This window comes from Neoarius graeffei, chromosome 20 (assembly GCF_027579695.1).
Source record: "Neoarius graeffei isolate fNeoGra1 chromosome 20, fNeoGra1.pri, whole genome shotgun sequence".
NCBI lineage: Eukaryota > Metazoa > Chordata > Actinopteri > Siluriformes > Ariidae > Neoarius > Neoarius graeffei.
The window spans coordinates 49,722,399-50,295,458 of record NC_083588.1 but is presented as its reverse complement, the minus strand read 5'-3'; the positions used below and the strand labels follow the sequence as shown (position 1 = coordinate 50,295,458).

Sequence of the window (573,060 nt, the reverse complement as noted above, 5' to 3'; positions counted from 1 at the left end):
ACTGGGCAACACAGACTTTCAACTCCCTCCAAAGATTTTCTATGGGGTTGAGATCTGGAGACTGGCTAGGCCACTCCAGGACCTTGAAATGCTTCTTACAAAGCCACTCCTTCATTGCCTGGGCGGTGTGTTTGGGATCATTGTCATGCTGAAAGACCCAGCCACGTTTCATCTTCAATGCCCTTGCTGATGGAAGGAGGTTTTCACTCAAAATCTCACGATACATGGCCCCATTCATTCTTTCCTTTACACGGATCAGTCATCCTGGTCCCTTTGCAGAAAAACAGCCCCAAAGCATGATGTTTCCACCCCCATGCTTCACAGTAGGTATGGTGTTCTTTGGATGCAACTCAGCATTCTTTCTCCTACAAACACAACAAGTTGAGATTTTACCAAAAAGTTATATTTTGGTTTCATCTGACATTCTCCCAATCCTCTTCTGGATCATCCAAATGCTCTCTAGCAAACTTCAGACGGGCCTGGACATATACTGGCTTAAGCAGGGAGACACGTCTGGCACTGCAGGATTTGAGTCCCTGGCGGCGTAGTGTGTTACTGATGGTAGCCTTTGTTACTTTGGTCCCAGCTCTCTGCAGGTCATTCACTAGGTCCCCCCATGTGGTTCTGGGATTTTTGCTCACCGTTCTTGTGATCATTTTGACCCCACAGGGTGAGATCTTGTGTGGAGCCCCAGATCGAGGGAGATTATCAGTGGTCTTATATGTCTTCCATTTTCTAATAATTGCTCCCACAGTTGATTTCTTCACACCAAGCTGCTTACCTATTGCAGATTCAGTCTTCCCAGCCTGGTGCAGGTCTACAATTTTGTTTCTGGTGTCCTTTGACAGCTCTTTGGTCTTGGCCATAGTGGAGTTTGGAGTGTGACTGTTTGAGGTTGTGGACAGGTGTCTTTTATACTGATAACGAGTTCAAACAGGTGCCATTAATACAGGTAACGAGTGGAGGACAGAGGAGCCTCTTAAAGAAGTTGTTACAGGTCTGTGAGAGCCAGAAATCTTGCTTGTTTGTAGGTGACCAAATACTTATTTTACCGAGGAATTTACCAATTAATTCATTAAAAATCCTACAATGTGATTTCCTGGATTCTTTCCCCCCATTCTGTCTCTCATAGTTGAAGTGTACCTATTATGAAAATTACAGGCCTCTCTCATCTTTTTAAGTGGGAGAACTTGCACAATTGGTGGCTGACTAAATACTTTTTTGCCCCACTGTATGTCCAACATCTGAAGAATGTCAATAAAAACAAAACAATTGAACTTTTTGTGTGTTTATTAAGACATAAGTTAAATTGTAAGCAAAAAATGGACTTTAGAAAAATATTTTTTGTTAGCAAAAAAAAAAAAATTTTTTGTAAGCAAAAAAATGGACATTAGAAAAATATACAATTGTGCAAAATAAGTTGTCTTACAAAACAGTGGTCTGCGCAGGACAGTTTGTAGCCATACAGTCTCTTAGAGCAAGCCTAACAGCTTGAACATGGAACTGATAACTTTGTTTACACTCTTGAATAGCTCTTCTTCATGACGACAACCGGAAGTGTACCAACACGATGGGGCGTGTAGTGCCACCTGTGGCTCGGGTGCACAATGTACCTCACACAATAGCTTGATTTCCTTGTGTGCATGTAGGATTGGATTTCTCTGGCACCCCTGCTGGGACCCTTAGCTCAATTACCGACAGTAGCTCGATTTGGATGTGCATGTAAACATACAGATTGAATCATCCTGTTGGTGTGGGTCACTGGGGGCTGGTTATGAATGGCCCCGAGAGTTGTTAGGATGATCAATGGATTGCCCATTAGGGTGATCAATGGAATGCTGATTCTCTCTGTCCTCATGTGAGTCACTGAAAACATCTGGGTTTTGGTGTGCATTCAGTTGTCTGGGAAGGGTGCCAAGGACTGCATTGTAGGTGGCTGATAAATGATGTCTTAGACCCCCACCTCTGTTCAGTGATGGCCGTTCCAGGTTGACAAAAATGGCTTCTTTAACTTCTCACTCATACCAATGATCCTCTCTGGCTAAAATGCGTACGTTGCAATCCTGAAATGAGTGTCCTTTGTTGTTAAGATGAAGGTAGACAGCAGAGTCCTGGCCTGAGGAACTGGCTCTCCTGTGTTGAGCCATGCACCTGTGAAGCGGTTGTTTAGTTTCCCCAATATACGAGTCCGTGCATTCCTCACTGCATTGAATGGCATACACTACGTTGTCCTGTTTGTGTCTGGGTATTCTGTCTTTAGGGTGGACCAGTTTCTGCTTCAGGGTGTTACTGGGTCTGAAATGTACCGGAATGTTGTGTTTGTAGAAGATCCTCCTGAGTTTCTCAGGCCAAGTTTACATTAGACCGTATCTGTCTCGTTTTCTTCGCGGATGCACTGTCCGTTTACATTAAAACGCCTGGAAACGGGAATCCGCCAGGGTCCACGTATTCAATCTAGATCGTGTCTGGTCCGGTGCTGTGTAAACATTGAGAATACGCGGATACGCTGTGCTGAGCTCTAGCTGGCGTCGTCATTGGACAACGTCACTGTGACATCCACCTTCCTGATTCGCTGGCGTTGGTCATGTGACGCGACTGCTGAAAAACAGCGCGGACTTCCGCCTTGTATCACCTTTCATTAAAGAGTATAAAAGTATGAAAATACTGCAAATACTGATGCAAATACTGCCCATTGTTTACTTATGATTGTCTTTAGGCTTGCCATCCTTCCACTTGCAAGTGGTAAGTGATATGCACTGGGATCACACACACAGCGGCTCAGTCCCGAATCACTGCTCGTGCGCTATACTCGTGCGCTCTGTGAGCTGCGCAGGGCCGGAGTGCGCACCCTCCAGAGGGCACTCACTGTTCAGGGTGGAGTGATTTGGAGCGCAGGATGCCTGCGGAGCTGAGCGTATCCATGTATTGGTGTTGCTGTGTGCAGGCGAATCGTGTATTGGTGTTGCTGTGTGCACGCTAATCGTTTTAAAAACGTTAATCTGATGATCCGCTGATACGGTCTAATGTAAACCCCACCTCAGATAGACCAGAAATGTAGGGAATGACAATGTTCTTGCGTTTGTTCCTGTTATCCTCCTTGTCCGTTCTGTTCCTTTTTCTGCTCTTGAGGAAAGACCAGTTGGGATACCCATAGTTCTGAAGTGCTTTCTTGATGTGATTCTGCTCCTTCTCTTTTCCCTCTATCGTTGTAGGGATATTCTGAGCCCTGTGTTGCAAGGTCCTAATGACCCCCAATTTGTGTTCCAGTGGGTGGTGAGAGTCAAAAAGTAGGTACTGGTCTGTGTGTGGGGGTTTCCAGTAGACCTCGATGCTCAGGCTTCTGTCTTGTCTAATGTGTAGATCACAACCCAAGAAGGCTAGATTATTCCCACTGACGTCCTCCCGAGTGAAGTTGATGTTAATATCCACTGCATTGATGTGCTTAGAGAAGGCTTCCACCTCATGGGTTTTGATTTTAACCCAGGTGTCATCCACATATCTGAACCAGTGACTGGGAGCAACTCCTGAAAAAGTGGTCAAAGCTTTATGTTCCACTTCCTCCATGTAAAGATTGACCACAATAGGGGATACCGGTGAGCCCATGGCGCATCCATGCTTCTGGAAAAAATATTTTTTTCCTGTAACATTGAATTTTGTGCTGGAAAACAAACGTTTGGACTCTAAAATGTTTTTGTACTGACTCGATAATGTAGATGTCATAAAATAGAAATCTATAACAAAGTTTGTATGAAAAAAAAGGCTGCCCAAGACTTTTGCACAGAACTGTAGAGTATGATGCACGTCTGTTACTCACAGAACAAGTTAGTTTCTAAAACCTGGAGTTGACTATTATGTGTGAAGGTTTTCCACAGCAAGTCACGTGAAACATTAGCTATTTTTCTTGTTGATAGAAGTCCCATTAAACCATGATTTACACTGCTGTGGAAAAAAGAGGTTACTAAATGAGTGTGCAGGTGTTTTTCTGAGTGAAGAGTCAGTGATTAAATGATTAAGGGACACAGGTGCAGTGGAAAGATATGCTGATACTAATTACCCCCTTTTGAGGTGAGGACAGCGCCAACTTAGCGAAGATACATCACTGTCATAAAGCAAACAAGTCGTTGTTTTAGGTCTGAAATGTGGCTATATTACCACAGGAAAGAGAGTATGTAAAACTTTTTTTTTATTATTTTTTCCCCATTCATAGCTAATATTTTATTTTATTTTTCCTTTCCATATAATATTTCAGTTCCCGGGCGGCACGGTGGTGTAGTGGTTAGCACTGTCGCCTCACAGCAAGAAGGTTCTGGGTTCGAGCCCAGCAGCCGACAAGGGCCTTTCTGTGTGGAGTCTGCATGTTCTCCCCGTGTCTATGTGGGTTTCCTCCGGGTACTCCAGTTTCCCCCAAAGACATGCAGGTTAGGCTAATTGGCAGCTCTAAATTGACCATGAGTGTGAATGGTTGTTTGTCTCCACGTGTCAGCCCTGCAATGCCCTGGCGACTTCTCCAGGGTGTACCCTGCCTCTCGCCCATAGTCAGCTGGGATAGGCTCCAGCTTGTCCGCGACCCTGCACAGGATAAGCAGCTACAGATAATGGATGGATTTCAATTCCCATTCCCCACCTCCACAACTTCATTCATTACCATGATGGTGTGTACCATCATTTCATGACATTGAGAATGTGTCACAATTACATTGAAAGCGTATGGGCGACTCTGCATAAGTGCTTTCACTGTGATTCAAGCTGACAGATAATAGCTATGTGGATCTCACGCTTATCAGAATTGTTACCATCATGGCACTACTAGGGACCAAGACAATGCAGTAACAAGTAAGAAGGACTATTGAGCAGGCATCCTTTCACAGAGAAGACAGGTAAAGTGAGTGTGCTGTATTGTCCTGGCTCAGTACTTCTGAAGGGAGCATGTGGTTATATGGTATACGTAGTATTCCTTATCCACACCATGACACAGAACAAGACAGTCAACTCCTCAGTAAGCTTGTTGCAGGAATGCTCTGTACGGTCTGTATTTATCTCTACTTTTGACCTCACTAAAGATTCCTGGCAGGTCCTGTTATCCATATGCAAGTTAAGGATTATCTGATGGAGGATATGCTTTGTGGTAGAACTGGTTATTTATTTTCCAGTCCATGGTAAGACAACTTTCTATAGATAACTTGCAACCATGTGATCAAAATGTGCTAAGTCATGAGTGTCTGCCATGATGGTGGCTATACAAAGCAACTAGGATGGCAGCCGCTGAAAGCGTGTCTGTAAACAATGCTGAATTTTCTCAGTATTACCACGATTTGAACGGTTGAGCGAAGATTCAATACAAAGAGAAGATAGATATGTGTGGTTTTGACCCATATTATTTTAAAAAGTTGGATTTTTCTGAAGACGCTTCTACCGACCATCGAGTACCCAGATATCGCGTTCTAGCTGCATGACGGAGTGCCCGTCACTACATTTGAGTATGTGCTCTGACTGCCATATCGACAAGCCTGGCACCTTTGGTGTTGTGGTCAGGGTGCAGGTTTGGCGCCTGGTAGACCTGAGTTCAAGGCAGGATAAGGTGACTGTTCTCCTGCTTCGCTACAGATGGTGTCAGAAGTGAAATGGCTTGCTGGGAGGCCATTGGAGGTGTTTACTGTGTGTGAGCTGTATGAGGGACCCCTAGGATAGGTGGACCCTGTGTGAGGGACCCCAGAGATGGGTGAAGCATGAATGTGTGGGGCACCCTGTTATAGGAGAAGTATGGCTGAGGGATGCCTGTGTGTGTGTGTGTGTGTGTGTGAAACGCACGGGTGTGCCTCTCAAAGGGGAGGGCAGTGTGACGGAGTACCTTTCACTACAGTTGAGTATGTGCTCTGACTGCCATACCAATGAGCCTGGCTCTTTGGTGTTGTGGTCAGGGTTCAGGGTTGGCACCCTGGGTTCAAGGCAGGATAAGGTGACTGTTCTTTTGCTTCACTACAATCTGATTTGGCAGACTTTGTGGGTTGACAAATCTCAAATGAAGGCTTATAAGTCCATGGAAGCCTACAATTTTTGTCTCTGGATAGGTAAATACCTTATTAATTAAACCAGTCAATGCAGTTGTACTTGCAAGGGTAAGTTAGGGCTTCTTTTGCATTTAGTTTACTTCTGTGTGTAAACAACAGACGAAGTGTGAAATTTTGACAAGTCTCTAACTTTATGGCTCACAGATCACATTTCAATTTATTTCCGGTACAATTTCGCTGGCGCTCCTAGAAGCGAAATGGTAATACATGTATTAAAATTATAACGACAAGAGAATACTCATTTTATAACAAAATTCTAGCAACATGAAATAAAATTCTTCCATGGTATTATTGAGAAAGCTTTTGAATCTCACCTGAGATAAAATGATTACTGCAAACATGAGCTGTTTTAGTTTTAGCCCCTGTTAGATCAGCCCTGCCGATGTTGTTCAGCCGTTCCTGTCTCCTCGCCGTACTAAAGGCCTCTGCATGCTCTTGCAACAATGCTTTCGCAGATAGCTTTTCGCAGACAGTTGTAATTTATTGTTGAGCGGGAGTAATAGGCGTGCGCGATGTTATTCACCGGCACAACGCAAGGGGGCGTGAAGTCGCTAGGAGTAGTTGGTGGGTGTGGTTAGTGGAGTGTTTATCCTCCGGTTACTTATAATGACTAGAACTGGAGTCGTATAGATGTCCGTACTTCCTCAATCAACCGCTCTTTGTGCTGCTCCATCTTTGCTCGTGTTTTTAAAAATGCCGGTCGTGAAAACAAAACAAACCGGGAAAGTAGGGAAGCGGAAGTGCGTGTACAGCGGATGTAGAGTGGACCAATCAGAGCCCTCTTGTCTGCTGCTCTGTCTGCGAGGCTTCTGCAGTGGTCACAATTTTTGGGAGGTGTGCGCAGAGCGTCTGCGAAGGTGGGGGGGCTACGCAGACACTGTCTGCGATGCTATCTGCGAGGACTGGGTTGTCAGCATAAATTGGCCTTAAGCCTCAGAGTTTCCTCGCCCTCTATCCAAATCACGGACGGAATTCTAAAAAATCGGAACGTGCCACGGTCACGAGTACTGTTGTGACCACAACCGTATACAGCACAAAGATATGGCATAGCTAAAAGAACGCTTAAAGCAGTGGAAAAACAAAGAGAGTTGCACACGCGTGACTATGTTTTGTATGGAATGTCGCTTGACCCCGCATTTGTATATCCACCAACATGGCTGACATCCGGGTTTCTATTTTGCTTTGACGTCACTTGCAAGTCAAGGATTCATTTTTACTGTCTTGTTGTGGAAGACAATGTAATAGAAAGGAGTAGAACAGTTGATGTGTATGCTGTTATAGATGTGGTTAGGACGACTATTACATGTGCTGGTTTGTGCAACTCATGCTTTTTCAGTAAGATTAAACAAAAGTCACACATATGCACATACAGTATATTTGCATGTGTTATGTAGTGTCTGTGGAAATCCATTGTGATAGCAGACATCACAGATGAAGGTCACTAAAATCAGCGCTTAAGCACCCTGGAGAGATCCCAAACAACAAAAAGCACTAGTGCAGAGGCAGACTTGGCTTCAAGTGACAGTGGCTGGGGGTCGTTAATTACCCTAAGCTGCCCTGGATGGTGGGGGTTGAGGACATGCATAAAAGAGCTCAATGCTGAGGGGAGAGAGAGAGAGAGAGAGAGACTTTTTTTTTTAAATACCAGTGCATCTGGCCATACTGAAAAAGCATGAGTTGCACAAACCGGCACATGTAATAGTCATCCTAACCACATCTATAACGGCATACACATCAACTGTTCCATTCCTTTCTATTACATTGTTTTCCACAACAAGACAGTAAAAATCAATCACTTGCACTCATGGACACTCATTTGCGAAACTTAAAAAAGAATAATATGTAAAATAACACACTTTAGCTCAGTTATGTGTGCTGAGTGCTTCTGTCCTGTCCAATACATGAGACAGGTCCTCCACAAGCCTGACATCTGGACTGACACTTGGGGAAAAGAGAGAGTGGCTTTGGATCACTTCCTGTAATCACTCCCAAATTAGCTGGTACTATTAGCTAGTACTCTTGGGGAACAACCTGGACTGAAGGCTACCTGGAACAGGTGTGCACACAGATCCCTCTAACCTTGGTCAGCTTCACCAAAGAGCAAAGTCCAAAGGCTGAACAGGGACATAGCTGTTATACCCTACATCCAAAGGAAGTAAGCGAGAGAATAGAAAAAATGTGGCATCTGACAGTATTTCCGATATCTCAAAACATAGATAAATACAGTTTCAATAATGTTTAGTGCAACGCTGTTAAACATCATTGGATACAAATTGAGAAGCCTGACTGAGAAGGGACACTGGATGCATGGCATTTTGCAACAACCATGCAGCATTCTTCATCTTACACTGACCCTGTTCTCACTTGTAGTATTCATTTCTGTGTTTTCATTTACATAAATGCTGTTAGTCCAGTGAGACTTTCAAATGTCTTGCCCACAAATATCAAAGTAGTTGCAGAATTTTAAATTATGAGACAGTAACCTTCACAAAATATGAATTTCAACAGCCACACTGTGTCAGTAGGGCTACAGACTGAAATATTAAACTGAAACTATGTAAACTGGAGGCTTATGTTGTGCATTTAATATTTGTAAAATATTTCCATTCATTATTTATGTATATTACATGTGTAAAACATGGAAACACATGCACCACTACTGACAGGAGGAATGCTAAATTGTGGTAGAAAAATTATACTAAACAAGTATTACCAGGGGCGGCACGGTGGTGTAGTGGTTAGCGCTGTCGCCTCACAGCAAGAAGGTCCGGGTTCGAGCCCTGTAGCCAGCGAGGGCCTTTCTGTGCGGAGTTTGCATGTTCTCCCCGTGTCTGCGTGGGTTTCCTCTGGGTGCTCCCATTTCCCCCAAAGACATGCAGGTTAGGTTAACTGGTGACTCTAAATTGACCATAGGTGTGAATGTGAGTGTAAATGGTTGTCTGTGTCTATGTGTCAGCCCTGTGATGACCTGGCGACTTGTCCAGGGTGTACCCCGCCTTTCGCCCATAGTCAGCTGGGATAGGCTCCAGCTTGCCTGCGACCCTGTAGAACAGGATAAAGCGGCTACAGATAATGAGATGAGAAGCATTGCCAGGCAAAATGAACCTTGCCCGGTAGCACTTATGATGAATATGAAGGAAGATATTGCAAAAAAAAAAAAAAAGTACCCTATGGGTCCATGTGGCTACTGTTTATAAATAAAATAGTTTTCTGATCCCATGTCCATACAGTAAATATAGCATATATATTTACTCTATGAGGCAGTAGCCACAAAAATGAAGCGTAATCCAAAAATGAACAATTTAAAAATCACAGAAGTAAAATATACCAAGTGTCTGTACTTTATATTATTCTACTCTTACAGTTTTCAGAACTGAAACCTCCAAACCAAGGCTGACATACACATGCTATCACCATGACCAAAACACTTATGGCCCTTTTCCACTACCCTTTTTCAGCTCACTTCAGCTCGCTTCAGCTCACTTCAGCCCGACACGGCTCGCGTTTCGACTACCAAAAACCAGCACGACTCAGCTCGCTTCAGCCCTGCTTAGCCCCTAAAACTCGCACCGTTTTGGAGTGGGGCTGAAGCGAGCCAAAGCGAGCCGAGTGAGGCTGGGGGCGTGAGCAGATACTCCCCTGTGCACTGATTGGTGAGGAGGAGTGTCCTCACATGCCCACACACGCCCCGCGAGCACGCTGGGATCTGTAAACACCGTAAACCCGGAAGAAGAAGAATTACGAATTACGAGAATTTCTGAAGCCTTATGCGCCTCGCCTCATCTATACGCTCTTGCCAGTATCTGTTGGCGTTGTCGGTGACAACAAGCCACAGAACCAAGACCAGCAACACTAACGACTCCATGTCTATGTTTATTGTTTACTATTCGGGTCGTGAGACTACCGCTTAAAAGCTCACTGATGTCACTGTTTGCGCTGCTTAACGACATCACGTGACATCCACCCACTTTCGCTAACTCCACCCAATGTGTCCACCCACTTCCAACCAGCACGGTTCAGCGCGGTTGTAGTCGAAATGCAACTCCAACAGCCCCACTTAGCTCGACTCAGCACGGCACGGCTCAGCCCGACTCAGCCGCGTTTGTAGTGGAAAAGCGGCATTATTTCCCAGAAATGGCCCGGCGCTAGAGCTCAGTGGAATGCACTTTCCCTCTGTAATAAGCATAAACATGTCTGCAAGCGATTTCTTTAGTGCATTTTTTATAATTTATATTTATGATAATAAATCAACAGAGTGGGGAAGTTTTTATCAATGGGGTTTTAAAAGTAGGCGTGACCTAAATCCATTCATTTGCATATGTAAACGAACCAAGAAATCATCCAGTGACAGCAGAGTGTCTGCAAATGAAGCAGGTGGTGATCCAATCAGCGTGTTTGGGGGAGGAGTCTTTCCAAGGCAGCGCTCCTGCAGTCTGAGCTCAGAGCTTTTTTTTTTTTTGACCTTTTTGGTCACCTTGACCTTGACCGGATGACCCTCAAAATGTTGGAGGTTCTATCTGAGACCAATGCCCATCTATCCTGAAAGTTTCATGAAGACTGGTCCAGCTGTTTTCCCGTAATATCGTTAACAAAAAAACAAAGAAAGAAAGAAAGAAAGAAAGAAAGAAAGAAAGAAAGAAAGAAAGAAACAAACAAACAAACAAACAAACAAACAAACAAACAGAGAAACCCGACCGAAAACAATACCTTGCCCCCAGTGGACTCTGTCCTGGGTGAGGTAATTATGCCTTTTGCCCCTCTTTTTCACGCCTGACGTTTTATCAATTATTGAAGAGGTTTTATTAAAAGGATGCTGTTTTTCCTTGTGTAATCAATTGATTATTGGATATGGAATATGACATTGGCTATGTCCGAAATTACTCACTCATTCACTACTCCCTACTCACTATATAGACCCCTTCGCAGTAAATGTCATTCATACGTAAGAGGAAATTGCGCGCGCAGCCTGGACTCAAAAAAGACTCAGAAATGCCTAGTTGTTGTGTTGTCGGGTGTCAGAATCGTAGCAGTGATGGGGTTAAAATGTACAGAATTCCAGCAGGATCTCACCCATTCCAAAAAAATCGCCGACGTCTATGACTACAAGCCATCAAACGTGTAGACTGGGATGAAAGCACCATCAAAAATGCGTGGGTTTGCAGCGCCCACTTCATCACAGGTAAGATCAGGCTATTTATTACATCTTTCTTTTTTATTCTTTCTAGTCTTCGTTTATTGATGTAGCAAAATACTTTGGTAACGTTTGTCTGATTAGCTGGGTCATAGTTACACAATGTAATGAATATTGTTAGCATGTTAACTTAGCTTTGCATGCAATTTTGTTTGTAGGAGAGGTCTCGCTTGACTCAAGCAGTCCAGATTTTGTGCCATCATTATTTGCGTATGCCGAAAATCACAATTTTAAAGCAAGGATGGAAAGGTAAAATTGTGTGCCCTCACTCTAAATGCCAACTTACGTTGACTGCTCTAACCTAGCTCCCGCCCCGTTCAGTTTCATTTCTGCTCTCTGCCTCTCGCTTTTTACGCAGCTCTGATTTCTCTTAGCTGCACTCTTTACACTATCATTCCTTTCATGCCATTCCCTCCTGCAAATTGCTGTTTAGTGTTGGTATTTGCTGTTGTAGCTAAAGCCACATTGCCATCACATCACTGGCATAATTTGATTAAAACAAAATGAATATGAATGTCCCATTGTTAATCAAGTTGTACATGCCCGCACATAACAATCATATGCGTCTAAAGACTTGTAGGCACGAAGTTTTTCGTGGGTGTACACTGAAGTCTTGTCAATAAGGTACGAGTATATATCTGGCCATTGTATACCAGGGAACTTACTAACATCGTCCGTCCACTCTTTAATTAAATACGGATCCGGTAGGCGATGTCCACTTGTTAGAGTTAACTTATTTATGTAGCATTCTTGATCTTGTAACGACAATTGTTTGGCATAATCTGACAGCTCATAATGGCAGTCTATGGGCAGCGCCATTGTTTCTGAGTCCAGGCTGCGCGCGCATCCTGACAACGATCGGTTTGTTTACAAACATGCGAAGGGGTCTATAGGGAGCTCATTCGTAAAATGAAAAAATGCTTTCGGACACTACTCCGTCGCACTGTTATTTACATCATTACTGTTGCACAATTAAAATGTGGCAGGTCAGTCGGCTGGTGGGTTTTCAAAATAATAAATACACGCATGTATTTTTGTGATAAATCCAAATTATACTGAGCGTATTTCCCACATTAATAAATATAAAGTACTTTGCATCTGCTGCATCTTTCAGTTCTTTTAAATCAAGGCTGAATACTTTCTTCTTTGCCGCTGCCTTTTATTAAATCAAATTTGAGGCTTTTGATTAATTCCTCGCTCTGCATTGTAACTTTTATTCTTGTATTTTATCTCTCTTATTCTATTTTAGGTTATTTTCTGTTCTCTTACTATTTTTAATTGTCCCTGAATGTCCGTTTATAATGTGTTTCTTCCTCCGTCCATTCACCCCAACATACTACGATATTATTGCCATTTTTGCGCCACAACTTATAAGATTGTCTCGTGCCCATTGTCATAAGGAAAAACAAACTACTCGATCTAAAATACTTAACGGCCCTTATGAAACCACTTTTACAGCTCTTCTTTCAGCACAACTGCAATGCATGATGGTATATATTGCTTGGTTAGTGACCATCGGTTGTACACTACTTTTCATGGTGCATTGTGGGATACTAGGAGTGCACTATATAGGGTGTAATAATTCTCACTATACATTTGGACAGCACTACAAAATGGCGGACTCACTATATAGTCTACTATATAGCGAATAATTTCAGACACAGGGATTGATTGATAATATGAGCTATAGTATACTGGTCTCTCTCTCCCTCATAGTTATTTCATAGTTTTGCTGTCTTCATTGATTTATGTTATAGTATTGGCTCAAAACTGCAGGCATTGTGAAAAACATGCCATTGTCCATAGCATACAGTAACACAACACACCAGAAACTGGTATGACCACCGCAGTAGAAACCTGAACTCAGTAGATTATGGTTACGCACAGAGCCAATTCTGCCAGTAAAGTCACTGTACTGAAATCTTTGACCAAACCATCCATTTCTGGTTGAATCAAACAATTTCATCCATCAATATCTTTCCCAAATCAGGGATAATGCATTGTTTTAGTCACAAATGCTCCTCTCTTCGATTTATTGGCCAGTGTTGCACAAGGAATGGTACTCACTCTTCCATTCACTGCTCCTTAATGTTCTTGTAGCTTAACCTGAAAGGTACTGTGCTAAAGATATGTGCATTGAAAAGGGAATTAACCCTTCTAGACCAAGTCACAGACAGTGCTGTTAGTTCAGTCATCTTAACAAAGAGGCATTCAGTCCTAGAGGAGGACCAAAGGAGACCCTGGAGCTCTGCAATGGTAATTACTAGGAAGGAAATATTTATTCGACTCCCAGTGAGACATAGTATTCTTGCTGAAAGACTGTTAAACACAGCAGACTTATTGTGAAACTTGCTTCTTGTAACCACCTGTTTCTCATATACTGAGAACAACCAAGGCAGCAGATCTTGCTTCATACATTCTTGTTCTCTGAGGGGTAGCTGTTTGCTTAACTGCTTTTCTTCAGGTCATGTTTTGGATAATTATACTCATAAATGGAAATTGTGCCCAGTAGTTTGGATAGACAAGATTGTTACTGAAGATTTTGAAAATTAATGTCCTTTTTCCTGGGATTACCATGAGTTGGCCTAGTGGTTAGCGTGTCCACCTCTCGACCGGGAGGTTGCAAGTTCTACTTGTAGTCGGGTCATACCAAAGACCATCGTAAAAATGGTACCTACTACCATCTGGCAAGGCATGCTGCAATACAGATACAGGTGGGGAAGTCAAACTCTCACGGTTACCAGAGGACTAGCCCCCCACTATAACCCTAGCTGTATAGGCGAGAGGCTGAGGGCTATCAAAACAGAGATCGGCACCGCACCCATACGCCTTAAAGAGTTGATTAGTACTGGGACAGGAGACTGCCTGGGAAGACCAGATTCTGGCATGAGAGGGACTTTGACTTTCCTGGGATTTTTCTCTACAAAATAAAAAAAAATTTCTACATAAGATGCCATGAGTTTAATAATGACTAAATGTTTGTTGTTGGTGTTGTACAATTCATATCTTTGTTTTGGAGAATACTTTGTGATCATAGCCACCTTCATATTTCTAAAGCGTGAAATGCTTTGAGGAGAAAGTACAGGCTGTTTCAAAAAATTTGATATAATTTCACAATCTAATAACTTTGCCAATTCTCATTCAGTTGACCTCAAATTTTAACACCATGTTTGGAAACAGGCCAAAATTTTATGCTTAATGTTTTATGTTTTTATCTTTTTAAGTATAGAAATGGGATGGCACGGTGGTGTAGTGGTTAGCGCTGTCGCCTCACAGCAAGAAGGTCCGGGTTCGAGCCCCGTGGCCGGCGAGGGCCTTTCTGTGCGGAGTTTGCATGTTCTCCCCGTGTCCGCGTGGGTGTGCTCCGGTTTCCCCCACAGTCCAAAGACATGCAGGTTAGGTTAACTGGTGACTCTAAATTGACCGTAGGTGTGAGTGTGAATGGTTGTCTGTGTCTATGTGTCAGCCCTGTGATGACCTGGCAACTTGTCCAGGGTGTACCCCGCCTCTTGCCCGTAGTCAGCTGGGATAGGCTCCAGCTTGCCTGCGACCCTGTAGAACAGGATAAAGCGGCTAGAGATAATGAGATGAGGTATAGAAATGCCAATCACTTGAAAAGAAAAGGGGTTGTGTGTGTTAGAATATGTTCGAACACAGTCGATCAAGACTGTGCAGCGTGCATTTATGAGAATTTTCTAAAAATGCACCAACTGCAATGCAGATTTGAACATGGCACAAAAAGTTCAAAGAGGAAGGCTGTCTGTGCAGAGCAAAAAGACTTGGACAACCACCAGCATCAGAAGAGACGGTCGAGTGGGCTCACGAATATTTATTTATTTACCTTTATTTAACCAGGAATAATCCCATTGAGATTCAGAATCTCTTTTGCAAAATAAACATAATAATACATTTCAACATGTGCGTATAATGAAAATGCTTCTTAATTTTCTTAGAGTCACCACTCAGTGATAGGCCAAGAGCTGCTTGATGGGATAAAACAGTTACTTAGGAGAAGAAGGCTTAAAAGATGTTTAAAGTTTTTGTGTTCTGAAACCAGGCTCATGCCAAACATCCAGCACCCCTGGTTGCCGACAAAGTCCTGTACACAGCCAGTAACCTTTGATCGTGATGACATGTAAAGTGTATAAAAAGAACTGTTACAGTCACTCACTGGAATCTCCCAGTTAACTTCATACTCTGAGATTGTAGACAAACAGAGCAAAGTCAGGAGGGCATGAATAACATTTGCCATAATGGAGTTGGTACAGGTACAGAGCAGGATGGATGGAGGTAGGCCTCGGGCTGCAGAGCTGGGTGGATGGAAGTAGGCCTCGGGCTGCAGAGCTGGGTGGATGGAAGTAGGCCTCGGGCTGCAGAGCTGGGTGGATGGAGGCCGGCCTCGGGCTGCAGAGCTGGATGGATGGAGGCCGGCCTCGGGCTGGAGAGCTGGATGGATGGAGGCCGGCCTCGGGCTGGAGAGCTGGATGGATGGAGGCCGGCCTCGGGCTGCAGAGCTGGATGGATGGAGGCCGGCCTCGGGCTGCAGAGCTGGATGGATGGAGGCCGGCCTCGGGCTGCAGAGCTGGATGGATGGAGGCCGGCCTCGGGCTGGAGAGCTGGATGGATGGAGGCCGGCCTCGGGCTGCAGAGCTGGATGGATAGAGGCCGGCCTCGGGCTGCAGAGCTGGATGGATGGAGGCTGGCCTCGGGCTGCAGAGCTGGATGGATGGAGGTCGGCCGGGAAGATGCAGATTTCTGCTGTAGATTCTTGGCTAAAATCAAGCCCCACGGCAGATAATTGGTCTCAAAATGCCTTGCTACTGCACTATTGCAGTTCTAAGCTGAAAACTAGCCACACTGCAGCAGCTCTTAAAGTCTCTGAGTAGGCCAAGGAGGCTTTCTATGGGAGCCTATCGTTGAGGCTAATCCTAAAGGCTAACTAGATCCAGCCCATGGAATAGTCAGACATGCAGAGAAGGATAGCCTCCCAAAACAGATGCAAATTTGCCCAAATCCACAGAGCTTGCTGTAAACTTCCAAGAGACATCCAAGCAATGGTAAATCAAGATACTAAAAACCAATAAAAAATATTAAAAACAGACAAACACTGAACAAAGACACCAGACACTGAACAGAGACACCAGATATGCTGCCATCTTGGATTGGGGTAAGAGGTTCAAATTTGCAGAATTCAAAACCACACATAGGGCTGGAGAGAGATGTGTAACAGCACAACTAGCTCAACATTTGTGAAATCGTTCATGGAATCCACATACCTTTATGGCAAACTTGTGTGAGAAGAAACAGATAAAACCTTAAACTGGCAATAGCCAGATAGCTTTACTGCATTATTAACTCATCCCGCTGATAGGCGATGAGCTTATGCCATTGTGTTGTCTGGCATCCGTCCAGCGTCGTCCACATTTCATGAAAATCACTTCTTCTCTCTCAGTTCTTCACCAATTTTTATTCTTTTTGGCAGGAAGGTAGGTCTGCCTGGGGTGCATATAGCTTCTACCCAAATTTGCATAATTGCAATTAATAATGAAGATATGGAGTAATTAAGCCCTAACGAGCAGTTTCCACACAAATCACTTCTTCTCCCTCAATTCTTCACTGACTTTGATTCTTTCTGGCAAGAAGGTAGGGGTACCTAGGGTGCATAGAACTTCTACCCAGATTTGCTTCATTATAATTATTAATGAAATTATGGATTAATTAAGCCTTAATGAGCAGTTCAACAAAACTTGCTTCTTCTCAGTCAGTTCCTCTCCGTTTTGGATTCTTTCTGGCAAGTAGGTCGGTATTCCTAGGGTGGATATAGCATCTATATATAACTTGTATATAGTGTATATAGCTTGCAACATTTATTGCGCAAGGTGGCCCACTTTAGATCATTCCTTCGAGACTAGACAGGGTCGGAGTGAGTTACACCGTCACTGACGGTCTCGTTAAGATAATGGGTTCAAACCTCATGGCCAATTGGAGCCTTTCTATGTGGAGTTTGCATGTTCTTCTCATGCCTGCATGGATTTCCTGTGGGTGCTCCGGCTTCAACAGTCCAAAGACATACAAAGTAGGTCAACTGTTTACTCTAAATTGCCCATAGGCGTGAATGAGAGTGTGAATGGTTGTTCAGCGCTGTGTTAGCCCCATGACAGATTGGCAACCTGCTCAGGGTATGGACCCTTCCCACGTGACGTCACGACAAACGCGGCCGCCATTTTGGACATGAACTACCAGTAGTCTACCACAGCCAACAACGAGGAACGACAGCGAAGCATCGAAAGGAATATAGCCATCAAAGAAAGTTTTTACTTTCAGCAAGACTTCCATCATGCCATTATATTGTTGTGCACCTGGATGTAGTAACCATCAACACACAAGGCAAGATTTATCATTTTATCGGATCCCGACAGATGCTGACCGACAGAGAAGATGGATGGTCTCTAAAATATTGGCAAAATGATGTTTATTGACATAGCAATCGTGTGTAACGGGAACAATTTGCATATCCGAAGTGTTGTGTTTACATCAAAGATAAAATAAACCGATATGACAACGACTGCTGCTGCCAGGTTGGGGACACAAACTAGTAGAAAGGAAGTGTGCCAACAGTGCCAACACACTTCCTTAGTGGTCGATTCTGCTTTAAGGTAAGATGCATTTAATTATTCGTCTGCTGTGGGTTTGGAATCGGTAGCCTGACCGATTCGTTCATGTTTGTGGTGCCATTTGTTTGCTGACGTGTGTTGAAATGGAAGATTGGTTGTTGACATGATTTCCAGTGATGCTTTGGTGCTGCTGTGGATCAGATGTGTTGAGCAGCCTGACTGTTTTTTTTTTTTCTTGCGTGTGGTATCATTGTTGACGCGAGGTTGTTTTTTGAACATGCCAATGCGGACACGATTTCCCCTGATGAGTTATGACTTCAGATGCGATGCGTGTGTGGAGGTGTGGAGTCCGCGTGATATGTGCGTAAGATAGGCTTCTCATGTGTTTGGAGATCTGTACTCTGAGACAAGCGCAAGCACCCCCCCCAAGGGAAAAAAAGGGACCCCCCGAAAATATCGGCATAGTTCGAACACTGGGTTGGAGAAAGTAATGGCAAATAGTGAGTGCACAAACCATAGAAGGTAAACTGTACACAGTGCCAGGGCAGTGTGATGGTATGTCTACTTTTAGATTGTGTTAGCTTATCAATGAACACACTCGTCACTCGACGAGTTTCACGTCTTTACGACGGATACTTAAATGTGTGTTAGGTATTATTGTTGCAGTCTAAGCAGTCATTGTAGCAGCTAGATGAGCGAGAACCGAAAGGGTCTGTGCCATAAACCGTTATTTCTTCATGTCCAAAATGGCGGTCGCGTTTACGAAGGTCACGTGAGTGAACCTCTTGCTTAAAGTCAGCTGGGATTGGTTTGAGCTTCACCTGCAAACCTGACTGATAAGCGGTATAAATAATGGATGGATTTTCACTGTTAGTGCTTTTAATAGCAGTAATTGCTTGTTTTGCAGATCTTTGGTCATGTGTTCTCAGAATCTCTGTGACTCAAGGGAAAATACCAGAAACTAATTGAAAATGTTTTATTTGATAGAAAAGTTTGACCTGTGTCTTTTCCAACTTGGTTGGAAAGTCAGCATTGACAGATCTTTCAACTTGGCTTGGAGATGAGATGCTTGACTTTTGCAACAGAGCCATTTTAAGCCAATCGCATTTTAAATGTACTTTGTGTGTTTTAGGTAAACACGATAATGTGGCAATGCCTCACACTGCCCTTACTCTATACAGAGTGAAGTGTTCAAACTGCTAGTGCTCATTAAGCTCTTCTGTCAGAGGCCAATAAACTAATCTTGGCATATTTGTAGCTAAGGGGGATCCACATGAGACTGACACGATGATGCATAAATGCAGTCCACCCACAACACTGGTTTTCTTTTGCTTTTAAATAAATTCATCCCAATGGATCTGAAACAAAAGATGCAGTACCACATTCTCTCTCTCTCTCTCTCTCTCTCTCTCTCTCTCTCTCTCTCACATATACACACACGCACACAAAACCTGAAAGTCAAGATGGCTTTTTTACTTCTACATCTAAAGGGTTCTTTGGTGTGTCACTACTCTAGGAGAAAGAACCCTTAAAGGTTTTATGTAGAATCTGCAGTGGTTTAAGCATAATGTATTCGTTCCTCTTCAGTATGCTCTTTATCCTGGTCGGGGTTGAAGTCGATCCAGAGCTTATGCCAGGAACACTGGGCTCAAGAGGTGGGAATACACCTTGGATGTAATGCCAGTCCATTGCAGGGTACTATCCCCCCCCTCACACACACACACACACACACACACACACACACACACACACACACACACACACACACACACACACACACACACACACAAAATCCTTCACAACTAGGGGTAATTTAGCAAAGCCAGTCCACCTCTCAAGTCTTTGGACAGAGAGAGGAAACCAGAGAACCCAGAGGAAACCACATGGACATGGGAAAAACATGCAAAACTCAGTAAACCATTCTGAGGATCGAACCGGTGACTCGAGATCTGAGAGACGCAACACTGTTTTCTTCACCAACACACCACCCACTTTAAGGATAATTACGAAGCTATATCCATCCTTAAAGATCAGCTCCAGGGAGTGTCATGAAAAATGTACAGAAACATGGATATGTACAGTATATGATCAAATCGATTTATCTCTTTGAAATAAACTGTGTGCTAATCTGTTCAAAAAGCCTTTTGTTACAGCACGCATATAAGGAGTGAAAACAATGATGCGAGAGAGACAACAGAAGCTGTGTTTTACAGAACAGCTAAAGACTTGCTGCTATTAAGTTCTCTTGTGGGTGGAAACAGTAGGGAATTAATGGTCTCAATCATTTAGTCTGATGAAGATTCAAGCTTTTAAAATTGCCAAAATACACATCTCTGTAATAATAAAACATAATAAAAAAAGAAAAATAACACAAACCATCTTTCTGTAAAGAATTGGTATCGTTTCTACAATAAAATTCTGGGTTTAGAGTATGATGCAGCAGCATTCCGGATATTCTCAGAAGATATTTTACAGGACTGAATGATTATACTCAAAGGACTTAATTTTTTACTGTATAGCTACTATATCATTGCTGTAACTATATAGAGGATGTTACACGGTGGCGCAAAGATATGAAGTTTATCTTCGAGTGGTGAATGTATATTTCACGAGTGAATGAAGCGAAACAGTGAAATATTTTCAACACGAGAAGATAGACTTCATATCTTCACGCCACTGTCTAATATCCTCTATATAGTTACAGTAATGATATAGTAACTATACACTAAAAAATTAAACACTGGGAGTGATGTCATCAGAGTGAAATATCGGGAATTAATATACATACAGGACACTTTTTCGATGGAATAAAAACATGTTTTATTCCCTTCTAGGGGGTTTCATTCATTTGGTTCGATAACATGCAATATTGTTAGAATATCGTTTATCCTACGTGTATTACGTCACCCTACCCAATGGAGAATGAGCGTTGAATATGGTTTACGATATTGCATGGTGGGCGGCACGGTGGTGTAGTGGTTAACGCTGTCGCCTCACAGCAAGAAGGTCCGGGTTTGAGCCCCGTGGCCGACGAGAGCCTTTCTGTGCAGAGTTGCATGTTCTCCCCGTGTCCGCGTGGGTTTCCTCCGGGTGCTCCGGTTTCCCCCACAGTCCAAAGACATGCAGGTTAGGTTAACTGGTGACTCTAAATTGACCGTAGGTGTGAATGTGAGTGTGAATGGTTGTCTATGTGTCAGCCCTGTGAAGATCTGGCGACTTGTCCAGGGTGTACCCCGCCTTTTGCCTTTCGTAGTCAGCTGGAATAGGCTCCAGCTTGCCTGCAACCCTGTAGAACAGGATAAAGCGGCTAGAGATAATGAGATGAGATGAGATATCAGATGTATTCCACTCAGCTTGCATGATATTAAACGAGTCTTTGATTTGTTCAGTATCATGCCAGCTGAATGGAATATATCTGATATACCATGAAAAAAAAGCCAGCCCATATTATTTAAATATGTCACTCAGATCCATGATGTATTTTGTATGAAAAAAGCAAGGTTTTCAACACGAGAAGATAAACTTCATATTTTGAAACCAAGGTGTGATGTTCTTTTTATTATATCGACACGTTCACAAGCAAAAAGTTCCCAAATTTATCAAAACAATTAATCAATTTCGTCAAGAGTGACATATAGAGATGTCACAGTTTTGGTTCTCGATGTCCCGGATGTAGCTCGTATGAAAAATATGAGTGGCGTATTTCCCAGTAAAACACGTGTGTCTCATATATATACAGTGGTGCTTGAAAGTTTGTGAACCCTTTAGAATTTTCTATATTTCTGCATAAATATGACCTAAAACATCATCAGATTTTCACACAAGTCCTAAAAGTAGATAAAGAGAACCCAGTTAAACAAATGAGACAAAAATATTATACTTGGTCATTTGTTTATTGAGGAAAATGATCCAATATTACATATCTGTGAGTGGCAAAAGTATGTGAACCTCTAGGATTAGCAGTTAATTTGAAGGTGAAATTAGAGTCAGGTGTTTTCAATCAATGGGATGACAATCAGGTGTGAGTGGGCACCCTGTTTTATTTAAAGAACAGGGATCTATCAAAGTCTGATCTTCACAACGCATGTTTGTGGAAGTGTATCATGGCATGAACAAAGGAGATTTCTGAGGACCTCAGAAAAAGAGTAGTTGATGCTTATCAGGCTGGAAAAGGTTACAAAACCATCACTAAAGAGTTTGGACTCCACCAATCCACAGTCAGACAGATTGTGTACAAATGGAGGAAATTCAAGACCATTGTTACCCTCCCCAGGAGTGGTCGACCAACAAAGATCACTCCAAGAGCAAGGTGTGTAATAGTCGGCGAGGTCACAAAGGACCCCAGGGTAACTCCTGAGCGACTGAAGGCCTCTCTCACACTGGCTAATGTTAATGTTCATGAGTTCACCATCAGGAAAACACTGAACAACAATGGTGTGCATGGCAGGGTTGCAAAGAGAAAGCCACTGCTCTCCAAAAAGAACATTGCTGCTTGTCCGCAGTTTGCTAAAGATCATGTGGACAAGCCAGAAGACTGTTGGAAAAATGTTTTGTGGAAAGATGAGACCAAAATAGAACTTTTTGGTTTAAATGAGAAGCATTCTGTTTGGAGAAAGGAAAACACTGCATCTCAGCATAAGAACCTTATCCCATCTGTGAAACGTGGTGGTGGTAGTATCATGGTTTGGGCCTATTTTGCTGCATCTGGGCCAGGACGGCTTGCCATCATTGATGGAACAATGAATTCTGAATTATACCAGCGAATTCTAAAGGAAAATGTCAGGACATCTGTCCATGAACTGAATCTCAAGAGAAGGTGGGTCATGCAGCAAGACAACGACCCTAAGCACACAAGTCATTCAACTAAAGAATGGTTAAAGAAGAATAAAGTTAATATTTTGGAATGGCCAAGTCAAAGTCCTGACCTTAATCCAATCGAAATGTTGTGGAAGGACCTGAAGCAAGCAGTTCATGTGAGGAAACCCGCCAACATCCCAGAGTTGAAGCTGTTCTGTACGGAGGAATGGGCTAAAATTCCTCCAAGCCGGTGTGCAGGACTGATCAACAGTTACCGCAAACGTTTAGTTGCAGTTATTGCTGCACAAGGGGGTCACACCAGATACTGAAAGCAAAGGGTCACATACTTTTGCCACTCACAAATATGTAATATTGGATCATTTTCCTCAATAAATAAATGACCAAGTAGAATATTTTTGTCTCATTTGTTTAACTGGGTTCTCTTTATCTACTTTTAGGACTTGTGTGAAAATCTGATGATGTTTTAGGTCATATTTATGCAGAAATATAGAAAATTCTAAAGGGTTCACTAACTTTCAAGCACCACTGTATATATATATATATACACACACACACACACACACTACCATTACCTATACTGTATAACTCAGCTGCAGGTGTCAAGTCTATATTGTGTACACACTAGCCACTTTATTAGGAACATCTACACACTTGCTCATTTATGCAATTATCATTTGATAGGAGCACATCCATCCATCCATCCTTCCATCCATCCATCTATACCGCTTATCTGTCAGGGTCACCGAGGAAGCTGAAGCTAATCTCAGCTAACTTCAGGCGAGAGGTGGGGTACACCCTGGGTAAGTATAGCAGCACATAAAATCATAAAACCATAAAAAATACATAAAATCATGCAGATACAGATAAACAGCTTCAGTTAATATTCACTTCAAACACCAGAATGGGGAAAGAAACGTGTGATTTGATTTACTTTGATCATGGCATGGTTGTTGGTGCCAGATGGCCTGGTTTGAGTATTTCAGAGACTGCTGATCTCCTGGGATTTTCACACCCAACAGTCTGTACATTTTACCCAGATTGGTGTGGAAAAGCAAACAAACACAAAAACAAACAAACAAAAAAAATCCAGTGGGCCTGTTCTCACCCAGGAGGATTAGCTATTTCTGAAACCGTGGTTGATGAGCGTATATCCATTCTATATTCTCAGGTTTCATTCAGGATTCTTAAGCTTTTGTCTTAAAATCTTACTATACAGGGGGCTGCAAAAGTAGGTATACAGTAACTGGTAGTAGGTATACTACTTTCAGCAGGATGGGGTGCCACCGCACTTCGCACTCAATGTGTGTGCGCTACTTAACAAAGAATTTCCCAACAGGTGGATTGGACATCGGGGAGCCATTGACTGGCCACCACATTTGCCGGATCTCACCCCTATAGACTTCTTTTTCTGGGGATGTGCAAAAGATAGGTGTAAGACTTTGAGTGAGTGGGTGGAGCACAGAAGTACGGCAGGACAGAACTGAATTGCAACAACTCTTTATTGTGACACTTTTCAGCCGACACAATCTCCCAGCCACACAGATACGCACATACATATCACTCGTCTGGTTGGGGAGAGAGCTCTCTTCCTCTGCTCTCTCCAGGGCTTTCCACAAGTGCCGGCTGCCGGCCATACAGCCGACTACACAATTAAGTCCAGCCGGCTACTTTAATGACTATTGTTTTTGTAGCCCACAGGCTCTAAATATTAATTTTCGATTTTAATAAAATTAAATGTTTATCTAACGGACTGACAATAATGTCAAACTGAACCGCACTCATTTAAGTTGTGATTCACGCTGTTTGTACCGATAATAACCACAAATTCCCCGCCGACTTCGTTGATCAAGGGAGAGTAACTCATCCGCGGCCCCGACATGCGGTGTGTGTGTACGCGTGCACGCACTCAGCGGAGGCAGTAGTGTGTCGGGGCCGCGGATGAGTTATATAATTACAGCTTTCAGTTTGAAGCAATTTTTTGTAAAGTCAGAGAATCAGTTTTTTCAATCTCTGTCTTGAGTTTTGATGGGTGTCTATGTTCTCTCTTTCATAGCAAGATTAAAAAAATCTTCTAACAGTCATTAAGTCTATTGATGTTCTTTCTCCTCCTTAAAATATTCACATTTGTCATCAGTCCTTACTTAACGTACAAGAAAGTTGTAGAAAGTTTCTCATATGTGCAGCGGCTGAGCAGCGAGCCTTGTATTTGTCCTTGAGATTGCTGGCTCCTGTCCTGCTCTGGCATTCATCCAGACACGGAGCCTTCTCCAGTCCATGACCAGCCATTTCTAATGGTTTCACTAGAGGAACACTGGAACTGCCAAAGCTTTCACTACGAGTACATAACCTTGTAAAATGCCCTAAAAGGGCTTCACTCCTCTCCTCGAGCATTCAGCTCTGTGCTTTTTATATCAGTCCTAACCTGGCTGATGTGATTATGAGGATGAGGAAATGAAGTGGAAAGAAAGTGGCTTGGTAATGGAAGGTAAACACTAAGAAGTGGTTTGTTGCAAGATGAAATCTTTAATACCCTTGAGTCAGGAACTTAACTGATGTACTGTTAATTCGGAATCTAGTGTGGATGGTCAGTGAATCTCTACTGAGTGATAAATAAAATCGAAGGAAACAGATTTCATGACGTTTGCATTTGAAAATTCTATCTGAGTGAAAAGCCATTTTGAGATATCGGACGTCAATGTGTTGGCATTCTGTCTAACAAAACTGGAAGGTACTGTAATTTGAATTTACAGCTCAGCAAGGGCTACACTATAAAACTACTACGAATTTACATTATCAGTCAGAGGCGTTGCCAGGATGTCATGCTTGGGTGGGCATTTGGTTTATTTGGGGGGGCAACAAATTACATTTCTTATTGTAGTGTACGTGTATGTATGTGTGTATAAGTCCCCCATTTTCGTGATCAGACGTGTTTCCCATGATTAATAGCGCATTCAGATGGGTATGAGCAAATTAATAGGACAAAGATTTCCTAAATGATAGTTGCTGGTGATTGGTTGAAGCAAAGTGGATAAAATAACATAATGGTGGGAAATGTGCACTGCTTGGAAGAGGTTTTGTTTATTGCTCTTGTGACATTTGCTACTTTTTATCATCATCGTCCTCACCATCATCATCTGCTTGACTCCAGGGAGTTGGGTAGCCCCACTGGGCTCTGAATCTGCTACAAATCCAGTAATGCAATTTGAACTATAAGATGTTTTGATTGAACTAGGTTTTGATTCCAGTAATTATCACCTACTAATGCTTCCAATTTCACAAATGGCCATTTTTAGTTCTTTACAAGAACAAAAATCTTTTGAAACTCTATTTTACGTAATAATTTGGAACAGTCCATTTTTAGTTTTTTTTTAATTAAAAAAAATACAGTTAGCATTGGAAGGTTCGTTCAAAAACAGTTGATTTGTACACTGACGGTTGATGACTTGAAAATTAGGACGATTGTCATTTCTATTGACTCTTCAGGAAAATCAGTGAAAAAAGTCATTTGCATAATAATTTGGAATGTAGTGTAAGTTGAGATCCATACTCACACATAAACATTCAGAGGGTGCTGGGCTGAGAAATGTCCTCAGTATCGGAGGAAGTGCTGGGCACGGGGGGTGAGGGTGTCTGCTTTTTAATGAGAAACCTATGCATGACTATCAGAAGGGAAAGTAAGCAATGTATTACTGTTAACTATTAACTCGGAATCTACAGTACTGCCGTACACACTGACTTTGCTACTACCGCATGTGCGTAGAGCGAGCACGCACGCAGCTTTTTTATATATAGGGTGGGCAGGGCACCCCCCCTTCCCTTTCGAAATGGCCAATGAGAAAGCAGTAGAGTGCAAAATGGATTTAAAGGAGAACACAAGACGCCACCTCCAAGCAAAATCGTGCATATTGTGATGATATTCACAGGCATTTTTTATAGGATGGGCAACCAATTTATCAGGGTGGGCAAGGCTTATCTCAGGGTGGGCACTGCCCACCCCTGCCCCCCCATAGACATGCCTCCGTTATCAGTTAGAAAATACATTTTGAACACTCTCCAAACACAGATATTTAACAGTTATTCCATGAAATCGAGTCATACATAAGCTGATAGCTGACGAGGCACGTCGCATCAAGTCGGCTATAACTAGGGTTGCCACATCTGAGTTGTAAAAAACCGGGACACATCGGTCGGCGGCCGCGCCTGCGCGCACGTACGAGCGCGGGGGTTGAGGGCTGCGGACACACACATCTACGATGCCTTATGTGAATGTTCACGTTTAAAAATAAAACAGTTCAACTGGTGCAGTTAGGCGTTTAGTTAAAATTCATTTTGTCTTCTTAACCCTTAAATGGGCACTACCACAAATATTATTACAAAAAATAATTTCATATAGGAATGATCTTATTTGGACGCCAATATTTTTTTTAACAAATATTTAATAGTAGGCTAACAGCCCCCTGAAGAGCATGCATCTTACTTTGAAGCTTTGTGTGGGCCTTACCCATTCGCTGAATGTGTCAAAATTTGCCCATCCCTCGTTGAATGTCACATGTCTTTTTTTCTTTTTGACAGGTACCGGATCTTCTACTTCATTCTGTCCGACTCCCTCATCGTCTGTCTCTCCTCCCATTCCGTTTCCAAATCAAAATAATACAAATATAATCAATATAATTTCTCTCAGTCTGCTTTGTTGTTGTTTTAGCCTTTTCTCTGGAGAACTGAACTTTAAAAGTTAGACTACCGTATCATACCAAATAGCCCTAATCCTTTGTTTTAATCACAAGAGAGAGGTGCTATGTTATTGGGACAACTGATTTATTCATTTCTCACGCCAGTGTTCAGGCATTCTTTTTTGATATATTTAATGATTTATTTAATGATTCATTTATGGATGAAATTGGCCCAGGCTTTAGAACCAGCCTTTATCAGAATCAGAACATAGGAAGTAGACAGCCAGCCTATTCGCGCACCGACCAAGGGAACTCTCACCTATTGTTTGGTATTACGGTATTCCAGTATCTTTGATTTCGCGCGGCCGCCATTGTATTGACCACGATCACCTAGCAACGGCGACTGACTGCGTGCGCAAACATTCGGTGAGGCCACACAAGTAGCTGCCTACAATATGTCCGCTTACGTGAAAACTATTAATATGTTAAGTGGCTGCGAGAAACATTAATGATTTGTGTTTATTTCAATGGGGGATAATGTGAGGAAGTAAAAAACCGGGACAAAACGTGTCCCGGGAAGGTTATTCCATTTTCCTGGACATTTTCCATTTTCCACAAAAAAACCGGGACAATCCCGGAAAAACCTGGACGTGTGGCAACACTAGCTATAACCCATTTACGATGAGATTGAGTGAGTGGAATAACTGTTTTGTTCTATCCACATTCACTGGATTTTGAGAAACAGAGCATTTTTATTTTTAACAAACTTGATCAAACTTTCTACAAAACATCCAACAAAATAATTTCCTCTTAGAATGTAAACAAACTGGCAAAATGAGAGTAGCAATTTGAGAAAAATTCTATAATAATAATTCTTGAAAAATAAAAAAAGATACGTTCTTGCCATCAAATACTTTCATTCCATATTTTTTCTTTTGTATTTTTTGGGGTTTTCTTCTTCTTTAGGGTTTTTTGATGGTTGGCAAACCACCTGAAAGGTGCATTACTGCCACCGACTGGACTGGAGTGTGGAACAGGAGATAGTGTCGGAAAAAAAATTCTTTGAACTATTTCTGTTTCTTTGAAGTGCTCGATGGCAATTTTTGGGGTTTTGTTTTCAAGTAGAGTTTTTATTTCGTCCTCAGTTGGTTCAGCAACACGCTCAGCCATTTTGTTTTTCTTTACTCATGGTATATGAGCAGATATCCTAGTAGTAGAATAGCCACGCTATCAGAGCACGCGATTGCTCATATCCAGTGAATGTGGATTGAATAATTGGTATAATTCTGTAAGATCAAACATGGTATGAATAGAATATGGTTTGATCTGATGTAGTCTCATTAAATAACTAATAAATTGTAAGAAAATCAACAAAGAAAGATATTTTCAGGCCACGTTATGGACATTTATGCTTTTGAATAATCTGAAATTTAATTGTAAACCATCTTAAAATATTCAAATAAATTATTATATATACACTACATGTTTCTGTACAACCACAAAACCATATCTTACAAATCTGCTAGCTGGCCTTCAACCCTGGACTACAGTGGAAATATCAGTACTATTGTCAGTAATGTTAGCCACACGAATGTCAGTAATATTTAATGCTAATGTCAGTTGATATTTGCTTTGTGGACTGAAGGCTGAGGGTGAGTATTGTAGACCTGCAGTGTTCCATGTTTATATTATATGGACATGAGTGTTTTACTGGGAAATACACCACTCGTATTTTTCATACAAATTACATCTGGGACATGGAGAACCAAAACCGTGACATATTTCTCTATGTGTCACTCATGAGGTAATTGATGAATTGTTTGGATAAATTTGGGTCCTTTTTGTTTGTGAATGTGTCAATATAATAAAAAGAAAATCACACGTTGACTTGAAGATATGAAGTTTATCTTCTCCTGTTGAAAAACTTGTATTTTTCATACAAAATAGATCACAAATCTGAGTGACATATTTCCCGATATTTCACTCCAATGACATCACTCCCAATGTTTTCATGCTGACTTGACACATGTCAAAATGGCGAACCGGTTTAAAATGAAAATTCTTTTGATTAACTTGCGTATTTTTTTCCTGGATGTGTCCATATAATATAAAGAACATTACACGGTGGTGCGAAGATATGAAGTTTATCTTCTCGCTACACTCACTCATAATATATACAGTAGTGCTTGAAAGTTTGTGAACCCTTTAGAATTTTCTACATTTCTGCATAAATATGACCTAAAACATCATCAAATTTTCACACAAGTCATAAAAGTAGATAAAGATAACCCAGTTAAACAAATGAGACAAAAATATGATACTTAATCATTTATTTATCGAGGAAAACGATCCAATATTACATATCTGTGAGTGGCAAAACTATGTGAACCTTTGCTTTCAGTATCTGGTGTGACCCCCTTGTGCAGCAATAACTGCAACTAAACGTTTGCGGTAACCGTTGATCAGTCCTGCATGCCGGCTTGGAGGAATTTTAGCCCATTCCTCCGTACAGAACAGCTTCAACTCTGGGATGTTGGTGGGTTTCCTCACATGAACTGCTCACTTCAGGTCCTTCCACAACATTTCGATTGGATTAACGTCAGGACTTTGACTTGGCCATTCCAAAACATTAACTTTATTCTTCTTTAACCATTCTTTGGTAGAATGACTTGTGTGCTTAGGGTCGTTGTCTTGCTGCATGACCCACCTTCTCTTGAGATTCAGTTCATGGACAGATGTCCTGACATTTTCCTTTAGAATTCGTTGGTATAATTCAGAATTCATTGTTCCATCAATGATGGCAAGCTGTCCTGTCCCAGATGCAGCAAAACAGGCCCAAACCATGATACTACCACCACCATGTTTCACAGATGGGATAAGGTTCTTATGCTGGAATGCAGTGTTTTCCTTTCTCCAAACATGACGCTTCTCATTGAAACCAAAAAGTTCTATTTTGGTCTCATCTGTCCACAAAACATTTTTCCAATAGCCTTCTGGCTTCTCCATGTGATCTTTAGCAAACTGCAGATGAGCAGCAATGTTCTTTTTGGAGAGCAGTGGCTTTCTCCTTGCAACCCTGCCATGCACACCATTGTTGTTCAGTGTTCCCCTGATGGTGGACTCATGAACATTAACATTAGCCAGTGTGAGAGAGGCCTTCAGTTGCTTAGAAGTTACCCTGGGGTCCTTTGTGACCTCGCCAACTATTACACACCTTGCTCTTGGAGTGATCTTTGTTGGTCGACCACTCCTGGGGAGGGTAACAATGGTCTTGAATTTTCTCCATTTGTACACAATCTGTCTGACTGTGAATTGGTGTAGTCCAAACTCTTTAGAGATGGTTTTGTGACCTTTTCCAGCCGGATGAGCATCAACAACACTTTTTCTGAGGTCCTCAGAAATCTCCTTTGTTCATGCCATGATACACTTCCACAAACATGTGTTGTGAAGATCAAACTTTGATAGATCCCTGTTCTTTAAATAAAACAGGGTGCCCGCTCACCCTGTTATCCCATTGATTGAAAACACCTGACTCTAATTTCATCTTCAAAGTAACTGCTAATCCTAGAGGTTCACATACTTTTGCCACTCACAGATATGTAATATTGGATCATTTTCCTCAATAAATAAATGACCAAGTATAATATTTTTGTCTCATTTGTTTAACTGGGTTCTCTTTATCTCTTTTAGGACTTGTGTGAAAATCTGATGTTGTTTTAGGTCATATTTATGCAGAAATGTAGAAAATTCTGAAGGGTTCACAAACTTTCAAGCACCACTGTACATTCACCACTTGAAGATAAACTTCATAGCTTCCCATCACCATGTAATATCTTCTATATGTCCTTGTTTGTTACATTCTCCTGAGTCTTTAAAGCTAGAAGGACTTTCGATTTCATAAAATCGGTGAAATGTAGTTCCCTCTGAAATTTGGCCATTGTGATGTACCGGTATGTTTATTTCTGTAATATCTCACAAAATACCAGGCCATTCTGTGGCTGGGAAGTTATTTAATTTGAGGGGATTCTCGAGCAAATAATGTGCATGAAATTGCTCGCTTTGCGCAGCCAAGCAGACAGAGGAAGTCCGTGTGCTCATGCGTAGGTTTACCTCTGACCGTGCACTGACCGTTACATCATTCTGTCGCTAAATGAACAGCTGATCGCAATGAGGTGCTCGCTGACCACCGATATTTATTAGTTTGGTCCTGCGTTTCCTTTCCTTCACAACATAATGTCTTTTCTTCTCGTTTTCTGTTACTGTAGCCAGTCTTTCGCATTTCTTTCGCACACTCACATCTTGACATTTTTCTCTTCTGTTTCAAATTTGTATCCCACACTGCCTTGTGCGAACGGGGAAAGCCCACCATGTGATGCATGACGTAGTGTCTTGAATTGGGCCATGGTGAAGCAGAAAAAAATAGGGGAGAATTTAGGGCCACATGGCTCTAAATTCATTAATTGTTCTATTAAAAAAATAATTAATAAAATTGGAAGTCTGTGATTCGAATTCAGTAGCTTTCAGTCCACTAAATAAAAATAATTGGGTGTCAGGGCAAATTCTTTTTATGACCTACACTTGAAAAATCTGAAAGTCTACCTTTAAAATCTGTTCTTTTCTATAAGTGTAAATAGAACATAATTATTAACTGGCCAATGGCCATTTATGTTGCATTCGTCCATAAAACCATTCTTATCTGTGAGTTTGAAGATAGAACTTTTCATTATTTTTTCAAATATTGCATCAAAACCAAAAAATATCACCACTGGAGAATAACGCATTCTCCAATGATCAAGTTTAGGTTGCTCAGTTCAAGTCATTTTATTTCAGTTTTATTTTTATAGCTCTTTTAACAATAGACACACAAAGCAGCTTTAAAGAAAACCAGATTTAGATCCCTAATGAGCAAGCCAGAGATGTTAGTGTCAAGGAAAAACTCCCTGAGGAAGAAACCAGACACAAAAGTGAACCCATCCTCTTCTTGGTGACATTGGAGAGAGGGATTTATACATAATCATTCTTCTGCAGTTGTTTATTATAAGACACAGTACTAAATGCGTGATATCCATCTTTAGGACAGCACACTATGAAAGGGGGGACATGGTCAAGTGCCAGTTTGCGAATGGAGGGTGAAGTGGGGAAAGGTGAGTGGAAAGGAACTTCACCTGTGAGGGATTTGTGTTAGTGAGTGTTCTGTGTTGTAGTGAATGGCAGAAGGGATTAAGAGGAGAGAGATGAAAGCTGCGTCCAAGAGAGCTGAGTAAGACAGAGCCCTCTGTGCATGTGTGTGTGTTCGTGCATTCCCACCTACCCGCCTGCATGTGTGTGTATCGAATGAGTGAAAATCACTGAAAAGTGAAAGTGGCAAGAAATAAAGTGCACCTTTGCACTGTCACAAGTCTGCCTCCCATCTCCTCATTTTCCCCTCAAACCCTACAACTGCTGAAACCTGGACAATTGAGGATGATTCGCCATCATGGAGTCCTCACCCCTCACTGAGATCATCCAGACCCTTGCTGGCATCCACCAAATTAGCACTTGTTGTGTTGTGCATGGAGCAGGAACAACAATTCCAGGCGTTTCTCCAGGCTGACCTTGCAGTGGGTGGTCTGCCTATTGCCATTACTGCTGGAGGAAGCCCAGCTCGCTGCGCCCAACAGCTCCACATCACCAACCTGCTGGAGACCTCAAGGGGGCTGAGTTTGGGCCACATTGCTTTCTCCTTCTCCTATTGTGTAATTGTTGAAGGTAGGTTATATTGAGTCCATTGTTGATGGGTTATATTGACTCTGTTGTTGGTCCCAAAGAACTGTTGGGAAATGTTATTCCAAGTGGCTCAATGTAATCCAATGGCAAGGCACTTCGGACAGTGTTGTAGTTGAGTCACTAAGGCTACATCCACACGACAACGGCAACGAGATTTTTTTTTTAGTGGGTAAAAAAAATATCGCATCCACATGGGCAACGGATCAGTAAAATATCAGGTACATATGGCAACGCAACGCTTGCTGAAAATGATGCAATACACATGCCACACCTCTACGTGCGCTGTAAGACGGTCCCATCGGAGACACCAGAACAATAGAAGAAGTAGGACGCATGCGCATAAATCCCTTCTTCTACCCGGCGTGAAGCACTCACAGGAACAAACACACAACAACAAGAAGAAGATGGCTGCGACTACGCGAGGAAATCGTGCCTTCTGTGTGTACAAATTAGTTTTATTAGTGTGCATAGTTTTATATAACTTAATTTTCTTATTGTGTGTGAACATTTTGAAAAGCAGCCTTATCCAATAAAAAAAAGAAATTCAAGAAATGTTTCAGTTACTTGTTTATTTAAAAGAAAAGCTGTATACAAAAGTGAATGCAATGCAGTGGTTCATACAAAACAGTCTGTTGAGGGTCTTCTGACCCTTTTCCCCTCTGCCTCCATTATAGTCAGGTAACTGTTGCTTTGTGTGGAAGGCTGTACTTTCTGTTCATCAAAGCAGGTGTAAATTGTCTGTCTGGCAGGTCAGTCAGGTTAATGTGTAAACAATTTCAAAAGATTCTTATCCAATAGAAAGCAGGCAAGAAATGGTTTGAGTCACTTGTCTATGTACAACACCCACACAGTTTACTAAATCCACACTAAAGAATACTATATACAAAAGTGATTGGTACATTAAAAAAGCAGTGAACAGAAGTGACAGATGATGCGCGAATGATGCGCGCGAGAGTGCTGCTTGTTCTAGTCATGTGGTTGTGATGTCATCGTAAACAAATCCGTTCTACTCATCCAGACGACTTCGCAACGGCGCCGTTGCCAGATTTTTCCACTCTGGAACCCGTTCTCAAAAAATATCGTTTTGGGGCACCCAAAACGCCGGTGCCGTGTGGACGCCAGGCCGAAACAATAAAAAATTTTATCAGATTCACCTGAATCCATTGCCGTGTGGACAGGGCCTAAACCTCGAGTCCGAGTCCAGTCTCAAGTCCCCAGTGTTCAAGTCCAAGTAATTAAAGAAAATTTCGAATCGAGTCCAAGTCGAATCCACTATTGATTCGAGTCGAGTCCGAGAACAAGACTCCAACCGCACCATTAACGGTGGCTGTTGCTGCCTTTATGTGAAACTGTCTCTGCTACTGTGTTGGCCTAATGTTACTGCTCGACTGCCCCATTTTAGTTAATAGGCTACAGATAAAAAGCTTGTTCATCGCTCAGCAAGCTCTGCCCACCATCAACAGGGCAAATAACATGACAGAAGGTTAACACTAGCTAGTTCATCGGTCAGCAAGCAAGCCCCACTATCAACAGAGCAATGAACATAGCGTGTCACTTACTTCTCTGGGTGGAGTCTTGCCAAATGACAATCAAAGTTCGAGGTTGTCCCCATTGTCTCCTCGATAGTTCTTCTACATATGGAACACATCGTATTGCATTTTTTCCCACTGCATGAGAAGTCTGTATAAGCAAAGCAGACAATCCTAGGTGCTTCTCTCCAGGCATTTTAATGCCATTAAGGTTACTTTGTTCATGAACATGATGTATGAACAGGTGAATGTGCATTCTCTTGCATGAAATTAGTATAAAAGTTCATGTAGATATAAATATCTTATGCCAAATTATTATGGCGGTTTAGAAAAAATAAAGAAAAAATCCGAGTCCTCATCTCCAATTTATGAGTCCGAATGCAATTAATGCACAAGTCTAAGTCCAAGTCTGAGTCAAGTCATGAGTCCTTAACATTAGGGCATGAGTCGGACTCGAGTCTGAGTCCTGGACTCAAGTACTACAAGCCTGACTTAAGACAGGACAAAACACTGAACTGTCTCATGGCCCATTTCTATTGGCTGGGTATTCGAAGCAGTGTTCGCAGGTGGTGTGTGGCATGCAGCAAATGTCAGCTGGTGAATCCACCAGTCGCTGTAAAAGCACCGTTGTGCCCTTTTTCTTCCATTAACTGAGGTCCCATTTGAAAGAATTGGTATGGACCTCAATAGGCCATTAGTCTGGACTGCATGAGAGTATCACTTTGTGTTAGTTTAGGTGGACTATGCAATATGATACCCAGGGGCCATACCTCTACATAATATCTCAGCATGCAGTGTTGCAGAAGCATTCTTCCATGTTATCTATTGAGTCGGAAAGTGATCCCGAAAGACATCCTGATTTACCTGGCACTCTGTTCATTTCACAGACACTATGTGAGCTTTACAAATTATTGGGGATTAAAGTGATTCACACCAGCATTTACGATCCATGAACAGATAGACCTGTGGCATGGTTTATTCAGGTGCTGAAAAACATGATTTGTAAGTTCATTCATGAGGATACCCAAAATTGGGATAAGTGGCTCAACCCCCTGTTGTTTGCAATATGTGAGGTCCCGCAAGCCTCTACAGGGTTTCCCCCATTTGAATGGGGTGCAAGGGTGCATTTTGAATGGGGCACAGGTGCAGGGCCTGTAGTGTATTAGATATCATTAGAGAAAATTAGGAGGAGGTACCTTCTGAGAATAAAAGTGAAAATCAGTATGTTCTTGAGAAGATAGTTGGGGTCAAGGAGCACCCTGTGCTGTACATCAGCCTCAAGATCTTGGTGTGTGAGATGAAGAACAGCACTAATGAGAAAGAGAGTTTGGCCATCAAGTGGGCAGTCCTCACTCTCTCTTACTATAATTTTGGACAGGCTTTCACCATCTGTTTGGACCATGAAATGATTCTGGTGGCTCCATAACATGAAGGATGCCAATGTGTGGATCACTGGCACTTCAGCCATTTGAATTTGAGATGATTCACAGGCCAGAGGCACAGATGGCTGTGGTGGATTTCCTCTCTTGGCAAAGGGGGGTGGGGGGAGTCAGTGGCAGGATGGATGGCTCCCTGGCCTGAGTCGGGTGGGCGTATGTGGGGGGTGAAACTGGGAATGCTGAGTGGTAAGGAGCTTCACCTGCAAGGGATTTGTGTTAATGAGCATTCTTTGTTGCAGTGAGTGGTGGAGAGGATAAAGAGGAGAGAGATGAAAGCCATGAGAGTTAAAAGAATAATTTGACTCAACTCATCATGCTTAATTCAGTCTCACTTTGAAGGAGGCTATGTTTTTCCCAGTGTTATTCACACATTGGTTCACTACTACCAAGGGATGCATAAAAACCAAATTTGAGAAATTGTTCCAAAGCCCACTACTTATTGCTCTCAGCTCCAAAATACTGTAAGTCAAACAGACAGTGTTGGAGCACTATTTGCACTCTTCTTCACGCTCTCTGAACAACATTAGTTGTACTAAAAAGAAAGTGATGTGGTAACTGAGGAAAATTACCTGCTGTGGTCTTGTTTTTGCAATTACTGAACATTAAATGGTATTAGAGAGTGTATGGTATCTTAATTGCTCATGCTGGATGCTAAAATGTACAAATCCGATTCCAAAAAAGTTTGGATGCTGTGTGAAACATAAATAAAAACAGAATGCAATGCTTTGCAAATCCTTTTTGACCTGCATTCAATTGAATTCAATACAAAGACAAGATGGGGCGGCACGGTGGTGTAGTGGTTAGCGCTGTCGTCTCACAGCAAGAAGGTCTGGGTTCGAGCCCCGTGGCCGGCGAGGGCCTTTCTGTGTGGAGTTTGCATGTTCTCCCCGTGTCTGCGTGGGTTTCCTCCGGGTGCTCCGGTTTCCCCCACAGTCCAAAGACATGCAGGTTAGGTTAACTGGTGACTCTAAATTGACCGTAGGTGTGAATGGTTGTCTGTGTCTCTGTGTCAGCCCTGTGATGACCTGGCAACTTGTCCAGGGTGTACCCCGCCTTTCGCCCGTAGTCAGCTGGGATAGGCTCCAGCTTGCCTGCGACCCTGTAGAACAGGATGAAGCGGCTAGAGATAATGAGATGAGACAAAGACAAGATTTAAAGGTCAAACGGAATTTTTTTTTTTTAATAAATATACACTCCTTTTAGATTTGATGACTACAACATGGTCCAAAAAAGTTGGGACAGGAGCAACAAAAGACTGGGAAAGTTGTGGAATGATAAAACAACTTTTGGAACATTCTACAGGTAAACAGGTTAATTGGTAATTGGAAAGGCTCAGTCATTTCCAAGCAAGGATGGGGCGAAATTCACCACTTTGTGAAAAACTGTGTGGGCAAGTAGTCCAACAGTTTAAGAACAACGTGTACAATTGCAAGGAAATCAGGGATTTCATCACTGACAAGCCATAATTGATTCCAGAAATCTTTTGAGTTCTTCTGCCATGACCATCCCAGTTCCTGGATATGAACCCCATTGAAAACCTGTGGGCTGAGCTGAAGAGGAGAGTGCACAAGAGAGGGCCGAGGACGAGGATGTGTAGAGACTGTGTGAAGAGGAATGGTCTCAGATGCTCTGCTCTTTATCTCCAACCTTATAAAATGTTATAGGAGAAAACTCAGTGCTGTTTTACTGCCAAAGGGATGCTGTACAAAGTATTAAATGCAGGGGTGCCAATAATAGTGGCACATTTGTTTTTGTTGAAAATAATTATTTCTTGATGAGGGATTTGTTTTTCTTTGAATAATCCATTCATTATCCTTAACCGCTTATCCTGTGCAGGGTTGCGGGCAAGCTGGGGCCTATCCCAGCTGACTATGGGTGAGAGGTGGGATACACCCTGGACAAGTCGCCAGGCCATCGCAGGGCTGACACATTGCTGGGTTTCAGTCACGTGACTTTTCTTAGCGGTTTTACCAGAAGTGAAATAGTTGGTGGTCTAAATGGCCACCAGAGTGCAAACAACTAGTGATAACTTATCAGAGTATGCTCGTAATCTAGAAGCCATTGCTTGCTTTAGATATATTCAGAAGATTGCTGTGTGCAATGGAATCGACCCCTACAGTCTGGGAAAGAAGGATTTGTCATACGATATTGAAAACTACCTTTCAGTCGAGTTCCCCGACATCTCAAACTATCTGGTGTTGCAGACGTCCTTCTACACCGCAAAACAGATGAAAGCGTGGAAGAGTATGGAGGCTTACAACTTTTTTGTATGTGGCTGGGTAAAGGACCTCGGTATCAAGTTGCTGCCGAATGAATCCTGTATTGTTTTTGCCCATGTAAGTCTGTTTAAGCTTTTTGTTCATATCTTTACAATGAAGTGCTGCGAGTTGAAGTGTAAACAAACAACAGTCTGCTTGAGTCTCACTTGTGTTGGCTCTTATCTCTCGGGTAAATCATTCACAAAGATCATCAGAAACCCCTTTAAAGACCTGAATCTTAGTTAAACAAGACGGAGAAGTGATCATGGTGCATTGTAACTGTATGGCTGGGTAAGAATTTTGTCACGACCTTCATGCATATGGACTTTGTGAGGAGTGAGGAGTAAACAAAAAACAGCTGGGGACTTTAGCGCTTCATGACTAAAAAAAAGTACTGTAAAATAACGACACATAGCAAGAAAAGCACTTGGAAAACACTAAGGACATAGCTGAGAGGGAGATACAAACCTTTCACCAAGTGATCACTGCAAACTCGAGCATGCTTCGACTCGGCTCCTTTCGATTTCAGTGAGGGGTTCAAAAGCCACCTTTCTCGACGTCTTTTTGTGAAATCCTGTGCTTGTTCACCCTTTTTTATTAGTTCACAGGGAACCCTGAAGAAGCTTATCAGTTTCACGGTTTGATAGAGTTGAACAACCTAAAACAATGCAAGCATAAGGCATTTTTCATGAGAGCAACGCACCTTCTTCATACAAACACTTTGTCAGCTGAGCTTTGGTAGACCACCAGCTAAAGCTTTGAATAACTAATGAGGTGGATGTGACATCATGTGAAAACCAGCAATAGAGACAAACAACCATTCACACCTACGGTCAATTTAGAGCCACCAATTAGCTTAACCTGCATGTCTTTGGACTGTGGAGGAAACTGGAGCACCTGGAGGAAACCTACTTACCCAGGCAAGGACACTTGGCCTGGGTAAGTCTTCTTTTTTTAAGTTTGAAATTTTATCCCTCTATCAACATGATCAAGAGACATACATATCATTATTAGCTAGGCATTCATAATACTGATATTATAAACTGTTATATAGCTTACCGTTTCTTGTCCTTCTTGATGAAAAATGTTCCAAGTTTCCCTTGTTTCAATGTTTTCATCACCATCGTCACTGATCGTTCGGCTGTTGTTGCATGATCAATCTAGTTGTAGAATGACCTCTTTCTGGCGCATTTTATTGGTTTGACCGAGATTCTCTGTCTCAGGTCACGCTATACAAAGCATCGTGAGAATACAGGTAATTAGGTCAGGTAAGCATCACTGCTTGCCACAAGTGGTCAGATCCTGAACCATTGGTCTGTTGGTTGAGCGTGGCTATAACCCATGTAGCCGGCTAACGGTAAAGTAAACAAACGCCTCGTGACCAATGCCAAGTGGTGCATATATATTTCTGACTGATGCACGTGCATCGGTTGCATCAGTCTGGATCCGTCCCTGATACGGCTCTGCATCCATCCCCAGACGCATTACTCTTGTTACTTGTTACTCATGATCTCGTCACTGCATAGATACGAAACACATGTCAAGGACAGAAAGGAACCAGAGCTTTGTAATGATGCCAGTCACATTTATACAGTATTTGTACATACTGAAATAATCACATTTATGAAGACAGATCAAATTTCTGCACTATAAAATCTTTATTAATTTCTTCACCCATTTCCACACTCCTATTTCTTGGTTGAATAAGTCATTAAGCCCTTAAGTCCTCTTCACAGCATACCACACAACAGAGTAAACATCAGAACCCTTTTTGATGAGACAAGTTGTTTCTCTCGAGACAAAACGTTCTTGACTAATCTGGTTTTGAATTCACAGCAAATAAAGCAATGACCTTTTTTCCGTTAGGCATTAAGCCTATATTTGCAAATTGCTCAGGTCGTAGAATATCACACGATCACTCTGATATTGCCAGATTCAATCTGAGATAATCTCCCTGACATAATTGTGAAAAGATATTTCTACTGCTAGCATTTCAGAATCAGAATCAGAAATATTTTAATAATCCCAAGGAGAAATTGAGTACATCTGCAGTTGCTTAGAGAAAAGAAATTACAAAATTAAACAGATATGTAAAATGTATGAAATATGCAAAAATATATAAAAATCCATCCATCCATAATCCTTAACTGCTTATCCTATGCAGGGTCGCAGGCAAGCTGGAGCTTATCCCAGCTGACTATGGGCGAGAGGTGGGGTATACCGTGGACAAGTCGCCAAATCATCACAGGGCTGACACAGAGACAAACAACCACACACACACACACACACACACACACACACACACACACACACACACACACACACACACACACACACACATTTTCACACCTACAGTCAATTTAGAGCCACCAATTAACCTAACTTGTATGTCTTTGGACAGTGAGAGAAACCGGAGCACCTGGAGGAAACCCACACAGACACGGGGAGAACATGCAAACTCCACACAGAAAGGCCCCTGTCGGCCACTGGACTTGAACCCAGAACCTTCTTGCTATGAGGCAACCACTACTGGATGGATGGATGGATATATAAAAACGTAAAATGTAAACCTATATATTGCACATAAATAACCATACGGATGGCTAACCACTAGGCCAGCTTGGGGGGGGGGGGGGGGGGGGGGGAAGCAGAGCACCCAGAGGAAACCCATGCAAACTCAACACAGAAAGGCCCCCATCAGCCACTGGACTTGAACCCAGAACCTTCTTGCTGTGAGGCAACAGTGCTAACCACTACACCACCGTGCCACCTCGAATTTTGGACAGTTCCAGCCATTTTGAATCACTACCATGGCACACTTGCTTAAAAACTGATCATTTGTGCAAAGCTGGACCTACTGAGACAAGAATTGGGGTGAAGATGATGATGGCCTTTGCTCTTCTGGCTGCGAAATTGCACCATTTTTATATAAAGGTCTAAGATCACTTCAGCATGATGTCTAAAATAGATTTCTAGGGGCTTCTTACTTTGAACTTGTTCATAGCTTATGATTATTTACCCCTTTCAGCACTTTAACAATGCAGACGTGAAACATCTGCTGTGCCCGTGTGCCATCATCAATTAAGCATTACTTCCCATTATATCTTTGACCTTACAAAGCCAAACTAACCAATCACATGACTGACTTTCATCAGCATTTCTCATGACAAGGCTTCAAATCTCACCTACGACCATCAAGATTAAGCATAAATTGCCTTTAAGGGTAAGTAGCTAAATGCAGGCACTTGAAGGTTGCTTTTGCCCTTTCCATTGAGGCTGATTTGAATGGACAGTAATCTATGAGACAGCTGTTTGTTTACAGTCATTTTAACCAATGCAACTTGGCATGTGTAACCTTGATACCACAATCATTAGACTTTGTATTTCAGTTAAGAAAATAAGGCCAGCTGGATCTACACTGGGACACCATCTTAATCCAATGTACAATAATCTTTTTTTCTTTCTTCTCTCGGTAATGGGAACATTTCAAGCTCATTCGTGCACATTAGACCTTTTACAAAGTTCAGTAATCAAATGCAGATGTTTTATATCCGATAAACTATGCTTATTTCTCATGGTGCAAGTGACTGATTGCCTGATTAAATTCTAATTTAATTTCCTCACTTATATCCTCGAGGCGTTCCTCTGAAAGGAGGAGTGACAAATGAGGAGAGTCGGAAGCTCTGTCATGCTCTGTAAGCATTAATGTTTGATAATTATTTTGAATATTGCATAATCACTACCAAGATAAACCTGCTGAGTTCACTGAGTTTATTGCATGAACATGTCTGTGTTTTTTTTTTTAATACTGCTCCTGCATTTCTGGCTCATTCAATACACTCACAATAGCCGTATTTTACTGTCTGTGTCAGCAAGAACTCCTGAACATGAACATTTTACTTTTTCTTTTTCCACAAAAAAACCCCATTTCTGTTTGTCCTTCACTTGAACTTTGTTAGTTGTTATATCACATTAAAGGTGGAAAAATATCTTGCATGATTTTACTTGGCTTCATTTTTTTTTTTACATCACAAAAACCTGTAATTTTAAAAGGGGTGTGTAGACTTTTTAAATTAACTGTATATATTCAACATTTTTGTCTGTTCATTTATTTTAAAGCTGCATTTGGTACATGTTCAATAGGTTAGATAGACTCACTGTTTTATTAATTTATTTGTTCATTTATGTATTAGTATTATTATTGTTTTTAATATGTATCTATGGTATATTATCTTGCTTGGAAAGCTTTCTGTGTCATCAGTGCAATTTGCAAGATCAGTAATAGTTCATATATGTTGGCATTAATTATAGGACAGAATTAACCTTCATCCTACCAGCCAATTTTACATACACAAACTACCAGGCGGGGTCCGTATGGACCCCAGGAGGGAATACCTTGAAATCAATGCAGTCAGAACCAATTCAATGCAGCAAACAGACATAACTTTATTGAAGAACAAAATCCACTACTGCTGAATATCAATGATGCATTATAAATGCAATAACATTGCAATAATATTGCAATAACTAGCATACATGTAGCAAATTATAGCGCCACAAAAAAAAAAAAATTGGCATTATATACATGATTTTTGCAGCTCATGCAGCTGTAAAACATTCTGGATTACAACTTAGGACTTTTCTTACAGAATTTAAAAAAGTAATTGTAAAATAATTTAGGGCTTTTGTTTTGCAGCCTGTGCTTATTGCAGCAGTGGGGTCCACACGGACCCCAAGAAGGAATGCCTTTTAAGTTTTATATTAAGGCAAAACTGAATACAGCAATCATTGGTAGTTTGATTATGGAACATGTTACTGTACTTCCCATCTTCTCTGAGGTATTATAAGTTTGTCAGTAGCTTGTCTGGCTTCACATGTGGCTTTGTCATCAAACCTGAGGAATTTCAAAATGTCAGTAAACCTTCCCCTGGACATTGTAGCTATGAACAGTGGTCTTCCTTCAGTTTCCGACCATAAAGCTGCCACTGGTTCTTTGCTGGATTTTTGAACCCCTGCTAGTATGCAAAGACCCAGGAAGGCTTTCATCTCAATATCATCGAGGAGCTTCCATTCTCCTCTTTGATTCTCTTGGTGTGCTTCATTCCATTCTTGAATCCATCTTCTGGCATACCTGTTTGTCTCACGAACTACAATATCAATCATCTCAGGTGTCATATACAAAAGAAAGGCCTCTTCAATACTTGGACATTCAGCTTCATTAGTGACACCAGGTTGGTTCCTAATGATGTCTTGAGCCTGTCGACGTCCACCTAGAGGAGGTGCCTGTTGCCATACAGTCCCATTTCTTCCTTGTAGTACACCTTGCTGGTTATTCTGTTGGTCTTGATCCAATGGATGAGCAACTTGAGCAGGTTCATCACCTGGATGTTCCCCTTCAGCATCCCCTTGTGGCTGGGCTTGTCCCCTACCTCGTCCTTGCCCTCTACCACGGCCACGACCACGGCCTCTACCGCGGCCTCTACCACGCCCTCGGCCTCTTCCAGGGCCTCTGTTTGGAGCAGCTGCAGCACCATGGTTCCCTATTTCTTCTGGATTTTGATCAATGGGTCTGTTTTCATCTGCATGTACTTGCTGCTGAACTACTACTTCAGTGTCACTTAGATCTGAGGCTTCAGAGATGTGATCTGCCTCGGATCCCGATAAGTCACTAAATTCACTGTCCTCAGAGTCATTATTTGTGTTCAGAATTTGCCTTAAGGCCTCTGCTGCTGTGTATCTAGCTTGTCTTTGTCTGTTAGCCATTATGAATCTGAAACAACCAAAAAGAAGTTAACTTTCAGTGTGCTATTCAATTATAAAATGAAAGACAGATAAATTTTACTCTGGGGTTCAGTTGGACCCCAGTAACAAATTAATTATACCTTCACAATGCAAAAAGCTGATCTTCCGGTGCTTTAGTGTTTTAATTAAGACATAAATTCTGACAAATTCATAAAACAGTGAGGCAGTATGTCACATATTTTTAAAATGGCAAACATATAGGTGCGGGGTCCAGATGGACCCCACTTGGTAGGATGAAGGTTAAAGGAAATAATTATGTTCTTGAGTAACCTTTTGAGTAAATTGTGTTATTTATAGTGGAGTGAAGCGCCATACTTAACCCTCATCGTACCATGCTATTTTACACCTTAATCTTACCATGTGGGGTCCGTTTGGACCCCAATACTTTTCTTTAAAATTAAAGCTTATAAAGACAAAATCACCAGATAAGTTTTGTTCAGAACATCTTGTATTAATAACAGCAATACACTAAAGGGCCCAAGGTATAAAGAACACACTTAACCTTCATCCTACCAGCCAATTTTACATACACAAACTACCAGGCGGGGTCCGTATGGACCCCAGGAGGGAATACCTTGAAATCAATGCAGTAAGAACCAATTCAATGCAGCAAACAGACATAACTTTATTGAAGAACAAAATCCACTATGGCTGAATATCAATGATGTATTATAAATGCAATAACATTGCAATAATATTGCAATAACTAGCATACATGTAGCAAATTATAGTGCCACAAAAAAAATTGGCATTATATACATGATTTTTGCAGCTCATGCAGCTGTAAAACATTCTGGATTACAACTTAGGTCTTTTCTTACAGAATTTAAAACAAAAAAATAATTGTAAAATAATTTAGGGCTTTTGTTTTGCAGCCTGTGCTTATTGCAGCAGTGGGGTCCACACGGACCCCAAGAAGGAATGCCTTGGTAGTTTCATTATGGAACATAAAAGAAATAAAAGAAGTTAACTTTCAGTGTGCTATTCAATTATAAAATGAAAGACAGATAAACTTTACTCTGGGGTCCGGTTGGACCCCAGTAACAAATTAATTATACCTTCACAATGCAAAAAGCTGATCTTCCGGTGCTTTAGTGTTTTAATTAAGACATAAATTCCGACAAATTCATAAACGGTGAGGCAGTATGTCACATATTTTTAAAATGGCAAACAAACATATAGGTGCGGGGTCCAGATGAACCCCACTTGGTAGGATGAAGGTTAAGAGAATATGGCAATGCATTGACCTCATTTTTGATGGCTTTTGCGACCGTACGAACAATGTACATGTACCACCACAGGGAGGCCGATCGTAAGTGCAAGGCAAGTTTTCTCATAAACACTTGACCACCGGACACCAAAATTTGTGTCTTTATTTTCATAAGATAGGTGGGATTTTATCCAGCACTTGTTTTTACAACCCTGATTCCAAAAAAGTTGGGACACTCTGTAGAACATAAATAAAAACAGAATGTGAAGGTTTGCAAATCATGGAAACCCTATATTTCACTGAAAATAGTACAAAGACAACATAGCAAATGTTGAAACTGAGAAATGTTATTGGTTTTTTTGAAAAATATATGCTCATTTTGTCCGCGTGGGTTTCCTCTGGGTGCTCCGGTTTCCCCCACAGTCCAAAGACATGCAGGTTAGGTTAACTGGTGACTCTAAATTGACCGTAGGTGTGAATGTGAGTGTGAATGGTTGTCTGTGTCTATGTGTCAACACTGTGATGACCTGGCGACTTGTCCAGGGTGTACCCCGCCTTTCGCCCGTAGTCAGCTGGGATAGGTTCCAGCTTGCCTGCGACCCTGTAGAACAGGATAAAGCGGCTAGAGATAATGAGATGAGATGAGATGCTTATTTTGAATTTGATGTCAGCAACATGTTTCAGAAAAGTTGGGACGGGGCAACAAAAGACTGAAAAATTCTGTAATGCTCAAAACAAAACCCCGAATTAGGTTAATTGGCAAAAGGTCAGTAACATGATTGGGTATAAAAAGAGCATCCCAGAGAGGCGGAGTCTCTCAGAAGTAAAGATGGGGAGGGGTTCACCGCTCTGTGAAAGACTGCTTGGGCAAACAGCGCAACAACTTAAGAATAACGTTCCTCAATGTAAAATTACAAAGAATTTGAGGATCACATAATCTATGGTACATAATATCATTAAAAGATTCAGAGAATCTGGAGAAATCTCTGTATGCAAGAGACAAGGCTGAAAACTGACACTGGATGCCTGTGATCTTCAGGCCCTCAGGAGACACTGCATTAAAAGCAGACACGTGTCTGTAGTGGAAATCACGGTATGGGCTCAGGAACACTTCAGAAACCCATCGTCTGTGAAAACAGTTCATTACTGCATCCACAAATGCAAGTTAAAACCAGATATAAACAACATCCAGAAACACCGCCACCTTCTCTGGGCCCGAGCTCTTTTACGATGGACTGAGGTGAAATGGAAAATTGTCCTGAGGTCTGATGAATCAAAGGTAGAAATTCTTCTTCGAAATCATGGACACCACGTCCTCCATGCTAAAGAGGAGAGGGACCATCCGGCTTGTTATCAGTGCACAGTTCAAAAGCCAGCATCTGTGATTGTACAAGGGTGCATTAGTGTACATGACATGGGTAGCTTGTACATCTAGGAAGGCATCATTAATGCTGAATAATATATACAGTTGTGGTCAGAAATTTACATACAGTGACATGAATGTCATCTTGGATATGAATGTCATGGCAATATTTGGGCTTTCAGTAATTTCTTTGAACTGTTCTTTTTCTGTGGCAGAATGTACAGCATACTGTACATCTTTGATAAAAAAAAGTTAGAATTTGGTGCACAAGTTTTAATTTTCTTTGGGGTTTCTGAAATCAACACAGGGTCAAAATTATACATACGTTCACTTAGATTATTAATTCAGAAGTGCTGAAACTTCCAAAATGTCTCTTATCTTGCCAAGGCCGAGGTCTCTTAACTTCCTGTTAGTGATCATGATTGACTACAGCTGGTAGCTTCTCTGTGCCTTCATAAAAAGGGTTTGCTTCCAGCACCCATTGGATTGACCAACACATAGTAAAATGAGAAAATCCAAGGAGTTCAGTGCAGATCTGAGAAAAAGGATCGCAGATGAGGAGTTTTGGGAAAGAATGTCCTCAAAAAAGAACAAAGTAAGAATTTTTTTGCACACAACATGACTTGCTCATTATTAAGATAAAAGGAAAACATTTAAGTAATAGAGGCCCTTGGTTCCTTTTTCAAAGGTGACTGGCTTGAACCAATTTGGGAGGTTATCAAAGATAACAACCTTGGTTTTGGTGCTTCCTCATTCAAATGCTGATGCCGAGAGGGTATTTTCAATGGTCAATCTGAACAAAACCTCAACCCAAAACAGCTTGTCTCTGGATGGGACATTGGCCTCTATCATGACCCTGAAAATGGCTGGACTTGAGCCGAACTGTTTTAAGTGGGAGCCAACAACACAAATGATGAAGGACTCCAAAAAGGCAACAAACACTTACAATAAACAACACCAGTCATAATCTCTCTCTCTGCTCTCTCTCACACACATACACTTATTCAATACACGGAAATTGAATAAAGACTTTGTATTTGGTTGAATTGTCAGTGCTGTGTGTTATCCTTTCTTCTGCAAGTCTGAGCAGTTATTAATAACAACAACATTAATAATAATATTATTAATGAAAGACCCCCATTCCTGCGACCCGTCCAACTGCCCCCCCAACGGGGGGTGGGGTGGATGTCACTCTTGCCTGCATTCAAAACTTGAGAGCCCTGGATATACACAACTCCGGAATGTCTCTTGGAGCCATTTCTAAACAACTGCAAATTCCAAGATCAGTTCAAACAACTGTATCCAAGTTATTGTGAGGTGTAGTCACTTTGCCAAGCCACTTTGCTTCAAGAAAACCCAAACTGTCACCCTCAGCTGAAAGGAAATTGGTTTGGATGGTCAGGAACAACCTGGGAACCACCATGGCACAGCCCTGCCATGAACTGGAAGCTGATAGATCACTGTCTACAGTTCAGATCACCATGGACTAAGAGGCTGCTATCAAAGAAATAACCCCCTGCTCCAAAATTGACACCTTCAAGTTTAACTAAAGTTTGAAGCTGACCACACGGACAAAGAAAAAGACTTCTGGAGGATAGCTGTATGGTCAGATGAGACAAAGATTGAGTTGCTTGGCCACAATGACCACCATGTACAGACGGACACTGTACCAGCTGGTGGTGTTGGTTGGATCATCATGCTCTGGGGCTGTTTTGCTGCCAGTGGAACTGGTTCATAGCACAAAGTGAATGGAATAATGAAGGAGGACTACTTCAGAATTCTTCAGCATAAACCATCAGAAACTTGAACACAACTTGGAACTTACAACAGGCCAATGAACCCAAACACGCATCAGAGCTGGTTGTGGAGGATAAAGCAGGCTAATATTAAGCTTAAAACAAGTCTTGACTTCAACCCTATTGAAAATATATGGACCATGCTTATAAGTCGAGTCCATGCCAAGAAAAAAAAATTAATTGAACTCTATCAATTCTACCATTAAGAGTCATGAAATAGCCAACCAGAATTCTGCCAGAAGCTTGTTCATGGTAACCAAAAATGTTTGGTCAATGTGAATCCTGCAAAGAGACCTTTTACCCAAATATTAGGTGTGCTGTATGTATATTTTTGACCCAGTATGTATAATTTTGACCCTGTGTTGATTTCAGAAAACCCAAAGAAAATTGAAACATGTGCACCAAATTCTAGTGTTTTTTTAAACATTAAAGATGTATGCTGTACATTCTGCCACAGAAAAAAAAGAACAGTTCAAAGAAATTACTGAAAGCCCAAATATTGCTATGACATTCATATCCAAGATGACATTCATATCACTGTAAGTAAACTTCTGACTACAACTGTACATATTTCAGAGCAATATGTTGCCATCCAGACAAAATCTTTTTCAGAAAAGACCTTCCTTCTTTCAGCAAGACAATGCCAAACCACTTTCTGCACACATTAAAACTGCATGGGTCCATAGTAAAAGAGCCCAGGTGCTCAACTGGCCTGCCTGCAGTCCAGACCTGCTCCCATTTAAAACATTTGGCACATTATGAAGTGCAAAATATGACAAAGGAGACCCCGAACTGTTGAGCAACTGAAATTGTATATCAGGCAAGAATGGGACAACATTTCTCTTTCAAAACTACAGCAACTGGTCTCCTCAGTTCCCAAACATTTACAGAGTGTTGTTAAAAGTAGAGGTGATGCAACACAGTGGTAAACATGACCCTGTCCTAACTTTTTTCAAACCTGTTGCTGACATCAAATTCAAAACGAGCATATATTTTTCAAAAAACAATAAACATTTCTCAGTTTCAACATTTGATATGTTGTCTTTGTACTATTTTCAGTGAAATATAGCATTTTCACAATTTGCAAATTATTGCATACTGTTTTTATTGACTGTTTACACAGCGTCCCAACTTTTTGGAATTGGGGTTCTATATCTTTTAGACATTTGTGTCAAACTTGTCTGCAAATCTGTGATTTGTCCACTGAACAGAATTCTCATACTGAAATGCAGATACACATGAAGTCCATTATGCCACTTCATATTGATTGATTACATTAATATCTCTTGGGGTCCATTTAGACATGTCATCGAATTTCTGCTGAAAGACTTTACTGCTGATGGCTAGTAGGGATTTTGCTTCTAAATATGAAAAATAAGCTGTTGTTATTTTTAAATACCATTATCCTCAAAATGCTATATCATTTCTGTCACGGGGCGGCACGGTGGTGTAGTGGTTAGTGCTGTCGCCTCATAGCAAGAAGGTCCGGGTTCGAGCCCCATGGCTGGCGAGGGCCTTTCTGTGTGGAGTTTGCATATTCTCCCTGTGTCTGCGTGGGTTTCCTCCGGGTGCTCCGGTTTCCCCCACAGTCCAAAGACATGCAGGTTAGGTTAACTGGTGACTCTAAATTGACCGTAGGTGTGAATGTGAGTGTGAATGGTTGTCTGTGTCTATGTGTCAGCCCTGTGATGACCTGGCAATTTGTCCAGGGTGTACCCCGCCTTTCGCCCGTAGTCAGCTGGGATAGGCTCCAGCTTGCCTGCGACCCTGTAGAACAGGATAAAGCGGCTAGAGATAATGAGATGAGATTTCTGTCACTGTATTGCTTTCCTTTGCCAGTAATCATAGCACAACTGTCCGATACATCAAATTGCCTTTTCAAGCAATCTTTCATAGGTACACTGGATTATTTTAGATTATCTCACTCCACTGACACAACTGGCTACAGCAGTTTAATCTTTTATACAGTGTGTCTGTCTGTAGCCTGGCTTGGGTGTGTGGGTCAACCTGATAAGAGAAGCTTTCCCGAGATCTTATCAGTAATTGCTTTAAACAGGGACACATGGCTTGGGCTCATGTCTCATTTTTACCGCTTGTATTGAAGAGACATAGAAGTAAAGGATGAAAATAAGAGCTTTCATGTACCTGATTGCATGAAAAATACATGAAAGGTGCAATTCAACGTGTTCTGCACTGAAATTTACACGTGACTCATTCACATGCGAAATTCAGTGAAAGGCAAGCAAAATCACATGAAAAAATGAACTGGGTAAAAAAAAATGACATGCCATAGTAAATGCATAACTGGAAAAAATATCACATTTTAAAATAAATAAATAAATAAAAACCACTTAAAAATACATTTGTAAAATACATAAGTAATACGTACATAGAATCACATGAAAATAAAGAAATTATTGGAAATATTTGTTTGTCAACATAAATGAGTCATGTAAAAATATATGTGAATATACAAACAGAATCACTGGAAAAATTCACATCCAAACAAATGAATCACTGAAAAAAGTATATAAACAAGAATCATTACAAAAATAAAGTGAAAATAAACAAAATAATTGAAATCAGTCATATCAAAATAAATTAATTACTGAAAAAAATCGCATGTAAATATAAATGAATTGTGGAAAATTCGCAAATAAAATGAATTAATCGTGTCAAAAAACAAATGCCAAAATATATGAATCAGAAAAATGAAATGGAAAAATAAAATCATTGGGGAAAATAAATAATGCTTGTGAAAATAAATGCATAGTGTCTAAAAATATTATTCACAGAAGATCTGTAAGGTCATATTTATTTATTTATTTATTTATTTATTGTGTTTTGGGATTGTCTAATCCGAATGAATGCATTTCTGGGAAACACAAACGTGTGCGTATGTGTGTGTACATGTGTGCATGTGTGTGTACACATACCTATAGCAATGGCAGGTGGCTTCAGGCTACAGAAACTCTTCTTTAATCTACTCCATTTGTTTCTTCAGCAATTTCTCTTACAATATTGTCAAAAGTAATGAATTTCCAAGAAGCCACTTCAATAATTCATCATTATTTCTCCTCAGCTATTATAAGCTACTATCTTAATAAGCCATTCTTATTTAATTTCTGCCTTAATGCAATTCTACTGATATAAATAATGCAGACATTTATATTCTGTAAGTTCCCTATATACTGTAACGTAGATATTAGTCAGTTGGCCCAGAGGAGCATTGTGGGATTAGCAATAAACTCCATCGAACCAGATATTGCTTTGTACGCTCTTTACAGGACAGAAGTGCTTCTCAGCCTCAGCACTCTTTACAGAATGACCTCTGTCTCGAGTGACATTAAATGGTTTTGGATTTCCACTGGATGCAGTTTTTGACCGGCCTCAAGGTCATGAACAGTGAGCTGGAAATCAATCTTGCTGACTTTGTTGTGGACGTAGAATGTCACTGCAGGATTAAACACAGGCACAGAACAAGAACAAGTGATTAATGCTGCACCTGTTCGACTCTGTGTTAGGGAAAGCCTGAAATAACTGACCTTCAGTACAGAAGCTGCTGTATCCTGCTCACTGACTAACTTACTCACTAATAAACAAATCAAATACGCAAATAAACCACCAACCAAATAAACCAAAAAATAAATAAATAACCAACACCACAATAAAAATAACAAAACAAACAAGCAAGCAATTAAAGAAAAGAAACAGAAACAATAACACCACTATACAACAATTATTATTATTATTAATAATAATAATAATAATAATAATAATAATAATAGGGCGGCACAGTGGTGTAGTGGTTAGCGCTGTCGCCTCACAGCAAGAAGGTCCGGGTTCGAGCCCCATGGCCGGCGAGGGCCTTTCTGTGCGGAGTTTGCATGTTCTCCCCGTGTCCGCGTGGGTTTCCTCCGGGTGCTCCGGTTTCCCTCACAGTCCAAAGACATGCAGGTTAGGCTAATTGGTGGCTCTAAATTGACCGTAGGTGTGAATGTGAGTGTGAATGGTTGTTTGTCTCTCTGCGATAACCTGGCGACTTGTCCAGGGTGTACCCCGCCTCTTGCCCATAGTCAGCTGGGATAGGCTCCAGCTTGACTGCGACCCTGTAGAACAGGATAAGCGGCTACAGATAATGGATGGCTGGATAATAATAATAATCTAGTGCAGAAACTTACATAGGAGTGGATGCTAATTGACGTAGCTGTACCAACGGATCAGAACATCATCAAGATTCAGGAAGAGAAGGTGGATAGATATCAGGACCTAACATTCAAAATCAAGAGAATTCACAGAGCCTTGAAAGTGACAGTGATACCCATCATGATTGGTGCACTTGGACCTGTCTCGAAGAACGAAAAGCCCGTGCATGAGAATTTAGATCTACCTGACATCATTGGAAGGGCACAGTTGCCGGCCATCCTCGGAACAGCTCATGTGTTGCGGAAAGTGTTGTGTCTCTAAGTTGCGGGAAGTAGCCAAGACATGACCTAGAAGACTCAGCAGAACATCAAAGAACTGGAGAGAATCACATAATAATAATAATAATAATAATAATAATAATAATACACATCACATCACATTATCTCTAGCCGCTTTATCCTTCTACAGGGTCGCAGGCAAGCTGGAGCCTATCCCAGCTGACTACGGGCGAAAGGCGGGGTACACCCTGGACAAGTCGCCAGGTCATCACAGGGCTGACACATAGACACAGACAACCATTCACACTCACATTCACACCTACGGTCAATTTAGAGTCACCAGTTAACCTAACCTGCATGTCTTTGGACCGTGGGGGAAACCGGAGCACCCGGAGGAAACCCACGCGGACACGGGGAGAACATGCAAACTCCGCACAGAAAGGTCCTCGCTGGCCACGGGGCTCGAACCCAGGACCTTCTTGCTGTGAGGCGACAGCGCTAACCACTACACCACCGTGCCGCCCACCTACTGATATTTATATAAAAAAAATTATATTTTCTGTTTCATCACTTATTTGCTTTTGAAGCATTTCGAAGTTGAAGGAAGTTGTCCATCAGGCAGACAGACTAACCAGAAAAGCAATGGGTTCTCTGCCATTAAACTACAATGTATTGTAAAAAATTTAGAGCTATATTAAATTCCCACGATGATAAAAGAGCGCATAACATTTACAAATGTACTGTACACCACAGAAAGCACAAACAGCCAGTAAAGAGTCTTATGAAATCGCACGTTATCTTGTGGTAGCAAGACTTCGTTCCACTTTTGATCATGCGCACACCGCATTGCAAGAATCCCGGCAACCGGGAAGTAACATTTTGTTTGAAATGCGTATTTCCACCTGAGCGACTTTCACTAGCAACTGAAAAGATTCTGAATGGGCACTCCGGCAAGATCAATACAGACACTTGCTGTGACATGCAGCCTCGTGAGGTATTGGTGCAGACTGCTAAAAAAGCTGTCATGGAGTACAATTCAGAACATTAGAGTGACACTTTGTTTTTGTCAAACATTGGAGCTTTGTATTCATTCTGAAGGTTTATTGTTATTAATATTGAATAAAAAGTAACTTGGATACATTATCATTAATTATTTGAATTATCATTCAAATTTTAGGTAAATTATTTTAATTTGCATCTTATAAGGATTTTATGAGGGAAATACAGATTTTGGAGGTTGGTTATACAGGTTTGATTGACCAAAGGTTGACATGTATGGGGATTCCTGAGCAAATAATGTACATGAAATCGCTCGCTTTGCGCAGTCAAGCAGACAGAGGAAGTCCATGTGTGTGCGCATGTGCAGGTTTACCTCTGACCGTGCACTGACCGTTACATCATTTTCTTGCTAAACGAACAGCTGATCACACTGAGGTGCTCGCTGACCGCTGATATTTATTAGTTTGGTCCTGCATTTCCTTTCCTTCGTATATAACATAACATCTTTTCTTCTCACTTTCTGTTACTGTAGTCGGTCTTTCACGTTTCATTTGCACACTCACGTCCTCCATTTTTCTCTCCTGTTTCGAATTTGTATCCTACAATGCCTTGCGTGAACAGGGAAAGCCCACCATGTGATGCATGACATAGTAGCTTGTACGGGGTCATGCTGAAGCAGGAAATAATAGCGGAGAATTTAGGGCCATGCGGCTCTAAATTCATTAATTGTTCTATTTAAAAAAATAATAAAATTGGAAGTCTGTGATTCAAATTCAGTAGCTTTCAGTCCACTAAGCAAAAATAATTGGGTGTCTGGGGAAAATTCTTTTTATGACCTCAACTTGAAAAATCTGAAAGGCAGTCTACCTTTAAGCAATATTGCACAAACAAGTGTGTGGTGATACTGAATTTCAGCACAGATGTGATTCAAAGCAGGTAACCACAGCCATGCCGATATTCAGGATAGCCACAGAGTTTTGAGTGCAATATTGCTTTTATATAAACATATTGTTTTTATAAACAAATGATATTTCAGACACAGTCTGTCCAAAGGTTTCTCTCTGATCTGGTAGCGGAAGAAGCCACAATCACTTTATAGCCTGTCAGCTAGTTCACCATCTCGCTCACGCTGATCGGTACATTCCTGTCAAAGATATTTCTGGTAAAATTGCTGCCTTCATCCTTTTCATCTTCATCTGATGAGCTTTCATATTTTAAGCCAAAAGTTACATGCATGAAAAATATATTGCCATTTGTCATGCCCAGTGATGTCACTAACACAACTGTAGGAAACCATTTTGAACTAGAAAATAGAATCTTTTGTCATAAACACAATCAAACAGATTGATACACACAATGAAATGTTCCAGTGTGGTTACAGTAAATATAGGCACTCTTGGAATTTAGCTTGACCAATCAAATTAGTGGACCAGAAATAACCGTTGGAACAATATCCATTATTATATCTCTCATCAAAAAATTCCCATGCAGGGACTGGCCAAGGATGGCTTACATGACATAAAATAGTTCCACCATTTATTAAGCAATGTATCTCATCTCATCTCATCTCATCTCATCTCATCTCATCTCATCTCATCTCATCTCATCTCATTATCTCTAGCTGCTTTATCCTGTTCTGCAGGGTTGCAGGCAAGCTGGAGCCTATCCCAGCTGACTATGGGCAAAAGGCGGGGTACACCCTGGACAAGTCGCCAGGTCATCACAGGGCTGACACTTAGGCCAAGTTTACATTAGACCGTATCTGTCTCGTTTTCTTCGCGGATGCACTGTCCGTTTACATTACAACGCCTGGAAACACCGGGAAACGGGAATCCGCCAGGGTCCACGTATTCAATCCAGATCGTGTCTGGTCCGGTGCTGTGTAAACGTTGAGAATACGCGGATACGATGTGCTGAGCTCTAGCTGGCGTCATCATTGGACAACGTCATTGTGACATCCACCTTCCTGATTCACTGGCGTTGGTCATGTGACGCGACTGCTGAAAAACGGCGCGGACTTCCGCCTTGTATCACCTTTCATTAAAGAGTATAAAAGTATGAAAATACTGCAAATACTGATGCAAATACTGCCCATTGTGTAGTTATGATTGTCTTTAGGTTTGCCATCCTTCCACTTGCAAGTGGTAAGTGACTGGCGCACAGCGGCTCAGTCCCGAATCATTGCTCGTGTGCTTCACTCACGCGCTCTGTGAGCTGCGCAGGGCCGGAGTGCGCACCCTCCAGAGGGCACTCGCTGTTCAGGGCAGAGTGATTTGGAGCACAGCCGCTGAGGAGGAAGCGATGAGCCGCACTGACACATTTCAACTTACGTGCCGAATTAGTCATGTGATTAGCGTATCCGTGTATTGGCGTTGCTGTGTGCACGCGAATCGTGTATTGGCGTTGCTGTGTGCACGCTAATCGTTTTTAAAAATGTTAATCTGATGATCCACTGATACGGTCTAATGTAAACCCCACCACAGACACAGACAACCATTCACACTCACATTCACACCTACGGTCAATTTAGAGTCACCAGTTAACCTAACCTGCATGTCTTTGGACTGTGGGGGAAACCGGAGCACTCGGAGGAAACCCACGCGGACACGGTGAGAACATGCAAACTCCACACAGAAAGGCTCTCGTCGGCCATGGGGCTCGAACCCGGACCTTCTTGCTGTGAGGTGACAGCGCTAACCACTACACCACCGTGCCGCCTGCAATGTATCTCGTGACATCAAAAAAAAAAAAAAATGGATATGGTGTGAGTATGAGTCAGTCATGGTATATCCTGGATATACCAGGAACTGATGTCACAATTTCACAGCTGTGGCTCTGCGAGCATTTCTGTGTGTGTAGATCTACGTATCATGATCATGCCTAGTGAGGCCAGTGATAGCATGGTACATTGCACATGCGCAGGCCGAAGGTCGCTCCGACGTAAACAACAAACATGGCTGCCTCCAGTGAGTTGATGCCTAGATTCAATCTTAACACTTTCAGTTTGGAATTTTTTGATGAGGGATATAAATTAAATACACCATGCACTGAGAGGCATCGGGAATTATGGATTCTTTTCAGTAACTTGCTGTGCCCCTCAGAAAATAGCACTATGAGAGTCACCTCAGAGAAGCCATAATTTCAACCGGAGCCTCTCAGTGCATGGTATATTCGATTACTGGAGCTTGACAATGCAACTATTTGGGTTGAGCAATGGATTATTTCACAAAGTCTCATTAATGACCAGTGTTGTAGTTGAGTCATGAAACTTGGAGTCTGAGTTCAGTCTCAAGTCCCCAGTGTTCAAGTCCAAGTCATTAAAGAAAATTTCAAATCGAGTCCAAGTCGAGTCTGAGAACAAGACTCCAACCGCACCATTTGACGGTGGCTGTTGCTGTCTTTATGTGAAAGCGTCTCTGCTACTGTGTTGGACTAACGTTCCTGCTCGACTGCCCCATTTTAGTTCATAGGCTGCAGATAGAAAGCTTGTTCATCACTCAGCAAGCCCCGCCCACTATCAACAGGCATGTAGTCTTATATACAGTAGATAGCAAAAATGAAACTTACATTGATGTCTTTTTCTATTTACAGACAGGTGGGCTATGCTGTGCTATCCCATTTATGCCAGCTGCCCCCACAAACCCATATAGATAACACATGGTATCAGTGCAGCTTTCTCAGTGCTGTGCTTGTCTTGGGTGGATGTGGAAAAAGAAAGAGAAATCCAAATATACAATAGGAGTGTGATGTGAGTAAAGGTGGCATTCTTTCTGAAAACATCCCTCATCATCTCATCTCATCTCATTATCTCTAGCCGCTTTATCCTGTTCTACAGGGTCGCAGGCAAGCTGGAGCCTATCCCAGCTAACTACGGGTGAAAGGCGGGGTACACCCTGGACAAGTCGCCAGGTCATCACAGGGCTGACACATAGACACAGACAACCATTCACACTCACACTCACATTCACACCTACGGTCAATTTAGAGTCACCAGTTAATCTAACCTGCATGTCTTCGGACTGTGGGGAAAACCGGAGCACCCGGAGGAAACCCACGCGGACACGGGGAGAACATGCAAACTCCTCACAGAAAGGCCCTCACCGGCCACGGGGCTCAAACCTGGACCTTCTTGCTGTGAGGCGACAGCGCTAACCACTACACCACCGTGCTGCCTTATTATTATTATGAGTTTTTCCTTAATGTCCTATTCTGTTTGCTCACGGAGCCGAGTCCATGCCATGGTCTTTGGGCTACCATGAGGGTGTGATGGATGTACTTCTTTGAAGTATGCTTCCATCACATCTTTATACTCTTCCCTAGACCATTTAGTTCTGGTTGGCTTTTGGCGGTTTTCATTTGGTGCAACTTGAAGACCTCTGTGAGGGATATACTCGGCGTGATGATCCTATTATTATTGTGGTGATTATTATTATTATTACAGGGTGTCCAAAAAAAAATATATATATAATGTACTCACATTTTGACTCCTCATAACCCATGGGATTTTTCATTTCTTTTCAGATCAAATTAACCCTAATAATGGCAGGAGTACGACTAAGTTTTGAAGAAAGAAAATTTATCATAAAGTGCTACTGCAAGCATGAAAACATCATGGAGGTGCAAAAACAATTTAGATGTTTTCACAAAGATCCACCAACGCGACACACCATTGCTCGCATACGAGATAAGTTTGAATCAGGTGGAACTGTGCATGACGTCCATAAGGAGCGTTCAGGAAGACTACGGTCATCAACCAGCCCCGCAAAGGAAAATCAGTTGCTGGAAACCCTCAACCGATCAACACAGAAATCTGTACGACAAATGGCTCGTGAGACAGGAATCCAAAAATCAAGTGCCCATCGCATTTTGAAGTGAGTTCATTGGAAATGTTACATTCCAACTTTAATCCATGCTCTAAATGAAGACCTGAGTGAGTACATTTTTGGGACACCCTGTATTATTATTATCTCATCTCCTCTAGCCGCTTTATCCTGTTCTACAGGGTCACAGGCAAGCTGGAGCCTATTCCAGCTGACTACGGGTGAAAGGCGGGGTACACCCTGGACAAGTCGCCAGGTCATCACAGGGCTGACACATAGACACAGACAACCATTCACACTCACATTCACACCTACAGTCAATTTAGAGTCACCAGTTAACCTAACCTGCATGTCTTTGGACTGTGGGGGAAACCGGAGCACCCAGAGGAAACCCACGCGGACACGGGGAGAACATGCAAACTCCGCACAGAAAGGCCCTCGCCAGCCACAGGGCTCGAACCCGGACCTTCTTGCTGTGAGGCGACAGCGCTAACCACTACACCACTGTGCCGCCCCATTATTGTTATTATTATTCATGCATTGTGGCTTTGTATTTTCAAAAGATTTCAACCAACTGTGTGCTTTTTCTCAAACACACCTCAGTAACACTATCAGTATTCCACACCAGCATGTGACCACAGTATTCCGAGCGTCACTTAATAGAAAGGAAAAGATGGAAGTAGTGGCAAGGCAAATTGCTTTCACAGCAACGAGCTGCTCTTTTTTATGTTGTTTTTTTTATGTAAACACTTTCTATCTAAATGTCTTTTTTTCTTATCTGGAGAGCTGGTGATCTCCATCAATTAAACCCAGATAATGCATCCTAATGCTCCATCCACTATTTTTCTTTTTATTAAAGGTGAATGATGGCATTGAAATAAATAGGTGTTTTTCATAAAGCAGCTTTTACTTTTGCAGTGAATTAAGTGGCTGTGTATGGGGACATTAGAGATTCACTCTTAGAGTAAATCATATAACATTAAACTCAAGGATTCAGCTTTGAAGTGTGCCACAGAGGGAAGATCTGGTAATGCCGAGGCTGCATTGTGGTGTTTAACAGCTTTTTGAAAATCACAAGGGGCTGCACAGTGCTCTGGGGTTTCTAATTAAAAATAATAGAGAGGCAGGGCTTATGCCATGTGTCCACAACAACAATGCAAGGTGAACTGACAAGAGGTTTGAATGGTATTTTAATAAAATCAGTAATGATTGTTTGATTAACAGAGTTATTTATCTTCAGTAACTGTTTTATCCTGGTCAGGATCGCATTGGATCTGGAGTCTATTATGGGAACACGAAGCACAAGGCAGCATAATTCATCCTTAATGTGATGCAAGTACATCGAAGGGAACCATGCACATCCACATTCACACACTCTTTTATAAATAGGGGAAAGGTAACATCTGCCTTCCTGCATATTTTTGAGCACTTGGAGGAAACCAGAGAATCCAGAGGAAGTCTATGCAGCCACAATGAAGTTTATTTCAGGTTTAACGGAAGACCAGCTGGTCTTGTTTGAGATCTTGCGCTTAATTTTCTTTAAAAAAAAAAAAATCCGTAGCTGGGAGTCCAAGGGAGCATAATATACAGTGTCTTGTGAAAGTACTCATCCCTTTTGGTGTTTGTCCTATTTTGCCGCATTACAAGCTGGAATTGTGGTGGTGGTGGTGGTGGTGAGGGGAAGCATTTTACACAACATGTCTACCATTTTAAACATGCAAATTTTTTTTTTAATTGTGACACAAACAATAATTTAAGATGTAAAAAAAAAATAAATAAACAACCCAAAACATAATGCGACAAAACAGGACAAACACCAAGGGGGATGAATACTTTTGCAAGACACTGCACTTATTCTCTGGGTGAGACGTGGAAAAGATGATAATGATGGAAAACCTTGCTAGCTAAGTGTTATTTTCTCACACAGTGAATTTCATGCATACTTTCTCCCTTCTGTGAATTACTAGCCAATCATGGGTGTCTGTGAGTTAATGTATGCGGAAAAGGGTAGATAGCGTTTTCCTCTGTGTGTGTTATGCTGCCCTATGATGCAGCATGAGCATCTGTTTGAAAATATATGGTTGTCTTGCTGGAAGCAGGTTAGCCTTCACCCTCTCTGGTTGGTAGTTGTTGTATGATGGGGAGAGTTGGCTGGTGGGTGGGAATTGGCCAAGACTAAATTTTGCATAAAATGGGGGGAAAACAGAAATACATTGAAACATAATTGGACTGCATTAGTGTTTTGTTAGATAATTATTAATGATTTAGCACAAAATCCATCTATTATCCATAGCCACTTATCCTGTGTAGGGTCGCAGGAGCCTATCCCAGCTGACTATAGGCAAGAGGTGGGGTACACCCTGGACAAGTCACCAGATCATCGCAGGGCTGACACACAGAGACAAACAACCATTCACACTCATACCTACAGTGGTGCTTGAAAGTTTGTGAACCCTTTAGAATTTTCTATATTTCTGCATAAATTTGACCTAAAACATCATCAGATTTTCACACAAGTCCTAAAAGTAGATAAAGAGAACCCAGTTAAACAAATGAGACAAAAATATTCTATTTGGTCATTTATTTATTGAGGAAAATGATCCAATATTACATATTTGTGAGTGGCAAAAGTATGTGAACCTTTGCTTTCAGTATCTGGTGTGACCCCCTTGTGCAGCAATAACTGCAACTAAACATTTGCGGTAACTGTTGATCAGTCCTGCACACCGGCTTGGAGGAATTTTAGCCCATTCCTCCGTACAGAACAGCTTCAACTCTGGGATGTTGGTGGGTTTCCTCACATGAACTGCTCGCTTCAGGTCCTTCCACAACATTTCGATTGGATTAAGATCAGGACTTTGACTTGGCCATTCCAAAACATTAACTTTATTCTTCTTTAACCATTCTTTGGTTGAACAACTTGTGTACTTAGGGTCATTGTCTTGCTGCATGACCCACCTTCTCTTGAGATTCAGTTCATGGACAGATGTCCTGACATTTTCCTTTAGAATTCACTGGTATAATTCAGAATTCATTGTTCCATCAATGATGGCAAGCCGTCCTGGCCCAGATGCAGCAAAATAGGCCCAAACCATGATACTACCACCACCATGTTTCACAGATGGGATAAGGTTCTTATGCTGAGATGCAGTGTTTTCCTTTCTCCAAACAGAATGCTTCTCATTTAAACCAAAAAGTTCTATTTTGGTCTCATCTTTCCACAAAACATTTTTCCAACAGCCTTCTGGCTTGTCCACATGATCTTTAGCAAACTGCAGACAAGCAGCAATGTTCTTTTTGGAGAGCAGTGGCTTTCTCTTTGCAACCCTGCCATGCACACCATTGTTGTTCAGTGTTCTCCTGATGGTGGACTCATGAACATTAACATTAGCCAGTGTGAGAGAGGCCTTCAGTTGCTCAGGAGTTACCCTGGGGTCCTTTGTGATCTCGCCGACTATTACACACCTTGCTCTTGGAGTGATCTTTGTTGGTCGACCACTCCTGGGGAGGGTAACAATGGTCTTGAATTTCCTCCATTTGTACATAATCTGTCTGACTGTGGATTGGTGGAGTCCAAACACTTTAGTGATGGTTTTGTAACCTTTTCCAGCCTGATAAGCATCAACAAGTCTTTTTCTGAGGTCCTCAGAAATCTCCTTTGTTCGTGCCATGATACACTTCCACAAACATGTGTTGTGAAGATCAGATTTTGATAGATCCCTGTTCTTTAAATAAAACAGGGTGCCCACTCACACCTGATTGTCATCCCATTGATTGAAAACACTTGACTCTAATTTCACCTTCAAATTAACTGCTAACCCTAGAGGTTCACATACTTTTGCCATTCACAGATATGTAATATTGGATCATTTTCCTTGATAAATAAATGACCAAGGATGATATTTGTGTTGAACTGGGTTCTCTTTATCTACTTTTAGGACTTGTGTGAAAATCTGATGATGTTTTAGGTCATATTTATGCAGAAATATATAAAATTCTGAAGGGTTCACAAACTTTCAATCACCACTGTATGGTCTATTTAGAGCCACCAATTAGCCTTTGGGGGAAATCAGAGCACCCGGAGGAAACCCACACGGAGAACATGCAAATTCCACAAAGAAAGGCCCCTGTCGGCTACTGGGCTCGAACCCAGAACCTTCTTGCTGTGAGGCGACAGTGCTAACCACTACACCACCGTGAACTGAATCCCTTTATCCCATACCGTTACTTACTCTGTGTTGATATGTAAAGATAAAAATACATCTGACATATACATCAACATCTTATTTAAAATGATGAGAGGATTGACTATGACCAGGATGAGAAAAAGAATAATGTAAATAATGTAAAAATATCTACATTAGGCAAGATAATGCTATTCCTGCTCTCCTCTTGTTTGTGTGTGTGTTTATGGTATGATTTAAAATCCACAGCTGGTGTGATTTAAGCACAACAGGTTGTGTTCATGATTGTAAATACTTTATGTCCAGACACTCCAGAAAGTCTTGGATCCAGAAAGTCGAATGATTTACTATGCCACAAAACCAAAAGAAAAAAAAAACCCAAAACAGACTGACCCACTATGCCAAAAATAATAAGCAAAAGTAAGTAAAAGTGCTTTGTGGTGGATCAGTCATTTTTCGACTGGCACCATAAAGTCGATCATTCCCGTCATACTTTCCTTTCTTGGGACACATTAATGACAAAATGATTCCACTGATGTATATCAATCCTGTTTGGGTGAAAAGATTTGCCCAAATGGATTACATGTCCTCATTCTTTTGGTATAAGTGCTAGTACGTGTTTGGTATATTTTCAGGAAAATGCCAGATAAGTAAAAGGAGAAAATGACAACGCTCTTGAATTAAGAATGTGCTGTTTTGAGGTGAGGGAGGAAATTTGTTAAACCAGTGGTTCTCAAAATGGGGTCTGGGAACCTCTGGGAGGCTGTGAAGCCACACAGAGTCTGTCATCAATTTTTTTTTTTGGTGGAAATAACAATCTCATCTCATCTCATCATCTCTAGCCGCTTTTATCCTTCTACAGGGTCGCAGGCAAGCTGGAGCCTATCCCAGCTGACTACGGGCGAAAGGCGGGGTACACCCCGGACAAGTCGCCAGGTCATCACAAGGCTGACACATAGACACAGACAACCATTCACACTCACATTCACACCTACGGTCAATTTAGAGTCACCAGTTAACCTAACCTGCATGTCTTTGGGGGAAACCGGAGCACCCGGAGGAAACCCACGCGGACACGGGGAGAACATGCAAACTCCACACAGAAAGGCCCTCGCCGGCCATGGGGCTCGAACCCGGACCTTCTTGCTGTGAGGCGACAGCGCTAACCACTACACCACCGTGCCACCCGAAATAACAATCCAACCTTCTCAAAGTTATTAGAATAGAATAGAATGCCTTTATTGTCACTATACACATGTACAATGAGATTAAAGCATCTCCAATAACAGTGCAAACAGCGTGGAGAGAGAGAGAGGAAGTGGGGGAGAAAAAAATTGTTTACATTGGTTATTGAGTTCTTATAGGTTTTAGGTATTTGACTGGTCACTTGAATTGAATGCATTAAATCCAAATCTCATTCATTCATATTTAGTAACTGCTTTATCCCTGTAGTATTTCCCAGAGGTGGGTAATGGGGGGAATACTGAAGCGCAGACAGGCGGGCAGTGGCGTGCACAGATAGACATGAGGTGGTGCTCAAGCACCTGCCCCTCTGCCCTCTGTCCAAAAAAGTGCCCTTTTGAATTTTTTTTTTTTACAGTTTACTGAGGCCAATGTCGACATGATCTTTTAGAAAAGCCGCAGCATTAAAAGCGTGTGTGAAAATAATGTCCCGATGTGTGCCCCCTCCGCACACACACCGGACCTCTGTCTCTCTTGCTCTGTCACGTGAACAAGCGTGCAGTGCATTCAGTGTGAGGTTGCAGCAGCATAGCGTCCTGGAAGCCACGGCCTTGTCGTAGCACAGACAACACATCGGGCAGTCAGTCAGCTCTTCCCCTGCCCCATCAGCCAGGTAACACATGAATCGAGTGAAAATGTATTGTTTGCCCTCTAAGCCCAAGCTGTAATTATTTTGTCGTGAAGTAGCCCGTCGCATACAGAAACAACTGCACATGGCAGCCTTTGCCAGCTTATTTGCTCCCTTTCCATATGGAGAAACAAACTGAACAACATTTTAAATGTAGCCTAAACCATTGAGGCAACCCCACTCTCCATCAATTCCGACCTGTTTTTATAACATGATTAAGAATATCACGTTATGCTAGTATGCACGCCATTATGCAAATAAAGGAGAGCTCCGTTGAGTCCATTGAGTGTGTATATTTCGTTACAAATTTTAAGATGATCTCACGGAAATCTGTGAATAAACACAGTCTTGAGACTCAAGTCAGTGACGGGAAGATCAGACTTTCAGACTTTATCAGACTTTTTAAACATGGAACTACAGAAAAACACCCAAAACTTTGATATGATTATGAACACAAGAGGAGGGTTAAATCTCAGACTTTTATAATAAGGTGTTCCACATGTGCAAAAAAGTGCCCTTTTATCCCCCCAGAGCACTTGCCCCCCAAAATGTCTGTGCACGCCACTGCAGGCGGGCAATGATGTTAAACACAGGCTTTTTATTCTGAGAATGGCTTTTCAGTGTCCCGTTACTCTTGCAGACGCATGCGCACACACACGTGCTCTGGTCAGAAGACCCCGTCTCCTCGCTCTCCCCCTCCTTTTCACCACTCTGTCACTGCTGTTGAAGACACACACATATCAGTTGACAACAGGTGCACTCAGTTTGCCACTCACCTACCTTGGCCCCACCCTGAATTCACAAACTGATACTTGACCACAATCGCTATCAGGGGCTTAGTGTTATGGTGGATCAGGAGTCTACCCCTGGAAAACTGGGAGCAAGATGGGAGAATTCCCTCCCCTGGATGTGACTCTAGTCCTTCACAGGTCACTATATCAAAATCTCAATAACTCAATAACAGGTCACCTTTTAATAACGTTTGCTCAGACCTAATTATGTCACTGAAAAGTTCAGGAATAAAAAGAAAAATATACATACATTTAAATAAATGACCCAATTGAATCATCTCATCTCATCTCATTATCTCTAGCCACTTTATCCTGTTCTACAGGGTCGCAGGCAAGCTGGAGCCTATCCCAGCTGACTACGGGCGAAAGGCGGGGTACACCCTTGTTGGTAACTCGCCAGCGCCCCCTATAACGATCCCACAATTTCCTTGCGCGCTCCACCCGGATGTGACGTGAAGTGGAACTGCTTTAACTGTATCGAGAGCGCCTCGATTCGCTCTCTCATGTTCTGACTACTGGAGTGGTCGGACGGACTGTAGGCACGCTCGCCTACAGTGTTGAGACTAACCGCTATTGTCTGAGAACAGCCTGTTCAAATTAGTTTCGGCCGAACTTTTGAACGACCCGCTAAGTTTCAGCGATATAGTGGTTTTGATTCTAAACCTTTGCAAAGTTTAACTACAGTTAAGTAGTTTTCCACGCTAAGAGGCATTTGCGGACAGCTTCGCTCCTCTCAGCCTTTTCCTCGTCGACGCATCACCGGAGGTTTCTCCTGAAGCACCGTGGGCCAGCTAGGCCTTCATCTCCCTGCTTCGTTAGCCGCGGTTGGACGCAGCGCGCCGCTAACCTCCTCTCCTCGGACCGCGACCCTCAGCGCGGACATCGGAGAAAGAACTTCCATCGCATTGAGTAGGCACTTGGGAAAATTTTTAATTTGTAGCTTATTCAGATGGTTGTTAGGGTCATGTTTAAGCTTTGAGCTATTTAGCATACCCGCTCAGACACGGAAGGTGTTTGTTTGTTTTTATTGTTTGTTTGTTTGTTTTTATTGTTTGTTTGTTTGTTTTTATTGTTTGTTTTGGTTCTGTTTTTTTTCTTTGAACTTGTTAGACAGGGTATCTTGCATGATATCTTTCCTTAACTCCATTGCTAGCTTCCCTATCTGATTAGCAGCGCAGCGACAAGTTTGTTATTTTAAGCTCCGAGGCTAGACCGCTACAAGGCCTAGTTCTCTCCATCCAACACATATACACACTCTCTCACACTCTTTCTCTCTCTCTCTCTCTCTCTCGCGTTGAGTTCTTTGCCTAGATAGTCTGTTGGAAATTGTTGTTAAGTGCAGTGTTTGGATCCAGCTGTAGCGTGGTCAGATTCTCCTTAGCAACTTATTGCTAGCTACCTCAGGGTGATACGCTAGCTGGTAGGCTTGTGTTCTCGACTAGGCCTGCAGGCGCCATTTTTCCGACGCCATTTTGATACCTTCCTCATTGAGTTACCTGTGATACGACACCTAGGCACTGACCGCCATTTTGTTTAAGCATTGCCAGAGTGGCTAGCATTAGCATCTGCCCACAGATACCTACACAAAGCACACATTAGCCACAGAGCTAATCCTTTGTTCTATTTAGCTAACATTCCTTTGTTTTAGCTAACATTCCTTTGTTTTAGCTAACGACAAGCTAGGTCACACACACACACACACGCATCGGCTTGCCCTAGCCTCACACACACGCACACACAAGGGATTCTTTTCTTTTTTTTTTTTCCTTCTATCTCTTTCTCTCTCTCTTTCCCTCAAATTTATAGTCCAGGTGTAATTGTTCCATTGTTTTGTCTTGTTATTACCTTTGCTGACATTGAATGTATTTTGAGTTTATTATTATTAGTGAGTAGTAGACAAATAAAAGCTAATAAAATTGAATTGCATTTTACTTGTTCCTGTTGTTTATTCACAAGGTCAACTATTTAGAACTCCTTTTTCCTTCAGAATTTAGCTTTTGTATACAACTGGGTTTCCCATCTAATACAGAGCTACCATTAATCTTGAGTGTAACCATTCACGGTGAGTATTAAGATTAATAATTTAAGATTTTATGAGACTGATCTTTATTTATAAATTGATTAATTTAATTATCAATTATTACATAATTTATAATTTAATTAATCCCAATTCAACCTACATTAAAGTGGTGCCCCGTGTGAGGCTTAGTTTAATGACCTTGTGAATCTCTCAACAATAACTTGTAAACTGCTGTATACCCAAAATCAACTGCCAAGGTATAACACAGATGACTTTAATGGTGAATCATTAACAGTGTGTTAATCACAGAACTGAAATTCAGCTGCCAACCACAGTTAGCTGATAAACTGGTTTAATTGATTAGTACATTAGAGTAATATCTAATCCAAGTACTTAATTAATATTATTAATAATAATAATCATTATTATTAACTAATTATTAATTAAGCTAATTAATACAAGTGAAACATTAGTGAAAACAAAGTAGCTAAGAAACCACATCAATTATTTAGCAACTTGGATTAAATTAAATTCTAACCTAATCAACCCCTAGTATTAATTTCCTTTAAGTTAATTAATACATTTCGAACAAAATGTCGCGTTCCCCATCAAGGGAGTCAGAAGGGCCCCTCCTCTCTCTCTTCGACGTTGTAGGCGATTTAGGCCAAGTCCCGGAGGACAGGAGAAATTACTTCTGTGATCTGGACCAAAAGGCTCGCTTTGATGAAATACACATAGCTGTTAGGGAACTTAAGGAGCGTACTATGACTCTTCCAGAAGGGCTACCCAAATTGTTCATGATCTACTATAAGGAAATGGAACATGTGTGTATGACCCTCGAACAAGAGAAAAGAACACTAAAACGACAACTGGCCGAAGCTCAAAGGAGAGCAGAAAGCGCGGAGAGTAGCCTCGTGGGCCTGAGAGCCACACAAGATGAACTAAAGCGCGAAATAGAATACCTCAGAGAAGAAGTGACGCAAGCACGTCGCTCAGATGAGGGATCGGCCAAACCCTCCCAAGAACAGAGTTCCGCTCTGGAGGAGGAAGAACCTGAGCTTAGAACGGTAGATCAGACACCGCACTCAAGCTCAACTCGCGTGAAAGTCGCACGATCGCCACCTCGTGGCGCTGGGAGTTTTTACTTTACTCCCCACTACACCCCCTCGCGCTTCAATATCGCTGCAGCCTCTAGCCCGCAGAAAACGCCGCGCTACGTACCCTCAGACTCCTCTGACGGAGAGGCCGCCTCCAAGCCGAAACGCAGACATAGGCGATATGAGAGCAGCTCAAATAGCGAAGACAGCGAGGACCCCTACGGGTCAAAATCAAAACGCCTCGTCGCAGAACGCAAAACTAGGATCCGCCAAATCGACGTCCTTGCGAAAGACATAGAGCGTTTTGAGCCGGAAAATCATAGACACCGAAGCGTTAATGATTATTTCCGGGAAATCGAGCGTAGCCTCCTGGACCTGCCAGAGGCTACGTCGCATGAAAAGGCCAGACTAGTCTGGAAAACTTTAGGTAGCGGCGTACGAGCATTCGTTGAGACCCTACCGCAGTCAGTCCTCGACAACTACAAGAAAATACGTAAGTACTTGAAAGAGGAATACTCGTTGTACGAGGACGAGACTGCTGCGACGATGGGTGCTATTCTGATCAGACAGAAACGAAGCGAACACCCTCGCGAGTACTACCGTCGGCTCCGCGCAGCGTACTTTCAGGGCAGAAGCGAGCCCGGGCTAGAGGAAGATCGCAACTTCAAGTCTCTCTTCCTCCATAACCTTCACCCGTGCATCCGTAACCAAGTAACACTCGCGTGTCGCCAGCGCCCCCATACTATGAGAGAAATGCGTCGCACCGCACAACTAACGTGGGAGACGTTCGTCCGACCCACAGACCGCCACGAGGACGATCCCAGAGTCCTCAGCCTATATGAGCAGGAAGGTCAGTCCTTAGGCCTAGAAGGGGATGAAGCCCCAAACCGCGGGCCCCCTTGGGCGAACCCAAACCCCGGCCACCAGACGTCGAGTCAACCCAAAGGTAACTGGAAAGTTCGACAAGCTGGAGCCAAGGGGGAACAGGGCCCCAACGCCAAAGGGCAAGGTAACCGCAAACCTGGCAGTCACGGCCCTAAATCTCAGAATAGCGGACAGTCAAGGCCCCATCGCAACTCCTCTCGAAGGGAGCGGAGCCCTAAGCTAGCTACCGCTAAACAAGCCAACCAAGAGCCGCTTGGGATGGCAGAACTGAGGGCTGAATTAGCACGGATTAAACAAGCCAACCAAGAGCCGCTTGGGATGGCAGAACTGAGGACCGAATTAGCACGAGTTAAACAACTGCTGAGCAATAAGAACAGGAAGGGTAAGCCGAGCAAGGACAGGGACGAACCGTCAGCATGACTAGGCCGGGACCCATCCCCACCACCACCGCGTGTCTACCTCGTGGGGTGGGGAAAGGACCCCTGCCCAATAGGCAGCGATGAGTTGAAACCACCCCCCCCGGTAGTGAAGCCTGACCCGCAGGATGCACCCCTGACGCAGTTTCTTGGAGATTTGGTTAGGAAAGGCAACGCCAAGCGTATCTATACCCCAGTGGTGGTAGAAGGCAACGTTTCCCTCCAAGCTCTCTTGGATACCGGGTCAGAAATCACCCTGATGTGTTCCAAAGTCTTTGCAGAGGTTTCTGATGCGCGGCGCGCGCAAGGTAGACCCATCAGAACCGAACGTTGTGACGTCAACTTGGTTAGCTTCACCCAGAATCAAGCCCCAGTAACAACCATTGCATGGTTAGAACTCACCTTCCAGGGCATGTCCATCACTCACCCCACTTACATCTGCTCTGTTGGTGTAGAACCGTTCCTCATTGGCCAAGACCTACTAGATAGGCTAGCGCCCCTCATTGACTGTCGTCGTGGGCAACTGTGGGCCCAGGTCGCGTCCCCACAGACCCCAGATCCTCGTCGTCACGATCGAGCCTGTTGCGATGAAGTTAGCGTGGAGGCTACTCCACTGATAGCTGAGTCAGGGCAGGTCCCCGAGAACCTCGAGACCACTCCGCTCCACCCTGAGCCGAGTCAAGACGCACCAAACTCAACCGACACTCCTCTCAACCGCAACGCGCTTGATGGCCACCCGTCTTTCCTTTGCTTTCTTGGCGAATCTGCCCCAACCAGGTACTACCCCTGGATATCTGGCAACATTGCTGTCAACGGCGTCACGGCACCTGCCGTCAGGTTAGCGCTTTGGTCAGAGAAGTCAGCCATCAGCCAAACGTGGTTCGACATAGTGCGTCAGAGCACTCCTTCCGCTGTCTTTGTGCAGAAGAGCCACCGGCTACTGTCAGCCGAACAACCCCAGAGCCCCATCAAAGCCACGGGCGTCTGCGCCGTGTCGCTCGCCATCGGTCAGAGAGAATTCCTTCATTTCTTGAGTGTCGTCCCCGGACTTCCTGACCCACTGGTCATTGGGGCAGACATCTTGGTCAGACTGGGAGCCCAACTGGACCTAGTCAACCGGGTCATCTGGACCCAAGCCGACGCTGCTAAGCACCCGTTCCAAGCTGACCCGGAACAGATGCGGTCAGGACAAACGATTCCCCAAGCCTGCCATGTCGCTAGCGAATTTGACATCGTCATTCCCGCTAGGACTGCTGGTTCCCCTCTTAAGCTGGTCATCATGAAAGACCAACAGTTTCGTAGCTCCCAGGCGTTCTTCCAGCCTCTCAGATTCTTCATGGAGCTCGATTTAGCCGTGTGTGGGACTCCGCTGCTTGAAGTGAGTCATCGTTCCGCTTACCTCCTGGTTCAAAACTCCACGCGGGACGCCATCACGATCCCCGCCCGTCGGCCTTTAGGCCTTCTGATAGACCAGGCATTCCATGACTTTGAACTCACCATTCCAGTCATTGGTGAGCTGCCAACGCCGGACACTCATTCCGATCCAGTGGAACCTCCCTGGATCACTCTTCCTTTCCACATGATCCGCATCGAACCTCACATCATGCTTTGCGACGAGCGCATAGTCATGACCAAAACTGACACCCCGAAACACATGCTGGTGTACGCTCTTGCCACGCAATCGAGCAACGACACCCCTGCAACTGAGGTCGTCGATTCAGCTCTAGGTGAACCGTACCCAGGCTTCGAACGAGAAGTTCAACAACAGCTGGTGAAAGCTGACAGCCTGACCACGGACACCCAGAGACGACAGCTCCGTGAACTGTTCTACGACTTCAAGGCGATCTGGGCGCGAGATTCTAATGACTGCGGAGTCACGGACATCCACACCGTCCGAATCCCAACAGATCCGAACGCTCCACCGACGTTCGTGCGGCAATACAAAATCCCGTTAGCCGCATACGACTCAATACAAGAAACACTGGACACTCTGCTGGAAAAGCAGATCATTCGTGAGTGTAACTCGACTTACAACTCCCCCTTGTGGCCGGTGCTGAAACCGAACGGCAAGTGGCGTCTCACCATTGACTATAGGCAGCTGAACAAGCAAGTGCCCTTGTCAAGATGGCCCATGATCCATCTGGATCAAGAACTTGCCAAGGTGAAGGGTGCAAAGTTCTTCTCCACCGCCGACGTGGCGAGTGGATTCTGGACCATGCGCGTGGATCCAGCTGACCAGCACAAGCTGGCCTTTTCCTTTGGGAACCGCCAGCTAACTTTCAACCGATGTCCGTTCGGCTACGCGAACTCCCCCGCTGAATTCAACATCTTCTTGCATAAGGCAATGAGCGATGCCGCAGCTCGTGGCAACTTGATCTATGTCAATGACATCCTCATTAGGTCACAGACTTTTGATGCACACCTCGAAGAGATACGCCATGTTCTGTCTCAGCTGTCCAGAGCAGGAGCGAAGCTCTCTGTCACCAAAGGGCAGTGGTGTCGCACCAAAGTTGAATACGTTGGACTGTGCGTCGGGCCAGATGGCATTGAACCCCAGTCAGGGAGGGTGCGGGCTATCCAAGACATCAAAGCCCCATCCAACGTACCCGAACTCAGGAGCTTCTTAGGGGTCTGCAACTACTCCCGACAGTTCATTGAGGACTACGCGGACATAGCACGACCGCTCACCGAGCTCCTCCGGAAGGATAAACCCTTCCAGTGGAGTGACCCTCAAGAACTCGCGTTCAAGAGCATGAGGCAGAAGCTCTGCTCCGCTCCCTGCCTCGCGTATCCCGACAAAGACAAACCGTTCTTCTTGGAGGCTCGTTTCTCCACCCACTGCCTGAGCGCTGCACTGTCACAGCAGCATGACAAAGATCGCCGTGTCGTAGCATACGCCAGTCGGCCCCTCAGTGCTGTGGAGTTTAAATTTTTAGACTGCGAAAAAGCCCTGCTGGCCACGGTCTGGGCCGTTGAACACTTTCGCAGTTACATTGGTGGCCAGAAGGCGGTGATAGAGACCAATCATCAACCGGTCTCGTTCTTGAACAGCCAGAGGCTGAGAGAGGGAAGAGTTTCGAACAGTCGCATCGCAGCTTGGATGATGGCACTACAGGGCTACGACGTCGAGGTGAAGTACGCCCAGAACCACAAGATGGCGCTTGGCCGAGGCCTGGCGGAATGCCAGCATTGCGACTGCGAGAATAGTCCGGATCAAACCGAACTAACAACCGTACCTGCTCTCCCCTCCGACCACCACTACTATGACGAGAACGTCTGCAAAGACCTCCCCACCGCTTACATAGATGGATGCTCATTCCATCATGAACGCAAAGTCCAAGCCGGTGTCGGTATCGTATGGGCGAACGGCCCTATACAAGGGAAATACCAACATCGACTCGGGGCTAAGACTAGCCAATATGCGGAGGTAGCAGCCGTGCTCATCGTCCTGCAACAAGCTGCCCGTGAGAACATCAAGCGGTTAGTCCTCTGCTCTGATTCAAATTATGCCAGGCATAGCTTCGTCTCACACTTTCCCTCGTGGAAGGTGCAGGACATGAAAAATGCAAGGGGCAAGGAAGTGAAACACTCCGAACTCTTCCTAGCATGCGATCGACTCGTAACCGAACAGGGAATGTGCGTCTATTGGAAGAAGGTGAAGGGACATTCTCAAGTCCCAGGACCTGACAAAGTCGGTAACGATGAGGCAGATGGCCTCGCCAAAGCGGGAGCCGTAGACGGCCCCCTTTGGGAATTCCAGCCGCCATGGCTTCCCGAGACGCCACGCCATGACGTAACCGCGATTACTCGCCGACAGGCTAGAGCAGGTCAAACTGACGCAGTACCCCAAGCAGGAACAGTGCAACTCGGCCGACTGCCCCAGGATGCCGACCTGGTGTCTATGCAGGAAAGGGATCCCGTGATCCACCAAATCCGTAAGTTCCTTGCGGACCCCGTGGCGTCCCCAATTTCCCCACAAGAGTTGCAACAGTCCCGAGACTTAAACCACCTTCACAATCTCAAAAACGGCTTAAAACTCGAGAAAGGACTCCTGGTGTACACACCACGCAACCAGGGACCTCCCCGGTGGGTCGTGCCCACAGATCATAGGGGGGTCATGTTGCAGTACGCTCACGACAGCCCGTGCGGGGGCCATAGGAACGCTCAGGCGACCTACCAGACACTCCAACAGATTGTCTATTGGCCCTTCATGATTCAGGACGTTACCGAGTATGTTAAAGGGTGCTTGATTTGCTGCCAATTCCGACCAGCCCAACCGTTGAACCGCGCCCCACTGCAAAGCAAAGGCATCTCATTCCCCTGGTCTAATCTCCAGATAGACTGGGTCGGACCGGTGCCGAAATCAGCTCGAGGTAATAAGTACCTCCTGACCGTCACTTGCGCGTTCACGAAGTGGGTGGAATGCTTGCCCGCCCCAAACGAAACCGCAGAGACCACCGCTCTCCTTCTTATGAACCATGTGTTCAGCCGTTGGGGCTTGCCCCTATCCATTGATTCCGACCGAGGTACTCATTTCACCGCAGAGGTCATGAGAGTGTTGTGGGAGATGCTCGGAGTCGAGGCAAAATTCCACATCGCGTATCATCCTCAGTCTTCCGGTCAGGTCGAACGCGCCAACCAAACCATCGTGAGCATGCTTCGCAAGTATGTGAGTCACCATGGCAAAGATTGGGACATCAAACTCCCTCTGGTGCTGATGGCCATTCGGTCCACTCCTCACCGCACCACCGGAGTCACCCCGTTCGAAATGATGACTGGCCGTGAAATGGTTCTTCCCTTACACCTCCTCTACCGACCAGAGGACCTAAGCGTTGCCACTGCGTACACCGCACACCAGTACGTCACCGACTTGCAACGCCACTTGCAGGCCACGTTTGCGTGGGCCCAGGAACACCTCGAAAAGAGTGCGAAAGGACAGAAAGCTTACTACGACAGAAAGGCGACACACCGTGAGTACGAAGTAGGCGACAGAGTCCTATACTTCAATTTCACCAAACCGGTAGGAGTAGCCAGAAAATTCTTACCCCGTTGGTCCGGCCCTTTCGAAATCGTCGGTAAACTGTCCCCCGTCGCCTACCGCATCAAAACTTCGAAGCCCAGCCAGGCGCCTTCGTATAGATGGGTCCATAGCAACCAAATAAAGCTTTTTGAGCAGTCCACACTCCATAGGGGGGTGGACAAACAATAAGTTATAGCCTGCCCAACTTAGTTGCATGCCTCTCAATCCATAAGCGTGCATCTATAAGTAACCACCCTCGTTATCACTCAAATCGGAATAACAAACTCCTGTATGTTGCAGAATGGCCCCTCTCTGGATCCTCGGTATCTTCCTAGTCCTGCAGACCACATTGGCCGGTAACATAGTGGAACCAGGTCCGCCGAGTGGCATTGTTCTCCAAGATGCCCCAGGACTGCTCCTCACCAATTGCCGCGTCCATACCCAGCGCGTGTACACCCGCCTCGATCCTTGGGACGTGTACCGTAAGCATTTTAGATCGCCCACACAAACAAACCTCGAAACCGGGCCTGACTCCGAGATTGGGTCCAACATCGAACACGCCAAGCGTACCACAGTTCACATGCTCGAACAGTTACAGAAGTTCATAGTCACTGAGGAGGAACTCAGCGGCAAAACACGCCCTAAACGGTTCCTCGGAGGACTACTTACTGCTGCATCCGCCATTGGCTCTCTGTTCTCAATGGGCCTCTCTGCCGTTAACACCGTTAGCCTAACCGCGGTCAAACGAGAAATGAACATTCTTAAGGAAGAAATGCCAGAAATCCAGGGTAGACTACTAACTCAACAGGAGGAGCTGTAGGGCCTAGGCAAAACCCTGCAGGGAACCATACTAACCGTTAACATGCATTCTACATTAATCAAGAACACAGTACATGCCGTAGACAGGCTAGCGACAATCATGAGAAGCGAAGTCAAGTACGTCCGAGTAATCCGAGACCTAATGCAGGACCTGATGAGAGAAGTAAGTAGCTCTCTCAGCACCCTGAGTGGAGGTAAAATCCCACCATATTTGATACCCCTCAGCATGGTTGACAGCATACTCCGATCTACTACCACGACTAACGTTTACTCATCACAGATTCATCTGGCTTATAGTCTTGGCAGTGCTATCCCCATTTTTGTGAACCCTCAAAACCTAGAAATAGGCTTCATCCTCAATCTCCCTGTTATTGAACGGCAAAACATATACAGAATCAAATCTGTCCTTAATGTAGGTTTCTGGAACAACGACGTACACGTACGTTTGCAGACACCTCCCACCATAGCCTATCACGATGACAACCCCTCTATCTACCTCGTCCCTAACTTAGACATGTGCATCTCTACCAAAGATATCCACTGGGTCTGCCCCAGCAATCCCTTTATCCGAGACACCACAGACCGTCTCTGTGGATTGACAAAAGTCCCCGAGCAGAAGTGTGCAGGCAAATTGTCTATTAAAGATGAAGGAATAGGAACTAGAGTAGAAAGAGCTGGTAATCGGTGGCTAATCAACACTCCCCAAACTGAGATTCTGGTATCATATGATCAACATAACACTGCCACTAGAATGAAGATCCCTAACGAAACCTCTCTCCTAAGTGTCCCACTAGGAGCCACTGTTCACGTGGGTGACATCACCCTCCATCACCTTAGCGCTGACCAGTATGAGACCGAGATAGAAATGCCCGATGCCTTCCCAGGTCACGAACTTGAGATAAACTCCACCCTCCAAGCACAACTACTGCTGGAAGGGACCAAAACCGTGCAATTCGATCTTAAGCCCACTGGCATCGCTACCACTTTCTTGAATAACCGCGCAAACCCTTCGTCCGATCAAGGATCTTTAATAAGCCGAATTGCGCTGGGATTTCTAGCTGGCGGTTGGGTTATCACAGTCTTCATAGCCATCACTCTACATAGGTACATACTGACACTACACCGCAAACTGGACAAAACGATCTACGCACCTGAGAAATTAGATCGTGGCATTGTCCGATTCTCCATCAGGCCTAAGGCCTCCACTAACTTTCTTGAAGAGTAGGCTTGCTAACATGCTAACTAACCCCTCTTTTCCATTTTCTTTTATGGAGTTTTGATTTTTTTTGTTTGCTGTGTGAAATGTTGTATGTAGAAGGTAGTTAAGTAGCCATAGTGTAATTGTTTTCATGTCCAAGTGCCTATGCTTTCATGCCCAAGTGCCTATGCATCTTATGGACTGTATGAAATGAATTGAACTGTTGAACTGTGTCTGAAAGACTTTTCACAGAAAGGACCCTTGGAACTACCTCATTGTGGAACTACCTCGTTGTGGAACTACCTCATTGTGGATTACTAGGGACCGTGGGCCGCAGACTAAACACCATGTGCCCATAGGGTATCACTCCTTTCAGCGCCTATGGCCAAGGGGGGAATGTTGGTAACTCGCCAGCGCCCCCTATAACGATCCCACAATTTCCTTGCGCGCTCCACCCGGATGTGACGTGAAGTGGAACTGCTTTAACTGTATCGAGAGCGCCTCGATTCGCTCTCTCATGTTCTGACTACTGGAGTGGTCGGACGGACTGTAGGCACGCTCGCCTACAGTGTTGAGACTAACCGCTATTGTCTGAGAACAGCCTGTTCAAATTAGTTTCGGCCGAACTTTTGAACGACCCGCTAAGTTTCAGCGATATAGTGGTTTTGATTCTAAACCTTTGCAAAGTTTAACTACAGTTAAGTAGTTTTCCACGCTAAGAGGCATTTGCGGACAGCTTCGCTCCTCTCAGCCTTTTCCTCGTCGACGCATCACCGGAGGTTTCTCCTGAAGCACCGTGGGCCAGCTAGGCCTTCATCTCCCTGCTTCGTTAGCCGCGGTTGGACGCAGCGCGCCGCTAACCTCCTCTCCTCGGACCGCGACCCTCAGCGCGGACATCGGAGAAAGAACTTCCATCGCATTGAGTAGGCACTTGGGAAAATTTTTAATTTGTAGCTTATTCAGATGGTTGTTAGGGTCATGTTTAAGCTTTGAGCTATTTAGCATACCCGCTCAGACACGGAAGGTGTTTGTTTGTTTTTATTGTTTGTTTGTTTGTTTTTATTGTTTGTTTGTTTGTTTTTATTGTTTGTTTTGGTTCTGTTTTTTTTCTTTGAACTTGTTAGACAGGGTATCTTGCATGATATCTTTCCTTAACTCCATTGCTAGCTTCCCTATCTGATTAGCAGCGCAGCGACAAGTTTGTTATTTTAAGCTCCGAGGCTAGACCGCTACAAGGCCTAGTTCTCTCCATCCAACACATATACACACTCTCTCACACTCTTTCTCTCTCTCTCTCTCTCTCTCGCGTTGAGTTCTTTGCCTAGATAGTCTGTTGGAAATTGTTGTTAAGTGCAGTGTTTGGATCCAGCTGTAGCGTGGTCAGATTCTCCTTAGCAACTTATTGCTAGCTACCTCAGGGTGATACGCTAGCTGGTAGGCTTGTGTTCTCGACTAGGCCTGCAGGCGCCATTTTTCCGACGCCATTTTGATACCTTCCTCATTGAGTTACCTGTGATACGACACCTAGGCACTGACCGCCATTTTGTTTAAGCATTGCCAGAGTGGCTAGCATTAGCATCTGCCCACAGATACCTACACAAAGCACACATTAGCCACAGAGCTAATCCTTTGTTCTATTTAGCTAACATTCCTTTGTTTTAGCTAACATTCCTTTGTTTTAGCTAACGACAAGCTAGGTCACACACACACACACACGCATCGGCTTGCCCTAGCCTCACACACACGCGCACACACAAGGGATTCTTTTCTTTTTTTTTTTTCCTTCTATCTCTTTCTCTCTCTCTTTCCCTCAAATTTATAGTCCAGGTGTAATTGTTCCATTGTTTTGTCTTGTTATTACCTTTGCTGACATTGAATGTATTTTGAGTTTATTATTATTAGTGAGTAGTAGACAAATAAAAGCTAATAAAATTGAATTGCATTTTACTTGTTCCTGTTGTTTATTCACAAGGTCAACTATTTAGAACTCCTTTTTCCTTCAGAATTTAGCTTTTGTATACAACTGGGTTTCCCATCTAATACAGAGCTACCATTAATCTTGAGTGTAACCATTCACGGTGAGTATTAAGATTAATAATTTAAGATTTTATGAGACTGATCTTTATTTATAAATTGATTAATTTAATTATCAATTATTACATAATTTATAATTTAATTAATCCCAATTCAACCTACACCCTGGACAAGTCGCCAGGTCATCACAGGGCTGACACATAGACACAGACAACCATTCACACTCACATTCACACCTACGGTCAATTTAGAGTCACCAGTTAACCTAACCTGCATGTCTTTGGACTGTGGGGGAAACCGGAGCACCTGGAGGAAACCCACGCGGACACGGGGAGAACATGCAAACTCCGCACAGAAAGGCCCTCGCCGGCCATGGGGCTCAAACCCGGACCTTCTTGCTGTGAGGCGACAGTGCTAACCACTACACCACCGTGCCGCCCCAATTAAATCATATTCATGAAATTACATTACAGGCATTCAGCAGATGCTCTTATCCAGAGTGATGTACAACATACCCAAAGCAGCCTGGGGAGCAGTTGGGAATTAGGTGCTTTGCTCAAGGGCACTTCAGCCATTCCTGCTGGTCCAGAGATTCAAACCAGCAACCTTTTGGTCTTAAACCTGCTTTGCTAACCATTAGGCCATGGCTTCCCATAATAACCTGTGCTTTTCTGTGAAATTGTTAGCTTCAAAATGTTGGAGTGCTGCATTAAAAATGTTAAGCATTTGGCAAAACTTGTGACTCAACCCCCTCCACTTCTTCCCGTTTCCAGTTGAAAGTACACTGTTCATATTTTGGTTGATGCTTCTCACCAGAGCTTTTTCTGTTTCTTTTTGTATGTTTTGATGTTTGTTTTCTGTTTGAAATGTTTTGTTGATTTTGTCTTTTTGTCCACCGGTTGTGGTGTAGCTCCAAACCCAGTCTTGAGCCTCTGTTTCCTCAGGGCTTGGTCTGCCATGAGTGATGCACAGTGCCTTGCAAAAGTATTCATACCCCTTGAACTTTTTCACATTTTTCCACCTTACAACCACAAACTTAAAAGTTTTTTATTGAGATTTTATGTGATAGACCAACACAGAGTTGCACATAATTGTGAAGTGAAACGAAAATGATAAATGGTCTTCAAAAATTTAAACAAATAAAAATCTGAAAAATGTGGTGTGCATTAGTATTCAGCCCTCTGCGTCAATACTTTGTAGAGCCACCTTTTGCTGCAATTACAGCTGCAAGTCTTTTGTGGTATGTCTCTACCAGCTTTGCACATCTAGACACTGAAATTTTTGCCCATTCTTCTTTGCAAAATAGCTCAAGCTCAGCCAGATTGGATGGAGAGCGTCTGTGAACAGCAATTTTCAAGTCTTGCCACAGATGCTCAATGGGATTTAGGTCTGGACTTTGACTGGGCCATTCTAACACATGAATATTCTTTGATCTAAACCATTCCATTGTAGCTCTGGCTGTATATTTAGGGTCACTGTCTTGCTGGAAGGTGAATCTCCTTCCCAGTCTCAAGTCTTTTGCAGCCTCCAACAGATTTTCTTCCAGGATTGCCCTGTATTTAGCTCCATCCATCTTCCCATCAACTCTGACCAGCTTGCCTGTCCCTGCTGAAGAAAAGCATCCCCATAGCATGATGCTGCCACCACCATGTTTCACAGTGGGGATGGTGTGTGCAGGGTGATGAGCAGTGTTAGTTTTCCGCCACACATAGCGCTTTGCATTTAGGCCAAAAAGTTCAACTTTGGTCTCATCTGACCAAAGCACCTTCTTCCACATGTTTGCTGTGTCCCCTACATGGTTTCTTATGCCTGTCTTTCAACAATGGCTTTCTTCTTGCCACTCTTCCAAAAAGGCCAGATTTGTGGAGTGTACGACTTATAGTTGTCCTGTGCACAGATTCTCCCATCTGAGCTGTGGATTTCTGCAGCTCCTCCAGAGTGATCATGGGCCTCTTGGCTGCTTCTTTGACCAGTACTCTCCTTGCTCGCTCTGTCAGTTTAGGTGGACGGCCATGTCTTGGTAGGTTTGCAGTTGTGCCATACTTTTTCCATTTTTGAATGATGGATTGAACAGTGCTTCTTGAGATGTTCAGAGCTTGGGATATTTTTTTATAATCTAACCCTGCTTTAAACTACTCCAGAACTTTATCTATCCCTGACCTGTCTGGTGAGTTCTTTGGTCTTCATGATGCTGTTTGTTCTTCAGTGTTCTCTAACAAACCACTGAAGCCTTCACAGAACAAGTATATTTATGCTGATAGTAAATTACACACAGTAGGACTCTATTAACTAATTAGATGACTTCTGAAGGCAATTGATGGCACTGGATTGTATTTAGAAGTATCAGAGTACAGGGGGCTGAACAGTAATGCACACCACATTTTTCAGATTTTTATTTGTTTAAAATTTTGAAGATCATTTATCATTTTTGTTTCACTTCACAATTATGTGCTACTCTGTGTTGGTCTATCACAGAAAATCTCAATAAAAAACTTTTAAGTTCGTAGTTGTAAGGTGGAAAAATGTGAAAAAGTTCAAGGGGTATGAATACTTTTTCAAGGCACTGTATGTTCTGCTCTCTGTGGACTGTGGTGTGCATATTTCTCTCATCAACATCAGAGTTGCCCAGCACTCTATGCATTAATGTTTCTGCGCTCACTTTGTGGATCCATAGCACGTTGTTTTGAGCATTGTTTCCTGGTGACATTGCGGCAGCTGTGCAGGTGGTGTGGGACAGACCTTTCTGCGCCTTTCAGCAGGACTGTGAGCAGCTACACCCACTGGAGTTACATCCTGACCACTTTTGGTGGATTTTTTCCTCTTACTGTTTGTTTTGTCCCTTCTGAATTCAGAGTCCTGCAACCTCAGCGTCCACAAGGGGATGATTCATGGAATCACTGGTGGAAGGGTGAACACAGGCTGAAAGCCAGGCAGTCCAAACGCTCTGATGATTCCTGTGGCCAATGCAGGCACATACCCCGATCCTCCTGGGAACCATCTTTGGAGGTGCAGCTCCCCATTGGCCCTGGTTTTCCTGCTCCCTTGCTTACCACCTGGATCCTCAGTGGGGAACGAAGCGGTGCGGATGAGGACTGCGCACCCTCATCACTACCATCAACAACAAATCCTTGCGCAGGCTATGTCTTCCCCCCCACCCCATCTGTCTTCTCTGAAAGCCCTGCAGCAATGGACAGTGCGCAACAGGGGCAGCTGCTGGATGGCGGTGGAAGCCCTCAGCTGCATGTAGGCAGCACTGGTGTTGTGATGGCCATTCTATGGCACACCCTGGGACAAGTGCCTGGTCTGTGTCCTGCCGGCGTGTCTGGGCAGCCTTATACAAGGATAGCACTGCCCACTCCAGTCCAAGGAAGGGACGATAAAAGGAGTCTTAAAGAAAGCTTGTCCCATTTCAGCTTGTCCAGGATACCGCACCTGGAGAGCCATCCCACTTCTGCGGTCAGAAACCTACAACTTTTAATTGTGACACGACCTTGGGTGTGAGAAAAATGCCATATATTATTATTATTATTATACATACACGTAGTATTTTAAATTTAAAAGACACTAGACAGGGACACTCTAACGAGTGCAAACCCCGCCTTTTCCCTATTAAAATACATTGGGCGAAAATTTCGAAGTTCTGCCATGACCTTGACCTTTGACCTTTGACCTCCAAAATTTAATGGTTTCCTTCCTGGGTGATTGGCAACACGTACAAAATTTGGTCCAAATCGATCCATTGGTTCTTGAGATATCTTGCAGACACACAGACAGACAGACAGATACACACACACAGACTGACGCAGGTGAAAATAATAACCCCTCCGACTACTGTCGGCGGGGTTAATAAAAGAAAAAAGAGGTCTGTTTGATTTAGTCTTGGGTTTCAAAGAAGGCTTTCAATGATACAATATTTTTGCTTGGTCTTGTTTTGAAGAGATAAATGCCTTTCATCCAGAGTACCAAAATTGGTGAATATGAAGAGCCTGGAAAATCAACTTGAAGCAAAGTGTGATGTCACAGTTTCCTGTCTTGCTGGTGAGTGCTACCAATCTAGCAATGAAGCTAAAGACACATGGGGGGAAAAAAATTCCAATAATAGTATATACTTATGTGGCCAGGACATACACACAGAAAAGATAAAACCAGAGGCAATACAGCTTGAAATAATGACACTGATGTACAACATAGTACACTCAAACATGGAGATGAAGCATCTCATATTTTTGGATTTTTATGTCAGGCAAGATTGTAGTTCTTCTCCGAGTCAGCCAGAAAAATGTGTTTTTGATGTAGTCTTTTTTTTTTTTTTTGCCTTTCTATCTTTGGGTGCATTTCATGTTAATATCAAAGAAGCAAAACCTTGCTCCAACTCCACTGAACATAGTGAGATTTATAACTGTAGTACTTTATTTAGCCCTCTTTTATATATTATAATATCTAATACCTGCAGTGTCTTGCAAAAGTATGCATCCCTCTTGGTGTTTGTCCTATTTTGTCGTATTATAAGCTGGAATTAAAATGGATTTTTAAGGGGTTAGCACCATTTGATTTACGCAACATGCCGACCACTTTAAAGGTGCAAATTGTTTTTCATTGTAAAATAAACAATAATTAAGATGAAAAAGCAGAAATCTGGAGTGTGCATAGGTATTCATCCCCCAAAGTCAATACTTTGTAGAGACACCTTTTGCTGCAATTACAGCCACAAGTCTCTTGGGGTATGTCTCTATTAGCTTAGCACATCTAGCCGCTGGGATTTTTGCCCATTCCTCAAAGAAAAACCACTCCAGCTCCTTCAAGTTAGATGGGTTGCGTTGGTGTACAGCAATCTTCAAGTTATGCCACAGATTCTCAATTGGATTGAGGTCTGGGCTTTGATTAGGCCATTCCAAGACATTTAAATGTTTCCCTTTAAATCACTCTAGCGTCACTTTAGCAGTATGTTTAGTGTCATTGTCCTGCTGGAATGTGAACCTTTGTCCCAGTCTCAAACCTCTGGCCGACTCAAACAGGTTTTCTTCCAGAATTGCCCTGTATTTAGTGCCATCCATCTTTCCTTTAGTCCTGACCAGCTTTCCTGTCCCTGCAGAAGAAAAACATCCCCACAGCATAATGCTGCCATCACCATGCTTCACTGTAGGGATGGTGTTCTCAGGGTGATGGGAAGCGTTGGGTTTGTGTCACACATGGCATTTCCCATGATGGATGAAAAGTTCAATTTTGGTCTCATCTGACCAGAGAATCTTCTTCCATGTGTTTGGGGAGTCTGCCACATGCTGTTGGGCAAACTCCAAACGTGTTTTCTTATTTTTTTCTTTCAGAAATGACTTTTTTTGCCACTCTTCTATAAAGCCCCAGTCTGTGGAGTATACTGCTTAAAGTGGTCCTATGGACAGATACTCCCATCTCCACTGTGTAATCTCAGTGACTATAGATCCATTGCCTTAACACCACTAGTTGCTAAATGCTTTGAGAAACTAATGTCACATCACATTAAAGACTGCCTCCCTCCTACCTTTGACCCAGATCAATTCGCATACAGAACAAACTGATCTACTGATGATGCCATCTCCACAGCCCTCCACACTGCTCTGAGCCACCTGGAACAGCCGGGGACCACCGTAAGAATGCTCTTTGTCAATTACAGCTCGGCTTTTAATACCATCATACCTGATATCCTTGTGGGCAAGCTGGCTGCCCTGGACTTTCCCCCAGCCACTTGTGCCTGGATCAAAGACTTTCTTACAAACTTCCCACAGACTGTCAAGATCGGCACTCACAGCTCCTCCACCCTCATGCTCAGTACCGGCTCTCCACAAGGCTGTGTGCTGAGCTCTCTCCTGTATGCCACCTACACCCATGACTGTACTCCCACCCACCCCACCAACACAATAATTAAATTTGTGGATGACACCACCTTGACGGGGCTCATAATTGAAGGGAACGAGTCGGCCTACAGGGACGAGGTGCAGTAGCTGGCAGAGTGGTGTGCCAAAAACAACCTGGCTCTCAACACCAAGAAAACAAAGGAGGTGGTCATGGACTTCAAGAGGCACAAAGCTGACTCCGTTCACCTCTCCATCAACAGAGACTGCGTGGAGAGGGTCCGCACCTTTACATTCCTGGGGACTCATATCTCTGAGGACCTCTCCTGGTCAGCTAACACAACAGCAGTGGTGAAGAAGGCCCAGCTGCAAATCCACTTCCTGAGAGTCCTCTCCTGGAGGAGAGGCTATTGGTGACCTTCTACCACTCCATCATCGAGAGTGTGCTGGCTTTCTCCATCACTGTGTGGTATGCTGGCTGCACAGCGGCTGCAGAGGGTGGTAAGGTCAGCTGAAAAGACAATTGGCTGTCCTCTGCCCTCCCTGGATGACATCGCTAGCTCTCGATGCCTCTCCAGAACTAGGAAAATCATTCATGACCATCTCCATCCCAGACACCACCTACTCAGCTTGCTGCCCTCCGGAAGGAGGTACCGGTACAGGAGCATAAAGAACAGAACAAACAGACTGAAAAACAGCTTCTTTCCATGGGCTGTCAGGACACTTAATACACACATGGGTTGCTAAAATGCTCTTTTGCTTATTTTTATGAAGTGCAATAACTTTTAACTACCTCGATTTTACTTCTTTATTTATTCTATTTTTTATGACATGACCAAATATTCTTGTTTTAGGTGTTCTTGTTTTTATGTATGTTCTTGTTCTTATGTGTTTTTAATACACCTTCAGTTGTGGCACGTCAATTTCATTGTATAGGTGACTGTGCAATGACAATAAAGGCTGTCTTACCTTCATATGAAAGGGGATGAATACCTATACACACTCCAAATTTCTGTTTTGTTTCATCTTAATTATTGTTTTTGTCACAATAAAAAAAATTGCACCTTTCAAGTTGTAGGCATGTTGTGTAAATCAAATGGTGCTAATCCCCCAAAAGTCCATTTAAATTCCAGCTTGTAATGTACAATTATAAAGAAATGCACAGTTATAACATATTCAAGGTATGTAATATACAGTAAAATCTCCTATATTTTAAGTCCACCGCACACCTTCCCGATTCGCTTACGATTTTGTCGGGCCGATTAAATCGCTTGTGAATCGTGAATGTGTGTGGGGGCACCTCGTAGCCAATTTCATCGGTTCTCGGTTGCTTGGTTCAGATCAAACTGGTCTTGATCTTTAAGGACGCAATCTCCTCGTACGCAACACAATCGGTAGTGTGTGCGTTGTTACTACGATCTCATCGGTTACGATAATTTTAAACAGCCAATTGGAGTGCCAGGATTGATCACACGTGAACTGCAGACCGGGAAGCACAACTTGTGTCACTTTGGGAAGCGTCCACCTGTCTTTATGACATTAGTACATGTGATTACAGCAAACGGGAAAAGAGGAATGAGGCTATGGCTGTAATCGTGTCAGCTTTGAAAATGCCTGGTAAAGTATTATGGCATTGTCAGTGGCACAGAAATCGCTTGTCCGGAATCCTGGAACAAGTTGAATTTTAAGAACGACTGAACAAATTAGAATCAGTTCTTATTATTGATTTGTCTAGTTGGGATTATTATCCCTTTTTGATTCTAATATTCAAAATTTAATACCTCTCTCTCTCTCTCTCTCTCTCTCTCTCTCTCTATATATATATATATATATATATATATATATATATATATATAAACATTTTTTTTTGTACTATCACGTGATATCTTGAGCACATGACCATCTATTTGGGCTGAATGTGTACGATGTCTTGCAAATGTGTACGGGGAATTTTGAACCGATCAAATCGGACCCGTATACTCGTAACCGATCGCCCGACACACGAAGCCCAGATGAAATTGGGAAGGTGTGCACTGGGCTTTAGTCTACAGAGCTGCAGCAAGTGCACGGTTTTATGCACAAACAATCTTATGTAGTACTCCCTAAATGACTCCATTAAAATGCTCAATAATCTATATTTGACAATGATGATGATGATGATGATGATTGAGGATGTACAGTGGGGCAAAAAAGTATTTAGTCATCCACCAATTGTGCAAGTTCTCCCACTTAAAAAGATGAGAGAGGCCTGTAATTTTCATCATAGGTACACTTCAACTATGAGAGACAGAATGGGGGGAAAGAATCCAGGAAATCACATTGTAGGATTTTTAATGAATTAATTGGTAAATTCCTCAGTAAAATAAGTATTTGGTCACCTACAAACAAGCAAGATTTCTGGCTCTCACAGACCTGTAACTTCTTCTTTAAGAGGCTCCTCTGTCCTCCACTTGTTACCTGTATTAATGGCACCTGTTTGAACTCGTTATCAGTATAAAAGACACCTGTCCACAACCTCAAACAGTCACACTCCAAACTCCACTATGGCCAAGACCAAAGAGCTGTCAAAGGACACCAGAAACAAAATTGTAGACCTGCACCAGGCTGGGAAGACTGAATCTGCAATAGGTAAGCAGCTTTGTGTGAAGAAATCAACTGTGGGAGCAATTATTAGAAAATGGAAGACATACAAGACCACTGATAATCTCCTTCGATCTGGGGCTCCACGCAAGATCTCACCCCGTGGGGTCAAAATGATCACAAGAACGGCGAGCAAAAATCCCAGAACCACACGGGGGGACCTAGTGAATGACCTGCAGAGAGCTGGGACCAAAGTAACAAAGGCTACCATCAGTAACACACTACGCCGCCAGGGACTCAAATCCTGCAGTGCCAGACGTGTCCCCCTGCTTAAGCCAGTACATGTCCAGGCCCGTCTGAAGTTTGCTAGAGAGCATTTGGATGATCCAGAAGAGGATTGGGAGAATGTCATATGGTCAGATGAAACCAAAATAGAACTTTTTGGTAAAAACTCAACTTGTCGTGTTTGGAGGAGAAAGAATGCTGAGTTGCATCCAAAGAACACCATACCTACTGTGAAGCATGGGGGTGGAAACATCATGCTTTGGGGCTGTTTTTCTGCGAAGGGACCAGGACAACTGATCCGTGTAAAGGAAAGAATGAATGGGGCCATGTATCATGAGATTTTGAGTGAAAACCTCCTTCCATCAGCAAGGGCACTGAAGATGAAACGTGGCTGGGTCTTTCAGCATGACAATGATCCCAAACACACCGCCCAGGCAACGAAGGAGTGGCTTCGTAAGAAGCATTTCAAGGTCCTGGAGTGGCCTAGCCAGTCTCCAGATCTCAACCCCATAGAAAATCTTTGGAGGGAGTTGAAAGTCCGTGTTGCCCAGCGACAGCCCCAAAACATCACTGCTCTAGAGGAGATCTGCATGGAGGAATGGGCCAAAATACCAGCAACAGTGTGTGAAAACCTTGTGAAGACTTACAGAAAACGTTTGACCTCTGTCATTGCCAGCAAAGGGTATATAACAAAGTATTGAGATGAACTTTTGTTATTGACCAAATACTTATTTTCCACCATAATTTGCAAATAAATTCTTTAAAAATCAGACAATGTGATTTTCTGGATTTTTTTTCTCATTCTGTCTCTCATAGTTGAAGTGTACCTATGATGAAAATTACAGGCCTCTCTCATCTTTTTAAGTGGGAGAACTTGCACAATTGGTGACTGACTAAATACTTTTTTGCCCCACTGTATACACAGACGCTGGTCCACCAGTGGGGTGTCATATCCAGGGAATAAAACATAACAGGCTGTTATGATGGGTGACTGATTATTTTCCTCCAACAGCATACCACAAAGAGTTTTATTCCTCTTATACCAGCATTTGTCAATGCTAACAATATTTTTATTTATTAAAGAATGGCATGTTGTACTGTCGTTAAATTTAATGTTGTGGAACATTCGCCAAAGTTAGTTTCTCTTGTCACTTACATTATAGCATGTTATCGACAGTTCCTCTCTCACCATCCTCTTGATTTTTTTAAGTTAATAAGACAAAAAACAGCTTGTCATGTTACCTAGAAACTGGAAATATCTTAAGACATAAAAGAACAGCTTCTCTGATTGCTTCTGGTGACAAAGCACCTATACTGGAGACTTCTTCCACAAAAGCTGTTAAAAAATGTTGTTAGAAGATGAAATGTAACTGAGTAATACATGGACACTTTAATCTTGAGTAAGATGATGCATAGAAAATCATGGATGCTGGGTACAGGATAATAACGGAAGCAAATCCTTCATATATGTTTTAGCTGCTTCCTTTTCCATAACAGGACATTATATTAATGGTATTTAGCAGATGCTCTTATACAGAGCGATGTACAAAATACCCAGAGCAGCCTGGAGAGTAGCCTGGGGGTTTGGTGCCCTGCTCAAGGGGACTTCAGCCATTCCTGCTGGTTCAGGGAATTGAACCAGCAACCTTTAGGTCAGGACAGCAACAAAGGTCATATTTCCAGGACATGTGGTCTATGTGAGTGGTGTGTTTGAGTTAGACATGCAGCAATTAGATCATTCAACAGTAATTTTTTGAAAGAATTCACAGGGGGGACATACCGCAAACACAGAGGGTCCACTACATGGGGGGGGAACTACACTTAAGGCAAAATATGACTCCAGACTTACGTAGAGTGAGTTATGTGATAAATACTTTTTAATAATTTGACTCTATAATACACTCCCAGTTCCATAGTCCAATGGTGGAATGAAATGATTTTGCGACAAATCCATGGCTTAATTACATTCCTTTTCATTTGGATATCATTTCCTTGATGTATTTTGTTCTTCCATTCCCTCAAAAGTGTGCTGTGGAGCGACAAAAGACAATTTCCAAATGCATCATCACATAATAATATCAAATACTCCAAACGTGTAATGTAAAATATATGAAATTAAAGATGGCTAGAAAATGTAAATAATGCAAATATACATCTTAAATACACTCCAACCGAGGTCCTCGCTTCTGTAAAACATGAAAATGATGCAGCACGTAAACAAGTGTAATGAAATATGATGTTCATTTAACACTGTAGAAGCTGAAATCAAATCATTTTTACATGCGCACGCACACGCACGTGCACACAGTACATTTTCTCCAATCGTCCTTTCAAAATGCACACACTTCATTTGGTATTTAATGAGCTCTGATACTTGTGCACTTACAGACTCTAAACGTTTTTTAAATAATGTAATAAATATAGATTTCTGTGTCATATACATATAAATAAATATTTTATATATATACATTTTATATATATATATATATATATATATATATATATATATATATATATATATATATATATACACACACCTTCACAACATTGATGAAAAAAGAACCAAACAAACAAAAAAACAGACACACATTAGGACATTAAAAGATACAACTCGGTCTAGGCCCTGTACAGTTCATGTCTACTGCAGACGCGAGCAGAAGAACCAAATGGGGAAAAAAACAAAACAAAAAGGCAGCAGCTTTGACTTTTTTATGGAAATAAAGGTCAGAACAGAATTCATAAAGTGTTTACACTTTATATGTGATCCTATGATGATCAAGCATTCCACGGTTTAGAAAGAAAACAAAATAATTCTGCAAAAAGCTCAATATAGTCTACAGGACTACGGCCAACAAATCTGATACAGACACTGACCCTATCGTAAATGGGAGTTCTACTGAACTACAATACATACAAATATACATACACATATATATTTATATCTTTTGCATTGTATTGAAGTGGTTACAATATAGGGACGTGATATTGATGGATATATTAAAAAAACGTACACTTCTTTGTTTCACATATGACTAGAACTGAGTCCATACTGGGTGTGCTGGTGGAATCGTCAGATCATGAATTTCGATGCAATTCGGAGTGTTATAGTACTTCCTGTTGGCTTTCCTTTCTCAAAAAGTGAGGAAATTTAAAAGGTAAAAAAGTTAAGGACATTTTTAAAAAAATCAAAACAGCTCAAAGCTTTGAATAAGGGGCTATTTATACAACCATTACTACTTTTCTAAGATTTAGGATGAGTACTATGACTTTGGCTTTATGCAAGCAGGATACATAGTTTTTACAGTTTCATTTATAATCAGTAGATTTCTGTCATTACAAGGCTATCAATAAAAAAAAAAAGAAGGCTTAGATGTGATACTGAACAAGAACCTGCGATGCCCTTCAATGTCTTTCACATCCAGACATTAGGATCGGATAATCAGAGAATGTAGCAGCTTTGTGTTAATAATCTCGAGCCAATGAAAGGAATCCTGATTCAGCTTTCTTTTTCAGTGCCTGAAAAAGAAATTTCACGAGAATTTCATTCCATCTTTATTTCACCATTCCTTATATTTCAGGACACATTTTGGTCAGAGACATGCAAGCAGTTTGGTTATGACGCATATCAAACCAAATATGCCGTTCCTGCATCCCCGGCCTTTAATCGATGATGCTTTAGTGGAAAGCGATTTATTTTCAACAGCAAACGAGCCATTAAGATCACATTTTTTTGTTGGTCGTGAACCTAGCTTTGATACTAATGTCTGATTAAAAAGTGTGAAGCAACCACTTTTCTCATTTTTGTATCTATCTAGGATAAACACACTCACAACTTTATAAGGAACGGCTAGTACACCTGCTCATTCCTGCAAATGTCCAATCATGGAGCAGCAGCACAGAGCATACAATCATGCAGATACAGGTGAAGAGCTTGAGCTAATTAAACACTCGAATGGTGTGATTTATACATCAGCTGTCCGGGATTCAGTTGTCTGGTCTCAGGGAGTTAGTGTCGAATGTAACCTCAGACCTCTGTTCTTGTCTGACAGGAGTGGAACCTGAAGTGATGTTCTGTTGTTGTAGCCCATCCTCTTCAGAGTTTTGTGGAAAGTGGTGCTTGAAAGTTTGTGAACCCATCCATCCATCCATCCATCCATCATCTGTAGCCGCTAATCCTGCTTTACAGGGTTGCAGGCAAGCTGGAGCCTATCCCAGCCGACTATGGGCGAGAGGCGGGGTACACCCTGGACAAGTCGCCAGGTCATCACAGGCCTGACACATAGACACAGACAACCATTCACACCTACGGTCAATTTAGAGCCACCAATTAGCCTAACCTGCATGTCTTTGGACTGTGGGGGAAAGCGGAATACCTGGAGGAAACCCACGCAGACACGGGGAGAACATGCAAACTCCTCACAGAAAGGCCCTCGCCAACTGCTGGGCTCAAACCCAAGACCTTCTTGCTGTGAGGCGATAGTGCTAACCACTACACCACCATGCTGCGCCAGTTTGTGAACCTTTTAGAATTTTTTATATTTCTGCATAAATATGACCTCAATCATCATCACATTTTTAGACAAGTCCTAAAAGTAGGTAAAGAGAACTCAATTAAACAAATGAAACAAAACGTTATAGTTGTCCAGTTATTTATTGAGGAAAGTGATCCAATATTACATACCTGTGAGTGGCAAAACGATGTGAACTTCAACTAAATGTTTGTGGTAACTGTTGATCATGAACATTGGCTTGGAGGAATTTTAGCCCATTCTTCCATACAGAACGGCTTCAGCTCTGGGACGTTGGTAGGTTTCATCACATGAACTGCTCGTACAATATTTCTATTGGATTAAGGTCAAAACTTTGACTTGACCATTAACTTTATTGTTCTTTAACCATTCTTTGGCAGAATGAATTGTGTGCTGAGGGTCATTGTCTTGCTTCATGACTCACTTTCTGTTGAGATTCAATTCAGACAGATGCTCTGATATTTACCTCGCCTGCGACGGAGTCAGCAGGGCGAGGTATTGTAATCAGTGCGGTTTGTTTGTTTGTGTGTCTGTCTGTTAACAATCTAGCGTCTAGACGGTTGCACCGATTGACTTCAAATTTCCAGGGTAGGTGGCCAATGGTCCGTAGATTACCTGATTAAATTTTGGGGGTAATTGGGTTAAGGTGAAGGTCACCGGAAAAGGTCAACCTTTCAGTCAAAATAACATTTTCCATTATAACTCAAAAACGGTTGCTGATAGACATTTGTTGACTATTATGAGCATGTAGGAACTCTTATATGGCCTTTCATTTGGCATCATGATCTTTGACCTTGAAAGGACAAACTGAAGGTCATGGGTTTTCAAAGGGCTATAGCTTTAAAATGGTTCATGATAGCCAGATGTTTACCATTATCAACATATAAGAAGTCCCATATGGGCTTTCAGTTGCCGCCATGACCTTTGACCTTGAATGACTTTGAAATGTCAAACTCAAGGTCATGGATTTTCATAGGACGATAACCTGACAGCTGATGATTGAGAAATATTACCATTATCAACATATAGGTATAAAATAAGTGCTGCCAAGCGAGGTTTGTTTTGCCTGGCAACACTTGTTTCCTTTAGAATTTGCTGGAATTCATTGTTCCATCAATGATGGCAAGTCATCCTGGCCAGATGCATCAAAACAGGCCCAAACCAAGACACTACCACCACCACCATGTTTCACAGCTGGGATAAGAAGTTTCTAATCCTGGAGTGCAGTGTTTTCCTTTCCCCAAACATAATACTTCTCATTTAAACCAAAAAGTTCTATTTCAGTCTCATATGTCCACAGAATTTTTCCAATAGCCTTCTGGACTGTCCACGTGATCTTAAGAAAACTACTGTCAGGCAGCAATGTTTTTTTGGAGAACAGGAGCTTTCCTTTTGCAACCCCTGCCATGCACACCATTGTTGTTTAGTGTTCTCCTGATGCTGGACTCATGAACATGAATATTAGCCAATGTGAGAGAGGCCTTTAGTTGCTTAGAAGATTCCTTTGTGGCTTCTTGGACTATTACAAGCCTTGCTCTTGGAGGGTCTATGTTGGTTGACCACTCCTGGGGAGGGTAACAGTGATCTGTCTGATTCTGATTGGTGGAGTCCAAACTCTTTAAAGGTTCTGTCACCTTTTCCAGTCTGATGAGCAACAACAACTCTTTTTTTTCTCAGAAATTTCCTTTGTTAGTGCCACTTACACAAACGTGTGTTGGGAAGATCAGACATCCCTGTTCTTTAAATAAAATAGGGAACCTACTTACATACTTGGGATTGTCATCCCAGTCACTGAAAACATCTGACTTTAATTTCACCTTTGAATTAACTGCTAATCCAAGAGGTTCACATACTTTTACCACCCACAGACATGTACTGTAGTACTGGATCATTTTCCTCAAAAAAAATAAATGACCAAGTGTAATATTTTTTGTCTCGTTTGTTTAATTGGGTTCTCTTTATCTACTTTTAGGAATTGTGTGAAAATCTGGTGATGTTTTAGGTCATATTTATGGAGAAATATAGAAAATTCTGAAGGTTTCAAAGACCTTCAAGGACCACTGTGTTCTGAGATGCTTTTCTGCTCACCATCGTTGTAAAGAATGGTTATTTGAGTTATTGCAGCCTTCCAGGAGTTTTTCTCCTCTAACCTCCCTCATCAACAATGCATTTCCGGCCATAGAACTGCTGCTCACTGGATGTTTGAGTTTCTCATCTCATTATCTCTAGCCGCTTTATCCTGTTCTACAGGGTCGCAGGCAAGCTGGAGCCTATCCCAGCTGACTATGGGCGAAAGGCGGGGTGCACCCTGGACAAGTCGCCAGGTCATCACAGGGCTGACACATAGACACAGACAACCATTCACACTCACATTCACACCTACGGTCAATTTAGAGTCACCAGTTAACCTAACCTGCATGTCTTTGGACTGTGGGGGAAACCGGAGCGCCCGGAGGAAACCCACGCGGACACGGGGAGAACATGCAAACTCCACACAGAAAGGCCCTCGCCGGCCATGGGGCTCGAACCCAGACCTTCTTGCTGTGAGGCGACAGCGCGAACCACTACACCACCGTGCCGCCCCCGTTTGAGTTTCTGAAATACTCAAACCAGCCTGTCTGGCACCAACAACCATGCCACAGCAAATGCCACTGAGATCACATGTTTTACCCATTCTGATATTTGATGTGTACGTTAGCCGAATCTGTATCTGCATGATTTTATGCAGATGCATGATTGGGATAATTTCAGGAATGAGCAGAGGTATATGTGTTCTTAATACAGTGGTCAGTGAATGTATATACACACAAAGAGGAGGTAAAAGTACTTTACTCAAGTACGAGTGAAATTACTCATCTAAACAAATCCTCTGGTAAAAAGTTGAAGTACAGCTTCAGTTTCTTTACTCAGGTTAGATTAAAAAAAAGAATCAACTCTTGCGTTTACTTAAAGCATGAAATTAAAAGCACAAGAATTGCTTCATAAAAGAAAATCAAACACTGATTTAAGTTCCTGATGGTAAATTAGTGGCCATTCACCAAGAAACGTGAAAAAATATCTACCAGCTTTATTCTTAATCTCTCAAATGGTAGGTAGCTGATGATACAAGCTACCTGGATGCTAATAGCGACCTCTTACAACAGGAACGATCTTGATGAATAAAAAGTGTTAGTATGCGGCAACAAATGCATTATAGAGCCACATATAATGTGTCATTATTGCTGTTAAAGTTTAGATTTGTTAGAGTTCTTGAAGCTGTCTGATGTGAAAAGTTTGCCTTATGACAAATATGAGATTATAGAGAAATACAGTGAGTAGAAAGTAGAGATTTTTCTTTTGAAATGTTGTTAGTAAAAGTCACAAATGTTAGGTGAATGAAAAACTCAGGTAAAGTACAGATACGTTAAAAAACGAGCTTAAATACAGCAACTGTACACTTAGTTCCCACTTCTGTATATAAGTGCTGGCTGAATGTACAGAATTATACGCATGCTTAGCTGGTTCACCTTGACAAACCCCCTAGAGAATATAGTAGACGGGAGAATACATCAACGTTGTAGATCCTGAGTGTCAGTGCGTTTTGGATATTATCCAATGGTTAGAGTCAGCAGTTTGCAGTCACAGGTCTCGGTCAGCTAAAGCTCAGAGTCATGGACCTAGCCTAGATCCCTGCTTTGATGGGGAAACCAGAGGGACAAAGAGATGACATAATTGTGTTTGGCTTCGTGTCATTTAAGGGCTGGCATATGGAGAAATCAATGTGATCTGATATAATAATGAGCGCAAAAACAAACAAAAAAAAAATCAGCATCTGTCAAAACATGTCTCATCACTTAATGAAAAAGATATTTGTTTTTTGCGTTCCGAGTCTGGAGTAATAGCTCGATCATTACGAATGTCTGAAAGAGCGCTTAAAGAGCTCTTGCTACTATTTTACTGCTCTTCTGGGGAATTTCACAAATGGAAAATATCACAGAGAATTAAGTGTTGCTTTAAGTAGATCAATTCTTTCAAAAGCTCACTTACAGCTTTAAAAAAAAAACAATCTGGAAGGTATTAAAATTGACGTCTTATTTACTTACACGTTTGCACATCGGGGGGGGGATTGAGACCAAAAAAGTACACTGACGCACTTTTGCCATTGATGCATCATCTGACAGTCTAACAATCACAGGTCAAATGGGGATAAACCTTGAGTAATAGTTTTGGCATTATAGATAAGGTAGACTGCAGTATACTAGTCAAGATGGTCCGAATCATGGCCAAGACAAGACCAATACCAGGGACGAATCCAGACCGATGCAACCAATGCACGTGCATCGGTCAGAAATATATGTGCACCCCTTGGCATCGGTCATGGGGTGTTTGCGTACTTTACCACTAGCTGGCTACATGGGCTATAGCCATGCTCAACCAACAGACCAATGGCCCAGGATCCAACCACCTGTGGTAAGTGGTGATGCCTACCTGACCCAATTACCTGTATTCTCATGATGCTTTAAATACTGACCTGAGACAGAGAATCTACAGTAGGTCAAACCAATAAAATGCTCCAGAAAGAGGTCGAAATTTGCTGCAAATAACAGGCCGAGCTGCGGTCGTATCAGGCTGTGCCTGGGCTGTTTTGAAAGATCTTAGGGAGAGGGAGATGCCTGTAAAGTTTGGTGGGGCTCGGCCTTTTGGTGGCCGAGTTATGAATTTTTAAATCCTGGCGTACGTGTGCAGCTGGAGCCAGGGCTCATATTAAAGTTTTTGGTGAGCTGTGCTCGCATGGGGGGTTTGGGGGCGAACAGCGGGCTGAGCCGTGGTTGTAACGGGCCAAGCCTGGCTGTTTCGAAAGGTCTTAGGGAGAGGGAGGTGCCTGTAATGTTTGGCTGGGCTAGGACTTTCGGTGGCCAGGTTATGAATTTTTAAATCCCTGTGTGCGTGAGTGGCTGGAGCCAGGGCTCATATTAAAGTTTTCGGCGAGTCGCACTCACGCTGGGCTTCAGGGGTGAATAGCAGGCCAACCCGCGGTTGTAGTGGGCCCTGACTGCCCTCTTCGGAAAGGGCTCAGCATGCTCTATGCCCCTGTGAAAATCCATAGCGATCTGGTAAAATTAGTGTAAATATTTCTGGAAATGTGCATCTGTCAGATTCTTGGGCTGGCTCCGTCCCTGCCAATGCTAAAGAGTATGAGACCAAGATTGGCAAACAACCACACAGTTTTACAAACTGTGGTTTACAAAACCAAACTCTATTATGCTGTAGACCCAGTGGCGATCATAGAGTGATTTACTCCCTGGGCAAAACCCCCTGTGGTCCCTTTTTTTGGGACCGTTTTTTTTTTTCGCGCCTGCGCTCGTATAGCCCCCCCACGTTGGGCTCCGTATTAGCCAACAGAATGTTAACAGCTGTACATGGTCGTTTAAACATTTCTCGTCGTGTGTTGTACGTCGCGGACACAGCCCGTTATAAATTTGCTGTTACCAGAATGGCAATGATCAAGTCGTAATGTATTACTTAAGACTCTGTGTAATGTCATAGTAGTGTAGTACTATGGTAGTAAAGTCTTTTTGATGACTAGTACAACGTTCCGCTGGCGGGATTGTGCATATTATGGGGCCACGACAAGTTAGGCACACACACACACTGATGACGTCACCTGCGCAACTTTGGTATTGGGCTTCCCCATCCAAAATGTTCATCCCCCCCGGCCCGTCTTGTTTTTTTTTTCGGGGGGTTTTTTGGGGGGACCTTTTTTTTTTGGGACTGTTTTTTTTTTTTGCGCCCGCGCTCGTGCCGCCCCCCCCGCAATGCCGCCCTGGGCGGCTGCCCGGTCGGACCGCCCCCAGGACTGCCCCTGTGTAGACCACAGTGAACAAGCCCCAGGGGGTAAAGCCTGATAGGAGACCAAAACCATCCATCCATCCATCCATCCATCCATCCATCCATCCATCCATCCATCCATTATCTGTAGTCGTTTATCCTGTTCTACAGGGTCATGGGCAAGCTGGAGCCTATCCCAGCTGACTATGGGCGAGAGGTAGGGTACACCCTGGACAAGACGCCAGGTCATTGCAGGGCTGATACAGAGACAAACAACCATTCACACTCACACCTACGGTCAATTTAGAGCCACCAATTAGCCTAACCTGCATGTCTTTGGACTGTGGGGGAAACCGGAGCACCCGGAGGAAACCCACGCGGACACGGGGAGAACATGCAAACTCCACACAGAAAGGCCCTCATCGGCTGCTGGGAACCCAGGACCTTCTTGCTGTGAGGCAACAGTGCTAACCACTACACCACCATGCAGACCAAAACTAAATTGAGAAAAAAATGCATTCAAGGCAGAGAGGAAACCAAAATCAGGTTGCAGTGGTCTGGAGACGTACCAGCTTGATATCGGTCATTAAAATTGTGTTATTTCTGCATAATTCTAACTGAAACTCTAGCAAAGGATGGATTATGTACTGTTTCAACAGAAACTTTTGTATGTTTGATCATGACAGGATATTGTGATAATAGGTTGCTCAAGTATCATGTCAGTCAGTCAGTCAGTATTTGGATGTTATACATTCATTTATGGTTTATTTCTTTGAAATCAGGTCTTGATAAATTGCACACCTAAGCTCATATTAGCGAGTCACTCATATAACTTATATCCATCTAGCTATATTACCGTATATGGCTTCTATAGCTAACTAGTTAAATGCAAATGAAAATAACGCACTATTCAGGGTGAAAACTGATTTTTTATTTGCATGTTGTGGACTAGGCTTTGTTAGCTTCCTTGGTAGCAAGCTAACTGTAGTAGCATTCCAAGGTTTATCTTTCTTCATAATGTCTCTAGACACATTTAATGAGCAACATGTTCGTTCTGATTGTTTTGATTTGTTGCTTTTCTAAGTTGTACATAATTAGCAAAGAACCGAGTGAGTTGATGCTTGGGTGATGGTATGAATGTCAGGTTACAGCACAAGGAACTGCTCTGAGTGACCTTTTCCTTGCTCTGGCCTTTCACCCAAGGTTAGGCAATTTCTACAATTCAGAGAAATTTGAATGGTATTTGCAGAAGTTGTCCTTATTACTGATTTGAACAGCTTTACAGTTCTCTCCCACTGGCATAGATCGGATTAGAATTTTAGATCCCTGCAGCAGGGCAATTTTAATCTTCAGCCATCTCATATATCTCTCCTAAATGTTTTATCACCATGCTTTATCACAAAACCACTGCAGAGGCTGCTGTGGAAAAATCCTGTCCACAATTAACATTATGGCTGCCTTCACATTGTGCTTGACATTTTCTGTCTTTCTGCATAAGAAGCTCAAGTGATCAAAGTCAAACTATGGCTCACATTCTGTACAAATTGACAGATTTTAAAGCCGGAGCACTGAAACTGTGTCTATTTAAAGCCTCAAACAAATCCGCTAACACGCCTCTGCATGTTTGGTGTGGTTTGGGTTATTTTCGGAGAAGCCTTGTCCTGTTCTCTTTGCCATTTCTTATTTTTAGTGCTGCTTTGTTATTTTAGTGCTGCTTGTTTGCCTGCTGAAAATTTGTCGAATGAAAACTGTATCTAACCAGGAAGCTGGATTGTAATCGAATACATTTAGTTGCCCATGGCATTAAAGATCTTAAAACGTTATGGAGCAGGATTTTTTTCTTGGTTCAAACAACAAAAAAAGTCCATTTTTCTTTTGTCAAACCATTTTTTTTAGTTGTTACTCAGAAACCTTCAAATGGCCAAGCAGGAATGTGTGATGGTGTTCACGTCTTTCTGCTCTTGGAATCTTAGAGATAGTTTGGAAATAAGATATGTCACATAGGCATAAACTTCACAGTGTGCTAAAACATAACCATTCGTACAAGTAGGACTTAACTCTTATATCATATGGTTGAAAGTGTTGTACTGAAAGAAACTCAAGAGATACCCATAATGCAGTGATGGGGAAAATTTTTTAAGCAATAATAATAATAAATTTTTTGTTAATATTCATTGAAATTTCAAAGCTTGTAAGATTATGTTCTTGGTCCTCATGAATGAATATTAAAAAAATCCCTCATAAGCAACATAACAGATTCTGGTGTTGACTGTTGTTAATGTCTTACGGAATCTCCCTGTTTAACTTCTGGTACAAACTGTAAGTTGGACATTTTGAGAAGCTGCAATATTCAAAAGGGTGGTGTTTTAACGCAATTCCGTACCCTTTCTGTGATAACTGGCTGTCTGAATCCCTGAACTGACGAGAGAAAAAGGCTCAAACTGAGTGTTCATGTTTGAAATGACTCCTTATGTTAAAGGGTAGCAAACTTTTAAAGCTGTGATCTTTTTATATTTGAGAGATGGTCCATATATTCTCTGAGCATACTGTATACATGTACCTATTCTGACTCATCTTATAACAACAAAAAAAAAGATTTATTCTAAACAGACATGTACCATCTATCACCACATTGAAAGTGTACCATCATCAAAGTTCGCCAAATACTTTGATTCGAAGCTGCAGGTATTTGACAGACGTCTCCACAACGCTTCCAGGCTTCATTATCCTGATACGACTTTATCCTGATTTGACTGGTGTAGCTGAGCCAGCAGTCTCTGTCTGAACAATCCTTCGCACAAAAAGAGCTGACGAAGGAAAAGTAATTAAATTAAACTTTGACCATTACATCTAGACAGGCCCTACACCACAGTGTGTTTTTGGGAGCTTGGAATTTATACCCTTTATTCTTCAAAGGATGATCAGGTCTCACCCCCCTCCCCCTCACTTGATCAGAGGGTAACTCCTGCTCCAGGTTTCTTTCCCACATCTCTATTTTCTCCATCACCCTGGGAGACAAATCTTGAAATTGTGTCTACATTGGCACACCACATTTGGGGCGTTATTCAACTGAAGGTCTCGTACCCTGTTTCGACTGCAGCTGTTCCCTGGAGTTGCTTAGCAATGGATGGTAGGGGGAGTGCACTAAAAGGAAAGTTTTGGTGCTCGAGATCAAGATCAGACAGCGGATGACTGCTTGATGCTGTGGAAGCTGACCCGAGTGGGTGAGGTGGGAATGGACATGGCCCGTGCCACCCGTGCCCGGATTGAGTGCTTGTCCTGCCAACGGTGCCAGCGCTTCCGAACAGCAGAACGGACCTGGGGAGAGATGGAGAAGTCTGCAATTACTTCTGAGCAACTAAATCAAAATTAGTGAGATTTCTCATTTTTAGGGAACAAGTACAGAACCTACTCACATACATGGGGTGTTTGGAAGGAAGAGTTTTTTTTTTTGTTGAAAGGCTTGCCTTAAGTTTGAATGAATAGTAATGTCAAAGTCCCTCTCACGCCAGAATCTGGTCTTCCCAGGCAGTCTCCTGTCCCAGTACTAACCAACTCTTTAAGGTGTATGGGTGTGGTGCCAATCTCTGTTTCAATAGCTCTCGGCCTCTCACCTATACAGCTAGGGTTACAGTGGGGGGCTAGTCCTCTGGTAACCTCGAGAGTTTGACTTCCCCACTTGTATTTGTATTGCAACGTGCCTTGCCAGACAGTAGTAGGTACCATTTTTATGATAGCCTTCGGTATGACCCGACTGCGAGTAGAACTCACAATCTCCCAGTTGAGAGGTGGACGCGCTAACCACTAGGCCAACTCATGGTGAATAGTAATGTAGTTGTAAATAAAAGGGCCTGGTTACTTCGTCAGCTAACATCACATGACCTGCCATTGCGCTACAACCCCAACAGACAAAACTAACCAATTTTTTTGAATACATTTTTGATAAGCAATGGGGTGTGTGTGTGTGTGAGTTTACTGTGTTTAATATAATTTGGGCTAACTCTCAAATATATACATGTTGTATACATAGTTTATTTCCTTGGGCAATTCATCCATTATCTCTAGCCACTTATCCTGTACAGGGTCGCAGGCAAGCTGGAGCCTATCCCAGCTGACTATGGATGAGAGGCAGGGTACACCCTGGACAAGTCGCCAGGTCATCGCAGGGCTGATACATAGGTGGGGTTTACATTAGACCATATCAGCGGATCATCAGATTAACGTTTTTAAAAACGATTAGCGTGCACACAGCAACGCCAATACATGATTCGTGTGCACACAGCAACGCCAATACACGGATACGCTAATCACATGACTAATTCGGCACGTAAGTTGAAATGTGTCAGTGCGGCTCATCGCTTCCTCCTCAGCGGCTGCGCTCCAAATCACTCTGCCCTGAACAGCGAGTGCCCTCTGGAGGGTGCGCACTCCGGCCCTGCGCAGCTCACAGAGCGTGCGAGTGAAGTGCACGAGCAGTGATTCGGGACTGAGCCACTGTGCGCAAGTCACTTACCACTTGCAAGTGGAAGGATGGCAAGCCTAAAGACGATCATAACTACACAATGGGCAGTATTTGCATCAGTATTTGCAGTATTTTCATACTTTTATACTCTTTAATGAAAGGTGATACAAGGCGGAAGTCCGCGCCGTTTTTCAGCAGTCGCGTCACATGACCAACGCCAGCGAATCAGGAAGGTGGATGTCACAGTGACGTTACCCAATGACGACGCCAGCTAGAGCTCAGCACAGCATATCCGCGTATTCTCAATGTTTACACAGCACCGGACCAGACACGATCTGGATTGAATATGTGGACCCTGGCGGATTCCCGTTTCCCGGTGTTTCCAGGCGTTTTAATGTAAACGGACAGTGCATCCGCGAAGAAAACAAGACAGATACGGTCTAATGTAAACTTGGCCATAGAGACACACAACCATTCACAGCTACAGTCAATTTAGAGCCACCAATTAACCTAATCTGCATGTCTTTGGACTGTGGGGGAAACCAGAGCACCTAGAGGAAACCCACACAGACATGGGGAGAACATACAAACTCCACACAGAAAAGCCCTTGTTGGCTGCTGGGCTCGAACCAAGAACCTTCTTGCTGTGAGGTGACAGTGCTAACCACTACACCATCGTGCCTCCCTGGGCAACTGAAGGTTAAATAGACCAGCCTTTGAATGCTGCTATGCATGCTGCATACGTTTTAAGCAATAAAAGGCTTTGAATACTATTGTAACAAGTGGTAGTGAGAGGCAAGATGCAAATGCATACAATCGATTGTGATATTTAATTAGGAAGATCAGAATCAAGGTGGACATCACACAAGGGCAATCCATAATTTAAGACCAAAAGCATCAGCACGGTCATCACCAGGAAACATTGAAGCAATGAACAAGGCTTGGACTTGACAGATAAACAGCATGGCAAGACTTTGCAAGCAGACAAAGACACAACAGGGTATAAATAGACAAAATAATCATGATGTAAACAGAGAACAGGTGAAAACAATCTTGAAGTACACCAGTGACAGGACAGGGGAAGAGACAGGACTAGAATCAAGCGAATGCATATGTCATAGCAAGTAAAAGCGCAGTGGGCGAATGATCTTAAAACAAAACAGGAGAGCAGTGCTTATCCGCTCTGAACCATGGGCTGAGAGGGGGGAATTGTGACAGTTGTAGCTTTGTATTGGCTGAAATAATCTACCTTTTGTAGCAAGAATATTTACTCAAATCTATAGCGTGTTGAAACTGGGCATTTCATTATTCAAGATATTAAATATTTATAATTCCTTTTGTAGTTAGTGTAACGATGCCTTCAAACAGAAGGAAATGCTGACGCTGTCCTTTTAACATCTTTCGATCTAAGGATCTCTACATGGCCCTAGTGTGGATATTAAAAGAAAGAAATGCACGAAACATCAAGCTTAAATCATTTGAATTCAACTTTCATCATAAAGAGAGAACACAATGCTTTTTTTTTTTGCTTCCTTGGGCTTTGGAGGAAATAATTGAAGCCAGGAGAATTTACCAGAATCCATCTAGCTTATAGTTGGAGGCAGAGGCTTTGAGGTGTCCTTTCTATTAAAACCTTGGCATTTCCAACATTTGACTGTGTGAAAATCTCCAGAGTCTTGCAACTCTGACTGCACAGCACAGCCAAATTATGACTTACCCTGAAATACACACACGCTTTTTACACAAACATGAAAAATTGTACTCTTCAAGTACATTATATGCTTAGTATTGAAAAAAGATTCTTCAAAGCTTCAATGGATATTCAAAGGAAAATTCTGCTTGGAAGCACATAGGAAATGTTTATTTAAATATTTGAAATGTGCTTAGGGTTTCTGGTGCTGAGTTGTTGGTTTACAGTATATTTCCGTTATTCCTGTGAGAGGTTAGCACTGTGAGCGTTCTGAGCCTCTCTTAGGCCAAGTTTACATTAGACCGTATCTGTCTTGTTTTCTTCGCGGATGCACTGTCCGTTTACTTTAAAACGCCTGGAAACGCCGGGAAGCGGGAATCCGCCAGGGTCCACGTATTCAATCCAGATCGTGTCTGGTCCGGTGCTGTGTAAACATTGAGAATATGCGGATACGCTGTGCTGAGCTCTAGCTGGCGTCGTCATTGGACAACGTCACTGTGACATCCACCTTCCTGATTCGCTGGCGTTGGTCATGTGACGCGACTGCTGAAAAACGGCGCGGACTTCCGCCTTGTATCACCTTTCATTAAAGAGTATAAAAGTATGAAAATACTGCAAATACTGATGCAAATACTGCCCATTGTGTAGTTATGATTGTCTTTAGGCTTGCCATCCTTCCACTTGCAAGTGGTAAGTGACGTGCATGCCCGATATGCACTAGGATCACACACACAGCGGCTCAGTCCCGAATCACTGCTCGTGCGCTTCACTCGCGCGCTCTATGAGCTGCGCAGGGCCGGAGTGCGCACCCTCCAGAGGGCACTCGCTGTTCCGGGCGGAGTGATTTGGAGCGCAGGATGCCTGCAGAGCCGAGCGTATCCGTGTATTGGCGTTGCTGTGTGCACGCGAATCGTGTATTGGCGTTGCTGTGTGCACGCTAATCATTTTAAAAACGTTAATCTGATGATCCGCTGATACGGTCTAATGTAAACCCCACCTTACATGACAAGCTGACATTGCTAGTCCAGCTACAATGGCATTTAATGATCTCAAACATGAGGGTTAATGGTCAGGTTTCTGATATTAGGAATAAAAACAGAGTAAGTGTTACTTTATCAATCACCATTTTCCAGCAATGTTTAAGATCATCTCATTATCTCTAGCCGCTTTATCCTGTTCTACAGGGTCGCAGGCAAGCTGGAGCCTATCCCAGCTGACTACGGGCGAAAGGCGGGGTACACCCTGGACAAGTCGCCAGGTCATCACAGGGCTGACACATAGACACAGACAACCATTCACACCTACGGTCAATTTAGAGTCACCAGTTAACCTAACCTCGATGTCTTTGGGGGAACCCAGAGCACCCGGAGGAAACCCACGCGGACAACATGCAAACTCTGCACAGAAAGGCCCTCGTCAGCCATGGGGCTCGAACCTGGACCTTCTCGCTGTGAGGCGACAGCACTAACCACTACACCACTGTGCCACCCCTGTTTAAGATCATATTAATGAGAAATCCAATGTAGAAACAGTGGCGACAGCAAATATTGGACTCAAAGCTCCAGAATGCAACACGCTGAGTTTTGTTGATGCGTTCTATAGAATATAATGCATTCATAACAAGATGATGAGCGCGATGGCATTTTAGCATGAAAGATGAAGTTTTGGAAGCTCCTCTGGTTTGAACAGTGAGGAATGACAAAAGTGCTCATTTACGCAAGTTAGTGTAGAGATACATAGAGAAGCAAGGGCTAAATCCTACTGGTGCCACTTTCAGCAGGTGAGTCAAATGGCATTGTGGGTAATGTAGGAAACTCTTAACCAAGATTTAAAATGATTATACATACAGGACACTTTTTCGATGGAATAAAAATGTGTTCTATTCCCTTCTAACGGGTTTCATTCATTTGGTTCGATAGCATGCAATATTGTTAGCATATCGCTTATCCAGCGTGGATTACATCACTCTACCCAGTGGAGAATGAGCGTTGAATATGGGTTACGATGTTGTATGGTTGTCAAGACAACATGATGTCACACGTCGGACCTGATGCGAATATCCAATGAGAGAGTTTTCTGCTGCGCAGAAGCATTCTGTGTTTGCTGGGAAAGAGAAAGACGTGTTGAATACTTGAAAGGCTACCAAAACTTCATTAGATATTCTTCACGCATATTTACAAGAGAAAAACACACCAACGGACCTCGAAAAACTGGAAAAGAGAGAGTGTATACTACTACTACTACTACTACTACTACTAATAATAATAATAATATTGGCTGGCTTTCTTCATGGTATATCAGATATATTCTATTCAGCTAGCATGATATTGAACTCGTCTTCAACTCGTTCAATATCATGCTAGCTGAATGAAATATATCTGATATACCACTCATTATTATATGCCAACATTATTTAATTATTATACATACAGGACACTTTTTCGATGGAATAAAAACATGTTCTATTCCCTTCTAGCAGGCTTCATTCATTTGGTTTGACAGCATGCAATATTGTTAGCATATCGCTTATCCTACATGTATTATGTCACTCTAGCCAATGGAGAATGACCGTTGAATATGGTTTACGATATTGCATGGCTGTCAAGACAACATGACGTCACACGTCGGAGATGTAAAACTTCCACGCTAGCGAGCGACTGGGACAATTTGTAAACAAACATGGCGGCCAAGTTTGCTTCGTTAAATACGGAAGATTTTGAGAGAATTTTAAAAGAAACCCGTCTACCACTCGTTCAGTATTATGCTAGCTGAATGAAATAGATCTGATATACCACTCAACGCCAGTTAATGTTATTTAAATATTCTGATATTATTTACACTAAGTTACCTCTAAGAGGCTTCACTGTTAACTTCACAACACTATAATTCATAAACACAGTAACATGGTGTTGCAAGCTGGCACGAGCCTGACACAGTTTGTGTTTTCCATGATGAAGATTACCATGTACTTTTATTTCATTTTGGATTTCAGTTCAGGTCCTTCTTGCCATTGTTTCCCTAATTATGCTCATCTGTGCCTCATTTCCCCTCAGATTTATTTCCAATGTTGTGTGCTCTCATTGCGAGGTCTTATCATGCATTCTTTGCAAGGTCTTATCACACAAGTCTCATCTCATCTCATTATCTCTAGCCGCTTTATCCTGTTCTACAGGGTCGCAGGCAAGCTGGAGCCTATCCCAGCTGACTACGGGCGAAAGGCGGGGTACACCCTGGACAAGTCGCCAGGTCATCGCAGGGCTGACACATAGACACAGACAACCATTCACACCTACGCTCAATTTAGAGTCACCAGTTAACCTAACCTGCATGTCTTTGGACTGTGGGGGAAACCGGAGCACCCGGAGGAAACCCACGCGGACACGGGGAGAACATGCAAACTCCACACAGAAAGGCCCTCGCCGGCCACGGGGCTCGAATCCGGACCTTCTTGCTGTGAGGCGACAGCGCTAACCACTACACCACCGTGCCGCCCCTCACACAAGTCTGAGCCTTGTTATTTTATTCTGGCTCTCAGTTTAGACATTTACCTCTGTTACTGGTGTCAGATTTGTTAACGGTTATGAACCAACAGAAGTCAACTCACAATGTAAAAGAAAAATGGCTTATATTAAAATACCATGCACATTTCCATTCCATGCTGAGAAGTAAAATTTTCAAGAGCACACAAGGTTGAGGGTAAAAAAGGCACTAATTACATATCAGGTTAAGGTTTTTTTTTTTGGATTACACAACTTTTGTGCTGGGAGTGAAAGAAAATGTCAGTTCAATTTCCATGTGACCTTTAAATGTGTCCCTCAGCTACTGATGGCCATAATGGGGAAGACAGATGTGTGCTGTGTTTTTCTATGAGAAAAATATTTGACGGATATGTCTGAAGGTAGATCAGAGAGAGGGAGAGAGAGAGAGAGCATGTTCACAAATAATAGTCTTTTCTCTGAATAATGCTCAGTTGTTGAAGATTGTGAAACAGATTGCTCCATGAGCAGAGAAAAACGCTTTTGCTCTGAGCTATTGTACTGTAGGTCTTATAGTGAAGAATGTAAGCTTGAGAACATCTATACAACAGAATGATACAGACTTTGTGCACAAAAGCCATGAAATTCACATATTTCAGTATTTAACAACAAGCTTAAAAGTAGACGGCCTTTCAATTTCATAAAACCAGTGAAATTTAGTTCCCTCTGAAATTTGGTCATTGTGATACTTGTTTATTTCTGTAATGTCTAAAAAAATATATATATCAGGCAATTCTGTGGCTGGGAAGATATTTAATTTGAGTGGATTCCCGAGCGAATAATGTGCATGAAATTGCTCGCTTCGTGCAGTCAAGCAGACAGAGGAAGTCCGTGTGCGCATGCGCAGGTTTACCTTCTTTTTCTTCTTTTTTTGGGTTTTACGGCAGCTGGCATCCACAGTGTTGCATTACTGCCATCTACAGGTTTACCTTTGACCGTGTACTGACAGTTACATCATTCTGTCATTAAATGAACACCTGATCACACCGAGGTGCTCGCTGACCGCCGATATTTATTAGTTTGGTCCTGTGCTTCCTTTCCTTCGTATATAACATAACATCTTTTCTTCTCGTTTTCCGTTACTGTAGTCAGTCTTTCGCGTTTCATTCGCACGCTCACGTCCTCCATTTTTCTCTCCCGTTTCAGATTTGTATCCCACAATGCCTTGTGTGAACAGGGAAAGCCTACTGCGTGATGCGTGATGTAGTATCTTGTATTGCATCATGGTGAAGCAGGAAAAAATAGCGGAGAATTTAGGGCCATGTGGTGCATGATTGCTCATATTCAGTGAATGTGGATAGAATAAATTGTATTATTTAAAGCTATTAGAAAAATCAAACAAATTGGCAAATATACAATTCAAAACGCCAATTATACCTTGCTACCGTTGGTGACAGTTTCTTTCTAATTTCATATTATGAAAGGACCACATGAGCACCATATCGTCCTGTAGCCTGTTTCAATTAGCAGCCAGCTCTCATGAGAAATTTGTTCAAAATTGAAGGCAGGTTCATTTTCATATGAACAAAGCCATAGGAATTAGTATTAACATTATCTTTGGTCGGGTGGTATGGTGGTGTAGTAGTTAGCACTGTTGCCTCACAGCAAGAAGGTTCTGGGTTTGAGCCCAGTGGCCGGTGAGGGCCTTTCTGTGTGGAGTTTGCATGTTCTCCCCGTGTCTGCGTGGGTTTCCTCCGGGTGCTCCGATTTCCCCCACAGTCCAAAGACATGCAGGTTAGGCTAATTGGTGGCTCCAAATTGACCGTAGGTGTGAATGTGAGTGTGAATGGTTATGTGTCAGCCCTGCGATGATCTGGCGACTCATCCAGGATGTACACTGCCTCTCGCCCATAGTCAGCTGGGATAGGCTCCAGCTCGCCCGCGACCCTGTACAGGATAAGTGGTTACGGATAATGGATGGATTATCTTTGTCCATTACTCTAGCCATAGTATATTTTACTACAATATGAATCTTGTGAAAGTTGCAAATGTGAGCCTATATTGAGTTTTGTGACAAAATAGACATCTCATCTCATCTCATTATCTCCAGCCGCTTCATCCTTCTACAGGGTCGCAGGCAAGCTGGAGCCTATCCCAGCTGACTATGGGCGAAAGGCGGGGTACACCCTGGACAAGTCGCCAGGTCATCACAGGGCCGACACATAGACACAGACAACCATTCACACTCACATTCACACCTACGGTCAATTTAGAGTCACCAGTTAACCTAACCTGCATGTCTTTGGACTGTGGGGGAAACCGGAGCACCCGGAGGAAACCCACGCGGACACGGGGAGAACATGCAAACTCCACACAGAAAGGCCCTCGCCGGCCCCGGGGCTCGAACCCAGGACCTTCTTGCTGTGAGGCGACAGCGCTAACCACTACACCACCGTGCCGCCACAAAATAGACATTACATTTCAAATTTTAATATCTATGGAGAAAGAATATCCATCCATCAACTGTACCTGCTTATCCTGTACAGGGTCACGGGCAAACTGGAGCCTATCCCAGCTGACTATGGGCGAGAGATGGGGTACACGCTGGACAAGTTGGCAGGTCATCACAGGGCTGACACATAGGCCCTGTCCACACGGCAACGGTTTCAGGTGAATCTGATAAAATTGTTTATCGTTTCGGCCTGGCGTCCACACGGCACCGGCGTTTTGGGTGCCCCACAACGATATTTTTTGAGAACGGGTTCCAGAGTGGAAAAATCTGGCAACGGCGCCGTTGCGAATTCGTCTGGATGAGTAGAACGGATTTGTTTACGATGACGTCACAACCACATGACTAGAACAAGCAGCACTCTTGTTGTTTTGTATGAACCACTGCATTACATTCACTTTTGTATACAGCTTTTCTTTTAAATAAACAAGTAACTGAACCATTTCTTGAATTTCTTTTTTTTATTGGATAAGACTGCTTTTCAAAATGTTCACACACAATATAAAAAGTTATATAAATTATATAAAAATGCTTTTCAAAATGTTCACACAATAAGAAAATTAAGTTATATAAAACTATGCACACTAATAAAACTAATTTGTACACACAGAAGGCACGATTTCCTCGCGTAGTCGCAGCCATCTTCTTCTTGTTGTGTGTTTGTTCCTGACAGTGCTTCACACCGGGTAGAAGGGGTTTATGCGCATGCGTCTACTTCGTCTATTGTTCTGGTGTCTCCAATGGGACCGTCTTACAGCACCCCTAGAGGTGTGGCATGTGTATTGCATCGTTTTCAGCAAGCGTTGCGTTGCCATATGTACCTGATATTTTACTGATCCGTTGCCCATGTGGACGCGATAATTTTTTAAATAAAATCTCGTTGCCGTTGTCGTGTGGATGTAGCCATAGAGACAAACAACCATTCACACCTATTAGAGCCACCAATTAGCCTAATCTGCATGTCTTTGGACTGTGGGGGAAACCAGAGCACCCGGAGGAATCCCATGCAGACTCCACACAGAAAGGCCCTCATCGGCCGCTGGGCTCAAACCCAGGATCTTCTTGCTGTGAAGCGACAGTGCTAACCACTACACCACCATGCCGCCGATAAAGAATAATTATAATTTAATGTAGTAACCTTACTTATGGCTGAATACAGTGTGACTGTATCCTGCAACAAGACAATAATCCAAAAGCAAACTCAGCATACAAATAATCATGTTGAGACAAAAGATGTTTTGTCAGGATCTTTTTTTGCCTCCAGAGCTGATCTGAAGGAGATAGTGTGTGACATCTACGAGAGTTATAACATATGTTAAGAAGAATGAACAAGATTTTCCAAGAAATCTGGAAGAGTTCGAAGAAACATATTGGGAGGAATCAAATATTATTCAGAGGATCCAAAATCTGTTTAGATGATTTGAAAGAGGCTGGAAGGCAAAGGGTGGACATGCAAGTTACTGGAGAACGTTAAACTCACATTCCACTCTTTTTGAACTGATTAGTTTTCTTCACTATTAAATTCCTAACAGACAAAATTTTACCATTTTTATCACTTGGAATGAGTGTCTGGAAAACATGACACACTGTCTTGTTGGTACACATTTTTGATTTAAGAGAACACAAACTTTTGTACGCAATTGCATATTATTAATAGAATACAGACTAGACATGATTCGTCATATAGTCGAATACTTTTATGCTTTTTGTCCTCTTTGTGAAAGTGTGAAAATGCCTTTCAAACTGTCATTCATTCATTCATTCATTCATTAAGTTCTTTGCGCCAATCCATCTACCAGCATACTGGATTTTTGGCTGTTGGAGGAAGAGAACCATGAAAAAGCCCGCACAGATATGCAAAACTCCACAGAGACAGTTACCCAACCTCAGGATCAAACATGAAGCTGGGAGAAGGGAAGGCTCCACAATGCGCCGCTTAGTTTGATATTGTAACTGACTGAATATTTAAGGTCAACCTATATATTTAACAGTTATTCCACTCAATCTCGTCTACATAGCTTGTAGCCTACTCGGCACTATGCGCCTCGTCGACTATCAGCTCATGTATGACGAGATTGAGTGGAATAACTGTTTTATTCTATCCACATTCACTGGATTTTGAGAAACGGAGCTTTTTTTTGCAAATTCGATCGATAAAAACTTTATACAAAACATCCGACAAAATCATTTCCACTTAGAATGTAAACAAACTGGCGAAATGACTAACAATTTGTGAAAAATGCTATAATAATATTAATAATTCTTGAAAAATAAAAAAGATACGTTCTTACCATCAAATACTTTTATTCATATTTTGTTGCTTTTTTTTATGGTTTTGTTTTTATTTCGTCCTTGGTTGGTTCAGCAACATGCTCCGCCATTTTGAGTAGCCAATCAGAGTGCACGATTGCTCATATCCAGTGAACGTGGATAGAATAATATACCATCCATCCATCCATCCATCCATTATCTGTAGCTGCTTATCCTGTCCTACAGGGTCGCAGGCAAGCTGGAGCCTATCCCAGCTGACTACGGGCGAAAGGCGGGGTACACCCTGGACAAGTCGCCAGGTCATCACAGGGCTGACACAGACAACCATTCACATTCACACCTACGGTCAATTTAGAGTCACCAATTACCCTAACCTGCATGTCTTTGGACTGTGGGGGAAACCGGAGCACCCAGAGGAAACCCACGTGGACACGGGGAGAACATGCAAACTCCACACAGAAAGGCCCTCGCCGGCCGCTGGGCTCGAACCCAGGACCTTCTTGCTGTGAGGTGACAGCACTAACCACTACACCACTGTGCTGCCCCAGAATAATATACTATATATTTAAATAATATTGGCTGGCATTGTATGGTATATCAGATATATTCCATTCAGCTAGCACAATACTGAACGAATCAAAGACGAGTTCAATATCATGCTAGCTGAATGGAATATATCTGATATACCATGAAAAAACGCCAGCCAATATTATTATTATTATTATTATTATTATTATTATATATACACATTCCTTTTGGGTGTTCAACGCATCCTTCTCTTTCAAAATTCTCTCAAAATCTTCCATATTTAATGAAACAAACCCGGCAGCCATGTTTGTTTACAAATTGTTACAGTCGCTCACTAGCGCGCTAGTGTTCCGTCTTCCACGTGTCTCTTTTCCAGTTTTTTGATGCCCATTGGTATGTTTTTCTCTTGTAAATATGCATGAAAAATATCTAATGAAGTTTTGGTAGCCTTTCGGGTGTTCAATGTGTCTTTCTCTTTCCCGGCGAGCAAAGAAATGCTTCTGCGCTTGCGCAGCAGAAAACTCTCATTGGATATTTGCATCAGCTCTGATGTGTGATGTAATGTTGACATCATGTTATCTTAACAGCCATGCAATATCATAAACCATATTCAATGCTCATTCTCCATTGGTTAGAGTGACGTAATACATGTAGGATAAGCGACATGCTAACAATATTGCATGCAATCAAACCACATGAATGAAACCCACTAGAAGGAATAGAACACAAGATTTTATTCCATGGAAAAAGTGTCCTGTATGTATAATAATTTATGATATTGCTGGGCTATGGAAATGGATCAGTGTTAGCATCTTGTTTGTCCTCTCAGTATGAGTCCGGGGTAAGATTTTGTTATCGATTCAAAGTGACCTTTGATCAAGTGCATATCATTTTTCTTCTCCCTCACTGAACTGACATTTGATCTCTGTAGATCCTCCTTTTACCCCAGGTTAGTGATATACTCTAAACTGTCAGAATCCCAGAAGAATCAAACCGTTTATATAACACAAACCATAATTATTCCATGTGTGGATGAATATTTTATGAAAGTCCTGTGTTCATCATGATTGACCCCCTTGTTATTGACTATAGCTAGAAGCAAGAATTGGCGCCCAACGTGATCTTATTGATTGGATAAGTCAGGCCAAAGGAATCTGGCCAAATTACTCAGGTTTGCTTGCACTGCATTTCAGACTTTCAAAAGCTTTGACTTCGAGTGCGTTTTAGCCCCATTCTCCCGAGGGGGCACAGTGAGGATATGCTTCTGCAGGTCTAAAATGAGTAAGGGTTGTTCGAAGAGGAAAGAGTAGAGTAGCAGAGCAGGAGAGCAGGAGAGGAATGCAAAAAAGAGAGTTTACTTACTTCACTGTTCAGGAAGCAATAAAACACTGACACGAAGAAACCCTTGGGGAGATGAGAGGAGAAAGAACGATTACATCATTTTAAGATGCATTTATGGAGAAATAAGCCAGAAAAAGCATGCATATATTTCACATAAACTAAATTGCATGCAAAAAAGAGAGAGAGAGAGAGAGAGAGAGAGAGAGAGAGAGAGAGATAAAAACACAGTCGCAATTTTACTCTGATTAGGAAAAACAGTTATTATTTTTATTACTGGGATAGTATAGGAGTGCCTGCTTTCCTACTCTATGAAACAACATTTAATCTAATAACCATACCATTCTCCTGCATAAACTTAAACCATTCTCTCTCTCTCTCTCTGCATTCCTGATTTAAAGCTGTCTGAATGGCCATTTCCCTTATTTTAGATCCTTGCGATAATGGATGTTCTCCATAACTGTATTGGGTGATATTTACCTCCGGCAACTTTGTTGGAGGAGGTTATGTTTTTTTGTTTGTTTGTTTGTTTGTCTGTTCCCAATATAACTCAAAGTAGTGAATGTATTTTGATGAAATTTTGAGGAACGGTGGTCCATGGGCCAAGGAACGACTGATTAGATTTTGATGCAAATCTGGATAAGTATGCGGATCCAGGATTTCTTTTTTGTCTGTTCTCAAAGTAACTCAAAACGCAGTGAATGGATTTGGATGAAATTTGGTGTACAGCTTTAGTATTATCCTAGGTTCAATTGATTTGATTTTGATGTTGATTCAGATCAGGATAAACATCTGGATACTCTATGGCTTGGCGGAGGTATGCACTCTACCGAGTGGCCTTCTGGTTTATAGAGTAGCTTTATGAGGCATCATTAGAGTTTAGAAAATGAGAAATAAATAAGCACTGTATATGTGTTTCATAGATGGTATTCTTGTCATTTATTTGAAAGCAGTAGATGTTTGGATGACACATAAACAAAGATCTTCAATAATTTCTTCGGAAAGTCAAACATATTTCGAAACATATTTGCCCCTGCTCTATTGAAGGCAATGTTTCAAACAATATTTCAATAAATTCAACACAAGAGTAGGCCTCTTCTAAAGAGCTGAACAAACCCGAGATATGAGGAATGAACTAACTGCTTCCATATTCAAACTGTGTACAACTTGCCAAGCAAACATCAAAATAATATGACTTTCCAAAATGGCAAAAGACCAAGTGCAAACAGTTTATTATTAGCCCTGACTTTCACAAGCGTGACGGTTATGTAAATGTTTCACTAGCAAGAGTCAACTTTAAATTAATATAATCGTTCATTTAAAATCTGTTTTATGGACACAGACAACAAACTGAATTACACTACCAATAAAAAGGAAAATCTCAGGTCGTTATATTGTAATTCTTTCAGGAGTAGGATATTGCTTACTTGAAAGGACTCCAGGAAAGAATTGAAATAGATGAAGACGATTTGGGAGATCTCGTCCTCTCCAGGGTTGACAAAGAAAAGCATGTAGGTGATGCCGAGGAGAGGCAGCAGGACCAGAGTGGCCTTCACTGCTTTCCTATAACAAGACAAATGTCATTTAAAGGAAAGAATACACTTTCAGGTCAGTTTAGAACATAGCTTTGTTTACTGTAGCAATACAATTTCCCGTTCAGTGGTGTAGTGGTTAGCACTGTTGCCTCACAGTAAGAAGGTTCTGGGTTCGAGCCCAGTGGCTGACAGGGTCCCTTCTGTGTGGAGCTTGCATGTTCTCCCTGTGTCTGCGTGGGTTTCCTCCGGTTTCCCTCACAGTCCAAAGGCATGCAGGTTAGGCTAATTGGTGGTTCTAAATTGACCATAGGTGTGAATGGGAGTGTGAATTGTTTGTCTCGATGCATCAGCCCTGCGATGAACTGGCAACTTGTACCCCGCCTCTTGCCCATAGTCAGCTAGGATAGGCTCCAGCTCACTCGCGACCCTGCACAGGATAAGCGGTTGTGGATAATGGATGGATGGAACTAAGAGGCGCAAACCTGTTCCAACATGACAATGCCCCTGTGCACAAAGCAAGCTCTATAGAGACATGGTTTACCAATACTCCTTTCATACCATGTGGCCAACCCGGGTTATACCCAAAGTAATGTGTGTCTGAAGGGGTTAACCTATGTTGTCCGACTGGGTTTTGCAACTTAGGTCAGACAAGGGTCAATTTCAATGTGAATTGCACCACATGGGTTGCAAAACTCAGCATGTGCATGAGTTGTGGGTGAAAATGGAAAAAAAAAAAAAACCAAAACACTACAGCTGAAATAAAACACACGCCTGTTCTCACACATCTCCTTGATTATTATTCATAGGTACTACTCTCCATGCACTGAGCTGCTATGCTCTGTTTCTCTGCACGCTTGCCGTGTTTATGAAATTTAAAATGCACACGCTGTTTCACGTACACACACACACACACACACACACACACACACACACACACACACACACACACAAACCTGAGAAAGTGAAAAGTCTGATTTGTTTGTGCATTGTTTGGGCATGCAAAATAAACATATGTGCTTAATTATTTCTTAAGTTATTAATGTTAACAGGGTGCTGGGTGACGTCAAGTCATTAAAACATTCACCAGTTAATTTCTCTAAAACTGTTTGAGCAAAGTTTCGTGTGTGCACAAATGAATTGAAATGCTTATTCACGGCCTCATCATACGAGATGCCAGCTAAAGCCAGTGTAGAGAAAGCATCGCTTATAACAGGTACAGAGACGATGTAAACAAGAGGAAAAGAGCGCATGTGATCCAGATACAGAGTGTGTGTGTGTGTGTGTGTGTGTGTGTGTGTGTGTGTGTGTGTGTGTGTCTGTGTGTCTTATCCACCAATTTACAGCCTCTGAATTAATTGTTATGCATCTCTCCCAGGTTGTAACCTATCTGGATTGCCACTGTTGACTCTCTTGGTTTGAAATGACTAAGCAGAGCGTCAGCGATGCAGTAGCTCACACGGCCGTACCGTGAGAAACCAGACTCATTTATAAATAGCTAATGTGCTCTCCATGAGAACAATCAGAACAATTTGATCTTCCAAACAAAACAATCAGAATCAAACTCCATTGAGGGGGCGGCACAGTGGTGTCATGATTACCCTTACAAAAAAGAAGTTTATTCAAGTGTGCTTCTAGTATACTTCTTTTAAACTAAAAATAAGAGAGTATGCTTTCAGTTTACTTTTTATTTACTTATCAGAGATCTCATTCTCATCTCATTATCTCTAGCCGCTTTATCCTGTTCTACAGGGTCGCAGGCAAGCTGGAGCCTATCCCAGCTGACTACGGGCGAAAGGCGGGGTACACCCTGGACAAGTCGCCAGGTCATCACAGGGCTGACACATAGACACAGACAACCATTCACACTCACATTCACACCTACGGTCAATTTAGAGTCACCAGTTAACCTAACCTGCATGTCTTTGGACTGTGGGGGAAACCGGAGCACCCGGAGGAAACCCACGCGAACACGGGGAGAACATGCAAACTCCAAACAGAAAGGCCCTCGCCGGCCACGGGGCTCAAACCCGGACCTTCTTGTTGTGAGGCGACAGCGCTAACCACTACACCACTGTGCTGCCCTTATCAGAGATATACTTAATAAAGTTATACATAAGTATACTTTTCTATATACTTTTCAGTATAAGCCAAGTCTAAGTATATTAAGCTTATACTTACTCTTTTGATCAAGATATACTTAACAAAAGTGTAATAAAGTATTAAAATATTTGTGCCTTATGTTTAAGTGTACTTGCCCTGTAGTTTTGCTTCAGCATTGTTGACTCTTAGGTATATCTGTGGTTCCGTATAAGTTTTTTTTTTTTAAATTTCTCCTGAGTGGGATAATTAAATGTTTTTATTTATTTCTTTTTCTTTCGAGCTTGGATGTCAATTTCAGTTGGCATTGCCATGTTTTTATACTTTGACATTTAATACAATGTTGCTTTAAATGTTGATTTTTAAAGAAAATGAATATGTTGTTAATCCTGAGGATCTGTTGTTATTTTGTGAATTCTTACCTTTACAACTTCATTGTAACTTAAGGTACAAAACACTTCAGTTGTCTACTGGTAGTGTTCATGAGGTAAGGGTTAGGGCTAGAAAACTAATAGTATACCTTCAAAACTAAAAAGCGGACTAGATGCATATAACCAGTAACTAAGAGTATATTTCCAATATGCTATAAAGTATACATTTATAAACTAAAAAGTGGACTCAAAGTGTGTAACGAGTAAACCAATAGTATATTTCAAGTATACTACAAAGTATACCTTAGTAAACTAAATAAGTGGACTAGAAGTATAAAACAAGTAAACTCAGTAAGTTCCCAGTATACTATGACGTATGCTTTTGTAAACTGGACAAGTTGCCAGATCATCACAGGGCTGACACATAGAAACAAACAACCACTCACGGTTAATTTAGAACCACCAATTAGCCTAAACTGCATGTCTTTGGACTGTGGGGGAAACCGGAGTACCCGGAGGAAACCCACGCAGACACAGGGAGAACATGCAAACTCCGCACAGAAAGGCCCTCGCCAGCCACGGGGCTCGAACCCAGAACCTTGATGCTGTGAGGCGACAGTGCTAACCACTATACCACCGTGCCATCCTATCTAATGAAATCAAATTTACATTAACATTACTGATTTCTAGAAACTTCTCTCAATCTACATACTTCCTGAGCACACAAAATGGACATTTTGCTGATCTAAAAGAAGCAGTCCGATGTGCACCCTGTAAGCAAATGAGCTTGGGTGGGTTTATTTTGTAACAACACGTTCAAACCTTTAGTATGTTGCTGAGACTGTAATTATTTATTGGGCCCTTAAGTGCAGCAATCTTGCATCACTGGCACTTTTGAGCTTGGTAAGCAGATTGTTCCAGAGGAAGTCTGTCGTTTCACAGCAAATGAATGTAAAAGTGCTCAGGTGTGACGGCCAAAAACTGACTAACAAACTATCAGGATGAATCTTCAGTCTGGCTCAAAATTGAGATGGAAGTGTTTGCAAACATGACTGTGCTGCAACTGAGATTTTGAAATGTATAAATGTGGCATATTTTCTTTTATTTTATATCGAAGACACTGAACAGAAAGCTTGTTAGATTGTTGGATGGACTGAAATCTGCACCACCAGGTCTCCAACTGCATTCATTTTTGTGGAAGTGGAAATAACAGGGTAAGTGAACTTCTTTTGTTTATAGAGTTGTATTCAGATGTTGTTTATGGTGACTGAAAAAAAACCCCAGTATAACCAACAAAACACTTTCCTTAATTAAAATCCAATCAAGAATTGTGGAAAGCATAATCAGCAGGGAAGCCTGTTACCCAACAATGGAACTATTACAAATGACAGGGCTTCATTACCGTCATCAAATGATTGGCAAATGAATCAATCAAATTATATGGAAGGAATCTAATCATCACTTGCAAGCGAGAGACGATAAAGATTAATGGAACATTCTCATCTGATGATGTTAAGATGGATGTCACACCGTCACTGACATGAAGATAGATTTGGTTTGAGCCCCATGAATTATTTTGCCACACTGAATATGCCTGTCAAGTGCATTAATAATAACTACAAACTGTCATATACATCATACAGGACTCACAGAATGACTGACAGTCTGAAAGAAATCACACATTTATTGAATCCCTTTCCATCCACCTTAAAAGAAAGGATCACTGAAAACTGAGGGCCTCTGCATGCTCTTGCAACAAGGCTTTCGCAGATAGCTTTTCGCAGACAGTTGTAATTTATCGTTGAGCGGGGAGTAATAGACGTGCGCGATGTTATTCACTGCCACAACGCAAGGGGGCGCGAAGTCACAAAATTGCTAGGAGTAGTTGGTGGGTGTGGTCAGTGGAGTGTTTATCCTCCGGTTACTTATAATGACTAGAACTGGAGTCGTATAGATGTACGTACTTCCTCACTTCCTCGATCAACCGCTCTTCGTGCTGCTCCATCTTCGCTCGTGTTTTTAAAAATGCCGGTCGTGAAAACAAACCAAACCGGGAAAGTAGGGAAGCGGAAGTGCGTGTACAGCGGATGTAGAGTGGACCAATCAGAGCCCTCTTGTCTGCGACGCTGTCTGCGAGGCTTCTGCGGTGGTCACAATTTTTGGGAGGTGCGCGCAGAGCGTCTGCGAAGGTGGGGGGGGCTACGCAGACACTGTCTGCGACGCTATCTGCGAGGACTGGGTTGTCAGCATAAATTGGCCTTGAAAATCAACCGGTGCAGCCATCATCACGTCAGAGTTGCTTTGCATGAGCTAGTGGAGAGCCATGCCATGACAATTCTGGCGGACAAGTTGACCGACCAGTACTCTTTTTACAATCAAATGCTGTACAATATGGCATTATCTTCACAGAACACAGTTCACAGAGATAATACAACAATATAGTACTAAAAAAAAAGCTTGCAATGAAAATAGCTGCACTAAATACGAGAAAAATCACCACAGTAGACCATGTGGTAAGCAAATGGCAGGGTCTCGCCTGGATCTGGCTTCAGCAACTTCTACGTCATCAATCCAATCCTGCAGCCTCATTTTGACTTTTCACAGTATCCTTATAGCGGTGCAGAGAATATGGCGACGTACACGTATTTTGACAGACGCCCTAACTTGGCCACTTTTACAAGTGAAAATAATCAATATCCTTTCAGAATTACTACCTCAACTTAGTGCTACTTTGAATTACATGTCAAAGTGCTTAATTACAAGTAAATCCGTATTTTATGATTCATTTCCTTTAAAACAAATGCTTATATATTAAATCTGCTGTGTGCTAACATTTTAAAGAAAGGAAATGCACCTTGATATGGAACTTTTAAATCAACTTTAAAATCCACCTGATAGTCCTTGTATGCTGCCATGTATCTTGACAAGGTTCTTTTCCTTTGGAGGAAAAACAGCCGCACAACATCATAGAGCCCCCACCATGCTTGGCAATAGAGATTAGATTATTTTCTGTATAACATCCTAATTTTCCTTATACAGTAAACCAACCAAGTTTGTTGCCAAAAAGCTGTTTTTTTTTTTTTTAAATTTCCATCTGACCAGTTTGGTTGCAGTCAAAGTGCCAATAAACACCAGATGCTTATGTTTGTGGTTACATATAAGACACGTCTTTCGAATAGTTTGTTGGCATGGAGAGGACCCCAAAATGTTCTGCAAATCACAAATCGTGATGCTTGGAGATTTTTTTTTCTTGTCTTGGGTTCAGATTGGTAACTCAACCTCAGTAACTCAGGAAGGAGTTAAAAAAAAAAAAGAAGTTTTCTGCTTCATGGGCAACAAGAACCAAAATTCCAGTCACTGCATCACAGCTACAGTACAGTCCAGATGTAGCTGACAGGAAACAAGTAAGAATCCAATCATATTTTATCTTTCAGTGATGTCGTCCAGTTTATTGTACACAACGCAATCTGAGTCGATGCACAAACACTGGCTATGTTTACATACAAGATTTTTGCCAATCCATATAAATTAGTTTTGATTGTCTAGTCCTAATAAACTAGTGATATGTATCCTAAACCTGGCAAACAATTTCTATTACAATTTCTGCACATTATTACTAATCCAATCCAAAATGTGATATACATGTGGGGAAACAAGGTTTAGTGTTACCATAACAACATGGACTTACTTAGGTGTCAACTAAACTGTACTATTTCCTAGTCTAGTTAAGCTGGTCTTGGCCTCTCACTGACTCACCTGTACTGAATAGTCTCTGATGTGGTAGAGGCTCTTAGTTTTGTCATCAGAATCCTCACAATGTTGAAAAGGAAAATAAAGTTGATCTGTAGAAAAGAGAAAGAGGAAAAGTGAGAGAGAAATGGAGAGTTTATTATTGGAAAAAGCTGGCCAATGATACAATTCATTTTTTTTAGCTCATCTGGCCGCAGGTCATCGTTGTCCATCCACAATTTACAAAAGTTGCTACTCCTCCTACAGGATTGATCGGATTTCAATCAAACTCACACACAATGTTCTCCAGGTGGATGTACATAAAAGTTGTCAAGATGGTGGCACCACCTGTCATATTTACGATTTTATGGGCATCTGAAATTTCAAACTCACACAGAACAGAGGCCGGTATGAGTTACAGCCTCATTATCTCATCTCATTATCTGAGGCTATTTTTTTGTGTTCAAGCCAGGGCCGGATCCAGCCCTCACTAACAGGGTGGGCCATATATATATATATATATATATATATATATATATATATATATATATATAGCGCTGTCACCTCACAGCAAGAAGGTCCTGGGTTCGAGCCCCGGGGCCGGCGAGGGCCTTTCTGTGCGGAGTTTGCATGTTCTCCCCGTGTCCGCGTGGGTTTCCTCCGGGTGCTCTGGTTTCCCCCACAGTCCAAAGACATGCAGGTTAGGTTAACTGGTGACTCTAAATTGACCGTAGGTGTGAATGTGAGTGTGAATGGTTGTCTGTGTCTATGTGTCAGCCCTGTGATGACCTGGCGACTTGTCCAGGGTGTACCCCGCCTTTCGCCCGTCGTCAGCTGGGATAGGCTCCAGCTTGCCTGCGACCCTGTAGAAGGATAAAGCGGCTAGAGATAATGAGATTATATATATATATATATATATATATATATATATATATATATATATATATATATATATATATATGAATGACTTTTTTTCTCTCTCTCTTGCCCTCAGGTGGGTGGGCCAGCCTTGTGACTGGGTGGGCCAGGCCCACCCTGCCCCCCATAGAGCCGGGCCTGGTTCAAGCCCAATATTTTATATAATAATTTAATGCATACATGACAAACATCATATTAATCTACAATATCCCCTATATGTGAAAACATTTTCAGTGCATCAAAAAATTTATTTTAGTCTTTTGTGCTTCCCAAAATCTAAAAACGTCAGGAGAAATGTCACCCATCAGGCCATGTGTGTACCAAGCTATTAGAATAGCTATTTGAGTCAAATAAAGTTGCAATGTAATTTATAATTTGCTTTATGATCCCATTATCCAGAATTACGGGTTGACTATGGGTTCATTTTTAATCCAGTTTCTCTCAAGGCCTCTTCCTCATTTTTCCCCCTTGTTTTTCATTGCCACTGTCATTTGTTCATTAAGGATCTAGATCTAAATTTTTATCTAGATTTCTGTGATGCTGCTTTGGGCCAAAGGTCTAGTGCTAAAGGTGCTAAATAAGATTAAAATTCATTCACCGATGTTGAAAATGTAACACCCCCCTCCCCCCAGCCCCAATTTCTACAAAGATACAATTTTGGAGATAAGGTTTTCATATAACAATGATATACAAGACTAAAATAAATCTCCTTATAACCAAGCTTGACTTCTATTAGATCTGGGCTCATTTGCTCCTTCTGTGTGTTCTGGATGTTCTCCCTGAATTTCCAACATCTGAATTATTGCAACCTGAATTTTCATAGTTACACAAATATTAGGTGCTGAATTTTCTACTGCTTGGTTTTTACATTAATTTTCTACGCGAGTACTGTAATTAAGCATTTTGTCCAAAACATCATAAATACAGGTTTAATTTCTGATTAATTTGACTCAACTATGTAAATCTCACCAAACTGTAGTGCTAATTTTTTTTAACTGATGGCTTATTTGAAACACACACACAGGGCTCTACGTAACTTACCAGAAGAACAAGAATCATGGGGCCCTGGTAGATGTAGTCGGTATAAACGCCAGCTCGTTTTCCAAACCAGCACCTGCAGTCACACAGAACAGAAGAAAGCCAAAGAAATCCTTCACTAAAATGCAGAAATGCATCCCATTTCCAAAAGCTTACACTGATGAGCTCTACATGCCGTTCATTCAACTACCTTCTTTCAATCCTCAACTGCATTCAGTAAAGCATGGCTAAAGTGCCTGCCCCATTTCTACAGGCACTTTGTGTTAAGATGAAAAAGTATGGAGATTTCAAGAGCAGAAGGGCGTGATGATGGAACAAATCCAACAAAAATGATTAAAGAAAAAATAACCTTCAAGAACATTAGGAACTGTTTTTAATCAAATGTGACAACAAGTTGGAATTAAAAGCAAGCCCTTTTGAAGAACAAAAGAGGACAGAAAATGGCCCCTGGGCCAAGATATGGTCAGATACATTTATCTAATAATCTCTGTTCAGTAGGGCATTTGATCACACCATGTGTGTGTGTGTGAGAGAGAGAGAGAGAGAGAGAGAGAAGGAAAGAAGTTTGAGCAATATGCAAGTTTGCGTTTTATGGTCTTGGAATAGTTTGCAGATTGACACGTTCAGATGCTAACAGACTCATCCCATGTGCATGTTTGGCTTTTTTGTGAGTGTGTGTGGTTGTGAGTCAGATCTCCAGTGAGCTGCAGATGAAAAACGAATGGCAGTGAAGATTCTGGGGGGTCAAAACTATGAAAAAGCAATGCATGCTGGCTGCCAAAATTAATTACAGAGCAGCTTTAAATGCAAAACACTTTTGCTGACGAGGCCTGCATGTGAATTTACTTCATGTGCTGCTTGTGGTCCATTTCAAAAGGTAATCGACTTCTACAGGAAGTATGGCATGGTATATACTCAGAAAATATCTCATCACAATACAGTGCATTTTATTCTATCCACATTCACTGGATATGAGCAATTGCACGCTCTGACTGGCTACTTTACTACTAGGCTATCAGCTCATATACCATGAGTAGAGAAAGATAAAATGGCAGAGCGTGTTGCTGAACCAACCGAGGATGAAATAAAAACTCTACTCGAAAACAAAACCCCAAAAATACAAAAAAAAAACCCCAACAAAATACTGTATGGAATAAAAGTATTGGATGGTAAGAACGTATCTTTTTTTTAATTTTTCAAGGATTATTATTATTGCATTTTTCACAAATTGCTCCTGTCATTTCGCCGGTATGTTTACGTTCTAAGCGGAAATGATTTGGTCGGACGTTTTGTATAAAGCTTTTATTTATCGAATTTGCAAAAAAATAAAAATGCTCTGTTTCTCGATAATCCAGTGAATGTGGATTGAATAAAACAGTTATTTCAGTCAATCACATTGTACATGGCTTATAGCCAACTCAGTGCTACGCGCCTCATCAGCTATCAGCTCATGTACGACTTGATTTCGTGGAATAACTTAAATCTATGCGTACAAAGATTTCAAAGTTTGGCTGACAACATGAGAAGTGAAATCATTTATTATATTTGGGGCTTTTGCATGCAGCCTCATCTCATTATCTCTAGCCGCTTTATCCTGTTCTACAGGGTCGCAGGCAAGCTGGAGCCTATCCCAGCTGACTACGGGCGAAAGGCGGGGTACACCCTGGACAAGTCGCCAGGTCATCACAGGGCTGACACATAGACACAGACAACCATTCACACTCACACCTACGGTCAATTTAGAGTCACCAGTTAACCTAACCTGCATGTCTTTGGACTGTGGGGGAAACCGGAGCACCCGGAGGAAACCCACGCGGACACGGGGAGAACATGCAAACTCCGCACAGAAAGGCCCTCGCCGGCCACGGGGCTCGAACCCGGACCTTCTTGCTGTGAGGCGACAGCGCTAACCACTACACCACCGTGCCGCCTGCATGCAGCCTGATTGGTCAAATTCTTTTTTATTCATTAAAGTACACTTTGCACTTTTTTAATAATCCTTTCAAGTTATATTTAATCATAAGAGTTATTACAGCTCGAAAAATATATCCCCCCCCAGTAGGGTCTCTTTGACTATCTGTTGATGTTAATAAGACAAAAAAAATTCACAGCTTTTCATGTGACTGAAAAAGTTATAGCTTCACCTCTGATACTCATACAGAGCTTCACCAACGGCATCTTTCAAAAAAAAAATATTAAGCAAACACATCCTCTGAGAAAACTAATAACTACACATAATATTTTTCAGACAAACATCTGTCATACAAGTTCCTTTGTAACTTGTTACTATAGAAACAAAATATATTAAAATAAATGCATTAATTTAAACCTTGCAGAAATACTATACTACGAGAGCTGCTGTTCGAGAGAATCAGCACCTTCTGACCAATCAGAATCAAGAATTTCACAGGGCTGTGCTATAAATCTATACTCCCTGGTCACTTTAATAGGAACTCGTTCTTGATTCTAAAATTCCTGTTCTTGGCTGCAGGAGTGGAACCTAATGTGGTCTTTTGCTGTTGCACGCTGAGATGCTTTTTTTGCTCACCACGGTTGTAAAGAGTTGTGATGAGTTACTATATCCTTCCTGGCAAAAAAGCTCGAACCAATCTGGCCATTTTCCTCTGACCTCTCTTATCAACAAGGTGTTTGTTTCCACCCACAGAACTGTCGCTCACTCAATGTTTTTTGTTTTCCGCACCATTTTGTGTAAACTCAACAGATCAGTTTCTGAAATACTCAAACCAGTCCATCTGGCTCAAACCAACACCCATGCCACAGTGAAAGTCACACTTTGAGATCACAGTTTTTCCCAGTCTGATGTTTGAAGTGAACATTAACTGAAGCTCTTGATTTGTACCTGCATGATTTTATGCATTGGCTGATTAGAGAACTGTGTCAAACAGTAGGTGGATGGGTGTTCCTAATAAAGTGGCCAGTGAGCATTTATAAATATAAAGGATTATGTTTGGTGGACTAGTGTTTGAGTTCTTAACTCAAGAGTTGTCTAGAACAGTAACACCACATCAGGCCTGGCCACAAACTTGATAACGTGAACAAAACTGGAAAATGGCTGCAGTCAGTAATTTGTATCCACAGTGACCATGCGCTGGGGGGAATTACAGATACACCAGTTAAAACCTACAGAATAATTGGGATTTTATTACTGTTTGGAGGAGGTTTTTGATAATGGGTGAGTGAGAGAGAGAGAGAGAGAGAGAGAGGTGGTGTTTACATTAGACCGTATCAGCGGATCATCAGATTAACGTTTTTAAAACGATTCGCGTGCACACAGCAACGCCAATACACGGATACGCTAATCACATGACTAATTAGACGGCACGTAAGTTGAAATGTGTCAGTGCGGCTCAGCGCTTCCTCCTCAGCGGCTGCGCTCCAAATCACTCCGCCCTGAACAGCGAGTGCCCTCTGGAGGGTGTGCACTCCGGCCCTGCGCAGCTCACAGAGCGCGTGAGTGAAGCGCACGAGCAGTGATTCGGGACTGAGCCGCTGTGTGTGTGATCCCAGTGCATATCGGGCATGCGCAAGTCACTCACCACTTGCAAGTGGAAGGATGGCAAGCCTAAAGACAATCATAACTACACAATGGGCAGTATTTGCATCTTACCATGAACAACATTAAGAATGACAAAGCAAAGCATTATATTCATACTTTTATACTCTTTAATGAAAAACAAAAAGGTGATACAAGGCGGAAACAATAGCAGGAAGTGAAGTCCGTGCCGTTTTTCAGCAGTCGCGTCACATGACCAACGTGGCATGAACAACGCCAGCGAATCAGGAAGGTGGATGTCACAGTGACGTTGTCCAATGATGACGTCAGCTAGAGCTCAGCACTGCATTTCCTCGTATCTCAATGTTTACACAGCACCAGATCAGATATGAACTGGGTTGAATACGTGGGCCCTGGCGGATTCAAGTTGTTCCGCCTGTGGAGTCGTTTCCCGGCGTTTTAGGCCCTGTCCACACGGCAACGGATTCAGGTGACTCCGATACAATTGCTTATCGTTTAGGCCTGGCGTCCACACAGCACCGGCGTTTTGGGTGCCCAAAACGCAATCTTTTTGAGAACGGGTTCCAGAGTGGAAAGATCTGGCAACGTTGCCGTTGTGAAGTCGTCTGGATGAGTAGAATGGATTTGTTTACGATGACGTCACAACCACATGACTGTGAGTGCTTCACGCCGGGTAGAAGTGTAACGAATATCACCAGGAAAAAGCCTTACAGAGCACTAGTGAGAGTGAAACACGAGCTTGGATATTATTATTATTATTATTATGTTCAGTGTTAGTTCACAGTAGTAATGCAAGAAGCAGAATAGTGACAGTAATAGTGAAGCAAAAACATGCAATTGTACAAACACTGCAGCTCTACAGCAAAATATTCATTTATGAAATGGTCTGATTCTTAACACCAGTAGTGCCAATGATCTTCTCATTGCGATGCGAGTTGTCAACAAATCCTATAACTTGGTTCATGAAACAGGATTGCATCATTACACAATAAAGGTGCAATCCCGCCAGCAAAAATAGGGGAAAAAAGGAGCGATCTCACCTCTTCAGATGTTGATTTAAGTCCGACAATACATTCCTTAAAAAGGGCGTAGAGGAGCAAATTAATCCAATTTATTCCGGACCATTAAAGACGCCGCCTTCCACGTAGAATCATACGTCATCCTCGCCGCCATATTGGAGAGGTCAAAGCGGAGAATAAAGATTAGCTGCGTTTAACTGTACCAACAGGTTTACCGTCCAAACGAGATCATATGGGATTACCTTTCACAGGTGAGAAACAACAAATTAATTCCATCAACATGTATCATTCAATTTATTCCGGACCATTAAAGACGCCGCCTTCCGCGTAGAATCATACGTCATCCTCGCCGCCATTTTGGAAAGGTCAAAGCGGAGAATAAAGATTAGCTGCGTTTAACTGTACCAACAGGTTTTCTGTCCAAATGAGATCACATGGGATTACCTTTCACAGGTGAGACTGGAAAAATTATTTTCATTGTATTTGGTCATTATAATGTAATTTTACAAACAGATTTTCCTGACTTTGTGGCTAATATGAAGTCTTGCGCATAATAGTTTATGCGCATGCATCGTTACTTCTTCTATTGTTCTGGTGTCTCCGAAGGGACCGTCTTACAGCGCCCCTAGAGGTGTGGCATGTGTATTGCATCGTTTTCAGCAAGCGTTGCGTTGCCATATGGACCTGATATTTTACTGATTGTTGCCCATTTGGACGTGATATATTTTTAAATAACATCTCGTTGCCGTTGTCGTGTGGATGTAGCCTTAATGTGAACGGACCGTGCATCCGCGACGAAAACGAGACGGATACGGTCTAATGTAAACACCACCAGAGAGAAAGAGAGATAAATAGATGTCAAAAGAGTAGGAGAAGTCAGGCATCAAGGGCACTTACTTTTCATTGTCGTAATACAGCTTACCAATGGCCCATGCAACGATGATAGGAAAGGGGATACCTGCGGAAAGAAACAAATACCATCCACTTTCACTATTTTCACAGCTCAACAATAAACAACACAATTACTGTCATGAAAATGTCACCAATTAGTGGCACCTATTTGGTCACCTATTAATGGGTTTATAGGACGTAAAATATAGTTTCGACCAAAATAGCTTCGACATCTCAACTTTCAACTTTAAGAGAAAATAAACATTTCACCAGAAGGATGTAGAACTGTTTTATTTACGTTTGCCTAGACTATGTTCCTGTAAATATCAGGAGCCAAATGCAATAGTAAAAATATTCAGTCTGTATATTTTAGAGGGGAACTGTCAGGGCCTTCTAGGCCTTCAGAGAAGCCCAAACAGATCAGCATTTCAAATGTTATATTTAATTTCTTTCATAATTTCATTATAATTATTCTCTTCTAATTTGGCCTTATTTTCTATCAAATTAGCTTCAGAAACATAAGGGTTACTGTCCTGAAAACATTAAAATCAATTTATCCAGTGAGATTTTTTTGTTTGTTGTCTCTAGGCTGAGAAGAGTTTAGAGCTGGCTCACTCATTGGTTAGGACTTCATTGCCAGGACAGAAAGCCATGGCAGTGTATATGTTTATGTAGGAAGTAATACATGAATTGACCAATCAGATTTTGATTTATAGTGGGAGGGACCAAAAAATTATCGTCCTCGGCTTTCTCGAAGGCCAACATGAGCTTAACTGCGAGTCGGCGCCGTCAGTGCAGCAGTGAAGTCACCTTCCAGCCGGTGTAGTGTTCATCAGTAGTGTTAGCGAATGCTAATAAAGCGGTCAAGCCAGTGCTATCGAGAACAAGTAGCACAGGCTAATGACCGAGAAACTAAGATTTCTGTCTCCAGACTCTTCTTCCACGCTGCACGCTCACTACAATATTTTTCACTCAGACTTAAGTATTCATTTCCTCTGTAATTTACTTAGTTACTTTTAAAATCAACATCAACAGCTACACACAACGGAGTGACCTGGCAGCCTGCCGCTAATCCCTTGCAAAATCCTTTGCTCTGTTGCTTTATTGGTGTCTGGCTAAGTTTTGGCTGAGCTGAAGTCCCAGCTCTAATAGTAACAGTTCACCACTGGTATAAAAATGCCTAAAACCTCACTAGCTGATTGCGATTTCCTCACACAGTGAATGTCAGGCTTTGATCAAGTTACTGGAGAGCTATACGCAGGGGTTAAATTGGGCCGGGGCTGTCCGGGGCTGAGCCCTGGCACATAAGCTCAGAGCGGATGGCATATGATCACGCACACATCAAAAGCAACAAACCCTTTTCACGATTTTCAGTTCTGAATAATTAAATATCGTTTTATTAATCAATAAACCCATGACTTTTATGAGATAGATCATAGTTTTCCTGATAACAAGACGACCTGTCAAAGCTATTTAGAACAGAACTTGCGATCAGAGATTCTGGTTTCTGGAACACTGCGTGGGTTGCCAATTCCGCTTTTTATAAGCGACTTTGGGGTTTCTTTTTTTGTGAGCTCGCTTTAAAAAAAAATCAGAAGTCGTGGTTTGCGGGTTTTTGGGCTTGTGTTTCAGCGTTGTGACTTGTTTATAATTTTCTCCGTACACCGTCTCCCCTTTTACCTGCATACGAACATAATCATTATCATATTTTTTATTATTAAAAACAAAATATCAAATAATACTGAAGAGGGGAAAAAATAATACTGATCTAAATATGTTGTGTTTTTATTTTTAGACAGTATGTGTTTAGCAAAACACATACTGTCTAAAAATAAAAACACAACATATTTAGATCAGTATTATTTTTTCCCCTCTTCAGTATTATTTGATATTTTGTTTTTAATAATAAAAAATATGATAATGATTATGTTCACTGTATTGTTAATATTATTAGTGTTTTATTATTTATTGTTAATATTTAATTTAATGTTAATTTATTATTATTTATTGTTAATATTATTAGTTAGTGTAATTATTATTGTTATTATTATGTATTCAATTATTTATTTGGCATTATTTGCAGCTGCATTCAAATGATTGTGCTTCTATTTTGCTGCTATAATATGCTCATCTTATGTATGTTCTAGACAATACAAAAAGCACCACATGCCAAATAAATAATTGAATACATAATAATAACAATAATAATAAATGCTTCCAATGTTATAGTGTTGTTTGTATTTGGTTGCATTCACTGCATGAATATATTTGATTGACAATTTGACTGACAGTGTTTTGGCATATTTAACATTTATCCTCCAAAATAAATCAACTGTTTTGGTTTAAGATTGTGCAAGCCTTCAAATTTTCTCACTGAACATTTCTCCTTCACATTTTTCACCTGTAGGCATGTGACAAGATTTAACATGATATTGCTCAACCTACCTCTGTAAAGTCAGCTAACAACTTATTAAAATGCACCAGAATTCAGCAAATAACATGTATGATAATAAAAAACTTCTGGGGGAGGACCCCCAGACCCCCCACTAATCATTTCCTTCAAACCAATGTACAACAACCTGTACAATCTGTTACATTGGCCAACCAATCTACATTCAAACTGCCATAATGTGTAGGGGGGCACTACAAGACACACATAGGCCTACAACACACAGATAAGGTGTATATCTCTGTGCAATATGATATGGTTATCAAATTAGAGGGTTATTTTCCAAAAAGTATATTGGGGCAGGGCGGCGGGGGCAGGGGCGGGTACGAGGCAGAGCCCCCCCCCACATAACCAATCCCAATTTAACCCCTGGCTATACGCTGTGGACAAAATGAACATAATCCTAATCAATTTAAATATAAATAATTATCCCAGTTTTCACTTTTTGGGAGTAACCAGGATTTTAAATGCTCAAACTGTACTTGTGATCAAAATACTGTACACGCAAAAGAGAAATATATTTCAATTCAGGAAAGCCTACAGTTTTTGGAACTAGAAGCATATAGCAAGAAAAGGTCAAAATTTTACCTAAGATAAGATAAGATAAGATAAGATAAGATAAGATAAGATAAGATAAGATAAGATAAGATAAGATAAGATAAGATAAGATAAGATAAGATAAGATAAGATATTCCTTTATTGATCCCCATGAGGGGAAATTCAGGTGTTGCAGCAACTCAAATACAGAGTAGAATATAGATAAATGTCGGGCAAGTTTAAAAAAATAGAATACAATTTAATAGAATAAAAACAGAACTAAATAAGGACAATGTGTCAAACCTTGGCCATGACCTATTCAGTTACAATGAATATTTCTACAAAGATAATTTCTGCTCCACTACGAACCTCCTGTAGACTGTAATTAAGTGCAACATGCAAAATTCCCTCAAAAAAAATTGCGATAGAATTAGGTGATAAGGTTGATATTTCCACCATCTACTAAACCTCCAGAGCTAAAAAAACACTACACCATGAAAATAATGCAAAAGGAAAAAACAGATGAGTCTGTTTTAGCAGTAAAAATGGTAACACAATGTGCCAGTGTCACTCAAGACAAAGCCATTTAAAATTGTTAAAATTGTCTTCTTTATATCCACAAACTATTTATTATTCTATCCACATTCACCGGATATGAGCAATCGCATGCTCTGATTGGCTACTCTACTACTAGGATATCAGCTCATATACCATGAGTCAAGAAAAACAAAATGGCAGAGCATGTTGCTGAACCAGCCGAGGACGAAATAAAAACTACTCAAAAACAAAAACCCCCAAAATACAAAAAAACCCCAAACAACCCCCCCCCCCCCCCCCCCCCCAACAACAAAATATGGAATGAAAGTATTTGATGGTAAGAACGTCTCTTTTTTTATTTTTCAACAATCGTTATTTCACAAATTGCTCCTATCATTTCGCCGGTTTGTTTACATTTTACACAGAAATTATTTTGTTGGATGTTTTGGGTTTTAAAGTTTTTAATTATCGAATTAGCAAAAATAAAAATAAAAATACTCTGCTTCTCAAAATCCAGTGAATGTGGATAGAAAAAAACAGTTATTCCACTCACGCAATCTCGTCGTACATGGCTTATAGCCAATTCGGTGCTACGCGCCTCGTCGGCTATCAGCTCATGTACGACTCGATTTTGTGGAAAAACTGGTAAATAGCGAAGCTTTAAAAAGTACTTGTGACCATTCTATCAGGTTATCTGCTTATGCGATGCAGTCGTTGGACCCTTACAAATCTTAGTTGATTATCATAAACAACCATAAACTGTTAACTTATTATTTAGAATTAGTTGATAAGGTGGTTGATGACAGTAGGCAGGTTTCTATTGAAGTTTTGCCCAAAATAGGAGCAATATTTTAAAAATTTCAACAAAACACAATTGAGAATGGTCTGTTTCTACTGAGTGATGTTATATAATTAAAGCTGTGTTTGCTGCTCTCGCAATAGCTCTTATAGAGAGGTCTTTTTTTTCCAGAAAGGTAGCATTTCCATTTGCTCTTCATATCATATAAAATGTGTTTCCATTTCAAATTTGGAAATTTTTGCTTTTTGAAAAACCACCTCATGTGAGTGTAAAAAAAAAAAATTAGCGATATTTGAATGTTTTTTTATTTTAATTCACGTGTTTCCTTTCTTCGAATTTTAGTTCACAATGTCAAATTGTGCATTTGGCAAGTGAACGGAAACATGGTGAGTCACATGACAAGTTGTGGACCATCTATAGATGATTTGTGGTTTGTTTATATAGTGTCTAAAGTGGACTATCCGAATAAAGTGTATCATATCATATCATAACAGAACATTATATTTGACCTTATTATCAAGAGTCAATTGATTAATCAAGGTTCTGAATGAATAACAGTACTCACACCAGCCGATACAGATGAACATCCACTTCCTGAGCTTATCGGTGGAGTAAGTGAGCACGATGGCTGTGTGCAGATAGCAGCCCTCACCAAACATCCAGAAAAAGTTGGTCACATGAAAGTAATTATACGCTGCTGTAACCAGCCTGCACCAGATCTGTCAGCAAGACCAAGAGAAAGGACGGTTATATCAAAGCATCCTTGAAGAGGACACAAACACGGCCTTGATTTCATGTGTGCTTATATGGCACGAGATCTTTAAAAGCCTTTTTACTTATGTTTTGATAAGTGGATTTACATTTGTGCATACTTAAATAGCTCTTAAAACAATAACAGTCAAACAGATTCACTTCAATATAGAAAGAGCAAGTGAGACAAATAGGACAAGTGTCCTTGAGCGTATATACAGTATGTAGTTTCTTTGAATATAATTAAAGGTCCCATGGCATGAAATTTTCACTTTCTGAGGTTTTTTAACATTAAAATGAGTTCCTCTGACCTTCTTAAGTCACCCCAGTGGCTAGAAATTTCATAATGTGTAAACCAAACTATGCCCAACATTTGAGAATGGCGCGTCAAAACAGCGCGTTGATAAACTCTTCCCTTGCCTACGTCAGCAAGGGAGATGATCCCCACGCCCCCCCTCTGGATTCCCACCCACTGTATGGATTGCACGCCCAGCTCAAAAGTTGCCACCAAACATGGAAGTTGCGCTGTACATGGATGTGACAACACAGAAAGGAGTCTGTTTTTACTGCTGACGGGAGAGCCCCTGAAGACGCAGTGGCTTAATTTTATTTACTCCAATAATACGCTGTCGAGTCTACCTAAGACGGTGTATGTTTGTCGGAAGCATTTTCCTGATGAATGTTTCCACAACTTGGGACAGTACAGGGCAGGTTTTGCACATCAACTGTCACTGAAGCCTGGGTCCGTACCAAGCATCCCTGCCGCATCAGCCACAAACACCGAACAAGTAAGTGTATAACTGTTAAGTCATTTTGCCGTGTTTTAAAATCGGTGCCACGTTAGCCTTGCAATGGCTACATTAGCTGTGCAGCTAACCACTTCCTGCAGTTAGCCAGGTACTCTGCGCTACAAAACCAAAAAGCATGCAGCATGCTCTGTTATAATAGCCAATCAAAACAGTTTTTACAAAGACACCCACATTCTTTTTTTAAGTCACTCGTTCATTTTATTTGTTTGTTTGTTCAGTAAAAACCCAAACATTTGTTGAATTTATTTTATTTCCTCGCGTTGCACCTTAATGATGTCAGCGCGCGGTATTTTTCCCTTCGCGGTTTGTTCCTTCTATCTCGCCATAGTAAGACACCCACATCCGCTTGTTCTGACCCACTGGAGGTAGCGTCACAGTGCTGTTAGCCAATCAGAGGTAACACGTTTACATGTCATGAATATTAATGATAAGACCCGCCCCCACCCTCTACCCTTCCCCGCCTCCTGCTTCTCATTAGCAAAATGACGCACTGGGAAAAACGCTGAAATGGGGCTTTCTCCCAGGAGGCTATATCTACGTGCCGAGGGTTCATTTCGAGAAAGGCTGCGGATATAACATCCGGAAACCTCCACGAGCCCGTTTAAAGCATCAACAAACCACCATGCCATGGGACCTTTAAGTCCAAATGCTGAAATGCACAGAAATATGGTGGATTAAATAAGTAGCCAGGGAATAAAGAAAGAAAAATACAGAAAGAATCAATGTCTTTGAGATATATAATGGGTATTTGAAAGCGTTAAATAAAAACTTAAATACAAGTAAAATGCATTACATTACAGGCGTTTAGCAGACGTGCTTATCCAGAGCGACATACAACAAGTGGAAAAGTCAGGTACAAGAAGTGCTGAACTTCTAGACAAGAAAGTTCTAGTGCCAACTGACCAAGTGACAGAATAATGCCTTGTGTAATATTCTGTTGAAGTACCAACAATCGGCCAAGGAAAACAAGCCAGCCATACAAATGAGCTGACAAAGTGCAACTAAATAGAGAAAAATCAAACTCCAATGGCTAACCCCAGATGAAACAATACACAGCCTGGGTTAGTCAAGACCACTATGCAATTACACAGTGGGCAGGGAAGAAGGGGAGAGGTGCTGCCTGAAGAGGTGAGTCTTCAGTCTGCGCTTGAAGGTGATCAGGGAGTTGGCAGCTCTCACCTCAATGGGAAGGTCATTCCACCAACGGGTAACCAGAACAGACAGCAGTCTTGAGTGGGCTGGGCAAGAGGTTAAGTAGAAATACCCCTGATAATTAAGTATAGCAAAAACATGCCATCCATCCTTCCATCCATCTGTTCAAAAGCTTCTACTGTATACATGAAGTGTGTTTGAGCATGTAAAGTGTGAATTTATAAAGGATCGTAGAGAATGTTTTCAGTATACACTTACTAATCCCGGTAGCATGGTGGTGTAGTGGTTAGCACTGTCTCCTCACAGCAAGAAGGTTCTGGGTTCGAGCCCAGTGCCTGACGGGGGTCTTTCTGTGTGGAGTTTGTATGTTCTCTCCGTGTCTGCGTGGGTTTCCTCCGGGTGCTCCGGTTTCCCCCACAGTCCAAAGACATGTAGGTTAGGCTAATTGGTGGCTCTAAATTGACTGTAGGTGCGAATGTGAATGGTTATTTGTTTCTATGTGTCAGCCCTGCGATGATCTGGTGACTTGTCCAGGGTGTACCCTGCCTCTCGCCCATAGTCAGCTGGGATAGGCTCCAGCTTGCCCGTGACCCTGCACAGGAGAAATGGTTATGGATAATGGATGGACAGACTTACTAATCCCTCTATTCCACAGATGTCAACCTAGTGGGCCAAATGTGCATTTAAAAAAAAATTCACCCCACAGCAATATTACCTAAGGTAACCGGGTGCAGTTCCTAGCCACAATACACAGGAGATAATTAACTTGAATGATAAGTAGCGTGACGGCGGCCCCAGGAAACTGCAGTTCAAGCAGTGCATCATTCCTCACATAATCGCTCCCGTGGTGCTGAAAAGACAGCGACACTTCAGCACCACTGTTTCGGACAGCCAAAAGCAGTGTGGACATGGGGCGGGGCCTGCTGATCACACATGGCTGAAGCATCATCATCAGAGCCTCAATCTACCCTCTTTGAGCAGCCGGGGGAGTATCAACTAAAAGTGCCGCAACTCACAGAGGTTTGCCAGATTATCTACATGCATGATCATTCTCTCTCTCTCTCTCTCTTTCCCCCCTTTCCACTCAGGCAACCTCACTGACACCGAGGAGGAAGAAGAAGAATCTGAGCGCCCTGCACTGTTCACCGGCAAATGCTTCTGCTCTCAAAGCCTCTGGATCGCTGGAAGACCCAGGTGCAGCCATCCCCTGCCTGTGACCTCACCCTATGGTTTGGGCTCTCTGACGCATGCACTGACTGCACCATTCACACTCCCCACACTCTCCCCTTCCTCATTTTGCATTAAATTTCACTGAGATCTGGGTTGTGTGTCTGTGTTCATCCCCCATCGCAGCCGCGAGTGCCCCAGTGGTTTTATAATTTCTCAGCCATGCTAATTTTTTAAGAGTGCCATTTTTGTTAAATGGTGTTAATTGTCTGTTAAATCATTTGACTAAAAATATCATGCATTTAATGAAAACAAAGAACTGATGTGTGTGATTTGGGTGTGTGTACTGTAATGGTGTATAAAAAGCAAACACTTTTCGAAACACTCAGCAGAAACCAAGCTGGATAATAGATTTTACCGTACACAGTAACATGTGAACACTACAAATATGTGCAAGCGTGCAATAATTATTCAGAAATTCAATTCAATTCAACTTTGTCATATGTACTCAAGACAGTGTCACACAGTACAACGAAATTCTTATTCTGGGAGTCCTTCAAGCAACATTACCGAAACATGAATAAAGACATTAAAAAAAAAACAAAGAAAGTAATTAAAGTTAAATAATAAAGTAATGAAAATAGAGAGATACCAAGTAATTAAAAACAAGGACATAAATAGTAAAAAAGGTGCAGCACAGTGTGTAAAGTGTCAGTGCAAATGTATTCTTTCTGGCAGGAAGGTAGATCTGCCTGGGATATAGCATATAGCTTCTACCCAAATTTAGCAAAAAACTAAACATTTGCAGGTGTGCTGTTGGAGAAAATGAATCAACAATGAGGTGGTGTGATATAGCCTGATTACGAGGTTTCAAAAATAGATGCAGTTGAAAATACATACTTTTATTAACAAAGACAAGTAAATAGGTTGAAAACAATGGCAAAGTTAAAAACAGATAAAAGTTCAGGTGATTAGCAAACAGATGAGAAAGGGCAAACACCAGAATGCATAAAGTCGGAAAGCAGAATGAGACCGTCAATGACGGCACAGCTCACTCCAGCCCTGTCTAGTCCAGAAGGAACGATCTAAAATGGGCCACCTTGCACAATAAATGTTGCAAGCGCTATACAAGCAATATACACCCTAGGAATACCTACTTATTTGCCAGAAAGAATCCAAACCCAGAACCTTCTTGCTGTGAGGAGACAGTGCTAACCACTACACCACCATGCTGCCCTTGGTCAAAATACCGCAAAGATAAAGCCCCACAGCTCCCTTCTCACCCTGTCTAAACAGCCCTGTTCAAAACTGCCAATCTGAGTGCCTGTTCCTTTAAATGATAATGAGCCACTGCTCACCCCACCCCCTCTTCCGCCAGCCAATCAGGAAGTGCTTTCCTCATGAATATTTATTCACAAAGGCAGTTCTCGAGCCATGAGTGGAGATACTCAGATGAGGGGGTGGGATCATTCGAACGAACTCCACTTGTGACACAGAAAGGGGAGCCGAATCTGAACGGCTTGTTGAAGCCACTGAACTCTATATAAAATCTGGAGAGCTCACAGGATCATCAGAGTGAAGCCATCTGGCCGCCATCTTATCACTCACATTGCATGGATTTGGTTTGCGTGTTAAACCGTATCATATCTGATCAAACTTGCCCCAAGAAAAGTATTTCCTGACTTTTTTTCATTACCTTCTCTTATTTTCTCCACTTTACCCCATTCCTTACATATCTTTATAGCACTCCGCTTCACTGTTGTTCTTTTTCTCTTTTCCAGTTCAGTCTCTGATCATATTTTTCAACAGCTATTTTACTATTATAATTATTTTTACAGAGATTATTTCAGTTTTTCTCTTATACAGTGCATCTTTCTCTTTCCTATATTTCTTCTTCCTTCCTTCCTTTCTATCTATCTATCTATCTATCTATCTATCTATCTATCTATCTATCTATCTATCTATCTATCTATCTATCCATCCATCCATCCATCCATCCATCCATCCATCCATCCATCCAACACAAAGGCTATATAATACTTCTTTTCCATTTAGGACAGTTGTTGAAACATGATTATTTTCTCACGCTATTTGACATTTTCATTTCATTCTCACAGTCATGTCTTAACAGTATTTGTCGGTCACAGAATTCAAGTCAAGTTTATTTTTATCGTGCTTTTAAACAATAGACATTGTCGCAAAGCAGCTTTACAGAATTATAGTGACTTTAAACATGAGCTAATTTTATCCCTAGTCCATCCCCAATGAGCAAGCCTGTGGAGACGGTGGTGAGGAAAAACTCCCTCAGACGACATGAGGAAGAAATCTCAAGAGGAACCAGACTCAAAAGGGAACCCATCTTCATTTGGGTGATAACAGATAGCGTGATTATAACATTTTTAACAGTTTTAACATGAAGTCTGTTTTGTTGAAGTTATAAACTGCTCATTGATGGAAACTTGAGTGCAAAACTGTTCATGCCAACTGCAGTCCTAAAGTTAGCAAGTCAACTGGAGTCCTCAGCCATAAAAGCATTATTGTAAGTGTCCAGAGCGTCTTCCAAGTGCGGACTTTTGACTATCCATATGGGGCCGTCCTCTACAGGAGTGATGTGATGAGACTCCAGCAGACATAGGGAATCAGGATGGATCAGGCAGGTCCGAGGAGCAGACTGTCATTTTAGTCACAAACGATTCAGTTTTGATGCTTTTTCTTTTTAAGACCACGCAGTCTTGAGCAAACGGGGTAATCTTTAATGTGGTAAACAAATGCAATGAGAAATACAACTTGGCAAACAAACAATGTGACAAACAAATGCGACTTTTATCAGAATTATAAACGATGTATGCATTGGAAAAATGAAATCATTTATGCCTATGCAAGACAAGTTTTGTTAACTGTTTGTGGAGTGTGGGTCCAGTCCAGTCATCTTCTTATTGAAGCATTTGGCAAGATGGTGCATCCAAATCTTGATATAGCACACGGCAATGCACTTGATGAGAAAGAAGACATGGTTGTGGTCAGGTGGACAGCCCAACATGTGGCTAGGAAGCTGCATGAATATTGGCTGGAACCCAACATCAGGCAACACTGCGGTGGATTAAGCAGATGTCCGCGGAACGGAGAAGACGTCCCAGTTTGTAACAGCTAGCTGTGACTTTAGTCCAGTGGCGGCTGGTAGTCTTTCAAACAGGGGAGGCTGGTCGGTTACGATATTTCCAGATTTTAAAAGAAAAAACACATCAATTTTGCCCATACTCTTGCCTCTGATCTGGCTGATTGTTGGCAGCGTCACAAACTGTGAAATAACAGGTTCTTTTGGCCCATTAGCCTACTGTCCAATATACATGATGGTGGTGTTGGGGGTGTGTGTATATTTTAACATTTTATATTTTAAAATTGTGGCATGTTGTTTAAAAATTGACCTCGGCTGTGTTTTTGTTTAAAAATGTTTTCCAAATTGTAGCTGTGTTTAATTCATATCCAGAAAAACATATATTCCAATATAATATACTCAGCATAAACATTTTAAATAGATTCTATATTTTTGGTCCATCCATGACATATTACTAAAGTAACCTATTTACTGTTGTTGATGTGGGTCACTTGCTGTTAGCCAATTCACTTTCTCGTACCAGGAGAGCTGAAAGGAACGAGTATTATTCCCTACCTTTTTCACCAAGTCAATTTGAGGCATTGGTCTACCCTGCTCTTTAATTTTAATTTTTTCCTCGAAAGGAAGACTGGCAAATGGCTTCGCCAAAATTAAATCAGCAATGCTTGGCATCCGTGCGCAGCTTTCTTGCTAGCTGACTAGCCCCCTCAAGTTCAAGTTCAGTCACTCAAATAAACAAAATTTCTGGAACTAAGATAGCAAACTTGACAACACTATATTTACAATGAAAATATATACAAACTAAAAAAGCTGGTAGAAACCGTATGTAATGAATGAAATCGAAATGTAAGCTGATCTCTTACAATACACCACAGCACTTGCAAATCCGCATGGGACTGAACTGATGTTGCCAGATACTGCTGACGTTATCCAGCCCAAAATATATTCAAAACCCGCCAAAATGCACTTAAAACCTCCCAATTGGGTGGGAAACCACCCAATCTGGCAACACTGAACCACTGCCTGTCTATAGTTGAAACGAGCTGTCAATCAAAGAAAATATCCGGCCGCTTTCACCAATCACCAGTCTCCTCGCGGAAACTGCCATGTCCCTCCCATGTGAGGCTCGGAGTCCGTGGGCGGGCATTTTCGCAGTATTTGTCCAATAACCGTCTTGCATTTTGAGATTGAAAAGCGCATAGCTCCCAAATGCCGTTGAAGTCCACTGAGGCTGGGAGTCCGTGAGACTCCGTGGGCGGACATTTTCGCAGTATTTGTCCAATAATCGTCTTGCATTTTGAGATTGACAAGCACATAGCTCCCAATCCACTGAGGCTGGGCTGCATCGCGCTGTCACGATGGAGAAAAACTCACGCACACATTAGGCGAACTGGGGAAAGTTATAACGGAATGATTTCGCACTGTAGTTGGGTTGAGCACATATATTTCTATGATTCTGGATCTGAAATAGCAATGTTATAGGGTCGGCTATAACATAAGCCTAGCGCAATTCATCCTACACAATGTTCATCATTTTTAGAGGAGGCTGAGCCTCCCTCGTTGTCTTAGAGCAATCGCCCGTGCTTTAGTCACAGTCTGTATCTAATTTAATTTACTGTCAGTAAATACAAACTTCCTAAAACTCTCACACTTTCATACTGAAATTCTGAAGTAAACTTCAAGAATTTACGTAAAGCTGTATTTCAACTTTTACCACAGTATTTGGAACGCAAGACCACTTGATGCTAGGTATTTAGAATAAAATCATGAAACTTGATGCTTGACTTGATATGGCATAAAATGATTATGGAGGATTAGATTAGATTAGATTAGATTAGATTAGATTAGATTAGATTAGATTAGATTAGATTAGATAAAACTTTATTGATCCCTTTGGGCGGGTTCCCTCAGGGAAATTAAGATTCCAGCAGCATCATTACAGATAAACAGAGAAAAGAAATAGAGAAAACTTCTAGATAAATTAAAATAAATTAAGTATTTACATATACAAATATAAAAAGAATAAGATATTGCACTAAGATATTGCACTAAGATATTGGAGAGATATTGCACTTTATATTGCACATTGTCCGGTATTGCTTATTGTTAGGCTAGGTTACAGCTCCTTCCCGTCCTCTGTCCGACTGTTACCCCCCCCAGAGAGGAGTTGTACAGTCTGATGGCGTGAGGGACAAAGGAGTGCAGGAGTTCCTCCTGCACTTGGGAAGGAGCATTCTATCACTGAACAGGCACCTCTGGTTGCTGACGGTGTGCAGAGGGTGACTGGCATCGTCCATGATGTTCAAGAGTTTGTCCATGGACCTCTTCTCTGCCACTGTCACCAGAGAGTCCAGCTTCATGCCAACCACAGAGCCGGCCTGCCTGATCAGTTTGTCCAGCCTGGATGTGTCCTTCTTGGATGTGCTGCCCCCCCAGCACACCATGGTGTAAAACAGGACACTGGCGACCATAGACTGATAGAACATCCACAGGAGTTTCCTGCAGATGTTAAAGGACCGCAGCCTCCTAAGGAAGTATAGCCTGCTCTGTCCCTTCCTGTATAAGTGATTGGTGTTGCAAGTCCAGTCCAGCTTGCTGTCCAGCCACAGCCCGAGGTACTTGTAGGAATCCACAGCCTCCACCTCGACTCCCTTGATCAGAACTGGTTGTGACCTTGGTCTGGACCTCCCAAAGTCAATGACCAGCTCCTTGGTCTTCGAGGTGTTGAGCTGCAGATGATTTCTGTTGCACCACACAGCAAAGTCCCTCACCAGACTTCTATACTCCTCCTCTCTGTCATCACTGATACACCCAACTATGGCTGTGTCTTTGGCAAACTTCTGAATGTGACACAGCTCCGAGTTGTAGCAGAAGTCCGCGGTGTACAGGGTGAAGAGGAGAGGGGCCAGCACCGTGCCCTGGGGTGCTCCGGTGCTGCTAATCGCAGTGTCAAACGTGATGTCCTTCAGCCTAACATACTGTGGCCTGTCAGTGAGGTAGCTGGAGATCCAGGTGACCAGGCAGGGGTCCACTTGCATCCTGTTCCGTTTGTCCTGAAGCAATAGGGGCTGATAACTGATGTTACAAATTTCAGAACAAATCCAAATGGGAGAAACCTTCATACTTGTTCACCTGGAAGCATTTTCCCAACTCCTAAGACGTCTTGCACCATTCGTTTGAGAATGAGATCCGATTGAAGTGCATTTCTAATTGCAGCATTATTAGCATACAGATCATTACATCCACTCTGCAGCAGCCACATATGAACGAGTGAAATGGAGCGAACAAGATGAAGAAGCTCGAGAGGTTTTGAAGCCATATGGATTTCTTCGACATCAAAATTAATTTAGTCTTCTCGCCTCCTCACTACACGTTTAAACGTGGAAGCAAGTGAGAAGTCATACTTCCTTTTTTTTTGGTGTGTGTGTGTGTTTTTTTTTTAAAGATTCTCATTTCAGCTCTGAGAACGAATGTCACTGTTGAATGAATTAATAAATTAATGATATTCATATTTTTTTAAAAATATTGACAACTAACAGAAAATCGGCTGAGACAAGCCTTTCCAAAACAGTGTTCCTGATGCCACTTGATGTAAGAAAATGGCTCAGAATACAATACTCTATAATTATTGGCACCCTTCATAAAAAGAATGTGTAAAGCTGATTGAATTAAATCAACTTTACGTCCAATTATTCAGATTTTCCAGCCAGCCAATCTTTGTTACAACAACATCACTCATTAGAGCTTTTCTTTTAATTAATAGTACTGTCTTGTATGCCAAAAGTATAGACATCCCTATGAAACTGTTCTGTTTAACCATGTGCTATTTCCCTGGGTTACAAATATGAAGGTGCTCAACGTAAAATTCTGTTATGAATCATTTATCATGGACAGAAAAAAAAAAGAACTGTCAACATAAAACACACAAAACGTTGTTGACCTGCACAAATCGGGTAATGGATAGCAGATGAGTTGACAATAATGTCAGGTGGAGAACAGCAATCTAACTAACACTTACAAGCTTTCATGACTCAGCCTGTGAGTTATTAATAGGTCAGTGAGTGCTTTCACTCAATGCATTTTTATTAATTTGCGCTAGCAGCGTTGGCACAAATCATTACTCTCACTCAGGATCCTTCTACTTTCTTCTTCTCCTAACGTTTTTTAGGACACTATTTCTCCCTCAGTTTTCAACCAATCATCACCATATTTCACATGAAGAATACCTTCCATCCATCCATCCATCCATTATCTGTAAATGCTTATCCTGTGCAGGGTCGCTGGAGCCTATCCCAGCTGACTATAAGCGAGAGGCAGGGTACACCCTGGACAAGTCGCCAGGTCATCGCAGGGCTGACACACAGAGACAAACAACCATTCACACTCACATTCACACCTATGGTCAAGTTCAAAAAAGTCAAAGAGTCCCATATACGTTTTCGTACGTATGTTGGGGAGTGCCTGTTAGAGAGCACACTTGTCCTGGGCCGTCGGCATGGTGAGGTAGGGTGGCCAGTTCCTTTCCTCGCCACCTTAACTTCCCCAGTGTTTCTACCAGGTCCCCATTCACTGCTGGGTGGACAGGAGGCGAGCCCCAGATCACCGTCCGAGACGAGGCTCGAACCAGGGACCGTTCGCTTGGCGGTCAAGCGCTCTAACCACTTGGCCACCTCACCTCTACAGTCAAGTTAGAGCCACCAATTAACCTAATCTGCATGTCTTTGGACTGTGAGAGAAACCAGAGCACCCGGAGGAAACCCACACAGACATGGGGAGAACATGCAAACTCCACACAGAAAGGCCCCCGTCAGCCACTGGGCTCAAACCCAGAACCTTCCTGCTGTGAAGCGACAGTGCTAACCACTACACTACTGTGCAGCCCCATGAAGAATACCTTTGGGCTGAATTACATTGCTATGACTTTTGGTGCTGATCTGGATTACTAAACCAGAATAATTCATGAAAAACGGGCTTTTTTTCAATCACTTATAACTCTGTCAATTTTAATGATTTTTTTCAATCTTTTTTTTTAATTTTGTTCAGGGCAGCAGAGCGCAAATTTTCCTCACTAAGTGTCCTTATCTATCTCTTACCATTCTGAATCTATAGCGTACGGTGACCAGACGTCCCGGTTTGTAATAGCTAGCGCAAATTGCTGTGACTTTAGTCATAGTCTCTATCTAGTGCTTTTTCTTATTATTTTCCTAACGTTTTTTAAGACACCATTTCTCCTTCAGTTTTCAACCAATCATCACCAAATTTCACATGAAGAATATCTCTGGGTCGAATTACGGTGCTGTGACTTTTGGTGCTGATCTGGATCACTGAACCAGAATGATCCATGAAAAATGGGATTTTTTTTCAACCGCTTATAACTCTGTTGATTTTCAAGATTTTTCCAATCTCTTTTTTAATTTTGTTCAGGGTGGCAGGGCACAACTTTTCCTTGACCTTCCATTGACAAAGGTCAGCTAGCACAAATTAGTGTGACTTTAGTCACAATCTCTAGCTTTTTTTTAGAACAGTCTTTTTGAAGATGTAGCTATTTACACATTATTTGAGTCATGAGTTACATGAACAGCTTGAACACATGTCTCTTACAAAAGGAAGAAAACAGGACAGGGTTTGTTGTGCTGTGATGTGGCCTGATGCAGAACGGAGTTACTGTTACCAGCCTGAAGCACTTCCTGAAGTGTTTTATTTCTCTTATACCACAGCATCTTGCTGACAAACGTATTTGTTTTTTACGCATATTAATGAAAGACGCCTACAGCGGGGTCCAAACGTTTGAGCCGACGTTAAAAATCGAAAATGAACAGAAAGCTGTAGAATTTTTCAACAAACAAAGTAAATGTTCAATATCTTTAATATTTAAAGCTCCCTTTTTATTTTCTATTTTCAGTGTGGTCTTGAACATGTAATATTCAGTATTCTACACTGTTTCTAGGTCGCTATTTAAACGGAAGCAAATTTGTGATCGTGATCATGATCTGTTTTGTACAAAAGGTTGGGTTTTCTTCATGCCTAATCTCTTCTATTGAAGCATGTGTTCAGACGACACTTTGATGGATTTGATGTAAAATTGATCATAAGCTTTTGCACAAACTTGTGGAGTCCATGGCAGCTTGAGCGCATGCCATTAAAGCAAAAAAAAAAAAAAAACTCTGAAATTCACGTAAATATTTCAAAAGATTCTACTTTTCACTCAAATTGTTGAAGTTTTTACATTTTAAAGTGTCATTTCTGCAAAAGGAAAGCTGGGTAGAAGTGCTTAAGAACTCAATCAGAAGCCATCAGTAAACCTGATCCCTTAGAACGAATGGCAAACGCTGTTTAGCCCCTAGACATACATTCAAATTATAGTGAGTTAGAGGAGACTAGATGGTACACCCTGTACCTAATGTATTCACAGCAGTGTGCAACACATCCAACATGTGTCAAGCAGCTTCAAAACACGGAGCTGTATGGCAGGGCAAACACTTATGTTGACGTGTGTTTGAGAGGTTCCTCTGGGTCTGCCATTGACAAGGCATTATGTTAATTAATTTTCTCACGTTTGAGGAGTTCATTAAAGTAGCACATGGAAGTGGGGGGTAATTGACTAGCTTGGAGGCTCATCTGACAGCTACTCAGGGCTCAAGCTGTTTATTCAGGCGCACATGCCCCTGAAATCACACACACACACACACACACATACACAATAAATGAAGAGTTTGGTTCCCAAACGCTATATATCCAATTCCAATGTTTCGAGAAAAATCACTTTTTCGGATTACGGGAAGAGATAAAAGGAAAACCACTGTATCCTGTTTTCAAATTTATTGACTAACTCCTTAATGATAATAAACTTCAAAAATGAAATCCAGAACTAATTAACAGCTTTTAACTGAACCAAGTAATTATTTTTTTTGTCAAGTCACTACATATCCACGCCATGGCATTTTTTCCCCAAAATGCTACATATCCCTTTCTATTTAAAGTGCATTTAACCGTGTTCTTTCATGACAGATATATCTGAAATTGGACATATAATGTGCTTTAGTGTCCTGAAAAATGGGCAATATCAGCCAGTGTGAGTTTATCAGCGTGGCAAAACACACATGTACGTGCTTTATGCGTGCACACAACATCCGGCATTTTCCCGGCACCCGAATGCCACATTTTCTTAACGTGTTCTCGACTACAATTTGCTTTTGACAGCCTATGTTTCTTCCCCACTGGAAGAAACCATCACAGCCTCCTCCATTCTGTCAAAATTATTCATAATTCAGTGTGAAATTGTCCAGTAAATACAAGAAATAACTAAGCGATTTCCTACTTCATGGGTGCAGCCATCTTAGAAGACTTCATGCCAATGGCGGCCTCTGATTGGCCAAATGGACATGTCTGGTTTTGAGAAAAATCAGTGATGGCGCTTGTTGCGTTTTGGAATGAAAGGCCATAATGCAGTGTGTAAATCAATGACGGATATCGCGTTCTGGCGAAAACTGAATATGGTACGAATAAGATATGATAATTGCTGGTGGTTTGGTGGTGGGAGTTTCAATTTTTCAAATTTGGCATTTATTGCGTTTTGGAACCAAACTCTTCAAATCCATCCTTGTAAGCCAGCCGGCATTAGACGTCTGCTCAGTCTCAGATGGATCGTAGAAACGGCAAAGTTATCCAATTATCCAATTCATACAATGTGTGTGTACGTGTGAGAGTGATACTGAGGGATAGGTGGAAACAGAGGGCATGAGGCTACTCAGTTTGTGCTAGACGTGGGAGAGGAACTGAGACAGGATGAAGGTTTGTATCAAAAGGGGTTGAGAGGATGTGAACACTTACAGTACACACATGGGAATCTTTGGAGTCCTCGGTGCGTGGGATTCATATTGACACGGTATTTTAATTCGCGTTGTGCCATCTGTTCGCCGCTTATGTGTATATTGAAGAACTCAAGTCCTTTAACATATGGGAGCTCAGAACAGAAGACAGGCTCTGAACTTTAGATGCTCATACTGTAACATATGCATCTTATTACCTCACCTGCAAAGGAGTATTGAGGTATTGTAATCAGTGCAGTTTGTTTGTTTGCTTGTGTGTCTGTCTGTTAATCTAGCGTCTAGATGGTTGCACCAATTTGACTTCAAATTTTCAGGGTAGGTAAGCAATGGTTCGTAAATTACCTGATTAAATTTTGGGGGTAATCGGTCAAGGTGAAGGTCAAAGTCACTGGGAAAGGTCAGTCTTTTGGTCAAAATAACATTTTCCATTATAACTCAAAAACAGTTGCTGATAGACAGATGTTTTCTATTATGAGCATATAGGAACTCCCATATGGCCTTTCATTTGGCACTATGGTCTTTGACCTTGAGTGACCCTGAAAGGTCAAACTCAAGGTCACGGATTTTCAGAGGGTTGATGGTAGACAGATATTTACCATTATCAACTTACAGGAAGTTAGCGCTGTCGCCTCACAGCAAGAAGGTCCTGGGTTCGAGCCCCGGGGCCGGCGAGGGCCTTTCTGTGTGGAGTTTGCATGTTCTTCCCGTGTCTACGTGGGTTTCCTCCGGGTGCTCCGGTTTCCCCCACAGTCCAAAGACATGCAGGTTAGGTTAACTGATGACTCTAAATTGACCGTAGGTGTGAATGTGAGTGTGAATGATTGTCTGTGTCTATGTGTCAGCCCTGTGATGACCTGGCGACTTGTCCAGGGTGTACCCCGCCTTTCGCCCGTAGTCAGCTGGGATAGGCTCCAGCTTGCCTGCGACCCTGTAGAAGGATAAAGCGGCTAGAGATAATGAGATGAGATGAACTTACAAGAAGTGTCATATGGGCTTTCATTTGGCACCATGATCTTTGACCTTGAGTGACCTTGAAAGGTCAAACTGAAGGGCATGGGTTTTCATAGGACGATAACCTGACAGCTGATGATTGAGAAATATTACTATTATAAACATATATGTATAAAATAAGTGCTGCCGGGCAACGTTTGTTTTGCCTGGCAACACTTGTTTATAGATGGAAGGATCTTTTTTGAAGTTTGAAGCTTGGGGTGATGAATCATCCTTTCTTGCAGCCGAATAGCTGGATTATAAAGGAGGCAGCTCAAAATGGCCGAGGCGAAGACATACAAAGGCACCGCTGGCAGCCTCCATATGGAACACAGCTCAGATATTCATACCTATAGACAATTTAAAGTAGCCAGTTAATCTAACTGGATGTCTTTTTTTTTCTAGTTATACTTCAGCCCCATGTTCCAGAAAAATTTTGTATGTCAGCAAAGAATGCAAGAGAGGCCACGTTTCAGACAAAAAACATCATGAAGGCTGCTGGGTTTCACTGCAAAAATAAGAAGCAAGTAAAACTGCTTTCTTTTATTACTGTTTATTGCTCTTTATAGTAATTTTCATTCATGTATAAACATTTAATTTCATCATTTTTGAAGGCATCTTTGCTGTACAGCATTTCTTTGTGTAACCCTTTAGAGATGGGAAACGGGAATAGATTACTGTATGTAATGATTACTAATGACCAAGGGAATCAGAAGTTCTATGTCCGACTACGGAGCCAAGGATTAACCAAACAATACACCAGGAATGACTCAGACACAGTTGTACTCTCTTTGTGAAAACAAACGCTTCCCTTTTAATTCAAAGATGGGAAGGATGAGTCGACACATATATACTATGTTGCCAAAAGTATTCGCTCACCTGCCTTAACTCACATATGAGCTTAAGTGACATCCCATTCCTAATCCATAGGGTTCAATGTGACGTCGGTCCACCCTTTGCAGCTAGAACAGCTTCAACTCTTCTGGGAAGGCTGTCCACAAGGTTTAGGAGTGTGTTTATGGGAATTTTTGACCATTCTTCCAGAAGCGCATTTGTGAGGTCACACACTGATGTTGGACGAGAAGGCCTTGATCTCAGTCTCCGCTCTAATTCATCCCAAAGGTGTTCTATCGGGTTGAGGTCAGGACTCTGTGCAGGCCAGTCAAGTTCATCCACACCAGACTCTGTCATCCATGTCTTTATGGACCTTGCTTTGTGCACTGGTGCACAGTCATGTTGGAAGAGGAAGGGGCCAGCTCCAAACTGTAAAAACAGTCTGCATGCCTAGGTGCTTGATTTTATACACCTGTGGCCATGGAAGTGATTGGAACATCTGATTCCAATAATTTGGATGGGAGAGCAAATACTTTTGGCAACATAGTGTACATGTACACTTTGACATAAATCTTACCCTGGATGACTCATTTGCACTACCTCATCTTAACAGCTGCTAGTTTGTTTATACTGCTTATTTCATGTTTCATGTTTACCTGCTATACCTCAAGTGCCCTTGACTGTTTGGTTATTTGAACCAATTTATGTGTGTGTGTGTGTGTGTGTGTGTGTGTGTGTGTGTATGTATATATATATATATATATATATATATATATATATATATATATATATATATATATATGTGTGTGTGTGTGTGTGTGTGTATGTATATATGAGTGTTTAGTCTACGTCTAGTTCATATCTAGAGTGTTTATACTGTTTATATTGTCTGTTTGAGTGTTTAGTCTGTGTGTAGTTCTTATCTAGTGTTTACACTGTTTATATTGTCTGAGTGTTTAGTCTATGTCTTGTTCTTATCTAGTGTTTATACTGTTTATTTATACTGTTTATATTGTTTGTCTGAGTGTTTAGTCTATGTCTAGTTCCTATCTAGAGTGTTTATACTGTTTATATTGTTGTTGTTGTTTTTTTCAATTATTCTATTTTTATTTATTGCATTGCCTGTTTGCACCGTGGGTCAGAGAGGACTGAAATTTCATCTGTGCTGTATGTCGAGCATGTATAGCATATTTGACAATAAAGTTGACTTGACTTGACTTACCCAGGTAAGTAGGAAAAATAAAAAATGTAAAAAAAAAAAAAAGAAGATTCACAGCTGTGATTTTAAAGTAAAAAGTCCCCCCTTGTTTTCAGTCACTTCACACGTTTTAATTTCAGTTCTATTCAGTCCATTGAGGACGTGGAGAGAGTTTGTCCTACCGCACAGTTGGTGGTGTATGCGTGTGTAATGAAGTGTCGAAGTTCGGGCTCTCAATTCTCTGTAGGCGCCGTATCTCTAGTTCTCCTCTGGGCTGTAGCTCGCCAGCAATGTCTCGATCCAAGCTCCAACATCCAAGCAGGTGAACGGTTCAATGAGGTCCACCAAAAAAAAAACCTGACCGATGCGTTTTCCTTTGTGTGGGAGACATCAAGTCTCTTCAACTGCACTCTCACAGGTCCAGGGCTCCACACGGAATGATTTCAATGAGTTTCCAGTCAGTTTTAACAACTTTTATTTTTAATATCTCCACGGAGGGCGGCATGGTGGTGTAGTGGTTAGCGCTGTCGCCTCACAGCAAGAAGGTTCCGGGTTCGAGCCCCGTGGCCGGCGAGGGCCTTTCTGTGAGGAGTTTGCATGTTCTCCCCGTGTCCGCATGGGTTTCCTCCGGGTGCTCCAGTTTCCCCCACAGTCCAAAGACATGCAGGTTAGGTTAACTGATGACTCTAAATTGACCATAGGTGTGAATGTGAGTGTGAATGGTTGTCTGTGTCTATGTGTCAGCCCTGTGATGACCTGGCGACTTGTCCAGGGTGTACCCCGCCTTTTGCCCGTAGTCAGCTGGGATAGGCTCCAGCTTGCCTGCGACCCTGTAGAAGGATAAAGCAGCTAGAGATGAGATCTCCACGGAGGTACAGTAGGTATCGTGCTCGACATGAGGGTTGCTCTCTTTCTCCCAGAAGCTCGAGGGGGACATGAACTCTGCTCCGAGCAGGTCAACAGACTGAGCTTCTTCCCGACTGGCTGAGAGCACGTCTCTAACCTATCTCCTTCAAAATAAACTTCCTATTTATTTATTATTAATCTCTTTTCGCAATTCAACTGCTTGACAAATATCAGTTTTAAATCTTTAACATTAATAATATATGAATATATCATGAATTGGGTTTTTAATATGAATTTAACCCCTTATACAGATGTTTTAGTTTTTTTTTTTTTACATGTATTCAACTGTTCTTTTTAATATACATTTTTAACCTGGGTTACACCCTCCCCCCTTGAATCCATGTACGCCTCTGTGCATGAGAGTGGCTGTTTGATAAGAAGACTGAAGGATGGGTTCAGGTCTGTCTTTGAATCCTCAACTTCCAACAAAGCATCGGTAAAAGCCGCACTCAGGCCTTGAAACAGAGACTGGACAATGGATACCAGTGGGCTTCCAAAGTGTGAATACTGAAGTCGTTCAGATCTTGCTTTGCTTCTGGTCGAATGTCATACCGGGCTGCTTTGTGCATCAGTTTCAATACTTTCAGAAGGCACTGCATCACTGGTGACTTCTGCACCATTATCAATCTCTCCTTCTTTTCTTTCAACCAGGACATCCTTTCCAGGAGTTTGTTTAGTTCTTTCCATAAGAAGGTCACCTTCAGTGGATCCAGGGACATTGAAAGGTAAGTTCGGACTTGTCAATTCTTTAGTCTTTGTTTCATTTTCAGGTGATGCACGAGAAGTAGCAGGCAAACATCCACTCCTGGCAGCAGCTGGCAGAGCATCAGGTAGGTCTCCTGCTTCAACGCTGCCTGAGTCACCAGATGGACTAACAGGTAAGTGATCTTCACCTGCTGGAGCATCAACAGGTTGGGATTGTTTGGTTATGTTTCTCCCCTCGCTCTCAGAGAGGGTGGACTTAGGGTTGATATTTGATCTGGGAGTTTCATAGACCACTGTAAATCTTCCAATCTCTTGGTCTGGTTGTTCTCTGAACCACTCATACGGAAAGTCATCCTCATAATCACACTGATCAATTACATCAGCAGACTGTTCAACTGACTTATGTGTTGGTGGCTTTTGGCAAATCTGGCTTTTCAACACTTAGTGGGAGAGAACCACAGGGAAGTAGGAGGTCTCTGTGAAGGGTCCACAAGGGGCCTTCCCTGCTCTCTGGCCTGAGGGTGTAGACTGGAAGATCTCCAGCTTGCTTCACTACCACATAAACATTTGACTCCCACTTGTCGGCAAGTTTATGTTTGCCACGCAGGCGAACAGCTCTCACCAACACTCTGTCACCAGCCTCTAACTTGGAGGCAGTGACATGCTTGTCGAATCTTGCCTCATTCTTTGCTGCTATCTTTGTGGTGTTTTGGGTGGCTATCTTGTAGCTCTCTTCTAGATGGGACTTGAGCTTTTGCATGTATTGTGAGTGAGATTTGTGCTCACCATCTCTCAATGGTAACCCAAGTGCCAGATCGATGGGCAGCCTTAGTTGGTGACCAAACATGAGTTCATAGGGTGTGAACCCTGTTACATCGTTCTTCGTACAGTTGTATGTGTGTACTAAGGGTTTTACAAAATTTCACCATTGTGGTTTGTCATGATTGTCAAGTGTTCCCAGGATATTCAGCAATGTTCTATTGAAACGTTCAACTGGATTCCCTCTGGGATGATAAGGAGTCGTACGAATTTTGTGGATTCCAGCAATTTTGCATAGCTCTTTGATTGTCCATGACTCGAAGTCAGGTCCTTGGTCACTATGCAAGTGCTCAGGGATTCCGTAGTGAACCATAAAGTTGTCCCAAAGGCACCTGGCGACAGTCAGAGCTTTCTGATTTGACATTGGGATGGCAATGGCATACTTTGTGAAATGATTGGCGATCACCAAGATGTCTTTTGTATTACTTCTGTCAGGCTCTAAAGACAAGAAGTCCATACATACAAGTTCCAGAGGCCTGGTGGATTTTATGTTCACCAATGGCGCTGCTTTTTCTGGCTGTGCTTTTCTGCGGATGCACCGTTCACAGATCTTAACTTTACTTTGCACATCGGCCACCATCTTTGGCCAGAAGAATCTGGTCCGTACCAAATCCAAGGTACGTTCGATGCCTAGGTGACCCATATCATTGTGAAGGCTCTGCAGAACAACAGTCCACAGCTCTTCAGGCAAGACAAGTTGATATGTGACTCTGCCATTGTCTCGACGTTTCCTGTACAGCACCTCATTATGCATTCCGAGACAGTTCCACTCCCTTAGGAGGAAGGGAATATCTGGGAGTTCTTTTCTGACTGTTGGAGGTAGCTTTTCCCCACTCTCAATTTGAGCTATCACCTCCAGAGACAGGGGTCTGCTCGCTGTTTGTCTCTGATTTCTCTCTCAGACAGATGGGGAAGACCAGGCAAACCACCATGCTGCTGTTCATTTACAAACTCGTCTGGTAGGGCCTCAGGAGAGATTGCTAGAGATTGCACCAGCATCATGCCTCTATCTCTGTCTCCACATTCATCCAATGCACCACAAACAAGGTGCCTCTCACAGATGGCATGCACAATGTTTTGGCTCACAACACGCCCAAGATCGGCCAAATGTGTTTGTGTGAACTGTCTGATGCGCTCCTGTTCTTTCTGGGACTTTAGGTCATTTGAAAGCTCACTGTGTGGTCTTCTAGAAAGACCGTCTGCATCAGAGTTCAGTTTGCCAGGTCTGTATTGAAGCTTAAAGGTAAATGCTGACAGGGCTGCTAGCCATCTGTAACTGGTGGCATCCAGTTTGGCACTGGTCAGAATGTATGTCAAAGGGTTACTGTCTGTCATGACAGTGAACTGGTTTCCATACAGGTAGTCATTAAATTTTTCAACAACAGCCCACTTCAAAGCTAGAAACTCTAACTTGTGGGCAGGGTACTGGGATTCGCTGCGTGACAGACCCCTGTTGGCATATGCAATCACATGCATGTAACCATCCTGCTCTTGGTATAGGGCTGCCCCAAGGCCCAGGGTACTGGTGTCGGTGTGGAGGATGTAGGGCAACTTGGGATCGGCAAACCCAAGAACCGGAGCTGTGGTGAGCTTTTCAATGATGGTATTGAAGGCTAGCTCACACCTGTCAGTCCAGTGATCACTGAAGGGCCTCTTTGGATCATGGTAGTGGTACGTCTGTGTCTTGTATTTGGTGTTCTTGTGCAGTGGGGGATAACCCGATGTCAATTCTGTGAGGGGCTTGATGATGGTGGAATAGTCCTTTATGAAGTGTCTGTAGTAGCCTGCAAATCCGAGGAAGGACTGCAGCTGTTTCAGGTCTTTGGGCCTTGGCCACGTTTTCAAGGCCTCCACTTTTCCAGGGTCAGTTGTGACTCCATCCCGGGATACAACATGCCCCAGATACTTAACAGACATCTGAAAAAACTTGCATTTCTCCAGGGAGAGCTTGAGGCCATATTCTCTCAGATGGTTCAGGACTTTCATCAGCCTCACCTCATGTTCTTCCAGTGTCTTTGAGAAGACGATGATATCATCAAGGAATACAAGAACCTCTTTCAGATTCATGTCACCCACACATCTCTCCATCAAATGCTGAAACATACTCAGAGCGTTTGTTACTCCTTGAGGCATCCGGTTAAACTCCCAAAACCCCATGGGACAGACGAAGGCGGTTTTGGGTTTGTCTGTTTCCTCTACCTTGATCTGGTAATAGCCGGATTTTAGGTCGAGGACTGAAAACCATTTTGACCCAGTGAGTGAGGAGAACGCCTCTTCCAAGTTTGGGAGTGCGTAAGCATCTTTCACAGTTCGAAGATTGAGTCTTCTGTAGTCAATACAGAGGCGGACTTCCCCGTTCTTCTTCCTCACTATGATTATAGGTGACGAGAATGGAGACTCAGATTTTCTGATCACTCCAGCTTGTAGTAGTTCTTGTAAATGCTTATGGAGAGCCTCCAAATCATGGGGATGTATGGGACGGGCTCTGTGCTTGAACGGCGTCTCATCCGAAAGTTTGATCTGGTGCTTAACCCGATCGGTTCTGCCAAAGTCAAGACCATTCTGTGCGAAAACCTCAGGCATGCTGTTCAGTTTCTGTGTGATATGCTCTTTCCAATCAGCAGGAACTGGAGAATCACTGAAGTTGAGTGTGATTTCTGACTTTTGGAGAGACTCTGATTTTGAGGTAAGTACACTATGCTCTTGTGAGAGAACTTTCTGAAAGGCATAGATCTCACCAATGGTACACCTTTGGGGAACAATAACATCATGGTCTGACTCATTGGTTAGTACTACTGGGACCTTGCATGGCCGTTTAGTGGGCAAATCAACGAGGCAGGTTTTCACTAACAGACCACCTGGCAATGATGATGAGGAAGGGTACTCCAGAACTATGGATTTTTCAGTAGTGAACATACTGACTGCTACACAACCTTCCAAGACCATGGTTTGGCCAGCGGGGACCAACTGGGGGTCTTTTCCATGCATCTTCACCAACCCAAGGTTACCATCCTTACTCTGTTGCTGCCTGAGCTCGAGGACTCTGAGCACTGCCTTGTAACCATGTGCTGTTGGCTGAGGTGCCCCAGGTGCAGTTTCACAGTATATTTCATACTGTACATCAAGCATGTTGGTACCTATCAGCATGAGGGAGTCGGAATCAGCACGAACATCTGGAACCACCAAAGCAAGTGTTGGCACCTCAATCTCCACTCCCAAGAACTCTTTGGGGAAAGTAACACTCAGCTCAATGTATCCAAGGTAAGGTACACACCGATCATTGGCTCCTTGAACTTCAAGTAAGTCAAACAGTGGCTTGATTTCATGTTTAGAAAGGTGTTGCCGATAGAAGGACTGAGGGACCGTTGTAACTTGGGAGCCCGTGTCCAGTAAAGAGGTTGTGGGCTCCCCTCCACTTCCACTCGTGCTGCGCTCTTTGTGCCTACTAAGCCTTTCGGTAACTTAAAGGGACGACCTCTTATGCAAGACTGTTTTAGCGTGGCACATCGCTTGGATTTAGTGGGACATGGTTGACTAATATCAGTTCTTGTCTGTCCCTTGACAGGAACTGGACTCAGTTTAAAGGAGAGGTGGGGATGTTCTGTGCTTCCCACAACTGCTGTCATTGTCTCAGTTCTTTTCGTTTTGCCACTACCAGGGCAGGGTTTGGATCAGATTCACAGGTGGCAACTACGTGCCCATCCTCCCCACAGCGAAAGCAGTACCAAGGCTTTGGCTTGGAAGTTGCTGTGGGCCTGTTTCTCTTCCAAAGGCCCTGGGAACCTTGTTAGGGTGCATGGCATCATGAACTCTTTGAAATACCAGGACATTTTAAATCAAAATCTGGTGGCCTCTGCCCGAAAGCTGAAGATGGGTCGTCACTGGGTCTTTCAGCAAGATAATGACCCTAAACATGTGGCCAAATCTACACAAAAATGGTTCACCAGACACAAAATCAAGCTCCTCCCATGGCCATCTCAGTCCCCAGACCTCAACCCAATTGAAAACCTGTGGGGTGAGCTGAAGAGGAGAGTGCATAGGAGAGGACCCAGGACTCTGGATGATTTAGAGAGATTGTGCAAAGAGGAATGGTTGAATATCCCTCTCTCTGTATTCTCCCATCTTGTGAAATGTTATAGAAGAATATTAAGTGCTGTCTTGTTGGCAAAAGGGAGTTGTACAAAGTATTAACATCGGGGTGCCAATAATTGTGGCACACATGATTTCATGTAAAATAATTATTTCTTAATGTGGGATTTTTTTTCCCACTGAATAAACACACCTGAATTAAAAGTTGGATTTTTCTCTTTTTTTTGCATTGTTGTCCTATATTATTGAATTTATTAGAAGCCTAAGAACATATCTTAATGAGGGGTGCCAATAATTGTGGAGGGTGTTGTATATAACAGTTATTCCACGAAATTTTTATTTTTTGCAAATTTGATCAATAAAAACTTTATACAAAACCTCCGACAAAATCATTTCCGCTTAGAATGTAAACAAACTGGCGAAATGACAGAAGCAAATTTGTGAAAAATGCGATAATAATAATTCTTGAAAAATAATGCCACCGTGGGCGGCATGGTGGTGTAGTGGTTAGCATGGTCGCCTCACAGCAAGAAGGTTCTGGGTTCAAACCAAGTGGCCGGCAAGGGCCTTTCTGTGTGGAGTTTGCATGTTCTCTCCATGTCTGAGTGGGTTTCCTCCGGGTGCTCCAGTTTCCCCCACAATCCAAAGACATGCAGTTAGGTTGACATGGGGTGGCCTTGGGCTGAGGTGCCCTTGAGCAAGGTACCTGACCCCTGACTGCTCACTGGGTGCTCTGGTGTGGCTGCCCACTGCTCTGAGTGTGTGCGTATTCACTGCTTCAGGTGGGTTAAATGCAGGGGATGAATTTCACTGTGCTTGAAGTGTGCATGTGACGAATAAAGGTTTCTTCTTCTTTTATATATATATATATATAAAATTATGGCCAGGTTCCCTGCCCAAACTGATAATCACATTATCAGTTTTTCTTTGGCTAATCAGACACAAGATACACCACCACTCTTGCCAGAGCAGTTGGGGGTTAGATGCCTCGCTCAAGCACACTTCAGCCAGTCATGCTGGTCCAGGAAATCGAACCAGCAACCTTTTAGTCCCAAAGCTGTTTCTCTGATCATTAGGCCATATCTTCCCCCAAGTAACTAACACACACACACACACACACACACACACACACACGTTTGGACATACCTTCAAATTAAGTGAATTTTCTTAATTTTTATTAATTAAAAGTCACTTCATGTCTTAAAGTAATGATGGATGTTGTTTCTCTTTACTTAGTTGAGCGGTTCTTGACATAATATGGATTACTACAGTTGTGGAATAGGACTATTTACTGTATTATAATTTACTATTTACTGTTTGATCTCAAACACATTAAGAAGGCAAGAAATTGCACTAATTAACTTTTGATGAGGCACCTGTTAATTGAAAAGCATTCCCGGTGACTACCTCATGGAGCTGGTTAAGATAATGCCAATAGTGTACAAAGCATCATCAAGGTGGCTACTTTGAAGAATCTAAAATATGAAACTTTTTTTAAAAACACTTTTTCTTTCCCACATAATTCCATATCTGTTCTATATGTTATTTCATAGTTTTGATGTCCTCAGTATTGTTCTACAATGTAGAACATACAAAACACAGAAAAACCTATGACTGAGTAGGGGTGTAAAAACTTTTGAGTGGCACTGTATACGTCAAGAAGATTAATGACATCTCTCTTTGCACTGCTCGTTGATGTCACCGGAGCAGTGAAGTGAGGAAACAGTGAAAAATAAACAGCACTCGGAATTTTAAAACCCATCAGGATGATGGTCATGTTTTGACAACAGCTTTTACATTTTGGATCTCGACCTTATACAGCCTCAGAAACACTTTGCTTATGCATGTTTCTCCGGAAAATACACCGACTTTTTACTGATACATATTTATGTATATATGTTGCAGGTAAAATCCGTTCTCAGGTTAAACCTGTATTCAACCTAGGTTGAATTGGTGAACCACATTTGACCTAGGTTAAATATATAGACGCATTCAATCGAGGTTAAATTTATAATTTTTGTATATGTTTTGAGACAGATTTTTGTTAGGGTTAGTTTTATTTTAGGGTTGGCTTTTTGTTAGGGTTAACTTTTTGTTGGGGTTAGCTTTTTGTTGGGGTTTGGGTTAGTTTTATTTTAGGGTTAGCTTTTTGTAAGAGTTTGGGTTAACTTTTTGTGAGGGTTAGTTTTTTGCTGGGGTTTGGGTTAGTTTTATTTTAGGGTTAGCTTTTTGTAAGAGTTTGGGTTAACTTTTTGTGAGGGTTAGCTTTTTGCTGGGGTTTGGGTTAGTTTTATTTTAGGGTTAGATTTTTGTAAGACTTTGGGTTAACTTTTTGTGAGGGTTAGCTTTTTGTTGGGTTAGTTTTATTTTCGGGTTAGTTTTATTTTCGGGTTGGCGTTTTGCTAGGGTTAGCTTTTTGTTCAGGTTTGGGTTAACTTTTGTGAGGGTTAGCTTTTTGTTGGGGTTTGGGTTGGTTTTATTTTCGGATTAGTTTTTTGTTAGGGTTGGCTTTTTGTTGGGGTTTGGGTTAGTTTTATTTTAGGGTTAGCTTTTTGTAAGAGTTTGGGTTAGTTTTATTTTAGGGTTAGCTTTTTGTTAGGGTTAGCTTTATTTTAGGGTTAGCTTTTTGTTAGGGTTAGTTTTATTTTAGGGTTAGTTTTATTTTTGGGTTGGTGTTTTATTAGGGTTAGCTTTTTGTTAGGGTTAGCTTTTTGTTGGGGTTTGGGTTAGTTTTATTTTAGGGTTAGCTTTTTGTTAGGGTTAGCTTTTTGTTGGGGTTTGGGTTGGTTTTATTTTAGGGTTAGCTTTTTGTTAGGGTTAGTTTTATTTTAGGGTTAGCTTTTTGTTAAGGTTAGCTTTTTGTTAGGGTTAGCTTTTTGTTGGGGTTTGGGTTAGTTTTATTTTAGGGTTAGTTTTATTTTCGGGTTGGTGTTTTATTAGGGTTAGCTTTTTGTTAGGGTTAGCTTTTTGTTGGGGTTTGGGTTGGTTTTATTTTAGGGTTAGCTTTTTGTTAGGGTTAGTTTTATTTTAGGGTTAGCTTTTTGTTAGGGTTAGCTTTTTGTTGGGGTTTGGGTTGGTTTTATTTTAGGGTTAGCTTTTTGTTAGGGTTAGTTTTATTTTAGGGTTAGCTTTTTGTTAGGGTTAGCTTTTTGTTGGGGTTTGGGTTAGTCTTATTTTAAGGTTAGTTTTATTTTCGGGTTGGCGTTTTATTAGGGTTAGCTTTTTGTTAGGGTTAGCTTTTTGTTGGGGTTTGGGTTGGTTTTATTTTAGGGTTAGCTTTTTGTTAGGGTTAGTTTTATTTTAGGGTTAGCCTTTTGTTAAAGTATGGGAGAATTTGCAATGTTAACCTGAGTAGTGTAGTGGTAAACAATGTGGACTACAGATCTGGAGGGTGTGAGTACAATAAAAATTCTTTATTTCATTGTGATTTGTTGAGTGTTTGAAGAGAGATAGTTGAGAAGGTACGACATCAAGGGAAGGGAGTCCAGGTGATGAGGACCAGAGGGGAGGTTAGTGGGTAGAGAGAGAGAGAGAGAGAGAGAGAGGGAGAGAAGATGACAATTTCAATCAGAGCTTTTTTATTTTCTCTCTATTTTTAAATTTTTTTGTGTTTGTGTAGTTTGATGTTTGTTTTTGCTTGAGTGTTTTTGTCTGCCAGTTGTGGTGTAGCTCCAGACCCAGTTTTAGGCATCGGTTCCCTCCAGGCCTTGGTTCGCCGTGGGTGATGCCTGTGCTCCTAGATATGGACTGCAGTGAGCTCGTTGCTCATTTTAGAATTGGGGTTGTTCAGCGCTCTGTGTGGCAGTGCTTGGCATGGTGTTCCAAGCGATGTTGCTCGGTGGCGTCGTGGCGGCTGTGCAGGTAGTTTGGGACGTACTGGCGCTTTGCATGGCAGTGCTTCTGTGCTCGCTTTGTAGATCCATGGCGTGGTGTTTCGAGTGATGTTGCCGGTGGCGTCGCGGCGGCTGTGCTGGCGGTGTGGGACTTGTTTTCGTGCGCCTTTTGGTGGTACTGTGGCTGCAACACCATTGGAATGACATCCTGACCTCTATTTGGTGGACTGACTTTATTTATTTATAACTGTAACGCGACCTTGGGTTTTGTGAAAGGCGCTATATAAATTGAACTTATTATTATTATTACCATTTTCTTCTTTTTTATTATTATTATTATTTCACCCCCCCCCCCCCCAAAAAAAAAACAACCTATTTTGTTATGACACCCTATAAAAGAAAATCCCTTTTCAGACAGTTGAACCTAGGTTGAATACAGGTTTAACCTAAGACCGGATTTAACCTGCAACATATACACATTACATGTGTGTGCGTGCTTACGTGTGTGCATATTTTGAGTTTATTTCCAGCTAACAGAACTCTATCAAGACTTAACTCTTCTAAACATTTTGGCTAAATCACACTTGGACCAACTGATTGAGTAAAAGGGCTCTGAACCCATTATATAACTAAGTAATTACATTTTATTTTTGCTTTATTTTTACAATGGGACGGTTCTGCTATGATATGTGCAGAGTAGTCAACAGGTGGCGTGTGCGCCACTGGGTCGTTCAACAATGTCAACAACGGTGGACGCCACACAGCCCAAACCAACAAAAGTAAAGGGTTTATTCAGGGTTTATTGTGGTTTGTTTTAAGTTTAATAACATCTTGTAAATTTTAAAGATACGGCGCCATCAAGTAAATGTTTTTTGTGATGAAAATAGTCTGTTAAATCGTAAATTTGTCAATTTGATCATTCTGGTCACTGTGAGTGTAACCCCTGGACTCCTTGACATTAGTTGATTAGAGTGATATTTGCAGGAAATGGACACGTCCAATTTCATTTCTGTTCGCATTGGTGTTTGGTGTTTTAACATAGACTTACTGAAGAGGCTCATAATTTACATTCCCAACTCAAAACATCCTCAAAACATTGAAAGTTTTCAAGGAATATGAGGGATATTATTATTGGGTAGGTTTTTGGAAATGGGGCTATGAACCAGAGTTAGGATGTTATGCTGGTATTTAGACATCAACTTCTCAAATATTTGGGGACTGACAATTTGAAATGTTTGAAAACTCACGAGGACTCGTGCATTACCGAATTAAAAAAAACGTAAATGTGGCAGACAATTTTACAATTGCTAAGAATTATTACCAGTTGCTAGGACGTTAATTAAGAGATTAATATTAAAACACACAAACATTAATCACACCTAATAAAACATAAATAAATTATCGCTACCGCTTGGGCTTCAAATGAACCATGTCGGGCTTCAAATCATTCAGGCCGAGCCTCAAATAACTATAACGCCCACAAAAACCATATTATTGTTATATTAATGAGTTCAACAGCCAATTTAGCCATGTGTGTTAATTTCTGTTACCAGAATTCTTATCCCCAAATATATGAACTATACACCAATATAGAATCAGCACTCATCAAAATTTAAATGTATGCATTCTTTTGAAGAAATATTTGTTTGATTATTCAAGTATGTGATCAATATAAAAAAATCAAACATCATTATGATTTCGCAATAACTGGCCCATCAATAAGCATGATAAGCACAAATATATCTTACAGGCCACGTGAAGTAGACGCGGTTACCCAGACCACAAGCCCTAACTTAAGCACAATAATGGATGTGGCATGGGTGATAATTCGCATATTTGTACGTTTGACAACATTTTATAAGCGTCTATTCCAGTTAAACATCAATAAAATTTATTAATTCTATCTTATTTCAGTGAAACTTTATACAAACCAATGTCACAGTGAGTACTGTTTTGGCTGGGAACGACCCGGAAGTGGAGGACTGATCACAGCGCCACCTGCTGAATACAGCTAAAATGCGACGTAGCAGAACCGTCCCATTACACATTACATTTTCCATTGTGAAAATTTTGTGTGTCTCTGAAACTTAAATGTTTTATCGCAGATTTCTATTTGCTACTTGGGTCTCCAACACCATATCACACTCCGTGTCGTTACCATGGACAGTGAACAAATTGCCATTTCGGATTGACAGTGTTTATGTGGATTGTGTTTAGCATAAGAAATGTGAAGTAAAGTTGCAGATCAATGATTAGATAACGTTAGCCTAGATAGAGAAATAAGTTTAAATATTCTGAAACATTAAAGTGTGTGCGCATGTCCTGTAACTCACCACATTGCTCTCATGCACCTCTGGGTTCATGGTCAGCTGCACGACGAACCATGTAGCATTGCGTAGGATGAAAGCTGTAATCAGATTCCAGTGAATGATGTTCCTCAGGCAGCGGATGCTCCTGTGCACAGACAGAAAATTCTTTTAACCACATAAATCCCTTAAACTCCAAGATCGTCTACACACTCAACTCCATCTAGTCTATCAATTTCATATTCAGCTCATTAAAGTAAAACATGCTTTTCTTGATTTTGCTATATGTTTATGCACTTTTTATCCAGAATCCAAGATGGATGCAAATTTTGCATTCAGCTCGAGATCATAGGTTTTTCTCCTAGGATATAATTCCCAGACATATTGCAGATAATGATGCTACCGTATGTGGCCATTTCTCATTTCTACGATAATCATAAAAGCTCATATATGTTACATGGGCTGTTTTACGATCATGATTGTCTTTGTGAGTAACACCAACTCCTGCAACTAGGTCCAGTATATACAGTATGTATACACACTGTAGCACAAACTGCTGAAAAAGTTAATTCTGGTTAAAACAGAAAGGTGTCAGCAGTAACATTTTCAGCAGTTTGTACTACAGGAGCTCTTCTGTGGGATTGGACCATATGGGCTAGTCTTCGTGCCCCATGCGAAATCAATGAACCCTCGACACCCATGACCCTGTCGCCGGTTCACCGGTTGTCCTTCCTTAGACCACTTTTGTTTGGTACTAACCACCGCATACCAGGAACACCTCACAAGATGCACCATTTTGGAGACGCTCAGACCCAGTCATCCAGCCATCACAATTGGTCCCTTGTCAAAGTCAGTCAGATCCTTACGCTTGCCCGTTCTTCCTGCTTCCAACACATCAACTTCAAGAGCTGACTGTTCTCTTGCTGCCTAATATATCCCACCCCTTGACAGGTGCCACTGTAACAACACAAATCAATCAATGTAATTCACTTCACCTGTCAGTGTTTTTAATTTTATGGCTGATCGGTGTATGCACTACAATTTTTGTTGAATGATCAAATCTCAGCATAATCAAGAAGTATGCAGGAAGTTATTGATGGCTCATAGCTCACACAACATTCAAAAACCTTACAGCATTGTCCTCTTTGAATAGCCAATCTTACCATTTCGTGATCACCCTACACACCCAAACACACACCAGCTTATATTAGGAACATAACAAGTCTGCCTCCTTTCAATAGAACACCACTGACCTGTTTTTCTATTGTATTTCAATGGCGCACAAATGCTCCGGAAATTGGACCCAGGTGGTTGGTAAAGACATTTCTAGGTTATCCATGAATGCCTATTGTGTGTGTATTGTATTATATTGTGTTTAGCATTCAACAGTAGTGGCTGACAAAAAGTATCTAGTATTACTTATATCTGGTGTCCATCCCAGAGTCAAGTAAGTACATCATGTACTGTACATGACCGCTGTCAGGACTGATAATGATAGGGTCTTTTTTGTCGTTGTTGTTTGTTTAGATAAAGCAGTTTACAGTAAAATCGGTTCATGGTGCACTAAATATCCAGGTCAAAATACAAAAAACAAGACAAAAACATTCTGATCTTGCTCTTAAAGGTCGTCTTGGTCAAAACATATTGCTCAGTCAGAAACCCAAGCTGCAGATAAATCCGCTCAGAAACCTAAGACGGGCTTAGCACACTTATTTGAGTATGTTTTGGAAGCTTCTAAGCAGTTTCTTGGTGTCTTCAGGCACCTAGGATGATACACTTCCAAACAATCTTTTATTCACGTTTGCATAAATCACTGTTCTTTCTCTGAAGTGAAGAAGTAGGTGCTCACTGTTTGGCCTGGCCATAAAGTCAAGCCAAAAAGTCAGAGATGCTCTGAAAGAACAAATCTTTTTTTTTTTTTTTGAGTGTTTTGTCCACTGGTTGTGGTGTAGCTCTGGACAAGTTTTGGGTGTCAGTTCCCTCCAGGCTTTGGTTTGCCGTGGGTGATGCCTGTGCTCCTCGCTATGGACTACAGTGAGCTCGTTGCTCATTTTTACATCGGGGTTGTCCAGCGCTCTGTGTGGCGGTGCTTTTGTGTTTGGCGTGGTGTTCCAAGTGATGTTGCTCGGTGGCGTTGCGGTGGCTGTGCAGGTGGTGTGGGACATAACCAGCGCTCTGCGTGGCGGTGCTTCTGTGCTCGTTTTTTGGATCCATGGCATGGTGTTCTGGGAGGTGTTGCCCAATAGCATCACGGCAGCTGTGCAGGCGGTGTGGGACTTGTTTTCATGCAACTTTTGGTGGGACTGTGGCTGCTACACCATTGGAATGATATCCTGACCTTCTTTTGGTGGATTCCCCCCCTTATAACTGTAAAGTGACCTTGGGTATTAGAAAGGCGCGATATAAATTTAACTGATTATTATTATTATTATTATTATTATTAAATCTTTCACACAATTGCATACAAATAAAAGCAAATTCTCTTCAAATAATATAGTTAACAGTTTGAATGTTAGTTAACGTTTCATGAGATACCAACTTGTGTCTCAAAAGACTTGAGACTTGACTTGGATTTTGGTTTTCAGACTTAAGGATCTTTAGTGCAGAGACTTGAACTGAGACTTGCTACAACACTTCGCTCAGAGACTTGAGACTGTAGTATTATTGTATACCTCAAGATTAGAGTTTACAGCTTCAAAACCTGTTAAGATTTCGGTTTCTGTGGCCACGGTTATCTTTGTGCCAGGATTTCTGTGTTACAAGAGTCAACAGGTCAGACTGCGGAATGTATTTTTGTTAGCCAGTTGAGAAAGTTAGTACTCTCTCATTCTGGGCCTGAGACACAAAACTGCATTAGCCTAGGACTAATATTTTTCTAAGAACACTGAGAAATTATGTTGTGTTTCGGTCACTAGGCTCCATTAAGCTGAGGCCTGGAACAATTTATGGAGTTCAAATATTTAGATCTTGTGTGTAACTGTCTTGTGTTTCTTTACCACTGATTGTTATCAGTGTAAAAGCACTTAGTATGTTAAACACAGACATGCTATCGTGTAGTCAAAACCTTAAGATGTTATTTCATGGGAGCCACAAGCGATCTGTTTTATTTCAAATACAGCAGAAGTTATGATTTAGCAAGTGAGAAGCCTGCATTGGGTAGCCAATTGGAAGTCTGTGTTTAAACAAAGAAAAGTCCTTTTACAAATAATTTTAATAGGAGCCGCAATTTTGTTTAGGGGCAGTTCTAGAGTTGGTCCCTTGTAGCAGGACAGCGTTTAAAAAATTTAAGACTTCAGTGTGGTCTGGACACATTCAGCGCTTGGATTGTTTTTACAATAAAGGGGCTTTTTCAAAAGGCAACTTCTTTTGTGCAAGTGTATTTTTGGCTACTTTTGAGGTTCACACTTCCACGATAAGATGTGACTTGGTTTTGCAGCTCAGACTTCAGCTCAAGGACTTGAAATTTGACTCTGGTTCACAAATATAAGATTTGAATTAGAAGAAGAAGAAGCCTTTATTATTTGTCACATGAACACTCAAGCACAGTGAAATTCGCCCTCTGCATTTAACCCATCTGAAGCAGTGAACACACACATGCACACACCCAGTGGGCAGCTATGCTACAATGCCCAGGGAACAGTTGGGGGTAGGTGCCTTGCTCAAGAGCACTTCATCCCAAGGCCACCCCATGTTAACCTAACAGCATGTCTTTGGACTGTGGGGGAAATCAGAGCACCCAGAGGAAACCCACACAGATATGGGGAGAACATGCAAACTCCACACAGAAAGGCCCCCATCGGTCGCTGGGCCTGAACCCAGAACCTTTTTGCTGTGAGGCGACAGTGCTAACCACTACACCACCATGCCACCCTTGGACTTTAGCTCAGAGATTTGACACTTGACTTGGACTTGTAGTTCAGAGACTTGACTAAGACCTGTGGCTCAGAACTTGAGACTTGACTCTGACTTCGGTTCAGAGAAAGGAAAGTCGACTGAGAACTGAGACTTGTGACACAGACCTGTGACTCAACGGCTTGAGATTTGACTTGGGATTAAGCTCAGAGTCTTGAGAATTGACTCAAAGTTCTGGATCAGAGAACTGAAAACTGATTCGCTCAAAGACTGGACTCAGACTTGTGTCTCAAAAGATGAAAATTCCACAGTGTCAGGGTTAAAGTGTTAATTTAATCAACAGATTGGCGGCAGTTTGGAAATGCATTTGTTCTTGTCAACCAGGGTGTGTTCCAGGAAAAGGAATAAGTTACTGAAGATGAATGAGTAATGGAATGAATGAGCAGACTTCTTAAAAATACTGGGAGTCTCATTCAGTGCGTTTACATGCACATAGAGAAAATCGAATTTCTGCCGTAGCTCGACTGAAATCGAAGTTCTAAATGCCATGGAAACACCTTAGCTTGGCTGAAATCGAACCGAACTGGATTTCTCGTAATCGAGCTAAGCGACCTAGATTATGCGATTGTAGCCGAGCTACTTAGTGCATGTAAACCCTATCAAGCTACGTAGTCGAGCTACTTACTTCAGCACTGCCCCTTCCGGAAGTGACGAGTGACGAGACCACAAGCGGGAAACACAACAGCCTCGGTCGGCATGACAACAGTAGTAGTAGCGAGCAGCAGAAGAGGTCAGGAGGAACATCTCTCGATGTTGCTGTCCTTGTCGTCGTTCTTCTTGTGAACACAGAACTGATAATTTTGTTTATACTCTTGAATAGCTCTTCTTCATGACGACAACCGGAAGTGTACCAACACGATGGGGCATGTAGCGCCACCTGTGGCTCGGGTGCACAATGTACCTCACACAATAGCTCAATTTCTTTGTGTGCATGTAGGATTGGATTTCTCTGGCACCCCTGCTGGGACCCTTAGCTCGATTACCAACAGTAGCTTGATTTGGATGTGCATGTAAACGCACCGACTGATTTTTGGTGGTGCAGTGGTTAGTGCGGTCTTCTTGCCTCACAGCAAGAAGGTTCTGGGTTTGAGTCCAGTGGCTGGTGGGAGCCTTTCTGTGTGGAGTTTGCATGTTTTTCCCCGTATCTGTGTGGGTTTCCTCCAGGTATTCTAGTTTACCCCCACAGTCCAAAGACATGCAGTTAGATTAATTGGCTACTCTAAATTGTCCATAGGTATGAATGGTTGTTTCCCAAGTCTGGAAATGGGAGGGTTGTGGCAGGAAGGGCATCTGGTGTAAAACTATCTATGCTCCCATTAATCAATAGGGTCCACATGGCAGCAACCCCATACACATAAGTGGGACGATGTGAAAGGAGTGAGAGAGTCTAAATGATTTCTGAGCTAACATGCTGAAATAATGTATGCATTGACCAAAATTTGCACGTTTTGTTCCACTACTATTGATGCTAAACACTATGTGAACCATTAAATCAGACATGTAGAGTGCAAGCAGTCAGAAATATTTCTTTCAAATACAGTTTCCAAATGAAAGAAAATTTAATTAAGCCTAATGAACCCTTGCCAATGTTGGAGTCATGTGTATATCTTGCTTTTTTCCACACTCCCATTTTCATATTCTGGATCATCTTCTGTTTTCGACATACCCAACAAGCTTTTGTGCTTCACAGAGATCAATAACCCACCACAGAGCTCATCTACTGATCTGTTCATCTCTGTCACCCTTGCTCACATACTGTACACCCACATCACCCCCCAGACTCAAACACACATTCTCTACTTAATTCTGCTGTTTGAAAAAAAAATGTGAACCTGTAAAAGAACATGAGGAAAAGTTGGGGGGGAAACAGCCCACTAATGGGCTTCTCACTGTCAGCATGTATGCGTGTGGTGACCTGGAAAAACCATGCTGACATATTTAACATTTTCGACTATCAGCAGTTTTGATAACGATATGGTTTCTTTTCCACATACAGCAACTCAATAATAAGCAATGCTACAACATTTTAAAGTCTGAATGAAAAAGAAACTTGCATTTGAAGATTCTGTTCCAACTGCCCTGAAAGAGAGCAACACACTGATTTACTGGTTCTATTCACATTTTTATTTCATATACAGCCAAACAGATGTACTAATTATTAGGCTTGTAACGATTCACCCAATTCACAATTTGATTTGATTCACACTACTGAGTTCATGATTCAATTTTTTTCATATTTTTAAAGCAAAAATTAAATTAAGAAAATTTTATTTCATAAAAAGTGCAAGATTTATTTTCTATTTATCATCTTTAATATTCCTTGAGTTAAATTTTGTTTCATTTTCTTAAATCACCAACAATAACCATTTACCCAGGTTTATAAAGGTTGGAGTAAAACATAATAGTCTATTAACAAATATTTTATCCACATTCACTGGATATGAGCAATCGCACGCTCTGATTGGCTACTCTGCTACTAGGATATCAGCTCATATACCGTGAGTAGAGAAAAACAAAATGGCAGAGCGTGTTGTTGAACCAATCGAGGACGAAATAAAAACTCCTCGAAAACTAAACCCCCAAAAATACAAACAAAGCAACAAAATATGGAATGAAAGTCTCATCTCATCTCATTATCTCTAGCCGCTTTATCCTGTTCTACAGGGTCGCAGGCAAGCTGGAGCCTATCCCAGCTGACTACGGGCGAAAGGCGGGGTACACCCTGGACAAGTTGCCAGGTCATCACAGGGCTGACACATAGACACAGGCAACCATGCACACTCACATTAATTTAGAGTCACCAGTTATCCTAACCTGCATGTCTTTGGACTGTGGGGGAAACCGGAGCACCCGGAGGAAACCCACGCAGACACGGGGAGAACATGCAAACTCCGCACAGAAAGGCCCTCGCCGGCCATGGGGCTCGAACCCAGACCTTCTTACTGTGAGGCAACAGTGCTAACTACTACACCACCGTGCCGCCTGGAATGAAAGTATTTGATTGTAAGAATGTATTTTTTTAATAATTATTATTTTAGCATTTTTCACAAATTGCTGCTGTCATTTTGCCAGTTTGTTTACATTCTAAGCAAAAATTATTTTGTCAGATGTTTTGTATAAAGTTTTTATGTATCAAATTTGAAAAAAAAGTGTCAGATAACGGAATTCAGGGACACATGTCCACCCGGGGGCATTTTGAGTTATTGACAGATTCAGAAAGTACAGTTTCTAAGCTTTCCAATGATGCCTTCCATGTGGAGATCTGACAATATTTGAAGAATGTGTGGCCTTTTGAAAGTGCATACCTCTTAAAACAGGAAAGGGAGAAAATCGCCCTCAAAGTTTTCCATCTCAGCTACTCTGGGTGTAGGGCGGGCACATAATGGTGCTCATCTGCATGACATTAAGGAAAGCCCTACCCCCTACGAGCTAGCACGATGCTACTTTCATGTAAACAAAGATCACCACGTCAATTTTCCTTCCATGCAAAGTATGCCCAAAACAATTATGAAGTACAAAAATAAGTCCTAAAGTATACTTTAACGTTTTGTGGTTGAAAAATTATTCACACCGTAAGAAAGAAAGATAGCACGATGACACAACTAACACAACACTAGTTTCATGTAACCAAACCACAACACTCTCCGTTACATGCAAAAATAACAAAATACTCACACCATAAGAAAGAAAGATAGCACGATGATAACACAACTAACACAACGCTAGTTTCATGTAACCAAACCACAACACACTCTGTTACATGCAAAAACAACCACACAACCTTAGATTAATAAACTTACCCCATCAGAAAGAGAAACGTCGCCTTGCACACACCAATGCCTCCGATGGAATGTAGTCCTAGAACACTTCCTTTTGGTTGTGGTTTTTTTTTGCTAGAAATGGTTATCTCCGATGTAACTACCGTGCGTCTGTTTGCTTTGCGGTGTTTCAGCTCCTCTGCGCTCTGTTTAGCTTGCTCATTCCATAGTGAAATTACATGCCTGTATGCAGCTTAAGTAGCCACGAGCTCAGCTCGTATCATACAGCTGATTCGCGAAAAAAACAAACAAAAGACTTAAATCATCATGTGAATGGCCCATATGGTAATTTACCCACACCCCCCAGCAGGCTACAGTCCTGACAAAAACGAGAGACAATTTGCAACAAAAAATGTATGCTTTTCCAACAAAACAATTTATTATCTGAAATACTGATTGCATTCTTCAAGATCTCAACTTGCACATGATGGAAAAAAACGAAAATCACAAATTTCGAAAAAAAAAAAAATGCTTCTTTTGTGATTATCTCGGATTCGTTTCAGCCGACATGCGTCCCTGGATTCGGTGAGGTGTCACAAATGCTATATTTCTCAAAATCCAGTGAATGTGGATAGAATAAAACAGTTATTCCACTCAATCTCGTCATACATGGCTTATAGCCAACTTGGTGCTATGTGCCTCGTCGGCTATCAGCTCATGTACGACTCGATTTCATGGAATAACTGTTAATTATTCAGAGCTTACAGCCAGACAGATCAGTAGTCATTCCTTGCTTAAAATCAGTACAGTTTATTTTATATAAAAAGGACAACCAGAAGATTAGAAATCATCTTTACACCATGAGTCCTTAATTGTTCCATAATGTACAAATTTCCCTAATCTACTTATAGAAAGTTGCACATAGCTAGAATTCGAAGTTTACAATGGGAAATGTAGAATCACTTTGTTGATCAACAGCATCCACATCAGTCTGTGTCTCATCAGCTGAGGCAAGTCATTCGCAGCATTTAAACACAAGCCTCGTCACTGCATCTTCTCTCAGCTGATCTCTGTTCATGCTAACATCCATGTTCAATCAGTTTTGTTCTGTTCACAAAAGCATTATATAAGGTCATTCAAACATTTTAAAACTTTGTCCACTGTCATCTGTATTGCATGCCAAGTGCTCTTCTTTATTTTGATGATGATGCGCCAGCTCAGGAGCGTCACAGATGATCTGACAGCCTGGATTTGATTGCAAACTGAATCAATTAGGGTTATGTCCATTACGCTAGGACATGTAGCTACCCAACAAATGAATCAAAGCCTGACATTCACTATGTGAAGAAATGACATGTCAGCCGTATCTGGATAAGATTAAATTTAAATGGGGGTTCTGGTGTAATTACCTATTTTACAGGTGTTCCTCTATAAGTTTATTTTTTGGACAGATCAGTCATGTCTCAAAACATGTTTTTCCTCAAACCTCCTCTGAGAAAATTACAAGCTGAATGATGTACTGTTTTTTGCCAAACTCTGCAATCATCTGATGAGTTCAGTCCCATCTAAATAAACACCCCCCATGATTTTCTCTACAGATGTCACCTTGCATTGGGTGAAAAATAAAAAAAAAAAAATAGATGTTTGACTGCTGTGACACACTGTATTCAGTTTCATTCAGTGTGTGTATCAGTGACTCTCCCCAGACATTAAACACTTCCTGAGTTGCGAAACAAAAAATAGAAAAAAAATGCATCAAAAAGTGCTTCTCACACACTTTGTGATTATTAGCATATTCGGCCAATAGGCGATGAGCTTATGCCATCACGTGTTGTCGGTCATCCGTCTGGCGTTGTCCACATTTCACGAAAATCGCTTCTTCTCTATCAATTCTTCACTGATTTTTATTCTTTCTGGCATGAAGGTAGGGGTACCTAGGGTGCATATAACTTCGACCCAGATTTGCTGAATTACAATTAAGTTATGGACTAATTAACCATTAATGAGCAGTTCAACAAAAAAGAACTGCACAAGGTAGCCCACTTTAGATCGTTCCTTCCGGACTAGACAGGGCTGGAGTGAGCTATGCCATCATTGACGAGCTCGTTGATTTATTGTATTATATCTTCAAACTGGCGCGGCACGGTGGTGTAGTGGTTAGCGCTGTCGCCTCACAGCAAGAAGGTCCTGGGTTCGAGCCCCGGGGCCGGCGAGGGCCTTTCTGTGTGGAGTTTGCATGTTCTCCCCGTGTCCACGTGGGTTTCCTCCGGGTGCTCCGGTTTCCCCCACAGTCCAAAGAGGTTAACTGGTGACTCTAAATTGACCGTAGGTGTGAGTGTGAATGGTTGTCTTTGTCTATGTGTCAGCCCTGTGATGACCTGGCAACTTGTCCAGGGTGTACCCCGCCTTTCGCCCGTAGTCAGCTGGGATAGGCTCCAGCTTGCCTGCGACCCTGTAGAAGGATAAAGCGGCTAGAGATAATGAGATGAGATCTTCAAACTGTTGGTGGAACTTTGATTTGCCTCAAACTGAAATAAGAGTCAGCGTTTCTTCTCTACTCTAGTGCGTCTTTGACTGTTTGAACGCAGGTTATGAATGGAGCATGACCATGTTTGTAGAAAATACAGCTTGCTAGAAACTCACTCCATTTGTGGTCATTTTACTGCTGCCAGGAGGCGAGATTTTTATCACTGAGGAGACACGCTAAATTTATTATCCATGTCCTCTTGATAGACTAATCCAATCTGAATAGGGCTTTAAGGTTTTATACATTGTGTTAAATCCCAATTTTGGTCCTCCCCTTTCCCAGAATGCTTGGCACAGTGACATCTAATGGGTTTTCCCAAACCGCCTCACACTTACATCAACACCCGTCTGGGATCCAATAAGCTCCTTTCTATTCATCTCATTACTAAATAACCCTTTGTTTCCATATTTTAATTGAATAATGACTAGATTTTTAGAATAGAATAGAATAGAATAGAATAGAATGCCTTCGTCACTGCACAAATGTACGAATGAAATTTAGTTCAACATAGGAGAGCAAAGCCGCTGCGTATGTGCGCCGTCACTCTGGGGCACTTCAGCCCAAGGTTGTCCCATGTTAACCTAACTGCATGTCTCTGGACTGTGGGGGAAACCGGAGCACACCCATGCAGACACAGGGAGAACATATAAACTCCACACAGAAAGGCCCCCATCAGCCACTGGGCTTGAACCCAGAACCTTCTTGCTGTGAGGCAACAGTGCTAACCACTACACCACTGTGCCAGAATTACTAATTAGTACTACGACAGAATTCCCCATACACTATAAATACTTGGCCAATAAAGGTACTTATAAAAACATACAGGTGGTGTTTACATTAGACCGTATCCGTATCGTTGTCGTTGCGGATGCACTGTCCGTGCACATTAAAACGCCGGGAAACGTCTCCACAGGCGGAACAGTTTGAATCCGCCAGGGCCCACGTATTCAACCCAGTACGTATCTGATCCGGTGCTGTGTAAACATTGAGGAACGAGGATACGCAGTGCTGAGCTCTAGTTGACGTCATCATTGGACAACGTCACTGTGACATCCACCTTCCTGATTCGCTGGCGTTGGTCATGCCACGTTGGTCATGTGACGCGACTGCTGAAAAACCTTCTCCTCTTTAGTCCCAATGACACGGCGTCCCTGATTTCCATAAAGAACTTCAAATTTTGATTCTTATGCTCTCTCACACTCTCTCTCTCTCTCTCTCTCTCTCCTCTCTCTCTCAATCTCTCACACACTTTATGTGCTTGCAAGTGGTGAGTGACTTGCGCATGCCCGATATGCACTGGGATCATGTGACGTGCCGTCTAATTAGTCATGTGATTAGCGTATCCGTGCATTGGCGTTGCTGTGTGCACGGGGAACGGTTTTGTTGCGGGCACAGAAATTTTGTGTGTGTACGCGAATCGTTTTAAAAACGTTAATCTGATGATCCGCTGATTTGAAATAATGTAAACAGGGCCTCAGTTCCACATCCTCACGTTCCACATTAGGATGTAACCAAGTGCAGAGAGAACAGAACAGTTTACTGTTGGACTAAAGCACTGTTTACTGTGTTTGCATTCAAAAGGCGTGTGTGTGAAGCCCATTAAACAAAATTGACCAGGGGAGGTTTACTGAAAATATGCCAAGGATGATGAGCACTAGGAGGCTGGCATAAAACCCCAGGGGTTCTACATGTTTTTAAGTGCAGGATTTTGTAAATTGAACACCCATCTGCAGAATATTAATGCGCACGCACACACGCACACAAAGTTAAAGCATTCTCCAGTTTGCTTTGATGTAGACATGAACTTGTGCAAATTACTTTATAGTAATATGGGATGCTAAGAAATCAATTCAAATATCAGGTGACTTTAAAGCTTCCTCTGAACGCTGCCATTTTATCACAAAATAGAGATAAGCAATTAATTGTGCAAACTGCAACATGGACAGAAAGAAAGGTTTGTGCCTCAGGCTTAAACAGGAAAGAGAATGCGTGAATGTGTGAAAACAGGAAAACCAAGGTGGAGGTGAATACTGCTCTGAATGTACACTTTAATGAAAGCAATAGCTCATTAATAATTAATTCCATCCTCACACTGACCCCTCCATGTGAAAGACAGATTCGTTTGTAAGGATATGGTGGTGACAACCCCAATTCCAAAAAAAAGTTGGGACACTGTGTAAAACATAAATAAAAACAGAATGTGAAGATTTGTAAATCATGGAAACCCTGGATGTCATTGAAAATAGTACAAAGACAACATATCAAATATTGAAACTGAGAAATGTTATTTTATTTTTTAATATGCTCATTTTGAATTTGATGTCAGCAACACATTTCAGAAAAGTTGGAACAGGGGCAACAAAAGACTGAAAAAGTTGTGTAATGCTAAAATAACAACAACAACAACAACAAAAAACAACCCTAATTTGGTTAATTGGCAACAGGTCAGTAACATGATTGGTTATAAAATGAGCATCCCAGAGAGGCGGAGTCTCTCAGAAGTAAAGATGGGGAGGGGTTCACCACTCTGTGAAAGACTGTGTGGGCAAACAGTGCAACAATTTAAGAATAACGTTCTTCAATGTAAAATTGCAAAGGATTTGGGATCACATCATCTATGGTACATAATATCATGAAAAGATTCAGAGAATCTGGAGAAATCTCTGTATGCAAGAGACAAGGCTGAAAACTGACATTGGATGCCTGTGATCTTCAGGCTCTCAGGTGACGCTGCATTAAAAGCAGACACGTGTCTGTAGTGGAAATCACTGTATGGTCTCAGGAACACCTACATGTCAACTTATACGGTTTCCCCGTATTTTGTACAAGAAAATGCAATTTTTTGGCTAATACAGCGTACACTGATTTTCATAAGGGAAAATTACGTTTTGTATCATCCGAGATTTTTTCCGCTACTCCGAGAAAATTTTCTTAGCATCCCCCATTTATTTTTTCAAACACGCATGCCCAATAAAATGTAACTATTTTTGATTTATGGTTTTCTAGTTGCACATGGTTTTCTCAGTCATTGATTTGTGGATGAGCAGTCCTAACACGCATGCCCAATGAAATGGAACTATTTTCAATTTGTGGTTTTCTAGTTGCACGTGGTTTTCTTGGTCATTTGTGGTTGAGCAGTCCTCGTGTGCAAATCAAATTTGACAAGTTTTATCTTTTAAAAATGGCATCTGGAAATGCAATGGCAAAGAGAAAACGTGCTGGAACTGGACATCTGAAGGAATGGGAAACTCCGGATGGAGAATACAAAGGATGGATCCAAGCGTCTTCAAATGGCCCCCAATATTCGCTCTGTGTTCCGTGCAGAAAGCACATTAAAATGGCAGTTTCAGGTTTTTATGGCCTGAAATTGCATTTCCAAACCAAGGCACATAAAGACTGCGCCGTTAAATGCAGGACCTTCAAGTCTATGGAGCAGCATTTTGGCGCAAGTACATCGGCTCGGACTGCCCAGACTTCTGTGATGGCTGCAGAAGTTACGTTCTGCCAATTTCTCGTGGAACACAACATCCCCCCGACTGTGGCTGACCATTTTTCGGAGCTAGCGAAAAAATTTTTTCCCGATTCAAAGACTGCACAGGTAAGCATTTGTGTTTTTTTTTTTTAGTTTTTACTGTTTGCATGTAGGAAAGCTTCCTCCATTATCATGATAATTTAGGGAGGTGATACTGGGAGGCACCGTTTATACAACGGCAACTGTAGTTACCCAGCGGTTTTGCTTCCCTAAACATTTTAATTGCTGATAGACATTTTATCCTCCTGAGAACCAACCCATAGACTTGTGTCCTCTGCAGTTGACATTTGTTTTACATGCACACCCTCTTACTCTTTCAAGCTATTCACTTGAATCCTGGTGTCTTGTAAAAAATGCATCCTTTTTCTTTTTTTGTGAAAAAATCTAAATTGTAAGTTGTTTTTTTAAGCTTATCTAGTGAGGAAATCACAACAAAAGAGAAATTGAGAGACACATTCTTTTCTTGGTTCCCAGGAGGATATGTAGACACAGATGACCAACGCTCGTTACTACCATCAGTCGTCAGTAAACTGGAAAAGTATTGAATGAAGAGTAATGGTGGTAATGACCGTTGGTAACCTGTCTCTAAAATGTGTAGTAAGAGATGGAAGCAATTTAACACCATCTACATGTTTGCCGTGCTCTGATTTTCTTTTATTGACCAGGAAAATAATCTATACTTGCCAGTTATGTACGTAGACCTAACCTTTTATTCATTTGTTGGTCACCCAGGATTTTGCATGCAAACGAATGAAGACGACCATGGTCGTCAAAGGAAGTTTAGCCCCTGCTTATGCAAATCCTGTCATCGAAAAAATGAGCCAGCATCCATTTAGCCTGATGATCGATGAAAGCAATGACAGAAACAGCACCAAGAGCTTGGTCATTCTGGCATGCATTTTTGAAGATGTCTGTGTAAAAACCAGAATGCTGGATTTACCAGAACTTCCTTCTGGTAAAGCTTCAGCGATATTTGAAGCTGTTGACAGCTTCATGAGGTAAGAGTTTATTCTTTAAATTGTAAAACGGTGTGCCAGTTTGCTGAATCTGTATACCTGTTTAACAATCTAGACTGGAAGTGTGTAGTAATATGTATAATATTATAAATGCCTTATAATTACAAAATGAGCACTAATGCATAATGCATATTTTCAGTGAAAATTACATCCCCTGGGCCAACATGGTTGAGTTTGCAAGTGACAATTGCAACACCATGATTAGATTAGATTAGATTAGATAAAACTTTATTGATCCCTTTGGGAGGGTACCCTCAGGGAAATTAAGATTCCAGCAGCATCATTACAGATAAACAGAGAAAAGAAATAGAGAAAACTTCTAGATAAATTAAAATAAATTAAGTATTTACATATACAAATATAAAAAGAATAAGGTATGGGGAAGAGAGGAAGGGGGGAGGGGGAAAGGGGGGGCAGCAGGAGAGATATTGCACTTTATATTGCACATTGTCCGGTATTGCTTATTGTTAGGCTAGGCTACTGCTCCTTCCCGTCCTTTGTCCTCCTGTTACCCCTCCTCCCCCCCAGAGAGGAGTTGTACAGTCTGATGGCGTGAGGGACAAAGGAGTTTTTGAGTCTGTTCCTCCTGCACTTGGGAAGGAGCATTCTGTCACTGAACAGGCTCCCCTGGTTGCTGACGGTGTGCAGAGGGTGACTGGCATTGTCCATGATGTTCAATAGTTTGTCCATGGACCTCTTTTCTGCCACCGTCACCAGAGAGTCCAGCTTCATGCCAACCACAGAGCCGGCCCGCCTGATCAGTTTGTCCAGCCTGGATGTGTCCTTCTTGGATGTGCTGCCCCCCCCCAGCACACCATGGTGTAAAACAGGACACTGGCGACCATAGACTGATAGAACATCCACAGGAGTTTCCTGCAGATGTTAAAGGACCACAGCCTCCTAAGGAAGTATAGCCTGCTCTGTCCCTTCCTGTATAAGTGATTGGTGTTGCAAGTCCAGTCCAGCTTGCTGTCCAGCCACAGCCCGAGGTACTTGTAGGAATCCACAGCCTCCACCTCGACTCCCTTGATCAGAACTGGTTGTGACCTTGGTCTGGACCTCCCAAAGTCAATGACCAGCTCCTTGGTCTTCGAGGTGTTGAGCTTCAGATGGTTCCTGTTGCACCACACAGCAAAGTCCCTCACCAGGCTCCTATACTCCTCCTCTCTGTCATTAGTGATATACCCAATGATGGCTGTGTCACTGGCAAACTTCTGAATGTGACACAGCTCCGAGTTGTAGCAGAAGTCCGCAGTGTACGGGGTGAAGAGAAGAGGGGCCAGCACCCTGCCCTGGGGTGCTCCAGTGCTGCTAATTACAGTGTCAGACGTGATGTCCTTCAGCCTGACGTACTGCGGCCTGTCAGTGAGGTAGCTGGAGATCCAGGTGACCAGGCAGGGGTCCGCTCGCATCCTGCTCACTTTGTCCTGAAGCAATAGGGGCTGGATGGCATTGAAGGCACTCGAGAAGTCCAAGAAGAGGATCCTCACTGTGCCATTTCCCTTATCCAGATGTGAGTGGGCTCGGTGTAGCAGGTAGAGGATGGCATCTTCCACACCAACACCTGACCAGTACGCAAACTACAGACAGTCCTGGGCATGTTGTACCTGGGGTCTGAGGAGGCTGAGGAAGAGCCGCTCCAACATCTTCATCAGATGTGAAGTGACTGCCACCGGTCGGAAGTTGTTCAGCTTGCTGGGCCGATTCTTTTTGGGAACTGGAACAATACATGATGTCTTCCAGAGGGTTGGCACACTCCCCAGCTGCAGGCTGAGGTTGAAGATGCGTTGGAGTGGTTCACCCAGTTTAGTAGCACAGGTCTTCAGTAGTCGTGGACACACCTTGTCCGGGCCTGCTGCTTTCCTGGGGTGAAGCTTCCTCAGTTGACCTCTGACCTGGTCTGCAGTAATACATAGATACATATATATGCACCAAAATTTTTACCAGAATAGTACTTCAGTACTGTACTTATTCTAATGTTATTTCTGTTTCAGCATTGGCTGCATTTGCCACTTGGCAAATTTTATGTGAAGGTGCTGCCATTTAAAGTAGATGACCTTCTGGTGATGTGTTCTACTTTTCCCACCACAGCTCAAAGTGCATTCAGGACTTCAAAGAATTTCAGCAGTTTACAGAGGTTAGCTAACAGACCTATCGTATCACTAAAACATAAGGAGTCTTTGAGATTCTCTTCTGGTAGTCTTCCAGCTTTTCCTCAATTAATTGTTCTACATTAAATTCTAGGTAGAAGAGCAGCAGATCTTGAAGCACTGTCCTACCCGTTGGCTGTCCCTAGAGAAAGTCTGCAACCGCCTGCTGAGCCAACTGCCGGCCTTGCGAAGCTACTTTGCCAGTCGTAAAGATGTTGAGAAAACAGGCAAAGGTCAAGTTGATAAATGACAGGCTACAGGAGCCCCTGACTGAGTTGATACTGTTGTTCCTGAAGTACATTATGCCAGTGCTCAATCAGTTTAACATCCTTTTTCAAGGGGAGGATTGCATGGTTGGCAGTCTCCTCCCCGAGATGGACAGGCTTCTACGGCAGATTGCTGTGAAGTTCTTGGAGCTGAAGCATGTCAAGTCCTGCAGGAACCTTAGGGAATTTGATGTGAGCAACCAGGAGCTGCAGCAGTCCGATGACAAGCTGGCGGTGGGGCCTGCAGTCAGATCTCGCCTGGTGGAGCTAGAGGAAGACCTGGACGCAAAAACTGTCCAGGTCTTCTTCTCCTCTGTCAGAGGATTTTATGAGGCTGCTGTCAGGAAGATGATGGATAAATTTCCATTTGACAATGAAGTGTTGGTCAATCTTGCAGTGTTAGATCCATCTAAAAAGGATGACCTGAACTATAGTGGTGGTGTCAATTTAACTTCCTCTTTTAGCTTTTACCTGGAGCAGTTGAAGGAGGAGTGGGAGGGCTTTCAGCTTATGCCAGATGATGTTGTGCCATGCAGGGCAAATGATGGCAAAAAAGTACCAATAGATGTACACTGGGGAAAGGTCTTCGATGTAAAAACTGCTCTGGGGCTTGCCAGGTTTCCAATGCTGAATCAACGTTTTACTGTTTTGCTGTGCCTCCCACATAGCAATGCAGATAGTGAGAGGGCTTTTTCATTGGTTAGGAAAATTCATACGGAGTACAGAAAAAATATGGCTGCAGACACATGAACTGCATATCTGCAAATTAAAATGAACTGTGATGAGGAGCTACAACTGCTACCCAAGCAGTGCTATTATAGCTAGTGCCAAATCTGCAACATCTTTGTACAACAAAGAACACTTCAAAAAGGAATAAGATTCAAATTCTTGTTATAAATTACTGGGAAGATTTTCAATTTAACTTCATTACTTATTAATATTTTCACTTATCCTTGTTTAGATAATATACTTGATGTGGTTCAGTCATCTTTAGTTGACTTAATATTGATTTAATTTTAATACATTTTATTTGCAAAATTTACATCAATAATTTTGGTATTACTGACACAATGTATATTAAATAATTAAGTTTATAGTTCAGTCAGTCATTCTCTTTAGTAGATAACTGTTTACTTGACTGTACATATAGTCCTTTTTAATTCAGTTGTTTTCTCTGGGATCTAAAATTTCTTTTTATTCAGTGTATGCTTATTTAATCCCTTTAACTTGATGCAGTATGATAAATATGCCTATTACAATAGGAGTGTATAATGTGGAATAAAACAATTGGTGCTTTGGATATTGGATTTTTTTCTCGTGTATAAAGGCTCATGGGTGTATGTAAGGGAAAAGTACAGATTTTGTAAGGGCATGGGTAACTAAAGGTTGACATGTATGGGAACACTTCGGAAACCCATCGTCTGTGAAAACCATTCATTACTGCATCCACAAATGCAAGTTATAAACAATATCCAGAAACACCGCCACCTTCTCTGGGCCCGAACTCTTTTATGATGGACTGAGGCGAAGTGGAAAATTGTCCCGAGGTCTGATGAATCAAAAGTAGAAATTCTTTTTAGAAGTCATGGACACCACGTCCTCCAGGCTAAAGAGGAGAGGGACCATCCGGCTTGTTATCAGTGCACAGTTCAAAAGCCAGCATCTGTGATAGTATAAGGGTGCATTAGTGCACATGGCATGGGTAGCTTGTACATCTGGGAAGGCATCATTAATGCTGAATAATGTATACATGCTTCAGAGCAATATGCTGCCATCCAGACAAAATCTTTTTCAGGGAAGGCCTTTCTTCTTTCAGCAAGACAATGCCAAACCACTTTCTGCACATATTAAAACTGCATGACTCCGTAGGAAGAGTCCAGGTGCTAAACTGGCCTGCTGCAGTCCAGACCTGTCTCCCATTTAAAACATTTGGTGCATTATGAAGCACAAAACATGACAAAGGAGACCCTGAACTGTTGAGCAACTGAAATTGTATATCAGGTAAGAATGGGACAACATTTCTCTTTCAAAACTACAGCAATTGGTCTCCTCAGTTCCCAAACGTTTACAGAGTGGTGTTAAACATAGAGGTGATGCAACACAGTGGTAAACATGCCCCTATCCTAACTTTTCTGAAACGTGTTGCTGACATCAAATTCAAAATGAGCATATATTTTTCAAAAAACAATAAAAATTTCTCTGTTTCAACATTTCAACATTTGACTTGTCTTTGTACAATTTTCAATTAAATATAGGGTTTCCATGATTTGCAAAGTATCGCATTCTGTTTTTATTTACAGTTTACAGAGCGTCCCAACTTTTTTGGAATTGGGGATGTAGACGGAAAGTGTTCTAAAAAAAGGAGAATGCTACTAAGAAGAATGTGACAAAGATAGTATTAAGGTAAAAAAAAAAAAGTGTATTATGGGATGGAGAAAGAAAGAGATGGGGTAATAAGATGTGGAAGAAAAATATAGTTCATTAAAATGCATGGCTCTAATAATGGAACTATACATAGTAACAGGCTGAATTTGCTCCAAGCCTGAACACAGTGACACAGAATCACAGCTTACACCCAGCTGCATTGTCCATTCATGAGCTCCTTTTCTGGGTTGATTATTTTAGATCAATAAAACAAAGCAGTCAGTCAGTTTGCTAACACTGATGTATAAAGCTCACAAAAGAAAGATGGAAAGAAAACTGAATCAAGGAGATAAAGCAAGGTGAAAAGAGAAAGAGAGAGAAGTAGAAAGTGATTGCTTGAATGAATAAATAAATGAATGAATGAATGAATATTGGAAAAATAATGTAAGGATGAATGAAGGACATCTCCCACGGTCTAAATACCATATTAGGTCAACTGGCTACTTTAAGGCTACATCCACACGACAACGGCAACGAGATTTTTTTTTTTAAATATCGCGTCCACATGGGCAACGGATCAGTTACATTTCAGGTCCATATGGCAACGCAACGCTTGCTGAAAACGATGCAATACACATGCCACACCTCTAGGTGCGCTGTAAGACGGTCCCATCGGAGACACCAGAACAATAGAAGTAGACGCATGCGCATAACTGCGCATGCACACAGTGACTATCCCTGTCACACGCACACACTTTCTCACTCCCTATCCTATGGATATAGTCCCTTTAAATCACGTGGTCGTTTTTTGAATGGAGACGCAGAAAGAGGAACGAACGGCCCTTTTTGAGGAATGTATTGTCGGACTTAAACCAACATCTGAAGAGGTGAGATCGCTCCTTTTTTTCCCTGTTTTTGCTGGCGGGATTGACTGCCCTAAGGGCTATTCTCTCTCTCTCTCTTTCTCTCTCTCTCTCACTTTGCACCATTACACAATAAATATTCACAGTGAAAATATTTTGTAAGCGCGTTTCATGAACCAAGTTATAGGATTTGTTGACAACTCGCATCAAGTTCGTTACACTTCTACCCGGCGTGAAGCACATGTGGTTGTGACGTCATCGTAAACAAATCCGTTCTACTCATCCAGACGACTTCGCAACGGCTCCGTTGCCAGATTTTTCCACTCTGGAACCCGTTCTCAAAAGATTTCGTTTTGGGGCACCCAAAACGCCGGTGCCGTGTGGACGCCAGGCTGAAACGATAAACAATTTTATCAGATTCACCTGAATCCGTTGACGTGTGGACAGGGCCTAAAATGCCCACAGTTGTGAATGTGAATGGCTGTTTGTTTCCATGTTAGCCCTGTGATAGATTTGCAACCCACCCAGGATGTACCCCGCCTCTCACCCAAAGTCAGCTGGGATTGGCTCCAACATCCCCCCAACCCTGACTGATACGCGGTATAAATAATAGATGGATTAATTCTATATTTCTCATAGAAAGTTTCTATAACATGAAGTTTGACTGAAGTGCACATTAAGAGGTTCTAGCAAAATGAATAGAATCGAGAACTAATACAGTGGTGCTTGAAAGTTTGGGAACCTTTCAGAATTTTCTATTTTTCGACAAAAATATGATCTAAAACACGAGATTTTCAAACATGTCCTTAAAGTAGATAAAGAGAACCCAATTAAACATCCATACATCCATTCATTATCCATAACTGCTTATCCTCTGCAGGGTCGTGGGAAAGTTGGAGCCTATCCCAGCTGACTATGGGCAAGAGGCAGGTTATACCCTGGACAAGTCACCAGGTCATCACAGGGCTGACACAGAGACAAACAACCATTCACACTCACATTCACACCTACGGCCTATTTAGAGCTACCAATTAGCCTAACCTGCATGTCTTTGGACTGTGGGGGAAACCGGAGCACCTGGAGAAAACCCACACAGACATGGAGAGAACATGCAAACTCCACACAGAAAGGCCCTCATAGGCTGCTGGGCTCGAACCCAGACTCTTCTTGCTGTGAGGTGACAGTGCTAACCACTACACCACCACCACTTTGTTTTCAGTTTCTGTTGTGAACACCTTGCACAGCAATAACTGCAACTAAACATTTCTGGTAACTGTTGATCAGTCCTGCACAACATTTCCTTGGAAGAATTTTAGCCCATTCCTCTATTTAGAACAGCATGAAGTCCAGGATGTTGGTGGGTTTCCTCACATGAACTGCTCACACAACATTTCTATTGGATTAAGGTCAAGACTTTGACTTGGCCATTCCAAAACATTAACTTTATTCTTCTTTAACCATTCTTTGGTAGAGTGAATTGTGTGCTTCGGGTTGCTATCTTGCTGCATGACCCACTCTTTCTTGAGATTCAGTTCACGAACTAACCCTAAAGGGTTCACAAACTTTCAAGCACCACTGTATAATTATATATTAAGCTAGGAGCTGGCAGTAGAAATGGGGAAAACTGATTAGTGTAAAATCAGAATTATTCAAGTCATCATTCATTGCCTAAAATACTCAGGAAGTTGCTCCTGAGATGCGTCCAGCTGGGATACATCAAGCTTGTAGACACAGACAGTGCAAAGTGATAGTGAAACAGACCACTGGTTTATTTTTTGCTATAAATAAAACCTTGTCAGGGCGGCACGGTAGTGTAGTGGTTAGCGCTGTCGCCTCACAGCAAGAAGGTCCGGGTTCGAGCCCTGTGGCCGGCGAGGGCCTTTCTGTGCGGAGTTTGCATGTTCTCCCCGTGTCCGCGTGGGTTTCCTCCGGGTGCTCTGGTTTCCCCCACAGTCCAAAGACATGCAGGTTAGGTTAACTGGTGACTCTAAATTGACCGTAGGTGTGAATGTGAGTGTGAATGGTTGTCTGTGTCTATGTGTCAGCCCTGTGATGACCTGGCGACTTGTCCAGGGTGTACCCCGCCTTTCGCCCGTAGTCAGCTGGGATAGGCTCCAGCTTGCCTGCGACCCTGTAGAAGGATAAAGCGGCTAGAGATAATGAGATGAGATGAAAACCTTGTCAATCAAGCATGTCTGCTGAAAACAGAAAAAGTGCTAGCCATCTGTGTGTGAAATTGTGTTGTGAAACTGACAGTGGAAATTGCTCTGGAGAACCCGTGCGACTCCTGGACCATATTCACAAACACAAATGGATCTAGAGGAATAAGCACCGACAGTCTAAATCAGGACCTGTCAACCGTGTCACTTCTGTTTATGAGCAGGGGCTAGAAATGATAGTTGGCAAATAGCTTACTGTTGTCTTGATGAGAGTGTTGAGTGTGTACCGTGATTTGCAGTACAATGTATATTTCAAAGGGGAACTGTCAGGGCCTTCTAGGCCTTCAGAGAAGCCCAAACATCAGTATTTTAAATGTTACATTTAATTTCTTTCATAATTTAATTATAATTATTCTCTTATAAATCGGCCTCATTTTCTATCAAATTTGCTTCAGAAATGAAAGGGTTACTGTCCTGAAACCATCAAAATTGAGTTATCCAATGAGATTTTTTGTGTTTGTTGTCTCTAGGCTGAGAAGAGTTTAGAGCTGGCTCACTCATTGGTTAGGACTTCATTGCCGGGACAGAAGGCCATGGCAATGTATGGTTATGTAGGAAGTGACAGGCGAATTAACCAATCAGATTTTGATTTATAGTGGGAGGGACCAAAAATTTATCGCCCTCGGCTTTCTTGAAGGTCAATGCAAGCTTAACCGCGAGTCAGTGCAGCAGTGAAGTCACCTTCCAGCCGGTGTAGCATTCATCAGTAGTATTAGTAAATGCTAATAAAGCAGTCAAGCCAGTGCTATCGAGAGCAAGTAGCACAGGTTAATGACTGAGAAACTAAGATTTCTGTCTCCAGACTCTTCTTCCACGCTGCACGCTCGCTACAGTATTGTTCACTCAGACTTAAGTATTCATTTCCCTCTGTAATTTACTTAGTTACTTTTAAAATCAACATCGACAGTTACAACGGAGCGACCTGGCAGCCTGCCGCTAATCCCTTGCAAAATCCTGTTGTTTTTTTTGGGGTCTGGCTAAGTTTTGGCTGAACTAAAACCCCAGCTCTAATAGTAACGGTTCACTACTGGTATATTTAACTGCCTCTAGTATCTGATAGACTGACATCCACATTAACACTCAGTAAATTCTTACTGAGTGCTGTTAAAAGAAAAGGTGATGTAACATATGCTCCTGTCCCAACTTTTTTGGACCATGTTGCAGGCATCAAATACAGAATGAGTGTATATTTACCAAAAAAAAAAAAAGTTTCACTTTGAACATTATATTATCTTTCAATTGTATTCAATTGAATACAAGTCAGAAAGGATTTGCAAATAATTGCATTCTGTTTTTATTTACGTTTTACATACACATCCCCAAATTTTTTTGAATTGGGGTTATAGTTATGAAATACTGTCAATGAAAGAAGATTCGGTTGTCATGAATCACTAGCCTGGGCCCGCCCATCCTAAGCGTGACGCAACACGAGGGCCTGTTGCGAGCTTAGTCTGGCCAGGCAAGCTATCTACAGCTCTTCCAAGCTCCCGAAAAATCGGGAGCCAATCAACTTTGAGCATCTTCAACGGCCCTGGGTAGAGGCGTGTTCAAGGCAGTGACGTAGTAGAACTGCGACCGGAAGCCATAGATTGTTTACAGAATCTATGCCGGAAGCGCTTCATTCACTAGAAACATTATGAACATGGAGCAAGTTCTCATTGAAAACGGAGCAAAGAGCAGCCCTGGAGGTATGTATTGAAAGGAAGGACGTTTTCGCCTTGCTCCTGACCGGCTTCGGTAAGAGTTTAATCTACCAGTTAGCCCCGTCGCGTCACATACGTCAGAGGAAAGAGTGATGTGATTGGTTTAAGCTTCGTCACAGCCTTTTCTGGCTTCGACCAGTAGCAAACTGAGGCATTTCAGGGAGGCGGGTCAACCACGCACTTTGGGAAATGGTTGGGCTTAATATCTTTGCCAGACCAAATGCTCGCAGAGCTTTGAAGTCGCGTTAGCCAGACTAATGAATCACAAGAAGTTGGATGTAACTGTGAGCTTAATCCCTATTAAACTTCCAAATCAACAGCCAGGAGATCAAATAATCAGACAAACAGAGCAAAATAGAAGAATAAAAAGAATCAAGAACGTGAAGGACCCAAAAGTTCAAAACCAGGGAAACAACAAGAATATAATTCTCATAATGCTCAGAGTTGTTCACAGAAAAAAAGAAAGCAGAACCCCCCCCCCCCAAAAAAAAAAACCCTCAGTGTGTGTATACTGTAAGTAAGCAGTTTAAATAGCCAGAGTGATAGAGAAGAAAACAGGAAGCAGGTGTGATAGAAGTCAGGTGTGTGAATGCGGGAAAATCAGGACTGGATTCGGATCAGGCTGAGGAGCGGTGGGTGCTGGATTTGAGGTGGAACAGCAGTGAAGCTATTTTTTCTTGTTACATTCGTATTCGTGAGTTATAGTTACCTAACTATTATTTGTGAAAGTAAAAATAAACTTAAATATATACTAGTGACAATACAAGAAGACAAGAAGCCTTTATTTATCACACGTACACGCAAGCACAGACTTAAGCACAGTGAAATGTCTCCTCTGCATTTAACCCATCTGAAGCAGTGAACACACACACATGTGCACACACAAATGAGCAATGAGCACACACACATACCCAGAGCAGTGGGCAGTGATGCTACAGCACCCAGGGAGCAGTTGGGGGTTTGGTGCCTTGCTCAAGGGCACTTCAGCCCAACCTCAGGCCATGGCTGCCCCATGTTAACCTAACCGCATGTCTTTAGTGTTGTAGTCAAGACCACCTAAACCGAGACCAAGTCATGACCAAGACTAGAGTGAATCGAGACCAAAACTTTGGGGGTTGAGAAGAAGTCAAGACCAAGGCAGGGCGAGACCAAGTCAAGACCAGGACCAGACCAATGTGTGAAGGGGTGGGGGAGGGGTGACGGCCATTAACAGGAAGAAAAATTTCAAATTAACGCTGAGTCATGTTATTGGTTGCATTTGAAGCAGGAAATTGTACATCCAATCACAGTAATGATGTTAACAAAGAAATCAGACAATGCACGGGTAATTTAGTGAAATCCTTGCAGTTGTGGTCTTGACTGGTCCTGAAATAAAATCCAGAGACTCTATGTCTGAGACCGAAACAAGACCGAATAAAAATGCAGTCGATTCCGAAACAAGACTGAGACCAAAAAGTGGTCTTGAGACCGAGCTCAAGTACGACAACATTAATATGTACTACCTTAGAATTGAATGTTTATTTAATATAGTTTATTTCATGGTCTGGTCTTCACTATGGTCTTAAACATTAAACCTACACTAAAAACAAAACAAAAAGGTACTCAATTTCTTTAAATGTCATCTTTACAAGCAGCATTTGAACTTGAAGGTATTCTTATACCATGGTTTATTTGTACTAGTTGGAGAACCTGTTTTTGATAAAGACCATAAAACACTTTTGTAGGTTGCTTGGGACATTATGGGTGTCTTCCAAAATGCTATAAATGAACATGTAAATTGTCTTCGACTCAGACACTTCTGTTATGGTCTTGGCCTCACCCCCATGTTGGCCATGGTCTTGATTTGGGCTGAATTTCCCTTTCGAGCATCTCTAACAGAACCAGCATGCTGAAACCTATATCAAATTAAAGTGTGTATTAATAAATAAATAAATAAATAAATATATAAAAGCCTTGCCAGGTTTCCAATTTGACGTGTTGTTTCCTCTGTGTAGAACTTGTTAAGTTAGAGAGACCCCTTTTCACACTGTTTCCAAGACATTAAATCAATTTGCCTTTGTCAATAGTACAAATCTTTGAGCTGTTTGCCTCATTTCCAGAACACGATGCGTTTCGGTCAGCATTACGTATATCTGTTCTGTGTGTATGTAGTGTATAGCAACCACAGAGCTCCTTATAGTAGAGTGGCTTGCAAAAGTATTCAACCCCCAACATACACATTCTTCTGTTCAATATTTTTAATTGTAAACTTATGTTCTCTTACAATGAATCATGTGGTTGTTAGGGTTTTGAACCTGGTTCGCTGGTGTGATAAGCCAGCAAACCCCCACTAGGCCACCAGGGTACTCAAGTACAGAGGCGTGAGGCGGAAGTAGAAAAGTATCAAAAAGTTTATTTACAATACTTACAGTCCCAAAAAATATAATCCAAAAAATGCTCAGAAGATGAAGGGAAAAATAAAATATCCAAAAGTTCAAAGTCAAATACAAAAGCCAAAAAACTAGAAAAGAAAAGGCAAAAATACCAACGCTCAGAAGATCCAAAAAACAGTAAATACAAAGTCCAAAAAGAAAAGCAAAGTGCAAAACCAAAAAGACAAAGGCAAGGAACACGAAACAGAGGTAACTGGAGCTAAACATAACAGCACAAAGACTCCGTGACAAGAGGACTGAACTCAGGGGTATAAATACACAAACTGATTAAGGACAGGGCGGGGCAGGAAACAAGCAATAAGACAAAAACAAAACACAGAACACAGTGGTGACCTCTAGAGGCCCAAAACAAACATGACCAGAAAAGGAACTAACAGTGGCCTCTAGAGGCCAAAACAGTCCCAGTCCTAACAGTGGTGTGTGGTGTAAATTTAATGCAGGCCATGCCTCAATTAACACCATCCCGAAAGTGAAATATGGTGGTGGCAGCATCATGCTCTGGGGAGGTTTTCATCTTTAGAACCTGGCCTTCTTGTCAAAGTTGAAGGGAGAATGGATAAAGCAAACAACAGGGTGAAAATCACTTCCCACACAGGATGCAAAGCTGGAATTTACCCCAACAGATTAAAACCGTTGTGGCAGCAACTGGGGGTTCTACTAAGTAGGAGTCTGAAGGTCTTAAAGACATTATATACATTACAGGCATTTAACAGACACTCTTATCAAGAGCAACAGACAACATACCCAGACCAACCTGGGGAGGAGTTACGGGTTAGGTGTCTTGCTCAAGGGGACTTCAGCCATTCCTGCTGGTTCAGGGAGTCAAACCAGCAACCTTTTGGTTCCAATGCTGCTTCTTTAACCATGAGGCCATGGCTTCCCATGAATACATTCCCATGAATAAGTAACATTTTTCTGTTTTTAATACTATTTCTGCTGACATATACTGAATTTTGATTTTGAAAAAAACAAACATAAAAAATACTTGCTGGAACATTCTGTCATTTGTAATCCAGATGAATGTGATGCATTTTAAGGGAGTAGAATATTTTTGCAAGACAGTGTATATACTGATACAAGTTCTGCACAGGGGATTTTGGACTTCAGGAACTTTTCTATACTTCTTAGAACTGTTGGATGAAGCTCCTCCTTTTTTGTGTGTGAAATTCTGATCATGGATTACCTTCAGTGGCAAACCGTAACTATTAGAGCTGGGACTTCAGCTCAGCCAAAACTTAGCCAGACCCCAAAAAAGCAACAGAGCAAAGGATTTTGCAAGGGATTAGTGGCAGGCTGCCAGGTCGCTCCGTTGTGTGTAGCTGTCAATGTTGATTTTAAAAGTAACTAAGTAAATTACAGAGGGAAATGAATACTTAAGTCTGAGTGAACAATACTGTAGCGAGCGTGCAGCGTGGAAGAAGAGTCTGGAGACAGAAATCTTAGTTTCTCAGTTGTTGGCCTGTGCTACTTGCTCTCGATAGCACTGGCTTGACTGCTTTATTAGCATTCGCTAACACTACTGATGAACACTACACTGGCTGGAAGGTGACTTCACTGCTGCACTGACGGCACCGATTTGCGGTTAAGCTCGCGTTGGCCTAACAGAAGGCCGAGGGTGATAAATTTTTGGTCCCTCCTACTATAAATCAAAATCTGATTGGTTAATTCATCTGTTACTTCCTACATAAACATACACTGCCATGGCCTTCTGTCCCGGCAATGAAGTCCTAACCAATGAGTGAGCCAGCTCTAAACTCTTCTCAGACAACAAACAAAAAAAAAACTTCATTGGATAACTCTATTTTAATGTTTTCAGGACAGTAACCCTTTCATTTCTGAAGGAAGTTTGATAGAAAATGAGGCCAAATTACAGTTCGAAGAGAATAATTATAATGAAATTATGAAAGAATGAAATACAGTGGTGCTTGAAAGTTTGTGAACCCTTTAGAATTGTCTATATTCCTGCATAAATATGACCTAAAACAACATCAGATTTTCACACAAGTCCTAAAAGTAGATAAAGAGAACCCAGTTAAACAAATGAGACAAAAATATTATACTTGATCATTTATTTATTGAGGAAAATGACACAATATTACATATCTGTGAGTGGCAAAAGTATGTGAACCTTTGCTTTCAGTATCTGGTGTGACCCCCTTGTGCAGCAATAACTGCAACTAAACATTTCCGGTAACTGTTGATCAGTCCTGCACACCGGCTTGGAGGAATTTTAGCCCATTCCTCTGTACAAAACAGCTTCAACTCTGGGATGTTGGTGGGTTTCCTCACATGAACTGCTCACTTCAGGTCCTTCCACAACATTTCGATTGGATTAAGGTCAGGACTTTGACTTGGCCATTCCAAAACATTAACTTTATTCTTCTTTAACCATTCTTTGGTAGAACGACTTGTGTGCTTAGGGTCGTTGTCTTGCTGCATGACCCACCTTCTCTTGAGATTCAGTTCATGGACAGATGTCCTGACATTTTCCTTTAGAATTCACTGGTATAATTCAGAATTCATTGTTCCATCAATGATGGCAAGCCGTCCTGGCCCAGATGCAGCAATACAGGCCCAAACCATGATACTACTACCACCATGTTTCACAGATGGGATAAGGTCATTATGCTGGAATGCAGTGTTTTCCTTTCTCCAAACATAAGGCTTCTCATTTAAACCAAAAAGTTCTATTTTGGTCTCATCCATCCACAAAACATTTTTCCAGTACCCTTCTGGCTTGTCCATGTGATCTTTAGCAAACTGCAGACGAGCAGCAATGTTCTTTTTGGAGAGCAGTGGCTTTCTCCTTGCAACCCTGCCATGCACACCATTGTTGTTCAGTGTTCTCCTGATGGTGGACTCATGAACATTAACATTAGCCAATGTGAGAGAGGCCTTCAGTTGCTTAGAAGTTACCTTGGGTCCTTTGTGACCTCACTGACTATTACACGCGTTGCTCTTGGAGTGATCTTTGTTGATCGACCACTCCTGGGGAGGGTAACAATGGTCTTGAATTTCCTCCATTTGTACACAATCTGTCTGACTGTGGACTGGTGGAGTCCAAACTCTTTAGAGATGGTTCTGTAACCTTTTCCAGCCTGATGAGCATCAACAACGCTTTTTCTGAGGTGCTCAGAAATCTCCTTTGTTCGTGCCATGATACACTTCCACAAACATGTATTGTGAAGATCAGACTTTGATAGATCCCTGTTCTTTAAATAAAACAGGGTGCCCACTCACACCTGATTGTCATCCCATTGATTGAAAACACCTGACTCTAATTTCACCTTCAAATTAACTGCTAATCCTAGAGGTTCACATACTTTTGCCATTCACAGATATGTAATATTGGATCATTTTCCTCAATAAATAAATGACCAAGTATAATATTTTTGTCTCATTTGTTTAACTGGGTTCTCTTTATCTACTTTTAGGACTTGTGTGAAAATCTGATGATGTTTTAGACCATATTTATGCAGAAATATAGAAAATTCTAAAGGGTTCACAAACTTTCAAGCACCACTGTAAATTAAATGTAACATTTGAAATGATGAGATGTTTGGGCTTCTCTGAAGGCCTAGAAGGCCCTGAAGGTTCCCCCTCTGAATACCCTTGTATGAGGTTGCCTGTGTTTTGACCTCCGAAATGGACTTTGCTTACAATTTTTGAATTTGCCTTCACTCTCAGAAGATAAAGTACCTTACTGTACCTTTATGGGTACAATAGCACGTCACTGGCGAAGGACCCTCTACAGTACTTATTTGTAAACTTTATATATTGCTTGGGACCATATATGTACCTTTTTCGCCCTAAAAAGGTACACATAGATACCTTGAGGTCTAGTCATGAGCTGTAGGGGGTACATTAGTATAGATTGTACCTTGGGGGACAGAAATGGACTCCTACTGTATCCCTGTTTCTAAAAGTGTTGAGTTTACGCACTTGCTTCCTGCTTTCACTCACTTTAGATCAAAACAGACTTAAAAAATAATGAAATGAAATCATGGGCGGCACGATGATGTCGTGGTTAGCACTGTCATCTTGCAGCAAGAAGCTTCTGGGTTTGAGCCCAGTGGCTGATGGGGGCCTTTCTGTGTGCAGTTTGCATGTTGTCTGTGTGGGTTTCCTCTGGGTGCTCCGGTTTCCTCCACAGTCCAAAGACATGCAGGTTAGGCTAATTGGTGGCTCTAAATTGACCGTAGGTGTGAATGGTTGTTTGTCTCTATGTGTTAGTCCTGCGATGACCTGGCAACTTGTCCAAGGTGTATCCTGCCTCTCGCCCATAGTCAGCTGGGATAGGCTCCAGCTTGCTTGTGACCCTGCACAGGATAAGTGGCTATAGATAATGGATTGATGGAATGTTTCAACATAAAAAAAAATACTATAAGCAGTAAGCCATAATAAATGAAACAATGTCAATATTTGCTGTAATATTAAAAAAAAAGTAGTCTCAGGTACAGTGAGTGCAGTTTTATAAGGAAATGAGCTGTAGGTTTTACTGAGCATCTTACAGAACCAGCCACAGTTCTTCTGGACACTTTGTCACACTCGCTTCTTCATTTTGCACCAAAACCCAGCAGCCTTCATTATGTTTTCTTTTATAATCTGAAAAGTGCTCTCTTATGTAATATGCTGCTCAGATACAAACTTTTTTTCTGTAACATTTAATTTTGTGCTGGAAAATGAACATTTGGACTCTAAAATGTTTTTGTACTGACTCGATAATGTAGAAATCATGAAATAGAAATCTATAACAAACTACTACTTGGTCGCCCAAAGGCGGGAAACCACATGCTCTCATCAGACATCCCCATCGGTCATCAGGGAAGCCAACTCTCCAGTGCTTGATGTTCCAGTGTCCCTTTTTAGAGTATCCACATATGTGGTCCTTGGTCTTCCTCTATTACGATGCCCATGTGTGGGCACCCAGAGAACCAGTTTGTGGGTACTCAGTTCTGGATGACGAAAGCAGTGACCAGCAAGTTGAAGTCTACGTGAAGTGATTTTGTCACTGACTGCCGGGAGATCTGCATAAAGTTGTTGGTTCAATGTATAACTGCTCCAGTGAATGTTTAAGGCTTTCCGTAGCATTCTAGTGTATGTCCCATTTCGCAATTTTTCTTGTGCTTCTGTCAAGGTCCAACTCTCACACCCATAGAGTAAGATTGATTCAATGGTGGCTATGAAGAATCTGGTTTTCAATTCTCTACTCATATTGGACCTCCATATTTCCTTCATACCATTCAAGGCTTTCCAGGCTTGCGCTTTTCTGATGCTGATGTCTTTTTCTGAGCTATCGACCCAAGACCTTAGATATTTGAAGTCGTCTTCCCATTCAAGTTCAGTGCCATCTGCTGTGTGCAATGCTCTAGGATCTTCAATATTGTAAGCTAGCGATTTTGTTTTCTTAGCGTTCAGACCAAGACCTACTTTCTTACATTCATTTTCTACTCTTAGCAGTAATTCCTGAGCTTGTTCAAGCTCATCTGATAGTAGCACTATGTCGTCTGCAAAGTCTAAGTCGGCCAGTACTTCTTTAGGATGTCTTCTAGATCTTCGAGGGGTGATAGCAAATCCCAGATCTTCTTCCTTCCCAGTCATAGCTTTTCTCATAGCATAGTCTAGCACAATTATGAACAGAAAAGGAGCTAATGTATCGCCCTGCAGCACACCAGTTGTGATGTCAAACAGCTCTGTAACTCCATCTGGGGAGATGACTTTGGCCTTTGTGTTTGTATACATTTTCTCAATTGCTTGTAGTAGGTTTGATGGAATCCCATAAGCTTTCAGAATATGCATCATTTTACCTCGATGTATTGAGTCAAATGCTTTCTTGAAGAAGTCAATGAAGGTTAAGACAGCCTTGATGTTATTAGCTTTAACTCCTTCTATTATTCTTCTGAGTGTTAGTATTTAAGAAGAAGAAGAAGAAACCTTTATTCGCCACATGCACACTTCACCCCATTTCCCTCTTCTTCCAATACCTGGAATCTGTTTTTGACGGCAACTGTGTACTTCTGCTGTAGTTCTAAGTCAGTAGAAAACTGCTGCCAATCATATCTTATCTTCTTGTCTGCCTTGGATGTTCTCAGACTCAGTCTGATTTTGGCACAAACTACACGGTGGTCGGATCCCACTGTGCTGAACGTGTTGTATGCTTCAGCATTCTGAATGCTGTTGCCGTCTCTTAAAGTGTTTGCGTTGTATGTCCCCATGTATAATGGTTTCTTACAATGCAAAAAGGCCTGCAAACATCTGCTATTCTCGAACGGTTCCCCCTGCGAAACACAGTTTGCGGAAACGTTGTCATTCGGTTGATTCGAAGATCGACTAGCTTCAATGTTGCCAGCAGAGTTCCTGCTCACTCCCGGAGTTGGAAATATAGGATTAGTTATATCTGGTGTATCCATAGTGGTTGTCTAACAAAGCTATTAATTCACATGGAACGCCACGCCTCAAGTGAATACTGTGGGTCGAGCTGGAAGTATCCTTCTTACGCCCCTATTGTATGACACAAGCAGCATCAGTAGCTTCTTCCTCTAACAAGAGGATAATGTAGGAAGCACTACTCAAACTTTGCCAGAACTACAGCCGAATTGACTATTTGAACTGGCAGTGGGTGTTCACCAAGTTCGTAAACATACATACTGTAACCCTGGTGAGGGAGGCAGGGGTGTACTGACACTTGCCTAAGGTGAGCACCCAGACTAATGGAGGGAAGGAGGTGTCTTACTTCTCCATTCTAGACTTTGCCCAAAGCAAAGTCTAGCCACTGCCCCAAAATTGCATGACAATAACAATCTTATAACAAAGATTGCATGAAAATAACAAACAAACAGGGGGCCTACGTAATATATATTAACAGCTATTCCACGAAGTTCCACGAAATCGAGTCATATATGAGCTGATAGCTGATGAGGCGCGGAGCACCGAGTTGGCTATAAACCATGCACGACGAGATTGAGTGGAATAACTGTTTTATTCTATCCATATTCACGGATTTTGAGAAACAGAGCATTTTTTGAAAATTTTTGCAAATTCGATAAATAAAAACTTTATACAAAATGTCCAACAAAATCATTTCCTCTTAGAATGGAAACATACCGGCGAAATGACAGGAGCAATTTGTGAAAAATGTGATAATAATAATAATAATAATAATAATAATCCTTGAGAAATAAAAAAAAAAGATGTTCTTACCATCAAATGCTTTTATTCCATATTTTCTTGCTTTTTTGTATTTTTTGAGGTTTTGTTTTCAAGTAGAGTTTATATTTCGTCCTTGATTGGTCCAGCAACACGCACCACCATTTTGTTTTTCTCTACTCACGGTATATGAGATGATATCCCAACAGTAGTCAATCAGAGTGCATGATTACATATATGTGGATATATATATATATGCGCGGCACGGTGGTGTAGTGGTTAGCGCTGTCGCCTCACAGCAAGAAGGTCCGGGTTCGAGCCCCGTGGCCGGCGAGGGCCTTTCTGTGTGGAGTTTGCATGTTCTCCCCGTGTCCGCGTGGGTTTCCTCCGGGTGCTCCGGTTTCCCCCACAGTCCAAAGACATGCAGGTTAGGTTAACTGGTGACTCTAAATTGACCGTAGGTGTGAATGTGAGTGTGAATGGTTGTCTGTGTCTATGTGTCAGCCCTGTGATGATCTGGCGACTTGTCCAGGGTGTACCCCGCCTTTCGCCTGTAGTCAGCTGGGATAGGCTCCAGCTTGCCTGCGACCCTGTAGAAGGATAAAGCGGCTAGAGATAATGAGATGAGATGAATATTGACTTTGTTTCATGTATTATGGCTTACTGCTTATAGTATTTTTTTTTTAATGTTGAAACGTGGGGCAGCACGGTGGTGTAGTGGTTAGCGCTGTCGCCTCACAGCAAGAAGGTCCTGGGTTCGAGCCCCGTGGCCGGCGAGGGCCTTTCTGTGTGGAGTTTGCATGTTCTCCCCGTGTCCGCGTGGGTTTCCTCCGGGTGCTCCGGTTTCCCCCACAGTCCAAAGACATGCAGGTTAGGTTAACTGGTGACTCTAAATTGACCGTAGGTGTGAATGTGAGTGTGAATGGTTGTCTGTGTCTATGTGTCAGCCCTGTGATGACCTGGCGACTTGTCCAGGGTGTACCCCGCCTTTCGCCTGTAGTCAGCTGGGATAGGCTCCAGCTTGCCTGCGACCCTGTAGAAGGATAAAGCGGCTAGAGATAATGAGATGAGATGAATATTGACTTTGTTTCATGTATTATGGCTTACTGCTTATAGTATTTTTTTTTTAATGTTGAAACGTGGGGCAGCACGGTGGTGTAGTGGTTAGCGCTGTCGCCTCACAGCAAGAAGGTCCTGGGTTCGAGCCCCGTGGCCGGCGAGGGCCTTTCTGTGTGGAGTTTGCATGTTCTCCCCGTGTCCGCGTGGGTTTCCTCCGGGTGCTCCGGTTTCCCCCACAGTCCAAAGACATGCAGGTTAGGTTAACTGGTGACTCTAAATTGACCGTAGGTGTGAATGTGAGTGTGAATGGTTGTCTGTGTCTATGGCCGAATCCCATTTCACCCCTTGGACCAACCCCTTGGCCCTTCCCCTCCATTTTGCGCGTTCACGTGAAGGGGTAGGGGTATCCCAATCCCAGTTAACGCGGAGGGGGAGGGGAAGGGGTAGGGCTTCTGTACCCCTCCAAACGGAGATTTTCCTGGAGCTGACTCCGAACGAAGGGGTTTGAGTGATTTCCCACAATGCCATGCGGATTTCAGCGAGATTTCATGCGGATTTCAGAAAGATGGCGGTTCCTGCGGCGAAAGATTGTCATAAATGTATTTTCTCCATTATTTACGTGTTTTAAGTTGTTATCCAGAGGAAACACGCCGCTTGATTCGCTTTCGAGCTGAGAATGAGCAGCGATTTCTGAAATCCAAGCTGCTGCTAAAAAGCTTTGGGAGTGAGTATTGTTTTCGGTTGCTTGACTGCGTACGTTTTGTTCTGTTATTCTCGCTTTTATTGTTTACATGAGTGTTCTGGCACCTCATTCTGTCGGATGTGGTGCACGAAGCGCCAAAGATATCCCATTCAGTGGTGTTAGTTAACAAATCACACCCTGCCAGCAGAGATTTCTGGTTCTGCCTCTGGCTCTGACTGTAGCGGCTGGTCGCAGCCAATGACGCATTTGGTCGCGTTTTGCTAACGTAAACGCTGACGGAGGTACGTGATGACGTATGCGATCGTTGAAGGGCTATCCCAATACGTAGGGGTTGAATTTCAAGCCCTATCCCTTGTAGCTCAGTTTCAAGGGGAAGGGCCAAGGGGAAGGGGTAGGGGTAGGGGTAGAAATTAGAATTGGGATTGGGCCTATGTGTCAGCCCTGTGATGACCTGGTGACTTGTCCAGGGTGTACCCCGCCTTTTGTCCGTAGTCAGCTGGGATAGGCTCCAGCTTGCCTGCGACCCTGTAGAAGGATAAAGCGGCTAGAGATGATGAGATGTTGAAACGTCACTTCATTATTTTTTAAGCCATTTTTGGTCTACAGCATTTCTTTCCATGTGCCTCAGACGTCTGCACAGTACTGTGTATATATATATATATATATATATATATATATATATATATATATATATATATATATATATATATATAAAATTAGGCCAATGCCCAATACCAGACAAGTCAAAGTACAAATAACAATAATTCAGAAGTCCTAGACAACACCAAGTCAGGTCTCAAGGTGTTTACAGAAAACACCTTGAGACCCGACTTGAGTTCTACAGCCCTACAAAAAGATGTGAAACTCTACACAGATGATTACCGAAAGCCATGACTGACTGTCTCAAAAAAAAAAAAAACACTGACAGATCAAAATAAAGCAAGGGTAAGTGTCACTGTGCCAGAAATCCTCATGGATCCATTTCAGGGGCATTTCAAATTCCTAACAGAGATACGCTGGCAAGGATATGGATGAAGTTAAGCTCTCATAGCCTATAACTTCTCCCTAGTGGAAATCTGGGCATGTGCCTGTCCTAAATTACTGCTGAAACCACTCAGAGTATTAACACCAAACGATTAACCTGAATGTCCACCATGAAATGGAGTTCCTATGACAATCAATTTTCACCTTTTTCCCAGTAAAGGGGTGATTAATTGCATGTAATATTGTGTAAAGCTGAGTCAGGCCGAAGCTAAGTGGTATGAATTACATCAAAACATATTTGTCATGCACCCTGCTGCAGCTATTTTTTGCTGTACTCAACAAAATATGTGTTTTCGCATTTAGAACTTTAATTATTTCCTGGTTTGGGCAGTGGACAACAAATCGGCTTTGGCATATGAAACAAAACTGACTTTTCTTTTTATATGCGGGTTCTGACAGATGAGTTGTTGAAATGTTAATGTTGGCACTGGGAGGAAAAGTCAGAGCCAGTGCCCACAGAGCTGCTTTTCAGCTGTCACTATGGCACGAGCAGATCCAGCTGGCTCAACTCACCAAATTCATTTACACATCTGTTCTGTTGAAGTAAACATTAACAACATGTGACTTTTATCACATAATGTAATATAATATTATATGAGTGAGGAATGACAGTTCACTCAAATGCATGCTGTAAACCAATGCAAAGAGGAATTACTGTTGCCTCCCTGATGTTGATTATTTTTTCCTCCTCCTTTAAGTTGATAAGGCAAAAAAAAATGCTGTTTGTCATGTTTCCAAGGAACTGCAAAGCACAATACCAGTTACAAAGTACTGACACTAGTGTCCACCCAACAAGTCCATGACTGTCCGAAATCGCTCCCTACTCACTATATAGGGCACTATATAGTGGGGACGCCATTTTGTAGTGCTGTCTGAAACCTTAGTGAGGATTATTTACACCCTACACAGTGCACACAAAGTATCCCACAATGCATCACGAAAAGTAGTGTACAACCGATGGTCACTAACCAAAGCAATATATCCCATCATGCATTGCGGTCATGCTGAAAGAAATCAAATTAAAAGTCTCAAATTTGATTTAATAAAAGGCAGCGGCAAAGAAGAAAGTATTCAGCCTTGATTTAAAAGAACTGAAAGATGCAGGTACTTTGTATTGATTCATGTGGGAAATACGCTCAGTATAATATGTATGTGTTTATCACAAAAATACATGCACGTAGTTATTATTTTGAAAACCCACCAGCCGACTGATCTGGCACGTTTTAATTGTGCGACATTAATGACTATATAGTATATATAGTACTATATAGTCCTCTATATAGTAATTCCCTATATAGGGAGAAGTGAACAAGTGAGCGATTTTGGACACAGGGCATGTCTAAGTTATTATTATAGAAGGAGTGGATTAATCTAAAGAGACTTTCTGTAAACTGGGATGTATAGATGTTGTCCCCCCCCCACTCTCACTCGTTCACTCGGGTTTATTGACAGCATTGTGGCTGGCTGTTTTATGTCCCAGGGCTCCCTCATGTCTGTGTTACCTTCTGGCTCTTCCTTTTAGTGATGCTGTCATAGTTAGTCTTGCCGGAGTCCCTGCTTTCACTCAGTGCAAAAAGTATACTTTTCTTACTCTTTAAGTGGCATTGGGCATACCTAACAATCTGTCCCCCTCCTTCTCTTCCCTCTGTCTGTCCCTCTCTGTTGAGTTACATGTCGATCCTGAGACACCAGTGATGCTGACCTCTTCTGCTCCTCGGACCTGCCTGATTCATCCTGATGCCCTACTTCTGGCTGGAGTTTCATCACATCACTCCTGTAGAGGACGGCCCCATATGGACAGTCGAAAGTCACACTTAGAAGACACTCTGGACACTTACAGTAATGCATCTATGCCTGAGGACTACAGACGACATGCTAACTTTAGGACTGCAGTTGCCATGAATAGATTTGCACTCAAGTTTCCATCAGTTTATAACTTCAACAAAACAGACTTCATGTTAAAACTATAATGAATTTCCGGGTTTCAGTTATACTTTGTGACTACTCTATACAGGACACAGTTATAGAAGCAAATTATTTATGATCATGCTATCTGTTATCATCCAGATGAGAATGGGTTCCCTTTTGAATCTGGTTCCTTCTGAGGTTTCTTCCTCATGTTGTCTGAGGGAGTTTTTCCTTGCCACCATCGCCACAGGCTTGCTCATCGGGGATAAATTAGGGATAAACATGATTAGCTCATGCTGGAAGGCTTTAATTTCCTGCAAAGCTGCTTCGCGACAATGTCTGTTGTTAAAGGGAAACTGAAGTCATTTTTAAACTTGCTTTATTTCTTAATTCATCTCATTCATCTCATTATCTCTAGCCGCTTTATCCTTCTACAGGGTCGCAGGCAAGCTGGAGCCTATCCCAGCTGACTACAGGCGAAAGGCGGGGTACACCCTGGACAAGTCGCCAGGTCATCACAGGGCTGACACATAGACACAGACAACCATTCACACTCACAATCACACCTACGGTCAATTTAGAGTCACCAGTTAACCTAACCTGCATGTCTTTGGACTGTGGGGGAAACCGGAGCACCCGGAGGAAACCCACGCGGACACGGGGAGAACATGCAAACTCCACACAGAAAGGCCCTCACCGGCCCCGGGGCTCGAACCCAGGACCTTCTTGCTGTGAGGCGACAGCGCTAACCACTACACCACCGTGCCGCCCAATTTCTTAATTAACATGTTATTAAATTATGTTTTCGGTTTTAGTAACCTTATACTGTGACTCGTATTGGCAACTAATTGCAATTCAATATTGTACTTATCAGCCTATTTGGCTTTTAGCCATGTTGAATTTAGTTCGTTTGGTCCACAGCAGGCGTCGCTTATCCACGCGATCCTCACAAGATTTGTGTGAGACTTCGAAACGTGAAGTGTCAGCCAGGTGTCAGCGCCACCATTTTGAAAACTGTTTTCCAAACGAAATTTTGCACAAAAACGAGTTTAAATGATGATTACTGCCTACTTTTTTCAAACTTTCCTGATTGCTATCAAAACAAACACAACTTCCGACTTGATTATGTCAGCATTCGAAAGAGGGCGCGCGTGTCTTTTGACAACGTTGGCAGATATTGGTCACTTTGATTTCCACTGTACGTTTTACTTCTGTCCTACGATGTTTCGCACAGGTCTCAGCGAATCTCGTTTACGGCCATCGCTTTGACATATGGACTGATATATTACAGAGCATATTTCAAACACTCATAACTTGCTATAGCAGGGACAAAATAGCGATCAAAAATGCATTCCGATATTTAATAAAATGAGAGAAATGGAATTTTGATAATAAAAAATTTGCCTTCAGTTCTCCTTTAAAAGCGCTATACAAATAAACTTGACTCTGAGCTGTGAAAAAGACTAATATACATGTCCATACAAGCAGCGTACAAGTCTTAATCGCTTTTATAGCACATCGCGCTTGTTCGTGGCTAGTGATGCAGATGGAGCATGGCAACATGAAAAATCCGTTGGAGAGGCACTTTAAGGGGACAAACAATTATAAAATGTGGTTGATGCTATTTTCACCCAAGTGCAAATACATTATATGGCCTAAAGTTTGTGGACACCTGACCATCACATCCATATGTGAGGTTTCCCCAAACTGTTGCCACAAAGTTAGAAGCACACAATTGTCAAGGATGTGTTTGCATGCTGTAGCATTAAGGCTTCCATTCACTGGAACTAAGGGTGTATGTCCACGTAATGTTTTTTGAGTGCAACTGTTTCCAATGCAGAGAGCAAGAGTGAGAGAGAGAGAGAGAGAGAGAGAGAGAGAGAGAGAGAGAGAGAGAGCATGTCTCTGCATGCACTTACCTAGGGGAAAAAGTGCTGCACCCGGTGTCATTTTTCACAGCATTTTGAGCTGAAAATCTCTGAACTGCTCATAAAAGTGCTGGTGTCATCACATCACTGTCACTCCTTTTCATGCAAGTAATCACACAGCAGTTAGAGTGTTGACGTTTCAAAATTGTTGTTGTCAAAGAAATAAAACCGATGCACAGTGTGAGAGTGCTTTTTTGATGAAGCGCTAGGCTGAAGCGCTCTCCAGCACCCTGCTAGTACTTTTATGCCAGAAAAAAAATGCTATACACGCTCTAAGGAACCCAAACCTGTTCCACCATGACAATGCTAGTGTGCACATGAAGGTCCATGGTTTTCCAAGGTTGGACAGGAGAACCTTGAGCAGCCTACACACTCTGATCTCAACACCTTCGGGATGAACCAGAATACTGACTGCACCCCAGGCCTCCTCACACGACATCAGTGCCTGATTTCATTCATGATGCACTCTTGTGGACAAATCCCTGTAGCCAGGCTCCAAAATCTTGTGGAAAGCCTTCCCAGAAGAGTGGAGGTTATTATAATATAACATAATAGCAGGACAAAATCTGGAATGGGATGTTCAACAAGCACGTATGGGTGTGATGGTCAGGTGTCCACAAACTTTTGGTCATATAGTGTACATATTCTGTATAGCTGACGATTGGTATCGAAAAATAATGACCAGTAATGACGTTTCCACCAAATTCTATTGACAGGATTCAGTACTTTTCTGTTTCTGAATTGAAAGAAGAAAAAAAAATCTTCCTCATTCCTTTCCTCAGCCCAGTAGCATTTGTCTACATTAAAGGAAGTTCATTACTGAAGCTGTCTGTTCCAGACCTGGCCGTTATTACTCAGGTTTCATCACTGTTGTGATTCAGCTTTCTTTTGGCTTGAGCACTGTCCTTCCATAAATAATATATTCTGAAAAAAAAAAAAACCTCCCAAAAAACCCACTGTCCAATTTTTAGCTTAATCAACTCCAGGTTGTTTATGCAGAGAAAAGAAAATGGATGACGTTGATATAATACAGTAAATGCACAGGGGCGTGTGTGTGTGTGTGTGTGTGTGTGTGTGTGTAAGACAGTTCGGTTTGTGTGCTCTGCAGGAGGCCTATTTTCGAGCATCCTCTCTGCTTTGTGCAGTCCCTGCGGCATTGGAACGCTTATAAAATGGCATCCTGCTACCCAAACGATGCGCAGATGTACTGGCAGCACCTCATACTGTGGCTTTCTTGGAGATAGAGGTCTGTGTCCACATGGTGTGTGGCAGGAAGTTGGCAGAGCGCCAGGGTCTCGCATAGTGACCATGTGCTCCAAGGTCTGCTGCCTCTTTCCCCATAGTGCAGCTATCTACGTCAGCAAGGCCACAAATACCAGGACAGAGGACCTCCTTGGATCGGACACAGGGAGTGGTAAAATAACCATAATTAACAGTTATTCCACGAAATCGAGTCGTACATGAGCTGATAGCCAATGAGGCACGTATGACGAGATTGAGTGGAATCACTGTTTTATTCTATGCACGTTCACTGGATCTTGAGAAAAGCGCATTTTTCATTCATTCATTCATTCATTATCTCTAGCCGCTTTATCCTTCTACAGGGTCGCAGGCAAGCTGGAGCCTATCCCAGCTGACTACGGGCGAAAGGCGGGGTACACCCTGGACAAGTCGCCAGGTCATCACAGGGCTAAGTGCATTTTTATTTTTTGCAAATTCGATAAATAAAAACTTTTATACCAAACGTCCGACAAAATAATTTCTGCTTAGAATGTAAACAAACTGGCGAAATAACAGTTCAGGGCTTTCCCCAAAGCGTGGGCATCAGTGCCGCCTTGTCACCTGCACACCAAATAAATAAATAAATAAATAAATAAATACCATAAATTGAACAATGCAGAGTACTTTCCACACCTAAATATCTTCTATTCCCCTCTGAAAATGAGTAATAACTATAGAAATAGGAAGATATTGTAATATATAGGTCTAAACTATCCTGGTACTCAACTCAGAAGTGAAAATAAAGGGTTTCGCTGCATGCACAGACTGCCATTCATAACCACACATAAAACCACACCCTAGGCGCTGGCCACGAGATGGCGCTGTTGTGTGATTTGATTTTGATTCTGTTCCTGGCATCCTGGAATTGGAAAATGAAGAGGCATGCTATGAAGTGTTTTCATTTCAAATCTAATTTTTCCCTTTAAAATTCACCCCTTGCATCTTTGACAAGGTAAAAACCAGCAAATTTAAAGGAGAACTGAAGGCAAATGTTTTATTATCAAAATTCCATTTATCTCATTTTATTAAATATCGGAATGCATTTTTGATCGCTATTTTGTCACTGCTATAGCAAGTTATGAGTGTTTGAAATATGCTCTGTAATATCTCAGTCCATATGTCAAAGCGATGGCCGTAAACGAGATTCGTTGAGACCTGTGCGAGACATCGTAGGACGGAAGTAAAACGTACAGCGGAAATCAAAGTGACCGACATCTGCCAACGTTGTCAAAAGATGCGCGCGCCGTCTTTCGAATGCTGACGTAATCAAGCCGGAAGTTTTGTTTGTTTTGATAGCAATCAGGAAAGTTTGAAAAAAGTAGGCAGTAATTGTCATTTAGACTCGTTTTTCTGCAATATTTCGTTTGGAAAACAGTTTTCAAAATGGTGGCACTGACACCTGGCTGACACTTCACGTTTCGAAGTCTCGCACAAGTCTCGTGAAGATCGCGCGGATAAGCGACGCCTGCCGTGGACCAAACGAACTAAATTCAACATGGCTAAAAACTGAATAGGCCGATAAGTATAATATTTAATTGCAATTAGTGGCTAATACGAGTCACGATATAAGATTACTAAAACCGAAAACGTAATTGAAATAAGACGTTAATTAAGAAATAAAGCAAGTTTAAAAATTACTTCGGTTCCCATTTAATAATGTTGAATTGTGTCTAAATCAGACCCAGACGCCATCAGAATGCACCATTTGAAGTCTTTAATTTCAAAATTTTCGAGGGGAGCATGCCTCCGGACCCCCCTGAGCAGCCTTTGGGGCCCTCCATGCCAGGCTCCACATCAGTAAGCACTACTCTGATATTTGTTTCTGAGGAAAGCCCTGCAGTAGCAACTTGGGAAAAATGCTATAATAATAATTCTTGGAAAAAAAAAGATATGTTCTTACCCTCAAATACTTTTATTCCATATTTTGTTGTTTTTTTTCTGTTTTGGGGCTTTGTTTTCGGGTAGAGTTTTTATTTCATCTTCAGTTGGTTCAGCAACATGTGCCGCCATTTTGTTTTTCTCTACTCACAGGATATAAGCTGATAGCCTAGTAGTAGAGTAGCCAATCAGAGCACGCAATTGCTCATATCCAGTGAATGTGGATAGAATAATAACTTTTAATTAACCTTGTGAGAAACTTGAACATCAGATTTACAGACCTTTTAGATAAACCTTCTTGATAGCATTACCATTGAGACTGATGGAGTTATGATGCTTCGTTGCTCTCTTGTTTTTTTTTTTTGGAAATCAATGAATCAGCTAAATATTGCGAAGTATCAATGTAACAAAAGCTATAGTTAGTTTTTGTTTTTTTCTTTTTTATCAGACATCTAATTTTTGGGTTTGTTTACCTGACATGTTTCGACGTACAACTTCCGTCTTCCTCAGAGTGTCACCGGATGTTATTGGTGACGCATCTAGACAGTAGAAGGTGTGACCGACCTGTCAAACCAGACAGGAAGCAGACTTCCTGTCTGGTTTGACAGGTCGGTCACGCCTTCTACTGTCTAGATGCGTCACCAATAACATCCGGTGACACTCTGAGGAAGACGGAAGTTGTACGTCGAAACATGTCAGGTAAACAAACCCAAAAATTAGATGTCTGATAAAAAAGAAAAAAACAAAAACTAACTATATTTAATATAAGACATAATGAACGTAATCGAAAGAGTAACAAAAGCTACCTTTTTTAAAAATTGAGCTTTTCTTCTGTCTTGATTTGCATGAAACAAAACAATGTCAACACATAGGCCTTGTTCACTGCGATTCGTACAAACCTTTCATCTGATTAAGTTGGAAATTAAATCCTGCACATTCCTTTATAACGTACTTCCATATTTATTACTTTATCTTTTGTGTATAATGTATTCAAATATATTTCTCACAAGGATCGTCATGCACCCTTAACCAGAATAAAAGGACAAAACCTTTCAGATGGCCCAATGTAAGATTAGCGGTGCTAAATTGGCTCCATCTTTAAGTAAAGTTTATCATTATTAACCGGCCTTTTTATTCCTAAATTGCTGAGCTATATTTACCCCATTTCCAGTTGTGCTCTCTTTCACACCACGCACACGAAGCCACCTCAGTATGACGTGAACCAACCTGCTTGTCACAAACTAGGAGATGAAACACTGGACGGAGACAGCTCCTTGTCACCGCAGTCTTGACCCGAGGCTATGTGAGGTCAGTTTTCACTGAAACGCTCACTGGGTCTTCAGCCTCTTTTTCACACTTCAATGCCTGAGCAAGAGCAAGAACGCTGGCATTTGCCCAGCTCCAATTCCCCTTGCTTCACGCCTGCAGAAACATCTTAAACTCCCACAGCCGGCACACTTCAGCCCTGGTGTGGAGGTGAAGCCCATGCTTCTTCATCCGACTGCCACGGTAGCGGTATAAAAGCGAATTTCATTGATTTCATTCTCCTTATTCTGACTGCATGTGTGAGATTCAGCATACTGCTGTGAGGATATGACTGTGCAAACACTGTAGTACACGATAATTCAAGATGAATAACCCTAAACCATGCACATATGAGACATACTATATAATGCTACAGTGGTGCTTGAAAGTTTGTGAACCCTTTAGAATTTTCTATATTTCTGCATAAAACATGACCTAAAATATCATCAGAGTTTCACACAAGTCCTAAATGTAGATAAAGAGAACCCAGTTAAACTAATGAGACAAAAATATTATACTTGCTCATTTATTTATTGAGGAAAATGATCCAATATTACATATCTGTGAGTGGCAAAAGTATGTGAACCTCTAGGATTAGCAGTTAATTTGAAGGTGAAATTAGAGTCAGGTGTTTTCAATCAATGGGATGACAATCAGGTGTGAGTGGGCACCCTGTTTTATTTAAAGAACAGGGATCTATCAAAGTCTGATTTTCACAACACATGTTTGTGGAAGTGTATCATGGCACGAACAAAGGAGATTTCTGAGGACCTCAGAAAAAGCATTGTTGATGCTCATCAGGCTGGAAAAGGTTACAAAACCATCTCTAAAGAGTTTGGACTCCACCAATCCACAGTCAGACAGATTGTGTACAAATAGAGGGAATTCAAGACCATCGTTACCCTCCCCAGGAGTGGTCGACCAACAAAGATCACTCCAAGAGCAAGGCGTGTAATAGTCAGCAAGGTCACAAAGGACCCCAGGGTAACTTCTAAGCAACGGAAGGCCTCTCTCACATTGGCTAATGTTAATGTTCATGAGTTCACCATCAGGAGAACACAGAACAACAATGGTATGCATGGCAGGGTTGCAAGGAGAAAGCCACTGCTCTCCAAAAAGAACATTGCTGCTCATCTGCAGTTTGCTAAAGATCATGTGGACAAGCCTGTAGGCTATTGAAAAAATGTTTTGTGGATGGATGAGACCAAAATAGAACTTTTTGATTTAAATGAGAAGCGTTATGTCTGAAGAAAGGAAAACACTGCATTCCAGCATAATGACCTTATCCCATCTGTGAAACATGGTGGTGATAGTATCATGGTTTAGGCCTGTTTTGCTGCATCTGGGCCAGGACGGCTTGCCATCATTGATGGAACAATAAATTCTGAATTATACCAGTGAATTCTAAAGGAAAATGTCAGGACATCTGTCCATGAACTGAACCTCAAGAGAAGGTGGGTCATGCAGCAAGACAACGACCCTAAGCACAGAAGTCATTCTACCAAAGAATGGTTAAAGAAGAACAAAGTTAATGTTTTGGAATGGCCAAGTCAAAGTCCTGACCTTAATCCAATCGAAATGTTGTGGAAGGACCTGAAGCGAGCAGTTCATGTGAGGAAATCCACCAACATCCCAGAGTTGAAGCTGTTCTGTATGGAGGAATGGGCTAAAATTCCTCCAAGCCGGTGTGCAGGACTGATCAACAGTTACTGCAAATGTTTAGTTGCAGTTATTGCTGCACAAGGGGGTCACACCAGATACTGAAAGCAAAGGTTCACATACTTTTGCCACTCACAGATATATAATATTGGCTCATTTTCCTCAATAAATAAATGATCAAGTAGAATATTTTTGTCTCATTTGTTTAACTGAGTTCTCTTTATCTACTTTTAGGACTTATGTGAAAATCTGATGATGTTTTCGGTCATATTTATGCAGAAATATAGAAAATTCTAAAGGGTTCACAAACTTTCAAGCACCACTGTATATACAAAATATGGGATACTTTTTTTAGTCAGTCAAGCAAGAGAACATTCACTGCAGAAAACCAGATCTGTTTATGATATCATGGTTTCAAAGATTATTATTTTACGCTCATTATTGCAAGTGAATTCAATTGCACTCACTTTCAGTATACTTGTATATGGTCAGGCAAAAAAGAATGAACAATAATTGTTGTATCCAACAAATAAACAATACCAACAAACAAATAAAAACTTCTTGGAAAAACCTTGTCTGGTCATTAAAAATGAAAATCATGATCATTAAAAATTAGAGGAGATTTGCCACATAGAAGTGCAGTACTGTGCGAAAGTCTTCCGCACCCCATTTATTTTCATACAAACTTTGTTACGGATTTCTATTTTATGACTTCTACATTATCGAGTCAGTACAAAAACATTTTTAGAGTTCAAATGTTTGTTTTCCAGCACAAAATTAAATGTTAGAGAAAAAAAAAAGCTTGTATCTGAGCAGCATATTACATAAGAGAGCACTTTTCAGATTCAAAAAGAAAACATAATGAAGGCATACTGTATATGCATAGCATAACACAGTATATATGCTTGCTGTAGGTCAGAGCTACTTTTCCAAGTCTTGTACGTTATTTATTTAACAGTTATTCCATGAAATTGAGTCGTATTTGTGACCAATTATGAACTCGAGTGATGTAGCCGAGGCTGAGGAACTGTCAGAGTCAGAAATGATACACATACTGATGCCATTTCTACCTATGAGGTGGTTTTTTAACAGTGTTTTACAGTGTTTCTTGGGGCAGAGGTATTTAATTTAAAAAGAGAAAAGATAGAAACAGATATTTGAAGCAAATGGCACCGAGTTACATTCCTCGTTTATAGAGAAACTGAGTAACATTTAAAGGAGAACTGAAGTCATTTTTAAACTTGCTTTATTTCTTAATTAGCGTGTTATTCAATTACATTTTCGGTTTTAGTAAGCTTATATCGTGACTTGTACTGGCAACTAATTCCACTTAAATATTATACTTATCGGCCTATTCGGTTTTTAGCCATGTTGAATTTAGTTCGTTTGGTCCACGGCGATCTTCACGAGACTTCGAAACGTGAAGTGTCAGCCAGGCGTCAGTGCCGCCATTTTGAAAACTGTTTTCCAAACGAAATATTGCACAAAAACGAGTTTAAATGACGATTACTGCCTACTTTTTTCAAACTTTCCTGATTGCAATCAAAACAAACAAAACTTCCGGCTTGATTACATCAGCATTCGAAAGAGGGCGTGCACGTCTTTTGACAACGTTGGCAGATGTTGGTCACTTTGATTTTGACTGTACGTTTTACTTCCGTCCTACGATGTCTCGCACAGGTCTCAACGAATCTCGTTTACGGCTGTTGCTTTGACATATGGACTGATATATTACAGAGCGTATTTCAAACACTCATAACTTGCTATAGCAGTGACAAAATAGCGATCAAAAATGCATTCCTATATTTAATAAAATGAGATAAATAGAATTTTGATGATAAAAAATTTGCCTTCAGTTCTCCTTTAAACAGACGGGAACTGTCAGGGCCTTCTATGCCTTCAGAGAAAGCCCAAACATATCAGCATTTCAAATGTTATATTTAATTTCTTTCATTCTTTCATAATTTTGTTGTAATTATTCTCCTCCAATTCTAATTTGACCTCATCTTCTATCAAATTAGCTTCAGAAATGAAAGGGTTACTGTCCTGAAAACATTAAAATCGAGTTATCCAATAAGATTTTTTGTTTATTGTCTCTAGGTTGAGAAGAGTTTAGAGCTGGCTCACTCATTGGTTAGGACTTCATTGCCGAGACAGAAGACCATGGTAGTGTATGTTTATGTCGGAAGTGACAGATGAATTAACCAATCAGATTTTGATTTACAGTGGGAGGGACCAAAAATGTATCACCCTCGGCCTTCTCGAAGGCCAACACGAGTTTAACTGGTAGTCAGCGCAGCAGTGAAGTCACCTTCCAGCCGGTGTAGCGTTCATCAGTAGTGTTAGCGAATGCTAATAAAGTGGTCAAGCCAGTGCTATGGAGAACAAGTAGCACAGGCTAACGACCGAGAAACTAAGGCCAAGTTTACATTAGACCGTATCTGTCTCGTTTTCTTCGCGGATGCACTGTCTGTTCACATTAAAACGCCGGGAAACGGGAATCTGACAGGGCCCACGTATTCAACCCAGTTCGTGTCTGGTCCGGTGCTGTGTAAACATTGAGAATACGCGGATACGCTGTGCTGAGCTCTAGCTGACGTCGTCGTTGGACAACGTCACTGTGACAGCCACCTTCCTGATTTGCTGGCGTTGGTCATGTGACGCGACTGCTGAAAAACGGCGCGGACTTCCGCCTTGTATCACCTTTCATTAAATAGTATAAAAGTATGAAAATACTGCAAATACTGATGCAAATACTGCCCATTGTGTAGTTATGATTGTCTTTAGGCTTGCCATCCTTCCACTTGCAAGTGGTAAGTGACGCGCATGCCCGATATGCACTGGGATCACACACACAGCGGCTCAGTCCTGAATCACTGCTCGTGCACTTCACTCGCGCGCTCTGTGAGCTGCGCAGGGCCGGAGTGCACACCCTCCAGAGGGCACTCGCTGTTCAGGGCGGAGTGATTTGGAGCGCAGGATGCCTGCGGAGCCGAGCCGCTGAGGAGAAATTTACACATTTACACATTTCAACTTACGTGCCGTCTAATTAGTCATGTGATTAGTGTATCCGTGTATTAGCGTTGCTGTGTGCACGCGAATCGTGTATTGGCGTTGCTGTGTGCACGCTAATCGTTTTTAAAAACGTTAATCTGATGATCCGCTGATACGGTCTAATGTAAACCCCACCTAAGATTTCTGTCTCCAGACTCTTCTTCCACGCTGCATGCTCGCTACAGTATTGTTCACTCAGACTTAAGTATTCATTTGCCTATGGAATTTACTAAGTTACTTTTAAAATCAACATCGACAGCTACACACAACGGAGCGACCTGGCAGCCTCTCGCTAATCCCTTGCAAAATCCTTTGCCCTGTTGCTTTATTGGTGTCTGGCTAAGTTTTGGCTGAGCTCAAGTCCCAGCTCTAATAGTAACGGTTCACCACGGCAGATTTAAATGTCCAATCTTTTCAGTTTTAATGTGAGATTTCTGTCCAGCCAAAGATTTCTGTAAAACCAAATTCTCTCACCTGTTCTGATTTGCTTGCTCTGGATCTCTTGTCCCAATTTCATTATTTTTTTTATCCTTGACACTTTCCCACACTTGAGTAATTAGTGTGCAGCAAAATTCAAACCCTCAGATCTCCTGCAGTGAACCTGAGCACTTCTCCCTATGCTACTACTTGTAGTACATATGTTGTGAGGTAATAATTAATATTTTAACAATGTGAACATCTCATTAAAATCTGCTAACCTTATATGCAGTGCCTGAATTAAGAAGACGTTTCAGACAAAAACTAATTAGACGCGCTGTATTACGTTTCAGGATAAACAATGAGCAAGGTTTAAACTCACCTCAGCCTCAGAAAGAGAATGAAGGCAACCAGCAGGGCTCCGAGAGAGATGCAGTGGCCTAGGTAGTTTATAATCACGGCAATCTGGTAGTGCAGCTTGCTCTTTTTCTAAAGAATAAGGGCAAGGATTAAAAAAATATGTATTAGAAATATTTCCAGTTTGAACCAGGCAGTAATAGTCCATAGTTTCATACAGTCAGATGCAAAAGTTTTCATACCCTGAGAATAAAATAAAGAATACATTTGACTTACGGCAACGAGGATTTCAAAAAAGATCACAAGTCACAAAAAAAAAAAGAACATTCTTTAATATTCTAAAGATATTCTCGATATACAGTACTGTGCAAAAGTCTTAGGCACCGTATTTTTTTATTCCAAACTTTGTTACAGATTTCTGTTCGATGACTTCTACATTATGGAGTCAGTCCAAAAACATTTTAGAGTCCAAACGTTTGTTTTCCAGCACAAAATTAAATGTTAGAGGAGAAAAAGTGTTTGTATCTGAGCAGCATATTCTATAAGAGAGCACTTTTCAGATTAAAAAAGAAAAAATAATGAAGGCTACTGGGTTTTGGTGCAAAATGAAGAAGCGAGGGCGGCACGGTGGTGTAGTGGTTAGCGCTGTCGCCTCACAGCAAGAAGGTCCGGGTTCGAGCCCCGTGGCCGGCGAGGGCCTTTCTGTGCGGAGTTTGCATGTTCTCCCCGTGTCCGCGTGGGTTTCCTCCGGGTGCTCCGGTTTCCCCCACAGTCCAAAGACATGCAGGTTAGGTTAACTGGTGACTCTAAATTGACCGTAGGTGTGAATGTGAGTGTGAATGGTTGTCTGTGTCTATGTGTCAGCCCTGTAATGACCTGGCGACTTGTCCAGGGTGTACCTCGCCTTTCGCCCGTAGTCAGCTGGGATAGGCTCCAGCTTGCCTGCGACCCTGTAGAAGGATAAAGCGGCTAGAGATAATGAGATGAGATGAATATTGACTTTGTTTCATGTATTATGGCTTACTGCTTATAGTATTTTTTTTTTTTTAATGTTGAAACGTCACTTCATTATTTTTTAAGCCATTTTTGGTCTACACCATTTCTTTCCATGTGCCTCAGACTTCTGCACAGTACTGTATATGAACTCCAGATATATATTTTAAACTTATAAATGTATCCCTTATGAGCAAGCCGGAGGTGATGGTGGCAAGGAAAAACTCCCTGAGACGACATGAGGGAGAAACCGTGACACCTTGGGACTTATCAGCTAATGAGCAACTTATGAGTAGGCGCCTCAGAGTCATGTCTGAATTCATTATAATTTTAACATGAAGTCTATTTTGTTGAAGTTGTCGACTGTTCATTGATGAGCCAAAACTGTTCATCGCAATAGCAGTCCTGAGGCTATCCAAGGAAGAACATCCACAGCCATCTTTATGTGGTTTTGTGTGTGTGTGTGTGTGTGTGTGTGTGTGTGTGTGTGTGTGTGTGTGTGTGTGTAGCCATCCACATTAATCTCATTGATGTCCCTGAAGAAAATCTCTATTAAATTATCATACTGTGTATTCCACATTGCTCGTTGAGGGTAGGATGGAAAATATGAATGCAATTAAACATAATTATGTACTAGCAAAAGATCTTCAGCAGATCTTAAAGTCTGTTATGCACATGTGGAGAGGAACACACAGAATAATCACCCTTTTCAATATTGTATACAGTGTATATGTAGCTAGTTATTCTCTCCACGTTCACTGGATATAAGCAATCGTGCGCTCTGATTGGCTACTCTACTATTAGGATATCAGCTCATATACCATGAGTAGAGAAAAACAAAATGGCAGAGCGCATCAAGTCAGATATATCACTTTGTAATCAAGTATAAAAAGAAATAGCTCCTGTTCCACACTCCAGCCCAGTCAGTGACAGGAATGGACCTTTAAGTTGGTTTGCCAACTACCAAAAAACCCTAAAGAAGAAGAAGAAAATGGCGGAGCATGTTGCTGAACCAATCGAGGATGAAATAAAAACTCTACTCGAAAATAAAACCCAAAAAAATCTCATCTCTCTCTCTCATTATCTGTAGCCGCTTTATCCTGTTCTACAGGGTCGCAGGCAAGCTGGAGCCTATCCCAGCTGACTACGGGTGAAAGGCGGGGTACACCCTGGACAAGTCGCCAGGTCATCACAGGGCTGATACATAGACACAGACAACCATTCACACTCACATTCACACCTACGGTCAATTTAGAGTCACCAGTTAGCCTAACCTGCATGTCTTTGGACTGTGGGGGAAACCGGAGCACCCGGAGGAAACCCACGCCGACACGGGGAGAACATGCAAACTCCGCACAGAAAGGCCCTCGCCGGCCACGGGGCTCGAACCCGGACCTTCTTGCTGTGAGGCGACAGCGCTAACCACTACACCACCGTGCCGCCCCACCTCCAAAAATTTTTTTAAAAAGCAACAAAATATGGAATAAACGTATTTGATGGGAAGAACATATCTTTTTTTATTTTTCAAGAATTATTCTTATTATAGCATTTTTCACAAATCGTTACTGTCATTTTGCCGGCTTGTTTACATTCTAAGCGGAAATGATTTTGTTGGACGTTTTGTGTAAAGTTTTTAATTATCAAATTTTCAAAAAATAAAAATGTTCGGCTTCTCAAAATCTAGTGAATGTGGATAGAATAAAACAATTAATCCACTCAATCTCGCTGTACATGGCTTATAGCCAACTCAGTGACATGCGCCTCGTCAGCTATCAGCTCATGTACGACTCGATTTCGTGGAATAACTGTTAAATATTGTAGCTATGATTATTAATGTATGCTATATGGTTACTAATAATATCCATCCATCCATGATCTGTAGCCACTTATCCTGTGCAGGGTTACGGGCAAGCTGGATCCTATCCCAGCTGACTATGGGTGAGAGGCGGGGTACACTCTGGACAAGTCGCCAGATCATCACAGGGCTGACACATAGAGACAAACAACCATTCACACTCACATTCACACCTACGGTCAATTTAGAGCCACCAGTTAACCGAACCTGCATGTCTTTGGACTGTGGGGGAAACCGGAGCACCCGGAGGAAACCCACGCAGACACGGGGAGAACATGCAAACTCCACACAGAAAGGCCCTCATCGGCCGCTGGGCTCGAACCCAGAACCTTCTTGCTGTGAGGCGACAGTGCTAACCACTACACCACCGTGCCGCCCCACGATAATATTTAAGATAAAATAAAAAAAAACAGCATAATGCTCTTTATGTGCTCTACATCAACTGCAATTCCTTATTACACAATTGGGAATTAGTGTGTGTGTCTTTTCTGATTCAGCGCAGCCACTTTTCACTACTCTTAACAGTCTGAGACCCTCGGAAGCAAGATTATTTACAATTAAACCAGGCATTACAATTGGACCGAAGGTCATACCCATGATTTCTCAGTTTTGTGCAAATAGAAATGGCATGCCTGAACTTTATGCTAAAGGTTTTTACAGAGGTTAGTGTACATACATACATAACTGTACAGATTACCATTTGTCAACATGTAAGGAGAAAATAATCTCATCTCATCTCATTATCTCTAGCCGCTTTATCCTGTTCTACAGGGTCGCAGGCAAGCTGGAGCCTATCCCAGCTGACTACGGGCGAAAGGCGGGGTACACCCTGGACAAGTCGCCAGGTCATCACAGGGCTGACACATAGACACAGACAACCATTCACACTCACATTCACACCTACGGTCAATTTAGAGTCACCAGTTAACCTAACCTGCATGTCTTTGGACTGTGGGGGAAACCGGAGCACCCGGAGGAAACCCACGCGGACACGGGGAGAACATGCAAACTTCACACAGAAAGGCCCTCGCCGGCCCCGGGGCTCGAACCCGGACCTTCTTGCTGTGAGGCGACAGCGCTAACCACTACACCACCGTGCCGCCTAGAGAAAATAATATTAGAAAAAAATATGGATTTGGTTTTTTACTTTCTCGGAACAACATGGCATTTTCGCAGATATCTCCAGCAATAGTGGATGAGCCACACTGTATTTGTTGTTGTTTTTCAAACCATGATGCACATAGAGTTAAATAAAACTTAGCTGTATAGTGGTCATGTTATCCGTTATCAAGGCTGCCTATTCTGTCATATTATTGCAGCCTGAATACACAAAATACACAACAGACCCAAACACACCATTAAAAATGTCAAAACCGAAGGTCTGCTGGATGGAGATCATGATACACAGGCTTGTAAACAGATTGTAAGCAACTTCTGATTTTTGGCCAGCTGGATTTTATGCAAAAGGTGTCTCCCATTGTTTTTAAAACCTGACATTTAGTTGAATCATGGTGTTTTTAAACTCTCAAATTTATTTGCGGGCACATGTTTTGTATCACGGAAAATGAACTCGCTTATCATCTGCCCTGTTGCCCTGCACAAATGACATTCTTGGATCCAAGGAAGCATATGCCGATCACGTAATGAGCAGGTTTGCATGTGCGTGTGGGAGACACAGGGGCCAGTGCCCCCTTCATGTGCCTCCAGGCTGTGAACTCCTGCTGCACAAATACGTCACCCATTTCCTATGGCTCTCGCAATAAAGCAGATCTCTGAGGTGGACCCTGCTGGTGTTTTTAGACTGTGTGTGTGGCATGATGGTGCCTTCAGACCTGAAAGCTAGTGTTGGATTGTGTGGAAACAGCTATCTCTGTAAATGGTCAATAAATTGGCGACTGGTTAAAGTAAAAAAATAGCAGCACGACTAGCAATTTGATGACTAGAAAAAAAAAATCATGAAAGCTTTCGGAAAATAACCCATTCTGAAAAAAAACCCCCCAAAAACCTTAGCTTTAATCACAGACAAAAAGCTGAAGTCAGAAATATACAGTACCAGTCAAAAGTTTATACACCCCTACTCATTCACAAGTTTTTTGCATTGTGACTATTTTCTACATTGTAGAACAATACTGAAGACATCAAAGCTATGAAATAACACATCGCACATCAGAGGGGAACCGTCATAGACTGGTACCAGAATCCAGAATTGTGACACCCAAAGGCATTTTTGAGACAAAGTCGGCAAACAGTCTTATTTTGTCAATTTGGGTGTGCCGAATTCAAATCTGCAATATGCCGAGCTCTATCTGACCTCTGTTGATCTCTAGAGGTCATTGAACTTTGGGCCTGTAAACGTCTCAGCTGAACCCAGTTTCTCAGCTTTCTAAGGAATGAAATGTACTAAAATGATTAATGAAGTTAGCAAATGGCCTTGTTTGTGAAATGTTTGGGTGCTGAATTCATTTTTCATTTGTAAAACGACATATGACCTCTGATAACCTCAAGGTCATTAAACTTGGCCTATAGGCCTATGCATTTAACGGCATTTTTAAACTGACTTTACTCCCCCCAAAAGAATATGAACAGACAAAAAACAAATAGAAAGGAACAAATACAACATTAAATGCCAGTCCATGTACATGTGACTTACTTTTCACAATGAGAATGCCTAGGCGATCACCTTACATAACATTGCATTACATTTAGCGGTTATTGTTTATACAAAGCTACTGAAAAAAGGACAGATTCAGCAGCATACAAAATGTGGGGGCATACAGGGTATACAGGTTAATCAGGGTTAGTATATATGAGAGTTTTTTTCTTTGTTGTTTGTTTTTTGTTTTGTTTTAAACGGGGTAAAGCCTTTACAAAAAACAAACAACAAAGAAAAAAACTCTCATATATATACTAACCCTGATTAACCTGTATACCCTGTATGCCCCACATTTTGTATGCTGCTGAATCTGTCCTTTTTTCAGTAGCTTTGTATTAACAACAGGGCTTTGAACCAGAATTTTTTTCCTATTTGTTCGTTCCGAACAGAAACGGAATTTTAACGTTTCCGGTTTTGGGTTCCACCATTAAATAGACGTTCCCGAACCGGTTAGAACAAAAAAATTTCGTTCCCGGAACGGTTAATTACGTTCCCTGTCAGCTGTTTAACAAATGGCTATAAAATTATGTCTCTGTCTCATCCAGCTTAAGCCAAATGTAGGCTAATTCTATTACAACCTTCATTAAATAAGACAAGAAATAATTCAAAACAATTATTATTTCAAATGTTGGCGATTTGGATTCTCAGTATGTCTTCCCATCTACACAAACAGAAAAAGTGCCAAAAATGAAAGATAATTCGTTTAGTGTGTTACCAAAGGCTAGTCAGGCCCTATGCATTGATAGGCTAACAGAGGTTAACGTCATTTAATGTTCGTGAGCCTCTCATTAACGTGGACAAATATATTGATATCGTGTTTGAAATTGACGTTTTTGAATAACGATAGACTGCAATATTTACCTCTTATTTAAGATGTGGAGACGTGATAGTAGTCCACCCTCCCGCTCTCTCCATTCAGTCAGCGAACGTCACACAGGAAGTGAACCCCAGCGGGTCATAGAAACTTGCGCAGGAGAAGAATGACTTTATTTGTAGGCTACGGAAACTTTGAGGAACGAAATAAAAACCGGTATTAACCGGTTACCATTATTTTTAATAAGCGTTTCTGTTCCGGAACATAAAAAATAATAAAGTTTCTGGTTTCGTTTCTGTTCCATGTGAAATAGAAAAAGTTCCCGGTTTTCGTTTTCGTTCCTTGAACCGGTTCAAAGCCCTGATTAACAATAACCGCTAATAATTATCTCATCTCATTATCTCTAGCCGCTTTATCCTGTTCTACAGGGTCGCAGGCAAGCTGGAGCCTATCCCAGCTGACTACGGGCGAAAGGCGGGGTACACCTTGGACAAGTCGCCAGGTCATCACAGGGCCGACACGTAGACACAGACAACCATTCACACTCACATTCACACCTACGGTCAATTTAGAGTCACCAGTTAACCTAACCTGCATGTCTTTGGACTGTGGGGGAAACCGGAGCACCCGGAGGAAACCCACGCGGACACGGGGAGAATATACAAACTCCGCACAGAAAGGCCCTTGCCGGCCACGGGGCTCGAACCCGGACCTTCTTGCTGTGAGGCAACAGCACTAACCACTACACCACCGTGCCGCCCCTTCATTATAATTATTCTCTTCTAATTCGGACTCATTTTCTATCAAATTTGCTTCAGAAAATATTAAAATCGAGTTATCCAGTGAGATTTTTTTGTTTGTCGTCTCTAGGCTGAAAAGAGTTTAGAGCTGGCTCACTCATTGGTTAGGGCTTCATTGCCGGGACAGAAGGCCATGGCAGTGTATGTTTATGTCGGAAGTGACAGATGAATTAACCAATCAGATTTTGATTTATAGTGGGAGGGACCAAAAATGTATCGCCCTCGGCCTTCTCGAAGGCCAACGCGAGCTTAAATGCGAGTCGGCGCCATCAGCGCAGCAGTGAAGTCACCTTCCAGTCGGTATAGCATTCATCAGTAGTGCTAGCGAATGCTAATAAAGCGGTCAAGCCAGCGGTATCGAGAGCAAGTAGCGCAGGCTAATGACCGAAAAACTAAGATTTCTGTCTCCGGAATCTTCTTCCACGCTGCACGCTCGCTACAGTATTTTTCACCCAGACTTAAGTATTCATTTCCCTTTGTAATTTACTTAGTTATTTTTAAAATCAACATTGACAGCTACACACAACGGAGCGACCTGGCAGCCTGCCGCTAATCCCTTGCAAAATCCTTTGCCCTGTTGTTTTTTTGGTGTCTGGCTAAGTTTGGCTGAGCTCAAGTCCCAGCTCTAATAGTTTGCCACTGTGGAACATATCTGGAATTATGTGGTAAACAAAAACGTGTTTCATATTTTATATTCTTCAAAGTAGCCAGCGTTTACCTTGATGATGCTTTGCACACTGTTGGCATTATCTTAACCAGCTTCATGAGGTAGTCACCTGGAATGCTTTTCGATTAACAGGTGCCTCATCAAATGTTAATTAGTGCAATTTCTTGCCTTCTTAAAGCATTTAAAATAGAACAGTAAATAATAAAAAAAGACAGTAAATAGCCCTATTCCTAGGGTGACCACCTGTCCCGCATAGTGCGTGCGCGTACAGCATTTGAAGCCGAATTTATGCGTCCCGCAAATTCAGAACGTGTCCCGCATAATCGATGCTTGCTGAGGGGGATGTCGCTCTCCCCGGGCCACCCAGGCAGCCAAACGAATATTACTTGACATTTCAGCACACCGCCGTCGCCACTATAGACTGTAGAACAAAACCACACACCCCTCACAACTGACTGGTTGTTGTCAACTTTTTGTTGTTGCCATGACACCGCACTCACGTGCACAGACAGTGACGAGGGACGCAGGTGCAACGCATGCATTGCTTTCATATTAAAAAATGGAGAAAGGTACCGGGGAGATGGCAGGTGAGGCACCGCCACCTCCAGTTAAAAAGAGAAGGTGTATGTACAGGAAAGAGTGGGAAAATGAATATTTGTGGCTGAAAGGGGTTGAGGGGGATACCGAGAGGGCTTTCTTTGACCTTTGCAAAACATCTTTCTCAATCGGACATGCATGCATGGATCTTAGTTCCATGGCGGGGAATACGATGTGAAACGACACAGGCTCGCGGAGACTCACAAGAAACGTGTGCAACAGAAAGAAACGTCTAAATCTATGGATGCTTTCCTCCGACCTAAAAACGACTCTCTAGCTGACAAAGTGACTGCGGTTGTGAGTTAAGAGACTTTTTCTACTGTTTCTGTGGTGCTGAGCCACTACAATTCCTGTTAATCCACTGAAAACTAAATGGAGACTTGTCACTATTCCTGCTGTACTGATGCACTGCAAAGCCTCAGACTCAATATTATATTATGATTGATTTAAAGTGAATAAATTGTAATGGAAAATAAATAAAATTGAGTAGCTTCAGTAAATCATAAGTGGAAGTGTGTCTGTCAAGTCATTGAATGGTCAAAATATTATGAATGTTTATGAAAAAAAACCCACATTTGGTGGCCTGTTCATGACCATACATCACCAATAACAGCAGAATAGGGTATTATTGATATACCATGTAAGGTAGTATGTGCTAGAAATGGGTAAACCACTATCTGTGAGTCTTCCAGCGGCCGGCGCGGCGCATTGGGGGCGGCGTCCCACATTGTCCCTCAAAAACATACCCCTTGCCCCCCCTTGGGCTTATGAGCAGGTGGTCACCCTACCTATTCCACAACTGTAGTAAGCCATATTATGTCAAGAACCGATCAACTAAGTAAAGAGCAACGACATCCATCATTACTTCAAGACATGAAGTGTCTTTTAATTAATAAAATAAAGAAAAAACATAGAATGGGTAGGTGTGTCCAAGGACGCGTTATCATAATGGGCTTCATGGGCAGCTGCCCAGGGCCTCGGCCACTAGGGGGCCTCGGAGGTAGCGAGATCGGAAAATATGAAACGATATTTTCAGAAGTTTTGATCATATTGATAACATTTTTGATGCATTTCGCCACCCGTAAGGAAGCCCACCTTGTCCTGTCGCATAAATCACCCGTCATTGTCTATATGATCACTGTCCACCATGTCTTCACACGCTACGCCAGCTTGAGTTCAATGATTTAATTAATGACTTCGCTTTCCAGAAAAGTAGGAAAGTGCCCTTGTAAGTTGACCCATGGCTGTCAAACTGAATGCGCAAAGCTGTGTGCCACTGCTGTTTGGGACATTACGTGTGTGAAAGGATGAAATGTTTCACATAGCCGAACATTTTGAGATTTATTTCTGAGAAGCAAGATATTTTTCTTTCTTTGTTATCGCTCTTTGTTTTCACAAGTTAAAAGTCGCCTGGATTCTTGTTCTGAATACTAAAGAAACTGTTGTAGGCCTCGGTTATGTTCTTGACATGTTGTTCATTGACTCACTCATTCAAAGGCTTCTTGAGGCCAAACTTTAGTTAACCAGACTTGTTAACCGTGATGTCTGATGGATTTTTTCACCATGCAGTTGCCTATTTCACCATTGCTTTGTCTCGATTAAATAGGTGTTGATGGATATAAAGTTTTATTGTTCAATAGTATTTCTAATTGGGCCACTGTCATTATTTAAGTTTCTGTGTCTAGTTAGACAGGCACGTCTGAGGGGGTGAATTTGCTGAGCACAGTTGACAATAGGCGGGGGTGGGGCCTCGGGGGGGTGTCTGCCCAGGGCCTCGGCAAGGGTTAACGCGGCCCTGGGTGTGTCCAAACTTTTGACTGGTACTGTATGGACCTACCACAAACTGTACATTACAAGTTGACTAAAGTTGCTTTTTGTTATGTTTTGTGATTAGAAATGATTTCTTTTTCCTGCAGTTTTCCTTTTCATTATTTTCCATATTTTCATAGGCCAACCGTGAGTTGGCCTAGTGGTTAGCGTGTCTGCCTTTCGACCGGGAGATCGTGAGTTCTACTTGCAGTCGGGTCATACCAAAGACCATCATAAAAATGGTACTGCCATCTGGCAAGGCACGCTGCAATACAGATGTGAGTGGGGAGTCAAACACTCGCAGTTACCAGAGGACTAGCCCCCCACTGTAAGCCTAACTGTATAGGTGAGAGGCCGAGGGCTATGGAAATGGAGATTGGCGCCACACCCATGCGCCTCAAAAGACCTGGTTAGTACTGGGATAGGAGACCGCCTGGGAAGACCAGATCCTGGTGTGGAAGGGACTTTGACTTGACTCGACTCGATGGTTCATATTTCATTTAAACCTAAACAAACAAAATGTCCAGTCTCCACCATGCCCAGTTCTGGTTCCAGTATGAATACAAACACAGATATCTGAAGCACTAAACAGATACAGATAAAGATACAGATACAGATGCTCTCACACACTTAGTATGAGTCACACTAGAACAACTTTGGTCTTCTAGGAAGTCTCTTACTGGGAATATGCAAACTTAAATATGCCTTTGATTAATATAATATCAACTCTTTTATGCCAGCAGCCTTCAAACAGTGAGTGACAGAAATAACACTTATCAAAGAGATGTCCTGCATCAAATTCTTGCAAATACTTGATATGTCCTTTCATCTTACGGACAGCTGCCTGAGGCGAAGATTAAACATGTGGGTGAGTCACAGTAGCAGAATCCCGCTGTGTGAAATAAGAGAACTTAAACACATGGCACTGTTGAATGAAGCAGTGCAGAATTAAAGGGACAATAAATACATGAGGTTGTCAGAATAAAACCTGACACACTGAAAGAAAGACAGACAGAAAGAAAGACTTGTTGAATGTGCCGTTGCACTCTCGATGTTTCCTGGAAACAAAAGCTGAGAAGATTTTTGCACGGGGCTTGTGGTGAAGCTGAACGAAGGATCTGTTTATATTAAGCCATGATCTCAAGGGTCTAAAGTTTTCAGTTGGTGAGGTAATGGACAGTTGGTCGACGTGATATCTGCTGTAGACACTCGCCATCCACTTTAGTAGGAACACTTGTCCAACTGCACATTCATGCGTTTTTCTATTCAATGCAATGCAAAAAATCATGCAGAACAAGTCAAGAGCTTCAGTTCATGCTCACATCACCATTGAGAAGGAAGAACAAATATCATCTCTGTCACTTTAATTGTGGCATGGTTGTTGGGACCAGATGGGCTAGTTTGAGTATTTCATAAACTGTTGATCTCCTGGGATTTTCACACACAACAGTCTCTCGAGATTTCACAGAACCGCCAGAAAAACAAACACAAAACCAACTGAGTGAGCGACTGTTCTGTGGGCGGAAAAGGCTTGTTGATAAGAGAGGTCAGAGGAAAATGTTTTGAAACATTTGTTCGAGCTTCCAGAAGGACACAGTAACTCAGTAACACAGTAACTCAATGGCTCTTTACAACCATGGTGAGCAGAAAAGCATCGCAGCATGCACCAAACATTGATCCTTAAAGTACATGGGTTCCACTCCTATCAGCCAAGAAGAGGAATCTGAAACTATCATCACATCACATCACAGGCATTGAGCAGACACTCGTATTCAGACCGACGTACAACAATTTTTACCTCATCTGCATGTCTTTGAAGTGGGTGGAAACCCACACAGACACAGGGAGAACATGCACACTCCATGCAGAAAGTCCCCTGTTGAACCAAGAGGTTCAAACCCGGAACCTTCTTGCTGTGAGGCAGCAGTGCTAACCGCTGTACCATGGTGCCACTTCAATCACAGGTACAGACTCACCTAAACTGGACAGTTGAAGATCTCATCTCATCTCATTATCTCTAGCCGCTTTATCCTTCTACAGGGTCGCAGGCAAGCTGGAGCCTATCCCAGCTGACTACGGGCGAAAGGTGGGGTACACCCTGGACAAGTCGCCAGGTCATCACAGGGCTGACACATAGACACAGACAACCATTCACACTCACATTCACACCTACGCTCAATTTAGAGTCACCAGTTAACCTAACCTGCATGTCTTTGGACTGTGGGGGAAACCGGAGCACCCGGAGGAAACCCACGCGGACAGTTGAAGATGAGAAGAAAAAAAGATTCGCCAGGTCTTCTTATAGTCTTCAACTGTCCAGTTTTGGTGAGTCTGTGTTTCAGCCTGCTGACCCCCCACCCACAAGGTGTTTTTTGTTTTTTGCACCATTCTGTGTAAACTCTAAAGACTCTTGTGTGTGAAAATCCCAAGAGATCAGCAATTTCTGAAATACTCATCTGGCACCAACAAGCATGTCATGGATAATGGATAAAGTCACAGACACTGCATATTTTCCCCTCATTCTTATGTTTGATGTGAACATTAACTGCAACTCTTGCCCTGTATCTGCATGATTTTATGCATCGTGCTGCTGCCACATAATTGGCTGATTAGATAACTGCATAAATGTACAGGTGAACTAGTGTTCCTATTAAACTTAGCAGTGAATGTATAATGTAGATAATTAGTATAAATACGGAGGCGATTATAGGAAATTGCGTTTACTGATTGGTCGAGAAATTCGGACTATTTGCCAATAATCATCTGCAGCGACTCGGGAAAATGGCGGCCAATCGCTTTGTCACCGTAAATGAGGAAGAATTAGAAATTATGAAAGAAAACGCTGTTCCTAAAAGCACTAAAGATGCTACGAAGTTTGGTCGAAAACTATTCAAAAGTAAGGTGGAATTGTGATTTATTTTATCTGTTGCAGAACAAAGTATTTTATGTGACTCGGCAAAGATAAGTTACACAAGTCTGCACAAGCCATTTGAAGTTTGAAATAAAAGATTTTTTTAATAAGTTTTTTTTCATTAAAAAAAAATTAGCTGTGTATTTATACGAAAACAATTATCTGCCTCAGGCTCAGCGAATATCGATGAATAATAACCTCGACTTTGTCTCAGTTATTATTCACCGATATGCACTTCACCTTCAGCAAATAATTGTTTTTATTTTTTTCGCAGCCCGGTTTCCATCAAATCCCGCACTCTGATTGGCTGGTGAGCGGGTCCGTATCCTACGATACAGACCCCAGTTATGGACCCCAGTTATAGACCTCTGGCAACTCGCTCGTTCACAACAACAACAAACATAGTAGCATTTTTTGTCAACATTTATCTCTTTTATAAGATTTATTCATAAGATTATCAAAAATCTTAGAAATTTTTGCCAGCATTTCTCAGGAGAATAGCATTAATTTTACAGCATGGATAGTGATAACGACAGTCTTCACAGAGAAAGAGAGTTTTACTACCCTGAGGAAGAAGAAATAAAAGAAGACATTTCAGGAGAAAGCTAAAAACCTGTAACTTGCTAACGCCGAGCAAAAACATGTCTGAATCCTGAATGACTCCTATTTGTATAAATAGGGGACTACATAGAAAATGTAGTTTTTTTCCTGCCATGGAAGTGCACTTGTATACCGAGGAGGAAGCAATTTGCATTACAGCCGTGAATGAGGATTCAAAATGGCGGCTCGACTCGGTTTTCCCTTTCGGGCGCTCTCGTTTTCTGTTAGAATTTGGTGAAGAAAAAAATAAATATATTATTTACCAGCTTAAGGTCGGTCCGTATGGTGAAATACCGTGACTTTAGCCTTAAATACTGACCTCAGCCCAGAGGGCCTCGCACAGTACTTTCAAGATCTTGGTCACGGTATTTCACAATATGGACCTCCCAGCTGGTAAATAACACATACGTGTATACACACACACATATATATATATATATATATATATCATCTCATCTCCTCTAGCCACTTTATCCTGTTCTACAGGGTTGCAGGCAAGCTGGAGCCTATCCCAGCTAACTACGGGCGAAAGGCGGGGTACACCCTGGACAAGTCGCTAGGTCATCACAGGGCTGACAGAGAGACACAGACAACCATTCACACTCACATTCACACCTACGGTCAATTTAGAGTCACCAGTTAACCTAACCTGCATGTCTTTGGACTGTGGGGGAAACCTGAGCACCCGGAGGAAACCCACGCGGACACGGGGAGAACATGCAAACTCCGCACAGAAAGGCCCTCGCCGGCCACGGGGCTCGAACCCGGACCTTCTTGCTGTGAGGCGACAGCGCTAACCACTACACCACCATATATACACATATACACACACATACGTATGCACTGCCTAAAAGCAGAGCACAAAATCAACCTGAAAAGAATTTAATTTATTTAGCTTTGCCATCGCGAGAAAAATATGTACATATGTCATGACTGGGAAACCACTACAGCTTGTGCCAACTGTACAGTGGCCCCATTGTACCTAATCAAACCTATGGACAATTTAGAGTAGCCAGTTAACCTAACTGCATGTTTTTGGGGGAGACCAGAGCACCCGGAGGAAACCCACACAGACATGGGGAGAACATGCAAACTCTACACAGAAAGGCCCCCGTTGGCCTTGAAGTTTAAACCCAGAAGCTTCTTGCTGTGAGGCAACAGTGCTAACCACTACACTGCCGTAATAATAATATTATAGCATATGAACCACTGAATTGTGTCGTGTAGTGTATTTCGCATCAGTAAATTACTGCATTGTCTTGTTTCAGTGATACCAATAATGAGATACACATTGCAGTTATAAATACAGATTTATTCCTTTCGTTGACACCGCATGCCATGCACCAGAAACAACACCACAACATTTATTATGGTATGACTCTGCTCGGTGCCTGGTGGACAGCAGTGACTCAGCGCTTTCACTTTACATCATTACTGTATAGTCAGTATCCAATATCAAACTTGATATGTCGAACAGCTGTCTGGTTACATTCGTCACGTCCACATGTGTCAGAACTTGGAGTGCGTAGTGTGCGCCGCAGACTGCAATGCAATTACCATGCACCTGTTCCTGATTACGGTGCAATCACAGCACATGCATATAAGGACTCTTAGTGACACACAGACTTTGCGAAGTATACGCTCTGTACCCTGCATCTGATGTTAACAAGCCTTGGATTTTGTATTGCTTTTCTGGTTTTGACCCTGTTTTTGTTTTCGGACTGTGAGTACTGTATTACCTCTGATATCCTGTCTGTGCATCACTCGACCACTGCCTGTTTTTCGACTCTCCCTTTGTATACATTTTGGATCTGTTTGCTAGTGTGTTTTCAATAAAATTCTTCCTGTACTTACATACATCTATCACTCTTACATGACAGAAACTGTTAATTGTCCAACAAGTTAATAGACTAATACAACTGTTAATGTAAACAGTGAATATACCGTTCACCTCATGTACTTCTCTCCGATTATTCTGAGACATACCGTAGGGATACTTGGAGTAAACATGGTTTTCTTCATGTCAAATACAACAAAATTGGAGTTAATGAAAACTGGAGTACACCATCCTACCTTCCTTCCATTTTCTCATCTCATCTCATTATCTCTAGCCGCTTTATCCTTCTACAGGGTCACAGACAAGCTGGAGCCTATCCCAGCTGACTACGGGCGAGAGGCGGGGTACACCCTGGACAAGTTGCCAGGTCATCACAGGGCTGACACATAGACACAGACAACCATTCACACTCACACCTATGCTCAATTTAGAGTCACCAGTTAACCTAACCTGCATGTCTTTGGACTGTGGGGGAAACCGGAGCACCCGGAGGAAACCCACGTGGACACGGGGAGAACATGCAAACTCCGCACAGAAAGGCCCTCGCCGGCCACGGGGCTCGAACCCGGACCTTCTTGCTGTGAGGCGACAGCGCTAACCACTACACCACCGTGCCGCCTCCTTCCATTTTCTAACTATGTTTATTCTTCTGGCAATTTCCTTTACCATGCTTAATTGTTAGACTCACTCAGGCCTGACATGGCTGCACTAATCCAATATCCTAAATGGAGCCAAACTCTTACAGCTTTATTACTTTACTGCCATTTACAAACCTAAACCTCCCTGGACCTTTTATCCAGTAGACATGACTTCCTGTCTTTTAGCATCCATGCTACTATCTTTACAAGCTTTTCAAGCCTCGCTGACATTCTCTCCCCAGCACCTGGGGTCACACTTATTCCAGCATTGCATTAGCACGATGCCACTTTAGGGAATGGCTACAACGCACTGGTCCTATTGTCATTGCCTTTCCCTTACCATAATCCTTAAGAGGGCATCAACTGTAGCACGTGTAAAAGTGCTTTTTTGTGTTTGTACAGCTCATGGGATTGACAAAACCAATTTAGTGCTTACATAACCTGAGGAATAGTGGAAGTAACAAGAGGGTATTTAAAGTACCAAACCTATAAAAAGGTTTCTTTAATCAGAAATTCTCATTCTCAAACTTCCCAATCATATAATAAAGAATTTATAGCATTTTTAAAAAAAGAGTTGCTAATTTTAAATGAATCGTGCATTTTTTCCTATGGTAAATAAAAAAACCCATTTTTTTTCATAAAATACGAAGACTCCAAGGTTGCTGGTTGGAGAAAAACACTTTGAAAATGTTGTCAGAGTATGATTAAGTAAGGGAACAAACACCCCAGGGCATGCTGTTATAGGAAAGTTATCAATAAGTGGAAGCCGTGGGGAAGCCAAAGTTGTACACCATTTTTTTTTTAATGAACCAACAATTCTGACCAGTCAGAGTGGAGTCATTGCTCAAGCGAAAATGACCAGCTAAACTTTGCAAACAAGTGAATGAAATAATTACTCCTTCAACTGAAACAGAAGAGGAAATGAAGGAGAACAAACCAGTCATTTCTCATTGGCCTGGTTATATTGTGCAACTGGATCAAGAGCACAGCTTTGACATCCAGTATCTTCTCATGCAGTAATTCAGTATTCAGATCAAACAAAGCATGTTGAAATAACTCTGAAACTATATTTGGATATCTATCCACATTCACTGGATATGAGCAATCGCACACTCTGATTGGCTACTCTACTAAAAGGATATCGGTTCATATACCATGAATAGAGAAAAACAAAATGGCGGCGTGTGTATGGAATCAATTTTGTGCCAAAATGTTCATACAATACTTTTGAAATATCAAACAAAAATGACAAATCAAAATACAAAAAAAAAAGTCAGTTTTTTTAGACTGGCAAACAAATTATTCGTGCAATCGTGCAAAATATCAGTCTATTACTCTTCAGAAACCTTTTATTTTTGTTCCGCGTCTTTCTCAGTTTTGTTTGGCGTAATTTATTTTGGTTGCGATTCCAGCTTTCTCGTTTGCGCTCCCTGACTCTTTGCTTGCAGTTTTGGCACAAACTTCACGTGTGGGTGGGCTGTCCAGGAATGCATTCCCATTGGGTAACTTGAGTTTGACTGACAGCTACGCTCAGCCATTCCCTACTCTGATTTTGGCGGACTGTTTAACGAGTGACCGATCCATTGACGGTAAACAAGGATCGAGTGGACTTCAGTGGCAATTATGATATTGAATTAATTCAACAAAGTGTAAGTGCAGGACAAACGTGTTATATGTGTTGCAGTAGTACAAAATCCGAGTAGGAAATGGCCGCAACAGCCTCCGGGGGAATCGCTGAGCATAGCTGTCAGTCAAACACAAGTTAGCCAATGGGAATGCATTCCTGGACAGCCCACCCACACGTGAAGTTTGTGCCAAAACTGCAAGCAAAGAGTCAGGGAGCGCAAATGAGAAAGCTGGAATCACAACCAAAATAAATTACGTCAAACAAAACTGAGAAAGACGCGGAACAAAAATAAAAGGTTTCTGAAGAGTAATAGACTGATATTTTGCACGATTACACAAATAATTTTTTGCCAGTCTAAAAAAATTGACTTTTTTTTTTAAATTTTGATTTGTCGTTTTTGTTTGATATTTCAAAAGTATTGTATGAACATTTTGGCACAAAATTGATTCCATAAGCGTGTTGCTGAACCAACCGAGGATGAAATAAAAACTCTACTCAAAGACAAAACCCCACAAAAATACAAAAAAAAAGGAACAAAATATGGAATGAAAGTATTTGATGGTAAGAATGCCTCTTTTTTAATTTGTCAAGAATTATCATTATAGCATTTTTCACAAATTGCTACTGTCATTTCGCCAGTTTGTTTACATGCTAAGCAGAAATGATTTTGTTGGACGTTTTGTATAAAGTTTTTATTTATTGAATTTGCAAAAAATAAAAATAAAAAAATCCTCTGTTTCTCAAAATCCAGTGAATGTGGATAGAATGAAACAGTTATTCCACTCAATCTCGTCATACATGGCTTATAGCCAACTCCGTGCTATGCACCTCGTTGGCTGTCAGCTCATGTACGACTCGATTTCTTGGAATAACTGTTTTATATCTGGATTACAAAACCTTTGAGGTTTTTTATTTAATAACTTGGTATTTTTGTGAGGATTTTGTGCAAGAAGAATGCCAGTTCATCACAGCCTACCTGTGAAGGTTTTCTTTGTTCCATCAAGTGTCAGGAAATGTGCAGATTTATTATTTTTGATATCTGTTACGGTGGCACGGTGGTGTAGTGGTTAGCGCTGTCGCCTCACAGCAAGAAGGTCCGGGTTCGAGCCCCGTGGCCGGCGAGGGCCTTTCTGTGCGGAGTTTGCATGTTCTCCCCGTGTCCGCGTGGGTTTCCTCCGGGTGCTCCGGTTTCCCCCACAGTCCAAAGACATGCAGGTTAGGTTAACTGGTGACTCTAAATTGACCGTAGGTGTGAATGTGAGTGTGAATGGTTGTCTGTGTCTCTGTGTCAGCCCTGTGATGACCTGGCGACTTGTCCAGGGTGTACCCCGCCTTTCGCCCGTAGTCAGCTGGGATAGGCTCCAGCTTGCCTGCGACCCTGTAGAACAGGATAAAGCGGCTAGAGATAATGAGATGAGATGAGATATCTGTTACACATTTTTCACTGACAAGATGTCAAGGCAGGTGCTGGACCTGGTGCTCATTCACAGATCCAGTTATAAATGAGAAGGGCACTTGGTAGAGTGCAAACAAAGAAACAAACAGAGCTGAAAACATAACCTCCTCCAACAAAGTTGTCAGAGGTAAAAACAGGCCAACGTTTCCACCAGTTCCACCAAGCCAGTCAATATTGTGCTATGACAAAGTCAAAAGCCTGAAGTGCTCATATTGTACACACAAAACAAATAGACAATGATCATAACAGAAGATGATTAACTGACAGATTTTTTTTGCGAGTCTATTCTGATTAGAAAGCTGCTCAAAGCAAATTGTACAATAGGTCTGATTTCATTTTTCACAGCTGCCAGCAACACAGTTAGTTCCCTAATTTATCGAATGTTGTTTAAAATAATCTCCTGCAATTTTTGTTTCAGGGCGGCACGGTGGTGTAGTGGTTAGCGCTGTCGCCTCACAGCAAGAAGGTCCTGGGTTCGAGCCCCGGGGCCGGCGAGGGCCTTTCTGTGCGGAGTTTACATGTTCTCCCCGTGTCCGTGTGGGTTTCCTCCGGGTGCTCCGGTTTCCCCCACAGTCCAAAGACATGCAGGCTAGGTTAACTGGTGACTCTAAATTGACCATAGGTGTGAATGTGAGTGTGAATGGTTGTCTGTGTCTATGTGTCAGCCCTGTGATGACCTGGCGACTTGTCCAGGGTGTACCCCGCCTTTCGCCTGTAGTCAGCTGGGATAGGCTCCAGCTTGCCTGCGACCCTGTAGAAGGATAAAGCGGCTACAGATAATGAATGAATGAATTTTTGTTTCAGATTTTCTGATAGACAAATCCTATAGATATCCCCATGGACAATGCACAATACGAAAAAGACATTTTTATTGCTTGTTGCTGGGGAGAAAAAAGAAGACAAACTTTATCGTCAAGAATACAAGTACAGTATGGTCAAATTCTTTATTCTTCACATATCCCAGCTTGTTAGTCAGCTATGATTAGAGCACAGGGTCAAAGAGTGGGTTAAGGGTCTTATTCAAGGTCGTAACATTTGCAGCTTGGCAGTGTCAAAGAGAGCTCGAACGCGTGGCATTCTGCTCAGTAGCCCAGAGCCTTTACTCTGCCAGTTTGAGGCTTCAGCTGAAAAGATTGAATTTCTCTTTCTTAATTTGATATTGCTCTAATATCTTGTATGCCCTTTCTTGTGCTTCTATCCCTTGAACAAATTTTAGATCTTAGGAGCAATATTCGCCTCAATTCACCTGTAATATATATATCGGGATGTACGATGGCTTTGCTGTGTTCAAATCTTTAGGAATAAATTGGGAACTGGGAATAAATGTGGTGGCACGGTGGTGTAGTGGTTAGCACTGACACCTCACAGCAAGAAGGTTCTGGGTTTGAGCCCAATGGCTGAAGGGGGCCTCATCTGTGCATGTTCTCCCCGTGTCTGCGTGGGTTTCCTCCGGGTGCTCCGGTTTCCCCCACAGTCCAAAGACATGCAGGTTAGGCTAATTGGTGGCTCTGAATTGACCGTAGATGTGAATGTGAGTGTGAATCGTTGTTTATGACTATGTGTCAGCCCTGTGATGACCTGGTGAGTTGTCCAGGGTGTACCCCACCTCTCGCCCATAGTCAGCTGGGATAGGCTCCAGCTTGCCTGCAACCCTGCACAGGATAAGCAGTTAGTCCTTGTCTAGAAGTTCAGCACTTCGTATACCTGACTTTTGCACTCGTTGGACGTCGCTCTGGATAAGAGCGTCCACTAAATGCCATGTAATATAAGGAGGCATTAGTCAGAGAAGCAACCAAGTGGCTAAATCTGAAGGAACTGAAGAAAACCACACCTTAGAAATCGTCCCAGGACATCTATAGCATCCACTTTGATACACTGAGCTATTTTGTCTAAAAATTCATGATATACAGTCAAGTCCACTTCAGTTCCAGATTATAGCATGACAAAATATTAGAAAATACCAAGTGATTGTGAAAACTTAGACATTGCACTGTAGAAAAAATGATAAACAGAGGTATATTTTCCTTTTGTTCCTCCATGAAGCCATGAAGGATGCAAACAATTGAACTCATCTGTTAGCAGTTTCTCTGGAAAATCTGAACCATTGGATCTACTGTGTATTTTATCTAATCTCATCTCATTATCTGTAGCCGCTTTATCCTGTTCTACAGGGTCTCAGGCAAGCTGGAGCCTATCCCAGCTGACTACGGGCGAAAGGCGGGGTGCACCCTGGACAAGTCGCCAGGTCATCACAGGGCTGACACATAGACACAGACAACCATTCACACTCACATTCACACCTACGGTCAATTTAGGCTACATCCACACGACAACGGCAATGAGATGTTATTTAAAAAAATATCGCGTCCACATGGGCAACGATCAGTAAAATATCAGGTCCATATGGCAACGCAACGCTTGCTGAAAATGATGCAATACACATGCCACACCTCTAGGGGTGCTGTAAGACGGTCCCTTCGGAGACACCAGATCAATAGAAGAAGTAAGGATGCATGCGCATAAACTATTATGCGCGAGACTTCATATTAGCCACAAAGTCAGAAAAATCTGTTCGTAAAATTACATTATAATGACCAAATACAATGAAAAGTATTTTTCCAGTCTCACCTGTGAAAGGTAATCCCATGTGATCTCGTTTGGACGGTAAACCTGTTGGTACAGTTAAACGCAGCACATGAATGAGGCATCTTTATTCTCCGCTTTGACCCATCCAATATGGCGGCGAGGATGACGTATGATTCTACGCGGAAGGCGGTGTCTTTAATGGTCCGGAACAAATTGAATGCTACACGTTGATGGATTAATTTGTTCTTCTACGCCCTTTTTGAGGAATGTATTGTAGGACTTAAACCAACATCTGAAGAGGTGAGATCGCTCCTTTTTTTCCCTATTTTTGCTGGCGAGATTGACTCTGCCCTAAGGGCTATTCTCTCTCTCTCTCACTTTGCACCATTACACAATAAATATTCACAGTGAAAATATTTTGTAAGCGCGTTTCATGAACCAAGTTATTGGATTTGTTGACAACTCGCATCGAGTTCGTTACACTTCTACCCGGCGTGAAGCACTCACAGTCATGTGGTTGTGACGTCATCATAAACAAATCCGTTCTACTCATCCAGACGACTTCGCAATGGCAACATTGCCAGATCTTTCCACTCTGGAACCCGTTCTCAAAAGATTGCGTTTTGGGGCACCCAAAACGCCGGTGCCGTGTGGACGCCAGGCCTAAACGATAAACAATTGTATCGGATTCACCTGAATCCGTTGCCATGTGGACAGGGCCTTAGAGTCACCAGTTAACCTAACCTGCATGTCTTTGGACTGTGGGGGAAACCGGAGCACCCGGAGGAAACCCACGCGGACATGGGGAGAACATGCAAACTCCACACAGAAAGGCCCTCGCCGGCCACGGGGCTCGAACCCGGACCTTCTTGCTGTGAGGCGACAGCGCTGACCACTACACCACCGTGCCGCCTGTGTATTTTATATGTGTCCATTTTGCCCATTCTCTTGAATCATATCAATAATTACAGAACTGACTGTAGTTTTAGATGTTTGATTGTAATGGGACTGGCTCCAAGCCCCTGATATCATCATTATTAGTTCCAGACCAGCCACATTTTGGTGACAGAATAAATCGGATTTTGCAACCTGAGAACTGCCTTTTTTCAGGGGAAACAGGAATGGTTCTAGATTACCTCAACAAGTTTTAGGTAAAAAAGTGCTGCGTTTGTACCCATTCATGAGGCAGTAATAAGTCCCTCATGGACGGCCATGTTTACACAGATTCAAAGGTTTTGAAACGATTATATCTTTACAGGAAGACACTGCCTGTATCCGACTCAGTGTCAATAATCTCTATGTGATAAACTAGCTGAGCAGCCACCAGAGTCAAAATTGCTAAGACGTTGCTGTGCCTCCTTTCAGCTAACTAAAACTACTTTTACTTAAGTTTCCCCAGGAGAACCCACACAATGCTGCTTCTCGCCTAAAGCACGCACAGTGTAGCACAACTACATGTTCCCATTTGCGAGTGGATTTATTAATTATTCAATCTCCAGTCCAGCAGGAAACAGATGGCAGAAATCACTGTTAGCTAGCTCCTGTTTGCTTGGCATTTTGCATTTGCGTGTGGTTCTGAGTGTGAATATGAGGTATGTGTGTACTGATTAGAGGGACTGAACATCCTTGGAGTCAGATGGGTCAGTCTTAACAGTCTTACTTTATAGTACTGAATAACCAAATTTATTACAATTCATGCAAAAAAAAAAGGGGGGAAAAAGCCTGAAATAAAGTCCAGTGTGACTAATTTAAAAACATTCTACAAACGTCACACTATTGAGTGGTAAATACTTCTGAAGTTTTTGAACTGATTGTGTGTTCATATGGTACGTGATTTGTAGTTATGAGATCACACGTAGCATTTGTTTAATAAAGGGGTACATTGTAAAAAGTAATTACATAAAATAGAAATTTAACTAGGGCGGCACGGTGGTGTAGTGGTTAGCGCTGTCGCCTCACAGCAAGAAGGTCCTGGGATCGAGCCTAGCGGCCGGCGAGGGCCTTTCTGTGTGGAGTGTGCATGTTCTCCCCGTGTCCGCATGGGTGTGCTCCGGTTTCCCCCACGGTCCAAAGACATGCAGGTTAGGTTAACTGGTGGCTCTAAATTGACCGTAGGTGTGAATGTGAGTGTGAATGGTTGTCTGTGTCTATGTGTCAGCCCTGTGATGACCTGGCGACTTGTCCAGGGTGTACCCCGCCTTTCGCCCGTAGTCAGCTGGGATAGGCTCCAACTTGCCTGCGACCCTGTAGAACAGGATAAGTGGCTACAGATAATGGATGGATGGAGAAATTTAGCTAATTAGTTCCCTAATGGAAGATTTGGTTACATAATCCAGGCTGGACATACAGTAATGTAATACAATAAGGCTCGGCAGAGGTAGACAGTAACGAAGTGCATTTACTTGAGTACTGTACTTCCGTACACTTTTTGAGTATCTGTACTTTACTTGAGTATTATTTTTTGGGGAAACTTATGACTTTAACTTCACTACATTTGAAAGGAAAGTATCATACTTTTTACTCCATGACATTTCTATCAAGGTCCTCGTTACTCGTTACTATGAAGCAGCTTTGAAAGTGGACGCTTTTTTTTTTCTAAAACATGATTGGTTTTTTCGCAGGTTTAACTGAGACAGCCGATCAGTAATCACTAGGGTCACGTCATGTCCATAGACAGGATAAAATCAAGTTCAATGATTTCTCCGCAGCATTATTTAACACGATCAGTTGATGGCAGAATGGAAGGAGGCGGTTCTTTTGTAGAATGCATTTTCTGTGTTGACAGAAAATGCACTTTTAATAATTTAATATTTTTAAAAGCAAATACTTCAGTACTTTAACTTAAATAAAAATTTGACTGGACAACTTTCACTTATATCAGAGTAACATTTGACCAGTGGGATCTGTACTTTGACTTAAAGGTCATAGGCAATGGTTGGAGGTGAAATGTAGAATATCAACTTTATTGTCTAGAAGAACAACCCAAAAAGCTAATTCAATCTTCCTAGTGTCTAAGTTGCACCCTAAAATTGAATAATCTCATCTCATCTCATTACCTCTAGCCGCTTTATCCTGTTCTACAGGGTCGCAGGCAAGCTGGAGCCTATCCCAGCTGACTACGGGCGAAAGGCGGGGTACACCCTGGACAAGTCGCCAGGCCATCACAGGGCTGACACAGAGACACAGACAACCATTCACACTCACATTCACACCTACGGTCAATTTAGAGTCACCAGTTAACCTAACCTGCATGTCTTTGGACTGTGGGGGAAACCGGAGCACCCGGAGGAAACCCACGCAGACACGGGGAGAACATGCAAACTCCGCACAGAAAGGCCCTCGCTGGCCACGGGGCTCGAACCCGGACCTTCTTGCTGTGAGGCAACAGCGCTAACCACTACACCGCCGTGCCGCCCAAAATTGAATAAAACGGTTAAAATATACTGTTTTGCCCAATTTCCAAAGGTTTGTTTACATCTCACTTATGCGCACTTTCACTGCCAGGGGACCATCATCGTGACGTCATTTAAGCCAAACAGACTGGGAGCAGCTCTGTGTTTACTTGTGAACCGAGCACACGTGTACGGACTTTGGTCGTGAGAGGTTGTGTAAAATGTCTGAAAGTGATAGCGATTTTGAAGTAGGAACTCTCCAAATTGAATATTGAGAGGTGAAACCATATATGTATGAACCTATGGCTGTTGCGAAGCAATCGGTGAATGTGGCTCACTGGTTTGACCGTGCGGCCTCGGAATCGGACAGCAACTCGGCCGACTCTGATCGCGGTGACTCCGGACCTCAACAAGACTCTCGTCCAAATGATTTATCCTGGTAGTTACGATAAATTCCTACTTTCGTTGTAATACTAAATAAGAGCCCTTTTGAAGAATAATTAAACTGCCCTCCCTAGTGAATATAGGTAACGATTACTGGACAGTGCGCCGGTAGGCCACATTAGCCTGCCATCTGCGGCATTATACCATTTATAGCCGACTCTAAGCGAGGAAATATCCCTTTGTCTCATTTCCACAATGATTGTACAGGATCCCTCAGGATTCTTGACTTGTCAATTGCAAGCAAAAGTAAAAATGTTTACCTTCAATCTTCTCCTTTTTGCTTGAGTGTTGCTGGTCCGTTTCTTCTTTGACTGCTTGATTTTGTTTCACGTGCACAATCCACTCTCTCCGCCTCTTCTCCTTTTCCGGAAAAAAAAAAACAACCTTCTGGATTCACGCACACAATCCACTCTCTCCGCCTCGTCTCCTCTTCCGGAAAAAAAACAACCCTCTGGCTTCATGCGCACAATCCACTCTCTCTGCCTCGTCTCCTCTTCCAGAAAAAGCCAACCCACTCATTCCGCCTCTTCTCCTTTTTCGGAAAAAGCCAATCCTCTCAATCTGCCTCTTCTCCTCTTCCGGAAAAAGCCAATCCACTCTCTCTGCCTCTTCTCCTCTCTTGGAAAAAGGTAAAAACTTCTTCTTGAACCGGTCCCGTTGTTACAGTTCACTGCACAACAATAAGGCATGTTTTTTCTTTGGAAATTCCTGAACGCACGTCTGCACTCAAGCCGAACGGCAATGTAAGTAAATGGAAGTGGACTCAACTCAGGTGGTTTGTTTGGCTTAAATGACGTCACGTGCTGAGTGGTCATGAAAATAGCCGACAGAAATTCGCCGCAATCCGCGCCAACTTATTTTAATTATTACTTAACAATACTTCTTGGGACCAGAAGAAAATTACAGAGGGTTTTTTAACATATAAAGTTTCAAATGTGCATAAAATTAAAACAGTTGCCTATGAGCTTTAAGTAATGAAGTTGGGTACTTTGTCCACCTCTGAGGCTCGGGCAGTTTCAGTAGTGGACAAATGATAAATTCTTTCACAGTCCTACTGGACGAGTAGAAGCGCCAGTGTACAGACCAGTCCCATGCTTCTGGTTGGCTTGAAATCTGACACAGGTGGATCTTAATCAGCTAATTATGTGACTTATGAAGTGAATTGATTGGACCATCTCTTATTTAGGGGTTTCATACGAAAGGGGGTGAATACTTATGCACACTCCAGATTTCTGGGGTTTTTTTTCATCTTAATTATTGTTTGTGTCACAATAAAAAATCAGTCTACCTTTAACGTTAGCAGGTCGGATGAGCTACTATGTCCTTGACGTTCTGGTATCAACATCAAAATCAAATCACTTGAACCCAGGATAATACTAAAGCTGTACACCAAACTTCTTCAAAATTCATTCAGTACTTTTTGACTTACGTTGGGAACAGACAAACAAAATCCTGGATCCACATACGTATCCAGATTTGCATCAAAGCCTAATCAATTGTTCCTTGGCCTATGCCCCACCTTTTCTTAAAATTTCATCGTCTGTTCAGTACTTTTTGAGTTACATTGGGAACAGTCAAACAAACAAACAGAGGCGAAAATATAACCTCCTCTAACAAAGAAAATTCGCGATGGTAAAAAACATGTTTGAGCTTCAGAGAGCTACGTGAATTCAGACACACCTCTCTGAGAGTCACACCACCAGGGTTGCCAGGTTGACTGCTTTTGAGATAGTTTTGAAGAAACAAGACTACGGTTGGAAAAATTACATCGTTGAAAGCAAAACCTCGTAACCATGGACACCAACAAAAGCTTGGCCAGAAGCCTTAATATTTAATTAGTGCTACGTGCTAAGAGTAAAAATAGAAACATAAGACACATATTTAGACAATGCTTATTTTTCCTGTATGGAAAAAGTATCATACTGAGCCATTGTATCCTATGAGATCATATCATATTAAGTCAGGTCAAATTTTGAGTAGCTATTTTGTTAACAAAAAAAAAAAAAAAAAACTCATTTACTAGTGGAGCTACTCAAAATTTGACCTGAGTAAAAAGTTATAAAAGTTGCGCAGTATATCACAGCACAGTTATTGATGAATATGGGCTTCAAAGATATTGATACATCTGTCTTTAAGCAAAGACAATAAAAAATCAGTCTACCTTTAACCCTCATCCTACCATGCTATTTTACACCTTAATCTTACCATGTGGGGTCCATTTGGACCCCAATACTTTTCTTTAAAATTAAAGCTTATAAAGACAAAATCACCAGATAAGTTTTGTTCAGAACATCTTGTATTAATAACAGCAATACACTAAAGGGCCCAAGGCATAAAGAACACACTTAACCTTCATCCTACCAGCCAATTTTACATACACAAACTACCAGGTGGGGTCCGTATGGACCCCAGGAGGGAATACCTTGAAATCAATGCAGTAAGAATCAATTCAATGCAGCAAACAGACATAACTTTATTGAAGAACAAAATCCACTATGGCTGAATATCAATGATGTATTATAAATGCAATAACATTGCAATAATATTGCAATAACTAGCATACATGTAGCAAATTATAGTGCCACAAAAAAAATTGGCATTATATACATGATTTTTGCAGCTCATGCAGCTGTAAAACATTCTGGATTACAACTTAGGTCTTTTCTTACAGAATTTAAAACAAAAAAGTAATTGTAAAATAATTTAGGGCTTTTGTTTTGCAGCCTGTGCTTATTGCAGCAGTGGGGTCCACACGGACCCCAAGAAGGAATGCCTTGGTAGTTTCATTATGGAACATAAAAGAAATAAAAGAAGTTAACTTTCAGTGTGCTATTCAATTATAAAATGAAAGACAGATAAACTTTACTCTGGGGTCCGGTTGGACCCCAGTAACAAATTAATTATACCTTCACAATGCAAAAAGCTGATCTTCCGGTGCTTTAGTGTTTTAATTAAGACATAAATTCCGACAAATTCATAAAACGGTGAGGCAGTATGTCACATATTTTTAAAATGGCAAACAAACATATAGGTGAGGGGTCCAGATGGACCCCACTTGGTAGGATGAAGGTTAACGTTGCAGGCATGTTATGCAAAAAATAAAATGGTGCTAACCCCCCTAAAAACCCATTTTAATTCCAGCTCGTAACGTGACAAAACAGGACAAACACCAAGGGGGATGAATACTTTTGCAAGATACTGTACATTTACAAGAGGATACATCGCATAACATATATTGATAGGTTTGCATTCTGAAGAAAATTTAGAAAAAGGAAACGGATAAAAATAACATCGCTGATTCTTCAGGGACAAGCTGAGACACGGCCAGGTGCGAGTTTGGTGGAGGGGGAAAAAATGTCCAAGTATTATTTTGCTCTGGTGAGTCAAAAAAAAAAAAATCCACAGAGATCTGACATGGTGGATTTACTGCCTTTCCCTCCTCATATGAGAATGTGTATGCAAGCAAATATATTACCAGTTCTTCATTTTTGGACCAAAATCTGACAGCTGCATTTCTGTAAACCACTCAAGAAGCATTTTAGTAAGTAAGCCTATCCTGCTTCTGCTTATAATTTTCTCATAAATAGCATCTGAATGTTCAAAACAGATGAATGTATTGTTTTGTAGTATTTCTAGTAATCCTTTTAGGTTGGAGAAGAGCTGGCAAAACGTTCATAATTGAAGGAAGGTACCGTAGCCTGGGATTCTGCATTAATGCGCCATCCCTGTTATTCTCTAATATGCCAAGTGTGAGGAAAACACCATTTAGATCATTTTACTGCAGTGTATGAGCCACAGGCCTGCACAGTTCATTGTCATTTCTAATCCACCACCTCTGACTCAACCAATAAAGTGCCTAATAAATTACTGACGAACATAATCAGCTACATTATGGATAGAGGAAATGGCAAAGTGCGGAGCGCATTAATGACCAATGCCTCAACAGAATTCTGATCACCATTGCAGCTCTTATTCAGGATGATTCATCTAAAATGGTGGTGAGAAACCAGAATGCAGATAGGGATGAGCCGAGAAGTAGATTAGCATTCTTTTGGACATTTTCGCAGTGTTCTGGACAAGCTCCTAGTATTTCACTATAGACTGTAAAGCTTTGTGGTGTTCTAAGCAGATGTTTAAACGCACAAGCAGTTGAATACACTTAAAAGTTCTGACTGCAAAGCTGAATTCTGCGTAAAATGTTGTATCTTTATTGCTGTTGGAGTTTCGAGATGTTTTACTGCTGCACACACTGTGTATCCTATGTGTAAATGTTTTGCCAAGATAAAAAGCGTCCTGGATTTTACGATTCTGGAGATTGCCGAAGCAAGTGAGCAACAATATCACATGACCACCGTGGGTTGTTTTTGACCTACTTTTAACCAAAACAAGTCGGCGTGGGCAAACATGGCGGACTCGGCTCTCCTACGAGCTGAAAACCAGCGGAAAAGAAAAGGAAAGCCTGCTTAGTGAGTGCAACTGCAAGATAGAGCAAGGTTAGATGACGTGTCGTTTTTCCGGAAAGACAACTAAATCATTCTAGCTAGCGCTTAGCTATCTTAGCCTTAGAATGCATGGGCTCGACGCCACGGTTGTGAATATGGAGTTATACACCTAATGTTTTGATCTTACAGAGAAAGAAACGATAACAAAAGCAGTAACAGATTAGAGATATAGTCGTCTTTTGTTTCGTGGATCTATTCGTGAATGTTAACCACAAACTACATCCCTACGACTCAAAACACTCCGAGGTCGATGTAGAGTCACGATATTTTCCATGTGTCACCATCTTAGTGTGACCCAGTTCCATAATTATGCTAATTCATTAAAGCTCCTCATGTTCGGCTGTTTCCGTAGGGCCGTACTGTTTACCTCAAGAGGTAGGATATTCGGTCCCAAAATGAAGAAAATCAACCCTTAGCACGTCAAAATGATCACATCTCGTGTGCATGATCTTGTTCTTGCGAAACATAGGAAAATGCCATGCACAATAAAAAAAAAAAAACTTGAAAATTTCAGATGACTTTGCAGTCAGTATCTTTAAAGGGAAAAGGTACTCTAATGCAACTTATATCCCATTATAGGTGAACTCTCGAACCTGATTGGTCAGAAGGTGTTGAATCATTTTCTATAAGAGCATCTCTGAAAGTAGTGCTGGCTACAAGACAAATCATAGGCTCACATTACTGTGCTTGTTTAATATGTCTTGGTTTCTATAGTAATAGTTCATTTCCAGGGACTTGTATATTGGACACGCCATATAATTTAAGGCTAATAATAACTGTATAATTGTAATTGATTATGTAATAATGTATGACGTTATGCACGTACACTATATTGCTAAATACTGTCACATGACACCCATCATCACACCCATATGTGCTTGTTGAATTCCAGATTTAGTCTCTCTATTGCTGTCATAACAGCCTCTACTCTTCTGGAAAGCCTTTCTTCTAGATTTTGGAGCATGGCTCTGATGATTTGCCTGTTCATTCGGAAGAGCATTAGCGAGATCAGGCACTGATGTTGGGAGAGAAGGCCTAGTACTCAGGAAGTGTTCCAGTTCATCTCAAAGGTGTTCAGTGGGGTTGAGGTCAGGGCTCTGTGCAGGACACTCAAGTTCTTCCACTCCAACCTTGGCACACCATGTGTGTTTCATGGAGCTTGCTTTGTGCACAGGAGCATTGTCATGCAAGAACATGTTTAAGCCTCTTGGCTCCAGTGAAGGCAAATTTAATTCTACAGCATACAAGGACATCCGGCAGGACGGCGGTGTAGTGGTTAGCACTGTTGCCTCACATCAAGAAGGTTCTGAGTTCAAGCCCAGTGGCTGACGGGGGCCTTTCTGTGTGGAGTTTGCATGCTGTCCGCGTGGGTTTCCTCCAGGTGCTCCGGTTTCCCCCACAGTCCAAAGACATGCAGGTTAGGCTAACTGGTGGCTCTAAATTGACCATAGGTGTGAATGTGAATGGTTGTTTGTCTCTATGTGTTAGCCCTGCGATGATCTGGCGACTTGTCCAGGGTGTACTCCATCTCTTACCTATAGTCAGCTGGGATAGGCTCCAACTTGCACACGACCCTGCACAGGATAAGCAGTTATGGATAATGGATGGACAAAGACATCCTTGATGGTTATACCTCAAGTTGTATGGATGACAGTTAAAGGTAGCTAGCTGACTGTCCTAACTAACAGTATCCAGCTTTCATGCAATAGCTAGAATGAGACCCATTTAGGGTTTTTTTGGGGCCATGGTGGTGCACTGTAAAGTATTTTTATAGGATGTTTAAGGGGGTTTTGGCTTTGATACATCTGGTGTCCCAGTCTGGTCTCCCCATATCCAGCATCATGTGATGCGCAAAACACGGCCAATATTCCAGCAAGCGGCTGCACAATCTAGCCTCTCACATGATGAAGACCATCCGTAGTGGCTCTCAGCACCACCCCTAGTGTCACAGAATCACGGTGGATCTAGGGGAGACAACCCCGATAAAAAATCCCAACACTCAGTTGGATAGTGGTGGTGTGTGGAGTTCTGATCCCATCACCTTATGCTTTTTTCACATTGTAAAGTTACACGCTATGCATGGCTAATCGACAGGATTGGGGCTCCAGATGTGCAACTTGGCTGAGACCGCCGTGAGTGAGTAAAGGGGGTTTATAGTTGTCATTGCAAAACATGCCATCAGGGCCCCTTTTCTCAAATTTTATTGGGTGGCCCAAAGAGTTTGCCTGGTTTGCCTGTCCTGACAGTGCATCCCTGCTATTTAGTCACGGAATGGAGTGTTCTGTAGTCTAAAATAGATGAAGATGGAAAGAAAAGCTCTGTAGATGTTTATCTTTGATACACTGCAAGATGTTATGACTGTTTATGATCAAATGTGAGGCCCAGCTCTTCAGCAATATTCCTTTTGTACTGTAATATTCCTCTTAAACTTTCTTATATAGGATATCTAGAGAGACTGGTTGAAATTTAATGTTCATAAAGAACTCTTGCCCTTGTTTGGAGTGAGCGATGATTTTCTCATCATTCATTGTATAGGAAGGAAAGACGGCACGAGCCGCAAACAACCCCCAACTATCCCAGAAATGAGATGAGGAGAATGCAATAACTGGGTGTAATGACCTACTACATGGAGTTAATGGCAGTTGAAGCGCACTCTCCTGCTATATAACTGTCAGCGAATGCATTATTGAACGCTGCCCAATCTAATACTGCGGACACAGAATGGCTTCTCATTTTAAGAGCCTCCCTACAGACAGCCACCTGCTGTGCCTGCTTAAATGCTCACTTTGAAAGCAGATAACCAAAGAGCAGACAGCAGAAAGGAAAGGACTTGTACATTATTTATATGCTCTTTTTACCACTTGGGTTACAATAGACGGCAGCTGATAAATCGTATAACCAAAAAGTAGCTGTGCTGCATCTTTGCTTAAAGACAGATGTATCAATATATTTGCAATACTTTCGATGAAGCCCATATTCATCAATAACTGTGCTGTGATATACTGCGCCACTTTTATAACTTTTTACTCAGGTCAAATTTTGAGTAGCTCCACTTGTAAATGAGTATTTTTTTTTTGGTTAACAAAATAGCTACTGGCGGCACGGTGGTGTAGTGGTTAGCGCTGTCGCCTCACAGCAAGAAGGTCCTGGGTTCGAGCCCCGGGGCCGGCGAGGGCCTTTCTGTGCGGAGTTTGCATGTTGTCCGCGTGGGTTTCCTCCGGGTGCTCCGGTTTCCCCCACAGTCCAAAGACATGCAGGTTAGGTTAACTGGTGACTCTAAATTGACCGTAGGTGTGAATGTGAGTGTGAATGGTTGTCTGTGTCTATGTGTCAGCCCTGTGATGACCTGGCGACTTGTCCAGGGTGTACCCCGCCTTTCGCCCGTAGTCAGCTGGGATAGGCTCCAGCTTGCCTGCGACCCTGTAGAAGGATAAAAGCGGCTAGAGATAATGAGATGAGATGAGAAAATAGCTACTCAAAATTTGACCTGAGTTAATATGATCACATAGGATACAATGGCTCAGTATGATACTTTTTCCATACAGGAAAAATAAGCATTGTCTAAATATGTGTCTTATGTTTCTATTTTTACTCTTAGCACGTAGCACTAATTAAATATTAAGGCTTCTGGCCAAGCTTTTGTTGGTGTCCATGGTTACGAGGTTTTGCTTTCAACGATGTAATTTTTTCAACCGTAGTCTTGTTTCTTCAAAACTATCTCAAAAGCAGTCAACCTGGCAACCCTGGTGGTGTGACTCTCAGAGAGGTGTGTCTGAATTCACGTAGCTCTCTGAAGCTCAAACATGTTTTTTACCATCGCTAACTTTCTTTGTTAGAGGAGGTTATATTTTCGCCTCTGTTTGTTTGTTTGTTCCCAGTGTAACTCAAAAAGTACTGAACAGACGTTGATGAAATTTCAAGAAAAGGTGGGCCATAGGCCAAGGAACAATTGATTAGGCTTTGATGCAAATCCGGATATGTATGTGGATCCAGGATTTTGTTTGTCTGTTCCCAACGTAACTCAAAAAGTACTGAATGAATTTTGAAGAAGTTTGGTGTACAGCTTTAGTATTATCCTGGGTTCAAGTGATTTGATTTTGATGTTGATACCAGAACGTCAAGGACATAGTAGCTCATCCGACCTGTTATCAAAACAACCATGACTACCAAAACATCAAACAGAACTGAAATGTGACACTGTGAGAGAGGACCAACCTCCATGACAAATTGTTTACAACAGGAAAATCAACACAGGACTAAATTTTGTTCCCTGATGGAAGATCGACCCAAAAAATCAATCAGAACTGAATTCACATAATAAATGAGAGAGGAGATACAATTCTAGTCAGAAGAAAATGTGTTAAGTTGACCTAATTACTAATTTATTAGCAAAAAATTGACAACACGATGACCAAATGTTGTACAAAAGGTCTAGTTCTTTCAAATAAAACAATCAGAACTGAAATCCATTGAGAGAGGGAGGGAGGAGACATGATTTAACTGAAAATAAACAAAGTTGTAAACAAATTATTTACACCAAGAAAATCGACAAACAAATGACCAAGTTTTGTTCTTCGAGGGAAACTCGACCCAGAACATCGATCAGAACTGAAGCCAGGTGAGAACTGCGAGAGGAGATACAATTCTAATGAGAAGTCCCAAAATTCGTTAAGGTGACCTAATTAGCAGTTTGTTAGCAAAAAATTGACAATACAATGACCAAGTGTTGTGCAGAAGGTCTGTTTCTTTCAAATGAAAGAATCAGAACTGAAATCCTTTGAGAATTGAGGGAGGAGATATGATTTAACTGGAAATAAACAAATTGTTTACAACAGGAAAACCAACAAACAAATGACCAAGTTTTGTTCCTCGTGGGAAGATCTACCCAAAACATCAATCAGAACTGAAATCGGATGAGAGAGGAGATACAATTCTAGTGAGAGGCCTGGAAGGTTCATTCATTTGGCCTAATTTTGAACTCGTCAGCAAAAAATTTGACAAAACAACGACCAAGTTTTGTGCAGCGTGATGAGTTCTTTCAAACGAAACAATTGGAATGGAAATCTGTGGAGAACTGATGGAGGGGATACGATTTAACTGAACTGTGGATGATGAACAGATGACGGACGCCACACCATGGCAACAGCTCATCAGCCTTAAGGCCAGATGAGCTACGGTAAATATGTGGCTTGGCGGAGGTATACACTCTACTGAGTGCCCTTCTAGCTGAATCCTGCATTCTCCACTATACACGATGGAATTTTACGTCCACTGTTTAAAAAATAAAAATACAAGATTTCGAGAATAAAGCCATAATTAATTTGAGAAACAAAAGTTGTCATATCTGATATTATGAGAAATAAGTTACAACATTCTCAGATTAAAGTTGTAATGTACAGAGAAAAGTGTGATATCTAATATCGGGGGGAAAGTCAGAATATGGAGACAATAAATTCGGAAAATTTCAAGAATAAAGTTGTGATATTATGAGAAAATGTTGCAGAATTTTTAAGTCATAATAAAGGACAAAATGTTACATATCAGAGCAATGTTTGTGTGTTCAAATAAGGTTTGTTGAAGTTATTTTCTCTTTTGTTGAAGGAGAAATCAAAGGCAGTGGTCACCTTCAAGTCTGTCAGTGTTTATTACAAGATAACCTTCTGACTTTGTCCTTGAAATAAATTAATATCCTGCATTATTGCATCACTGAACCCCTAATACTGAAGAGTAATCTGTCTGTACTTTTTCCTCCCATTTAACAAAGCACTATATATTAACATTTTAAATATGAGGATTAGTGGAACCCATAGTTTGCATGCCCGTACCTCTTCATTGAGAATTTCCTGACACTGAGAATAATTCCCCTTCTTCGCCCAAGTTCCATTGGCAAGACATTCTCTGTAGACGTTATCTGAAAAATCAAAAAGGAAGAAGCATATCAGGGAGGAAATACTGCTGAAAACTACAAGTACAACAAATCCAGCTTAAAAAAAAAATATATATATATATATTGACAGCATATCCAAATTCATTCTCTTCAGTTTTATTATCCCCTGCTGGCCGAAAGGCCCGAAGGGGGATTATGCCATGGCAATGTCTGTCCATCAGTACTCACCTTCTGAAATCAACTCCTCTCACAATTTTTGGAGGAATTTCACAAAACTTGGCAGGATTCTTTGTGCAATGTCGGTAATACGCATATTGTAATTTTGTTCAATTCGGTCGCATTTTACCAGAGTTACAGCCTTTGATTAACAAAATTATACTTTGACGATTTCATGAGTGTGTTTTCCTTCTGAAATCAACTCGTCTCACAATTTGCGGAGGAATTTCGCCAAACTTGGCAAAAGTCTTTGTTATATGATGCTTACACGCATACTTAAATTTTATCTAATTTGGGCAAATTTTACCAGAGTTATGCCCTTGATTATTAACAAACTTGTACTTTCGCAATTTCATCAAGGTGTGCTTGCTTTCTGAAATCAACTTCCCTCACAATTTTTATCCTCCGCTGGCCGAAAGGCCCGAAGGGGAATTATGTTGTGGCGATGTCCATCCATCCGGGGAAGAGTGTACTCAGCTTCTGATATCAACTCCTCTCACAATTTTTGAAGGAATTTCACGAAACTTGGCAAAAGGCTTTGTTATATGTCAGAATATTGTTATTTTGTTCAATTTGGTCACATTTTACCAGAGTTACAGCCCTTGATTAACAAAATTATGATTTGACAATTTCATGAGAGTGTGTTTCCTTCTGAAATCAACTCCTTACAATTTGTGGAGGAATTTCATGAAACTTGGCAAAAGGCTTTGTTATACGTCGGTAGTACGCATATTGTTATTTTGTTCAATTCAATCGCATTTTACCAGAGTTGTGGCCCTTGATTAACAACCTTGTACTTTCACAATTTCATGAAGGTGTGCTTGCCTTCTGACGTCAACTCCTCTCACAATTTTTGGACGAATTTCTCGAAGCTTGGCAAAAGGCCTTGCTATATGACGGCAACACGCATACTGTGATTTAAGTTCGTTTGTGAAAATTTTCCCAGAGTTTTGACCCTTGATTAAATAACTTGTACTTCTGACAATTTCATGAGGGTGTACATTCTTCTGAAATCAACTCCTCTTACAATTTGTGGACGAATTTCACCAAACTTGGCAAAAGCCCTTGTTATATGACAGTTATACGCAGATTGAAATTTCGTTTAATTTGGGCAAATTTTTACCAGAGTTACAGTATGCCCTTGATTATTAACAAACTTGTACTTGGGCAATTTCATCAAGATGTGCTTGCGTTCTGAAATCAACTTCCCTCACAATTTTTATCCCCCGCCGGCCAAAAGGCCCATTGGGGAGTTATGTTGTGGCGATGTCCATCCGTCCGTCTGTCCATCCTGGGAAGGGTTCTGCAATCAACTCCTCTCACAATTTTTGGAGGAATTTCACAAAACTTGACAGGATTCTTTGTTATATGTCAGTAATATGCGTATTGTAATTTCGTTCAATTCAGTTGCATTTTACCAGAGTTATGGCATAGTTGCCAGCGGGGGATATTGCGCTCTCAGAGCACTCTTATTTGCATAGCATTACTGCCTGACAGAAAGATTTACAGTTAGAGGCATGATGAGCAAGCCATAAGGCAAGAGTGATCTGGAAAAACTTCCTGAGACGATGTGAGGAAGACACTTTGAAAGAAACCAGACTCCAAAGGGAAGCCATGCTCTTCTAAATGACACCCAGATTATAAATCAGCACAGTATACATGTGGAGAAGAGTAAAGACAAGCAGTATTGTGTGTTGAGGATGTTCTGTACAAGTATATTGTGAATAAAAGTCCTGGGATGAGCACAAGACAGTTTATGATTACAGCAGCAGTTCTTAGGGACAACTCTACAATATACAGATGAGATTATCCACTGAAGCGGGCGGCATGGTGGTGTAGTGGTTAGTGCTGTCACCTCACAGCAAGAAGGTCCGGGTTCGAGCCCCGTGGCCGGCGAGGGCCTTTCTGTGCGGAGTTTACATGTTCTCCCCGTGTCCGCGTGGGTTTCCTCCGGGTGCTCCGGTTTCCCCCACAGTCCAAAGACATGCAGGTTAGGCTAACTGGTGACTCAAAATTGACTGTAGGTGTGAATGTGAGTGTGAATGGTTGTCTGTGTCTATGTGTCAGCCCTGTGATGACCTGGCGACTTGTCCAGGGTGTACCCTGCCTTTCGCCCGTAGTCAGCTGGGATAGGCTCCAGCTTGCCTGCGACCCTGTAGAACAGGATAAAGCGGCTACAGATAATGAGATGAAATGAGATTATCCACTGAAGCAAGAGTGAGACTCGCAATGAAACCTTTTTTGTAAAGTATTTAGTGTCTTCATATGGGACTATCCAAAGCAGCACAAGGTGAGTCACGAGCATAGAAACTGAACTTTTTATGTCGCTTTTCAAAAAAAGCACCACTTTTTTGCACATTTAGTCATGTGGTTATGAAGATCAGAATATTATGTGTTTAAATATTAAATTTAGCACTGGTATCAGGACAATACAAGTAAAAATTGACCCCCCCCCCAAAAAAAAGAAAGAATGAATTTGATCGAATCAACATGTTCATTGTGGTGTAAGAAATGTTAAAGATTGGATAGGAGTTGGATTCAGAAATGTTTACATATAAAGGGACTGGAGTCTATTTTATTTGTTAGGATTTATTTTTATTACATTTATACTCATACTTTTTCTTTATTATATTTTCAAAGTCAGTGATTTTTCTGTTATTGAGTTCAACTGATTAAAAAAAGCTGTGGTTTTGTGTAAGTAGTGCTTTTGGCTGTGTATTTTATTAAGTTAAAAAATAAAACCCTTTTGGCTGGGTATCAGTAAAAGAAACCTTTATTATTCGTCACATGCACACTTCAAGCACAGTGAAATTCATCCTCTGCATTTAACCCATCTGAAGCAGTGAACACACGCACACACTCAGAGCAGTGGGCAGCCACACCAGAGCGCCCGGGGCAGTCAGGGGTCAGGTACCTTGCTCAAGGGCACCTCAGCCCAAGGCCACCCCACATCAACCTAACTGCATGTCTTTGGATTGTGGGGGAAACCCACGCAGACACGGGGAGAACATGCAAACTCCACACAGAAAGGTCCTCACCAGCCGCTGGGTTCGAACCCGGAACCTTCTTGCTGTGAGGCGACCGTGCTAACCACTACACCACCGTGCCGCTTTTAATGACTGATACTGTGAGTAGAGAAAAACAAAATGGCGGAGCGTGTTGCTGAACCAACCGAGGACGAAATAAAAACTCTACTCGAAAACAAAATCCAAAAAAATACAAAAAAAAGGAACAAAATATGGAATGAAAGAATTTGATGGTAAGAATGTATCTTTTTTATTTTCAAGAATTATTACTATTGCACTTTCCACAAATTGCTACTGTCATTTTGGCAGTTTGTTTACATTCTAAGCGGAAATGATTTTGTCGGAAGTTTTGTATAGATCTTTTATTTACTGAATTTGCAAAAAAATAAAAATGCTCTGTTTCTCAAAATCCAGTAAATGTGGATAGAATAAAACAGTTATTCCACTCAATCTTGTTGTACATATTGGGCGGCACGGTGGTGTAAGCGGTTAGCATGGTCGCCTCACAGCAAGAAGGTTCTGGGTTTGTGGCCGGCGAGGGCCTTTCTGTGTGGAGTTTGCATGTTCTCCCCATGTCTGCATGGGTTTCCTCCGGGTGCTCCGGTTTCCCCCACAGTCCAAAGACATGCAGGTTAGGCTAATATGGGACGGCCTTGGGCTGAGGTGGCCTTGGGCTGAGGTGCCCTTGAGCGAGGCACCTAACTCCCAACTGCTCCCCGGGAGCTGTTAGCATGGCTGCCCACTGCTCTGGGTATGTGTGTGTGCTCATTGCTCAGGTGTGTGTGCATGTGTGTGTTCACTGCTTCAAATGGGTTAAATGCAGAGAGTAATTTCACAAGTGTGTGATGAATAAAGTTGTGCTTTCTTTCTTTTTCTTCTTTCTTTACATGGCTTATACCCACCTTGGTACTACGTGCCTCGTTGGCTATCAGCTCATGTACGATTTGATTTTGTGGAATAACTGTTTATTTTTTTTGCAGTCCGGTTTCCATCAAATCCTGCACTCTGATTGGCTGGCGAGCGGGCCCGTATCCTACGGTACGGACCCCAGTTACGGACCTCTGGCGACTCGCTCGTTCACAACGACATTAATTTTACATCATGGATAGTGATAACGACAGTGTTCACAGCGAAAGCGAGTTTTACTGCCCTGAGGAAGAAGAAATAAAAGAAAACATTTCAGGAGAAAGCTAAAAACCTCTAACTGTTGCTAACGCCGAGCAAAAACATGGCTGAATCCTGAATGACTCCTATTTGTATAAATAGGGGACTACATAGGCGGCAAAATGTAGTTTTTTTCCTGCCATGGAAGTGTACTTGTATACAGAGGAGGAAGCCATTTGCATTACAGCCGTGAATGAGGATTCAAAATAGCATTAATTTTATATCATGGATAGTGATAACGACAGTGTTCACAGTGAAAGCGAGTTTTACTACCCTGAGGAAGACAAAATAAAAGACAATATTTCAGGAGAAAGCTACAAACCTGTAATTTGCTAACGCCGAGCAAAAACATGGCTGAATCCTGAATGACTCCTATTTGTATAAATAGGGGACTACATAGGCGGCAAAATGTAGTTTTTTTCCTGCCATGGAAGTGCACTTGTATACCGAGGAGGAAGCCATTTGCATTACAGCCGTGAATGAGGATTCAAAATGGCGGCTCGGCTCGGTTTTCCCTTTCGGGCGCTCTCGTTTTCTGTTAGAATTTGGTAAAGAAAAAATTTAATATACTATTTACCAGCTTAAGGTCGGTCCATATGGTGAAATGTATGGCCTTAAATACTGACCGAGGTCTTGAAAAGTACTTTCACGACCTCGGTCATGGTATTTCATGATACGGACCTCCCAGCTGGTAAATTAAATCAGTTGGAATATTTGAAAGATCTCTCAAAATAATTGGAATGAACCAAAACTGAAATGTGATAGTCTATCTATTATCTATCTCAGGGGTTCTCAACCTTTTGCAACCTGGGCCCCACCAAAGCTGGTTCATTGCAGTTGGGGGCCCCTCTTCTCGCCCCGCCCCCATCCCCCCCCCAAACACACTCACCCGCAGTGACGCCACCCGACCTACAGCACCTTACATCGACCGATAGATAGATAGATAGATAGATAGATAGATAGATAGATAGATAGATAGATAGATAGATAGATAGATAGCCCTGGGCTAGATTATTATTATTATTATTATTATTATTAGTAGTAGTAGTAGTAGCAGCAGTAGTAGCATTATCCATTCCATAGAAATACATAGGCCTATTATCATTATTAGGCTATTGTTATAATTGGCAGTAGCACCACATTTCTAATCTGCTTTCGGGCATTATTATAATTATTATTATTATTATGGCCTATTATCATTACTAAGCTGTTGGCAGTAGTACAAGACTTATGTTCTTTCAGGCATTATTATTATTATTAGGCCTATTATTATTATTATTATTGCTGTTGTTGGTTGTTGATATTATTATTATTATTATTATTATTATTATTATGCTATTATTAATAATAGGCATTATTATTATTATTATTATTATTATTAGTGTTTTTATTAGGTATTTTATTAGGCTTATCATTAGCTGGCTATTGATATCATTGGGAATTGGGACCAGGCGTGAATTTAGGTTTTACTTTTTACTGTGCCTTTGTGATCTGCATTTGCGTTAATGCGAGACCTGAGCCTGCTTTGCCTTACAAAGATCCTCGATTCTTGGCGAAATGTTTGACAAGCACAGTCTCAAGTCATCCTCAATTTGCGCACGATTGCGATATTTCGTTTTGAGCGCAGTCATTTTTGAAAATCCTGCCTCACACAAGTAGGTCGATGCGAATGGGATGAGCAGTTTCAAGGCTACGTCACACAGTTGCGGGTACTCCTGCATCAATGCTGCCCAGAATGTCGAAAGAGGGCATGAGGTGAAGACTGCCTTAAGTCTACTGTCACTCTTCAGCTCAATAAGCTGTTCCTGCATGTCAACTGGAAGTTCGTCAGCAGTACACACAAATGGATCTCGAACCCACGCAAAAGAGCGATAATCCTCTGTGAAGTATGCCGCAAACTGTTTTCTCATTACCGACAGGTGCTCTGACGCTGCTTGAAAGACAGATGAGAAATCGTGGGAAGTGCCTGCATTACTGATAAAGTCTGCAAGGCTTGGGAACATATCACAGTTCCCCCGACTGATGCGGCCACACACACAAGATTTTATGATAGATTTTATAATAGTATTGATTTGTATGTAATAGTCCAATGTCCTGCATTTTGACATGGGTAAATGTGTTGTATCTGCTTAGCTACTATAGCCTGTTAGCCCCAGATTTTTTTTTTCCCTCCGTACATGAAGCCTACTCGCGACCCCCCTGGAGTACCTCCGCGCCCCACCAGGGGGGCGCGCCCCCCCGGTTGAGAACCACTGATCTATCTGATCTATCTGATCTATCTATCTATCTATCTATCTATCTATCTATCTATCTATCTATCTATGACTTTCTGACTATTTAATGTCTATCTATCTATCTATCTATCTATCTATCTATCTATCTATCTATCTATCTATCTATCTATCTATCTATCTATCTATCTATCTATCTATCTATCTATCTAGTCTCAGAGTGTGTTCTGCTCCATGTTAAAGCACACAGCATTTTTTAATTTTTTTAAATCACTGGTGTGGCACTGGTGTATTTTGGACTTTGCCATTCGATAAATGAGGAAGGAAACTGTTATTATTTTAAAACGTACTGTTTGTCGAAAGTGTCATACAAACGTTGCTGATGCATCTGAAAATACATTGAAAATAGCAGCCATGTCTGAAGGCACCACAGTGAACATTTGATACATTGAACACTGGGAGCCAAAACAACCCCTGGCAACTGTCCAGCCAATGATACCTGCAAAGTTCGGCGTCAAACTCACATCTCTGACCATATTTAGGATATAACAAAGACAATAAGTTGATTCATGGAATTGGATATGCAGTCATTTCAAATTAGGAAGGACGTCAGACTGCCTTTCAGTATGCATGTGGTGCGAGAGATGTATAAAGAAACAAAAGCAAAACTGTGAAGAGATGAGTACTGGAATTATAACTAATAGCTGGACAATTCAAGCAACAGAGAGTGTTTTTACAGTAACACGACAACTGATACGAGGGAAATAAATTCATTCTCTTCATTTCATTTATATAAAAAAAAAAGATTTAGTTTGTGTATTCCATATCTTGCTTTGACGTCACATTTACAATTTTTTCCTCCAAAAACATATTAGCTGAAAATGTCCTCCGGTTCTTAGTTCTTTTATTCCTGCTGGAGTACAGGGTCTGTTTCTGAGGTAATGCCCACTTCAAGCCCATCAGCAGCACCAGGCTAAGCCGGCATCCTGTCACTAAAGAAGATTTATGTTTATGCATCGCTCCAGCCAACATTCCAGGCGGGTCACAATCAATATGTGACCTCATGATATTCCGTGCACTTCTCAGACAATGCATCGATATTAGATCTGACGTTAAAAATAGCCCTGAACAGCTAACGTGTTCTATTCCCACGCAGGTAGGCTGATACTGAAACCACTCCTCATTAGCCCACACCTCCAAGACACCGCCTGTACTGTCTTCTGTTTCTGTGCATACACGTGGGTTTCCATGGAGACTTTTAACATAGCAAGTGTGGGCGAGAAAGCAATGTGTGGCCGTGACACCTTGCAGAAAAGCATTGCGTGTTCGAACGTCTTAAAAAGAACCAGTTAATGGAGTGATCGATGGAGCCTTGGTGTCACTTTGAGCTTATGATACTGAGGAACTGTTATCTAAAGATACACAGCCATTTTGTCAGAACAGCAGTGCACTGGGAATAAGGATCTCTCTCTCTCTCTCTCTCTCTCTCTCACACACATCACTGGAAACAAACTTCAGCCTTGAACATTCATGGTTTTTCGAACAGCTGTCCTTCAAAAAAAAGCAGCAGCAGCAGTAAACAGGAAATGAACTCTTTCAAAAAATGTTCCCTGAAGGGTTCTTTGGACGAATACCAGTTCTAGTTTTATTAAAAGGTTCTACTTGGAACTTTTCCAAAGAGGGAACTCCACTGTTGTAAGGATCCATAGACAGACGCCCCCGCCACCGCTGCCCCCACCCCCATCAAAGATCCCTATAAGGTGGCATGCCAGATTTACACTATATAATTTTTAAAATGGAAACATTACACACACACACACACACACACACACACACACACACACAGAGTCCTAAATAGTTAGCACTGGTGAGTACCTAGTATTACACAGCTAGTTCACTAGTACTGCTAAATACCCAGTATTATTCTATCCACATTCACAGGATATGAGCAATCGCGTGCTCTGATTGGCTACTCTACTACTAGGATATCAGCTCCTATACTGTGAGTAGAGAAAAACAAAATGGCGGAGCGTTTTGCTGAGCCAACCGAAGACGAAATAAAAACTCTTCTCGAAAATAAACCCCCCAAAAATACCAAAAAAAGGCAACAAAATATGGAATAAAAATATTGAGGTTAAGAACATATCTTGTATATTTTTTAAGCATTATTATTATAGCATTTTCCACAAATTGCTACTGTCATTTCACCGGTTTGTTTACATTCTAAGCGGAAATTATTTTGTTGGACATTTCGTATAAAGTTTTTATTGATCGAATTTGCAAAAAATTTAAATAAAAATGCTCTGTTTCTCAAAATCCAGTGAATGTGGATAGAATAAAACAGTTATTCCACTCAATCTCGTCGTACATGGCTTGTCAGCTATCAGCTCATGTACAACGAGATTGAGTGGAATAACTGTTAAATATGCAGCTAGCAATGCTGACTACCAAGTAATAATCAGCTAGTGTATTATGAATGCAGCTAGTGGGCTAGCAGTCTTTACTCAGTCAGTTGTTTCAAGGCGTTAGCAATCTCAGTCCAGTTTGTAAACCTTCTGTGTGATCACATGGATACTGTGGACATTGCTATAGAGGCTTTGCACCATCACATGACCCCATAGCAATGATAACTACGCCACCATGACGGGGCACGCTTGTAGTGCTTCATTCAGCCGAGTTAGTTGTTATTGATAAGAATGTGCAAATCGTTTTGAACGAAACAAAGCTATCAGATTTTTTCATTTACCAAAAGTAATTCATCATCAGGGGGAAACTGTCAGGACAAACAGACAAGGACCCAAGAGCGCAGGTTAAATGTTGAGTTTATTGATAGTAGGGGAAAGGGAGTTGGGAGGATGTGTGTGTGAAGTTCAGTGGCAGGAGGACTGAGAGGCAGGGATGGCTGAGGTCTCCCCTCCAAGTACTAAACAGGCCTGACCCTGCTTAGCTTCTGAGATCAGACGGGATCAGGCGTTGTCAGAGTAGTCTGGTTGTAAGCTGACAGCACTTGGTATTCAGGCGGTCTCCCAGCGAGCAGTCTCTCAGCAGACAGACAGGAGTTTGGGAACAGGCTGAAACACAGAGTCACAGGTCAGGTAGCGAGAATGGGGACAGAAATGCAGGGTCAGATTACCAGGGCTGAAGAGTTGACGGAGTCGATGCCTTGAAGACGATCTGACACTGAAGCTTGGGAGGACTGCAGTTTAAATACACACAGAGAAGGCAGCAGGTGATAGGAAACAGCCAATGACAGCCACTGAAAGTCAATGAGAGTCAATGATGGTAAATTGACAGCAGGTGAGCCTGATGGAGAAGGAGCATGCGGGCGTGGCAGGTAATACTGAGTGGAGAGGAGTGGAATGTTACCTGATGAGAGGAAAGCCACAGGTAGGACCATGACAGAACCCCCCCCCTCAAGGGATGGCTCCAGAAGTCCCTAGACACAGACCCACCAAGACGGGTGGGAGGAGGGGGAATACTGGTGGAGGGTCAGAATTCCTCTGACTGGTCAGTGTCCATAGCCTCCACACCATCTTCACTGTCGGAAGACTCGTCATCCAAAGGCCCCCGCCCAGGATTTGGTTCAGAGTCAGACTCGGACACTGGAGCAGGGGTGGCGGCAGGGTCCGGAAGTGGATCCGCCCGGTGAGAACCCCTACGTCAACCCCGTCGGATGGAGGGCTGGTCAGGGTGTAGGCGATGGAAGTCGGCGATGAGGGCCGGATCCAAAATCCTTCCAGCGGGGACCCATGCCCTCTCCTCAGGACCATAACCCTCCCAGTCTACCAAGTATTGGATGCCCCTACCCCTTCGTCGAGAGTGGAGCAGTCTCCGGACCATGTAGACTGGTCCACCATCAATGAAGCATGGAGGAGGAGGCGGCGGTGTTACCGGGACCAGGGGGCTCTCGTGCACCAGTTTGAGTTTGGAGACGTGGAAGGTGGGATGTATTTTCATGGTCTTGGGCAGCAGCAGCAGCCGAACTGCCGTTGGACTGATGACCTTCTGTATGGGAAAGGGTCCGATGTAGCGAGGCGCCAATTTGCATGACTCCACCCGCAGTGGTAGGTCTCGAGCAGACAACCATACCTTCTGGCCAACATGGTAAACGGGTGCAGGGGTCCTCCGCCGGTTAGCCCCAATAGCATAGCTGGTACTGGACTTCAGGAGTGCGGTGCGGGCCTGGGCCCACATGCGGCAGCAGCGGCGGGCGTAGGTGAGAGCAGACGGGCAGGTGGCATCTCCCTCCTGGCTGGCAAACAGAGGTGGTTGATATCCATACACACACTGGAAGGGGGAGAGTCTGGTGGCAGAACTGGTGAGGGAGTTGTGGGCATATTCCACCCAGAGCAGACGTTGAGCCCAGGCGTGGGGGTTGCGTGAAGCCACACACCTAAGTGCCTTCTCCAGTTCCTGGTTCATGCGCTCCGTTTGGCCATTTGACTGTGGGTGAAACCCAGATGACAGACTGGCAGTGGCCCCGAGGAGGTGGCAGAATTCTTTCCAGAAACTGGCGGAGAACTGTGGTCCCCGGTCAGACACGATATCCCTGGGCAGGCCGTGGACTCGAAAGACGTGTTCTAAGATGACCTGGGCAGTCTCCTTCGCAGTTGGCAGTTTAGGGAGAGGCACAAAGTGGGTCATCTTACTGAAGTGGTCCACAATGGTGAGGATGACCGTATTACCTTCCGACGGAGGAAGACCAGTAACAAAATCCAGGGAGACATGGGACCAGGGACGCATGAGTACTGGCAGGGGCTGGAGTAACCCGGCTGGGGGCTGACTGGGGATTTGTGCTGGTTGCAAGTGGGGCAGGCTCTCACAAAATCCTGGATGTCTTTCCTCATCAACGGCCACCAGAACCACTGAGACAGCAGATGGAGGGTGCATGTGACCCCGGACTGACAGGCCAGGTGGGAGTCATGTCCCCATTGAATCACCTGAGACCTCAGACCGGCTGGGACATAGAGACGGTTGGAGGGGCAAGCGCTGGGGCTTGGCTGGTTCCTGATGGCTTCTCGAACCTGCTCCTCGATGTCCCAGGTCAGGGCAGCAACGACACAGGGGCTTGGGAGGATGGGTGTTGATTCCTCCTTGGATGCCTCATCCTTCTGAAACATCCGGGAGAGTGCATCGGGCTTGATGTTGCGGGAGCCAGGACGGTAGGAAAGGACAAAGTTGAATCGGGTGAAGAATAATGACCACCGGCGCTGGCGGGAGTTTAGCCTCCTGGCTGTCTGGATATATTCCAGGTTTTTGTGGTCAGTCCAGACCACGAACGGAACCTTAGACCCCTCCAACCAGTGGCGCCACTCCTTGAGGGCGAGCTTGACAGCCAGTAGCTCGCGGTTGCCGATGTCGTAGTTGCTTTCTGCTGGGGTCAGTCTTCAGGAGTAGAAGGCACAGGGGTGCATTTTGCCATCCTCTGCTGCTTGCTGGGAAAGCACAGCCCCGACTCCCACATCCGAAGCATCTACCTCCACCACAAACTGCCGCTCGGCGTCAGGTATCCGGAGGATGGGAGCTGAAGTGAAACAGGCCTTGAGGGTTTCGAAGGCTTGGTCAGCTGCTGCAGTCCATTGAAAAGGCTGTTTGATGCTGGTCAGTGCAGTGAGTGGGGCTGCCACGGTGCTGTAGCCCCGGATGAATCTCCTATAAAAGTTGGCAAACCCCAGGAACTGCTGCAGTTTCTTACGGCTCTCTGGAACCGGCCACGACATCACTGCCGATACCTTCGCAGGGTCCATTTGAATGCTGCCCTCGGTCACCACATATCCCAGGAACGAGACAGACTGAGCGTGGAACTCGCACTTCTCTGCTTTCACAAACAGCGAGTTTTCAAGCAGGCGGCGCAGGACCAACTGGACATGATGGGTGTGTTCTGACAGGGTTTTTGAGAAGATCAAAATATCGTCCAAGTAAACGAAAACAAACTTATTGAGCATGTCTCTGAGGATGTCGTTTACCAGCGCCTGGAACACTGCTGGGGCATTGGTGAGACCGAATGGCATGATGTCCCGTCGGGGTGTTGAACGCAGTCTTCCACTCGTCGCCTTCTCTCACTCGCACCAGATGGTAAGTGTTCCGGAGATCTAGCTTGGTGAACACTGTGGCCCCCTGCAGCAGTTTAAAGACGGAGGAGAGTAGTGGCAGAGGGTAGCGGTTCTTAACTGTAATGTCGTTCAAGCCCTGGTAATCTATGCATGGGCGAAGAGAACCATCCTTCTTTCCCACAAAGAAGAATCCTGCTCCAGCAGGAGAGGATGATGGACGGATTATGCCAGCAGCCAGAGAGTTGTTTATGTAGTCTTCCATGGCCTTTCTTTCCGGGGCTGACAGGGAGTAGAGACGGCCCTTCGGGAGTGCGGTGCCTGGCAGGAGGTTGATGGCGCAGTCGTATGGTCGGTGTGGGGGCAGAGACGTGGCCTTGGACTTGTTGAACACCTCTCTCAGGTTGTGATAGCAAACAGGAACCTTGGATATGTCAGGGGCGGAGCTGGTGGTCTCCTGGTTGGTTGGCAGGACGGCTCCCTTTAAGCAGGTCTGATGGCAGCCCCTTCCCCACTCTCGTATAGTGCCAGTCTCCCAGTCAAGTTGGGGGTTGTGTTGACAGAGCCACGGGTATCCTAGGATGAGCGGTTGGCTGGGTGAGTGTAGGAGGTGGAACTGGATGGACTCCTGGTGGTTTCCTGACAGCAGCAGTGTCACGGGGGCTGTGATGTGTGTCACTGTGCCGAGACGACGTCCACCCAGCGCATGTACCGGAATGGGTGGAGTGAGATGGTGACGGTCCACACCCAGCTGCCGTGCGAACTCTGTATCCATGATGTTTGCTTTGGCTCCAGAGTCCACCAGGGCGGCCAGGGCATGAGTGGTGTCGGGAAGCTGAAGGCGGAGCTGAAGCAGGGGTTTTCGAATGGAGGGAGACTGGGTACATGCCGAGCTCACCAGGATCTCCCCTATGCCTGGTGAGCTCTGGCTTTTGCCAGGCAAGTGGTGACACGGTGACCTTCACTTCCGCAGTAGAGGCACAGGTTTGAGGTTAGACTTTGGGGCGTGACAGGCGGGAACTGGGCAGCAGAAGACTCACCCTGAGTGCGGGTGGCAGGTTGACTCGGATGCCCCTTCTCTCGTCTGCGGATCTGGATATGGTGATCGATGCGTATGGCAAGGGCAATGGCCTCATCGAGTGTCGGGGGTTGCTCATGGGAAACGAGCTCATTCTTGACGTAGTCCGCCAAACTGTGGAGGAAGGCGTCCACTAGTGCCACCATGTTCCACGAACTGCGCCTCGCCAGGGTACGAAAGTCGATGGAGTAGTCCACCACTGTCCGGTTGCCCTGACGAATACTCATCAGTGCTCATGACGCCTCTGTTCTTGACGAGCCCAGGTCGAACACCTTTAACATCTCCTCGGCGAAGGCACTGAAGGAGGCACAGGCTGGGGTCTGCCGTTCGAACTCTGCTGTCCCCCACAACCGAGCCTGGCCGGTCAGGTGAGTGATGACATACCCCACCCTGGCTCCCTCCGTCGAGAAGGTCCTGGGTTGCAGAGAAAACTGGATACAGCAGCTGGTCAGGAAGGGCCAGACCTGGTTTGGGTCACCATTGAAACGTTCCGGATTACCGATCTTCGGTTCCGGGTCACCGGGAGCTAGAGGCTGTGCCGCCAGGACTGGAGCAACTGGATTTCGAGGGGAAGCCACAGCAGAGGGGCTGGGTGGTGCAGGCAGAGCTGGAGCAGTGAATACTTGCAGGACTTGGGTTAGCTGATGCTGCTGCTGGTTGAACTGCTGTCATTGTTGGTGGCCAAGCTGGAGCAGAGAAGCAACGTCGCCGGACATCCGGTTTATGTCTCCCTCTGTGCATTCCAGTCGCTGCAGAGCAGTCATTTCAGGCTCAACCCCCATGCTGGTCAGGAAGGGTGCTGGGTCCATGATGGTCAGATCGTTCTGTCAAGACAAACAGACAAGGACCCAAGAGCGCAGGTTAAATGTTGAGTTTATTGATAGCAGGAGAAATGGAGTTGGGAGGATGTGTGTGTGAAGTTCAGTGGCAAGAGGACTGAGAGGCAGGGATGGCTGGTGACGTCTGAGGTCTCCTCTCCAAGTACTGACCAGGCCTGGCCCTGCTTAGCTTCTAAGCTCAGACAGGATCAGGCGTTGTCAGAGTAGTTTGGCTGTAAGCTGACAACGCTTGGTATTCAGGCGGTCTCCCAGCGAGCAGTCTCTCAGCAGGCAGACAGGACAGCAAGACAGACAGGAGTTTGGGAACAGGCTGAAACACAGAGTCACAGGTCAGGTAGCGAGAATGGGGACAGAAATGCAGGGTCAGATTACCAGGGCTGAAGAGTTGACGGAGTCAATGCCTTGAAGACGATCTGACACTGAAGCTTGGGAGGACTGCAGTTTAAATACACACAGAGAAGGCAGCAGGTGATAGGAAACAGCCAATGACAGCCACTGAAAGTCAATGAGAGTCAATGATGGTAAATTGACAGCAGGTGAGCCTGATGGAGAAGGAGCATGCGGGCGTGGCAGGTAATACTGAGTGGAGAGGAGTGGAATGTTACCTGATGAGAGGAAAGCCACAGGTAGGACCATGACAGAAACAGAGAACTTTCTAAATGCAGAAGGGAAAATGGGGGGAAAAAAAAACATTCAGTGGGACTCGGTGTCGAACGGATTGGTCAAAAATCCAATGGCATGCTCGCTTAATTTTCACTAAGGGAATTATGGAAAACACCTGATACTGTTTTGAGTACAATCGGCACGCGCATATAAGGACACAGATGCTTTATGAAGTATTATCATTATCATGTTTATTTGTAGCCATGTTTATGACACTGCTTTCGGTTTCGTTTTTGTAAATATTACACCTGCTAATAAACACTCTTCCTGCATTTAGACCCATCTACCAGCACATACGTGACACAATACTTCGCAAAGTCTCTGTGAAAACAGTGTCCTTACATGCGTGTGCCGATTGCGTTCAAATCAGTATCAGGTGTTTCCCATCATGACTGGGTCCCAAGCGCTTGCACAACGCGCTCCAAAGGATCCCTGAATGTAAATGCATGTTGAGTCTCGGGGAAGGCGAGGCAATGCTGAGCCACTGTCTCACTTATGTTCACTTCAATGTATAAGCATGAGCACCTTGCTGTTGTGAATTCTTTATTTTTTTTAGAATTCTAACCTTCGTGGAAATGAAGTGAGCATACCATAGGGTTTTTGACTTGTCTGTTCAACACCAAGTCCTGCCGAATGTTTTTTCCCCCTCCGTTTTTCCCTTCTACGGTTAGAAATCTCTCCGTTTTTTTCCCCTGATGATGAATTACTTTTGGCAAATTAAAAAAAAATCTGATGTTTTTGTTTCGTTCAAAACGATTTGCACATCCAAAAATGCAGCAAAACCTTCCCATACCAATCAATAACAGCTAACTTGGCTGAATGAAGCACGACAAGCGTGCCGCCTGTCATGGCGGCATCGTTACCATTGTTATGAGGGTCACGTGATGGTGTTCTATTGCAAGTGCGAAAAGTAATGCAGTGTGGGCAGTACATTAATTCTGTGGTTTTGAAAGTTGTGTAGAGTACATCTGCTAATCCACCTCCTGGAATGTTTTTGGGAGGTGGGAGGAAACCCAAGAACCCAGAGGATACCCTTGAAGACCCTGGGAAAATATACAAAACTCCAAAATCTAAGCTTAAGTTCAAACTGGCCCTGTTGGAAATTCGAATGAACATTGTTGTAAATATTCCACTGACCTGTTGAGACGGTTTTACAGTTTTGTCAGCAAGTACAGCTTCTACCATGTATGGCCATGATAACTCCCATTGTAGAGTTATGTGAGTTGGGAATTGTAGACTGAACATATTCATTGCAGTTAAAAAAAGCCAAGGTCGCTCGGTGTGAACCCAGTCGTCAAACCGATGACACAACAAACTTTAAATCGATGAAACCCATAACGTGTGTACAGTATGTGAATCATCATGACTGCATGACTCACAAGAACGTGAATGTTTCTTAGCGAGTAATTACTTGGTGTGAGTGAAAATATGAGCTGCTGATTAAAGTGATGCATTACCCACTATGTATTCATCAGAGGTGTGTCTCTGTGCCTACCACCCACACACTGTTCCCTCTTCTCACACAAGCTACACACCATCACACACACTGAATAACATGTAAAGAGAATAGATTACGGTAGGCAAGGCCCAGTTGGAGGATTTACAGTGGGTTATCATTTATTTCTGCAACTGGGCCTTTCTTACTGCTTGGAATGGGGTGTGTGTGTGTGTGTGTGTGTGTGTGTGTGTGTGTGTGTGAGAGAGAGAGAGAGAGAGAGATAGAGTGATTTTGTTTTTATATCCTACAGAGGACCAAATGCCCCCACAAGGATAGTAAAAGCTGACAATTTCGACCTTGTGGGGACATTTGGATGGTCCCCACAAGGAAATTGCTGTTTAAAAAAAAAAAAAAAGAGCCAAAACGTTTCCTTTTCATTACTGAGGTTAAGGTTAGGGTTAGGTGCAGGCACAGCATTAATTAATTGCAATAATAATTATGCCAATGGAAGGTCCTCACAAGGATAGAGAGACAAACGTGTGTGTGTGTGTGTGTGTGTGTGTACATGCATTTGCTTAGCATTTGAGCCTGAAACAGAAAAATAGAACTTCAGCCAGAACATAGGAAACAGTTATATATCATGCACAGAATCATTTTGGGTTTTTAGTGTGTTTTTGGTTCGCATTTTTCTGCTCTCCCAGTCATGTCATTGGCCTGTTCTCTGATTGTGTTCACTTGTTCCACACTAATTCTTGATTGATTTACCTTTTCATATCCTCTACATATCATTGTTCATTGTGAAGTCTTACCATGCTTTGGTTTTATTAAGTACGTGTCATGATTTCCATGTTTACATGTTCTCCTGGCTTAGACCCATGGCCGTTTTCCCAGTTTATCATTATGGACTATTCTTGTTGAATGTTACTTGCTAGTGTTGTGACGCTGCTTTCAACTTTGATTAATGTAGATATTTAGGCAGTGCCTAAAAGCAGTTCCTGATGAGTGTATGCACCAAATATTGGCAAGGGCACAAAATCAACCTCAATAGAATAATAGTATTATAGCACCAAGAATGACTCATTGAATTGTATAGTGCAGTGTATTTCGCATCAATAAATTGTTGCATGGTCTTGTGACAGTGAGACCAATAATGAGATACGCATCACACTTACGAATAGATATTTATTCCTTTCTTTGACACCGCATGCCATGCACCAGAAACAACATCACAACATTTATTATGGCGTGACTCTGCTGGGTGCCTGGTGGACAGCAGTGACTCAGCACTTTCACTTTATATCATTACTGTATCGTTACCATTGAATATCAAACTTGATATGTCAAACAGTTGTCTGATTACATCTGTCACATCCATGTGCATTGGTGCACACACACTACCATGCACCTGTTCCTGATTAGAGCTCAATCACAGCGCAGACATATAAGGACTCTCAATAACACACATACTTTGCGAAAGCCTTGTATTTTGTTTGACTTATCTGGTTTTGACCCTGTTTGTGTTTTTGGACTGTGAGTACTGTATTACCTCTGATATCCTGTCTGTGCCTCACTTGATCACTGCCTGTTTTTCAACTCTGCCTTTGTCTCCGTTTTGGATCTGTTTGCTAGTGTGTTTTCAATAAAACTTCCTGTGATTACATCCATCTATCACCCTTACATGACAAACTGTCAATTGTCCAACAAGCTAATAGACTAATAAAACTGTTTTAACTAGTTTTATATGAAAGTGTTGTGAATATTTTCTGCAAAACGTGTTAGCAAGTAATCCCACATTATTTTTTAAAAAACAAATTAAAAATAACCGCTGGGTAAAAACCCATCTATAAAGATACAAATTTCATTGTCCTGTGGTCAAGTGTTTACGAGATATGTTGCCTTGCACTTCCCTGAGGTGGTACATGTTTGTTGTTCATACGCATGTTCATATGTATCGACGTCGTACAGTCAAAAGCTATCAAAAATCATTTCAATGCATTACCATATTCTCTTAAGTATGGAGCTCTGCAATGATTCTTGGATTTATGCCAGTAAAGCAAATACTGAGTTTACACACTTAGGCCCTGTTTCTACGCAGTTTAGCTTACAACAATGCTTTGATAAAATTGTAATTGTTGGCAGATTGCTGTAGTATAAGACAAATAAAACACTGTGGGCTGTGCTGCTGGCGAAGCCATGGCCTAGTGGTTAGAGAAACAGCTTTGGGACCAAAAGGTTGCTGGTCCAATTCCCTGGACTAGTGGCTGAAGTGCCCTTGAGCAAGATCCAAAGCCAAAGTCCTTCCCACGCCATGTGGCGCATAGCGCATAGCTACTGATCTCTGTAGCCCTCGGCCTCTCGCCTATTACATAGCTAGTCCTTTGGTAACCACAAGAGTTTGACACCCCACTCACATTTGTATTGCAGCGTGCCTTGCCAGACGGCAGTAGGTACCATTTTTTATGAAGGTCTTTGGTATGACCCAACCGTGAGTCGAACTTGCGATTGAGAGGAGGACACACTAACCACTAGGCCACTCGCCGGTCCTTGAGCAAGGTACCTAACCCCCAACTGCTCCTCAGGCTGATCTGGGCATGTTGTATGTCGCTCTGGATAAGAGCGTCTGCTAAATGTCATTAATGTATTGGAAAGTAGTCAGTTTTGATGTGGTATGAGTAACATCTCTTCACACCACCCTGTTGTTGACTATTTTCCTATAATAGCACACCCGGGTTTTTTTTTTTTAAATTCCTTGCTTAATTGCCAACTAACAGTATAGAAAACAGGTCTGACAATTATCTCTTTGATATATAATGCTTCAAAGAACCTCCAAAACCCCTAGGAGGAAAAACCATGTGTGCGTTAAAGAGAACAATTTCAAAAGTCAACATTGGAAAACAGCATCAGCAAAGAGGTTCCTGGGGGTACTCCAGAAAGCGGGTTTAGTTTGTTACCCCTGAGATGAAGAAAACTCTGGGTTTTCCATTCCAGAAAGCGAGCTAACTCAAACTCTGGGTCAGTTACCATGGTAACTGACTCTGTGAACCTAACCTGTTTGCTGGCAGAGTTTCTTCAACACACCCTGAGTTTCTCACTATCTCCTCCATCCTGAATTAATTCATAAAGCCTTACGTTAGGAGAGAATTTTGAGACCCTGATTAGATGTGCTATGTAATTATGAGAGTCTAAAATATCATAAAGTTTCAGTTTACTGTAGTCTAATGATTAAACTATGGTATATTGAAGTTTTATGATATTTTTTAAATGTGTGCAAACTAAAAAAAAACAACAACCTTCAAACATTTTATTTTAGATTTTTTAATTATTATTTCTAATTTCTGCCTTTATTGTTTTTTCCACGCACCTCTAGGGGTGCACACAGTACACTTTAGGAAACCTGGAAGGTGGACAACCTTTTTTCTTGCCAGTTGCCATGGTGAATCATAGTATCAGAACTCCATTGATGATGGATTCATCACACATGTGCTTAACCCAGAGTGAACATACTCAGAGTTGATTGAACTAACAGCTGTTCTGGAACTGGAAGCCATGGCCTAATGGTTAGAGAAGCAGCTTTGGGACCAAAAGGTTGCCAGTTCGATTCCCTGGACCAGCAGGAATGGCTGTAGTGCCCTTGAGCAAGGCACCTAACCCCCAACTGCTCCCCAGGCTGCTCTGGTTACATTGCATGTTGCTCTGGATAAGACAGTCTGCTAAATGCCATCATTGTAATGTAATGTAACTGAAAGCATGGAGTTTCCCATCTCAGGGTTCACCAAATCAGAGTTGAGGGTTAGGCTCGCAGTTTATTAAACCTGCTTTCTGGGATATCCTGTAAGCTAGTATCTCACTGGGCTGCGACAAATTGTGAACGTCATTCATGAGAGAGTGTCAAAAGTGTCTTGAAACATTCGCGGGGCTTCTCAATTTCCTCGCATGAGTTGCGAAGTGTCACTCCTTTGTCGCTGAAATTTTGAACATGTTCAAAAAATTAGTGCGACAAAATTTCTCTCAAAATAGCTGCAAATGCGTCGCTGGTGTCGCAAAGCCGTTGTGAACCCTTCTCAAGTCAGTTTCCGTGAGGCTTCCTCTACTTCCCTGCCTCCTGAGGGAAAGCCGGCCTGCTACAGCCTCTGACTAGTTGGAGAGACAACAATTACGGTAAAATATGCAAATATCAATTCAGTGTGAATCCAAGTGAAAATTGTCATTAATTCACATATTTTATCGCAATTGTTGTGTCTCCAACTAGTCGCGGGCTGTCGCAGCTCAGTGAAATACTACCCTTAGTGATCACAATTACAATTCCCTTGACAGGAATAGATGGACTCTTAGTAGTTGCTAAATGCCCTGTAAGTATAGTCACAATAATAATCACATACGGTGTAAGATGAGTCAACTTTCCCCATATGTCCTACATCTGGATGGGTTTATGTTTGGAGGAAGCTAAAGAAAGCCAAAACTCTCTTTCCGATATTCCAGGATGATAATACCCTAAACAGCGGATGGTTGAAAAACACTTAAATGATGTCAAGGCTTCCCAAATCACACATTACATTAAATGCATTTAGCAGACACTCTTATCCAGAGCGACATACAGCATACCCAGAGCAGTCTGGAGAGCTTCAGGTGAGAGGAGAGGTGCCTTGCTCAAGGCACCTCTCCTCGCACAGAGGAGAACCAATGACCAATGACCATTGGAACCAATGACCATTGGAACCAATGACCTTTTGGTCCCAAAGATGCTTTTCTAACCACTCAGCCATAGCTTCCCCTATTTTTAACTTCAAGCATTATTAAATTTGTAAAGTAAGTTAGCACATACGTAGATACAGTATGTCCCTCCTCCTCATCCCTCAAAGACCTGGAAGATTGTCTTCTTTGAGAACTTTCCAACATCGCATCACAAAGTGAAGGAATACAACAGCATTCCTAGAAGGAATATTGCTGTACTGGTGCAGAAAAGTGGCCGTATTCCTCGTTAGGTCCTTAATATGAATATTTTATGACAGGTTTCTGCCACTTCTGTTTGTAGACATGAAGCAGACATATATTCAAAGTGGAATGGTGATACAGCTGGTACCGCAAACCTCCAGGTTCCCCAGTTTCATCCTGAGCTTGACAAATCACTGCGGTATAAGAGGAATCAACATTTTGGCTTGTGATGGCCTAATGGTTAGAGAAGCCATGGCCTAATGGTTGCCAGTTCGATTCCTTGGACCAGCAGGAATGGCTGAAGTGCCCTTGAGCAAGGCACCTAACCCCAGACTGCTCTGGATAAGAGCATCTGCGAAATGCCATTAATGTAACGTAATGTAATGTATTGTATTAGGCCATTTTACATCACATCCCATATGGATGACCCCATCATGTTTTATTCCTTGCATCCTTCCATCATCTGTCTCCAATAACAACGCTATTAACTACCATACAGACATTTTGTAATGGTAGAGCAGAGAGAAAGGAAGTCACGCTAATCCTACTGCAGCAGTATTAAATACCAGTCATGATCATAATTTGAAATGAGACCTTTAACGATGTGGAGATCCCTCCATCTCACAGAGAGAAAATGAGACGACAGGCTCTGAATATTCACCATGCAACCATTATATGAATCTCTTTTAACAAATTGACACTTCAGTCTAAACGGAATATGGCGTCTAGTATTACTTCAGCAATGTTTATTTAATTAATTCCCTTTTCCTATTTAAATGACACACTTATGTACACTGACACACACGTGCGCGCATAAAGTCCCTCCACCTGGGTCTCATCTGTCAGATCACACAAGCAAGCACAGCTATTTCCGTCCTTATCTACCCATACCAGGGACATGAGCATCTACAATGACGTGCGTAACTGCACAGTACACACACACACACACACACACACACACACACACACACACACACACACACACACACACACACACACACAGAGAGCAATAACTCCTCTGACTGTTTGACTTTTGATGCAATCAAAAGGTCAAAAGAAAGGCCTGTCTTTCTACTTGTTGTTAAATGATGTACCAGCTAAATGCTGCTTGAGAGGGCGATACTTTGTGTGGGTTAAGTTCAGTATGTTCTGTACATTATGCACGAATGTACTGTAAGATATAAAGAAAGAAAATGCAGCATATGACACCATGTTATCGTGAGAAATCATTAGTGATGCAGTGCCTAGGCATGCATAACTATTATTCTTCTGTGTGTTTCTTCTTATTATTATAGAAGGAGAGAAGGAGTACCTAGGCTCCCTAGAAATTTTGATTCATAATAACCCAATAACCATACATCGCACACAGACAAGCAATACATCAAAACGTGCGGCTCGATCGGACTCGGTGTGCTATTACTTTACTTCGTCCTTGGTTGGCTCAGCAAAATGCTTCTCCATTTTGTTTTTCTCTACTCACAGTATATGAGCTGATATCCTAGTACACTGTCAGAAATAGGGGTACAGTAAGAGTCCATTTCTGTCCCCCAAGGTACAGTCTACACTAATGTACCCCCTACGGCTCATTATTTGACCTCAAGGTAACTTTGTGTACTTTTCTGGGCCAAAAAGGTACATATATGGTCCCAAGCAGTATATAAAGGGTACAAATAAGTACCTTAGAAGGTACTACTCCAGTGACAAGCCATTGTACCCCTAAAGGTACAATAATGTACTTTATTTTCTGAGAGTGTAGTAGAGTAGCAAATCAGAGCACGCAATTGCTCATATCGAGTGAATGTAGATAGAATAAATAAATTAAAAAAAATTATATTATATATAATACACACACACATTCAATATAAATTCAAACAAACAAAGAATCAAACAAACAAATATTCCTGGGCCCTGCCCTATTCATACTACACTGTCAGAAATAGGGGTACAGTAGGAGTCTATTTCTGTCCCCCAAGGTACAATCTACACTAATGTACCCCTACGGCTCATTATTAGACCTCAAGGTAACTATCGTGCATGTTTTTCGGGCCAAAAACGTACATATATGTTCCTAATCAGTATATAAATGGTACAAATAAGTACCTTAGAGGGTCCTACCCCAGTGACAAGCCGTTGTACCCCTAAAGGTACAATAATGTACTTTGTTTTCTGATAGTATAGCATGAAGATCTGTCTCTGATTGGCACTCTGGGAGTGTAAATGCATGGCATCCAGATTTGAGGTTTTTCTAATGAAACAATAAGTGTTCACCTCCATTATCAGATAACAAATCATCAATATTAAGCATGTGTAATATTTACAATGTCGTTGCCATGATATAATCTGCAAAAATCCTTATTTTACATTGTCAGAATTCTAAACTCTAAATATGAACAAACTGGGAAAAACTGTTAAGTAGTTGCTGCTGTGACCCTAATGCTTATGTCACACATTAGCGTTTCAGCCTTGCATATGTACGGCGTATCAGGACACGTGGCAGTAAGAAAGGAATGTCACAGCATTGCCAGCTTACATAGCTAATACTCTAGGATGCGTAACACGATCTCCTTGTACGCCAGGGTGAGGCGTATTTTTAAGTCTGCACTTAAAAATCCGTAGCACATACGCAGCAGCTTTAAAACGTCACACATACGTCACGTGTACACCGTAAAAACGAAAGCTATGCAGCAGGAATGTTGCTTGAACACCTATTACGCCGTGCGAACGCTTTAGTTGATAAGTGTCTGAAGAAGGTGGCTCCGGGGCTGGCTGGGTGGATGCGGCTGATGTCTTCTCTCTTCCCTTGCCCTTCTCGGGTCCTGACTTCTTCGCTGGCATGATGCTTTCTTGACCGTGACGAATGACAATGAACGCAGTGTGGGGCCCCCTTTTATACCCACCTGTGAACGCCACAGGTACGCAGCAGCAACGTCACAAGTAAGAACGAAATGCCGCGCCAATGAAACGGTCACGCCACGGCAATGCATCATATGCCATGCATACGCCTCAGTACGCCATAAGTTTACATCCCTTGAACCCCATATAAACCCCAGATACGCCACAGGAATGCCACACATACACCGTGTACATCACAGGACTTTAATTCTGGACAAAATACGCCACATTTCTTGGCGTTTGACCCACACGTCGCTTACGTGGCAAGATACGAGACAGTGTGATCGTAGCTTTAATAACCTTCGGTCATCTCAAAGGCACAGACCATTGTTTTGGACCCTCATCATCCTTTATAGAGTACCAGTCAAAAGTCTGGACACACTTACTCATTACTATGAATCAGTAAAATGTGTCCAAACTTTTGCCTGGTACTGTTTGTTGAATTCCAGACACTTCCATCAGGACAGAGGTTCAGCCTTCCCATCGGTAGCACTAATAGATACAGATTGTCTTTTACTCCTCCAGCTATTGGTTTTTTTGAAACAAATTACAACCCCAATTCCAAAAAAGTTGGGACAAAGTACAAATTGTAAATAAAAACGGAATGCAATAATTTACAAATCTCAAAAACTGATATTGTATCCACAATAGAACATAGACAACATATCAAATGTTGAAAGTGAGAGATTTTGAAATTTCATGCCAAATATTGGCTCATTTGAAATTTCATGACAGCAACACATCTCAAAGTTGGGACAGGGGCAATAAGAGGCTGGAAAAGTTAAAGGTACAAAAAAGGAACAGCTGGAGGACCAAATTGCAACTCATTAGGTCAATTGGCAATAGGTCATTAACATGACTGGGTATAAAAAGAGCATCTTGGAGTGGCAGCGTCTCTCAGAAGTAAAGATGGGAAGAGGATCACCAATCCCCCTAATTCTGCGCCGACAAATAGTGGAGCAATATCAGAAAGGAGTTCGACAGTGTAAAATTGCAAAGAGTTTGAACATATCATCATCTACAGTGCATAACATCATCAAAAGATTCAGAGAATCTGTAAGAATCTCTGTGCGTAAGGGTCAAGTCCGGAAAACCATGCTGGGTGCCCGTGATCTTCAGGCCCTTAGACGGCACTGCATCACATACAGGCATGCTTCTGTATTGGAAATCACAAAATGGGCTCAGGAATATTTCCAGAGAACATTATCTGTGAACACAATTCACCGTACCATCCGCCGTTGCCAGCTAAAACTCTATAGTTCAAAGAAGAAGCCGTATCTAAACATGATCCAGAAGCGCAGACGTCTTCTCTGGGCCAAGGCTCATTTCAAATGGACTGTGGCAAAGTGGAAAACTGTTCTGTGGTCAGACGAATCAAAATTTGAAGTTCTTTATGGAAATCAGGGACGCCGTGTCATTCGGACTAAAGAGGAGAAGGACGACCCAAGTTGTTATCAGCGCTCAGTTCAGAAGCCTGCATCTCTGATGGTATGGGGTTGCATTAGTGCGTGTGGCATGGGCAGCTTACACATCTGGAAAGACACCATCAATGCTGAAAGGTATATCCAGGTTCTAGAGCAACATATGCTCCCATCCAGATGACGTCTCTTTCAGGGAAGACCTTGCATTTTCCAACATGACAATGCCAAACCACACACTGCATCAATTACAGCATCATGGCTGCGTAGAAGAAGGGTCCGGGTACTGAACTGGCCAGCCTGCGGTCCAGATCTTTCACCCATAGAAAACAACATTTGGCGCATCATAAAACGGAAGATACAACAAAAAAGACCTAAGACAGTTGAGCAACTAGAATCCTACATTAGACAAGAATGGGTTAATATTCCTATCCCTAAGCTTGAGCAACTTGTCTCCTCAGTCCCCAGACGTTTACAGACTGTTGTAAAGAGAAAAGGGGATGTCTCACAGTGGTAAACATGGCCTTGTCCCAACTTTTTTGAGATGTGTTGCTGTCATGAAATTTAAAATCACCTAATTTTTCTCTTTAAATGATATTCTCAGTTTAAACATTTGATATGTCATCTGTGTTCTATTCTGAATAAAATATGGAATTTTGAAACTTCCACATCATTGCATTCCGTTTTTATTTACAATTTGTACTTTGTCCCAACTTTTTTGGAATCGTTGTATAATTCTGGATGTTATTGTGTCTCTCTTCCTCTTTCCTATGATTCATGGTGACGGTGTCAGAGATATGGATCTTGTACTGCGTTCGTGTATGATGTATTGTATGTATTTGAGTTGGACTATGGTCTGTAAAGCAAATTGCCCCATGAGGACATTAACATTTTACTCTAATCTACTCAACATTACCCTGATTATCCTTTAGCATGGTACTAAAAACATTTAATGGACAGTGTACATGAATAATGGAGTCTTTGGTCCATTTGTTAATTGGTGCTGGACTCACTGGTGGTGTTGTAGCGGACACCCAAGAAGGTCTCAGGACACGGACGTGCTACTATTTCCCCTGCGCTGCTCCTGGGCCAACACGTCCCAATGCCATCTATAGATATATTACAGAATAAACCTGTTTGAGAGAAAGAGAGAGAGAGAGAGAGAGAGAGAGAGAGAGAGAGAGTGTCAGTGATTTATAATGTAGCCTAAACATTGTTTATGAATGCTCCTGCCTATGGGGAAATTTTCCCATCTTTTTTTCCTGCAAGAATGGCATTCTCACAAACATGTCATTTAGTTTACCATATCTGTGCTGTAGTGTATTTTCTCTGCATCGGACTGAAGTGATGCATAATGCATAATGTAAATCATGTGAATTCGATGTTGGCCAAAATCTCAGCCCATTAAAAGTCACGACCCAAGAAAATAATACACCAATAGCTTTCTTAACGATATTCTAGATACAATTTCCTTTTATGTGTGTTTTCACTGACACCAATGCATTTTCAGTGCTTTCACTGACCTCCTTTTTAAGAGCAAGTTTTCTTTCCTTCCATTTAATCAACAGGACCTTGTCCTCTGAGTCCATGCCTCCCTTTGAGTTTAAATTTTCCCTTTCACTGTGCCCCATAGCTGTGGCACACAACAGAGTGTGAAATATATTTTAGTTCAGAGTTGCATTTTATATATAGTGTTTCCTGTTCAGCCTCGATGGGGTGAGTTTCATGAAGGGATTTTTTTATTGTTTGCGGCTGGTACATTTAATAAGATTCCAGGTTGAATCTCAGCACTGCTGATGTACGCTTTGTGAGAAAGTCGTGAGTAGTTCTCATTCTGAATACGAATTATAGGGTTTCTCAGTCTTTGGTGAGGCATGTATTGAGATGTTTACAGTGTCTTGCAAAAGTATTCATCCCCCACTGGTGTTTGGTGTCCTGTTTTGTCACATTACAAGCTGTTTTTTTTATTGGGGGGGGGGGGGGGGTTAGCATCATTTTATTTTTTTACACAACATGCCTCCCACTTTAAAGGTGCAAATAGTTTTTTTTTAAATTTATTTATTGTGACACAAACAATAACATGAGATGCCGTGTGCACAGGTATTCAACCCCCAAAGTCAATACTTTGTAAAGCCACCTTTTGCTGCAATTCCAGCTGCAAATCTCTTGGGGTATGTCTCTATTAGCTTAGCGCATCTAGCCACTGGGATTTTTGCCCATTCCTCAAGGCAAAACTGCTCCAACTCATTCAAGTTAGATGGATTGCGCTGGTGTACAGCAATCTTCAAGTTATTCCACAGATTCTCAATTGGATTGAGGTCTGGGCTTTGATTAGGCCAGTCCAAGACATTTAAATGTTTCCCTTTAAACCACTCCAGTGTAGCTTTAGCAGTATGTTTAGGGTCATTGTCCTGCTGGAACATGAACCTTCGTCCCAGTCTCAAACCTCAAACAGGTTTTCCTCCAGAACTGCCCTGTATTTAGTGCCATCCATCTTTCCTTCAGTCCTGATCAGCTTTCCTGTCCCTGCAGATGAAAAACATCCTCACAGCATGATGCTGCTGCCACCACCATGCTTCACTGTAGGAATGATGTTCTCAGGGTGATGGGAAGTGTTGGGTTTGTGCCACACATGGCGTTTCCCATGATGGCCAAACAGTTCAGTTTTAGTCTCATCTGACCAGAGAATCTTCTTCCATGTATTTGGGGAGTCTACCGCATGCTTTTGGACAAACTCCAAACATGTTTTCTTATTTTGTGCCACCAGGAGTTATTTCCTTTATTGAGTTACTTTATTAACATTACATTACATTGTAGGATTTTAAACAAGCAAGATTTCTGGCTCTCACAGACCTGTAACAACTTCTTTAAGAGGCTCCTCTGTCCTCCACTCGTTACCTGTATTAATGGCACCTGTTTGAACTTGTTATCAGTATAAAAGACACCTGTCCACAACCTCAAACAGTCACACTCCAAACTCCACTATGGCCAAGACCAAAGAGCTGTCAAAGGACACCAGAAACAAAATTGTAGACCTGCACTAGGCTGGGAAGACTGAATCTGCAATAGGTAAGCAGCTTGGTGTGAAGAAATCAACTGTGGGAGCAATTATTAGAAAATGGAAGACATACAAGACCACTGATAATCTCCCTTGATCTGGGGCTCCACACAAGATCTCACCCTGTGGGGTCAAAATGATCATAAGAATGGTGAGCAAAAATCCCAGAACCACATGGGGGGACCTAGTGAATGACCTGCAGAGAGCTGGGACCAAAGTAACAAAGGCTACCATCAGTAACACACTACGCCGCCAGGGACTCAAATCCTGCAGTGCCAGACGTGTCTCCCTGCTTAAGCCAGTACATGTCCAGGCCCGTCTGAAGTTTGCTAGAGAGCATTTGGATGATCCAGAAGAGGATTGGGAGAATGTCAGATGGTCAGATGAAACCAAAATAGAATTTTCTGGTAAAAACTCAGCTTGTCGTGTTTGGAGGAGAAAGAATGCTGAGTTGCATCCAAAGAACACCATACCTATTGTGAAGCATGGGGGTGGAAACATCATGCTTTGGGGCTGTTTTTCCACAAAGGGACCAGGACGACTGATCCGTGTAAAGGAAAGAATGAATGGGGCCATGTATCGTGAGATTTTGAGTGAAAACCTCCTTCCATCAGCAAGGGCATTGAAGATGAAACGTGGCTGTGTCTTTCAGCATGACAATGATCCCAAACACACTGCTCGGGCAACGAAGGAGTGGCTTCGTAAGAAGCATTTCAAGGTCCTGGAGTGGCCTAGCCAGTCTCCAGATCTCAACCCCATAGAAAATCTTTGGAGGGAGTTGAAAGTCCATGTTGCCCAGCAACAGCCCCAAAACGTCACTGCTCTAGAGGAGATCTGCATGGAGGAATGGGCCAAAATACCAGCAACAGTGTGTGAAAACCTTGTGAAGACTTACAGAAAACATTTGACCTCTGTCATTGCCAACAAAGGGTATATAACAAAGTATTGAGATGAACTTTTGTTATTGACCAAATACTTATTTTCTACCATAATTTGCAAATGAATTCTTTAAAAATCAGACAGACAATGTGATTTCCTGGATTCTTTCCCCCCATTCTGTCTCTCATAGTTGAAGTGTACCTATGATGAAAATTACAGGCCTCTCTCATCTTTTTAAGTGGGAGAACTTGCACAATTGGTGGCTGACTAAATACTTTTTTGCCCCACTGTATAAGTGCCTGCACTTTGACAATACATATATGTTATTTACCAGCTGGGAGGTCTGTATCATGAAATACCATGACCGAGGTCTTGAAAGTACTGACCGAGGCCCTCTGGGCTGAGGTCAGTATTCAAGGCCAAGGTCACGGTATTTCACCATATGGACCGACCTTAAGCTGGTAAATAATATATTTATTTTTTTCTTTACCAAATTCTAACAGAAAACGAGAGCGCCCGAAAGGGAAAGCCGAGCCGAGCCGCCATTTTGAATCCTCATTCACGGCTGTAATGCAAATTGCTTCCTCCTCGGTATACAAGTGCACTTCCATGGCAGGAAAAAAAACTACATTTTGCCGCCTATGTAGTCCCCTATTTATACAAATAGGAATCATTCAGGATTCAGCCATGTTTTTGTTCGGCGTTAGCAAGTTACAGGTTTTAGCTTTCTCCTGAAATGTTTTCTTTTATTTCTTCTTCCTCAGGGTAGTAAAACTCGCTTTCGCTGTGAACACTGTCGTTATCGCTATCCATGCTGTAAAATTAATGCTATTCTCCTGAGAAATGCTGGCAAAAATGTATAAGATTTTTGATAATCTTAGAAATAAATCTTATAAAAAAAACGATAAATGTTGACAAAAAATTCTACTATGTTTGTTGTTGTGAATGAGTGAGTCGCCAGAGGTCCGTAACCGGGGTCCGTACTGTTGGATACGGACCCGCTCGCCAGCCAATCAGAGTGCAGGATTTAGACCACAAAAAAAATAATTCACAATTATTCCACAAAATTGTGTCATACATGACCTGATAGCCAACGAGGCATGTAGCACCGAGTTGGCTATAAGCCATGTATGATGAGATTGAGTGGAATAACTGTTTAATTCTAACCCACATTCGCTGGATTTTGAGAAACAGACTATTTTTATTTTTTGCAAATTCAATAAAAACTTTATACAAAATGACTGAACAAAATAATTTCCATTTAGGCAGACTTCTTAAAAACCTATCGATGGCTGAACAAATTGACTTTAGTGTTTGTTTGTTTTTTGTTTGCCTTTTTTTGTAGAAAGTGCCGTCTTGCTGTCATGCCGAGGTACAGAACAGCTTTAGATATTTTTCCAGTGATGCAATTTTCAAACTTCTTTGAGCTTTTGAACCAGTCTAAAAAAATTCAACGAATTTTAATGCTTAAAGATGAAGAAAGTCAACAAACTGGCGAAATGACAGTAGCAAGTTGTGAAAAAATGCAATAATAATTCTTGAAAAATATGTTCTTACCATCAAATACTTTTTCATATTTTGTTGCTTTTTTATTTTTTGGGGTTTTATTTTTGAGTAGAGTCTTTATTTCGTCCGCGGTTGGTTCAGCAACATGCTCTACCATTTTTTTCCCTGTACTCACAGTATATGAGCTGATAGCCTAGTAATAGAGTAGCCAATCGGAGTATGCGATTGCTCATATCCAGTGAATATGGATAGAATCGTTTTGATTATCTACTTGATCGAATGCGTCATGAAACTACTTGTGCTTTTCTTGACATGCTTCCAGTGCTCTGCTTCTTGGTTGAACGTTTAATGGAAGGCCTTCATGGGGAATAACACATTTTTGATATGCAACCCAGTGCTGTGTAATTACCGCTACCCTGGCTATGAATAAAGGTCATTTTGTGTGAACTGTAGTGCATAAATTCTGCTAAGTTTCAGATATAGATGTTACACATACAGAGAATACAGTACATCTGTCAGAGAAGACAAAAATATACAGCAGAGGAAAAAAATAGGAAGAGCAAGAACAAGTCTTTTGGTAAATCAGACACATGGAAATGTAATGGATTAACCCTTTGATGCAAAACATGGATCAAAAGTGACCCGGCTGAGTTTTTATCTTCTATATCTTTGCAATAAATTAATTCCATCATTCAGTATTCAAGGTATTCCTCAATTAACTTGTTTTTGATCATCATACATCCTTATTTTATTTTTTCCTTTCTTACTTTTTGAATAAAAACTCTTTTTGTATCACTACCCTTCTAATGCACAACATGGGTCAAAAACGACCTGCATTCATTTTCCAGGTTATTTCATGTATGGCTGAGTGTTTCTATGATATACTTTTGAAATCAATTCATTTTGTCATTTACTTTTCCAAATATGCAGTAAATATCTTGTTTTTGTTTAGCACAAATCATCATTTTTATTTTTCCTTTCTGAAGTTATGAACAAGCACAGCTTTTGTAATTCTACATCAAGTTTACACACATGGGTCAGAACCGACCCGCATGCATTTACTACAGCGTTTGGTGGGAACTGTGAATTGTGCTTGTGTCGGACATTTCACAGCTCAGCACAGCGCCCTTTGCCCGTCTAATACATGGAAGTAATGTTTTTCAATTGTTCTAACATTACCTTAGAAAAAAATTGATGATGTTTAGGTTACCTTGAGAGTGAGTAGATTACTTGTCAGAAAGTTACAAGTAATTACTATTAGCTACCGAGCTGTTGACATATTCTACTTTAGTTAGCTAATTTTATTGTAGTTGGCTTAGCTAACTACATAGCTCATCTCATCTCATTATCTCTAGCCGCTTTATCCTTCTACAGGGTCGCAGGCAAGCTGGAGCCTATCCCAGCTGACTATGGGCGAAAGGCGGGGTACACCCTGGACAAGTCGCCAGGTCATCACAGGGCTGACACATAGACACAGACAACCATTCACACCTACGGTCAATTTAGAGTCACCAGTTAACCTAACCTGCATGTCTTTGGACTGTGGGGGAAACCGGAGCACCCGGAGGAAACCCACGCGGACACGGGGAGAACATGCAAACTCCGCACAGAAAGGCCCTCGCCGGCCCTGGGGCTCGAACCCAGGACCTTCTTGCTGTGAGGCGACAGCGCTAACCACTACACCACCGTGCCACCCTAACTACATAGCTAATAAATAAATAACTGGCCCCATTCACTGCTAAAGTAGTTACATGACACAAATTATTATTATAGTATTAAGACATTTAATTTTAAATCACACTTGGATGACCCATGTGTAGTAATATAAAATGTATTTTTGTTCATAAAGTAGGAAAGAAAAAATTAAATTAATGATTTGTGGTAATTAAAAACAAGATATTTAAAGAATACTTGGAATATTCAATCATAAAATAAATTGATTTCAAAAGATAGAGCAAAGAAAAACTCAGTCAGCATGAAATAACCTGGAAAATGAATGCGGGCCATTTTTGACCCATGTTGTGCATTAGAAGGGGTGTGCATATGTTTTGCATCAAAGGGTTAAAGGACAAGGCATACTGCTGGACAGCACGGTATACCACACAACTACAAAAAAGATGTTAAACAGCACGTCGACTGACATCCTTTGTATGATTTTTCTCCTTTGAATATCATTCCCACACTGTTTGCGCTGTTAGAGGAATCAGTTGTGGCTTCACTTGCTCCCCCGTTCATCAGAGAGAAGATCAAAAGCACAGTGTAATATATCTGCAGGGAGTGAGTTTCAAATAATTAAAAAGGCAGGGACTAGAGAAAGCAGTTCATAGAGTATAAATCTGAACTAATATGAAAAAACCTCACACGCTGCCATGCCCTTTTAAAACTAAAGAAGAAGGAAGAAACTTTCCTTTTTAATAATCACTTCAGTCTTCACTTCTAATCTGAAAGCATCTACGGTACAACAAACATTCAACTCTCATCTCATATTTGTACCCCAGTTAAAGGGGAACTCAAGTCATTTTTAAACTTGCTTTATTTCTTAATTAACGTGTTATTCAATTACATTTTCGGTTTTAGTAACCTTATATTGTGACTCATATTGGCAACTAATTGCAATTAAATATTATACTTATCAGCCTATTTGGGTTTTAGCCGTGTTGAATTTAGGCTACGTTTACATTAGACTGTATCTGTCTCGTTTTCTTCGCGGATGCACTGTCCGTTTACATTAAACCGCCTGGAAACGCCGGGAAACGGGAATCCGCCAGGGTCCACGTATTCAATCCAGATCGTGTCAGCTCCGGTGCTGTGTAAACATTCAGAATACGCGGATACGCTGTGCTGAGCTCTAGCTGGCATCTCATTGGACAACGTCACTGTGACATCCACCTTCCTGATTCGCTGGCGTTGGTCATGTGACGCGACTGTTGAAAAACGGCGCGGACTTCCGCCTTGTATCACCTTTCATTAAAGAGTATAAAAGTATGAAAATACTGCAAATACTGATGCAAATACTGCCCGTTGTGTAGTTCTGATTGTCTTTAGGCTTGCCATCCTTCCACTTGCAAGTGGTAAGTGATATGCGCTGGGATCACACACACAGCGGCTCAGTCCTGAATCACAGCTTGTTCACTTCACTCGCGTGCTCTGTGAGCTGCGCAGGGCCGGAGTGCGCACCCTCCAGAGGGCACTCGCTGTTCAGGGCGGAGTGATTTGGAGCGCAGGATGCCTGCGGAGCCGAGCGTATCCGTGTATTGGTATTGCTGTGTGCACACTAATCGTTTTAAAAACGTTAATCTGATGATCCGCTGATACGGTCTAATGTAAACATGGGCTTAGTTCGTTTGGTCCATGGCAGGCGTCGCTTATCCGCGCGATCTTCACGAGACTTGTGCGAGACTTCGAAACGTGAAGTGTCAGCCAGGTGTCAGTGCCACCATTTTGAAAACTGTTTTCCAAACAAAATATTGCACAACAACGAGTTTAAATGATGAATACTGCTTACTTTTTTCAAACTTTCCTGATTGCTATCAAAACAAACAAAACTTCCGGCTTGATTACATCAGCATTCGAAAGAGGGCGCGCGCGTCTTTTGACAACCGCTGTGTCCGAAATCTCTCCCTACTCACTATATGTTGGGGACGCCATTTTGTAGTGCTGTCTGAAACCTTCGTGAGGATTATTTACACCCTATATAATGCACTCAAAGTATCCCATAATGCATCACGAAACGTAGTGTACAGCCGATGGCCACTAACCAAAGCAATATATCCCATCATGCATTGCGGTCACGCTGAAAGAAATCAAATTAAAAGTCTCAAATTTTATTTAATAAAAGGCAGCAGCAAAGAAGAAAGTATTCAGCCTTGATTAAAAAAAAACCTGAAAGATGCAGGTACTTTGTATTGATTAATGTGGGAAATACGCTCAGTATAATATGGATTTGTCACAAAAATACATGCATGTGTTTTATTATTTTGAAAACCCACATCTTTTGACAACGTTGGCAGATGTCGGTCACTTTGAATTCCGCTGTACGTTTTACTTCCGTCCTACGATGTCTCGCACAGGTCTCAACGAATCTCGTTTACGGCCATTGCTTTGACATATGGACTGATATATTACAGAGCATATTTCAAACACTCATAACTTGCTATAGCAGTGACAAAATAGCTGTCAAAAATGCATTCCGATATTTAATAAAATGAGAAATCGAATTTTGATAATAAAAAATTTGCCTTCAGTTCTCGTTTAATCACAAAGTCATGGATTACAGCTTCAAACGTTCTACACACTCCAATCAACTCAAACATGCACAATTTAAATGGGAAACATGCTTCAGTTACATTGTCTTTACGATCATTTCCAGGGCTGCCAAAAATAGTGCCACGTTTTTATTTATTTATTTATTTTTTAAATAATGGACCAATGCACCTGACTATTGGTTGTAAATATTATATTTTAACCTAAAATTTATGTTTTGAATGTAAATACGCTCAACAAAAAATCATGGCTTGCCATTCGGACACAATAATAAATATATAAATATGACATGATGAGGGCTGGAATTAAAATGGATTTTTAGGGGGTTAGCACCATTTTATTTTTTACACAACATGCCTGCAACGGGGGCGGCACGGTGGTGTAGTGGTTAGCGCTGTCGCCTCACAGCAGGAAGGTCCGGGTTCGAGCCCCGTGGCCGGTGAGGGCCTTTCTGTGCGGAGTTTGCATGTTCTCCCCGTGTCCGCGTGGGTTTCCTCCGGGTGCTCCGGTTTCCCCCACAGTCCAAAGACATGCAGGTTAGGTTAACTGGTGACTCTAAATTGACCGTAGGTGTGAATGTGAGTGTGAATGGTTGTCTGTGTCTATGTGTCAGCGCTGTGATGACCTGGCGACTTGTCCAGGGTGCACCCCGCCTTTCACCCGTAGTCAGCTGGGATAGGCTCCAGCTTGCCTGCGACCCTGTAGAACAGGATAAAGCGGCTAGAGATAATGAGATGACATGATGAAATAAATCATCATATGAATCACCAACGCTTTGACTGCAGCTGTATTTTTCACTGTTAAACTTCATGCTTTCTGTATGACATGAAAAGCAAATAACAGAAATCCAGGACCTGAGAATGTATTCGACTGGAAATCTTAATGCTGAGTACTTCATTGTGTGAAAAACAGAGCAATATGTTTTGCCCTGCTTTGAATCCGTGTCTGAGTACAAGTCGATACGCACTGAAGCTTGAGAGCCGCCTGAGAGTTACATTTACCGTATAAATAAGTAGTAAATTAGCAGCACAGTAATGATATGATGAATAACCGTACCTGTGGTATTACTTGAGCTTGCTGTCTGATTCCATAGTATTAAGGTGCGGGCTGGAAAACAAACAAGCAAAAGAAAAACATATTAAAACTCAAATCAACATGTTTCTTTTTTTTGCCATATTATGAGCAAAACCACAAAAATATCCAATAGGTGACTGAGAACCACTTTTATAATCTGTCACATCATCTAAACTCATACTTGCCAACTTTTCAAAATTCTCATGGGGGAGAAAAGTGCGTGAACGACATTTTCAATTGGACGAGGGTATGACGCACGGTTGAAACAATAAAAACAGTGGATCCCAATTAATTGCAAACCATTGGAAATTTATACAATTAAAGAGTTTTTGCAGCTCGCCGGATGGGGGAGGAGGCGGAACGTGCCTCATGCTGGATTTGGAGCAAGAGAGAGGAGGGAAGCTGGAAGTCAGGGGCAGATGGGCAGTGAGCTGGCCACTCACTGCGGGCCCACCAACTGGAGGGTGTTGTGGTTGAGGGCCGAAACACCCACTGAAGGTTGGACACCACCTGATGACATCTGCCCCTGGCCTAAGGCTACAGCTACCTGCTAAGGTAGCTGAGGAAGGCACCCTTAAAGGGGAACAGAGGGCAATATATAGAGTAAATATAACAATAAAACACACATTAACGAACCTTATTCAAGACTTACAAAAGTTTTTTGTTCTAAGGTTGGAAAGTTATAGTGTTTTGAAAGTAGCTCGAGCAAACTATTTCCGCAGTTTGAACAGCCCGCCATGATATTAATTTTATCCAATCAGAATGCACGTTCAGGGCGGCACGGTGGTGTAGTGGTTAGCGCTGTTGCCTCACACCAAGAAGGTCCTGGGTTCGAGCCCCATGGCCGGCGAGGGCCTTTCTGTGTGGAGTTTGCATGTTCTCCCTGTGTCCGCGTGGGTTTCCTCCGGGTGCTCCGGTTTCCCCCACAGTCCAAAGACATGCAGGTTAGGTTAACTGGTGACTCTAAATTGACCGTAGGTGTGAATGTGAGTGTGAATGGTTGTCTGTGTCTATGTGTCAGCCCTGTGATGACCTGGTGACTTGTCCAGGGTGTACCCCGCCTTTCGCCCGTAGTCAGCTGGGATAGGCTCCAGCTTGCCTGCGACCCTGTAGAAGGATAAAGCGGCTAGAGATAATGAGATGAGATGAATGCACGTTCATTTTCTCTGTGTAACACTCATGACGTATGTATGTGCCCAGTTGTGTTGGCTCATTGAGGTTGGGAATAGCACGTGTGAAATACCTGTTTCTGCCTCTTGCGACGATTTCGCAAGTCCACGGGTGGCACCTATCTCATTGCAGCAAATAAATTCTGCTGGACTCGTGAGCAACTCCACGTTACATTTTCCGCACGAGCACCACGCCGTGTCACCTGCACGCAGACGCTCTGCCCCACGCTCGCCATGCCCATGGTCAGCATCAGTCTCATTCTCGCCGTCATCCGAGCTTTCTTCTCTTATTTCATCACCGGAGTCGAGAGTACCTCTCCTAGGTTCAAACTGGTACCCTTCTAAGCCATAGCCTGCTTGCAGTGTGTCTTGCGGGATCTCTTCGTATGATTCGACAGAGCTGTCGCTTTCACTTGATGTGCCCGACGCCATGATTACACGCTTATCTCCTCTATTTCGGAGAGTTCCGCTAGTGCAGTGGGTAGCGCTGACGTCACGGTCTTTTAAAAATGGCGACTCTTGTGGGGTTTAGCATATAAAGTATTATATTTACAATTACCAAGATATTTCGTTGTTTTCTAGTATATAAATTTGATAGAATACTTAAGAATACGTTACTTTGTCACATCAGCAACTGTATATATTATATTTGTACCCCTGTAAGTGTATTCAACAAGTTGATATTGTTCTATCAGTTACTATAGGTTATGGGATTCATGTACTGTATCAGGCATGAGAGAGCTCAGAGTGAGAAATCTGAAATAATACTCTTGTCTTGAATTTTAATATAATAACAGTGAAAGGGAAGTCTTAAATCAGGTTTTTAGCTGAAAGGCTCATGCCTGAATATTGTATACATACAGAAACCAACAGAAAATAACACAAGTGACGCTTTAGAAGAATGTTTATCATTTCTTAAATAGTCACAGTGAATGACTGGATTGCATCAAATGTGTTTTCCTTCTGTAAGCTCATGTAAAAATACACAGAACTATAATATCATATATAAATTAAAGAAAATTTTAATAAGATTTAACCAAAATAGTAACAACTCAATTAAATAAATACTGCACTGTCTTGGTACTACTAAAATGCATCTCTGTCACTAAACACTTTCCAACGGAATTTTTAAAAAGCGCTAGAAATCCTATCAAAATCCTGTCGGAATGCATCAAAGGAATTTGCTCATTTGCAAACTTTGAAAGTTTTCAAACAAAATGTAAAAATGGCACTATAAATACTACCATACTATCAAAATACACTCCACAAAGAAATTCACTCGAATGCAAAATTTTAGTACGACCAAAATACACTCACGAGTAATCTTTCACTTCAAACCTCAAAACTCTATCAAAATCAATCACTTTCCAGATAATTCACTTGTAAACTTTCACTTAAAACTTCATCTCATCTCATTATCTCTAGCCGCTTTATCCTGTTCTACAGGGTCGCAGGCAAGCTGGAGCCTATCCCAGCTGACTACGGGCGAAAGGCGGGGTACACCCTGGACAAGTCGCCAGGTCATCGCAGGGCTGATACATATGCCGCTTTTCCACTACCAACGCGGCTGAGTTGGGCTGAGCCGTGCTGAGTCGGGCTGAGTCGAGCTGAGTGGGGCTGTTGGGGTTGCATTTCGACTACAACCGCGCTGAACCGTGCTGGCTGGAAGTGGGTGGACACATTGGGTGGAGTTAGCGAAAGTGGGTGGACATCACATGATGTCGTTAGGCGGCGCAAACAGTGACATCAGTGATCTTTTAAGCGGTAGTCTCACGACCCGGATAGTAAACAATAAACATGGAGGACATGGAGTCGTTAGTGTTGCTGGTCTTGGTGCTGTGGCTTGTTGTCACCGACAACGCCAACAGATACTGGCAAGAGCGTATAGATGAGGCGAGGCGCATAAGGCTTCAGAAATTCTCGTAATTCGTAATTATTATTCTTCCGGGTTTGCGGTGTTTACAGATCCCAGCGTGCTCGTGGGGCGTGTGTGGGCATGTGAGGACACTCCTTCTCACCAATCAGTGCACAGAGGAGTGTCTGCTCACGCCCCTAGCCCCACTCGGCTCGGTTTGGCTCGCTTCAGCCCTACTCCAAAACTGTGCGAGTTTTGGGTGCTGAGTAAGGCTGAAGCAAGCTGAGTTGTGTTGCTCTGAGGTAGTTGAAACGCGAGCCGTGTCGGGCTGAAGTGAGCTGAAAAAGGGTAGTGGAAAAGGGCCAATAGACACAGACAACCATTCACACTCACATCTACAGTCAATTTAGAGCCACCAGTTAACCTAACCTGCATGTCTTTGGACTGTGGGGGAAACCGGAGCACCCGGAGGAAACCCACGCGGATACAGGGAGAACATGCAAACTCCGCACAGAAAGGCCCTCGCCGGCCACGGGGCTCGAACCCGGACCTTCTTGCTGTGAGGCGACAGAGCTAACCACTACACCACCGTGCCGCCCCCACTTAAAACTTTCAAACATAAATTCAAAATAGCACTAAGACACGACCACACTATTCAAATACACTCACCAAACAAATTCGATAGTTACGGCCACCCGACCCAGCGTTAAAACTTTTCCGGCTGAAATAAATTCGCGAGACCTGGATGTAAACATACAGACTTCTAAACTTTGACCTGTGCGGTCAATGAATCGTTCACCTGGCAAAATGCGTTGGTCTGGCTGGTTGAACATTTGCTTATCCATGGAAATTCATTCTCCCATGCAACCTGGTATTTGCATTCATGTTTTTGCCATTTGGTATTGGGTTTAGTGGCCATGATGAATGACTGCTTGTAAAAAATGTCGGACAGCCTGGGTGAATCCTACATTACGGAAGTGACTGTCATTCTGTTCATTGATTGGTTAAAAATCAGTTGACGTCAGCAGTGTTTCTCATACGATTCTGATTGGACATAATTGGGAGTATTTTTAATTTGGCAGTGGGGATTTCCCAAAACCAGGAGATTATCCAGTTTTTAACAAATACAATCGGGAGACGGAGGCTAAAATCGGGAGCCTCCCGCCAAAATCGGGAGGGTTGGCAAGTATGTGAACTGTCATAATCTTTGATAAGCCATGCAATGCACTTGCTTTAGTAAATTTTACTGTATACTATAGAACAGTAATGAACCGGTACTATTAGAGCTGGGACTTGAGCTCAGCCAAAACTTAGCCAGACACCAAAAACCCAACAGGGCAAAGGATTTTGCAAGGGATTAGCGGCAGGCTGCCAGGTCGCTCCGTTGTGTGTAGCTGTCGATGTTGATTTTAAAAGTAACTAAGTAAATTACAGAGGGAAATGAATATTCAAGTCTGAGTGAAAAATACTGTAGCGAGCGTGCAGCGTGGAAGAAGAGTCTGGAGACAGAAATCTTAGTTACTCGGTCGTTAGCCTGAGCTACTTGCTCTCGATAGCATTAACTTGACGATTTATTAGCATTCGCTAACACTACTGATGAAAGCTACACCGGCTGGAAGGTGACTTCACTGCTGCACTGACAGCGCCGACTTGAAGTTAAGCTCACGTTGGCCTTCGAGAAAGCCGAGGGCGATAAATTTTTGGTCCCTCCCACTATAAATCAAAATCTGATTGGTTAATTCATCTGTTACTTCCTACATAAACATACACTGCCATGGGCTTCTGTCCCGGCAATGAAGTCCTAACCAATGAGTGAGCCGACTCTAAACTCTTCTCGGCCTAGAGACAATAAACAAATAAACAAACAAACAAACAAAAAATCCTCACTGGATAACTCGATTTTAATGTTTTCAGGACAGTAACCCTTTCATTTCTGAAGGAAATTTGATAGAAAATGAGGCCGAATTACAATTGGAAGAGAATAATTATAACGAAAGAATAAAATAAATTAAATATAACATTTGAAATCCTGATATGTCTGGGCTTCTCTGAAGACCTAGAAGGCCCTGACAGTTCCCGTCTGGCGTTTATATCCACCATGTGCCTCCATCTCCATTTAGCACGGTGTGTTTATAAAGCTTTGCTGTCTGTCATCTTGATATGTCATTCACGCACAATGTAAAGTTTGTGTGTGCTGTTTATTGGGTGTGTTTTATTTGTGTTCGGTGCATTGGTTGAACTGTGGTTTAGCACGAGACTTTGAGTACAGAGGCTAATGGTGCATGTTTGGCTAACTTGCAGAGGTTTGTACCCTTGGTCGAGTGGATCAAGGTGTGTAACTTTCAGAGCATAGTCTGTAAACATTACTCTGTGAAACTGTGTATGTGTTTACAACCATGTTACGTTAATTGTGTTTTGCTTTCTTTAGTTTTCATGGTGCTCCGTGTATGGTGTTTGATGTCCCGTATTTGATGCTATACTCGTGTTCAAGAGGAATAAAATGCATCTGCACCCGTCAGAGACTCTCTTCTGTTGTTCTTAATGCCAAGGGCTGCTAAGTGTTAGTAAATACATTATTTTTCAAAAAGAAAATTAAAAATAAGCGCTGGATTAAAAACCCATCTATCTCATGTAAATAAAGAGACAAATTCCGTTGTCCGGTGGTCAAGCGTTTATGAGATACATTGCCTTGCACTTATGATCAGGTTCCCTGTGGTGGTACTACACACATTTACCGTAACATACGCTCTTATTCAGAGCGATGCACAACGTACCCAGAGCAGCCTGGGGGAGCAGTAGGGGGTTAGGTGCCTTGCTCAAGGGCACTTCAGCCATTCCTGCTGGTCCAGGGAATCGAACCGGTGATCTTTTGGTCCCAAAGCTGCTTCTCTAACTTTTAGGCCATGGTACATATTCATCGTTCGTACGGACGTCGTACAGTCATAAAAGCCATCAAAAATCAGGTCGACACATTACCACATTCTCTTAAGTATGGAGCTCCGCTCTGCACGCTTGGCACACGGGGAGCTCTTCTGTTAAATAATAACCATCATGTCACCTCAGCAGCTCTGTAGAATAGTGCAATTAAGCACCATTTTGGTTGTTAAAAAAATCATGGAGGCGGCACGGTGGTGTAGTGGTTAGCGCTGTCGCCTCACAGCAAGAAGGTCCGGTTCGAGCCCCGTGGCCGGCGAGGGCCTTTCTGTGCAGAGTTTGCATGTTCTCCCCGTGTCCGCGTGGGTTTCCTCCGGGTGCTCCGGTTTCCCCCACAGTCCAAAGACATGCAGGTTAGGTTAACTGGTGACTCTAAATTGACCGTAGGTGTGAATGTGAGTGTGAATGGTTGTCTGTGTCTATATGTCAGCCCTATGATGACCTGGTGACTTGTCCAGGGTGTACCCCGCCTTTCGCCCGTAGTCAGCTGGGATAGGCTCCAGCTTGCCTGCGACCCTGTAGAACAGGATAAAGCGGCTACAGATAATGAGATGAGATGAGATGAGATGAGATGAAAAAAATCATGGATCTATAGGACTTTATAACTATGTAATATATGTTTACTATTGGCACGGTACCTAATTAAATATTCTATGCATAAAGTAATGAATAAAGTCTTTTAGGCTTTTAGGAGCAAGTGCAGCTTTATTTCTCATGCTGCATGACTGATTTCTAAATATTCATAATGCCACGGTTTTCTCTGTAGTATTTATTCCTTGCGCTGTCTGGGTTTTCTTTTGTCTCTGTCTTTCCTGTACTGTACTCGGCTGTTAATGTCAAGGTATTAATCATTTACCACACAAAAGAAATGCTCTTAGCCAAATGAAGTCCAAGTGGGTTGAAAAGACGGATTAACACCGCTGCCAGATGTCTACACCCTTTAAAATGGATTTTATATATATATAGTACACTACTCCTGCAGCTACTAACACTACTACTACCGACTGACTCCACGATTGTCCAGCTGATATTACATTTACGAACATATCCGTGCCTGGATTTCTCCCACAAGAGTGAAAACAACCTTAGAGACCACAGTGCAGCACAAAAGGATCTGAAAATGTGTGCAGGAATGAACGAAGGAGCTCAGATGAAGCTCAGAGAATATATATCGCCATAGCAAGGCTATAAATTGCAAAACGAGGCATTTGCATTCCACTCGAGATCAAATACAGAGCCTGTGTACCTGGTAATCATTGTCATTAATATATGCAAATTGTTTTTTCCTCCTTTCTTTTTCTTATTTTGATTTGCAGTGCATATGCATTCCAGCAGCTGATTTATTAATTAATTAATTTATAGAAGCCAGCTTAATTCTGGGTCACCAATCAGGCCCAAAATTTGAATAATCAAGGCATTATATCTTTTTTTTTTTTTTAAGTTTAGCTGCATGAACAAAATGAACACACACACACACACACACACACACACACACACACACACACACACATTATATATATATATACACATAGTATATTACAGTATGTTGAAAAGACTTGAATGAAGTAGGAGCAGAAGCTAATATCAACTGGTGACCAATAGTATCAGATGATTTCTTTGAAAAGCGTGTGAAGGTTTGGAGTCTGGAGTTTGTCAGCAAGAGGAAAAATCTTTCCATACTTTAAATATTTCACACTTAACCCTAATACTTCGGTCTAATAATAGGATGTCATATGATGATGACCGCTTCATTAGGATGTGCAGAAATGCAGATGGACCGCAAGGCTCACACCAGAGTGACAGAGCCGTCTGCAGCAGCAGCACAAATGGCCCGGCCGAGCTGCCACACAATGTCTGGCTTCATGAGCTCTTGTATACTATTCTCTTCCTCTCCTAGGGCAGTGCCTTACATAGTAAGGTAAGACAAATGATGTCGTGCCCCCATCATGTTGTCTCTCTGGACCTCCAGACCTGATGCCAAGTGGTGCACAAAAGTGCCACAGACCTGACGGGTATGGAAGTTGCCCCGCAGTGACAACTGACTTGCCGAGTGATGCCATCCGTTTGCCATTTGAGTGGCTTTTCTGCATGCCATCTGGTGGTGTGCCATTGACCCTGTTGGGTTCATATGCCGCATTGCACCGAAAAGCACCCTGCTGTTAGCACCTTATTGGTGATGTAATATTTAACCCATAGCTGGAACCCAGGCAGGTGCTACCACTCCGGGTCAGAGCGGACCTGGGAGCAATGGCGATTAAAGGGTAACGCCACTTTCCCCAATACTCAAGTCCTCCCGGACCTGAGACTCTCCACTGGTTGCAGTTTAAAATCATACCCAGGACTAACCCAGGGTGCCATACAGCATCATTAACAGAGGTCTATTTTTACATATTGTGAAAAAAGCATTCTGAAATAGAAGGGCACTCTGTAGAGTACCTCCACCAAGCCACATATTATCAACATCAAACTCAAATCACTTGAACCTAGGATAATACTAAAGCTGTACACCAAATTTCATCCAAATCTGTTCACTACTTTTTGAGTTACGTTGGGAACGAACAAAAAGAAAAATCCTAGATTCACATATATATCTGGATTTGCATCCAAATCTAATCTATTGTTCCTTGGCTCATGGCTCACCTTTCCTCAAAATTTCATCAAAATCCATTCACAACTTTTTGAGTGACACTGGATGATGTAGATTTGAACTGCTGCGGACTCTTATTCCAAATATAATCCATCATACTGAACATCCTGTCAACACGCACTACTGTCTGACTATATATTATATATTTATTCTATCCACATTCACTGGATATGAGCAATCACACACTCTGATTGGCTACTCTACTACTAGGCTATCAGCTCATGTACCGTGAGTAGAGGAAAAACAAAATGGTGGAACGTGTTGCTGAACCAACCAATGACGAAATAAAAACTCCACTTGAAACAAACCCCCCAAATTTTTTATTAAGTATTTAAAAGAACCAGAAATTGCTAAAAGAATATAGCTTTTTGTTTATTCCCCCCAGTATCTCCTGTTCCACACTCCAGTGCAGTCAGTTGCGGTAATGCACCTTTGCCAACTGCTAAAAAACGCGAAAGAAGAAGAAAAACCCCAAAATACACAAAAAAAGGCAGCAAAATATTGAATAGAAGTATTTGACGGTAAGAACGTATCTTTTTTTTCAATAATTACAGTGGTGCTTGAAAGTTTGTGAACCCTTTAGAATTTTCTATATTTCTGCATAAATATGACCTAAAACATCATCAGATTTTCACACAAGGCCTAAAAGTAGATACAGAGAACCCAGTTAAACAAATGAGACAAAAATATTATACTTGGTCATTTATTTATTGAGGAAAATGATCCAATATTACATATCTGTGAGTGGCAAAAGTATGTGAACCTTTGCTTTCAATATCTGGTGTGACCCCCTTGTACAGCAATAATTGCAACTACACATTTCTGGTAACTGTTGATCAGTCCTGCACACCGGCTTGGAGGAATTTTAGCCCGTTCCTCCGTACAGAACAGCTTCAACTCTGGGATGTTGGTGGGTTTCCTCACATGAACTGCTCGCTTCAGGTCCTTCCACAACATTTCCATTGGATTAAGGTCAGGACTTTGACTTGGCCATTCCAAAACATTACCTTTATTCTTCTTTAACCATTTTTGGTAGAATGACTTGTGTGCTTAGGGTCATTGTCTTGCTGCATGACCCACCTTTTCATGAGATTCAGTTCATGGACAGATGTCCTGACATTTTCCTTTAGAATTTGCTGGTATAATTCAGAATTCATTGTTCCATCAATGATGGTAAGCCGCCCTGGCCCAGATGCAGCAAAACAGGCCCAAACCATGATACTCCCACCACCATGTTTCACAGATGGGATGAGGTTCTTATGCTGGAATGCAGTGTTTTCCTTTCTCCAAACATAACACTCCTCATTTAAACCAAAAAGTTCTAGTTTGGTCTCATCCATCCACAAAACATTTTTCCAATAGCCTTCTGGCTTGTCCATGTGATCTTTAGCAAACCAGATGAGCAGCAATGTTCTTTTTGGAGAGCACTGGATTTCTCCTTGCAACCCTGCCATGCACACCATTGTTGTTCAGTGTTCTCCTGATGGTGGACTCATGAACATTAACATTAGCTAATGTGAGAGAGGCCTTCAGTTGCTTAGAAGTTACCGTGCGGTCCTTTGTGACCTTGCCAACTATTACACGCCTTGCTCTTGGAGTGATCTTTGTTGGTCAACCACTCCTGGGGAGGGTAACAATGGTCTTGAATTTCCTCCATTTGTACACAATCTGTCTGATTGTGAATTGGTGGAGTCCAAACTCTTTAGAGATGGTTTTGTAACCTTTTCCAGCCTGATGAGCATCAACAACGCTTTTTCTGAGGTCCTCAGAAATCTCTTTTGTTCGTGCCATGATACACTTCCCCAAACATGTGTTGTGAAGATCTGACTTTGATAGATCTCTGTTCTTTAAATAAAACAAGGATGCCCACTCACACCTGATTATCATCCCATTGATTGAAAACACCTGACTCTAATTTCACCTTCAAATTAACTGCTAATCCTAGAGGTTCACATACTTTTGCTACTCACAGATATGTAATATTGGATCATTTTTCTCAATAAATAAATGACCAAGTATAATATTTTTATCTCATTTGTTTAACTGGGTTCTCTTTATCTACTTTTAGGACTTGTGTGAAAATCTGATGATGTTTTAGGTCATATTTATGCAGAAATATCGAAAATTCTAAAGGGTTCACAAACTTTCAAGCGCCACTGTATCACATTTTTCACAAATTGCTGCTGTCATTTCGCTGATTTGTTTATATTCTAAGCGGAAATTATTTTGTTGGACGTTTTTTGTTTATCGAATGTGCAAAAACTAAAAATAAAAATGTTCTGCTTCTGGGGCGGCACGGTGGTGTAGTGGTTAGCGCTGTCGCCTCACAGCAAGAAGGTCCGGGTTCGAGCCCCGTGGCCGGCGAGGGCCTTTCTGTGTGGAGTTTGCATGTTCTCCCCGTGTCCGTGTGGGTTTCCTCCGGGTGCTCCGGTTTCCCCCACAGTCCAAAGACATGCAGGTTAGGTTAACTGGTGACTCTAAATTGACCGTAGGTGTGAATGTGAGTGTGAATAGTTGTCTGTGTCTATGTGTCAGCCCTGTGATGACCTGGCGACTTGTCCAGGGTGTACCCCGCCTTTCACCCGTAGTCAGCTGGGATAGGCTCCAGCTTGCCTGCGACCCTGTAGAACAGGATAAAGCGGCTAGAGATAATGAGATGAGATGAGATGTTCTGCTTCTCAAAATCAAGTGAATGTGGATAGAATAAAACAGTTATTCCACTCAATCTCACAGTACATGGCTATCAGCTCATGTACGACTTGATTTTGTGAAATAACTGTTATTTATTTTTTTCGCAGTGCGGTTTCCATCAAATCCTGCACTCTGATTGGCTGGCGAGCGGGTCTGTATCCTACGATACGGACCCCAGTTACGGACCTCTGGCGACTCGCTCGTTCACAACAACAACAACAACAAACATAGTAGCATTTTTTTGTCAACATTTATATTTTTTTTATAAGATTATCAAAAATCTTATACATTTTTGCCAGCATTTCTCAGGAAAATAGCATTAATTTTACAGCATGGATAGTGATAACGACAGTGTTCACAGCGAAAGCGAGTTTTACATGTTTGTAAAACTGAGGAAGAAGAAATAAAAGAAAACATTTCAGGAGAAAGCTAAAAACCTCTAACTTGCTAACGCCGAGCAAAAACATGGCTGCATCCTGAATGACTCCTATTTGTATAAATAGGGGAGTACATAGGTGGCAAAATGTAGTTTTTTTCCTGCCACGGAAGTGCACTTGTATACCGAGGAGAAAGCAATTTGCATTACAGCCGTGAATGAGGATTCAAAATGGCGGCTCGGCTCGGTTTTCCTTTTTGGGCGCTCTTGTTTTCTGTTAGAATTTGGTAAAGAAAAAAATAAATATATTATTTACCAGCTTAAGGTCGATCCGTATGGTGAAATACTGTGACCTCGGCCTTGAATACTGACCTCGACCCAGAGGGCCTCGGTCAGTACTTTCAAGACCTCGGTCACAGTATTTCACGATATGGACCTCCCAGCTGGTAAATAACACATATATACCGTATATTAGCTGTAGAAGAATAACAATGTGTTACCGGTAGAATAAATAGAATTGGTAGATAAACCAATTTCTTTCCTGTGATGTTCCATTGCATATGTCTTCTGTTTTTGCTTGATCCTCCCTCTCAAAGGCTGGTGCTTTCCACAAGACTACTATGCCCCTTTTCCACCAAAGCAGTTCCAGGGCTGGTTCGGGGCCAGTGCTTAGTTTGGAACTGGGTTTTCTGTTTCCACTGACAAAGAACTGGCTCTGGGGCCAGAAAAACCGGTTCCAGGCTAGCACCAACTCTCTGCTGGGCCAGAGGAAAGAACCGCTTACGTCAGCGGGGGGGGGATTTGTTAAGACTAACAACAATAACAAGACCGTGAAAGATCGTCATTTTTAAGCGACGAGAAGCAGCAGCTGTACAAACGCGAAGTCATCCATTATTATTATTGTTGTTGTTGCTGCTGCTGCTTCTTCCGTGTTGTTTTTGCTTCGATATTCGCGCCAAGGTTTATGCAAATGTAGCGATGTAACTGACGTATACAGTGACGTAATGATGTGGAAAAGCAAACTGGTTCTCAGCTGGCTCGCAAGTTGAACCAGTTGTGAACCAGCACCAGCACTGGCCCCGAACCAGCCCTGGAACTGATTTGGTGGAAAAGGGGTATATGTGTCATGCAGAAGGGTATGAGTATGGGAGTCTGACTCTGGTTCCTCATGTAGTCTTAGGGAATTTGCTGCCTCTGAAATCCTCCAAGGCTACCATTCATTCCAAAACTTGTCCAAAAGAGCTATGAAATTGTCTAGTAAAGAACTGGCAAGGACAGGTTTTATATTGGTATATATATAACAGATGCAATTTTGAATTTATTAAAGACAGGACCTGCACTGAGAGACACACCCTATACACGCTCTCCAACAGGCCGAGAAATTTGTTACATATTTTAAGAAGTGGTGAGCGGGCTGGGAAGAACTGACAGGATGACTGACTGAAAAAAACAAAACAAAAAAAAAGCTCTTGTTCCGAACTGAAATGGTGTCTGAAAGTTGTAAAAGCTTGACTATGTTCAAAGAGCTGAGTGAAAAGTGTTAGATTTTGTCTTTAAAAGACTTTATAAAAGCAGTACGTTTCTGTTCACAGTTGGGGCCGGTTGTGGAGTTTGCTGAAGGTTTGTTAACAGGGTTTTGGGTTTGCTAAAAGGAAAGACAAATTGAATTTTTTGTCTTATTAAGTTCAAGAGAGGCTGAGAGGGAACAACAGTTTATAGCTTTTCTCCTGGAAGTGATAAGAGGAACTAACTTGTTTCATGGTTTTTCCGCAACATTAAATGTAGGGATGATGTGTCGTTCTTTAACAACTAAAAAAAAAAAAAAAATCAAACAGTCTTACTGCAAAATGTGAAACTATCATTTATATTACCAGAGGAAAGATAAAGGGAAAAGGTCTGACTTGGGTTAAATAGGTTGTGGTGCTATGATCAAAGACAACTTCTTTCTGTAAGAAAGAAGTTCTACCTATTCTATTCTAATGAAACTCTCTTCTCTTCTCTCATGAGCCTTTATAACCTCGCCCAGGATGGAGTCCACCAGGGGGCGAGGCACTGTTTTTTTTTTTTTTTTGTTAACAATATTACGGGAAGGGTGGCACGGTGGTGTAGTGGTTAGCGCTGTCGCCTCACAGCAAGAAGGTCCTGGGTTCGAGCCCCGGGGCCGGCGAGGGCCTTTCTGTGCGGAGTTTGCATGTTCTCCCCGTCTCCATGTGGGTTTCCTCTGGGTGCTCCGGTTTCCCCCACAGTCCAAAGACATGCAGGTTAGGTTAACTGGTGACTCTAAATTGACCGTAGGTGTGAATGTGAGTGTGAATGGTTGTCTGTGTCTATGGCTAAGTTTACATTAGACCGTATCTGTCTCGTTTTCTTCGCGGATGCACTGTCCGTTCACATTAAAACGCCGGGAAACGGGAATCCGCCAGAGCCCACGTATTCAATCCAGTTCGTGTCTGGTCCAGTGCTGTGTAAACATTGAGAATACGCGGATACGCTGTGCTGAGCTCTAGCTGACGTCGTCATTGGACAACGTCACTGTGACATCCACCTTCCTGATTCGCTGGCGTTGGGATCTCACACACAGCGGCTCAGTCCCGAATCACTGCTCGTGCGCTTCACTCGCACGCTCTGTGAGCTGTGCAGGGCCGGAGTGCGCACCCTCCAGAGGGCACTCGCGGTTCAGGGCGGAGTGATTTGGAGCGCAGGAGGAAGCGCTGAGCCGCACTGAGGTTTATTTACACATTTCAACCTCCTTCAGGCGCTTAAACTCAGTGAGAACATGAACATCACAGCCAGGTGTGTTTATTTGCTGGAGAAGGTGTTCGCTTGCCATCCTTCCACTTGCAAGTGGTGAGTGACTTGCGCATGCCCGATATGCACTGGGATCATGTGACATGCCGTCTAATTAGTCATGTGATTAGCGTATCCGTGTATTGGCGTTGCTGTGTGCACGCGAATCGTGTATTGGCGTTGCTGTGTGTACGCGAATCGTTTTAAAAACGTTAATCTGATGATCCACTGATTCGAAATAATGTAAACAGGGCCTATGTGTCAGCCCTGTGATGACCTGGCGACTTGTCCAGGGTGTACCCCGCCTTTCGCCCGTAGTCAGCTGGGATAGGCTCCAGCTTGCCTGCGACCCTGTAGAACAGGATAAAGCAGCTAGAGATAATGAGATGAGATGAATATTACGGGAAAACAGCTGGATCAATCATCATGAAACTTACAGGACAGATGGGCATTGGTCTCAAATAGAACCGCCAACATTTTGAGGGTCATCCGGTCAAGGTCACCAAAAAGGTCAAAATCATTTTTGTTGTGTCTACTGCCTCATATACAGGTGCTAGCCACTACGTCATCGTGCTGTAAGAGTGTAACAATCACACATGCGCATACACGTGTTCCGATTAAGATGGCCGGTGAGCGTATACAATTCGGTTCACCATTCGAAATAAATGGACTAAAGAAATCGCTTTCAGACATGTTTATGCTTATTACAAAGGGAAAGTGTGTTCCACTGAGCTCTAGCGCCAGGCCATTTCCAGGAAATAAGAGTTTGGGTCATGGCGACAGCGTGTGTGTGTCAGCCTCGGTTCGGAGGTTTCAGTTTTGAAAACTGTCAGAGGTAAGAGTAGAATAATATAAAGTACAGACACTTGGTATATTTTACTTCTGTGATTTTTAAATTGTTCATTTTTGGATTACGCTTCATTTTTGTGGCTACTGCCTCAAATATATAAGCTATATTTACTGTATGGACATGGTATCAGAAAACAATTTTATTTATAAGCAGTAGCCACATGTACCCATAGGGTACCTATTTTTTTTCCCACAATATCTTCCTTCATATTCATCATAAGTGCTACCGGGCGAGGTTTGTTTTGCCTGGAAACACTTGTTCGGTTCTATTTTAATGAACCTCTCATCTTTTTTTTTTCTTCTGGTAAATTTCTATTCTATTATACTCTTCTATTTCTCTTCTATCTAAAGGTTCCCATGAACCTTTATTTAGTTCCATTTTGATGAATGTCTTGTCTCTTCACTTCTCTTCTGTTGAACCTCAATTCTATTCTGTTCTATCCTGACAAACCTCTCTTCTCTTCTAATGAACCTCTATTCAATTCAATTCAATTCAATTCTGATAAACTTCTCTTCTCATGAACCTTTACTTTGTTCTATATTTTGTTCGATATGTTCTATATGTTTTGATCTTGCCTCTTTTCTTTTCTTCTGATGAATCTCTATTCTATTATATTCTATTCTGAAAATCTTCTGTTCTATGCTATGACAAAACACTGCTTTTCTTCCCTCCTGAACATCGATTTTATTCGATTCTAACCTCTCTTCTCTTCTCATGAACCTTTATTTTGTTCTATTATGATGTACATCTTGACTCTACTTCTTTTCTGTTGAACCTTAATTCCATTCTGTTCTATTCTGACAAACCTCTCTTCTCTTCTAATGAATGCCTATTCAATTCAATTCTAATAAACTTCTCTTCTCCTCTCTTGAACCCTTTATTCTGTTATATTTTGATCCTCTCATCTCTTCTTTTCTTGTGGTGAATCTTTATTCGATCATACTCTGTTCTATTCTATTTATTTTCTTTGCTTCTCATGAACTTTTACTTTTTTCTATATAAAGTTCGATATGTTCCATATATTTTGATGAACTTGTCTTTTTTTTTCTTCTGATGAATCTCTATTCTATTAGATCGTATTCTGTTCTAGGCTATGCCAAAACTCCTCTTTTCTTCTCTTCTCCAGAACGTCTATTCCATTCTAGTCTCTTGTATTCTATTCAAACCTTTCTTCTCTTGTCTTCTCTACTCTTCTCATGAACCTTTATTTTATTCTGATCTCTTCACTTCTCTTCTGCTGAACCACAATTCTATTCTGATAAACTTCTATTCTCTTCTAATTAATCGTTATTCTATTCTTCTATTCTAACAAACCTCTCATCACTTCTGATGAGCCTTTATTCAGAAAATCTTCTTTCTTCATGGAACAAATTGTTCATGTACAAATTCATGCACTGTGGTGATTTAACGAATACAGAAATTTAGTCTATTATGTCATTTGCCAACTTATTCAGCATGAATTAGCTACTTTTCCCCTGAAAAGAATCATCAGCACTGCTTACATGAAGAAATTGTGTCATACAGAAAAGACGGCAGGAGGACAGAAGGTGTACTGACTTAATGTCAGGGAATAAATTTCACTGAATGTCACTGAACTGCTTGAGTGGCATGCATAATGAGATTGTCTTTCAATAGGTATTGACATTTTCCTAATACCAGAGCAGCAAAATCAAATCTACTGAATGGCCATGGATATGAATGTAGAAAAGAAAATGCTGTAAACTTAGGAACAGTAACATTCAAATAACTATTTAAGCCACCAGTAATAATCAGGGATGGGCAGGAAGCAATAATTACACTTATAACTATCATTAATAAATGAAGCACCAGGTAAGAATCAGTAATCCGCTGCAGTATAATCAAAAGAGAAAACATCGTAATGAGCTCATCACCAGTCTATTTTGTTCTCTCTCTCTCTCTCTCTCTGTGTGCATGCGTGTTTGTCTGTGCTTTTTTTTCTGAGTTTGAAAAAAGTAACAAGATGTTACATCTCATATGTGAAATTTAAGAGTGTATATATCACACACACACAGTATATAAAAGATATTACACAATGGTGTGAAGATATGAAGTTAACCTTCGAGTGGTGAACATATTCACGAGTGAGCGAAACAAATACGTGAAAATATTTTCAGCACGAGAAGATAAACTTCATATCTTCGCACCATCGTGTAATGTCTCATCTCATCTCATTATCTCTAGCCGCTTTATCCTGTTTTACAGGGTCGCAGGCAAGCTGGAGCCTATCCCAGCTGACTACGGGCGAAAGGCGGGGTACACCCTGGACAAGTCGCCAGGTCATCACAGGGCTGACACATAGACACAGACAACCATTCACACTCACATTCACACCTACGGTCAATTTAGAGTCACCAGTTAACCTAACCTGCATGTCTTTGGACTGTGGGGGAAACTGGAGCACCCGGAGGAAACCCACGCGGACACGGGGAGAACATGCAAACTCCGCACAGAAAGGCCCTCGTCAGCCACGGGGCTCGAACCCGGACCTTCTTGCTGTGAGGCGACAGCGCTAACCACTACACCACCGTGCCGCCTCGGAGTGAAATATCAGGAATTATTATACTTACCGGACATTTTTTAGATGGGATAAAAAGATGTATTCTATTCCCTTCTAGCAGGTTTCATTCATTTGGTTCGATAGCATGCAGTATTGTTAGCATATCGCTTATCTTATGTGTATTACGTCACTCTATCCAATGGAGAAAGAGCGTTGAATTTGGTTTATGATATTGCATGGTTGTCAAGGCAACGTGATGGCATATGTCCGAGATGTAAAACTTCCATGCTAGTGAGCAACTGTGATAATATGTAATCAAACATGGGCGCCAGGTTTGCTTCATTAAATACGGAAAATTGAGAGAATTTGAAAGAATGAAGGAATGTGTATGTATAATAACAATAATAATAATAATAATAATAATGGCTTTTTTCATGGTATATCAGATATATTCCATTCAGCTACTTGTCTTCGACTCGTTCAGTATCATGCCAGCTGAATGGAATATATCTGATATACCACGAAAAAAGCCAGCCAATACTATTATTTAATTTTTTTTTTTGCGGTGCAGTTTCCATCAAATCCTGCGCTCTGATTGGCTGGCGAGCGGGTCCGTATCCTACGTTACGGACCCCGGTTATGGACCCCGGTTACAGACCTCTGGAGACTCGCTCGTTCACAACAACAGCAAACATAGTTGAATTTTTTGCCAACATTTATCTCATTAAAAAAAAAAGATTTATTTATAAGATTATCAAAAATCTTATAAATTTTTGCCAGCATTTCTCAGGAAAATAGCATTAATTTTACAGCATGGATAGCGATGACGACAGTCTTCACAGCTAAAGCGAGTTTTACTACCCTGAGGAAGAAGAAATAAAATAAAACATTTCAGGAGAAAGCTAAAAACCTCTAACTTGCTAACGCCGAGCAAAAGCATGGCTGAATCCTGAATGGCTCAGTTTTGTATAAATAGGGGACTACATAGGCGGCAAAATGTAGTTTTTTTCTTGCCATGGAAGTGCACTTGTATACCGAGGAGGAAACAATTTGCATTACAGCCATGAATGAGGATTCAAAATGGCAGCTCGGCTCAGTTTTCCCTTTCGGGTGCTCTCGTTTTCTGTTAGAATTTGGTAAAGAAAAAAATAAATATATTATTTACCAGCTTAAGGTCGGTCCGTATGGTGAAATACCGTGACCTCGGCCTTGAATACTGACCTCGGCCCAGAGGGCCTCGCTCAGTACTTTCAAGACCTCGGTCACGGTATTTCACGATACGGACCTCCCAGCTGGTAAATAACATATATATGTCACTCAGATCCATGATGTATTTTGTATGAAAAATGAGAGTTTTTCAACACGAGAAGATAAACTTCATATCTTCAAGCCAACGTGTGATTTTCTTTTTATTATATCGGCACATTCACAAACACAAAGTACCCAAATTTATCAAAACAATTCATCAGTTTTCTCACGCATGACATGGAGATTTACGTCACGGTTTTGGATCCAATATAATATAAAGATATACTGAATATGAAAAGTCTACACGCCCCTGTTTAAACTATAGGGTTTTGTGATGTAACAAAATGAAACCAGGATAAATCATGTCAGACACTTAATGTGACATAACCGACAAAATTCAAGTGTTAAACAAACAGAAACATGACAGGAAGGAAAGAGAAATAAAAAAGATAACCTAATTGTATAAATATGCCCACCGTTTTAAAATGCGGCATGTAACTGTGCTCAGAATTAACCAGTCACATTCAAACCTACAAGCAAAAGTAATTATCATACACCTGTCATCGATTAAATGATTCTGGTTAACCCCAAATAAAGAGCAGCTGTTTCTGTTGGACTTTCTTGACAGCTCCTTGGTTTGATCTGACTGCTCACCCAACAAGGAGCTTGTAAAGCATGTCCATGGGGTATCACAGTGACATTACCAAGAACAATACATCTCTCCAACACTGATAAAGAAGAAAACTTCCCAGGAAGGCTGCCAACAGACCTACAGCAACATTAAAGGAGCCACAGGAATATCATGCCTAGCTCCAAATATCAATCAGTTTTGGCACAAAACCTGCAGACCTTTGTTAAACAACTCAAGATGAAGAAAAAAAAAATCAGCTTCCAGCATGATAATAACCCAAAGACAACAAAAGAATGGCTTCAAAAGAACAAGAGAAATGTTTTAAAGTGGCCAAATCAGAGCCCAGATCCAAATCCTATCAAAAACCTGTGGAATGACCTGAAGAGTTCTGTGCACATGAGATGAATAACAATAACAAAAAAAACAATTTGATAGCTCGAACATTTTTACAAGGAGGAGTGGCATCAAGGTGCAAAAAATAAAGATGTGGTAAGTTGGAAGACTCCGAGCTGAGGACTGTATGAAGCAAAAGGTGATTTCACCTTTAAGTAAGTGCACACTTATGCCACAAAATTATTCTGTTTTTTTTCTTTTTCTAAAAAACCCCCAAACATTTCTTTGTTTTTCACTTGAACATAGTAACCAACAAAATTCCATTAGAGGTGGAAAAAGATCTGATGTGATTTATCCTGGTTTCATTTTTTACATATCAAAAACATGGAATTGTAACAGGGATGTGAAGAATTTTTATACTGACTATATAATATACAACACAGTTCATCCATCCATTTTCTATGCCGCTTATATGTTCGGGTCATGGGTGGTGCTGAAGCCATCCATCCTTTTTCTCTGCTGTTTATAGGTCAGGGTCATGGGTGGTGCTGAAGCCATCCATCTGTCCATCCATCTATTTTCTATGCTACTTATACGTCAGGGTCATGGATGGTGCTGAAGCCATCCATCCATCCATTTTCTATGCTGCTTAGATGTTAGGGGCATGGGTGGTGCTAAATCCATCCATCCATCCATCCATCCATCCACCCATCCATCCATTTTCTATGCTACTTATACATCAGGGTCATGGGTGGTGCTGAAGCCATCCATCTGTCCATCCATCCATTTTCTATGCTGCTTATATGTTAGGCCCGGGTCATGGGTGGCGCTAAAGCCATCCATCCATTTTCTATGCTACTTATACAACCCCGATTCCAAAAAAGTTGGGACAAAGTAAAAATTGTAAATAAAAATGGAATGCAATAATTTACAAATCTCAAAAACTGATATTGTATTCACAATGGAACATAGACAACATATCAAATGTCGAAAGTGAGACATTTTGAAATTTCATGCCAAATATTGGCTCATTTGAAATTTCATGACAGCAACACATCTCAAAAAAGTTGGGACATGGGCAGTAAGAGGCTGGAAAAGTTAAAGGTACAAAAAAGGAACAGCTGGAGGACCAAACTGCAACTCATTAGGTCAACTGGCAATAGGTCATTAACATGACTGGGTATAAAAAGAGCATCTTGGAGTGGCAGCGGCTCTCAGAAGTAAAGATGGGAAGCGGATCACCAATCCCCCTAATTCTGCGCCGACAAATAGTGGAGCAATATCAGAAAGGAGTTCGACAGTGTAAAATTGCAAAGAGTTTGAACATATCATCATCTACAGTGCATAATATCATCAAAAGATTCAGAGAATCTGGAAGAATCTCCGTGCGTAAGGGTCAAGGCCGGAAAACCATACTGGGTGCCCGTGATCTTCGGGCCCTTAGACGGCACTGCATCACATACAGGCATGCTTCTGTATTGGAAATCACAAAATGGGCTCAGGAATATTTCCAGAGAACATTATCTGTGAACACAATTCACTGTGCCATCCGTCGTTGCCAGCTAAAACTCTATAGTTCAAAGAAGAAGCCGTATCTAAACATGATCCAGAAGCACAGACGTCTTCTCTGGGCCAAGGCTCATTTAAAATGGACTGTGGCAAAGTGGAAAACTGTTCTGTGGTCAGACGAATCAAAATTTGAAGTTCTTTATGGAAATCAGGGACGCTGTGTCATTCGGACTAAAGAGGAGAAGGACGACCCAAGTTGTTATCAGCGCTCAGTTCAGAAGCCTGCATCTCTGATGGTATGGGGTTGCATTAGTGCATGTGGCATGGGCAGCTTACACATCTGGAAAGACACCATCAATGCTGAAAGGTATATCCAGGTTCTAGAGCAACATATGCTCCCATCCAGATGACGTCTCTTTCAGGGAAGACCTTGCATTTTCCAACATGACAATGCTAAACCACATACTGCATCAATTACAGCATCATGGCTGCGTAGAAGAAGGGTCCGGGTACTGAACTGGCCAGCCTGCAGTCCAGATCTTTCACCCATAGAAAACATTTGGCGCATCATAAAACGGAAGATACGACAAAAAAAGACCTAAGACAGTTGAGCAACTAGAATCCTACATTAGACAAGAATGGGTTAACATTCCTATCCCTAAACTTGAGCATCTTGTCTCCTCAGTCCCCAGACGTTTACAGACTGTTGTAAAGAGAAAAGGGGATGTCTCACAGTGGTAAATATGGCCTTGTCCCAACTTTTTTGAGATGTGGTGTTGTCATGAAATTTAAAATCATCTAATTTTTCTCTTTAAATGATACATTTTCTCAGTTTAAACATTTGATATGTCATCTATGTTCTATTCTGAATAAAGTATGGAATTTTGAAACTTCCACATCATTGCATTCAATTTTTATTTACAATTTGTACTTTGTCCCAACTTTTTTGGAATCGGGGTTGTAAATCAAGGTCATGGGTGGTGCTGAAGCCATCCATCCATCCATCCATCCATCCATCCATCTTCTATGCTGCTTAGATGTCAGGATCATGGGTGGTACTGAAGCCATCCATCCATTTTCTATGCTGCTTATATGTCAGGGTCATAGGTGGTGCTGAAGCCATTCATCCATCCATTTTCTATGCTGTTTATATGTCAGGGTCATGGGTGGTGCTGGAATCCATCCATCCATCCATCCATCCATCCATCCATCCATTTTCTATGCTGCTTATACCTCAGGGTCATAGGTAGCGCTAGAGCCAATCCCAACTGACTTTGGGTGAGAGGTGGGGTACACCTTGGACAGGTCCAATACAATCCATTAATAATATAACTTTTAAAAAGATGGAGGGTGGGGAGGGGTTAAAATTATTTCTTTATTTAAAAAGAAAAGGACAAAAAACCCATGGACTCTTGCTAGAAAAATAAAGTGTTCTTTTGTCCTTAAGGATTTTTACGTCTTTGCCTAAAATGCATGCAAACCCCCCCCCCCCAAAAAAAGTTAGGTTTGTGTGATTTGTTTGATCTAACACTTCTTATTATTGTGTACAGAAATATTTACTGAGTAGACCTTAGCTGTGCAGCAATACGAAATAATATATAATGACGAAATCAGATCAATGAATTTCCTCAAGAATATTTTGAAGTCCTACTATGAACACTAATTGTACAGTAATGTAGTCATTAGGTGAAACTATGCTATATGCTTGTATACATGTGGAGTACATCATGAATAGGACCATGTGAGTGTTAAGTTTAGGGATTCAACAGGGTGACCATGACTCTCAGAGAATTTGTGAGATAAACACATATGTTTCCCTTGTGTCTCGTTTGACTCACTGGACATTGGAAGGAGTTACAGTCCATACCACATGGCCATGGGATTATAGCTACTCGCTGCTGGATCTCCCAAGTGTTTCAGGTTCACTCCCATATTTCCCCAAAACATAGACTTTCAGCTCTTGCTGAAACAGGCTGAATCACCATGGCTAATACCGTGGTCCATCAGGTATAGTACTAACAGACTCTCAGTCTTAGCATGCTTGCCTTGTGGTTAAAAAATAAACAGAAATGAGGAGAATCTCTGGCTGACACCTCAGAAAACCTCGGTCTAGTCAGAGCCACTTTGCTCAGCCTCGTTATACAATTTTAATATGCAGCATTCTGCATAAAGTCTGGTAACTTTCAGAAGTTTATTTTATTTTATATTCATAATCTGGATGTGGGCACAGCAAAGCAGTTCAGTTAGAAACAAATAACATATGGGGAGCAAAGCTCAGTATTTTTTTTTCTTTTTAAATCATAACAGCTTCTGTAGTAGATGCTACTTGTGGCAGCACATGCATTTATGCCGATTATTTGTCTACATTCAGCTCATACAGGAACTAAAAAGCTTTTAAATCAATCACTGCTGTAAGCAAATAATTTTAACCACATCAAATAGTTAGCTGAATAGCTAAAGCTAACTATTATTTAGCCATACAAACAATATAAGCTGTGAACTTGTTACTTTATCTAGCTCATTTTAAACCACATAAAAAAACTATTTGCTAGCTAGCTAAACTTAACTGTAATTCGCGATATACGCTAGTTATACAAGTTGTGAGGAAGTACTACATTAGCTGGTGGATTTTAACCACATGTAAAGAGCTAGCTGCTAAGCTAACTGCATATCGGCTGCACAAACCAGCTATAGACCCTTTTCAGTCACGTGACCTTCGTAACAGCGACCGCCATTTTGGACATGTAGTGGACTTCGGCTCGAATCGGTTTGAATGCAAGGAAGGCGACAAACATAAAAGAAAAAGGAGCGAGATGCAGAAAACTGTATTTACTAGTTTACTGTAATTATGATCTGGCAGCTATTTACACCGGATCCAGTGTAAATAGCTGCCGGAGCCAACGTCCGAGCTAGCTAGCGCGCACCGGCCCGGCCGCGAGCTCGCTAGCGCGCACCGGCCCGGCCGCGAGCTCGCTAGCGGGCACCGGCCCGGCCGCGAGCTCGCTAGCGCGCACCGGCCCGGCCGCGAGCTCGCTAGCGCGCACCGGCCCGGCCGCGAGCTAGCTAGCGCGCACCGGCCCGGCCGCGAGCTCGCTAGCGCGCACCGGCCCGGCCGCGAGCTAGCTAGCGCGCACCGGCCCGGCCGCGAGCTAGCTAGCGCGCACCGGCCCGGCCGCGAACTCGCTAGCGCGCACCGGCCCGGCCGCGAGCTAGCTAGCGCGCACCGGCCCGGCCGCGAGCTAGCTAGCGCGCACCGGAACCTTGGATGTTGGCTCCGGCAGCTATTTACATTGGATCTGGTGTAAATAGCTGCCAGATCATAATTACAGTAAACTAGAATGGAATGTTAACAGCAATGTAATGCCTTTTCTGGCTAATTTTATTCGTCTTACCGCCAACAAAGTGGTCACTACACAAGCGTTGGTATGCCGCTATCCATCTTCTCCGTCGGTCAGCATCTACCGGGATCCGATAAAATGATAACCCTTGCCTTGTTTGTTGATGGTTACTACATCCAGGTGCACAACAATATAGTGGCATGATGTAAGTCTTGCTGAAAATAAACACTTTCTTTGCTGCCGTTCCTCAATGTTGGCTGTGGTAAACTACTGGTAGTACATGTCCAAAATGGCGGCCACGTTTGTCGTGATGTCACGTGAAAAGGCTCCATATTTGCTGTGAGGTTGCATTATGTCTGCTGTCAGGTTACTGAGGTGGTGTTTACATTAGACCGTATCCGTCTCGTTTTCGTCGCGGATGCACTGTCCATTCACATTAAAACGCCGGGAAACGACTCCACAGGCGGAACAACTTGAATCCGCCAGGGCCCACGTATTCAATCCATTACGTATCTGATCCGGTGCTGTGTAAACATTGAGGAACGAGGATACGCTGTGCTGAGCTCTAGCTGACGTCGTCATTGAACAACGTCACTGTGACATCCACCTTCCTGATTCGCTGGCGTTGGTCATGCCACGTTGGTCATGTGACACGACTGCTGAAAAACGGCGCGGACTTTCACTTCCTGCTATTTGTCCCGAATCACTGCTCGTGCGCTTCACTCGCACGCTCTGTGAGCTGCGCAGGGCCGGAGTGCGCACCCTCCAGAGGGCACTCGCTGTTCAGGGCGGAGTGATTTGGAGCGCAGGATGCCTGCGGAGCCGAGCGTATCCGTGTATTGGCGTTGCTGTGTGCACGCGAATCGTGTATTGGCGTTGCTGTGTGCACGCGAATCGTTTTAAAAACGTTAATCTGATGATCCGCTGATACGGTCTAATGTAAACACCACCTAATTGGGGCAGTGGTGACTCAACACTGATCAGAAGGTCAGGGATTCAAGCCCCAGTCTTGCCACTCTTAAGTCCCTGGGCATGGTATTTAACCCTCTCTGCTCCAGGGGTGTGGTATCTTGGCTGACCCTACACCAATTTCCTAACAAGCTGGGATATATGAAGAAAAGAATTTCACTGTGCTGTCATGTATATTTGACAAAATAAAAGCTTCTTCTAGTTAAACACATAAATAACAGGAAGCAGGTTGCAGGTTCAAACCTGCTGGTCGACCGGGGCCCTTCTGTGTAGAGTTTGCATGTTCTCCTCGTGCCTGAATGGGTTTCCTCCAAGCACTCGGAGTCCAAAGACATGCAGATTAGGTCAACTGGCTACTCTAAATTGCCCATAGGTGTGAACGTGAGTGTGAATGGCTGATGGTCCTTCTATTACCCTGTCCACACTGGGGATTTTGTACCGATACGATACTACTTTCGTACCGCAACACCTGTCCACACTAGCAACTATACCGGTACTGTAGCGGTATAACTGTATCGGTACGAAACCCACAAATGTATGGGTTTCGTACCGGTACAGTATCGGTACTGTAGCGCTTCGCTGTAGTGTGGACAGATGAAGCGGTTCTGTATCGATACAAATATAACGCGCATGCGCAAAGTCGCACACCTCAATCGATGTCTTCGCTGAATAAAATAGTGAAGAACGGAGATTCGTTTTCTTTGTTTCTTTCTCAACTGCCTCGCGCGTTTTATACGATTCGACTGAATAAATGACCACCAGAAATACAGACTGTACATTGACAACAAAAAGCACACACACGTTGTTTCATCCGCCATATTCTCGGAAGGAAGTTACTCGGTAACCACGGAAACATTTCGCGCACGCGCGTTTCAACTACCGTGAAAGAAAACCGCAAACATTTCTCGCTAGTGTGGACAGATGCACTAAACTGTACCGGTATACTTTGTATCGATACAGTTATACCACTATCGTACCGGTATATATGTGAACACAGCTTATGTTAGCCCTGCAATTCTTGGGTTTCAGTCATGTGACTTTTCTTAGCGATTTCACTGCTGGTGGTCAAGCAAACCAAAATGGCTGCTGTATTGCAAACAACTAGCGATAACTTATCAGCGTATGCTCGTAATCTAGAAGCCACTGCTTGCTTTAGATATATTCATTAGATTGCTATGTGCAATGGAATCGACCCCTACAGTCTGGGAAAGAAGGATTTGTCATACAATCTCGAAAACTACCCTTCAGTCGAGTTCCCCGACATCTCGAACTATCTAGTGTTGCAGACATCCTTTTACACCACAAAATGGATGAAAGTGTGGAAGAGTATAACTTTTTTGCATGTGGCTGGGTAAAGGACCTCGGTATTAAGTCGCTGCCGAATTAATTCTGTATTGTTTTTGCCCGTATAAGTTTTTTTTAAAGCTTTTCGTTCGTGTCTTTACAACGAAGCGCTGCAAGTTGAAATGTAAACAAACAGTTCGCTTGATTCTCACTTGTGTTGGCTCTTATCTCTCAGCTAAATCATTCACAAATATCATCAGAAACCCTTTTAAAGACCTGGATCTTAGTTAAACAAGACGGAGAAGTGATCACAGCACATAGTAACTGTATGGCTGGGTAAGAATTTTGTTGTGACCTTCATGTATATGGACTTTGTGAGGAGAAAACAAAGAAACAGCTGGGGACTTTAGTGCTTTGTGACTAAAAAATGTACCATAAAATAACGACACCAAGCAAGAAAAGTACTTGGAAAACACTAAGGACATAGCTGAGAGGGATATACGAAAGCTTTCACCAAGTGATCACTGCAAACTCGAGCATGCTTCGACTCGGCTCCCTTCAATTTCAGTGAGAGGTTCAAAAGCCACCTTTCTTGACGTCTTTTTCACGGGCGATTGCTCTAAGACAACGAGGGAGGCTCAGCCTCCTCTAAAAATGACGAACATCGTGTAGGCTGAATTGCGCTAGGCTTATGTTATAGCCGACCTTATAACATTGCTATTTCAGATCCAGAATCATAGAAATATATGTGCTCAACCCAACTACAGTGCGAAATCATTCTGTTATAACTTTCCCCAGTTCGCCTAATGTGTGCGTGAGTTTTTCCCCCTCGTGACAGCGCGATGCAGCCCAGCCTCAGTAGACTTCAATGGCATTTGGGAGCTATGCACTTTTCAATATCAAAATGCAAGACGATTATTGGACAAATACTGCGAAAACGCCCGCCCACGGAGTCCCAGCCTCACAGTGGGAGGGACATGGCAAAGCTTTCCGCGAGGAGACTGGTGATTGGTGAAAGCGGCCGGATATTTTCTTTGATTGACAGCTCGTTTCAAATATAGACAGGCAGCGGTGAATTTCAGTTCAGTCCCATGCGGATTCACAAGTGCTGTGGTGTATTGTAAGAGATCAGCTTATATTTCGATTTCATTCATTACATACGGTTTCTACCAGCTTTTTTAGTTTGTATATATTTTCATTGTAAATAAAGTGTAAATATAGTGTTGTCAAGTTTGCTATCTTAGTTCCAGAAATTTCGTTTATTTGAGTGACTGAACTTGAACTTGAGGGGGCTAGTCAGCTAGCAAGAAAGCTGCGCACGGATGCCAAGCATTGCTGATTTAATTTTGGCGAAGCCATTTGCCAGTCTTCCTTTCGAGGAAAAAATTAAAATTAAAGAGCAGGGTAGACCAACGCCTCAAATTGACTTGGTGAAAAAGGTAGGGAATAATACTCGTTCCTTTCAGCTCTCCTGGTACGAGAAAGTGAATTGGCTAACAGCAAGTGGCCCACATCAACAACAGTAAATAGGCTACTTTAGTAATATGTCATGGATGGACCAAAAATATAGAATCTATTTAAAATGTTTATGCTGAGTATATTATATTGGAATATATATTTTTCTGGATATGAATTAAACACAGCTACAATTTGGAAAACATTTTTAAACAAAAACACAGCCGAGAACATTTCACACTACAGACCTGGATTAAAAGTGAAGGGTTATCAAAATTGTCAATAAAACATTTCTCAGTCAAAATAAGTAAAATATAGGGAAAGTGTCATTGAATGAAATGTGTGGCACCCAGCTCTATGTTTGGCTCCCCAAGGTCAGTGCTTGTGCCTATTCCAGAACACTCTGCTGTTACTGCTGAGGTTCCTGACAAAGAGCTGCTTTCAATAATGATCAATTTTTAAACAACATGCCACAATTTTAAAATTTAAAATGTTAAAATATACCCCCCCCAACACCACCATCATGTATATTGGACAGTAGGCTAATGGACCAAAAGAACCTGTTATTTCACAGTTTGTGACCCTGCCAACAATCAGCCAGATCAGAGGCAAGAGTATGGGCAAAATTGATGTGTTTTTTCTTTTTTCTTTTAAAATCTGGAAATATCGTAACCTACCAGCCGCCACTGGTCTTTTTCTGAAATCCTGTGTTCGTTCACCCTCTTTTATTAGTTCATGGGGAACCCTGAAGAAACTTATCAGTTTCACGGTTTGATCGAGTTAAATAACTTAAAACAATGCAAGCGTAAGACATCTTTCATGCAAGCAATGCAGCTTCTCCATACAAACGCTTTGTCAACTGAGCTTTGGTAGACCACCAGCTATAGTTTTGAATAACTAATGAAACGGATGTGACATCATGTGAAACCCAAGAACAGATAAGCGATCTGTCCAGGGTGTACCCTGCCTCTTACCAAATGTCAGCTGGGACTGGCTCCAGCTCACCTGCGACACACAATGAATAAGTGGTATAGAAGATGAATAAATGAATGCTAGCCATCAAAAATATCTTCAAAACCAGCAATTAATTTGTGAACATAATCCATTGCAGCAACAGTTTCGTTTGCAGTGTTTGTCTAAACTTTCTTAGTACTAGTAAACACCCTTATATTAATTACTACAGTGGTATGGATGTGTTTCTTTTAGGTTCGCGTAAAATAAGGCATCTCAGTGGGCTGTAGCCTTGCCATTGGAGCAGTTATCATGTCAGGACTGTACAAACACTGACCAAAAAGCTATCTTCTCACTGAAAAGTAATTATATGTATTACAGCAAACCATTAAAAAGGCTAAGAGTGAGTATGATACAACCTCTATCTGTTCATTCAAAACAAACCATGTGACCTCTACCTCAGTGATTTTGTTTGTGAATCAGCGGTTTAATAGAGAAGCAGATGGTCATCATATAGATGACTGAGCACTGATTAAGTGAGATGATGAAGCTAAAGCAGGGCTCAGTTATCTTATCTCTCAGGTAAATCATTCACAAATATCATCAGAAACCCTTTTAGATGATAGGTGAAAAAAATGAAAGAGTGAAAAAAATATTATATCAAGATCTGGTAATTACTCCCTCTTTGGTAGAAAATGCTAGTACAAGCTACTATTTAAAAAAAAAAATTTGTAAAATCTACATCCTTCTCATCTCCTGGATTGAACTCACTGCAGTGACAGGCAAGTAATGGACACTCAAACTATTCAAGGCTGCATCCCAAAACGTATACTTCAATGATAACATTGGTGTAGCGATACAGAGATAATGAACATTCCCAAATTTTTTTTTTGACTCAAGTACAGTGGTGCTTGAAAGTTTGTGAACCCTTTAGAATTTTCTATATTTCTGCATAAATATGACCTAAAACGTCATCAGATTTTCACACAAGTCCTAAAAGTAGATAAAGAGAACCCAGTTAAACAAATAAGACAAAAATATTATATTTGGTCATTTATTTATTGAGGAAAATGATCCAATATTACATATCTGTGAGTGGCAAAAGTATGTGAACCTTTGCTTTCAGTATCTGGTGTGACCCCCTTGTGCAGCAATAACTGCAACTAAACATTTCTGGTAACTGTTGATCAGTCCTGCACACCGGCTTGGAGGAATTTTAGCCCATTCCTCTGTACAGAACAGCTTCAACTCTGGGATGTTGGTGGGTTTCCTCACATGAACTGCTCGCTTCAGGTCCTTCCACAACATTTCCATTGGATTAAGGTCAGGACTTTGACTTGGCCATTCCAAAACATTAACTTTATTCTTCTTTAACCATTCTTTGGTAGAACGACTTGTGTGCTTAGGGTCGTTGTCTTGCTGCATGACCCACCTTCTCTTGAGATTCAGTTCATGGACAGATGTCCTGACATTTTCCTTTAGAATTCGCTGGTATAATTCAGAATTCATTGTTCCATCAATAATGGCAAGCCATCCTGGCCCAGATGCAGCAAAACAGGCCCAAACCATGATACTACCACCACCATGTTTCACAGATGGGATAAGGTTCTTATGCTGGAATGCAGTGTTTTCCTTTCTCCAAACATAACGCTTCTCATTTAAACCAAAAAGTTCTATTTTGGTCTCATCCATCCACAAAATATTTTTCCAATAGCCTTCTGGCTTGTCCATGTGATCTTTAGCAAACTGCAGACGAGCAGCAATGTTCTTTTTGGAGAGCAGTGGCTTTCTCCTTGCAACCCTGCCATGCATACCACTGTTGTTCAGTGTTCTCCTGATAGTGGACTCATGACCATTAACATTAGCCAATGTGAGGGAGGCCTTCAGTTGCTTAGAAGTTACCCTGGGGTCCTTTGTGACCTCGCCAACTATTACACACCTTGCTCTTGGAGTGATCTTTGTTGGTCGACCACTCCTGGGAGGGTAATAATGGTCTTGAATTACCTCCATTTGTACACAATCTGTCTGATTGTGGATTGGTGGAGTCCAAAGTCTTTAGAGATGGTTTTGTAACCTTTTCTAGCCTGATGAGCATCAACAACGCTGATGGTCACAATTTCTGAGGTCCTCAGAAATCTCCTTTGTTCATGCCATGATACACTTCCACAAACATGTGTTGTGAAGATCAGACTTTGATAGATCCCTGTTCTTTAAATAAAACAGGGTGCCCACTCACACCTGATTGTCATCCCATTGATTGAAAACACCTGACTCTAATTTCACCTTCAAAGTAACTGCTAATCCTAGAGGTTCACATACTTTTGCCACTCACAGATATGTAATATTGGATCATTTTCCTCAATAAATAAATGACCAAGTATAATATTTTTGTCTCATTTGTTTAACTGGGTTCTCTTAATCTACTTTTAGGACTTGTGTGAAAATCTGATGACGTTTTAGGTCATATTTATGCAGAAATATAGAAAATTCTAAAGGGTTCACAAACTTTCAAGCACCACTGTAAGTGCAATGATCAACTAAATGCATCATCTGGTAAGTTGAAGCACAGCTTCAAATTATTTGTTTGTTAAAACAAAAAAAATACAATGCAATCCCACTATAATGAACTCTTTTGCTACTGTACAAACATTCACATATAACAAACTAACTTCATGTCCCCTGCCTTTAGTGACAATGAGTCAGAGTTTTCAAAAAACATCACTGAGCCATGCACCCCTCTTCCAACCACAGACAAACAATAAATAATCAAGTCCGCAGTCAAGTTAACGTGTGTTATCACCATAAAACAAAGACTTAACTTAGGTGTTGATCACTAGCAATTATCGAGAACGGTGATCACTGACTTCAAAAATTATGACCTAAAAGCAGTTTTAGTCAAGTCTTTACCCTGTAGGCATTATTGTCAGGGCTTCTTGATGTCACCTCTATGCGCGTTGGCGCTCTGCGCACATGCATGCCACCAACTACAACATGTGCACTGCGCTATTAGGACTAATTACTATGCACCTGTTCCAGATTGGAGCGCAATCACAGCGTGCACTTATAAGGATTCCATAAACACACAGACTTTGTGAAGTATACGCACTGTACTGAGTGTCTCACATTACCAAGCCTTTGTGCTGTGTATTGCTTTTACTGGTTTTCACGCACTTTTGTATTTTGGACTTTGCCTTTGTGATTACCTCTGATATTCTGTTTGTGCCTCGCTCGACCATTGCCCATTCCATGACCCTGCCTTTGTTTTACGTTTTGGAACAGTTAGCCTGCCTGTTTTTAAATCAACACTCTTCCTGTACTTACATCCATCATCTGCTTTCATTACATGACACTTGTAAACGTAAGATACTCTCCGTCGAAGACAAACTTCATATCTTCTTTAGTGTTCTGCCTGATGTCCGGCTCTGACGTCCATCAGAGTTTCTGGGGAACATTACATTAGTGGTTTCCCGTTGCCTTCTACTGGATAGAGGTTTTCTTCTCTCAACCATTCACACCTATGGACAATTTAGAGTAGCCAATTAACCGATCGCATGCCTTTGGACTGTGGGGGAAACCGGAGCACCCGGAGGAAACCCACGCAGACAACATGCAAACTCCACATGGAAAGGCCCCCCATCAGCAACTGGGCTCAGACCCAGAACCTTCTTGCTGTGAAGTGATAGTGCTAACCACTACACCACCAACTTCATATCCTGGACTGTCTAAAGCGTGTGAAAAAGCAATTAATTTGCCTAAAGAATATGGAATCCAAAAAAAAATCCATTTCAACTTTTAAAGAAAAATATCTCAGAGACTTTGTCCATGACTGCAATCAACATGATGGGCTGAAAAGAAAGAAGATATGGCAAGCAAACGATGGCGAATGTGACTTATTTCCTTTACTTAAGGGCGACCTTTCCTTTACTTTGTAAATACAGTATGTAGGTGAATTATCTCATCTCATCTCATCTCATTATCTCTAGCCGCTTTATCCTGTTCTACAGGGTCACAGGCAAGCTGGAGCCTATCCCAGCTGACTACGGGCGAGAGGCGAGGTACACCCTGGACAAGTCGCCAGGTCATCACAGGGCCGATACATAGATATAAATTAAACACAGTTGGTCTTGTTTTATATACATAAGAGTGAGTGTCTGGTGTGACAAGTGGGTTCATTTCGGTATAATGAACTATTTGGACATCATCAAAGGGGTTGCAGCGTATTACCATGGAGTTGCTCCCCCTCTGCAGCTGTAATAACCTCCAGTCTTCTGAGGAGGCTTTCCACTAGATTTTGGAATGTGGCTGTGGGGATTTGTACTCATTCAGGTACAAGAACATTAGTGAGGTCAGTCGATGATGTTGGGTGACAAGGTCTGGGGTGCAGTGTTCCAGTTGATCCCAAAGGTGTTCAGTGGGGTTGAGGTTATGGCTCTGTGCAGGCCACTTGAGTTCTTTCACTCCAACCTTGTCAAACCATGTTTTCATAGACCTTACTTTGTGCACAGGGGCCACTGTCTTGCTGGCCCCTTAGTTCCACTGAAGAGAAATTGTAATGCTACAGCATACAAATGGTCTAATGGCAATTGTGTGCATCCAACATTATTGTGCAACAATTTAGAGAAAACCCACATATGGGTGTGACGGTCAGGTGTCCACATATTTTTAGCGGCCCGCACGAGTGGAGACCCATAGGCATAGAGTGTGGATACATAAAGAAACCCATCGAGTTGTTTTCTGATGGTTTCGGTCCTGTGTGTGCCTGCCACCATACCAGTGTTATAGTAATTACCAGTCCTACACACCGCCTAGTGGCCAGTGTTAGTAATTACCACTCCTACACACCACCTAGTGGCCAGTGTTAGTAATTACCACTCATACACACCACCTAGTGGCCAGTGTTAGTAATCACCACTCCTACACACCGCCTAGTGGCCAGTGTTAGTAATTGTCAGTAATACACACCACCTAGTGGCCAGCGTTGGTAATTGCCAGTAATACACACCACCTAGTGGCCAGTGTTAGTAATTGCCAGTCATACACACCGCCTAGTGGCCAGTGTTACAGCCGGTAAAGAAATAAAACAAAAGAGGCTGGCTATGATATAAGAAAATTCTACAACCCAGAAACAGATGGGAGCTCTGCTTTTAGGCAGTCCCTAAATCTATATATTAAATTACATTACAGGCATTTAATAGACGCTTTTATCCAGAGCAACATATAACATACCCAGAGCAGCCTGGGGAGCAGTTGGGGGTTAGGTGCCTTGCACAAAGACACTTCAGCCATTCATGCTGGTCCAGGGAATCGAACCAGCAGGAGTGACCGAATCCCAGAGCTGCTTCTCTAACCATTAGGCCATGGCTTCCCCATTTTTGGCCATATAGATGACTTGCAACCACATGATCAAAATGTGGTACATCATGAGCGTCTACCATGATGGTGGATATACAAAGCAAGTAACATGGCAGCTGCTGAAAGCATGTCTGTAAACAATGCTGAATTTTCTCAGTATTACCACGATTTGAATGATCGAGCGAAGATTCGCTACAACGAGAAGATAGACATGTATGGGTTTTGATCCATATTATTTAAAAAAGTCAGATTTTTCTGAGGACAAGACGCTTCTACTGACCATCGAGTACCCAGATCAGTTTGGAAATCTTAAATTTATGGAAGTTTCGAAATATTACTTTGTTTCCATCAAAATTAGCTGACCTGGTATTAATTTCTCAGCTTCAACAGTGGTGTCTTGGAACTCCAAGGGTAAGCTACCACATGCAGCTTCTGCAAATTCAGTAGTCTTCCTCCTCCTTTGAGCTCTTTGGTGTTGTTCGGCTGCCGCAGAATCAAGTCACTTGGATGAAACATAGCCCATTTTTTGAGTGGGTGCTCAGACTGGATTGTTTCTATCATATAATTTTGCTGGGGCTCCTAGAAGCGAAATGGTAATACACGTGTTAAAATTATAACAATGACCGAGTGAACCATGACAGGAGAACGCTCATTTTATAGCAAAATTCTAGCAACACGAAATAAAATTCTTCCATGATGATATTGAGAGAGTTTTTGAATCTCACCTGAGATAAAATGATTACTGCAAACACCAGCTGTTTTGGTTTTAGCCTCTGTTAGATCAGCCCTGCTGATGTTGTTCAGCCGTGCTCATCTCCTCTCCGTACTAAGCCTCAGAGTTTCCTCACCCTCTTTCCGAATCACGGATGGAATTCTAAAAACTCGGAATGTGCCACAGTCACGAGTACTGTTGTGACCACAATCATACACTACCGTTCAAAAGTTTGGGGTCACCCAGACAATTTTGTGTTTTCCATGAAAAGTCACACTTTTATTTACCACCATAAGTTGTAAAATGAATAGAAAATATAGTCAAGACATTTTTCTGGCCATTTTGAGCATTTAATCGACCCCACAAATGTGATGCTCCAGAAACTCAAGCTGCTCAAAGGAAGGTCAGTTTTATAGCTTCTCTAAAGAGCTAAACTGTTTTCAGCTGTGCTAACATGATTGTACAAGGGTTTTCTAATCATCCATTAGCCTTCTGAGGCAATGAGCAAACACATTGTACCATTAGAACACTGGAGTGATAGTTGCTGGAAATGGGCCTCTATACACCTATGGAGATATTGCACCAAAAACCACACATTTGCAGCTAGAATAGTCATTTACCACATTAGCAATGTATAGAGTGGATTTCTGATTAGTTTAAAGTGATCTTCATTGAAAAGAACAGTGCTTTTCTTTCAAAAATAAGGACATTTCAAAGTGACCCCAAACGTTTGAACGGTAGTGTATACAGCAGGAAGATATGGCATAGCTAAAAGAACGCTTAAAGCAGTGGAAAAACAAAGAGTTGCGCACACCTGACTGTTTTGGATGGAATGTCGTTTGACCCCACATTTGTATATCCACCAACATGGCCAACATCCGGGTTTCTATTTTGCTTTGACGTCACTTGCAAGTCAAGGATAGTGTGAGTGGCTGATTGTTACTGTTAAACCCCACATACTGTATATGCTCACTCCAGTTTCTTCCTGAAACAAGCCTCCCTTTGCCCTTTGCAGAACTACAACCCCGATTCCAAAAAAGTTGGGACAAAGTACAAATTGTAAATTAAAACGGAATGCAATGATGTGGAAGTTTCAAAATTCCATATTTTATTCAGAATAGAACATAGATGACATATCAAATGTTTAAACTGAGAAAATGTATCATTTAAAGAGAAAAATTAGGTGATTTTAAATTTCATGACAACAACACATCTCAAAAAAGTTGGGACAAGGCCATGTTTACCACTGTGAGACATCCCCTTTCCTCTTTACAACAGTCTGTAAACGTCTGGGGACTGAGGAGACAAGTTGCTCAAGTTTAGGGATAGGAATGTTAACCCACTCTTGTCTAATGTAGGATTCTAGTTGCTCAACTGTCTTGGGTCTTTTTTGTCGTATCTTCCGTTTTATGATGCGCCAAATGTTTTCTATGGGTGAAAGATCTGGACTGCAGGCTGGCCAGTTCAGTACCCGGACCCTTCTTCTACGCAGCCATGATGCTGTAATTGATGCAGTATGTGGTTTGGCATTGTCATGTTGGAAAATGCAAGGTCTTCCCTGAAAGAGACGTCGTCTGGATGGGAGCATATGTTGCTCTAGAACCTGGATATACCTTTCAGCATTGATGGTGTCTTTCCAGATGTGTAAGCTGCCCATGCCACACGCACTAATGCAACCCCATACCATCAGAGATGCAGGCTTCTGAACTGAGCGCTGATAACAACTTGAGTCGTCCTTCTCCTCTTTAGTCCGAATGACACGGCATCCCTGATTTCCATAAAGAACTTCAAATTTTGATTCGTCTGACCACAGAACAGTTTTCCACTTTGCCACAGTCCATTTTAAATGAGCCTTGGCCCAGAGAAGACGTCTGCGCTTCTGGATCATGTTTAGATACGGCTTCTTCTTTGAACTATAAAGTTTTAGCTGGCAACAGCGGATGGCACAGTGAATTGTGTTCACAGATGATGTTCTCTGGAAATATTCCTGAGCCCATTTTGTGATTTCCAATACAGAAGCATGCCCATATGTGATGCAGTGCCGTCTAAGGGCCCGAAGATCACGGGCACCCAGTATGGTTTTCCGGCCTTGACCCTTACGCACAGAGATTCTTCCAGATTCTCTGAATCTTTTGATGATATTATGCACTGTAGATGATGATATGTTCAAAATCTTTGCAATTTTACACTGTCGAACTCCTTTCTGATATTGCTCCACTATTTGTCGGCGCAGAATTAGGGGATTGGTGATCCTCTTCCCATCTTTACTTCCGAGAGCCGCTGCCACTCCAAGATGCTCTTTTTATACCCAGTCATGTTAATGACCTATTGCAAATTGACCTAATGAGTTGCAATTTGGTCCTCCAGCTGTTCCTTTTTTGTACCTTTAACTTTTCCAGCCTCTTATTGCCCCTGTCCCAACTTTTTTGAGATGTGTTGCTGTCATGAAATTTCAAATGAGCCAATATTTGGCATGAAATCTCAAAATGTCTCACTTTCGACATTTGATATGTTGTCTATGTTCTATTGTGAATACAATATCAGTTTCTGAGATTTGTAAATTATTGCATTCCGTTTTTATTTACAATTTGTACCTTGTCCCAACTTTTTTGGAATCGGGGTTGTACGTACTGCCATGTAACTGCGCCAGTCATTCGCCAATGAATTCCGCAGCACGAATAGATCGTTCTCTCCAATTTCTAGATGTTTCTCCTGATCTTTTTTTTTAATCTACTATGCAAATAGTTTCCATCAGATACCTCAAAAAGTGTCTGCATCTTTTCATGTAATGTTTTCATTTCTTTTCACACATACTGTAAACCCTCTAGGTTTCATGGCGGTTGATTGCGACACAGATCTACCTGCGACTTTGCATGTTTACAATTATCCCCTTTTCTGTGCAATTGTCATTATATTTTAATGTAAAACATCGATGGGAAAGGCGCCGAAACATACAATGCACCAGAGAAACAGCTTAACAAGCTTCTGATTGCCATGGTGAAGTGGTTGAGTCACTGTGAATAGATGCCAATCACTTAAATGTTAATTGAAGTGTGACACTTTACACTCGCAGGTAATCACAGGTTTGTGTGAGGCATGCTGGGATAAACAGGCCCACAGCTGTCACTGGAGATGTTATGGAAATGTGAGGTTTTTGATAATGACTATGCTGCTGCAGGGTAACAGACCAATTATTCCTGCTGTCCTTCTGTCGCATATGAAACTTAAAACTCCAACTCTAATTTCGCGTTGTCTAATTAAAACCTTTATCTTCCAGACACAAGCAAGGAGAATAAGCTAATAAGATGAGATGAGAGGATAAACTCTTGCATAGATGTAATTAAAAGCAATAGTTCTTAAAATCACCGTAGCCCTGAACTTAATTAGTTTCAAGCACTAATGAGCAGCTAATGGAATTATTCAGAACTTTGAATGAGTTGTGTTATCACTAGATTTGTATGAGTTTTATACCAGTTTTTACGCTGATCTAAGATTTGACTTTGGAGAGAGACACAATTGCATACTTGCCAACCCCCAGAGAATGAAAAGCGGTAGATTAGATTGCATAATGCAGTCGCACCCTTCTAGGGAGGTCTGGAGGCATGCCCCGCTGGAAAAAAAATTTGGGGGAAAAAAAATGGTATAAAATGGTGCCTTCTCCTCCTGTATTCTGAGTGCCATATTTGAAGAAAATTGATCAGGAAATCGAACTGATGTACTTCACAAAATGCTGCTTCTCACCTTGCCTTGGTCCTTTGTTGCATAGATGATCCGTTCAAAGTCACCTTGAACTTGTCATAGCAAATCCATCCATCCATCCATTATCTGTAGCCGCTTATCCTGTCCTACAGGGTCGCAGGCAAGCTGGAGCCTATCCCAGCTGACTATGGGCAAGAGGCGGGGTACACCCTGGACAAGTCGCCAGGTCATCGCAGGTCATAGCAAATCTTTTTTTTTTTCTTCAGAGTTTTCATTGTTCTCGATCACCAGAGCATGTTTAGTTTTTACAAATACTGGCATTATTTGTTGTAGTACATGAGCTCATTGCTGATAACGAGAGCCAATGGAATGGCGCGATAGAGTGATACAATTTATATTCGACATCATTATTGTGCCGTTCCATTGGCTCTCGACTTCACTTAATGACTATTTGACACTCTATACTTGTATCTTCTGTGCCGAAAACAGCTAAAGCGAGGTCAGAAGAGCGAATCCAGCAGTGTTCACCGATTATTTTGTAATGCGGTACTTTTTAGAGCTAAAAGCAATAGGTGGTATTCACCTGTCAAAAGCGATAGACTACCACGTGAATCGGTAGAGTTGGCAAGTATGCAACTGTATAGCGTGTGTAATATTCCCATTTGCCTCTGTTGAGTTGATTTTTGTTATTAGGCTGCACCTCAGTGAAGTAAAATGTCAATATGGAGGTTTATTAGATTTTTAAGCACTGAAACCTAATTAAAGAGTTACAGAACTGTAGCTTTCCAAAGAGATGATAAATGGCTTAAGCTTAGTTTATCTTTGAACTCTATCATTAATATTATCTCATCTCATCTCATTATCTCTAGCCGCTTTATCCTGTTCTACAGGGTCGCAGGCAAGCTGGAGCCCATCCCAGCTGACTACGGGCGAAAGGCGGGGTACACCCTGGACAAGTCGCCAGGTCACCACAGGGCTGACACACAGACACAGACAACCATTCACACTCACATTCACACCTACGGTCAATTTAGAGTCACCAGTTAACCTAACCTGCATGTCTTTGGACTGTGGGGGAAACCGGAGCACCCGGAGGAAACCCACGCGGACACGGGGAGAACATGCAAACTCCACACAGAAAGGCCCTCGCTGGCCACGGGGCTCGAACCCGGACCTTCTTGCTGTGAGGCGACAGTGCTAACCACTACACCACCGTGCCGCCCTCATTAATATTAATAAAGCAATAAACAAACAATACCTTTCAGGGAAGCCTAAACATAACAGGACTTGTCTATCATACAGCGACGAAGAAGAAACCAAGAAGCCTTTCACACATACACTCAAGCACAGACAGTGAAATTTAAACTCTGCATTTAACCCATCTGAAGCAGTGAACACACAAGTGAGCAATGAGGACACACACATATACCCAGAGCAGTGGGCAGCGATGCTACAGTGCCCAGGGAGCAGTTGTAGGTTAGGTGCCTTGCTCAAGGGCACTTCAGCCCAACCTCAGGCCATGGCTGCCCCATGTTAACCAAACCACATGCTTTTGGACTGTAAGGGAAGCCGGAGCACCCGGAGGAAACCCAAGCAGACACGGGGAGAACATGCAAACTCCACACAGAAAAGCCCCCGTTAGCCACTGGGCTTGAACCCAGAACCTTCTTGTTGTGAGGCGACAGTGCTAACCACTACACCACCATGCTACTCAGCGTAGCAAATCTATTTCATTTTTAGATTTAATTTACCTGTCAGTGTTCTCCACTATTGTTAATGACTCGGCGGCCCGCCGAGTCATAACGGCTAGAAGAGCTATTACCGTCGACTCATAAATGTGCCGCCGAGCCTTAATTTTTGGCCACCCAGTCAAAAAAAAATAAAAGTTTCAGAGATGCACCGATTGACCGGCTGCCGATCGGAATCGGCCGATTTTCACGTGATCGGCCATGACCGGCGACCGGCCGGTCAAAATTAAAATATGCCGATTTTCTGCCGATCAAAACTTGTGTATCACATAGAGATGAAAGTGGAAATACTCGTAATTCGCAACTAAAAAGGCTGCAGCTACACTGGCAGCTTGAACATGCTTTCTAGTGCGATTGTGTTGCGCTTGCGCAGAACAGTGTCAGTCCTGAGCGCCTAACGAGCACCGGCGCGCGCGCCGTTAACAAAAAAAAAAATTCACGATAGTTAATTTTTTTTTTTTGTGCCAGATATTGGATGTGAAAAGAAGAAAACATTTGTGGTTGTGTGAATTTCCCATTACAGGAATTAATACGTTAGCCTATTACCAAACATCTAGTTAGATTTGTACAAAGAGAGAAAGAAAAAAATGTCTTTTTGTTTGTTTTACGACCTTGGTTGCACTTGATTCCATTGGAAATTACTCTACAAATACACATTTGACAAAGATGATAGAATGGCTATGGTTTAAGTATGACTGGAAATTATTTTTGTATTTTGATACTGAATGAAGAAATGGGTTGTTCTATAAGGCATAAGTTTTCAGATGTAAATAGGCTTATGAAAGTGTGTTCCGTAGCAGTAGGCAAATAATATATGAGGGGGAAGTTGTTTTTGTGCCAGATATTGGATGGGAAAAGAAAAAATGTTTGTGTGAATTTCCTATTACAGGAATTAATATGTTAATACCAAACATGAAGAAAGATTTTACAAAGAACAATGTCTTTTTGTTTGTTTTCAACCTTTGAGGTGTTGAAAATTTATTACTGAAAATCTGGCAGAATGTTCTATTAAAGAAAAGATAAAAAGAAAATAGTCTTTGTGTGTGCTGTGAAGTGGTTTGAAAAAATGAAATCGGAATCGGCCAAAATCGGTATCGGCAGGTCACACTCCATGGAAAATCGGAAATCGGAATCGGCCCAAAAAATTGCAATCGGTGCATCTCTAAAAAGTTTACTTCAAAGAAAAGTAAAAAAACCACGCCAATACAAACACCAAATACAAACACCAAAGTAATTCTCTGATCACAGATCGTTGATGCGCTTTACTTTATAATAGGTTCAACAGAGGCCCTTAACGCTTGCTCGCTCACTTGTCACTACGCATGTGTAGTGCGGCGACAGAGGAGTGCGTCAGTTAAGTGGCTCCGATTGCCTCAGACCTCCGAGAGGAGTACGGTGGAAAGAAAAGACACATACTGCACATCAAATGAAAGGTAATTTTGTGTAGAATTCAACTAAAAACAAAGATATTGGAAAAAGTAAAAAATATAATTGTGAGCTGTTTGTACAGAACTCCAGCATCAAGTATTGATATATTTGAAAACTGGATGGAAAACATGTTTTCTAACTCAGTGCAGAAGACTGTGTTTATCTGTGGGGATTATAATATTGATCTGTTTAATCCAAAAAAGCATAAAATGACAGAAGATTTCATAAATACAATGTACAGTATGGGTTTATACCCCAAAATCACCAAACCTAGTAGAATTACTTCTCATTGTGTCACATTAATAGATAATATATTTACAAACAGTATGGAAAATAGGGGCGGCACGGTGGTGTAGTGGTTAGCGCTGTCGCCTCACAGCAAGAAGGTCCTGGGTTCGAGCCCCAGGGCCGGCGAGGGCCTTTCTGTGTGGAGTTTGCATGTTCTCCCCGTGTCCGCGTGGGTTTCCTCCGGGTGCTCCGGTTTCCCCCAAAGACATGCAGGTTAGGTTAACTGGTGACTCTAAATTGAGCGTAGGTGTGAGTGTGAATGGTTGTCTGTGTCTATGTGTCAGCCCTGTGATGACCTGGCGACTTGTCCAGGGTGTAACCCGCCTTTCAGCTGGGATAGGCTCCAGCTTGCCTGCGACCCTGTAGAAGGATAAAGCGGCTAGAGATAATGAGATGAGATGAGTATGGAAAATAATACAGAAAGTGGGCTTTTATATAATGACATCAGTGACCATTTGCCTGTATTTACTGTCTATCACTGTAATTACTGGAAACCTAAGGATATGAATCAGCTGAAATACAAACGGATAAGAACCGAAGAAAATATAAGGACACTTAAGAGTGAATTACTTAAACAGAACTGGAAAGTAGTATATGAGGAAGAAGATATTGACAAAGCATACAGTGGATTCCTAAATATCTTTAAAACACTATATGATAAAACCTGTCCTGTAAGGAAATACAATGATGGACAAAAACAAGCAAATGGTCCATGGATCACCAAAGGATTAAAAAATGCCTGTAAAAAAAAAGAACACGCTGTATAGACAATTCATAAAAAAAAGAACTTTGGAGGCAGAAATTAAATATAAAAAATACAAGAATAAATTAACCAGCATTATGAGGACATGTAAGAAGGAATATTATAATAAACTAGACAGGGACACTCTAACGAGTGCAAACCCCGCCTTTTCCCTATTAAAATACATTGGGCGAACGTTTCGAAGTTCTGCCATGACCTTGACCTTTGACCTTTGACCTCCAAAATTTAATGGTTTCCTTCCTGGGTGATTGGCAACACATCTACAAAATTTGGTCCAAATCGATCCATTGGTTCTTGAGATATCTTGCAGACACACAGACAGACAGACAGACAGATACACACACACACACACAGACTGATGCAGGTGAAAATAATAACCCCTCCGACTACTGTCGGCGGGGTTAATTATTAGATAGTAATAAAAATAACATGAAGGGGCTATGGAATGTACTAAATAGTATTATTAGGAATAGAGCTAAAAACAAAAACACAAGCTACCCTGATCATTATATTGAGAATGACAGATCAATAAATAATATGGAAGAAGTGGTAAATGGTTTTAATAGATTCTTTGTAAATGTGGGACCAGATTTGGCAGAAAAGATTCAGGATAAAGACACACCTGGGGGGCGGAGGCTGCTCGATGGGAGAGAAATCCTAAATCTATATTCATTGGTGCAGTTGGCATAAAAGAGGTCATAGATATTGTAAGGAGAAGTGAAAGTAAAACCTCCACTGACTGGAATGATATTGATATGAGTTTAATAAAAAAAGTTATTGAAGAAATTGCAGAACCATTTACTCACATACGTAATATGTCTTTTCAATCTGGTAAATTTCCAAACAACATGAAAATAGCTAAAGTTATACCTTTATATAAATGTGGAGATAGACACCATTACACAAATTACAGGCCAGTTTCTTTACTCTCTCAGTTCTCCAAGATCCTCGAAAAACTGTTCACAGCAAAACTAGACAACTTCATTGAAAAATATAAACTTTTAGCTGACAGTCAATACGGATTCCGGAAAGACAGATCAACAACCCTGGCATTAATGGAACTTATGGGCAATTCCATGTAAATGTCAACCTCACCATGCAAAAATAAAGCAACATGTAATACATCAAAACCACTCCCAGAGATATCACCTAGGCCTGTATTTTACAGATGTGAACAAGCTGAACCAATTTGTAACCAACCTAATATGTCACTGTCAGTCTTTCTTTCTTATAATGTAAAACCCAAGCTAAAATCAACTTTGATCATGTACAATTCTATATTATTGCCACAAGCCACAGAAATGTATGCTAAAATCCACAAAACAGCAAAACAATAGCCATCCTAAATATTATTTAAGAACTTTGATAGTTTTAGCTGATATTTAGAGAGTTTTTCAAAGGGTTATGGTGGTTAAATTGCTGATTTTCTAAACATATGCCATGTCTATTTCAGACGCGTCACATCCATAACGGAATTTCGTCACATCCATAACGCTGACTTTTCCTTCCGAAACTCTGCATGAAATACAAAATATTTTAAACAAAGATTTTTTTAATATTCACCTTGGACCCCTCTATCAAACGGATATCTCCATTTCGACATTAGGTTTACGATTTCACAGAGTTTGATAAAAATGTACAGTCACCCAAGAAAAGTGATACTTTTTCTGTCACATCCATAACGCATCTTTTATTGGCATTTTCTGGCATGCCCTAGATGTACTATGGGAATTGTTCTTGTTCTATCACTTCTCCAGTATGGTACAGCCTTAAAATATGCAACACCTGTTTAAATACTGGGAGACAATAAAACATGCACTGGGTCATTTGTTGCCATTTTGAGTTCAAGTGTCACGTCCATAACGCTGGAATTGCTCTTATTGAGAAAATCACAAATGTTATAGACAATAAAAAACATGTTATGGGAATTTTCATAGATCTAAAGAAAGCATTTGACACAATAAATCACGACATTCTATTCAAAAAAATTAGAGAGGTGTGGTATCAGAGGGGTTGGTTTGGACTGGGTGAGGAGCTACTTAAGTAACAGGCAACAATTTGTAAAAATTGGAGATCACACATCTGATTATTTGCCCATAACGTGTGGAGTACCGCAAGGGTCTGTCTTAGGTCCTAAGCTGTTTATATTGTACATTAATGATTTATGTAATGTATCATGTATAATGAAATGCATTTTATTTGCTGATGATACAAACATCTTTTGCGCCGGGGACAATGCACAGCAGCTTATGGAAACAATCACAACCGAAATGAATAAATTAAAAAGGTGGTTTAACGTCAACAAATTGTCATTGAATTTGAGTCAAACAAAGATTATGTTATTCGGAAAATATAAGTCGAATCCTCAAGTTGAATTGAAAATTGACAACATAACCATAGAAAGAGTTTATGAAATAATATTTCTGGGTGTGATTGTTGATCATAAAGTCTGCTGGAAACCACATATTAATCATGTTAAAGCAAAAATAGCAAAGATTACTGCAATTTTGGGGAAATCAAGACACATTCTGGACTATAAATCACTACATACTCTGTATAATGCACTCATACTTCCATATCTGAGCTACTGTGTGGAGATATGGGGTAATACCTACAAATCTAACCTGCAGCCGTTATGCACATTACAAAAAAGAGCAATAAGAATTGTCAATAATACGGGATATCTTGAGCATACAAACGCATTATTCGTAAAAGCACACACTCTGAAATTCACGGATCTGGTTAAACACAAGACTGCACAAATTATGTATAAAGCAAGACATAACCTTCTTCCGGGTGAGGTACAAAATACGTTTATGGAAAGGCAGGGTGGGTATAACCTGAGAGGGGAAATGAATTTTAAGAGAGTAAATGTTAGAACAACTATGAAAAGTATGTGCAGAACAGTCTGTGGGGTGAAATTGTGGAATGGTCTGGAAAATGAACTCAAAAATAGCACCAACATAAAACTCATCTCATCTCATTATCTCTAGCCGCTTTATCCTTCTACAGGGTCGCAGGCAAGCTGGAGCCTATCCCAGCTGACTACGGGCGAAAGGCGGGGTACACCCTGGACAAGTCGCCAGGTCATCACAGGGCTGACACATAGACACAGACAACCATTCACACTCACATTCACACCTACGGTCAATTTAGAGTCACCAGTTAACCTAACCTTCATGTCTTTGGACTGTGGGGGAAACCGGAGCACCCGGAGGAAACCCACGCGGACACGGGGAGAACATGCAAACTCCACACAGAAAGGCCCTCGCCGGCCCCGGGGCTCGAACCCAGGACCTTCTTGCTGTGAGGCGACAGCGCTAACCACTACACCACCGTGCCGCCCCAACATAAAACTGTTTAAAAAATTATATAAAAACATGTTAATAAAAATATGAGAATGAGGACAGGCAGAATATAGAGGTGATGATGAAATTGAGAGTAAGTCTGTGACTGGTCTTCTTGTATTTAGTGTATAGTTATAGGTATGTGTATATGTATGTACTGTATATATGTATGTGTGTATATATGCATAACATAAGTATCTGTATATATGATTTGATTTGGTCGATATTATACCATGTCGGTATGTTTTGGTATGTTGGTATGTTTTCTTTTTTGTTTATTGCTTTTGTTTTCTTTTGTATATATAGTTTATTATGGTGGAAAGTGACATTTGATTAGCGGTGGTATAGAGGGTTAGGATTGGATAAGTTATTACTTCTTCCTAATCCTTTCTGAACATTGTTATGTTATTGCCTTGTGGCTACGCTATTCTGTTTGTTTATGATGATGTTTTGATTATTGTATTTTTTATTTAAATTTTTATTTTTATATCTTTCTTCTTGGCGGCACGGTGGTGTAGTGGTTAGCGCTGTCGCCTCACAGCAAGAAGGTCCTGGGTTCGAGCCCCGGGGCCGGCGAGGGCCTTTCTGTGTGGAGTTTGCATGTTCTCCCCGTGTCCGCGTGGGTTTCCTCCGGGTGCTCCGGTTTCCCCCACAGTCCAAAGACATGCAGGTTAGGTTAACTGGTGACTCTAAATTGACCGTAGGTGTGAATGTGAGTGTGAATGGTTGTCTGTGTCTATGTGTCAGCCCTGTGATGACCTGGCGACTTGTCCAGGGTGTACCCCGCCTTTCGTCCGTAGTCAGCTGGGATAGGCTCCAGCTTGCCTGCGACCCTGTAGAAGGATAAAGCGGCTAGAGATAATGAGATGAATGAGATGAGATCTTTCTTCTTTATTGTTCATAATAAAGTAATCAATCAATCAATCAATCAATATTCTATTCAATAAAAACTTCAGTAACGGAGTGACAAAATAAATGTAAAGTTAAAAATAAAGTTAAAAATATCGAAGGTCATCCCAATTTTTAAATCGGGAAACAAAAATGACCTGAGTAATTATCAACCAATTTCTATTTTACCAGTCCTATCTAAAGTGATGGAGAAAGTTGTGTACAATAGATTAAGTGGCTACCTTGACATGTTGGATATTCTTGTTCCTTCCCAGTATGGCTTTAGGAAAAAGAGTACAACATGTATGGCAATGATTGATCTAATCGAAAAAATAAATGACTGCATTGAGGAGGGGAAATGTGGTATCGGTATCTTCCTGGACCTGTCAAAGGCTTTTGATACCATAAATTTTGACATTCTCTTACACAAACTACAGCACTATGGTATCCGAGGTGTCGCACTTGACTGGTTCAGGAGCTATCTGTACAACAGAGAACAATATGTGTATGTAAATAACCATAACTCTTCTTGCAAGCCTATAACCTGTGGGGTCCCCCAGGGGTCTATTTTGGGGCCACTCTTATTTATTCTTGATATAAACGATTTTGTTAATTCCTCCACAATCTTTCATAAAATCATATTTGCTGATGACTAATTTATTTGCATCACACAAAAACCTGGAAATATTACAAGATTCTGTTAACTCTGAACTAATTAAAGTAGACGCATGGTTCAAATGCAACAAACTCTCCCTAAATATCAGTAAAAACAATTTTATGTTATTTACCTTAAATAAACAGTTTAAAACTGTAGAGCACTATCAAATTGCCATAAGTGGGGAAGTAATAAAAAGAGTGGATGCCACAAAATTTCTGGGGGTCCTCATAGATGACTCACTCAACTTTAAATGTCATATTGATCATCTTGTATCCAAATTATCTAAATATGTTGGTTTATTTTACAGAGTCAGACATCTTCTTCCTCAGTCGGCTCTTTTTACTTGATATAAAACTTTATTTGAACCTCATCTCAACTACTGCAATGTTATATGGGGCAACACCCTCTTTAGCCATCTCAAAAAACTTCAATCCTTACAAAAGAAAGTCATTAGGGCCCTGTCTTGGTCTGAGTTAAACTCTCCATCTCTCCCTCTCTTCTGCCACTTTAAGTTATTAGGACTAACTGAACTAAATGAATTTCATAATGCTTGTCTCATGTTTCAAGTTGTTAACAAAAGAAACCTCAAATTATGCAGTCTCATCCCCATCACTAGCCCCCACCATTCCCATCACACGCGACACAAAACACTCATTCTAGGCAAATATCGCAGGTGTGTACGCAGCAGTATGAGTGTTGCTTGTAGGGGGCCACAGATTTGGAACAAAATTGATGAAGCTTTGAAGGTGATGCCATCTATCTCCAACTTCAAAAAACATCTTCTTAGTCATCTATTACAAACCTATAGCTAAAATTTCCTCTTCCATGGTTAGCCGGGTTGAGTGTCTGTGTGTGTGCATGTGAATGTGTATCTGTGTGCCTGTGCGTGTATGTTGTGGGTGTGTGTGGGTGTGGCTGTGGGTGTATGTGGATGGTTTTGTATTTCATAATTGTGCCAAATGTCTTATGGACCTAGATATGTCGTATGGTGATGACTAAATGCAGGTTGTCATAACTGTTTTGCATATTGTATGCCTGACTATTTTTCTTTGCTGTAATACCTATTACTTACTGTACCATGGGCCCCAGCTTATAAGCTTATTCTTAGCTTCACTTGGGGACCCTTTTCTCCATGCTGTTAAATTTTTTCATTATATGCAATTGAAAGTTAAATAATGGTGTGTGTGAAATAAAATAAATCTGAAATCAGAAAATCTGAAAGTCGGCTCCCAGTGTCAGAAGATTTTGCACAAAAGCAGCTACTTGCGAAATAAATAACATGCAACTTAGATGCCAGGAAATGGCATCTGAGGGGTTTCTTATTTCAAAATTTTCTGGTGCGAGGGGGGGGACACCCCCCTCGCGAACCCCCCGGCGACGGCCGCTCAATACTACCGCCGAGCTATAACTTCAGGTAGTGGAGAACACTGCCTGTGCTGAATTTGGTTAGCTTTCCTGCCAAGGGACTAAAGGCCTCTGCATGCTCTTGCGACAAGGCTTTCGCAGATAGCTTTTCGCAGACAGTTGTAATTTATTTTTGAGCGGGGAGTTATAAGCGTGCGCGATGTTATTCACCGGCACAACGCAAGGGGGCGCGAAGTCGCTAGGAGTAGTTGGTGGGTGTGGTTAGTGGAGTGTTTATACTCCGGTTACTTATAATGACTAGAACTTTTTTTTTTTTTTTATAATGACTAGAACTGGAGTCGTATAGATGTACTGTACGTACTTCCTCAATCAACCGCTCTTCGTGCTGCTCCATCTTCGCTCGTGTTTTTAAAAATGCCGGTCGTGAAAACAAAACAAACTGGGAAAGTAGGGAAGCGGAAGTGCGTGTACAGCGGATGTAGAGTGGACCAATCAGAGCCCTCTTGTCTGCGAGGCTTCTGTGGTGGTCACAATTTTTGGGAGGTGCGCGCAGAGCGTCTGCGAAGGTGGGGGGGCTACGCAGACACTATCTGCGACACCGTCTGCGAGGACTGGGTTGTCAGCATAAATTGGCCTTAAGAGTACCAAAACGGCACATTTAAGACATTTAAGACAACAGTTAAAGGAAAAGGCAACTTTTGTACAAAACCAGGTGTGTAATAGGAGAAAAACATATACGTAATCAATTCCGTTAATTATTTCCATTATATATCGAACATGAAAAAATATTTTTAACTTTGAAATCATGAATTGACACAGAGGAGTTGAAGTTGGAGGAGTCAGCCATTTTGAGATTGTGGGCAACTATAAACCAATCAGAATCTTTCGTTAATGCGCCTCCCTCTGATCTGTGACGTCACTGGGCCCATGAAAACACTCACTATGTTTACATGCACATAGAGAGAATCGAATTTCTGCCGTTGCTTGACTGAAATCGAAGTTCAAAATGCCATGTATACACCTTAAATCGGCTGAAATTGAACCGAACTTGATTTCTCGGAATCGAGCTACACGACCTAGTTTATGCGATTTCTGCCGAGCCACTTTGTGCATGTATACCCTATCGAGCTAGTTGTCGAGCTACTTCCGGAAGTGACGAGTGACGAGACCACAAGCGGGAAACACAACAGCCTCGGTCGGCATGACAACAGTAGTAGCGAGCAGCAGAAGAGGTCAGGAGGAACAAACGGAGAAGAGAAAATGGCGATGTAGAGCTCTCTGAAGTGTGGGTGGAGCACAGAGGACGGCAGGACAAAGCTTCTGGTACTAATAGGCTTTTTATTGTCAGACTTTTCAGTTTAACAGCCTACTTTTATTCTTGAGAGAAAACACACACACACACACACACACGCGCGCGCGCGCACGCTGTGTTCTAGTCCCGGGATGAGCTGTCCCCTCTGCTCTCCCTCTGCCTCCTTAAATAGGGCGCGGTTACTGGGAAGACACACAAACACAGGTTAATTACCGTCAGGTGAAGTGATTCTGCCACTCACCTTCCCTGGCTCCGCCCTCCTGTCACAGACCGGCGCTTGACCACGCCCCCACTGCCACAGGCAAGCAGAAACGTGCACTTCTGGAGCAATGAGGAGACAGAGTTCATGCTCATTCAGCTTAAGGAGTTGAATATATTAAAATTCATGGACGGGAGAAAAACGCGCAATGGAGAACACGGAACTGATAACTTTGTTTACACTCTTGAATAGCTCTTCTTCATGACGACAACCGGAAGTGTACCAACACGATGGGGCGTGTTGCGCCACCTGTGGCTCGGGTGCACAATGCACCTCACACAATAGCCCGATTTCAATTGTGTGCATGTAGGATTGGATTTCTCTGGCACCCTGCTGGGACCTTCAGCTCGATTACCGACAGCAGCTCGATTTGGATGTGCATGTAAACGTAGTCAGTGTTTACAAGCAGATCACTGTGATTAGGAGTCCCGGCGGGTGGCTTGTATTCGATTCATTTATATCCCGACCTTGTCAGCTGTCAGATTTATGTTCATGGACCCGGTAAGCTGGTAAATAATATTTATTTTTTTTTTCTTTACCAAATTCCAACAGAAAACGAGAGCGCCCGAAAGGGAAAACCGAGCCGAGCCGCTTCACGCATGCGCAGTAGGCTTGGTAGGACAAATCCAAATAGGAGTCATTCATCCATGTTTTCGCTCCATGTTTTTACTCAACCAAAGTTATACAGTATTATGAGCTTTAAGTTGCATAAATAAAACCATTTGGTGAAACTTTGAAGAAGCGATTGTACTGGTTTTTTACCTTATTACCATGTAGCACTGAAGAGTTCTTTTCAGTGGTGGGCCGCATGACGTCACGCAGTAGATCAATATGGCGGAACGCATCTTCGCTGAGCTCAGCGCAAGCCCATATTATTAAAAGTTAAAAGATACTGTTATGCGGTCTGTTCTTTCTCGATAAATTCCATGATCGATTACTTTATATATTTATCTATCTATTTGTGGTGATTTTGTACAAAAGTTGCCTTTTCCTTTAATACTTTTGTGTGTGTATGTGTTTTTTTTTGTTTTGTTTTTTTTGCAGAAAGAAAACCATCCAAGCCATGTTTATACCATGATCATACTATGATTATAACATGGTTATACACTACAGTAATAGCATTATTCATCCCATGAAGAACAGCAGTGAAAATAGTTACGAATGACAAAATATAAATCCGTGGCTACGATGGAAAACCTTTGTAAGAGTAGTAACAGTCAGTAAGTTTTCTGCTACAGGCTTTGTGCTTTCTGGTTTCTCCATGCATGATCTAATAATTTGATGAGCGAGAAGAGAAAAGGCTCGTGAGGAAGAGGCATAAGAGGAATTCAGCGCTTCAAGATCTGCTATTAAAGGAAAATAATCAACTTTTTTACACTACCTTGTCATTACCACTAGGGTTGGGCGGTATCCAAATTTTGATACCTTTAAACTGTCTCTGTTTTTTCCCGGGGTATACGGTATTACCGAGAAAAAAATAATATTTTGTTTCGGCCTACTGTGTAACGTGCGCCTATACCGGCGGACCTTGTCCAGACCTGCGCCTATGCCTCAAATGTACTATTTAAAAGCAGCATAGCGAATTGTGTGCATTGTGGTATGGATTAAGCAGCAAAGCGAATTTTGTGCATTGATGAATGGATTAAGAGATATTTCAAAGCATCACGCAACTCTTCCTTCATCTTGAAAATAGCATTCAACTGTCGTTTACACATGTCTGCGTTGAAACGCCATTTGCAGCACTATTTCACCTACTCCATCAAAAAAAAGTACACGATGAGCAGGATCATACCCTTTCAAGCATGGGAAATTAAAAAAAAGAAAAGAAAAAGAATCAACCAACACCCCGTTTAGACTGCGCGATAAACCATATTCTTCAGCGCAAATGAGGCGAACCTAATTCAAAGGCGTGATAGCTGCACAAGGCAAAATCATATGGGCCCATGTCATGCCGGGGCGGCACGGTGGTGTAGTGGTTAGCGCTGTCGCCTCACAGCAAGAAGGTCCTGGGTTCGAGCCCCGGGGCCGGCGAGGGCCTTTCTGTGCGGAGTTTGCATGTTCTCCCCGTGTCCGCGTGGGTTTCCTCCGGGTGCTCCGGTTTCCCCCACAGTCCAAAGACATGCAGGTTAGGTTAACTGGTGACTCTAAATTGACCGTAGGTGTGAATGTGAGTGTGAATGGTTGTCTGTGTCTATGTGTCAGCCCTGTGATGACCTGGCGACTTGTCCAGGGTGTACCCCGCCTTTCACCCGTAGTCAGCTGGGATAGGCTCCAGCTTGCCTGCGACCCTGTAGAAGGATAAAGCGGCTAGAGATAATGAGATGAGATGAGATGTCATGCCATGGCAGGGAAATTAATAATCAAATGGCCTTACCTTGCTTAAAACGTTGTCTTGATCACATAACTCCTTACAATTATTCCACTTAAATCCATACGGTTTAACACACCCAACAAAGATAGCAAGCGCATTGCTAATTCCCACCAGAAACCGAACAGTTTATGCTACGATGTTTTCTTCCGTTTCTTCAGTAGATGACATTTCAAACGTTTATTACCCACATCCCAAATGTCATACGTTATATTATTTTACCTTGTTGTTACTCATGTAACCTACTCAAAACACTCAGATTGGAGGTGTTCCCCTCTCGCGCCGTGACCGTCTTCTTACATACTTTACACACAGCTTCATCTGTGTTTGCTGGCTCTCCCTTTTCGTTTGGTTTGAAACCAAAATACTGCCACACTGCCGATGTTGTTGTTTTTTTTGCCACTAACTCGTTATCTTGACTTGCCATCTTTCAACCGCGGTCTCAGTCTCTTGCGAAGCTTTCTGTCAGACTCCAAATGTCACGCAGGGTTGCCATGGTAACGACATAAACAACCCTGCACGCGATGAGAACTTCTTTAGGAAATTGATAGAATTAGTGAAAATACGATCACACAGTTATTCGGGATGATCTTCAATTTATTATTTTATATTATGACCTCATGTACTCCATATTTATTTAGATATTATATATTTTTTTAAAATGACGGTAATGAGACCGATACCGTTGGTACTTTTGGATACCTCGGGATACCTTCTTACCGTAATACCGCCCAACCCTAATTACCACTACTGTTTCTTCTTTTATTACAACACACACCATTGTGATTTATTCCGTACTGAAATGTTAGACACAATCACAAATCCAAAAGACTAGAGACACTAATAAACTCATCAATGAACCCATAATTCACATTCATGTCTTGATTTTGCTCCTGCAAGAGCATCTTCTTTTGAGAAATAGGGCTCCAAACACTACAATGGTCAGGATGTACATTTTCCTGGCTTGGAGCAAACTCCAAGTCTATTTCCCATCTGAGCTTTAAATCTGCAAAACTTGCAGTTTGGCCAGTGTGAGGAATTATAGTGTGTGAGTAACAGCATGATGCCAGTTAAAAATCATGTGGAAAGTATTAGTTATTATCATAACTCATTGTAAGCCTGCCAGGAAATGATTATGCAGATCAGCAAGGTGCTAAATAAAACTCAGACTGCTAAGGCTTGGCAAAAATCACAAGTTGCTGCCTGAAACAGTACGATACTGCGATAATAGTTGTTTCAAGCGACTCACTTTGACACCCCCCCATTCCCATCCCCCAATCCTATCCTTAAAGTACATATCACGGGTAAATTCAGGAGCAAGATCAATGTAATTCTCCTATTTTATATTAAACTTTGGTCAAATATCCGTAACATTCTGCATTCTCTGCAATTTTTTGACCTTGCGCAATACCAGAAAAATTCAGTTGAAATCAAGCCATTTGAGGCGAATTGGTCCGCCTCTGAAAAAACTCGGCATTTGGATTTCCCGGCAAACATTGATTTTCGTGACGTCGCGTGCGGGACGCCTCCCTCTGAATCCTACGTCAGCGCTGGTTTGTTTATGAGAAAACGACCTGGTGGTTTTCTGCAAATTTCTTCAACGTTATTGTGTAATTATTAAAATGGTTAACAGATGTATTGTAGGAGGATGTAGCAACACCAATCTTGATGGGATTAGTACTCGTTTCCCAAAAGACCGGACGATGAGAGAGAAATGGGAGCGCTTGGTCTACACAGCCTGTGCACTTAAACCATGCAAAGCTCGCGCAGCCTGCTGGCGCTTCCACAGGTGACGTCACGAATCTGGCTCCAGACTCCATTGGGATTTTTCCAAATGCGTTTTGTTATTTTATTTTTTTCTGCTGTAGACAGATGGCCTTGTGCAAAATTACCCTTCTAGATGAGTGTGTAAAGGGACATACTTTCATATAAAAAAAAAAGAAATTATTCCAGAATATGCACTTTAAAGGAGAACAGAAGTCATTTTTAAAGTTGCTTTATTTCTTAATTAACGTGTTATTCAATTATGTTTTCGGTTTTAGTAACCTTATATCATGACTCGTATTGGCAACTAATTGCAATTAAATATTATACTTATCGGCCTATTCGGTTTTTAGCCATGTTGAATTTAGTTTGTTTGGTCCACGGCAGGCGTCGCTTATCCACGCGACTTGTGTGAGACTTCGAAACGTGAAGTGTCAGCCAGGTGTCAGTGCCGCCATTTTGAAAACTGTTTTCCAAATGAAATATTGCACAAAAACGAGTTTAAATGACGATTACTGCCTACTTTTTTCAAACTTTCCTGATTGCTATCAAAACAAACTAAACTTCCGGCTTGATTACATCAGCATTCAAAAGAGGGCGTGTGCGTCTTTTGACAACGTTGGCAGATGTCGGTCGCTTTGATTTCCGCTGTACGTTTTACTTCCATCCTACGATGTCTCGCACAGGTCTCAACGCATCTCGTTTACGGCCATTGCTTTGACATATGGACTGATGTATTACAGAGCATATTTCACTTATAACTTGCTATAGCAGTGACAAAATAGCGATCAACAATGCATTCCTCATCTCATCTCATTATCTCTAGCCGCTTTATCCTGTGCTACAGGGTCGCAGGCAAGCTGGAGCCTATCCCAGCTGACTACGGGCGAAAGGCGGGGTACACCCTGGACAAGTCGCCAGGTCATCACAGGGCTGACACATAGACACAGACAACCATTCACACTCACATTCACACCTACGGTCAATTTAGAGTCACCAGTTAACCTAACCTGCATGTCTTTGGACTGTGGGGGAAACCGGAGCACCCGGAGGAAACCCACACGGACACAGGGAGAACATGCAAACTCCGCACAGAAAGGCCCTCGCCGGCCCTGGGGCTCGAACGCAGGACCTTCTTGCTGTGAGGCGACAGCGCTAACCACTACACCACCGTGCCGCCCACAATGCATTCCTATTTAATAAAATGAGAAATAGAATTTTGATGCTAAAAAAATTTGCCTTCAGTTCTCCTTTAACAAGCCTTACTTTGCGTGTTGTATGGTCGGGTGTTTCTCTGCTCTGGATCGTGCCAATTTTGATTTATTTATTTTTCATTATTCTACGTTCTCTCTGTTGCACATCATGCCTACCCTTCTTCCTCTCTCAATGTTAATAAGAACAACAGTAGCTTTTCATGTAATCTTGACATATAACATGCAACTGCGAAAAGAAAAAAAAAGTCGTCAAGTGGTTCTCTGTCATTTAGAGTGACCATAAGTGTCTCTTAGTGCCAACATATTGGCTGTTTTGAGAGCAACTGGCTCTTAACTTGACAGAAGCACATTTAACACATGCAGCACATCAAAAAAATAAATAATAAGTAAATAAATCTTTCACCAATCAGAAATGTCACATCCAGCAGATTCCTGGGGCCATGAAAAAAAATCACAGTTTAAATTAAAAAAAGAATCGTCATAAACATTAGTAACGTTCTGGTTACAGATTGCACCTGTGGGAGTTTTGTATGATATTTTGGTTGTAATCCCAGGCGGCAAGACAATCCCAGGGTGCCAATATTTAATACCCAGAGGCCTTTGTGTCTTGATAATGTTTACATATGGTGTAGTTCATTGGACTGTCATAGCTCTGAGCATGACGGTTAAAATATATCCCAAAAAATTGGTTTGGATGATCAGAATTTGAATACAAATTTCAATAGATGTAAATAATTATGAAATAATTATAAATAATTAAACTTATCTGTGACAGTGATTTGCATGACATCCAATGGACTGCCCTCACTTTTTAGAACACTCCCATGACCTAATGGTTAGACATGCAGCTTTGGGACCAAAAGGTTGCCGGTTCAATTCCCTGGACCAGCTGAAGTGCCCTTGAGGAAGGCACCTAGCCCCCAACTGCTCTGGGTATGTGGTATGTTGCTCTGGATAAATGCCTGTAACGTACTTTTGCCTGAGAGCGGCGTCAAAACTATGCCATGTTGTAAAAGTCTGTGGTCGGCATGGTGCAGAAGAGTGCTGGTGTGTTTTCATAGCTGTGTGTATTATCCCTTGAATTCTTCCAGATGTGTGTAATTATGTCATCATGTAACCGGGGCCACCAGGGCAAAGTACAGCTTTGGTGGCATTTCTGAAACATAAATCGCATACTATATAAAAAGCCGTGTCTTTCAGCATGCTGAAGAAATGACCCATTTAGTAATGTTTAATTATCAGATATCTCTCTGCCATTAGTATGGTGTTGTATTGTATTGATATTGGCATGTGCATGTTATAGAAAATACATGTTTGAGTATAGAAATACACTATATTGCCAAAAGTATTTGCTCACCTGCCTTGACTCACATATGAGCTTAAGTGACATCCCATTCCTAATCCATAGGGTTCAATGTGACGTCGGTCCACCCTTTGCAGCTAGAACAGCTTCAACTCTTCTGGGAAGGCTGTCCACAAGGTTTAGGAGTGTGTTTATGGGAATTTTTGACCATTCTTCCAGAAGCGCATTTGTGAGGTCACACACTGATGTTGGACGAGAAGGCCTGGCTCTCAGTCTCCGCTCTAATTCATCCCAAAGGTGTTCTATCAGGTTGAGGTCAGGACTCTGTGCAGGCCAGTCAAGTTCATCCACACCAGACTCTGTCATCCATGTCTTTATGGACCTTGCTTTGTGCACTGGTGCACAGTCATGTTGGAAGAGGAAGGGGCCAGCTCCAAACTGTAAAAACAGTCTGCATGCCTAGGTGCTTGATTTTATACACCTGTGGCCATGGAAGTGATTGGAACACCTGATTCCGATAATTTGGATGGGTGAGCAAATACTTTTGGCAATATAGTGTACTGTATGTTGTACTAATTCTGCACAATGCTTTTTTTTTTTAACCATGCTGGTACACGCTGTTCCTGAAGTGGACCTCTCAAACTTTTTAGCATAGACTGATCCATTAAATAATCTTAAATGAGAACTGAAGTCATTTTTAAACTTGTTTTATTTTTTAATGAACGTGTTATTCAATTACGTTTTTGGTTTTAGTAACCTTATATCGTGACTCATATTGGCAACTAATTGCAATTGCAAGTTTTTAGCCATGCTGAATTTAGATCGTTTGGTCCACAGCAGGCGTCGCTTATCCGCGCGATCTTCACGAGACTTGCGCGAGACTTCGAAGCGTGAAGTGTCAGCCAGGTGTCAGGGCCGCCATTTTGAAAAGTGTTTTCCAAATGAAATATTGCACAAAAACGAGTTTAAATGACGATTACTGCCTACTTTTTTCAAACTTTCCTGATTGCTATCAAAACAAACACAACTTCCAGCTTGATTACGTCAGCGTTCGAAAGAGGGTGCGCGCGTCTTTTGACAACCCCTGTGTCCAAAACCGCTCCCTACTCACTGTATACGGCACTATATGGTGGGGACGCCATTTTGTAGTGCTGTCCAAAACCTAGTGAGGATTATTTACACTGTATATAGTGCACTCAAAGTATCCCACAATGCATCACGAAAAGTAGCGTACGACCGATGGTCACTAACCAAAGCAGTAGATCCCGTCATGCATTGCGGTCGTGCTGAAAGAAATCAAATTAAAAATCTCAAATTTGATTTAATAAAAGGCAACGGCAAAGAAGAAAGTATTCAGCCTTGATTTTTAAAAGAACTGAAAGATGCAGGTACTTTGTATTGATTAATGTGGGAAATGCGCTCAGTATAATATGGATTTATCACAAAAATACATGCATGTGTTTTATTATTTTAAAAACCCACCAGCCGACTGATCTGGCACGTTTTAATTGTGCGATAGTAATGACGTAAATACCAACGCGACGGACTAGTGTCCGAAAGCACTTTTTTCTTTCGTTTTTCATTTTACAAATGAGCTCACTATATAGTCCTCATCTCATCTCATTATCTCTAGCCGCTTTATCCTGTTCTACAGGGTCGCAGGCAAGCTGGAGCCTATCCCAGCTGACTACGGGCGAAAGGCGGGGTACACCCTGGACAAGTCGCCAGGTCATCACAGGGCTGACACATAGACACAGACAACCATTCACACTCACATTCACACCTACGCTCAATTTAGAGTCACCAGTTAACCTAACCTGCATGTCTTTGGACTGTGGGGGAAACCGGAGCACCCGGAGGAAACCCACGCGGACACGGGGAGAACATGCAAACTCCACACAGAAAGGCCCTCGCCGGCCACGGGGCTCGAACCCAGAACCTTCTTGCTGTGAGGCGACAGCGCTAACCACTACACCACCGTGCCACCCCTATATAGTCCTCTATATAGTACTGGAATTCTCTATATAGGGAGTGGTGAACAAGTGAGCGATTTTGGACACAGGGAACGTTGGCAGATGTTGGTCACTTTGATTTCCGCTGTACGTTTTACTTCCGTCCTACGATGTCTCGCACAGGTCTCAACGAATCTCGTTTACGGCCATTGCTTTGACATATGGACTGAGATATTACAGAGCACATTTCAAACACTTATAACTTGCTATAGCAGTGACAAAATAGCGATCAAAAATGCATTCCGATATTTAATAAAATGAGAAATAGAATTTTGATGATAAAAAATTTGCCTTCAGTTCTCCTTTAAACATATAAAGAGGAAGAACTGTATTTGAAAATCTACAGAAGATAAAAGTAATTTCTGTGCTTTGGGTTCCATCCATCCGTTATCCAGAGGTGGGTTGCATGCAACGTCACATCCGCCTCATGAGCTATGCAGGACATGAAGTGGTGGTCAGCTAAGCTCAATGTCCATAAAGTGTGATCTCTGTGGCGCCTTGCGAGTCGTTAAAATGCCCTACACTTGTGGTGTTTTGTGCTGTTCGAATCAAACAAACCATGAAACCGAGTTCCCTGTGAAGTAATAAAAAAGGGTGAAAGAACAAATGATTTTACCAAAACGGCAGCAAGAAAAATGGCTCTTAAACCTCAAAGGGAGCCGAGTCGAAGACGCTCGTGTTTGCACTGATCACTGTGAAAGGTTTGTAAATTTCCTCTGATTTATTTCATTTGGATTCGCAAGTCACTTTTCTTGCCGTTTTCTGTTATTTCATAATGTTTTTTGAAGTTCAGGAGATGCTTAAGTCCTCAGATGTGTTTTTGTTTACTGTTTGAGTGTGGTTGCCAGATTGTAAACTAACACGGATATAATAAGCATAACACTCAAGTCTTTAAAGGGGTTTCTGTGGATCTTTGTGAAGATTTTTGTGGAAGAGAAGAGCAGGGAGGATTATGAATCGAGTGGCTGTGGTTTGTTTGCACCCGATACTAAAACTTGTAGCATTCGAGCAACCATAGCAAAGAGGCGTACAAAAGACCCCCAAACATGCCTACGTACACGGGCATAAGCAAAACAGGATTTATCTTGTAGTGTCCTGATCCCCAAATCTTTAACCCAGCCACATATAAAAAGTTGCACGCCTCCATGCTCTTCCGGGTTTTCATTTGTCCCCCCGTGTAGAACGATGTCTGCAACACCAGGTAGTTTGAGATGTCGGGGAACTCAACGGATGGATAATTTTCCAACTTGTAGGAAAAATCCTTCTTTGATAACATGTAAGGATCTATCCCATTGCAAAGAGCAACTTTCTGAAGGTATCTTGACATTAGTGCATTGGCCTCTAAACTGCGAAAATAGTCAGATACGGTTTCATTCGGTCTTTACAAATGGCAGACAAATTGGTTCTGGCTCTGGTGGGCTACTGCATAAACGCCACAGGTGGGATGTAACATGCAGGCGTAAATCGACTGAGTAGGATATTAATTTTTGAACAAGGATTTTTAAATGACGTTACTCAGATCAGCAGTCTGGAATTGGTTTACTTGACCACTACTTCATTCACCGGAAGTAAACTCGCAAGCATAAGTCATGTGACCGAATACAACCTATACGGCTTATATGTCAGGGTGGCAGGAGCCAATCCCAGCTGACTTCAGGTGAGAGGTGGGGTACATGCAGGGGAGGCTGCCAATCAATCATCAGGCTAACACGGACACAAGCAACCATTCGTACTCACATTCACACCTATGGACAATTTAGAGTAGCCAGCTGACCTCATTCATATGTCTGAGGAAACCCACAGAAAGGCCCACGAGGTCTGAACCCAGAACCTTCTTGCTGTGAGGCACCAGTGCTCACCACTGCAACACCATGCTCATCTCATCTCATCTCATCTCATCTCATCTCATCTCATCTCATCTCATCTCATCTCATTATCTCTAGCCGCTTTATCCTTCTACAGGGTTGCAGGCAAGCTGGAGCCTATCCCAGCTGACTACGGGCGAAAGGCGGGGTACACCCTGGACAAGTCGCCAGGTCATCACAGGGCTGACACATAGACACAGACAACCATTCACACTCACATTCACACCTACGCTCAATTTAGAGTCACCAGTTAACCTAACCTGCATGTCTTTGGACTGTGGGGGAAACCGGAGCACCTGGAGGAAACCCACGCGGACACGGGGAGAACATGCAAACTCCGCACAGAAAGGCCCTCGCCGGCCACGGGGCTCGAACCCGGACCTTCTTGCTGTGAGGTGACAGCGCTAACCACTACACCACCATGCCGCCCCGCATAGGATGACCAGATTTCCCTAGTTTGAAACCGGGACACTTTTGCGTGCGCCCATGCTCATGCACGCACACCTTTTTTTTATGTAAACGTGGCACTCATGAAATAAAACAAACAGGCATTTTGTTATCTAGTAGCATAGTGGTATACAGATCAGTTAAATTATGGTCAGACAACAGATTTTGTAATGGCTGAGAATAGGCCAGGCTATGTCCATAGGCCAAATTTAAACTGATTTATTTCACCTGTTTGTGAGAACACCAAGAAGAATGCATATGCACATGTAGGCTATATCTCTAAAATTGTATGCACTATAGCATGAACTTAAACAGTAGATATGTGACCTCAACATAGCCTAGGTCAGAATCAACCTTACTAACCATTCCCCACAACTGAATGAATAAAGCAAGAAGATGTGTACAAAAGTGAACACTTTAATGGAAGGTGCAACAAGCTGTTCAACACAGCAATATGGCCAAACTGTCAGAATGGTATGTTAAACAGAAACAAAAAAGAGACAAGTGATTTGAGAATATATACTACGGAAGCCGAGAGAGGCCCTTCATATAATCCTTTTTTTATTCACCTTGTTATCCCGAGATAACGACATAATTAATTCAGGATCTCAAGAAAACAACACAACTAATTCGAGATCTCGAGAAAACAAAACCGTTATTCCGAGATCTCGAGAAAACAAAACAATTATTTCATGATCTCGAGAAAACAAAACAATTATTTCATGATCTCGAGAAAACAAAACAATTATTTCATGATCTCGAGTAAACAAAACAATTATTTCATGATCTCGAGTAAACAGATGAGAAATGGTTCATTCAGGTGCGCCAAGAGACTTGTGATATGCTGACTTTGGGGCTATTTCTCATTCTGTATAGACGCAACTTTGGTCATTAGAATGTCTGGAATAATCGATCACCTAATAAGGCAATATTTTGATCAGGGGTTGACACAGGGAGAGATTGCATTAAGTCTTTTAATAAGGGATAATTTCAAAATTAGTCCGCGGCACCTCCGCAGAAGACTGGCCCGGCTTCGTCTCTACTGACGGAGATACAGTGATCCAGCTGAGATCATGAAATAATTGTTTTGTTTTCTCGAGATCTCGAATTAGTTGTGTTGTTTTCTCGAGATCCTGAATTAATTATGTCGTTATCTCGGGATAACAAGGTGAATAAAAAAAGATTATATGAAGGGCCTCTCGTGGCTTCCGTAAATATACACTCAAACAAAACAGCAGTAAAGGAGGAGAGGGGCGACAGCCCGAGGAAAGCCCCCACAGGAGCGCACAGCATTTGCAGCATAGGCTACCCAACTCAGAACAAGAACAAAGCACTTACAGTGTGTGCAGTCGGCTTCGTGCGCATTGTTCTGCACCTCTCGGAGGAAGGGGTAGGTGCCCTGTAAATCTTTGGAAAAGGTACATTTTCTTTTCGGCATAATTGCTGCGGCATTACTGCTGCTAGACAAAGAACATTCGCGCCAGTTAATGTTTATTTTATTGTTGCATGGCAACCCGTTCTGTTGTCTGGAATAATGTGGCTAAATAAACCCCCATGCTACAGGGCCAGGGGGCAGTAACCAGGAAAGTTTGCGATTCCTGTCAATTCATCAAAATAGTAAATGCAGACATTTCTCCGCTAATGATTCCCACGCTGCTCAGTCGCAAACGTCGTGAGTGGCGAAAACCGGGACATATCCGTGTCCCGACAGACTTTTGTCGGGACTCGGGACACACAACCCCAAATCGGGACTGTCCCGGTAAAACCGGGACGTCTGGTCACCCTAGCCCCGCAACGCCATGCTGCACTGCTTTTTTTTTTCTTTCATTTTTCCAAAACAGTATGCTGTACTTGTGTCTGCAACTCCTGAAGCCTCAAGACATAACGTCCAGTAAAGCACGTATCCCATTCACGGTCACATGACTATGGGTGTGTCTGTTGCGTTCATTCGTTGTTTTTTCCATTTTGAAATTCAAATGAAAACAAGGACACAATTTTTTTTTCTTGATGCGCACTAAATTAATTATTAGTGTTATAATGAGGAAATTAATTAGTATTTCCATAAAACCTTTTTTAATAACTCTTTCAAAGGTTTCAACTTGTTTCAAGACACCAAGGCTAGAAATCAAATCATGAATATAAAAAGCCAACTGTAGTATATTTCAGCATCAATAGCATGCAGTTGATCTGACAAATTTTGATTGAAGACTCATTTTTGTTGTCAAGCTCGCATTATACCTAAAGGCCCGGTCACACAGCGCTTTACGGCTTTATCACGGCCAAAACCCGTCAAAAAGTGCTCTCCCGTGAAGCAGACGATGTTGTTCGTGTTGATGTCGAAGTTAAGACGTGTTACAGTCGATATACAGACGTGACAGGACGCAGGGGAAAATCGGAACGGCGTCGGACGCGGCAAAAAGTTTTGGACTGCTCAAAACTTTAGACCGCGGACAACCACGGCCGGCACACGTGGTAAAGACGTGCAACACACGTGAAAAACACGTGATAATCAGTGTCCCGGCCGTTATTAAAACTTGGGGAGACGTGGTAAGACGCGAAAGTTTGGCGGTCTATCACGGGCAGAGCACGGTCATCGGACGGGTGTTACGCGTTGGTATCACGGGATATAGCGTGTGTTTAGCGGCTTATCACTGAGAAATGGATTTTTCCGCGTACATAGCACTGTCTAAGCTCGTTAAACGACGTCTCAAACAAGTTCTAAATTCGATTGATCACTGTCTAATCACTTCTGCATCACTTCTGATTTGCGGCATGTAAATACCGTAATTTTCTGAGACCTCGGCACTTGCAGTCTAGATGTCAAGGGGTGAACATGAACCCTCAACGCTGTGATGTCCTCATCTTAATGCTCCAGCACCAACAGAACCAACTGATACAGGCTCAACATATCCTTGCTGAGAGAAGAAGAAGAAGGAGGAGGAGGAGGAGGAGGGTGGTACGGAACATCTGGGTGCGTGACTGGATTGCGAGGAGACCTCAGCTTGGGCTTTACGACCGTCTCATGGTCGAGCTGCGTAACGAAGATCCAAGAGCCTTTCAGAACTTTATGAGGATGCCTCCTGCGATGTACGATGAAATTGTGCAGAGACTGACACCAGCCTAAGAGATCTGGATCGGCAACTGTGAAGACCAGCCGTGCGCGACCGCTTTTATATGCGCAGCAAGCCGCTCTTCCAACGACGCTGAGCCGCGGTTACCCGTGATTTGGCAGTGCTATGGCAGTGGAGTGCCCGTTTTACGTCCGCGCTCAACACGTGATCAGCAGTGCTACAGACGCGATGAGGCTGTAACACGTCTTAACTTCGACATCAACACGAACAACATCGTCTGCTTCACGGGAGAGCACTTTTTGACGGGTTTTGGCCGTGATAAAGCCGTAAAGCGCTGTGTGACCGGGCCTTTATATCATGACTCATACTGGCAACTAATTGCAATTAAATATTATACTTATCGGCCTATTCGGTTTTTAGCCGTGTTGAATTTAGTTTGTTTGATCCACGGCAGGCGTCACTTATCCACGAGACTTGTGTGAGACTTCGAAACGTGAAGTGTCAGCCAGGTGTCAGTGCCGCCATTTTGAAAACTGCTTTCCAAATGAAATATTGCACAAAAACGAGTTTAAATGACGATTACTGCCTACTTTTTTCAAATTTTCCTGATTGCTATCAAAACAAACTAAACTTCCGGCTTGATTACATCAGCATTCGAAAGAGGGCGCGCGTCTTTTGACAACGTTGGCAGATGTTGGTCACTTTGATTTCCGCTGTACGTTTTACTTCCGTCCTACGATGTCTCGCACAGGTCTCAACGAATCTCATTTACGGCCATTGCTCTGACATATGGACTGATATATATATTACAGAGCATATTTCAAACACTCATAACTTGCTATAGCAGTGACAAAATAGCGATCAAAAATGCATTCCGATATTTAATAAAATGAGAGAAATGGAATTTTGATGAGAAAAAAAATTGTCTTCAGTTCTCCTTTAAGATCTATTCTTAATTTTCGCACTAAAATGAAGCTGACATGATAAAAAAAGCAAGCAATGGAGAAATATGAGAGCTGTTCGTATAACTGTAATTATTTTAAAGCTGTTTGGAACGTCTCGATTCCAAACCCAGATTCTTAAGGTGATGATACACGGCGCATCTTTTTGGGCAATGTTACTGTGCAATTGCCCTTCGAGACTTTCCCGTTGAGATTGGACAACATCATTTCTATCAGAACAATTTTGATCAGTTTGGGCAACTTTTCAAGATCATCCAATCAGAGTGCAAGCAGCGAATCACATGACCACCTGAGAGCTTCTGAAATTTTCAACAAAGATTGCGGCGTCTCTGGCAGTGGAGCGAAGAAACAGAGAGATGACTTAGACTACGTTCAGACTGCACCCTGAAATGACCCATATCCGATTTTTTTGCCCATATGCGACCTGTATCCGATTTGTTATTGACAATCTGAACGACACAGATCCGATTTTTTTCACATGCGACCCAGGCCGCTTGGATATGTGGTCCTAATTCCGATGCACATCCGATATTTTCACATGCGACTGCAGTCTGACCGGACAGGTCGCATTCATGCGACCTACACGTCATCAACAAGAGACAAACGTCACTATTCTGCGTTGGCTAATCCCGCCTCTTTGGTGGAAAACAACAACATTTGTACAGTTTTCAGAATTTAAATAGACTTTTATAGAATTGATCAAGCTAATGGTGGATTTGGTAGGGACCTGGATGTTTATCTGTTAGCCTGATTAAATAAAACAGTTTCTATAACTGATTTATAACTTAAACCATCCTGTATTACAAGATTATAAGATTGTTCTGGAAATTTCCAGTAATTTGACACCTTCGGTCTCATTAGTCTGCTGCCCACATTAATCAGATTATTGTGTGAGTTCCGCCGCCGCCACAAAAACCACATCGCCAGGTCTCGCCTCATCTCCATAGCAAACTGCACTGGTGTTTATGCACCTTGAGCCAGTGCTGAGAGAAGTTGCAGAATTCAGCTGGCTATAAACAATCTAAATAAATATTTATAAAAATGTAGAAAAAGTTTATTAATATGACGAAATAAATATGTGCAAATTATTAAGCCTGAATTAAGAGTTTGGAAATACAGCAGCCGTATCCCAAATGACTGCCTACTGAAGCTCGAGTGCACTATATAGAGTTTAAAAATCCATTACTTCCTAGTAACATGTAGTGCACTTATATAGAAATTAGAGAGACATTTAGGAGTCAACCCTCGTTACCAGGCTACACGTTTTCATTTCAGTTCAGAAACAAAAAAAACACACACGAGACCTCACACTTTAACACTAACCAGATAATTAAACAAACAAACAAAAAAAGAAATCATTAAACTTGAAGAGTGCACATTTTTTTTTGTTTACGTATTACGTAGATGTGCTTATTATGTGTCAATTTGCGCATGCGGGACACTTTTGGGTTGTTTTCCGTTCATATTGGAGATCGCATACAAGTCTCATATAATTGGTAATGTGAACGGCCTAACAAAAAAATCGGATTTCACAACAAATCGGATATGGGTCGTTTCAGGTTGCAGTCTGAACGTAGTGTATCTTTTATGCTGGTAAGTTGTTCTGTGTAAACCCAAAGTGGTGAATTTACCTCATCAAATGCTAACAAAACCAACAGACATCTATTTTATGCGCTCAGGTTGTAATTAAGACATCGTCTTTTTGTTTTTTTTCAGCTAAGTGTAAACTGCCATTAGCCAACCACCGCTCCACAGAGACTGAATGGGATTTAGATAACTCGCAAAGTTTTTTGCTAACGTAGTTAGCTGAAAGTTATGGCTAGCTATGTAGGGATAACGTTAGCTCTCTTGCGTCAAGTTAAAAGTGATGGCCAGCTCATGATTTTTATTTTTTGTGAGTTGTTTAACTTTATTGTCTGATCTAAGTCACATATAGAGCATGACTACTTGTGGAACCCGAGGGCGAAACAGTACAAATTTCAGGAACTAAAAAAGAAAGAAAGTCTTTCAGGAGCTCCGTCAGCCCCTTTTCCTCCTCAGCAGCCATCTCCTGGTCCATGTCCTTTTTTTTTTCCTTTTTTGTTCAGATTAGAACGATTATGTTTTTGCAATGTATGTGTCAGTTATTAGTTATAGCATCTGTGATTGAGGCTAGTAGCATTTTAAAGAGATTTAAAAAGTGTTTATTATTAATAGAATAATGTGGTAGGGCAGCATGGTGGTGTAGTGGTTAGCGCTGTCGCCTCACAGCAAGAAGGTCCTGGGTTCGAGCCCCGTGGCCGGCGAGGGCCTTTCTGTGTGGAGTTTGCATGTTCTCCCCGTGTCCGTGTGGGTTTCCTCCGGGTGCTCCGGTTTCCCCCACAGTCCAAAGACATGCAGGTTAGGTTAACTGGTGACTCTAAATTGAGCGTAGGTGTGACTGTGAGTGTGAATGGTTGTCTGTGTCTATGTGTCAGCCCTGTGATGACCTGGCGACTTGTCCAGGGTGTACCCCGCCTTTCGCCCGTAGTCAGCTGGGATAGGCTCCAGCTTGCCTGCGACCCTGTAGAACAGGTTAAGCGGCTAGAGATAATGAGATGAGAATAATGTGGTTATTTTGACTTATAAATGTTAAAATAATGACAAATTATCTTTTGACTAGAGGATCTATTCAGTTTTGTTCCAAAAGTGATACTTACTTGAGCGAAATAAAGGCTGAAGCCAAGACAAAAGTGACAGCTGCGAATGTTTCAGTGTCCATCTTTGCGGTGTCTTTCTCCTTAGCAGTAGATTTGCTCTATTCTGATTGATTGTTGCCAATTGTCAGTTGCCCTAATTAGTTGCCCTGTGTCTCGCCTGGTTGCCCGTTGCTGGCAACATTGGCCAAAAAGTTGCCCCGTGTATCATCACCTTTTCTGTTACTTTGCGAAGTCTTGCTCAAGAATTGCATCTGTGACAAATCCAAGTTCTTGCTCCTTGCTTGCTTAGATTAGGGTTTGAATCTCAAAGGCTTTGCCTTTATCCTTATGTTTTATGTTTCTGAGTATTACCTAGTTCTTTGGTTTGTCCACCATTTTGGTTATAATAATAATAATAATAATAATAATAAACCTGCACTTGCATCCATCTATCTGCTTCATGAAACATAAGCCCAATGTTTTTGGGAATATTTTATGCTTAACATTCTGTGACGGATTAAATCCCCTAGTTGGGCAGCTTTAATTTTGGAAGAAATCCCTGTATCCTTTATCCTAATATTTGAATATGTTAAAATAGACATCAAAGGCAAACCCGTAAACCCAAGGAAACCATTAAATGACTCCATATTTCCACTCTTGCATAACACAATATAACTCATCTCATCTCATTATCTCTAGCCGCTTTATCCTGTTCTACAGGGTCGCAGGCAAGCTGGAGCCTATCCCAGCTGACTACGGGCGAAAGGCGGGGTACACCCTGGACAAGTCGCCAGGTCATCACAGGGCTGACACATAGACACAGACAACCATTCACACTCACAGTCACACCTACGGTCAATTTAGAGTCACCAGTTAACCTAACCTGCATGTCTTTGGACTGTGGGGGAAACCGGAGCACCCGGAGGAAACCCACGTGGACACGGGGAGAACATGCAAACTCCGCACAGAAAGGCCCTCGCCGGCCACAGGGCTCGAACCCGGACCTTCTTGCTGTGAGGCGACAGCGCTAACCACTACATCACCGTGTATTATATTGTAAGGCTTGTGTGTATATAGTAAGGAGATGTAATGGCGCATGAAGAGGTCAGAAAGCAGACAGCAGAAGAGTACACACTCACCTGTGAGGTTGGTGGAGAGCAGGAGCAGAGTGTCACATGTGAGCTCAGCTGTAGCCCCAGAAAATAGTGTGATCCAGATGGAAAACATCTGGAAGGAGGAAAAAATAGGACGACAAGATTCATACATCCGAAAACAGAATGAAGTTTATTGTTTTGTTTTGTATTAAAATGTTCCTTGAAAGAGTTACTGAAATATGCAAACGAGTCACGAGGTTCATTAAACCATTTAAATTAGATTTTTTTTCCCCCATGAATTTTCATGCATCTATTCTACGGCACAGCTCCAGGGTCTCGGCTTCAATCACTTTTTCTCCCTGTGATTGTGTCGGCCCGTGTTTTCTCCCACCTCCCCGAAGGTGTGAATGAGTGTGTGAATGTGTGTGTGTGATGGCCTTGATTTATATATTTTATTGATAAAATGTTACAAAGTCAAGGTCAATATATTTATGGATAAGGAAATAACTTCTCGGGATGGCACACAAATGTATTCTGCAGCCTGAATAAGCTGCAAAAGCCAAACAAACAGATGAGTAGAACTTCATGTCAGTGGCCTTAATGGAGATGTCTTTGAAACCAAGCAACATTTGTCTGTGCATGAAAAAAACGTCTTACTGAATTAATTTTTTTAATGTCAAGTGGTTTCATGAATTTAATGTCTACATGCACGTGATAACAACAGGGCTCTCAAGTCTCACGCATTGAGCGTGAGACACACGCATTTCAAGCAGTTCACACGCTCGCACGCCACACCTTGTATCTCTCACGCACAGAAATTACTAAGACAACGCCCACCAAGGTGCACCGCTATTTTTTAACTGTGGATGAAGAGCAGGCATCAAGTGGTTTCCCGCAGAGTTCAGAAATAGCTTGCCACACACCGATCAATAAATTGAGAAATGTAGCTACCCAACAGCCAATCAAAAAATAGCATTGTTGTTGTCGTGGCGAACGCCCTTTTTGTCAGCCAGTATGCACGCGCGTTAATTACTCACCTGCGCGCAATCAAGGAGAACAAAGCGACACGCTGACTTCCTGCTCGGGTGCGAGGACTGAACAGCAAAAAAATAGGCTGCTGCAGCGCGAAATACAAACTCGATCACTTGCCGAGCATTTTGTGAAGCTGTGTAGAAGTTTTACCATTGTCAAGATCTGAACAGACAGCCGGTAAGCTCGCGTTTATTTTTATTTTGTTGTGAATGCGGGGAAATTGTTGCGCTGACGGGGCATTGAGATGCGGGGAAAATGTTTGTGTTTGTAGCGTCTTAAGGTTCAAATATTCACATGGTGCTTTGTGTAATTGTTGGCTGGTAAGGGTTATTGCAACTTGCTTTGTCTGGTCCGGTAAAAGGTGTGGCAACTTGCTTGGTCTCATGTTTGAAATGGCCCAGTTTAGATGTGGTTTGATGCGTGGGCTTTACTGTGCTGAATCCTTGGGTGCCAGTGAAGACATGGTTTAAAAGCATGCATCTTTTTCTACTTGCATACAGTGCATGTTTAAAACGAACTGAAAGTATTTCATTGCTAAAATGTTCATGGTGGATATGGTTTGTAAATATGTAGGTTGGCTTGTTACCGTACTTGGTAACTCATTCATTGGGTTTAATAACTTGCTTAATTCATTATGGCCCTTGTGGTTAAAATGTATTTTAATATTTTGATGCATTTACATTGAAACAATTCATTCAATCTGTCTTAAAGGAGCAGTCCACCGTACTTCCATAATGAAATATGCTCTTATCTGAATTGAGACGAGCTGCTCCGTACCTGTCCGAGCTTTGCGCGACCTCCCAGTCAGTCAGACGCGCTGTCACTCCTGTTAGCAATGTAGCTAGGCTCAGTATGGCCAATGGTATTTTTTGGGGCTGTAGTTAGATGCGACCAAACTCTTCCGCGTTTTTCCTGTTTACATAGGTTTATATGACCAGTGATATGAAACAAGTTCAGTTACACAAATTGAAACGTAGCGATTTTCTATGCTATGGAAAGTCCGCACTATAATGACAGGCGTACTAACACCTTCTGTGCACTTCGGCAGTGCATTGATACGGAGCTCAGATATCAATGCGCTGCCGAAGCGCGCAGAAGGTGTTAGTACGCCTGTCATTATAGTGCGGACTTTCCATAGCATAGAAAATCGCTACGTTTCAATTTGTGTAACTGAACTTGTTTCATATCACTGGTCATATAAACCTATGTAAACAGGAAAAACGCGGAAGAGTTTGGTCGCATCTAACTACAGCCCCAAAAAATACCATTGGCCATACTGAGCCTAGCTACATTGCTAACAGGAGTGACAGCGCGTCTGACTGCGTCTGACTGACTGGGAGGTCACGCAAAGCTCGGACAGGTACGGAGCAGCTCGTCTCAATTCAGATAAGAGCATATTTCATTATGGAAGTACGGTGGACTGTTCCTTTAAGTTAAAGTAAATTCTGTCTATTTTCACATACATGTATTTAATGTTAAGCTTTTGATAATCATTTTTTGTGCAACTGCTTTTATAAAAAGAAAAAAAACTGTGCAGATTGGTAAATGGATGGTGTTTGTCTTTTAAGGTTTTTCACCTGCAAAGGAAAAAGATGGAACAAAGGTCTGGTCTGAGTGAATTCCAGTTTTAATGTTCAGCATTACGGGCGGCATGGTGGTGTAGTGGTTAGCGCTGTCGCCTCACAGCAAGAAGGTCCGGGTTCGAGCCCCGTGGCCGGCGAGGGCCTTTCTGTGCGGAGTTTGCATGTTCTCCCCGTGTCCGCGTGGGTTTCCTCCGGGTGCTCCGGTTTCCCCCACAGTCCAAAGACATGCAGGTTAGGTTAACTGCTGACTCTAAATTGAGCGTAGGTGTGAATGTGAGTGTGAATGGTTGTCTGTGTCTGTGTCAGCCCTGTGATGACCTGGCGACTTGTCCAGGGTGTACCCCGCCTTTCGCCCGTAGTCAGCTGGGATAGGCTCCAGCTTGCCTGCGACCCTGTAGAACAGGATAAAGCGGCTACAGATAATGAGATGAGATGAGAGATGTTCATCATTGGTATTACCCTTCAAGTGTGGGATAAGCACAGCAAAGGAGCAAAACACTTGACAGTTGTATCCGGGTAAAATTTACGTGAACTTTCCAAAGAAGACGATGCGGTGAAGTGCAGACGGACACACATTGGAGCACGCGGGAGCGCCATATTTGATGAGTAGCCTACAGTACAGTAAATCATTCCATCATATGATTTTGTATTTCCTGAACGAAATTAGTACTTGCATCACAAAAATTATGAAAGCTGATATTGAATATTGTCTCCAGCTAATAATGTTAACTATCAGTTTGCCCAGAGTCTGTGAGCTTGTCTAGCCACTTCAATCTTAAATCCTTGCTAATTTCAACAGCTATTTTTGACACCTATTTTTAGTCCTAGTGTTGAATACTTGAATGAAAACTCAGTGTGATTTTTTTTTTCTCTTCCTTTACTGGGTACTTGCCAAACTGCAAAATATACAGATATAGTAGTACATTGTTACGCGCTTCTGTTTACACGTTGCCCTTGACGGAACTCTCTTCTCAATCATGGCTGTAAAAATGGCAGGCCTGGAACCACTGTGTTTCAAGTGGGAGCCCCCTACCCCCGTATTGAAGGCCTCTAAATCTGCCACTAACACTTACAACACATTACACCAATCATAACCCCCCCGCCTCCTCCATCCCCCTGTGCGCCGCCACCAACACCCCTCACCAGCACCAGCCCTGCCCTTCCCGACAAATCTCACTCTGAACTGACTTCAAAACTTAAGAGCCCTGATAACAATTACTCTTTGTATGTTAGGCTACTGTCACACTGTCTCGTATCTTGCCACGTAAGCGGCATGTGGGTCAAAATGCCAAGAAATGAGGCGCATTTTGTCCAAAATTAAAGTCCTGTGATGTGCACGGCGTATGTGTGACGTATCAAAGCTGCTACGTATGTGCTATGGATTTTTAAGTGCGGACTTAAAAATACGCCGCACCCTGGCGTACAAGGAAATCATGTTACGCATCCTAGCGTATTAGCTACGTAAGCTGGCGATGCTGTGACGTTAATTTCTTACTGCCACGTATCCTGATACGCCGTACATATGCAAGGCTGAAACACCAATGTGTGGACCAAGCATTAGTTATTAACTACTTATTAACTGAGCGTGAGGTCTTTTATAGGAAAATATCAGACCGAGGTCGGTCCGTACTGTCAAGACCTCGGTCTGATATTTTCCTGTAAAGACCTCACACTCAGTTAATAAGTAGTTAATAACTAATGCTTGGTTCACACATGGTTCATGCTCAGTTAGGTTTGCTCACTGGCACCAAGAATCCTGAACAGAACTGGTTCAAGAACCCATTCCTTGTTGGTCAAAATGGAAGATCATTGGGAAACAACTCTGTTGTACAGTTCTACACTCATTCATGGTACACAGTTTGCTCACTGGCACCAAGAATCCTGAACAGAACTGGTTCAAGAACCCATTTCTTGTTGGTCAAAATGGGAGATTATTGGGAAACAACTCTGTTGTATGGTTCTACACTCATTCATGGTACATGGTTTGCTCACTGGCACCAAGAATCCTGAACGGAACTGATTCAAGAACCCATTCCTTGTTGGTCGAAATGGGAGATCATTGGGAAACAACTCTGTTGTATGGTTCTACACTCATTCATGGTACATGGTTTGCTCACTGGCACGAAGAATCCTGAACGGAACTGATTCAAGAACCCATTCCTTGTTGGTCAAAATGGGAGATCATTGGGAAACAACTCTGTTGTACAGTTCTACACTCATTCATGGTACACAGTTTGCTCACTGGCACCAAGAATCCTGAACAGAACTGGTTCAAGAACCCATTTCTTGTTGGTCAAAATGGGAGATCCTTGGGAAACAACTCTGTTGTATGGTACACTCATTCATGGTACACAGTTTGCTCACTGGCACCAAGAATCCTGAACAGAACTGGTTCAAGAACCCATTTCTTGTTGGTCAAAATGGGAGATTATTGGGAAACAACTCTGTTGTATGGTTCTACACTCATTCATGGTACATGGTTTGCTCACTGGCACCAAGAATCCTGAACGGAACTGATTCAAGAACCCATTCCTTGTTGGTCAAAATGGGAGATCATTGAGAAACAACTCTGTTGTACGGTTCTACACTCATTCATGGTACATGGTTTGCTCACTGGCACGAAGAATTGTTAGGACTAGGACTGTTTTGGCCTCTAGAGGCCGCTGTTATTTCCTTTTCATGTCGTGTTTATTTTGGCCTCTAGAGGCCGCCACTGTTCCTGTGTTTTGTGTTTGTGTTAATTGCCTAATTATCTTCACCTGTGTCCTTAATTAGTTTGTCTATTTATACCCCCTGAGTTCAGTCCTCTTGTCACGGAGTCTTTGTGCTGTTATGTTTATCTCCAGTTTCCTTTGTACTGTGTTTTTTGATCTTCTTAGCTTTTGTATTTTTGCACTTTGCTTTTCTTTTGGATTTTACTCTTTGGTTTTTTTTTTGTCTTTTGTTTTGCCCTGTATATAGTGTATATAGTTTAAATAAACCTTTTGATTCTTTTTCTACTTCCGCCTCACGCCTCTGCATTTGAGTCATCCCCCTGGTGGCCTAGTGGGGGTTTGCTGGATTATCACACCAACGAACCAGGTTCGAATCCCAGCAAAACCCTAACAGAAAAAGCCCGGGCCAAGGTTCTCCAGTGGGGTCACTCTTCCCCTCTCACCGCCCACCCGGGAGCTCGGAGGACCCTGGACTTCCTGAAAAGACGCTTCTGGTGGCCTAACATGGAGAAGGAAGTAAGGTCATTTGTCCTGTCCTGTGAGGTTTGCACCAGAACCAAGAACCCACGACAGCGTCCCCAGGGTCTCCTGCATCCTCTAACCATTCCCCGGCGTCCCTGGTCCCACGTGGCAGTCGACTTTATCACGGGTCTCCCTGAGTCACAAGGTAACACGGTCATTTTGGTCTTAGTTGACAGATTCTCCAAGGCCTGCCGCTTCATACCACTGTGCAAACTCCCCTCTGCTCTTGAAACTGCAAAACTTTTGTTTAATCATGTCTTCCGAGTCTTTGGTCTTCCACAGGACATCGTCTCAGACCGAGGGCCCCAGTTCTCCTCCCGAGTGTGGCACGGGTTCTGCAAGGTCATCGGAGCCACTGCCAGCCTCTCCTCTGGGTTTCACCCACAGTCCAATGGTCAGACGGAGAGGCTCAACCAGGACCTGGAAACCACCCTGCGAGGCCTGGCTATGGATAACCCGACATCGTGGAGCACCTGGCTGCCATGGGCGGAGTACGCCCACAACACCCTGCAGTCATCGGCCACCAAGCTGTCGCCATTCCAGTGCCAATTCGGGTTCCAGCCACCTCTGTTCCCGGACCAGGAGGAGGACGCGGGGGTGCCCTCGGTCAACCAATATGTGAGACGGTGTCGCAAGACCTGGAGCAAGGTCAGGAAGACCCTCATACAGACCTCCAGAACCAACCAGACTCAGGCCAACCGCCATAGAAGACCTGCACACGCTTTCCGCCCTGGGCAGCGTGTTTGGCTGTCCACTAAGGACCTTCCACTGCGGGTGGAGAACCGCAAGCTTGCTCCTCGCTACATTGGCCCCTTCAAGGTGGTGCGCAGGGTGAACCCTGTCTCCTACCGGCTCCAGTTGCCCCGGACTCTGAGGATCAACCCCACTTTCCATGTTTCCCTGTTACAGCCCGTACTGACATCTATGTATGCCCCTGCCCCTAGGAACCCCCCACCCCCCCGCATCTTCCAGGGGCAGACTGTGTTCACTGTGAATCGCCTGCTTGACTCCCGCCGGGTCCGCGGCGGGTTGCAATATCTGGTGGACTGGGAGGGCTATGGTCCTGAGGAGCGCTGCTGGGTTCCTGCTCGGGATGTCCTTGATAAAGAACTATGTCGGGACTTCCATTCGGCCCATCCGGATCGCCCTGGGAACGTCAGGAGACGCTCCTAGAGGGGGGGGTCCTGTTAGGACTAGGACTGTTTTGGCCTCTAGAGGCCGCTGTTATTTCCTTTTCATGTCGTGTTTATTTTGGCCTCTAGAGGCCGCCACTGTTCCTGTGTTTTGTGTTTGTGTTAATTGCCTAATTATCTTCACCTGTGTCCTTAATTAGTTTGTCTATTTATACCCCCTGAGTTCAGTCCTCTTGTCACGGAGTCTTTGTGCTGTTATGTTTATCTCCAGTTTCCTTTGTACTGTGTTTTTTGATCTTCTTAGCTTTTGTATTTTTGCACTTTGCTTTTCTTTTGGATTTTACTCTTTGGTTTTTTTTTTGTCTTTTGTTTTGCCCTGTATATAGTGTATATAGTTTAAATAAACCTTTTGATTCTTTTTCTACTTCCGCCTCACGCCTCTGCATTTGAGTCATCCCCCTGGTGGCCTAGTGGGGGTTTGCTGGATTATCACACCAACGAACCAGGTTCGAATCCCAGCAAAACCCTAACAAGAATCCTGAACGGAACTGATTCAAGAACCCATTCCTTGTTGGTCGAAATGGAGTATCATTTGGCATGCGCAGTCAGAACCTCAAGCAACATAATCTTAATTATTTGTAATTGACTTTAAGTGAAATGTTTATTTTAAAGCTTATTATTATTAGTATTATTATTATATTGAACCAAAAACATTTCAAATGAACAGACGAGGCAACACTGTATCATGTTTATACAATTTAATAGAGGTCAAATTCTTTTCTATTTTCTGTGTGATGTAACTTTACACTGTTTGGATCAATCCCAAATTCTAATTCATTCATTTGCTGTTCACAACGCTAATTCCATAGAAATCCTATAAAACATTCAACCATTCATTCTTGAGATATTGCACCACAGAGAGTTTCTTGTCGTGTACAGTGCGGTCTGTTTCGATATATCCAGTGCATTCAGACATGTGGGGTTGCCATTCTTTTCCGAGCATGCTGAAGAATGTAATGCTGCGTATATGTTAGCTGGAAAAGATGTGGTGGCATGCCTAACATGCTTTACAAGAAGGTCAGGGTGGGTGCCTGTGCTCACAGTTACACTGATACTGCTGCCAAAATCTTTGGTATTTATAACCGGAGCAGGTTATTTACAGCAAGCCTCTCTATTTTCAAAGGAAGAATAGAAAAGACATGAAAGATGAAAGTATCTATTCGTACAGTTTGGAGGCGTTGGACAGAACTGCACTGTAAAAAAAGAATAGTCGAGAATACTTGAAATTTCAAGGCAACAGTCTGCATTAAGAATTTTATGTTTTGCCAACGATGTATGCCCATGATAATCCAAACTATGATAACACTGTTATCTTTATTAAGAATTCTTAATTAAGTCAATTTTCAATTCCTCATTCTGCCAACATAGATTTCTCTTTTTGCTGAACAGTGGCATTCACAGTAGTACAAAAAGGCAATTGAGGTTCTCACAATTTTTGGGGGGCTTTTTTTACCTTTATTTGGATAGGACAGTGTAGAGACAGGAAATGAGCAGGAGAGGGATCGAGAAATGACCTCAGGTCGGAATCGAACCCGGGTCCCCGGATTTATGGTATGGCGCCTTATCCACCTGAGCCACGACAACATGATCTTCAACTGGAGAGAGAACCACATTGCCCAGCCCTTGCATTTGGGAGAGGAAACCCCGTGTCTTGGTCATTAAGAGCATGCGCTGAATAAACACCTGTGGCAATTATGTATTTTCAATTCAGATTATTCACTATTGCATATTTACACATCATTGAGGTGCACCCTATCAGTTTGATGTGGATTTTTCTGTTCGTTAATAATTATTCATATTTTCTTGTCCATTCAATTGTGAATATGGAATTACTTGAACAAAGCGTAATTCTATTTTTTAGAATTATCCACATCAAGAAAAATCCACATCAAACTGATAGGGTGCACCTCAATGATGTGTAAATATACAATAGTGAATAATCTGAATTGAAAATACATAATTGTCACAGGTGTTTATTCAGCGCATGCTCTGAATGACCAAGACACGTGGTTTCCTCTCCCAAATGCAAGGGCTGGGCAATGTGGTTCTCTCTCCAGTTGAAGTTCATGTTGTCGTGGCTCAGGTGGATAAGGCACCATACCATAAATCCGGGGACCCGGGTTCGATTCTGACCTGAGGTCATTTCCTGTCTCTACACTGTCCTATCCAAATAAAGGTGAAAAAAGCCCCCCCAAAAAATTGTGATAACCTCAATTGCCTTTTTGTACTACTGTGAATGCCACTGTTCAGCAAAAAGAGAAATCTATGTTGGCAGAATGAGGAATTGAAAATTGACTTAATTAAGAATTCTTAATAAAGATAACAGTGTTATCATAGTTTGGATTATCATGGGCACATCGTTGGCAAAACATAAAATTATTAATGCAGACTGTTGCCTTGAAATTTCAAGTATTCTCAACTATTCTTTTTTACAGTGTGGGGTTTTGGGTGAACTTTCCAAATTAATTCATTTCAGTCTCCACCTGAAGGATCAGAGAGTAACAATGGCCAGCGGTTCATGATTTGGGACGCGTCCCTGGGATGTCACCATCTTAATAAAGTAAAGGACACTTTTATGGGCGTCTGACGGCGACCCAGCCTGGTGCTCTTAATGTAATAAAACATCCAGTAGCCCCGAGGCCTATAATTCGTTTTACAAGGGCAAACCTGGTGTGATGAATTGACCTATCAGTGTTTTCAGGGATTCTGATCAAAGAAACATCATTGCAAATGTTTGTGCTGCTGCCCTGCACTCCTGAGAGCATCAGCAGAGCACGGACTACGCGTCCCAGTTCCACAACATGAACAGAATACAAAATCAGCAATGATTTTACTAACAGTGAAACAGGGCAATTGGAGCTGATTTTCTCAGAAGGCATGACCTCTCAAGCTTGAGTTTAATGAGCTACATGCTAAGAGCTAATCCAGCCCCTGATTCCAGAATGCCAGGCCTCATGATGCATGGAAAAGTAGGTCAGTGTGACCCCTGCACATGACCGCACAACTATGTTGCTTACAAGATAGCAATGTCACACTGCGCTTGTTAGTTTCGTTGGCTTGAAATGCATCTGCCTGAAACGTCAGAAATGAGAACATTCCTAGGAATTTGAATGAAATTTTCACAGTTGAAGTTGCAAGAAAAGGTGAGCATGCTAGCCCCTTCACTCACCCTTACCTTTGTGTCTTTCCAAAGGACTTAAATTGTAAGGGTGCATACTTTATTTTTGTCTATTAGTCTGATTTTATTTGTTGATACTTTTGGTTCATTTGCAAGCTGATACAGTTTCACTGTGCACATAATTAAGCAATACAAAACAATCCAGAGTCTCATCTCATCTCATTATCTCTAGCCACTTTATCCTGTTCTACAGGGTCGCAGGCAAGCAGGAGCCTATTCCAGCTGACTACGGGGGAGAAGCGGGGTACACCCTGGACAAGTCGCCAGGTCATCACAGGGCTGACACATACCTGTAGACACAGACAACCATTCACACTCCATTTAGAGTCACCAGTTAACCTAACCTGCATGTCTTTGGACTGTGGGGGAAACCGGAGCACCCAGAGGAAACGGGGAGAACATGCAAACTTCGCACAGAAAGGCCCTCGCCGGCCACGGGGCTCAAACCCAGACCTTCGTGCTGTGAGGCGACAGCGCTAACCACTACACCACCGTGCCCCCCAATCCAGAGTCACAAAACAAAAATAATTGACTATTTTCAGAAGGTTAATAGACCAGTTTAGCTCATGCTAATCTCACACTGGGCCTTCTGTTCAGGCTTGGGACTGGCACTAAGTACACAGTGTCTTGTAACTGTGGGGGAAACTGGAGCACCCAGAGGAAACCCACACAGACAACATGCAAACTCCACACAGAAAGGCCTCCATTTGCCATGAGGTTTGAACCCGGAACCTTCTTGCTGTGAGGCGACAGCAGGGACGGATCCAGACCGATGCAACCAATGCACATGCATCAGTCAGAAATATATGTGCACTACTTGGCATTGGTCATGGGGCGTTTGTTTACTTTAATGCTAACTGGATTCATGGGTTATAGCCACGCTCAACCAACAGACCAATGGTTCAGGATCCGACCACCTGTGGTAAGCGGTGATGCCTTCCTGACCCAATTACCTGTATTCTCACGATGCTTTGTTTAGTGTGACCTGAGACAGAGAATCTAGGTCAAACCAATACAATGCTCACATGGGGCTTCGGGGGCGAATAACGGGCCAATCTGTGGTCGTAGTGGGCCACGGCTGCCCTCTTTGGAAAGGGATCGGTGTGCTCTATGTCCCTGTGAAAATACATAGTGATCTGGTAAAATTAGTGGAAATATTTCTGCAAATGTGCATCTGTCAGATTCTTGGGCTGGATCCGTCCCTGGCGATAGTGCTAACCAAATGCTACACTACTGTGCTACCCAAATGAAGCAAAAAAAAAAAAAAAAAATGCTGAAATGTACTCTTAAGAGTCTCATTTTGTTGTCAGAAATATGGGAATGGGAAAAACATCCATCCATACTGCTTATCCGTCAGGGTTTTGTGGGGAAGCTGGAACCAATCTCAGCTGACTTCGGGTAAGAGGTGAAGTACACCCTGGGAGGATCACCAATCTATTGCATGGTTAACACCCAGATGAACAACCATTCACACTCTCATTCACACCTATTGGTAATTTAGGGTATCCATTTGCATCTCTAATCCAAAGTCTTTGGACTGTAGGAGGAAACTGGAGCAACCCTTCACAGACATGGTGAAAACATGCTAACTCCACACAGAAAAGCCCTAGTCAAATACAAGGTTCGCATCCAGAACCTTCTTGCTGTGAGGTGACAGTGTTAACCAGTGTTGTAGTCGAGTCACTAAACCTCAAGTTCGAGTCCAGTCTTGAGTCCCCAATGTTCAAGTCCGAGTCAAGTCCAAGTCATTAAAGAAAATTTCTAGTCGAGTCAACTATTGAGCCGAGTCAAGTCCGAGAACAAGACTCCAACCGCACCATGTGACGGTGGCTGTTGCTGTCTTTATGTGAAACCGTCTCTGCTACTGTGTTGGAGTAACATTCCTGCTCGACTGCCCCATTTTAGTTAATAGGCTACAGATAAAAAGCTAGTTCATCGCTCAGCAAGCAAGCCCCGCTATCAACAGAGCAATGAACATAGCGTGTCACTTCCTTTTCTGGGTGGAGTCTTACCAAATGATGATTGAAGTTCGAGGTCGTCCCCGTCGTCTCCTCGATAGTTCTTCTACATATGGAACACATCGCAGTGCATTTTTTCCCACTGCACAAGAAGTCTGTATAAGCAAAGCAGACAATCCTAGGTGCTTCTCTCCAGGCATTTTAGCGCCATTAACATTAGTTTGTTCCTGAACGTGACGTATGAACAGGTGAATGTGCATTCTCTTGCACAAAATTAATATACAAATTAATGTAGATATAAATATTATTATGGCATGTTACAAAAAATAAAGAAACAAACCACAGTCCTCGTCTCCAATTTACGAGTCCAAATGCAGTTAATGCACGAGTCCGAGTCATCAGTGCTCAAGTCCAAGCCAAGTCACGCGTCCTTAAACTTAGGGCACGAGTCAGACTCGAGTCTGAGTCCTGGACTCAAGTATTACAAGCCTGGTGTTAACCACTGCAACACCACGCCGGCTATGGGAAAAAACATTTTTTAAAAAATTGACAAGTGCACATAGGAATCAAACAAGCATGGAGAACACAGATAAATAAATTAGACAAATATATAGTGTGCGTTCATTTTGTATTTCCATAGCACTCCAGCCTTTTCACTTTTTTGACTCAGTTTGTGGCTCACGTCTAAAAACCTATAACACACACGCAGGTTTTTGTTCACTCGGATCGATTAAGGGTTCAGTCATGTTTTCACTGGAGTCGAGCTGCATTATTGTCTGCTTGGAACTGGATGAGGATCACCGCTCTCTGGCATCTCGTTCCAGTGGTTTATGTCTGGGTGTGACTGCTCAAACAAGATAAACACCCCAGGGTTAAATTTAAATGGACAAATCACAGCAGATGTGAAAGCACCTTACATCTTTTTTAAGTCCACTGATCTGAGCAGCGTAATCTGATCTGCTGAGTGGCATAATGTCTTCAAGGCAATTACGTCAGTCCAGTCGTCTCGACTTACCACGAGATTTACCTAGATGACTGAAAAACTCCCTCTCACTCAGTGCGTTTACATGCACATAGAGAAAATCGAATTTCTGCCGTTGCTCGACTGAAATCGAAGTTCTAAATGCCATGGAAACACCTTAGCTAGGCTGAAATTGAACCGAACTTGATTTCTTGTAATCGAGCTACACGACCTAGATTATGCGATTTTAGCCGAGCTATTTACAGTAGTGCATGTATACCCTATCGAGCTACGTAGTCGAGCTACTTACTTCCCTCCCGGAAGTGACGAGTGACGAGACCACAAGCGGGAAACACAACAGCCTCGGTCGGCATGACAACAGTAGTAGTAGCGAGCAGCAGGAGGAACAAGGAGACAAAAAACAAAAACAATTGAACTTTTTGTGTGTTTATTAAGACATAAGTTAAATTGTAAGCAAAAAACGGACTTTAGAAAAATATACAATTGTGCAAAATAAGTTGTCTTACAAAACAGTGGTCTGCGCAGGACAGTTTGTAGCCAACAGGTGGCAATGACATGTGGTGTGAATGTAAAGTGGAAATCACTCCTCTTCTTCATGACGACAACCGGAAGTGTACCAACATGATGGGGCGTGTAGCGCCACCTGTGGCTCGGGTGCACAATGTACCTCACACAATAGCTCGAGTTCCTTGGGTGCATGTAGGATTGGATTTCTCTGGCACCCCTGCTGGGACCCTTAGCTCGATTACCGACAGTAGCTCGATTTGGATGTGCATGTAAACGCACTGACTGTCTCCGGGCCTGAAATTATGACTGGGAGAAGATACAGAACCAGAAGAGGGAACTGGGCTGTAAGGGGAGGTGATGGCCCATTATGCAGTCGCTACATCACTGCCATGACACACCACAGGAAATGTTTACCCAAAGAGTGCTGGTAAATAATTTAATCTTTGGCACCCGATTTGACAGGATACTCTTGTAATCCCTCAGTCAAACAGAGACATGATGTATTTTTCATCACGTTTTCTGCATACTTGTGCTTATTCAGATTCACTCCATTCTCAGATGGTTCGCTCCTTCTTTCCCAACAGCATTTTTTTCCCCCTGAGCCATATCTTGAAATGCGACTTTGTGAGTTGTAAACCTCAAGCTCCACTGGGAATGTTCTCATTGGTTTATGCATGAGAGAGGTGGGAATTGCCAAACTAAGCAAGTTGAAGCATACAATAAATGTGTGTGAATGCTAATTCCCTGCCCGTATTAGCAAGCACAAACCTGTGACTGTGTGGCTGGAAAACCGGTCTCTTTCCGACAAATATTTAATTACAAGTGTCCCTAAACACCATCATATATGGGAAGAGCTGAAAAGTGTTAAATTGGATTTGAGCAATTCCAGCGTTATGGACGTGACACTTGAACTCAAAATGGCAACAAATGACCCAGTGCATGTTTTATTGTCTCCCAGTATTTAAACAGGTGTTGCATATTTTAAGGCTGTACCATACTGGAGAAGTGATAGAACAAGAACAATTCCCATAGTACATCTAGGGCATGCCAGAAAATGCCAATAAAAGATGCGTTATGGATGTGACAGAAAAAGTATCACTTTTCTTGGGTGACTGTACATTTTTATCAAACTCTGTGAAATTGTAAACCTAATGTCGACATGGAGATATCCATTTGATAGAGGGGTCCAAGGTGAATATTAAAAAATCTTTGTTTAAAATATTTTGTATTTCATGCAGAGTTTCGGAAGGAAAAGTCAGAGTTATGGATGTGACGAAATTCCGTTATGGATGTGACGCGTCTGAAATAGACATGGCATATGTTTAGAAAATCAGCAATTTAACCACCATAACCCTTTGAAAAACTCTCTAAATATCAGCTAAAACTATCAAAGTTCTTAAATAATATTTAGGATGGCTATTGTTTTGCTGTTTTGTGGATTTTAGCATACATTTCTGTGGCTTGTGGCAATAATATAGAATTGTACATGATCAAAGTTGATTTTAGCTTGGGTTGACAGTGACATATTAAGTTGGTTACAAATTGGTTCAACTTATTCACATCTGTAAAATACAGGCCTAGGTGATATCTCTGGGAGTGGTTTTGATGTATTACATGTTGCTTTATTTTTGCATGGTGAGGTTGACATTTAGGGCGGCACGGTGGTGTAGTGGTTAGCGCTGTCGCCTCACAGCAAGAACGTCCTGGGTTCGAGCCCCGGGGCCGGCGAGGGCCTTTCTGTGTGGAGTTTGCATGTTCTCCCCGTGTCCGCGTGGGTTTCCTCCGGGTGCTCCGGTTTCCCCCACAGTCCAAAGACATGCAGGTTAGGTTAACTGGTGACTCTAAATTGACCGTAGGTGTGAATGTGAGTGTGAATGATTGTCTATGTGTCAGCCCTGTGATGACCTGGCGACTTGTCCAGGGTGTACCCCGCCTTTCGCCCATAGTCAGCTGGGATAGGCTCCAGCTTGCCTGCGACCCTGTAGAAGGATAAAGCGGCTAGAGATAATGAGATGAGATGAGGTTGACATTTACATGGAATTGCCCATTTACGTCTTTAACTCTGGTCGGAATAATCTCGAGTTTTAGAGTCAAGCGCAAACGTTCCCACAACCTCAGGACAATATTAAGAAGGCATTTTAAAGGAGAATTGAAAGCAAACTTTTTATTATCAAAATTCTATTTCTCTCATTTTACTAAATATAGGAATGCATTTTTGATCGCTATTTTGTCACTGCTATAGCAAGTTATAAGTGAAATATGCTCTGTAATATATCAGTCCATACGTCAAAGCAATGGCCGTAAATGAGACTCGTTGAGACCTGTGCGAGACATCGTCGGACGGAAGTAAAATGTACAGCGGAAATCAAAGTGACCGACATCTGCCAACGTTGTCAAAAGACGCGTGCGCCCTTTTTTGAATGCTGATGTAATCAAGCCGGAAGTTTTGTTTGTTTTGAAAGCAATCAGGAAAGTTTGAAAAAAGTAGGCAGTAATCGTCATTTAAACTCGTTTTTGTGCAATATTTCGTTTGGAAAACAGTTCATTTGGTGGAATAAATGTGACACAAGATGCCGAGTACAACACTTCACGTTTCGAAGTCTCGCACAAGTCTCGTGAAGATCGTGCGGATAAGCGACGCCTGCCGTGGACCAAACGAACTACATTCAACATGGCTAAAAACCGAATAGGCCGATAAGTATAATATTTCATTGCAATTAGTTGCTGATACGAGTCACAATATAAGGTTAATAAAACCCGAAAATGTAATTGAATAGCACGTTAATTAAGAAATGAAGCAAGTTTAAAAATGACTTCAGTTCTCCTTTAAAAGTAATTTAAATTTACAGCAATAAGACATACTGGCAATTATTTTACACAATGGATGGACACACGTAAACCTGCAAACATCTGCAAAAATGGTTAGTCTTTGCAATTTACCATAATAGCAGTTGGTCCATTTGTCATGTTTGCCTTAATGAATATGCAAGTTCAGGGCTCTCTCAAAGTGCAAAATACAGGGTGGTATTTGAATGAATTTAGCACCTAAGCCTGAATTTCACTTTACAAATGCTGATTACATGTGCAAATTACTAAAAAGACATGTATTACATTTATGGAAGCTTGTATTTCTCAGTTAAAGACTAGTCAAGGTCCTTCCTGTGCCAGCACGTGGTATTCCCAAGCAGTCTCCCATCCAAGTACTAACCAGACCCTGTAGGCACATTGAACGGTGCCGATTTCCATTTCTATAACCCTTGGCATCTTGCCTATTACATAGCTAGGGTTACAGTGGGGGTGCTGGTCCTCTGGGAACTGGTGAAAGGCTAATATAGACCATTTATTAAGTCTTAAAAATAAGTTTACCAAATGTGGCGCCACGGGATTTTTGTACCAGATGCTCTGTTTACAGAATGCAAAGAATAGAAACTGCATTGGGAGGTACGGTGGTGTAGTGGTTAGCGCTGTCGCCTCACAGCAAGAAGGTCCGGGTTCGAGCCCTGTGGCCGGCGAGGGCCTTTCTGTGCAGAGTTTACATGTTGTCCGTGTGGGTTTCCTCCACAGTCCAAAGACATGCAGGTTAGGTTAACTGGTGACTCTAAAGTGAGTGTGAATGGTTGTCTGTGTCTATGTGTCGGCCCTGTGATGACCTGGCGACTTGTCCAGGGTGTACCCCGCCTTTCGCCCGTAGTCAGCTGGGATAGGCTCCAGCTTGCCTGCGACCCTGTAGAACAGGATAAAGTGGCTAGAGATAATGAGATGACATGAGAAACTGCATTGAAAAGCGCTATAAAAGTGGTAAATGTATCCCGTGGGGCGCCACTGAGGCGATTATTCATTGATAGTTACTGGATCAGCCAGCGAAAACGGTGCAAAATATCTCGCGCTTTTCAACACCATTTCTACACATTCTGTAAACAGAGCATCTGGTACAAAATTCCCATGGCGCGACACAAATGTAGGATTTCATATTCCAAAAGAATCAGGATATTTCTCAAAATACTGACTTACTATATTTGAATATTTAAATAATATTGGCTGGCGTTGAGTAGTATATCAGATGTATTCCATTCAGCTAGCATGATATTCTCCCTGTTGGATTGCAACCTTGTCGTGGTCGGGGAGCTTGTGTGTCTCAGTGACCCTTAGAGCTATGCCAGCGAGAGATTTATCTCCTGGTAGGGCCCCCCCATGCTAGACAGGTCGGACGGTAGAGACGAGATGAAAAGCAATCCACTGGTCCTCCAGGTTGGGGGTTGGGCACAGGGCTAATAACCTTGTCCCACAAAACAAATGTTATGGAAACAGCAACAGAAGGAATCGACAGTACCAGGGATGATGGACTTCCAGTATCTACAGCCCAGAATTGTCAGGAGTGGAGATCCTTCGTTGCTGCCCTAAATGTCAGGAGGCATAACGGGCAGTAAGTAAGTACTAGCATGATACTGAATGGTATACTGAATGGAATATACAGTATGTACTATGAAAAAAGCCAGCCAATATTATTATTATTCATACACATTCCTTTCAGGTGTTCAATGCGTCTTTCTCTTTCAAAATTCTCTCAAAATCTTCCATATTTAACGAAGCAAACCTGGCGGCCATGTTTGTTTACAAATTGTCACGCTTGCTTGCACTGAAGTTTTACATCTCTGATGTGTGACATCATGTCTTGACAACCATGCAATATCATAAACCATATTCAACGCTCATTCTCCATTGGGTAGAGTGACGTAATACACGTAGGATAAGCGATATGCTAACAATACTGCATGCTATCAAACCAAACGAATGAAACTTGCTAGAAGGGAATAGAACACATGCTTTTATTCCATCGAAAAAGTGTCCTGTATGTATAATAATCGGTCATATTGGATATTCGGCACATATTTGACTTTTGCATATTTGATGCGTACAGCATTAAAACAGCATTTCCCTTAAAATGCACAAACATAGTCTCCACATTTAGGTTTTATGACCATATCATAGTTTTTTTTTTTTACAAGCCTCACCAGTGTGATATTCAAGTTTCAGGTTTTTTTTTTTTTCTAGAAGAAATTTCTTTCAGATCAGGGCTTGCCCTGACTATTCAGAACAATTATCACACAGAAAAGCATTTACGTCTTGTTTTCTTAGCCTACTTATTACCAGTTTTGCATCATTTGCACAATTATTGTTCGGAATCCACCTGAAGCATGTTCAGCACCTGTGTGTGTGTGCAATTTATCCAATCGCGCATGCAAATTTGTACTAATGACTTCAATGACTTAATGTATTAAAGTATATCAGGGCTTTAGTATATTTCACAGATGTTTCTTCATTATCAAAGGAAGAAAAATAGTCAAATTGAGCATGAGAAGGTATTAATGGCATACCAAAAAAAAAATCTGTTTGAAAATTTGCATGATATTCCTAGCGTATAAACAAAAGTTGCATCTATGATCTAAATCGGAATGCGATAACAGTTTTAATATTCGTCTTTGATTACAGTCAAACACTCCTCCTGATATCCTGGTTCAGATTCAGACTGCCTGGATAATCTTTGCTCAGTCCCCTTATGCACATTTATTTTTTAATTATTATGTACAGTGCTCAGCGTAAATGAGTCCATCCCCTTTGAAAAGTAACATTTTAAACAATATCTCAATGAACACAAACAAGTTCCAAAATGTTGACAAGACAAAGTTTAATATAACATCTGTTTAACTTATAACATGACAGTAAGGTTAATAATATAACTTAGATTACACATTTTTCAGTTTTACTCAAATTAGGGTGGTGCAAAAATGAGTACACCCCACAACAAAAACTACTACATCTAGTACTTTGTATGGCCTCCATGATTTTTAATGACAGCACCAAGTCTTCTAGGCATGGAACGAACAAGTTGGTGACATTTTGCAACATCAATCTTTTTCCATTCTTCAACAATGACCTCTTTTAGTGACTGGATGCTGGATGGAGAGTGATGCTCAACTTGTCTCTTCAGAATTCCCCATAGGTGTTCGATTGGGCTCAGATCAGGAGACATACTCGGCCACTGAATCACTTTCACCCTGTTCTTCTTCAGAAATCCAACAGTGGCCTTAGATGTGTGTTTAGTCATGTTGGAAAAGTGCACGACGACCAAGGGCACGGAGTGATGGTAGCATCTTCTCTTTCAGTATAGAGCAATACATCTGTGAATTCATGATGCCATCAATGAAATGCAGCTCCCCGACACCAGCAGCACTCATGCAGCCCCACATAAGGACACTGCCACCACCATGTTTCACTGTAGGCACCATGCATTTTTCTTTGTATTCCTCACCTTTGCGACGCCATACAGTTTTGAAGCCATCAGTTCCAAAAACATTTATCTTGGTCTCATCACTCCAGAGTATAGAGTCCCAGTAGTCTTCATCTTTGTCAGCATGGGCCCTGGCAAACTCTAGGCGGGCTTTTTTGTGCCTGGGCTTTAGGAGAGGCTTCTTTCGTGGACGGCATCCATGCATGCCATTCCTCTGCAGTGTACGCCATATTGTGTTACGGGAAATTGTCACCCCAGTTTGGCTTTCTACTTCTTTAGATAACTGCATTAAACTTGCATGTCGATTTTCTTCAACGCTTCTCATCAGAAGACGCTCCTGTCGAGGTGTTAACTTCCGTGGACGACCTGGACGTCTCTGTGAGATGGTTGCAGTTCCATCTTTCTTAAATTTTTGTACCACTTTTGCTACAGTATTCTGACTAATAAGTAAAGCTTTGCTGATCTTCTTGTAGCCTTCACCTTTGTGGTGGAAAGAAATTATTTTCTTTGGTGAATTCTGAAGAGACAAGTTGAGCATCACTCTCCATCCAGCATCCAGTCACTAAAAGAGGTCATTGTTGAAGAATGGAAAAAGATTGATGTTGCAAAATGTCACCAACTTGTTCATTCCATGCCTAGAAGACTTGGTGCTGTCATTAAAAATCATGGAGGCCATACAAAGTACTAGATGTAGTAGTTTTTGTTGTGGGGTGTACTCATTTTTGCACCACCCTAATTTGAGTAAAACTGAAAAATGTGTAATCTAAGTTTATATTATTAACCTTACTTTCACGTTATAAGTTAAACAGATGTTATATTAAACTCTGTCTTGTCAACATTTTGGAAATTGTTTGTGTTCATTGAGATATTGTTTAAAATGTTACTTTTCAAAGGGGGTGTACTCATTTACGCTGAGCACTGTAACTGTATTATTTGGTAGATAAACTATACACAGAAGTACCCTTTTATTTTTCATTCACCTTTACACTTTAGTGTATGTCATTATAAGTCTAGCATACACACATTTTTTCATATTGTGCATTTTCAGGTTCAATTTTGTTCCGTAATAAACAAAGAGGTGTAAGTGTATTCATGTAAAGTATTTTAGTCTAACTGAACAGTTGGTGGGCGGCACGGTGGTGTAGTGGTTAGCGCTGTCGCCTCACAGCAAGAAGATCCGGGTTCGAGCCCCGTTGCTGGCGAGGGCCTTTCTGTGCGGAGTTTGCATGTTCTCCCCGTGTCCGCGTGGGTTTCCTCCGGGTGCTCCGGTTTCCCCCACAGTCCAAAGACATGCAGGTTAGGTTAACTGGTGACTCTAAATTGACCGTAGGTGTGAATGTGAGTGTGAATGGTTGTCTGTGTCTATGTGTCAGCCCTGTGATGACCTGGCGACTTGTCCAGGGTGTACCCCGCCTTTCGCCCGTAGTCAGCTGGGATAGGCTCCAGCTTGCCTGCGACCCTGTAGAACAGGATAAAGCGGCTAGAGATGAGATGAGATGAGATGAACAGTTGGTCAAACAATTGGTTAATTAACCCCTTCACGGCAATACTGTACATGATGGCTTTATGATGCCTTATACAGTCCTGTGCAAAAGTCTTAGGCACCCTATTTTTTCATACAAACTTTGTTATAGATTTCTATTTTATGATTTCTACATTATCGAGTCAGTACAAAAACATTTTAGAGTCCAAACGTTCATTTTCCAGCACAAAATTAAATGTTACAGAAAAAAAAAATGCAGCATATTACATAAGAGAGCACTTTTCAGATTAAAAGAGAAAACATAATGAAGGCTGCTGGGTTTTGGTGCAAAATGAAGAAGCGAGTGTGACAGTCAGAGTGTTCAGAAGAACTGTGGCTGGTTCTGTAAGAGGCTCAGTAAAACCTACAGATCATTTCCTTCCTTATAAAACTGCACTCATTGTACCTGATACTTTTTTTTTTTAAGCAAAGGGTCGTCTCACACCAAATATTGACTTAGTTTCATTTATTATGGCTTACTGATTACTGTTTATAGTTTTTTTTATGTTGAAAATTTCATTGTTAAGCCATTTTTTTGTCTACAATATTTCTTTACATGTGCCTAAGACTTTTGTACAGTACTGTATATGATAAACAAAAATACTATTATAACGTCTTGATGGCACTTATATCAAGCTATTGATGAGGGTACGGAACCTTTCTTGGAAAAACCACCCCACCAAATCTCAGATCTATGGAGAAATACCTCAGATCTCCACCACCTTGGTGTGGAAAAGAAGAGCTCGGTTTGCTGGCCACTGCTTCAGAGAAAAAAAAAAAATCAAGTAATCTCTGACACCATTCTCTGGAGACTACCTTGCCTGAACCGAGGAGCCAGACTGCTCACCTTTCCAGATACATCAGTTAGTGATACTGGCCTACTCCTTGGTGAAATGTGTTGTAGCAATGATGGACAAGACCCAGTGGCTAAAGATTGTGTCAAGGATCTTGATGGCAGTTGAGAAATGATTCTGAAAAGTATTTTAATGAAACGAAATTTTAAATGAAATGATGCTAATTTAGGGTTTTGGGTTTTTTTTTTTACAATAAATAAAACATTTGGTAACCATTACTGACTCCCCACAACCCTGCTGAACATCTATAATCATCATAATTGAGGAAAATCATGGAAAATGACTTCATGGACCTGTTGTGAATCAATTATGACCATTTGCCCTTGTGTTAATGTGCAAGTAGAGCTTTTAGAGGACCCTCTTTCTCATCTGCAGCAATTTGAAATCAAAATGACTTATTCTTTCATTCAGGAACTACCCTGATCACTGAGACTTGATATTGGCTGTATTTTGACCCCAATGATTTAATATGTGGTATGATACACATATCTGACCGTGAGTTGGCCAAGTGGTTAGTGTGTCCGCCTCTCAACTGGGAGATCGTGAGTTCTACTTGCGGTCGGGTCATACCAAAGACCATCATAAAAATGGTACCTACTACCATCTGGAAAGGCACGCTGCAATACAGATGTGAGTGGGGAAGTCAAACTCTCGCGGTTAGCAGAGGACTAGCCCCCCACTATAACCCGAGCTGTACAGGCAAGAGGCTGAGGGCTATTGAAACGGAAATCAGCGATGCACCCATATGCCTTAAAGACATGGTTAATACTGGGACAGGAGACTGCCTGGGAAGACCAGATTCTGGTGTGAGAGGGACTTTGATGATACATATATTGGATCTGGGCGGCACGGTGGTGTAGTGGTTAGCGCTGTCGCCTCACAGCGGGAGGGTCCTGGGTTCGGGCCCCGTGGCCGGCGAGGGCCTTTCTGTGTGGAGTTTGCATGTTCTCCCCGTGTCCACGTGGGTTTCCTCCGGGTGCTCCGGTTTCCCCCACAGTCCAAAGACATGCAGGTTAGGTTAACTGGTGACTCTAAATTGACCGTAGGTGTGAATGTGAGTGTGAATGGTTGTCTGTGTCTATGTGTCAGCCCTGTGATGACCTGGCGACTTGTCCAGGGTGTGCCCCGCCTTTCGCCCGTAGTCAGCTGGGATAGGCTCCGGCTTGCCTGCGACCCTGTAGAAGGATGAAGCGGCTAGAGATAATGAGATGAGATGAGATATATTGGATCTCTTGTACTATTTTACTGTAATACGAGGCATGCAAATCAAGAACTTTGTATCTGCATGTGGTAGAGTTTTAAAAACTTAATTTTTTTTAAAGATTTTTAAAAAGTTCAAAAAAAATGCTGTTTTGGTTTGTTCTATACTTAAACTTTGTAGTGCTTATGTACTTTGTGGTATCTTTTTTTTTCTGAATGAAAAAAGTGGCATCTTTGTACCGTACATAGGATCATTGCTATCATGGTGTTATCCACTATCTCATCTAGAATAAACTTTAGACGAGGATAAAAATGTAAACATCTCCTTTGGTTTATCACAATTTGCTCAGGCACAGTAACAGTCACAATGTTACCAACACTGTAAATATATTTCCTGAGGTCTTACACATCTGTACAGACCAAGATTGTGTACATTGACCTGATAATGGTGGAACTATGTTTCATTAATTTTGAGTATGTCCGTCTTGATGAACCACATTTCCAAGCACCCTAGGCCTTAATTAAAGTTAGTGACAAGGTAATGAAATGGGCACAACCCCATTGTATTATATTATTAAACCAGGTAGCCAATATTTGCCAAATATAATATGTAGGAATAATAATATCATACCATTATATGACCTCACAGACATTGAATTCCCAATAATAAAACAAAAAGCGAATAAAGTCAAACCTCGAGCTACTGGATGCAATTCAGATTCTACAAACAAACACATTCCACTGAGGATGAACCACTTCAGTAAATGCACCTTTCCAGCACTTCTTTATTATTATAGGTGTCAACCAAACTACCTGTCACAGAAAGCAGAACTGAAAACATCCTACACTACAAGGGAAAAAAAATCTCATCTCATCTCATATCATCTCTAGCCGCTTTATCCTGTTCTACAGGGTCGCAGGCAAGCTGGAGCCTATCCCAGCTGACTACGGGCGAAAGGCGGGGTACACCCTGGACAAGTCGCCAGGTCATCACAGGGCCGACACTTAGACACAGACAACCATTCACACTCACATTCACACCTACGGTCAATTTAGAGTCACCAGTTAACCTAACCTGCATGTCTTTGGACTGTGGGGGAAACCGGAGCACCCGGAGGAAACCCACGCGGACACGGGGAGAACATGCAAACTCCACACAGAAAGGCCCTCGTCGGCCACGGGGCTCGAACCCAAACCTTCTTGCTGTGAGGCGACAGCACTAACCACTACACCACCGTGCCGCCCGATGTTTAAGCTATACACTTCAAAAAAATAGTATCTAATACTAGGCATATCAGGTGAAGATTCAACCCAAATTGCTTGAAACTGCTCTTGTTGAATTCAGAATTGAATGCAGAACATACTTTTTACAGAATTAAAATATGTTTATCTGTTCTTGAGAGATTACAAATCAAAGATTGAAGAAATGGCTTAATTTTTAGAAAACTGCCGTAATATTCTGTATGAGGATCACATGGTCCAAAATAGGCCTCATTAAGAAATGGGATCAAATGTTTTTTTCTTATAACTTTTCTATTTTTCAAGATATTTACATGGAAATTGGCAGACACATAGATGGTTGGATACTGAATACAAAGTTTGAAAAATCAGTAAAAACAAATTATGCAAATTAGTATTTAATTAGTAATAATTATGCTAATTAGATAAAACCATTAAATCGGTACACTCAAAAAGGTAATAAAAGATTATTTCTAATACCCTCTTTGTGCTCTGTAGGCCTTTGTATTTCTCAAAAGTAGGGCCTACTAGTGTTTAGATGAAAGAATATAAATGATTATTTCAATTAATATTCACAGCTTTCAAGGCGAACATCAAAAAACTGTGTGAGCCACATCCAATAAACAAGTCACATTAACTGAACTGAAATTGACCCTCGCGTTTCCGACTTTGGGTTTTTTAAATATCACTCCGACCACTAAGATCTCAATATTTTTCATCAAAACAACTCCAGTTATATTCTAAAATAGTTACTCATTCACAGGAATCAGTTTTATTTGAAAAAAAAAGTAGGTAAAGCTTTGAAAACTCACTTCAAAGTCTCCCATGAATCAAAACGTCAAAACTAGCGGACGGAAAATTTTGCTAAATACTTCATCAGAAACAGTGAGAGCGAGAGAACATCCCTGTAAAAGTTATCTGATTGATATTCACGAGTAATCCAGTTGGAAACCGATCAGAAGAGAGAGAGAGAGAGAGAGAGAGAGAGAGAGAGAGAGCCTGACTGCTTTCCTATGACTGAAGAAGCACTGGCAGTTTCCCGATGTCACACGAGCAGAGAGTTTACTCTGTTGTACCAACTTCAACCTGCTGTTACTCCCAAAGTACTGAACAGATCTGAATTAGATAAATTTCTTTGGAAAGCAAAGCTTATAAGCTTTTTAATGATAGTATTCATGATAGAAAATATTCAAGAGTTAATCAATGACAGATTTGGAAACTTAGATGAGCGTCTGCATGCACAATTTTCACAGCACGGCCAGCGAGCGTCTGATACTGTATGCCTACTAATAATATCAAGTGAAAATAACTTGAATAGAGATAAGAGTCTGAGATGCAAGCTCCAAGAAGAAAAATATGACTGGACTGTAATGTATGTGACAAATCGACATCATCTTAATAATCTGTTCTGCCCAGCCCAGTTGTAAAGCATGTTCATATAAGTAACCATTGACTTCCTGTCAGCTCAAAGCAGTCTGACCATTCTCCTCTCTCTCTCTCTCTCTCTCTCACACACACACACACACACACACACTATTCTGTGATGTACAGATCACATTTCGCCATTCTGATGTTTCATGTGAACATTAACTGAAGCTCGTGACATGTATCTTCATGCCTATATACATTGTGCTGCTGTCACATGACTGGCTGATTAGATCATTGTTACATGAGTGAGAAAGTGTTTACAGGATTTTTGAATAATGTGGTCAGTGAGTGTATATGTCATAGTTATTAAAAAAAAAGAAGCAAAACTGTCATTAAAACAGATTTGGGAAAAATGATTAGAAATATGTTTAGTATTACCGGTATGTTTATTGTGGTCTCATAATGAAAAGTATTAGTAGATGACAAAATATGACAATGTTCAACATAATTCACTGGAATCCCATCCAGGGTGTAATCCCACCTGGTCCCCATTGTTCCTCTGATAGACTCTGGATTCACAATCCTGACCAGGATAAAGTGCCTGCTAATAATAGAGACTGTGAGTTGGCTTAGTGGTTAGCGTGGCTGCCTCTCGATCGGTCGGGTCATATCAAAGACCATCATATAAATGGTACCTACTACTGTCTGGCAAGGCACGCTGCAATATAGATGCGAGTGGGGAAGTCAAACTCTCGTGGTTACCCGAGGACTAGCCCCCCACTGCAACCCTAGCTGTATAGGTGAGAGGCCAAGGGCTGTCAAAATGGAGATCAGTGCTGCACCCATACGCCTTAAAGAGTTTGTTAGTACTGGGACAGGAGACTCCCTGGGAAGACCAGGTTCTGGCGTGAGAGGGACTTTGACTTTTTGAATGATGAATGAATTTACTTTAGTTTAATTAGTAAGTACCTTATTTGTATGTCAAGCATTTGTTTCTGGAAAAAAAAAGTCCAACTGCCAATTTGCAATGAGTAAAAATATGAGTGATAAGATTAATAATGTTATTTTATGGTCATGCATCTCATCTCTCATCTCATTATCTCTAGCCGCTTTATCCTGTTCTACAGGGTCGCAGGCAAGCTGGAGCCTATCCCAGCTGACTACGGGCGAAAGGCGGGGTACACCCTGGACAAGTCGCCGGGTCATCACAGGGCTGACACATAGACACAGACAACCATTCACACTCACATTCACACCTACGGTCAATTTAGAGTCACCAGTTAACCTAACCTGCATGTCTTTGGACTGTGGGGGAAACCGGAGCACCCGGAGGAAACCCACGTGGACACGGGGAGAACATGCAAACTACGCAGAGAAAGGCCCTCGCCGGCCACGGGGCTCGAACCCGGACCTTCTTGCTGTGAGGCGACAGCGCTAACCACTACAGCACCGTGCCGCCCATGGTCATGCGTATAACAATAATTAATTCACAATTCGATTCACGATATTGGGTTCATGACTTGATTTTCCCCATGATATTTTTGGAAAAAAAAATCAAATGAAAACTTTATTATCAAAATATTGCAACATTTATTTTCCTATTCTATATCAACTTAAATCAGAATTGAGTTTACTGCCAAGTACATTCTCACATACAAGGAATTTGCTTTGGTGGTTGAACGGTTAAGATAGAAGAATTTCACAAAGGCAAAAGTAGGTACGTATATAATAAAATTAAAAAAATAAGAAGAATCTAAAATATAAAAATTTGAAAAGCGGACATATTAAAGGGGTATGTGCATGAGTTATTGAAGTTCAAGCTGTACAGCATGTGCCGGAATGTGCAATAAAAGTTCACAGAATGAAGATGACCTTGAAATGTGCAAAATCGCAGTTTAGAGTTGAAGTGCATTAATGTTACAGATTGAAAGTGTGAGGTTCAAGTCAGTGGGGGTCTCTGAAATAGTTCTTTTGTTAAAAAAAGAACAACTTTTGTTTCATTTTCTTAATAATCAACAATTACAACAATTATTTACCCATATTTGTAAAAGTTAGAATAAAATACAGTATAATAGCCTATTAACTAAAATTTTCCTTTTTAAAAAATGAAAAAGTTAGAACAAATGGTTTTTTTCTTAATAACCATTATGAACATTTGTGAAGGCTGTAGTCAGCTTCAACAGAAAATGACTACTTCCATTTCTTCTCTTTTCTTTAGTTTTCGGACATCTATAAAAAAAAGAGCTCTGATTTCTTGTGAAATATATTTGTACAGTCAATTGCACAACAGCTCTTTCTCATATTAGATCTGTTTTTGCAGCATTTAGAGCTGTGTTACTTCCGCCTACAGTGAAGTCACATGTATTCCAGTTATTATACGTTATACGATTTGATGGATGCATCACCTGCTGGCTAAACAACAGAACTACAGCTAAGAAAAACTAAGATTACACAGCCTGATTCATTTTTATTTCATCGATTCGAATCATCATAAACGTGCATCGTGATTTGTTGTTGCACAATATATCAGTACATGCCTAGTAATCTCCTCTCCAAATGATAAATATTAGTTAAATTTGTCTATATGGCATATTTTTTTTAATTCTTTTTGATTAGTGTAACCTGCACACTCCTCTGCAGCTTTCTTAAGCAGGTTTGTTCTGAACATAGAGTTAATCTCTTTGAGGCGCCACTCAGCCAGAGGAATCAAAATTGTTGACAGTCTGATCCTACTTAACAGTTTTCTATCACTCCATTTTCCCCCTTTCTACCCCTTTTCCTGTTCCAACCCCAAAACTTTTCTCCCTCAGGAAGGTGCAAAAGGCAACAGGCCGAGTGCGGTGAAATTTGATTATGCCGCAAGTTGTAGATTTCTGGCCATTTTGGTAAAACAACCAAACAAACAAAATCACCCATAGAGTCATGAGAACAGCCTGGCCCTTACTTGAACCTTTATCTGTTTCAGCTTTGCATAAGTTGTCTCATATATTTTTTTTTTTCAAATGTGCATTTGTGAGGCCATGTAAGGCATGAAGAGTTCATCAGAGCTTATTTTGGCTTCTTTGTGTTTGTTAAGCACATTCAAATATTTGGGCTTCACATAAATTTTCAGAGATGGCAGAATATGAAGTCATGATGTTAAAATTTGCCAACACATACAGCAACAGTGTTCAGTTGTCAGCTTCTACTAACATTGTGCTGGTTGTACCAAAGTAGATTATACACTGGATTTTAAATCCGTTTCATCTAGCACCATAAACGTTTCTCGTTTTGCCATTCTGAGGTTAGTCTTAAGGGTTCGATGGAAACCCCTACTTATTTTATTTTATTTCATTTTTTAAAGAAGGCTAGAACTATGAATTATCCATGGAGGGAAGACCTTTGATCAAAAGGGCTTTGTTAGTCTACAAAGTGGATTAAAATCCAAATTTAACACGATTCAACATTTCAGAATGAACTGAAATTAATAGAAAGATGTGCATATTAAACTTTAATTTGTGGGCGGCACGGTGGTTAGCGCTGTCACCCCACAGCAAGAAGGTTCTGGGTTCGAGCCCAGTGGCCAATGGGGGCCTTTCTGTGTGGAGTTTGCATGTTCTCCCTGTGTCTGTGTGGGTTTCCTTCAGGTGCTCTGGTTTCCCCCACAGTCCAAAGACATTAGGTTAGGTTAACTGGTGGCTCTAAATTGACCGTGAGTGTGTGTTTGTATGAATGGTTGTCTGTCTCTATGCTAGTTTGTTTATTTCATGTTTACCTGCTATATCTCAAGTGCCCTTGAATGTTTGGTTATTTGAACTAATTTATGTGTGTGTCTGTGTGTGTGTGTGTGTGTGTGTGTGTGTGAGTGTTTAGTCTACGTCTAGTTCATATCTAGAGTGTTTATACTGTTTATATTGTCTGTTTGAGTGTTTAGTCTGTGTGTAGTTCTTATCTAGTGTTTACACTGTTTATATTGTCTGAGTGTTTAGTCTGTCTTGTTCTTATCTAGTGTTTATACTGTTTATTTATACTGTTTATATTGTTTGAGTGTTTAGTCTATGTCTAGTTCCTATCTAGAGTGTTTATACTGTTTATATTGTTTTTTTTTTTTTCAATTATTCTATTTTTATTTATTGCATTGCCTGTTTGCACCATGGGTCAGAGAGGACTGATATTTCATCTGTGCTGTATGTCGAGCATGTATAGCATATTTGACAATAAAGTTGACTTGACTTGACTATTGGCCCTTTTCCACTACCCTTTTTCAGCTCGCTTCAGCCCGACACGGCTCACGTTTCGACTACCTCAGAGCAGCACGACTCAGCTCGCTTCAGCCCTGCTCAGCACCCAAAACTCGCACGGTTTTGGAGTAGGGCTGAAGCGAGCCAAACCGAGCCGAGTGAGGCTGGGGGCGTGAGGAGACACTTCCCTGTGCACTGATTGGTGAGGAGGAGTGTCCTCACATGCCCACACATGCCCCGCGAGCACGCTGGGATCTGTAAACACCGTAAACCCGGAAGAATAATAATTACGAATTACGAGAATTTCTGAAGTCTTATGCGCCTCGCCTCATCTATACACTCTTGCCAGTATCTGTTGGCGTTGTCGGTGACAACAAGCCACAGCACCAAGACCAGCAATACTAACGACTCCATGTCCTCCATGTTTATTGTTTACTATTCGGGTCGTGAGACTACCGCTTAAAAGGTCACTGATGTCACTGTTTGCGCCGCCTAACGACATCACGTGACGTCCACCCACTTTCGGTAACTCCACCCAATGTGTCCACCCACTTCCAGCCAGCACGGTTCAGCGCGGTTGTAGTCGAAATGCAACCCCAACAGCCCCACTCAGCCCAACTCAGCACGGCACGGCTCAGCCCAACTCAGCCGCGTTGGTAGTGGAAAAGCGGCATTAGTGTCAGCCCTGCAATGACCTGGCGACTTGTCCAGGGTGTACCCCGCCTCTCGCCCATAGTCAGCTGGGATAGGCTCCAGCTTGCCCGCGACCCTGCACAGGATAAGCGGTTATAGATAAATTAATTTGTGATCTTTTTAACAAAATGCAGAGTTTAATTTTCATCCTGTTAGTCCATTTCTACTTTTGGTTAACACTTTCCTGCATTACCCACGATGCCATTTGACTAACTATTTACAGTGGCGCCAGCAGGATTGAGCCCTCACTTCATGTCTATGTAAAGATACCAATGCAGAAGCACTTTAGTGATTTAGCATGTCCAGCTTTCTCACCTCATCTGTACACTCTGCTCAAACTGATCAACTTTCATGCATCTTTGCCGTAGTGTATGTCATCTTGGAGCTCGCTAACTCGCCAAGCCAGGTCTCTGCTGTACCTTCAAACTATAGCTGCATAGTTGCCCCCTGAAATTTTGACTCCAATGTTTGCTGTCTCCACTAATTCTCTGTTGCATTTGATGTTGAGCGTGATTGAAAAATGGCGAGTGCAGGGGGCTTTTGCTCTTTTGTTTTTAGTGGGTACCTACAGTATAATGAAACCTGACTTATATTGACATCATTCAAATAACCTTGAGCATTTATTCCAGGGGTCAAAGCAGATGCTTGTGCCTGGAGTCTGTTACAGCCAGCAGCTGTGCAGGCTATGAAATGGGTGATCCTGCCCTAACAATAGGCCCTAACATGCGATAATACCACAAACACGCTGCAGCCTCGACTTCTGCCACTGGCCAAGTCTACTCCTGGGAAAAAAAAAAAAAACACAACAACACGTGAGACAAAAAAAACTTGATTGGCAGGAGCCAGAGGCTCTTGGGTCTAATGCAACAACATGTGAGAGTCTGGCACACGGGACATTCCAGGAAAAAGCCTGGCATATACGAGACAAAAATCCTGGGGACTGATTCGCTCATGTTGCTCTGAGCCTTTGACAAGAGAAGGGCTAAAGTTGTTATGATCTCTTGGGGTCATCTGACAAATCCGATCACATTACACAATGTTGGTCAGAGGCAGTATCAGAGGTAAAAGAGAAGCAGACATGATTAGCAGCTGCTTCTGCAGGCCTGCAATACCTTTCCCGCTACAGCCAAGCCTGACTCCTGACCTGCCAGAGTTATCCCTGAGAGATCAGCATCCATTTATTATGGTCTGGAAAAGCCTTTGCATCAGACAATAGGCATTTGAGTTTGTAAATTACATCTACCCCATTCCAGCATAAAGGCCAATTCTGCTCTTATTTAGCAATTTGTGTGCCAAATTACATTCAGGATGCCCGATTTAGCTTATTATGCAGGTGGAACTCAATCTAACTCTTGTAAAATGCAATAAGGTTTGAAATCCCATTGACACCGTATGGAGTCTTAACCGAACCACTACATGCCAGTAGAAACATTATTAGCTCAGAGAAGATTGCTTTTCTAAACTATCAGAGAAAGAGCACCTGATTTTCAAACACTGTACTGAACGTGCCTTGTTTTATTCTGAGTTTGTGTGGCTGCAAGAGATCTACTGTATATAGCACACATAATGTGAAAACTGGCTTAATATATCCTGTCATTATTCTATCCACATTCACTGGATATGAGCAATCGCACGCTCTGATTGGCTACTCTACTACTAGAATATCAGCTCATATACTGTGAGTAGAGAAAAACAAAATGGTGGAGCACATCAAGTCAGATATATCACTTTGTGTATTTAAAAGCAACAGAAATAGCTAAAAGGATATAATCCCCCCCCCGGCAATATCTCCTGTTCCACACTCCAGCTGAGTTGGTGGCACCAAACTGCCAAAAACCCTCAAAGAAGACAAAAATGGCAGACTGTGTTACTGAACCAACCGAGGACAAAATAAAAACTCTACTTGAAAAAAAGTAACAAAATATGGAATAAAAGTATCTGATGGTAAGAACGTATCTTTTTTATATTTTTCAAAAATTATTATTATAGCATTCTTCACAAATTGCTCCTGTCATTTCGCCAGTTTGTTCACATTCTAAGCGGAAATTATTTTGTCGGACGTTTTGTATAAAGTTTTTATTTATCGAATTTGCAGAAAATAAAAATGCTCTGTTTCTCAAAATCCAGTGAATGTGGATAGAATAAAACAGTTATTCCACTCAATCCCGTCGTACATGGCTTATAGCCAACTCTGTGCTACGCGCCTCATCGGCTATCAGCTCATGTATGACTCGATTTCGATTTCTGTTAATTATTTGTTGTGCTGCTACAATATTGTTTGCATCATTTCAGACCCTAAAAGGTGTTTTTTTTAAGCATTCTAAAGCAGTTTTATCACACTAAGAGGTTTACACAGAACCCTTGTCCTGGAGAACTGGCACGTTTCAGCATTCTCCTTACATTTTCCTCTAAAACACACACTGATAATTAGCAGATTAGTTGATTCAGCAGGATTGCAGGTGCTTCAGGCTCAGGATTAGGAGCCTGTGCTGCAGCGGAACAAACCAAACAACTGTTAAGGGTTATAAATTTAACTGATTTCCGAGTGTGTATGAGTATACGAGGAATTTTCTCTTATTTAGGTCAATTAGAGATGCCTAGTCGTATACTTTTACAGATAAGAGTTCTTTAAGCATTATTGGGACTGTGAGCTGGCCTAGTGGTTAGCATGACCGCCTCCTGACCGGGAGATCATGAGTTCTACTTGTGGTCGGGTCATGTCAAAGATCATATAAAAATGGTACCTACTGCCATCTGGCAAGGCACGCTGCAATACAGATGTGAGTGTGGAGTCAAACTCTTGTGGTTACCAGAGAACTAACCCCCCACTTTAACCCTTGCTGTATAATGGCCAAGGGCTATAGAAGTGGAGATCGGTGCTGCCCAATGCGCCTTAAAGGAACAGTCCACCGTACTTCCATAATGAAATATGTTCTTCTCTGAATTGAGACGAGCTGATCCGTACCTCTCCGAGCTTTGTGCGACCTCCCAGTCAGTCAGACGCGCTGTTACTCCTGTTAGCAATGTAGCTAGGCTCAGCGTGGCCAATGGTATTTTTTGGGGCTGTAGTTAGATGCGACCAAACTCTTCCACGTTTTTCCTGTTTACATAGGTTTATATGACCAGTGACATGTAACAAAGTTCAGTTACACAAATTGAAACGTGGCGATTTTCTATGCTATGGAAAGTCCGCACTATAATGACAGGCGTACTAACACCTTCTGCGCGCTTCGACAACGCATTGATACCTTCACTCGGAGTTGTACCATTTTTTTTTAGACAGGGCGGACGGACCAGGGCATTCGCCCGCCTGGCCGTGCCCGAAGAGGAGTGAAGGTATCAATGCATTGTCAAAGCGCGCAGAAGGTGTTAGTACCCCTGTCATTATAGTGCGGACTTTCTATAGCATAGAAAATCGCCACGTTTCAATTTGTGTAACTGAACTTTGTTTCATGTCACTGGTCATATAAATCTATGTAAACAGGAAAAACGTGGAAGAGTTTGGTCGCATCTAACTACAGCCCCAAAAAATACCATTGGCCATGCTGAGCCTAGCTACATTGCTAACAGGAGTAACAGCGCGTCTGACTGGCTGGGAGGTCGCACAAAGCTCGGAGAGGTACGGATCAGCTCGTCTCAATTCAGAGAAGAACATATTTCATTATGGAAGTACGGTGGACTGTTCCTTTAAGGGCCTGGTTAGTGCTAGTACTGGGATGGGAGACTGCCTGGGAAGTCCAGGTGCTGGCACAAGAAGAACTTTAACTTTTGAAGTATTATCGGTCTTCTAAAACAGTTCCAGAACCTTGTCTGACCTTTACTGGTTCCCTGAGGGATGAATCAAAGAACTGTAAAGGGTTTTAAATGCAACATTTTTGTCTAAGAGTGTATGAGAATATTCTTTTTAATTATACAGGTGGTACACCTAGTGGTACACTCTTACCAAAAAAAAAAGGTTCCTCAGGAAGACTAAACTTACTACCACTAGATATTTTAAGCTCTGTAATAGCCTGTTTCAAATGTTCAAACTGATGCAGGCTCAGCATAGCCCACATGTTCTCTCCCTCTGAGCCCAACATCCACACTGCTATCAATGACATGAGGCACCTGCTGCTGTACGTCTGACAGGAGTGACTGAGAATGACCTTAAACTAGGCCTGCAACACGTCCTACGCACCCTCACCCCGTCCTAATGAGTCTGTCAGAATGAGAGGGTGGGAAACAAAGACAGGCCTTTCGACCCCTGAAGAGAAATGATACGTAATCCTGTTTAATGGGGAAGGGAAGTTGGGGGTGGTGGGCAATAGTTGGAGGGGGAGAAAAAAAGCATTAAATGAAATTAAAAATTATTTATTTATTTGATAGGGACAGTGCACATTCATGAACAATAGTATACAATAGGTAACGTAAGCATGCCGGAGTTAGCATAATTGCTTATTTTCATCCGTAGTCCCGCAGGTGGCATAAAACAGAATGGGATACAAATACACATACAATACTTCACTAATTAGGGACAGATACAGCATCACTATCCACTGTTCACAAGTGACAGAACCAGCAATTGCTTCCACGTCGTAAACAATTGTACTGTTCATCCGCTGCTTTTGACTGGCACACAAGGAAATGGACAGCTTTCTAATGATCACTATCATGATCATGGTTTGTAATGGGGACCCCAAGTACCCAAGTAGTGCAAAAAAAAACAAACAAACAAAACCTTTGCACTATCATTGAGAGATCACAAGTTTGAATCCCAATGATGTCACAGTTATCCATAGCCAAGGAAAGCCAAGGGAGAAAAAAAAATGGTATTGCTTTCTGGGTGGGAGGGATGTTACACTCCAACTGTGGGCATCTGTGAGCTGATGTATATGGAAAAGGGCAGATAGCACTTTCTACTGAGGAGCAGTTCAAAAATATGCAGTTGGCTGGCTCATGCTGCATTCAAGATGACGTTGCAATTTCCTTCCTACTGATAAAAGCCAGGGTGGCACGGCGGTGTAGTGGTTAGCGCTGTCGCCTCACAGCAAGAAGGTCTAGGTTCGAGCCCCGTGGCCGGCGAGGGCCTTTCTGTGCAGAGTTTGCATGTTCTCCCCGTGTCCGCGTGGGTTTCCTCCGGGTGCTCTGGTTTCCCCCACAGTCCAAAGACATGCAGGTTAGGTTAACTGGTGGCTCTAAATTGACCGTAAGTGTGAATGTGAGTGTGAATGGTTGTCTGTGTCTGTCAGCCCTGTGATGACCTGGCGACTTGTCCAGGGTGTACCCCGCCTTTCGCCCGTAGTCAGCTGGGATAGGCTCCAGCTTGCCTGCGACCCTGTAGAACAGGATAAAGCGGCTAGAGATAATGAGATGAGAATGAGATGATAAAAGCCACCAAAAAGGTCCCCTAAACTAGAAATTTCAACTTATGATCTTCCCCGTTTACAGAATGACATCAAATCAACATGGCTACTACACACACTACGAACAGTGTAAAGTGCCTTTTAACAATATTTTGATCAGTTTAAACAGACACAGTACTTTTGTTAAATAAATAACACTGGCCATGCTAATCACTGTTTTGCGAAGGTAATAATCAACATTAGAGTTATCACTAATGTTAGCCAGTTAACTTGTTGCTAAGTTACTCACAATTGTCTGCTGGCTAGCTTGTTGCTTAGCTACAGTATTTGGTATTATCAGCTGTTGTTGCTGTGTGCCGCAAAGATGTTTGAATTTCACTCGAGCAGAACAGTACCAATAGCCACTCAGGTCTGTAACATATAAAAGTGCAGTTAAAGTAGGTTTTTATGAGCCTTGCTGCCTCTCACAGAGCAAATACAAGGCATGCTTTCATGGAGGCAGAGTTGGCTAGTGGGTGGGAATCTGGGGAGATAAATGGAGGGGAAAGTATTTCTAATGTTAGATTTGACTTTGTTGTTGGTCTAGTTAAAGGTGCTATGTGTAAGACTTGGCCACCTGGCGAATTCATACTCCACATTCCAAACAAATATGGGGCGATATATCAAGCGGAAGTTGGGAATCTACCCCATGGGAAGAAACAAGGAAATGAACAGTCCCTCCTCTCCCTTCCCCCCAAAATCCACCACCACAAATCTCATAGAATTATCACTCACTGAATATAGCGTAAATCAATTTTTTAGTTGATCCACTACTGGGTTCAAAGAATGTAACTTTACAGGCATCAGTTCTAAAATAAAAGCCAGCTAATAACTTAACAGCAGGACAAGTCAAGTCAATGCAGCCTCTCTCCGTGCTTCCACGGAAGGCAGTCGCATTCTCCTCTCTCCCTCTCCCTCCTTTTCTTTCCCCTGCTTGTGCTTCTTTGTCTTGTCTCGTCTGCTGTACTTTTTGAAGAGACTCTCCCCGCATTACTTTCTAAACTAAAAAAAGCATGGAATTGATAAACTGGTCTCCTAACGAAATTGACACAGTTTTCTCGACGAGAAGCCTGGGTTCGGGGGAACCCACCTGTCCTGCCAGAACGTTTGCGGCTGGTTACGTGATGGACGCGTGGGAGCGGTGGCGAGTCGTGTGCCTGGCGATTCTTTCTGTGGAGGACACTGAAGATATCTACCTATTCGGAACCATGATTACAGGACTTTTGCTGATTGGATTAGGCATTGCCCTGGTATATCGAGGAAATCAGACAACGGTGACAGCTGTTCAAAGCCCCACAAAGCTGCCCGATATGATTGAAGCGGTGGGCAAAGCTGTCAGCACTCAGACTGTGGATATTCAGAACTTGAACCACAATATGGTTGTTATCTTGGAGAAGCTTTTGGCTTTGCAAGGAATAAGTTTTTCGGAGACCAATTTGAACAAAATGGATGAAATGGACAGATATGGACGAGCGGTGTGGACGTGCAAAGACTGCGTCTGGAAAGACCAAACAATTTATATCGTATCGACATTCGGCTCCCTGAGACAGCACCGGCCTTGTTTAAGGCCGTTACTGAGACAACATTTCCCCCTGAAGGTCACTGCTGGGAGACGCTCTCGCATTCCTCGCATTCCTTCTTCAACTTTCCGCGGTCACCATTTTCACTCCCAGTGTGACAAGCAGGTGCGTGACCAGCGTCTTCATGGCTGCAGGAGCGGATGGCTGCTTGCTTGCGCTGGGTTACCTCTACCTCCTCCCCTCCCCCCCTTACCCCCACCCCTGATTGCCCCCTCCTTTCCCCCCTTTCCCCCCCTCAAGTCCCATGTTTTAAAGTGTACTTGTGTTATTGTGTGCTTATGTGCAGAGGTTTTTTAAATGTTCCCACACTGCACTCCTGACAGGAGCATAGTGGGGGGGTGTTCTTTTTTCCTCATCTCTCCTCATGTTATTATTGTGTTTCCTTTTCTTTTATCCCTGTCTTCCTGTCCTGTTCCCCCTCTGTAAGGACAGGTTGATGGTCAATTTCACTGGCAACAGTGATAATAAAGGGTTCATTCATTCATTCATTCAATGCAGCCTCAGCTGAGCTATACACCTGGTGGTCCAGTCATCACGATTGTTGTTGATGCACGATGTTAGTTCAGAGAGACTCTGAGCCTCAGTGTCCCTCATTAGCGTGTTTAGAAAGGTGGCTGGAGGGCGGCTCCTCCTCAGATAACCACAGGTTGGGCGCCACAGCACCAGCTGACTTGCGGGAAGGTCAGGGTAGCGATAGCAATGACTAACAAGGCCAGGCCTCCTGTAGCCAATCTTGTCCGAGATACAGGGAACGTCACGATACAGCTCAGAATTGGTGATATGGTCTCTCCAGCTGATGTTAAGTACCCCATGAAGCATGTGCCTGTAGCTGCCATTTAGGGATTTCTCCAGTGCAGTTGTGAGGTCCAGCCCTTGCAACCATAAAGCAAAAAACAAATTCAACAGTAGCTGAGAAGAAACAAAGCTTTAGCTGTCTTGATAGATTTGATCACCAAACATCTGTTACGCGGGGCGGCACGGTGGTGTAGTGGTTAGCGCTGTCGCCTCACAGCAAGAAGGTCCTGGGTTCGAGCCCCGGGGCCAGCGAGGGCCTTTCTGTGTGGAGTTTGCATGTTCTCCCCGTGTCCACGTGGGTTTCCTCCGGGTGCTCCGGTTTCCCCCACAGTCCAAAGACATGCAGGTTAGGTTAACTGGTGACTCTAAATTGACCGTAGGTGTGAATGGTTGTCTGTGTCTATGTGTCAGCCCTGTGATGACCTGGCGACTTGTCCAGGGTGTACCCCGCCTTTCGCCCATAGTCAGCTGGGATAGGCTCCAGCTTGCCTGCGACCCTGTAGAAGGATAAAGCGCCTAGAGATAATGAGATGAGATGAGACATGTGTCATGCTGTTGAGGACAAGAATATGCAAAATTTGACCAAACCAGTGACGATAACACCTAACAGCTATCTTATTTTAACATGCGCCATCAGCCTAGCATTTACATGATAGCTTGTGTAGCTCAGTTTTTAGCAAGAAAACAGCCACAAGAACTCGCATATCAGCAATGCCTGAGACTGCTACGGCTCACAACACAGCAGGTAGGTAACCTTTTTTATTAATGGTGTGACTAATCGCAAACCCACTGTCTACAGCTCAATAAAATAACCACACAGTTGAATGTTGTTGAAAGTTTTTGGATTTTGTTTGGTATAATAATTGGGCCAAAAATAGGAGTGCCACTTTACCTTTGTGAGTATGACACTGTACCCTTGGAGTTTGCCAGCTTGTGCATTAGCAGATCTTGCACCCAGTTACTGCAAAACTTTTCATGAGCTTCTAGTAACTTTCTAGTAACTTCTAATCTCATGCAAAGTGTATGCACTCAATCAATTTACAATATCTGGGTATGTACGTTGAGGGTCTGTAATCCAGTCTTTGGTTGTTGTTTTGTGCTTAATTTGTCCAAATAACATTGCTTGGCATTGTAATTCTTTTCCCTTCTCCAAAAATACAACATACTGATACAAAAATGGGAACCGTAAATCCATGTTTCGGTGCCTGGATTCCAGTTATTTCTGCAAATTGCGGTGGTTCATTTTCTTCTCTTTTCCTTGGTTTTTAGCAGTCTATAAAAACATAGTTCAGAGGCTAACATGTATGTAACTGGCAGTAGTGTTGTCGACAAGACCACCTAAACCAAGACCAAGTCATGACCAAGATCAAAGTGTGCTGAGACCAAGACAAGACCAAGAATTTGATGGGTTGAGATCAAGTCAAGACCAAGGCAGGGCAAGTCTTAGTCAAGACCAGGACCAGATCAGTGCATATGACAGGGATGTGGGGGAGGGGTGACAGACGTTAACAGGAAGAAAAAATTAAAGCAAGCAATGAGTCACGTTATTGGTCGCATTTGAAGCAGGAAATTTTACATCCAATCACAGTAACGATGTTAACAAATAAATCAAACAATGCACGGGTAATTTAGTGAAATCCCTGCAGTTGTGGTCTTGACTGGTCTTGAAATAAAATCCCAAGTCCTTGATGTCTGAGACCGAAACAAGACTGAGTAAAAATGCGGTCGATTCTGAGACGAGACGGAGATGTTCAAAACGTGGTCTTGAGACTGGTCTTGAGTATTACAACGTGAACCAGCAGTGACTTCCACATCCAGTAACATCACGGGCATTCTTACCCGCCACTTATGTTAGACTGAGGGTAGACTGCATGCTACAGTGACTCACTATTGCCTCTTAAGGTACAAAGTGGCATTACAAGATGGATGGCTCGTGTTGTCTTGGGGCTAGCTGATTAGCACGCTAACATCCGTAGATATCTTTGCAACATGATAGACAGACATCTTTGACACAATGTCAAAACTGTTATTTCTTCACAAATTCTTACACATTTAAAGAGTGTTTATTTGTCCAGTTTTTGATCATTTTTGGCTGAACATTTGGTGTGTCCCTTATAAATATAGTTAGCTAATGTTAAACACAAGAAAATAAATATCTATACTACTAAAGGAAGGCTGTCTGTCTCTCTGTCTGTTCACCTGTGCAAATCGACACAGCTGGATGCACATACTCCATACTTTGCACATGGATTGTTGACACCTCAGAGGGGCCCAAGACAACATTTTCGATTTTCCAAAACATGGGATTAGTGCTAATCCAACACACTATCATTTCCCATAGGTTACACGCTCACGCTAACATACTGCCTGCAACCTTGGCAGGGAATCCCTTCCCCCACTCGCCTGGGAGTTTTGATTGTATGGGACCTCGCAATCGGCACTCCTGGCCGGAGATTTCTGCTAGGGCCGAGTCTACGTCTCTTATGTCAGTGATGGGCAATAGCTACTACGTCTCCTCTCTCCCATGGGCAATATAACTGCTAGTAATTAACTAACTTAAAACATAAGGAAAAAGGCGAGGATGTTACATCTTTCAAGTGGGAAAATCAAGCCGAGATGAGGGCACTAACCAAAAGATTACTCAAGTGAGCTATGGGAAGAGGGTGGGACTTCCTGGAGTGTCCTTGTATAGCGGAGAATTCAAAACACCTACAACTGTCAATTATTTCACATTCATATGTTGATTGGCTCAGTTGTTTGATTTAGGAAAAAAGAGAAGGCTGCTCTTTTGGTGTATTTTTGAATGATAACTTGTACTAGATTATGCTGATGTTAATTTAAAACAAAAAAAAAAAACCCTCTGACACAAAAGGTGATAAGAATTACAGTTCTGTAAAAAGAGAGAGAGAGAGAGAGAGAGAGAGAGAACAAAAAGTGTGCAAGAACAAGGTAGAAATTTTTAAATGTGCCCTAAAGGTTTAAAGGACCTACTTTCTCTCTAATCCAACAATAATTCGACTTTAGCCGGATAAAACCTGTCATGACCGTGAGATGGGTTGTCATGGTTTGAGATGTTTAATAAATCTGTCACCAGATGTCTTTAACAATGACTACGTTTACATGCACATCCAAATCGAGCTGCTGTCGGTAATCGAGCTGAAGGTCCCAGCAGGGGTGCCAGAGAAATCCAATCCTACATGCACATGATGAAATCGAGCTATTGTGTGAGGTGCATTGTGCACCCGAGCCACAGTTGGCGCTACACGCCCCATCGTGTTGGTACACTTCCGGTTGTCGTCATGAAGAAGAGCTATTCAAGAGTATAAACAAAGTTATCAGCAGTGTTGCCAGATACTGCTGGCGTTTTCCAGCCCAAAACATGTTCAAATCCGCCAAAATGCACTTAAAACCGCCCAATCTGGCAACACTGGCAGTTCTGTGTTCACAAGTTCCGTGCTCAAGCTGTTAGGCTTGCTCTAACAGACTGTATGGCTACAAACTGTCCTGCGCAGACCACTGTTTTGTAAGACAACTTATTTTGCACAATTGTATATTTTTCTAAAGTCCATTTTTTGCTTACAAAAAATTTTTTTTGCTTACAATTTAACTTATGTCTTAATAAACACACAAAATGTTCAATTGTTTTGCTTTTATTGACATTCTTCAGATGTTGGACATATATATACACACACACACAAATACAATGACTTGTTTATGTACACAATGCACAGCTATGCAACAGCTGTACAGATGTATTTGGTGATACAGTAAGTGAGCTAAATTTTAACAGTGCAAACAATGCCATAAAAAGAAAAGATTCATGCCGTTGTCATGATTCGTTGTCATGCCGACCGAGGCTGTTGGGTTTCCCGCTTGTGGTCTCGTCACTCGTCACTTCCGGAAGTAGCTCGAATACGTAGCTCAATAGGGTATACATGCACTAAGTAGCTCGGCAGAAATCGCATAAACTAGGTCATGTAGCTCGATTCCAAGAAATCAAGTTCGGTTCAATTTCAGCCGAATTAAGGTGTATACATGGCATTTTGAACTTCGATTTCAGTCGAGCAACGGCAGAAATTCGATTCTCTCTATGTGCATGTAAACGCACTGAGTGAGTGACAAAACCAGTGTGCTTCTATACAATCTCATTTGTCAAAGCAAAAGCAGTAGGATAATAAAATGAGTGCAAAATTTTTAAATCTTTTTTTTTAACATTTAAAAAACGTTAGTAGAGTGGAGAAGGCATGTGTCCTTTTTCTTTGATAAATGTGATGCATCAAGCCGCCTACAAGCAGCATAATCCTGCTCGTATAACTGCTGCAATAATGAGTGGCCTTTACACCTCTCCGGAGCTTTGATGGTGGAGGTGGTGACTCAGTACACTGTGTCTCTGAATATATGCAGTATGGGTGTATGCAGTTTTATTTCATTTTCCCCCCATTATTACTGTATTTATTTCAAAAATTTATCTCTCCTTTTACAAAAAAAAAAAGTACATAAACGTTAACATACAGGACGGTGAAAAAGTCTTACACACCCTTTTTTTTCCATAAAAGCTTTATTAGAGATTTCTATTTTATGACTTTGACATTATCGAGTCAGTACAAAAACATTTTAGAGTTCCAATCGTTCGTTTTCCAGCTCAAAATTAAATGTTACAGGAAAAAAAAAGTTTGTATCAGAGCAGCATATTACATAAGACCACTTTTCAGATTAGGGCAATTCTTCAGCAGAGAGGCCAAAATTATGAATGATTAAGATTGCCTTGAATTGTCAGCTCAGTGATATTGCTAAATTACAGAATCAAAAGCAAAATGTACTGAAAACCATATTTAAAAATCATCACCTTAATTACAGCAATGCCGCTTCAGAGAAATCTTGGTTTGAATTTTAAAGCTATACAGCCTTTCAATTTCATAAAATCAGGGAAATTTAGTTCCCTCTGAAATTTGGTCATTGTGATGTGTTTAATTTTGGAATATCTTTAAAAAACAGTCCATTCTGTGGCTGGGAAGTTATTTAATTTGAGTGGATTCCCGAGCAAATAATGTGCATGAAATTGCTCACTTCGCACAGTCAAGCAGACAGAGGAAGTCCATGTGCGCATGCGCAGGTTTACCTTCTTTTCCTTCTTCTTTTGGGCTTTACAGCAGCTGGCATCCACAGTGTTGCATTACTGCCATCTACAGGTTTACCTTTGACCGTGCACTGACGGTTACATCATTCTGTCGCTAAACGAACAGCTGATCACGCCGAGGTGCTCGCTGACTGCCGATATTTATTAGTTTGGTCCTGCATTTTCTTTCCTTCACAACATAACGTCTTTTCGTCCTATTTTTCGTTACTGTAGTCGGTCTTTCATGTTTCATTCGCATCCTCCATTTTTCTCTCCGGTTTCAAATTTGTATCCCACAATGTCTTGCACGAACAGGGAAAGCCCTAGTCTGGCTAACGCAACAAAGCTCTACGAGCTATTGGTCTGGCCAAGATATTAAGCCCAACCGTTTCCCAGAGCCCGTGGTTGACCCGCCTCCCTGAAATGCCTCAGTTTGCTACTGGTCGAAGCCAGAAAAGGCTGTGACGAAGCTTAAACCAATCACATCACTCTTTCCTCTGACGTATGCGACGCGACGGGGCTAACTGGTAGATTAAACTCTTACCGAAGCCGGTCGGGAGCAAGGCGAAAACGTCCTTCCTTTCAATAAATACCTCCAGGGCTGCTCTTTGCTCCGTTTTCAATGAGAACTTCCCGTTGAATGCTTTCAATACAGCATCTATGCGTAATAGATGCGGAAGCGTGAATGAAGCGCTTCCGGCATTGATTCTGTAAACAATCTATGGCTTCCGGTCGCAGTTCTACTACATCAGTGCCTTGAACACGCCTCTACCCAGGGCCGTTGGAGATGCTCAAAGTTGATTGGTTCCCGATTTTTCTGGAGCTTGGAAGAGCTGTAGATAGCTTGCCTGGCCAGACTAAGCTCGCAACAGGCCCTCGTGTTGCATCACGCTTAGGATGGGCGGGCCCAGGCTAGGAAAGCCCACCACGTGATGCATGACATAGTATCTTGAATTGGGTCATGGTGAAGCAGGAAAAAAATAGCAGAGAATTTAGGACCATGTGGCCTTAAATTCATTAACTTTTCTATTTAAAAAAAAAAAAAAAACTAATAAAATTGGAAGTTTGTGATTTGAATTCAGTAGCTTTCGGTCCACTACATACAAATAATTGGATGTCGTGAAAATTCTTTTTATGACCTACACTTGAAAAATCTGAAAGGCAGTCTACCTTTAAGAAATGAAAGGTCAGGTTTTTTTCCCTGACGTAATTCCGTTACTGACTTTTCTTTCCTCATAAAAGATTTTGCGTTCAGGGTTAAGCATAGCCAATTTTTATGCTTTTTTTAGGGTCAAAAGATACCCCATACAGTGTGAAATTTTTATTTAATACCATTATCTTGAATACCACAACTTAAAACTACATATTAAAAGAGAAAACATAATGAAGGCTCCTGGGTTTTGGTGCAAAATGAAGAAGTGAGTGTGACCGTCAAAGTGTCCAGAAGAACTGTGGCTGGTTCTGTAAAATGCTCAGTAAAACCTACAGCTCATTTCCGCATAAAACTGCACTCACTGTACGTACCTGAGACTACTGGTTTTGTTTTTTTGTTTTTTTAAAGCAAAGGCTCGTCTCACACCAAATATCAATTTTGTTTCATTTATTATGGCTTACTGTTGTTTATAGTATGTTTTTGATGTTGAAACATTTCATTTCATTATTTTGAAGCCATTTTTGGTCTACAGCATATCTTTACATGTGCCTAAGACTTTTGCACAGTACTGTGTGTGTGTATATATATATATATATATATATATATATATATATATATATATTAATATTAGTGCTGTCAAAAATGTCGCATTATTAACGCGTTAACTTGACTCAATTTTAACGGCGATAATTTTTTTTATCGCGAGATTAACGCTCTGTGACATGATGCCACGCCCCGCACAGCCAGAGTCCTCTGCCCTCCCCCGAAGAGCCACGGTGCTCGGCTTAGGTTTCGTTTTCCCATCGGCGGCTCCAGCCCCACTTTGCAGTGGCTGTGACAAGACGTGTTATGCTCTGCAATAAAAAAAAAAAAACATTGGTACAACCAGTGTTTGAACTATGCCGATATTTTCGGGGGGTCCCTTTTTTTCCCTTGGGGGGGGTGCTTGCGCTTGTCTCAGAGCGCGGCTCTCCATCGCGCGCTCACTTCGGATATGCAAATGCTTCCCGTTACACACGATTGCTATGTCAATAAACATCATTTTGCCAATATTTTAGAGACCCCCCAACATTTCCCAAATCATGTTTTCAAGGGATCTCATGTCTGTTTCAGGGGATCTCGGATCCCCCGTGTACCCCCGTAGTTCGAACGGTGAGCAAGCCCATTCACTTTTATATGCTGATAAGAGAATTACAATAGTTTTTCATGTGACAAAAATGTGCGATTAAATTGCGATTAATCGCGAGTTAACTATGACAGTCGCGACATTAATCGCGATGAAATATTTTAATCGCTTGACAGCACTACACACTATATTGCCAAAAGTATTTGCTCACCCATCCAAATTATCGGAATCAGGTGTTCCAATCACTTCCATGGCCACAGGTGTATAAAATCAAGCACCTAGGCATGCAGACTGTTTTTACAGTTTGGAGCGGGCCCCTTCCTCTTCCAACATGACTGTGCACCAGTGCACAAAGCAAGGTCCATAAAGACATGGATACAGAGTCTGGTGTGGATGAACTTGACTGGCCTGCACAGAGTCCTGACCTCAACCCGATAGAACACCTTTGGGATGAATTAGAGCGGAGACTGAGAGCCAGGCCTTCTCGTCCAACATCAGTGTGTGACCTCACAAATGCGCTTCTGGAAGAATGGTCAAAAATTCCCGTAAACACACTCCTAAACCTTGTGGACAGCCTTCCCAGAAGAGTTGAAGCTGTTCTAGCTGCAAAGGGTGGACCGACGTCACATTGAACCCTATGGATTAGGAATGGGATGTCACTTAAGCTCATATGTGAGTCAAGGCAGGTGAGCAAATACTTTTGGCAATATAGTGTATATATCTTTCATCTATCTCATTGTTTTGTTCAAATATATATTTTAACTCAAGCAAAGGACTGTTCAAACACCTGATTTGCCATATGCCATGTAACAGTAGTGCACAATGAAGCCGTTTGTGCTCTCGGCCACAGATGGCACATGACACAGCTGAGACTGCAAAGTCACAATATATGCAGCAGTGTTTGCTCAAAATTTAAATGGTCATCAGCTGAGATAATCCTCATGATATATGGTGTTTCTGGTTGTTTTGCTTTTTCCAATCATCGCTTCTGAATTGTGAAATGAGAAAGAAACCATAAATACACAAACAAACCACCATCACAACTATTATTACTATTATTTTGTTTGTGAATGCTCACTCACTTTATAGTGACAAGCACTGACTAATTAATTCCCTTCCAATAATCACCACAAGACAAACAAGATGCAATCATGAATGTCATCTATTAGAATTTTCATATCATAAATACTGCATCATTAATTTAGTTGAGCTAATTATTTTCATAATTAGGGTGGCACGGTGGTGTAGTGGTTGGTTAGCACTGTTGCCTCACAGCAAGGAGGTTCTGGGTTCGAGCCCAGTGGCCAACAGGGGCCTTTCTGTGTGGAGTTTGTATGTTCTCTACATGTCTGTGTGGGTTTCTTCCGGGTGCTCTGGTTTCTCCTACAGTCCAAAGACATGCAGGTTAGGCTAACTGGTGGCTCTAAATTGACTGTGTGTGAATGGTTGTTTGTCTCTATGTGTCGGCCCTGTGATGAACTGGCGACTTGTCCAGGGTGTACCCTGCCTCTCGCCCATAGTCACCTAGAATAGGCTCCAGCTTGCCTGTGACCCTGTACAGGATAAGTGGTTATGGATCATGGATGGATGGATTTTCATAATTACCCTGATTCCGGGGCGGCACGGTGGTGTAGTGGTTAGCGCTGTCGCCTCACAGCAAGAAGGTCCTGGGTTCGAGCCCCGGGGCCGGCGAGGGCCTTTCTGTGTGGAGTTTGCATGTTCTCCCCGTGTCCGCGTGGGTTTCCTCCGGGTGCTCCGGTTTCCCCCACAGTCCAAAGACATGCAGGTTAGGTTAACTGGTGACTCTAAATTGACCGTAGGTGTGAATGTGAGTGTGAATGGTTGTCTGTGTCTATGTGTCAGCCCTGTGATGACCTGGCGACTTGTCCAGGGTGTACCCCGCCTTTCGCCCGTAGTCAGCTGGGATAGGCTCCAGCTTGCCTGCGACCCTGTAGAACAGGATAAAGCGGCTAGAGATAATGAGATGAGAGACAACCCTGATTCCAAAAAAGTTGGGACAAAATACAAATTGTAAATAAAAACGGAATGCAATAATTTACAAATCTCAAAAACTGATATTGTATTCACAATAGAACATAGACAACATATCAAATGTCGAAAGTGAGACATTTTGAAATTTCATGCCAAATATTGGCTCATTTGAAATTTCATGACAGCAACACATCTCAAAAAAGTTGGGACAGGGGCAATAAGAGGCTGGAAAAGTTAAAGGTACAAAAAAGGAACAGCTGGAGGACCAAATTGCAACTCATTAGGTCAATTGGCAATAGGTCATTAACATGACTGGGTATAAAAAGAGCATCTTGGAGTGGCAGCGGCTCTCAGAAGTAAAGATGGGAAGAGGATCACCAATCCCCCTAATTCTGCACCGACAAATAGTGGAGCAATATCAGAAAGGAGTTCGACAGTGTAAAATTGCAAAGAGTTTGAACATATCATCATCTACAGTGCATATCATCAAAAGATTCAGAGAATCTGGAAGAATCTCTGTGCGTAAGGGTCAAGGCCGGAAAACCATACTGGGTGCCCGTGATCTTCGGGCCCTTAGACAGCACTGCATCACATACAGGCATGCTTCTGTATTGGAAATCACAAAATGGGCTCAGGAATATTTCCAGAGAACATTATCTGTGAACACAATTCACCGTGCCATCCGCCGTTGCCAGCTAAAACTCTATAGTTCAAAGAAGAAGCCGTATCTAAACATGATCCAAAAGCACAGACGTCTTCTCTGGGCCAAGGCTCATTTAAAATGGACTGTGGCAAAGTGGAAAACTGTTCTGTGGTCAGACGAATCAAAATTTGAAGTTCATTATGGAAATCAGGGACGCCGTGTCATTCGGACTAAAGGGGAGAATAGGGTATTAGGCAGAAAAAGAAATTTACCAGTCAAAAATAATATTTTATATAATCCTGATAAGCGCCGCAGGTGCGAAGACGAGCGCCGCAGGTGCGAAGACGAGCGCCGCAGGCGTGAAGTCCCTCTAGGGGGGTCTGGGGGCATGCCCCCCCAGAAAATTTTTGAAATTTAGACTTCATTTCCTGCATTCTAGGACATTTTCAGGGTGAAATGGCGTGTAATTTTTGATCAGAAATATTGCATATTTTTACTTTGTATTTTTTTCAGTTTCACTCCTGAATGTATCAGATGTATGTATGGTGTTTGATTTGGTAACAAAAGTGAAAAGAAAATAAACGACAATGAATTGTATATAATCTTTTGATCTAGTTACAGTATTTAATAAAAAAAAAAAAAAACAGTATTCTATTTTACCATACCCCAATGAACCCCCCTTGTTAATCAATGTATCACACATACCTTTTCTGTCTTTTTGTGGAAAAACGAATCAGTTTTTGTCACATTCAATTTGGGGCGTTTGTTGGGATTCATCTTGATCCAGAAGAGTGAGTCAGCAAAAAAAATGCGGTTCTCCCGCCAAGAAAGAGGAAACTACAACGCAGGGTGTTTGGCAATTTTCGACCAATCAGAATTCGCGATTTATTCAGTCCGCATGTTACAAGATTCAGTGCGGGCCAAAATGGCGGAAACGATGAAATATTCTGATTTTTCATTTCAAGTTTTCAGTATTTTTCGTATTAAACTGTGTTTCTTACGATTTGTAAATGATGGCGGAACCACACACGGACTGGCCATCGGGAGTAGCGGGAGTTTTCCCGGTGGGCCGGTGGTTCAGTGTGGGCCGGCGGAGAAAAAAAAAAAACAGTTGCGCGCTGGCCTTTAATATGATAAGCAATGTTAACAGTTTCTTTAACAAACTGTTAACATTGCTTATCATATTAAAGGCCAGCGCGCAACTGTAATAAGCAATGTTAACAGTTTGTTAAAGAAACTGTTAACATTGCTTATCATATTAAAGGCCAGCGCGCAACTGTTTTTTTTTTTTTTTTTCTCCGCCGGCCCACGCTGAACCACCGGCCCACCGGGAAAACTCCCGCTACTCCCGATGGCCAGTCCGTGTGTGGGCGGAACATAACTGGATTTATCGGATGACATGTGGGAGTATTCATGTGCGAAAATTTTCGGCATTATCGTCCGTTTCAGTATCCGTCTGTGTGTATACTTGCCCGTTGAAATCGGCAATCGCCCGTCAAATTTACGGGTGGACGGGTCTCTGCCTAATACCTTAGAGGAGAAGGACAACCCAAGTTGTTATCAGCGCTCAGTTCAGAAGCCTGCATCTCTGATGGTATGGGGTTGCATTACTGTGTGTGGCATGGGCAGCTTACACATCTGGAAAGACACCATCGATGCTGAAAGGTATATCCAGGTTCTAGAGCAACATATGCTCCCATCCAGACGACGTCTCTTTCAGGGAAGACCTTGCATTTTCCAACATGACAATGCCAAACCACATACTGCATCAATTACAGCATCATGGCTGCGTAGAAGAAGGGTCCGGGTACTGAACTGGGCAGCCTGCAGTCCAGATCTTTCACCCATAGAAAACATTTGGCGCATCATAAAACGGAAGATACGACAAAAAAGACCTAAGATAGTTGAGCAACTAGAATCCTACATTAGACAAGAATGGGTTAACATTCCTATCCCTAAACTTGAGCAACTTGTCTCCTCAGTCCCCAGACGTTTACAGACTGTTGTAAAGAGAAAAGGGGATGTCTCACAGTGGGAAACATGGTCTTGTCCCAACTTTTTTGAGATGTGTTGTTGTCATGAAATTTAAAATCACCTAATTTTTCTCTTTAAATGATACATTTTCTCAGTTTAAACATTTGATATGTCATCTATGTTCTATTCTGAATAAAATATGGAATTTTGAAACTTCCACATCATTGCATTCCATTTTTATTTACAATTTGTACTTTGTCCCAACTTTTTTGGAATCGGGGTTGTAGAAGTGATATCAATTATTTTCAAGACAGTTGTTACGGAAGTGTAAAATACTCCAGATCAACTGCTAGGTTATGGATTTCTATAGCGCCCCCCACAATTATGGGCACCCCTTGTAAAGATTAGTAAAAAGGGTTAGAAAAAATTCCACCTTTTGGTGAAGTCGCATCATCTCACACTGAAAAAAAAAGAGAAAAATCCAACCTTTAATTGAAATAAATGTATTCAGAGAAAAACAAATCCCTCATCAAGAAATAATTATTTTCAACAAAAACACGTTCCACAATTAGTTGCACCACCACAGCTAATGCTTTATACAGCCTCCCTTTGCCAGTAAAACAACACTGAGACTCTCCTATAACATTTTATAAGGTTGGAGAAACAGAGCAGGGCATCTGAGCCCATTCCTCTTTACACAATCATCCAGGGTCCTCGGCCCTCTCTTGTGCTCTCTCCTCTTCAGCTCAGCCCACAGGTTTTCAATGGGGTTCAGGTCTGGGGACTGAGATGGCCAGGGCAGAAGCTTGATTCCGTCGTCAGCGAACCATTTTTGTGTTGATTTGGACATTATTCTTCAGATCATTGTCCTACTGGAAGATCCAATAACGACCCAGTTTTAGTTTCCTGGCAGAAGCAGACAGATTTAGATTTAAAATCTTATCTCATCTCATTATCTCTAGCCACTTTATCCTGTTCTACAGGGTCGCAGGCAAGCTGGAGCCTATCCCAACTGACTACGGGCGAAAGGCGGGGTACACCCTGGACAAGTCGCCAGGTCATCACAGGGCTGACACAGACAACCATTCACACTCACATTCACACCTACGGTCAATTTAGAGTCACCAGTTAACCTAACCTGCATGTCTTTGGACTGTGGGGGAAACCGGAGCACCCGGAGGAAACCCACGCAGACACGGGGAGAACACGCAAACTCCACACAGAAAGGCCCTCGCCGGCCGCGGGGCTCGAACCCGGACCTTCTTGCTGTGAGGCGACAGCGCTAACCACTACACCACCGTGCCGCCCCTTAGATTTAAAATGTCCTGGTATTTCATGGAGTCCATGATGCCATGAACCCTAACAAGGTTTCCAGGGACTTTGGAGGAAAAACAGCCACAAAACATACACTGTAACAAATTTCTGTAATTTCTACAGTAAAAACTTACAGTAGTTTCTTGTTCTAATATTTTACAAGGTGTAACTGTATATTGCAATGCATTATGGGTCAAAAATAATTACAGTAACCTAAAGCATTTTTTCACAGTATCACATTGTAAAATTACAGGATGGTTGTGTTTTCACTTGGTTCTGACTCGAAACGGTACATGTACATGTCTAATTACAGTTAAACACTGTTATTAGAAGGCGGTTTGAAAGAGGACATAACATGTGATGGCGGACGCAGGGGAGAGAACCTATTCATCATCCATCCACTCAATAAAGCCTAAGTAAGACGTTATTGGCCTACAAAATTAAAATGTGATTCAAGTAGTAACTTAATGCAATATGATTTGACCGTATATCAGACTGGTTTGCGCGTCTAAGTTAGTTACTTCAGGTGCTTACGTTTGTGGTTAATTGACAGAAAAGGCTTTTTTCTGTCATACTTTCCAAGCAATCTGTTGGCAGGGAGGTGGCATCTGATGGTGGTTTTATGGTGATGATACACGGGGCAACTTTTTGGGCAATGTTGCCAAGCAATGTTGCTGGCAACGGGCAACTAGGTGAGACACAGGGCAATTTTTCAGGGCAACTAACAATGGGCAACAACAGTTAGCAACAGCAGTTTACAGTTAGCTAAAAAAAAAAAATCGATGTCTTAATTTTTGCTGTGACCATTTAATCAAGCTGTCTGTTGTTTTTTAGAGCTTTGGTGAGGTAAATTCCTCCATATAGAATATTAAAATAACAACTTACCGGCGTAAAAACAGATGAGGAGTCTCTCCATCTCTTCATTCCACTGACACTGAACGGCCGCCATATTTGTTTGAAATTTCTGATCCGAACCTCACCGGAGGTCACATGACTCGATACTCGCGTTCTGATTGGCTTATCTCAAAAAGTTGCCAGAGATTATCAAAACCATTCAGAAAGAAACAATGTTGCCCAATCTCAATAGAAAAGAGTCAAAACGCAATTGCCCAGCAACATTGCTCGGCAACATTGCCCAAAAAGTTGCCCCGTGTATCATCACCATAAGATTTCACTTTTTTCTTGTAATTCACCAACAGTGATCCTTGGGGATTTTTTGCCTCTCTTACCATCCTCCTTACTGTACATAGCGACAAAATAAACTTGGATCCTCTTCCAGGTGAGTTTGTAACAGTTCCAGTTCATGTCCACTTGTTTTTTTTTTTTATTATTGCCCTAACAGTAGAAATGGACGGGCGGCACGGTGGTGTAGTGGTTAGCGCTGTTGCCTCACAGCAAGAAGGTCCTGGGTTCGAGCCCCGGGGCCGGCAAGGGCCTTTCTGTGTGGAGTTTGCATGTTCTCCCCGTGTCCGCGTGGGTTTCCTCCGGGTGCTCCGGTTTCCCCCACAGTCCAAAGACATGCAGGTTAGGTTAACTGGTGACTCTAAATTGACCGTAGGTGTGAATGTGAGTGTGAATGGTTGTCTGTGTCTATGTGTCAGCCCTGTGATGACCTGGCGACTTGTCCAGGGTGTACCCCGCCTTTCGCCCGTAGTCAGCTGGGATAGGCTCCAGCTTGCCTGCGACCCTGTAGAAGGATAAAGCGGCTAGAGATAATGAGATGAGATGAGTAGAAATGGACATTTTCAGGCAAGTAGCTATTTTCTATAACCATTCCCTGACTTATTAAGGTCAACACACTTCTCCCTCATTTGGTTCGTGTGTTCTCTTATCTTTCCCATGATGATGTTGAAGGAATTTGGCCTCTGTGTCACCTCATATTTATACCCCAGTTAATCAGGAAGTCACGGATTACAGCTTGAAAGTTCCTACACACTCCAATCAACTCAGACATGTACAATTTAAATGGGAAACATGCTTCAGTTACATTGTGTTCACTATGATTTCCAGAGGTGCCAATAACAGTGGCATGTGTTTTTGTTGAAAATAATTATTTCTTTGAAAGATTTGTTTTTCTCTGAATAAATTTAGTTTAATTAAAGGTTGGGTTTTTTCTCTTTTTTTCCAGTGTGAGATGAAGCAACTTCACCAAAAGGTGGATTTTTTCTAACCCTTTTTACTAATCTTTATAAGGAGTGCCAATAATTGTAGAGGGCACTGTAAATGTCACAGCCAGCACACAGCTCATTTAAGATAGGTAGTCGATAATTGGAGTTAATTTGAGCTGTTACACTTTTAATAAAGCTTTTAATGTTGTACAGAACTGGACCAGCACAGAAAATGAAGCAGTTCATTATGGCTGATTTTCATGTTGAAGCCTCTGCACTGACTGTGTGACAGAAACATTTTACTTCGATATTATACATCAGCTCTGATTAGACAAGCTGTCAAGGCTATGACCTTATGTGTACGATGTTTTATTCTTTACTTTGTCTGGACTGAATATCAGAAAGTTCCCATGATGAAGCTGTTTTGGCATGGGGATGTCTCATCTCATCTCATTATCTCTAGCCGCTTTATCCTTCTACAGGGTCGCAGGCAAGCTGGAGCCTATCCCAGCTGACTACGGGCGAAAGGCGGGGTACACCCTGGACAAGTCGCCAGGTCATCACAGGGCTGACATATAGACACAGACAACCATTCACACTCACATTCACACCTACGGTCAATTTAGAGTCACCAGTTAACCTAACCTGCATGTCTTTGGACTGTGGGGGAAACCGGAGCACCCGGAGGAAACCCATGCAGACACGGGGAGAACATGCAAACTCCACACAGAAAGGCCCTCGCCGGCCCCGGGGCTGGAACCCAGGACCTTCTTGCTGTGAGGCGACAGCGCTAACCACTACACCACTGTGCCGCCCAACCTGATCTCAAAGCCTCAAAAACTTTTCCAGTTACGGCTTTACCTCTGACCGTTACAAAGCACTGACACTGGAGGCTCCTTCCAAAAATGCAAAATAAACATCGCCAAGCTTCACCATATCAACGACTATGCATTTTTATTTTTGAAATCGGATCATTTTTAAAACTTATCACTAGACTTGGATTACTTGGATCATGTAGCATACGCATCCCTGTGAATGAGCTGTTACATTAAAAACACTGACAGATGGCATGAATAACACGATTATCTTATTACAACGGCACCTGTCGATGGGTGGGATATATCAGGCAGCAAGAGAACAGTCAGTTCTTGAAGTTGATGTGTTGGAAGCAGGAAAAATGGGCAAGCGCAAGGAGCGACTTTGACAAGAGTCAAATTGTGACACAAGATGACTGGGACTGAGCATCTCCAAAATGGCACATCTTGTGGGGTGTTCTTGGGATACAGTGGTTAGTATCTACCAAAAGTGGTCCAAGGAAGGACAACCGGTAAACCGAAGACAGGGTGATGGGTGTCAAAGGCTCATTGGTTCGCATGGGGCACGAAAGCTAGCCCATATGGTCCAATCCCATATCGGAGAAGAGCTCCTGTAGCACAAACTGCTGAAAAGTTAATGCTGACACCTTTCTGTTTTAGCCAGAAAACTCTCCTTGGACCACTTTTGTTCAGTACTAACCACTGCATACCAGAAACACCCCACAAGATGTGCCATTTTGGAGATGCCCAGTCCCAGTCATCTAGCCATCACAATTTGTCCCTTGTCAAAGTCGCTCCTTATGCTTGCCCATTTTTCCTGCTTCCAACACATCAACTTTGAGAACTGACTATTCTGTTGCCGCCTAATGTATCCCACCCCTTTACAGGTGTCATTGCAACAAGATAATCAATGTAATTCACTTCACCAGTCAGTAATCTGTGGTTGGTAGAAGAAAGCAACTGGACTTGCTTGAAAAGTCTTGAAGACGTTTCGCCTCTCATCCGAAAGGCATCCTCAGTTCTGTCTGTCTAATAGGGAGCATCAAGTATTTATCCTCTCATGGATCATCATAGAATCCGAATCAGAATGCTGATGGCTGGATTGTAGCTGGCTGATAGATGTCATAGACACCCACCTCTGTTCAGTGATGGTCGTTCCAGGTTGACAAAAATGAACGATCCTCTCTGGCTAAGACGTCTGCCAGTTTTTTGGAAGTCCTCTCATACTCCCGCACCAGTCAAAGGGAACTCATCCAAAAGTGCGTGTGAAGATACTCAGTCATCCAGGTACATAGTAATCTGTGGTTGGTAGAAGAAAGCAACTGGACTTGCTTGAAAAGTCTTGAAGACGTTTCGCCTCTCGTCCGAAAGGCATCCTCAGTTCTGTCTGTCTAATAGGGAGTATCAAGTATTTATCCTCCCATGGATCATCACAGAATCCGAATCAGAATGCTTCACAGATATGTTCACCAGTCAGTGTTTTTAATTTCTGTGTATTAGAACAAGGTCATAAATATAAACATGTGATTTATCTTGCAGAGCTGCTGTTGTAGTAATTGAATCAACACCTTCTGACTTATCCAATTTGAGGCTTCACCAGTATAGTGGTATAAACCTCTGACTAAATGCTTGAACAAGTGCAGATGCTACCAGACAAGTGCACTGAATAATAAATATCCTACCATGCTCTGTGGCTTGTATAAAAATGCTGAGCAGGCCCACTTAGCCTCGATCAAGATCTTTGAAAAAGGGTTCATTTTTCGAGGCACAGATGTCGGAGCTGCAGTCACAAAGACTTCTTAACTGGCTGTGTTTCAAAAGAAACATCTAGATATTTAGATTTTTCACCTTATCATGCGGGCGGCACGGTGGTGTAGTGGTTAGCGTTGTCGCCTCATAGCAAGAAGGTCCGGGTTCGAGCCCCGTGGCCGGCGAGGGCCTTTCTGTGTGGAGTTTGCATGTTCTCCCCGTGTCCGCGTGGGTTTCCTCCGGGTGCTCCGGTTTCCCCCACAGTCCAAAGACATGCAGGTTAGGTTAACTGGTGACTCTAAATTGACCGTAGGTGTGAGTGTGAATGGTTGTCTGTGTCTATGTGTCAGCCCTGTGATGACCTGGCAACTTGTCCAGGATGTACCCCGCCTTTCGCCTGTAGTCAGCTGGGATAGGCTCCAGCTTGCCTGCGACCCTGCAGAAGGATAAAGCGGCTAGAGATAATGAGATGAGACCTTATCACGCAAGCTGTGATTATGACTTAAAGAGGTACGCAGTTACCTCTTGTTGAGTTACTGAGGTTAATGTTATGGTTGCTTTAGGTAAATTGAAAGCCTTAATTAGATATATCAGGTGAAAAAAAAAAACATTCAATCCCAATTGCTTGAAAGTGCACTCACTGAATTCAGAATTGAATGCAGAACAACATACTTTTTACAGAATTAAAATATGTTTATCCGTTCTTGAGAGATTACAGATCAGAGATTGAAGACACGGCTTAATTTTTCGAAAGCTGCCGTAATATTCTGTATGAGGATCACATGGTCCAAAATGGGCCTCATTAACCAATGAGATCAAATATTTTTCTTAATAACTTTTCTGTTTTTCAAGATATTTACATGGAATTTGGCAGGCACATAGATGGTTGGATACTGAACACAAAGCTTTAAAAACGTGTAAAAACACATTATGCAAATTAGTTTTTAATTAGTATTAATTATGCTAAGTAGGTCAAATGTTAAATCGGTACACTCTTCTTCAAAGTTTCACCAAATGGCTTTATTTGTGCAAAATAAAGCTGATCTTAACTCATTTGTACATGACAAAGAAGGAGAAATCAATGTTAATTATAAAATATGCATAAATAAGCATTAAAAACGTTATTCACATCTGCCATTCTCTATCAAAATAAAGTAATAAAAGATTATTTCTAATACCCTCTTTGTGCTCTGTAGGCCTTTGTTTTTCTCAGAAGTAGGGCCTACTAGTGTTTATATGAAAGAATATAAACGATTAATATTTACAGCTTTCAAGGCAAACCTCGAAAAAACTGAGAGCCACATCCAATAAACAATTCACATTTAATTGAAATAAAATTGATACTCGCGTTTCTGACTTCCGGTTTTTAAAATCTCATTCCGACCACTAAGATCTCAATATTTTTCATCAAAACAACTACAGTTGAAGTCTAAAATAGTTATTTATTTACATGAATCGGTTTGATTTGAAAAAAAAAAAAAGTAGGTAAAGCTTTGAAAACTCACTTCAAAGTCTCCCGTGAATCATAACATCAAAACTAGCAGCCGGAAAATTTTACTGAATACTTCATCAGAAACAGTGAGAGCGAGAGAACATCGCTATAAAAGTTATCTGATTGATATTCATGAGTAATCCAGTTGGAAACTGATCAGAAGAGACAGAGAGAGCCTGACCGCTTTCCCGTGACTCAAAAAGCACCAGCAGTTTCCCGACGTCTGGTGAGCAAAGAGTTTTTACTCTGTTGTACCAACTTCAACCTGCCGTTACTCCCAAAGTACTGAACAGATCTTCTCATCTCATCTCATTATCTCTAGCCGCTTTATCCTTCTACAGGGTCGCAGGCAAGCTGGAGCCTATCCCAGCTGACTACGGGCGAAAGGCGGGGTACACCCTGGACAAGTCGCCAGGTCATCACAGGGCTGACACACAGACACAGACAAACATTCACACTCACATTCACACCTACGGTCAATTTAGAGTCACCAGTTAACCTAACCTGCATGTCTTTGGACTGTGGGGGAAACCGGAGCACCCGGAGGAAACCCACGCGGACACGGGGAGAACATGCAAACTCCGCACAGAAAGGCCCTCGCCGGCCACAGGGCTCAAACCCGGACCTTCTTGCTGTGAGGCGACAGCGCTAACCACTACACCACCGTGCCGCCTGAACAGATCTTCATGATAGAAAATATTCAAGAGTTAAGCAATGACAGCTATGGAAATGTAGATAAGCTTCAGCATGCACAATTTTCACAGCACGGCCAGCGAGCAGCCGATATGCCTACTATAATTATTTATTACAGATTATTTAGATTACTATATGAAGGAGCATAGGCACAATGCTACTATTTGTACTTTTCTTTTGTATCTGCGTTTAGATTTACAACTCAAGTGTTTTTTTTTTTAAATAGAGACCTGAAATAAAGAGCTCTTACCTGCCCACCTGCCGTCAGTATTTTATATTGAATTTAGCTGTTCATTTTCCCCCAAAATATGAAAAACTAGTAGCCTGATTTAAACTACCATGACCCTGACCAGGCGGTTACTAGGGATGAATAATTGACCACTGTAAATGTGCCACTGTAAATGTGCCACGTCATTCATACTGTATTCACATTACGAATGTCGTCTTTGTTGTTGTCCTACAAGCTTCATATCTGACTTCATCGGCCACATAAAATCCCACATCCCACAGGATCCCAGTTCTGGAGAAGGAGTGTTGGGTAAAAGACTGTCCTTGTGAACAATTCTTTCTGAGTTATAGCTTTGATTCATCATCCTACCTCAGCACTTCATCCTTTTCAGCCATGATGAACAACCTCCCCAACTCCCAAAGCAGATTACAAAATCAAAAGATGTGGAAAACCAGCCTGAACAAGCTCACGGTATCGTGCTGATAATATTACAAAGACACAGCATGCTGAGACTGAAACCATAGTTTGAAATGGAAAACCATGGCAGTCCACTTGAATCTATCCAGGTCGGCTAGCCGACTTTCTTAAAGCCAAAAATAGCTTCACAGTCTTCAGAAAGGTCCATTAGACCTAAATAAACCAGTTCAGGGCAGCCAGATAGCAGTCCATGAAAAGGCCAGTACAAGGAGATGCTTTAACCTCTTTCTCTAGGGCTCACCTGTCTGTCCCTTATCAAAAAGAAGTATACTTCAAGTTCATTTTATTTAGTATACTGAAGTAAAGTTAAAGTATATTTCCTTAAGTATACTTTTGTGTACCAAGTATACTGATATCAATGTACTTCCAGTATACTTGTGAGCTGGGTGCGATTTGCTGGGGGGGATGGTGGGGATCATCCCCCCCTCTGGTTTTTATCTCTGCTGAAAAAAAATCCTCGGGGACAACCCCGTCAATAAAACAAACAAACCAAAAAAAAGTTGACATGACAGGCATGTTGTGACACAGTTTTCTATGGTCTACATTGCACTCACTTTCAAAATGACCCGAAGTGGCAGCTTTGATGTTCACGAACGTCCCCAGCAAATAGATACATTGTAGATAATAACAATATCTTTGCGTTCTATGCAGGGATGCAAACAGCGTGCCTTTTGGCGGATGCCGCCTTTTTCACGGCCGATTTTTTTTTTTTTTAGGGGGGACGTTGGAGTGTCTGATTATAATTTCAAAGTAAATTCTGTATTAAAATTACTAAATAAGCAAATCCGTTACAGTCCATGAAACAGGAAGTATAAGGATGAGAAAAAAACAGTTTAAATCGGAAAGCTGCGCACAATGTGAACTGCGCCATCAGAGCAAACTGTTCATTTAGTATTCATGTATTTTAGTGATTTTCGAGTCACTGTCCATTTAATCTGGAGGGAGAGAAACATCACAGCAACGCGACAAGCAATGCGAACTTTGTTGTTAGTGTTCGTGTATTTAGTCAGAGAGATAGGAAGATGAATTTACTGTACTATCTCTGGTTTAGTGTTCGTTTTCATTTAGTGTTATTCATTTGATATCATCGGATGTTACTGAGCTGTTAGCCTATTGTTACCTTAATTTTGTGACGTTTCATGATTAAAAAAAAAAACATCCCCCCCCTTCTGGTTTTTTGACAAATCGCACCCTGCTTGTGAGTAAACTAATCTAATATTTCTTGGGACTAAATTGGCCCACTTTTAGTTTATAAAAAGTATACTTTAAGTCTAAGAGAAGTAAACCCTGAGTATACAACTAGCATTTTTTATTTTGTACTGCAAGTATACCACAAGGAAACTTATATACTAATAGTTTACTAGTTCTATACTTGTAGTCCACTCTTTAGTTTACAAAAGCGTACTCATAGTATACTGGAAATATACTTGTTTTATACTTCGAGCCCACTTTTTAGTTTACTAAAGTATACTTTGTAGTATACTGGAAATATACTATTGGTTTACTTGTTACCCACTTCTAGTCCACTTTTTATTTTATAAAAGTATACTTTATAACATCTCATTATCTCTAGCCGCTTTATCCTGTCCTACAGGGTCACAGGCAAGCTGGAGCCTATCCCAGCTGACTACGGGCGAAAGGCGAGGTACACCCTGGACAAGTCGCCAGGTCATCACAGGGCTGACACATAGACACAGACAACCATTCACACTCACATTCACACCTACGGTCAATTTAGAGTCACCAGTTAACCTAACCTGCATGTCTTTGGACTGTGGGGGAAACCGGAGCACCCGGAGGAAACCCACGCGGACACGGGGAGAACATGCAAACTCCGCACAGAAAGGCCCTCGCCGGCCACGGGGCTCGAACCCGGACCTTCTTGCTGTGAGGCGACAGCGCTAACCACTACACCACCATGCCGCCCCTACTTTATTGGAAATATACTATTAGTTACTGGTTATATACATCTAGTCCACTTTTTTTAGTTTTGAAGTATACTGCAATGACCCTTCTAGGTATACTATTAGTTTTCTAGCCCTAACCCTTACCTCATGCACACTACCAGTAGACAACTGAAGTGTTTTGTACCTTAAGTTACAATGAAGTTATAAAGGTAAGAATTCACAAAATAACAACAGATCCTCAGGATTAAGAACATATTCATTTTCTTTAAAAATCAAAATTTACTACAGGGCAAGTACACTTATACATAAGGCACAACTATTTTAATACTTTATTACACTTTTCTTAAGTATATCTTGATCAAAAGTTTAAGTATAAGCTTAATATACTTAGACTTTTCGATATACTTTTCAGTATAAGCCAAGTATACTTATGTATAACTTTATTAAGTATATCTCTGATAAGTAAATAAAAAAAAATAAACTGAAAGCATACACTCATTTTTAGTTTAAAAGAAGTATACTAGAAGCACACTTGAATAAACTTCTTTTTTGTAAGGGGTAGGAAACATACTGTGCAAGATTTAATCTTTGGACACGCTGAGCAAAAATAAAATCTGTTCAACCAACATGGCGGCGATGAGTTGAGTCCTGTTATGTATTCCTACCCATACTTTCAGCCATTTTTTTAAACATTTTGACATCACCATAGTTCAGAGATAGAAGGGAGGTGTCCTAACGGCCTGAAAAAGGCAGAAGGGTGATATCATGATAGTACAAAAAAAAAGTCAATGTTCCGCTCTCTGCTGAAAATTTCTCTTTAGTGCCAGTGACTGAAATCCTGTGCAGGTTGTTAATAGGCATGATATAGAATTTCAACTGCACACCAATTGTTTCCAAAAGCAATTTCACATCATATCAGATCTTGGAAAGATTTTGTGTGAGCAAAGTGTTGCTCCTGAGTTTCAGCAATATTCTGATCATTTTGTGGTCAATATTGTGCAGTTAGCCATTGCCAAACTTTCCTTCCTGTTCTCATCTCATCTGGAAAGTATTACAGTATCTATGATCTGTGTCATAATCAACAGCTTATGAGACATTTTAGAAAATGAGATTTTTAGAAAAAGGGTTCTTGAAGGCTTCCTGTATATTTAAGGATCATTTCTTAGCTTTGAAAAAGGGTTCTAGTTTGAAGCTTTTGTAATACACTTTGTTGTAGGGTTCTACACAGAACAACGAAGGGATAACGAAAAAACTGTTAAGGGTTCTAGATTTGATAATCACTAGGCTCACGTCACATCCATAGACTGTATAAAATAGGGTGACCAGACGTCCCGGTTTTACCGGGACAGTCCCGATTTGGGGTTGTGTGTCCCGAATCCCGACAAAAGTCTGTCGGGACACGGATATGTCCCGGTTTTCACCACTCGCGACGTTTGCGACTGAGCAGCGTGGGAATCATTAGCGGAGAAATGTCTGCATTTACTATTTTGATGAATTGACAGGAATCGCAAACTTTCCTGGTTACTGCCCCCTGGCCCTGTGGCATGGGGGTTTATTTAGCCACATTATTCCAGACAACAGAACGTGTTGCCATGCAACAATAAAATAAACATTAACTGGCGCGAATGTTCTTTGTCTAGCAGCCAGCAGCAGTAATGCCGCAGCAATTATGCCGAAAAGAAAATGTACCTTTTCCAAAGATTTACAGGGCACCTACCTACCCCTTCCTCCGAGAGGTGCAGAACAATGCGCACGAAGTCTACTGCACACACTGTAAGTGTTCCTTCTCCGTAGCCCACGGTGGTAACGCCGATATACAGGATCACATTAAAACTGGAAAAGATTCACTCTTCTTGTAAATATACGTAGGCTAATGCATTTTGTTTAGGGTGGGTGGATTGACAGTCGCCTTAGCTTTGTTCCTGTGCTTTGTTCTTGTACTGAGTTGGGTAGCCTATGTTGCAAATGCTGTGCGCTCCTGTGGGGGTTTTCCTCGGGCTGTCGCCCCTCTCCTCCTTTATTGCTGTTTTGTTTGAGTGTATATTCTCAAATCACTTGTCTCTTTTTTGTTTCTGTTTAACATACCATTCTGACAGTTTGGCCATATTGCTGTGTTGAACAGCTTGCTGCACCTTCCATTAAAGAGTTCACTTTTGTACACATCTTCTTGCTTTATTCATTCAGTTGTGGGGAATGGTTAGTAAGGTTGACTCTGACCTAAGCTATGTTGAGGTCACATATCTACTTTTTAAGTTCATGCTATAGTGCATACAATTTTAGAGATATAGCCTACATGTGCATATGCATTCTTCTTGGTGTTCTCACAAACAGGTGAAATAAATCAGTTTAAATTTGGCCTATGGACATAGCCTGGCCTATTCTCAGCCATTACAAAATCTGTTGTCTGACCATAATTTAACTGATCTGTATACCACTATGCTACTAGATAACAAAATGCCTGTTTGTTTTATTTCATGTGAGATGTTGATAAATGTGAGCTTCAACAAAATGATAAGAGCACCTCTCTGAGTGCCACGTTTACGTAAAAAAAAGGTGTGCGTGCACGAGCATGGTCGCGCGCAAAAGTGTCCCGGTTTCAGACTAGGGAAATCTGGTCACCCTAGTATAAAATCAAGTTCAATGATTTCTAAGCAGCGTTATTTGAACACGATCAGTTGATGGCAGAATGGAAGGAGGCGGTTCTTTTGTGGAATGCACACACACCCATGGCTTTACCTGGAACCCATGTTTCAGTTTTCTGAAAGGATTAAAGATTTGTTTCGTTTTAAATGTTTGCTTTGTTTGCCTAAAACGAATCACGTCATGACCTACAAAAACTCACCATCCAACCTGCGGAAGCATATTGAGGGATATAAACATTTTATTCCAAGAGAAAGCTTGCAATGAAGTTGTCTGTACTTTTAGAGCTAGCGATAATGTTGCAATAGCTGTGCAGTCTGGTTAGTCAAATGACTTTCTATGGATTTGCCCGCCAAGTTGCCGTCGCCTTGTCCACGGCTAACGTTAACATACAGCTAGTTAACTTGGACGCTATTAGTTAGCATGTAAAAATGGAGTTACGCTAACATCTCATCTCATCTCATTATCTCTAGCCGCTTTATCCTTCTACAGGGTCGCAGGCAAGCTGGAGCCTATCCCAGCTGACTACGGGCGAAAGGCGGGGTACACCCTGGACAAGTCGCCAGGTCATCACAGGGCTGACACATAGACACAGACAACCATTCACACTCACATTCACACCTACGGTCAATTTAGAGTCACCAGTTAACCTAACCTGCATGTCTTTGGACTGTGGGGGAAACCGGAGCACCCGGAGGAAACCCACGCGGACACGGGGAGAACATGCAAACTCTGCACAGAAAGGCCTTCGCCGGCCACGGGGCTCAAACCCGGACCTTCTTGCTGTGAGGCGACAGCGCTAACCACTACACCACCGTGCCGCCCAGCAATATAAATGTAGAAATAATTTAAAACTACCCATTTTATCCTTTCACTATTCTACACATGATACATAATACAAACAGTACTGACGGAAACAAGGCATCACATGTATTGGGATCCTTCTTGGTGGCGTCTTTTTTTTTTTTCTCTCGAGTGGAAAAGAAAGTGTGTCGTTCAGTCATATAATATTGCTTTCAGTAAGATTTTAAAGCGAGGTGTTTGACATGGATAAAGCAAATCAATTCCAACAGTTATGCAAAAGTAATAGCACAAGCTCCAAAGCAACATTTGATTATTCTTCTAGTTTGTTCTTTTGTATTGAAAGCAGAAAACATTTGCATTGCAAGTCATGATGGCCAAATCTTATTTTTTGGAGCAGTGCCTACTTTTCTATTCATATTTATGCTAGTATGTGACCCATATCTGTCATTACTGTAAACAGAGTTTTGTCCTGAACCATGCCATACAGCCTTTCTTAAATAAATATAAGCACATTTTATGAAAAATGTTTGCAAGATGATCCATCACTGAACTACCACTACAATGAATAATCAAGCAGCACAAGATTGCATCATGAAGATTATGTTAGCTACAGTCGACATAACGACAAAATGAGACTCACTCACTGATAAGTTTATAAGGAATGATGGTACACCTGCTCATTCATGCAATTATGTGTGTATATATATATATATATATATATATATATATATATATATAATCTGTAGCCGCTTTATCCTGTTCTACAGGGTCGCAGGCGAGCTGGAGCCTATCCCAGCTGACTACGGGCGAAAGGCGGGGTACACCCTGGACAAGTCGCCAGGTCATCACAGGGCTGACACATAGGTGGGGTTTACATTAAACCGTATCAGCGGATCATCAGATTAACAATTTTAAAACGATTAGTGTGCACACAGCAACACCAATACACGGAAACGCTCGGCTCCGCAGGCATCCTGCGCTCCAAATCACTCCGCCCTGAACAGCGAGTGCCCTCTGGAGGGTGCGCACTCCGGCCCTGCACAGCTCACAGAGCGCACGAGTGGAGTGCACAAGCAGTGATTCGGGACTGAGCCACTGTGTGTGTGATCCCAGCGCATATCACTTACCACTTGCAAGTGGAAGGATGGCAAGCCTAAAGACAATCATAACTACACAATGGGCAATATTTGCATCAGTATTTGCAGTATTTTCATACTTTTATACTCTTTAATGAAAGGTGATACAAGGCGGAAGTCCGCACCGTTTTTCAGCAGTCGCGTCACATGACCAACGCCAGCGAATCAGGAAGGTGGATGTCACAGTGACGTTGTCCAATGATGACGCCAACTAGAGCTCAGCACAGCGTATCTGCGTATTCTCAATGTTTACACAGCAGCGGACCAGACACGATCTGGATTGAATACGTGGACGCTGGCGGATTCCCGTTTCCTGGCGTTTCCATGTAAACGGACAGTGCATCCGTGAAGAAAACGAGACAGATACGGTCTAATGTAAACTTGGCCATAGACACAGACAACCATTCACACCTACGGTCAATTTAGAGTCGCCAGTTAACCTAACCTGCATGTCTTTGGACTGTGGGGGAAACCGGAGCACCCGGAGGAAACCCACGCGGACACGGGGAGAACATGCAAACTCCGCACAGAAAGGCCCTCGCCAGCCACGGGGCTCGAACCCGGACCTTCTTGCTGTGAGGCGACAGCGCTAACCACTACACTACCATGCCGCCATATATATATATAGTGTGTGTTTCAACATTTAAAAAAAAAATAGTATAAACAGTAATCAGGAAGCCATAATAAATGAAACAAAGTCAGCATTTGGTGTTAGATGACCCTTTTGCTTTAAAAAAACAAACAAACAAAAAAGTAGTCTCAGGTACAGTGAGTGCAGTTTTATGCGGAAATGAGCTGTAGGTTTTACTGAGCATCTTACAGAACCAGCCACAGTTCTTCTGGACACTCTGACTGTCACACTCGCTTCTTCATTTTGCACCAAAACCCAGCAGCCTTCATTATGTTTTCTTTTCTTTTTTAATCTAAAAAGTGCTCTCTTATGTAAGATGCTGCTCAGATACAAACTTTTTTTTTTTCCTGTAGTGTTTAATTTTCTGCTGGAAAACGAACACTTGGACCTCTAAAATGTTTTTGTACTGACTCGATAATGTAGAAGTTATACAGTTATTCCACGAAATCGAGTCATACATGAGCTGATAGATAACAAGGTGCGTAGCACCAAGTTGGCTATAAGCCGTGTACGACAAGATTGAGTGGAATAACTGTTTTATTTTATCCATATTCACTTGATTTTGAGAAACAGCATTTTTATTTTACGGCAATTCAATAAATCAAAACTTTATACAAAACGTCTGACAAAATAATTTCCGCTTAGAATGTAAACAAACTGGTGAAATGACAGTAGCAATTTGTGAAATGCTGTAAGAGTAATTCTTGAAAAATAAAAAAGATATGTTCTTACCAGCAAATGATTTCATTCCATATTTTGTGGCTTTTTTTTTGTATTTTTTGGGGTTTTGTTTTCAAGTAGCTTTTATTTCCTCCTCAGTTGGTTCAGGAACATGTTCCGCCATTTTGTTTTTTTCTCTACTCACGGTATATGAGCTGATATCCTAGTAGTAGAGTAGCCAATCAGAGCACGCGATTGCTCATATCCAGTGAATATGGATAGAATAAATATATATGTATAAAGGTGCAAAGGTGACCTTTATTTATTTACTTTTTAGTCTAGGATGAATACCTTCTTGCATGTGTGAGCGTATTCTCACATTGTAGACACCTGTAGTGCAAACACTAGGCATGTCACGAGTCATCCAGTTAACAATTTGATTTGATTCACGATATTGGATTCACGATTTGATTTTTCCAAGAACATTTAAAAAAATATATTGTATTACCAAAACAAAATATGCAACATTTATTTTCATATTTTATTACATATTTTATAACATTTATTTTCATATTTCAACATTTTTATTTTCATACACCACAGTGGGCGGCACAGTGGTGTAGTGGTTAGCACTGTTGCCTCACAGCAAGAAGGTTCTGGGTTCGAACCCAGCGGCCGGTGGGGGCCTTTCTGTGTGGAGTTTGCATGTTCTCCCTGTGTCTGCGTGGGTTTCCTCCGGGTGCTCCGGTTTCCCCCACAGTCCAAAGACATGCAGGTTAGGTTAACATGGGGCGGCCTTGGGCTGAGGTGCCCTTGAGCAAGGTACCTGACCCCTGACTGCTCCCTGGGCGCTCTGGTGTGGCTGCCCACTGCTCTGAGTGTGTGTTCACTGCTTCAGATGGGTTAAATGCAGAGGATGAATTTCACTGTGCTTGAAGTGTGCATGTGAAAAATAAAGGTTTCTTCTTCTTCATATTATTTAGCTTCTTAACTAAAATATTATTTTTATCAAAAATGAAAAAGTTAATAACAAATAGGCCTTTTCTGAATGAACTTTTATGAACATTTAACTCCCTATCATGTTACTGTTATTGTCGTCTTCTTTCAGCGGATCCTGTTAGGGGTCGCCACAGAAGATCTGTTCCGTATATTTGATTTGGCATAGATTTTACGCTAGATGCCCTTCCTAACACAACCCTCTTCAGTCTACCCAGGCTTGGGACTGGCACTAAGTATGCACTGGCTTGTACAACCCCAGTGGCTGGGTAATTTACCTAACCTACTTACCTAGTCTTTGGACGTTGGGAGAAACCGGCGCACCCAGAGGAAACCCACGCAGCCACGGGGAGAACGTGCAAACTCCAGACAGAAAGGCCCTCATCGGCTGTGAGGTTCAAACCCAGAACCTTCTTGCTGAGGCAACAGTGTTAACCACTGCACAACTGTGCCACTCACTGTTACTATTGTTATTGTATTACGCATAATTTGTATTTGCACGAGTAATTTCTGATTTGTTTGTAATCCTTTCTGAGATCAGTCTCTCTCTCATTATCTCTAGCCGCTTTATCCTTCTACAGGGTCGCAGGCAAGCTGGAGCCTATCCCAGCTGACTACGGGCGAAAGGCAGGGTACACCCTGGACAAGTCGCCAGGTCATCACAGGGCTGACACATAGACACAGACAACCATTCACACTCACATTCACACCTACGGTCAATTTAGAGTCACCAGTTAACCTAACCTGCATGTCTTTGGACTGTGGGGGAAACTGGAGCACCCGGAGGAAACCCACGCGGACATGGGGAGAACATGCAAACTCCACACAGAAAGGCCCTCGCCGGCCCCGGGGCTCGAACCCAGGACCTTCTTGCTGTGAGGCGACAGCGCTAACCACTACACCACCGTGCCACCCCTGAGATCAGTCATAATTGAGAAATTCATTTGTTGTATTTTCATTTGCACATTACTTTAGTTGGTCTCAGTAAATGCCTTTTATTTTGACAGCACAAAGTACATGTAAACCTGCTCTTGTGTGCATGAGACCTGACACTAGAAAGCAAACAGCTAGCACCTTATGATCATGCTAAAATTTTTATCTCATGCACACGGATTTTAAGAATAGATTCAAAGTGTTGTTAGAAGATATGGACAGTCATCTAGAAAATTCAAAAACCATTCCCTTTTGTAGCCTGCAGCTAACGAGGCATTTGTTTGTCTATATTTTGCTTTTGTCTAATTTATTCACTCTCGCGGTCACCAGAGGACTAGCCCCCCACTGTAACCCTAGCTATGTAATAGGCGATAGGTCATGGGCTACAGAAACGGAGATCGGCGCCGCCTTTTGCGCCATATGGTGCGGGAAGAACTTTAGACTTTTAGACTGATTTACTCCACATGCTGTGCATGCTGTCATTTTATTTTCAGCTAATATAGCTTCTATGTGTTTTCATTAATACTGTGTATAAGTCTTCATGGTGAATTGAGGAGAAGTGTTCAATAAACCTGTTAGATATGTTTTTTGTGTCATGCCACAAAAACAGAGCTGTGCTACTTCCGCCTACGGTGAAGTCGTGTGTATTCCCGCTATTTTATTTTATCATGCTCTGCTATCTAAACAATGCAATTACAGCTAGGGAAAAAAAAAAGGTTACGCAACCTGATAATGATCACGATTCACTTTTTTATTTCATTGATTCAAATGGTCATAAATTTGTTTCATGATTTATCGCCGCATGATATATCATTACATGCCTAGTGAACACATGAATTCTCTTTCAGTATACTCACATTGCAATGTATTCAATTTACAACCAAATGTGAAGACAGCAAAAAAAAATTTTGATTCAATTGTGAAATTGATTTTTGTCTTCACATAGCTTTAAAATGAGTCAAATGGAGGTCTGTAACTTGGGCCGCACGGTGGTGTAGTGGTTAGCATTGTTGCCTCACAGCAAGAAGGTTCTGGGTTCGAGCCCAGTGGCTGACAGGGGCCTTTCTGTGTGGAGTTTGCATGTTCTCCCCGTGTCCGCGTGGGTTTCCTCCAGGTGCTCCGGTTTCCCCCACAGTCCAAAGACATGCAGGTTAGGTTAACTGGTGACTCTAAATTGACCATAGGTGTGAATGGTTGTTTGCCTCTATGTATCAGCCCTGTGATGATCTGGCGACTTGTCCAGGGTCCACCTCGCCTCTCACCCATAATCAGCTGGGATAGGCTCCAGCTTGCCTGCGACCCTGTACAGGATACGTGGTTACAGAGAATGGATGGATGGAGGTTTGTAACTTTTTGAAAATAAATCACTTCCCACAGCCAGACACTTTCTCCACTGTATTTGTTTTAAACAGTGGTTTTAATCTATCCTACTAAAGGAAGTCTATTTCTCACCTATGTTCACTTATGCAAATCGACACGGCTGGAAGCACATACTCCATACTTTGCACATGGATTGGTGACACCCCAGAGGGGCCCAAGACAACATTTTCAGTTTTCCAACACATGGGATTAGTGCTAATCCAACACACTATTCATTTCCCCAAGGGCGGGTGGTGCATAAGGGCGATTGGGCGACGCACTGCCAAAACGAAAAAAAAAAGTTTTTTTTCTTTTTTTAAAACAAACTTTCACCAGTGCTGCTCTAGGCCGTTTTAATCTGTCTCTGGGTATCATTGTCCAATCAGGGTGGTCTTGCTTCTAGAGTACCGCCCCTTTTGGGGCGATTTCAGTCACGTTGAAAATCGCCCAAGAGTTCACTGATAGAGTCCCATGTTAATGTATTTTTTTTCTCCTGACTGACACTTCAATGCAATCTCTATGGGTTCCGGGGGGGCTTGCCCTAACGTGCTTACGTCACTGCGAAGCGCGGCAAAGTTGCGTTCGATCCGCTCAGTTTCTGAGGTGAGTTGGATGTGGAAAGCAATTCAGTGCGGTCCTTAAAAGAAGTTCCATTTAGTCAGCGATCAAATCGAGCTAAATTGGCAACAAAACAAGCTGGACCCCCCTCGACCAAATCTAAACATAAAACAAATTTCAACAAGGGGGGGGAATCATATACTCGAGGTTTTACTTCAACATGGTCCCAGCGCAAATCCTGGCGAGCTGGCTGCGAGGACGCCTCAGCAGTTTTCTGCTCCCCCTGCTTACTTTTCCACCCTGGAGGTGGCTCCACGGACAACACTGCTTGGACGGTCACTGGAGTTTCGGACATGCATCATTTGTCAGAGAAAATAAAAAAACATGAGTCATCAAAGATTCACATGGGCAGCTGCCTGAAATTTTCGGCTTTTGGGAGAGTGAACATCGCTACACAACTGGATGAGGGCTACAGGCTAGCAGTTCGCCGCCACAACGATGAGGTGAGCAAGAATAGGCACATATTAAACCGGCTCATCCAATGCGTGAAATTTTGTGGAGTGTTCGAGTTAGCTCTACGAGGCAAAGACGAAACTGAGGGCTCCAGTCACCATGGTGTTTTTCTGGGTTTGGTTGACTTCGTGACTCTCTCTCTCACACACACACACACACACACACACACAGTCACAGAATCAGTTCGCTTTTGATGTTTTCAATGTGCATCTTTATATTTGCCACACTTTGCTCTGAGAGTTAGCACTTTGGTAATATCCTTGGTAAATACCAGTAACTGCAAGATCTAAAGATCCACTCATCTATTTATTCAACTGCTATTGTTATGTTAGCCAACTATTTACAATGTTTTGTTACAGTAAGTGCACTTTCCTGTTGTCCTTAAGTTGCACAGTCTGTAAAATTCTTGCTGGTCATGGAGTTTGAAGTACAAAATCTATTTACAGAACATTCTGTAGAACAGTACTTTCAAGATGGGCAAATATGTATTATTTTTTAAAAATATGGTTTCCTTTCTTGTTTACACTACCGTTCAAAAGTTTGGGGTCACCCAGACAATTTTGTGTTTTCCATGAAAAGTCACACTTTTATTTACCACCATAAGTTGTAAAATGAATAGAAAATATAGTCAATACATTTTTCTGGCCATTTTGAGCATTTAATCGACCCCACAAATGTGATGCTCCAGAAACTCAATCTGCTCAAAGGAAGGTCAGTTTTATAGCTTCTCTAAAGAGCTCAACTGTTTTCAGCTGTGCTAACATGATTGTACAAGGGTTTTCTAATCATCCATTAGCCTTCTGAGGCAATGAGCAAACACATTGTACCATTAGAACACTGGAGTGAGAGTTGCTGGAAATGGGCCTCTATACACCTATGGAGATATTGCACCAAAAACCAGACATTTGCAGCTAGAATAGTCATTTACCACATTAGCAATGTATAGAGTGGATTTCTGATTAGTTTAAAGTGATCTTCATTGAAAAGAACAGTGCTTTTCTTTCAAAAATAAGGACATTTCAAAGTGACCCCAAACTTTTGAACGGTAGTGTAGTTGTTGGACATATCTTTTTATAAAGATATCATTCTTGGCTATTTCACATCATGCAATATTGAAATAATGTGAATAGGGCGTAATTGGAATTGGTCATTGTGGAGCCAAACTATTCTTCGATTGTGAATGTTGTTTGCAACTTTACACCACAGCCTATAGCTTAGGTAGCTACAGGGAAAAGATTTCTGTAATGTGCTGCCATCTAGTGGACAGAAGTGGCATGGAACTGTGATATGCAGAGAGAAAACAAAAAAAGAGTCAATAATGTCTGGCTACCGATAATGTACCTGTTGAATGAGTCACCTTATGACATTATTGGATAATTTGCCCCTCCTGAGAAAATTTTCAGGACCCGCCACTGCATTTCCCATAGGCTACATACCCGCATTAGCACACTGTGCTAATCCAAGACACTATAATTTCCCATAGGCTACATGCTCACGCTAACACACTGCGCGCAGCCTTGGTGGGGAATCTCTTTCCTGACTCGCCTGAGAGTTTTGACTGTACAGGACCTTGTAATCAGGGCTCCTCACCGGAGACTTCTGCTAGGGCTGAGTGTACATCACGGAGGAGGAGGTGTTGGGAGCGATTTACGTCATTTTGACAGAACACAGTGGAAACACATCACGTGTGTCCACTCAACTCTCCACTGGGCCTTCTAGACGTGTTATACAAAGGTATTTGATGTTCGACTCCCTTTAGTTAATGGCGCAATTCCTCAACACTGGGCCTTCTAGACCTGTTATACAAAAGTATTTGGACGTTCTACTCCGTTTAGTAAATGGTGCAATTCCTTTTCGATTAGTCTGTTTGTCTGTCAACACAGCCCCTGTGAAGAGCACCAGTCAGAGGAAATCAGGTTCATGGGCAATAACTACGAGTACTAACAATAAGAAGCAATACTGAGAATTTAGTATGTGTTATTTTCATGAATGTAACATCATCTGACCTCTGCATGCCCACTTTAATAAACCAAACCAGACAAGGAAGCCCTCAAGGCAACAATGCTCTGAACAACCACCTCTTGTGTTCAGGGGCTTGAAATGTTTTAGGTTTCCTCAGAGTAACACTTGTCATGAGACTGAGAAGCTGAAAATGAAAGACAGCCCATAAGTTCAAGACAAGATAATGCAGCCACTGTGAGCAATGATTAATCCTGACTGTTTGGCCTCCAGGTCTGCCAAGTGAGCTATGAGATGGTGTATTCGTTGTGGCTGATTTTCTTCACAGCACAAGAAAGTTGGATTTTTAGCACAGTGATGAATAGCGTGTACATTTTGCATTTTTCCAGCTTGCAGGTTGCTCCTTGAGTAGACAGAGAAAGTAAGAATGAAATGGTGTGTTGCTTGTGAGCTTCAGTGAGCATGCTGGGAAACCATCTGGTGAATGTGAGCTCTGCTGCTGAGCGTAAACACTGTGTACTGTACACAAGGAGCCAGCACTTTTGATATGTAGGTCGCCAGGTTCACAGTTCCGAAGCTGATCTGTGTGTTGACAGATGAGCAGGTGAACTTGATCATGGATTTTGAAATCTAAACCCTGGTATTTTCATGTCACGCATCTTCAGTTTTAGTGAAGAGTAAGAAAACACCGGCTGCTGATTGGTAAGGATGCTGTAGCCCACTATGGGATCAGCATCAGATTAGAAGTGCTCTCATTACATTACTCATTTAGATGCATCTCATCAATCAGATCCTATCATGCCATCATCCTTGGGGGACTCTGTTGCAATATCGTCTGGGATTCTGTGGAAAGTGAGCTGGCAAGGCTTGTTGGCATGATGTCAAAAAGTGCACTGGCATGCGACAAAGCCTTGTCAGTCATTTTGTGCGTAGAGTTTATGGTATAAATTTATATTTAATAGTAGGTCTGACCTTAGTTTTTTTGTTTTGTTTTGTTTTTTTGCTTGTGACACGAATGCAGTGAAAAGCAAGCTGGGCAAGTCCTGTTGGATTTGAACAGGGCGTTGGAAATTTGTGCATCTACATAATAACATACTGTATTCCTGGACTGTACTGCAGACTACATGTAAAGGGTATGCACCATCCTTTTATGTTACTGTTAGAACCAGAAAAGGTTGGAGTTTTATAAGCAACTTAGTTTTGGAGGTGAACCCTAAAAAATTCCTGGCTGTTGCGCGCTTGCTGCGCACAATGCATATGGCACAACGCGCCGCCCACTCCTGCCAGCTCCAGCACTAAAAGTGAAAGTTCCAAATTACTGACATTATTTAGCCTTGTATAAAACTATCAGTTAAAAGGATAAAAGACTAAGGACAACTAATAAATTCGAGCAACAGGCTAAACACTTGAAGTTACCCTTCTTTGTCCGTACAAATCGAACCCGTTAATTCTGCAAGTGTCCTGCAGACTTTGGACTATAATGGATCAAAATTCTGCTTTTTTTATCGGCTACACTTGAACAGCCTTGAACGACACACCTCTTAGGAGACATGCTTTAGTTTTAGTTTTGTTGCGGAATTAAAAAAAAAAAAAAACGTGCTACATTTTGTAAAGCAGATGAAGCCAAAAATGTCACAAACTTTCAAGCGTTGCGCATATCATGTCACTTCCTTTGAATTAACAGTAATTTACCAGGAACGCATTAATGTAATGGCAGACTCATGGCGTATTCACACCTACGTTGTTTGGTCCGGACCAAACGACCAAACGAACCAAATTTCCCTTGGTCCGGACCTTTTGGGTTGGTCTGAATACAAACCACCGAACTCTGGTCCGGACCAAACAAGCGGACCGAGACCGAGCTGCAAGGTCGGACTCGGTCCGGACCAAAGGAACCTTGGTGCGGATCTTTTGGAGGTGTGAAAGCAACCCGGACCTAATCCGACAGTTTTGCTTTTTTGTACCTCGGGAGCTTCCGTCGTTTGTCGAGCATTATGGGAAACAGAGTCTTGACACTCCACCGCAAAGTGCAAGCACTGTTTCGGTTGTCAAGGGAACCTTACAACAGTCGTTCAGTCATTCAGACCAGTGGTAGGCTAGACTACAGAGTACAAAAAATGAGTAGGGGGCAAACGTGGGCCGAGGAAGAAACGCGTACCCTTGTGGATATATGGGCAGATGTCCACATATCTGAGCTTTTGGAGAGAACACACAAAAATGCCGACGTGTTTGCTGTATTCAGTGAGAAAATGAAGGAGAAGGGGTTCACGCGCTCCCCAGAACAATGTCGGCTAAAAGTGAAGAAACTCCATCAGACCTACATTAAAGTCAGGGACATTCTTTCAAAAAGTGGCGGTCCTAGCGACGCAAAAAAGAAATTCATCTATTGCGTGAAGAGCCAGAACTGTCACAACATAATGTGCGCTCATCAGCGCTATCCTCCGTAGCCGCCTTGCCCTTTGTTGTCATCGTTAAAGCCTCCATGACTACTTTTGAACTTAATGCTTTGTGTGCGTGTCGTCTCTGACCAATAGCTGAACGACCTCAGGGCGCGTGGCTTTGTTGACAGATTTTGGTCCGCTTACTAAAATGTACAGTGTGAAAGCGAACCGCACCAAAATGAAAAAATAAAAAAAACATTTGGTTCGGACCAAAGCAAGTGAACTATCGAACTATCCTGGTCTGAATACACCCTCAAAGAACCAAAATTTACCAACTAAGGCTACGTTTACATTACGTCGAATCAGCGGATCATCAGATTAACGTTCTTAAAACGATTCGCGTTTACACTAAAACCGTTAGCCGTGCACACAGCAACGCCAATACGCGGATACGCTCGGCTCCGCAGGCATCCTGCGCTCCAAATCACTCCGCCCTGAACAGCGAGTGCACTCTGGAGGGTACGCACTCCAGCCCTGCGCAGCTCACACAGCGCGCGAGTGAAGTGCACAAGCCACGATTCGGGACTGAGCCGCTGTGTGTGTGATCCCAGCGCATATCACTTACTACTTGCAAGTGGAAGGATGGCAAGCCTAAAGACAATCATAACTACACAATGGGCAGTATTTGCATCAGTATTTGCAGTATTTTCATACTTTTATACTCTTTAATGAAAGGTGATACAAGGCGGAAGTCCGCGCCGTTTTTCAGCAGTCGCGTCACATGACCAACGCCAGCGAATCAGGAAGGTGGATGTCACAGTGGCGTTGTCCAATGAGACGCCAGCTAGAGCTCAGCACAGTGTATCCGCGTATTCTGAATGTTTACACAGCACCGGAGCTGACACGATCTGGATTGAATACGTGGACGCTGGCGGATTCCCGTTTCCAGGCGTTTCCAGGCGGTTTAATGTAAACGGACAGTGCATCCGCGAAGAAAACGAGACAGATACGGTCTAGTGTAAACGTAGCCTAAATAGAACATGTTCCTGGTCTCGTATTTAAATACAATTTAGTAAACTATTTAACATGTCTAGTTTTATAAGGTATAATTTCCAGGAGTGATGTCATTTTTGTAAGATTAGCACTTTAAAACTATATTACAATCCCCCAGCACCCTAAAGTGTTCTTTGCCTGTTTAGAGGAATGCTAAAGGGTTCAATGTAGAACTTCTGCAACAGATGTTTCTATACTGAAGTTCTAACGCCTTTGTAAAACTAGAATTGACTACCCAAAGAACCTGGACCATTTGCGCAGAGATTTCAGTACATTTGCTGAAGCATGAAAGCTATTTATGAGCCCAGTAGTGGTCCTAGGAATCAATCCCTGGTCCTCTTGAAAACCATGACCTGGAGTTTGCTGCACCTGAAAACCTGCTACAGTCCACACATCAAGGAATTTTTATTTTTATCTATATTTTAACAGGAAGCTTCTTCACTTATTAATGTGATTTTCAAGAAGGTCCTGATAAATAAATTAATTTAACAAAAGATATAAAACAGAATTTGGAGGTTCAATATGAAAACCAGCTAGTTAAAAGTCAACATCATTTATATTGTAAAAGTAAAAAATATAAAGTTCAAATTAATTAAGTTTAGACATTTTTTTAAAAGAAATTAGATTTAAAATGGCTAATCTTAGAACACTGCTTAAGTGCGTCACTCAGATTGTTCCATTCTTTTATGGCTTGGTACTGCATAGTTTGTTTTCCCCAGTTAGTTTTGAGTCGTGATAAATGAAACTCGCTTCCATGCCTCGTGTTGTAGCCATGCTCATTGAGCATATTTAGCTTTAGGTTTGTTGATAGTAGACTGTTTTTACATTTAAACATATGTAGACATCGATGGTAGCATCTGCACTTAGAGAGTTCCATCCAGTTTAGTTCATTCCTCGCATCAAATGCTGAAGAGAATGAAGGATGATCCGGAATGATCTTGGCTGCTTTGTTGTGAAGGGTTTGAAGAGATTCCATAAGCGTGATGTTATTTTTATCTCCCCAAACGATAGCACCATAATCAAAAAGTGGTAGGACCAAGCTGTTAAAGTATAAGAATCTGGCGAATTTTGGTAAAAGATGTTTGATTCGCTTCAGGAGACCGAGGCATTTGTTGATTTTGGTCATCTATTTTTCGACATGAGCAGACCAAGACATGTCATTCTCATCTCATTATCTCATTATCTCTAGCCGCTTTATCCTGTTCTACAGGGTCGCAGGCAAGCTGGAGCCTATCCCAGCTGACTATGGGCGAAAGGCGGGGTACACCCTGGACAAGTTGCCAGGTCATCACAGGGCTGACACATAGACAACCATTCACACTCACATTCACACCTACGGTCAATTTAGAGTCACCAGTTAACCTAACCTGCATGTCTTTGGACTGTGGGGGAAACCGGAGCACCCGGAGGAAACCCACGCGGACACGGGGAGAACATGCAAACTCCGCACAGAAAGGCCCTCGCCGGCCACGGGGCTCGAACCCGGACCTTCTTGCTGTGAGGCGACAGCACTAACCACTACACCACCGTGCTGCCCCCAAGACATGTTGCTGGAAAAAAAAATCACACCAACGTACTTGAATTCTTGAACTCTCTCAATGTCTTTGAGGTGGACCTGGATGGAGATGGTGGAGATGTTGGTCTTTCTCTTGCTTCCAAACAGCATGGCTTTAGTTTTTGTTGCATTCAAGGTCAGATGATTGATCTTAAACCAATCACCAACCAGCTTGAGATCTTCATTAAGCTTTTCTTCAATATCAGCAACTGAGGAGGAGAAATAGTATAAGACTGTATCATCAGCATATAGGGATACTTGAGAATGGCGGACAACACCAGGAAGACCATTGATGTAGATAATGAACAGGAGAGGCCCAAGGATACTTCCCTGTGGCACACCAATGTTGCATAGTAATGGATCTGACAGTTCTAAGCCACAAGTAGTGCGTAGGTATCTTGATGACAAGTAAGAATCAAACCATTTGAGATCGATCTCACAAACACCAGGTGAAGATAGTTTATTCAATAGAATTGTGTGGTTTACTGTGTCAAAAGCTTTTGACAGATCCAAGAAAACAGCTCCACATAGTTTACCGTTATCCATGTTACGTAGAATGTCGTCTGCAAAGCTTGCTAATGCAGTTGATGTTGAACATTTAGGTCGAAAGCCAAACTGCTTGTCAGAAAGTAGATTGTTTGCATTCAAGTGTTTGTAGAGTTGCAGGTAGACAGCTCTTTCGAGGATTTTACTCAAAGTCGGAAGAATAGAGATGGGCCAATAGTTGGTGGCATCAGTTCTATCCCCAGTTTTAAACAGAGCTATGACCTTAGCACATTTCCAAATATGAGGAAATGAGTGGAGCTTGATAGATAAGTTCAGTAGGTTAGTAACTGGTTGAGCGATCACGTCTGCAGAATCCTTGAGAAGGCGAGCACTGATGTTGTCCAATCCTATCGATTTGTTAGTCTTGAGAGATTTAAGTTGATTGAGAACAAATGTTTCATCAATTACACTTAGAAGGAAACAGATCTGGGTCAGAAGTGATATTGGACGAGAAGACAGGAATAACAGTAGATTTTCTTTGCAAGAAGTTGACCAATGGAAGCAAAGTAATTGTTCAATACGTTGGCGATGGACTTTGACTCCAAATATTGAACTCCATTGGAGACTACGCAGTTGGGAATAGAGGCCTGATCTTGCTTCCGGTAGGTAGCTTTATTGACTGCTTTCCACAGATTATTCGCATTTCCCTTGCTGTCTTTGATCAGGTTGACATAGTACTTTGACTTATTGCGCTTTATATCGCCATTAACGATGTTACGAAGATGACGGTACTTACGCCAGTGATAGGAAGAGCCAGTTCTTATAGCTTTATGATGATGGAAGTCATGGTTGTGCATAGCTTCTTTTATTTTCGACGTCATCCATGGACATCGGATACCATTAATATGTCGTTTCTTGACAGGAGCATGACCATTAGCCACATCTAGAAATAGTTTATTCCACATTAGGACTGATGCATCTATGTTGTACATCATCACTGTCATCCACAAAGTTCCAAGGAACGTCTTTCAGGTCTTTCAGAAAGGCTTTGCGATCATAGTTCTTATAAGAACAGTATTCCACTGTCCTGGGACCTGCCTTAGGTTTACCAACTTTAAGAACGCAGTAAACAAGAAAATGATCACTAATAGATAAATTTACCATCCCACTGTCAGTATAACGATGTTCATTGTTCACAAAGATTAAGTCAATCGTAGATTTTGATGTTTCAGTAACTTGTGTTGGGTCTTTAATCAGCTGGGTGAAATCCAGAGAGCGAGTTAAGTTGATTAGCTGTTGTTTCAAAGGATTTTTCTTAGAGGGGACATCAATGTTGAAGTCGCCCAGTAAGATGACATCACTTGCTGAATAGTCGATTTTAGGAGAATTGTTCTCTAAAGCAGAAAGGAATGATGGGAAGTTAACGTCGGGTGCCCTGTAAATGGTGCAGATTAAAAGAGGTTGACATTTCTTTTGCACTATGTCAAACCAAAGGCATTCCACATCATTGGTGTTAAGATCATCGCGTATTCGGAAAGGCAAACCATCACGAAGATAGGCCATAGTACCGCCGCCACGTTTCCTGTCAGGTCTGTCTTTCCTAATACACGTGTAACCAGGGATCTGGATTTCAGCATCAGAGATTGAGCTATTCAACCAGGTCTCAGATAAGGTGAACACATCAAAGTTTTTCAAGGTCGTTGTTACTAATAGCTTCAACTCATCCAGTTTTCCAAGAAGACTTCATACGTTAAGGTGGACTATTGATAATCCTCTTGTTTTAACACCATCAAAAGATGATACAGGGCCAGGATTTGGTTCCACATCACCGGATATGGCCAGAAATAAGAATACAAGTCCAACTTGTTTCAGCAGGTGGACACCAATGGCGATGGTCATTCGTGGCGACAGGCTTGTAGTCTTGTAATGTTGTGCTTGCCTGATGGAATAACTTGCTTGTATAGATGGTATGGAAATTGATGATCCCAAGTACAAACCACAGGTGCTAGACATCCAGGGCTCGACTGTTTGCTTGGTGATGAGACTGCGCATCATGATTACAAGATAGAGAAAAGTGCACAGCAACCGGACACCAGATTTGACCTTCAAAGAAGCCATTTGGATTCGGAACGCGAGCCACTGACATGGTCTATGGATGTTAGATTTAGATCTTGTCTCACTCCATCTGCAGACTCTCCACACGCGGTGTTTCGGTAAGAGGTTTTGTTTGTTGGTTTTGTATTGTTTGTGTTATTGATGAAATCCTGCTGCAGTGCTGTTAGTGAAGCTCTGTGGGCTGTGTTTTGCGCATCACACCTGCGTCATTTATTTATTTATTCCGAAATGAGCTGATTAAATAATGTATTTATCCTGTTGATCACAAACAAAACAAATCAAGCCGAACAGCGACGAGCTACTTCTGCATTTTCTATGATGTCACTACGGAGCCGTCATAGCCTATGGAATCTGTTTATCCAACAGGTACTTCTTATTTAAAGTTTCATGATGGCTGGGGCGAGGGTTGTTATGGTCAGCAGAAGAGACAGAACACCTTGCTGATATACGAAACCAGACTTTCATAGAACTGGAACGCTGTATCAGCTCACTTTTGTGCAATCGTGAAAAATGCATATCTTGTGTTGGCCTGCATAGCTATCCATGTTTGCAGATATTCCTGCACAATGCATCAACAAAGTGCTACTCTTCAACCGATGAAAGTGCCTGTCGTTTTGCAAACTTATAAAGCCAGATACAAATAGGAAGCATGTTTGGACCACCTCTTTGGGTTTAAAGCTATGGGCACACTACAGCTCACAATGCTTTGCAATGGGGTATCAATGAAAATGAGGAATTTTGGTGGCAATGCTTCCCCAAATTCAGGAGGTATTCCCAAACTCATCTGCAAGTATTCTCTGGTTATTTTGCTGACAAAAACATAGCCACCAAATTTCAATGCACGCATTTAAATTTTTCATGATGGTTTTGGTCACTCATGAGGTGGAGACACACCAAAAAACAACCTCTCAGCCATCCTGTAGGTTGTTAGGGTCACTGGTGGCTGAGTGTGAATGGTGTTAGCAGCCTAGAGGGTCATTAGGCTGACCTGTGGGTCGTTGGCTCTCCCTGCCATCATGTGAGTCATTGAAGTCAGCTGAGTCTTGGGCCAAGTTTACATTAGACCGTATCTGTCTCATTTTCTTCGCGGATGCACTGTCCGTTTACATTAAACCGCCTGGAAACGCTGGGAAACGGGAATCCACCAGGGTCCACGTATTCAGTCCAGATCGTGTCAGCTCCGGTGCTGTGTAAACATTGAGAATACGCGGATACGCGGATACACTGTGCTGAGCTCTAGCTGGCGTCGTCATTGGACAACGTCACTGTGACATCCACCTTCCTGATTCGCTGGCGTTGGTCATGTGACGCGACTGCTGAAAAACGGTGCGGACTTCCGCCTTGTATCACCTTTCATTAAAGAGTATAAAAGTATGAAAATACTGCAAATACTGATGCAAATACTGCCCATTGTGTAGTTATGATTGTCTTTAGGCTTGCCATCCTTCCACTTGCAAGTGGTAAGTGATATGCGCTGGGATCACACACACAGCGGCTCAGTCCCGAATCACAGCTTGTGCACTTCACTCGCGTGCTCTGTGAGCTGCGCAAGGCCGGAGTGCGCACCCTCCAGAGGGCACTCGCTGTTCAGGGCGGAGTGATTTGGAGTGCAGGATGCCTGCGGAGCCGAGCGTATCCGTGTATTGGTGTTGCTGTGTGCACGCAAATCGTGTATTGGTGTTGCTGTGTGCACACTAATCGTTTTAAAAACGTTAATCTGATGATCCGCTGATACGGTCTAATATAAACATGGGCTGAGTGTGGATGTGTATTCAGTTTTCTGGGAAGTGTGTCAAGGACCTACATTGTAGGTGGCTGATAAGTGGTGTTTAAGACCACCTCCTCTGTTCAACGATGGTCGTACCAGGTTGATGAAGATGGCTTCTTTTACTCCTCTTTCAAACCGCCGGTCTTGTCTGGCTAAAATTTGTCCATTGCAGTCCTGAAACCAGTGTCCTTTTTTATTTATAGTTCCATTTATTTTTGTGGAATGTCCACAAACAAACAGTTGCTGTTATCACTTTCAATATTACAGCAATAAATAATCATTCTCTCACTTGCTCTTCAAATGAATAAGATGGAAACAAATACAGTTTGTTGCTAAGTAACCACAAGGGAAGCCACAAAGCACTGACACTAGAGACTCCATCCATCCATTATCTGTAACCGCTTATCCTGTGTAGGGTCGCGGGCAAGCTGGAGCCTATCCCAGCTGACTACGGGTGAAAGGCGGGGTACACCCTGGACAAGTCACCAGGTCATCGCAGGGCTGACACATACAGTATGTTTACATGCACATCCAAATTGAGTTGCTGTCGGTAATCGAGCAAAGGGTCCCAGCAGGGGTGCCAGAGAAATCCAATCCTACATGCACACAAGGAAATCGAGCTATTGTGTGAGGTACATTGTGCACCCGAGCCACAGGTGGCGCTACACGCCCCATCCTGTTGGTACACTTCCGGTTGTCGTCATGAAGAAGAGCTATTCAAGAGTGTAAACAAAGTTATCAGTTCCGTGTTCTCCATTGCGCGTTTTTCTCCCGTCCATGAATTTTAATATATTCAACTCCTTAAGCTGAATGAGCATGAACTCTGTCTCCTCATTGCTCCAGAAGTGCACGTTTCTGCTCGCCATTTTCTCTTCTTTGTTTGTTCTTCCTGACCTCTTCTGCTGCTCGCTACTACTGTTGTCATGCTGACCGAGGCTGTCGTGTTTCCCGCTTGTGGTCTCGTCACTCGTCACTTCCGGAAGGGGCAGTGCTGAAGTAAGTAGCTCGACTACGTAGCTCGATAGGGTATACATGCACTAAGTAGCTCGGCAAAAATCGCATAATCTAGGTCGTGCAGCTCGATTGCGAGAAATCAAGTTCGGTTCAATTTCAGCCTAGCTAAGGTGTTTCCATGGCATTTAGAACTTCGATTTCAGTCGAGCAACGGCAGAAATTCGATTTTCTCTATGTGCATGTAAACGCACTCATAGAGACAGACAAATCACATTCACACCTACAGTCAATTTAGAGTCACCAGTTAACCTAACCTGCATGTCTTTGGACTGTGGGGGAAACCGGAGGACCTGGAGGAAACCCACGCAAACATGCAAACTCCACACAGAAAGGCCCCCTGTCGGCCACTGGGTTCGAACCCAGAACCTTCTTGCTGTGAGCTGACAGAGCTAACCACTGCACCACCATGCCACCTGAGACTCCATCCATAAATGTTTGTTAAAGATCTCCTTATGTAAATTCTCTCACCAGTACTATTGTCAGGACCATGAGCTGGCCTAGTGGTTAGCATGTCCGCTTGTCAACCAGGAGATCATGAGTTCTACCAAAGACCATCATAAAACTGGTACCTACTGCCATCTGGCAAGGCATGTTGCAATACGGATGTGAGTGGGAAAGTCAAACTCTCGCAGTTACCAGAAGACTAGCCCCCCACCTGTAACCCTAGCCCTATAATAGGCAAGAGGCTGAGGGCTACCGAAATGGAGATCGGCTCTGCACCCATGCGCCTCAAGGAGTTGGGTAGTACTGGGACAGGAGACTACCTGGGAAGACCAGATCCTGGCATGAGAGGTACTTTGACTTGACTTTTTGACTATTGTCAGGGTTTTTGTTATAGAAAAGTAATCAACACCTTCTGACCAATGTGGTGAAGAAATTCAGGAAAAAGGTCATTCAGAACCAGAACCTAATATTGCTTCTTATGTGCAAAACAGGGTAAGGGGTGTGGTCAAGGCATGGCTGAAGCAGAGGCAGAGAAAAATAGCATGATACACACATGAAAACTCGAATATATAGTGACAAAGAGACATGGCTGCCAGACAAATCATACCGCGCTCTGCCCTTTACCTCTGACAAAGCACTGAAGGTTGTTCGCCTCTTGGTCTCAACCTTCAACCTTACCCATAATCTGAACTCACTTTGCTACAGCATGAAAAAAAATCAATGTCTGCACTGAATCCTGACCTTGAGGCATCTCTGCATGGTTACGCTTTAAGAAGCTGCAGCATTAATTGTGATAAATTGGAGATGACACAAGCTGTTGAGAGCACCGAGAGTCAATCTATTTTATGCCTGCATTCTCATGGTGTGGAGGTGTAATTGATATTGCTACTGATCCACAGAACACCTCTGTTTAATCCACTCAATACCCCGATGCAGCAATCTTTTAGTGTAGTGTATGCACGGCTATGTGCGGGCTAAATGTGTCACTCGGTTTGTGACTAAGCAAGCGTTTATTCTGCACTTGCTCTTACTGCAGTGTAGGAGGACACAGTAATATATTGATATTATCTCTATTGTTTGTCATGAAAATGGATATCAGCAATTAGAGCTGCCCATGTTAAGGCACTAATTTACATTAATTACTGTAATTGCTTAATGCAGTGAAAGCTCTTAACACATTTTAGGCCTCTTGCTGTGAATCTGCCTTTCATTTAACAAATATAAGGAATGTACAGTAGTGTTACCTGAGCTTGGTGTGCAGATAAACGGTGTATGTGGAAGAAGTTTAGAACTAAGCTTTTATCCCAGCGCCCAGAGTGGATAAAGTAATTAAACAAAGATCAGGAATCTGCATAAATGATAAAGATAAAGAACAACTCTTGTCAAATTTGCTATTATAAACGTAGCACAGATTATGGGCCTGCACAGACGTCCTCCACGTGTCAGCAAAAACCATAACTCGCACAGCGTCACGGCACCATATTGGTTCATCCTAAAACTCCTTGTCTCGAGACAAATCTATTTCTTGCAGTGAAGTAAATATACTAGTGCATCTCAAAAAATTAGAATATTGTGAAAAAGTTCAATATTTTCCATCACTTATTTAAGAAAGTGAAAATGTTATATATTATAGACTCATTACACATAAACTAAAATGTTTCAAGCATTTTTCTATTTTAATTTTAATCAGTATGGCATACAGTACAAAATATAAAAAAAAAAATCTCAAAATATTAAAATATTTCATTTTGAGTTTGAGTAAAACAGTATGAACACAGTGTATCTCTTGGTCTAGTTCAGTACACACAACCACAATCATGGGGAAGACTGCTGACTTGATTGTTGTCCAGAAGATGATCACTGATGCCCTTCACAAGGAGGGTAAGCCACAAAAGGTCATTGCTGAAAAGGGTGGCTGGAAAAGGTGCACAAGCAACAGGGATGGCCGCAGTCTTGAGAGGATTGTCAAGAAAAGTTGATTCAAGAACTCGGGAGAGCTTCACAAGGAGTGGACTGAGGCTGGAGTCAGTGTATCAAGACCCATCATGAACAGACATCTTCAAGAAAGGGGATACAACTTTCGCATTCCTAATATCAAGCTACTCCTGAGCCAGAGACAATATCAGAAGTGTCTTATCTGGGCTAAGGAGAGAAAGAAATGGACTGTTGCTCAGTGTTCCAAAGTCCTCTTTTCAGATGAAAGTACATTTTGCATTTAATTTGGAAATCACGGTTCTAGAGTCTGGAGGAAGAGTGGAGAGGCACAGAATCCAAGGTGTTTGAAGCTCAGTGTGAAGTTTCTACAGTCTGTGATGATTTGGGGTGCCATGTCATCTGCTGGTGTTGGTCCACTGTATTTTATCAAGTCCAAAGTCAACACAGCCATCTACCAGGAGATTTTAGAGCACTTCATGCTTCCATCTGCTGATGAGCTTTTTGGAGATGCTGATTTCCTTTTCCAGCAGGACTTAGCACCTACCCACAGTGCCAAAACTACTACCAAATGGTTTGCTGACCATGATATTACTGTGTTTGATTGGCCAGCCAACTTGCCTGACCTGAACCCCATACAGAATCTATGGGGTATTGTCAAGAGGAAGATGAGAAACACCCGACCCAAAAATACAGATACGCTGAAGGCCACTATCAAAGCAACCTGGGCTTCAATAACACCTCAGCAGTGCCACAGACTGATCACCTCCATGCCACACCGCATTGATACAGTAATTCATGGTAAAGGAGCCCCAACCAAGTATTGAGTGTATAAATGAATATACTTTTCAGAAGTTGGACATTTCTGTATTGTAAATCCTTTTTTTGATTGATCTTAGGGAATATTCTAATAATTTGAGATACTGGATTTCTGATTTTTATGAGCTATAAGCCATAATCATCAAAATTAAAACAAAAAAGGCTTTAAATATTTCACTTTACATGTAATGAATATAGAATATATGAAAGTTTACCTTTTTGAATTAAATTATGAAAAAAAAGGAACTTTTTCATGGTATTCTAATTTTTTGAGATGCACTAATACACGCAAACTTTCCAGCAAGCTCTCTTTTAACCACTCAATGTCATAGCTTATTATACAGCTATTTTTACAAACTATTTAACAGTTAGTGTATGAAATCGAGTCGTACATGAGCTGATAGCCGACAAGGCGTGTCGTGCCAAGTCGGCTATAAGCCATGTACGATTAGATTGAGTGGAATAACTGTTTTATTCTAGCCGCATTCACTAGATTTTGAGAAACAGAGTATTTTTATTCTTATTTTTTTTTTGCAAATTCAATAAGTAAAAACTTCATACAAAACGTCCGACAAAATAATTTCTGCTTAGCGGACACGTAAACAAACTGGCAACATGACAGTAGCAATTTGTGAAAAATGCTAGAATAATTCTTGAAAAGTTAAAAAGACACTTTCATTCCATATTCTGTTGCTTTTATTTTTTCATCTTTTAGGGTTTTGTTTTGGAGTAGTTTTTATTTTGTCCTCAGTTAGTTCAGCAAAACGCTCCGCCATTTTGTTTTTCTCTACTCACGGTATATGAACTGATCCTTGACTTGCAAGTGATGTCAAAGCAAAATAGAAACCCGGATGTCAGCCATGGTGGTGGATATACAAATGCGAGGTCAAGCGACATTCCATACAAAATATAGTCACGTGTGCGCAACTCTCTTTGTTTTTCCACTGCTTTAAGCGTTCTTTTAGCTATGCCATATCTTTGTGCTGTATATGGTTGTGGTCACAACAGTACTCGTGACTGTGGAACATTCCGATTTTTTAGAATTCTGTCTGTGATTCGGAAAGAGGGCGAGGAAACTTTGAGGCTTAGTACGGAGAGGAGACCAGTACGGCTGAACAACATCGGCAGGGCTGATCTAACAGAGGCTAAAACTAAAACAGCTCGTGTTTGCAGTAATGATTTTATCTCAGGTGAGTTTTGAAAGCTTTCTCGATAATATCATGGAAGAATTTTATTTCATATTGCTAGAATTTTGCTATAAAATGAGCGCTCTCTTGTCATGGTTCACTTGGTCATTGTTATATTTTTAACACGTGTATTACCATTTCGCTTCTAGGAGCGCCAGCAAAATTATACAATAGAAACAATCCAGACTGGGCACCCACTCAGAAAATGGGCTATGTTTCGTCCAAGGTCGGACTTGATTCTTCAGCAGCCAAACCAGATAGAACGCGATATCTGGGTACTCGATGGTTGGTAGAAGTGTCCTATCTTCAGAAAAGTCTGACTTTTTTTTTAAATAATATGGGTCAAAACCAGGGCTTTGAACTGGTTCAAGGAACGAAAACGAAAACCGGGAACTTTTTCTATTTCACATGGAACAGAAATGAAACCAGAAACTTTATTATTTTTTATGTTCCGGAACAGAAACGCTTATTAAAAATAATGGTAACCGGTTAATACCGGTTTTTATTTCGTTCCTCAAAGTTTCTGTAGCCTACAAATAAAAAAGTCATTCTTCTCCTGCGCAAGTTTCTATGACCCGCTGGGGTTCACTTCCTGTGTGACGTTCGCTGACTGAATGGAGAGAGCGGGAAGGTGGACTACTATCACGTCTTCACGTGATAATAAGTGAGTACTAAGTGCATTACTCAGTAAGTGCATTATTGAGTGTCTGAGCAAAGAAGAGCCTGAACGTTGCAACCTCCTTATTGGCTGTTTGTAAAAATGTATCAATTGTTGCCCTTCCCACGTGAATCATCGCGGGCTCGAGAGACGAGACCTGACGAGTTAGTTCGTTGGTAGCAGAACAAAATGTCTGGACACAAATCGGGTTTTCAGAAAAGGAAAGAAAATAAACGGAGGGTCGAAAATACAAAAAAGGAGGCAGAAAATGCAAAACGAGTTTTAAGGGAGGACAAATGGTTACTTTTCTGAGGCAGCCCGCCGTGGCTGCAGGCTTTCAGTTGTGTCATGGAATGGTTACTTTTCTGAGGCAGCCCGCCGTGGCTGCCTGCAGGCTTATTTATTATAGCCCATTTAGTTAAAATAGTTGATATAAAATGTTTATAGTTATAGTTATGTGATGGTTGTCCTGATTTAGACTGGTGTTTTTTTTTTTTTGGGGGGGGGGGCGCGATGTTGCACCCGGGTCCAGATTAGGGCAGAACCGGCCCTGGCTACATTTCAGCTGTAGTTTGTTTTATGAATGTATGTACTTGCATAGATGTGTACTTGGTCTTCCAATATGGCGCCTAACAAAATCTCGCGGCGCGGTGACGTCATGCGGTAGCCCTCTATAGGGCCTGACTAGCCTTTGGTAACACACTAAACGAATTATCTTTCATTTTTGGCACTTTTTCTGTTTGTGTAGATGGGAAGACATACTGAGAATCCAAATCGCCAACATTTGAAATAATAATTGTTTTGAATTATTTCTTGTCTTATTTAATGAAGGTTGTAATAGAATTAGCCTACATTTGGCTTAAGCTGGATGAGACAGAGACATAATTTTATAGCCATTTGTTAAACAGCTGACAGGGAACGTAATTAACCGTTCCGGGAACTAAATTTTTTTGTTCTAACCGGTTCGGGAACGTCTATTTAATGGTGGAACCCAAAACTGGAAACGTTAAAATTCCGTTTCTGTTCGGAACGAACTAATAGGAAAAAAATTCTGGTTCAAAGCCCTGGTCAAAACCACACATATCTATCTTCTCTTTGTATCGAATCTTCACTCAACTGTTCAAATCGTGGTAATACTGAGAAAATTCAGCATTGTTTACAGACACGATCTCAGCAGCTGCCATCCGAGTTGCTTTGTATAACCACCATCATGGTGGACGCTCATGACATAGCATATTTTGATCACGTGGTTGCAAGTCATCTATAGTCTAGTAGTAGAGTAGCCAATCAGAGCGCACAATTGCTCATATCCAGTGAATGTAGATAGAATAATAAAACATAGCATGGTATTAAGTAAGGAAAAATACACGGTGAGGCATGCTGTCATAGGAAAATAATCAGTGATGGTTTGTAGTGTAACAACTTGATTATTTTCCAATAACATCACATCCTGAAGTGTTTTATTACCTCCGCCAACTTTGTTGGAGGAGGTTATGTTTTCGCCTCTGTTTATCTGTTCCCAATGTAACTCAAAAAGTAGTGAACGGAGTTGGATGAAATTTTGAGGAAAGGTGGGCCATGGGTCATGGAACAACTGATTAGATTTTGATGCAAATCTGAATATGTAGCTTGGTGGAGGTATGCACTCTACCAAGTGCCCTTCTCGTTTTTCTTGTACAACAGCAAGGTAGAATGTCCGCTATAGAATGTTATCCATGCATGTCCCTCTGCTAGCTGTTACTTGAGTGCATTAACTACCATTTGAACTCCTGCTATAGAATGTTAATTAACACCTTCTGCCCAGTCAGATTTGGGAATTGAACCACACTAGTATTAATCACATTGTAGCGAGAATCACGTGTGGGTGGAGCACAGAGGACGGCAGGACAGAGTAAAATTCAATCACTTTTTTATTTGCTCTTTTCAGACGCATACACCACTCTCTCAGCCACGCACACAGATACACACACACACACACAAGTCGTCTGGCTGCGGAGAGAGCTCCCTTCCGCTCTCCCTCTCCCTCCTTAAGTAGAGGGCGGTTTACTGGGGAAAACACACACAAACACAGGTTAATTACCCTCAGGTGTAGCGATTCTGCCACTTACCTTCCCCGACTCTGCCCTCCTGTCACAGACCGGCGCTTGACCACACCCCCGCTGCCACATACCCCCACCGCCCGACTCAGGCCGGGCGCCTGTCCGGCCCGCAGCCGACCCCCCCCCCCCCCCCCTTGACGGGAGAGGAAGTCCGCCACGACCATCTGCGCCCCCCCGGCCTGTGGACCACCTTGAAGTTGAAGGGTTGGAGTGCCAGATACCAACGGGTGATCCGCGTGTTGGCATCCTTCGTGCGGTGGAGCCACTGGAGGGGCACGTGGTCCGAACAGAGGGTGAAAGAGCGCCCCAGCAGGTAGTAACGGAGGGCGAGGACCGCCCACTTGATTGCCAGGCACTCCTTCTCTATGGTGCTGTAGCGCCCCTCACGCACTGACAGCTTCCAACTAATGTACAGGATGGGGCGATCCTCCCCCTCCACCTGCTGGGACAAAACGGCCCCCAGCCCTCTGTCCGACGCATCCGTCTGCAACAAAAAAGGGAGAGAGAAGTCAGGGGAGTGTAAAAGTGGCCCCCCACACAGTGCAGCCTTTACCTCAGAGAAAGCCCGCTGGCACTGCTCCGTCCACTGGACCGGATCTGGCGCCCCCTTTTTAGTGAGGTCAGTCAGCGGGCTGGTGACGTCCGAATAATTAGGTATAAACCTACGATAGTAGCCAGCCAGCCCCAGGAACTGTCTCACCCCCTTTTTGGTCTTGGGCCTCGGGCAGGCCGCAATCGCTGCTGTCTTATTAATTTGGGGACGCACCTGCCCGTTACCCAAGTGGAAGCTCAGATACCGTACTTCCACCCGCCCAATCGCACACTTCTTCGGGTTGGCAGTGAGCCCCGCCCGCCTCAGCGACCTAAGGACGGCCCTCAGGTGTTGCAGGTGCCGCTGCCAGTCATTACTATAAATAATGATGTCGTCAAGGTAAGCGGCCGCGTAGGTGGCGTGGGGCCGGAGGACCCGGTCCATCAGCCGCTGAAACGTAGCGGGCGCCCCAAACAGTCCAAACGGAAGTGTGACGAACTGATGTAAGCCGAACGGTGTGGAAAAGGCCGTTTTTCCCGGGATAATGGAGTCAAGGGGATCTGCCAATATCCCTTCGTCAAATCCAGTGTCGAGTAAAAGCGAGCCGTGCCTAGTCGATCGAGCAGCTCATCAATACGAGGCATTGGGTACGCGTCGAATTTAGACACCGCGTTGACTTTTCTATAGTCCACACAGAACCGGACCGAGCCGTCGGCCTTAGGAACCAAGACCACCGGGCTGCTCCAGTCACTGTGGGACTCCTCGACGATGCCCATTTCGAGCATGGCCTGAAGTTCTTCCCGAACCACCTTTTTTTTGTGTTCAGGTAATCTATAAGGACGGCTATGCACTACCACCCCCGGGGGCATCTCTATGTGGTGTTCTATGAGGTTAGTGCGACCGGGCAGGGGCGAGAACACATCCGAAAACTCGGCCTGCAACTGGGCGACCTCCGTGAGTTGGGTCGGGGAGAGGTGGTCTCCACAGGGGACCGGAGAGGTACGAGATGCCAATGTCCCTTTTTGGACCTCCGGCCCCAGCTCCGCCTTCTCCGGAACTACCGACACCAACGCCACGGGGACCTCCTCGTTCCAGAGTTTTAGCAGATTGAGGTGGTAGATCTGTAGCGCCCCCTCCCTGTCCGTTCGCCTAACCTCACAGTCGACGTCCCCGACTCGCCGTGTGACCTCAAAGGGTCCTTGCCACTTGGCGATTAATTTGGAGCTCGACGTGGGCAACAGGACGAGTACCTTATCTCCTGGAGTGAACTCTCTAAGGCGCGTGCCCTTGTTGTACAGGCGGGTTTGCCGTTCCTGGGCCTGCCGCAAATTCTCCTGAGTTAGGTGGGTGAGCGTGTGGAGTTTTGCGCGCAGATCCATAACGTACTGAATCTCGTTTTTGCTCTGTGAAGGCCCCTCCTCCCAATTTTCCCGCAGTACATCTAAGATGCCGTGTGGCTTACGCCCGTATAATAATTCAAACGGGGAGAACCCCGTGGAGGCTTGGGGGACCTCTCGCACTGCAAACAGCAAGGGTTCGAGCCACTTATCCCAGTTACGTGCGTCCTCACTTACGAATTTTTTTGATAATATTCTTGAGGGTGCGATTGAACCGTTCAACTAAACCGTCCGTCTGTGGGTGATAAACGCTGGTGCGGATCGGCTTAATACCCAGTAGCCCATACAGTTCGCTCAGTGTTCGTGACATAAACGAGGTGCCTTGGTCAGTCAGAATCTCTTTCGGGATTCCAACCCGGGAGATGACGTGGAAGAGGGCCTCTGCAATACTGCGTGCTGAGATATTGCGAAGAGGCACCGCTTCCGGGTATCGCGTTGCATAGTCCACCAGAACCAATATAAAGCGGTACCCTCGTGTTGACCGATCTAATGGCCCGACGAGATCCATCCCAATTCTTTCGAACGGGGTCTCGATTAATGGTAGGGGGCACAAGGGCGCTTTTGGAATGGCCGCGGGATTTACTAACTGGCATTCGCGGCATGCCGTACACCACTTACGGACGTTGCCACGAATCCCCGGCCAATAGAATCGGGCCATTATCCGGGCGAGTGTCTTATCCTGCCCGAGGTGTCCAGCCATGGGATTAAAGTGAGCCGCCTGGAATACCAATTCCCGGCGGCTCTTTGGAATTAACAACTGGGTGACTCGCTCTTTCGTCTGAGTGTCCTGCGTCACTCGGTATAACCTATCCTTCAAAATGGAAAAATAGGGGAAGGACGGGGTGGCGTTCGGCTGGAGCGTTTGACCATCGATTACTCTCACTTGGTCAAACGCGTGTCGCAGAGTCTCGTCTCGCGATTGTTCCAGTGGGAAATCCGCGAGGGATTCCCCAATAGAAAGAGGAGGGGCCGGGGGCTCCTCACTCTGTCGTGGAGATGACGTAGACGGCTCTGCGACCGCAGCTCCAGCCAAAGTGACACCGGGACCTTCCCCTATCAACCGGCAGGACCCACTCTTTACTAGGCGTGCCATCAAACCCCGAAATCCCGGCCAATCAGTCCCCAAGATCAAAGAGTGGGTAAGGCGAGGATTAACCGCCGCCTTCACTATTGATTTTTCCCCTCTGAAATGTATGTGGACCGACACCAATGGGTAGCTGTGAATATCCCCGTGCACACACAACACCTTCACCCCTTGTGCTCCCCCCAATGCCTCGTCTTGCACCAGGCTTTGGCGGATCGAGGTCTGATTGCAGCCTGAATCCACCAACGCCTGATATGTAGCCCCTTGTACACTTACCGGTATGCGATACGCTCCGGCCCGATCGAGGGCAGCCTCTGGCGCGTCGGGGATCCGCACCACCGCCCCCACCTCCATCGCTGCACACTGTTGCTGCAGGTGGCCCGGTTCCCCGCAGCGCCAGCAAACCGGCCCGGGCCTTCCCTCTGCAGCTGTGTTCTGAGGCTCACTCACCTGAGGGGGGGGGGAGACAGACACAGAAGGGAGAAACGGGAGGGCACCACGGGTGCGGCGGGCCGGCTGGGGTGGAGCCGGCTCCCGCCTCCGTGGTGGGGGAATGGGGCGAGGACGGGACACGGGAGGAGGGGGGGGAGAAAGAGAGAGAGAAGAGGAGAGAGAAGACGATGTCGTTGGTTGTCCTGCCGCCGGAACAGCCGCCAGATGATCCTCCGCCAGTCCTACGGCCTGATCCAGCGACGCCGGGTGGTGGCACTGGACCCACTCCGCGGTTCCGGCTGGTAAGCGGGCGATGAACTGTTCCAGCGCCACCTGGTCGATGATTCCCTCGGCGTCGCGATCTTCGGCCCTCAGCCACCGCCAGCAGGCATCCCGGAGCTGCTGGCCAAACGTGAACAGGCTGCCGACTTCCTCCATCCGCAGCGCGCGGAAGCGCTGGCGCTGCTGCTCCGGCGTGCACCCCACGCGCTGGAGGACAGCCCGGCGAAGGTCGGCGTAGGCCAGCCGGCGATCGGCGGGGAGCTGTAGTGCGGCTAGCTGCGCCTCTCCCGTCAGGAGGGGGAGGAGGCGCGCCGCGCGCTGCTCCATCGGCCACCCCGAGGCTTCGGCGACCTGCTCGAACAACGTGATGAAAGCCTCGGGGTCGTCCTGCGGGCCCATCTTGGTTAAGGTGAGGGGAGACGGGCCCGCGGCCGGGGCGCTGGTGGACCCCGCCGACGTGAGGAGACGCCGGAACGCCTCTCGATCTTCCTGCTGAGCCGTGGCGAGGGCGTGGACCAAGTCCGCGAACGGGGAGGATTCCATGGGGCTGCAGGACTGATGCTCCACCTTTTCCCGGGTTTCGGCACCACTGTAGCGAGAATCGCGTGTGGGTGGAGCACAGAGGATGGCAGGACAGAGTAAAATTCAATCACTTTTTTATTTGCTCTTTTCAGACGCATACACCACTCTCTCAGCCACGCACACAGACACACACACACACAAGTCGTCTGGCTGGGGAGAGAGCTCCCTTCCGCTCTCCCTCTCCCTCCTTAAGTAGAGGGCGGTTTACTGGGGAAAACACACACAAACACAGGTTAATTACCCTCAGGTGTAGCGATTCTGCCACTTACCTTCCCCGACTCCGCCCTCCTGTCACAGACCGGCGCTTGACCACACCCCCGCTGCCACACACATCTACCTGATTCTAATCAGCACTATTTAAAATGTATATCACAGCTGACTAAATTTTCTCAATCCAGTCCTGAAGTATTACTGCACTGTTCAGTTTAGCTCTGTTCCTGCTCTAACATGACATTTTCATCTCATGAAGTGGCAGATAAGTTGTAACAGGTGTGTTAGAGAGCGCTGCGATGACCTGGCGACTTGTCCAGGGTGTACCCCGCCTCTCGCCCATAGTCAGCTGGGATAGGCTCCAGCTTGCCTGCGACCCTGCACAGGATATGCAGTTATGGATAATGGATGAATGGGATGGAAGGTGTGTTCCAGAAATGGGAACACAACATTCTGCACAGCAGTGGTGAAGAAAATCCAGGTTCAAAGAAGCAGTTAATATATGTTTGATGCCTGAATTGATTCAGTATATTCATCTAAGATTTCATACTTGTATGAACTAAACAGTTTCGTTTATAGTCAGTAAAATGCAATGGTTTCTCTCTTTTCTTTGGATTTAAAGCATTTGCCTTGGACCTTAAAGGCTGCCATTTGACCATCACTATACGGAAAATTCTCCTTTGACATTCTAGTAAGACAGAAAATGATGATATATGAGCATGTATTAATTTTGTAATTTACTAAAACAACCAGGCTACACACAGTCACAGAGTGTACCAGTTTAAGAATGTTCTCCAGTGGTTATGGATTAGATGGTACAGTTTGTGACACATATGAGCTCCAAGAACTAGGATGCATGCTCCACTGGGATTTGCTGTCTCCTTGTAAAGGATTCAGGTTTGTTTTTTGGCAAGGCCAGGAATTGGCATGATCCACTGTGGATGAGATGTCCTCCTTTCTTTAGACCTGCTGCCGTGACAAAATAGGGTTGAGTGCCTCCACTTGACTTTTCCCCATTAGCACCACTTGCCTGGCCAGTGATGCAAAATTAGCCACTGTAAATATACTACTCCACTTGTGCTGATTGCTCATGAGGACAGGGGTTAATGTTTATCTGGATATTCCCAGCACACTGTGCACCAGTATCACCACAGTGCTTCGTTTGTTAATATAGATCCATTCCTGCATTTTAGGCCTGCAACACATTCCAAAAAACATTGGGACAGGATGAATTTAGGACTGGTAATGAGGTAAAACAAGTTAAATAATGATGCAATTTGAATCAGGTGATGTCACTGGGTGACTGTAATCATGATTTGGTACAAAAATCAGTATCCAGGAAAGGCCTAGTCTTTCAGGAGCAAAGATGGGCCGAGGATCTCTAGTTTGTCAACAAATGCATGAGAAAATTATTCAAATGTTTAAAAACCATGTTCCTCAAATAAAGCTATGAAGGGATTTGGATATTTCACCCTCTATGGTGCATAATATCATTAAACAATTCAAGGACTCTGAAGGCATTTCAGTCCATAAAGGGCAAGGGCACAAGCCTAAGCTGAACACCCATGATCTCTAATTCTTCAGATGGCACTGCATCAAGAACCATCATTCATCTATAGCTGATATAAACACATGGGCTCAAGCACTACAATACAGAGTTACATCCACAAATGCCAGTTAAAATTTTTCTTTGCAAAAAGAAAGCCTGATATTAACTGTATCCAGAAGCACCATTGTTGTGTCTGGCCTTGAAGGCATCTGGGATGGACTATCACACAGTGGAAACATGTCGTGTGGTCAGATGAATCATTCCAGGTCTGTCTTGTGACAAATGGATGCTCTGTGCTCCAGACCAAAGATGAAAAGGACCATCCAGACTGTTACCAGCAACAAGTCCAAAAGTCAAGGTCTGTCATGGTATGGGGTTGTGCTAGTGTACACTTCTGTGATCTCATCTCATTATCTCTAGCCGCTTTATCCTTCTACAGGGTCGCAGGCAAGCTGGAGCCCATCCCAGCCGACTACGGGCGAAAGGCGGGGTACACCCTGGACAAGTCGCCAGGTCATCACAGGGCTGACACATAGACACAGACAGCCATTCACACTCACATTCACACCTACGGTCAATTTAGAGTCACCAGTTAACCTAACCTGCATGTCTTTGGACTGTGGGGGAAACCGGAGCACCCGGAGGAAACCCACGCGGACACGGGGAGAACATGCAAACTCCACACAGAAAGGCCCTCGCCGGCCCCGGGGCTCGAACCCAGGACCTTCTTGCTGTGAGGCGACAGCGCTAACCACTACACCACCGTGCCGCCCACACTTCTGTGATGACAGCATTAATGGATAAAAGTACATTGAGATTTTCGAGCAACATATGCTGCCTTTAAGATGACATATTTCAACAAGACAATGCAAAACAACATTCTACACACATTACAAAGGCATGACTGCAGATCCCAGAGAAATCTCATGTAAGGGGCAAGGCCGAAAAAGCAACACTGAACACCTGTGACCTTCGATCTCTCAGGTGGCACTGCATTAAAAATCAACATGATGGTATAAAGGACATTATTACAGGGGTTTGGGAACACTTCGGAAAATCGTTGTTGGTAAACACAGTTTGTCACTGCATCTACCACGCAAACCCATATATCAGCAACATGCAAAAATAGCACAGAGGTCTCTGGGCTTGAGCTCATCTGAGATGGACTGATCCAAAGTGGAAAAGTGTGCTTTGGTCTGATGAGGCCACATGTCAAATTGCTTTTGGAAATCATGGACATTGCGTCCTCCATGCTAAAGGGGAAAAGGACCATCCAGACTGTTAACAGCACAAAGTTCAAAAGTCAGCATCTGTAATGGTATGGGGTGCGTTAGTGCCCATGGCATGGGTAATTTGCATATCTGTGAAGGCTCCATTAATGCTGAAAGGCACATACAGGTTTTGGAGCAACATATGTTGCCATCCAGACAACGTCTTTTTCAGGGATGTCCCTGCTTATTCCAGAAAGAAAATTGCCAAGCCAAATTCTGCATATATTACAACAAGGTACCTTCACAGTAAAAGAGTGCAGGTGCTAAACTGGCCTGCTTGGTTCCCAGTGAAAATGTGTGGTGCATTATGCAGCGCAAAATACAACAACAGAGGCCCCAGATGCCCCCTGTTGAGGAACTGAAGTCATATATCACGCAAGAATGGAAAAGAAGAATTTCATTTTCAAAACTCCAGCAATTAGTGTCCTCAGGTTCCCAAAAACTTACAGTACTGAGTGTTGTGAAAAGAAAAAGTGATAGAACACAGTGGTAAACATGCCCCTGTCCCAACTTTTTTGGAACCTGTTGCAGGCATCAAATTCAGAATGAGTGTACATTTACAAAATCCAATAAAGTTTATCAGCTCGAACATCAAATAGCTTGTCTTTGTATTGTATTCAGTTGAATACAGGTTTATATGATTTGCAGAAAGAAGGTCCGGGTTCGAGCCCTGTGGCCGGTGAGGGCCTTTCTGTGTAGAGTTTGCATGTTCTCCCTGTGTCTGCGTGGGTTTCCTCCGGGTGCTCCGGTTTCCCCCACAGTCCAAAGACATGCGGTTAGGTTAATATGGGACGGCCTTGGGCTGAAGTGCCCTTGAGCGAGGCACCTAACTCCCAACTGCTCCCTGGGCGTTGTTAGCATGGTTGCCCACTGCTCGGGGTATGTGTGTGTGCTCATTGCTTCAGATGGGTTAAATCCAGAGGGGAATTTCACAAACGTGTGATGAATAAAGTTGTTGTTCTTCTTCAATCAGTGTAGTGAGGATTGGGAAAGTAGCAATAACAATCTAAATTGTAAAGCACTTAAAAATTTTCCACTATAAATAGACCAACACACAATAAAAGCATTGTGAAAGCTGTGCACTGTCAATCCTACATGCTTTTTAGCACTACCACTGTTATAGTGTTACATTAGCAGCAAAACACCACTGTTATTCAGTATAGGAATACTGAGATGTGAGAACTGACTATACTGTATACCCTTGGATGAAAAGCTTGTAGCTTCAATGCTTTCATTCATGTTCTGGGAAAAAATATATAAATTGGATCATCTGGTAATTTATTATTATTAACCATCCTGAACACAGCTTATAAGATTTATGGATAAATTGCCTCATATTTGAATCACAACTGGATTTATTGAAGCCTAATTGAATAAAAAAAAAAACGCCCACAATGTGCAGCAACAACAATGAACTGAATATATGCATATATTACTGAGTATATTTAAAGGACCCATGGCATGGTGGTTTGTTGATGCTTTAAACGGGCTCGTGGAGGTTTCCGGATGTTATATCCGCAGCCTTTCTCGAAATGAACCCTCAGCACGTAGATATAGCCTCCTGGGAGAAAGCCCCATTTCAGCGCTTTTCCCAGTGCGTCGTTTTGCTAATGAGAAGCATGGAGGCGGGGAAGGGTAGAGGGTGGGGGCGGGCCATGGGGGAGGGGGAGGGGCTTGACCAAGCTGCGGGCATGCTACCTGTGTGTGAACAGTAGCAATGGCAGGTCAAGCAACAGTCCAAGCTTTCGCTTTTGACCCGGAGTCCGACCCCGAAGCAGAAGCACAAGCAGTTGAACAAAACCCCGTTCTCCCTCGGACTCCTTTCGTAAACTCAACGTGACACAGAGAACAGAGAGTGAGAGTGTTCGGAGTGGTAGTTTACGAACGTATAATACCCTAGGCTTGAACACGCACTCCATAACCAAAGAGGATAGAAGCAGCAACTACAGCAACATAGCGCTTATCCAACAGAAGACATGCATTGCGGAGCAATAGTCAAACATAAGCTCATAAGTTACAGTCAATTTCCAGACTAAACTCAGTTTAACAGAGCATGCTGCATGCTTTTTGGTTTTGTAGCGCAGAGTACCTGGCTAACTGCAGAAAGCGGTTAGCTGCACAGCTAATGTAGCCATTACAAGGCTAACGCACCGATTTTAAAACACGGCAAAACGACTTAACAGTTATACACTTACTTGTTCAGTGTTTGTTGCTGATGCGGCAGGGATGCTTGGTACGGACCCAGGCTTCAGTGACAGTTGATGTGCAAAACCTGCCCTGTACTGTCCCAAGTTGTGGAAACATTCATCAGGAAAATGCTTCCGACAAACATACACCGTCTTAGGTAGACTCGACGGCGTATTATTGGAGTAAATAAAATTAAGCCACTGCGTCTTCAGGGGCTCTCCCGTCGGCAGTAAAAACAGACTCCTTTCTGTGTTGTCACATCCATGTACAGCGCAATTTCCATGTTTCGCTCGCTTAGGTGGTGCCATGTTGTTGTGTCCTCTATGGTCTCCTCACTACAAAATTGAAGTGACGTATCTATGGTGGCAACTTTTGAGCTGGGCGGGCAATCCATACAGTGGGTGGGAATCCAGAGGGGGGGGCGTGGGGATCATCTTCCTTGCTGACGTAGTAAAGGGAAGAGCCTATCAACGCGCCATTTTGACGCGCCATTCTCAAATGTTGACAAAGGGTGGGCATAGTTTGGTTTACACATTATGACATTTCTAGCCACTGGGGTGACTTAAGAAGGTCAGAGGAACTCATTTTAACGTTAAAATACCTCAGAAAGTGAAAATTTCATGCCATGGGACCTTTAATAATAATTCTACAAAATCGAGTCGTATATGAGCTAATAGCCAACGAGGTGCGGGTTGGCAATAAGCCGTGTATGATGATATTGTGTGGAATAACTGTTTTATTCTATCCACATTCACTGGATTTTGAGTAATGGAGCATTTTTATTTCTATTTTTTGCAAATTTGATAAATAAAAACTTTATACAAAATGTCCAAAATAATTTCCGGTTTGAATGGAAACAAACTGGCAAAATGACAGTAGCAATTTGTGCAAAATGTTATAATAATAATTCTTGAAAAATTAAAAAAAAAAAAGATAAGTTCTTACCAGTAAATACTTTTATTCCATATTTTGTTGAGGTTTTTTTCGGGTTTTCTTTAGGGTTTTTTTTGGTGGTTGGCAAAACATCTTAAAGGTGCATTACCACCACTGACTGGGTTGCAGTGTGGAATAGGAGCTATTGGGGGGGGGGATATATTTTTTAGCTATTTGTTTCTTTTAAATACTTGATAACTTTTAGGGTTTTGTTTTCGAGTCGAGTTTTTATTTTGTCCTCGGTTGGTTCAGCAACACGCTCAGCCATTTTGTTTTTCTTTACTCACTCACGGTATATGAGCTAATATCCTCGTAGTAGAGTAGCCAGAGTGCGCGATTACTCATATCCAGTGAATGTGCATAGAATAATACTGAATATAAAGATATAACTGAACATGAATACATCAAGAGATAGTGTGTTTTAAACAAAAACAAACACAGGGTTGTACAAATAGATGTCAATATGAAGGGTTTTTTTTTTCCATTGGTTTGCTCCAGGAGTCTGACCTTACCGAGCTCCGAAACAAAACCATATTTCTACCATATCTCCATAAAAAATACTTCAACATTCACAAAGAAATATGATTTTATTTACAAACCCACACAGACCATGTGCTGTGCATAGGGCAGCATCATACCGTAGTAGATTTGAATAGATAGCGTGTCCAACTTTTCTGATCTTTCTGAGATGTAACAAAGTCAACAACTCAAGCAAATCTAAATCTGTCTATTGTTGTCAACAATAAACAAAAGCTCTCTGATTTGTGCAGGGGGGAAAAAAGTTGTTTTAAAAGATAGTCCCGTTACTTTCTCACTTACTTCAGCTCCACAGAGCATCTGGCTGAGACTGATCATGGACTTGAGTGATGTAGCCGAGTTTGAGGAACTGCAGAAGTTCAGGAGTTGAAGAAAGTTACTTTGTATGAACTGTTGTTTGTTGTTGTATTTGTGAGTGAAAAATTCATTTCTTTTTCCAGTAGCCCTGCATATTCTGCTGTATTTTGAACCTTCTGGCAGAGACCACGACAACTTCGGATTCGAATACAAAAACAGATTCATATACAGATAGTGGTGTTGTTACACCCCTAATTCAGTGCTTTTATGGGCATTGTGGTCCTGCTGACATAATCATAATAATTATTAATTATAACATTAAAGGAACAGTCCACCGTATTTCCATAATGAAATATACTCTTATCTGAATTGAGACGAGCTGCTCCGTACCTGTCCGAGCTTTGCGTGACCTCCCAGTCAGTCAGACGCAGTCAGACGCGCTGTCACTCCTGTTAGCAATGTAGCTAGGCTCAGTATGGCCAATGGTATTTTTTGGGGCTGTAGTTAGATGCGACCAAACTCTTCCGCGTTTTTCCTGTTTACATAGGTTTATATGACCAGTGATATGAAACAAGTTCAGTTACACAAATTGAAATGTAGCGATTTTCTATGCTATGGAAAGTCCGCACTATAATGACAGGCGTACTAACACCTTCTGCGTGCTTCGGCAGCGCATTGATACGGAGCTCAGATATCAATGCGCTGCCGAAGCGCGCAGAAGGTGTTAGTACGCCTGTCATTATAGTGCGGACTTTCCATAGCATAGAAAATCGCTACATTTCAATTTGTGTAACTGAACTTGTTTCATATCACTGGTCATATAAACCTATGTAAACAGGAAAAACGCGGAAGAGTTTGGTCGCATCTAACTACAGCCCCAAAAAATACCATTGGCCATACTGAGCCTAGCTACATTGCTAACAGGAGTGACAGCGCGTCTGACTGCGTCTGACTGACTGGGAGGTCACGCAAAGCTCGGACAGGTACGGAGCAGCTCGTCTCAATTCAGATAAGAGCATATTTCATTATGGAAATACGGTGGACTGTTCCTTTAAACAGAAAGCAGTCAAGAAGATCGACAATTACTCCCAACTGAGACTACAGATAGCAAGACTGTGGAATAAAGAGACATCTGTAGTTCTGGTGGTAATTGGAGCCTTAAGGTCCATACCAAAGAAGCTAGATTACTACCTGGAAAAGATAGAAAAAACACCAGACATCACCACCTTACAAAAGAGTGCTCTTCTAGGATCAGCTAACATTATCAGAAAGGTGCGGTCTGTCTAAGGTTGTGAAAACTTACACGCGTAAGAATGATTTCCAGTTGAGTAAGACCTTAACTGTGGAAAAACAAGTTTTAGATTCCATCCATCCTTTATCTGTAGCCGCTTTTCCTGTGCAGAAAGGCCACCGTCAGCCACTGGGCTTTAACCCAGAACCTTCTTGCTGTGATGCGACAGTGCTAACCATTACACCACCATGCCCCCATTATTATTATATGTACAGTACCATAATGCCCACAGAAGCAGTGCAAAAACACTGAATTAAAGGTGTAATACAATACCACTATCTGTATTTGTAACTGTATCTGTATTTGCATGGAAATCAGAAGGGGGCATGGTTGAAGCCAGAATTATTATTCCTCTCATCTCATTATCTGTAGCCGCTTTATCCTGTTCTACAGGGTTGCAGGCAAGCTGGAGCCTATCCCAGCTGACTACAGGCGAAAGGCGGGGTACACCCTGGACAAGTCGCCAGGTCATCACAGGGCCGACACATAGACACAGACAACCATTCACATTCACATTCACACCTACGGTCAAATTAGAGTCACCAGTTAACCTAACCTGCATGTCTTTGGACTGTGGGGGAAACCGGAGCACCCGGAGGAAACCCACGCGGACACGGGGAGAACATGCAAACTCCGCACAGAAAGGCCCTCGCTGGCCACGGGGCTCGAACCCGGCTCTTCCTGCTGTGAGGCGACAGCGCTAACCACTACACCACCGTACCGCAGACTCATTATTATTATTATTATTCAGCCCTTGAAAAAAAAATCTCCCAGCCTTACTTGCCCAATGGGCAAGCAGCACCCAAAAAATACTTGCCCGAAAAACAATTCCACTTGCCCAGAGCTTTATTTTATTTTGGAGAGGACAGAATGCAGTTTTTTTTTTTTTAAATAGGTGAAGCAGCATAATTATCATAAATACACAAAACCGTAACACCAAATATGCGCACACATTCAGAAAGAAAAGTTCTAGTAGCAGAGGAATGAATAATTTAGGGTCTATTAAGCTGTGGAGAGTTTTGAATGAGTATAATATTAATGCTGGAGTTTTGTTTCTGTTATCAAAGGAACACAGTCCTGTGCAAAATGTCACCATGGAACCAGAGTGTAGTAATGAACCTACAGTTCAAGAGAGTTCTACACACACACACACACACACACACACTGAACTTTACAACAGTTGCACGCATGTGAAATAGAAATAAATCGACTAAGGCAGGAAAAACTATTTTGGATAAAATTGTTTTTGTCCATTACACACTGATCAACCTGTGTGACTCAGCTGTGCCTTTGAATCGAGAATAAATGAAAAGGGAACTGAACATTAACCGTTGATTGAAATTATTATTACAAGAATGATTATAGTTACTATATGACGACAGCTATAACTGAAATGTGCTGATTCTGTTAGCGTTTGTAATTATTGTACCATAGATTAAATTAAAATAAAATCTTACAATATTGTTTGAAAGTCTAGAGCAAGATATTTTATTTTACAAACAATAACACTTCAGATACTGTTTTAATAATAATAAGCATCACTGTATAAATGATAGAGTGCAGATAGCTGTGTAACTACTGTACAGGTCCTTGGAGTTGTTGAGACATGGAGGGGGGCAGGAATACCACTGAGCCCACAGTTTAGGTCAGAGTTCTGAGAGTAAATGCTTTGGCTTTCGCAACATTCTGTTCCCAAAAGCTGATGTTGGGAAAAAGTCTTTACACAAAAAAGGTTTTCTTGCTTCTGTAGTTTTTTAAAACTGTTCCTCCGTGTCTGGACTTTCCGGGAAAAAGAAGGTACATTGGTGCTTGAAAGTTTGTGAACCCTTTAGAATTTTCTATATTTCTGCATAAATATGACCTAAAACATCATCAGATTTTCACACAAGTCCTTAAAGTAGATAAAGAGAACCCAGTTAAACAAATGAGACAAAAATATTATACTTGGTCATTTATTTATTGAGGAAAATGATCCAATATTACATATCTGTGAGTGGCAAAAGTATGTGAACCTCTAGGATTAGCAGTTACTTTGAAGGTGAAATTAGAGTCAGGTGTTTTCAATCAATGGGATGACAATCAGGTGTGAGTGGGCACCCTGTTTTATTTAAAGAACAGGGATCTATCAAAGTCTGATCTTCACAACACATGTTTGTGGAAGTGTATCATGGCATGAACAAAGGAGATTTCTGAGGACCTCAGAAAAAGCGTTGTTGATGCTCATCAGGCTGGAAAAGGTTACAAAACCATCTCTAAAGAGTTTGGACTCCACCAATCCACAGTCAGACAGATTGTGTACAAATGGAGGAAATTCAAGACCATTATTACCCTCCCAGGAGTGGTCGACCAACAAAGATCACTCCAAGAGCAAGGTGTGTAATAGTCGGCGAGGTCACAAAGGACCCCAGGGTAACTTCTAAGCAACTGAAGGCCTCCCTCACATTGGCTAATGTTAATGGTCATGAGTCCACTATCAGGAGAACACTGAACAACAATGGTATGCATGGCAGGGTTGCAAGGAGAAAGCCACTGCTCTCCAAAAAGAACATTGCTGCTCGTCTGCAGTTTGCTAAAGATCACATGGACAAGCCAGAAGGCTATTGGAAAAATATTTTGTGGATGGATGAGACCAAAATAGAACTTTTTGGTTTAAATGAGAAGCGTTATGTTTGGAGAAAGGAAAACACTGCATTCCAGCATAAGAACCTTATCCCATCTGTGAAACATGGTGGTGGTAGTATCATGGTTTGGGCCTGTTTTGCTGCATCTGGGCCAGGATGGCTTGCCATTATTCATGGAACAATGAATTCTGAATTATACCAGCAAATTCTAAAGGAAAATGTCAGGACATCTGTCCATGAACTGAATCTCAAGAGAAGGTGGGTCATGCAGCAAGACAACGACCCTAAGCACACAAGTCGTTCTACCAAAGAATGGTTAAAGAAGAATAAAGTTAATGTTTTGGAATGGCCAAGTCAAAGTCCTGACCTTAATCCAATCGAAATGTTGTGGAAGGACCTGAAGTGAGCAGTTCATGTGAGGAAACCCACCAACATCCCAGAGTTGAAGCTGTTCTGTACAGAGGAATGGGCTAAAATTCCTCCAAGCCGGTGTGCAGGACTGATCAACAGTTACCAGAAACGTTTAGTTGCAGTTATTGCTGCACAAGGGGGTCACACCAGATACTGAAAGCAAAGGTTCACATACTTTTGCCACTCACAGATATGTAATATTGGATCATTTTCCTCAATAAATAAATGACCAAATATAATATTTTTGTCTCATTTGTTTAACTGGGTTCTCTTTATCTACTTTTAGGACTTGTGTGAAAATCTGATGACGTTTTAGGTCATATTTATGCAGAAATATAGAAAATTCTAAAGGGTTCACAAACTTTCAAGCACCACTGTATATTCCAACATGTAGCTAATGCTAACATTAGGCCATAAATCTGCACCGTCATGCCAGTCATTTCAAGGACTTTTGTACGGATCATAACCGCTAATAAACATTAATTTCCGTGTATATCTATCCTTCGCTTCTTTTTGACTAAGACTGTCCAAGTAATCCGGTAGCAGAGCTTTTTTAGCTGTAATTTTCTTCGGACAACAGCACCAGACGCCGGACATCTCCGCTTGGCTTCAGTATATGAACAGCCAATCAGCAGGTCCCGTACGGGTATGTGTTTACGATTTTTATGTTACGATTTACAACCAATGGGAGACACCCTTTGTCAGCTGTCCACCAATCACAGGCTCCCGTGCCACAATGGTGGGATGTTGATAAATATTTAGAAAATAAAAATCATTACAAAATATATGAAACCATCAAAAACAACAACAAAAAAATCATAATATATACTGGTTAGAGGTGAGGAACATTATTCAGTGATATTGTTTATTATTAATTCCAATCATGATATAAAAGTTCCAAGTTTGACACCTGCCCGCTTCAACAACGTTGCTGGCACACAATGTCTTTGACCCTCGTCGCCTTAAGCCAATTGGTATAATTACGTAATTACGTGGACCCCTCTGAGCCGAGCTTTTCCAGTACACTCAAACACACGCATACTTTGATGAATTCTAACCAAAAACAAGGAAATTTGAATGATTTCCTCAAAATATTTTTGTACTTTTATATATTGTGTTGATTAATAAAACTTTTTAATGCATTTCCTGTGAAACAAGACGAGCTACTTTAGACTGGTTCCTTGCTCTCTTAGCGCCTGTGTTGCTTAGGTCGCCAGCAATAACTTTTGTTGTCCGATCGGATGATCACCATTAAAGTTTTACTCGTTCTTACACAGACTTGAGTTGTCTGGGACAATCAGACATGAGGTTTTTCGAGCATTGTTATCATCTAAAACTTGGGTGGCACGGTGGTGTAGTGGTTAGCACTGTCACCTCACAGGAAGTAGGTTCTGGGTTCGAGCCCAGTGCCTGACGGGGACCTTTCTGTGCGGAGTTTGCATGTTCTCCCCGTGTCTGCATGGGTTTCCTCCGGTTTCCCCCACAGTCCAAAGACATGCAGGTTAGGCTAGTTGGTGGCTCTAAATTGACCATAGGTGTGAGTGTGAATGGTTGTTTGTCTCTGTGGTGGTGTTTACATTAGACCGTATCAGCGGATCATCAGATTAACGTTTTTAAAACGATTCGCGTGCACACAGCAACGCCAATACACGATTCGCGTGCACACAGCAACGCCAATACACGGATACGCTCGGCTCCGCAGGCATCCTGCGCTCCAAATCACTCCGCCCTGAACAGCGAGTGCCCTCTGGAGGGTGCGCACTCCGGCCCTGCGCAGCTCACAGAGCGCGCGAGTGAAGCGCACGAGCAGTGATTCGGGACAAATAGCAGGAAGTGAAAGTCCGCGCCGTTTTTCAGCAGTCGCGTCACATGACCAACGTGGCATGACCAACACCAGCGAATCAGGAAGGTGGATGTCACAGTGACGTTGTCCAATGACGACGTCAGCTAGAGCTCAGCACTGCGTATCCTCGTATCTCAATGTTTACACAGCACTGGATCAGATACGTAATGGATTGAATACGTGGGCCCTGGCGGATTCAAGTTGTTCCGCCTGTGGAGTCATTTCCCGGCGTTTTAATGTGAACGGACAGTGCATCCGCGACGAAAACGAGACGGATACAGTCTAATGTAAACACCACCTGTGTCAGCCCTGCGATGACCTGACGACTTGTCCAGGGTGTACCCCGCCTCTCGCCCATAGTCCAGCTGGGATAGGCTTCAGCTTGCCCATGACCCTGCACAGGATAAGCGGTTACGGATGATGGATGGATGGATGGATGGATGGATGGATAATAATAATTCTGGCTTTGACCATGCCCACTTCTAATTTGAATGCAAATGCAGATAGTGACATTGCGTTACACCCTGAATATATACGGTATACACTGTGTTACTTGTAATAAATGTCAATCTTAAACTGGTCGTTTTACATTATGCTCTTCTATAAGAAAATCCACGAGCAACCATTTACTCAAATTACAATTTCCTTAAAGCAACCTTTTAACCAGTATCATCATACAGTATCTCTCTCTCTCTCTCTCTCTCTCTCTGAGTAGATATGAGTTGAAATAACTAAATTGTCATACATCTCACCAAGCTCATTTTCTTTCCAGTGGTTTCCAAGCATTCACATACTTTTTCCTTCACAACTCCTTCAGAACAAATACGTTTCATGTCTTCAAGCACTTAGAAAACTGCTTCAAAAAGCTTGTGTTCTCACTGAGCATCCACTAATTATCCAATCAGGACAAATGCCATTTCTGATCTTTTTTCTGATCCACTCAGATATTCATCTGCATAGCAAAACTAATGAACGGCAGTTTTTTTTTTTCCCAGGTCCTTCTGAACAAAATCTTTTCATGTCTTTCAAGCTGTTCAATTATTCTCTTCATAAAAGTCTCAATAATTGCCCAATTAGAAAAAAATATTTTAGTTTCTGACTTGTTTTTCAAGAGACGTTTCTATAATGATTTTGCGTACGAGCCGGGACATTTAAATGAAGCTTTAATTAAAGTTGATAAACCAGCCTGAGACAGTTCAAACAAATTTATGAATTTAAATAATAGGGAATAAAGATATTAAAGCGCATTCTTGTGTGTGTGTTTTTTTTCTTTTCCTTTTACGTGGCAGGTGTTTGATACAGTGCAAATTAGGTTTTATGATTTAAATAAATCATAATTAGCATTCAGAATAATAATTAAACATGTTTCAATTTTTTTATTTCTACAGCACATTTTTTGATAAGGATAGCTTTGTGTTCCCCTGATCCCCACAGCAGTGATCGAGTGAAGATTGAAGCAAAGCAATTAAACTGTGATAAGATGAAATACTCGCCAAGCATTCAGTCAAGGCTTAATACAACTGTTTTACTGGGACAGCAACAGTGGTTTATTGAGGCAGTGTGAAATCGCTCCGATATGAGGTAGCACTGAGATACTGACCCTATTTGGTTATATAGTCAGTTATATAATAATGATCTCTATCACACCCCCGGATATCTTTCATACCTTAGCTTTTACAGTCATACATCTACTGACCACTGCTGGAACCAATCCCAGCTGACTTCTGGGAGAGGCGGGGTACACCCGGGACAGTTACCAAACCATGGCAGGGCTAATACAGAAATGAATAACCATTCACACTCATATGCACATCTGTGGGCAATTCAGAGTTGCTGGTTGACCTAATCTGCATGTATTTGGACTGTGGGAGGAAACCGGAGCACCTGGAGGAAACCGGAGAACCCAGATGAAACCCAGGCAAGGGCAGGGAGAACATGCAAACTTCAAACCCAGGACCTTCTTGCTAACCACTACAGTGCACAACCCCTCAAAGGTGCATTTAATTCACTCTTTCCACAAACACTGCAGCCTGAATGAAAATCTCCTTTAAAGCCCCCAGTACAGAACTAATACACAGCTATTGATACACAGCTGGTTGGTCAATTACTCTTTGTGAGTAATTACATTTGTTTACCCACTATGTTAATAGGACAACAGATTAAGGCTCACTGAACAACAAGATTAATCACTTTTAACACGCCATTTTGAATCCTGTGTAAATGCACAGCTTCACTATAGAATTTAATACCGAGATTTGGATTTGAAGATTTGACAAGTTTTACCGAAAATATATATTAAACATGTTAATCTAGAATTAAGATTTTATCATCTATATTATGGGTGGCACAGTGGTGTAGTGGTTAGCACTGTCACCTCACAGCAAGAAGGTCCAGGTTTGAGCCCCATGGCTGGCGAGGGCCTTTCTGTGTGGAGTTTGCATGTTCTCCCCGTGTCCACGTGGGTTTCCTCCGGGTGCTCCGGTTTCCCCCACAGTCCAAAAACATGCAGGTTAGGTTAACTGGTGGCTCTAAATTGAGCGTAGGTGTGAATGTGAGTGTGAATGGTTGTCTGTGTCTATGTGTCGGCCCTGTGATGACCTGGCGACTTGTCCAGGGTGTACCCCGCCTTTCGCCCGTAGTCAGCTGGGATAGGCTCCAGCTTGCCTGCGACCCTGTAGGACAGGATAAAGCGGCGAGAGATAATGAGATGAGATGAGATGAGATTTAAGATTATAGATTTGAGTATATACAATGTCTTGCAAAAGTATTCATCCTCCTTGGTGTTTGTCCTGTTTTGTGGCATTACAAGCTGGAATTAAAATGGATTTTTGGGGGGTTAGCACCATTTTATTTTTTACACAACATGCCGACAACTTTAAAAGGTGCAAATTGTTGTTTTATTGTTTACAAGATGAATGTAATTTGGGAAAATCTGCGGTCCATTATAAGAGATGGTCCAAGGTTAGAGGCTGTCATATATGTCGACCAACTTAACTGCTTGTTTCTAGTTAGATTATACACACACACACACACAAGCATTTTTATCGATGTAATAGTTTTATAGCATTTTGGGTAAAAGAAAAAAAGCCATGTATTGCATTTTGGAAAAAGAAAATCAGTGTTTTAAATAAAATTTTAAAAATCAAAATCTAGATTTGAATTTTTTATGTTATTACAACCTCATAGTGTTTAAGTTTCAAACAGAGTGGTTTTCATGCTGGTTAAAAAAATAATAATAAATTTTTCTCAAGTTTATCAGTGTTTTAGAACCAAACTTTTCACATATATATACACACTGTATAGCCCATAACAGGATGTCATGCTTCCGCTATTTTAAAGAGGAACTGAAGTCATTTTAAAACTTGCTTCATTTCTTAATTAATGTGTGATTCAATTACATTTTCGGTTTTAGTAACCTTATATCGTGACTCGTATTGGCAACTAATTGCAATTAAATATTATACTTATCGGCCTATTCAGTTTTTAGCCGTGTTGAATTTAGTTCGTTTGGTCCACGGCAGGCGTCGCTTATCCGCGCGATCTTCACGAGACTTGTGCGAGACTTCGAAACGTGAAGTGTCAGCCAGGTGTCAGTGCCGCCATTTTGAAAACTGCTTTCCAAATGAAATATTGCACAAAAACGAGTTTAAATGACGATTACTGCCTACTTTTTTCAAACTTTCCTGATCGCTATCAAAACAAGCAAAACTTCCGGCTTGATTACATCAGCATTCGAAAGAGGGCGCGCGCGTCTTTTGACAACGTTGGCAGATGTCGGTCGCTTTGATTTCCGCTGTATGTTTTACTTCCGTCCTTCGATGTCTCGCACAGGTCTCAGCGAATCTCGTTTACGGCCATCACTTTGACATATGGACTGATATATTACAGAGCATATTTCAAACGCTCATAACTTGCTATAGCAGTGACAAAATAGCGATCAAAAATGCATTCCTACATTTAATAAAATGAGAAATAGAATTTTGATGATAAAAAATTTGCCTTCAGTTCTCCTTTAATAACCACCAGCCATCACTGCACTCTCCATATGACACCAGTCTATATCAGGGTGATGGTTAACCCTAACCCTAGATTGTTATGATTTGCTGATTCTTGCCAAGTCATTTGTGCTTATTTCCTGCCTTAGTCATCTGCATCCGATCTTGTTTGTACACTTCCACTCCAAGAGCCTGTTTCCACTTTGACCTACATGTCCGCTGTGATTTTGTCCATTGCCCCTGTCGCCACTAAAACCACGTGCTCATGCATCCTGCTTCATGCATGGCTGTGACAAAGGATAATGCTCCAATAAATCTTAATAGACTAGTCCTGTCACTACCTTCCCAACAGATTGCACAGTAGCATGTACGCTAGCTACCTCCTATAGTGCAATCCCTACAGAATAAATTTGAATCTTTAATTCCGAATTACAGTCATGCATAATGTGGATGTAACTTTTTTTTTTCTTCTATAGGGGAATTGATGGATTAACTGCAGAGCCTTTGAGATCAGCATTCTGGAGTGGCACAGAGAAAAAGCTGAGAGCACCAAGAGGAAGCGATTAAGACTTGGACGAGCTTCAAGGACGTGGCTGGAGTCCAAAGAGTTCTCCATAAGAAGCTGTTTGACACATTTCGCTGCTCTCTGAAAATTGTTACTCTGTGCTGCATAAATTTGTCAGATTTTGACATTTTCGACGAAATATAGTTCTGAAACCTACAGCCTTTCTTAAAGTGAAATGGATGGCTTCGTTGAAGTTTTATCATTGGAAAATCTGGTGAAAAGGGACAAAAGTGCATTTAAAGATTTCATTCAAGTTCCACAACATTGCTGACAAACTGTAGACTTACAGTAAGAAATAACTTTAACACTTCATAAAAATCAGCATCGTCCACATCAGGCTCTGTCTCTCCCTGCTTTAAACATACGCCTCATCTTCAGTCATCTTCACTTGACTTATTGCAGTTCGTGTTCACTCCAGTGGGAAAATAATCGCTGATTAATTCACGCCGTTCTGTTCTGTTCTGTTGAATAAATGTCCTTTTATGTCATTTCAACATTTTAAGACATTGCCGACGTCGCTGTCATCTGTTCAGAGTACGACGATGTTATTTTGAGTTATTCTGACGATGATGTGACAGCGCAGGAGCATCGCAGACATTTTGACAGCTCATATCCGACAAACTGAACCGATTAGGCTTTTGGACATATCACTATAGACACCATATCACATAAATATCCAGCGTAATCAAATAGTGAAGAAGGCAATCTTAGTCGGAAAGGTTTGAGACATCTTTTGCGTTACCTGCTACGTTTGCTCATGACACGACGTGATCAATATACAGATAGCCAAGCCAAGGTTATAGCACAGACTAAAGAGAAGCGTTCCATAACATTTTGATGAAATGTATTTGTTTTCTGAAAGGTAGACTCCCTTTCAGATTTTTCAAGTGTAGGTCATAAAAAGAATTTTCCCTGGCACCCAGTTATTTTGGTTTAGTGGACTGAAAGCTACTGAATTCGAATCACAGACTTCCAATTTTATTCGTTTTTTTTTAAATAGAACAATTAATTAATTTAGGGCCATGTGGCCCTAAATTCTCCACTATTATTTCTTGCTTCACCGTGACGCAATACAAGAGACTACGTCATGTATCACGTGGTGGGCTTTCCCTGTTCGCGCAAGGCACTGTGGGATACAAATTTGAAACAGGAGAGAAAAATGGAGAATGTGAATGAAACATGAAGGACCGACTACAGCAGACCTGGGCATTTTACGGCCCGCGGGCCGCATCCGGCCCTTTGGTTCATTCTGACCGGCCCACGTAAGGTTAATTAGAAATTACAAAATAAACGTATTTCCTAATTTTACCTCATGCATGGACTGAATGTGCATTGCTTTTATTTTGAAGTTGCGTTCAACAAAAACGCAATGCGCACGACATGAGCATGACATGAAATCCCACGAAACCTAATCCCGCGATAACTACTTCCGTAATTTGTCCAGACCAACCACAAACTTGTACGTCATCCTTCAAACGGTCCAGCCAATCACATAGTGTGACGCCACCAGCAGGCGCCGGAGCCCGAGCCGATCTGTAGATCTGATACCTACACTGAATCGACTGATGATCATCTGTCAGCTGTGCTTCGCATCTCCACCTCAGGCATTCAACCTGACTCTGATGCACTCGTTAAAGACCAACAGAGACTAGATTTCTCTCACTGAACAAATAAAAAACACCAAATGAGGTGATTAGACTGCAAATGTGGGCATCATTATTATAATATGATGTATCTTGCTTGATATTTGGAGTAGAAAGACAATATTGTGATGTCTTTATTGTGTTTTGGGGTGAATGTGACTGAAAAAAAATGGTACAAACGTTCACATTTTGTTAACCATTGTTTTGGGAAATTTGATTGAATAAATGACATTTTTGTAAGGCAACCTCGTTTTTTCCATACTCTTACCAGTCTTAGCAGCTTGTAAAAACAATTATATTTATTGCTTTATATAAAGAAATACAATTAATCTCATCTCATTATCTGTAGCCGCTTTATCCTTCTACAGGGTCGCAGGCAAGCTGGAGCCTATCCCAGCTGACTACGGGCGAAAGGCGGGGTACACCCTGGACAAGTCGCCAGGTCATCACAGGGCTGACACATAGACACAGACAACCATTCACACTCACATTCACACCTACGGTCAATTTAGAGTCACCAGTTAACCTAACCTGCATGTCTTTGGACTGTGGGGGAAACCGGAGCACCCGGAGGAAACCCACGCGGACACGGGGAGAACATGCAAACTCCGCACAGAAAGGCCCTCGCCGGCCACGAGGCTCGAACCCAGGACCTTCTTGCTGTGAGGCGACAGCGCTAACCACTACACCACCGTGCCGCCCGAAATACAATTAATATTATGCAGAATTTAGTTCAGCCTTATGGTCCGGCCCTCCACAAAATTTTCTGTTTCTCATGTGGCCCTATGGAAAAAAATAATTGCCCACCCCTGGACTACAGTAACGGAAAGCGAGAAGAAAAGATGTCATGTTGTGAAGGAAAGGAAATGCAGGAAATGCGAAATAAATATCGGCGGTCAGCGAGCGTCTCGGTGTGATGGTTTTGTAACCTTTTCCAGCCTGATGAGCATCAACAACGCTTTTTCTGAGCTCCTCAGAAATCTCCTTCGTTCGTGCCATGATACACTTCCACAAACGTGTTGTGAAGATCAGACTTTGATAGATCCCTGTTCTTTAAATAAAACAGGGTGCCCACTCACACCTGATTGTCATCCCATTGATTGAAAACACCCGACTCTAATTTCACCTTCAAATTAACTGCTAATCCTAGAGGTTCACATACTTTTGCCACTCCCAGATATGTAATATTGGATCATTTTCCTTAATAAATAAAGGACCAAGTATAATATGTTTGTCTCATTTGTTTAACTGGGTTCTCTTTATCTACTTTTAGGACTTGTGTGAAAATCTGATGTTGTTTTAGGGCATATTTATGCAGAAATATAGAAAATTCTAAAGGGTTCACAAACTTTCAAGCACCACTGTACATGCATGCTCCCATGCGAAGCAACTCTGACGTCATGATGGCCATCCCGGTTGAACGGAAGAGTTCCTTATAAATTACGCATTTTCTCTATGTTTATAGAAACACTGTCCGAGAATTGATATGATGTGGTGACTAGAATTCGGTTAGTTTTCAGTAATCGTTTCCTTTAAAGGTAACTCTGAATGGTCAAAAATCATCATGTGTTGATCGTTAATAAATTAAAAATTACAGTCACTGGCAAATTGCTGTGGTGTAAGAGAAATAAAACAAGACAGGCTGTCCAATTACAGGAAAATAATCCACAATGGAATGATACCCCATGCAGTTCTGGAACATTTTCTCTGAATGCCTTTTAAGGTTTTTAGCTCCAAGGTTTTAAGCACCAATATTGCCGAGTTTTGCTCAAACAACCTCAGAGCAATGGTCCATGCCCCTGACTGCTGAAGTTCTATAGTGCTTCCTAGCACTGGAATGTGTGACATATATGGCTTCCCTGCGTACCGAGTGAGACTTTTTTTTTTACATCTCAGCTTCTTGACTGTTCGCTTTCATTCGTGCAGAGCAGGTTGTGATAAAACGGCTCTCCTGGGTGATGGAGGATGGGTGGTGTGCACTAGGGGGGATAATGATATACTCTTAGCTACTGGCACCATTGCAGGAACGCAAGCAAATATCTCAGCCCTTGGATTGTGCCTGGAAATAAATGACCCAAGTATGACTCTCACGTTACCAGCTAATCAAGTCATTCTTTCATACTTGGAGGAGCGACTTGCACACTTTTCTCGCATATTTCCATGAAGAGCCACTTCTCCATCTATTTATTATTGCATCTCCCCAGTGTAGAGGTACAAGGGTACTTCAAAAGGTTCTACACCCGGAAACAAGGGGTGCAACTCCAATTTTGGGGCATAACTGTATACTATAAAGCCTTACATCACTCATCTCATCTCATTATCTCTAGCCGCTTTATCCTTCTACAGGGTCGCAGGCAAGCTGGAGCCTATCCCAGCTGACTACGGGCGAAAGGCGGGGTACACCCTGGACAAGTCGCCAGGTCATCACAGGGCTGACACATAGACACAGACAACCATTCACACCTACGGTCAATTTAGAGTCACCAGCTAACCTAACCTGCATGTCTTTGGACTGTGGGGGAAACCGGAGCACCCGGAGGAAACCCACGCGGACACGGGGAGAACATGCAAACTCCGCACAGAAAGGCCCTCGCCGGCCACGGGGCTCGAACCCAGGACCTTCTTGCTGTGAGGCGACAGCGCTAACCACTACACCACCGTGCCGCCCGCCTTACATCACTGGCCAGAAAAACTCAAAGTAAAAAGGAAAGGAAATCTTCAAGCTGGTGTGCTGTTGCTCCAGGACAATGCACCCATCCACACAGCACAGGTGGCAGGGGCAGAAGCAGCCAAATGTGGCTCTGAACTGTTACCCCATGCACCTTACTCACCCATCCTGGTACCATCTGACTTCTATTTGTTTCCCAAACTGAAATCCTACTTGCCTGGTCGCCATTTTCACAGTGATGATCAAGACATCCATGCTGTTGAGGAGGATCTGGAGGCTCAGCATGTGACCTTCTGTAAAGGGATAGCGAAGCTTGAACATCAGTGGACCAAGGGCATTAAAGATTAAGGAGACTACGTTGGAAAATAATCCAAGAACAATCTTTCTCCTGTGACATTTTCTGGATGAGGTCGAGAACTTTTTGAAGTGCCTTCATATATGGAGAGCAGAGAAAGGACGACTGCATGCGGAAGCTCTGTGACAAGTTCATTAAATCAGCGTGTCCTCACTCACATTTAATGAATTGTTTTTAATGACAGGGAAAATGGCAGGAGGTTAGCAGGTGGATTGGGTTCAAGTCTTTGGGATGAAATGGACATGACTCTAAATCAGTGTTGTAGAGTCACTAAACCTCAAGTCCGAGTCCAGTCTCGAGTCCCCAGTGTTCAAGTCCGAGTCGAGTCCGAGTTGAGTCCACTATTGGTCCGAGTCGAATCCGTCACACACGCACACTCTCTAAAACACAGTGATAGCTTTGAGTAGTGTGAAGATGTATGTCACATACCAAAGCCTACAATAAATTCACACACAAAAAAAAAATGTCTTCTATCAGGAATATTTAGGAAAAGGCCGGGCTGGTGGCACTAATGTTAAGCATCCAGGTCAAAAACATAACACTTTCACAAACATAACACTCTAATGTTCTTTACTGGAACAAATGCACTTGTGTGCATTTCAAAAACATAACCGTGTTACACAAACACGATGCATCTTAAAAACAAAAGCTTTGACTCTGACACTATTCTCTCCAGGCATTTTAGCGCCATTAACGTTAGTTTGTTCCTGAACATGACGTATGAACAGGTGAATGTGCATTCTCTTCCACAAAATTAGTATAAAATTGAATGTAGATATAAATAAATATTTTTATGCCAAATTATTATGGCATGTTACAAAAAATAAAGAAAAAATCAGAGTCCTCGTCTCCAATTGCAGTTAATGCACGAGTCATCAGTGCTCAAGTCCAAGTCACGAGTCCTTAAAATTAGGGCACGGGTCCGACTCGAGTACTACAAGCTTGCTTCAACTACATAGAGGATATTACACAGTGGCATGAAGATACGATGTTTATCTTTTTGTGTTGAAAAATATTTCACTTGTTCTCTTCACTCACTCGTGAAATATACATTCAACACTTGAAGATAAACTCCATGTCTTTGCACCACCATGTAATATCACTGATGTATTTGATCACTTAAAGTTTGTTAATCCATTGATATTTTCACTTCTATGCTCTATGGTGGGGCGGCACAGTGGTTAGCACTGTCACCTCACAGCAAGAAGGTTCTGGGTTCGAGCCCAGTGGCTGATGAGGGTTTTCTGTGTGGAGTTTGCATGTTCTCCCCGTGTCCGTGTGGGTTTCTTCCGGGTGCTCCGGTTTCCCCCACAGTCCAAAGACATGCAGATTAGGCTAATTGGTGGCTCTAAATTGACCGTAGGTGTGAATGTGAATGTGAATCGTTGTTTGTCTCTATGTATCAGCCCTGAGCTAATCTGGTGACTTGTCCAGGGCGTACCCCGCCTCTCACCCATAGTCAGCTGGGATAGGCTCCAGCTTGCCTGTGACCCTGCATAGGATAACCGGTTATGGATAATGGATGGATGGATATAAATATCCGCTCTGTGAGCAACCAGTGTCTAATATAAAAGTCATTATGATTAACATGGCAGTGTGTTGGACACAGCACTGCTGCTTAAACTGGGCTTAGGGTTAGGATTAGAGCTCCCAGTTCAATGAAGGCCAACAAAATTGTATTAATAATAATCTGACCTTTTGAATTACTGTTAAATATTCTATAAATCAAGTTTATATGAATAGATTTACATTATAAATTTGAAGGGCACTCGGTAGAGTGTATACCTCTGCCAAGCCACATTATCAACATCAAATCACTTGAACCTCGGATAATACTAAAGCTGTCCACCAAATTTCATCAAAATCTGTTCACTGCTTTTTGAGTTACATTGGGAACAGTAAAAAAAAAAAATCCTGGCTCCATGTACATATCTGGATTTGCATCAAAATCTAATCAATCGTTCCTTGGCTCATGGCTCACCTTTCCTCCAAAGTTCATCAAAGTCCATTCACTACTTTTTGAGTTACACTGGAAGTAGACCAACAAACAAATGTACACATAAACGGAGGCGAAAACATAATCTCCTCCAACAAAGTTGGCAGAGGCAATAACAGATGGTTGAAATCTCCTGTGACCCCATCCACATCTCCATGTGCGATTGTGATCTCAAGGTCAAGAACCAATGGTGTATGGTATAATTAAACAAAAGAGCAGATCAATCCCAGTCTTGTGGTCTGGGACGGTCTGACACAAAAGCAGGGTAAGATCCTTTCCATGCTTATGATGGACAGAACATGCATTTCTGCACAGAGAAAGAGAAGGAGAAAGGGAAAGCTTCCCTGCTTCAGAAACATTCTACCGGTAACAATTCTTATAAAAATGCTGAGTGCTCATCAGAGTGGGCATCTAAGCATCTCTGAAGAAGAAGAAGAAGAAGAAGAAAAAAACACAAGGCACTCCTGTGTAATAAGTACCTCAGGGAGTGTATCAGGGTTTTTTTTCCTTCTTTTTTCAAGATGCATTTTGATCATGAGGAAAATCATTTCCTCCAAGATCTTGTTTTCATGGTCAAAATGAAAATCCACCCTCTCTTGCCATTGCTTGAAAGTTGGACACAAGCGAGTGTACCACATTCATTAGGACTCGTTTTATATTCTTCACAACCGAACATGTTCTCTCAGGAAAGTGAAAAACGTCTAGAATTTAATGAAACGAATCAGTTTATTGACATACTGATGACTGGTATTGTTTGAGAGACCTCGAGGATGTTACAGGGAGTACTGGGATTAGCTATACTAATAACTAAAGTGTCCAAAATGATATTCTATTCAGTTTATTCATGGATATGTCTAAGATACACACTTGTTATCTCTATCAATCAACTGATTCAGAATTCAGTGAATTATTTTTACATTTTTATGCATTTCACCACAGATGGCGTACCCTTCTGTCATTATACCCCAATCACAGCCACTGTGTTATTGCATTACAGCATGTCAAAAATGGAAATATAATGCCTGGCAGCATTGCACTCAGGTTCAACTGCTCAGTGATTTTGTTTTTCCAAAAAACACAGATTTCTTTTTTGCCTTCCAAAAGAGGCAAAATTACAGGCATACTTGCAAAATATTGGGGGGGGGGGGAGAGACAGAGACCGAGAGAGTGCGGGGTCTGACTAAATTTCCAAAGGAAAAAAATATATAATAATGAAAGAGTTCCTCAGGAGTTCTTTGGATGACTAATGGTACCGTCCCTTAATTAAATTAGCACTTTAAGTAAAAAAGAAAAACGCATTGCCTGTGTGCTTTTCTTTTCATATTACTTCCCCAACAGAGATTTCAGACTGATAATATATTTAATCCGTGACCTAGTGAACCAGTATCAGGATTATCGATAGAGTCTGCAAGGCACTTCTGTACTGTAAGTCACTGTGGATAAGGGCATCGGCTAAATGCCATGAATGTAATGTAAATGAAAATGTAATGTCATGGTTCTCGCTTTCAAAATGAAGTCTAATTGGAAATCGAGAAAGCTGAAAAGAAAACTGTAAAAAAAAAAACCTTTAAGCTTCTAGAAGGAATGAACAAAGGAACGAACATAGAGGGACAATTAACGAACCAGAAAGAAAGAAAAAAAAAGACTCCAAAGGGACACCCAAGAGCCCTTAAAGAAGGCAAAAAAAAAAAAAGATCCATAGGAACATCTGAAGAACCCTTAACCCTGATATTTACTGAACACCCTGCAGAAGGATCTCTGGAGACGGGTTCAAGTGCTCCATGGAGAGATGTTTATTGGACTGTTTTTCTGGAGGTCAGTTGCATTAGCAATAACGTATAGAAGATATCCAAGAAGGAGCGGGTCAGCAAAGCATTTTGATTTCTGGTAATTATGCATTTTGAGGATGAGGAGGTCTAAGGTGTCGTCTTGGAGGACTTGTGAGGTTAAGGAACCTCCAGGGTCTTGCAAATATGGACTCGTTATTTTGCACTCATTTCTGTATGCATAGTACCTATAATAATAATAATAATAATAATAACTCCAGAACTGACACTGAAATTTGCTTCATTCTGACAAGACTTACTCCAAACCAGCACAGAAAAGTAGTTTTCTTTTTCTTTTTCGCTCGCATTATTTGTGGCACAGATGAAGAGATGAAATCCCAGACTCACCTGAGGACGCAGGAGGAAATGCATGGTCGTTGAAATGTCTCCTCGATGTCTCACGCCTGCAGGAACGCAGAGAGGAACCTGGAGGAGCTGTCTGATCAAAGAAAGCATGCGTGCGTCCTGGTCTTTCTTCACTTCACTGGTCGTCCCTAAGGTTGTAAGGGAATCCCTGATCTCGCGCGCAATGAATGTCTCCAAGTCCTTAGTGACTGTCCATGCAGAGAGGATGTGTGCTCGGGCACTCAGGTCTGTCCTGCACAGTTCGATGCCCCATGAAGAAATAATGTGTTGATTAGTTTTGGTTTTTATTTTATTTTTTTTAAATCCTGCAGCAACAGAATGAACTTTTCCTTCCCATGCACCAGCTTCCTCTCACCCACGTTCTCTTCTTTTCTTCTTCTTCTTCTTAAAATAAAAAAGCTCCTTTCTGCTGCTCCAGTCTCTCCTGAACTACTCGGGTTTCATTAGAACGCAGCTACCAGAAGGAAGAGTGACGAAGCACTGCGTGGATGCCTTGCGCTTGCGAGTGAAATGGATCCCGTGGGGGGGGGATAATAAATGCTTAAAATAAAGACAGGAGGAGGAGATGGAGGGAGTAGTTTTGGAGAAGAATAAGCAATCTGTGAAAACCTCAGCCGGTTCGGATTAAATGCGCCTTCCGTTCCATCCCTTCACCATGCTGCGCGACTCACGCGCTCCAGTGACCGCGCCGTGCAGTTGGAACGCTCACGCACCTTGCTGCTCTCCGTGACATTGCGCGCGACGCTGTTCGCGTTCCCGTCTCACGTCGCACTTACGCAATGCATCGCGTTCCACAACGCAGGACGAGTTCGTTCTGACTTTACAAGGAATGAAACTAGTGTAATGGTTAGCACTGTCGCTTCACAGCAAGAAGGTTCTGGGTTCGAGTCCAGTGGTTGACCCGTGTCTCTGGGTGCTCAGGTTTCCCCGACAGTCCAAAGACATGCACTTAGGTTAACTGGCTACTTATTGTCCATAGGTGTGAATGGTTGACAGTACCATAATAATAGATGACTTGCAACCACGTGATCAAAACACCCTACATCAGCCTTTCTCAACCTGGCTTCATTAGGGGTGCTGTCAAAAAATTATATATTCTAACATTAAAATGAATAAGGCGGCACGGTGGTGTAGTGGTTAGCGCTGTCGCCTCACAGCAAGAAGGTCCGGGTTCGAGCCCCGTGGCCGGCGAGGGCCTTTCTGTGTGGAGTTTGCATGTTCTCCCCGTGTCCGCGTGGGTTTCCTCCGGGTGCTCCGGTTTCCCCCACAGTCCAGAGACATGCAGGTTAGGTTAACTGGTGACTCTAAATTGAGCATAGGTGTGAATGTGAGTGTGAATGGTTGTCTGTGTCTATGGGTCAGCCCTGTGATGACCTGGCGACTTGTCCAGGGTGTACCCCGCCTTTCACCCGTAGTCAGCTGGGATAGGCTCCAGCTTGCCTGCGACCCTGTAGAACAGGATAAAGCGGCTAGAGATAATGAGATGAGATGAGATGAAATGAATAAAATGAATTAAAATAAAAAAAAATGATAGTTACACTACGCGGCACGGTGGTGTAGTGGTTAGCGCTGTTGCCTCACATCAAGAAGGTCCAGGTTCAAGCCCCGTGGCCGGCGAGGGCCTTTCTGTGCGGAGTTTGCATGTTGTCCGCGTGGGTTTCCTCCGGGTGCTCCGGTTTCCCCCACAGTCCAAAGACATGCAGGTTAGGTTAACTGGTGACTCTAAATTGACTGTAGGTGTGAGTGTGAATGGTTGTCTGTGTCTATGTGTCAGCCCTGTGATGACCTGGCGACTTGTCCAGGGTGTACCCTGCCTTTCGCCCGTAATCAGCTGGGATAGGCTTCAGCTTGCCTGCGACCCTGTAGAACAGGATAAAGTGGCTAGAGATAATGAGATGAGACTAATGCAGATCATCGCCAGCTCATGCACAGATGTGCAGCTTGTGAACAGGCAAGGCAGGCAACTGCTTGGGGCCCCCTGGCCCAGGGGCCCCCCAAAAGTCAGGGCCCAAGGGCTTATTTATTTATTTTTTTATTGTTCTTTACCATTGTATTTTCACATTTGGAATTTAAAAAAACTTTGGTTTCATACATTTTTCGTTGGTGTCAGATTATTTATAACATATTGGTGATGAACACTGGTCAGAAGGGCCCCCTGGAAATTTTTGCTTGGGGCCACAACAGACTCTAGAATCACCTCTGCTCATGCATCATCAAAATTTGTCTCACGGCCCCCTTTCCCATGTCACAACGTCACTGCCGGGGTCAGCGTATGGTCAGCGTGACTGCATATATTTTATATGGGGGTGCCTTGAGAATTTGCATACTTCTGAAGGGTGCCGTGACTGAAAAAAGGTTGAGAAATGCTGCCCTACATCATGAGCGTCCGGTGGATATACGGTACAAAGCAACTAGGATGGCAGCTACTGAAAGCGTGTCTGTAAACAATGCTGAATTTTCTCAGTATTACCACGATTTGAATGATCGAGCGAAGATTTGATACAAAGAGAAGATAGATATGTGTGGGTTTTGACCCTTCCATCCATTATCTGTAGCCGCTTATTCTGTCCTACAGGGTCGCAGGCAAGCTGGAGCCTATCCCAGCTGACTATGGGCAAAAGGCACCCTGGACAAGTCACCAGGTCATCGCAGGGCTGACACAGGCAACCATTCACACTCGCGGTCAATTTAGAGCCACCAATTAGCCTAACCTGAATGTCTTCGGGGGAAACCGGAGCAAAACCACGCGGACAACATGCAAACTCCACACAGAAAGGCCCTCGTCAGCTGCTGGGCTTGAACCCAGGACCTTCTTTCTGTGAGGTGACAGTGCTAACCACTACACCACCGTGCTGCCTGGGTTTTGACCCATATTATTTAAAAAAGTCAGACTTTTCTGAAGATAAGACGCTTCTACTGACCGTCAGATACCCAGATATCGCGTTCTATCTAGTTTGGCTGCCGAAGAAATCAAGTCGAAACATAACCCATTTTCTGAGTGGATTGTTTCTATTGTATAATTTTGCTAGCACTCCTAGAAGCGAAATGGTAATCCACGTGTTAAAATTATGTCAGATTGCAGGCACTTACGGATGTATGTGCAGAAAGAGACTGAGAAGCAGACTGCAAACAAAGCCAAATCTTGTGACGAGAGATGTAGTCGGTAACCAGGCGAGGGTCAATCGATCATGCAAACAACACAAAGAAGGCAAGGCAAAAGACGAGAGAGAAATATTAGCAGGGGTCAGAATAACACGATCACAGGCCGACAATGAAAAGGCTCGGTAGTACTGGTCACAACAATACTTCGCAATGAAGGTGTGGAACTGGTGTAGTTATATGGGGAGACCAATGATGTGTGTGATGATTGTCAGCTGAGTTCAATAGGCCCGTGACAGAGGGCGCTGTGTGTTCTGGGATGTGTAGCTCTGGGAGTCCATGTTTGTAGTTTGGTTAGTGATTGCGTTTTCAATGGGGATACTGGCAAATTATAACAACGACCGAGTGAACCACGACAAGAGAACACTCATTTTATAGCAAAATTCTAGCAAGACAAAATAAAATCCTTCCATGATATTATCAAGAAAGCTTTTGAGTCTCACCTGAGATAAAATGATTACTGCAAACACGAGCTGTTTTGGTTTTAGCTTCTGTTAGATCAGCCCTGCCGATGTTGTTCAGCCGTGCTTGTCTCCTCTCCGTACTAAGCCTCAGAATTTCCTCGCCCTCTTTTCGAATCACGGATGGAATGCTAAAAAATCGGAACGTGCCATGGTCAGGAGTACTGTTGTGACCACAACCAGAAACAGCACAAAGATATATCATAGCTAAAAGAACGCTTAAAGCAGTGGAAAAACAAAGAGAGTTGCACATGCGTGACTATGACCACCAACATGGCCGACATCCGGGTTTCTATTTTGCTTTGACGCCACTTGCAAGTCAAGGACCAAGTAGAAGGCAACAGGAAACCACTCCTGTAATGTTCCCTAGAAACTCTGATGGACATCAGAGCCAGACCTGCCATCAGACAGAACACTAAAGAAGAAAAGAAAGATTATACTTCAAGCTATTACGGTATGTGACCTATTCACTTTGCAAAAATCTAATATTCTGCAACTGCACCCATGTTCTCTACTTAATTAGGTATGCACCATATAAAACCTGCACAATTCACAGCCTATTTATCCATCCATCCATCCATCCATCCATCCATCCATTTTGGCATATCACGACAGTGACGTGGCCGCTCTGATGGCTTCAGCCATCAACGTCTCGAGGGAACATTACAGTAGTAGCTTCCTGTTGCCTTCTACTGGATTATTACAGAGGTTTTCTCTTCTCAACTATTCACACCTATTGACAATTTAGAGCCACCAATTAACCTAACCTCCTGCATGTCTTTGGACTGTGGGGGAAACTGGAGCACCCAGAGGAAACCCACACAGACATGGGGAGAACATGCAAACTCCACACAGAAAGGCCCCTGCCAACCGCTGGGCTTGAACCCAGAACCTTTTTGCTGTGAGACGACAGTGCTAACCACTATACCACCATGCCACCAGCCTAGTTACAGGCTACAAAATAAAGCGGAACTGTGCGCAGACACCCAAAGACATCTCAAACCACAACTAAAACACCAGACTATTGAAACTAAGACATTTCAACACTTTTCACGCATCACATCCCATTTTTTTTGACTGATCAGTTCAGGAATGCAATTCTTGAACCTGAGCATAGTGAGTGTTGTGAGCATGGTGCACATAGTTTCAAACTCATGCACCATTAGATCACATGCAGCTGGGACTGGGAAAGCAAGCAAGGTCTGAGCAATAACCGATTTGAGATGTAGCCTGGAATGAGTCTAATAACAGGCTCCGTTGCTGTGACACAGCTTCAGACAATTAAAACTGCGTGCAGTTTTGCGCGTGCTCTTTTTGCATTCGCCTCGTGCCGTTGTTGGAGCGCATGCTCACTGGGATGTGCGAGCCAGACTGCATGCATTACCTCAGCACCTCCGAGAAGTATAAAACACACACACACACACACACACACACACACACACACACACACACACACACACACACAGTGAGGCAACCAGGAACAAAAGTGTACTTTTGAGGTCCACATTTCCATGCTGAAGAATTGCATCATAGTAAAGATATAACAATGTGCAGTAAATCAGTTGTTCATTTTTAATATTAGTCAAAGAATTCCTCTCATCATCATCTTCTCTAGCACTGTTGCCAGGTCGGGGTCCATGTGAACCTTATTGATCCACGTCATATTAATTGGAGCAAAGTTTGATGCCAAATGCCCCATATACTCTTAGAAAATAAAGTACTTTATTGTACCTTTAGGGGTACAATGGCTTGTCACTGGGGTAGTACTTTCTAAGGTACTGATTTGTACCCTTTATATCCTGCTTTGGGACATATATGTACCTTTTTGGCCCTATAAAGGTACCACCCCAATTACAAAAAAGTTGGGACAAAGTACATATTGTAAATAAAAATGGAATGCAATAATTTACAAATCTCAAAAACTGATATTGTATTCACAATAGAACATAGATAACATATCAAATGTCAAAAGTGAGACATTTTGAAATTTCATGCCAAATATTGGCTCATTTGAAATTTCATGACAGCAACACATCTCAAAAAAGTTGGGACAGGGGCAATAAGAGGCTGGAAAAGTTAAAGGTACAAAAAAGGAACAGCTGGAGGACCAAATTGCAACTCATTAGGTCAATTGACAATAGGTCATTAACATGACTGGGTATAAAAAGAGCATCTTGGAGTGGCAGCGGCTCTCAGAAGTAAAGATGGGAAGAGGATCACCAATCCCCCTAATTCTGCACCGACAAATAGTGGAGCAATATCAGAAAGGAGTTCGACAGTGCAAAATTGCAAAGAGTTTGAACATATCATCATCTACAGTGCATAATATCATCAAAAGATTCAGAGAATCTGGAAGAATCTCTGTGCGTAAGGGTCAAGGCCGGAAAACCATACTGGGTGCCCGTGATCTTCGGGCCCTTAGACAGCACTGCATCACATATGGGCATGCTTCTGTATTGGAAATCACAAAATGGGCTCAGGAATATTTCCAGAGAACCTTATCTGTGAACACAATTCACCGTGCCATCCGCCGTTGCCAGCTAAACCTCTATAGTTCAAAGAAGAAGCCGTATCTAAACATGATCCAGAAGCACAGACGTCTTCTCTGGGCCAAGGCTCATATAAAATGGACTGTGGCAAAGTGGAAAACTGTTCTGTGGTCAGACGAATCAAAATTTGAAGTTCTTTATGGAAATCAGGGACGCCGTGTCATTCGGACTAAAGAGGAGAAGGACGACCCAAGTTGTTATCAGCGCTCAGTTCAGAAGCCTGCATCTCTGATGGTATGGGGTTGCATTAGTGCGTGTGGCATGGACAGCTTACACATCTGGAAAGACACCATTGATGCTGAAAGGTATATCCAGGTTCTAGAGCAACATATGCTCCCATCCAGACGACGTCTCTTTCAGGGAAGACCTTGCATTTTCCAACATGACAATGCCAAACCACATACTGCATCAATTACAGCATCATGGCTGTGTAGAAGAAGGGTCCGGGTACTGAACTGGCCAGCCTGCAGTCCAGATCTTTCACCCATAGAAAACAACATTTGGCGCATCATAAAACGGAAGATACGACAAAAAAGACCTAAGACAGTTGAGCAACTAGAATCCTACATTAGACAAGAATGGGTTAACATTCCTATCCCTAAACTTGAGCAACTTGTCTCCTCAGTCCCCAGACGTTTACAGACTGTTGTAAAGAGAAAAGGGGATGTCTCACAGTGGTAAACATGGCCTTGTCCCAACTTTTTTGAGATGTGTTGTTGTCATGAAATTTAAAATCACCTAATTTTTCTCTTTAAATGATACATTTTCTCAGTTTAAACATTTGATATGTCATCTATGTTCTATTCTGAATAAAATATGGAATTTTGAAACTTCCACATCATTGCATTCCGTTTTTATTTACAGTTTGTACTTTGTCCCAACTTTTTTGGAATCGGGGTTGTAGAATTAGTTACCTTGAGGTCTAATAATGAGCCCTGTGGGCTACATTAGAGTAGATTGTACCTTGGGGGACAGAAATGGACTCCTACTGTACTCCTATTTTTGACAGTGTAGAACTGCCATTTACTGGATGTGGGTTTTTTTTTTTGTTTGTTTGGTTTTTTTGCATCATTTTGTGTAAATTCTACAGAGAGCTGTGCATGAAAATCTCAGAAATCTTGAAATTATGCAATACATAATAGCCCTGTGATTCTCTAAATGCATCCCTGAATCATCATTTACCTCAAAAGACTTTATTTGCCTGATCACTATCATTTGTATATAAATGGTCTCATTAGATATCATGATAACACTCAGGGACTAAACAAAAAAGTCAGTAATCAATTTTTGACACTACTTAAGAAGCTCCATCTCAGCTGCAGCAGTGCTACAATGTTCCTGTTAGGTATTAACGTTGGCTCTGTTCCTACGTTCTGTCATATTTTTTATAGTTAAAGAGGAAAATTAAGAAAAACAAAACCCACACCACCATGAAAAATACTTGCAAGATTTTCATTTTCCAGCATATTCTCTCCATCTGTGTGTCAACAGAGGCTTTTTTTTTCTTTCAACAGAGGCTTTTTTCTTTCATGCATTAGAGGTTAGTACTGATTGAAAAGCCACCTGCCCCCACTTTAGTATGACAACATTCTAAATCCGTGTGATATATTTTCTGTCATTCTTGGACATAGAGATTTAAATGTATTCCTGATGTAAGGGAATGTGAAGGAAGTGCTGAATGAATTCAGTGTTTTTAAAAATGATCCTTCAACTGGCCATTGTCAGTAATTCTTCCTTTAACTCAGTGCAAGGTCAGAGATCTTACAATGGGTGTAACCCACTGTCATCTGGTTTGGCAGTTAAGATGCACCATGATACTCCCTTGACCGTGAGTTGGCCTAGTGGATAGCGTGTCCGCCTCTTGACTGGGAGATCGCGAGTTCTACTCACGGTTGGGTCATACCAAAGACCATCATAAAAATGGTACCTACTACCATCTGGCAAGGCATGCTGCAATACAGATGTGAGTGGGGAAGTCAAACTCTCGCAGTTACCAGAGGACTAGCCCCCCACTGCAACCCTAGCTGTATAGGCAAAAGGCAGAGGGCTATCGAAATAGAAATCGGTGCTGCACCCATACGCCTTAAAGAGTTGGTTAGTACTGGGACAGGAGACTGCCTGGGAAAACCAGATTCTAGTGTGAGAGGGACTTTGACTTTTGATGGTACTCCCTTGTTTAAATCTGGTTAAATGTTCGAAATGTGTTTATTCTCACCCATATATGTTCTACATAAGAAATATCTAAGTTTATACAAGGTTCTGCATAACATAGGAGACTGGTATTGCAGACACAATTTTGGGTTTTTCCCTGCCTTTCAGTGGATATTACAGAAATACTTTATACAAGCTATAATGATTGTTCGTGTTATGTAAAAGCTACCTTGATTAGTAAAATTTGGAGAGAAAAAATCCCGTGTCATCAGTATGTGGTGTCAGTAGTCTGTACAGTGCACCTCTTTGCACTGTAATTGGTATAGCATTAAGTAAAATTATTTTTCATATTTCATTTTTTATATTTCTTCATATCTCCTGATAATGCTCGGTTGTATCCTTCATGGCAAATCAGTCTTGGCATCTTTATTACATGACCAGGAAGTGTAAATTAACATTTCGCTGTTTATTAGAAGGACTCCCCAAGTGCATGAAATACTGCATTCTGACAAAAAAACACATTATTCTATCCATATTCACTGGATATGAGCAATCGCACGCTCTGATTGGCTACTCTACTACTAGACTATCAGCTCATACACTGTGAGTAGAGAAAAACAAAATGGCAGAGCATGTTGTTGAACCAACCGAGGATGAAATAAAAATTCTACTCAAAAACACAACCTCCCAAAAAATAAAAAAAGCAACAAACTATGGAATAAAAGTATTTGATGGTAAGAACGTAACTTTTTTCATTTTTCAAGAATTATTATTATCACATTTTTCACAAATTGCTACTGTCATTTCACCGTTTTTTTACATTCTAAGCGGAAATGATGTTGTCAGATGTTTTGTATAAAGTTTTTATTTATCGAATTTGCAAAAAATAAAAATAAAAATGCTGTGTTTCTTAAAATCCAGTGAATGTGGATAGAATAAAACAGTTATTCCACTCAGTCTCGTTGTACATTGCTTATAGCCAAGTCGGTGCTACGTGCCTCATCAGCTATCAGCTCATGTACGACTTGATTTTGTGGAATAACTGTTAATTATTCATGAAGCTCAGTCATAGCATAGTCCAAAGTAGTTTTGTATCTCTTATTGAATCCCTTCTAAAATATGTAATATGTTGCAACAACAACATCCATCCATTATCTGTCAGGGTCATGGTGGAAGCTGGAGCCAATCCCAGCTGACTTTGTTCAAGAGGTGGGATACACCCTGGTCAGGTCACTCATCTATCACATGGTGAACACAGAACAAACAACCATTCACAACTATGGGCAGTTTAGAGTAGCCAGTTGACCTAATCCAAATTCAGAGGATATTTGGGCACTTAAAAGAAATCCACATAGCAATGGGGAGATCATGCCAGCTCCAAAAGGAAAGGCCACAGTTGGCTGAGAGTTTTGAACCCAGAACCTTCTTGCTGTGAGGTGAAAGTGTTAACTACTGCACCACCACCACCATCAAAAACAACAACCTTATACTACCTGAAGTGTTTGGTTACATTATTATTGTACTTACTGTTGACAGCTTGTCTGCCTTCTTTTTTGTGTGTTAGCTCAATCTGTTTTTCTTTACGCCAATCCCCTTTGACGTGAGAACAGATTAAAATGCGCCCATATCTACATTTCATCATGTTGGTACTACTGGATGTCGAGACCCCACCCGAGAATTTTTTTGGGTAATTTTACCTAGTGTCATTTCAGACACTTTGTGGGCAAAGTGTCTTTTCTGGCCACAAGCTTCAGAATCTTGAAGCTTGAAATCTCATTGTGTATATGCACATATAGTACATGCACAGGATTGGAGGGAAATACATACACAAAAAAACAACAAAACAAAACTGTGAAACAATGAACTAAGAATTTAATTGAGCAATATGACAAAGTTTTTGAATGTTGACTGTTAGCTCATCTGGCTGACAGGTGATGAGCTTATGCCATCATGTGTTGTCCAACGTCTGTCTGTTATCCATCTGGTGTCGTCCACATTTCATGAAAATCGCTTCTTCTCTCTTAGTTTTTCACAGATTTTTATTCTTTTTGGCAGGAATGTAGGTCTGCCTGGGGTGCATATAACTTCAACCCACATTTGCATAATTGCAGTTAATAATGAAGTAGTTAAACCCTAACGAGCAGTTTCCACACAAATCGCTTCTTCTCCCTCAATTCTTCACCAATTTAGATTCTTTCTTGCATGAAGGTGCCTAGGGTGCATATAACTTCTACCCAGATTTGATTTCTCATGGGGCCGGAGTGAGCTATGTTGTCATTAATGGTCTCGTTTTTGTTGTTATGCTTTTTTCTTGTTTTTTTCCCCCTTTCAGTGTAAGATCTGCTATACCAGTACTCTTGCATGTTCCTTGTACTCTTCAATGTTTGTTTTGTTTGCAGACGTCTTTTGTATTGTCTTTGTAATGAAATCTTAATCCATACTCCAAAACCTGTGCCAGATGCTTCACCCCACTCATACCATCTTTTCAACCCTCACTTAATAACCGGTATGAATGTCCCAACATGGTTTTAGCTTAATGGTATCATTTTTATCCTCCCAGAACATTAGGTGGTATCCATACAGGATTGTTAGGAAGCCGTGTCTTGTCACACCATTATTAAATAGATAAAGAAGAAGAATGGGTAGCTGCTAGACTTATATATACCGGTAAGAGTCACGTCATAATGTAAGAGACTCTATTTCTATATATTTCAGTAATAAGAACCTCGCAGCAAACCTGTCACAGCAGCACTCATTATTTGAGAACTCGCCATAGCACACCTCACACACTCTTCACCTCTTAGAAGGTTGTGATGGCATCTTCCGGTGGTATGACAACCATAATATGCCTAGGTGGCTTCGCTTTACTTGTTCTTCATGCATGACTCAACCTCCATTGAGCAGGAAGCACAAAAGCAAACAATTGTCCGCAACAATGCATTCAAGTGCACAGATTTTGCTGCCTGCTGCCATGGGAATTATTATTATTACAACCCCGATTCCAAAAAAGTTGGGACAAAGTACAAATTGTAAATAAAAATGGAATGCAATGATGTGGAAGTTTCAAAATTCCATATTTTATTCAGAATAGAACACAGATGACATATCAAATCTTTAAACTGAGAAAATGTATCATTTAAAGAGAAAAATTAGGTGATTTTAAATTTCATGACAACAACACATCTCAAAAAAGTTGGGACAAGGCCATGTTTACCACTGTGAGACATCCCCTTTTCTCTTTACAACAGTCTGTAAACGTCTGGGGACTGAGGAGACAAGTTGCTCAAGTTTAGGGATAGGAATGTTAACCCATTCTTGTCTAATGTAGGATTCTAGTTGCTCAACTGTCTTAGGTCTTTTTTGTCGTATCTTCCGTTTTACGATGTGCCAAATGTTTTCTATGGGTGAAAGATCTGGACTGCAGGCTGGCCAGTTCAGTACCCGGACCCTTCTTCTACGCAGCCATGATGCAGTAATTGATGCAGTATGCGGTTTGGCATTGTCATGCTGGAAAATGCAAGGTCTTCCCTGAAAGAGACGTCGTCTGGATGGGAGCATATGTTGCTCTAGAACCTGGATATACCTTTCAGCATTGATGGTGTCTTTCCAGATGTGTAAGCTGCCCATGCCACACGCACTAATGCAACCCCATACCATCAGAGATGCAGGCTTCTGAACTGAGCGCTGATAACAACTTGGGTCGTCCTTCTCCTCTTTAGTCCGAATGACACAGCATCCCTGATTTCCATAAAGAACTTCACATTTTGATTCGTCTGACCACAGAACAGTTTTCCACTTTGCCACAGTCCATTTTAAATGAGCCTTGGCCCAGAGAAGACGTCTGCACTTCTGGATCGTGTTTAGATATGGCTTCTTCTTTGAACTATAGAGTTTTAGCTGGCAACGGCGGATGGCACAGTGAATTGTGTTCACAGATAATGTTCTCTGGAAATATTCCTGAGCCCATTTTGTGATTTCCAATACAAAAGCATGCCTGTATGTGATGCAGTGCCGTCTAAGGGCCCGAAGATCACAGGCACCCAGTATGGTTTTCCGGCCTTAACTCTTACGCACAGAGATTCTTCCAGATTCTCTGAATCTTTTGATGATATTATGCACTGTAGATGATGATATGTTCAAACTCTTTGCAATTTTACATTGTCGAACTCCTTTCTGATATTGCTCCACTATTTGTCGGTGCAGAATTAGGGGGATTGGTGATCCTCTTCCCATCTTTACTTCTGAGAGCCACTGCCACTCCAAGATGCTCTTTTTATACCCAGTCATGTTAATGACCTATTGTCAATTGACCTAATGAGTTGCAATTTGGTCCTCCAGCTGTTCCTTTTTTGTACCTTTAACTTTTCCAGCCTCTTATTGCCCCTGTCCCAACTTTTTTGAGATGTGTTGCTGTCATGAAATTTCAAATGAGCCAATATTTGGCATGAAATTTCAAAATGTCTCACTTTTGACATTTGATATGTTGTCTATGTTCTATTGTGAATACAATATCAGTTTTTGAGATTTGTAAATTATTGCATTCCGTTTTTATTTACAATTTGTACTTTGTCCCAACTTTTTTGGAATCAGGGTTGTATTATTAGTAGTAGTATTCTCATCTCATTATCTCTAGCCACTTTATCCTGTTCTACAGGGTCGCAGGCAAGCTGGAGCCTATCCCAGCTGACTACGGGCGAAAGGCGGGGTACACCCTGGACAAGTCGCCAGGTCATCACAGGGCTGACACAGAGACACAGACAACCATTCACACTCACATTCACACCTACGGTCAATTTAGAGTCACCAGTTAACCTAACCTGCATGTCTTTGGAGGAAACCGGAGCACCCGGAGGAAACCCACACGGACATGGGGAGAACATGCAAACTCCGCACAGAAAGGCCCTCGCTGGCCACGGGGCTCGAACCCGGACCTTCTTGCTGTGGGCCAACAGCGCTAACCACTACACCACCATGCTGCCTATTATTATTATTATTATTATTATTATTATTATTAAAAAAGATGCAGCAGTGAGTATTGGTGTTTCATCTCATTAGGTTCAGTGCTATTAGCACCACAGGCAAGACATTTAGAAGTAATTTAACTGGGGAGGCTTGCAAGAAATGTTGTTGTTTCTGAGCTTCAAAAGTCTGAGAACATCTTACCAGCAAATCAAATTTTTACTCAAGAATGCCAGTATTTCTATAATCTTGCTTCTTCATTATTATATTTTTATACATGGTATTTAATGTTATAACCGGCTCATCAGTCTTTTCATCGGGCCACTATCCATGACCTAAGATGACAAGCTACTCTTCTCTAAGTCTAATCTTGCCTTTATTTAGTCCAATTAAATTTCTTCATTCTTTTCTTCACGTTCATTAACGATGCAGGACTTTTCAAAATACATAAGCTGTTCCAAGCAAACGAGTTTTCTGTAATACATCCACACCCAGATTGATCTCTATCTTTTCAAGGTTTCTTCTTACATTACTTGTAACTATGCCTAAAGCTCCAATGACAAAAGGTAGAATCACAACTTTTTCAACTTCCTGCTTCCAGCATTTGAAGATTTCGTATTTCAAATCAGTATAATGCCCAATGAGCCCTGTGATGACCTGGCGACTTGTCCAGGGTGTACCCCGCCTTTCGCCCGTAGTCAGCTGGGATAGGCTCCAGCTTGCCTGCGACCCTGTAGAAGGATAAAGCGGCTAGAGATAATGTGATGTGTGTGTGTGATAATGCCCAATGTTTTCTTTTTCTCTTTTAATGACTTGTATCAAACGGACAGACTACATCAAGTACAAAACAGACTTTCTTTCTCTTGTCCAGCAAAATGTTACCTGGTTTGTTATGTTCTACGGTATCTTTCTTTCAGTCTGTATTGAAAAATTCCGGAGAATTTTAGCATCTTCATTTTCTAAAACCCTTGTTTCCTTTTCCACGAAATGTTCATAGCTTTTCCCACAACAACTGAAACCAAACTTCTTGCACAAATACCAATGAATAATAGCAGCAATCATGTCATGTCGGCATTTTTTATACTCATTCTGCACCAACTGTGTACAGCCAGAGACAATTTGAGATACTGAGATACTGTCTCATCTTCTTTATCACACATTCAACATTTGGATGAGCATTGCTCTTTACAGTGTTATAGTCGAGTCACTAAACCTCAAGTCTGAGTCCAGTATCGAGTCCCCAGAGTTCAAGTCCGAGTCAAATCCAAGTCATTAAAGAAAATTTCGAGTCGAGTCCATTATTGAACCGAGTCAATTATGAGTCAAGTCTGAGAACAAGACTCCAATCGCACCATTTGATGGTGGCTGTTACTGCCTTTATGTGAAACCGTCTCTGCTACTGTGTTGGACTAATGTTACTGCTTGACTGTCCCATTTTAGTTAATAGGCTTCAGATAAAAAGCTTGTTCATTGCTTAGCAAGCCCCACCCACTATCAACAGGGCAAATTACATGAGAGAGGGTTAACACTAGCTAGTTCATCGCTCAGCAAGCAAGCACCGCTATCAACAGAGCAAAGAACATAGCGTGTCACTTCCTTCTCTGGGTGGAGTCTTACCAGATGATGATTGAAGTTCGAGGTTGTCCCCGTCGTCTCCTCGATAGTTCTTCTACATATGGAACACAAAGCAGTGCATTTTTTCCCACTGCACGAGAAGTCTGTATAAGCAAAGCGGACAATCCTGGGGGCTTCTCTCCAGGCATTTTAGCGCCATTAACGTTAGTTTGTTCCTGAACATGACGTATGAACAGGTGAATGTGCATTCTCTTACACGAAATTAGTATACAAATTCATGTAGATATAAATATCTTATGCCAAATTATTGTGGCATGTTCCAAAAAAATAAAGAAAAAATCCGAGTCCTCGTCTCCAATTTACGAATCCGAATGCAGTTAATGCACGAGTCCGAATCATCAGTGCTCAAGTCCAAGTCAAGTCATGAGTCCTTAAAATTAGGGCACGAGTCAGACTCGAGTACTACAAGCCTGGCTCTTTGCCTATCATCCTTTTAACCCAGTTGAATCCTAATGCTTGTTCTTAAGCTGCTAATATTAATCCCTTGCTTTCCTTCTTCAACACTCCTTTCTTTAGCCATAACCAACTATCCTTCTCATCTCTCACACCTTTGGTCTCACTGAAGAACCCCGAATGTAGTCTCTTTTCTCCAAACTGTGATTTATTATTATTATTATTATTATTATTATTATTATTATTATTCAAGTGTCTTTGCTGCTTATTTAAGGAGATGACATTTTAAGTCTTGCTTCCTTTGAGCAGTGAAAATCCATCACCATGTTTTTTTAAAAAGCTAAATTACACAATAACTGAGCACGCTTGGAAGAAAATGCTAACTATAGTGTCAGTCCAACTGACAAGAGAGAAAGTAATGCCATCGTTCCCACCCAGAGAACAGCACTAATCATGCTCTCTTGAACTTCTGGACACTTCTGGCCTGTGGCATCCTTGGGATTCAAACTTGTGACCTCCTGTCAATCTTTCTTTTTGTACCACTCAGTAGCCTTGCTTTTAAAAGATTTTATTTGAAATCAGAAATCCACCTTTTTTTCCCAACATGCAAATCCGTATCAGTTTGTATGAATTCATTTGAGAATTTATAAAGGTTAATATTAAGAATCACTGCTTAGCGTTTTGTATCTTTTCTAACCGCTTCATTCTGAAATCCATTTTCAGAAACTCAACCACATCAATCTTGGTTGTTTGAATTAATATGATTTTTTTTTCGTAAGACCATTGACTTGCATCCTCTGTTTTTGTACGTGGACTAACTCCCATTCCAAACCCATCTTTAACAGTGTATAGCAGGGGAGCTAGTATAAGTATGGTATACATAGACCCTGACCTATTTGTACAAGCATGAGGATATTTTTAGAAGCAGACTACAAAGCACTTCTATAACTAGGTCAGAATACTCTGCACCCACATTTTCCAATTTTCAACTGCACAGTTTCCATGAACCAGTGCCCCCTGTAGGTTCAGATTCCCGTTCCTGACTGACCAGATTGGAACTTGATGTGGTCCTCTCGTGATGAAGCTTGACCACCTTAAAGGTTGTTGTATATTTTGAGGTGCTTTTCTGTTTACCATGGTTACAAAGAGTAATAATTTAAGCAGTGTTGTAGTCGAGTGACTAAACCTCAAGTCCGAGTCCAGTCTCAAGTCCCCAGTGTTCAAGTCCAAGTCATTAAAAAAAACATTTCAAGTCGAGTCGACTATTGATCTGAGTCAAGTCCAAGAAAAAGACTTCAACCGCACCATTTGACAGTAGCTGTTTTAGCGCCATTAACATTAGCTTGTTCCTGAACATGACGTATGAACAGGTGAATTCTCTTTGCCAGGGAGTGTGAAGCATTCTGTCAGAGATGGCTGGGAGACAGATGTAAGTGCAGAAGATGTGTTTATTAATACAAGTGAAGACAGGTAAACAATCCAGAATGGCAGGCAAAATTGAAAAACAGTGAAATAGGTTGAGCGAGGGGTGGCACGGTGGTGTAGTGGTTAGCGCTGTCGCCTCACAGCAAGAAGGTCCTGGGTTCGAGCCCCGGGGCCGGCGAGGGCCTTTCTGTGTGGAGTTTGCATGTTCTCCCCGTGTCCGCGTGGGTTTCCTCCGGGTGCTCCGGTTTCCCCCACAGTCCAAAGACATGCAGGTTAGGTTAACTGGTGACTCTAAATTGACCGTAGGTGTGAGTGTGAATGGTTGTCTGTGTCTATGTGTCAGCCCTGTGATGACCTGGCGACTTGTCCAGGGTGTACCCCGCCTTTCGCCCATAGTCAGCTGGGATAGGCTCCAGCTTGCCTGCGACCCTGTAGAAGGATAAAGCGGCTAGAGATAATGAGATGAGATGAGGTTGAGCGAGGCACAAACAGGCTATCGTAGACTAGGCAGAATCAAAGATGAGAAACAGGAAATCAGGGATCAGGAAACCAAACAGGGAAATAAGGCTCTGTAATGTGTCAACAATGTAACTCAATACTTCGCAAAGTAAATGTGTTTTCACAGTTTTTATATCGGCGTGCTGATTGCGCCTTAATCCTGTGCAGGTGCGAGTTGTTTACAACGTGCGCGAGAGAGTCCACTTGGTGTCCACACTGTCCGGAGCACGCCCAAGAGTCTGTCTGATGCATGAGCCAAGGTGCACAGGTGTGACACTCTTGCATGAATTTAGCACAAAAATTAATTTAGCTATAAATATCTTATGCCAAATTATTATGGCGTGTTACAAAAAAAAAATCCAAGTACTCTGTGGCAGTGGGGGCGTGGTCAAGCATCGGTCTGTGACCGGAGGGCGGAATCAGGGAAGGTAAGTGGCAGAATCACTGCACCGGATGTTTATTAATGTGTGTTTGTGTGTCTTCCCCAGTGACAGCACCCTATTTAAAGAGAGAGAGAGAGAGCAGAGGAGGAGAGCTCTCTCCCCAACCAGACGACTTGTGTGTGTGTGTGTGTGTGTGTGTGTGTGTGTGTGGCTGGTGAGTATTGCAACTGAAAAGTGCAAAATAAAAGAGTTTTGTGAACTCAGTTTTGGCCTGCTGTCCTTCTGTGCTCCTCCCACTCATACGAACTGTCACAGTGGTGCCGAAACCCGGGATCGGAGCACAGAAAAAGAACAGCCCCATGGAGTCCTCCTCCCTCGCGGACCTGGTCCACACCCTCGCCACGGCCCAGCAGAGCCAGCACCAGGCGCTAGTCGCCCTCCGGAAGGAGCAAGAACAACGGTTCGAGACCCTGGTGTTGGCGCAGCAGGAAGATCGACAGGCGCTCCGGCACCTCCTTGCGTCTACAGGGTCCACCGCTGTGGGCCCCTCCCCCCTCACCCTAACTAAGATGGGCCCGCATGACGACCCCGAGGCCTTCCTCACGCTCTTCGAGCAGGCAGCAGAGGCCTCAGGCTGGCCGGTGGAACAGCGTGCGGCGCGCCTCCTGCCCCTGTTAACGGGTGAGGCGCAGTTGGCCGCACTACAGCTCCCCGCCGACCGCCGGCTGGTCTACGCGGACCTCCGCTGGGCCATCCTCCAGTGTGTGGGGCACACCCCCGAACAGCAGCAACAGCGCTTCCACGCTCTGTGCCTGGAGGAAGTTGGCCGGCCGTTCGTTTGGCCAGCAACTCCGGGACGCCTGCTGGTGGTGGTTGAGGGCCGACAACCGTGACGCTGAGGGAATCATCGATCAGGTGGTACTGGAGCAGTTCATCGCCCGCCTACTGGAAGGGACCGCGGAGTGGGTCCAGTGCCACTGCCCGGCATCACTGGATCAGGCCATCGAGCTGGCAGAGGACCATTTGGCGGCTGTTCCGATGGCAGGACAGCGGACATCATCTTCTCCCCTCTCTCTCTCTCTCTCTCTCTCCCCTTCTCCCCATCCTCGCCCCGTTCCCCCACCACGGAGACGGGGGCCGGCTCCACCCCAGCCGGCCCGCCACACCCGCAGTGCCCTCCCGTTTCCCCCTTCTGTGTCTGTCTCTTCCCCCCCTCAGGTGAGTGAGCCCCAGAGCGCCTGTGCAGAGAGCAAGCCCGGGCTGGTTTGCTGGCACTGCGGGGAGCTGGGCCACCTCCAACAGCAGTGCTTGGCAATGGAGGTGGGTGCGGTGGTTCGGATCCCCGACACACCAGGAGCCACCCTCAATCGGGCCGGAGCATATCGCATACCAGTGAGTGTCCAAGGGGATACATATCAGGCATTGGTGGACTCTGGCTGTAATCAGACCTCAATTCACCAAAGCCTGGTGCAAGACGAGGCATTGGGGGGAGCACAGTTGGTGAAGGTGTTGCGTGTGCACGGGGATATTCACAACTACCCTTTAGTGTCGGTCCACATTCTTTTTTGAGGGGAAAAATTTAGAGTAAAGGCAGCGGTTAATCCTCGCCTTACCCACTCGATAATTTTGGGGACTGATTGGCTGGGATTTGGGGAGTTAATGAGTCATTTAGTGAAGAGTGGGTCCAGCCGTAGTTCAGCAGGGGGAGGTCCAGGTGTCGCATTGGTGGGAGCAGCTGTCACAGAGCCGTCTATGTCATCTCTGCGTCAGAGTGAGGAGCAGCAGGCCCCTCCTTCTATTGGGGAATCCCTCGGGGATTTTCCATTAGAGCAGTCGTGAGACGAGACTCTGCGGCATATGTTTGACCAAGTGAGAATAATCGATGGTCAAACGCTCCAGCCAAATGCCACCCCGTCCTTCCCCTATTTTTCTATTATAAAGGATAGATTATACCGAGTGACGCAGGACAGTCAGACTAAAGAACAAGTCACGCAGCTTTTGATTCCAAAGAGCTGCCGGGAATTGGTATTCCAGGCAGCTCACTTTAATCCCATGGCTGGACACTTGGGGCAGGATAAGACACTAGCCCGAATAATGGCCCGGTTCTATTGGCCAGGGATTCGTGGCGATGTCCGTAAGTGGTGTACGGAGTGCCACGAATGCCAGTTAGTAAATCCAGCAGCCATTTCAAAAGCGTCTTTGCACCCTCTCCCATTAATTGAGACCCCGTTCGAAAGAATTGGGATGGATCTCGTCGGGCCATTAGATCGGTCAACACAAGGGTATCGCTTTATTTTAGTTCTGGTGGACTATGCAACACGATACCCGGAAGCAGTGCCTCTTCGCAATATCTCAGCACACAGTATTGCGGAAGTGCTCTTCCGTATCATCTCCCGAGTTGGAATCCCCAAAGAGATTCTGACTGATCAAGGCACCTCGTTTATGTCACACACACTGAACGAACTGTATGGGTTATTAGGAATCAAGCCGATCCGCACCAGCGTTTATCACCCACAAACGGGCGGTTTAGTTGAATGGTTCAATCGCACCCTCAAAAATATAATTAAAAAATTCGTAAGTGAGGATGCACGTAATTGGGATAAATGGCTCGAACCCTTGTTATTCGCAGTGCGAGAGGTCCCACAAGCCTCCACGGGGTTCTCCCCGTTCTAATTGTTATATGGGCGTAAGCCGCGTGGCATTCTAGATGTGCTGCGAGAAAATTGGGAGGAGGGATCTTCACCAAGTAAAAATGAAATTCAATACGTTATTGACCTGCGTGCAAAACTCCACACACTCATACACCTAACCCAGGAGAATTTGCAGCAGGCCCAAGAACGGCAAACCCGCCTGTACGACAGGGGTACGCGCCTTAGGGAGTTTGCACCAGGAGATAAAGTACTCGTACTGTTGCCCACATCGAGCTCCAAATTGATCGCCAAGTGGCAAGGACCCTTTGAGGTCACACGGTGAGTTAGGGACATCGACTACGAGGTGAGGTGAATGGACAGGGGTGGGGCCCTACAGATTTACCACCTCAATCTGCTCAAACTCTGGAATGAGGAGGTCCCTGTGGCATTGGTGTCAGTGGTTCCGGAGAAGGTGGAGCTGGGGTCGGAGGTTCAAAAGGGAACATTGGCATCGCGTACCTCTCTGGTCCCCTGTGGAGACCACCTTTGCACGACCCAACTCGCGGAGGTTGCCCAGTTGCAGACCGAATTTTTGGACGTGTTCTCGCCCCTGCCCGGCTGCACCAACCTCATAGAGCACCACATTGAGATGCCCCCAGGGGTGGTAGTGCACAGCCGCCCTTACAGGCTACCCGGACACAAGAAAAAAGTGGTTCGGGAAGAACTCGAGGCCATGCTTGAAATGGGCATCGTCGAGGAGTCCCACAGTGACTGGAGCAGCCCGGTGGTCTTGGTACCCAAGGCCGATGGGTCGGTCCGATTCTGTGTAGACTATAGAAAAGTCAACGCGGTGTCTAAATTCGACGTGTACCCAATGCCTCGTATTGATGAGTTGCTCGATCGACTAGGCACGACTCGCTTTTACTCGACACTGGATTTGACAAAGGGTTATTGGCAGATCCCCTTGACTCCATTATCCCGAGAAAAAACGGCCTTTTCCACACCGTTTGGCTTACACCAGTTTGTCACACTTCCTTTTGGGCTGTTTGGGGCACCCGCTATGTTCCAGCGGCTGATGGATAGGGTCCTCCGCCCCCACGCCACCTATGCAGCCGCATACCTCGATGACATCATTATCTATGGTAATGACTGGCCGCGGCACCTGCAACATCTGAGGGCCGTCCTTAGGTCGCTGAGGCAGGCGGGTCTCACAGCCAACCCGAAGAAGTGTGCGATTGGGCCGGTGGAATCACAGTATCTGGGCTTCCACTTGGGCAACGGGCAGGTGCATCCCCAAATTAACAAGACAGCAGCAATTGCGGCCTGCCCGAGGCCCAAGACCAAAAAGGGGGTGAGACAGTTACTGGGGCTGGCTGGCTACTATCGTAGGTTTATACCTAATTATTCGGATGTCACCAGCCCGCTGACTGATCTCACTAAAAAGGGGGCACCAGATCCGGTCCAGTGGACGGAGCAATGCCAGCGGGCTTTCTCTGAGGTGAAGGCTGCACTGTGTGGGGGGCCATTGTTACACTCCCCTGACTTTTCTCTCCCCTTTATGTTGCAGACGGATGCGTTGGACAGAGGATTGGGGGCTGTTTTGTCCCAGGAGGTGGAGGGGGAGGACCGTCCAGTGCTGTATATCAGCAGGAAGCTGTCGGTGCATGAGGGGCGCTACAGCACCATCGAAAAAGAGTGCCTGGCCATCAAGTGGGCAGTCCTCGCCCTCCGCTACTACCTGCTGGGACGCCCTTTCACCATCTGTTCAGACCACGCGCCCCTCCAGTGGCTCCACCGCATGAAGGATGCCAATGCGCCGATCACCCGTTGGTATCTGGCACTCCAACCCTTTAACTTCAAGGTGATCCACAGGCCGGGGGCGCAGATGGTTGTGGTGGACTTCCTCTCCCGTCAAGGGGGGGGGGGGGGGGGGGGGAGTCGGCTGCAGGCCGGACGGCCGCCAGGCCTGAGTCGGGCGGTGGGGGTATGTGGCAGCGGGGGCGTGGTCAAGCATCGGTCTGTGACCGGAGGGCGGAGTCAGGGAAGGTAAGTGGCAGAATCACTGCACCTGATGTTTATTAACGTGTGTTTGTGTGTCTTCCCCAGTGACCGCGCCCTATTTAAAGAGAGAGAGAGAGAGAGAGAGAGAGAGAGAGAGAGTGCAGAGGAGGAGAGCTCTCTACCCAACCAGATGACTTGTGTGTGTGTGCGTGCGTGCGTGGCTGGAGAGTATTGCAACTGAAAAGTGCAAAATAAAAGAGTTTTGTGAACTCAGTTCTGGCCTGCCGTCCTTCTGTGCTCCTCCCACTCATACGAACTGTCACATACTCGTCTCCAATTTACGAGTCCGAATGCAGTTAATGCATGAGTCCAAGTCCAAATCCGAGTCATCAGTGCTCAAGTCCAAGTCAAGTCACGAGTCCTTAAAATTAGGGCACGAGCCAGACTCAATTACTACAAGCCTGAATTTAAGTGAACATAGCCTTCTTGTCAGGTCAAGACAGTCTGGTCATTCTGTTTACACTTCTCTCAGCAACAAGGCACTATTCTGTGTAAACTCTAGAGATTGTTCTGAGTGCAAGTCCAAGACATCAGCAGTTTCTGAACTACTGAATAATTCATAATAGTTTCCAGATAATATGTTTTAACATGAGCAGCTGAATACTAAGCTGGGACTTAATGAGGTTATGCACTTTACACCACTGGCTATGACTAATTCAAAATTAAGATGCAATATAGACTGTATTGCACAGCTTGATGACATTAGTCTCCATGACATCCTGCTGGGCGCACATGTTCCCTTTGGAGTGTTTAGACAGTGTGTGGGTTGTGCTGTCTTCTCTGGTATGTCACTAAAAAAAATGGTCCCAGCATGGAATGCCATGTGTAAATGTTTCTGGACTATAAATACATAAAATGTGCCTTTTTTTAGTTTGGTGTATGGGAGGTGTTGTGTCCAAGACCACGCCTAAGGATAATGTCCTCTGAAGTGACATCCAGCACACCCATTTTGTGAGGACTATTCACTGACATAATAATTACTGTAAGCTTGACCTGAACCCCAGTTACTAGAAGGAAATATATTTTACTCTTAAGTAAAACCTGTAAAAATACATTACTTTTCTGAGGACCAGATGATTGTGAAGGTTTTTGATACAGCTTGTCAATGTGAGAACTTTTGATTTTTTTTGGTCCTCACAAAGAGCTAGATACTAGTGCATCTCAAACAATTAAAATATTGTGAAAAAGTTCATTTTGGAGTAATTTAATTCAAAAAGGTTCATATATTCTATATTCATTACACGTAAAGTGAAATATTTCAAGCCACTTTTTGTTTTAATTTTGATGATTATGGCTTACAGCTCATAAAAATCAGAAATCCAGTATCTCAAATGATTAGGATATTTCCTAAGATCAATCAAAAAAGCATTTACAATACAGAAATGTTCAACTTTTAAAAAGTACATATGTTCAATAATACACTCAGTACTTGGTTGGGGCTCCTTTACCATGAATTACTGCATCAGTGCGGCATGGCATGGAGGCGGTCAGCCTGTGGCACTGCTGATGTGTTATTGAAGCCCAGATTACTTTGATAGCAGCCTTCAGTTCATCTGTATTTTTGGGTCAGGTGTTTCTCATCTTCCTCTTGACAATACCACATAGACTCCCTATGGGATTCAGGTCAGGTGAGTTGGTTGGCCAATCAAGCACAGTAACATCATAGCCAGCAAATCATTTGGTGGTAGTTTTGGCACTGTGGGCAGGTGTTAAGTCCTGCTGGAAAAGGAAATCAGTATCTCCGTAAAGCTTGTCAGCAGATGGAAGCATGAATTGCTCTAAAATCTCCTGGTAGACAGCTGCGTTGACTTTGGACTTGATAAAACACGATGGCCGAACACCAGCAGATGACGTGGCATCCCAAATCATCACAGACTGCGGAAACTTCACACTGGACTTCAAACACCTTGGATTCTGTGCCTCTCCACTCTTCCTCCAGACTCTAGGACCTTGATTTCCAAATGAAATGCAAAATTTACTTTAATCTGAAAAGAGGACTTTGGACCACTTAGCAACAGTCCAGTTCTTTCTTTCTATGTTCTTTCTTTCTATGCTATGTCACCTAATGACTATGCCCCTCTTGAGTCTCTTCATAGATGCATTGACCAAATTAACAAATGGATGTCTCACAATTTTCTTCAGCTGAACGCAGATAAAACTGAAGCAATTATATTTGGCAAAAAGGAGGAAAGGCTTAGGATTGCCACTGTTCTTGAAACTAAGGGGCTTAAAGCAAAGGATACTGTCAAAAACCTTGGTGTCCTTATTGACAGCGAACTTAACTTCAACAGTCATATGAAAGTGGTAAAAAAGTCTGCATTCTATCACCTAAAAAACATTTCTAAACTCAGGGGTCTCATGTCAAAACATGATCTAGAAAAACTTATTCATGCTTTCATCTCCAGTAGGGTTGATTACTGCAATAGCCTTTTCACAGGTCTTCCAAAAAAGACCATCAAAGAGCTTCAACTAATCCAAAATGCAGCAGCAAGGGTTCTTACAAGAACAAAAAGGGTAGTCCATATCATTCCAATCCTAAGGTCTCTGCACTGGCTCCCAGTGAGCTACAGAACTGACTTTAAAGCACTACTTCTTCTATTTAAAACATTAAATGGGATGGGACCCAGCTACCTACTGGATATGTTTCAATTATATGCACCAACTAGGTCTCTAAGATCACAAGAGAAAAACTTGCTAGTAATATTAGCTGTCAAAACGAAGTGTGGTGAAGCAGCCTTTAGTTGCTATGCTGCTAAGCTTTGGAACCAACTTCCAGATGATATCAAAAATGCTCCTACTGTTGTTAGTTTTAAATCCAGGCTCAAGACAAAGCTGTTTTCAGATGCTTTCACTTGATTAATTTTTACCTAAGTAATTAATTTCCTTTAACATAATTTCTTTTAATTTTGATTTTAATGATTTTACTTTATTTTAATTTCTTTTTTATCTTGGATTTTAATGATTTTACTTTTACTTTAATTCTTTGTTACTGTGATCCTCGTAGATTTTGTCTGCGGGATGATTTTTGGTGATCCTCGTAGATTTTGTCTGCGGGACGATTTTATTTGGTGATCCTCGTAGATTGTGTCTGCGGGACGATTTTTGGTGATCCTCTTGGAAGAGCCACGGGAAGAGCGTGCTTTATCCTTGTAGATTTTGTCTGCGGGACGATTTTTGGTGATCCTCGTGGAAGAGCCACAGGAAGAGCGCGCTTTATGAGTTAAACCCATAATAATAATTAATCTCGAGGCTGATTAACTTTATTTCATTTTATTAATTTAATTTCTACTATTGTTTAATTCTTATTATTTTTCTTCCCCAATTATTTTATGTAATTTTATTTTCTATTGTTTACTGTTCTGCTTTTACTTCTGTAAAGCACATTGAACTGCCACTGTGTATGAAATGTGCTATATAAATAAACTTGCCTTGCCTTGCCTTTCCTCAGACTCTTCTGACATTGTCTCTGGTTCAGGAGTGGCTTGATGTTAGGAATGCAACAGTTGTAGCTTCTTTCCTGAAGATGTCTGTGTGTGGTGGCTCTTGGTGCACTGACACCAGCCTCAGTCCACTCCTTGTGAAGCTCTCCCAAGTTCTTGAATTCACTTTTCTTGACAATCCTCTCAAGGCTGCAGCCATCCCTGTTGCTTGTGAACCTTTTCCAGCCACCCTTTTCAGCAATGACCTTCTGTGGCTTAGCATCCTTGTGAAGGGTGTCAATGATTGTCTTCTGGGCAACTGTCAAGTCAGCAGTCTTCCCCATGATTGTAGTTGTGTGTACTGAAGTAGACAGAGAGATACACTGTATTTATACAGTTTTACTCAAACTTGAAGTGAAATATTCTTATATTTTGAACTATGTTTTTTTGTGTGTGCTGTAGACCATCTCATCTCATCTCATTATCTCTAGCCGCTTTATCCTGTTCTACAGGGTCGCAGGCAAGCTGGAGCCTATCCCAGCTGACTACGGGCGAAAGGCGGGGTACACCCTGGACAAGTCGCCAGGTCATCACAGGGCTGACACATAGACACAGACAACCATTCACACTCACATTCACACCTACGGTCAATTTAGAGTCACCAGTTAACCTAACCTGCATGTCTTTGGACTGTGGGGGAAACCGGAGCACCCGGAGGAAACCCACGCGGACACGGGGAGAACATGCAAACTCCGCACAGAAAGGCCCTCGCCGGCCACGGGGCTCAAACCTGGACCTTCTTGCTGTGAGGCGACAGCGCTAACCACTACACCACCATGCCGCCCCTGCTGTAGACCATAATTATCAAAATTAAAATAAAAAAATGCTTGAAACATTTTAGTTTACATGTAATAAGTCTAGAATAGGGGCGGCACGGTGGTGTAGTGGTTAGCACTGTCGCCTCACAGCAAGAAGGTCCGGGTTCGAGCCCTGTGGCCGGCGAGGGTCTTTCTGTGTGGAGTTTGCATGTTCTCCCCGTGTCAGCGTGGGTTTCCTCCGGGTGCTCCGGTTTCCCCCACAGTCCAAAGACATGCAGGTTAGGTTAACTGGTGACTCTAAATTGACCGTAGGTGTGAATGTGAGTGTGAATGGTTGTCTATGTGTCAGCCCTGTGATGACCTGGCGACTTGTCCAGGGTGTACCCCGCCTTTCGCCTGTAGTCAGCTGGGATAGGCTCCAGCTTGCCTGCGACCCTGTAGAACAGGATAAAGCGGCTAGAGATAATGAGATGAGATGAGAAGTCTAGAATATATTACATTTTCACTTTCTTAAATAACTGATGGAAAATGTTGAACTTTTTCATGTTATTCTACTTGTTTGAGATGCACTAGTACTTGTACAGAAACACTACAGAAATCATAAAGGAAGACTGGGAGAGTTTATTACCAATGAAAAGGTCACCCACCCACTGACCCAAACTCATTAACATGTGTGTGCACACATTCATTTTCTGAGGACTTTTTGTAGACATAATTACTGTAGGTAATTAGTGCTACAGCTTGACCGCCATCCATCCACTGTAGCCACTTATCCTGTTCTACAGGGTCGCAGGCAAGCTGGAGCCTATCCCAACTGACTATGGGCAAGAGGCGGGGTACACCCTGGACAAGTGGCCAGGTCATCGCAGGGCTGACACAGAAACAAACAACCATTCACACTCATGGTCAATTTAGGGCCACCAATTAACCTAACCTGTATGTCTTTAAACTGTGGGGGAAAACCCGAGCACCCAGAGGAAACCCATGCAGACACAGGGAGAACATACAAATTCTACACAGAAAGGCCCTTGCTGGCCTCTGGGCTCAAACCCAGGACCTTCTTGCTGTGAGGTGACAGTGCTAACCACTACACCACCGTGCCACCCCTACACCTTGACCTCAAGCACAGTAACCAGAAGGAAATATTTTTAGCAGGTAACTTTTGTGAGGACCTAGTAATTCTAAGAACATTTGACACAGTCCTAAAATTATGATTGTTTGGTCCTCATAAAGCTAGCATTACTGTTCTCTTTGTCATTCTTCATATGCAAAACTTTCAAGCAGGCAACTGCATTATGCATCAGGGTTTTTTTTTTAAATTAATTCAGTAAATCTGTCCAGATACTTCCCTTTTCAGAGCTATTCTCACGCCTAGAGGCTTTCAATTTAATGTTCTGTTGGAGTTTGATGACTTGAGGGTAGACATTATCTAAAATGAAGCACTTATGCATTTATATTTGCAGGCTGATTGCATGGACACCATAATCATAGCTACGATAACCCTAAACTACCTTAGCTATCTGTCATGTACATTCAGACGTAATTCATAGCTATTTGGATAACAGACAGTACAATGGCAGTGCAGTCTGATTACTATTATAAAAGCAACTTAGACACCATCAGTCCACTAACAATCACTGAGGAGTCAGACGGAGGCCTTATTTTCTGACGTGACTGCGGATCAGCGTGGAATGAAAAAAAATGAAACCATCTGATGGGAGACTGTTGTGTTCTACAACCCAAAAGTTGGGACAAAGTACAAATTGTAAATAAAAACGGAATGCAATGATGTGGAAGTTTCAAAATTCCATATTTTATTCAGAATAGAACATAGATGACATATCAAATGTTTAAGCTGAGAAAACATATCATTTAAAGAGAAAAATTAGGTGATTTTAAATTTCATGACAACAACAAATCTCAAAAAAGTTGGGACAAGGCCATGTTTACCACTGTGAGACATCCCCTTTTCTCTTTACAACAGTCTGTAAACGTCTGGGGACTGAGGAGACAAGTTGCTCAAGTTTAGGGATAGGAATGTTAACCCATTCTTGTCTAATGTAGAATTCTAGTTGCTCAACTGTCTTAGGTCTTTTTTGTCGTATCTTCCGTTTTATGATGTGCCAAATGTTTTCTATGGGTGAAAGATCTGGACTGCAGGCTGGCCAGTTCAGTACCCGGACCCTTCTTCTACACAACCATGATGCTGTAATTGATGCAGTATATGGTCTGGCATTGTCATGTTGGAAATTGCAAGGTCTTCCCTGAAAGAGACGTCATCTGGATGGGAGCATATGTAACTCTAGAACCTGGATATACCTTTCAGCATTGATGGTGTCTTTCCAGATGTGTAAGCTGCCCATGCCACATGCACTAATGCAACCCCATACCATCAGAGATGCAGGCTTCTGAACTGAGCGCTGATAACTTGGGTCATCCTTCTCCTCTTTAGTCCAAATGACACGGCGTCCCTGATTTCCATAAAGAACTTCACATTTTGATTCGTCTGACCACAGAACAGTTTTCCACTTTGCCACAGTCCATTTTAAATGAGCCTTGGCCCAGAGAAGACGTCTGTGCTTCTGGATCATGTTTAGATACGGCTTCTTCTTTGAACTATAGAGTTTTAGCTGGCAACGGCTGATGGCACAGTGAATTGTTTTCACAGATAATGTTCTCTGGAAATATTCCTGAGCCCATTTTGTGATTTCCAATACAGAAGCATGCCTGTATGTGATGCAGTGCTGTCTAAGGGCCCGAAGATCACAGGCACCCATTATGGTTTTCCGGCCTTGACCCTTACACACAGAGATTCTTCCAGATTCTCTGAATCTTTTGATGATATTATGCACTGTAGATGATGATATGTTCAAACTCTTTGCAATTTTACACTGTCGAACTCCTTTCTGATATTGCTCCACTATTTGTCGGCGCAGAATTAGGGGGATTGGTGATCCTCTTCCCATCTTTACTTCTGAGAGCCGCTGCCACTCCAAGATGCTCTTTTTATACCCAGTCATGTTAATGACCTATTGCCAATTGACCTAATGAGTTGCAATTTGGTCCTCCAGCTGTTCCTTTTTTGTACCTTTAACTTTTCCAGCCTCTTATTGCCCCTGTCCCAACTTTTTTGAGATGTGTTGCTGTCATGAAATTTCAAATGAGCCAATATTTGGCATGAAATTTCAAAATGTCTCACTTTTGACATTTGATATGTTGTCTATGTTCTATTGTGAATACAACATCAGTTTTTTGAGATTTGTAAATTATTGCATTCCATTTTTATTTACAATTTGTACTTTGTCCCAACTTTTTTGGAATCGGGGTTGTACATATGCCACAGAATTTGGAGAAAAGGCTTGAAATTTGCACTGACTGCCACATGCCTTCCTCCTGGTCAACAATTAGAAGAGACAGAATTTGTTTTGCGTATAAAATGTTCACACCAAGACAATGATTTACTCAAGCATTCTGTCTTGATAATGAACACAAAACATACCCGAGCTGATCAGAGTCTGCAGAGTTTTGTGCCCTCCACAACAGCTGGTGGCCATAGGGTCGAGCAGGCCAACATTAATAACAACATAGCCTCGAGCTAATTAATCCCAGAGTCAAGAACATTTGACTTATGTTATCGGATACTATTACTGATTTTTTTAAGTAACCCCCAAAACAGGCATTTGCGAGTCGAAACACAGACTAGCAGCTCCTTTTGAATGGCTTTAGACATACCTGTCTGACACTGTCTATGCATACACTTTGATATTTTGTAGATGTTTCCATCCATTATTTGTCTATCTTTCTGACATTTGTCAGAGTTGCAAGGGAAGCTGGAGCCAATGTCAACTGACTTCAGGCAAAAGCTGGGGTACACCGTGGGCAGGTTGCTAATCTATCCCAGAGCTAACACAGAGCCAAAAAAAAAACATTTTTCCCACTCACAGCTAACTTAGAATAGCCAATTAACCTAATGGAGTACATGCAAATGCCACACAGAAAGGCCCCACTCAACTGCAAGATTTGAACCCAGAACCTTCTTGCTAACCACTGCACCACCAGAAATGTATTAGATTTAAATCAGATTGTTTGGTGCACACCAAAATCTTGGCAGCTGTGGAGTAGCTTTTGAACTCGTCCAACTTGGCAACCCTGCCATTAATTGACTGTAATTCGCTGCTCCTCCTCCACTAAAAAATATTCAGAGAGTGAATATAGGGCAGAGAATTTCCTGGCCATATGGATCTCTAATAGTGCTTGTTGCATTTTCCATTTTTGACCCCTCAGAACAACAACAATAATAATAACTCTCTGGTATTATTGCCCAACATCTAGAAATGCGAGAAAATCAATGGAAAATTGGTTTATATCTGTCAGATAAGACCATTTTCTCATTTCATCTCATTATCTCTAGCCGCTTTATCCTTCTACAGGGTCGCAGGCAAGCTGGAGCCTATCCCAGCTGACTACGGGCGAAAGGCGGGGTACACCCTGGACAAGTCACCAGGTCATCACAGGGCTTAAGACCATTTTAAAAAATGCAAAGATGTATTTAGTATTCCAATGAAAATCTAAATATGGAGTTATGAATTCCATTAATGCCATTTAACAGACACTCTCATCCAGAGCGACACACATTATACCCAGAGCAGTCTGGGGAGCAGTCAGGGGTTAGGTGCCTTGCTCAAGGGCACTTCAGCCATTCATGCTGGTCCAGGGAATCAAATCAGCAACCTTTTGGTCCCAAGGCTGCTTCTCTAACCATTAGGCTATGGCTTTCCCCATGAATGAGTGACTTGATAAAGATGAATTTCAACTGGCTTGACAAGTAATGAGGACTTGATAAAAATGAATATTTGTTGAATGGCTGGTAAAAATGGCAAGGGGTCTGCCCCACTTTCTCTGATGGAGACACCACCACTGATCTTCCAAATGAGCAAAATAGCACATCTTTACCTTAATGAACATGCATTTTGGGACGTTTCTACCTAAAAGTGCAACATACAGGGTGGTGTCAGTGCAAATGTCTTACACACACACTAGCATCCACTAGAAAAAGCATCCTGCAGTCACAATATGATAGTCAAAGGTCTGTAAAAGCTATTCCATATTGGGGAAACCATGGCCTAATGGTTAGAGAAGCAGCTTTAGGACCCAAAGGTCACTGTTTCAATTCCCTGGATTAGCAGGAATGGCTAAATTGCCCTTGAGCAAGGCACATATCCCCTCCCCAGGCTGTTCTGGATAAGAGTGTCTGCTAAATGCCACTAGTGTAATGTATGCTAATTTATGCAAGCTGTCCATCCATCCATTATCCTTAGCCACTTATCCTGTTCAGGGTTGTGGGCAAGCTGAAGCCTATCCCAACTGACTATGGGCAAGAGGCAGGGGACACCCTGGACAATTTGTCAGATCAAATAAGGGCCAACACATTGAGACAAACAACCATTCACCAATTAGCCTAACTGCATGTCTTTGGACTGTGGGGGAAACCGGAGCACCCAGAGGAAACCCACAGGGAGAACATGCAATCTCCACACAGAAAGGCCCCTGTCAGCCACTGGGCTCAAACCCAGAACCTTCTTGCTGTGAGATGACAGTGCTAACCACCATGCCACTTAATTGCAAGTTAAGGACAGATATTAAATTTGGATCATTTACATTATTTGAAATAAGTCCATCACTTATTTAAGTTTCTTGAAGTTATACTTCTACATCACAAATAATTTTGCTGCTAAATAGTAAAGTGGTAAATTTGGTTGTGAGTTGTGGGTAGTGACCAAAGGAATAAAGACTCAAGTATGGACAGAGGAAATGTAGTTCCTCTACAGGTTTGCTGGGTTTACTTTGTAATATGGTATGTATCTGGATACTTTGCAGAACCTTGGAGTAGAGCTGCTGCCTCAAATCCAGAGGAGCCAGTTGAGGTGGTTCAGGCATCTAGTCAGCTCCCAGTAGAAATGTATCAGGCATGTCCCACTGGACAGAGACCCCAGGGAAGACCCAGGACCCCGAAGGGATTAAATGTCACAGTTAGTTTGGGAACGTCTGGAGGACCCACAGGTGAAGCTGAAGCTCAAGAAGTCTGGGATGACCTTCTCAATCTGTTGCCACTGCAACCCTCTTCAAGAAATATGGACAAATGAGTGAATAAATTTGGTTTTACTGTATATTCAATATTCGCTCCATGTTCTCACCTCTGATACAAACAGCATTTAAAAACAAGTGAAAAGTTTTCCTTATCAACAAAACAAACTCATGTCTCAACTTTATTTTGAACAGTGTCTTGATGTGTTTCTTCACTATTAATTGGTGTTATTCTCTTCTGGGAGTCTCTTTGAAGCCTGACCTCGCCATGCCTAACATTATACATGCAAATTAGTTCATTTTGTATTTGTTTTTTTAAATTAAGTCTTACATGTGTTGATTCAACAATAGTCCTTCTAAAATAGTTGCATAGAAAGTGCAAACAGTACCCAATGTGTGCTTATGATTAATTTTTCCATTACAGCCACGCATACAATTTAGACAGCATGAATCAACTTCTGACTAAATGAAGTTAGAGCAAAATGTAAAGACAGATTTTAAAAATGCTTTCCTTTCAACCATACATTACGATTCAATAATGACTTAGACACACTCTATCTAAGTAAAGAGTATATATTTATAGCGGAGCTCCATACTTAAGAGAATATGGTAATGCATTGATCTGATTTTTGATGGCTTTTGCGACCGTACGATGTCCATACGTATGAAGATGTCCATGTACCACCACAGGTAACCTGATCGTAAGTGCAAGGCAATGTATCTCATAAACATTTGACCACCGGACAACAAAATTTGTATCTTTATTTACATAACATAGATGTTTTTTTATCGAGCGCTTATTTTTAGTTTGTGTTTTAAAAAATAGCGTGGGATTATTTACGAACACTGTAGCAGCCCTTGGCATTATGAACGATACAAGAGAGTCTCTGCCAGGTGCATATGCATTTTATTCCTCTTGAACACGAGTATAGCATCAAACAGCAGACATCAAACACCTCCATGCACAGAGCATCGTGAAAACTAAAGAAAACAGAACAAAAATAATTAACGTAACATGGTTGCAAACAAATACACAATTTTGCCAAACATGCACCATTAGCCTCTGCACTCAAAGTCTTGTGCTAAACCACAGTTCAACCAATGCACAAACAAAACACACTCAATAAACAGTGCACACAAACTTTACACTGTATGAACGGCACATCAGGATGACAGACAGCAAAGTTTATAACACACCATGCTAAACCTCTGACTGAGGCACATAGTGAATATAAACACACCAGTTAGCATCTGTAGCATAACAAATACAGCTTCCTGGGCTGATGGCTCTGTCTGTAACATGAATAATGACTGATGACTCTGGCTACCTCTTACTAACACATTTTACACTCATCTGGAGCTACGCTTGTAGACAGTGCCTAAATACACTGACCGGCCACTTTATTAGGCACACCCATCCACCTGTTGTTTTATGCAGTTCTCTAATCAGCCAATCCCTTGACAGCAGCACAATGCATAAACTCATGAAGATATAAATGAAGAGCTTCAGGCCCACTTTACCCGGGGACGGTCTGAAACAAAAACGCAAAAGTCCGTTTTCGTTCTCACTTTTTTCCACGTCTACACGACCGTTTTCAAGGAGGAAATCTGCGTCTATACGGTGACGCATAAATGTGTGGAATTCAATTGGATGTGCATGCCAGGCGGCTAGGTGGTGCTGTGAAAGACCTCCGCTATGTCTGCACGCATGCACAACGTCTTCCGTCTTGTCTGATCTGCACATCTGCACCGCAAAAACTTTGACTACTCTGGCTATGGTAAGTAAGAAAGTAAGTAAAAAAGTAAGAGCATATTATACCCGCCTCTGTTCATTAACGGTATATGTGCAGATTCGGTATAGATGTTCGAAGGACTCCTGGACGTTTATTAAAGCTGCCAGAGCAGCTTGAAGGTCCGTTGGATCGATGTAATCAGACATGCTCTTACTTTTTTACTTACTTTCTTACTTCCCGGGCTGGCATGTACAGTATATGACATATGTATGACGTAAACGCATACCCGATGTGAGCAGATCCGAGCAGAGTTTCGCGTATTGGGTAGTTTAGATGGATATGCAACGGGGGCTGTTTTTAACTTATCCACTCTGGAAGGCGTTTTCAATTTTTTCCGTTTTTCAGCCTCGGAAACGCTGTCCCTGTGTAGACGAAAGGCACTTCCGATAAAATATTTAGTCGTTTTTACCCGACAGTGTCCTCGTGTAAACGGGCCCTCAGTTAATGTTCACTTCAAACATCAGAATGGGAAAAATTGTGATCTCAGAGTATGACTTTCACTGTGGCGTGGGTTGTTGGTTTGAGCCAATTGGACTGGTTTATTTGACTATTTCAGAAATGGCTGATCTCCTGGGGTTTTTACACACAACAATGTCCAGAGTTTGCACAGAATGGTGCGAAAAACAAAAAACATTGAGTGAGCGACAGTTCTGTGGATGGAAACGCCTTGTTGATAAGAGAGGTCGGAGGAAAATGGCCAGATTGGTTCAAGCTTTTTGCCAGGAAGGATATAGTAACTCATAGCAACTCTTTACAACCGTGGTGAGCAGAAAAGCATCTCGGCATGCAACAGCAGACGACCACATTGGGTTCCAGTCCTGCAGCCAAGAACAGGAGTCTTAGAATCAAGAACAAGTTCCTATTAAAGTGGCCGGTGATCGAAATTCATTTGTCAATTTTTTTAAACTATGCCTAAAGGTAAAACATCACCCAGTAATGTTTTCCAGTGTGTGATTGTAAAAGAAACTGTCCAGAATGTGCTGAAATGAATTGATTGTGCAGTTTATCTTTGAGGACATCGTTAGCCATTTAAAGGTCACTTGTCAGCCATGAGAAAGGACGAATCTGCCCCAATCAATTCTTTATATTTCACAAGGGACTTTTTTCATTGTTCTCTGAACGTTTGATGATTACCCATTCATGCAAGCAACTGATTATTTCTCATCTTCCACAAAATGTACTAATTACTGTGAATTTATTCATGAATAATTATTCCAAGACCATTCTACTCTTCCTTCCATTCTAGATAATTTATTCATTGTGGCTCAATTACCTGGTTCATTGACAGGTTATTTTCCTCCAACCTGAGACACAAATGAGGAAAATGAGTCCATGACCCACATCTCATCAGCCAGACAAACAAGATATTAACGATGTTTTGCTGGGAGTTGAAGGTTTCCCAATTATTAGCAATTACTAGCCATTTCAATGGTTCCTGTAGTCCAGAAATCTGCAGGTATTTCATGGATATTTAGAACAATATAACAATCATTATCATCATCATAAAAACAATCATTATTATTTTTAAGTCTCAGTTACATGCTGAAATGCATGACATCTGTTTTCAAAACCCTCCTGATGTTACAATGCCATTTTAAAAAGTCTTTCACGCAGAGTAGACATTGTACACGAATACATATTGTATTGTTCTCCGCTCTCAAAAGCTGTATAGGATAGAGAGCTGGACAGCCTGAAGATTGAAAGAAAGAAAGAAAGAAAGAAAGAAAGAAAGAAAGAAAGAAAAGGGTACTCTACAAAGCTATTGCATTTGCATTTATTCACTTAGAAGATGCTTTTATGCGACAAAATCCAATCCAAGCCCACAGATGTTAAAGGAGTCAAGTGTTAATAAGACTAGATTTCTATTACACAAACAGAAACAAGTGTAAAATACAACGCCAATTCCAAAAAACCTGGGACTCTTTGTTAAACATAAATAAAAAAAAACAGAATGTGAGGATTTGTAAAATATGGAAACACTATCGCCGTGTTCGAAATCACTCACAACTCACGATATAGTGGACGATATAGTGAGTTTGCCATTTTGTAGTGCTGTCTGAATGTATAGTGAGAATTATTACACCCAATATAGTGGACTCATTGTATCTCACAATGCATCATGAAGAGTAGTGTACAACCAATGGTCACTAGCCAAACAATACGGTATATACCATCATGCCTTGCAGTCTCGCTGAAAGAAAAAATGGCAGACAACAGAGAGGAGCACCTGGTGTAGTGTGTTGGGGTGAATGGACGGAGGAAGAAACACATTATAAACGGACGTTCAATTACAATTAAAAATAGTAAGAGAATAGAAAATAAGCTAAAATAGAATAAGACAGACAAAATACAAGAATAAAAGTGAGAGTGCAGAGCAAGGAATTAATCAAAAGCCTCAAATTTGATTTAATAAAAGGCAGCGGCAAAGAAGGAAGCATTCAGCCTTGATTTAAAAGAACTGAAAGATGCACCAGACACAAAGTACTTTTTATTTATTAATGTGGGAAATATGCTCAGTATAATATGTCCATCCATCCATCCATCCATCCATCCATTATCCATAACCACTTATCCTGGACAGGGTCACGGGCAAGCCTATCCCTACTGACTATGGGTGAGAGGCGGGGTACACCCTGGACAAGTCGCCAGGTCATCGCAGGGCTGACACAGAGAGACAAACAACCATTCACATTCGCAGTCAATTTAGAGCTACCAATTAGCCTAACCTGCATGTCTTTGGACTGTGGGGGAAACCCATGCAGACACGGGGAGAACATGCAAACTCCATACAGAAAGGCCCCCGTCAGCCACGGGGTTCAAACCTAGAACCTTCTCACTGTGAGGCAACAGTGCTAACCATTACACCACCATGCTGCCCAGTATAATATGTATTTATCACAACAATACATACATGTATTTATTATTTTGAAAACCCGCCAGCTGACTGATCTGGCATGTTTTAATTGTGCGACAGTAATGACGTAAATAATGGCATGGCGGAGTAGTGTAGGGAGTAGGGAGTCATGAATGAGTGAGTGATTTCGGACACAGCATATATTTCATTGAAAATAATACAAAGACAAAATATCAAATATTGAAACTGAAATTGTATTGTTTATTGAAAAATATAGGCTCATTTTGAATTTCATGCCAATCACATTTCAAAAATACAGGCATGGCAATACAGGCCAGGGTGTACTCACATTCCTGCCTTGAGCCCAGTGTTCCCAAGACACTGCTCAGGATAAAAAAGTTTACTGAACATCAATGAATGAACAAATCCAAGAAAATAATAATGCCTAAAATAAAATATTTTATTTTTTTTGCTGGGCGGCACGGTGGTGTAGTGGTTAGCGCTATCGCCTCACAGCAAGAAGGTCCGCGTTCGAGCCCCGTGGCTGACAAGGGCCTTTCTGTGCAGAGTTTGCATGTTCTCCCCGTGTCCGCGTGGGTTTCCTCCGGGTGCTCCGGTTTCCCCCACAGTCCAAAGACATGCAGGTTAGGTTAACTGGTGACTCTAAATTGACCGTAGGTGTGAATGTGAGTGTGAATGGTTGTCTGTGTCTATGTGTCAGCCCTGTGATGACCTGGCGACTTGTCCAGGGTGTACCCCGCCTTTCACCCGTAGTCAGCTGGGATAGGCTCCAGCTTGCCTGTGACCCTGGAGAACAGGATAAAGTGGCTACAGATAATGAGATGAGAAGGGTTTTTTCGCCTTCCAAATCCTGCGCTCTGATTGGCTGGCGAGCGGGTCCGTATCCTATGGTACGGACCCCGGTTACGGACCTCTGGCGACTCGCTCATTCACAACAACAACAAACATAATAGCATTTTTTGCCAACATTTATCTTTTTTTTTATCAGATTTATTTATAAGATTATCAAAAATCTTATAAATATTTGCCAGCATTTCTCAGGAAAATAGCATTAATTTTACAGCATGGATAGCGATAACGGCAGTGTTCACAGCGAAAGCGAGTTTTACTACCCTGAGGAAGAAGAAATAAAAGAAAACATTTCAGGAGAAAGCTAAAACCTGTAATTTGCTAACACCGAGCAAAAACATGGCTGAATCCTGAATGACTCCTATTTGTATAAATAGGGGACTACATAGGTGGCAAAATGTAGTTTTTTTTCCTGCCTTGGAAGTGCACTTGTATACCGAGGAGGAAGCAATTTGCATTACAGCCGTGAATGAGGATTCAAAATAGCATTAATTTTACATCATGGACAGCGATAACGACAGTCTTCACAGCGAAAGCGAGTTTTACTACCCTGAGGAAAACAAAATTAAAGAAAACATTTCAGGAGAAAGCTTAAAACCTGTAACTTGCTAACGCCGAGCAAAAACATGGCTGAATCCTGAATGACTCAATTTTGTATAAATAGGGGACTACATAGGTGGCAAAATGTAGTTTTTTTCCTGCCATGGAAGTGCACTTGTATACTGAGGAGAAAGCCATTTGCATTACAGCTGTGAATGAGGATTCAAAATGGCTGCTCAGCTCGGTTTTCCCTTTCGGGCGCTCTCGTTTTCTGTTAGAATTTGGTAAAGAAAAAAATAAATATATTATTTACCAGCTTAAGGTCGGTCCGTATGGTGAAATACCGTGACCTCGGCCCAGAGGGCCTCGCTCAGTACTTTCAAGACCTCGGTCACGGTATTTCACCATACGGACCTCCCAGCTGGTAAATAACATATATGTATCCTATGTTCTTTGGGTCAGCAGGTGGGCACAGTAAAAAGCCATTGTAGTCAAAGGCTGTCCATTTGGTGACCCCAAACTGAGAACACAGCTCACTGACAAAAATATCATTCTGTATTTTTTTTTCTGAAGCTAAAGATGTGTTCTCTAATACATGAGCCAGTGTGCTTTCAGTAGATCAGACTGAACAAGCCTATGGGTGGCCTGATGTGTTTTCACAAATCTGTATACGCCCACAATAAACCATATGTCAGAGTTCATTTCATTATACCAGGAGTTTAAGAATCTTGAAGGTTTGACTGTTGAGTTCATCAACGACACAAAAATAAAGCTCCAGAGTCCAGGGTTCCCGGTTTGATCCTGAGCTCCTTGTGTTCCCCTGGGTTTCCTTTGGCTTCTCCAGTTTCCTCCCACTTTCAAAAATCATGGTGGTAGGTTGACTGGCTATGCTAACTATAACAACATCAAATGTTTTTTTTTTTTAATGTAAGGAATAAAACATGACAGTGTGCACTGCTATAGGAAAACAATCAACAATGGGATGGTGTGAGTCAGTTTGACACAAACTCGAGTTACAATCCCATCCCAAAGTTGATTGTTTTCCATTAAAGGAGAACTGAAGTCATTTTTAAGTTTGCTTTATTTCTTAATTAATGTGTGATTCAATTACGTTTTTGGTTTTAGTAACCTTATATCGTGACTCGTATTGGCAATTAATTGCAGTTAAATATTATACTTATCGGCCTATTCAGTGGGTGGAACGGTAGTGTAGTGGTTAGTGCTGTCGCCTCACAGAAAGAAGGCCCTAGGTTCGAGCCCAGTGGCCAGCGATGGCCTTTCTGTGTGGAGTTTGCATGTTCTCCCTGTGTCTGCATGGGTTTCCTCCGGGTGCTCCGGTTTCCCCCACAGTCCAAAGACATGCAGGTTAGGTTAACTGGTGACTCTAAATTGACCGTAGGTGTGAATGTGAGTGTGAATGGTTGTCTGTGTCTATATGTCAGCCCTGTGATGACCTGGCGACTTGTCCAGGGTGTACGCCGCCTCTCGCCCATAGTCAGCTGGGATAGGCTCCGGCTTGCCTGCGACCCTGTAGAACAGAATAAGTGGCTACAAATAATGGATAGGCCTATTCAGTTTTTAGCCATGTTGAATTTAGTTCGTTTGGTCCACGGCAGGCGTCGCTTATCCATGCGATCTTCATGAGACTTGTGCAAGACTTCGAAATGTGAAGTATCAGCCAGGTGTCAGTGCCGCCATTTTGAAAACTGCTTTTCCAATGAAATACTGCACAAAAACGAATTTAAATGATGATTACTGCCTACTTTTTTTTTCAAACTTTCCTGATTGCTATAAAAACAAACAAAGCTTCTGGCTTGATTACATCAGCATTCGAAAGAAGGCGCGCGCGTCTTTTGACAACGTTGGCAGATGTTGGTCACTTTGATTTCCGCTGTATGTTTTACTTCCGTCCTACAATGTCTTGCACAGGTCTCGATGAATCTCATTTACGGCCATTGTTTTGACATATGGACTGATATATTACAGAGCATATTTCAAACACTCATAACTTGCTATAGCAGTGACAAAATAGCTATCAAAAATGCATTCTGATATTTAATAAAATGAGATAAATAGAATTTTGATAATAAAAAATTTGCCTTGAGTTCTCCTTTAACATGATATTCTAAATAAGGGATAATGTACAGCAAACTGGTCATTATTGCAAAATAAACCCCAATACGGTGATGCAGGACCCTGACTCGAAACAGACGGCTCTTGAATCACCCTAAAGGGGTTTATTGTCATACTCCAGTTGCGCCTCTTCCTCATTCCTCTTGTCTCAGCTGTTTCCCCTCCTCTTTGTTTCTTGTTTGTCTCTCTGTGTGTGTCTGGGTGTAGCTCTCCTGCTCTCCTGCTGCCGTTAATCAACTCCTGCTGCCAATCTGTCTGCACACCTCCAATCCATCCAGGAATCAAATATACCATGCACTGAGAGGCTCTGGTTGAAATTATGGATTATGAAGAAAATAGTCCTATGCCAGTCACCAAAGAGAATCCATAATTACCAGTACCTCTCAGTGCATGGTATATTAGATTTATATCCCTCATCAAAAAATTCCAAAGAAGTTACACTTGTAACTCATCCACTTACAAGAAGGCCAATCTTGTAACTGGATGAGTTACAAGTGTTAAGATTGAATCTTGGCATAAATTCACTGGAGGCAGCCATGTTTGTTGTTTACCTCGGTGTGACCTTCGACCTGCGCATATGCAGTGTACTATGCTATTGCCTGCTTCACTAGGCATGATCATAATACGTAAATCTACACATACAGAAATGCTCACAGAGCCACAGCTGTGACTTGAGTTGGCTGTAGAGCTTGAAATTGTGATGTTGGTTTATGGTATATCCAGGATATACCATGACTGACTCACACCATATCCATTTTTTAAATCTTTGTCGTCACGAGATATATTGCTTAATCAATGGTGGAACTATTTTATGTCACATGAGCCATCCTTGGTCAATCCCTGCATGGGAATTTATGGATGAGGGATATAACAGTATATCTGCCCCGGCTCTGCAATCCAGTCTTCGCCAAATCGTTCAGTCTACTTGTATGGTACTGCGTGAAGGCCAATCTTGCAACTGGATGAGTTGTCTGTTGCACATTTTTTTGAGTTTTGACTAATTGTGAATCTCCTGTGCTTCAGATCCACTGCCTTCCTGTTACCAGTCTGCCAACTGGTCTTCAGTCCTGCTTTGCCTGTCTGCTCAGTTCTCCTGGGAAATCCCTGATCTTCTGCTTGCTCTGTTTATTCAATAAAATCAACTTTACCTGCTGAACTGCTCAACACACAACATTTATTTCCCAGTAATGACTGGCTCGATGTCCATTATCGTGCTTATTACTGTACACAGCTACTTACTAAAAAAATCAATAATTTGATGCAAAATACTGAATTGAAATGCATTTATTGCTGTAAAAATGATTGTATTGCTTCCATTAATGATGTGGTCCATAGCAATGGTCTGTGAAACATAGTAATGGTCTTTTATACAGAAATAACAGACTGCAAAATGCCATAATCGATCAGTCAGAATTGAGTATTCAACAAAATCATGTAATATTTAACAATTATTCGCAGAAGGTGAGGTGAATATTGGTGAACAATAACCAAGATGAATTTGAGGTTATTATTCACCAATATTCACTGAACCGGAGGTGGATAATTGTTTTAGTCAAGTTAAGTCAACTTTATTGTCAAATATGCTATACACATGCTCGACATACAGCACAGATGAAATTTCAGTCCTCTCTGACCCACGGTGCAAACAGGCAATGCAATAAATAAAAATAAAAATAGAATAATTGAAAAAACAAACAAACAAACAATATAAACAGTATAAACACTAGATAAGAACTAGACATAGACTAAACACTCAGACAATATAAACAGTGTAAACACTAGATAAGAGCTAGACAAAGACTAAACACTCAAACAGACAATATAAACAGTATAAAACACTCTAGATAAGAACTAGACATAGACTAAACACTCATATATACATACATATATGGTACACACACACACACACACACACATAAATTGGTGCAAATAAACAAACAGTCAAGGGCACTTGAGGTATAGCAGGTAAACATGAAATAAGCAGTATAAACAAACTAGCAGCTGTTAAGGTGAGGTAGTGCGGAATAGTGCAAATGAGCGAGGTAAAGTGAGATGCGTGGTCCCTGAGTTCAGTGTGTTAATGAACGATGAGATGTATGTGTGTGTGTGTGTGTGTGTGTGTGTGTGTGTTGGGGGGGGAACTGTGAGGATGACATGTAAGATGCTGAAGGGGGGGCAGGGGGCAGTGTTGCCCGATTGGGCGGGTGCCTGCCCAATTGGGCGTCTTTTGACTGCCTCGGACGGGCAGAAAAAGCCTTGGGTGGGCAAATAAAATTTGGGCTGCTTTCAACAAGTTTGGGCGGGGGGTTTTGTTCTCACGCCAGCCATACATTTTATTCAATAAATAAACAAATCAAATAAATTGTGTTCCTATCCATATACACACAATCACACACAGTAGGCGACAGATATGGCCACCATATGGAGGCAGCCTACGTGAGATAAAAATGATACATTTTAGAACGTTTCTATAGTTACAGCTAAGCGCAGCTACGCAACCATTTTTAAACTAGCCAGCATGTCGTCCAAGTGGGGAAAATATAAAAAAACATTATCGAAAGGAGTGGGAATCTGACGAGGCTTTGAAAGCATGGATTGCACCTGTCCTGCAAGATCCGTCCAAGGCACGGTGCAAGTACTGCAAAAGCGAGATCCGAGCTCAACTAAGCGACCTTAAAGACCACGCAGAGACTAAAAGACACAAAGCTAACTGTCTCCCGAACGTGAACACTAACATTAAGTCCTTTGCTAGGCCAACAACAAGTTCTGATGGCGATATCAACAATGACCAGAAAAGAAGAGAAATTAGACTTGCAACATACGTGGCATGCCACACGTCAATCAATGCCGTGGATGATCTATCGGATATCCTAGAAGAGGAATTTGGGAAATTCAGAATGCACCGCACCAAGTGCACAGCCATGATAAAATCAGTGCTGGCCCCTCACTTTAGAAGTGAGTTAAAGAGTGACATAGGTGAGTCCCCATTCTCCCTCTACATGGATGAAATCACCGATATATCGGTCAACAAACTGTTGTGCATATGCATTAAGTACCGCTCCATTAAACATGGCAAATTCATCAGCTCTTATCTGGGGTTGGTTGAGTTGAGTAGCGCAAATGCCAGGGCCATCACAGACGCAATACTTACCTTCCTGAAAGAGTATGGCCTGAACATTAAAAACATGGTGGGAATCGCCACAGATGGAGCGAGTGTTATGGTAGGGAAACACCACTCGGTGTTCACTCTGCTGAAAGAATTGCTGCCCGATCTAAAATTGATCAGATGCGTGTGTCATTCGTTGGATATAGTGTCGAAGAAGGCCATGGATCAACTACCGAGCAATGTTGACTTCATGGTAAGGGAGACCTTCAACTGGTTCAGTCACTCAGCCAAGCGTCAATCTGAGTACAAAATTCTGTTTGAAATGCTTAATGATGGACTGAGCCCACTGAAATTACTGTCACCATGCACTACTCGTTGGTTAGGTGTAGCTGACTCTATCGGCAGAATTTTGCAACAGCGGGATGCACTGAAGCTGCACTTTAGTGTCGCTGCTGGTGCTGAACACTGCTACACAGCAAGGCTGCTGAGCGAAATGTACAGTGATCAAGCAAACATGCTTTACATGCACTTCCTTCGGCCAATCTTGGGGGAAATAAAAACAGTGAATAAGATCTTTCAGCTGGAGACGGGGGACTCACTGGGTGTCTTTTGGGATCTTGAGAGACTGTACTTGTCCACTCTGAAGAGAGTTGCAAAGCCCAGTGTGTTCAGAGTGAACCGCAACTGTCACCTCAGAGAACTCGATTTAACATCAACCAGCATATACCTCTCACCTCAAGACGCTGACCTGGGCACCACATTTCAGGAAGAGCTCAGCGCGAGCGCACTGCCCCCTGAAATGAAAGAAACCATCTCCGCGCGGTGCTTTGCGTTCATCAAAGAACTTTTGGTGCAATACCAAATGCGCTTAACTGACTCACTGGATATGCTGCGGCAAATGGAGCTGCTCTCCCCTAAGTCAGTTATGTCCACCATGGACAGACCAAGGGCGAGGGAGTTACCGATGGAGTTTTTCACGTGCGCCGTTGACACCTTGGAGTGCCAGTGGAGAAATGTCGCATCAGCTGGTTTTTCAGGCGACCAGGCCATTGACACGTTTTGGATGGAGATCGAAGCGTTCAAAGACGCAGGGGGGAATGCATGTTTTCAAGATCTTGCATTGGGTGCCATCCGACTGCTGTCTTTGCCCATATCCAATGCGCACATCGAGAGAGTGTTTTCCCAAGTTGCGCTCTTGAAAGACAATACAAGAAATCGTATGGAACTCTCTCTCCTGTCCAGTCTCATGGAGGTCCGCTCCAGCCTGTCCAGGAATGGATGGACGTCCGCTACCTTCAGACCTCCCCAGCAGCTGTTGGAGAGGTTTAATTCTTCGATGTACGAGTAACAACTGATGATGATGGTAATGTGCTGTTCTGAATATGTAGCCTGTGTTTATGTGTAAAGAAGATGGTAGGCCTAATGCGCTGTTTTTGTTCTGAATTATAGCCTGTGTTTATGCGTAAAGAAAACTTATGGCCAGTTACAATATCTGATTCATTCATTAATGCCATAATGCCTTTTAATTAATTAATGTAAAAAGCCATATACTATAGGCTACATTACATGTGCTTATATGGCTAGGTTTTTTTTCTATCCTGATTGTTGTGAGATTGTGGTTTCAACACTCAAACCTGGGAATGAGTGGGCCTATGTCGTGAGTGTATGTTTTTCACATGTTCTGTGTCACTGTCACTGTCATTTATCTGTGATAAAATACCATTTTACATTTGGGCTAATACATTTAATACTGTAAATGCTTTTAAATGCACGTTTATTCAAATATTAAATGTTTTTGTGTGAAAAAATGTTGTTGGGCGGTTTTTTGCTTAAGTGGGCGGGTTTTAGAACGTGATTGGGCGGAAATCGCTCAACCAAATCTGGCAACACTGGCAAGGGGGTGTGCGGGCAGAATCCGTGGCAGGGGGCAGAGGGGGGAAGAGGGGCAGAACAGGGAGGGAGTTGAGCCTCCTGACCGCCTGGTGAAAGAAACTGTTCTTGAGCCTGCTGGTTTTGGCCCGGAGACTCCGCAGTCTCCTCCCCAATGGCCGCAGACTGAAGAGGCTGTGAGATGGGTGGGTGGGTGGGGTCACCTGCAATCCTGATGGCTTTGCGGGTGAGGCGGGAGTTATAAATATCCATTAGAGAAGGGAGAGAGACACCAGTGATCCTCTCAGCTGCTCTCACGATGCGCTGCAGAGACTTGCAGCAGGACACGGTGCAGGCGCCGTACCACACGGTGATGCAGCTGGTCAGAATGTTCTCGATGGTGCCTCTGTAGAATGTGTGCATGATGGGGGCCAGGGCTCTTGCTCTCCTCAGTTTGCGGGGGAAATACAGACGCTGTTGGGCTTTTTTGGCCAGTGATGCGGTGTTGTTGCTCAGGTCTTCAGAGATGTGCACACCCAGAAACTTGGTTTTGGTATAAATACACAGGTGATTTTTTTTAAAAAGAAAGAAAAATAAATCGTATTTAAAAAAATATATTTTATTTCGATCTTCAAAAGCAGCATGCAAATGTAATGCGTGCAGGCGTGTCACTTATCTATGCCGACTCACATTAAAATACTTTGTTTTGAAATAGATAGAATAAATCACAATTCCACCTGACCTTTGAATAGTTTTCGACCAAACTTCATCACATCTTTAGTGCTTTTAGGAACAGCATTTTCTTTCATAATTTGTAATTCTTCCTCACTTACGGTGACGAAGCGACTGACCACCATTTTGCTGAGTCGCTCGAGGTGATTATCGAGAAAAAGTCCGAATCTTTCGACCAATCAGCACATGATTTCCTTTAATCACCTCCATATACGAGGGTAAGTCAAAAGGTTCTAAGACAGATGTTATACTTTCAAAAGGAATTCAAAAGAATTCAAAAAAGGAATACAAAGAAGGAATTCTCCGATGGAAACATCGCTTGCAGAAGTGTTTAGACTTAAATGGAGGATATATAGAGAAATAGGTTTGTTATTTTCATAAATAAAGATTTTTTTTTAATTTGTCTTAGAACTTTTTGACTTACCCCCATATATACTAAAGTGTTTTATTCCTCTTATACAGTACAACAGCAATTTCATTATGCTAAATTACCTGAAGTCCCACCCAGCATGCATTCCCACCTCATACCCTGTGTTCACAAGACAGGCTTCAGATCTAGGAAAAAGTGCTTACTGATGATTAATAATTCCATAATATGAATAGAAAATACCGTACCAGTCAAATATTTGGATACCCCTCCTCCTTCATAGTTTTTTTTTTTCTGTATTGCGACTATTTTCTACATTGTAGAACAATACTGTAGACATCAAAACTATGAAATAACATATGGAACATGTATGGAATTATGTGATGAACAAAAAAGTGTTAAAAAAAGAAAAATTATGTTTCATATTTTAGATTCTACACAGTATCCAGCATTTACCTTGATGATGCTTTACACACTACTGGTATTTTTTTAATCAGCTTCATGAGGTAGTCACCTGGAATACTTTTCAGTTAACATGTGGCACATCAAAAGTTAATTAGTGCAATTTCTTAATGAGTTGAAGATCAAACAGTAAATAGTAAATATTAAAAGTACAGTAAATAGCCCTATTCCGCAACTGTAGTAATCCATATTACGTCAAGAACCGCTCAACTAAAGAAAGAGAAATGATGTCCATCATTACTTGAAGACATGAAGTATCTTCTGATTAATAAAAATAAAGAAAAACCATGGAATTAAGAGGTGTGTCCAACTTTTGACTGGTACTGTATATACACAGTTAGTACAGTCAGAGAAATCAGCAGCTATATTAATGTAAGACACAGACAGGCCTGGTTTCTTATGCCTTTGCCAACAAGGAACTTGTGACAGAGCCACTATTATTTGGAATCATCTGGTAGACCATAATTGAACTGAAATATTTGAGAGAGAAAAAAAAAGAAGAGCTTTTTTTTATTTCACAGGGGGGAAACAAAGCAATAAACTCAGGACCATAAAGTTAGCTATTAACAAAATGTGCTAATATATATATATATCATTATCTCTAGCTGCTTTATCCTGTTCTACAGGGTCGCAGGCAAGCTGGAGCCTATCCCAGCTGACTACGGGCAAAAGGCGGGGTACACCCTGGACAAGTCGCCAGGTCATCACAGGGCTGACACATAGACAACCATTCACGCCTATGGTCAATTTAGAGTCACCAGTTAACCTAACCTGCATGTCTTTGGGGGAAACCGGAGCACCCCCAAACGGACACGGGGAGAACATACAAACTCCGCACAGAAAGGCCCTTGCCGGCCACAGGGCTCGAACCCGGACCTTCTTGCTGTGAGGCAACAGCGCTAACCACTACACCACCGTGCCGTCCTATATACACACACAGTGGCATGAAAAAGTTTGGTCACCCTTACTGAAAATGTCTGTTACTGTGAATAGTTAAGTGAGCAGAAGATGAACTGATCACCAAAAGGCATAAAGGTAAAGATGACATTTCTTTTCAGTGTTTTCTGAAAGATTTGTGTATTATTTTTGTTCTGTACAATTGGAGAGTGAAAAAAGAAAAGGAACACCATGCAAAAGTTTGGGCACCCCAATACATTTGAGTTCTCAGGTAACTTTTATCAAGGTTCCAGACCTTAATTAGCTTATTGAGCTGTGGCTTGTTCAAATTGTTTGTTAGGGAAGGTCAGATGATGCAGCTGTATAAATTCTCTAACTCCTCAAACTTGTCCCTAAAATCAGCAGCCATGGGCTCCTCTAAGCAACTCCCTCGCATTCTGAATAATAAAATAATTGATGCTCACAAAGCAGGAGAAGGCGAAAAGAACGTAGCAAAGTGTTTTCAGGTAGCCGTTTCCTCAGATTGTAATGTTATTAAGAAATGGCAGTTAACAGAAACAGTGGAGATCAAGGTGAGGTCTGGAAGATGAAGAAAACTTTTTGGAAGGACTGCTCGTTGGATTGCTAGAAAGGCAAATAAAAACCCCTGTTTGACTGCAAAAGACCTTCAGAAAGATTTAGCAGACCCTGGAGTGGTGGTGCACTGTTCTACTATGCAGCGACACCTGAACAAATATGACCTTCATGGGAGAGTCATCAGAAGAAAACCTTTACTGCGTCCTAGCCACAAAATTCAGCGTCTGAAGTTTGCAAATGAACATCTAAATAAGCCTGATGCATTTTGAAAACAAGTCCTGTGGACTGATGAAATCAAAATAGAACTTTTTGGCCACAATGCGCAAAGGTATGTTTGAAGAAAAAAGGGTGCCACATTTCAGGAAAAGAACACCTCTCCAACTCTAAGCATGGGCATGGATCGATCATGCTTTGGGGTTGTGTTGCAGCCAGTGGCACAGGGCACATTTCATTGGTCGAGGGGAAAATGGATTCAAATAAATACCAGCAAACTATGGAAGCAAACATCACACCATCTATAAAAAAGTTGAAGTTTAAAAGAGGATGGGTCCTACAATAAGACTCTATCCTCTCACACCTCAAAATCTACAATGGAATACCTCAAGAGGCACAAGCTGAAGGTTTTGCCCTGGCCCTCACAGTCCCCTGACCTAAACATCATTGAATATCTGTGGATAGATCTCAAAAGAGCAGTGCATGCAAGACAGCCCAAGAAACTTGTAGAACCAGAAGCCTTTTGCAAGGATGAATGTGTGAAAATCCCCCAGGTAAGAACTGAAAGATTATTAGCTGGCTACAAAAAGTGTTTACAAGCTGTGATACTTGCCAAAGGGGGTGTTACTAAGTACTGACCATGCCAGGTGCCCAAACTTTTGCTTCAGGTCCTTTTCATTTTTTGGTATTTTATGCCTGTAAATGATGGAAATAAAAATTTAATCTTGCGGAAAATATTAAAGAAATGTGCCATCTTTACCTTTATGCCTTCTGGTGATCAGTTCATCTTCTGCTCACTTAACTATTCACAGTAACAGACATTTTCAGGAAGGGTGCCCATATATATACATATATATATTTTTTAATTATGGCCAGGTTCTTGCCCAAACTGATAATCACATCATCAGTTTTTCTTTGGCTAATCAGACACAAGGTACACTACCACACTTGCCAGAGCAGTCAGGGATTAGGTGTCTTGTTCAAGGGCACTTGAGCCAATCCTGCTGGTTCAGAGAATGGAAGCAGCAACCTTTTGGTCCCAAAGTTGTTTCTCTAACCATTTGGCCATGGCTTTCCAAAGCTAATTATATCTAATTCTTCATTAGCAAGTTAAAAAAATTTGACTGATGTTGAACATGTCCCTGTGCAACTTTCACATCAGTGGTGATGAATACTTATGCATTTAAAAAAAATGTTTTTATTTATAAATAATTGTGCAAAGTAGGGCGGCATGGTGGTGTAGTGGTTAGCGCTGTCGGCTCACAGCAAGAAGGTCCGGGTTCGAGCCCCATGGCTGATGAGGGCCTTTCTGTGCGGAGTTTGCATGTTCTCCCCGTGGGTTTCCTCCAGGTGCTCCGGTTTCCCCCACAGTCCAAAGACATGCAGGTTAGGTTAACTGGTGACTCTAAATTGACCGTAGGTGTGAATGTGAGTGTGAATGGTTGTCTGTGTCTATGTGTCAGTGTGTCAGCCCTGTGATGACCTGGCGACTTGTCCAGGGTGTACCCCGCCTTTCGCCCGTAGTCAGCTGGGATAGGCTCCAGCTTGCCTGCGACCCTGTAGAACAGGATAAAGAGGCTAGAGATAATGAGATAATGAATGAATTATGCAAAGTGTATTGATTTTTCCACCAGTTTTTGGACAACTCTGTGTACCACATTTAATATGGTATTGGTAACAAAACTTTTTTTTTTCGGGGGGTCTGGCCCACTTGATATTGGACTAAGTGTAATGTAGCCCATTATCTAAATTGAGTTTGACATGCCTGATGAGAACGTAATGCTCAATCCTGTTCAGAACTGAACCAGTGAATAAGGCCTTTGCCTTGTTTGGTCTAATAAAGTCTGATAACATCAGCACGATGACACTCGTCCTGTATTTTGTCATGAGAAATAGATTACATTTGGTTTAACTTCCTGCTTATTAATTATTCACTATCACCTTCGGCTGGCTGTGTGAACTCAAATTACAAATGCCACAACATATGGTAACCTTTTCAAACAGGCCAGGGATAGAAGCACTATTTTTAGATCCTTCATTCTGTTTTTAGAAGCATTATTATTGTCTTCACGGCAAATGATTGCCTTGTAATCCCATGTCAAATTTCTATAGTCAGCTTTGACTGTGGCATGAGGTTAGTACCACTGTGACAGTGTAATTACAGTGCACTCTTTGGATATGATAACATGAACCCTGGGATATGACCTAGAGTAATTTCGCAGTGATTGATGCAGATTGGACAAGTTGCCATAGAAAGGACGAATTAATCTCTCTCTCTCTCTCTCACACACACACACTGCTCCTATCACAGACTGTGGCAAAACTAAACAAGTCAAAACCTAAAGTCCATGTGAAATGACATCTTAGCTGATTTGATTCAGTGTGTTGATGTATTTCCATCTGAAACAAGACTAAAGTCCCTGAAATTAAATACCTTTCAATTTTAACGGCAGTTTATTGCCAGATATATGATAGCTCTAAGTAAAAAGTGTGCTCTGTATATATATATATATATATATATATATATATATATATATATATATATATCTCCATTATCTCTAGCCACTTTATCCTGACCTACAGGGTCACAGGCAAGCTGGAGCCTATCCAAGCTGACTATGGGCGAGAGGTGGGGTACACCCTGGACAAGTCACCAGGTCATCGCAGGGCGAATAGACACAGACAACCATTCACACTCACCTTCACTCCTACAGTCAATTTAGAGCCCCCAGTTAACCTAACCTGCATGTCTTTGGACTGTGGGGGAAACCGGAGCACCCGGAGGAAACCCACGCGGACACGGGGAGAACATGCAAACTCTGCACAGAAAGGCCCTCACCGGCTGCTGGGCTCGAACCCAGAACCTTCTTGCTGTGAGGTGACAGCGCTAACCACTACACCACTGTGCCGCCCACATATATATATATATTACAGTAAGATTACAATAGCTGTAAAGTTTTGCAGTATGTTGTAAAGCTGTAAAATTTTGATTTCTTAATATTTCTGTGGATAATTCATTTACGAAAGAAAGAAAATATCAATGCACTATGCAGAATGGGGCTGGGCTCCTTTAGTATCGGTGATATGATGTCTTATGAACACTATTTATTATGCATCATACTAATAATTATTAATTGCATAATAAAATACCTCCAGAGTATACTAGAGTTCCCCAAATATTTGCATAAAAATGTGCCTAAATATATAATATAATGCCTTAGGAGTATGTTGCAACATGAAATGAACAAATTCATAGTTCATTATACTGTAAATATACCTGTGATTGCGATTATAAGCAGGACTCAAGACAAACACAGTGTCTTGTGTATTTTTGGAAAGCTAAGAATCTTAGTCAATGTCTGTAAACTTGAAAAATAATATTTGAAAACGAGGAACAAGAATCGAAACCAAGAAATGTGACACACGGAAAGAAAGTAAGAAAAGAAAGCTTGGGGTTAGGTAGACAAATGCATTACAAGCCTTTGCAACTAAATAAAGACACAAAAGCAGAAAAATACACAAAATATCATGGGAGGAACTCAGAACAGGTGCACACATTAGGTAATATAGGAATGTGGACAAATGACACAGAAAGAAGTCAAAACTAAACCTGAAAGAAGTGCGGATTGAACTTTGAACCTTGCCATGTGCTGAGAGAATATATTTGTGACAATGGCATTCATAGAAAGTGTTACAGATATTTCTGTGCATTCTGCCAGTTTAATGTGAACGCTAAAAACTCAGTTTTGTCAATCTGTCTTTTCTCTCTCAATTGAAGAAGAAGAAGAAAGGCAAAGCTAAACTCTCAGAATAAACTTGATGCAGCAGATTTTTGGCTGTTGGATGGAGCAGAAGATTCATGCAAGCCCAGGAAAAGGATTCGTGTTTTTCAGTTTGAGAGAAATGCCAACTGTGTGCCCGTGTTTAATTTCAGAAACAAATTTTCATTGCCAGCAAAAAAGTTAATTAGAAAGAGAAATGATAAACCACACTTTTACAGTTGTACTTTGGTCAAGTTGGAGCGCAGGTGGCCAAGTGGTTAGAGCGCTTGACCGCTAAGCGAATGGTCCCTGGTTCGAGCCTCGGCTTAACGGGGATCTGGGGCTTGCTCCCTGTCCATCCAGCAGTGAATGGGGACCTGGTGGAAACACTGGGGAAGTTAAAGGCGGCGAGGAAAGGAACTGGCCACCCTACCTCACTATGCCGATGGCCCAGGACAAGTGCGCTCTCTAAAGGTGATGATACATGGGGCAACTTTTTGGGCAATGTTGCCGAGCAATGTTGCTGGCAATGGGCAACTAGGTGAGACACAGGGCAACTTTTCAGGGCAACTAACAATGGGCAACAACAGTTAGCAATGGCAGTTTACAGTTAGCTAAAAAAAAAAAATCGATGTCTTAATTTTTGCTGTGACCATTTAATCAAGCTGTCTGTTGTTTTTTAGAGCTTTGGTGAGGTAAATTCCTCCATATAGAATATTAAAATAACAACTTACCGGCGTAAAAACAGATGAGGAGTCTCTCCATCTCTTCACCCCACTGACACTGAACGGCCGCCATATTTGTTTGAAATTTCTGATCCGAACCTCACCGGAGGTCACATGACTCGATACTCGCGTTCTGATTGGCTTATCTCAAAAAGTTGCCAGAGATTATCAAAACCATTCAGAAAGAAACAATGTTGCCCAATCTCAATAGAAAAGAGTCAAAACGCAATTGCCCAGCAACATTGCTCGGCAACATTGCCCAAAAAGTTGCCCCGTGTATCATCACCTTAACAGGCACTCCCCCAATGTACGAATCGTATATGGGACTCCCCTTTGCTTTTGGTCAAGTTGACAAAACACCAATATAAAGAAATGTAGATTTTGGGCATGAATTACATTTGAACATAATGATAACTGATGCTGTATCTCAGTTACATCAAGGTATGTTCGACTCACAGAAGGGTGATGAGATGATATTGCTTTTGAATTCAGGGTCAAATTAGAAATCTTGAACAAACGTGCGGACTTCCAAAAGCTGCTCTCGGTTGTTTCCTGAACTCGAGACTTGGTGGTAAAATAATCACCATGGAAACCTTTAGTAAACATAGTAAAGGTTTTCACAGTAACAATAATTATAGTGTAACAACATGTATTATTATAATATTATTACAACATGTGTTACATATACAGGGTGTTTTTTAAAAAAAAAAGATATTATTTGAGGTGTAAATATCCCAGAAACTACATAGTTCAGGCAAATGAAACTGAACAGGCTTAATGTTGAACAAAATAAGATTTATTCTTCAAAATTTGAATGAGAAATTCAAAGGTATGTGGATTCCATGAACCATTTCATACATTTTCAATATTTGCGAACCCACTCAGCCATCTCTTCCGATGCTGGTGGTCATCCAGATCCTTTTGCACTGCACATACAGCCTTCCTGTTTGAACTTTTTGTGCCATGTCCAAATCTGCATTGCAGCTGGTGCATTTTTAGAGAATTCTCTCATAAATGCACGCTGCTCAGTCTTGTTCGACTGTGTTCAAGTGTACTCTAACACACAAAGTGCCTTTTCTTTTTCCAGCGAATGGCATTTCATTACCTAAAAAGATAAAAACAAAAAACATTAAACATACAATTTTGACCTGTTTCCACACATGCTGCTAAAATTTGAGGTCCATTGAACAAGAATTGGCGCCACGGTGGTGTAGTGTAGAGCACTGTTGCCTCACAGCAAGAAGGTTCTGGGTTCGAGCCCAGTGGCCAACAGAGGGGCCTTTCTGTGCGGAGTTTACATGTTCTTCCTGTGTCTATGTGGGTTTCCCCCACAGTCCAAAGACATGCAGGTTAGGCTAATTGGTGCCTCTAAGGCTACGTTTACATTAGACCGTATCTGTCTCGTTTTCTTCGCGGATGCACTGTCCGTTTACATTAAACCGCCTGGAAACGCCGGGAAACGGGAATCCGCCAGCGTCCACGTATTCAATCCAGATCGTGTCAGCTCCGGTGCTGTGTAAACATTCAGAATACGCGGATACGCTGTGCTGAGCTCTAGCTGGCATCTCATTGGACAACGTCACTGTGACATCCACCTTCCTGATTCGCTGGCGTTGGTCATGTGACGCGACTGCTGAAAAACGGCACGGACTTCCGCCTTGTATCACCTTTCATTAAAGAGTATAAAAGTATGAAAATACTGCAAATACTGATGCAAATACTGCCCATTGTGTAGTTATGATTGTCTTTAGGCTTGCCATCCTTCCACTTGCAAGTGGTAAGTGATATGCGCTGGGATCACACACACAGCGGCTCAGTCCCGAATCACAGCTTGTTCACTTCACTCGCGTGCTCTGTGAGCTGCGCAAGGCCGGAGTGCGCACCCTCCAGAGGGCACTCGCTGTTCAGGGCGGAGTGATTTGGAGCGCAGGATGCCTGCGGAGCCGAGCGTATCCGTGTATTGGTATTGCTGTGTGCACGCAAATCGTGTATTGGTGTTGCTGTGTGCACACTAATCGTTTTAAAAACGTTAATCTGATGATCCGCTGATACGGTCTAATGTAAACATGGGCTATATTGACCATACGGTAGGTGTGAATGGTTGTTTGTCTTTATGTGTCAGCCCTGTGATGATATGGCGACTTGTCCAGGGTGTGGCAAAGTTATTAGATTGTGAAATTATTTAAATTTTTTTGAAACACCCTGTATTTTAAGTGGGTTTTTACATGACATGGTGTGCAGCAGGTTTTCTGATGCCACAAAGTTGATCATTTTCAGCATGTCCTAGGCTATAAAAATTAAAAAAAAAATACAATAATAAGTGTGTATCTGTGCAATTATTTGTGAACTGCAGTATATATACGGTATTTAATTTTGTGTTATCCCTCACCCAGGGCCAATTACCTCCCATCAGTACTGCCTCACATAAGCAGCTAATTAAGATCAACTTATAGAGACACTCTGTGATGCTGACACTGAAGCAAACACAAATCATTATCACAAATGACACTCGAGCCACAGGAGAGCTGGAGTTAGAGGATTCTCTTTAGCAGCCTTAAATATCATACACAGCAAAATCCCCAGTGTTGAATTAACACCCAGAGTGTTTATATAGGTCCAATTGGACCTATATAAACACTCTGGGTGTTAATTCAACACTGAGGAATTTGCTGTGTAGTGATAAAATCAGTAAATGTGGTTTCATTATAAACACAGCTTATTAACAAACGTGAGCTTTAGATCTTTAGAATTTAGGATAATTTGGCCAATAGTCAAACCTTGGATCCAGGAGGAACAATGTGGTTTTTGTCCTGGTCGTGGAACGCTGGACCAGCTCTATACCCTTCATAGGGTGCTCGAGGGTTCATGGGAGTTTGCCCAACCAGTCCACATGTGCTTTGTGGATCTGGAGAAGGCATTCGACCGTGTCTCTCGTGGTATCCTGTGGGGGGTGCTTCGGAAGTATGGGGTTCGGGGCTCTTTGCAAAGGGCTGTCCAGTCCCTGTACGAACGGAACAGGAGTCTGGTTTGCATTGCCGGCAGTAAGTCAGACCTGTTCCCAGTGCATGTTGGACTCCGACAGGGCTGCCCTTTGTCACCGGTTCTGTTCATAAATTTTATGGACTGAATTTCTAGGTGCAGCCAGGGGCCGGAGGGAATCCTGTTTGGGAACCACAGGATTTCATCTCTGCTTTTTGCGGATGATGTTGTCCTGTTGGCTTCTTCAAACCAGGACCTTCAGCATGCACTGGGGCAGTTTGCAGTCGAGTGTGAAGCGGCTGGAATGAGAATCAGCACCTCCAAGTCTGAGGTCATGGTTCTCGACCAGAAAAGGGTGGCTTGTCCTCTTCAGGTTGGTGGAGAAGTCCTGCCTCAAGTGGAGGAGTTTAAGTATCTCGGGATCTTGTTCACGAGTGAGGGAAGGATGGAGCATGAGATCGACAGGTGGATCGGTGCAGCCTCCTCAGTGATGCGATCGCTTTACTGGTCCATCGTGGTGAAGAAGGAGCTGAGCCAAAAGGCGAAGCTCTTGATTTACCGGTCGATCTATGTTCCGACTCTCACCTATGGTCATGAGCTTTGGGTAATGACCAAAAGAACAAGATCGCGAATATGTGCCCTGTGATGACCTGGTGACTTGTCCAGGGTGTACCCCACCTTTCGCCAATAGTCAACTGGGATAGGCTCCAGCTTGCCTGCGACCCTGTAGAACAGGATAAAGCGACTAGAGTTAATGAGATGAGATGAGACTATAGAGATCTATGTCCATTCAGCCACAAGAGCATTAGTGAGATCAGGCAAGGAGGCCTGGTCACAGCAGGTGTTGCAGTTCATCCCAAACGTGCTCAGTGGTGTTGAGGTCAGTACATTGTGCAAGCCACTTGAGTTCTTCTTTTTCAACCTTGGCAGACTATGGCTTCATGGAGCTCACTTTGTGCACAAGGGCATTGTCATGCTGGAACATGTTTGGGCCCCTGAGTTCCAGTGAAGTGAAATCTTAAAACAACATTCAAAGACATCCTATACAACCATATACTTTAAAATTTGTGGCAACAGTTTGGAGAAGAACCACATTTGGGTGTGACACTAAGGTGTCCAAATGTACCGTATACAGTTGTCCATATAATGTATTTTTTAGAGCCATGGAGCATTTTATTCTTGACCTTTTCACCAACAAAACACATTCAAGTCACCGTTACTTACAGGCCAAATTGCTTTTGAGGTATTGCGGTTCAGATTAAACTCATTCAATTCAAATGACCAGTCAAGCTGGTTAATACGTTACTGCCCAAAAGCAGAGCTCCCAATAAGTGTAAAATGTGTTTGTAATTGGCGGCCAATGATGTCACTCATTATTCATGTTACAGACAGAGCCATCAGCCCAGGAAGCTGTATTTGTTATGCTACAGATGCTCACTGCTGTGTTTATATTCACCATGTGCCTCCGTCAGAGGTTTAGCTCTGTGTATTATAAAGCTTTGCTATATATCATCCTGATATGTCACTTGTGTGCGCTGTTTATTGAATGTGTTTTGTTTGTGTTCGGTGCATTGGTTGAACTGTGGTTTAGCACAAGACTTTGAGCGCAGAGGCTAATGGTGCATGTTTGGCTAATTTGTAGAGGTTTGCACTCTTGGTTGAACAGAGCAAGGTGTGCAATGTTTAGAGCATTTGTTTACAAGCATGTTACAGTAATTATTCTTGTTTTATTTTCTATAGTTTTCACGGCGTACGATGTATGGTGTTTGATGTCCAGTGCTTGATGCTATACTTGTGTTTGTCAGGGTGCAGGCACTTACAGATGCAGGTGCAGGGGAGAGCGGGTGCACACTGAGAAAAGGGGAGAAGGGGGATTGTTCAATTTATAAATATACATTTTGTATATAAGACATGATTGAGTTATGTTCGTCTTCTAAACATATTTCAATCATGTAGAACTCTTTAAATCTTGGGGGATGTAAAATCTATAAGTCTCAGTCATGTTAAGAACAAAGAAAATAGTTATGTTTTGTCTGGAAACTCCGCCCACTGGGAAAACTTCTACAGCCAAATTAGGTCCGCCATCTTTGCACGTGCAGTGAACTACTTAATGTGGCCCTGGAGAGCTCTCGACAAGGTACAATAATTAAACCTTATGAAATGTTGGTCAGAATTCGAGGTAGTGACTTTAGATGCATTGTTTTCATAAAGCCGATGTTTTTATCAGCCGGTAACATCGAGTAACATGAACATGACAATGTTAATGCTAAGGTTAGGTACCGTTCACTGTGTTAGCTATGCTAATTCCTGCCAGTATCATTTATGTGTGTTAATATTTCTCAAGATGAGTGCACAGTATGTGTTTCTGTAGTGTGAAAAATTAGAGGATAAGTCTGTTATCTGTTGCTCTTCAGAGGGCTATTAAGATTAAGAACAATGAAGTTCAGGTTAGCCTAATCCGGTGGGGGTTTATACCTGATGCATTAGCTTGCCGATGTCCGCTGTTTGACGGTGTGGAAAGTCAAGGTCGCTCTGACAAGTTTTGGTAAGCATCATTCTTGAAAAGCTGCTATTTGTGACATTAGTCTACCGCAGATGTTTACAGTGGAGGCACCTGGCTCGGCCAAAGCCCGTCCACACTGACCTGAGAGAAAATCATGATACCATGATGAGATATGATATCAGCCTTAAGGAGAAAAGAAAATGGCTTTATTTCACAGCAAAGGCCATACATTCAGCGAGTGAGGGAACTGTAGACCACTTTGATAACTGAACTGATACTGAGATAAGGAGCGTCAGGATCAGTCTGATTCAGAGCAGCAGCAGACCGTGATTGATCAATCATATACCTTTTGTCCGTGTTAATTAATCAGAGCAGCACTTCACAAAGTCAGGAAACTTAGTTTTCCATTTTTCTAAATTAGAAAACGACAGGCAAATGGTACATTCAGTTAAATGTGGTGCAGTGCAACTGAATTTTTTATTACTGGCAGAGGAGAGCCAACAGGCGTTAGTTATCTACACTAGATATATGCCTCACATGGATTCCTTTCTTCATGTCCAGCAAGTCCATGTAGAAGAAATGAATTACTGAGATGAGCTATTTTGTGTGCATGTCTGTATCACCTGGACAGATTACAGGGACTGGCTGGATAAATCTGAACACAACAACAAATAAATTTTGATTAACCGATGTTACAGTTATGTCAACTGTGTTTGAGTCAGTTTTACCAGTGGAAAAACCAACATATTATTTACTGTTTTTTTTTTTTTGTGACTTTTTTTTTTTTTCCAAAATCATGTTGAATTTAGGGCGGCACAGTGGTGTAGTGGTTAGCACTGTCACCTCAGCAAGAAAGTTCTGGGTTTGAGCCCAGTGGCCGATGGAGGCCTTTCTGTGTGGAGTTTGCATGTTCTCCCCGTGTCTTCGTGGGTTTCCTCCAGATGCTGCGCCGAACTCAGATTTTTAGTGTCATTACTGACAGTGTTCAAGAGGAATAAAATGCTTATGCACTCATCAGAGACTCTCTGCTGCTGTTCTTAATGCTAAGGGCTCCTACAGTGTTAGTAAATAATCCCACGTTACTTTTTAAAAAGCAAATTAATAATAAGTGCAGGGCGGCACGGTGGTGTAGTGGTTAGCGCTGTCGCCTCACAGCAAGAAGGTCCTGGGTTTGAGCCCCGGGGCCGGCGAGGGCCCTTCTGTGTGGAGTTTGCATGTTCTCCCCGTGTCCGCGTGGGTTTCCTCCGGGTGCTCTGGTTTCCCCCACAGTCCAAAGACATGCAGGTTAGGTTAACTGGTGACTCTAAATTGACCGTAGGTGTGAATGTGAGTGTGAATGGTTGTCTGTGTCTATGTGTCAGCCCTGTGATGACCTGGCGACTTGTCCAGGGTGTACCCCGCCTTTCGCCCGTAGTCAGCTGGGATAGGCTCCAGCTTGCCTGCGACCCTGTAGAAGGATAAAGCGGCTAGAGATAATGAGATGAGATAATAAGTGCTGTATAAAAACCCATCTATCTTATGTAAATAAAGATACAATTTTCATTGTCTGGTGGTCAAGTATTTATAACATACATCTCTCATCTCATCTCATCTCATTATCTGTAGCCGCTTTATCCTTCTACAGGGTCGCAGGCAAGCTGGAGCCTATCTCAGCTGACTACGGGCGAAAGGCGGGGTACACCCTGGACAAGTCGCCAGGTCATCACAGGGCTGACACATAGACACAGACAACCATTCACACTCACACCTACGGTCAATTTAGAGTCACCAGTTAACCTAACCTGCATGTCTTTGGACTGTGGGGGAAACCGGAGCACCCGGAGGAAACCCACGCGGACACGGGGAGAACATGCAAACTCCACACAGAAAGGCCCTCGCCGGCCCCGGGGCTCGAACCCAGGACCTTCTTGCTGTGAGGCGACAGCGCTAACCACTACACCACCGTGCCGCCCTATTTATAACATACATTAACATATATATACAACTTGGCTTATGAGCAAGAAGAAACACCAGATGAGTGGCAGTATGGTATAATATGTCCAATTTATAAGAAAAAGGGAAATAAAACAGATTGCAAGAACTACAGGGGAATAACACTACTAACACATGCAGGAAATATATATGAAAGAATAATTGAGAACAGACTGAGAATACAGGTGGAGGATAAGATAGGAAATTGGCAGCATGGCTTTAGACCTGGAAGAAGTACTGTTGACTTGGTGTTTGCCCTAAAAATGTTGTTAGAGAAAGGATGGGAATGGAACCAAAATAAATACTTGGCCTTTATAGATCTAGAAAAGGCATTTAACAGAATCAACAGGGAAAGACTTTGGAAGATTCTGAAAGATGAACATTATGGCATACAACCTAAATTAGTGAGAATAATCAAGAGCATGTATAAAGAATGTAGAAATAAGGTAAAGAACAGTCAAGTGGATAGCAACTGGTTTGATGTTAAAACAGGGGTAAGGCAAGGAGGAGTGCTATCCTCTCTGTTGTTCATCATATATATGGACAAATGTCTAAGACACATTTGCGAAGAAAGAACAGATGTAGAAACTTTTGTTTATGCAGATGATGTGGCTGTGATAGCTGACACGGCAGATCAGCTACAGGAGGAGATAGAGAGATGGAGTACAGGGCTAGAAAGAAATGGTTTGAAAATGAATAAAAATAAAACTGAAGTGATGTTTGTAGGACGCAGAAGAGAGGAGTTAAACATCAGGGCAGGGGAACATCAACTTATGCAAGGAGAAAATTATACATATCTAGGAGTATACTTTAATGAAAGAAATGAGCAAGAGGTGGAACTCAATAAAAGGATAGAAAAGTATAATGCCAATGTAAACATGCTGTATCCGATACTAAAAGATAAATACGTACCTAGGAAATGCAAGATAATAATATATAAAACCATATTAAAACCAATATTAACATATGCTGCGGAATGTTGGACACTGACCACCAAGACCAAGTCCAAGGTACAAGCTGCCGAAATGAGAGTTCTAAGACTAATAAGAGGGGTAACAAGAAGAGACAAAATGAGGAATGATAGAATAAGAGAGGAACTAGGAATTACATCACTGTTAGAGGAATTCGAAAAATCAAAACTGAGATGGTATGGACACGTTAAAAGAATGGAGGAAGACAGAAAACCAAGAAAATACCTAGAGTGGACGCCACAAGGAAGAAGACCTGTTGGCAGGCCGAGGAAGAGATGGATGGGGGGAGTGAAGGACGGACTGGAGAGGAGAGGCCTAGAGAGGGAACAAGTGGATGAAGAACGGATATACAGTATGAAGACAGAACAAGATGGCGACAGATTGTGAGGAGTGACGTCTAGCTGACAGATGAACCAATCATCTACCTGGCGTATGGTGAGAAGAAGATTGCCTTGCACTTATGATCGGGTTCCCTGTGGTGGTCCATGCACGTCGTTCGTACGTATATATGGATGTTGTATGGTCACAACAGCCATCAAAAATCATATTCTCTTAAGTATGGAGGTCCACTATTAGAACCTAATAATACTTAAGCAACTTCAGTACTTAAGTTATAAACTCAAAGTTAGATTGTGGTTTCTAAAATTTAAAAAACCCCCAAAACAAACAAACAAAAAACCCACAAAGCTTTATGAACACCAGTTTGAAATTTGAAAAACTGTCCAAAGGGATGCACGATTATAAGTATGTTGATATGACAAATGTTCTTATTTTATTGTTATAACAAAAAGACTTTTTGTTTGCCCAAGCATGTCCTTGGTGTTGAATTATTCTACCCATTAACACACCACCCACATAATCTAACAACTAGCTGAAATGTCAATAAAAAGGTTTAACTGAGCTTTAATAACAACCACAAGCTAGCCTAGTGGTTAGCGTGTCCGCCTCTTGACTGAGAGATCATGAGTTCTACTTGCGGTTGGGTCATACCAAAGACCATCATAAAAATGGTACCTACTACCATCTGGCAAGGCATGCTGCAATACAGATGTGAGTTGGGAAGTCAGACTCTTGTGGTTACCAGAGGACTAGCCCCCTACCTGTATAGGTGAGAGGCTGAGGGCTATCGAAATGGAGGTTAGTGCCACACCCATACGCCTTAAAGAGTTGGTTAGTTTTGGGACAGGAGACTGCCTGGAAAGACAGATTCTGGTATAAGAGGGACTTTGACTTTTTTTTTTTTTAGCTTTAACAGGTCTTCTTCATGACATAACAAATTTTATTAGACTCGCTAGGTATATTTATGTATTGTAGATGAAAGCAAACATTCCAATAGTTTATTATCAAGCAAGGCATCTGGCTTTATGTTGGCCACCAACTGATGGATGGAAAACTGGCATACAGTTCACTGGGCATATTCTCCAAACAGGGCACAGGTGAAATTCTAGTCTCCAGTTTCTTACCCTGTTAGAAATATCCATACTTCCCCTTGTTACCAAGACTATGATGTTGAATTACCACTACATTATTCACTTTAATGCAGCTAGTGTAAAAGTATTCAGAGATTCCAGGTTGACCATGGTGGCATTTCATACATATATAACCCATGCCTAGATGAGTGGTAGGTGGAACATGGAGCAAAAGTAGCAGCAAACACAAGCATGTCAGAGCTTGACAATGTTGTGGCTGTACATGCTCAATTTCCACTCTTTCCTACTGAGATCCTTTTTTATTGTGACCAGTCCCAATGATATACACCATTCTTCTATGAAGCTGCCTTTCTGGAATGACAGCTATCCATCGTAAACCTGACAATGTCCAAAAGATGGTAAAGGGGGGTTGATTTACTGGCCATTCTTCAACAAGCATTCCTAGTTTGTCTCAAAAGGAAAGGTAAAAGAAAGCATGAGAGATTGCCAGCAGTTTTTATAGCAAGGAATATTCATTCATTAAACTAAGGGTTTTGTCAGTTGTTTCTTCTCACTTGTGAATCCCATTTATTGGGTCTCAAGAGAAAAAACCCTGTTATGGTATGTATTTACAGGCAGTGATCTGTTTATTATCCAGCCAGTGGGTTATAAAAATATCATTTCACATACTCCTTTCCAAAAAGCTTGAAGTATAGACAAGTGGTGAATTATAGAAAATGTGTTAGTGATGTGTTGGGCCACCAGAACATATTGTGTTCTCCTTTCTCTGGACTTGTATTGGATGGATAAAAAGCATTTGTCCTAAAGATATTCTCTTAGTTGTTGCTTTAATGATGGATTAATAATGAAGCACTGTCTACAGCATTGCTCTGAAATCTCCCATAGGTGGATAAGATCCCATTGGGTTAAGATCTGGTGATGGTCAGGAAGCCCATGAGATACATTCATCAAACCATTTAGTGAGCCTTATGGGCCTTTTCCACTCACTACCCTTTTTCAGCTCACTTCAGCTCACTTCAGCCCAACACGGCTCGCGTTTCGACTACCTCAGAGCAGCATGACGGAGCTCACTTCAGCCTTACTCAGCACCCAAAACTCGCACGGTTTTGGAGTGGGGCTGAAGTGAGCCCAACCGAGCCGAGTGGGACTAGGGGCGTGAGGAGACACCCCCCTGTGCACTGATTGGTGAGGAGGAGTGTCCTCACATGCCCACACACGCCCCACGAGCACGCTGGGATCTGTAAACACCGTAAACCCGGAAGAAGAAGAATTACGACAAAGAAGAAGATCAGAAAACTAAACGATGGAAGACCAACCCAAGCGAGGAAAGGCCAGCCAGTGGTCCATCATGTTTATTGTTTACTATCCGGGTCGTGAGACTACCGCTTAAAAGGTCACTGATGTCACTGTTTGCGCTGCCTAACATCACGTGACGTCCACCCACTTTTGCTAACTCCACCCAATGTGTCCACCCACTTCCAGCCAGCACGGTTCAGCATGGTTGTAGTCGAAATGCAACCCCAACAGCCCCACTCAGCTCGACTCAGCCCAACTCAGCCGGGTTGGTAGTGGAAAAGCCCCTTTAGTTCCTGTAGGGGTGGCATGGTGGTGTAGTGGTTAACACTGTTGCCTCATAGCAATAAGGTTCTGGGTTCGAGCCCAGTAACCGACAGGGGCCTTTCTGTATGGAGTTTGCATGTTCTCCTCTTGTCTGCATGGTCCCCTGCAAGTCCAAAGACATGCAGTTAGGCTAACTGGCTACTCTAATTTATCCAGTGATCAAGCTTGGAGAGGGATGGGCTCCACCAAGTTTAAAATGCCTGAGACACACCAATGATGGACTGTTAAAATGTCATCAGTGGTGCCCCTATGGCTCTTGCTGGCTATGGGAAGAAGAAGTACCCTGTAGATGAGGCTGAGGTCAGTCTTGAATAGACCACTCCCATCAAGAATAGAAATGATTCATAGTATGAAGGTGAATGGGCAGGATAACTGTATTGATTTGTAGTGACCTTTAAGACAGTGATGGACCAGTACCTGAGGGCCAGTCACTAACATATTATTTACTATATAATACTAAAATAAGGGCGGCATGGTGGTGTAGTGGTTAGCACTGTCGCCTCACAGCAAGAAGGTCCTGGGTTCGAGCCCCAGGGCCGGCGAGAGCCTTTCTGTGTGGAGTTTGCATGTTCCGCCTTTCGCCTGTAGTCAGCTGGGATAGGCTCCAGCTTGCCTGCAACCCTGTAGAAGGATAAAGCGGCTACAGATAATGAGATGAGATAATACTAAAATAACAATATAGTGAACTAATTTTTAGTGGAATAAATGGATTCTTTCAAGAATCAAGGATTCTTTCAAGAATATTGGTCAGAAGCATTGCCACGTATTAGGTCTAGTAATATTCTGTGCAGTGGCACAGTGGTGTAGTGGTTGGCACTGTTGCCTCACAGCAAGAAGTTTCTGGATTTGAACATTGTGGCTGACTTGGACCTTTCTGTGTGGAATTTGCATGTTCTCCTTGTGCCTGTGTGGGTTTCCTCTGTATGCTTGGGTTTCCTCCCACAGTCCAAAGACATGCAGATTAGGTCAACTGACTCCTCTAAATTGCCCAAAGGTGTGAATCTGAGCATGAACAGTTGTTTGTCTCTGTGCTAGCCCTGTGATAGACTGGTGAGCTGCCCAGGGTGTACCCTGCCTCTTGCTTGAAGCCAGCTGGGATTGGCTCCAACTTCCCCCATGACCCTGATGGATAGGTGGTGTACAACCCCGATTCCAAAAAAAGTTGGGACAAAGTACAAATTGTAAATAAAAAAGGAATGCAATAATTTACAAATCTCAAAAACTGATATTGTATTCACAATAGAACATAGACAACATATCAAATGTCGAAAGTGAGACATTTTGAAATTTCATGCCAAATATTGGCTCACTTGAAATTTCATGACAGCAACACATCTCAAAAAAGTTGGGACGGGGCAATAAGAGGCTGGAAAAGTTAAAGGTACAAAAAAGGAACAGCTGGAGGACCAAATTGCAACTCATTAGGTCAATTGGCAATCATTAACATGACTGGGTATACTGTAAAAAGAGCATCTTGGAGTGGCAGTGGCTCTCAGAAGTAAAGATGGGAAGAGGATCACCAAGCCCCCTAATTCTGCACCGACAAATAGTGGAGCAATATCAGAAAGGAGTTCGACAGTGTAAAATTGCAAAGAGTTTGAACATATCATCAGCTACAGTGCATAATATCATCAAAAGATTCAGAGAATCTGGAAGAATCTCTGTGCATAAGGGTCAAGGCCGGAAAACCATACTGGGTGCCCGTGATTTTTGGGCCCTTAGACAGCACTGCATCACATACAGGCATGCTTCTGTATTGGAAATCACAAAATGGGCTCAGGAATATTTCCAGAGAACATTATCTGTGAACACAATTCACCGTGCCATCCGCCGTTGCCAGGTAAAACTCTATAGTTCAAAGAAGAAGCCATATCTAAACATGATCCAGAATCGCAGACGTCTTCTCTGGGCCAAGGCTCATTTAAAATGGACTGTGGCAAAGTGGAAAACTGTTCTATGGTCAGACGAATCAAAATTTGAAGTTCTTTATGGAAATCAGGGACGCCGTGTCATTCGGACTAAAGAGGAGAAGGATAACCCAAGTTGTTATCAGCACTCAGTTCAGCAGCCTGCATCTCTGATGGTATGGGGTTGAATTAGTGCATGTGGCATGGGCAGCTTACACATCTGGAAAGACACCATCAATGCTGAAAGGTATATCCGGGTTCTAGAGCAACATATGCTCCCATCCAGACGACGTCTCTTTCAGGGAAGACCTTGCATTTTCCAACATGACAATGCCAAACCACATACTGCATCAATTACAGCATCATGGCTGCATAGAAGAAGGGTCCGGGTACTGAACTGGCCAGCCTGCAGTCCAGATCTTTCACCCATAGAAAACATTTGGCGCATCATAAAACGGAAGATACGACAAAAAAGACCTAAGACAGTTGAGCAACTAGAATCCTACATTAGACAAGAATGGGTTAACATTCCTATCCCTAAACTTGAGCAACTTGTCTCCTCAGTCCCCAGATGTTTACAGACTGTTGTAAAGAGAAAAGGGGATGTCTCACAGTTGTAAACATGGCCTTGTCCCAACTTTTTTGAGATGTGTTGTTGTCATGAAATTTAAAATCACCTAATTTTTCTCTTTAAATGATACATTTTCTCAGTTTAAACATTTGATATGTCATCTATGTTCTATTCTGAATAAAATATGGAATTTTGAAACTTCCACATCATTGCATTCCGTTTTTATTTACAATTTGTACTTTGTCCCAGGGCGGCACGGTGGTGTAGTGGTTAGCGCTGTCGCCTCACAGCAAGAAGATCCGGGTTTGAGCCCTGTGGCCGGCGAGGGCCTTTCTGTGTGGAGTTTGCATGTTCACCCCGTGTCCGCGTGGGTGTGCTCCGGTTTCCCCCACAGTCCAAAGACATGCAAGTTAGGTTAACTGGTGACTCTAAATTGACCGTAGGTGTGAATGGTTGTCTATGTGACAGCCCTGTGATGATCTGGTGACTTGTCCAGGGTGTACCCCACCTTTTGCCCATAGTCAGCTGGGATAGACTCCAGCTTGTCTGCGACCCTGTAGAAGGATAAAGTGGCTAGAGATAATGAGATGAGACGAGACTTTGTCCCAACTTTTTTGGAATCGGGGTTGTAAATCATCCATCCATTTTCTGTTGCCGCTGGGTCGCAGGCAAGCTGGAGCCTATCCCTGACTATGGGCGAGAGGCAGGGCACACCCTGGACAAGTCACCAGGTCATCGCAGGGCTGACACATAGAGACAAACAACCATTCACACTCACATTCACACCTACGGTCAATTTAGAGCCACCAATTAGCCTAACCTGCATGTCTTTACACTGACTACGTTTACATGCACGTCCAAATCGAGCTGCTGTCGGTAATCGAGCAAAGGGTCCCAGCAGGGGTGCCAGAGAAATCCAATCCTACATGCACAAGTGAAATCGGGCTATTGTGCAAGGTGCATTGTGCACCCGAGCCACACGTGGCGCTACACGCCCCATCGTGTTGGTACACTTCCGGTTGTCGTCATGAAGAAGAGCTATAGTGTTGCCAGATACTGCTGACGTTTTCCAGCCCAAAACATGTTCAAATCCGCTAAAATGCACTTAAAACCCCCAATCTGGCAACACTAGCAGTTCCGTGTTCAAGCTGTTAGGCTTGCTCTAACAGACTATGGCTACAAACTGTCCGGCGCAGACCACTGTTTTGTAAGACAACTTATTTTGCACAATAATATTTTTCTAAAGTCCATTTTTTGCTTACAAAAAAATATTTTTTTTTGCTTACAATTTAACTTATGTCTTAATAAACACACAAAAAGTTCAATTGTTTTGTTTTTATTGACATTCTTCAGATGTTGGACATATATATATATATATATATATATATATATATATATATAAAATATACACACACACAAATACAATGACTTGTTTATGTACACAATTCACAGCTATGCAACAGCTGTACAGATGTATTTGGTGATACAGTAAGTGAGCTAAATTTTAACAGTGCAAACAATGCCACAAAAAGAAAAGATTCATGCCGTTGTCATGATTCGTTGTCATGCCGACCGAGGCTGTTGTGTTTCCCGCTTGTGGTCTCGTCACTCGTCACTTCCGGAAGTAGCTCGACAACTAGCTCGATAGGGTTTACATGCACTAATGTAGCTCGGCAGAAATCGCATAAACTAGGTCGTGTAGCTCGATTCCGAGAAATCAAGTTCGGTTCAATTTCAGCCGAATTAAGGTGTGGCATTTTGAACTTCGATTTCAGTCGAGCAACGGCAGAAATTCGATTCTCTCTATGTGCATGTAAACGTAGTGACTGTGGGGGAAACCGGAGCACCCGGAGGAAACCCATGCAGACACAGGGAGACTCCACACAGACTTCTCAGTCACTACGTTTGCATGCACATAGAGAGAATCGAATTTCTGCTGTTGCTCGACTGAAATCGAAGTTCAAAATGCCATGTATACACCTTAATTCGGCTGAAATTGAACCGAACTTGATTTCTCGGAATCGAGCTACACGACCTAGTTTATGCGATTTCTGCCGAGCTATTTTGTGCATGTATACCCTATCGAGCTAGTTGTCGAGCTACTTCCGGAAGTGACGAGTGACGAGACCACAAGCGGGAAACAACAGCCTCGGTCGGCATGACAACGAATCATGACAACGGCATGAATCTTTTCTTTTTGTGGCATTGTTTGCACTGTTAAAATTTAGCTCACTTACTGTATCACCAAATACATCTGTACAGCTGTTGCATAGCTGTGAATTGTGTACATAAACAAGTCACTGTATTTGTGTGTGTATATATGTCCAACATCTGAAGAATGTCAATAAAAACAAAACAACTGAACTTTTTGTGTGTTTATTAAGACATAAGTTAAATTGTAAGCAAAAAAAAAATATTTTTTGTAAGCAAAAAATGGACTTTAGAAAAATATTATTGTGCAAAATAAGTTGTCTTACAAAACAGTTTGTTGCCATAATCTGTTAGAGCAAGCCTAACAGCTTGAACACGGAACTACTACTGTTGCCAGATTGGGTGTTTTAAGTTCTTTTTAGCGGATTTGAACATGTTTTGGGCTGGAAAACGTCAGCAGTATCTGGCAACACTTTAGCTCTTCTTCATGACGACAACCGGAAGTGTACCAACACGATGGGGCGTGTAGCGCCACGTGTGGCTCGGGTGCACAATGCACCTTGCACAATAGCCCGATTTCACTTGTGCATGTAGGATTGGATTTCTCTGGCACCCCTGCTGGGACCCTTTGCTCGATTACCGACAGCAGCTCGATTTGGACGTGCATGTAAACGTAGTCAGTCATTGACTATAGCTAATTGACTATGCCAATCCAAACAGGCCCATCTGTCTCACTAAAATGATGTGTATTATTATTTTTAATATTATTATTAGTAGCCTCAGTAGTCAGGAGTGGGCTTACATAGGCAACATGGCTCTTTTGTCAGTGTCAGATCGGCCTTTAATTTATTTCCTTTAATTCCTATCAGTGGGAAAATAGATACTAGATACTAGATAAGATTACATGAATACCTGGCTGTATTAAAGCCCTTGAGACTAGATTGCTGCAATTTCACTATGCCTTTAGTGAGATACATAATAACTGCAAACCCTGACTGAAGAGGTTCTTAACCTTTGCAGTATGTGGGCAAATACGTCACCCAATTAACAACCCACAACCAACGTCAAACACACCTAACACCCACAGAGCCGTGACTACAAAGCCAAAACCTTGAACTTATGATCAGGTATAAATGCAGATGATCATGCATGAATGCTCAAGGATTGTACACTTTATTGAGGACACCTCTTTCACTGCAGTAATGTCTATTTAATGCATTTCCAACCTTTTCCCCACCAACTGCTGTGTGTAAAGAGATAATATTAAATTGGATTGCACATAGAATACTCAACATTGGCAAAACATATAAACCTTTTATTACATTTTTAAATATATTTTAATATATATTCAGTAACTGTTTTATCCTAGTTAGAGTGGATCTGGAGCCTTTCCTGGGATCACTGTGTGTGAGGTGGGAATACACCACAGACACATTCATACCTTCATTCACATCTAGGTCCAGTCCTCCTCCTACTGGCATGTTTTTGGGAGGTGGGAGTAAACCAGAGAACCTACCGGTACAGGAAACCCATGTGGACACGGTGAGAACATAAAAGCCATTATCATCTCCAAAACCAGGCATTCCCAATGCTTGTTTTTCTTAATGTTAAATGAAATCTTTCAAGAAATATAATGAATTTCCAAATACAGTAGCATGTAAACCTTCCATTCTGTCATTGGCATGGAAGCATTATGGACATATCTGATTACAAACTGAAATGATTAGGCTTATGTCCATCTCACTATGACATGTAGCTATCCAACAACTTCATCAAGGCCTAATATTCACCATGTGAGGAAATCATATTTAGCAAGTGAAGTTTTAGACATTTTCAGGTAAACTGTTATCACTGTGTTTCAAAAATGGCTCCTTAGCCAACATCTTTATAGGAAGTGTTAGGGTTTTGCTGGGAATCGAACCCAGATCACTGGTGTAATAATCCAGCAAACCCCCACTAGGCCACCAGGGGAATGACTCAAGGGCAGAGGCATGAGGCGAAAGTAGAGTATCAAAAAAAACAAAACAGTTTATTTACACTATATACAATCCAGGGCAAAAAAACAAAGTATAATCTAACGCTGAGAAGACAAAGGGAAAAAATAAAAAATCCAACAATTCAAAGTCCAAAATAAAAAGAAAAGGCAAAAATGCAAAACACTCAGAAGATCCAAAAGTACAAAGTCCAAAGAAAGCAAAAAATATCAAAAACCACAAGGGCACAGGCAAGGTACATGGGACAGAGGAACTAGCACTAGACAGCATAGCATAAAGACTCCGTGACTAGGGACTGAACTGAGGGAGTATATATACACAAAATAAATTGAACACAGGTGACGATAATGAGGACTAGGCGGGGCACAAGGCACATGAAAACAAAAGGCACATGGTAGTCAAAACAAACACAGAACACAGAAGCAGAGGCAGCCTCTAGAGGCCAAAATGAACATGACAAGAAAAACATAACAGCGGCCTCTAGAGGCCAAGACAGTCCCCAGTCCTAACAGGAAGATAATTTAGGCAAATTATAAAGTAATTGTAGTCACGGTGGTGAGGTGACTAGCAGTGCCTCACAGCTCTAGGGTTCTGGGTTCAATAATGAGCTTGGGTCTGTGCATAGTTTCTCATGCTGTCTGGATGTTTGCATGGGTTTTCTCCAGGTTGTCTGGTTTCCTCCCACTGTCCAAAAACAAGCAGATTAGTGAATTGACTGCACGAGTTTAAACCCAATTGCTCGGCCCGATTATCTCTGCTCATGGTCTATCCTACCACTGCTATGCTGATGACACCCAACTCTTTCTGTCTTTTCCTCCTTCTGACACACTGATCTCCGCTTGCTTCCCTGCGCGACATCCAGAGCTGGATGGACAACAATCACCTGAAGCTCAACCCAGGCAAGATGGAGGTAATCTACATTCCTGCTCCATCCTCTCCACCCTGGACATCATCATCTCCCTGAGGGATATCTCTAGGTCACCTTCACCCAGTGCAAAGAACCTAGGGGTCATGTTTGACAACAGACTCTCCTCCTCAGCAAACATCGCTGCAATGACCCGGACATGTAGATTCCTCCTCTACAAAATCCGAATGATCTGCCCTTTTCCCGTCACCTGCTCTACTCAGCTCCTGGTCCAAGTACTGATACTCTCCCACTTGGACTACTGCACCTCTTTCCTTGCTGGCCTTCCAGCATCTGCCATCAGACCCCTGCAGCTCATCCAGAATGCTGCAGCTTGCCTGGTCTACAACCTCCCTTCTTCTTCCCATGCCACTCCTCCACTTGCTGTCCTGCACTGGCCATCTATTGCAGCTTGTATCTCATTTAAGACATTGGTACTACGTAGCTTACCAGGCTGTCAAGGGGTTCAGGCCAGCATACCTCTAGAGTCTGATCCACTCCTACACACCAACCACATCCATACACTCCGCTACTACTGGTTGCCTAACTCCTCCTCTTCTCCACTCCTGCCCAGCCCGCTCAAGACTGCTATCTGTCCTGGCTCCCCGTTGGTGGAATGACCTTCCCACTGAGGTCAGAACTGCCGACTCCCTGACCATCTTCAAGTACAGACTGAAGTCTCACCTCTTCAGGCTACACTTCTCTGCTGCTTCCCTGTCTACTGTGTAACTGCATATCGGTCTTGATCAACCCAGGCTGTGTACTGTCTAGCCTGGGGTTAGCCATTTGAATTCTCTATTTAGTTGTACTTTATATGGTTGGTTTGTTTCCTTGACTGTTTTCTGAGTATTCATACTTCAGTAGAAGATTACACTAAGTATTATTATGTCACTTGTTCAGTTGGCACTAGAACTTTCTTGTCTTTCTTGTTCAGCACTTTGTGTACCTGACTTTTTGCACTCATTGTATGTCACTCTGGATAAGAGTGTCTGCTAAATGCCATGTAGTATATTGTAATACTAATACAGTAGGTGTGAATAAGTGTATGAAAGTGCGTGGCGCCCTGCACTGGACTGGCATCCTATCCAGGCTCATGGTATCCCATCCCATCAAAACCCTGACCAGGATAAACAGGTTTCTAAAGATGAATGAATGAATGAATGAATATTTATGGATGCTTAAAGATGATGTATGTTATAGGCAGATATTTTGGTCAAAACCTCATCTTTTTGGGTGTTTGTCAGAATCCAGCCACAGCAACACCCAATTGATTTTCCCCTGCTACAACACACATTAGGATATCAAATGATATCTTCCTACAGCTTGAAAGAAATAATGCAAGGCAGATCGGATTACATCAGACAAGAGGAATTCACAATATAATCAAGCTGTGTACTAGGACTCACGTTTTAATGTGCAGTTGTCTAGGTGCAAATGTGAAGATTTGGATTAGTACTTTCAGATTATGACAGACTTTTTTTATAGAGATCATGACTTGAGGTAGAATTAGTGATCACTTGACAATGATGCAGCCTCTTGAGATGACTGGGAAGACAAATGAAGGAGAAGAATTAAAGTCAGAACAGGATGACCATCAGCGAAATGGGGTTTGTTTGAAAAATTGACACTTTTTCATAGCATTTCATCTCTCTGGTCTGCATCTTTGACAGATGTGATGGTTGAATTGTGTTTGCGAGGAAGGGAATCTAATGGTACTGTCAAATGTCTCATGGTAGTCATTCAAGTATAATTTTAAGACATTGTACGCTTCATCTGGGAGGCTTCATCTGATGGAACTGAAAACAACCCAGTGCTGAAATGCCCCAAAATCCACTTAGATGTGCTGAAAAATTTATCCAGCATTATGCAACATGTTCAGTAGCCTTGCTCTAATAATTCCAGGCAATTAAAATGCATGACAGCTGGAAACTTTTATATCAATAAAATACCATGGGACAGCAAAAGGCATTATTATTAAGAAAAAGTGACATTCAAGAAATGCAGGCTCTAAATTGACCGTCGCTGTGAATGGTAGTCAGCCTTGCGATAACCTGGTGACTTGTCCAGGGTGTACTCCGCCTCTTGCCCGTAGTCAGCTGGGATAGGCTCCAGCTTGCCTGTGACCCTGTAGAACAGGATAAGCGGCTACAGATGATGGATGGATGTCTTGTGATCAGAATATATTAATGCTCCTGTGAACAATAAATCTGAAAATGGGGAAGGGAAGGACAATGACAGCCCACACTTTATTTAAGAGCATTGTCCATTACACTGTTCAGTTCGAGTATGGTTTTTATCAAGTTGAGGAATTTCTTTTTCCAAATACACAGTGTAATTGATGCAAATGGCTACTCTTGTGGTTCTTCAGAGGACACGAAAGTGCAGAATATGTTATAGTCATGCAAAAACTGGTTTGGATCCATCACACCATGTGTCAATAGCTTGGCGAGTGAACATTTCCAAAATAAGTATAAAAATGAAAAACAATGCAAAAGGCAACTTTTCTTCACAAGGGCACACGCAATATGGCCAAACGTTTGTGGACACCTGACCATCAAAGATATGTGCTTTTTTGAACATCTTGTTTTAGATTAGACAATTGTGTTCTTCCAACTTCATGACAACAGTTTGCAAAGACCCGCATATAGGTGTGATGGTCAGGTGTCCACATACTTTTGGATGTATTGTGTATGCGCATTTGTTAGATCCTGATTTCAGCAATAATTCATGCAAAAACAGCATGTGTGTAAGTGAATGGGTGAATTACAAGCCAAATTCTTGAGGTGCTTCCCATCTGAACAGGAACTGCATGACATAGTCAAGTCCTGCAACCACAAACAGTAATGCAATCTAAAGAACCAGGGCTTCTCATTAATAAGCTTATATTTAGTTAATGGTAATATTATCACAGGAACTAGTAGATACATACATTTGATTCATTATATTCAAGATATTTTCACTTGCTAAGATGTCTTAGCACCATTGTAGGAACATTTATAAACATGGAAAAACACAGAAAACATGCCAGATTAACATTCCTGGAGCCAAAATGAAAGGTAACATTTCAACATTTTTTTTAGCTGGGTTGTTTATTTCTGCAATTCATCACAAGAGGCAATTTTTTTCTGAAGTGGTTTTCTTCTTGGATCACATAATTGCTACTGATTGTAGACATTTTCAAGGCTTCTCAGAGAGCTGAAATGCAATTTCAAACAACCTGAAATCTGATGTCTGATGTCAAATAAGATTTAAAATATTCAATCTCTGGTACGGTGTCTTCAATCCGAATCTGTGCTGGAGGATCTATGAAGAGCTTCGGCCTGCATACCTTCATGAGAGACAGATGGGAAAATTAGGTACAGATTAAAAGGCTATGCAATATAAAGTGACTGGAGTTTGAATGAGATCCTACTGGGAAAGAAAACAGGTTTCCAATTGTGCTGCCAGACATGTCCACCAAGCAAGATTTTGCTGTGTGCACCAGTGATCCCATAGCAGGGTCTTACATACAGTACCACTCAAAAGTTTGGACACACCTACTCATTTATTGTTTTTTTTTTCTGTATTATGACTATTTTCTACACTGTAGAACAATACTGAAGACATCAAAACTATGAAATAACATACGTATGAAACATGTATGGAATTATGTGGTAAACAAAATGTGTTAAAAAAAACAAAATATATTTCATATTTTAGATTTTTCAAAGTATCCACCATTTACCTTGATGACGCTTTGCACACTACTGGCATTATCGAAACCAGCTTCATGAGGTAGTCACCTGGAATGCTTTTCAATTAACAGGTGCCTCGTCAAAAGTTAATTAGTGCAATTTCTTGGCTTCTTAATGCATATCAGACAGGCTTGTAGTACTCGAGTCTGACTCGTGCCCTAATTTTAAGGACTCATGACTTGACTTGGACTCGAGCACTGATGACTCGGACTCGTGCATTAACTGCATTCGGACTCATAAATTGGAGATGAGGACTCTATTTTTTTTCTTTATTTTTTGTAACATGCCACAGTAATTTGGCATAAGATATTTATATCTACATGAATTTGTATAAGCCCTGTGATGACCTGGCAACTTGACCAGGATGTACCCCGCCTTTCACCCGTAGTCAGCTGGGATAGGCTCCAGCTTGCCTGCGACCCTGTAGAACAGGATAAAGTGGCTAGAGATGATGAGATGAGATGAATTTTTATACTAATTTTGTGCAAGAGAATGCACATTCACCTGTTCATATATCATGTTCAGGAACAAACTAACGTTAATGGCGCTAAAATGCCTGGAGAGAAGCCCCTAGGATTGTCTGCTTTGCTTATACAGACTTCTTGTGCAGTGGGAAAAAATGCACTGCTACTGTATGTGTTCCATATGTAGAAGAACTATTGAGGAGACGAAGGGGACAACCTCGAACTTCAATCATCATTTGGCAAGACCCTACCCAGAGAAGTAAGTGACATGCTATGTTCATTGCCCTGTTCATAGCAGGGCTTGCTTGCTGAGCGATGAACTAGCTAGTGTTAACCCTCTCTCATGTTATTTGCCCTGTTGATAGTGGGTGGGGCTTGCTGAGTGATGAACAAGCTTTTTATCTGTAGCCTATTAACTAAAATTGGGCAGTCAAGCAGCAACGCTAGTCCAGCACAGTAGCAGAGACGGTTTCACATAAAGGCAGCAACAGCCACCGTCACAGCCACCGGGTGCGGTTGGAGTCTTGTTCTCTGGCTCGACTTGGATCAATAGTGGACTTGACTCAAAATTTTCTTTAATGACTTGGACTTGACTTGAACTTGAACACTGGGGACTCGAGACTGGACTCGGACTCGAGGTTTAGTAACTCGACTACAACACTGATATGAGATCAAACAATAAATAGTAAATAATAAAAGTACAGTAAATAGCTCTTTTCCACAACCGTAGTAATCCATATTATGTTAAGAACTGCTCAATTAAGTAAAGAGAAACGACATCCATCATGCCCTGTGATGACCTGGTGGCTTGTCCAGGGTGTACCCCGCCTTTCGCCCGTAGTCAGCTGGGATAGGCTCCAGCTTGCCTGCGACCCTGTAGAACAGGATAAAGCGGCTACAGATAATGAGATGAGAGATGAGACACATCCATCATTCCTTTAAGACATGAAGTACAAGGTGTGCCCAAACTTTTGATTGGTACTGTATGATAGCTTATGCATGCACTAAATATACACAAACACACACATACATATATATATATATATATGGCGGCACGGTGGTGTAGTGGTTAGCGCTGTCGCCTCACAGCAAGAAGGTTCTGGGTTCGAGCCCCGGGGCCGGCGAGGGCCTTTCTGTGTGGAGTTTGCATGTTCTCCCCGTGTCCGCGTGGGTTTCCTCTGGGTGCTCCGGTTTCCCCCACAGTCCAAAGACATGCAGGTTAGGTTAACTGGTGACTCTAAATTGACCGTAGGTGTGAATGTGAGTGTGAATGGTTGTCTGTGTCTATGTGTCAGCCCTGTGATGACCTGGCGACTTGTCCAGGGTGTACCCCGCCTTTCGCCCGTAGTCAGCTGGGATAGGCTCCAGCTTGCCTGTGACCCTGTAGAAGGATAAAGCGGCTAGAGATAATGAGATGAGATATATATATATATTCTATATTTTATGAAAAATGTCTTCATACGGCATTTTGTTGTTTTGTGTGGATATACAATTGGACACTATTAAAAATAAAAAGAAATGCAACACTATTCTTACTTTCCCATCTTTTCATGTAGGTCATATCCCTTAAAAGCTGTTATATTTAGATCTGTTATGCTATGAGAGCCCCGTTCATGAAGGACCTTTCATTTTCCGAGCTGTTACTTCACTGTTCACATTTGTTGGTTAATATAATATGATTAATTTTATATTCAAATGAATCTTTCAATTTTTGGAGAAAGGAACAAGAAGATCATTTGCATCTGATTGCTTATTTGATGAGGTGGTTCATGGCCTGTACATGATGTCTTTCTGATGTCTTTGATCCCTTCCTTCTCTATGAGGATGCATTGTGTTCATTTAAAAGCTATTTGAAATTGATTAACATTTGAAGACTAGTTTTGTCATGTGACCTGACAAGGCCATGAATTTTTTTGTTTGTGACTAGGTCATCCTTGGTGGTCCACAACTGTTTCAACAGTACATTGGTGCTTGATTATGATGCAGGTTTATCAGGAACGGTATAAGTGACCTCTCCAAGCCTCATCACAATAACAATTGTGCTGACACTCAAGCTGTAAGTGATGCTAATAACGGAATTGGATAGTGCTTTCATAACACTAGTGGATTTTCAGCTGTAGCATAAAGAGACCAGAAGAAGCCTTTATTTGTCACATGTACACTCAAGAACAGCAAAATTCCTCTTTTGCATTTAACCCATCTGAAGCAGCGAACACAGAGATGCACACACAAGTGAACAATGAGCACACACACATACCCAGAGCTGTGGGCAGCTACCAGTATGCTACAGCACCTGGGGAGAAGTTGGGGGTTCGGTGCCTTGCTCAAGGGCACTTCAGCCATGATACAGAGGGAGGGGTAAGTGCTGTTCATTCACTCAACTCCCCTCACATTTTTCTTGCTGGGAATCAAACCAGGGACCCTTTGGGCCCAAGGCTGCTTCTCTAACCTTCAGGCCATGGCTACCAACAATATTCTTAGCTAGTATTGCTAGTAAGTCATATACATGGAGTAAAACATGCAGCAACACCCAGTAATAAACTAACTGCTTCTGATGTGAAATAGTTGTTTAAGACTAGAAGTACTGACTAAATCCAGAGACTTGGCCTGTGTGATGCTGCCATGAGTAATGGAGCTTGTGTCATGATCTTACATGCCGAGACACTTTTTTGTTTCATTTATTGATCTGTCCAGTTTGGTAAATGCATAGATATAATTAAGACAGCCATAACTCCCCACCATTTCATCCTGCAGCACTGTCGAATGCTCAAATCCAGTGGGCCGGTATGTAGTATCACCAGTTCTAGATTTTTACCCCTGGCGTACCAGGACTTTTACGGCGTAACAGGACTTCTCACAAGCTCACAGTACCCTTTCCTGCCCTCTCCATATCAGAGTGTCTCTTTGCGATTCATTATGACATTTAAACTACATTATCCAGGGTGCACTATGCGACGCTCACAGGACTACATGATGCTCACTCGCTTGTTCATGGAGAAGTCGGAAATAACAAACGTGGATGTGGCAGCGGGGGCGTGGTCAAGCATCAGTCAGTGAATGGAGGGCGGAGTCAAGGAAGGTAAGTGGCAGAATCACTGCACCTGACGGGAATTAACCTATGTTTGTGTGTCTTCCCCAGTGACCGCACCCTATAAGAGGAGAGGGAGAGCAGAGGAAGGGAGCTCTCTCCCCAGCCAGAATACTTGTGTGTGTGTGTGTGCGCGCGCGCGTGACTGGGAGAGCAAAGTACACTGAAAAGTGCAAATAAAGAGTTTAAAAGAACTCAGTTCTGGCCTGCCGTGCTTCTGTGCTCCACCCGCCTTGAACGATTTCTACAAAAAACAACAACAGGACCGTAATGTTGGCATTAAAAAGTATTGTACTGTGATCAAGTATAATACTTTTGCTCACAGAATGACTGGCTTATTTGTAAAGACAAAAAGTTTGGGTGTAAGATATGTAGTTGCCTAACTCATATGCTAACAGGTGAATATGGGGAGTACTGGCACTTATTTTTTTCCACTTAAAGCACTGCTCAAATCCATCCATCCATTATCTGTAGCCGTTTATTCTGTGCAGGGTCGCGGGCAAGCTGGAGCCTATCCTAGCTGACTATGGGCAAGAGGCGGGGTACACCCTGGACAAGTCGCCAGGTCATCGCAGGGCTGACACATAGAGACAAACAACCATTCACAGTCAATTTAGAGCCACCAATTAGCCTAACCTGCATGTCTTTGGACTGTGGGGGAAACCGGAGCACCCGGAGGAAACCCATGCAGACACGGGGAGAACATGCAAACTCCACACAGAAAGACCCTCGTCCCCCGCTGGGCTCGAACCCAGGACCTTCTTGCTGTGAGGAGACAGTGCTAACCACTACACCACTGTGCCACCCGCTGCTCAAATCTGATTGATCAAAAGATGTTGATTAATTTTCTATCACAGTAGCTCAGACAGTAGCTCCAGCCATAATTAAATTGCAGTTATTAATGCACTTGCTCTCATAAGTTATCTATTCTAAGGTAACGACGTCCACAGGTACTTGTTTGGCGGACACTCCACAGAAAAGTTTTTTGATATGGTGAAGTTTTTTTTTTGAAGAGATTTCACATATATTTAATATTTTTGGAAAGTGTCTCCAGCGTCAGTACTTTTTAACACTGAGTTAGAAAGTTTTCTGACATAGGAACATCTTCAGGATGGAGAATTTTGCAGTGTTATAACATAAACGATAACAAGTTAGTTCCCGTTAATATTAAATATGACTCTAAAGAAATGAAAAGTATGACGTTATATATAAAACAAATTGTTCACACTGACAAAGTGCTATAAGAGGAACACACCAGTTTATGATGGGCTTCTATAGGCTGTTGATTATTTTCCTATCCACGGCTTTCCTGTGAGAGACAATGGGGGTTGCCATGACACCCGCCTCTCTCGGATGCCTGTCTTTGAGTTCTGGTTTATCCAAGCAGCTGAGGCTGAGGGAGCCGAACGTAGCCGAGCGGAGCTACAAAACAAAACAGTCTCATATCAGAAATGTTGCTGCATTTTTTTCTTCCATGTATAAGACTTACTAGCAGTACGAGCTGAGATGTTCATAGCTCCTGAGAGGTGAATCCAGGCACCGAAAATAACCGATGTGAAAGTTGTAGACAAAATGTGTCAAACAAACCATTAGTATACTGAAAATAAAAGATGGTTTCAAAGTACAAATGGATTTCTCACTATTGCATTTTAATGTATAGTAAAGATTCAATTTAATGCGCTTTTGTACCTAGTGAAATTGTGTATATATAGTATTTCATTATACAGTAAAGAGCACATTAGCTGAGAGCATGTGCAGGTATTAATAAAACACAACAGCACTGATATTCTGGCACTTTTATGAACTCTTATTACCTATATTTCTCTTATTTTATGCACTTTATTACAGGCACTAGACCTCTAGACTACACTAATGATCTAACCTCCATCAGCCAATGTTGTTCTGAAACCCTTGGACGTTACCGCATTACTGTCGCTTGTGCATATTTACCTCAATGAACCTGCTGTCTACACAGTTGGGATACTAATCAGTAAGAATGATATACAGCAGGGCTTTTCAAAGTGTGGGGCGCGCCCCCCCTGGGGGGCGCCAGAGTTCTTCAGGGGGGGCGCAACGTGAGAGACAAAATGGATCGATTTTTAGTACCTAAAGCTACAGGGAGTGAGGAGACGGCCAAGCAAAAAAACAGAGCCTCCAGGATGTTGCGATTTGCAACTTCAGCGCAAATTCAACCAATCCCCGCGAATTCAGGGCGGTGTTGCAATTATATCCAATCACCGCAACTTTCCCGCAAATTTGACCAATCGTTGGCGTCGTCTTGAGGTGACATCGACAAACTACCTTCCGCCTTACTTCCGGATGTCTATGTTCAAGAGAAGCAGCATGCGCGCAGTGTTGCCAGATTGGCGGTTTCAAGTGCATTTTGGCGGGTTTTGAATATATTTTGGACTGGAAAACGTCAGCAGTATCTGGCAACATTGCATGATGTGCGAGTCAGTGTTTATGTAGGCTTAAATTCTGTTACTGAAAGTGTGTTACTGTATGTTTACAGTGAAGGACTGTGTGCACTTTATTTATTTTTTTACTTAATACAAGAAATTAATGGATGCCAACATTTTTGCCAAAATGGTATTTTATTTTCCATTGTTTAGGCTGCTTCAGCATCATACTGTGAGATTCTGTTCAAATTGTTTTTTTTCTTCTATGAAGCCTGAGCCATTTATTTTATTAGTTTATAATTATTGTTTAATTTAGTCTTCAGGAGAGACTGCCTGCACACGGTACTAGTATTAATAGTTTTTTTTTTCTTACATGAAAGCTGAGGCATTTATATTATATTTTAAGGTAACTTCATGTTGTGCTGTGAGGTTCTCTGCACTTTAACTTTTGAACCAACAGGTGTATTTGGATAAGTAAAGCCTATTTTTCTGCATTTTTGTAGTCCTGGTAATCTTTTATATTGGTAAAGTTGTTTATAGGATCATTTCTCAGTGTCTTTGTTTTTTTAATCAATAGTTTTTCAGTAATAACTTAATATTTAACATATCACTCAATTTTAATCACAAAAAGAGAAAATTGCAACAATTTCTCGCAACTTTCACTTCCTCCCGCAATGTAATCGCAACAAAAACCTAAAAAACACCGCAACTTTCATCGCAATTTTTTGGGAAACCCCCGCAACATCAGACATTTTAGCCCACAACAATCACAAAAAAGGCCCGCGGAATCCTGGGGGACTGGAAAAAGAAGAAAGTATGACCATGATTATTTAAATTTTGGATTTTCATGGACTGGATCTGAAGATGCTCCACTGCCACAGTGTGCTGTCTGCCAAGAGGTGCTAACTAACGATGCTATGAGATGTTTAAAATGTGTAAAACAAGATGTTTTAAAAAGCACAGATGTTTAAAATGTGAAAAAGAAAAAAATAATGTGTACAACAACCATTTTTTTAAAAATACGAATGGAACATTAAGTATAGCAACAACAAAAATTGTAAGGGGGGGCACTGTTGTTTATTTGCTCTCCGAGGGGGGGCTCACTCTCCCACACTTTGAAAACCCCTGGCATAGACTACTGTGCATGATTGCGTGAGAACCACATCCACACAACACATACCATACAAGGAATAAAAATACAGGATTGCAATATTTTTGCTAAGCTCGTTTTGCTTATCTTTCACATGTGTCTTTCATCCTAGACTACCCAACCATCTCCTTATGCATCATGCTAGCCTACAGATCAAGATCAAACATCAAATACTCAAGCCACCTTGCTTGGCTGTCAAAAGGCAGCTTTTGGTGAATGAAGATAACGAACTGTCACCTAATGTGAAAGTGATATGATCCTCCAACCACATCTTACCCATAAACATTACATTATAGGCATTTAGCAGACACTCTTATCCAGAGCGACATACAACAAACCCAGAGCAGCCTGGGGAGCAGTTGGGGGTTAGGTGCCTTGTTCAAGGGCACTTCAGCCAAGATAACCTTCCGAGATAACTTCCCTTCAGCCCTGCTGATTCAGGGAATTAAACCAACAACATTTTGGCCCCAAAGCTGCTTCTCTAACCATTAGGTCATGGCTTCCCCCATGAATGAGTGACTTGATAAAGATTAATGTCAATTGACTTGACAAGTGAATGAGGACTTGATATAAACATAAAGGAGTTTATTCCATTCGTCTAGTGAAATGATCATTTTAAAAAAGCCATCTCTCTTAATATCATGTCTAGCGTGTGTTTGTGTGCAAGTGCTTTTCGGAAGGTTATCTTGGTTTTCTTATCAGAAGAACTAGGAATCTACAGTTAAATGGTAACATTAACTATACGGGACAAGTCAATGTTGGTCGATAAACTGGTTGATTGTATAACATCACATCAGTAACATAAGTTATCAACTGACTAGCATAAACATGGGGCAGCATGGTGGTGTAGTGGTTAGCATTGTCGCCTCACAGCAAGAAGGTTCTGGGTTTGAGCCCAGTGGCCAATGGGGGCCTTTCTGTGAAGAGTTTGCATGTTCTCCCCGTGTCTGCATGAGTTTCCTCCGGGTGCTCTGGTTTCCCCCCACAGTCCAAAGACATGCAGGTTAGGCTAATTGGTGGCTCTAAATTGACCATAGGTGTGAATGTGGGTGTGAATGATTGTTTGTCTCTGTGTATCAGCCCTGCGATGATCTGGCGACTTGTCCAGGGTATTGAGGTATTTCATCCACGTGACCAAGTCAAGTGATGCAGCCATTTTGGATGGCACACTTAAGTCCTTCAGTGCAAGGCGGTATGACCCTGCATTCATGTGCTCTGGGAAGATGATATTTTCCAGTTGGGAAGTGGTATTTACCAGTGTGTTGTGTTCACATGCTTTTGTTGTGGTTGACAAATTAAAGATGGTGGACCAGATTCAGAAGGCCTGTTATTTGGCTAAAACAATTATAGATTGCCTTATTCATCAGCTGCAGCAGGAATATGAGTTAGCAAAAGTCAAAAGGTGAATACATGCTGAATATTTCCTGATCATGACAAGGAGATTTTCTTAACACATTGAATGCCACGCAGTTTTCTTTGGACAGCCACAGAATATTTTATATTAGGCTATAATATGTATAAATATATACATATTATAATAATATAATATACATAACATGACTCGTTTAAAAGGTGAGAGTCAGCTTTCCGTAGGTGAAAACCACTTCTTTCTTGGTTCATAAGCTAGGTCAAGCTAAGCAAGGGTTAAATTTATTTCAAAATGACCGTTTTTTTTTTTTTTTTTACTAGAAACGGAGATAATAGTGTCTTTTGTTACATCCCAGTTCAAATTGAGGAACACAATGTGTTTTCACGCCCCAACAAGAAGTCCAGTTGCTTCCAAGTGAATTTTTTTTTTTTTGAGAAAAACACCCGGATCAGTCAGTCAGTGCTAATTTTTACAGCCATTCTGAATATGTCTCACCTGACGTGCATTTGTACTCCAACTTTGGAAATTTGATGGCAGTAAAGTTCCCAAGTCCTTCCGTATGTCCCATGACTAGCAAAGCATTGGCCAAAGCCTTCTGTCGAGTATCGTATATCTCCGGCTCTGGCATTGGCGAGACTGCATATGTTTTGATAAACCCACGAGACATGACATGATCAGGAAGTGCGTGATTTGATACTTTGTTTATACTGTAACAATCACATACTGTGTTGTGATAAAACGCCCAGATGACATACACATATATTAGAAGTGAATATAATTTTAAAAAATAGTCCAAAGAGGTAGAAAGATGATATTTAACGTGAATTTACTTTCTAATCTAAAGACTCACCATCCTTCACTGCCTGGAAGACCTAGACAATCCTGGGGTTTTAAAAACTGGAACCGCCTGGAGTACTCTCCTTGACATGCAGGACAGAACTTTCAAGAGCCACCTGAGGGTTACCAGAGAGCAATTTCACCTACTCTGTGATCAACTGAGGCAGCATGGCTTGACAGATGACAACTCAACAGGAGGTCCAGCCAGAATCCCTGTGCAGAAAAAAGTGGTGATGGTGCTCTGGTATCTGGCAAACCAAAACTGTTTTCGTGAGCTGGCAGATAAATTTGATGTGAGTCAAGGAGCAGCCCATAATGTCATAATGAAAATGCTTGACCGAATCTGTGCCATTGCAGAACACCACATTGTCTGGCCAAATGACTGCCAGAAGGCAGTCCAAGCAGCCTTATTCAAAAGGCTGTGTGGAATAGATGGGATAGTGGGAGCAATTGATGGATGTCATATTAGAATCCAGCGACCACCTGTTAGGGGGGGGGATTATTTAAACAGGAAGGCCTACTATTCTGTGCTGTTGCAGGGCATTGTTGACGACCAGGGGAGGTTCATAGATATTTTTGCTGGGCCACCTGGAAGAGTACATGATGCACGCATGCTGAGGCTATCCCCATTCTTCGCAGATCATGTACAGAAGTTAGGAGACTACAAATTACTGGGGGATGGTGCATACCTTTGCAATGCCTTCCCCTTCATTGTCACTCCAAAAAGAGATAATGGGGCATTGGGAGAGGGTGACCTGCGCCGAAATGGAATGATTTGCAGAGGGAGGGTAGTAGTGGAACAGGCATTTGGCCGCTTGAAGTGCAAGTGGAGACGCCTCCGTGACATACAAAATTGTCGCGTGGATGTGATCGTGAAAATAATTGTAGCAGCTTGTGCACTTCACAATTTCTGCATTGGAGAGTCTGAAATTACATGTGATGAGCATCCCCACGGGTGCCCTCGAGAAGGGGATGACAATGAATAAGTCTGCTACAGTAGTTGAATGTGAATATTTTACAAGCCATACTCATTTATAATCACAGGCCTTCCATTTCATCCCCTGACATGTTTACTTAAAGCAATGTTTATCAAAGTTAAAGCAATTCCTAAAGTGACAAAGTTAATAGGCTTAAGTTAAAGACATTACGTTTAAATGATAAAGATGGAAAAGAAATTGGACAGTGGTGTGTTTCCTTATTGTTTATTAAAACTCTTTTCCACAACAATGCAACACTTGTCACATACTATTTGTGAATATATATATATATATATATATATATATATATATATATATATATATGCATATATACACACCACACCTTTCTTTTTTTCTCATTTTTCCTTCTTATGAATCTATTAAGTTATTTGTAAAAGACTTTTACATTCTAAAAGACACTTGAAATGAACTCTGAAGTAAACTAATTTCAAAAAACATTACAAAAAAAAGCACACACCCCAAAAAAGTTATTGTTGCTCACGTACATTCTGCAGCATCTGCTTGAATAAAGCATTGGTGGTTTTGATTTGCTCCATCATTTCTTCATGACGACGCTGTGCTGCCTCCTCACATTCCTTAAAGCAGGTGATGACCCGTGTGACAGTCTCCTCCCCACGCTTCCTTTTCTGTGCAAAAGGTGGGCGTGAGGTTGAAGTCCCCTCAGAATCGGAGGACTGGGCTGTGGGAGAAGACAACTCGCCTTCCTCATTAGATGAGTCGTGCTGCATCAAGGGTTGCTTCATTGGCTTGATGGCTTCAGGCCGCCTAACAGTGATGCCCTTCGATGTGCCAACAACAGGGAAATCAATGTCATGTTGTCCCCCCAGGAGTTCCCCCATTTCTTTGTAAAACTGGAATTTAGTTGGGCCTTTCCCTGTGGATGTGTTGTTATCTACAGCCTTTTTGTAGCCATCTTCAAGGGTGGTCCACTTCCTAGCTACCCTGTCGACATCGAACTGCATTTGGAACTGGTTTTTGAGCTTCTCCGAAACTTCCTGCCAGAAGGACCGCTTCTTCCCCCTTGCCATCTTGATTCTTTTGTTCAGCTCAGTTAGATTGCCAGGCAGTTCGGCTTCATCCTTTAGGAGGTGTTCCCTCATTACATCTATGAGGTACAGGGTGTGCTCTCTGGAGAACACCTGGTTCACAGGCAGCTCTGCAGCAATGTTCTCTAGAATAGGACAGACAGACAGAGATCATAAACGGGTAAATGACATTTTTTTAGTAGCAGACGTCAGGCAGTACAACCACAGCTAATGCCCATAAGTTCATTAATAATTGGTAATTAATGTACAAGCAATGAATGTGCTTCTTAGCCATTGCAGTAAAAACAAAATAATCATGTAATCTATACAATAGTGGCATTAGCTGTGGTTGCACTATCCTGACTTCTGCTACTACAAAAACGTCAATGACCCAAACAAGAAAATGTAATTCCAAGGAATTGAGTGCATGATGTGGGCTTTGAAATATATGGCTGCATTATAATATTGGTTGTTAGGTACACGTAGATGGTGATGGAACTGGGATGGCTTGATAGAGGATACTTTAATGTTGTGTGGCTGCTGCAACTCTTATTTCTCTGCATGTTATAATTTCACTGCATGTTTTACTTTGTAATTCTATGCATGTGACAAATAAAACTCCTTGTATCCTTGTACAGTTGTGAGAACAGGCAATCACCTGTTGTAGACCTGCGGGGTACAATCTGCAGAGCAGTGGTGAAGTCAGCATCCACATACAATGTGTGTTCCCCTTCCCGTTGGTAGAGGGTTTGCGACACTGGTTGGGTCATCCCCTCGTCCCAGAACAGCATGTCGTCGCTGGCGTAAACTACAGACAAAAAACTTTCACTTGAGTAAATTCCATAACAGTTCATACAAGGACGCGGAGCAATCGTTAGCAATAGCGTCTGCTCTGGATAGGTAAAAACAAACCATAACACATTTTTAAAGGAAACGGATTTCTAACGTATTATATTACACTTGTTAATGACGCAACATTGCATAGACACCAAAAACTACCCACTAGCACTAGTAAAAAAAACTTTAATAGCGTACAATGCTTACCATTCAAATGTCTTGTACCGCTCGCCGCCATGTTGAAAAGGTTAAAGTTCATCTCATCTCGGCAACTCGTGTATCAAAATTTTCTACGAGTTGCCCAGTGGAAAATACCACAAGAGGGGGCGTTCATGTGTGTTTTCCATGTCGGCGTTTGGTATTTACCATAATTCCCATAGCACATGAACGCAGCATGAGATGGTGGAGACCTTTGCACATTTTAACAAGAAAGTAAGCTGTGATTCGTGTTAAATTTGATCTGTATTTTATCACAAACACTGTACCCAGCCTTGGTATGGAGCCAAGGTTGTCGACAGAAGTCAACAGTTTGATGAAGGATGACCCCAGCAGTTTGAAACGGTACAAGGTAGGCTATGTTCACAACACTGTTTTGTTACTCGGGGATCCGAGATCCCCTGAAACAGACATGAGATCCTTTGAAAACATGATTTAGGAAGTGTTGGGGGGTCTCTAAAATATTGGCAAAATGATGTTTATTGACATAGCAATCGTGTGTAACGGGAAGCATTTGCATATCCGACGTGTTGTGTTTACATGACAACGACTGCTGCTGCCAGGTTGGTTGTTGAGTAGCCTGTTTTTTTTTTTTTTTTTGCGTGTGGTATCATTGTTGACGCGAGGTTGTTTTTTGAACATGCCAAATGCGGACACGATTTCCCCTGATGAGTTATGACTTCAGACGCGATGCGTGTGTGGAGGTGTGGAGTCCGCGTGATATGTGCGTAAGATAGGCTTCTCATGTGTTTGGAGATCCGCGCTCTTTTTTTTCTTTCTTTCTTTCTTTCTTTCTTTCTTTCTTTCTTTTTACTTAATTTCCCTGTTTATTTCTGTGTCCCGTTTCTTTCTAGCCTCTGTTATTGCGTTTTATGTCTGATGTCTGCTACATGCAACCCTAGACAAATTAACACTGCCTTATTTCACTGCTCAGATGGGTTAACAAACACTGACCCATTTACTTTTTGCTATATATTTTATCAAAATTGCGTTAACTGATAAACTAACCTGAAATGAAATGATCACTGCAAAGTCTGGAGTACTCTGTTGGCTCCCAATCCTGTCTCTTCGCAGCTGTAATCCCTCTTGTCTGGGTCAGTAGTAAACCGGTAGTGATGTGTCGGTCGCGAAAGATCCGGTTCAAAGAGCCGGCTCTTTGAAGTGAACGACGGGAGCCGGCTCTTCGGTGGGAGCCGAGTTGGGGAGCCGAATTAGTTTTTTGTCCTTAGGTGCCTCAGAGAGAGAGAGAGAGAGAGACTTTCACAAAAAAAGTTGCTGTCCGATTGCGTCTTTGTGTTGTCTATTACCATTCAAAGGAAAAAAAGTAGCATGGTGTACACCTACTTTTTTTGGTTGATGTCATTCACAGCTGCGAAAATACGAAAATTGGTGTAATGCTTAAAGCTGTGGAGCGCAGGGGAGAGGAGTCTGTGAGGCACCTGAGGAGGGAAAAATCAGCTGTGTATTTTAAATTGGTAATATAACACAGTTTTGCATTATGTTTGTGAGAAAATTTATTCATTGGTAAGTAAGTTTTATTTCTATAGCTAGAACATTGTTACACTGCTATACTTTACAAAGCTTTACAATGGCTACAAAAACTAAAAAATAAAATGGAAAATATCCTATTGATAAAATATAAATAATAATGTAATTAATTAACTAGTTAATTGCAGCAATTAAATCAAAAATAAAATCTCAGGAGCCGTTTGGGAGCCGAAAGAGCCGGCTCCTTATAGTAAGAAGAGCCAAAAGAGCCGGCTCCCGAAAAAGAGCCGAAATTCCCATCACTAGAAACCGGTAAAAGGAGCATCCTGCATGCTGTCCCTGTCTGTTGTGGCAGCCCACAGCACAACAAGCAAACACCATGGTTATTTATAGAGTGCTTACTGACAAATTAATCTATTCTAGGTGTCTGTAACACGTTTTTTTTCAAGCCGGTTCTCCCTCTCTGTCTGCAGCGTTAGTATGTAGCTTGACGTTCAAAATGGTGGACACCGGGGCGTCACGTGACCCTGTGACGTCAGGTGAAATACCTCAATACTCTACCTCTCGCCCATAGTCAGCTGGGATAGGCTCCAGCTTGCCCGTGACCCTAAACAGGAAAAGTGGCTACAGATAATGGATGGATGGATGAATGAATGGCATAAACACAAGAAAACCAGTGGCTACTGTAAGTACCAATGATACACCATGTGACAGTTTGAACATCAACTTCACAGCTGGCCAGCGGTTTGAAGTGAAGGCAAAAAAAGAAAACAGTAGGCTACTTTTTTTTTTGTCAAACTGTACATTTCCTGATAAAATATTGGGATCTGACCACTGGGTTGAAGCAAAATCTATCATATAACCAACAACATTCATTTTCAATGTACTGAAGCAATACACTATCGAGACTTTGAGCTAGAATCCGATTCTCTTTTAATGCCTAATAAATTTCATTTAAAACTGGCAGCTGGCACTCATTGTAAGACATAGTGATTAAGGTTAGACTTTAAAAAAGAATGATTTGATGATGACTGATAGCTTAATTTAACTCACGCTATTCTCATCTCATTATCTCTAGCCACTTTATCCTGTTCTACAGGGTCGCAGGCAAGCTGGAGCCTATCCCAGCTGACTACGGGCGAAAGGCGGGGTACACCCTGGACAAGTCGCCAGGTCATCACAGGGCTGACACATAGACACAGACAACCATTCACACTCACACCTACGGTCAATTTAGAGTCACCAGTTAGCCTAACCTGCATGTCTTTGGGGGAAACCGGAGCACCTGGAGGAAACCCACGCAGACACGGGGAGAACATGCAAACTCCACACAGAAAGTCCCTCACCAGCCATAGGGCTTGAACCTGGACCTTCTTGCTGTGAGGTGACAGCGCTAACCACTACACCACCGTGCTGCCCCCACACTATTCTTAAGTGTTTAGTATCATACTATTTGTGAACAAGAGACAGGAAAGGGTTAAAGACAGAAAGCCAGCATCATAAAATATAGGAGTCTGTAATAGTTTAGAATAGACTAGAAACATGTGATGTTGATTGTAAGAAAAATAAAGTTTTAATGTGTACTTTGTAGTGTATGAAAGTGATTTTCTTTACTTGATGGCTAGCATTTGTTGTTTTCTGGTTATTAATGCTAAGATACTGTGTATCATTATATAAAAAGTTCATCCAAACCAACAGTGAAACTGATATTAGTATTATATTAATGAAATTATATCATTTTTTAATCAGCAATATTACATTAATCACATTATACAGTACTGTGCAAAAGTCTTAGGCACCCTATTAGTTTTTCATACAGACTTTGTTATCGAGTTCTATTTTATGACTTCTAGATTACCGAGTCAGTACAAAAACGTTCTAAAGTTCCAAACATTCATTTTCAAGCACAAAATTAAATGCTACAGAAAAAAAAAGTTTGTGTCTGAGCAGCATATTACATAAGAGAGCACTTTTCAGATTAAAAAAGAAAACATAATGAAGGCTACTGGGTTTTGGTGCAAAATTAAGAAGCACATGTGGCAGTCAAAGTGTCCAGAAGAACTGTGGCTGGTTCTGTGAGATGCTCAGTAAAACCTACAGCTCATTTCCGCATAAAACTGCACTCACTGTACCTGAGACTACTGCTTTTTTTTTTCACCATAGGGTCGTCTTACACCAAATATTGACTTTGTTTCATTTATTATGGCTTACTGCTTTTTATAATTTTTTTTAATGTTGAAACATTTCTCTTCATTATTTTTCAAGCCTTTTTTTAGTCTATATCATTTCTTTACATGTGCCTAAGACTTTTGTACAGCACTGTACACAGCAGTTATGTCTACAATTAACAAACTAACCAAGTGATAACCAGGAGTATGTACAGAAAGCTAATATTAGCAAGCTAATATTACCTTTCTCTACATTAGTCAAATGCTGCTGGGGTTTCAGCAGCTTGCTAAGTTCATTAGCTGCTAACTCATGCTAATTCATATACGACTGTATAATGTTTCTCGATACATACACTGTAAACAATTGCTGTAAAACTTACAGTATAGCACCGTATTATTTTACAGTAAGATACTGTGTGATGCTTATACAGTAAATAACTCTAGGTGGCTATGTTTATACAGTACAGTGTACTGCTACCGTAACGCGTGAAGGTTTCTGGGAATTTTTTGGCGCTAAGCACGAAGCGAGCGGATGGATGCTGATGCAACCCACTCACCCACTGCCGTGAATCTGGTAAGGGAGCAGGAAGCAAGCTCTTTTACAAGTTGCCTCTAAATATAATAAGCTTTACTGGATGTTGAACTCATACTCATTTGTTTTTATGACTGGTATTTTTCAACGTGTGCATAAGTCGGCAACATCTGTATCAATTCTACAAGTATACGGACACAATCTAACGTTGGTTTTTAGGCCTAAACATTAGCTTCAGGGCGGCACAGTGGTGTAGTGGTTAGCGCTGTCGCCTCACAGCAAGAAGGTCCGGGTTCGAGCC

At 42.3% G+C, this 573,060-nt stretch overlaps 3 protein-coding genes across 5 annotated transcripts in view; 1 reads left to right on the top strand and 2 right to left on the bottom strand.

The window, feature by feature from the left end:
* Nucleotides 1-90,333: 90,333 nt before the first annotated feature.
* crhr1 (corticotropin releasing hormone receptor 1) lies at nucleotides 90,334-480,332 on the bottom strand. 3 transcript variants are annotated; one of them, XR_009650889.1, is made up of 15 exons: nucleotides 479,913-480,332; nucleotides 357,805-357,892; nucleotides 287,621-287,671; nucleotides 277,872-277,991; nucleotides 250,850-250,935; nucleotides 214,869-214,975; nucleotides 164,390-164,510; nucleotides 134,426-134,579; nucleotides 129,545-129,605; nucleotides 124,097-124,169; nucleotides 122,165-122,250; nucleotides 115,833-115,968; nucleotides 114,430-114,471; nucleotides 101,216-101,449; nucleotides 90,334-91,310 (listed from the first exon to the last, which is right to left on the bottom strand). XR_009650889.1 is itself a non-coding variant. In XM_060901899.1 (14 exons), exons 1-14 carry the CDS (start codon nucleotides 480,018-480,020, stop codon nucleotides 101,309-101,311), a joined length of 1,374 nt encoding a protein of 457 aa, XP_060757882.1. In that variant the 5' UTR covers nucleotides 480,021-480,332; the 3' UTR covers nucleotides 100,916-101,308. The 3 variants fall into 3 exon arrangements, 2 of the variants coding, with proteins under 2 accessions (XP_060757882.1, XP_060757883.1); XM_060901899.1 differs by lacking the exon at nucleotides 90,334-91,310 and having other exon boundaries at nucleotides 100,916-101,449; XM_060901900.1 differs by lacking the exons at nucleotides 90,334-91,310; nucleotides 101,216-101,449; nucleotides 114,430-114,471; nucleotides 115,833-115,968 and adding an exon at nucleotides 121,730-121,798.
* An 85,252-nt stretch (nucleotides 480,333-565,584) lies between these two features.
* LOC132869065 (uncharacterized) lies at nucleotides 565,585-566,481 on the top strand. Its single transcript, XM_060902420.1, has one exon. The coding sequence runs from the start codon at nucleotides 565,585-565,587 to the stop codon at nucleotides 566,479-566,481; it is 897 nt and encodes a 298-aa protein (XP_060758403.1).
* A 479-nt stretch (nucleotides 566,482-566,960) lies between these two features.
* The window catches only part of LOC132869064 (uncharacterized), a 10,053-nt gene continuing 3,953 nt past the window's right edge, over nucleotides 566,961-573,060 (bottom strand). The window contains exons 2-5 of the mRNA XM_060902419.1: nucleotides 569,916-570,010; nucleotides 569,580-569,804; nucleotides 568,177-568,326; nucleotides 566,961-567,664 (exon numbers count right to left, since the gene is read on the bottom strand). Of these exons, the coding sequence (XP_060758402.1) occupies nucleotides 566,961-567,664; nucleotides 568,177-568,309 (837 nt within the window). The 5' untranslated portion in view covers nucleotides 568,310-568,326; nucleotides 569,580-569,804; nucleotides 569,916-570,010. The remainder of the gene's footprint in view (nucleotides 567,665-568,176; nucleotides 568,327-569,579; nucleotides 569,805-569,915; nucleotides 570,011-573,060) is intronic.

Excerpts from the sequence above, each read along its gene's own strand:
- LOC132869065 (XM_060902420.1), top strand. The coding sequence starts at position 565,585 with ATGCAGGACAGAACTTTCAAGAGCCACCTGAGGGTTACCAGAGAGCAA.
- crhr1 (XM_060901899.1), bottom strand. The coding sequence starts at position 480,020 with ATGCTTTCTTTGATCAGACAGCTCCTCCAGGTTCCTCTCTGCGTTCCT. Across the intron at positions 164,511-214,868 it reads ATTCTCTTTCTGAGGCTGAG|GAGCATCCGCTGCCTGAGGA; the intron begins GTGAGTTTAAAC and ends GTCTGTGCACAG. Across the intron at positions 114,472-115,832 it reads CTTTCCTGGAGTCCTTTCAA|GGTTTCTTCGTGTCAGTGTT; the intron begins GTAAGCAATATC and ends CATCTCCCCAAG.